Source organism: Podarcis gaigeae, assembly GCF_964106915.1.
Source record: "Podarcis gaigeae genome assembly, chromosome: 11".
Lineage (NCBI taxonomy): Eukaryota > Metazoa > Chordata > Lepidosauria > Squamata > Lacertidae > Podarcis > Podarcis gaigeae.
In genome coordinates this window covers 48,535,900-49,025,669 of record NC_139687.1, presented here as the reverse complement: position 1 = coordinate 49,025,669, position 489,770 = coordinate 48,535,900, and the positions used below count along the sequence as shown (strand labels likewise).

Here is a 489,770-nt window from a genome sequence, read left to right as displayed (position 1 = left end):
TTAAAAAGGAGCTTGAGAAGGGAATCTAGCAAGTACTATCAGCGCCATCTGATGATATGATCTCTCCCCAAAAGAAGGCTGTGTGCTTCCATTGTTATTTGTTGAAGTACGTCAATTATGGGTACACAAAAAGTCTTCTGCAGCCCAGCTGAACAAATTGGTGCATTTTCATCACCCTTTTCCATTCCATGAAGGCATTCATGAGATAAGGAAATCTCTAGCACAGCAGTTCAAACTTTCCCCCACGCACTCCTTGAAAATTGCCCAGGGTCATGGCCGACTACTCAATGATTTTTCTGCCTGTTATAGCAACTGAAATGCGCTGTAGCAGCTTGTACATGCTGTTGGTTTTTAATTATATTTCTATTACTTTTATTTCCTATGTTGTATTTCATTGCATTACAATTTGCATGCCATAGAAATAACATTGGAAGTGTCCTTCACATGGACCACCTCAATGAAGCTTGCAGGCCATTAGTGGTCTGTGGAATCCCTGCTCTAGCAAAAGGACCCTAAAAAGAATGGCAATTTTTCTTCTACAGCTTATTGCACGGTAAAATCTCTGGGAAGAAGCACAATTTGCTACTTTTCCATAGCAACTGAGATTTGCTTAAAATTCTCCTATCTTTGTGGATATTAATTCTTAAGTTATGAGGCTGCTAATTTTGTATTGGCTTTGTGCCTTCAAGTACACTGGGGAGAAGGGATCCAACAGAACGTGGCTACAAAACAGAAAGGCACCGGGTGGGAAAATCCTAGCAAACGCTGACTACAGGCAGGCCTTGTGCCCAAGCCAAGAGAGCTTCCTGTTCTTAAAATAAGGTCTGCCTTCTGAAGAGCTACTGTGAAAAAGTTTGCAGGCCTTCAAGTATCCCTCCCCCTCCCTGCAAATCTTTAAGAGGAAAAGCCACTTCAGACACGAAACACAACAAGAACATCTCTATTGCATCTCTATTGCATTTGAGCTTTGTTTCCCTATGCATATGACATGGGAGTAGGCTGTGCAACTCCTTAGGACATAAGCAGAAAACTGCCCTCAAATGGGGCAAGGGAGCAGGAATCACAAGACCAAACATCTTCCAAAGTCCTATCAGTCCAATAAACTAGTGTTCCCCAACCCCCGGGCCACGGACCGGTGACGGTCCGTGGATCAATCGGCACCGGGCCGCCTGAGGAACTTCAAATCATTTCACTGTGGCGGGCGGCCGAGGCGCAGAGCATTGCGCCCTCCCAAGCCCACCCATTGTGTGACAATAGCGAATGAAAGTTCGCTATTGTTACACTGATGCTCCTCCTGGCTAATCAGGGAGCGGTCCTCCCGCTTCCTGATTGGCCGAAAGGCAAACCTCACGCCATTGGCCAAGGAGGAGGCACCACGGGAGGACTGAGGACTCGAGGTCGGAGACGCGGGGACTGAAGAGAAGTTGCTGTGAGGTAAGTGCACGGAGGGGGGGGGGGACTCAGCACTATCAAATGGAAAGAGGAGCAGCAGTGGTTTTATTGGAATGCCCTCTCATTCACCCAGGCCTATTGCACTTATTTAGGTCAACAACTCCTGGGTCGAATGTGTTTGTGCGAGTTCAGGCATAAGTGCACGGAGGGGGGGGCGGGGGTTCTCTGCTATTGAGGAGACTCAGCACTATGGCGCGATGATCTCTGTATTGAAAGGGGGAATGCTGGGGCATCTCTGTATTGAAAGGGGCACGCTGGCATCTCTGCATTGAAATAAATCACTTTATATTCATTTTTTGGTGTAGCTGTATTTTATTTTGAAGGCATGTTTAAATACAATTAAATTAAAATTATTAAATCAAAACAAGCGGGCCACAGAAAAATTATCAAATACATACCGGGCCGCGGTGATAAAAAGGTTGGGGAGCACTGCAATAAACCACCAAAAACATAGGTTGTTATTTAGGTTTAGTTTCCTGCCATGTGACGTAGACACAGAATAAATATACTATATATATATATATATATATATGCAGGTTTTGGTGTCCTCGGGTGTCTTCCCGTGTAAAAGTTGGGGTGTCTAGGCGACGTTTCGACGAGGTCTCACTCGTCATCTTCAGGCTGGTGCTTTCGGCTTCTTGTTACTGGAACAGAGCGGGATCTCAATGTTTGAGTTCCTATAAATACTGTAGAGGGGGTGTGGTGTCTAGCCTCCAATGTTCTGGGCAGAGAGGAAGTTCCCAGGCTAGTGTGCCTTTTCTTCTTTTGTTCCTTAATTACTTGAGAGATACCTTGAGTGATTTCTTGAGTGATATCCTGAGTACCACTTAGGTGGGTCATTAGGTGTGGATTAGTTGCTAAAGTCTTTGTGTCTTGACCTCTTGAACTTTGTGAAAACCAAGGGATCTATGAAATACCCTGCAAAGTCTGCCCAGCCACGTACATTGGACAAACAAACAGACGAATAAATGCACGTATCGCAGAACACAAGAATGCCGTCAAAAAAGAAGAAAAAACTTCCTCTCTTTTCCAACACATGAAAGAAACAGGACACGAAATTAATTTTGCAGATTCCAAATTGCTCTTTAACACGGAACATCACCACAAGAGAATAATCATGGAAGCCATCGAGATAGAGAAACACCCTCACAACATGAACAAGCGTGACGACACATCCCGCTTGCCAGACATCTGGAAATTAGCCCTCCCCACAAAAACTGACACCAGATCCAGAGGCACACAGAACGCCAACACCAATCAACCACACCAGACCCAAACCCAGACCCTCTCCACAGATGAATTACTGACACCATCCAGTAGCCAATCCATGGTGGCACCTCCGGATGCTGCACCCCCCTGCAATCCCTACACAGATCTGGCTGACACAAGCCACAAAACCACAGCTCGCCCCTATACACGAAGCCAAGCCAAAGCACAACTAAGTGCAATACAGCCATCTTCTCAGGAAAACTCTTCACAAAGTTCAAGAGGTCAAGACACAAAGACTTTAGCAACTAATCCACACCTAATGACCCACCTAAGTGGTACTCAGGATATCACTCAAGAAATCACTCAAGGTATCTCTCAAGTAATTAAGGAACAAAAGAAGAAAAGGCACACTAGCCTGGGAACTTCCTCTCTGCCCAGAACATTGGAGGCTAGACACCACACCCCCTCTACAGTATTTATAGGAACTCAAACATTGAGATCCCGCTCTGTTCCAGTAACAAGAAGCCGAAAGCACCAGCCTGAAGATGACGAGTGAGACCTCGTCGAAACGTCGCCTAGACACCCCAACTTTTACACGGGAAGACACCCGAGGACACCAAAACCTGCATTCCTGTACCCGTGAAAATCTACGAAAGCAATATATATATATATATATATATATATATATATATATATATATATATATATAAATAAAAATTCCAAACTAAGCTAATCCACCTCAGCTTTTACAAAATCAGCACTTAATTTAATTCAACTTAATATAACAGGAGTCTAGTGAGTTAGGTCTTGTAACACTGAGTACTTAAAGTGACCTTTATTTCCAAATCCACATTTCGATTGATATGAGTTGGGGGGTGCCTGATTGCCCTAAATTCCTGGATTTAGTAAATGTTAGAATTTAATGAATCTTTGGAGTTAAATGAAGTTAGACTCTTAATACGTGAACCCAGCTCCCTGTGTTCATGAGATCCCCATAGCAGAGAACAAAGACAGTGAGATGACATAAGCAAAGCTTATGACTTGTGTGACAGTCGGCAAATGGGAAGAGCCCTGCCCTGAGCTAGTTCAGAGAGAGTAGAGTTTAGAATTTCAGTGGTGGTGCTGTGACCTAGAGAGAAAAAGTGGCTGTCTGTTGAATGCAGCAAGCTACAAAGTCAAAGCCATGGCTGGCCAATTGAAAAGTCCTGCTGGTTAGGAACAAACACCTCAACAGAAAAACCCTCTCAACACACCCCTTTTCATCAGAAAGGGAGGGTACTAGCAGCCCCATTGCTGAGCAGGGGCTGCAGGAGCTTTTCCTCCCCTGATGTAAAGAGGTGGGGGACATGCTTCCAGTGCTCCCCCCCGTCCTCCTTCAAATGGTAGATCCAGATTGCTGCAAAGCTGCTGGGATGGTCCCCACTCACTTCTGCACCTTCCAAGTTAGGAGGCTTTGGTCTCATTTTTGCTCATGGTCCTGTTGGTGTGGCTAGTAGGACAGTGGAACAAGACAAATATTCTGGAGCAAGCTAAAAAACACACTTATTTGTCCAATCATTTGGGACTTAAAAGGATTTGAAGCAGATGTCTGCTAAGGTGATTACTGTAGCTGTGTTGAAAAGTTCTTTTCAATTGTTGTGGCTTTTAAACATCGTTTCATAGTACTGTGTGCATTAGCTGCTCTGTGTTCCTGTTCAGAGGAAGGGCAGAGTACAAAAATGAAATAATAAATCATGGTTACCTGGCGGCAGGGCCACATGTGACTGTATAGAGTAACTGTTGAGGCCTGTAGATCAGGGGACCTGGCCTGCCAGTATAGATCAAATTGTGGTCCAACATCTAGAAGGCTACAGGCTCACCATCCCTGCTGTACATGGCAGTGAGTTACATGCATTCAAAGGTATGACTACGTAGAAGGCAGGTTTTGTATGGATCTGCACTTCTGCTGTTGATTATCAGGAATCCTGAAACCAATGGTAAGGTTACTGCATCCATTAGAGCCAGGGATTCCCCAACTTGTGTCTCTAGCTGTTTCTGAACTACAACTCCCATCATCCCTAGTCATCAGGACCAGTGAGTGAGGGTGATGGGGAAAAAAACTGTCCAAAAACTGCTGGAGACCCAAGTTGGGGAAACCCTGAGCTAGACAATGCAAACAGCTTAATCGTTGAGATTGACAAAGACACTTTTCAAGTTAAAATAGTAAAAGTACACTTTATTAAACAAATACATTTGTCCAAATAGTCCATTAAAGCAAACAGGAAGTTTTTTTCCTTTAGTACTGTTAATGCTAAGCTTGTATTCAGTGTAAAACTGGGAGGTATAAAACAGAATATCAGAAAATTCAGTATAGTGAATTAAATATGTTTCCATCCACAGTGGTGTGTTCTGATCATATCAATACCATACTCGTTCCTATTAGAGTGGAGCAGTTCCATAAGCCATTATAAAAATCCCTCCATATCCATGAGTTTCCTATATACACAATACTTGACAGCTTAAATATAAATACGTTTCCACGACCAATATATTACAACTGTTTAGCTGTCAAAGGAAATGCTTTTTTTAAAAAAAAAAAACTTTCCATCGTTAGTGTTTTTCACCCAAAGTGAACTCAAAATCATAATCAAGTAGCTATAAAATGTACAGCCTGTACTAATTGGAGAGAAACTCCTGTATAAATGCTAAATAAATTTGAAGAAACCAAAGTGTGCAATGCTAGCTTTCGGAAGGCTCATACAAATAGAATTATTGTGTTTTAAGAATACTGAAAGCTCAAGGAGCTTACAGTAGCAAAATGCATAAGGCAACATAGATTCTGAGGTTTCCATTTGGCATTCATCTATACCAGGGTAGCTCTAAGTAGCTCTCCAGATGTTGTCTACAACTCCCATCATCCACAGCTTCGGCTGATGAGATTTGGAGTTCAATGACATCTGGAGAGCCACAGGCTAGCTACCCTGATTTACACCAATTCATTATCCACTCTTTTGGAAGTCTAATCTTAGCTCCCAATACAACATAAAAAACAAGCAGGTATAGCACACTGGGATATACTCCAAGGCAATGCTTTAAAATTGTACCTAGAATCTCATTGGGCTAGTACAATAACCACTTGTGCACTGTCATATCCATGAAGCTCCAGCCCTCCAAGGAGGAAGGGTTACTAAGAGCCAATTCTATCTTGTGGGCTACTTCTCAATTTATGTACATTAAGACTTTACCCTCTTGACTTTTCAAAGCCTCTATTTCAGAGCTGAATTATCTGCTTGGTATAGGCAGACAAAACTTAATAAGCAGTTTTCATATGGCTTTTGTAACTGAGGTACTGTTGTGACAACATCCAGCAATTCAACTCCAATGCATAAACTTTACATTCATAGCTAGCTTTAATGTCACGTTTATATAAAATAGCAATACTGGATGACAAATCCAGTTTCAAAGCTGAATATAGCTCTTTAGTTGCCTTTCCTAAAGTAAGGACTTGAGATTCAGTGCAAGCTACTGGCGCTAGTGAGGAAGATCAACATGAGCACCCTATGCAATCTGGAAGAAAAAGTCTGGCTTATTGCCATCTTTTAAGTTCTACCCCATCTTGTACTTGGTAGTGTGTGTTCCAGACGTCACACACCAAGGGGGCAGGATAATAACATGATGGATACAAAAGAAGACGACCGGCACAAGAGATTGTTATCTTAAGTTACTGAAAACTAAGACACTTATTAAGATACAGCAATGAACTATTATTCTGCAGATTATGGATGATAAGAACAAGTAGGATGAATGAGAGAAACACCTAGTATTTCTCTAGTTGGGAGTTTTAAAAAGGCAGGTATGACCCTGTCAAGTTCATTAAAAACAAAAAAACAAAACATGGCACCTGATTCTTCTTAGAAACGCCGGGGGGTGTCTTTCAAACAGCACATGTTTTTCTATGCATTGTACGATGTGCCTGGAAGACACTGTTACCTGACTAGGACATTTTTTAATTCTGGTGGATATTTCTGAGACCACCACCCCTTTATGTTCCAACAAGAAGTTTATTATGATTTTGAGAGTGCCCCAACACCATGATTGAGCAACTAATTTGTATTTTACTTTATTTTTCAACTGGGCCCTATGCAACACAGCTATGTATCTCCCATGCTTATGGAAAGAACTAATTAAAATGCTTGATCAAAACTCATGTAGAAAATATTGCGGGTGCTCAAGTGAGGAAATCTTCATATGCTAAAAGCTTCATCGGGCAGAAGGGAAAGCCACTGCCAGGAAACCAATTTTATGTTTGGAGAGAAGTGTGCCAGTACTTTCATTTCTGTTTGTGAGCATAAGCCTCACATCAAACATCCCCTAAATCAACATACTCATCATCTCTCCTAGCCAAGTCCTCACCTTCCAAATCTTTCCAGGTGCTCGTAGGTAAAACTGGCTTGTGGGAATGTCTTTGAAGCCCAGCAAATGGAAATAAAGCAGACAGGCGAGCAGGATTTCTCTGGAAGGGAGACTCTGCTGCAGCGCCCTCCTCTGAGAGACTCTGGCTGCGTTGTTCATCCATTTGCTTCTGCAAACCTTGCACATCCTCCATCACATCCCAGACTTTTGTTGCAGTGGCAACTGTCCCACCACTAGGCAGCTGAGCTTCAGGGATCCATCGCAAGTATCTCTGCGCCCACACTTTGATTTCTGGTCCTTCTAAGCGTGGCAGCAGGATTCCATGGAGATCAGCAGGTTTGGAGTGCCAACTCTCATAAAATTCTCTGGAGGTATTCTGCAGTTCGTCGGCAGATGTTATCAGCCTGCTGATCCTTTTGCCAAGAAGGTTTTTTATTAACTGGTCCGTTTCTTCCTTAAAAAACCCTCTTTTGGGGGACGGTTTTGTTTGTGTCAATGGTAAGGAAAGCTGCCGTTGATGCTTTTTGTTAAAAAGAAAAGAAAAAGGATGAACATAGGCAATAGTTTAGTTTAAGACAGATTTAAGTTGCATTTTAACAGCTATCATAGCCTACAACTTACCAGTGTTTTGGTAAAAAAATAGCTAAGCAGCTATAACACAACACATTACTCAGTCAAATAAGAAAGTTGCTGAGAATATCAACCATCTCTTCTCAACTGAGATAGTGTTTTGAGAGAGGGTGAAGTTAGAATTCAATTTAGTTAACAAAAACATTTAATGGGTCAGTAAGTCAAGACACTGCCCCTCCTCAGAAAACAGGATAATTGGCCACATCTTTGAAAGTTTTTACAAGTTATTGAAAAACTGCCTAAATCTGCTCAGCAAAACAGTTGCAGATTTCAGATGCATAGCCGTCAGGCAACTCACTAAACCCCTTGTTGCAGTTCAAAAAAGAATTACATCCTTTCCCATCAACTTGTGAAAGAACTCACCTAGCATGCTTAAGACTGCAAATCCTTTAGTGGTTCTCAAATGAAAAATTATTTGAGGGCACATACAAAATATACTGATGTATACTTTTTAATTAAATAACTATTTGCATTTTAAGTTTTTTGTTATGCGTTAATTTCAAAGTTAATCCCAAAGACCAGCAAATGACTATGTGATGCAGCGGGTGACGCTGTGGGTTAAACCACTGAGCCTAGGGCTCGCCGATCAGAAGGTCGGTGGTTCAAATCCCAGCAACGGGGTGAGCTCCCGTTGCTCGGTCCCTGTTCCTGCCAACCTAGCAGTTTGAAAGCACAAAGTGCAAGTAGATAAATAGGTAGATAAATACCTTCCAGCGGGAAGGTAAACGGCATTTCCGTGCGCTGCTCTGGTTTGCCAGAAGCGGCTTAATCATGCTGGCCACTTGACCTGGAAGCTATATGCCTGCTCCCTTGGCGAATAAAGTGAGATGAGCACCGCAACCCCAGAGTCATCCGTGACTGGACCTAATGGTCAGGGGTCCCTTTACCTAATCTTATGTTAACACTATTTTACTTAGCTTTATATGGTTAACTCATAGCAATCAATTAAGACAGCAAATCATGGCAATGATTGAAGTATCTGATGCTGAAAATAATGCAGCAAGATAAGCTGTAAACCTTGCTTTTGATATTGGCACTGAGAAAACTATTTGCAGTTATTTACCTAAGGCAGAAAAATGATATAGTTTTGAGGATAAGAGTTGGACACCTTACCTTGAATCGTGTAGGTTTTTTCTGACTCTTATCTTGTTTTGGCTTCTCAGCATAAAGAGGATTATTCAGCAAGGCTTGTGCCTCAGGTCCAAACTGCACAGACCAGTCCCAAACGTGAAGATAACTAAGTTTGGTGCCTTCTGTATTAAGGCTTCCTCCATACTATCAAAGAAAAACAGGCAAGAATTAGAATCTCGAATATATTTCTAATAAGCATCCGTTCATACTAGCTCTTTACTGCAAGTAACATTTTTACTTCAGCAATTTCAGCTCCCTCAACCACCTCTCTGGTCTGTGTAGCCTTAGCAGGATTTGAACACATTTCTCAACATGGCATTGTATAACTTTACTGTACCAAGCGTTTCTGTACACCTATTCTAGTCGAACAGAAAATCTACTTGATCCAGGACATGGTCTGAAGGCATATGACAGTCATGGGTTATCTAAAGTGAAACAGCTCTGGTCAGTCTGGATGGGAGACTACCTGGTAATATTGCACTCAAGTATAACCTTCCTCCAAAGAAGGACCCAGTTAGATTATAATTCTTTTGAAACTGGCAGAGGAACAACTTTCAAGGTATCTTGTTCACATCCATCCTTGAGAAGTGACACTCTCAGGATTCCTATAGCTCATGAAAGCACTGAAGGAGAGAATTGGGGGGGGGGTCCCCCCTCTGAATAGGATAGAAGGTGGTTTGCTTCAATCATACTGACGCCTGTGCAATACAAGACATACTACACCGTGTCTGTACAGATTCCAAAATTTTAGTTCTCTTTATTATATGAAGAGTAACCTTCATGGCTGCAAAGAGTGGAAAGTATGTGAGCAATGTCTGGCGAGGTATCAGAAGCCAGGGAAGGGGTGAAAAGGTTTCCAGCAGAAAGAGGCAGTGATTCAACACACTGCACAACTTTATATACCATTGTTAGAATGGGTTATACACAGAAACAAAACAAAAACACACTAGCATTTGTACGTTATAAAAACAAGACTTTTATTGGCACTTGATTGTACTACTGTCATAAATCCAAAGAGAATTCAGCTGCACCAAGACAACCCATCTGTAATTCCCCACAGCCCCCAGTCTACATACCCTGGTAGTGTCTCTTTGATGCGGAGAATTGAAGAAGAAGGTGCTAAATATTGGTATGTACAGACTATCCGACAAGACAGTTAGGTAAGTCTCTGTAAATTCAAAGGCTAGTGAATACTGTTGAACCAACTGCCATACACAATCCAAGAACAACAAGAAAAGTGGTGCCTAAAAGGAAAAAAAAACCAGAAATTATGCAATAGATTACGTGGGGTATTTGATGCATTGAGTTCACCAAGACTGAACCTACCCAAGGGGGTATTCCATGTAATACCCTTTCCTCATTGACCTTTGTCAACTTATGTATGGCTGGTGGGGATGAGAAGGAGTTATTTTTTAAATTGTGGGTCTTGGCCTGGCCTAGTCTCATATCCATTTCTGAAGGGTTTCTAAAGGTCATGTTACATAGGCAGGCTCCTTATTTAGGGCTCTTAAGGTAGAGAGTTCCACCATACTGTACTATCATTTTGCTAAAGTCCAAATTAAGTTACTTCAAAAACATACTACACTGTTACTGTTGAATAGCTGAATGCAGTATTTCCATTATGATTCTCAGCCTTCCCCCTTTAATACCATCCTAGAGGATAAGGTTTTGCTCAAAGACTTCAAGAATTTCATTTTGTCATACCTCCTCTCTATCTGTTTGCCACAGATGGTTACACCGATCCAGAAAAGCATGTCCTCCCATGATCCATTCTTTTTGAATAAGACTCTGAAATCCCAGCTTAGTTCTGCAGTGTGCATCCATCATAACTTGAACCAGGCAGGAGATTACACAACACAGGTCAGAAGCATTCTCTTCTGAAGAATAAAAAGAAATGGAAGCATTTGAGACATGACAAATCCTTTTATAAACACTTGAAGGAACCATATAAATTGCAAAAATTAACAGTTCCTACTTAAAACTTGGTACCTACAATAAAGGATTGGCCACTTCATGATTCTTGACAAATGGGGTTTACTGAACCTCCCCAACTCTGCACCTTTCTATTAAGAGACCTTTTACAACAAACTGACCAAGAATAGCATAGCGTAGCATAGTGTGACTAGATGTAGTAGTAGTGACCAAAATATAGGCGGCCACACATGCATATGTGAAAATCATGTAAGTGGGGAGCACACTTTATGTGTCCTGTTTGCTAATCTCTTCTCCAATCCATATAAAAAATAGTGTACCCAAAATATCCACAACTGGAACTGAAACTTTGGGGGCGGCTGGAGGCTGGAAGACATGCCTGCATGGGGGCGGCTGGAGGCTGGAGACATGGAAGACAAAAGTGGTGCTGCACTACCCCACACATCAGCTGTTAGCCAAGGAGGCTGAGCAGTGTAAACAAAGCCCTGTTGGTCCTCCAGTCTCTTTTCCACCTTCACTAAAGTCCAATTATGGCTCTGGGAAGGGTCTCCTCATGAGCCAAATGTATTCTCCAGCTCTCTCCTTCCATTTCCCAGTATGAATTAAATTATTTATTCCCCATCACTGCCCATATACATGGTTGCACACAAGTTGATCGTGCATAAGTGGAAGGATGCCTGTATTGCTTTCTCAGAAACACAGTACTTTGGCTATTTTTACTTCATAGTCCTTTGGGTGAAATTTCATATTCACTAGTAGAACAAATCTCAGATGTTTCCCTTTCATTCTAGATTATGTCAACTAGGGATAGAGATTCCCAAAGCAGTGCACAGAAACTATTTCACAGTGGTCAAGGCAAACCCCAGCACCACATATCACAGTAAGATGTCATAACACAAAGCTGAAGAACCTCAAACAATGTACTAAATGCTGCATGAGAAAAGAACACAAATGTGTGCAGGATGCAGGATTGAAGAAGCAAGTTTGGAAAGATTGCATAATGTTTTCACCAAAGAGAAAACTACTTAAAAGTAGCCAGTTTTGAGCTTGCTTAGTGTAGGGGTGGGGTGAATCAGTCCATTTCTGGCCTGTGTCAGTTTTCCATGTGTTCATTCATAAGTCTGTTCTAGCCTGTTTGTGCAATAATCCAATGCTTAAGTGTGCCAAATATGTATTTAAATACATATTATATCTCAACGCATGCATTTCTAAACACCTTTTATGCCAAAGTGAGCATTTTACTGCAATCTTTAAGCCAATAAATCTGGCAAAATTCAGAGAAGAGTGATAATTATGTCAATGCACTTAATTGTTGGGGAGTTGGTTTGCTTAAAAATGCAGACAGGATGAATGTTCCCAGCCTTAGCTGAATGGCACAGTTACCAATTAGCCACAGTGCTAAATGCCAGCCTCCCTAATCTACCCATCTGTAGGGCTAACCAACAGTACTCTACTCACAGGTGGAGAAAAATGGGACAGCAGAAAACAGGGTCTTCACTGAAAGAAGGAAAATAAGGAGATGAGACAGAAGGAAGATGCAGGTGTCCAGCCAAAATAAAATCTCAAAGTAATATGCAAAAGTGATTTCCAACTAAGCCAACATTTCAGGATGTAATGAGGTTACTTAGTAAAAAGCCACAGTAAAGACCCCATAGGCATGCATACATCTACAGTGGTAACTCGGGTTAATTACTTAATTTGTTCCGGAGATCCGTTCTTAACCTGAAACTGTTCTTAATCTGAAGACCACTTTAGCTAATGGGGCCTCCTGCTGCCGCTGCGCCACAATTTCTGTTCTCATCCTGAAGCAAAGTTCTATTTCTGGGTTAGCGGAGTCTGTAACCTGAGGTACCACTGTATCCAAGATTTACAGACCCAACTTCCACAAGGGTGCTTATTCTGTTTCCTCTCAAACTAGTTACACCAATGATTTTCAACCAGTGTGCCATGGCACCCTAGGGTGTCTTGAATGATGGTCAGGGGTGCCGCAGGCAACACTGGCCTCTGTCCCTCCTTGTGTGGCTGGTTGTTGCAGCAGCCCTGGCTACAGGCTTCCCAAGCAAATGGTGCCTCTGGGAGGCAGCTCTCTTTGGGGCAGGGAGGGCAGCTCAGAGACCAGGGGCAGCAGCAGAGGCTGCCCAGAGGACTCCCATGGAGAGGGAAGAGGAGAGAAGGATGAGAAAACACTCCACAAGGGAGGGTGTTTGAAAAAGGGTGAGAGACTGCCAGCCCTGCAAGCAAGGAATGACATAACTGGGCTCCTGAGCCCCACAGGGGTGCCAGATAAAACGTGTAGTTGGTCAAGGAAGCCATGGACTCAAAAAGGTTGAAAACCTCCGAGTTACACTATCAGGAAATGAAGCATCAACCCAATGAAAGAGTTCAGTGACCACTTACAGAGAGGGCTTATCCCATTTCTTTAGGGCATGACATATATACCTCAAATTCTTGGTACAAAAATCTTCCAGGGAAGAACAGATAAAATATGAGGAAACTAAGGCACATAATGTTTCCCCATAAACCATAATTTCACTCAATATGGTTTATAGAGCTAGAGCAAACTTGGATCCCTAAGTAGTACCATTTTGCTTATCCAGGGACTGCAGGTGGGCTTTTCAGTGGAAAGGACTGGCCAGTAACAGTGGGGCAGCCCTGCTCACCTGCCTCCCAAACACTGAGCGTGACTGCTGGTTCCTGAAACAGAGAGGGGGGGAAAGCTCAGCACAGTTGAGGAGCCAATCCAATACTCCTACCACCACACTGTGCTGAGCTCCTTCACCTTGCAGCTCTCCCTCTCAGGAACTGGCAGCAACACTATGTTCAGGAGGTAGTGGAGCAATGTTGCTCTGCTTGCACAGCTCTCGCCACCTGCCACGAGGCTGAAAACTGCAGACTGTAGAACAATGGGATCCTGATCTCACCAACTATGCTACATGGAAAGCCACCTTTGAAACTGAAAAGTAAAAAATCCTACAGGGAATCCTACAGTTCAAGGAGTGCTTAATTCTGTTTTATATGCTACACTTTAATGTAAATGAGCTGGTGAGAAATAGTAAGACCTACAGCTCAATCCTACGCATGTTTAGCCAAAACATAAACCTTACTGAGTTGAATGGTAACTCCAACGCAAATGATTATAGGATTGCACTAAGGCATTTAGTGAATCAAAGCTTGCTCTTTGAAATCTTAGCTGCTTAATAAATGAGACCCATTCCAGCAAGACTATAGGAAAATAAAATTTAAAAATTCCTTCCTGTAGCACCTTAGAGACCAACTGAGTTTTTTATTGGTATGAGCTTTTGTGTGCATGCACACGTCTTCAGATACATGCATGAACTATTTGTTTTGACTACGGCAGACCAACACGGCTACCTACCTGTATCTAGGAAAAGAGTTGGCGAAGACCATGAATGGTAAATACGTGCTAGTGGAAAACACTTCTGCATGTGTGACCTTAGGCACACAAATTTTCAGACTTTTCTATCTAGTGCAGCCCCTCCCACACCCCTTAAAAATGCACCTTTGGGAGTTATGGAACAAAAGAGTTGTGAGAATCAACCACCTTGCCTCACAAAAGCAAAAGCACTTTTCAATAGCCCAAAGCCATCTCTGAAAACAACCAATGGCCTCTTGGTCACTTATCAGAGTTTATATCACGCCATGGAAGCATGCATTTCCTCCCTACCATTAATTCTTCTGTCTAAACTAGACTTGAGATGTACTGCCACAGACATTATGCACAGTCAATATTAATAGTAGTTAGGGTTGTGGTTTGAATTATGTGTCGCAAGACCTATGAATTAGCAGTTCCACCTGGCTGCAGCAAAGGGGGGGAAAGGCAGCAGGCCATCTACAATCCCTTGGAGTAATTGCCAAAGCCCTTCCTTACACAGAACCAACTCCTTCAGTAGCCAACTCACCTGGCCAGACATTTAATTCAACTAAGAAATACTGCCAGAGTTTGTTCTCTATTTTTATCCCATCTCTTTTGCATAAAGTATATTACATTATAAGCCAGCAGGCAGGGACTGTTTTCTTAACCTTGTACAGTGGTACCTCGGGGTTAAGTACTTAATTCGTTCCGGAGGTCCGTTCTTAACCTGAAACTGTTCTTAACCTGAAGCGCCACTTTAGCTAATGGGGCCTCCTTCTGCTGCCATGCCGCCGGAGCACAATTTCTGTTCTCATCCTGAAGCAAAGTTCTTAACCTGAAGCACTATTTCTGGGTTAGCGGAGTGTGTAACTGGAAGCGTATGTAACCCGAGGTACCACTGTACAATATCCAGAAATCCTAGGAGTTTAGCAAATAATCTGTCAAAATGACTGAACCAACTTCTAGAAAAGATTACCAAACATATAAGCAAACTTGTAATGCACTGTGCTGTAAAAGCTTTATACAAAGTGTATCATCCCAAGTGTGAAATGCACTCTTCTCCCACAAGGACCTGCAAAATCAGCACCTGCACTGTGGAAATTAAGCATTTTGTGTGCCCATTTGACAGCCCATGCTGTGTACTTCAAAGTAAACTTCAACTGCAATACCCATAGAATAAGCTCTGCAAGCACCAAAACAATTGGTTGTAAACAACTATTTTGGGAAGTGAGCATACTCTGGGCTCCCTCTGAGATGATTTTGACCTGTTCTCTTTTGGTGGGGAGGAAGTCACCATGAGATCTTAAAACTGCTCATGGCAAATTAATGCCCAAGCACCTATAGCACAGCTTCGCGAGAAGACCTGCAAATAAATCTGGGTGCCATCCAAAGCTAAGGTCTTTATTTCAGCAAGAAGCCATCTACCACTGAAGTCAGTGGTCCTTCAATTCACTGCTTTGGCTTGATTGTGCTCCAAGCATACTGCAGAGTAAGGCTCAAAACCCCTCGCTTACGATCTTCTGAATACATTTAACATATGAAGTGTACTCAGCTGTAGACCTTAAATATTCAACTCTTCCTCTTTGAAGAATCCCCTTGCCTGCCAAGGCTATGTGTCAGGTGTCAACTAGAGAAGGGATTGCAACAGCAGCATAGCTACTGTCCAGCCTTACAACTTTTAATAATTCCAGGGCAACTCTAAATATAGAATGCAGTTCATGAAACTCAACTCCTTTCTTCACATATGTTTGAGAACTACTCTACAATTCAGCTACTTAGAGCAGAGCAGCTATGTGGAAGGCACACTGGAAAGAAGGATGTACACAACTTACCTATAAGGAGAACATTTGTATTCTCTGCTTCTAGCAAATCAATAATCTCTACTGCTTTTCTCAGACATCTCCTAGAACATGAATACAATGCTTTAGCACAACTGAGAAACATCTCCCACTTCTGTACCCATTTTGGCTGATTCCAGACACAACAAACAGGCCCTATAGTTGATTTCTCTCACAACAATGGAACAGAATTAAACATTTTTTAAAAGAGGAATAAAGGGCATTTTTCTATTTTTCTAACATCCTAAAATGTGCCACAGACTTACATACCAGACTGGTATATCAGTACCCCTTATTTCCTACACTAAACCAATAACCTCATGTCCCCTGTTGAATTGGCCTGACTTAATCCTTAATCCGAGGGTCGCGGGTGGCGCTGTGGGTAAAACCTCAGTGCCTAGGACTTGCTGATCGCATGGTCGGCGGTTCGAATCCCCACGGCGGGGTGAGCTCCCATCGTTCGGTCCCTGCTCCTGCCCACCTAGCAGATCGAAAGCACCCTTAAGCACAAGTAGATAAATAGGTGCCGCTTTATAGCGGGAAGGTAAATGGCGTTTCCGTGTGCTGCGCTGGTGCTGGCTCGCCAGAGCAGCTTCGTCACGCTGGCCACGTGACCCGGAAGTGTCTTCGGATGGTGCCGGCTCACGGCCTCTTGAGCGAGATGAGCACGCAACCCTCGAGTCGGACACGACTGGCCCGTACGGGCAGGGGTACCTTTACTTTTAATCCTCCTTTATAGCTTAGTGAAGCAAGCTGTGTTCACAACAAATGCTATTTTTAACATTGATACAGTTATTTTAGCCAAACACTCCTGTATTATTTAGGTTTTATGTAAATTCTATCCAGATACGTTTTCCAAAAATCTCAATTCTTTATATTTGATGTAGTGTTATTAGATGTTACTAACATTTTGTTTGCTAATAGTAAACACATTAGTAACATTATTAAAGATGATGAAGTGCGTTTGGTGTATATGAGTTATCAAACCTTTTCATTAAGTTGGCTATTTTGTGGAATATAGTCTTGTTTTTCTTTGATAACAGGAAAAAAATTCTAACCTGTCTCCTTCAAAGGAAACATTGGGTATAAATCCTTTCTTTGAGCACCCCTCACTCTTTCATTTGGGAAGCTCACATCACTTTGCTGCCCAATTCTAGCCTTGCTGATTCAGGCAATAATGATTTAGTTTCTCAGCTCTGCATCAATAATCAATACAGTATTTTAGATTTGTAATGCTAGTATTTTACAAGGTTTTTATGCTTTCTTTCCTGTACAGTAATAAGGAAATGTGTTTGTTATGTGCCTGAAGACTCATCCTTGAAAACTAAAATTATGTGTTCTAATATGAAAGGGACCAACTCTGACCCTTGATGCTGCTGTAGAGGGAACTGAGGTGGAAAAATTGACTGTCAGACTCAGCATCTGCTACATGAATGGAACAAAATTGTCACATTAACTTAAATGGAAGGCCTTAATTATGATATGAAGTCCATAAAGCCATTGTGTTATTGTTTGATCTTATACAGGTGATTACATCTTGGAGCTAATTCAGATTAAGTTGGGCACTGCTAGCTTATTACGACATTAACTTTTTAAGATGCACTACAGTTGAAGCAGGGTTTCACCAACCTTACGATTTCTAGCCAATTTGTACTCTCCAATAATGAAAACCATTTCACATCGGTATCCCAAAAGTCTGTACTGTTATCTGTAAAAAGAAAAAAGAAGAGAAATTGTTTTTAGCTATTTCTGGTGGCAACTCAAGTACTTTACATCAAAAGAACAGAAGATTTCAAAAGGCACAATGATATTTGAGATATGTATTGACTGTTATGTTTGCACCCACTGGAAAAAACATGAAGCAGAGCAGTAAGTCATCAGTACAATAGAGCAGCTCAAATGAATAAGTAGTAGAGCACTGGAACCTAATGCCTGACACTGACAGCAAGTGGGAAGTTATCACAGAAACTCCTTGAACTCAAAGGGATAGGATTGAACAAGGAAAACAGAATGAAAAAACATATGGTAGTCAGTAGTATCAGAAGCAGAAGATACGTCTAGGGGTAGTGAAGTTAGACGTGGCTCTCTTTTGTAAAGTGCTATTTTGCTATGGCTTTTAGTGCTGTAGAACTGTTGATCTTTGGCTTTAGACATACTACATGAGTTCACACATTTGCAAACAGCTAATTCCTCTCAGCACTTCATGTATCAGAAAAGCAACATACAAGTTTAGTTACAAATTTCAAATGGAGACTTCAGCCAGTGGGGTGGTTACTGGAGAAAAAGCGTATTTTTTGCTTTAGCAAGTCTAGATAGGATATTCCTCCATAGTGCCCTCAATATAGTTTCCACTTACCTATTAGAAACAGCTGTTTAAATCTGGTGTACGCAATTTGGATCTCTTGCAGAGACGGAAGACTACTTGACAGGACATCAACTTTCATGGCTTCATAAGGAGGGTTATCAAGTGTCTTATACATACTGAAAAACACATTAAAACTTATGATTTAAATGGCTTAATAGTGACTATTTTAAAATTAAAAAGCAAGGAAGTTTACAATCCAATTTCTTACATGTCAATATAAATGTCAGTTTTCTAGGGTTCAGATTATAAGATCAGCTATGGCATGAGTGGCAAAGACAGTCAACAAGAACACAGTTTTTATGCAATTACTTTGGTAAAAAACAACATGGTCTTCTTGACTAGTTTTTTTCACTCTATAATTGGGATAAAGAACCTGTGGCCACCAGTAAGATATTGTGTTACAACTTCCATCACCCCTGACCATCAGTCATGCTGGCTGGGGCTGATGGGTGGTTGTACTCCAACGCACCTGGAGGGCCCCACGTTACCTATTTCAGTTCTGGATAGGAGGAACAATGCTAGATTTACTTGAGCTCTTGGAGCCTTTGCTGTATCTCCCAGTTATATTGTTAAAACTGTACCTCTATTTTTTATAATGGCAGTGGTGTTTTACATGTTTATAATCTTCCTCTTCAAAGTTCCAGGGATGCTTACAGAACCAATGGTGAAGACAAAGTGATACATAGGCTTTGTTTGTTGATTTAGACCTGCTCCTATAGACAAGCCCTATAGCTACAGGCAGTTAGATGCGTCCTGCTGTTTGGGAATTTCATCATTGTGCTTTGGGTCAGCAATTGGTTTTTTGGTCCAGGATGCATAGAAGAATGTATAAACAACATTAACAGCCATCTATGGCAAACAATCACTTGCATTGCATACGTCAGTCAAGATTAGGAGAAAAAACCTGCAGTTCACATCACCCTTGTGGTAATAGCACAATGAACATAGTCATAGGCAAATGTTTGTAACATGCATATAAAGTAGGAGTGAAATAAAGCCTGATGAGAAGATCCTCATAGACACTTAAAAATGGAAGAAGCTACTACTGACTCCTCTAAGAAGATTTTCTGTGTTTGCAGAGCGTTGTCATCTTGTGCTTTGGGCAGAGTAGACATCTTGAGGAGAGCAGCACCATTGTGGCAAGACCAACACCAAATCTGCAACACACGTTTATTCTCATCAGTAAATATTACCCAAGGGGCATTCATTTTGTTATAAAGTAAGTGCATCATACAACAGCATGTCACAAGTGAATATTAGATCACTACAGCATTTCTGCATTACATTTAGTTTTCTTAAGGAATGCCAATAATAAGCTGCAATCATTTTTAAACATCATGAGTTAGGTTAGATGATCATATGATAACCTCTAGCTCACGTACTTTCTGCCTACTCATTTTCGTGTTTGTACAAGCCATAGGTTGAATCAGTCTCCAAGTCTGGTTTGAGGGAAGCCACTTTTTTTACATCTCCCAAGTGGGAGTGCGCAAAGCCCGAGGCTCCACTTCCAGTTCTCCAAACCATGGAAGATTCTCCAACTTCATTCACAGAATGTATAGAAATTGCATTCTGAATTCTGTGGTACCAACATTTATCCTTATTTGAATAGATAGAAATTAACATCACACAAAATTGCATGACCCAATGTTCAGGAGTACAAAACTGTCTCCTTTCTTGCTCAGCTTCTGTTCTTAAACTGCACTCATCTGATATATTACTCAGATTCTTCAGCTGTGCCACAACAAGTCCTAAACACACCCTGTGTAAAGTTCACTTCATTCCCATACATGTCTTCCATAAATTCTTGACTACGAATATACTCACTGGAATTCCTCTTCCTTCATATTCCGAAAGGTCCTCTTCAGAGACAGACATGGGAACAACTAAGTATGCTGGCAACCTGAAAACATTAATTAAAAGTCAACCGCAATTTGCACTTATGATGTGGAACACCACAGGAACTGTACAGTTTTTTAAAAGTTCTCAAAATAGGAACCAGAGGCAAACAATATTTGGAGGGCACCATGTTGCACCCCACTACAGAGTTTGTATCCAGAGACAAGCTATCTAATAGCTCTCCCCATTCCTCCAGGGGATACACTCCCTGTATGTATGTCATCCTTTAAAACAACATGCTCCAGCTTGCTTCCTAGGTTTCTAGTATTAGAATATTAGTATTAGAATATAAACATTTATACACTTTCTCTCCCCAAATGTCATCTGCACTTACTTATGGAACTTTGGTTTATATAAATTGCTATCACCTCTGCACCTCCAATGCCTACTGCAACCCCTCCCCCTATTGGACCAATGTTCTCATCCCCTAGATTTAGGTTGAACCCGACGCTCCTCAACTCCTTTTGGCTTTCCCTCATGAATCAGTTTACAAGCTTTTCTGCCACCTTTATTATTTTAGGTACCAACCAGTCTGGTTCCATTCTGACTCAAGTGGATTATCAGCCCTATTGTGCAGGTCTAGCTTGTCCAAAATGTCCCTCAGTCCAAACACTTCCTACAAACACTACAGTCATACCTCATGTTACATTTGCTTCATGATACGTTTTTTCAGGTTGTGTCCCGCAGCGACCCAGAAGTACCAGAAAGGGTTACTTCCGGGTTTCGCCGCTCGCGCATGCGCAGACACGTAAACTTATGTCATGTGCATGCGCAGAAGAAGCAAATCGCAACCCGCGTGTACGCAGACGCGCTGCTGCGGGTTGCGTTCTATTCATGTTGCGAATGGGCCTCCAGAACGGATCCCGTTCGCAACCAGAGGTACCACTGTATTGGCCAATCCACACATTGAGGGTACTTAGTTGTGTTTGTTTTGCTAGCCCTGTGTATGGAATAAGTAGCATTAAAAAAAAGGGGGCTATCTTACAGATTCTAGCTTTCAAGCTCCTACCTAGGAACCTGAGTTTTGCTTCTAGGACTGCCTAACTACATTGCTAACTATTCGCACAAGGCATGATAGTTAACAGCAACAACCGGGGGAAAGAAAGACATAACATCTTACAAGGACAGCAAGAAACACCACAAACAGAATAATTGCCACACACAGGAAGAACAAGGATATAGGTTGAGTTCCTCACTTGTAGTTTTATAAATCATTTAATGTGTCAACACAAATAGAAATTATTAATATTGCAATTGTCGTGTAAGGATTATTACGACGAATGTAATGGAAATTAAGATTTTGGAACACAGGAATAAAGCAAATAATCAAGCTGTCAATTCTAGCACGTGGGGGGCCATCTTATCTAAATTATATAATTCAGTATTTGAACTACTGGTATTAATAATTGTATTATAAATTGGTATTGTTATAATGAGGCTATTAATGGATTGCAATTGAAAACTAATAAAAATTACCATAAAAAAGGAAATATATATTTATGGGGACCTCTGTTTGAATAACCTAATCATTGTTAACAACTGCAAACACCTTAAGAGAATAAATTCCCAAAGATTGCTATTCAAATTAATCTGTTCACAGCTTTAGAGAACAGATATAAAAGAAAGCAGTTTACATTTGTTAATTTGTTCAATAGCAATAGTATGTGAGCTATACTTACTTTTTAGAAACTTTGTAGTCTTCATTGGAACTCACTGCTTTGAATTTCAGGTTTCCTTTGGTTCGTTCCAGTTCCTGACGCCAGTCGTTAATAGAATCAAACATCACTGTCTGATTCTTTTTTTCTATCAAAATATAATTTGTTAGTTCTAACCAAACTAACAAAAGAGCATACATTTGAGGTGTTTTTAGCAAGAAACTAGAAAGTTTAGCTACACGACTGGCTGAATTTAGTTTTGTGATTTAAATGTAAAAATTAGCATTTCAACATATTTACACAAAGCTATTGATTTGACTTAGAGACTACACCCATAACCCAAAGCGAGAAACTCACAAAAACTTGGCAGTTTAAAGTGAAATTGCTGTTTCTACATGCTCAACCCTTTACCCTCTTTGAATTGCTTTCAATATCCTCAAACTGCTTTTTGAACTCAGGTCAGCTTCAAGAATAGCTTGGAGTGCCACAAAAGAGGCATCCTAAAAAAAGAAACTGCCAAAAATCCAGATGCAAATGTGCCCATTTGCAACATGGTCTGTGCAAGCATCAGTACTCCCTCCTAACCTAACATTTTCAGGAATGCAAGTTTAAAAATGAAGACTTTTAAGCCCATACAGAATATGCTATTCAAAGCAGTAGTCTCAATTCATACCAATACATCCACAATACAGATTTTCCACATACTGGTAAATCTAATTAGGTGGTTATAAACTTTTGATGAATTTCCATAAAAAGCAGTGGAAATAAAAAATACAGTGTCAAACAATTCTAAGTGCAGCTGTAAGTACATCACAATGCCAGTTATGAGAAATAATCAAGCACACTTTTTTAAAAAAAATTAATCATTTTTTTGATATAAACATCAACCGCAAAAGATACATACAACAAAAACCATGGAGTGAATAAAAATGGAGTGAAAAGTTAGGGGTACAGATAACAAATGAAATATGGGAGTCAAGTATAAGAAACAGAAATAGCCACTATGGATCTAAGACTAAGACTTTTTCAACAGAAAATATTCAAAGTCCACTGGACTCCAGCAAAACTATTCCAGAAGAAAATAAGTGCAGATAACTGCTGGAGATGTGGGAGTAAAAATGCGAACTTAGTACATATGTTGATTAACTGCCCAATGATAAGATCATTTTGGTGCGAGGTGAGGATATTTATAGCAAGAGTAATAAAAAGAAATTGTTATTTAGGGAAATTGAATTTAATAAATTATATTCCGGAAATGTGCGAGATTTCAAGGGGTCAAAAAAAATGGATGTTCTGTGCTACATGAGAAGCAAAAAAAACTTCTTTAGATGAATTGGAAGAGCCGCAAAAAGATTCCATTGAGCACATGTATTGATAATATGGACAGATTAGCTACATATGAACGAATTGCATGTCGATGTAAAAGAATGGATAAATATGAATAAACCTGGAATGAATAATCAAGCACACATTTAAAAATTGCATTACAGCAAGTCAGTCTAGCCATAAGAATTATATGCAAACACATGGCTATTGGATGTCAGACACTAGTGTAACAGCAGTCTGGGAAGTGACTGCATAACTATCTCATTGTTTCACATCCAACCTTTTTCCTGCAACCAAACAATCCCAATGTTGGAAAGAGCATATATAGTATCATTCATGAAGTGCAAGGTGTTTAGTTTGCCATAAACACACCAATGAGGGAGCTGCTTTGCCTTCGAACAGTGGGACACTAGTAATGTTAATGAAGACCAATCATAGGGACACTCAAATCATGCAGGATATATTTCTTCGAAAAGGGAGAAGCTGCCCTTAGAATACCAACCAATTAAAAAAAAATTCTCCTTCCTTCTTCTCATTCACAATGTTTCTACAGACAGGAAGTATATACCAAGAAGCCCACTGGATTAAAATATTTCTAGGGCTTAACCAAAATGGGGAAGCATTTAACAGGAAGCTGCACACCACCATAAATAACTTTGTTTTGTCATTTTGGGAGTGGTTTGAAAAACAGGCCAAGATATTCACGTATTCATAGCAAGGGTGGGAAGCACTGCCCTTTCTGCTTCAACTTTGTGACAGTATCATGGAATCCACTCTGGCTAGGATTCCACCAGAGTTACAGCTTAAGAAATACAGAATGTTTTAAAGGTACATTAAAGTAGGTATGGGGTATGTTTTCAATTCCAAGATATTCACACTTCAGTCTTGGAAAATAACTGTGGGCAAGACTTAACATCGTGCCACGTTATCACATAGGCAAAATGTTTTGGAATAGTTTTCACTTGCGTTGCAGCTACATACAACTTAGGGAGTGCTTACTGTGAGCTGGTACAGAGTACTGTATGGATGCCCTAGTACCTTCCTGGATTTTACCTAAAGCTGTTTGGATATGAAATTGAAGATCTTTGTTGCAGTTTATCTTTATCCCCTGGTTAGTTTCACCTCAATACAGTGAAGTGACACTGCTTCTACCTCTTGATTAAAACAGACACACACACTCTACATTTATATCATTTCAGCAGCTAGAAGTAGCAGAAAGGTTTTTCCCAGTTATTCTCAGGCTAAACACAGCTGCTTTTAGTTTTAGTTTTATTTACCAGATAAGGAATCCAAGCACACAGAAATGAAGCCTGTTGATTTCCTTCTCATAAGTTCAAAATACTTGGACAAAAATTCAGACATGCAGCCTTCCTAGCAAATCCTTTTTTTCAGCAAGAGAGAGAATTCAGCACAAAGTGAAGAGACTTATACAGACATCCACTGAAGTTCCTCTCTTTGATTCCATACAGATGGGCATTTTATCACATCTCATGATTCATAGTAAAATAGCTTACTACTTAGATGACCAAGCTACTGCCATTGAAATGAATGGGAAATGAAACCACCAAACACCTAAACAAGTTGGGGATGGTTTTATCCCCATTAACTTCTCAAATTTAGTAAGGAAAATAATTTGACATTTGCCAGTATCATAAATTCCACTTCTGCATGAGTAGTTATAACACCTGAAGAACAAACTGGCTTCAACAGATAACCCCCAATTATACTGAGAACCAAACCAAGTAGATATATGCTTACCTGCTTTACTTGGTACAGCTGTTGCATAAGAGAAGAGAAATAAGCGTTTAAATAGCTTAGGAGTCTGTGTTTGATGAACTATGCCACTGACGATCTAAGAAAAGATCAACAAATCAACACATTTATAAACCAGAACAAGGATTAGCCAGAAAGGAAGTCTAGTCACCAAGAAGCTCCTTCCTTGTTTGGGGCAAATGAGGCATGCAGAAAAGAATGAGTTAAACCCTGCTACTACTCAGGAAGGCAAGGAACATGCTACTAGCTCTCACCTTTCTGCGACTGAAGCAAAGGAAGCGCCCAGAAAGGAATGGAGTATGTTTAAGGTACGCTGATCCTAGGAAGGGAGAACAGACTAGCTGGTTTGTCAGATCAAGGCTAGGGCAGAACATGCTGAAGCAACCATCTGACAAAGGATACCACCTTGGAGTGAAGGATACCAAGAGGGAAGCTGCGTATGAGAGTAACTGCATATGTTTTATGTATTTTCTTAGGGTCTAGCTTATGCCTAGTCCCGAGCTGATGAAAGCACAAATTAACCTTCAAGATTAAAATTGGTCTGTGCCCAGGGTGACCCTATTCTTATGGAAAATGTTTAGATAGCTTTTTACTGACAAGGCTCCCAGTTTGGCGAACCTGCAGACTGTATATATCACAACTAGATTAACCATCTATTTAGGCTTGAAATTAATACTTAAGGTTAAAATGCTGAGCTCTAAGTGGTTGAAAAGAAACTCTGTTGGGTGAAGGCAAAAAAACAAACTGGGGATAAGCTTAAAGAACAGGATATAGCACAAAGGGCTAGGGACCCTCCAGCCCCCAAGTCAGACTTGACCAAGACTCCCCATTTTGCCCACCAGACCATTTCCCCCCAAACCACATTGATCTGCCCTACACCTGACCTCATATGAAGCATTAGGTGTGGTGCAGGTAGAGATGTGTCCAGTACAACGGCATGAAAGTAAAACGTTAACCACCCCATGCATCAGCTGGTGGCAAGGAACTTCAATCCTCCTTGGCTTGACTATGCATGCAAACTCCTCATGGCCAACATGCTTGCACAGCTAATGCCTGCAGAAAGCAGGCTAGAACTTAGGGTGGTTAATCTTGCTTAGTTACTACCTCCCCCTACCTCCATGGGCCAATGCTGACAGTAGAGTGGAACCACCCACGTCAATCGCCCTATGTCATTATGACAATGACTGACAGGAGGGCGTGAGAGATTTTTAAAAGGGCAAGTCACATGTTCTTCACATTCCTGGATAATAAGAAGTCTGAAGCCATTCTTTTCTAGATGTATCCTTTGTTCCAAACAGAGAAAAGTTAAATGTTCAAGACTCCCACACATTTTCAAGCTATAATAAGGTCACTTTTTAAACTTAAAGGCAGTGCAGTCTAAACCCTTATACTATTGCAATGCTCTCCATACACCCATGAGTATGGACAACTCCCTGTAGGGGACCAACTCCATAAAGAATGGACTAAATGTAGAACTATATGATGCGACATAGGCAGAAGCTATATTATCTTGCATGGGTGAACAGATGAAGCCAATATAAATTTGTGTGTCATTACCAAGTATATACACTTCTGCAATGTTCAGAACTAGATGTAAAAAGGACTTAATTCTAGCTTCTGCACTCAATGTATAAACGGAGCCACAGCCAAACTATGGCCTCGTCATTGAGGTGGTGCTGCATGCATGAACACAAACTCCTCTCCATTCTATTTCCTGGTTTGCCGGAAGGACATCCAAATCAAGCAAGCTATGTTCACCATGAACCAGGAGCTGGGGGAAGGTACTGGAGCAAGCCTGAGGCTCTTTATCCCGACATCTGAACAACGGCTATGGTGTCAAAGCAGTTCAGACAAACCGAAGGAAAGAAGCTTCACTATTATGTAGACTGCACTTTTAATGCTACTGGGTACTGTACATATTATAATAGATATAACCAGTCACCTGAGGGCTTCTGTGAGAATACAGAACATGCAAACACCGCATGCCATTTTCCTGTGATTTCCAAATCCTCAGTGGCAATTCTGAAGTATTAAGTTTTTAAATTTTAAAGAGCGACTAATTTGGGGTGCTCCCGCTTTCTCTAAATGGGTCAATTTTTCATTCAAATACATGAAAAAAGCTTACTGCTGCCATTAGAAACAAGACTTCCCGTATGTTCACACAGTATCTGTCAGTGTGTGATGAATGTATCAATGCTGGATAAAAGCACTAGCTGAGTATTCCTTTTACTGTTTTTCTTTATATTTACATATTTCTTTTAATAGTAGTATTTTAATACTGTATTTCTATTCATAATAGTTGAACGTGAAAAGTTTTCTCTGTGCTCCTTTTCCCAATTCTCCTGTGTGACTGGAAAACAAGCCAGAATCTGGCTTGCTCCAACATCTGAACCCAGATTCATGCTTTTCTTTATTACAAACCATCTACAAGCAGTAAACAAAGAACAAACCTTGGGTACTGCTCATTGTTTGAAACCACGAACTCAGGTTTCAAATGTCATGACAACTCTGACTTGCTTCCAGGTTTCATGAAAGCAACAGGAGAGAAATTTTCAGAAGGGTGTACCAAGATGCTGCACATCCTCATTAAAACTTTGTAAATGCCCGACGGAAAAAGCTTAGTCACTCTATTCATGAAAGTTTTGTCACAGCTACTCCCAAATGTTTGTGTTCTAAAGAAAGGGAATTGAGGCTACAGTTACCCGTTTTACTTCTTCCTCCTTGGTGTATCGCAAGCAGAAGTGAAACACTCTGAGATCTTTGCAGTAGATTATCATCGTCTCTGGGTATTTTCTCAGTTGACCATTCAGGGGTTTCTTTCTCTCATCATAAACTTTAAGAGGGGAAAATAGTTTTAACATTTCTCCATGCAGTGAGTTAGAACAGGGAACAAGGAAATCTACCCCTTCTCTATCATGAACAATTCTATCAATAATTTTAGATTAGTGACCATGACGGGAGCTGAAAAGTAACACACATTCATCCTGATATAAGGAATGGAAAACTATCTGGGCCAGCAAGGCTATTTGAGAGTTGAATATGTTGGAATACATGCTTCATAGCAAGTGATCTTGACACATTATATAAGATTTACAAATTAAAACTCAAACAAGTGGCACCAAAACTGAACTTTAGATTAGGATCACCAAATGAAATAAGTTGTTTAGTTGACACCAAATAGCCACAAGAAGTTGTCAGCCTACCTCCATAAAGCTGGTCCACACACTGAAGAGTGATGTCATTTTCCCCAATGATTTTATTATAAAATTCTAGTTCCTGAAAAAAGAAAAAGGTATTTTGTGTTCCTTAACAGACACTAGTCTTTTCATTTACTCTGTATTGCAAGTATAAGGTACGTTCATAACAACAGGACTGGAAGACTAGGGTACACTCTCAACCATGAAGCTCAGTGTGTGACCTTGAGGCAGTCACTATCACTCAGTCTAATCAATTCACTTGTGGCTACGAGTTTTGAAGTTTCTTTTTCCTATTTCCAAAGCCTCAGTCTTCCAAGAGCGCCAACAAACATCCATTACTCTCCACTGATGCCTAAAAATGCCCAATTTTAATGTCACATCCCTGTCAATGTGCAATCTAATCTTACCTAAAAACAAAGCAGAGACTGCTTTGACATTGCTACAGATTTGAAGCTGTGGATAATTTAATTGTTCACCAGCAACTTGCCCATCCTAAAAGAACTAGATACACATTTAATATTTGAAGACAATTGTTAAGCCTCATTTTTACCTCCAGTATTCTAAAAGCTACATGTTTAAGGGAAACCTCTACCTTAAGACTCCAACCTAAATGGGCCAGAGTGGTGTTTTGCAAAATATTTAAATATAGCATACAGAGCCAGGCAGGCAGTCATCCCTGGCCACTGCTGGATGAAGGAAAATATCTAACCCCCACCCTCATTTCAGGTCTCTCTAATTCTGAGGTATTGTTTGGGCCTCTCTGGAGAACAACCTTTGCTAGGAGAAAGACAGGGAGTATTACTCTTGCCCCTCTCGGACATCTCAGTGGCTTTCAATATCAGCCACTACAGTATCCTCCTGGACTTCCTTGCAAGATTCAGGGCACCATTTTTAGTGGTTCTGCTTACTGGAAAGTAGGCTTGAGAAGGTGGTACTGGGAGACTGTTCCTTCTCAAGCAAGTTATTCTGTAGGATTCCTTGGGATTCAATATTTTGCCCTATGGTATTTGGCATTTACATTAAACTGCTGGCAGAGGTTGTCAGGTGATATCAGAGCAAGTCAACATATTCCAGTTACAGCATGCTCCATTTCTCGTTTTCAGTAAACCAAGCTCAAGTCCATGAACCTGTGCCTGCAATCAGTGACTGACAGAGTGAGAATGCTTAAACTGTTTTATATGGATTATGAATTTATTTTTATTTTTTTAGGTGAGGAAGCAGCTCAACAGACTATGGATACAACTCATTCTGGATCTGATCACCCTTCCTTATTAGGTCAGATTTGTCTTGGGGCATTGCTAAAATCAATTTTATTCCTGGATTCTCAGGTTGCAGCTGTAGCCCAGAGGGTCCTTATCAGTTCAACTAGTACATCAACTACTGGAAAGTAGAGATCTCGCTACTATCATTCTTGCTTCAACAGTTTCTAGACTGGACTCTAAATGCACTCTGTGGCAGCCTGCCACCATATAATGAAGAGGATACACTCACAAGATAGCTTAAGGTTAACTTAGATTCCTTACATCATCCTCCAAAGCAGGTTCTTCACCAAGGAATGAAATCTTGAAATTCGTGCATATAAGTTTCCCATAGGTGCCACGGTTTGATCCATCATCTTGTGTGTACTTCAAAACCATATTTGCCTCGCAAAGCAGCAGTTCACCTAATGGAAATCAACATGCTTCTTAGCACAGTGTAGTGAACTACTCAGGTTCTTTAATGCAAAGCTTCTCTAACAAATTACAAATGAAGTTGTCACATGTAACTTCACTGCAGGAAAGAGTACTTGAATTACAGATGCGAAATATTTAAATCAACGACTGCTGTTGAGTATTATTGGTCTAAATTACAGAGCCCCTAGTGTTCATTAAATCCACTTTCAATATTTTAAGTACGCTCTGTATTACATGGCTAGTTACCTACACTGCATAAATAGAAGGAAGGATGCTAAAGCCCATTAACACAGGCATCCTCAAACTCAGTCCTCCAGATGTTTGGGGACTACAATTCTCATCATCCCTGACCACTGGTCCTGTTAGCTAGGGATGATGGAAGTTGTAGTCCCAAAACATCTGGAGGGCCAAGTTTGGGGTGCCTGCATTAACACCTGGAGCCTTTAAAACAAGCTTGTTCTACATATAGCCATTTTCCACTACCTTCCTATTCTCATTTACCTGTAGCTCTCCAGATATTAATTGATTTCAATCATCCCTGACCACTGAGAGTTGTAGTCCTATAACATCTGGAGGCCCACAAGTTACCCATATCTACAGTTAGTTGAATGGCAAAGCAGAGTCTTCAACTTCCTTCACATTTGGGACCCGCCTTTAACTCCACTAAACCTTTTACCCACAAGGGTGGCCAGATGCCAGAAAATAGGGTTTCTACACCTAATATCTCCATACAAGGCAATATTGGCAGATGCAGTTCACCATACAGGAACAAGACAGTAGTCTTCATTCTATACATCTTTTAGAGATAAAGTTGCTATTCCTTCTCCCCACCCTTGCTTACTTTCTCCAAAAATATCAAAGAAAGTAGCAACTGTGCTCAGATGCTGCAATCAATTCCTATAGCAGCCATGTGGGGGTTCTTTTTGACAATGCATTAATGTGGTGACCATGTGCAATAACCTTCCAGCACACACAAGGCCTCCACATTCCCCCACAACCTTTTTCTCTCTTCCGAAGTAGGAAGGGAATAATCACAACCTTGAGAAATACTTAGAGATGAGGAAGTGAGAAGCGTGTCACGCTCTTTGCTTGTTGAACTATGAACTTTTCCAGGCTGAGAGCAGGACCACACCTGCCCATCTCAGCCTTGAAAAGTATAGAGAGAGGAGTGAAAGTGCACAGTGTGCTGCTCCTCCCCACTTTCTTTCTCAGTTCTCTGCGCACTGGCTGCTCAGGTGCTTGATTCAGTTCACTTCAAGCAGGAAGAAGGAAAAGCACCTTGTAAAAATAGTGAAGACGACAGAAAAAGGTAAGTGGGAGTAGCAGCCAGACCCAATGCACGGAGGAAGTGGGGAGGAGAGTGAAGCAACCCAAGAGAGAAAAATGAAAGGGTGGATCGTATCTGCATTTTCTCAGATTGTGTGCCCCTCTTCAGCCGAGTTTCTGCTCTCTATGGCTGTTCTCTCTCTCTCTCTGGGTTTGTATCTTGCCAAAGAGAGACTTTGCCTTAAACAAGAATGTTTGGTAACAGCCATGTCTACCATGGCAGTCATTTTATGATGGCGCCCAAGGCGCTTTCTCACAATTCCAAAATGTCCATGGGTCCAAAAACAGTGGCAGCCTCTGTTGTAGACTACCAACCATTCTGCAAAGCTTCCAGACTGTTCTTTCTTGGCAACAGTTTGCATTGGCACAGGAGTTTTCTCAGCCACAAAGCTTTAAACTTTCCCAGCCCTGACATCATCAAAGGCTCACAGCTCCTCTTAGTAGCAAAGTAAACATCGAGCCAGTCTTCCTCATCCCTTAAAAAAGAAAGGTGTTTGAGAGAGACAGTACTGCTGTGAACCTAATAGTTACTGTCAACTTTCACCATCTGTTACAGAAATTGTGGAGGCATTCTACAAAAGAATAAAAATGCAGTTGGACAAATCTTGATGCATGTCCTTTATCTCAGGTCTTCTAGGCAGGTCATGCGTATAACATTGATAAGATTCTACAGCATTGTCTATATGTTACCTGGCAACAAATTTGGCTCTACTTCCTTTCCTGTGGCTTCCCTCACATATACCTCCTAGAAGAAAAGACATTGCATTAGTCCAAATCAGAAGTAAAAAGCTCTGTTTCAAATGCTTTCCAACAGATATTGCTTTAGGATGGTTCAAAGTACCATATTGTTTGGCAAATAAAGTTATACTGTAACTAGAGATTGGCCAAGCAAGCAGCTAGTCCAGCAAAGGGTTCATACACACGAACACAGGAAAGCAACTGTGTAAGTTGCTATTATAAGATAAGAAAACCATTATTCTCTTGTTGATTGCCACTTAAACTATGCAGGAATTTGAGTTCCTATTTTACCACACAAGTAGCTGTTTAGTTTTTGTTGGGATATTCTAACTGAAACTGAAACTCTGGCCATCTAATATTAGCTGAAAGACAACTTGAATGTCTGCCCCCATTTGGTTCCAAGGCTGTAGAATTAAACACAACACACTGTCCTCCTGCCCTTATCCTAAGTTACACAAGCCACTCAAAAAGGAAAACCATTACCACATTGCCAATTCCCAACTCCTGGTCACACCTACCATCTACAGAAATGTTGTACATTGAGGGCTCAAACACATTGCTATTCATAATTAACAGTATCTTTACTTTTCTGGTTCAAACAGCAAAAGATGTTGTGTTAAGTTTGTATCAATATATACATGTAACTGTTATTTTAGGATTTGCATCAACTAGCCATCATTCCCTATTTTCCTAATGGCTTAAAAAAACCAAAAAACTTAGCACTTTAATTAGTCTGCCCTTTACTTTTCCAGGTACCTATCTGTGCTTTCTCCTCCACTGGGAAAAAACCAATCCTTTCACATTAGTTACATCATGGACCACTATTCCCAGCTGCTGCTTCACCAGTAACAAATAAACCAGGAGTGCCCAGATCCTGTTTCACAACCTGTTTCAGCTGGGAGAATATCACAGTCCATGTTTGTTGCATAAACAAACTAGTGCCAAGATAAAAAATTTACCGTTAACACTCAACAGTGTTCTTTACTTCCTAGCAAGTAAGGCAAATGTCAAGAACATAGCAGCTCCATTTTTTTTTTGTAACATAACTTTTATTCATTTTCACATTTGAACTGTTTGATATGGTTGCATTGTTTACATTAGTGCTTATGGCATGCAACGATTACATAAATTTATTAAAAAATAAACACTCACACACAACTTTGTTAATATATTCAGAAATGTTCATCTAAGTATACATATACCAAAATTTGTAGAGTTATGACAGATATGAAATGTATAGTAGCATTTATTGCTTAGATTGCTGACCATAAGTGAATGTATTTTGTATCAACAACAATTAGAAATTATAGGAAGCGGGAAAAGGAAAAAATTAAAATATGTACTTCATGAATGCCAGGTTGTGCTGCAAGCTATGGGCACTGTTCTACCATATTGTGTGTATTATCAATAAAGTCACATCAGACTGCATAAAATTTCACAGAATCTTAAGAGTTGGAAGGGACCCAAACCCCCTGCAATGCAAAAAATCTCAGCTAAAGCATCTATGACAGATGACCATCCAACCTCCATTTATAACCTGTTTAAGAACCTCCAAGGTTTGGCCTCTTGCTACTTGTTTCACTTTTTTCAATAATGCCATTTGCCAAATTGCATTGCAGCACCGGCCCATAGTTGATTGTAATGATTTCCATGTCCTGGCAATAGTTATTCTTGCAGCAGTTAATAGATGTGCTATACAAATATTATGACTAAATACCGGAAGCTTTCCCTAACTATTGGAATTTATAATCTTTTCGAGAAAGTTTCCTGAAGTTGTTGTTGGGTATGAAAGAAGATTACTTTTGTTTTTAATAGCGCCAGCAATAAGGACAACTGCATTCCCAATTGCTTCCTTAAAGGAAGCAAATAATCTAATAAATAATCTAAAATTTCAGAGGGTTTTAAGTTAGTTCAGCTAATATACTGCCTCAGTATTAGTTGCTTAGGCAAAAAGAGGGGAAAACACAATGAGCTAAGGCCACTGACTTAATGACCTACTTGTGCCTCTACCAAAGGTACTTGGCTGGCTTCTCTATCAGAAACATGATGCATGATAACATTGGTCCAAGCTGGACTCATGTCCTTATTGCTAGTGGCAATCCATTATAGTGTGACCCATTTCTAGTATCTTACCTAAAAGTGAAGGTAAATATTGATTTTCCACCAGCAATTCACCTTGTTGTACTAAGATGAAAACTACCTTGATAGTTTTTAAGATACTGGGAAAAAGCCATCATTAACATCAGTCTACTGTTGAACCTAAAACAGTAGACTGATGTGGAAAATCTTATTTCCTTCTTGGCCAAATGCAACACTTTTCTACTTCACAGAAAATCTGCAAAATTAGCTTGTAATAGGAAATGCCCATACTGGACAAGTTAAAAACAAAGTAGGGAAGGGCAAAGAACTAGGATGTTACAACCCTTAAATATGATTTCTCATTTACCTTCTGAAATCATGGGGCTATTAGTCAGAATGCTGCCTATATAGCTAATATATTTAATATTTCAGAAACTGTTTTCCTGACTATTTTGTTTAATGGTTCTGCAGTATTCAAAGCTTCATGCCAAATTCTGAATCTCACACAGACCAAGGACATCTGCATCACATGCACAAAGCAGCAAGTTGGCACAATACCAATAAACGTCATTAAATGAATAGATAGCCTCTGGTTGTCTGTGGAGATCTAGAACACCTTATCTCTCTGGATGTAAAGTGAAGGTCAAATAACCACTGAAACAGCACTCCCCACCTGAATATTTTGGATGCCTGAATATTTTAAGTTCCACTTAAATGTTAAAGTAATCCCAGCTAAGTAAGCTCTGGGAGCAAAAAGTTGTGCAGGGTCAGCTAGAGTATTATTTCATGTTTGAAGAGCTGTAGCTGTACCAGAAAAGTATAGCTAGAAGTTTACTAGTGTCAATTTACGCATGTAATGTTAAAGCATATACTGTATATAAACTAGTAAGATTAGAGGCAAGGACTTGAGTAATATAACTGAACAGCCTAAGCTCAAGAACGTGGGCAAAAATATTTTAGACACTCTTAGGCATGAAAGGTAGCATGAAAATTAAACACGTGATTTGAAAACACTTAAATCTTAACATTCTTGATCCCTGAACTAAAAGGTGCATTGGTAAAAGCTTCAAAGAAAAACAGGATGCAGGTTGCTAAGACTGAAATGATTTAAAGTTCGACAGCTGAAACAATACGTTGCACAATATTGAGATGTGCAGCTGCATAAAGAGCGAGTGTGCAGTCTCTAGATGTTCATAAGTCAGCTTTGCACATTGTGGAGTTATTCATCCCAACAGTCAGGAGCTGATTAAAAAACAGCCAACAAAAAGACAAGAACTTTGAATGCATACTCTATTAGGCAATAGAATATTTGATCAGATAACTAATCCATTTTTGGAAGTGCATAAATTCTTTAAATATATAAATATACATCTGGGTTCCAAGTTCCCTTTTCTGAAAACAGCTGCTATTCCAGAGTGCATTTAACAAGTGGCTAGCAAATCCAATTTACACATCATCTTGGCTGTACCAAACAGACTACAAGTAGGAGCAGAAAGCAATGTACTGCAGATTTGAAGGTTCACCATTTACCAATCCTTACAAAAATATACTGCAGGGTTGTTGTAAACCACTCAGACTGATCTGCAGTATTAACTATATAGTGCAGGGCTGTTGTAAAGCACTCTCTCCTATCTGAAGCTTCTTCAAACCAGTAATATAAAAAACTTTACATGCTTTGAAATTTACAGTAGTAGGATTCTATTTTAAAGGGTTTCATTCTAATTAAGAAGAAAGTAAGAAGGAACAGAGCTCTTTGTGGCTACCTCTTGCAGAGTTACTTTGGTTGGGGTGGACTCATTGATAACAAATCCCAAAGCTACTTTAAAATCTTGGATTTCTCCGTTATTTTTATGGGCAGCTCTCACCTCTGCCCCTGAAAACATTTTAAAATATCTTCAGTATGAAGCAGGAAGTGGCCTATGCAGTCCGATTTTTTACTTCATAGCTAGAGTCTCTTCCTTCTTTTCCATGCACTAACTTCCACCCCCCTCCAACCTGATTTTCTATGATTAATTCCCTGGGTGGAGGTGCTACTGCTTTGTCCACATAAATATAGACATTCTCCTTGGAGATCATAAATAGAATACAAGATAAGCCATGACAGGCAGTACATGCTGGAGTCAATATTGTCCAGCATCATCAGCTTCTCTTTACCTGGCAAGAAGGATCTAGCTGATTTTTAAAACATTTTCGTATTCTGCAAACACCCACAGAGAGAGAGAAAATCCTTGACATAATCCAAGCTGCAAAGCACAGGAAATTAGCCAAATATAGATGCAGCAAAGACTAAACTTTGCATAGCAGTGAACTGTTTATTGTGGGAAAATGTGAGTGTTTACAGTTAATAGTATCTACTCCAGGGGATGTGAAATTCCCTACACTTAGTTTAGCTTTCATAGATGAAACGACACTACTTCACAAGTAGCTGAGATTCAACACACAACAGTAAGTTCAAAAACACTGTACTGTACTTTTATCATAAGCTTACCTGGTCTTTCTGCAACTAGAATTATAAAACACCAGAAATGCAAAACTGATGAAACATATCCTTTCACCCACCATTTAACTTGGGTAATGCCAACCAGGTGTTTAGCTAATAATGGAAACTATCTTGAATATGTAACCCTGGCTATCAGTAATCCCTGGTAATGTCATTGGTTTTGACCAGGGGTAGGCAACCTAAGGCCTGTGGGCCAGATGCGGCCCAATTGCCTTCTCAATCTGGCCCGTTGACAGTCTGGGAATCAGCCTGTTTTTACATGAGTAGAATGTGTCCTTTTATTTAAAATGCAGCTCTGGGTTATTTGTGGGGCACAGGAATTCGTTCATTTCCCCCCAAAAAATATAGTCCAGCCCACCACATGGTGGTACCACTGTATTTGGCTTAGAACAAGGAGCCCTGGGTTGAGTAGTCTGCTCAACCATGAAGCTCACTGGGTGACCTTGGGCTAGGATTGCTCTCTAAGCCTAAAAAATGTTAACAATATTATAGAGAAAATAAAATGAGAGCTGGAGAAACCATATGTGCCTTCATGGAAGTAGCATATAATCTTAAAATGTACCCAAGGTCAATGGAGCTGCCATATTGCTTGCAATGCTCCACCGTTAACTCCATTAGAAACTAACACAAAATGCGTCCTGACAAGAGTTGTCTGACAACATACTTATCCCAGGCATTTCCCGCAAGCACCACCTTGCTCCCATTTAATGAATGCAACTTAACCTTGGAATTTTCCCTGCAGTACATACAAAACTGAAAATAGAAGTTTCCCCCCAGCATAACTTTGAGCTCATCTGAGGCTTAGGATACTTTTGTGCAACTTATCTCTGAAGGACCTGGAACCCCCCCCCCCCAAAAAAAATACAATATACTAGATACTAGGAAACTTTATCCTAATTTGTTTCCTATTTAGTCTTTGTTCCAGTATAAATTAACATGGAGATAACTAAACCAACAAACCCAAACACCAAATTTTAGTAGTGCTGCACAATGATAATTGTATTTTTATAACAATTATTTGGGATATTCAAATCGTTTTTAATGTCCTTCAGTTAACGCCAAAGCAGAATGAAACTATAAACAAGTAAAACCAGTATGGAACTGGCCTGAAGGGCAAGTTCTAGTATCTGCTTTCATTACTTTGGCAAGTAAAGAAAGCATTGTTTCTGCTTTCTTCCCCCGTCAAATTGGAAGCATGGCACCATTTCTCTTAAAAGTACGTTCTTACAACACCTTCCATAACTCTAAACTCTGCAATTTTCACTGTATTCTGGCAAGAAACAAGGGATATTTTCCTGACCATTATTCAGCTTCACCACACTTGGTACACAACAGCACATATGGAACTTTACATACCGGTACCTGTCACAAGTCATTCATTAGCTGTTAAATTTGGAATACAATATTAACTGGCACCTGCTTAATGTGGGAGATTATCAGCCAAACCTAACTAATACCACAGAGCTGTAGGCAAATACTCAGACCATAGAAATACAAAGGTAAGAGGGCTCTGTGGAGAAGGGGCATTTCCTCTCTCTTCTCTCTATTCCTTTGACCAGCATTGGATGCAGTCATGCCTCAGCTTTAGGTATATGCCTGAGGCTGGTTATACTGTAAATATAAGCATTTTGCCTGCATAGCTTTTACTGTTGCCTTTGCATGATTATAAATCTTATTCTTACACTTACTTTACAAGCTGTTGTCTGATTCTTTTTTAAGTGGGGTAATAAAGGGAGAACCAACTTCATGGCTAGACTTGCTCAAAAAGGTTTTACAGCCCAATACCCACATGCTTCAATTTTGCTGCTAAGGATGGGACTTTTAAAACTCTTCAACCCATACACATGGGGGCTGGAGGGATAAACTGCAATTAATATATCCTCTCCTACCTATTAAAACCCACCTCACGCTTAACCTCTCTCAATGCAAATATTTTCCTAAGCACAGTCAAACCTCACTGCCTGCCTAATGAGGAAGCAGCAATATGCACAAAATTCCAATTCTCCCTTCACAAAGGTAATCTAGAAGATGCACAAGTCATAGGGCTTGCAGTTAGGTGTACACATTACTGTACACCTAAATTTATATCATGAGCCTTTGAGCAAAAATACATACAGCCTCTGTCTGAGAAGAGATGGAAAATCCTACAGTGCACTTACATCAGCAGGTATTATCTGAAACCATCTATTCCCCTATTACTGTTTGATTCCATATGTAGTTAATAGTTTGCTGCAAGATATGTATGAACAGGAGATGTAGGGGATGTGAAGCAGGGCCTCTTCCATCACAGCATTCCAACAACACAAATTGCCCTCCAGTACCCTGCCAAAGACAACCTTCTCTCCTCAATTCACTAAACACTCTCAGCACACCTGTCTACCTAATGATAAGCTCCTCTGGCATTTAAAAGAAAGCAGGAAATGCCATATTTCAACACTCCACTCTCACACCATTCTTCATTGGCTCTGTCATACACTTCCAAATATCAGCTTTTGGGGGTAGTGGGCACATTTGGGAACCTGAAAAATCCTCAAGGGCGTTCCAACAACAGGAAGAACATCTCCCTTCAAGAATGTGGGCGGGACTGGGACTTATTTTGAATTTTAAAGCCTAATAGCAGCAGGGGAAGAGCACTGTAGCCAACAGATGGCTTTTTTTTCAAGCCAAGTTGTAGCATAGGTGACATTTTTGGCAGGAGGAGCACAGCTGGTCAAGGCGTTAGCTTATTTTCTTCACACCTCCCTACCCCACAAAAAGCCCCCTTTGCCACAATTAGGCTTGAAAAAATGCCTACAAAGCTTCTTTCAAGCCTAATTGCAACCAAGCAATTCTGAGAGGAAGTCCACAGAATTACACCTGCCTTACACCTAGTGATGCGAGGTGAAAATATTCAGAAATCCTATCCCAACCACACCTACATAGCACCACCCATCTCTGACCAAGCTACTACTTAAAAGGGGAAGGGGGGAAGAGAAAAATTTAACTGGGTTTTTTTGTCCTACATGCAATCATATTTAGTACAATCAAGAATGCAGTTTTGCAGATAGATTTGATTTGTAATGGCAGAGGTCATCACAGGCAGAGAGCAGGTTTAATTCCCATCAGAGGTGTACACCTTTTATATATATTGCCCTTATAGTAATTAATGGCTGCTATTCACTCTTATGGGAAATAGAAAATTGCTATTTTTACAATGATGGCAAAGTCTGGCCGACTTCCTCTTGACAGTGGAAATATAAAGCCCACTGAGTGCATTGCACTATACAAGGCTTCCTTCCCCACCTATTTTTGTCACAGCAACAGGTACTTTACTGTAACTACAAATCAATATACTACATGCATATAGAAGAGGTCCTTTCCTCACAATGCTACTTTAGCCTGCACCCAACTCAGATTTAAGGAGCTTGGAGGGAGCAAAGCAGTAAACATCCCTTAAGGAACAAAATGCAAGACTATCCCATGCAGGCTTGAGTCATATCACTTCACAAAAGTTATACTGTTCTGACATACCTTGGCAGCATTCAGAAAATGCAAACTTATAATTGACCTTATTTCATCCCAAGTATATAAAGGCTGACATTTTAAAATGAATAATTACAGGGAGAAACTAGCCTCTCTATCAACAAAGCAATATTTGGACAGTAAGGCTACAACCCTTTAAGCAGCCTTACCTGGAAGTAGGTCCCAGTGAGCTCAGTGGAGCTTGATACTGAGTAAACACATAGCTAGGGAGGGCCTTACTTCGACCACAGTAGGAAAGCTGGTATCAAGCTAATGGTTAAATATGAAGCTTCAACAGGGACACTTCACCAACCCAATGTATTTTTTAAAACCCATTATTATTCAACGACACTTGTTTTTGTTGGAAACACACCAACATGAGCATAGATATGACCATCTACCATCAAGATGTAAAATATTTCATGGTTTCAATGCTTTTAGTTTTGTGCCATTAAAAAAACAAACAAACCACAACCCCTAGTAATTTAACATTATCAAAAACTAAATTTATCCTTATTCTCTTCCCGTTTTCTCCTCCTCCCACTGCTGTTACCTCCCCATCAAGTAAGCTTTTAAGCTCCTGCAGCAGGGACTTTCACTGTAGGAAGAACCACACAGGCTGACGCCAGACACACTTGTTGACTGCCCCCCCTCCCCTCAATGCAAAACAGTGGGGAGGAGGGTTGTGAGAAAGTGAAAGCGCACCACTGACCTAACTTCACAGCAGGCACACTAACCTACAAACAGGAAAAAGCAATATATTCTTATCCTAAAAAGCAAAAGTCTTGCGGCGTCACAAACACAAGGTTTATTATCATGGTTACACTTCTGCGGAAGCCACATCCTGCTGATAACACCAAGGTCGCGGGTTCGATCCCCAAATGGGCCACGTGCCTACTCCTGCATTGCAGGGGGTTGGGCTAGATGACCCTGGGGGGGAGAGGAACCCTTCCAGCGCTATACAGTAGTTCTACGGCTAGTTTTTTTTTAAAAAAAAAAGCTTCACTTGTGAGGGGCACATACTCCCAAAATAAAGCGGAGACCACCGACCCAACTTTGCAGCGCGCGGCAGAGGAAGCAACTCTTCTAAGAGACCTGAAGATTAATCTGTTTCTCAGTCTTGGGTCTCGAAACCCATGACAAATGCCGGTCTAATCTTTTATGGAATAAATAAGGAAGTCTATTAAAAATAGTAATGACGGAAGATAAAGCATTTAAAAAATATTAAAAGTGTTATTAAAAGTGCACTTTGTCAGGGTGTTTGTGTGTGTGTGTGTGTGTGTGTGTATATATATTTATATAGGGGGCGAGGTGGGCCGGCGTGGGAATGGGGTCCTCCAGGGCTATATACAAATATATATACATATATATATATATACACACACACACACACACACACACCTTGAGAGTGTCCGCTCCTGACAAAGCGCACTTTTAATAACGATATTAATACTTTTTCAATGCTTATTTTCCGTTATTATTTTTAATAGACCTCCTTATTTATTCCACAAAAGCTTAGACCGGCGTTTGCTTCTCAATCTCGGGTCTTATATGTGTGTGTGTATATATATATATATGTAAATAGCCCTGGAGGACCCCATTCCCACGCCGGCCCACCTCGCCCCCTTCTCCCTCCTCGTCCCGCGCGCCGCCAGCCAGCCAGCCCCACCCGCGCGCGCGCGCCCTCCCTTCCTCTCAGACCAACCGCCTCGCCTGGTCCCCTCAGTCGCCGACCTACCTCCGGGCTGATGTAGGAGACGAAGGAGGGCTTGGCCGGCCTGGCCCCCGCGCCGCCCCCCGCGCCCAGCATGTCTGGCCCCCGCGAGGTCCCGGCGGCGGCGGCGCTGCTGCCAGGGCTCCGGCCGGTGCCGGCGGGCGAGGGCGGCGTCGGCAGCTCCTCCCAGGAGGACTCCGCGGCGTCGTCGTCGTCCTCCAGCGCCGCCCTGCTTCGCCTCACGTAGTTAATCCCTCCCATCGCAGCGAGCGGCAAGACCCCACAGTCCCGGCGGCGGCGCACGTGAGCCTCTCTCCCCGCCCTATTAATGCACGAGCTCCGCCCAGCCATCCGCGCCGCCATTGGGCCGGCAGGAGGTCGATCTCAGGCAGAGGTCCCGCCTATTCACCCCGCCCTTTCTCGCTCCCTTTGCAGGGAATAGTCATTCCCGTAAAAAAGAGGTGGGAAAAAAGTGTCATGGGACCAATCACAACATTGATTAGATAAATTTTAAAAAATCAGAGGGCTGAAGGACAGATACGTCACCCAATCAGGAAATGACTCACGGACCGGCTTAATAGGAGAGCTGATTTCCTTGTCCTCTCCCCCCGCCTGGAACTCTGAGCTGTATTAACTGTAGTGCCGCCGCACCCGAATCTACTTTCTCATAATGCAATTTTAAGTTGCACGGTTTGTAAAGTTGTGTGCGACTATAAAATTTCCAGGAACCCGAAAACAAAATCAGATGCGACGTGTTTGTTTTAAATTGTTATGGGAAATGTTAGGATCCTTCTGCCTTGGTCAGACCACACTGGAGTGCTGTGACCAGTTCTGGGCGCTCCAAATGATGAAGGATATTGACAAGGTGGAACGTGTGCAGAGAGGAAGGCAGCCAAAATGATCGAGGGTCTGGAAGCCAAGCCTTAGGAGGGATGTTTGAAGGATTTGGACATGTTTAGCTTGGGAAAGAGGAGACTAAGAGGAGATATGATAGCCATCTTCAAATATCTGAAGGGCTGTCGCATAGAGGATGGAGCAAACTTTAGTTGAGATTTCTGCATTGCAGGGGGTTGGGCTAGATGACCCTTGTGATCCCTTGCAACTCTCCCTTTTCAGCCTGGCCAACCAACATCTATGGGAAGCCCACAAACACAATGTGAGTGCAAAAGCATTCTCGCCACTTGTGAACACCGGCAGGGGAGGTAGAACAGCCTTATGTTGCCCTTCAGGGTGCAATAAGGATGCAAATCAAAGCAATAAGAACAAAACCACACACATACACACCAACAACTACATTCCTATTTAATGATATCTATACTGCTTCCATAGGAGTATTTTCAGGGTTGTTTGCAACAACTAATAAACACTTTGCAATAAACTGAGGAAATAATCATGTCCCACCCCCGCTGCTGGAAAGTGCCAGTTGAAAAAATTATGTAAAGCACTCAGAAGGGGGCCTCTTTAAGATTTTAATGCTGTATGTTGGCAGGTTGATAATTGCAGGTGCTCATTCAACTACTCAGGTTGTAAGGCTCTTGGGCTGCAACTGCCACCAGCTGAGCTTCCAGCTAGTATGGCCAATAATTATGGAAAGCCGTAGTTCAACAATACCTCAAAGGTCAAAGTTTCTCCATCCCTAAACTAGGGGGTTAATGATAAGTAAATCAGTTCTGCTTGGAAACAGAAGTCTTCTAGCCCAGGTGAGATGTGTTTGCAACACCTGGTCCCAATTAATAGCTCAGCAGCTGATTAATTTTGAATTAATGTCCCCAGCTGTTTAGAAGGTTGTTTGGGAGACTTGCAGCTGTTTGGGAGTGGATAGGATGTGTAAGATGTTTTCACTTTTAATTAGAAACACAAAGATTGAATGTCACCCTGTTGGCAAAGAGCCTTTGTAAAACAAATTATCAATTTATGCAAAAGAACGAAAGTTTGCTACCACAACCTTCTCTCACTTTCTCTCTCCCTACTTATCTTCTTCCCCAACCTTGTGCAGTCTATAACAATGTCTCTCATTGATGGCCAGATGATGGGAATTGTAGTTCAACAACATCTGGGGGAACAAAGGTTTTCCACGCCTGCTTTATATACTTAACTCTAGCAGGGATTTTGTATGCCAGACACTGGAAGAGTTAAAAAAAGAAACCAACCAAGAAAGAGCCAATTAGGAAGTTATGGGAACAGGAAGGAATACTTAAAGTAAGAACAATCATGGGGGAAAAGAAGACATGTAACAGAATTTTTAAATAATTTGGTCCCTTGAGTGATTTCATGATGCTCAATACATTAAGGAAAAGCTAGGTGTTTCATGTAGAGGGACACGGGTGGCGCTGTGGGTTAAATCACAGAGCCTAGGACTTGCTGATTAGAAGGTTCAAATCCCCGCGATGGGGTGAGCTCCCGTTGCTCGGTCCCTGCTCCTGCCAACCTAGCAGTTCGAAAGCACATCAAAGTGCAGGTAGATAAATAGGTACCACTCCGGCAGGAAGGTAAACCGTGTTTCCGTGCGCTGCTCTGGTTCGCCAGAAGCGGCTTAGTCATGCTGGCCACATGACCCGGAAGCTGTCTATGGACAAAAGCGAGATGAACGCCACAACTCCAGAGTCAGTCACGACTGGACCTAATGGTCAGGGGTCCCTTTACCTTTAGGTGTTTAATGTAGTTTATTAAATGGTATTATCAAACATGATACTGCCTGTCTCTGCTGGGTTTTTTTGTGTTGTTCTGGCACTACAGTGGTACAGGATTTGTTGGGAGGAGATAATTGTGTTGGATAACAATCTGACCCTAAGTAGCACTAGGAAGAATGACCGAAATTATAAATATTAAGTAGAGTCATGAGTACCAAGAGCTCAGTCCTGGAATGTGTGCAGTAATACACCCGATTGTATGCAAATTCCTTTCCCTCCAACAGGTAAAGCTTTTGCATCACAGAATATGACCACCTGATAAGACTTGCACCATAGTGCCTCTTATCAAGCAGTACATAATAGCATTGTAATATTATTATCAGATGTTCAGCCTTTGTTTCCTGAAAAGCAGCCATTATGTCTGAAATTGACTTCTTCATTAAACTGGCAAGTAAGGCAAGTCAAAGTTTTACTCAGGTAAAGGTAAAGGTAAAGGTACCCCTGCCCATACGGGCCAGTCTTGACAGACTCTGGGGTTGTGCGCCCATCTCACTTAAGAGGCCAGGGGCCAGCGCTGTCCGGAGACACTTCCGGGTCACGTGGCCAGCGTGACATCGCTGCTCTGGCGAGCCAGAGCTGCACACGGAAACGCCGTTTACCTTCCCGCTAGAAAGCGGTCCCTATTTATCTACTTGCACCTGGAGGTGCTTTCAAACTGCTAGGTTGGCAGGCGCTGGGACCGAGCAGCGGGAGCGCACCCCGCCGCAGGGATTCGAACCGCCGACCTTTCGATCGGCAAGTCCTAGGCGCTGAGGCTTTAACCCACAGCGCCACCTGCGTCCCTTTACTCAGGTAGGATTACTTAAAACAGATGAGGTCTTGTTAACTGGAGAAATTTCTCCAGCAATTAAAAAATGTTTATCACCTTGAAAATCTTGTTCTCATTCTATTGGAATTTGGAAACAGCGTACTTAAGACTTAGGCTACAGTCCTGAACCCTTACCTGGAGGCGAACCCTGTAATGTGGGCAGAGTATACCAGGGCACATCTCCTCTAGAATATACGAAGCACAGAATAGTCTCCATTTCGCAGGAAGATGCAGTAGTTAACACCTTGATAGTTCATCATCTAACCTCCAAAAGGTTTCAGTCCCCCCACTTGGATCAGAAATAATTTCAATGATCACTGCCCAACTGTCCTTTGTCCTCCAAAGTCCCTCAGCTGACCATCTATTCTGCAACATGAGACCAGAAGTTTTTGTAAGTAGATGCAACAGTATAGGTTCTTTGCATTTTCTTGAAGCAACATTTGGCCTCCTCTTGTTTCTTCTGTCTTTTTCATCATAAACTAGGCTGTTGCGGTCTTGGGTGTGTTCCCTCAGTTGACATTCCCCACCCTACCCATGCCTAAAATGACTTGGTTCATGCTATGTGTGGGGGGTTTGACAGAGTAAAAACAAGCTACATTGGGCTCAGGGGACAGCCAGGTAGGCTAGGTGCTTTCAGCCTTCCCTCCTATGTACGGTATTTGCCGCGGATTCCCAAAAATGCTCCCATCTGGGGGTAGAGGGAGCCCAAGCTGGTGTGTTGACAACCTACTTAAGTGCCTCTGCCACAACTGGCCTACCCAGACTGGTAGTCATGGGAAGGAATACAAGGCCCATTAAGCACAATGGGATTTCCCCCCAAATGGTCATGTAGAAGATTGCACTGTTAATTATTGCTCGGGTTACCAATGCTGTCTTAAATGATGGGCCAATGTTTAGCATACTCTGTTAAAAATAAACAGAACTTTGGCCTAAAATCCGAAGGCTGTGCATAAAAAAACACTACAACCTGCATGTATTATTATAGTGCATGAGTGTTGGAAAAAATCATTTTAAAATGTTACTCCATTGTTATAATGCTGAAGCAGCTGAAGAAGCAGGATAATGTGAAGGCCAAAAAGAGAAATGTGAAGACATGGAAATATGTGACCACAGATTATTATTTTTTTTTGGGGGGGGGGGGGAGTAGCAACATGCTATGTGGCCTGAGATAGAAAAATGCCCCATGATTAGAAAAGTTATGCGCTTCTAAAAATATACCAGTCCCCTTGCACTCAAGATCACAACCAGCAGCATTTGAAGTCTCTGTGCTACCAAAACTGACTACGTCCAGGTACACTCACAACAATCTGCTAGCCAATATGATGCATCAAATCCTAAATGAGAATAAAATTTAATATTTTAGGTATAGTCATCATGGCTCAAAAGATTCAGCTTCAAAACTTCCCCCTTTGTACAATATACTGCACTTACGTGTCTGTTAATGAATATTAAGAATTTAGAACAAATACAGCCTGAAGGCTTTGCAATTATCAAAAATTGAAGAGTGCCAGAACATGGCAGTCTCTGATGAAATCAGTCAACCATTTACAATTTCCTATTTCTCAAGAAATTTTAGGAACACCGGGCAACATAAATATCGCATAGGTTCCCACTTACTGCAACCTCCTCTACAGTCTGGTCTGGAGGGTCCCCCTCAACCCTACAGAATCATATTTTGTACGTTGGAAGGGACCTCAAGGGCCATCTAGTTCAACCCCCTGCAATGCATCCATTACATATGGCCATCCAACCGCTGCTAAAAAACCTCCAAAGAAGGAAAGTCTACCACCTCACAAGGAAGTCTGTTCCACTGTTGAACAGCACCTACTCTCAAAGTTCTTCCTGATGTTTAGTCAGAATCTCCTTTCTTGTAATTGGTTCGGATGGATGAATCTGTAGCAGATTTAGGGGGGAGGAAGGGAGGAAAGGGAAGCTGCCACTGTGGAAATATATTCCATTGGCGGATGGACACCACTGGTTGCCAGTGTTAAATCTATGTGCTGAAAACTAGCATAATCCACTCAGAAAGACAAAGCAAAGTGTATGTTCTCAGTTTATAATGAATGTTAAGTCATTTAATAGATTTTAGTTTTATTTGCAGATTCCACTGTAGTGTTGTAACAAATCACATCTGTGTACCAGAGCATACATCAACAGCCAGATGTAGACCTGAATTACAGCACTGCTATAATATTTAGTTGTTTGAAGGAGACATAAGCATACACTATGGCCACAAATAATTTTCTGCTATTTTCTTTAACAACCTTCAAATTTCCAGAAATATTGGTATCTACGTTCAGGTTGTAGACCTAAAATGAAAGTTACTGAATAATTTGGTAAGGAAATAGCAAAAGGAGCAATCTCACAGGCACTGATATAGCAAACAATTATTTTAATTCAGAGCTACCATACTGATAAGCTCTCTGAAAACAAGTAGCCAGCTCTTTCCCAAAGGGAAAAATGCCCTCTTAATGTTTTCGGCAAAATTTCAGAAATTTATTTTTTGGCCTTGCTATATCAAAGTCAATCATACAAAGACCTAGGCATGAAACCTAAATTGATACTTTTTTAAAGCCCTTCTATTAAAAACAAAGTCATGCAATTTTTAAAATCAATTATGCAGTTGCTAAAATTGCAGCAAAACCAAACTGTGTATGTTCAGCATTTATACTGCTAATGCATAACTAACAACAAACCTGATTAGAGTAACACAAATCTGTCTTAAGTACACCATTATATCACTAAAGAGACAAATGCCATGGATTTGGCAGAAACATTTAATTGAAAGCACTTAAATAGCAGGATAAGTTTGTGTTAACGCTTCACATTTAGGAGAAATAATATTGCAGACCCACTTTACAAAAAGTGTTCTTCTATAAAATATTAAGTGAAGGACTGTATTTACCATTTTCTAATACAAAGCAACTTACAGCTTGTGTCAATGGTAACTTAAAATTCTAAATAAAAGAGCAAAATACACAAAGCAACTGAAGCACAAAACACTGTATTAAATACAGTGGAATTTAAGTATACATTGTACTACTTAACGTAAAGAAGAGAAAACAAGAATCATACATTAGAAGTTAGAAACTAAACAACGAGGGGTCCGCTAGAAGTCAGAATAGTTTCCATTTGTGATCTCTTTCTACCATAATTAGTCTGCACATCCTAAAAAAAATGGTGTGAATGCCACACAAAAAGCAATTTTTCTAACTTTTTTGGATGTATTTAACAGACATTGAGAAAAAAATCAGAGAACAAATGGCCTCTGTTAACACCAAACACAGTTTTCTTTTCTTTTTTTAAAAGTTATCATAATCTTTCTTGTCTTTCTTCCCCTCGGCTTCAAAGCCATCAACTCCATCACTGTCCCTTCTCCTTTTACGATTGTTGTGAATATTGAAGCGCTGGTTCATCTGGGGCAAGGGATCCATTCCTAAAACTTTGTGTATTTGACGGAATGCAAGGAGTCTCAATGCAAACTGTGGAGGAGGAAAAAGGTTATCAGAATTATTTAAACTTCTAAAAACAGATGCATGTTCATTTTAGTAAGACACTTTCAAGACCATACATATGAGTATTTAAAACTCTTCTATATATACCATACAGCTTTACCAAATTTTAGTTAATGATATAGCTTCTGAAAGTTTATTGAAAACAAAATGTTAGTTGTATAGTGAAGCAAAATTGGTCCCTGTGTAGAATATGTTGCAAAATGCTGTATTTCCTCTGCCTTCAGAAGTGAAACTATCTAGAAGAGTAATGGGAACTTCTGCCCCACAGGTGGCTCACATGTGACATTGTTTTTTGGGCAGGTAAAAGCATGGCTGCATACTGCAGCTGGAAAGGACTGAAGCACTGAGTTCAATCCTGCTTGGTTTGTGTGTGTAAACCAGATCAGGTGTGTTGGTGCACCCAAATCCTACAGGAAGCAAGAATGAATTTGTTGTGCATCAGCCGATGCATGGGGAGTTCAATCCTGCTTGATAACCATCTCCCCCCAACCAACCACCTGTTAATGTTGGTTTGCAGGGTGCGGAGAGATAGATCTGTCCCACTGGCCAAAATGGTTCTCCAACCCTGGTCTATAACATGGGTTGGGCTCTTTCCATATGTCACCCTGAATTGTAACTCCCTGACTAGCCACTATCAATACTGCTCCTGATTTTTATCATTACTTCAACCAGTTTTTAAAAATAGTGAATTTGGTATTATTTTTGACATAGCATTTCCTTTTTCTTCACACCCTTTAAGATGAAAAGCAGTAATTTGTAAAATTGGTAAAAGACCCTAGTAATTCTTCCTCTGCTCCAACAGGTGCATCAACAGGGACTAGGGAGGTGGGCTGTGCTGGTTACTGGGTGGGAGTATAATTTTTGTTTCTGTTACTCTGCTGCCAGCGTTGTTATTACTGTTATGGTGGAGGGGCGCTCTCTCTCTCTCTCTCTCTCTCTCACACACACACACACACACACACACACACAAATGTTAATATGATTCCCCCTTTTCTATTTCATGATGTATTTTTGTGTATGTTCTTCGGTGTAAGTTGCCTAGAGACCTGTTAAGTGCCTAGTATGTTAAATACAAAATTAAAATGGAAAATTGAAATTAAACTACAGCATATAGGAAGCACATTTTTCAGATCAGGTTCTTTTTTGAAGTTTGTGTCTCAGATATTCACTATGTTTAACTATTTTATGAGAACTTTTAATTACCTGTGCACTTGAAGTAATGTCTTCTCGTTGCTGATCTGTCATTAAAGCAAGTGTATCAAAAGGATCTTTTTCACAAGGATCCAAAAGGCCAGGACCACCTATAAACAAAAAAGTAAACTTTATTTTCTTTTTTCTTTCTACTAATTTCATGAAGATAGTATTATTTCATTCTTCCTATACTGTAACAAAAGAATGTGTAAAGTAGACAAACCAATCAGTTTAACACAGAATTTCAAGTGTGGACTATGACTGCTACTTGCCTTTAAGGATAATTCCTGAAGATATACACTCAAACACTCTTCTTAAGGCATCTCCTGGGCTTTGTGGTCCAGTAGCGCTGCTAATTGCCTTCTCTACTAATAATTCCATTGCCTAAATAAAACAAAGAGATGTAACGATAAACCACTATCCACACTTTAGTTTAAAACACGAAATGTAGAATGCCATCAGCTGGTAAGTAGCACATGATAACTTTATGAGCAATGGCTGTCTGTTAACACAGTCTTAAACTTTGCAGCTCAGAAAATATAAGCAAGTTTAAACCAATACAGCAACTGTTGACACCTGCAGAAAGCCTTTTAATAAAAAAAGAGTTGCCTCTATCAATTCACACTGCCAAGTTTCTCTCAGTGGAGGCCACAATAGAGTCTAATGTTGTTGTTTTTTCATTAAAAATGTGCTTAACCTATAAATGAACCAAGGAAATGAATGCAGGCTGGAATCAGATGCAATCTTGGCATGAAAATAGGGTCCTGCTGCATAAAACACTGAAGAGTTGTGCTGCAAAAATATGAAAAATGCTTGGATTGTGAGTTGCCCCTCTGCAGATTTTCACTAATTTCCCCTTTCCCATGTATTCTCCAATGTCCCATGCCACTCCAGAGAGCCCCCTGATCCTCCATAACAGATGGCAGGGGCAAGGGGCTGGAGGGGGAATTGGTGAACGTCTGCCAACAGGAGCATCAACAAAGTTCCATTCACAAAAAAATTAGAATCTAAACCAAAGGCAACACACACAAATGTTTGCATACAGTTTCAATAGTCAAGGGTATATATGTGATTATCAGATACCATCACCTAGCTTTGGTAATACAAAACAAAACTACAAATCTGCACACTGCAGAGAACTCAGAGGAGTCTCTTAGCCCATACTGGGTGCATATGCAGAGAACTTGGGGGGAGAGAAATGACCGTCTCTCACTTCATACCAGACTTTGAAGATGCTCAGAAAAAACACACGAGAATTTACACCTTCAGAGGATCTCTGAAGCCTACTGAGAAATAAGGGGCCCATCCCCAGCTCTTCTAAGACTTCTACACATGCCAGGGGCCTTGTGAGTAGCTCAGGGGTTACCATAAAGAATGATCATATCCAAGGCTTGCAAGAATCTGTGGAGCCCTATCAGTAACATGGGCTGGATTCAACTACCCCAGTGTGCTAGTGGAAGCCAGCACAGGGAATCCCATTAGTACAAGAGTGCTGTCCCTCCATAATCTGTTCTGCAGGTTCAAGAGAACCCCCAGAAGAGCAAATGGCTGTGGAGAAGGAGATCGTTCCACCTGGGCAGCTGAAATGCTTGTTGCTGACGGAATGCCTCTCATAGCAGAATCCTGAATTCCACAGGTGAAGGGCCTGTGTTTTACATTAGATGCAGAGCTTACAAGGACATCTTCTGTAGAGCCCAGACTCCTTGCAAATTTTCATAAATAAAAGGAATGCAAAAGGAATCCGGCTCCCCTCAAATTCTTCAAAATTAATACTTATTTTGTGCACTGTTTTGTAATTGCCCTTGAAGGACAGCAGTAGCAATTTAAAATATGTTGGCTATATCCAATAGTTGTATAAGCAAAGGAAAGCTTGCTTAAGCAACTTGTTTAATAACTTGCAAGCATTTCTATACTGCCAACATTAAGAACAAAATATAAAATTATCATCATTATTACAGGTGCAAAATCAATACAGCTATTTACCCAGGAAATCCTGGGTGAACGAATAAGTTTTAAGCAGGAACCTAAATGACAATACTGTAGGTGCCTGCCTGATGTTCATTGGAAGTGCCTTCAAAAAGTGCAGATACTGCCATACTGAAGATTGACAGATGATGAACCACAGGAGAATATAGCAGTGCTAAGAGTCTCTTGTGAAAATCCAAGTGACTAGGCTTAGGGTACCCAAGGTATCCTATTTCCCCCCTCCTCTTGCTGAATGTCCCATAAACTGCATCTAGAGGGTCAAGGACTCTTCATAAAAAGGATAAATCACTTGTAAATGTATTCTTGTAAATCACTTATAAGTTTCGCAACAATCAAATGGTATGTAAATCTTGTTTAAAAATTGAGAATGAGGCCTTCTGGTTCAGATGCTCTTAGATCATGGTTCTTTAGAGGAAAATGTGTTTCAAAATGTTTTGCTTTGTCCTGATGTTATGGATACCCTCACTTCTGAAACAAATGAATGCCTTCAAATAAATTAAGTATGGAGCATTTGAAGGAAATGAGTACCAGAAATCTCTATTGTCATTTTGATGTCTGTTGAATATTTCCCTCTTTCAACACGGCTACTAAGTGGATTATTGTCCTAGTCAGTATCTGTACTAGTTTTGCAACTGTTTTTATATATGCAATAGTTTTATTGTATTGTGAAATAACTTAAGAGATGCTTCATAGGAAACTATTCATAAATGAAATAAACAAAAAGGAAGTACTTACCCAGCTTGGAAAGTCAGACCAAGTGGGAACTCTCTGACAGAGATCACGAAGAATACGTATGATAATGACACACGACTGCAGACCATTAGCTCTAGCCTTGAGGGCAATACAAAATCAAGTTAATCAATCCCAGCACCAATAGAAAATAGGCCTCTTAGAGAAGCTAAAACACCACTGTTCAATGGAAGCTCAGACACAGAAAAGAAACAAGCCACATGAAACATTCCAGGAGCTGCCATTTACAGAAGCATTTTATGCCAAGGTTAGTAATTGAGAAGTCAAGGTGCACAGGTTATACAAGACTAATATCCCTTGAATTCCTGCACACTTTGGTTCATTTATACAGAAAATACAATTATCTTCCTATAATAGAAATACAGGAGTAAAGAGCTAACAAGTAGAGAGACTGAAAGGCTATGGGAATCTGTTTGGTTTCTCTGTCGTACCTTTGCTGGAGTGCAAAGTCACCAAACCAAATAGTTTCTCACCTTTCATTCCCTACACTTAATAAGCTTCAAGAAATAAAGGGTAAAAGTCTTACATCTAACACACAAAGCTTTAAACACACATTCTGTTATTTAAAGCAAAGTTACTCTGCAGCCTTATGGAACACATTACCAATACAAAACATACGATTTCCCCAAGCGAGTCAAGCTTTCAACTTCGCTATCTCGGTGGCCAGAAAAACAAGTTGACGTCAAATTGGCAAGAACGGCATAAAGCGGTTCTTCTATACAGATCTTCCAAGATGAATTAATTTCCCCCATGTCATTTAATTTTATATATGAGTACACATAATAGATATATATACACATATTTACTATGGGCAACATTTAGTTTTTCCGCATAGTTTAACATCCAACCGAACAACTGAACTACTCTCTCTCATAAGGCTACAAGAAGAAAGTAAAATGATGTTCCGAACCTGGAACCACTTAGCGTGGCGTAGAGCAGCCAGAGCGTCAAGGCATTTTTGCCTGTCCAAGACGTCCGGTGGGTCTTTCACCATACCCGAGGTTACATCTAAAATGGATTGAATTGGCAAAATGCAGTGAGGAATGGGTGTTTGACCAGGTGAGCAAGACACTTCCTTAAATTAGCTTCCATGTCACACGTGCCATTTATATTGCAATCCCTATCTCCAATGTATTTGTATTCAGCAGTAATAATCCCTTAATCTGTATGTGGTCATTGAGCCCAATACAAAAGGTAATCAAGAGCATAATACAAGGTTAGCTCTCAATCTTATTTTTTTTATGTCCATCTATTTGTGAAAAAAAATCCTCTGGAAAAATAAATTTCCCCTAAAATTAAAATGTTGAAGGAAGAATGGTTGGACACAGTGCACCAGCACAGGAAACACAAGACAGAAGGAACACAAAAATCCACTTGAATGAAGCAAAAGTTACAACAAACTGTGAGCAAAATCTATTGTGAAGTTCTTCTGTGTGGGCCCCACTGAACTGAATGGGCATTTCTGTTAAGTTCCCATCCATTTTAATGGTGCTTGTGCAGAACAACTTCCCAGTGGATTGTGCCCTGTGTTTGTTGGGACAACTTAAAATGGCCGCATGCTACCTCAGACTTAGTCCTAGTTAATGGGTCAAAATTCTTCCTGAGCAGTCAAGACCCATGATGTACTAGGATACCTCCCATTAAGGTAAGGTAAAACTATACTTATAGAAACAATCCAGATTTTTTGGTTTTATGGAGTCTGAAGGGATGTGAAATACTTTGTAAAATTCAAGTCAAGAGCACCTGTACATTTTTGTATTTCTTAAACCCTCTAGGCTCCTATTGCACCAAGGTGCATGCTGTGTATATCCATCCCAATTTCATCCAGGGGTATACCAGAAGAAAATAAGAAAGAGGGGTCTTAAGAGAAGGAAGTAGAGGAAAAATCAAAACCAGGAAAAGCAGAAGCAACAGCAGTGTGATAGAAAGAACAACACTGCATCTGGTAAATTTTTATTCTCCAAACAAGGATTTTGTGTCAATTATAACTACTGTTCCTAAATATGTTGTAACTGCTTGCTGAGCAGCCAAGAGTATTTCTAGATATTTTTTAATTTTCTGCCAATACAAAATTGCTGTTAAAATAAATGTTGAATGCAACCAGACTTTGCCTGGATTATTCAGCAGATGGGACATTAAAATGTAGTCTAATTTAAGCAAACATACTCATAACAGCAAATCAAAGACTCATGGAACACACAAACTAGGAAAAGAACGTAAACCAAGATATTAACAGATTTGGCTTGAAGGTCAGCCAGCAATGAAGAGAAACAGGTCAAAGAATGCAAGCCAGAATTTATATAAATGACACTTCCGCTGTGCACAGAATTATTTCAATTTCATTTAGTATGCTATGCCTGAATTGTACTCCTCTCATACGAAATTCATTTGTTTATGCTTATATTAATATTTTACCAGTGGGATATACAAGTCTTAAACATTTTAGCAATGGGATTTATGCCATTTTAACATGGTGAATTTTATGGGCTATACAGATACAGTGAAGTGAAAAATGAGTCACATTAGTGAGAGATCTCAAAGCAAATGAAAGAAGACATTAGGATTATAGATGTATCAAGTGAAAGGAGAGAAAATTTAAGGGAAAAGAGTCAACTGAGGCCAAAGTCAGCAGTACGATTTGATAATTGACACATTTAAAGTTCAGTTCATAGCTCTGACAAAATAGGGAGAGTTTATTCTACTTTATATAGCTTGTGGGAACAAGCCTTGTTTCATAAAAACTATTTATACTCTCCTAAAAAATACTTGCAAGAAAATAGCGTTAATGACTCAGTTTAATTATCACTGAAGTCCTGGATTATTATTATTTAAATAATGGTATTAAAACACTTGTATTTTGAAGCACTACTTTTTTAAAACAAAAATGATGCAATGATCCAGAGACCCATATACAATTGACAAGCAAGATTATGGGTGATCCAACTTTATTAAGCTTGAGATTTGTCATTGACCTCAGTGGGAGATAGAGTGTACCCATTGCGAATCAACCTTGAAGCCATCAGAAGATGCTGAAGCAGCTATAGAAATTGAGAGCTTATCTGGGCTGGATATCCATTTAAAAGACTTTCCTATATGTGGATTTTTGCATAAAGACTCCAAGTGGATTAACCCCTTAAAAACTGGTCCTAAAATTAAATGAATCAGAATTCAAGTGTGCCCTCTTAGCTTCAACCATAGCTTTTTTTTAAAAAAAGTGCAGATTATTTTTCTTGTATTCTAAAAATAAGGGGTTAATCTTCAATAAGACATGCTGTGTCCACACTATTTCGTTATTAAAAAGTTAACAGGTATGACATGCGCTTTCAATTCCAGGTGTGAATTAAGTATTACCCAGTCAACTGTTTCAAAGCTAGTGTGAACACTGCTTAATTCTAGAGAAGAGAGAGACAAAGACAAGAAGGAAAAAAAAGACAAAACACAAAAGTAACAGTAAATGCTAGGACTATGCAACCAAACCCCCTCAAAAATATGGCAGGTGTGACATTGAGCTTTAGAAAACCTTGGTCAAAAATCCTTCCGATGTCTTGGCAGCAATCCCTGACAGGATTAAATTGTCTCTGCTAGAAGGCTTTGGACCGGGGCTAATAAGCTAGGGATAAAAAACATAAACATATACACTTTGCTGAAGAAACACATTCTGCAGCATGGGTTACAGAATCTTTATATCCGGAGTAAATTCTGTAAATTTAACTGTTAAGTGCACAAAACTGTAAAGAAACAAAATCCTACATGGTTAACAGTTTTGTGTTTACCTTCTCCTTCCCCTTCAGTTTGTAACTGAATAGGATTACATAAGATGTTATTCAACCAGCAAATGAAATACATCTACTTAAAATTGGGTTCTTCCAGCAAAGCCTTCCTTGCCACCTGAATTCAACTCCCAAAAGCCAGCTAGATTCCATCAACCAAGTTAAGACACCGAGCATTAAGAGCTGCAGTTAAGAGTATACCTTTTTTTTTGCAGCACATAGACAATGATCTTTATAAAAGTCTTGTTTACTGCAATTTGCAGTTAAACCACATATTTCAGAGGCAAACTTTTTCACATATTCATTTTAAGCTGCTCAGTGTCTTGAAGAAATGATTCAAAAATTTTAAAAGCTTTGCTTTCCTCTATTAATATTATCAAACTTAGTATTATCAAACTTAGAATGGCAACTCTAATTAATGTTTGGGTCAGACAAAAAAATGGAGCTTTATTTTCTTTTGAAGTCAGATCATGAAATTAATTGGCACAGTTGAAATGGCATCAAGATCGTGTTCAAAATAGTTGTGCAATTTTCTATCCACGTTTTCCTTTTTTTGCCAAATCTTTACAGGTTGCATATAACCAAATGTGATGTCTGACGTTCTTTCTGTTGTTTGGTAAAGATGAATAAATAAACTGAACTCAGGGCAATCAAGCAAAGTTATCTGTGATTATTTCAGAATTTAAAAGCCAATGGTATTGTGTAAATTTAAGTAGTGTTTTAAAAACCAGGAAGAAAAATTCTATGTATATTAATATTCAAGCTTTGGTTTTTTTTTTTTAAAAAAAAGCTTTTTGAGAAAGCTTGCTTCTAGAATAGTTATACTTTTAAAAAATAACATAAGCAATTATTCAAATATTGAAAGCATAATGCTAAGAGTTCATTCCACAGCTGTATGTACACAAGCACACTCACTCTACGCTAACAAGAACTTAAACAGAGCCTTACTTCCTATGCTTATGTATTCTTAGCCAGCAATACCACTGTGCCTGCAAAAAGTTTATTTTGACCAACACAAGACAAAAGAAAACAAAGTTCACTTTATCTGACCTCTAAATAGAGCCAACATATTGCAGACATTAAATTATCATGCTTGCTGGCTTAAAAACATTTGTAGCTTTCAAAGAATTATAGAAGAGACCCTAAAGCAACACTGCTGGCACCAGTAGGATCGCACAGGTCATAAATACATATGGAGTTTTAAAGTTCCAAGGTCTACTTAACTGAACTCAGCTATCACTCTTTACTATAAACACACTGCATATGTAGTGCTTAATTAAGACACTCCAACCTCAATATTAGGAGCTCTTTGTCTTACACTCCAGTCCAGAAACCAACCTCAAAAAACTGGAAAAAAAATACACATCTTGCTCCAAGCAAAGCCAGAATCACTTTGAACTTAAAGATTAACTAAGTGCCATATAAATGAAGGCTAAGACTGATCCAGTTTCAAACATACAATATAATTTCCTGGTGTAGTTTCTCCCTTAGGGAGGAAGCCTTCTTGATTATCAACTTGTAGGTATTTGAGTCATAAACATTTACTTTTTCCAAAGAAAGACAGGTTTGCACATTTAAAAAAACACACCTACAATTTCCAGAAATCTGAGGTTGTTGGTTGCAGTGAGTAAGTCTAAAATAGGTTTTGGAAAAACACACAAGACTGCTTGATTTATGAATCGCCATTAAATGTGTATCACATGCCAGCATGTTGCCTTCCAGGATTTAATGCCGTTGATGACAGAATGATTAAGCCAATTAAAATAGAGCATTTTTTAACAGATTCCGAACCTCCATCCCTCATGTTCTCTTCCCGAATCACTGGTGATGTCAACGTGATGGTCACTTGCATTTTAGGTTCCACACAGGAATTCAAAATGATGGCTGCTTCTTGTCCTGCACACTTTATTTCATATTTCTCAGGACTTATTACCTAAAGAATGCAAATAAGAAGCTAAATGTTTTCACACAAAAAGGGACTAGTCCAAAATACCCGGAGGTTCATCACAAGTTGCTTGTACCGTACCTTGACTAAATCATGAATTCATACATTAAAGGAAAGTAAGGAGAGAGAGAACTGGCTTCCTTGAGTCTGTAAAAAATTTACAGTATCCTGGAGGGAAGGAGCAGGTGGCCATTATGAGGTTAAGGCCCTCCCACTGTATATTGGAAGGTTTTAGGATGGAGGAGAAAGAAAAAATAAATTTCTGCTTCCCCACTGTGCAGAATCCACCCTGCTCCCTGAATGAATACAGCAAAAGTGGGCTAACATTCCTTTCTGGGTATCCTGGGGGTGTCCCCATTCCAGTTGTGAGAGGACCCAGAGAGAAAAATGGGTCGAGTAACGGGTGCATTTTTTACCTAATTAGAAGGCTAGTTTCTAGATGCACTTTCAGACCACTCTCCGTCCTCCTTCCAGGCAAGCAAGAAGCACTAGCCGAGTTCAAAGGCACATTCCAACTAATAGAATGCAGCAGCTAGATTGGTCCTGAAAGACCTACATTGGCGCCCGCCCTGTGGAACGCCCTCCCATCAGATGTCTAGGAAATAAACAACTATCTGGCTTTTAGAAGACATCTGAAGGCAGCCCTGTTTAGGGAAGTTTTTGATGTTTGATGTTTCATCTTGTTTTTAATATTCTGTTGGGAGCCGTCCAGAATGGCTGGGAAAACCCAGCCAGATGGACAGGGTATAAATAATAAATTTTTATTGTTATTACCCTCAAAGGGTATGAGAAGTAGGGCTAGTGAGGCATGTGGCCCAGGGGAGAGTGCTCAGAGCCAGAGAGGCCTGGAGGGCTTCCTTCAGCCCCCAGGCCTGAGGTCCCTGCACCTGCTATACAACAATAAAATGCTCATGTTTGGGGTTGGCAGCCAACCTCCTACCAGAGTTATTTAGCACTATATAACACAATGTGGAGTTTTAAGGAGACTGGGAAGGAAGGTGTTCTTTTCTTTCCGTCTTCCCCATCCTCAAGGAGTACTACAAGGCTCTTATTCCAGCCTTCCTACAGCCGTGAAGAGGGTAGAAGCACTCCTATTACCGGATGGCAGTGCAGCTATGCATTGCTGGATGAGCTATTTAGAAAATAGCTCATTGTTAGTCCACCTACTTCAAAGTAAATTACGACAGAGGAAATTTGACTGGCAGAGCCCCAGTTCAATCTTTTTATGAAAAATACCAAATGTTTTCAAGACCATACATACGGCAAGTTGCTTGGGCAGATTTTCAGCAATGCGACTCAGCAACGTCTTAGTAGGTTTCTCAGCACACAGCAAGACAAGGTTGACATTTCGGTCTCCTCGGAGCAGCAAACCCTTAGCCAACACTCCCACTCGTAAGACTCCTTTCAAAGCCCTGCGCAAAAATGAAGACTTGGTGAGAAGCAGGTGTTTCAAGGGCCAAAGCACTCAAAGAAAACAAGCCTAATGCAGGGAGAGCCTTTCACGTGCAACACACTACCCTAGACCCCCACGAGGACGGTGTGCATTGTCATTCTCTACATACATCATAGTGTACATTTTTATGCGGAAAGCACAAAGTTTTGGAAAATAGATCCAGACAGCAAAGATGTGTAATGAAAAGTCTGGCATTTCTCACACTGGCTAGTCCTTCTCTACAGTCAGCAAGAGGATAAAGCCTCAGCCAAGGAAAAGTAGTCTAAAGTGCTGCTAAAAATCTATTGCACAGCTGAAGGACTTTTTCATATGAACAAAGTGCAGTTGCTGTTGAAGAAATGCAGTTCCTAGTTGCTTCTGGAGAATGCCAGCTAAGCAAACAACTTACATTGGCAAAAATTAGGGATCCACTATTCTGATAACAGAATTCAATATTTCTGGGAGCAGAAGTTTAAGAAGTTGGCATGAAGTAGGGCAAATGTTCCATTTTCTCTTAGACCCTCTCCAAGCACAATGATTGCAAGCAACAATGGCAATAAAACATACCTGTCTTTACCGCCCTCTTTTTTATCATCTCCTTCCTTGCTCTTGTTTTTTTCATTGTCAGTCATGTTATCAGATACAAGTTTCAGTGCACGCTCAGTGATAGAAACTATTTTCTGTACTGCCTGGAGTTCCTCTTCAGTTGGATAGATAGCAGCATGTTTGGTCATTACGTAGCGGTCATCTGAAGAATCTGGTCGCCGAAGAGGCTGAATGCAGAAAGTGGATTTTAAAAATCAGATACATTTTATGTTTTCCTGCTTTTTGTTCTTTGCTATTTTATTAAAATTATCAAGTTTAATGCCTCAAAGTGCATTAAAAGAGCTCACATAAAGACAATGAGATCTTTTAAAAATGTAAATGAAGAATTGGTTGGCATCAAAACCACCCACCAGGGCTAAAGGCTCTCCCTGCTCTGGAAAATAAATGGGGTGATACAGGCCAAGGAAGGCTTTCAAGGTTTACTATTATTTGTTACAGATTACATCTGATGGTGGAATAAGTGTCCTGATAATGCATGTAATATGATGGTGCCATCATGATGGCTCTAGATTTCACAGTTGGTTAGCAAAGCCAATGCTTAGCTACTAAGCCTAGGCATAATTTGCAGACCTGATTGACTTACTAGGTTCCCCCCACCCCCAGTCTGTGGCACCAAGTACATCAGGAGGAGAGAGACAATGCGAACATTACTCACAGCTGGTCCCTGGGGCTGTGGTGGCATTCCTGGTCTAACACCAAGTAGTCCAAGAGGGCCTGGAGGTCCATGAGGATATCCTCCATCAGGTATTCTGTGGCGGTCATCCCAATGATGCTGCTCTTCTTCCATCCTCCTCCAGTACATGTCCTCCTCATAGCGTCTAAGTATATGAATTAAATCACAGAGGCTTTCAGTTGATGCAGAAATACCTTTTATTGACAATATGCTCAATAATTCAGGTCCCACCAAAATTAATTTTTGGAACTTCAAATGTTAAAAAAGATATTGGATGCTGCAGGCTCAATAATTCTGTATTCGCTACAGAATTCATAGCAGGATCTGGATTACACCCATAAAAAGCCATTCTTACTCTTTATAAATATTTCCTATGCCTGCTGTCAATTATTTATTTAAAGGTAAAATTAATCCAGGCTTTCCAAGGCAAGCATTCATAGGAATATAGTTACATAGAATGGAAACTGATTCAGGTTTACAAAATGTACACTGGTCGCTATTAAAGTCTACATGTTACCTCATTTCCATTCTCCACCGTTCCTCCTCTTCACGTCTTCTCCAATATTCTTCTTTTTGCATCTGCTTCCTCATCTTTTCTTCCTGGATCTTCCTTGCCCGGATGCTCGGCTTCACTTCTACTTGCAAGTCTGGGTTTACTTTTTTCTGTTGTAGAGAAGGAAGATTTTCATTTTATTTTCTTGTAAGATTTATTCTCTGTGGTCAGATCCAATTATTTTCACCAAGACAAAGCAAAAACTGCCATGCAATCCTTCATATTAAAAAAAACATTATGAGGAGCAAACAGTAAGCTACAGTATCATCCCTCCTCATATAATACTTTCACTTGCAATACATATAAGTAGCTTAATATGTGGAGCAAACACTATATGGCTACCATAGTTCAGCTGGGGGAGGGAACAGTTGGTGCCCAAAATAGATGTACTACCTGCTTAGGTTTCATCCTAGAAGAGACCAAGTAAAACTCAATCACCATCAAATTTACTGAAAGACAGTCAGAATTAGACCATTTATGCTGCTACAAGCAACTTACCTTATATTGTAATCTATGCCGCCTTCCTTTTAAATGCATCTCCTTGGCATTTGGATCATTAAAACTGCATTCACAAAGTTTGCAATGGAAACGAATAACCTTCCCTTCATCATTCCGTACCTTAAAAATAAAGAAAAAGCAGTATAAAAATGGTCATTTAACACAATTTGGTTTCATAAAGAAACTGAACTGATTTTTGTCAATTTTTCACACAAAGACATGTTCTGGCATAAGATCTATGCAATAGTGGCAACAGAGAACCTGTATTAACCAGCCATAGCAGACTTCAATTAGGTTAAAAAAACCACACACCTTTGACCCAAATATCTATTACCTTTGCTATTGTCTGATATCAAAGTTGAATTACCTATTTTCCAAGTTAATTATTGTGTTCCAGATCAAGTGCAAAGCTTTCTGTTTCTCACAGCCAACAAAGCTACCCACGTGAGACCTCTTTCAGAAATCTAGATCTATCCTGCACCCCTGAACTAGTTCATATAGCAAATGCCTCTGCTAGAGCCACAGCAGCTAAAACACCTCCTTAAGTAAGGTAACCTGCCACTCCAACCCCCCTTGGATTTTTCTGGAGCAAGTTTGAAATAGTTCTACCTTGGAACACTATGTTGAGGCACTATTCTCACTCTACTATGCCAAAATACCATTCTATGAATGTCATTTCACTGTTAAAATCTTTTCTAAACACCAGAGCAAGCACAGTAACTACTGATGTGTTTTGAATCGGGCTGCCTTTGAAGGCAGTTTGGAAAGCTAGTCCAGAGCAAGGGTCGGCAAGGTTTATCTTGCCAGGGTCGGATTGGTCCCGCGGAGATCCCTTCATGGGCTGGATCGTGCCTATGCCCGTGATTTTCGGTGTCTGCACATGTGCAGACACATTTTTGGGCATCTGCGTTTGCACAGATGTGATTTCTGGCGCTGAGGAAGCAAGTCCCCGCGCCGCGCCGCGCCGCTTTAGCACAGCGCGCGAACGGGCACTTCAGTTTGGGGGCGGCTCATGGGCCGGTCAAACGACCCCCATGGGCTGCTTCCGGCCTATGGGCCTTAGGTTGCTGACCCCTGGTCCAGAGCATAGTGACTAGAATTTCGAACAGAGCAAACTGTGTAGGATATTGATCCTGAAATATCCTGAAAGATACAGGGGTTAGCTGTGCATTTCTAGGCTCACTTCAAAATGCTGATTATGACCTTGAAAACCCTACACTGAGGTTGGAGAACGAGATCCCGGATGGGAAACTTCCTAGTGGAACTCGCTGTCAGCAAGCCCTGCTTGCAAAGGAACAATTGGGAACTCAAGGCAAATATACACTGTACTTTTAAAGCAAATACAATACACTTAAGCCACATGACTTCTCCCAAAGAATCCTGAAAACTGTACTTCCCCTCTACAGAGATGGAATTCCCAATACCCATAACAAACCAGTTTCCAGGATTTATTGGGGAAAGTCATGTACTTTAAATATGCATTTGATGTGCTTTGAATTTATGGTGTGGATTTGCCCCTCACTTTAAGCTCCTGATTGTTCCTTTGGAGTCATGTCCTTACCTGCCTCTCATCTGCTGTCACATATGTAACACATGTGGCAGCTGGCCATGGTCTGGGGAAAAGGGTTTCCAAGGCCTAATCAGAACCTGTGGCAGACCTATGAGACACACACCCCCAACACAATATAGGACCTGGATTCCTGAAAGAATGCCCATCTATCCTGCCCTGAGCCTCAGATCTTCTAAGGAAGGTCACTTGTGAGTGTCTCTGCCATTTAAGGTCAGTAGCTATTAAATTTACCATGTTCTCAAATGTTACCCCAACTGTGAAGCTCCCAGCAGAGGCATTTAACTCCTTTTCTTTCCTGATGGCTTTCAGGAAACAGACAAAAACCACTTTATTTCAGAGTGCTTACATCTGAATTCATTAAAAAAATAAGTTGGAGAACTGTTGGTTTAATTCTTAACTGTCTGAATTTTGATGAGGTATTCCAAGGTGATATTTCAGATTTGTTAAAAATGCTATTTATTGTAAATCATTCAGAACTATGCTATCAAGCAATACACTATTCCCTAACGCTACCATTTGCTCTGAGCACATTTTCAGAGCAGCATGCAGAGAAAAACAATAGTTAGGAAAGTTAAGAATCCTCACTAAGTGGAAGGCTACTGCATGTTCATCTCTTCTCTTTCCTTTTACTGAGTGAAAGCTGACACTCAGTAATGCTGTGAATGCAAAAGCACAAATTCATCAGTAATACTGATGGCACACTACAGTGTAGGTGCAACTGTGGAACATATCAACACACTATATTGATGTAACCACTGTTCCAGATTTGCAAAATTTCAAAATCAGTGTCAACGCTTGATTCCCACTACCTGTTTCTTTGGAGCTGGAACTCTGAACATTCAGTTTTGAAGGACATTCCACGTCCTCAGTGATCAGAATTGTTAAGACAGTCTCAGTATTCACACTCTAGTTTACCTGAAGACAAAGGCTCCACTGCAAATTCTTTCATAGACAAAATAGCCAAGTAGTTACCTCACACAGAGACATGAAGCTAATTTAATTATCAGCATGATTTCACACTTCTAAGTCATATAAAGTAATCTAACACATTAATTCAGCAGTTTTGTTTAATTGCATTTAATGAACATAGTTTTTGAAAGAATACCTCTTCGACATAGTCATGACCCACTGGTTGGACCTCACTTTGCAAAGCAGCAAGAGCTGTAGATGTTACTGATTCAGCAGACATATCTGGCTTAATTTCCTGTGTTTGCACTGCAGCAATAGAAGGAGTAGTTTTGATATTTTCTACTGCTTTTAATTCATCCACTTTGCTTCCTGTTGTCTGTAGCTTGTTACCACCTAATATGAAACATTTCACAAGTGAATATTAATTTTCATTACATTTTCGAGTCACATTTCTTGCCACAACCAAGGGGAGGCTGGCCTACTGCTTAAAAACCTGGATATTCTGTAAGTAATAAACAAGCAAGCAAGCAAGCAAGCAAGCAAACAAACCATAGCACAATACTGTAGTATTTTCCTCAAAGAACAGGTAACATAAACAGTTAAAATAAATAAAATACAAGTTCAAATAAACTATACGGTTTGTTTTAATAATGAAAGCATGGCCTGGGGCGTTCAAGAGGACAGGATAATTGGGTGCAAGACATGAACGTGCTGAGCCTTGACCAAACAAAACTCTATGACAGCTATTGAAAATGCATTGTTCATACAACATTAGGAGTTGTGTTCCAAGGTAGCCCCATGTTCAGTATTGTAATCTCTAATAAAAGGCGTGTTGGAGAAGAGAAGTGTTGATATAATACTTTCCAAAACCATTTGAGTAGCAATTTGTGTGCATGAGACAAACATTGCCATGAGAGAGACAGTGTTTGAACTGCAAACAGATGCTTGGTTTGATGGGCTTCATGCAGCCAAGCAGAGAGAAAATTAGAATTTCCAGTGGTTGTTAAAATCATAGCAGACACTCATTTTAAACCTGTTCTTGCATAAGTTTATTTACTGTATCTTGATGAACTTTTCACTAAAATACTTCAGTACTTACCAACGAAGTTAATTTTGGGTGTGGATATTTTCTTTACAGCAACATTAGCTGGAACTATTGTTGCTTTGTTGTTGGAAGTTGTGCTAAGTAGCACATTGGCGGAAGGAGTAAGAATTTTCACTGCCAAAGATGAAACGGAAGAATTCACAGTGCTGCTGTTAGTTGCAATGTTTGAAGAGACAGCAGTTGGTTTGGAAGCAGATGTTGCAGATGTAGCCTGGGTCACGACGTTTGGTTCGGTTGAAGGAATGGGTTTGCCAAGTTTAGTATGAAGCTTAACCACCTAGAACCACCAATGAAGAAAGTTAATAGCAGAATCTACAAAATTGTTCAACGTCTATTTAGAATCCTGTCTGTACTTCTAAGAGCATGAAAGTATAAGTTTCAAGGAACCTTCAAAAGAATTTGCAGAATTCATGAGGGAAAACTTAATGGAGTCTAATACACACATGAAATACTGCATGAAACTGCACCCCAGTCACACAACTGATGTACTCCCAACTGTTCCTCTGCAAGAGGTACTAACATTCAGTGCCTTTTACATTTGGCACCATTCTGACACTGCCTCTGTTGTCACCTTCGGAGACACCAAAAGAGGTTCTAGTGCATAAAGATCTGATGGTGTTCATGTTGGTAGCTAGTACATGGGACACTATGTAGAGATGTGTGTTTGCAGATTCTTTAATGTGTTGTAGCTCAGTTGGTTAGAGTGGTGCAGATAATGCTAAGGTTGCAGGTTTTTATCCCTGTAGGGGACAACTGTATATTCCTGCATTGCAGGAGGTTCGACTAGTTGATCCTCAAGGTCCCTTCCAACTTTATGATTCAGATCAGAGCGACTTATCATTCTCTATCCTCTCTCTCTCCCTCGCTCCAAATGCAAGCCTTATTCTGATAGGCTCAATTCAGGAGCTCCAAGTGCAACCAATCCCTGCCTAAGGTGGGGCTCACGTTTACTGTTCAATGAAGCCCTTGCTTGAATTAAAGTCATAGCTATAAAGAACAAATTGAGAGCACAATTCATTCATTTGAGGCTGAATTACCTAATGGCATACTGTGTCAGGTAACTGAAAGGTGGGCAGTCCCAGCCTCCTATCAAATGTGATGAATTTTGCCTGCCTGTCAGACCATTCATTTTGTCCAGGCTGGGATACTAACTGGGTATAAAACCTGAGTAATGGGAAGGCAAAGGAAGGAGAGGCTTACTTTTTGATGTTTCGCTCCACGAATATGAGCAGCATAAGCATCAGCTCCTGTGCAAGACACATCACAGAGTTCACAACGCAGCTGGTTCTGAGTCCCACGAGCAGATGAACTGTTGCTGGTTGTGTTCTGTGATGCTTTCAATGCTGCTTCTTTCTTTTTATGTTTCTGTCCCTCCAAATGTTCTTTGTAAGTCTGTTTAAATCACCACATGAATAACAAGACACATTAGTTCATTTATCATATTATTCTGTTCATTGAAAAGCAAAGTGCAAGAGATAACCAACATGAAGTTGATTTGCTGCTGAAAAGTATCCTGAAAATACTTTCCTCCACATAATTATACAGTCGTATCTTGGAAGTCGAATGGAATACGTTCCGGAAGTCCGTTCGACTTCCAAAACATTCGAAAACCAAAGTGCAATTGGAATATTTTAAACTGAAATAACCCCGAAGCGAAAAACCTATTGACCCTGAATATTTGGCATATACTAATTGTTTCATTTTACGAAGCAATTAAGTTCATAATCAGAAAGGAGCAATACCTGTGGTCCAGCACAGCTGATCTTACAAACATCACAATAGTGGATCTGGGGTGGTTTGGGAGGCTGTTTTGGTTTCAACTGTTTATTTTGGAATGGTGCCTTTTTAGTGAAGGTGGTCCCTGTCCAGGCGGCTGTCGCAGCAGCAGCAGCAGCTGCTGCCGCCGCCTGTTTCTGTTGCTGCTGCTGCTGTTGATAGTAAGATGATGCAGCTGAATATACTGCAGCCTCATAGCCAGAATACGATGTACCTTTAAACGATCAAAAAAAGTTGTAAGTTGCAAGCACATTAAAGTCTGAAAATCTAAATGTAATAAATGCACAGTGCACACGAGAGTATCCCTTAATTAAGGAGAATTTCAGCATTAACATAGATGCACAAAACTTGTACTTAAAAGTAAAACCAATATTCTCAATCTGTATATCCAAGCAATGCTACACAGCCAGAAAAGAGGAGTTTATTTCAGGTTAAAAAAGCAATTTTTTTTCTAGTGGAGCATTGCCAACATCCACAAACATACAGCAAACCTGTACAATCAGTCCAACATAGATCTGTAAGGCATCTCCTCGTGCCTGAAAAGGTTGATACCACCTGCTCTACACCAACAGTCTGCCATCAAGACTCTTTTTCACCTGTTCTAAAGAGTCTGAATTTGTAATCATACCATTACCTTAGAGTAAGTCCAACTGGCCATAGTTGACTTACTTCTGAGTAAACCTGCACACAATCAGCACATTTGACAAAGCCAAAGTTCCCAAGAAGTAATTTGAGTACAGAACCTGTATTTGAAAAATCTAGACATGTTCAGCACAGCATTTGTACTTTTGATCTTACAAAGGCATCTAAATAGTCATTTCTAGCCTCCAATATCCCTTCTTCAAGCAATACTCACCAGAATAAGTAACTGCTGTTGTACTATATGTAGCACTTTGGGTATACGAAGGAACAACGGTAGCTGCTGCTGCAACTGGTTGCACAGTGGAAGATACAGGATATATGGAGAAAGTAGTAGTAGCTGGGCTTGGAGTGGCTGGTTTTATGGCTGTCACTTGACGAGTTTGCTGGGCTTGAGTATACTGAGTTGCTCCTTGGCTATAGCCGGCTTTTGGAGCTAATTAAGACAAAAGAGCATACATGAATATTTCAATAATCATGTAAACAATTATAATTTAAAAATCAATTTCATTTAATTTTTCACTTTATCTTATTATTGAATAAGGCAGACAATATGGGAATAAATCTCACCCTACACTTTAAGCTCTGCACTTGGAACTCTATTATAAAAATACTACTATCACTATAATGGGATCGGCACCTTATAGCTTGTGCTTTTACTTTCAGTGCAACAACGCTTAAACTAACATGTTTAACTCCACATTCTTTGAACACACATAATAGTGGCTAAACCGAAGACAATGATAAAAAACTAATTGCAATGTATGCTTATTCCACATTCCTATCTAATATTTTATCCACCAATTTATATGAAGAAAAAATTCCCACCAACATCTGGTTTAATGAAAAGAGGTGATTAGCTCCCAGTTAGGATGGGGCTCCAATATAAAACGCACCATACAGATATGTCCAGAAAATAAACTAATTTGAGTTATACCCAAAAACTCTCTCGTTAAAAGCAGTTAACTCCCCGCCCCCATTACTCTGCAACAATTTAAAGCATCTGACTCTGCTCCTTTCCTATTTCCTTCACACATAGCTGTTTGCTCCCCATCTGAGTAGACTAGTTGTAAAACAGCACCAAGCCACATGAGGCTACATAAGCACAGCAGCATACATTAGAGTGACATTCTCAAAAGCTTTAAACTTTATTTGTGGCAGTCACAAAAAAGGTTTTTCTCCAAAGACTTAGAAGTACAGAATGGCCAAATGTTTTACCTAGCAAGCAGACCCTCCAAGTCCTAGGAAGATAAAACATGGCATGCACTCTGTGATGCAGTCGTGTTAGAATTCTTCTTTGAATAAAGCAATTAAATGAGCATTTAGAAGCTAGAGGATTGTTAAGATTCGCATATCTGAGCCCTAACTGCTAAGTTAACCACCAAACAGTTAACCATTGAAAACCAAGCTACTAACAAATTATTTTACTTACTAGATTCTGAGCATCTGCAGATGGTAACACATTTGTGAACTATATCACAACAAAAAAGCTGGAGTTCTCTTTAAAGCTTGCAACTCACCTGTTTGGTAATACGATTCAGCCACAGAAGGCTGTGGCTGGGCAGCAGCTGCCACTGCAGCTGCAGTGGCTGTGGGCTGTTGATAGTATTGCTTGCTGTCATAAGCTACAGCTGGGGCAGTAGATCTAACATATGAATAGGTGTCCTTAAGAAACATGGGAGTGGGGGAGAAAACATATGGACATTAGTTTTTCCATTAAATATATGGACTATTGCTGAATTATTTTGATTATTCTAATTAATCAGACTTTAAAATAGTAGAAACATTCAACAGAATTGATAAGCTACATTTTTGAGGATCAAACTATATTTTTTGCCTAAGATTGCTAGATTAAATGAAGCTAGTACTGGACAACTTGCATTAAAGAAACAAATGTCAATGTCCTGTTAAGCAGCCTTTCCCCCTACATTTTTTAAAAATGCTATATCACCATCACTTTACCCAGAAGACACTAAGCACAAACCTCTCCATTAGGTTGGAGAACCTCCAGTGTTGGAGGCCAAATTTATCTCATAAAAAGTTTTCCCCAGACTGCATCAACCTTTCCCATACCAGGTGCCATATGTGACATCAAGTGTGGAGCAGGTAGAGATGCCGATAGATTGTTGTGAAACTGAGCTCTCTTTGGGATACAACTGCCTTTTATCTCAGGTTGTGTATAATAATCTACTAATATCTCACATATGTTGTTGCCTGCAGGCATGTACAGTGCTAAATAATTAAAATTCTGCAGCATGCTGATGAGGTGGTTATGCTACAGTTAATAATTTGCTAGGAATGTTCAGTGGCTAATAATTACTTAAATTATTGTTACTTTCCACATTAAGTAATGTTTTACATATTTCTTCCCCTAGGTGTTGTAGTGCTATCCTCAGGTTTTTTAAAATATATTTGACTATGTGATGATCAAGCTAAAGGGAAAAAAAAAGATTTCTGTACTGTCATACCAAACATATGGGTGCATGGAAGTACCACTGAAGGCATCTACAACAGCAGTGGCACAGGAAGTCCCCCAAGAGGCCATTCCATGGGCAGATGGAGCTGAGCCAGTCCAGGATGTGCTGGATCTTAACCCAGTCCCACTGTTGTCACTGGACTTGAATTGTGCTTGATCAGTACACCAACTTCAGGCTGACACAGCGATTTGCCTGTCCCCATGCCCTCTGCCAGCATGAGTGACAGGGCTGAAGATGTGGCGGTGGATCTGCTACCCTATTACATTTCACCACTACTCAGTCAGGGTCTGTTCTGTGAATTACTGGCCTAAACTACATAAGAGTTATACATGCACATTCTTACTCTATATTTAACATATTCTATCGCCCATCATGTTTTAAAAGGTAAAAGACTCAATTTCACAAGTATTATGGTCTATCCATTAAGTACCTGGTAATTTTGTGTAGTGACTGGAGGTGGCGGCGGGGGAGCTTCTTGCTGTCTCTGTGTATAACCATAGTCTGTTGCTGTATGTGCCGTTGGGTAACCTCCATAGGCTGCCGCTGTTGCAGCAGCTGCAACAGCCACTGGAGCAGGCCTTGCAACTGCAACCGTTGCTGCTGCTGGGGCATAGGCAGCAGTAACTGTGTGTGCAGCTACAGGAGCCTGATGGACAGTGTAGCTTGCAACTGTAGTTGGATGGGAATAGGCTACACCTGAAGCTGGCTGCTGGCTGTAATAGAAAGACAAACACAAGAAATATGATGATGTTGTAATGTCAGATACCTAACAGCAAAGCTGCTTAAATTGTCCAAATTTAAGGGTAGCTTAAAAAAGGCTAAACTAAGTCTGAAACACAAGCACAGTGACCAGGAGTTTAAATAAGTCATGGAATTCCTATTTCTCAAAACCTTTCAATGGGGCCTTTCACTTTTACTATCTTGGAAAAGCTCAGTTGCGCAAACATGAGGCAAACGTCACAAGGTTAGCGAAATCGGCACTGAACATTAATGCTACTCAAAAGCAAAATAATTTAGAGTACAATCCTATGCATGTATACTCATCAGATGTAAATATCACCGGGAGTTAATTGCCAGGAAAGTGCACAGGATTGCATCCTTAACCAATTAACCATTTTTAACAAAATATAATTTTGAGAGGATATTTTTTGATGTAAAACAAACTTACATAAACCAGAAGTGGAGAACCTCCAACCCACAGGCCAAACCTGCCCTACCACGGCTCCCCATTTGGTTCTGATGTAGTTTTGGGCAAGCCACACATTTGAAATCCTTTTGCAAGCAACCTTACAGTGCTCTCTGAACCCCTGATGTTTGAAAGTTTAGAGAGGGCTGTTTGCAAAAGGGCTTTCAAATTGCCCACACTGTGCTTTAAAGTCCTAAAACCAGGGCTTCAAACCAGTATAACCTAATGACAATGTGACATCAGTGATTTGACAGGTAGGGAGATACTGGCTAGAAATGCTTACCCACACCTGCTTTAAAAATATGTATAGATCAGAGTCAGGTAATTGGTTTTATAGCTATACTACATCTAAGAAAAGTACGATTTCACATCTCCATATAAAACAACTACTACAGAGGAAATGCTTCCAAACACTCTGCAGTGCAATAATAGAACCAAAGAAACAGAGTCAGATATAGATTCCTAGAATGCTCCCAGGAAATGGAAAGCCTCAAAAAAAGCACACCTGAAAATGTATTTGCAGCTAATTTCCTGCATGGGAAAGTGTTTTCATCTCCCACACTAACACATACAAAGAAAAGTCATATAAGCACCATATTCATGTGATTATAAACATTTAGATCACTGGTAAGCAACCTTGTTAACTGTGTGGACCACATTTGGTTGAGGGCCATGTACAAATTAACCCTCCCCCGCACACAGATAGAGGATGAGGAGGGATGATACGTGATGGAAAGAGATCCTGTCATGTGTTTCTCATGCTCCCCAGCCGACTGGCACTGAAAATCATGCTTCCTCCACCCCCAAGCCCATCAAACAGCTGTTTAGCGTGCTGTGGGAAGAACAACCGCAAGTGAAGACAGACCCACTGGGAGTCATCCCTGTGCATCTTCTTATCCTTGTAAACTGGGTTCCCTGCAGCCTGACAAACAGCTCTTTGACAGGCTGAAAAGAACATGTGGCAGGAGCTGAATCCCAGGATAGAAGGCTAGGAATTTCGTAACAGGCCACATTAAGGCAGTGTATTGTCAACTTGCAGGCAGGGACCATTTTCATTCTTGTATAGCAATTAGTAATTTTAGGTGCACTATTTTGTATGACAAGCATAGCAATGTTGAATGCAGTTCAATTTCTTCCCACTCACATTTCTGACCATCCCATTATCCAGCATCCTGGGTCCACCAAACATCTTTTTTTAATTGGGCTGTTCAGGGGTGAGGGGCAGAATGGGGTGAGCACTCTAGTGTCAAAGCCAACTACGTTAAAAAACTGTTTTTCTCCACTGATTTCTAGAGGCAGCTCTTACTTCTATTCTGATGACATTTAAATAGGCTGTTTGGGGGAAGGGGTCCTTTTTTGTAGTTTTGGGGTTAATCAGAGACATGTGTTTGGTTACTCCTTCCTCATGCATGTGTGGAGCAATTGCGACTACATAACCTCAAACATTCAAAAACAAACTGGTATAAGTGTATGTATGATATGATAGTATAATTTGAAAAAAAGGAAGATTCAGCTGAATCTACAGAGAAAGTTATGAAAATAATAATAAGCAACATACCCTTCATGAAACAATCATTCTAGCAACCTTCAATGACAACTCCTATCTTGCAAGAATTGTCCAAGAAAATACCCCAAAAGGAAAGTTCTTTTGAAAATGCCATCTTTGAAGAAATGCTTCAAGTAGCAACATAATTATGCCTCACCACAAAATGCTTAAATATAATGCAAAACAAAAGTAGGCTCATAGAATGCTTAGAAAGTGATGTTAGGAAAGTGAAGCCAACGTTTTCATTATTTTGAGAAGAAAGGCAGTGAAATGTCATTCATTATAATCATGAAGCAGCAAATCAAAAGTATATATACCATTTAGAAATATTTGAAATGTTTCATGTGAAGAAAATGTATTTTGTTATGGCACAGAATGAACAGCCTTAACATTATTCATTCTAAGGCTGGTATAGTTCTGTTACCACATTTACTTTAGCAAACCTGTTCCCCTTGCGTCTGCCACAACCCGCAGAGCCAGTGATCGAGTTTGCAAGATTTTACAAATTGTAGGATTTGAGCTCCTAACTCCTGGGTAGAGAAGCCTCCCTCAATCTTGTATTCTGAGGCACATTGGCAAGAACTAGTAACTTCTGCTAATCCCCTTTAAGCAGAAACTGTGTAAAAAGGAGACAGTTAAAATAGTGTCTCAAACCGCCAATTCTTCCCTTCTCTTTGGTCTGAATAATTTCTCATGACAACTGATCTATGCATAGCCTGTTCCTTGTTGACTCCATTCTTCTACTAATCCCCCCCCCACATACATAATTTAGTACTGAATCAACATTTTTAGAGATTCTTTTCATCTGTGATCATACCTAGGAAGTTGTGTCCCCCCCACCTTTTCTAATGGGAATCAGTAGTTCTGTCATTTTTATTAGCAATAAGCTATCACTGTCATAGAAACATGTTGTATCACTATAATACCATGGTAATTCATAGTTTGTAAAATAATTTATGATGCTCTTCTTTATAGCTGTATTAAAGCATGCCTAAACTCTAGAGAAGTTTTGACAGAATGGAGACAACTGTTCTGTTCTAATCACTATTTCTGCATATGGAGTAATTCCATCCTCTACCTAAAACCTTGCTGTATCTTTGCTGTATTTGAAGCTCTTCCACAGAAGTATTCCAATCAATTGTGAAGTTAAGATCTCTTATAAGAAAAATAAGTAATTTTATATTCCTTCAGAGTTTCAAATAAAAAGTAATGTTCTTTACATAAAATACAGAGTTTGTTGGACATATAGTAAAATCTGGATAAGAAATATAACAGCCCAGATTTTTTATTTTGCCAATGAATAAAAAGAAAGTCCTAACAGATAGGATTTATTTTAAAATGTATCAGTCATTCAAAGATTTAATCTACAAAGCCCTATACAGCTCAGAACCTCAATATCCTCATGAAATGCTTCTCCTAACTTGATCAGGCTGGGAGTGCCTTTCACCAGTTTTATTTGGCATGCCATTACAGTCATCTTGGGGTCAAGATAACCTGGCCACTGTAGTACATGCCCTGCTAACCTTGAGACTGATTACTATAATATGCTCTACATGGGGCTTCCCATGGCCATGGTCCAGAAACTTAACCTGGAGCAGAATGGAATGGCAATAATGCTGATGGAGGAGGATAGCCAACAGCATGCGACAGCCTTGCTATAAAAAGTTCTACACCAGCTGCTTGTATGCCATAGGGCCAGGTTCAGGGTTCTTGTATTAATCATTATTGAGATAATTTTGTATTATTTTTACAGTATATTATGTTTTATTGTATTCACGTATACTGGTATAATGCGCACTGACTTGCTATTTTATTTGAGTGGACAATATATAAATAAATATAAAGTACATTCCATATTGTTGTTTTATTGTTAAAGGTGAGGATGACTTTTTGTTATATATGCCACCTAAATAAGTTTTGTATGAGGCACTAACTGTTATCCATAGGCTATAGGGCATCTGCGTTGACGTGATTTCTGGCGTCTGCGCAGACACGATTTCTGGCACCGCGGAAGCAAGTCCCCGTGCTGTGCTGGTTTAGCGCAGCGCGCAGGGACTCACCGAGTGGGCGGCTCAGCTCAGGGGCCGGTTAAATGACCCCCGTGGGCCGCTTGTGGCCCATGGGCCTTAGGTTGCCGACCCCTGCTATAGAGTCAACAAAATGCAAGAAATGAGCAGGGAATTTCTGAAAAGTGGCAACAATATTATTTCCAGTAATTACAGAACTGGAAAATCTATTTGGGCTTTCGACAATCCAGAGTTGTACTTCTTCAAATGGAACACTGGAAAGAAAGATTTGTCGAGTCTGCAAGTACAACTGTTACACTGTGGCTAGAGAGAATTCCATCACGTTAGAAATCTTACACAGGGAACAGACTACCCATGCATTATTATTAAGACTCAAGACCAAATAATGGAGAACTCTGTAAAGTATTTTTCTGCTGTACTATGCAAAATGCCGAATCCAGAGAAATAAACTGAAGGTTGGCTACATACCTTTCAAAAATGTTATTTCCAACAATATGAACAAGATCTCAAGCACCATGCAGAATACATGCAGATGCACATTTCCCCATTTCCAAAAGCCATTCTAATTTCAGGAAACCACTTCACAAGGAGGAAGCATCTTTAGCCCTCTCCCCAGATTTGAATAGCTTTGCACATGCAGTTCTTTGGATCTCAGCCTCTGCTTATTTCAGGAATATAAACTTTTAAGACAGAGTGCCATGAAATATGCAAGTGTTTACCATGAAATAAGCAACTGATTTAAGTTAATAAAATACTGTTCGAATTGTTAAAACCTAAGAGGTGAAGCAATTTCATTTCACATATGACCTAGCAGCTGTAAATAAGCCTGAAACAATAAAAGCATTCTATGTGGATATTTGAAGCAAGAGAATGATTAGACCAGGCATCCCCAACCTTTGGCCCTCCAGATGTTTTCTACTACAATTCCCATCATCCCTGACCACTGGTCCTGTTAGCTAGGGATCATGGGAGTTGTAGGCCAAAACATCTGGAGGGCCAAAGGTTGGGGATGCCTGGATTAAACAATTGCCATCAATTGACAATTTTTCAAGTTCAAGGTTTACCTCTAAGACATACTAATTATACAAGAGATCACAAAGTTGGTGAAGTAAACTTATATATAAAGTAGTGCTGTCATTACAGTTATCTTCACTATGCCAAAATCTGACAAAAATACAAATTATTTTAAATTGGAGGCATTTCCACAGTAAACAAAACAATTTAACAATATGGCCCAATTCTTAAAGAGGAGACAGAGTGTCTTTCAGCTGCCATAAATGTTCCTTTCACTGGGGATAATTTCAGCTAAGTGAGGCACTGTATGTGCATGCTATTTTGAAGTTATGTAATTAAGAAGTTATGAAATTTATCATCTCTTTCAAAATCATTCCATTTCAAGTTTCATTTGGTAACACCTGTTCCCGAAATTATGAAAAAATTGCACAACCACACCATACTGAACATTTAGGTTAAGAGTTCCCCCAAATAGTGTACGTATTTATAGTTTTTAGAGCCAAGTCATCACAAAGCAACATACATATTTTACAAAAATGTAAAATACATGAGACACATAATATACTATGGGAAAGCTGCTTTGAATCACACAAGCCATGAATTCTCAAAGTCTGCACTGAGGGGGCCTAAAGGAAACAGTGTCAGTTCTTAATAATGAGTAGGTCAGACTATAGCCTTTGTCTTTGTAAACCTTATATTATAAACCACCCTATGATCTTTGGATGGAGGGTGGCATAGAAATTTAATAAATAATAACAAACGTCCATTTTTTTGCAGCAGGGCACAAATATTCAGCTGGGGTTGGATTCTAACATTCATTCAGAAAGTTCCAGGAATGAAAGTTTCCTACGCCCTCTTTATTTTTCAAGCTACCCTTTGGAGGCTTTGGAGAGGCGGGAACAGGAACCTCTTCTTCCATGAACTTCCTTAACTTATTTTAGGATCCAAAGCCCTGGATGATAAGCCATCAATCCTTACAGCCTGCCTATATTTTATACTTTATCTGCCTATATTTTATACTTTTATACTTATTTTGAATATTAAAAAATAGTCTAAGATATCACAGAACTCTGCAATAGGTTTTGGAAGTCAAACATTTAAGGGAGGATACTGAATGCATACAGAACACAAAAGTCAGTATGTAGTGGGAGAAATATTGTTGGAAAATACAGGTTTTCCCTGGCTGGGGAGACTAAGGGAAGGAGTGTGGATGCAGAACCGAAAGAAATACGTTTAACCCTGTGCCTGTTTGCTGGAAAGCAAGTCTCCCTGAACAATCTGGGGATACCTAAATATAGAATTGTAGAGCTGCAAGGGATACCAAGGGTCATCTAGTCCGACCCCCTGCAGGAACCTCAATTAGATGATCCACGACAGATGGCCCTCCAACCCATAGCTGCCAACGTTTCCCTTTCTTTAAGGGAAATTTCCTTATTCCGAATAGGATTCCTCGCAAGAAAAGGGAAAGGTTGACAGCTATGCTCCAACCTCTGCTTAAGAGCCTCCAAGGAAAGCGAATGAATCCTTCCAGCAGAGTCTGTTCCATTGCCGTACAGCTCTCGCTACCAGAGTCTTCTTCATTAGCATGCGCAGGACGGGGCTGGAAGGGCGGAGAGGAGAGGCGGCGGCAGAATCACCAGGCTGGAGGGGAGGAGGAGGCGGATCCAGCCCTACGGCAGGACGGGGAGCCCTTATTCCAATGCACGAGCCGAAGCAGGCCTGACGCCGCCGGCTCCGCCCCCCGTCGCCGCACACAACACGCATCAACACCTCCGCACGAGCATGCACATGCGCCGGCGTTTGCGCGCATCTCCTCTCCAAGGTCTCAGCTGCGCCAGGGAAGAAGGGGGGCCGGGGAAACACCTCCCCCGCCCGCCCGCCAGCCTCCCCTTTACCTGTACTGGGCAGCAGCCCCGGTGTGGGTGAACCCGAAGTAGTTGCCGGTGGCCATTTTGGCATCTTCCCCCAGCCGGCTGGGCACTGCAGCAACGACATGGAGGGGAGAGAGAGAAAGAGAGAGAGGGGGGCCTTGTCAAAATCAACACACCTGAGGCGAGAGGCCGCCTCGCCGCCGCCGCCCCTCCTTTCCGCCCTCCGACCGGCTCGCCAAAGCGGCCGTTACTCACCATAGGTGAAAGAGACTACCGGGCATATGGGAATCATGAGTCCGGGCTGACAGAAATGGCGGCGGTGGAAACACACTCTCTACCTCCGGCGCTCGCCCCGCTCCGAGGACGACGCCGCTACTGCTGCTGCAGCTGCTGCTCCGGGTTCACTGATTCCGCTGCCGCCGCCGCCACCACCACCGTCGCAGGTCGCTGGCTCGTCTGGCTCTCCCCTCCCACACGCCGCCCGCTGACCGACCTACGAGGATTCAACGGGCGAACTGAGGAGCCAGGCCTCTCCGTGGCGCATGCGCGGCATTTGCTAGGTTGTAAAACAGGGAAAGGGGACGGTGGGAAATGTAGTTCTTCTCCTTCCTACCTCCCCCGCCGTCCTTCTTGGGTTCCTCTTGGTCGCCGCGAGGCAGGAACGTGACGCGGGCGGAGACTTTCGGCGCGTGCGCACGAGGCGTGCGGAGGCTGTCGGGAAACGTAGTTTTCTGGCCAGGGCGCGGTTTCTTTTCCATTCCAGTGCGTTTTCCTTACCCGGCCTTTTACGAAGTGCACTGTGTTGTGTTAGTAAAATCACATGGAGACACTCCAGACTGTTTGCGGCTCCTCTGCACAAAAGAAACTTGACCCAAAAGTGCTCACGATGAGAAGCCCACAATCCAGTGCAGAATTAGCGTTGTTTAAGCCATTGATATCGTACTTCTGCTGAATTGTGACCCATTTTTGCAATTTAGTGCTCTAATAAATATATGATCAGTAGGACTAAAATTGTCTTTCTCAGATACATTGCGTATGATTGATAAATTTGATCTCTTATTACAGTATTATGGCTATTACACTGTTACTGTAAAGCAATATCCAACTCCCCACTTCAGTTGCACATCAGTATTCCTTTGCAGCCTCTCCAGGGATAATAATTGTGCCATTGTTACCAAGCTGCTGTGTGGGATTCAAGGACCTTTCTTCAAGCTAACAGTTCTGTTCTTTTTCCAGCTTTCAAATCATAATGCGGTTTCTACTTACGCCCCCACTGCTGAGTCATTTGTGGTGTACAACAATAATCTGCCATCTTCTAGTCAGCACGACCCTGGAGCCAGAACTGTAGGGCAGGGGAACCCCATTACCAAGCCCAGTACAGGGAGCAAGGGGAGTTAGTGGAGCTTGCCAAATATCCTGAGACTACACCCTGGAAGATGCTTAATATGGTATGACTACATAATAATAATAATAATAATAATAATAATAATAATAATAATAATAATTTATTTATACCCCGCCCATCTGGCTGAGTTTCCCCAGCCACTTTGGGCGGCTCCCAATCAGTGTTAAAAACAGTACAGCATTACATATTAAAAACTTCCCTGAACAGGGCTGCCTTAAGATGTCTTCTGAACGTCAGGTAATTCTTTATCTCTTTGACATCTGATGGGAGGGCGTTCCACAGGGCGGGCGCCACTACCGAGAAGGCCCTCTGTCTGGTTCCCTGTAGCCTCACTTCTCGCAATGAGGGAACCGCCAGAAGGCCCTCGGTGCTGGATCTCAGTGTCCGGGCTGAACGATGGGGGTGGAGACGCTCCTTCAGGTATACAGGACTACAGATTCAGACATTTCCATGTTTTAACTGGTTCATATAAGCTCCAGAAATTCCACACTTAAACCACAGTGTAAAGACAGTGGTGATTTAGAGTAGAAGTCTAGATCAGGATGATCTGTGCATGTCTGATATCACAAAGCCTCCAACCCTGAACCTACTCGAGAGAAGGAAACAAACTAGTGTGTGCTCTGGATAGGGTGCAATAAAAGGAAGCAGGTGGTGGAACAGCAAAGACAGCTATAAAACTGCTCAATTTGGCACTTAATATTGCAACACCTAATTTAACTCAATTCCATGTCACTCTGTGAAGATGATTTCCTAGCGACTGCATCTTGTCAAAATGCTGCTGGACAGCTCTTTGGCTCTGCTTCTAAGATGCAGTGGTGTAGCGTGGGGCGTGCAGGGGGGGCCGGCCGCAACATCTGGGGGTTAGGGTTAGGGGGTGCAAATCCACGGGTTAGGGGGCGCAAATCCACGGGTTAGGGGGCGCAAATTACTTGCCTTGCCCCGGGTGCTGACAACCCATGCTACGCCACTGCTAAGATGGGAAATCCAAGCACACATCAAGGGTGGAAACTGACAATACTGGCACTTAGGGGATATTCTCTATGGCATTGCTGGCAATGAATGACCAAATTCCTTTCCCAACTTCTGAACATTTTTACAAGCCGTATTTTGTTGGCTTTGCAATTCTCTAGGAGTCAACACCTCAGGTGTGCTGTTCCACAGGTACTCCTACAGACCTTAATTTGCAAAAGTTGCAGAAAATGAAACACTAATACCAGGGCTTTTTCAGGGGGTACTCAACGGTATGCAGTACAGCATCTCTTTTTCTTGTTGTTAAAAAATGTGGCACTTACAGAATTCTGGCATCTATTTTTCAAGAAAATAAAGCACTGACTAATACAGACTGAAGGCTCCTCTATTTATTCATGTTCTCTCAACCTGAGGCTGGAGCAGGGAAGGGGCATTCATATTCCATTCCAGAGTGGCAGCTCTGCTTGCCTATTGCAGCAAAAACAAGGGAGTCTTGCAGCACCTCAAAAGACGAACAACTTTTTATAGCAGGAACTATTAATAGATTTTTTAAATATAACAGTTTTAAATTATAACAATGTTTACCTGGTAATTAGTTTTTTAATGGTTGCATTCCCATGTTTTTAGCTGTTCTTACATTAAATATAGAATGATGGTGGTGATGATAAACTTCCACAGAATACAAGTCACATGCTTTGAACATACAAGTGCCCACTCCACATTTGTAATAACTTTCAATGTGGCAGCACTTGCACTTTGGAATTCCCTGTCTATTGTATTAAAATCAAGCCGGCGCTATACTCCTTTCCACGCCTGCTGGAAACATTTTAGACAAGCCTACCCAGAAGCTTATAAAGTTGTGACGACCTAAACCAGTTTCAATGTTTCAACCGTTGTATGTAAAATCAGTGCTTTGATTTGTTCTCAGTTTTATCGTGTTATTTTTTGAGGGTTTGAAAAATGAATTTGATAAATGAAATCTTCGATTTTTAATTTTTTTAAATTTAAGATGGTTGATGCTGCACGCATTTCTACGTCCCACGAGTCACCCACACGCTTAAAACGCTCCTCGCTCTCCGAGCGCCTCGCCGCGCGCAGCGCGCTAACTTCACGCACGGTGTGCGTGCGCCCTCCCGCGGTCTTTTGGAGTGGGCGGGCCGCCGGAGCTCACGTCACTTCCGCTTTTGCAGCGGCGTGGGGCGGGGATAAAAAAGGCAAGCCAAGAGGAAGGCAGTGAGAGCAGCGGGCTGTGAGTGGAACGTGAGTGCCGCTTTTTCCGTTACTCCTCGCGCGCGCTCCCCATCCCTCTTCCCGTGGCTCTTTCTGCGGGGGGCGGGGGTCACGTTCGAATGGAACTCTCGGCCCTCGTCGCCTGCGCGCGCTGCGCGGCGGTTTGAGCCGCCATGTTGGGCTCCTCGGGACCCGAGTCCCTGAAATGAGAGGCGGCGGCGACGCTCGCCCCTGAGAAGCGAGGGAGCCATGGGACAAATAACTGCTCCCTATCGGTGCGGGTCGTGTTCGGACTCCCCATTCCCTAATACTAAAGGGGGGGGAAGGAAACCTGAGGGAGGAGGCGGAGGCGGTGCAGCAGCCCAGAGGCTGCCATGTTGGGGAAGGGAGGGGGCAGAGAAAGCATCCGAGGGAGGGAGAAAATGGCGGCTGGGAACCGCCCCCCAGCTCTACTTGGCCTGGGGGGATTCCCACCTCACCGCCTTGGCCCAGGTTCCCCTCCTCCCCCCGGCTTCATCTACACGGCTGTCTTAAAGGAGCCGTTTCTGGTCCTCCATACTGTGGTCTGGTCTCTCTCTCCCCCCATCTTCATCTTGGCTGGTTACGGGTCCTCGGTCGGCAGAGCACGATACAGCCGTGGGTTCGAGCCCCACGTTGGGCAAAACGGTTCCTGCATTGTAGGGGGTTGGACTAGATGACCCTCGGGGTCCCTTGCGACCCAACGGTTCTCTGATTTTCTGGCAACCTGCTCCCCTCCCGCATTTCCTCCCCATGGGTGTTACTGGGGCCTTGGGGCTGCACTTTCTCCTTTTACTCAAATGAAGGGAACCCCCCCAACAAAACCATGGCACCTTCTAGGATACCTTGGCCCCAACAGTGACGCATTCTCTGCATTTTAAGTGACCCACCACCTGCTTTTTCCTGTGTTGTAGCCTCACCTTCCTGTTCAATCCTCCGCCTCTTGAGTGGCCATTTTATCCCTTGGGTGCCCCATGTGTCACAGGACTTGAGGCACCATTGGGTGGCAGCAAGAAGCTCAGCAAGTAAATGGCAGAGCCAAGCCTGCCCCCTGGTCTGTTGCCCCCAATTTGGAGCAGTACCAGAACATAGGGTGTGGGATGGCACACTACATACAGTATTGATGTATTGCTTTAACCATGGGCTTAGTCACATTTTAGCCTATTCCAAGTTCATTTTCCTTCTATATTTACACATGGAGCTGCACTACATCATCTGTTAGCTCCCTCTCCTCTTTAGTCTGTAGACTTACATGCACACAGGTCTATATGCTCATCTTGCCATCACCTCTCTCCTCCCAAATTCTCTTCCCTTTTGCTCTTTTGAAAATCTTGATGAATTAAGTGGTAACAGCATGTAAAGTTCTCACTGTACCTTCACAGTTCACACAGTGAGAGAAACTCAGATACAGTATGGCTGTAGCACATGCCTCTGAATCCAGAAAGACGGGATGTAACACAGGCGTGTTACTTACATTCTGTCGTCATGTGGGTGGGTCTCAGATGTTCCTGCAAATAAACTGAGGAGGCCAACAAATAGGGGATTTTTATTTAGTGTGAAAGCCCAGGACTCCTCCCTTGTAATATCCAGGGATCTACCTGTCTTCTTTATACTGCCCTCCATATCTGTATTTCTAGTCAAAACAAAAAAAAAATTCCTTCCAGTAGCACCTTAAAGACCAATTAAGTCAGTTCTTGGTATGAGCTTTCGTGTGCATGCACACTTCTAGTGTTTGTCTCTTCCTATTTTTTAATCAGTTTTATTTGCCTTGATATGGTTTTCCCATTTGCATTGAAAATGCTGGGCTCTGGGTATTTACTACTTTTTATTCCTTGCAAGCTGGTCTCTGTCCGTAATAATAAATTATTATTATTATTACTTCCATCTGCCATTTCCCATGTTTCTTATATTTCACTCAAGTTTATACCACAATAAGTTTGTGATGGAACAAAGGTTGGATATAATAAACATATTAAATAAATAAATGCCTTTCTCCTTAATTGCCTTAGTGAAACACCTGAAGCCTGCTTCTTTAATTTTTCTGAGAAGTTAAAACATGTCATTGATGTGGTGTGGTCAAGCAAATATACTTACCTGGAGAAAAGCAGTATGATCTCTGATGAAGCTGCATATTTAACTGTTTTGGTTTTTTCTCCCATGTGTTATCTTTTGGAGCTGGAATCGGAAGCCACACCTTGCCGAGAGAGAGAGCGCGCGTGCTAGAGAGCTAGAGCAGTGTTTCCCAACCTTGTGCCTCCAGATGTTTTTGGCCTACAACTCCCATCATCCCTGACCACTGGTCTTGCTAGCTAGGGATGATGGGAGTTGTAGGCCAAAAACATCTGGAGGCACAAGGTTGGGAAACACTGAGCTAGAGGTTCTTTAAAGGATTAAGTGGGAAGAATTCCTGATAACTGATATATGTAGGGCAACATAAGATGATGTCTGCTGGATCAGACCAAAGGCTCATCCTGCCCAGTATCCTGTTATCCCAGTGGACAACCAGATGCCTGTGGGAAAACCGCAAGCAGCACCTGATGCACTTGTGATGAATTTCCTTGCAGTTTATATTCAGAGGCATCTTGCCTCCAGCAGTAGAGTTAGAACACAGCCATCTTGTTTCATTCTGAAACTGGAATAACAAATTGGTATTTCACAGAACAGATCCATCGGTTCTGTCAAGCCACTTGCAAATTGTCACTTAGATTTTGTAGAACATTTTTTTAGCTTCACTCATAAGCAAAAGCATTTATTCAAAGGTGTGATACATTCTGTACTCTGCCACATCTTCTTAGGATTTGTACATAACACCCCCGCTTTGCCTGAGTGCATTATTTACTATTAAACCTTACCACCTGTGAGGCGGATCAGCTTCCTCACAATCCTTGAAAATACCTACAGTACCGGCGTTTGCTCTCTTCTAAAACAAATACATTTTTACCTACTGCTGCCTCTTACTTGCTACCGTTGTTTCAGAAGGTCTAAAGTAACCTGATCCCTACTGTTTCTCCATGCAAGTCCTATCCATCTCTCTGCCTTTGCTCTAACAGAAGAATAAGTTCAGCTCTATCAGACTATAACAGTATATGTGCTTCAAACAACAGTTGGATAGGATTGCAATGTGTTAATAGTATTGATTTAAGATAAAGTAGCATCCTATATGGGTCTCATTCACTGTCTCATAAGCAGAGAGGACACCAGTTAACCCTATTTAAAATCAAAGCTACCTAACAACCAAGCATTTTGTGTTTCTCTCCATAGTCATTTATTATGTATCCCTCCACTTTTCCCCAATGGTAAGCCCAATGCCATTATATGGCTCGTATCCCAATTCTTAAATATTACTTTGAAGCCCATTTAATTTCAGTGGAACTTCAGAGCAGTTGTGTGTGAAATGACAATGATGGAGGAGATTGCTTGATGGGAGGGGGTGTGAAATTCTAACAGTCACTTAGTGTATGAAGCTTTTTAAAAAAACAACAAAATTTCTTTCCTTCCTAGAATGCCGAAATCAAAAGAACTTGTGTCTTCAAGCTCATCTGCCAGTGATTCGGACAGTGAAGTTGACAAAAAGGTGATATTTTCTCCCCTCCTTTTCTTTCTTTCTCTCTCTCTCTCTCTCTCTCTACACACACACACACACAATATTGAGCAAGAATAAAACAGTGGCATAAGCCACCCAGAGACTAATTTTAGAGTTTATGCTTTCTACTTATACAGAGACGTGTATAAATGGCTAAGACTTGCATATATGCCTAAAAAAGCCATAACGGTATAAGATAAATAGATCCTCAGGGGAGCTGATTTTACAAATCTACTTTCCTTGTTCTTAAAAAGATAATTAAAATGCACTTCTCTTTAATTGAGTCAGTCTTTTGAGGGCATACTTGTGCTACTCATGATTTTTTATTTCATTTTAAAGTTATGGAATATTTGGATCAAAATGGATATCTTGATCAGAACTTTTTTATTTTTTATTCTGTTTGTATTTTTTAAATACATCAACCTATTTTAAGGCAATGATCCTTTAAGACCTTTCATTTCAAGTATACCCACAATTCCGGGCACATTTCTTTTTCAAGTTCCGCTTATACTGGTATTTAGGACCTAGTTAGGCATGTAGAAGATTGCATAGCTCTCTTGTAGCTGAATGCTTTTTTTAGCAAGCGTAATCAGTAAAGTGGGAGAAGAATGAATCTCTCAGGGAATTTTTTTTTGTACTTGAGGGGTAAGTACTAGTCCAGTTGCAGTTTCTCAAAATGTTGACGTATAGTTACTTCACATTTTAAGGAACTTTACCTTCCGCATATTTACTAATTTGTGGTGCTTTACCCACTTGCCGATGAGGGGAAATGGAGAAGCATAACTGGTATAGAAGTGTTTACCACTAAATCTTGGAAAGAATGGATCCCTCTAGCTTGCAGATAAATGTTATGAACACCAAACTGTTAACCTTAATGTTTAAATGATCAACATCTAGCTTGGTCTTGAAATGTCATCTCTGAGCAGGATTCCATCCCGCCCATGGCCTGATTCTTCTCTCAGCTACTTGGCTGTACTTGGAGAATTTCACAAAGGTGTTTTTGTTGAACTAGTAGAATGCAAGTGCAGCAGATTATGCATTCAAAGCCCCTCGTTCTGCCCCAGGCCGCAGAATTTTGCAATTAGGTGAATTTGGCTTTTCATCTAAATATTTTTTAAGCAATTCCCTATGTACCTGTAACTAATATTCTTTGGTTAGTGGCCCATTTTTTGTGGACTTGAGGTGTTCAGGATTGCCAGCATAGATCAAGGCGGGGTCAAAATAGTTTGAGGAGCTTTTGAGCACAAATGAATTGGGATCTTGTTTTGGCCTTTCTCACAGAAGATGGGACAGAAAGGGCAACATTTTTGAGCTGTGGTTTCAAGTGCTGTTAAGTCTGGTATTGCCAGCCCTCAGTCTTTTATACATTATGTTGTAGAAAGTTGCATACATTATTTTGCAATGTTATTTTGCATCTCTTTGATCCAGTTAATCTTAAGGGAGTTTACATTTTCATTTGTAAGTTGATATCCTAGCTGCTGGTACAAACAACACTTCTATTGAAGGGAAGTGCCTATTATTTACCAACACAGTTTGCCAAACATTAAGGGAATTCCTGGATTTACATAGTCTCTGGTGGAGATGGAAAGCCCAAGTTATCTAGAGTGAGATACTGGAGTAAACAAACTCAGTAAGTTTCTCAATACAAAGCAAAGCCAGTTGACCCCATTCAAGACTGTTCTGAGAGTTTGCTGCAGTTTCACATTGATTTTATCTGGTCTTCTGTAGATGCAACCTGAATGTGGTTATATTTTAAGTATGCAGTGATGCTAATAAGGTTTCTATTACATTTTAAGGCCTGCATCGGACCTTGATAGAAAAAGGTTTAGTTTCCCACAATGAGAAAAATGTAGCTTTTACTTGGTAAAATTGTTCTTTGTATGTAAGTATTGTGTCTTCCCTGTGAACATGGGTACTTTTTTGTTAAATGGTTTTCTGGGGCTTTCTCTGATCAAATATTGAGTACATTTGAACACTGTTGTGGGGGAAGGAGGAGAGACATATTGATGTAAACTTGAAACTACAACTTCTCCAGTAGGTTCTTAATTCACTTTGATTTTTAAATGTCAAGGTGAAAAGGAAAAAACAAGCAGTGCCTGAAAAGCCTGTGAAGAAACAGAAGACTGGTGAAAGCTCCAAAGGTGCCGCCTCCTCCAAGCAAAGTAGCAACAGAGATGAGAATATGTTTCAGGTAACTGGTGGCTCTTACTTTGAGTAGTTGGTGGGATACCCAGTTCTTGTGTTGTGGGTTGTACTTAAATTTTACAAAGCGGAAGACCTGTCATCATCAGGGAAATAAATAAAGCCAGTGTTCTGTTTTTATAACTTTGCACGATTGGAATCCTTAAGACGACTGTGAGCTAAACCCATTTACAAGCATCTAGTACACAAGTACCGGCAAACAGATATAGTTGTAGCTTTCCTAAACTGTTATTTATTTATTAAATTATATTTGTATACGGACCTTCATCCAAAGAACAGCTATATGGACTCAGAAGCTTTATATTCTTGCAGAAACAGTTTTCCCACTACTAGTCAGTGTCAGTAACACAAAGGGAGTGACGTGAAGTAGGAGAGCTGGAGAAATAAAATTGATTTTGTTTAGGATCAGTCAGTAGTGGGTAGGGTCAGGAAGGAAGCTGAACTTCCCCAAGCAACAGTATTTTCCTGTCTGGGGTTTGGTGGCCTTGCTTGCTGGGAGCTGCTGGACTGAAAGATGGGAGCAATTTTAATTTGACTGGCACAGATATGTCAGAACATATTAGCTTGTCTATGAATGACATGAGTAGAAAGCACATTAAATTCTGCTTCACTGAGGAACTAGTCCATGCCCGTGTGATGCTCACACAAAGAAAAACTATACTGAACTTTAATCCGAAAGGAAATGTTGAAAATTGTACTTGAATGGTATATCTGATCTGTTGCCAAATAAATGGAGATTACTGGATCCCAGATGGTCTGTGTTATGTTTAACACTACTATCTGTAGTGTGATCCGATAGTTGCTTATGCAGCAAGCGTGAAAGGTTGAAGAGTGTTCTTAATTAAAGGTATGCAGTTTAGAAAGCTTGATTTTGTAATTATCCATTCTTGTACTACTTTGGACAGCTAATTGGTAAGCAGTATTCTGGTTGAGCTAGGAACTATTTGCTTCAAATTACAGTACAACTAGGAACTTGATGGGTGACCTTAAGCAAATTACTGTTATAATAACATTTTGCATGGAGTTTTTTCCCCATTGGTTCTACATGTTTACTCTGAGAGTGGAAAGTAATTGAAGTGTCCGGAGGTGCTGGTGAAGTTGGCAAATAAGGAGCAGAGATTGGGGGGGGGGGGGTTAGAGACGTGGAGGTAGTGGGCTAGGTGTAGGAAATTTTGCCTATGGGCAGGAACTGTGTGTTTCAAAGTCCTGTTCAGTGGTCATGGGCCATTTGCATGAGATTGGGGTGTTGCTGCATGCAGAAAAGGGAAGATTATAACAAGTGAGGAGGCCTGAGCTAGTGGAACTTACAGTTGTGTATGTTGAAACTCTTAAGCACATAGGAGTCAACATTTAAAAACATTTCAGATGTTACTCCTCGCATTGCAAAATATATTAAGATTATACTATTGATAGCCAAGGCACATCCAAGATGTTCTTGACATCTTCAGTGGTAGAGATTTTGGTAATACAACAGATACAGAAGCTATTCAATCCAGCAAATATGTGTGGCATTTTTGGGGGTCTTCAGACAGTTTAGTAATTTTAGAATTATAGGAAGGTGCTTTTGCATCTCGGTGCACTTAGTGTAATATCCTTGACCAAAACCGTTGCATCATTATCCACCCTATTTTTTAAAAATATGGTTCACTACTTCTTTTTGAGCTAGGCTTCTGAGAATATCAGCTGCTATCAATTTTTCTAACTAGCATTCTGCAGGCTGCAGTTTCCTGCTTTAATGCTTTCAGAATGTTTTTTTCTCTTGATGGTGCAACCTGAACACTAATCTTGAAACTGCTTCCGTATGGGTTTGGTGCCCTAAGCTAAATATAGGCCTCTAGTTGGAGCCTAGCACATTTTCACTGTACAGCTGTACCTCATTTTGAGTCTGCCCCGTTTAGGGTCCATTTCATCGAACGTCCGTGGCAAACTCAGAAGTAACAGAATGGGTTACTTCCGAGTTTGCCGCACGTGCAGAAGTGCTAAATTGCACTATGCGCAAAGCGGCACTTTGTTGAGCATCCCTTTCGTCCAGTGTCCAGGGCTCCGGAACAGATCCCAGACGCAAAAAGAGGTACGACTGTACTTGGAAATCAGCTTGGTTGCCTTTCATTTAAGGTTACTTCCTGATGCTAATCATAATCTCATATATGCATAAGTTTGAAGACCAAAATTTACTGAACTTGTGCGTATCTACCCTATTTCTCAATTTGAATGTGGATTCATACTTCTGAAAGCCCAAGGCTAGGATGATGATTTCATCCTCATTAGTTAAAGGGCTGAAGGTGATTGAGTTTTTTTATATTCCTTGACAATATTTCTATAAAAAAGCACGCTTCTGAGAAAAAGGAAATAAATCAGTTTGGTTTAGCAATAACTTCTGCAGAATGATTTGGCTTCTCCTGTCTCTTGCTGTCATTGCTTGTTAGTTGTAAGAGATTTCACTGAGAAGAAACACTTGATCCCATAACCTCAAAAATAAACTCTAGTTTTACTTTGAATCATACACAAGACCTTAATAGTGCTTGAAGAGCTGTATCATGTGTTTGGTGAAATAATGATTTAGTTCTCTAATTTGTTGACAGATTGGTAAAATGAGATATGTCAGTGTTCGTGATTTTAAAGGTAAAGTCCTAATTGATATTAGAGAATACTGGATGGATCAAGAAGGTGAAATGAAACCTGGCAGAAAAGGTAATTCTTATGTTGTCTGCATGGTGACTACAGTTTTTGATAATACATTATGCACTATAATGGGTTCTTGGGCCCCATACCTAAACATCTAAGTCAGGATAATTAGGTGTAGCAATAAGTGTTGTTGTTGTTGTAGTAGTAGTAATAAATAATAATAATAATAATAATAATATTTATACTATGCCCATCTGGCTGGGTTTCCTCAGCCACTCTGGGCAGCTCCCAACAGAATAATAAAGGATTGGGAGTACAGTCCATTCTTCCACATCATCATTACTACTTAGATATACCAGACACGACATGGCAAGACACATCTACCAAAATTCCCTGTTCTACACAGCTACTAAAGGCATACAGATTCTGTCCTTTTTCACATTCAGTCACACTATATTTAACTAGTTTGTGTGAAGTGGCCAATCTGAACACAACCAAACATTCCTTTGTTTCCCTGCTCTTGGTTTGCCTACCCTCAAAGTAGATACAGACAGGTTGGACATAGACCTATTTGGAGGTTCCTGTTTCTCTGGCCCCAGCAGTTCTGGTGCCCATTCAGGTTTGTTAGGTTATTTGCTTAGGGATCTAACTTAAGATCACCACCTGCCTCTCATTTTGCACACATTCCCTTCCATCCCCACCCATTGATGTTTTGGTATTGCATATAACTCAAAGTTCTCGAAAGTGAATTTTGAGCTGCGTTCAGTTTTGTTTTGATCCTGTTGACAGAAATCCTAGGTGATGCCAGGCCTGAGCAGGTGAGAAAGGAAAGAACATTATGGAGTCTTGTAGATCCTTAAAATGTCTGTGCAAGACTTTTAGCTGATCTGTGCTCTAGCTATGCCTACTGAAATACAAAAAGAAATAAATAAATCTGATCATAGAATGCAAATAAATGGGCAGGCTGACTTGCATATCTGTCCTGTATGCCCTTCCTGGTCATACTGTTTGCACTCTTTGTGGTTTCAAAGAGCAGGAAACAAGTAGGTCAAAAGGAGACAAAGTTCCTTGAATAACTAGCTGTTTGTTTGGATTGTGCTGTCAGTGCTGGTCCTACTAATCTTTCAGTCTGTTGTTTGGATGGTACAGTACTTGTGTGCTGAATCAGCATGTCACAACCCCTCCAGCTTTTAAGGCCTTTGAGGCTTAGGTATGTATCTCCTTTAATATTCTGTGGCTGTTAATATCTAGGCACTTTTAAACTGGGCTGAGAAACTGCAAGTAACATTTTGATGAGTGTTTGAAGTCTTAACTACAACAAGCTCTGCTGTGTATAATGTTACAAGTGAACCATGTCAAGAGTGACTTCCAGGTAACTTGTTTCTCTGGTCTTGCGTAAATACTTGGCTTGGTAGAATTCCTGAAGAGGGATTATCTACTTTGTACTGCATAAATTTTGACTTGGATCATAGAGGCGCTGATTGCCCTTGACCCCCCAACTCTTCTGAGATCCTACCTTTCAAGTTTCTTGTCCTCAAATCTGCATTTTTTAATACAGAAGTTGAGGTTCTCTTGAAGCATCCTCAACAGGACAGCATTGTGAATTCTGCAGTTGTGTAAGTGTGTTTATAGCATAAGTGTGAATTTGTAATAACCTCCAAGGATTTGTTTTGGTTTACTTTAGGTATCTCTCTAAATCCAGAACAGTGGAGCCAGTTGAAGGAACAGATTACTGATATTGATGAAGCAGTAAGAAAACTGTAAAGATGAGCCATGCAGAAACTCTACTGTTATAGGTTTAAGTAGTCTTTTTACATTGGCATTCATTTTCTAAACTATTTGTTTTCCAAGCTATTGTATATTTGGATTGCAAAACAATTTGTAAGATGAGCGCTTTTTTTAATGTGCATTAAAAGTGTATTCTGGGTGAAGTTACAAATGTGTATACTTTTATTAAACAGGTGTTATGTTCTCACATCATGGTGTAAAATAAAACACATTCAATTAATACTCTGTGTAAGTTATAGTTGTCGGTGGCCTTCTTGACTGAAATACTCTAACATGAGGGAGATTCCTTGTTTACTTTAATAACAAGAAACAAAAGTAACCCACTGTAGGCTTAAACTTTTTTTTTAGTTTACTTTCCCAGTTAATTTAATTACTGCGTTGCTTTGAAGATATAATCAATTCCTGTACTTCTAGTGTACTTTAGAAATTCGGCCCATGTTTCCACAAATCAGTTTTCTTTTGCGGTGGTCTGGCTATTCACACTTGTTCTTCAATTTCTCTGTAACAGTGGTGTCCCCTATCATTTTTGGCTATGGTAAAACTGTCAGTTTGTATTTATTCTAACATAAGGCAATGCAAGTTTGTTTTTCCATGCTCCCCCTGTGGAAAGGACTAGTTTAAGCAGTGGCTAGATGGCCATTTATCATGGATGCTTTAGTTAAGATTTCTGCATCTCGGGGGGGGGGGTTGAACTAGATGACTCTCAGGGTCCCTTCCAACTCTACAATTCTGTGATTCTATATTAACACAAAATGCTATATTTTCTTCTGTACCATTGGTATGTTGCTGCAGTGTTAGAAACTCAAGATATAAAAGCTAGGTGCCAAATGGCTTCTGAAACCAAGGCTTCAGTTGCCAAAACGGAATGTCTAGTAGTAATTTGGGGGCAAAATGGTTCCAAAGTCTTATTCACAGTCAGTCCATCATTTGAAAAAAAGAAATCAGGCAATTATCAGTAGGGACATGGGTGGCACTGTGATCTAAACCACTAAGTCTCTTGGGCTTGCCGATCAGATGGTTGGTGGTTCGAATCCCCACGATGGAGTGAGCTCCCATTGCTCTGTCCCAGCTCCTGCCAACCTAGCAGTTCAAAAACACACCAGTGCAAATAGATAAATAGGCACCGCTGCAGCCGGAAGGTAAACGGCGTTTCCGTGTGCTCTGGTTTCCATCACGGTCTTCCGTTGCACCAGAAGCGGTTTAGTCATGCTGGCCACATGACCCGGAATGCTGTCTGTGGACAAACGCCAGCTCCCTTGGCCTGAAGCAAGATGAGCAGCGCACCTCATGGTCATCTTTGACAAGACGCTTTTAAAAATGTCCAGGGGTCCTTTACCCTTTTACCTAATTATCAGTTAAACATCTGGCTAGTTCACGAGCTAGGTTAAGAGCTTTAAGAACTTAAAAAAGAGAAGACATTTTATCCAGGGGCAGTCCACAGGTATATTGGCCTATTCAGTTTCTTAATGGCAACACAGACCATTCATAATGTAAGACAACTGAGCAAGGCAAGTTGGGTAAGCAAAGACAAGCTACAACCATTAACTATAACATTGTTTACTGCCTCTCCTCAGGCTGCCCAGAAAAAAACAGTTTGGTTCCTGAAATTCATTCTGATTGTGCAGATAAAATATAGCCGATAGAATTCTACAGGATGTGGTATTAGTGTGTGGAAACAGTCAAGTTGCAATGATCCCCAGGCATGCACCTCCAGACAGTGGAGATGTCAGGCACTCTCCTGGAACCCGCACATCTTCACTTGGCGCCTGGCTAATTTCAAACACTGTGGCTGGTGTTATTAGGACTCTTAATGCTTTAACTGCCTTTTTGTCCTTTGAAAAGGAAGAGGGTCCTTCACTCCTTTCTAACATGAAAACTGACCACATGTTGCTCATGCACTGTTTCTCTGCCCCATTAATGCCTTGAAAGAAGAATAGCAAGTGGGTTATAGCAATTTTATTTCTTTTTAAAAAACATCTTAAACAGCAGGTATACAACTGCTAATGTGCCCAGAATTAGTGTTATGTAGCAATCTTTCGGCCAAAAAGTTTGCTTGCTGTCCATATTCAATGACTGAACCTCACCTGGACCCTTCAAAGCTTTGCTTTTTGGTCTGCCAGTTTCTTTGGGTCTGTGTCTACACTCCCTAAGTCCATAGGTTCCCAACTCTTGATGAGCTGAATACTGTTCTATACAGAAAGAACAGTTCCTGGCATTCTGTCATGCCCTTGGGCAGGCATCCCCAAACACTGCCCTCCAGATGTTTTTGGACTACAACTCCCATCATCCCTAGCTAACAGGACCAGTGGTCAGGGATGATAGGAATTGTAGTCTCAAAATATCTGGAGGGCCAAGTTTGGGGGTGCCTGCTCTAGCGTGACCAAGAAACAATCAATATATGCCTATTATAGTAGGGGCAGGCTTGGATTTTAAGAGCTGAGTTCAACAGAAAAAGCTAACCTGTCCTAATATAGCCAACCTGTCCCAATTTTTTTCTTTTAATGCATTCATTTTCTGTAATAGATTGCTCCTTTAAAGGTAAAGGTACCCCTGACCATTAGGGCCAGCTGCAGCGCTCATCTCACTCCTTTAGGAGAGAATAAAGTGCCACACTTGGGAACAAAATAGTGGTAAGGTTTTCCACAAACACAACTGGATGGCATCATTTTTTTAGGGGGGAGGTAGCCCTGCAATTTTATCACATCAGTCACAAAGCTCACATTATGTGCATATTTAAATGTTTCTATTTATTAAGGGTTTGAAAGGAGGCTTTACAGTGGGAAATTCCTGAAGTCTTTGACAACGGGCCAAACTGACAAAACTAATCCAAGGTTTCATGGGCAAAATTTCATTCCGCATATAGCACGTTATCTTTCGACATGCATAGCAGAGGCTGCACTAAGGCAGCAGTCCTATGATTGCCACCAAACACATCTTATTAAATTCAGTGCAACTCACTTGCAAGCCTTTACACACAGAGTTGGGCTGTCAATTGTGTGACACTTGTGAGAATGTATTTTGTTTGTGTAATTTATAAAGATTAAGATTTTCAATATAGAACTTTGATTTTCAGTTTCATATATGCCAACAGCTGGAGCTCATCATGGCAGCTTCCACAGTGAGCACAACTGGTGCCAGATTTTGGGGGACCCTTAGCATGGTGCTTATCATGCACCAACCTTTCCTCCAAACCCAGGACAGTGCCTATCTCTGCTGGTGGCTGCCAACACATGCTTTCTGTTGCTGCTTTGGTGGTGGCAACGTTGCCACTAACTTCTCTCCACTCAGGGCCCAGACACTTTTGCATAGGAGCTAAGCTAGACATCTAAGCGTAATGCAGTGCTTTGGCCCATAGATCTATGAAATTGTCAGACTTTATAGTCTTACCAAGGGCCTTTTTTCAGGGGGTAGTCAAGGGTACGCAATACCGGCACCTCTCTCTTCTTTCTTTTTTTCTTTTTTGGTTTTTAAAAAGGGTGGCACTTACTGTAACGACCTCATGGGGAGTACCAGCACCTCTTTGTCTAGAAAAAAACACTGGTCCTACCTGGACTTTAGCTCCATAAATTGGTAAATTTCATAGATCTGTGGGCTGGGACATGACATTTTGGAAATGAATAAGAAAAGAAAATATATGTTTAGCCTAATTATTTTCCTCATTTGGTGACTGCTAATCTGGCAAAGAAACTTGAAAACCTCATGATTACTCCATTTGCTTGCCAGAGCAGCCATATAGGGACTATCTGGGACCCTGCTGCTCCAAGCTAATGGCGCCATTGCTCCTGTTCTGAAGAAAGTTCTGGAGCTCTGCTTCCCTGCATTCCTTTTGCAACTTCAATAAGTTTCGTTGGGTACAGCTTCTATCATATCCCTACAGTGACAACAGTGACACATGCAGCATTGGGATAATCTCTGAACTGAGGACTCCAGGTGACTTATCTGTGTGACATTTCTGTGGGGTTTTTTTTTGTTCTTTCTTGGTTACTTGCCCTATGTTCATCACTTCTCAAAAGAGGTAGGTGGCTTTAGAGGGGTGTAAATAACCTGGCTGGCCACTAGATGGTAGACTTGCGCTTCTTAATGTAGTAGTAGTTGTGGAACACAAATACAGTAAGCTCCATGTTCCTTAGTGAAAGCCCTTCCTTAATTTCCTGGCCCTTGTCCCCCCACCTTTTTAAAAGAACTTTGTAGTGATGCAGAAGCACAGTTTTGTAAGGGGAATTACCTAAAATTTGGCACTATTTCAGTTCTGGTCTAGTGGGAGACATGATGATGCTTGGAGAGGAAGGGGGCAGGAAAATATATCGGGGCTCATCATCTTTTTTATGTTAGCCATGCTGGCTCCAGGATTTGGGCATGACATACTCATTCTTCCTCCTGCAAGAGACAGGGCACGCAAAGAGAATCTTTTCACGTGGCTCCTGGCCTCTTGAGTTCATTGTGCAATGAGAATGATGGCATTGTTTGGATGCTTTGCTAGTTTAGGTGCTTAGTAAAACGTGATCTGGAGATGATCCTGAACAAAATGCCAAATGTTATTCAATATAAATGGAAGAAATGAGAGTAATATTAATATGCATCAGTGTGCAAGGACTTTTGGCTGCACAACAGAACTTCTCCCCACACCCTAAACATGTTCTTGGTTTTTTCCAACCTTCAGGAGCAGATTTTTTTTGGGGGGGTGCAGGGGCTTTGTGCAAGGAGCGAGAGAAGAAGTTCCATTGCACAAGCAGAAATCCTTGTGCCGGTGGACGTTGGCTACTGCCCAATGTCTGTTCAGCTCAGAATTTACATCACCTCTATTGAAAATAATCAATTCTGCCAGAAATGATTGTTCCTCTCCACCATAGCCTCTACAATGGAGAATTATTCTTGTTCCCTTAATTATGTTCCTAAGGCAATGTTCTGAGTGTAGTCAGGAATGTTTTGAAATTATATATAATGATTAAGCTTTCTTTTCTTTCCTTGCAGCTTAGGTGGAGATTAGAGGGTCATAAGGTTAAACATATGGAATGGATTGCGCTAATATTAAAGTGCATAGCTTTGCTGAAGGGCACAGAGTAAGAATACTGAGACTGTTAGTGATGGGAAAGTACAATAAGTTCCACCACTTTGATTTGGATATGGCTGAATATTATCAGGGTCAAAGTTTCCAATGACCTGTTTCCTGAACCTGATTAGTTGTAACTTCTGCTTAAAATCAACACACCAGCCTTAATGCATACAGGAACATAAGACGAGCTATCCTGCTACAACACACCATAAACCTATTTAAGCATCCTGCCTCTCACAGCAGCCAACCAAATGGCCACAGGCCAGGGCAGATGGGAGCAAAACCCTCCCTAGGTGTTGTTTCCCAGCAGCTGACATTGAGAGACACGTGCTGCCTCTGAACCCAGAGGCAACATATAACCATTGTGACCAGCAACCTTATCTGCTATGAAATGTTTTAAAGCTGTTTCAGTTGCTGGCCATCAAACCTACATCTTGGTGTAATCTACACACATAAAAAGTGCGGTGAAAATGCTTTTTAAAAAAAGTTCTGAAAAATACATTAAATTTTGCATAGCTCACTTTCGTCATCTAGTGTCACATTTGTACTTTGTACTTTACAACCAGTTTAAAATGTTGCAGCTGTAAAGCTGAGTCCCTTGTTACAGCATGAGCCAGTAAATCTAGAATGGACTAAACTCAAAAAAGTCCGCTGAATATTTCCAGCAGACCCCTTAATCATTGGAATTTCTAAGTGGTGTATGTAAGAATTTCAAAAAGTATACAATGGATAAAATCAAATAAAATCAACCTTTGTTATTGCTGCTGCTGGAATTCCCATTGTCCACCAACGCATGTTAAATCTGCAAAGCAAATGTGGATGTTCAGAATCTTTGAACAGTTGAGGCACACTGTTGCATGTACATAGAGCAGCTGCTGATGAGGAAGGGCCCCGATCGAAGGCATTGTGACCCACACATTCTTTCAATATGTGTGTGGGGTGTCATTCAGCCCCCTCCTTGTGTTTCCCAAGCGTTTGCTAGATTACACTTATTTGGGAATTAAATCCGGAATGCGCAACAGTTAGAATGTGTAAGAATAAAAATTATCCGCCCTCAGAGGAGCCCAGTCCCCATGTTTGTGCATGAGTCACTAAAGTAAGCATTCATCCTGGTTGGAAAGAAAAGCTCAGAGCACTTACTCATGCAGAAATGCAATGGAAAACCTCCTGCAACGGTGGGCAAACTTGCTGGGTCCCTGCATCAGGAGTGACTGGGCGTTGATTGGAAGGAGGTGAGGCCAGAGCAGGGAATTATTCAGAGATGCAGCCAGTGGTTAATTCCATAGCATCTGCACTGCAGATGTGAGATGGAGTGATCGATTCTTACCCAGCACAAAGCTGTGAAACAACAGCTTACCAGCAGCGAGTGCTGAGTGTAAGTTGGCAAGGGCAGAATTGCAAATCATGCAGAGTTGCATCTGACAGCCTCTTCAGCAGTATGGGCCAAATAGTTGTCTTACAGGAGGCTATTTTATACCATGTCAGACAAGTCATCCATCCAGTTAGCACAGTATTCTCTGCTCTGACTGGTTGCAGCTTCCCCAGAGTCTCAGGGAAAGAAAGATCTTTCACGCACAAGAGAGGATCCAAAACAGCTGTATGAAAAATATATTTGCCATCACCTGCTGCTTGTTTTGCTTTCAGATGGCGATACCAGAGCAGAACCAGTGATCAATGGGCCCTGCTTTGATGATCCCCCATAACGTACCCCAACACAAAGTTTGGATAATTTACTATGGTGTGTGCTGAATGTAACTGAATTGCTTCCAAGGACGGCCTGAGGCATGCTAACATCCTAAATGTTGAAACATGTTTTCCTTGCATATAGAGGGGAATAATCCCAAGCAGCTGTTTTGCTAGCAAGCCCTGCTGACATCCCATTGCAAGAGCTTGTTGCCCCTGCAATGATTGCTCTGTTGAGAAATGTAATTATTTTTATTTTAAGGTTTCCAGACTGTGAAAGCTGATGCTATCTGAGCTGCTTTCTCTGTCATCAAGGGGTGAGCCTTCCAGCCCTCGACCTCCTGTTGTTAATACCATGAATTCTGTTTAAAAACAAAATAATCCACAAACTCAGCACACGGGGCTATTTTGATATTTTGAAAACGAAACCCCCCTGCGCGGTCACTTGATTATTTTCCAGCCACCACTTTTTTTTCATCCAAAGGATCGGTTTTTTGTTTTTAGGCTTTCGCTCTGGTGGCCAAAACTGTTGTTTGTTCATCTTCTGGCAGCCGCAGGTGCTATGCTGAATGCCTTGAAAATGACTGTAATTACTGAGCATTGTTTAAGTAAAATCAGATAAAATCCACATTGGATCTGGGCTGTAGGATTATCTGCCAGATTTTTTTTTCCTTTTTGACCCAGGAACATGAATCATGTGAACTCGTTTCCTCAATCGCATCAGCATGTAATTATATATAATCTCCACGAAGAATTCCTGACTGGGTCCTGGGGTCTTCTGAGGGCTGGGAAAGCATTTGTGAAAGGTTTCTCGTGTCATTAGTGAATGAATTTCTCACTTGGATGGCTTAACTATGAAGTCTCAGCAGACCCCAGTGTTGTTTGTGATCCAGTAAATCATGCACCTTTTGGAGCATCTCGGCAAGTTGCGCGCTTGGTTGACGCTGTCTGCCTGTCTCTTGATTCCTATTTTTACCCAAGGTCAAAGGGGTTTTTCATCTGTGCCAATGGCTATGTTGACTTATGCTTTTCGCAGTGGGATATCTGAAGATTAGCCTTCAAATCTGGAGTCTCCCACTCAGAACGAGACAGCAGAGACAAGACCTATAAGCCGGCAGAATACGGAACAAATCTCCTGACTGAACAGAGGGGAGGGGGAAAGCTGCCCTCACAAAGTCTTTCTAACCTGCCAAATGGGTGTTGAAGGAGAGGCATGTGGGGGCTGCATGGGGGAATTAACAAAGCAAAAGGTGATGATAAGAAAGATGGGGGGGCAGATCTTACTTGAGTGCAGATGTGGGGAGTGCATGATCCTGCCAGATGGGGCTGGATTACAACTCCCATCAGGGGACAGGTTCCCCCTTCACCTCTGAAAACGTGAGCTTTACAGCAACAATTTTAAGGAGAACAGTCTGTGGGGATGATAAGTTAAATTTTGTCTGACAAAATATCTGGTTCTAAAGAATTATTTTAGCTGTGTAATCTATTTTATTCTGCTTTATATATTTTATCTTTTGTAACGGCTTCAGCTAAACAAATAAATAATATTTGTTGTATTTAATTCCCTTTGTCCTTGATCACTGACCATGCTGACTGGGGTTGATGGGAGCCTAAGAATGTCTGGGTTGCCACAGGTACCCTATTCCTGCTTTATAGTGTTTTTAAAATTTGAAATCCTGAATCATTTCCTGTTTCAGCTGAATCCCAAACACCTACATTTTGGCATCCAGCCTCTTGTTTCCCGCTGTGGCCTTGTGTGAAAAGCCCATGGGGAAAGAGAGTTGTTCTCCAGCAGGGTGTCATGGCGCTGTCAGGAAAAGAATGTCCAGAGTGAGGAATTAACTTGTTATTTCCAAAGGTACACTTACAAGACAGGAAAAGTCATGTCCATCAGTCCTGCTCCTGGGTATGCACCCAATCAGGCACTTCCATGCAACAGAGGCCTCACCCCCAACCTTGGCTTATGGATTCCCCCCCCCCCCTGAACTGCATGCAAGCAGATGAAGACTATGCCTACGTGGAACCTGCTTCTGCTCCTCCCGCTTCAGTCCTCTTCTGGTCCTGGGAGACTGTGGAGCAGGAGAGGTGGGGGCAGGAGGAGGAGGAGGTGTGCAAGCCCTTGACTCTACCCCAGCCTGACATATCTCTCCTTCCTCTTGCACCTGTTCTTCACTTTCCAATCCTGCAGCTTCTCCTGCCTCTGAATCTTGTCTCCCAGCTGTTACTGATTCCTCCAGTTCACTGATCCCTTTTTCTAAGCCAGTCTTCCAGTGCCCACTCATCAGAATCCAGCCACCCCTCCTCAGTGTCCAGCCAGTTGCTGACAGAGTGGGGAGGGGCAAACTACCTATGGCTATTTAAACAAGGGATTTATTTCAAGTTCACATTAGCAGGACCGGTGCATTACATTGCCTCTATTGCGGAGTGACTCTGTAGCTCGCACCCTCTTTGTGGTGGAGGTGTTCCACCTTTCTTGCTGGCACCCTTCCTCCTCCTCCTCTTCTTCCTCCCTGATTACTAGCAGTTTCTGTGTCACCCCTCCTCCTCCTCCTCCTCCTCCTCCTCAGTGGCTGAGGAAAGGCCAAGGGGTTACTTCCTCAGAGTGATATAGTTTCTGGATGGAACAGCTGAAAGGAAAGCTGTTTAGCTGTAGTTGGGGGAGGGGAATAAGTTACTTTAACCTTGAGAAGAGCAGCTTGGCTCCAATTGCATATATAGCCCCAGCTGCAGCACACAACCTCATTTTGGCCTCTTCTGCCTTTTGCCTCCCCAGCTCTGCATCTTTTGAATTTGCAAGCCATGCTGCATTGGTGTGATTCACTTTGGGAAGCAATCATTGCCTGAAAAGCCAGATAAAATGATTGCAAAACAAAGGAAAATAGACAAGTTACTTGTTTGCAAGTAAACAAGTAAAACAAGTTACTTGTTTGCAGACCTTCTGTCCCTCTTAACATTTTAATTTTTGCTTGACTCAATGTATTGGGGGATGCTTCGTTTTCCCTTCCTTACTGGGCAATGCCTCCTCTAAGACTTAAGTTGACTTAGGAAGGTGGAATCATAGAAGCATAGATTGGAAGTAACCACAAGGGTCATCTAGCTCAACTCCCTGCAATGCAGGAATCTCAATTTAAGCATCTATGACAGGTGACCATCCAACCTCTGCTTAATAACCTCGAAGGAAGGAGAGTCCACCACCTCCCAAGGGACTCCATTCCACTGTCAAACAGCTCTTAATGTCAGAAAGTTCTTCCTGATGTTTAGATGGAAACTTGTCCCTTGTAGCTTGAAGCCATTGGTTTGGGTCCTACCCTCTGGAACAGGAGAAAACAATCTTGCTCTGTCTTCCATGTGGAGCTAACATTTAGTGAAAAAAGATAAAGGGGAAGGGGCATCTGCCTTCCCAGCAGGCATTCTTTGCAAGGTGATAGGTTTGCAGCAGACTGCCTTGTCTTCTCTCATTCTGCACCTGCACCTGCAGCCTTCCCTTTGTTGTGGCTGTTCCTAAGTGCAGAGCGATTTCCAGTGTCCCCTAACAGGGATGCAATCGCCTGGGGGATTCTCCAGGTGCAGCTCAGCCCTGAACAGCAATGCCGGCTGCCTGCATCTGAGCAGAACGTGGCTCACAGAGAAGGAAAGACTCTGCCAAAAATGCCATTACTATACCTTTTTAGTACTGTGGACTTCTTCCCCTGACCCCTCGTCTGGACAAGCCGGCCCCAATTCCTTGGTTGTTTTGGTTTTTGTGGCCTTTTGTCAAAAACAGATTTGCCAGGGAGCCAAGGATATGTAACGTGTTTATTACTACAGGATAAAAAGGGGCCAAACAGATGGAAAACTAAATTCTGGCTACTGCAGACAATGCGACCTGGGAGACGATTGCTGAAGCACAGCTAAAGACAGGATTGCTGTGAACTGTTCCAAATCCACTTGTTCTGGCCCATTATTCTGTCTGCTTGTGGAATCGTCTTCTCTGGGTTTGTAGATGTTGGCAGGGCTGTGTCTTGCTACATTTCTCAGTAGTAGTACTTCATGGCAGAATGCTTCATTCCTCCACTGCAGAGTTCCAGCCGTTTTCACTGCCAGTTTGCAGCGTTTGGATTCAATCGGCAGCATCCAGACTAAGTGAGTTGCACGTAGTTCCCTTTCGAAATTAAGTGAAGTCATGACTAACATGTCCCATCAATTTCAAATGACCTATGTTCAGCTAAACAGACGGAACCTAATCCAGTAATATTAGCCCTGGGGTGAGGATTGCCAAAGCTTGAAGTTCAAGTGATCATTGGGGGAGAGAATTCAGGGCTTCCAAATGGTGTGTGTTCACTTTTTTAAAAAAGGGTACATGCTGCACTTGGGGGGCCCTTAGCTTTGGTGGCTTCTTCTGGTTTTTATTTGTAACCTTCAATTTGGTTTTACAGCAGAAGCAGCAGCAACAACAGAGTTCTGCTCTTGGCAGCCATTAATAACTCCAAAATGAGTCAGGTGCAATGTCAGTTTTAGGGAATCTTGGTGGTAGTAGCAGTGACATTCTTATTTCCTGGGTAAGACTTGTTCTCTTAATTTGTGCTTTTCAGCTACCTAGAGGGCAGGTTCTGACGCCATTGCATCCTCAAGCAACCATCCAGCAGAGCTGTTCCAACTTGCAAATAAGCTTATTGCACCAGACCAGTGGGCAGCTTTGAGTCATTAGAAGCCTGCTGTGATGCTTTTATGAAGCACTTTGAGGATAAAGTGGTTGGACTTGCATAGAATTAGATATCACAGTTATCCTAAATCCTCATACATCTCCAGAGCACTGTCTGGTCTGGTTGCTTTGGTTCAGTTTCAGCTATTACAGTTTGAGGATGTGGACAAGTTGCTTGCAGGAGTTTGGGCAACCACCTGTTTTTCCACTCATCGTCCATGCAAGGGGGATTGAATGGCCAGCCCAGGGAGTGGTTAATGCCTATTTGTCTTGGCCCTTAAAAAGACAGTGGTACACCCTCTTCTTAAGAGGACCCCTCTGGAGCCAGAAGAGTTAAATAACTACCGCCCAGTCACAAATATTCCCTTTTGGGGCAAGATGCTTAAGAGGGTGCTGGTGGTCTAACTGCAGGTGTGCCTGGAAGAAAAAGAATTGTCTAGATTTATTGTAATCTGGCTTCGTTCCCATGTTTGGAAGTGGAATGACCCTTGGTTAATTACAGTAGGTTTATCAGCCAAGATACAGGGGGATGCTACCCTTCTCAGTCTCCTTGACCTCTCAGTGGCTGATAGCAGAGTCTACAGATATTAGTGTATTGAAGCCTTTCAGAAGAAGCAAGTTGTTCCCATATGGCTGAAAGCAGAAGAGGATGAAGCCAGGCAGTCCGCCTGCAGAGATTATTCCACAACTGAAGTACCAGCAATGGAGTGTAAAACGGATTAAAGTTTCAACTTTAAGGGGACAGATTTGAGTTTAATAATTACTGGCCAATGTTACTAATCCTATGCAAGCGGTTGTTGTGGGTGTTTCTGATTTTCAGGATCTGAAGCATGTGCTTGAATTGCACTGCTCTGTATTCTTTCCAAAGCTAGCCTGCCTCCAGGAAGAGGAATAGGTTGGAGGTTCTTACGGGATGGGGAGAAGGTGAACTGTACGAATCTTAAATATTGCAGGACAGTGTAGCTAGCCCCTTTTACTTGCAGTGAACACTAACTCCCTACACATTTTGAATTCAGCTCGTCAACTCATCTTTGTCTCAAGTCACATAATACAAATACTTCTCTCTAACACACCAACCTCCGGGAAAACATTTGGATGAATGTTATTAATCCCTCTGGTGCCCGAGATGTCTAGGAGATGTCTACAAAACAGCATGCAAATAGCACTTGGAATGGGTAGAATGAGACGTTTTCGTCCAAATAACAACGGAAGCCTGTCACGCACCTAAATAAACAGGCATGCATGCCAATGAACACACTCATTTACGGGGATGGGTGGGGGGGAGGGATGAGTGTTAGTGGTAGAGGTTGGAGGCATGCTCTACCAGGATTTCGGGGATAAAATCTTCTTTGGCTCATAAGCCGAAAACATTGCTTTGCTAGGTTCACATGTCAGACGTGGGGCATTTTTATATGTACTCAGTAAAATAAAAAAATAAAATAAAAAGATGGTGACATGAGGTCAAATTGTTCCAGAATCCAGACACTGGAGAAGATGAAAAGGGGATGGGGATCAACAGCCTATACTGATACTGATCAAGATCATTTTCATGCACAAGGGAATACAGTGGTACCTCGGGTTAAGAACTTAAGTCGTTCTGGAGGTCCGTTCTTAACCTGAAACTGTTCTTAACCTGAAGAACCACTTTAGCTAATGGGGCCCCCCGCTGCCACCGCGCTGCCAGAGCACAATATCTGCTCTCATCCTGAAGCAAAGTTCTTAATCCGAGGTACTATTTCTGGGTTAGCAGAGCCTGTAACCTGAAGCATCTGTAACCTGAAGCGTCTGTAACCCGAGGTACCACTGTATGTTTCCAAGCATATTGCTTAAAGGCAGCCTGCTTCACCACCTGAGGCGAAACAGGAATGGGCTGCCCGGCTGTTGCATCCTGCCCATCCCACTTCCACCACAGCTGGAATGCCTCCCTCTCAGTGAACTCAGTGAGAGAGGGGCATTCCAGTGGCAGTGCTGCCTCTTGTGCTTCTGCCGCCTGAGGCACCTGCTTCACCCCATCACATGGGTGGGCTGGCTCAGATGTTGCTTTTCCATCACTTTGGAAATCAGCAGAAACACCTGTGGTCACAAGGGTGAATAAATTGCCGAGAGAGCCCTTCATGAAAAAACTCCCCTATCTCACAGCCTCAGGCTGAAATGTCGGTAGCATTGGCCACGTTGATGCAGGTTGCCATAGATTAGGCTGAGTAAGTGTGAAGGTCTCTTAGGCTGCATTCACACAACAACCTGAAAGCTATTGTTGCCAATGAGCACCCACATTCATCTCCTATCTCACAATTATTCTCTTGGTCAAGCAGGGTGTGCATGTTTCTGTAGTGTTTAAGAAACTTGACTGACCAGAGACCACAAGAAAATAATAATGGTTTAATACTTGTGAACAAAATGGAATTTCAGCAGGTTGTAGATTGCAAGCTACATCTGCTGGAATCTCCTATTCTGCACAACCATTCAAGGTACAGGAGCCCTGGCCACTCTAATCGGAAAGCTAGGGCGGCCATATGTCTGGAAAATCCCAGACATTGCCAGCGTTTGGCATCCGAAAATGGCAGCTTTTCGGCAGCTTTTCATCTCTGAATCACAGCTTCCTCCTAGGACTGTTTCTCTACCTGAAGAAGTCAACCTCAACATAACAAATAAGCTGAAAATGGACATCTTCAGTTAGCCACTAAAACTGTGAATGCAATTCATATGAATTCTACACTCTTAGAAGGTCTCTAGATAATGCTGCTGGGAGTGATACAATTTCCCAGCTTAGCTGTAGCCTCCTATGCATCCTACAACTGCATATGATACAGTTGTACTGATTTAATTTTCACACTCTTGGCGATAGGGAGAGAAAGATCTGTCACTTTCTGTTCTCTCAGTCTCTCATTTTTGCAGCCTTAAATTCACTTCTCCGCATTTTGTGGCAATATATTTTTTTTTTTTTAAATCCTTATGAAAATGCACCAACATTTTATTAACACATTTTATATGCAAGTTTGACTAATTTTTGCAAGTAACTTTCCCCAATTTTGTATGCTATTTTCATTAGTATCTTAATATGTGTACTTCTGTAAATACTGTTTAGAGAATTTCACCACAAAATTCACGTCAGGTAAGTGTGGATTTTGAGTGTAGCCATGTTTTGATGAGCATATTGTTTCTGAAAGTGTGAATTTGATAGTTTTTGGCTTTAAACATGCATTGTGCACTGAAATTAATTTCTCATCCATCCTTAGTTGACGACATATGCAAACACTGTTAATCTCACTGATCTCAGAAACTTCTAAATTGTGTAGGATAAAGAGCTACATTCACACATAGAACACATACTATGAACTAATCACTGTTTGCTGTACTGAACTTCATATATAATATTCAACACTCACCCGTTTAATCTAGGCTACCATAATATTACAGCCAAGCAAACAGATTTAACTCTGGTAGGGCTGGCTGCATGAGGTATTAGGGGAGTTAAAATCCCTTGGAGACAAATTTAAAAATCATCAATTATGTTAAACACTCTCCTATTTTCAGGCATACGTGCAAGGAAGTGTGATCTGTTCAAGCAGCTGTGGCCTGAGTTAAGGCCTCCCCCGCCCTCCAATCACTCACTATATAGCACCTGCACTTTAAACACTTTCCCCCTCCTGTGGATCTTTACTTCCAGACTTATAGTCCCCTAGTTGGATGTTCTGGACTGCATTTGCTAGCTGCTACTGACTCTACATATTTATATGCTCCAAATCCTTTTAAGTCTGACTGCAGCTTTGCTGAAATCTTGCTGAGTCTAAATTGAAAACTTGGAAGCTCTACTCTGCAAGCTGGCTATTTCACTGCAGAAATCAAACACAGGGGGCTTTTGCCCTGATTCATATAATACTAATCTTGAAATATGTTTTCTTAGGCTTGCTTTCCTTGAGCAGGGGTTTTTCCACTTTTGAACTGACCTCTGTGTTTGTCTCTTTAACAAACATTTCTCCTGTACTAATAGCTCCATGCAATGAACATCTTCACTTGTTGGATTTCTGCATATCAAACTTCTGTTAAAGGCTCAGAGGTGCAGGTCAGGCGATTCCTAAACTCCCCCCCCCCCCCATCTACTGCCATTTGGCAACTCAGACTTCAACTCAGATGTCATTAAATAGAGCACTGGTTTTAACTTCCTTGTATGAACTCTGGTGGTCTTCTAAAGGTAAAGGTACCCCTGCCCGTACGGGCCAGTCTTGACAGACTCTGGGGTTGTGCGCCCATCTCACTTAAGAGGCCAGGGGCCAGCGCTGTCCGGAGACACTTCCGGGTCACGTGGCCAGCGTGACATCGCTGCTCTGGCGAGCCAGAGCCGCACGGAAACGCCGTTTACCTTCCCGCTGGTAAGCGGTCCCTATTTATCTACTTGCACCCGGAGGTGCTTTCGAACTGCTAGGTTGGCAGGCGCTGGGACCGAGCAGCGGGAGCGCACCCCGCCGCAGGGATTCGAACCGCCGACCTTTCGATCGGCAAGTCCTAGGCACTGAGGCTTTAACCCACAGTGCCACCTGCGTCCCTTCCTGGTGGTCTTCTAAAATAGTGTATAAATGAAATTGTGAGTTCATATCAGTCACAGTGCTTGGTAGGATGATAGTCTTTTAAATTTTCAGCTACCCCTGCTGTCAGAACCCATGGGCCAGCAATGCTAGACAATTCTTCAACAAGATTTTTAACTGTGTATCTGAAATATTCACAATGAATTTTGCTGAGAAATAAAAAAAGAAAAACAAGGTGCAATAGGGTCCTTGGAACTATCCCCACTCGACCATGAAGCTCACTGGGTGACTGCCACTGCCTCTATGCCAAACCTTGCTTTTTTAAAAAAATGGGTCTAGTAGACCCAATTTGAGTTGCACAACTAAAATTGATTATTTTAAAAAATAAAAAAAATGTTGTAAAAGTTGTTGTAAGCAACGCCATTGAAGAAGATAACAGTGGTAACCCAGACATCATCAATCATCAACCTTTATTACGGTCCAGAGACCCAACAAATCGTTACAAAGCAATACACAATTCATACAGCCTACCTCCAGGTTAAACAAGCATTTTGTTCAGAATATAGGGATCACTGGTTCTTGCAACCACCAATAAAAACTTTGCCACTGCTAATGTTCTAGTGGTTGTCTGGTCTTCCAATAGGAACCTGATATAGTGAGCCTCTGATTTTCCCGGGAAAGGTACCAGCAAGGGTAATATCAGTTCAGCCCTGGCTTGCTCATATTTTGCACAGTGCAACAAAATATGTTTTATGGAATCGATGTCTTGAGCACACCAGCAAAGTCTGTCCTGGTAGACATCATTGCTGGTTGTGAAGGAGCCCTCACAACAGTTCAGGCTTCAGGGCCCCCCAAAAGTAGGTCCGTCACTGTATGCCACCTTGAGCTCCTGGGAGAAAAAGGTGGGATACAAATGCAACAAACAAACATACCGCTAGATTTTGCAGCAGAAAATCAAGATTGCCCTAGTTCTGTGAGAACCCATGTTGCATTTAGCATGTTAAAATCCCATTCAACTTTGAAGATCACAAGCCAACCTTAGGACAGTTATTACCTTGCGGACTATCCTACCTCACAAGGCTTGGGAAACCCTCTATATCAATGTTATCAAAGTTAAAAATGTTCTGTTGTGGAGTAAGCCAAAATGTGAAATGAGGTGACCATGTGCTATCAGAAAGATTAAAATCCCACATGAATCATGCACTAGTCGTCTCCTCCTTACATTATATCTTATCTGAATAAACATTTCCTGTTCTGCTGGAGTTCTCAGACTTTTCGGGAGGTCTCTAACAATTCATTCTGGATAGTGTACACAGAAGGGGAGATTTATGATTATTGTGGATGCAAGGTTGGAGATCGCTTTAACCTCAATTAAACAATAGGTACAGTAAATAGCGTAACAAAAGGGGAAGACCTCAAAATAATATTTGGAACCAGGCAAGAGTGAAATGAAGTGCAGTTCTGCATACATACGTACAATAAAATGGTAAGATGTGAGGCTGCCTTGAGGCCTTTGGTGTGTTTTTTTCTTCCAAATTTTCTTTATAATTCACATTTCATTGAATATAACCACAAACTCAAAAATTAACTTCCCTTTCCCCCTTCCATGGTTCTATTTATTTATCCATTAAGACTGTATATTCTAATTCCTCCTTTTATTTTTAAAAAATCCCTTCCCTCTATAGTTTTAATTATTTAAACTGCTGAATTTAAATTAATCCTGCTAACACTTTATCCTGCTTGACATAATCCTTCATATATTCTGCAAACATTTCTCACTCTTCCTTAAAAAACTCAATCTTCCTGATTTCTTATTCTATTAGTTAAATTTGCCAATTCTACATATTTAATTGATTTTATCTGCCACTCCTCCTTTCTTGGAATCATTCTCTCTTTCCATTTCTCAGCATATACTATTCGGGCTGCTGTAATTGCGTAAAGAAATAAATTATTTTGGTCTGTAGGGACTTCCTAATAAGAAGCTTTCTGATCTTTTTATAAAAGTTAATTATATATCATCTCCCAGAATTCCTTCACATTTTTACATGTACACTTCATATGGTAAAAAGTACCCTCCATTTCTTGACACTTTCAACAAGTACTTGACTCTGATTTATACATTTTTGCTAATTTACTTGGCGTAAATTTATCAGCTGCCTCGAGGGCCTTTGTAAGGCCATGTGGAAGGATCTAAATGAAGTAAAATAATAGAATCATAGAATTGTAGAGTTGGAAGGGAACCTGAAGGGAACCTAGCCCAATATCGCATTGCAGAATACACCTACACAAAAAACCAGACTAAATGAGTTGCCTGTCATCTCCTCTGGCTCTTTTCCTCTGTTGATTTTTCTTTCAATATCTTCACCAATTCTCCCATAAATTTCCTCAGAAAAACCAAAATCCCTCCCACCCATTATGGGTGGGCCAATATAAATATAAATATGAAATTAAAAGTATAAAATATGGAATAAAATAAAGCTGTGCTCTAGGCATCTTGCAGTAGGCTACACTTGACAGGACTGGAAAATACTGGGGGGAAATGAACTCTTTTAATTATTCAGCACAGCAGCTATTGAAGCATCATAACTATTCCATGTGAGTGACCTTAAGAGTACATTCTGGAGTAGTTTTCAGTACCACTGAGGTAAACCCTTAGGTGAACAGCAGGCAGACACCTTTGTGTCCTCAAATCTCCTCAGAAAAACTTCACAAGACTCTCCTCAGAGAGACATCCTTTCCCTCCCCGCTCAGCAGCTAAGAGTCAAAAAAAGGCTGTTCTCCTCTAGATCTTGCTCAGAGTTCCTGTTCTGAAGGAAGGTGGCTGACAAGACGATGGCAGTAATCCCTGGCTGTGTACACAATCCCATTGACTCTTCATCCAGTTTACTCCCACTGCTGTTTTAGAAAGCGGTGTACACATGACATTAGCCACAACCCTTATCTATCCTGTTTAATCTTGTCATTTCTTAACGAACACATTACTGTGTTTTGATTTGCTTCCTCATAGTCCAAATTGAGAAAATGAACCACCTAGCTGTGTTTTAAGATGATAATATGCACACAGCTTCCGTTTCTGTTGATCTTTAGGAACAGGCCAAAAACACTGCTGTTTCCCTCAGCTTTTAATATGAGTTGCTATTCATTTTACTCTGTCGTATGTTGTTTCAATATTTTAAATTTGTAAGCTGTTTTGGGAATCAGCATGATGAAGAGGTGGGATACACATTGTTAAAAAAAAGAGGAACAAATAAGCCCAAAATAGAGTGTGTGTGTGTGTGTGTGTGTGTGTGTGTGTGTCCTTTAGAGATCTTCAGACATATTTGTAAAGCACCATTTGTTGTATTATCATTCTTCCTTGCCAAACTGAGGGTCACTGGCAACTAGGTGATTCCTGGAAAAGGATTTGAGACTCACACATTTGTTCATGATTTGAGATGCTTGTTGTATGGGAATGGAGGAAACAGTGGGGAAATATGTTTATTTTCTCCACCTCTATAAAAAGCCAGCAGGATACCCAACAAAGTAATGTGGGGCCCTGAAATACCAATAATCCTAATTGTTTCTTACAGTTTGAAAGGAATGCCAAGCATCCAAATTTGGAGGCCCCAGACACGTCTTGCACAGATATTAGACTAAGCAAATATTTTCCTTCTTGCTTGGTTTGAAACAGACAATAGTTTTTAGGAGAGTTAAAAGTAGGGCTTTTTCGGCCGGAACTCGCCGGAACTCAGTTCCAGCACCTCTCAGGAGGGCGCCATTGCTATTCCAAGAGAACAAGGGAGCTGTTCACGGTGTGTTCTGGCACCTCTGTTTTCTAGAAAAATAGGACAGGTTAAAAGTGGTTGTCTGTGTTGTTCGCATGCATTTGTTCAGAAGCATCATAAAAGATACGAAAGACAGAAATGACGGTTCTATCTTACCACTTTCAACATTCTGACATTTGGTTTGCCTGCAGCTAGCCCTAGCTAGCAAGCGAAAACAGATGTGATCAGTGGTGTCTGCTGTTAGAAGCTTCAACCAGTTTCTACCTGCCTGCCTGCCTTATTACAGTTAATCTAAAGGTAAAGGTAAAGGTACCCCTGCCCGTACAGGCCAGTCTTGACAGACTCTGGGGTTGTGCGCCCATCTCACTTAAGAGGCCAGGGGCCAGTGCTGTCCGGAGACACTTCCGGGTCACGTGGCCAGCGTGACAAAGCTGCATCTGGCGAGCCAGAGCTGCACATGGAAACGGCGTTTACCTTCCCGCTGGTAAGCGGTCCCTATTTATCTACTTGCACCCGGAGGTGCTTTCGAACTGCTAGGTTGGCAGGCGCTGGGACTGAGCAGCGGGAGCGCACCCCGCCGCAGGGATTCGAACCGCCGACCTTTCAATCGGCAAGTCCTAGGCGCTGAGGCTTTAACCCACAGCGCCACCTGCGTCCAACAGTTAATCTAGTGAGCAGCAAATAATAATATTCCTCCTTAGTCTTAATGTTGCCCTTGTAATACTCATTGGGTAAGAGGATGAGGACAAACTTAAATTAGAGGACAAACTTGAATTAGATGGTTTTGTGGGCCATTTGCTCTGGTTCCAACTATTGTTGGAAGATAAAGAAGGAGGTAGTTTCTAGTTTAGTATGGAATGCCAGCCAAGGTCATTTACTATGTAGAGATATCCAGAGCCTCTTCAGGCTTCTTGGGAGTCATCTCAGGACAGAGACAGTATTCCTATTTAATCTGAGCTTGGAGCCACCCCTAAATAATTTTCTTTTTGTGCAGACTTTAAAGAGAGAGAGAAGTAGTAGTCTTTTCTTGAGTACACTTCTAGGAACATATGTTGCAATGTTCCCTTGCAGCCCGTGTGGTAATGGGCGGCAACCACAGGAGAAAAAATGTCACTATTCATCCCTGATAGACCCATTCTTTAGCTGATTGGTGTTGTTGGAATCTCTCTCTCAGAACAAAGTTTAATAGATGCTTCACGGCACAGTGGGAAACACCTTTAGTATTGTTGACAGCGATCTGAAGAAGAGGCTGCAATGAAAATGCCAGTGCAATTTTAAACAGTAGTGATGTGAAACAGCTTCTTGGTAACACAAACCAATGAAAAACACATTAGGCTGATGTAAGCTGTTTCCAAAGGGCAAACCTGGACAATCCACCCACTGCAGAGAAAGCATTTAATATGAAACTTGACAAGAATAGATAGCCAACTGCATATCCTACACTTCAAAAAGAAAAATTGCCCTTTGAAACCAGGGGAGAGTGGCTTGGAATGCAGGCTGAGCTTCTGTCTCTCTCCCTCCTCTTATCTCTAAATAGCTTTGAACCCACATGGAAGTCACTTGAGGATAGCCTTTTAAGGAATAATTGTTGGCTTAGGCTTTATGAATATCTTAAACTGAATAATTTATTTAAAGGGAATAGCAGCAAAGGCAGTGACTCATCTGAAGATGTTCTTTGCTGCCAAATGGATTGTCCAAGCAACACTAAAAATAGTTAATACTTAATTCTGTCTTAGGCCACTAACTTGAAATCTCCATTATTAATTAAAAGATGCACAAGTATGCAGGAGACAAGAGGTTCCTGGCAAATGAAATGAAATGTTCCTTCAGTGCCATGCATGTTCAGCTGGTAGTCCACATTATCTCTTATATGGGTATGTTTTAATTTTAGGGTCTGATTACAAGGCCATCAATCATATGGTAGCTATGGGGAAAGCAGCCAATCAGAGCTTCCTGTACACTGGCCAGAGAATGTAATCAGGGCACATTTTCAGTTTCTGATAGGTTTGTTAAAGCAAAAGAGGACTAAGCCTCCTCACTATGGGAAAATACAGTGGTACTTTGGGTTAATTACTTAATTCGTTCAGGAGGTCTGTTCTTAACCTGAAACTGTTCTTAACCTGAAGCACCACTTTAGCTAATGGGGCCTCCTGCTGCCGCCGTGCCGTCGGAGCACAATTTCTGTTCTCATCCTGAAGCAAAGTTCTTAACCTGAAGCACTATTTCTGCGTTAGCGGAGTCTGTAACCCGAGGTACCACTGTACCTGGAAAACTGATGGATGCCATCTTGAATTCCATGGAAGAAAGGTGGGATATTAATGTACTAAGCCAACTGAGTAATATTTCTTTCCAATAGCACCATAGAGACTCTAGGGTGCTACTGGAAGGAAATTTTTTATTTTGTTTCGACTATGGCAGACCAAAACGGCTACCTACCTGTGACTATGAGTAATATTTGAGAGTTGTAAGCCTAAACTCTTTACAAAAATGAACCATCTTCCTACCATGTTTTGTGACGGCTAGTCCTATAGTTCTGGAGATATTACTAGCTTTATTGAGATATTATAGTCCCATTGGAACTATGGAACTCCACAATAAACATACAGACTTGGAAGTGTCTCCTATTGATTCTCGTGGCTCTTGCTGCCAACCCAAATGTACTTTGGATCGAAGCCTTAATGATTCAAGTGCTACCTGTGTCTGCACTAATGATACCTTTCCACTGCCCAGGCCTCAGATGCGGCGGCAACTAAGACAGGATTGCCTTGTGGTCGTCTGCTAATAAGGAAAGGAAATGCGAGTAATGTGGAATCCTGCTCCCATAAAATATTCTGCCCAGTTTTATAAATCCAGGAAGTTTGGCTACTTCAAGTAAGTTTTGGAGAAGCACCAGTCAGGCTTTGAATGCCCAAAGTGAACCCAGAGTCCAGACTGTGGTGTGTGCAACTTGTTATAACTTGCTTTCTGTCACTTCCTGCACTTTGACATTCCCCCACCCCAAGCTTTGAAATCCATTTCTGACTCTGCCACAAGGAAGGAAGTAAAGCCATTTATTGCTTCTCTGCAGCTATTTCTACTGAACAAATAATGTTGCCACCCGGTTGGTGTTTTTTCTCTCTCTCTTTTAATTAAGCATGGTCTTTTCTGGGTTGGAGCCTTTTATTCTTTATCTCCACTGCCATTTATTTAGGTCCTTGCTCCATTCCTGTTTCAACCTCTGTGGGTTCAATATATTCCTACCTCTTATTATGTATTACATTTCATTCCTATCCTGCTCCATGGCAGAGATTCTGAGCAATATGCAATTTTTTTTACAATATTACATGTTATTAAAAAATAACTAAAGACTGGGACTTTCCTATTCACAGTGTTCTTTTTGGGAGGGTGTGCCATCTCTTCCACAGGGCTGACTCAAGATATCTCACTGCCTGAAGTGAAGCTGCCTGCATCCCCATTTCATATATTGAATGAGAGTTGCATACCCCTCAATTGTCCCAATTTGAGTGGGGCATCCTGGAATCACAGAAGCTATCCCAGCTTCTCAGTGGATCCTGGAAAGCCGTGGTTTTCTCATCCGCTTGCTCATCCCAAGCACCAGACCAAAAGACACTCATTTCTTCGTTTTATGCTCTCATGCAACCCTCATGCTAGCTCCCGCAAGAGCTTGGGACCAAAAAACGAGCAACCCAGTTTTGATCACTGGAATGTTGGAGGGTATTTGTTACTTCGACACTGATGACTGGTGGGGAACATCTGCTACACCTGAGGGTAGCAGGTTAGTTTAGGGGGCACAGGTGCGCGACACACACAATTCTGCCCTCCAACAGAGGTGGAATGATCAGGAAGCTGTTGCCACTCCCCCCACCTAGCTTCCACTCCCTCACTGGCTACCTCACTCTGCCAAATGGTAGGGCCAGTCCTTCCCCAGATGTATTTTTCATCTGGCTAGTGGCTGTTACTATTGCGTTTGCTTTTGCTCCTGCAACCAAAGAGTAGAGGCCAATGCTGCAGAGGAGAATCAAGGTCCCAGTCCCTATTTGTCCTTTGGACAATGGCTGGCTGGGCCAAGCTGACCTCCCCTCACTAATGATATCCACCCACCCCCATGACTCTGTAAAGTAGGCTAGGGGCAACAGGAAGAAGATATTTGCCTAGAGCTCTGCAGTAAGCATAATAGGTTGGCTGAGCTTTCAACCTGAGTTGCATAGAATAGGCTTACATGAGTACATTATTCTGCAATAACAATCCCTGAACAAACTTCATTGCATATTATATTCAAGGAAAGAACAAGGAGTTAAGAGTGAGTCAGCAACCCTGGCAAAATTAGGGTGATTAATTCTATAAGCAACAGAAAAGTTGGCACTCAGGAGAGTTTAAGCTCCAGAGAGGAGTACAGCAACCTATGTGTAACAGCCATATGTCTTCTGTATACATAGAAATGAAAGGGAGTTTTTGGAGCTAGCTAACAGAAGTGGTTTAGGGCTTCAGGCGAACTGCTGTGGCTTTAGCACTGATGCTTCTTTGGAGCTAGACCTACCTGCACGTATGCCTGCCTACTTTCTAAGGATGGCTGAGTATGTCAATTTTGGTTTCTCTCTGGTTTCTCATTTTCCCATTATTAAGTTTAGTTTGTGATGTTTCTATATCAGTGAGCATTTTTAAAATAAGCCTTCAAGAAAATTTGTCAGCGAATTTCTCCTAAAATTGCACATGTTTATATTGCAATTTTTTATAATATGCATATTTTCCCAATATGATGCATTTTAAATGTTATTTTCAACAATATATGCATTTCTATAAACACTTTAGTATATGTAGTTTTGTACTCATTAACCTCCGCTGCCTTGTGGGATAGCTTTGAGAGAAGAAAAGGCTAAGAAGTAACCCTACACAAATTCAGAGTGGAGACCCCAAGATGGTTGGGGCAACTCCTGCAACCAAGCTGGTGCCAAATGTATTGTTCTGCTTTTCTTTGGACTACATCAGTAAGGCAGAGAGGCGAGTCTGCCATCTGGGCAGCCCAGGATCACCATACACACTGCCCAGGCTTTCACCCCAGAGAAGTCACTTTGGTGTTGCTGATGTAGTACTTTGACTTTACCCCCCAGAGGCATACTCCACTGTCTCTCAAAACAGAAGGATGAGACCAACAACTTCGCTGGGGAACTACACTGCAAAATTCAGAGAAGTATGGCTGTGTTTCAATTCACATATTGTTTTCGAAGATGCAGATTAGGTTCACCTTTAAATATGAACTGAACTGAATTTCTCTCCATTCTCTACTGTGTTCTACTTATATCTTTAAGGCTACTGATGCGAATGGGGTTAAGTACATTTAATGTTGTGCTCCATTGTGGCTAGGGCTCACTGAAAAATGCCCCCCCCCTTCTCCATGCAACAGTTTGGTGGGGCAGGGAGCCTTAACAAGGAAATTACCAGATAATTTATCCAAATACTATTTTCTGAGACATTGTGGCTCAGCCCTGATAGTGGCCTGTAATTACCAATATCTGTTTACTTCTTAGTGATTAAAATAATCTATTTCTCACTTTTATTCACTTAAGTGTAGTTGAGGTGACATACAATAACTACAGTACACAAAATACAAAATCATAAATGGGGCTAAGTCAGTTCTTGGTATGAGCTTTCGTGTGCATGCACACTTCTTCAGATACCTTGGTATCTGAAGAAGTGTGCATGCACACGAAAGCTCATACCAAGAACTGACTTAGTTGGTCTTTAAGGTGCTACTGGAAGGAATTTTTTTGTTTTGACTATGGCAGACCAACACGGCTACCTATCTGTAACTGGATAAATGGGGCTGTAATCTTAACCCCACTTATTTGGGAATAACTCACACTGAATTCAGTGGGATTTACTTTTGAGTAGACATATTAGACTTGCAGCCTGTGTCCAGTGCTCTCTCCAAAGAAAAGTGACCCTGAAAAGCATTTCTCACTGCTTGGGGAAGCATACAAAACAATGCATTCATTGAGAACTTTTACTTAATATATATGCTAAATCCAAAACAGTGTTACTGATCTCTACTCTGGGAATCCCAACCCTGACCCTTCTGGATGAGCCAAAAGTCAAACACTTTTAACAGGGCTTCTTCTCACATCTCTCTGTTTTCTGACACATTTCTAAGCCATGCCTTGGCCAGTCTGCATTCTGGTGTTAGGTATGGAGACAGATATGAATGTCAGCAATGCCTGGAATTTTCAGACATTCCTATGCTAATTTTCCGCCCACTCTGCTGAGCCACATTGTCCACCTGGGAGTTACTGGTAAATGCTGTGCTGTGCTATAAACATGTGCTGCATATACTGTATGGTGGTAGGCTTCAAAGACATCTGAACAAGAGCAGAAAAGAAAAGCCGCCACACTGTTGTTGACATGTTGGGCTTAGAAAACATGAACAGGATGAAAAAACGACTAAAGATGACACTGAAATCAACTAGTGAAAGTAATAAAGGTAAAGGTAAAGGTACCCTCGACCGTTAGGTCCAGCTGCGGACGACTCTGGGGTTGCGGCGCTCATCTCGTTCTATAGGCTGAGGGAGCCTGTGTTTGTCTGCAGACAGCTTCCGGGTCATGTGGCCAGCATGACTAAACCGCTTTTGGCGAACCAGAGCAGCGCATGGAAACGCCGTTTACCTTCCCACCAGAGCGGTACCTATTTATCTACTTGCACTTTGACATGCTTTTGAACTGCTAGGTTGGTAGGAGCAGGGACTGAGCAACAGGAGCTCACCCCATCGCGGGGATTCGAACAGCCAACCTTCTGATCGGCAAGCCCTAGGCTCTGTGGTTTAGACCACAGCGCCACCCGCATCCTAGTGAAAGAATAGAGCCTGCATAATTGTTGCCAGCAGCCAGCCTAATTTCTCCCTGTTTTTTTGGCCCCTTGTAAATTCCAGCTTTGCCAATGTGGACCTTTTAGTTGTGAATTTGTAATATAATACTTTGGCATTCTCACCTTCTCCTTATAATTGCCTAGTGTGCTGGTCCTGGGGGTAAGGTACCGTGGGCGTAAGCAGAGTCCACACGAAGAGGGGCGAGGTCCGAGGAGGAGAGCCGGGCGGGGAACAGGAATGCTGGAACAGGAGGCCGAGCAGGGAACAGGAGCACCGGATGGTCAGGAACAGGAGGCCGAGCAGGGATCAGGAACACAGGAAGGTCCGAAGCCAACAACGACATTGCTCCCGCAACCTGGGACCGGGCTGACTAGGCTTTTATCCTCTTCTAAGGCCAGGGGCGGTCCCGGCCACCAGGAGCCCCGCCTCCTCTGGCCTTAAGGCGAGCACTCCTCCTGGGAGCAACCAGTTCCCTTCGCCTCTCTGCCCTAAGCCTCTGCAGATCAGGAGAGGCCGAAGGGTTACTGGACCCTGGAGGAGGCTCACCTGACGCCACTGAGTCCTCAAGCACCTCTGGGGCCAGAAGGGTTTCACCTGGGGCCAGCTCCTGGTGCTCTGCCACAGGTGCAGGCTCTTCAGCATCTAGGCCTTGCCCGAGTTCAGCCGGCCCTGGAGGCGGGGACTCCTGTGCAGGCTGGGATTCCTCTGGTACATCCTCTGAATCGGAATCCCAGGCCATCACACCTAGTCTGAGTACTGTGCTAACAGCATAGGTCACACAAGACATAATTCAGGGTCTGAACCATGTAAATGTAATCGCTCGTAGTTTCCTCACTCACTGTCTCCAGGCTTGGCACAGAGTCTTACATGTTTCTTTGTCCCATTCTGGTAGACATCCCCATCACATTCACTCAGGTCCATCGTTCTTCAAACCTATTACCTACTTGGTTCCATTACTTCAATCAACAGACCGATTCTTGGCCTTGTCAATGTTCCAATGATTCTTGGCCTTGACAACTTGCTAAGTCTTAACCTGTCCATACTACCTACATCTCAACACAGCTCCTCCACTCTCTACATCCTGTCTTTGCCTAGCCAAACTGGCTGTTCACTTCTGTCAAAGAAGATGGCCCGTTTGTGAACATTCTGTTATTTGGAGCTTCAGTCTTCCAGCAGTTGGCATGGCATCATGTCATCACAGCTGCTTCCTTGCAGAGTCTGTACCATGGCCATCTTCACTACAAACCTCCTTAGCATATTACAATATGCATTTCTGCATCTAAGAAGACTTTTACTATATTTCTGTCACAATCTTTCTCTGCTTAAATATAACCAGTTGCTTACATGGCAGCTAGATGGCACCAGTTGCTATAATACTTTCTTTTTAATTTTTGTTTTAATCAGTGCTTGTTTGGAGAGCTTTCCTGCTCATCTTTCTCAGCTATTCCTTTCGCCCAAGGCAATAGCTTTAGAATGAAATGAAGACCATGAGTTTGAGATTATTACTCAGAAACTTAAAGGAAATTTGTTTTCTTATCAGTTTATCACTGATGCAGGATGAATTATAATTGAAAAAGAAAAGTGAAAGACTATCGTCATTTTGTTTTTAAAAATGAACATTTCCAGCTGTGGTATCTGTCATGGCTTGACTGTTCCAGCTTCAACAGATGGTGAATAAAAACCTATAAACATATTTTAATAACTCATTTTATAGTATTTTATGAAGCAATCTTATACTCCTTGGAAAGGGCGGTGGAGGGGCTGTGAGATGCCATGGGGCTCCCTTTCTGTGGTCAGAGGCCTCATCAACAGAGCTGTAGAATTTTTATGTTGTGAACTGCCCTGTGAACATCTATTGATGGCGGTGGTATAAAAATGTATTTAATAATGATGATGATGATAATGTAAAGAATAAGAGTTCTCATTACTCTTCTGCCACTGGAGCTGCCACGGTGATAGGGGCTGAAAAAGGGAGATGGTGGGGATATGGTCGGATCATAGAATTTTAATGTTGGAAGGGACCCCAAGGGACACCATTCAACCCCCTGCAATGCAGGAATATCAACTAAAGCATCTATGTATGGCAAGTGGCCATCCAACCTCTGCTTAAATACCTCCAGGGAAGGAGAGTCCACAGCCTCCCAAGGGTGGATCACATGGATCTTGGATTGGAAGGATCCAAAGCCCTCCTGTTCCCATCATAAGCTCTCACACCAACTGGAAAAAATATATTCTTGGAGCTGGCATGGTTAATTTCCCCCTCATTGAAGTTGATGGGAGGAAAATTAGGAAGCACCCAACCCCTGCAGGAAAAAAGGAATAAGTTGCTGCTATCTTTTTATCGTGGCTGGCGCAAGCTGTCAGCGATTAGAAATTGATGGTTTCTCTGCCAAGGAACAACCTCCCCTCCGTTCTCATTAAGATTGCTCTGTCCTTGTATCTTCTAGCTAAGTGTTTTGGTATGTTGGTTGCAACAGTGGCTAATAAAATCACTCAAACAAAGAAGCAAGCAAACAAATAAATGTTGCAGTTATGGTTCAGGGGATATCTTTCTTTTAAACATACCAGTTCCAAATACAAGGGGTGATATTTGAACCATGTTTTACTCAGGGAAGATGCATTGAAACTAACAGTCTCTACTCTGAGTAAAACTTATATCACTCCATATAATTATGAAAGAGTTTTCTGGGTGTAGCTGCAGGGGAGGGGCATAACTTCTGATTATGTAGATGAATTTGAAAGTGTTTGGTTGATGGCTGGTGACATTCCAGATCAAGGCTTTCTCTACGTTCTCCTAGCCTCTCCTCACCATTAGAATAAATTGTGCAGAATAAACAAATGATGTCCATTTTTTTCCAGTTTCTGCAGGTGGCAGACTTCAGCTTTGCTTAAGATTGAAGTTGCCGGATATTTCTTTGCCCTTTACACAGAGTGTGTAGCCCTGACTGTAGACATCTGTCAACAAAAGCAACCACCAAGCTGGGCCTCCTAGCTGAGCACATGTTATTTATTTATTACTTTTGTGTTTCCACACCACGTTCCTCCAATAAGTTCAGGGTGGCATTTGAGCCTGATGAATGTGAAGTAGCTTCAGCTGAGAGAGAGAAACCCAGTGATTTGCCCAAGGCCACCCAGTGAGCTTCTTAGCTGCGTTTCCAGGTCCAAGCTCAACACTTAACCATCACACCACACTAGAAGAAGCTAGATCCACAATTAATTTTTAATTGGCCTCTTCAGCATCTGGTGACATCACACGAAAAATTTAAACATAAGCAAAACCCACAGAGAAGAACAATAGTTTTAGGAATGTGAAGAGGCATTCTCTTGTTTACGAAGAGATGTTTTCCGTTTCTAAAGCTCCTCTACCTGACTTTTCTTTTCACCTAGTTTGTAACAAATGGAGCAGAACATCCCTTCCTGAACACTTCAGGAGCAAAAACAAATGGGCCAACTTGAAAAAGTCAGAAAGAAAGGTGGTTATTCAGCCCTGACTACCTCTCAAGAGAGCCCAGGAGACACACAGTAAAGCTGTACAGCTAGCTGCACAGAGCACAGCTCCGGAGCTCAAGCATGAAATTGCACCCTCCAGTTGCCAAGCCTCATTTACTTTTCTCTTTGGTTTCCAGCAAGGGTTTCTCTGAGTAACCAACCACTATACTGCTTCAGCAAAAAGAGGGAGAGAAAGAAAGGGGTGGTAGAAGCAGTGAATTTACTCACTTATAAGTTGATGCACAATCTAGTTGAGGGATTGGGACCCTCTGGCTCTCCAGATGACTCACAGCCCTGACCATTGGCCTGATAGGAGCTGGAGTCCAGCAACATCTGCAGGGCCACAGGGTCCCCATCCCTCATCTAATTAATACTAAAGTGGTTCGCTGGAAGCTATTTAGTGCCTGGTGAAACAGGGTAGCCATGGGTGGAATCCAGCACACCACTTCTCAATCACACCTCCAACTTCTTTCATTGGCCAACAGGCAGAAATGTCCAGGCTGCAATTAGAAGGATATCTCCCCAAAACTCTGAGCTTTCATTTAAAAACTAAACTAAACTAGGGCTAGAGTTTAGTTTAGTTTTTAAATGAAAGCTCAGAGTCACTTCTGAAAAACTAAAAAAATTCCTTCCAGTAGCACCTTAAAGACCAACTAAGTCAGTTCTTGGTATAAGCTTTTGTGTGCATGCACACTTCTTCAGATACACTGAAACAGAAGTTTCCAGACCCTTCTATATAGTGAGAAGGTGGGGAGGGGTATTACTCAGAAGGGTGGTGGGAATGGGTGATTGGCAGATAGCTGTGATGAGCCTGTTGACGACTCTTAACGACTGCAATAGGTCTTACAGGAAGAAGCAAGGGGTGAAAAGGTGAAAAATGGCTTTGTCATGTATAATGAGATAAGAATCCAAGGTCTTTGTTCAGACCAGGTTTCTCCATGGTTTTAAGTTTGGTGATAAGTTGTAATTCAGCAGCTTCTCTTTCCAGTCTATTTCTGAAATTCCTTTGTAGTAAAACAGCTACTTTGAGATCTTGTATAGAATGTCCTGGGAGATTGAAGTGTTCTCCTACTGGTTTCTCTGTCTTGTGATTCCTGATGTCCGATTTATGTCCGTTTATTCTTTGGCGTAAGGTCTGGCCTGTTTGTCCAATACAGAGAGCTGAAGGACACTGTTGGCATTTGATGGCATACACAATGTTAGACGATGAGCAATTAAATAGTCCCGAGATGGTATGTGTGATGTTGTTGGGGCCAGTAATGGTGTTGTCCAGGTGTATGTGGCAGCAAAGTTGGCATCTGGGTTTATTGCAGGCTCTGGTGCCAGTGTCCGTGTTAGGTCTGGTTGTAGTATTATTGTGGGTTAGGAGTTGTTTAAGACTGGGTGGCTGTCTGTAGACAATGAAAGGTCTTCCTCCCAGAGCTTGAGAAAGAGAACTGTCATTGTCCAGGAGAGGTTGTAGATCTCTGATGATGCGTTGTACTGTTTTAACTTGGGAGCTGTATGTGATGACTAGAGGTGTTCTGTTATTTTCTTTTTTGGGTCTGTCTTGCAGCAAGTTCTCTCTGGGTATCAGTCTGGGTCTGTTGATCTGTTGTCTAACTTCATCTGTTGGGTATTTTAGTTCTAAAAAGGTTTGCTGTAGATCTCTTAGGTGAGAGTCTCTGTCTGTAGAATTGGAACAGATGCGGCTGTAACGTAGCGCCTGGCTATATACAATGGACTGTTTGGTATGTTTGGGATGGTAGCTAGAGGCATGTAGATATGTTTGTCGGTCAGTTGGTTTACGGTATAAGGTGGTGTCTATGTGCCCATCCTGTATTTTTATAGTAGTGTCCAAAAAATGTATTTCTTGCATAGATTGATTCATAGTTAGGTTGATTGTGGGGTGAAAATAATTGAATTTCTGGTGGAAGGTGTTCTGAAAAACTGTTCCAGATGCCCACTGAAATGGCATGGGAGGGGGCATGGAGGCTTCTTAGGGAGGGTCAATTCTCCAAAATCAGAGAAGCACCTTTTGTGAATTGCTTTTCAGGGGACTGGAGTGTGGAGGAAGCAGCAAGCAAGTTCTATTATGTCAGCTTCTTTCAGCTCATCATTGTCGGAATCCAATTCAAAGAAAATCATAAATATTTTTTAAAAAATCACTACTATAAAAACTACCAATATTTGAAATCCAGCCTAAATAAGAGACTTACAATGTTTTCTTTCATCCTGATGATGGTGCACAGCAGTGCCACAACCAAGAATGCCCCATGTTGTGTACCAAACAGATTTTACTTCACCAAAGAAGGGCCTTGAACAGAGCCTCACTGTACAAGAAATTGAAAACTTGAAAACAAGTACATTTAAGACTTAGAAATTAAGTTGCATACTTCGCATTGTCTCCTTTTAAACAAAAACAAGTTGCATGGGCATGCAACCTCTTTTGTGTGTAAAGTACTTTAATTTGGAAATTTTAAGGGTTTAATGCTGTCCGTTATGGAAAAGAAAACAATTAATATTGCGGAGGTGGCATGGAATGCTTATTTCTCACACATTCGCCAAGTTGGTTAATCACTGTGTTATGCAAGGAATTTCTGTATCCTAACCAAAACAAGCCAGGGATTCTCTTTAGCCGCATCATAAAATTGTTATGACGTCTCTCGGAGTAGAAAAAGGATACACACATATACACAGTCTTTGTCCGTAAAAGATTCCTGTCTCTCATTTGGGGTTTTTTTATGTTATTGGCAAATGCGGCTGGAGCAGTGAAACAAAAGCAAATACTGTCTTTGTATTTTCAACACAGACAAAGGGTGGATTCTTCCATTTTGAAACATGTCACAACAGGCTACTTTGAGTTGTACTTGAACCTTGACCAAGGCTTTTGTTGCTTCCATTCAGTGGTTGAAACTAGCAGACAAAAATGGTAGTGATTATTTAAAATAAGGGGGCAGTGGTGGAAGAAACTTGGGTCTTGTTCTGTTGTGTTTCCTTCCCTTCAAAACTCAGATTGGTCCCATTTAGTTGGATTCTAGCAATCTGAATCGTCAAAATCCTAGAGCAATTGCTCCATCTGATGTTTGTTTAGAGAACATGGGGGGGGGGGAGCAAAAAGTGCATGTGGGGATGTATTCACATGAAATATTCAGTGAAACTGACAAGGCAAAATAATCTCATTTAAAAATTGTGATCTCCACCTAGAATAATCTTAAATAGCTAGGCTAAGAAAGAAATACAGCTGTGTCTGGCCCAAGACAAGTCAGGGCACATAGTAGTATCCGGATACCCTAGGCCAGCCATGTTATTTTGGTACCCGAGACAGAAAATCTCCCCCTGCCTAACAGAAAAAATACAACACAATCAGTTTAAAAATACAATAATAAGTTTCAAGGTCTAAGTCCTTTCAAGGTGTCCAAAATCAGCTGCCCATTCTGCTGAAAACCTTCTATGCCGCAAAGCTTATGCAGGCAATTAAGGTAAGTATCTTTCTGTTAAAGTTAGTTGATCTCTGATTTTAATTTTTTTACATGATTGCTGTAAACCACTTTGTTTGTTTGTTTAAAAAATAGTAGTATACACATTTTTAATAAACAATTAAAAAAGACATAGTGAGTTTGGTACAGCGTAAGAAAAAAAGTTATCTGCCCCTGCTGAGGTAAGGTCACACTGCACCCACAAATTTAGATGTTTAATGTGATACATTCCCTGCCTTTCTGTTTGACTTGAGAGCTATAAACACAACAATAATTTCCTTTAAGAAATGCTATGGCAATGTTACATGTAAAGCATTTGATTTTTCATACTCTTGAGGTTTATGTAGCCATAAATCGAAAGGCTGTTGCATGAAAAGTTTGTCTATTGTGATGCCATCTCCTTTTTTTCAGATTACATTAAGATTTATGAGTAAAGCAACTGCAAAAAAGACCTTTAAACTAGTGTCTCATCAAAATAATTAGATTTATTGTTCATGAATGACACTGAACTGGTGTTCGATTTAAAACAAACTCCTGTTACCCTTTCCACAGATATATGTTCTATTATTCATGGGCCTGGTCTGACTCTTCAAATCTATTTATCATTTATTTTAAAAATTGGACACTGCCGTTTCTTTTAACTCTTCATAGTCTCTTGACATATGTGGACACTTTATATCAGCACATCAATTAGGTAAACCTAATTTCTTCCAGACAATGCAAAGCAAATAAGACTTGGTGTAGCTGCAAACTTTTGTTCTGCATCAATTTATCATGATTTGTGGTGTTCAGATAATGATCTGAACAAGTCTGCATCCTGCACTGTAAGGAATGTGTCTCCTGTATATTTCAGTAAACAGTATGATACTCTTTAGTCCTATTCAATATGATATCAAGGAAGATATGTTCTGCTTTCAGACAGTTGCAATAGTTAATTAGAAGCTTTGTGCTACTATATTGTTGCCTGCTAGATAGATAGATAGATAGATAGATAGATAGATAGATAGATAAATTTATTGTCATTGTCCGTATATACACAGTATACACAACAACGAAAATCAAACACCCAAGACCGGATTCACATACACATTCAAGCACGTATTGCTTGAACAAACTCTTTAAAAATCCTCATTATTTCTCTCTGAGTTATATCATACCTGTACTAGAAAATATTGACACTTAGTGGCTGAGAGAAAAGTGTCTGCGTGGTGAGGGCAAAGACATGCATAGACCAGGATTTTAAAAAGAAGACATTTTGAACATTGGGTAGATCCTCCCACTTTTGTTGTGGTTTCCGGTGGCATGCAGGCATATTATGTGCTCCATGAGCAGCAATGTGTTTGAAAACACCAACCCCAAACCAAAACACCATTCAGAACAGTGCTGCCTTGCAAATATAAGGGGCTGCGATGTGGATCCAGTCTTAGTTCTCTGAGAGAACTTACATTTAAAGAAATAGATGGTTGGAGGGGGTTTGGAATTACATTTACAAAACTGGATTTGCTGGAGATTTACTAAGCTTCAATAAGCTGGTGGTGGGGAAAGTCTAAAGAAGGGATAAGCAGATTTAGTGAGTGCACTAAAAGGAAACAGTACTTCCTCGAAGTGATTCTCAGTACTGTTTTGAAGCTGTTTACTTCCTATTTTGATACCTACAGCAACAAGTGTCCAGGCTAGTCTCTGATTGGCCTTGGGCTCTGTTTTGTTTATACCAGCTTCCCATCAGGAAGCAATCATGATAAACTTTGTGACTCTGTGCTGGATGGTTTTTCCACACTGTGTTATTGCTTTTAACTGATAATGATGGGAACACGGTGCTCTATTCTTGTACTGATTTATTAGGAAGGCTAGGCTGAGCTACCTTTTTGTCCTGCAATGTAAGTGTTTTTTTCCGCTAGAAGAATAAGATACAGAAAAACACTAAACATTTTGCAGCTGGAAGCTGTCTCGTGATCAATGTGCCCTCCTGCTTGAAAATGCTGCTATGCCTGAGGTTCTTTTTCCTCTGAAACACACACCGATAAAATGTGGCATACTGAACAACACAAAAAGTTCAGTCGCTTAAATTTTACACACACAAAACCTAATAAGTACAGCTGCATATATTAACCCCATGGAAACCTGCTGGAGAACATTGCCAAATTATCATTATACAACATCCCTACTTGCAACCCCTGAATCTGCCCTCCCTTTACTTGCCATGTGGTGGTGGCAGCTGGTAAATGCGTAAGCCCAGTTCCTCCCTATCTCCTCAGCTGTTTCCTAGTATTGGCAGCTAAATATGCTGCTCAATGGACCAAAGTTGTGAGTTTTCTGCCCTACTGACAATCAGTGTCCCCAGAATATCTCAATATGTTGGGGCATGACTCAAATTAAAGACAATTTTGGAACAATGTCTGGCTACATTGCTTGTTTTCAAGCTTCTTTAACAGGCCAGTGGTAGAATCAGAAGCCTTAAAAAAATGTCATCATGCACCCAATTGAGCAGAATTGGTTGTAGCAACAGTGGTAAATTTTAAGGAGAGAGGTCTGGTGCAGATGTAACTTACTGTGACGTTAGATTGTGCTTTGTGGAAACAGACTTTTTACTGCTGCTGTGAGTCACTGTGGAGGAAACAGCTGTGGAACACCTGATCTAACAAGCAAAATTTCAAAGATGCTGAACCACCTGACTGTGGAATAAAGACTGATTGTACAAAAACTGTTGGCGAACCCTTGCATTCCCCAAAAGAGTAATTCAGTGGTGTTAAATGTTTCTAGTACTTTAAGACAATGGGGTTTTTGGTGTACCTGTGTGTGTTATCTGAAAGGAGCTTTTTGATTTGCTAGATTATATTTATGTCCTAATTTGGAATCTTTCAAACACCCTTGGGTTTTAAGAGCCTGGAAAAAACCGCAGTGACTATATTTGGTCCATGATTTGTTACTTTATTAAAGCATTCATTGGTGATTTACAGGAAATTATGTCACCTTGCTCATAGTTGCCCTTAGAGAATCAAGACTCTAAGGACCTGAATGTGCTTTTAAGCACACCATCAGATGTGCTGAAGCAGCTATTAGAAGTCAGTGGAGGCTAGAAGAGTCACTCAGGGCAGGGAGCGAATTCTGCCTCCTAAACACCTTGGCTTTTGGGGAGGTGTTATGGGGGTGTCCAGCTGCTGTGCTGCTGGCTATATAAGAAGAGTTAGGGCCTTTAAACAGATGATATTTACTTTCCAATCAATAATTTTTCAGTTGTTTCACAGGCCCCTCTAGTAATTCTTCCACCGGTCTTGTGCTCACTCTCCAGTCCCTGCTGCTGCCCTCTTCCGGGTCTCCCACATCTGCCTCATCCTGACAACTCAGCATAGGGCATTCTTCACCCTTGCTGTCAGTCCCCGCTCCTCAAGCAAGCCTTTTCCGATTAATCCTCGCCCTCAGTGCCAGTCTCACTTTTTCTTTTCTTTTCTTTTTCAGGGGAAAGCGCGAACGCAGTCCCCCACTGCCACAAATTATGCAGTCATGTTTCCCGCATTTGGGGAAATCGCAGGGGTCAGCATACCCGCAGTGCAATGGATGAGCCTCACCCTGGGAAAACCTCTTCCATGATCAAGGTGTCTCCCCTGCCAGGTAAGTATCAGTGCCAGTCTCCTTCTCCTGTGAGGCATCCCAGCATCCCCTGCCTGCTCTGGCACCCTCTGCTGTGCCCTCTGTGTTTGGCTGATCCATGACACAACTCTACCAGTTCTATGATTCTATGAAATGTGGTTACAGTGGTACCTCGGGTTACATACGCTTCAGGTTACAGACTCCGCTAACCCAGAAATAGTGCTTCAGGTTAAGAACTTTGCTCACGCGGCGCGGCAGCAGCAGGAGGCTCCATTAGCTAAAGTGGTGCTTCAGGTTAAGAACAGTTTCAGGGTTAAGAACGGACCTCCGGAATGAATTAAGTACTTAACCTGAGGTACCACTGTAATTAACTTTATTTGAATTTGCTGGTATGTGACAAAATCCCACCTTGAAAATGACAACTGTCTGGAAACACCCTTGGCTTTCAGATTTTAAAGCAGTGGCAACTTGAAGTCTGACTGGGTGGTAAAACAATCGATGGCAGCTTTGCCACTCACTCATCCATTCCATGCACCATCTAAAAAACCAACACCACAGTTGTTATCAGGCTGACTGTGGCAGATGAGAATGTGCTTTTAGTGGATGTCTGAAGGCAACTTGGATGCTTACATACCCATAAGGAAAAATGGAATCCCTTACCACTGAAAAATATTTGATCATGTTGTTTGGGCTAAAATGACCACCCAGATATTGCTGCAGACCCACAAAAAGCCAGATTAGACAGATACAGCTAGTATTATGTCGTAAAACTGCCAGATTTGGATTCTGGTGGACCACAAAAGCATTCCACACAAACCAACCAATATTCAGCTTCTTTTAAGTCTGACTGTTTCAAAGCTATTCAGGATATGAAGCCATAAAGGATAACCAGCACTATGTAAATAAAGACGTGTGTGGTCATTGTATTTAGAGGTACTTTCAAACATCAGATAATCGGCCTCAGCACAAGAGCCTGGGTTTATTTGATGTATTTATTTATTTGCATTTATATCCTGCCCTATTCTGAAGGCTCAGGGTGGTTGCAAGCAACTATAAAAGATTAGGATAAAAATAACATTCTAAATGTATAGCCCATAACATTGCAAAAATGTTAAAATTCTGGCAAAATAAATAAATCCCTTAGCAACAGCATAACCCTGGAAACAAAACAATTTGCCCTGGCAAAGAGGTCTTGTGATAGGTATGGGGAACCTGTGGCCTTCCATATATTGTTAGACGCTCCAGCCACCATGGTCAGAGAAAATGCAAACTGTAGTCCAACAACATCTGGAAGGCCATAGGTTCCACAACTCTGCCTTACAGCAATGATCAAGTCCCTCAGGCTTGGACTTTAGTAGGTCTCCAAGGGAAGCTCTTCTACAGATATCCCTGCCCCAGAGCTTAGACAGTTGGTCACCAGGAAGAATGCCATGTTAGTGGTGGCAATCCATCTGTGCAACCTGTCCCAGGCAGATCCATAAGGCCCCAACATTGTTATCTTTTAGGCACCAGGTTTAAGAGAGCTTTAAATTCTCTAAGGATGACTGTGGTTGACCTGTGGTTCAGCAACTTTTATCTAAATGGATTTTTACAGGACTTTATTCATTTGTTTATTTAAGGAATTTAGACCCTGCTTTTCACTATGTTCCTTAGAATGGTTTAGCAGTCAATCTCCTCTTACTCAATACTTCAGCCCAAACAGGCTTCCCAATGAAGACAATTTTCGTCTGGCAGGCTTTTTATTAACACCAGTATTTTAAGCTAAATTTTGATGTTTAAATTATCTGCTATACTGCCCTTTTTAAAATTTAATTGTATATTTATTGAAGATTGGCTAATTTATTGTGTTGAGTTTTTCCCGTTTTTTCCTAAGGCTACTAGTTTTAGTATTGGAATGGTATTTCATTATACTGTTTCGTTTCAATGTGTTATACATATATTTTTTAAAATGCAGGGGTGCTTTGAAAGGTGGGATAGAAATGCATAAAATAAATAAATAAATCTTGTTAGCTCTGTGAAGTAGATAGATGGGTTACAAATTATACAAAAGAACGAATATATTATTTGATTTAGTGTAAGACAGCTTCCCATGTTCCTGTGAATAATATAGCTCTTCTTTCCTCTGCTAGTTAATAAATACTAGCACTTGGCTTACCACAGGAATGTCTGCTATTTTTACAAGACAGTAAGATTAACTCACACAATCCTTACCAGTATGCCACAAGCAGGTAACAAAAGGAAAGGAGGCACAGCGCAGTCCTAGCAAGCAGATAGTGCCAGATGTCTTACACTGCCAAGCCTCATGCTGTAAGAGAAGAAGAGGAAACCAGAGAAGAACATCAGACAGACTGCGGGTAGAAATAATTCTACATCGAAGCAAGACCAACAGAGTGAAGGAAAATCCCAATATAGGGATGGGTTCACACATGCATGTTCACCATATGATAGTGGTTTCCATTAGCTGATCTGATTTGCTTTACAAAACTTTTGTGGGGGTTAGGCTATATCCTGTCTTTACTGATCATTCATTCTGATTTGTTTGTGGGAATGTTATGCAACAATGAGCATTCATCCTGATTTTCTTATGTGGTGTTTATAATGGGATTGTTCAGTCGGGACCTGAACATGAGAGTTAGGTTGTGGGTGAACATATCAGACGACACAGCGATTCTTAAAACAGCTCTTGTTTATTCACAGGCCAGAACAGAACTGAACTGAAGAGTTCAGCCAGCCTGCTTATATAGAGCTCCACTAGAACGCAACAGTAACCATTTTCTGTAACTATCCAATCACTGAACGTCACTTTCGATCCCTTATTTGCATATGTGGACCTGAACTATCTACAGAATCCCCCTGCTGGCCCAGGGTGAGAACTTCAGTACATAACAATGAGACTTTTAATCTCACGGTCGTGGGTTTGAGCCCCACACTGGGTGCAAGATTCCTGCATTGCAGGGGGTTGGACTAGATGACCGTTGTGGTTCTTTCCAACTCTACAATTCTGATTGTCTGATCTTCCTATTAATTATTCAGTCCATTAATCATTCAGTCATCCCACATTTCCTATGCATTTTCCTGTCACCTTCCTAACAGCAATAAATATTTTTTTAAATAAAACGTGGATTTGTTGTGGTTGGACAACAGCAATCTTTAAACTGTTGTGCAAACCTAAATTTCTGGTATATGACTGATTCCCTCCCCCAAATACTGACAAACTAGTCATAATCAGTATGCAACTTCATATCAAGGTTTGCATGTGTAAATTAGTCATTAGAATCTTCTAGCACCACAGGCACAACTTTCATATCCTCTCATGCTCAATGCTTTACAATGGGGTGGGTGCGGTCAGTGCATACTTTGATCTGCTGTCAATCAAATGCAGAGAAATCATATGAAATAAAAGATTCCATCCCTTGCCCTTTAGTACAACATGGCCGTATCAAGATACATCTAGGGGAAAATGTGATCCAAATGTTTTACAGACTTAATTTCAGATCATGCAAAGAGTCACTTCTTCCTTCATCTTACTCAGACTAAACATTTTAATAACAAGCCACATAAAAATCCAATTACAGATTTTCAGCAAAGGAAGGGCAGTTTACAATGTCATACTCACACCTTATAAAGACACGTATTAGATTTTCTTAGCTTGCTCGCACTGTGGCTCATATATTTATTCAGCCGCAAACAAGCGAACAAATGTTTGTCTTTTTTAAAAAAAAGCTGACAAAAGTGAATGACTTTAAATGTATTTCTCTGTTAGCAGTTTTTGGCATCATTTTATATCTTCTTAATTGGGTGAAGAACATTTGAAAACTTAAGGCAGCTGAGAGAACAGTTTTGCAACTGAAAGAACTGAAGATTAGACAGTAATTCCTGTGCAGCTTGGGGCACAATTTTCTGCAAAAATTAATAATAATAAAAATAATATATATCTCACGTTTCATTGTGTAGGTCTCAAAGCAAATGAACACAAACATCCCCTCCAACATTTCTCTGATGAAAATAGGGATGTCCCATTCCATAGTGATAATTATACTATTTATACCCCATACATCTTACTAGGTTGCTCCAGCCACTCTGGGCAGTTTCCAACATATATAAAAACACAATGAAACATTAAATGTTTAAAAAACCTTCCCTATACAGGATTGTTTTCAGACAGCTCGGGGGTCAGATAACACTATACCCTCCAACATTTCTCCAATGAAAATAGGGACATCCTAAGGAAAAGCAGGACATTCCAGGATCAAAGCAGAAACTGAGATAGCTTCTCTACATCACGGACATCCCTGGAAAATAGGGACACTTAGAGGGTCTGCAGGAACTGTATCGAGCATGCTCAAGAGTGCCCAATAAATGGAATGGAGTTATGATGATGAAAGGGTATGGTGATACTAGTCAGAGTAGGTTAATATTTCAATGGCTCCCATTATGTCCAATATAAAGGTAAAGGTCCAGTCCAGTCGTGGACGACTCTGGGGTTGTGGCGCTCATCTCGCTTTATTGGCCAAGGGAGCCGGCGTGCAGCTTCCGGGTCATGTGGACAGCATGACTAAGCCGCTTCTGGCGAACCAGAGCAGCGCACGGAAACATCGTTTACCTTCCTGCCAGAGCAGTACCTATTTATCTACTTGCACTTTGACGTGCTTTTGAACTGCTAGGTTGGCGGAGCAGGGACTGAGCAATGGGAGCTCACCCTGTTGCGGGGATTCGAACCGCCGACTTTCTGATCGGCAAGCCCTAGGCTCTGTGGTTTAACCCACAGCGCCACTCGCGTCCCTCATGTCCAGTATAAGACAAAGTAAATGGTCTGTATTCAGCATGACCAGGGGGAAAAGGGAAAGCTGCCTTCTCTCAGAAAAACAGAAGCCAACAAGTGTAGAGTTTTAACTGTTCCAACCCCCTCCCAAAGTTATCTCCTTTAAGTACACTTCACTCCTATGTAAGTAAAGGATACTAATTCCTGTAGGAAGCATTAAAATGATATTCTTGGTATTGCCAATGCACTGAGAGCAAACCCTCAGGATTGATGTGCTTCCATCACCACCGTGCATAACCACATGGTGTGTGGAGCCAGCACACTGCATGTTCTCCCCTTCTGGCAAAAGACTTTCTAATGAGAAAGCCTTATTTCTATTACTACCTGCTGATAATAATTATGAGCATTTTCCTTGCTACTAGAGAGACTTTGACACATGTATAAGGCACCTTTCCAATCTGACCAAGGGCAGTATTCAAGTAAATAATTCCGTAAGTAGAAAGTATTCTGTTCAGGCCTATGCTGAGCCTGTCTGAGGCCCAGAGTGGAGTTAGAATGAAGTTCTAAACTGAAAAACATATCTGGTCCCCAGTACGGTGCCTTGATTCTGCTTAGCCCTCCAAGGTCCAGAGCAAGTGAAGCTGGCTGCCCCCCCCCCCACCATGGGCCTGCTTCTTCTTCCACAACAAGACTTCCACCCCCTTTCCTCTGCTTGCCTGTCCCCAGATGTGTTCTGGAGGGTTGGGGGGACCCCATAACAGATGTAGTGAGTGTGCAGGGGGGAGGGGGGAAGTCCCACTGTGCAAGTGGAAATGGTTCTGTTCATGCAACACTGCCCCAAGCAATTGCAGCTTGCTTCCACATATGTGAGATTCCAAACATCTGAAAAAACAGCAGGTCTTTGTGAGTCACCATCTTTTGGTATGCTTTCCCCCAACAATGCCTGGCCTTTCTTCTTATTGCTTGCCCTTGTACCCTGAACACTCTACTTTTAATTCTGCTGCTGTTATTGTGAATCATTTCATACAGCAAAACAGTGATTCTGTTTTTCTGAAAAAGGTAGTTATTGGGGAAATCATTTGCAAGTCATACTGTAGACTTGGCAACTTGCCAGCAATCCATTATGAAGTGATCACCGTCTGTTTAATGGGAAATCCCAGTTCTTATTCCCTATGGGGTTTTTGGTAGGTCTGAAGTATATCTTTGTGGTTAGGGGGAAAAGACATTTACTAAGGAAGCAATGTGTTATGACCTCAGGCAGTGTGCCAAGTGCAATAAAAACTCACTTTTACATGTCATTTACGCATTCAGAAAGATTTAGAGAGACTCTGCTGCATATCTCTTCATACAGTTGCCAAACTTCTGTAGGCTCTTATCCTCAAATATAATGAGGCAACATCTAACACTTCTCTGTAGACCAAGAGTCAGGTTTTTTCCATCTAGGTTTTCCATTGTGTATTTTCCCTTAAAACACTGCTGCTCTTTGGTATCTTAGGGTGCAGAGTTAGCAGAAGGAAAACCCCTCCCAAACTGATTATGTATAACTGTTGACTGCAATAGTACTGTGTTTGGAACACTTTAATCCACCAGCAGTAATATCCACAGAAAGCAGATAAGCAGATACTTTTGTATCGTCCATGCTGCCAAGTCAGTTTACTCAGTCATGTGGACAGTGAATTAATTTACAAATGTGGCAAACTACTGCTGCAGATGCTGTTTCATAAAACCTCTTACATTAACTACGCCTGTGTGGAGCCTGAGTTGAGAAACCAGGTACACCCCATACATTTAAAGCACATGACTTCTCCCAAAGAATTCAGGGAACTGTGGTTTGCTAATAGTGTTGGGAATTGTAGTTCTGTGAAGGGTGAACTACAGTTCTGACTTTTTTTTTTTTGCAGGTGGGTCCTGTCCTTTAATGCACTTTAAACATATACGTAGTTTGTACTCAGCCGAAGTAGCAAGGAACCCATGTCTCTAAATGGAAAAGACCACAGGAAAAGGGAAAAGGAGCTGCCCAGGATTATAGGGAGGGGTTTGGGTTGCAGAGCAGGAGAACAGGGGAGCAGAAAAAGCAAAGACATGTAGTGGGGAAAGGGCTGCTCTGGAAAGTGGAAGCAACAGCAGGTATAGCTTTGCTAAACAAAGGGGAATGGTATTAAGAAGAGGCACCAAAACATCGTTAGGAAAGAGGGAGGAAGTATGACTTGGTTGATATCCTGATGGTAAATCTCTTTGGTCATATACAGTGGTACCTCGGGTTACATACGCTTCAGGTTACACACGCTTCAGGTTACACACTCTGCTAACCCAGAAATAGTGCATCAGGTTAAGAACAGAAATCGTGCTCTGGCGGCGCAGCGGCAGCAGGAGGCCCCATTAGCTAAAGTGGTGCTTCAGGTTAAGAACAGTTTCAGGTTAAGAACAGACCTCTGGAACAAATTAAGTACTTAACCCGAGGTACCACTGTAAATGCATCACTACTTTTAACTTGAATTTTGTTATTTCTCTTTTACACACTGTGATGTATGAATTCAGATAAATGTATGAATGCCTGTTCTGGGTGAGTTGAAGTGAACTGAAGGAACATTCCAGACTCTTGTTTCTGGACTATCAAATTCACATTGGAATAGGACCCTTAAACAAAAAATGGATATAAATGCTCTGGGATTAACAAGGCAGCAGGGTTGCAGCCTTGTTGCTGAGATCAAAATAGGACGTTTAAAAGCACACACTGCAGGAAAGAGAAAACATGGCTCCTCCTCCCCATTCCTTCCTCAGGCCTCTCTTTGCACAACCAATGAGGTATGAACAGGTGACAGCAGCAGGTTGGAAAAGAACAATCCTGACTTTCTGCTCGAATTGGAGATTTAAAAATTGTTCATATTGGAGCTGTACAGAGGCAACCCTGCAATCCAGGGAGTGGGGTTTTCTGCTAGGCCTCTGTAATGCAAGGTTTTGATAACCAGGAAGCAGCTCCCCAAGGCCCAGCCTCCATATTCTGAGGAGAAACTAGTAATGAATAAATTAGTGATAACTAAATAAATTCTGAGGAGGAAATTAGAAGTAAATAAATAATAAGTATGAGGGAGGTTTGCCTTGATTTTTAAACAGGAGTCGCTCAAAGCTTCGTGAACTGGATTGTAAACCTGTGATTTAAAAAAAAAAGGGCTGGGTCAGTTATTGGACTTATTAACTGTTCAGTTTGTGAAGTAGGATGGTTTCTTATCAGTTTGAGGACGGAGCCAGGATAATTTTGGTCAGAGGATCAAAGTGGGTTATAAGGCTCTGTGCAAAAAAATTACACCACATCACCCTCCTCAGATCTGAAGGTATGTGGTATACTCAGCAAAATACCTGATGCCAAGCTGGAGAAAAACTATCAAACGGAAAGCCAACATTTCTGCCAGTTGGTAACCCAGCTCCTGACGCAGATTATGAACCAGGGTTTGCGGTTTGTTTGGTTTTTTTCCTTCCAAGGGAAACAGAGAAGCTCCTTTGATAGCAAAGGATCACGAAAAGCAGCACTGCTGAATTCAACTTCCCTCAGTCTCAGGCCTGCTGCAGCGGACGTCTTTCCCTCCTCTTTCTTTTGGTATGTCTTAATTCAATGTGTTTCTCAGTCTCAGGCCTGCTGCAGCAGACGTCTTTCCCTCCTTTTCTTCCTTCCTTTTGGTATGTCTTAATTCAGCTTTGTGACATCTGTCTTTCCTTAGCTTGCTCTTTTTCATCAGACTTGCGTAAATTAGTTTTCTGAGAAAGTTCCGGGTGTAGGGCGTGTGGGTTTCTAGATTTTTAATGGTTCTCATTTTTATATGTAGACCGCCTCGAGTTCTGTCAGAGAAAAAGGTGGGGCATAAGTAAATAAAAAATAATGATAATAATAATATTCATGTTAATAAACCAGAGTGTTAGGACTCTTCTTCTCAAGGCTTTACAGTTTTAGAGGATTTTCAGGCTGAGGAACTGCACTTGTTTATAGAACTGAAGCTCCCTTCTCTTTATCCATTCCCCATGTGTCTGAGGGGAACAGAGAGTAGGAGCTCTCATTATGGTGACAAGAACATTTCGTTGTGATTATTTGTATGCTATTAATTTTAATCATATTTAGATAGATAGTTTTAATTCTATAAATGTTTAATTGTTTTTAATTACTCCATTTTCTATGTTTTCAGCGGTTCTTACTTTTACCTGCAAGCTGCCTTGAATCCTGTCAGGAAAAAAGGCAGGGTATAAATAAATAAGTAATAATAATATAATAACATTATGGTAATATAGAGACAAAAGAAAAGTACAGTGCTATTTAAACAGGTTGTAGTGTAGCACAACTGCAATGGAAAGTGTTTAGTGCAGTAAATTAGCACCCAACTTTTTAATGCTTTTTTAAAAAAAATGACAGACGTTTTCTGTAGATTAAGCAGTATGTGAATTCTGTTAAGTAAATAAAAGAAACACCTTTCTTTTAGTGTTCGCGTCACTGAAATATTGCCTCAGAAATATTGCCTCAGAAATTGTTCCCATTCATGAAGGAGAAAATTCTGCTAAGTGATATGCAAAGAATGATACAAAATCAAATAGATACAACTTAAATGGGGAAAAAAGGATTGGAGAAGATAGAGGTGGGCCAGGCAGGAGAGAGAAGATGCAGAGTTTATGTATATTCACTTGATATAATAACCATGGAGAAGAGCCATGGAGGAGACTCATGGGGGTGAGGAGCTGAATGAAAGTTGATTCCAGTCACTGCAGCAGAGAGGGGACTTCTCTGCCATTCTGTCACTGATACCTGCCAGGTGGAACAACAAAATTTGGGAACTGGTTTTGGGGAAGGAGGAGCACACCAGGGAACTACACATTTTGGCTTGTCCAACTAACCAGCCATTATTTATGCCAACCTGCCAAACTTTATCAATTCCTCTCCAGATGGTGGGTCTCCCTTGGGGTGCATCCAGACATGTGTTTATTGTGGGATTGGTCTCTTCGTACATGGTACGGTTTTTTGTTGTTGTTTTTTGGCAGTGTTGAAATGGCATCATCATTGAAATGCCAACCACATCCTCCCTCCCCACAATTTAATTAGGATTTACTCTTTCCAGCAAAAATCAATACTTTTGTTGCCCTGGACTTCAGAGCTGACTGAAAATTATTCTCTGATGGGTGACAGATCATCAAGTAGACCATAGTATTTAGAAATACCACCTGTATGATATACCCACACCACATTCCCCATTGTAGCTGCTGGTGGTTGGTTGCAGATTTGCAACATGATGGTGGTGTTCAGTTCTAGATCCATCACAATAGCAAGGCCCCTCTTGACAGCATCTCCATGACAGGGCTATGTAATGTGTTGTGGCTCTCGGTCAATGAGAGCTGTTTCAAATAACATTTCATGCTGAATTATACTTTCCCTGATTATCATGACTTTTCTTTGCGTGCATGGAAAATACTCCGCTTAACAGTGTAGGATTTTAATGACCATCTGTTGTTTTTTTAATGTGTGTATTTTAGTGTTACATTTGGCACATGAAATTCTAAAATGGCTGGGAGGAGGTGTTTGGAAAAGTTCAGTCCATATTTGTACAACTGCCACTGTTTAACGAACATCTCTAGCAACAGGGCAGTTTCAAAGTCTGAGATGGTATACTATTGTAAAAACAGTACAAATCTGTTAAAAACTGTCCAATGGTGAAATTCTAGCAATATACAGTTGTTTGGGTGCTTTTATATCTAGCTAATTTAATTAATATTGGTAAAATGGAAAATAGTTCTGAAGATTTACCCTTTGTCTTTTTGCAGAACAAGCACAACACAACAGTTAATATACAGTATACATCTTGATGCTAGTGTAGGTGAGTAACTTCCAGCTTGCCAAGCCTCTTTGAATGCCATGTGGCAGTTATTTTAAATAAATAAACTATCAACCCCCAGAGCAAATCTGTAAAACAGCCCTCCACATTTCTCTCTCTCCCTCAGCACTGCCTGAAATGGCTTGAGAAATGGGGGAAATAATTATAGGCAGAAATACTGAGCAGTGACAAGGAATTAAAAAGAGATGTTAGAACAAGGACTTCAGCTGGGATTCCTTAGGCCCAATTTAAACATTTGCATAGTGGCATAGTTGCTGCTGAAAATCATTTCTTTGTGGTCAGAGCTCCATGCAGCTGAAGAATGTTTGAATCCACTTCCTGTGCAGGACGACTGATCACATGGGAGGTAGACCCACAACCATCTGGAGCCCTGAGCATGGGTGAGTGATATTTAGCAGCAACTATGCTGTTGCACAAAAGTTTGAACCGGGTCTGAATTTTCTGCTGCTTCTTCCAACTCAGAGTTGGCTTGGGGTTGGGAATAGATATTTTGATGTTGCCAAGCGTGTAGTAGCCACCCTGGAAATTCTTTCTGAAGGACAGAATATGAATCTTAATTGGTTAATTAATACAGTGCAATACTGAGATTTTAAGATAGCAGTAGCAAGGCTTAGCAGAACTTCACAGAAGTGTAGGATTGCCAGTTTGCAATCCAGAGATTGAGGATACACAGAACAATTGTACTAATGAAATGACACAAGTGTCTCCTGGGATTTTTATTTTTATTTTTTATTTTTTTTGCTATGGCTGCTTGCCTGCCACTTGTCCTTGTGCAGTAGCAAGGGCAAAGTATGGCATGCAGCAGACAGAGAAGGAGAGATCCAAGAAATGAGCTTTACCTCTCATTTCACTGGTAAAGGTAAAGGTAAAGGTACCCCTGCCCGTACGGGCCAGTCTTGACAGACTCTGGGGTTGTGCGCCCATCTCACTCAAGAGGCCAGGGGCCAGCGCTGTCCGGAGACACTTCCGGGTCACGTGGCCAGCGTGACATCGCTGCTCTGGCGAGCCAGAGCCGCACACGGAAACGCCATTTACCTTCCCGCTGGTAAGCGGTCCCAATTTATCTACTTGCACCCGGAGGTGCTTTCGAACTGCTAGGTTGGCAGGCGCTGGGACCGAGCAGCGGGAGCGCACCCCGCCGCAGGGATTCGAACCACCGACCTTTTGATCGGCAAGTCCTAGGCGCTGAGGCTTTAACCCACAGCGCCACCTGCGTCCCATTTCACTGGTACAAATGCATTAATCTCTGGGTTGCAAACTATGTATGCGGGAGGCAACTGTGGGTACTTCTAATCATAGGTTGAATAGAGCCTCTCGGAATCTGGCAAATAACGCTTTGGACGTGACAGTCTATAATATCTGAAACACAACTCAAGCATTTCCCATAACTATATTAGAGGGAGACATACAAAACTCCCCATGCCAGCACATCTCTTGGATGGTGGAGATGTGTGTTTTAATAATATGGGGATGTGGGAGAACAGAAACACATGAGCTTTCTGTTCCTTCCTGCAAGAGAATTAAGCTGCATTTGACTCTCCCCCCACCCAAGTAAATCACAGAGGGACTGTCAAGTTAGACATTGATAAAGAGCCTACTTGGTGTAGCATGGTTCTCCTCCTCAGATTCTGATTGAGTTCTTGCTGAGGATGTAGGAGACTGTACATACTAGGTGAATTCGCAGACATGGACACCACTTGCTTATGTTTTCCTCTTTCTATCCGTCCCTTGAGTCTCTGACATGAAACTGTAAGGGGTGAGGGAATGGTTGGAACAGCTGACTGTGAACATAAACCCATAGTCATTTCCTCCTGCTGAAGCCCACCATTGACTTCTTTCTGGAAAACATGGTTGCTATGATCTAGATTGTCATAGAACAGCCAAGGCTTTTGGTTGACTGCTGTTGCCATGATTCATAGTAATAGCCTGAAGGAGAATGACACTCTGCCCATTACGAAAACCCTGAATGAATTGCCAGCTACCCATAAAGTGCTTGAGCCAGGGGTTCATAATTACTTTCATTAGTGAATATATAATTTGTTATAATTTTTGTGTAATCATGTTCCAGAGCCATATTTGCCAAACCTAAATCTTATAAAGTGTGTATTAATATAAACTTTAATGTAGAGGTTTGTCTCAAACTATCACATTTTACCTTTTGTGAAGCACAAACATCTCTCTTTTATTTGAAATAATATATATATTTTGACTTTCTTAGTAAAGTAAATAATTGACCAGCACAAAGTATAAGGTCTTCAAACTCAGATGGGTGAATATGCTAATTTTCTTTCTCTTTCTTTCTCATTTCTCCAATCTTCAATTCAAATCTCCACATTTCCACATCAGTTTGCATTTTTTTTAAAGTCTGCATGAAAATTCATCATTTTAGTGCAAATTCTAATATACACATTTTTGTAAGCAATTTTGTCTAATATACATTTTTTTGCAGAGCAATTAAAAAAGTTCCCTATTATAATGGATTTTTGTATGTTATTTTTATATGCACTATTTAGTATACAGTATGCACTTTTGAAAACATTACTTGGCTGAAAAACTGCATTGCAACATTTGGGCAAATGTGAATTTTGAAGAATGGCGGTGTTTTGGTTTGCATATTGTTTTGGAAAGTGTGAATTAGGTATTTTTGCCTTTAAATACAAACTTAATTAATTGCTCCTCCTTCCCTCCTCATGACTAGTTATTAAAGTACAAATTAACATGGCCACAGATTTTGATTCCTGATCCTCTGTTGTTTTGCGGATAGCAGGGCTGTACTAAATACTGCTGATTGTGGGCTGCAGATCAGTAATGAACATATAATTATTTGTGCCAGACAGAGGTTCAAGAACACTGTCAGCACTAACTTGAGACTGATTTCCTTTTCTAATACAGAGGAACAGAAGAAGCTGACTATTTATGATGCTTATCTGGGTGGAGCCCGTGGTGAGTGTTTTTCAGTTTCTTTATCACTTTTGTTAACACACTTTATTTTCCTGTTGGAAACATTATTTTTGGAGAGAAACTTTGCTGGCCACTTTTCTGTTTGTGTGCTGAGTCACTCAATCATACACACCCTAAGAACACTTATTTGGAAGTAAATTCTGTTGAATTTAATCAACCTTACATCTTCTATGCATCCACAGACTCTGCTATAATTTCCATTTCCTCCTGAACCTACTACAGTGTCTATTGTACCTCCTCTGTCTCTCTGTCTTTCTTTCTTTGCTGCAATCACATTGACACATTCCTGAAATCTTGTTGGTGTTTGTATCAGCTTCAGCCAAACTAAGCTTCAATGCATTCCACCAGAATTTCATATAAACCTAAGTACCGGCTATATTGTATAAAGAAGACAGGATGGTATGTATAAGCAATAACACACAGCACAGCAGGATGAAAGCTACCCTTGGAAGTCTTATATACATACTGCTTTGGTAACATCAGCATATACCACCCAAGGGGTGCAGCAGGATGCCATTTGCAACCTGAAGCTTGAAGCTGAAGAAGGAAGCAAAGGATTATCCCTCACTTCCCATGGAGATGCAGTTTGAGGTCAGTGTACATGCTACTCTGTGTACACTTAACTGGCAGAAAGCCCCGTAGTATTCAAAGAGGCTTCCAAGTAAACATGCACACAAGGGCAGCATTCTGCAGGCTACAAGTTTTGACTTGGCTACCAGGGAGAGCCAAAATATGTGGATCAGTGTTTGAAAGAGGAATCTATGGTCTATCAGTGGTTATTAACATTAGTAGATAAATGGAGCCTCCACCCTCAGGTGTCCACTGTGAGCAATTTGCAAAACACCTTGAAGATAAAATGACTTAAATCCATGCTAACTTGGAACCCATATATAAAGTTATGGATGCCCTCATGGTTCCCAAGTACCATAATGCATTTCAATTTATTCAGCCTGAGGAGGTGGACAAGGTCCCTTTCTTGCCGCTGGAGGGGCCTGGCATATTTTGTGGGAGGGGTTCTTAATGTCTCACATAGGGAGGGTGTAGTTTTAGTTGTCTTAAAGGATCCTTAATAAATAGCTTATACAGTGGTACCTCTAGTTACGAACTTAATTCTTTCTGGAGGTCCATTCTTAACCTGAAACTGTTCATAACTAGAGGCGTGCTTTTGCTAATGGGGCCTCTTGCTGCTGCTGTGCCACCGGCACACAATTTCCGTTCTCATCCTGGGGCAAAGTTGTCAACTTGAGGTAACTCTTTCAGGTTAACGGAGTTTGTAACCTGAAGCATTTGTAACCTGAGGTGTTTGTAACTCGAGGTACCACTGTAGTAAGATCTTTACTAAAGAAATATACCCTGTGTCTTACTGATTTGAATAACTATCAGACAGTTATAAAATCTACAATTTGGAAGGAAAGTGTTAGAGCATGTAGTGGGGATACTGGTATAGTGGTCCGTTTACTATTCCAAAAACTGTTTTTGTATTCCTTCCTATGGTGGCATCCACTATGCTCTTCTCAATTTCTTTGTGGTAGCTGACACTCCCTCAACCCTTGGTTTCAGATCACATAACACCAATATTGGAGCAACTTCATTAGTACCCTCTTTGTTTAATAATTTCAAACTACTTGCATTGACTTTAAAAGCTGTTAAAAGTTCGGAGCCTAGGTTTCTCAACCCCCACCCCTTTGTTGGAAGAGTATCTATTCATAGGACAGAACCCCCTGTTTTCCTTAGATATGATGTGTGGAAATTTGAGTTGCAGCCTTATCAGTAGTGGCTCTCAGTTGTGAAATTTCTTGTTCAGTGAAAAGTGACTACCCCACTTTGTCTGTCTTCAGGTGGCTAGTTCGAGTATTCTTAATTATGTGAAACTTATTATAGTACTGTATCTAAAATGTCTGGCTTTACTTTCTAATCCAATATCACTACTGGTAAAAATGTTTTAAATAAGTGAGGAGGGATAAAACAATTTTAAATAAATATTCATTGAGCCTTATTGTTTATTTATTTATTTAGTGTAATACATTTGTTACCTGCTGTTCATACTACGTTTTCACAAGATGCCTTACAATATCTGACAAAGCCAGCTAAAAGCGCATGCAATATTCCAATAACAGGTCATAAAATAATAAGCAGGAAACAATAAAATCACACATCCATTTCAGCAATACATTCAACACAGAAATTAAAATAGGCTGCCAAGAACATGGAAGATGAAATTTCAAGAACAGTAATCCTATCCCAATTCCCAGAACTTTTTAGCTATTTTGCATTGCTTTGCTTTCTCTTGGTTTCATATGGTTTGTTTGCCATAACATCTTTTCCTTCATTCAATTTTTTTGGGGGGAGGGGCAAGAGAAGACAAAGGCAGCTTCTATCCTTTCTAAAAAATGTTAGACATTATTTCAATGCAAATGCTGAGTCAAATACTCTTATTTCTCAGGTTGGATTATCTTTGTGTTAAAACAAAAACAAACAGTACAATCCTAGTTATGTTTTATCTTTTGTATGTTTTCCTCAAAAACTAGGGAGGTATTATTATTGCAGACGATTTAAAAACATTGCATTTAAAAAGCGGGCTCCAATTTAATTTGAGAACAGAAAGTGACCGGTATTATAAGCTTAATGTTTTTAGGAAAGAATGTTTTTCCTTTTGGGTCCCCCCCCTCAATGTTTGAAACGTTAAGTTCAAAGAGAAGTTTCACACTAGTGCCTGCTTGAATTTCTGCATTTTTGGTCAGTAGATTTCAGTACTGTAAGTCTGTTGAGGTTCTTCACTAATGTACGGGCTCAACCCTGCATTAAGGGAAGGAATTACAAGCTGTAAATAGTTTGATAGTGAAATCTGAGCAAAGGGCCAATGTCAGCATTATATAGGTAATCTGTCCATTAACTTTTAGTACTTCAAGATACAAGTGACAGCAAATACACATAATGGTTTAATTATGTAAGGGAAAGTAAAAAAGTTATATTATTTCATGTCAGGATGACAGGCACAACAGGGAAACAAAAGATCCATGATGAAACTTATTTCCATTTAAGTGTTAATAAAATAATTACGAGTTCAGAAACTTTGCTAAACCCAAAACTTTGCTATGTCTTGCAGATAAGAAGGGTAGGATACACATGAAACAAATAAATGCAGTGTGCTTTTAACATTAATTCCTGATAAGATTTAAACACTTGTTTATAGAATTGTACATAGGGATATATGAAAGGAATAGGTCCAAGGCATAAAATGATTTTGAGATAACCAGTCTAACTGCCTCCAGGGTTGTAGCCTGATGACTGTTGATCTTCTGTTTCCCCTCTGGAACATAAATGTTCTGATTTAAGGGTTGTTGTTTTTTTGTTCTCATGATGAAAGGAAGGTTCTAATGAATACAAGAAAGGTTTTTGCCTTTCTGCTTCACAGCATTATTTGTATAAATGTCACATCCTTGCCAGGAAAACGATCTGGCCACCATAAGTAGAAAACATGGGTGTTTCTTCTTCTTTCTTTTAATGGTACGTTGTGTCCACAAATGCCATTCTTTTGCTAGCTGGAAACAGACTACATATGGCTTTGTCGTCATTGGAGGAAACAGCAGTGTGCTGTGGGACTTTATAAACGGTTTTCATTGATTTAGTTTTGTCCGTCTAACAGCTGCCTTCCAGCCCTGTACCCCTTACCCACGTCAGTGCTGCCGTCAGTCCAATTTTAAAAGGAAGATAAAGATATCTTTTTTGAGGGTGAGTGTTTAGTTCCAGGAGATGAGTGTATACATAGGATTTCATCCAGTTAAAATGATGGCTTCACCTTGGCCATGAATGGCCCTTTTACTAAAATGTAGGCGCTGATCACAGAAACTTAACAAAACCTAGCAAAAAGGGCATATTAGAAAACTATATATTTTGTGCCATATAACTTTCTATAACTTACCAAATTGTGTCTTCTTCAATAGTGATGTCTTTTGGCATTTACATTGTGTTTATTGCACCTTGTATAAATGAATAAACAAGGATTTTTTTTTACAGTGATTGTTATTGGCATACATTCCAATTCTCAGTACTGTTTTTGGCAAAGACTCCCTGAATGGGACATGGTGGTTTCCACAGTGTGCTGTACAAAGGGCACAATACGTAGTGTATTTTTACTAAAGCACTCTATCATAGTTTGAATATACCTAACTTTAGGTAAAAAGAGAATGAAGTGAAGTGTATGACCACCTCAGACCATTACCCAAATTGTTATTAGAGGAATTTCATTTACATCTACTTTGCTAGGCATAAAATGCTATACAAATGTCTAGAATGAGCACTTACACCTTCCTTTGTGGACACCCTTTGGGGGACTGCGCACAGCACCTCTGGCCACATGGGACTTACCAGGTGGTTGGGCTAACCTGTCTCCCTGTGCTAGTCATTGGGGGCTCCTGCCAAACCCCAGTTAACCTATCAGCACTGTTGGGAGGCGGGGCCAGTTGCATAAATAGGAGGCGGAACCAAAAACATTTTGATATAAAAACTTTCAAGCTAACCTGAAGAGAAACTATTTTAGACCTTATAAATGAGAAAAAACTGATAATAAACAAGAAGCAGGCCTGGATGAAAACAATGAGAAGTTTTAATTTATTACTTGAATAGCCTGGCTCTCTGTCTCCCTAACACAGCTACCACTGAGTCTGTTTGCATCAGTGGAAACCATGTTTGTTCTCATTTTAAAAAATGGCTAGAAGACCAAGCAAAATGTTGAAGTACATCATTTCTGGATCAAGAAAGAAGGCCACACATACTAGGGAAATGAGAAGGTTAGAGTCCAGATGCTAGGCAATCCAATTTAATGGAGAAGTAGGAAGGACAGCAGTGGCTTGGCTGACCTAGGGGCAGTAAGGGTGGCAAAGGAATGAAGCTCTGCTCTTTCCTTCTGATTAATTTCTCAGAATTGGAGTGTAGAGTGTTGGAGCTTTACGGAACCCCATTCCTTTATGGAAATGACAGCGGAACAGTTTTTTTTACTTTCTTCACAGTTTCACCATATCTGAACCCCAGAGAAGGCTGTATGCAGATTCACCCTAGGTAATTAAAATGATCACTATCAGAATATGCTTAAAATGATAAGAATAGGGAACAAAGTTGTTTGGAAATATTTTCAAGAGTAGGTTTATATAAAAAACCTCATCTGGATTTACTATAATAGGGCTGAAACTATTAGTGTACAAAAATGACACAATTTGTAGCTGTTTGCCTTTTCTCTTACAATCTCAGCAGGTTCATGCTTTGAGCTGTTTCCTCTTGGAATCTAACTTCTTGAGTGTTTCTCACAACTATTGCTAAATTTAGACATAAATTTGAATTAAAAAGAAAACAAAGGAATACCATGTGTTTGCTCTCTCTGGCTATTTTATCATAACTGACCTCTAGAACCATTAACTGGTTTTCTTTTTGGAAATTTATTGGGCACTTGTCTGTCTTGTGTTACTGACTATATATTGCACAGTAGAAGAAACTACAATTGGGTGAATTCTGCCAGTATATAGAGCATAAATGTTATTGAGCATCATTGTACAATTCATATGAAAGGAATTCCAGCTGGATTTTGTTGAGGCTCAAACCGCAGCTGATCTGAAGACAGAAATTCACCAATGTATTAAAAACTTAAGAACAATTCATTTTCTTACTTATTTTGGCCTTACTGGGCTTTGGGGGGGGGGGATAGGGGTAACTGCTCACTTTTTAGGAAGGGATCAGTGCTATATTCTTATATTCTCTTTGAAATAGCTCCTCCTTCCATCAGTAGTCATTAGGATGTGCAAAGGGATAAATGGGAAGCAGGGCCCTTCCATCAGCTCTGCTGTATTTGGCTCCTCCCCTTCTCTGTACTGTTTCCATTTTATCTGGCCATTATAAGAACACTATGTAAGACTAACTGCTTATTCACACTTCCTGTTGTCCACTGCTTTTAACTCAGGGAAAACTGCTCTTTAGTGGTACTTCACTATTGAAATAGTGGTGAGCTTATGAAGCTAAGAGTCAAACTACATGTTACAGTATGTATAGTTAGGAAACATGTCAGGGCTTTTTCTTTCTGCAATTGCATTAAACCTGCAATGTGCAGGGAGGTACTCCCCAGCTGGGATCCTACAGACTGTGCATCTAGAAAAAGCTCCCAAAGGTTCTTAGGTAAGTATGGTCAATAGTATACCACATACACTTTAGTTGCAAGCAGCATGTACACAAGGGTGAACAGAATCTAAGCCACTGCTTGACCTGTTACAGTATCCTTGCTTCACTGTGCTGACCTTGAGAGATACCGGGCATGATTGCAGTTCAAATGGTGGAACTCCATGTATACACAGCTTCCAAGGATTCAAATGTACATGTGGATCTGCCAGACTAATTAATAACCATCAGTTCACATCAAGCTTCCGTGCTGGCCTATGTAAAATATTGCTGGGGCAGGAACATGATCCTTGTGAAGTAGGTCATTATTAACTTCATTTTATAGATTGGAAGCTGGGTGTGAACAGCAGTTATTCAACCAGGTCCATATAACTCGCCTGTGGCAGATTTGGAGTGTAAATGCTGGTCTCCTAACTCTAAGCCCAATGCTATATCTATTGGACCACTCTAGCTCATGTCTATGAGAGTCAAAATGGTGCTAGAGCTAAGGAAGGCCCTTAATTATTTTTAAATATTATAGTCTAATGCAAGCTTTTCTATGAGCATTTTTCAAATAACAAATAGCCACAGGAATTATTAAGGCACAGGGTTTCAAAATGTCAAATGTAGTTCATTGAGAGGATCACATATATTCACAACCTGTGATTGTTTTGTGGTTATGTGTTAAACGGTCAAACTAATACCAAGATTGCCACGAAACACCCCTTGGAAAATATACATAGTGTATGCTCTGACACATGATGACTGGCTTTTAAAGTTTTATTGCCTCATTTAGTTTACATATTTGAATGGTTTTGAAAATAATCATTATAAATGTAAATTTTATCATTTCACCACACCATGGGGTAAAACCTGCTGTTTTTAATAGATTTGGGACCTCTACTTGAATGTTTATGTTGGTGGAAAACCAAGTTGAATATGAAATACATGTTTTGCTAAAACCCATGTGAAACCTCTTTAGCCTTGTTTACATACCACAGTTCAAAGTACTGTACAACCAGATTTCCATGGAAGTGGGAATATATGGTACAAGTACCTAAGGAATTTCAATATGGTGTGGTCTAGCAGGGTGGGAGTTGCTAAAAACTGGGTGAGTATGACATAAATAGATGAGCTCATTCCTGTTATGTAGAAGCGTAGTTCAACTTAAACTCTGCAGTTGCCCCAGAACTAGGTGCCTGTTTTGGCTTTGGTCTGAGCAATGAGTGTGGTGCTGCTGAAAAAGAATCAGAGTGCTTTAAGCCACTCTTCTCCCATAATAGCAGTCTTTAGATGTAAGTACCAGCCCAATTATTTTATTTATTTATTTAAATCATTATCAGTAGATCTTGAAGCAGTTACTATATTAAAAAATATCAAGTACATAAATATACAATAAATCTCAACAATTTAAAGTAGGGGTAAAAATCCAAATATATATACATACAGCACAATATATTTATAACAATAATCGTATCAATATAAATTTCTATGTGTGTGTCACTTGTTAAACATAAATCAAGCATTTTATACACACAAATACACTCATAATCTCTTTTTCATCAACTACTCTCACACACATATATGGCCATTGTACTTTTCCCAGGGTTTTCTTTCCCTCCTTTTTTCTAGCTGCAGATATTCTACCATTAGGATTTGCCAATCTTCCATGTTGGGTATTGATGTGTTTTTCCAATTTCTTTCAAAGAGCATATCCTTTCATAATAACATCAATAACCACCAAACGTATCGATAATAATAGCAGGCAGCAACCAATAGGAATAAAAGTTTCCACACTTCAGAAACATCAGTGACTCCAACCCACGTCTACCAAATGAATAGGCAGTCATGCCCTGTCCCACTCACTTTCAGCTACAGGAGGGAGCTGATCTATATTAATGCAGGATTCCACCCAAATGGGGTGTGTGTGTGTGTGTGTGTGTGTGTACAATTCCAAAAATGTTAAACAACCAAATCATAACATACATGGTACTCCCCTAACCTCACCAACTCAAGCCTAGCAACAAACACTAATAGTTCTCTTCTTCATGATTAGACAAATTCATGGAGGATAAGGCTATCAACAGCTACTAGCCACGATAGCTATCTGGGGCAGTATATTTGCGTGGACAGGCGGAGTCCCCAGATCCCAAGCGGTCCCCCCCGTCATGTGGAATAACGACTCAAGACAACGTGCTATGGGATTAAATTGGCCACAACTTTATTAAATTTCAAATGTGGGTAGACCTTGGCTCAGGCATTGGGCATTCTCCCTCCCCAGTCCCCAGCCGGGAACCTAGGGAGCATCAGGGTTATCCAGTGTGTGTGTGGGGGGATGGGCCGGCTCTGGAGAACATATGTTCAAGCAGAGATAGCCGCCCCTGTTATGCCGCCGCCGCAGGGGAGAGCAATGACGACCTTTCGGCGTACGGTCAAACCCTCCCTTCAGAAACCCCTTTAACGGGGAACCCTGGTATCACTGCCGCAAAGAGGAAGATGGACTAAAGGATTCCGCCCAAGGCCTGATTCCGCCAAAGTTGTGACTTTTGCTATGGGAAAGGCGAAACCTGCCAATGCAGGGAAATTCCTTTCCGGCCCTTTAACAGCGACCTTAACGTAGCAGCGCCCGCATACCTGTGAAGAAAAGTTAACCTGAAAAACCTGTGAAGAAAAGTTAACCTGCAAAATAATGCATTAACTGAGGGTGGGTAGGGTGGGAGAAGCTCTGGAGCCAAGTGAGGATTCCCAGGTAAGATCCTCGATTGTGTGGGCAGGTGATCCCTACGTGGCCTGGTCTCCTTGGCAACGCTTCCCCCAGGTGGGATTGGACAACTGACTGAGGTAGGCGGAGACCTCCAATTATCCCACCTGAGGGAAGGCGAAGCCAAGCCTATGCTGATGGAGCCGCTCCAGATCTAGGGGCTGCGCGCGTCCACGCAAAGGGCGCTCCTCGTTTTAAGCGGGGAGCGGTCATTCTGAATTTCAACTTTGGGAATCACAAATAGGGAAAGTGTTGTTGTGCTTAGGTCCCACTTTTGACCTTTCCATGGGCATCTACTTGACTATTGTGAGAACAGGATGCTGCAGTAGATGGGCTGATCCGGTGGGGCTTTTTTCGTGTTTCTTATGTTTGTGGTAAGAATTTACTTCTGAACCACCTCTTCGTTTCCCAGGTGAGGGAACATCTTTAAATAAAATACGGGACCAAGAGAATAAAATCAAGTCCAGCTCCCAGTTAGGGACCCGGTTTATTAACTACTATTGCAGTAAGACAGAGCTCAACTTAACGTGGTTGTTCTAGCCATGGTCTGACCAGCAGAGGCTGATCTTTGCTGGCAAGCAGCTAGAAGATGGTCACACCTTGTCACGTTCCCCCAAATTCCCTATGTCATCTTGCTTGTGGGATATCTCTAGTTCTGGTGTAATGTGAATATAGGATTGCTCTATCTATCATTTTTTATTCTTAAAGTGGTCAGTACAAATTCAAAAATATAAATAAAAGGCAGAAGTGTGAATACTGAGTATTTGGGATAGATACATTTCCTGCTACTGTTACGTATTGGACAGAAGCAGAAACAGGAGATGACCCTTCACTTAACACCAGCATTAACATAAATCTGATAAAATAAAAATACAACATTGATGCTTTGGAAAAAAACCCCATTTGCTTAACAATCTGATTCCTGCGGTGGATCATGGAGATAATTTACATTTTGAATAACCCTGTTCCAGTAACCTGCTTTGTGCCCTCTAGCATTCCTATTGGAATGCTTGTTTTTATGTGATTAAGCCTGGAGTTCAACCTGACCCTCTTGTAGTCAAAAAAACATTGACCCCATATATAAACACAACATTCCCGAAGCAGACTGGCTGACCCAATTTATAGCCAATTTGGAGATACTGCAGTTGTTACAATAATGCTAACTTTGGCTAACACAGAAATAATGAACGGTATCTTAAAGACTAATAAATATATTATTGCATAAGCTAGTGATGACCAACATAGTGTCTTCCATATGTTGTAGAACTCTAACTCCCATCAGCATAGGCGCCGACTCCATGGGGCCTGAGGGGGCCCGAGCCCCCTCAAAAATTTGTTTGGGGGGGCTCTGCCCCCCCAATAATTTAAGAAAATTATTAGTTATATTATGCTTTGTAAAATCACAAAATTATGTTGGTATTTTTTATTTTCCTTGTTTGACGATAGTTACCTTTTAAAATGCATTCAGTAATGAGTTAAAACAAAGCCACTCCCGATCTAGAGAGGGGGTGGGGTTGCGGGCTCTCGACCCATCAACAATCTCGCGGGGCTGGCGTCAGCCCCGCGAGAAGCGGGGATTCCCCCTAGCTCATTAATATTCACCGCCCACGGCGGCAGCCAATCGGCTGCCGCAAAGGGTGGGCCCTCACAGGTTCACTTAAGGTCGGGGCAGCCCGGGGCTCGCCCCTTTCGTTTCCCCAGCAGCAGCGGTTTGGAGGTCTTGGGCCCCCCCAATATTTTTTATAAGTCGGCGCCCCTGCCCATCAGCCCCAGCAAGCGTGGGGCTGAGAGATGATGGGAGTTATAGTCTAATTACATTTGGAGGACACCACATTGGCTGTCTTTGGCAATCAGAGTGACCTCACTGACCTAGTTCAACTATAGCCCCTTTTCCTCTTTATGAATAATTCTGTTTGTTTTTAACTACTCTTAATACTATATGTATCCTCAGAAGTAAGCCCCTGTGAGGTCAGTGGAACTTACTTTCAGGATTGCAGCCTCACTTTTGCATATTACGGAATGGTTTGCTAAAAGTTAAAAATTCAGACTGGATCAGTAATCTGTGAAAGTTTACAGCATAATGAATGTGATAGTCTTTAAGCTCTTTATTGTTTTTGCTTCCACAAACTAACATAGTCAACCCTCCAGAAATAATGGTGGCCCCAAGTGAAATGGAAAGTCACATGAATGGGGCTGACCTTCTGTTATAAATAGCAGCATCCTCTCCTGAACAGGGGCCAAGCTATTGTGCTGCAGTAGCTGATCATGCATAAGGGTTTTCAAGCAATACAGAAGGGACCACACCACATGCATATATGCTGGGACTGCTGAGATCTACCTGAGAATTCAGATTTGCTGAGCAAAGACCATTCAGTGAAGTTAATTGAATAATGCTGGTCCATTTCAAAATGGTAAAGGGAACTCATTATTTATTTGTTTAGAAATATTTATATACTACTAAACATTGTCAGATATCATAGTGGTGTTCAGCAATAACATACAACAAATGAAAACAGATTAAAACAGTTTTCCAAATAGGAATTTGATATTGCCCATGTGTCAACTCATCTTTATTGGAAAACCTGTAGAAATATGAGAGATGTTAAACAAAATATGTACCAAGTTGGATGCTAGCTTCAATAAGCAGTGTGTAACACAAGATAGGTGCCACTGTGCTGAAGGCACTACTCTGAGTCACCTTGCAGTTCCCTCAGCATTGATGTGTTGATGGGTAGCAACCCCTGCCATAAGCCATGCTGCTGAATTTTGCAGATACTGAAGATTCCAGGCCAAACATAAGGGCAGCCTCACATAGAGTGCACTGCAATAATCCGGGGCACAGGTCACTATAGCCATGCTATCCCTGTCCAGGAATTGCCATTGTTGGCACAATAGGGGAAGCTGGTAAAAAGCACTCCTAGCTACTGTGACCACTTGAGCCTTCAATGACAATGATGGATCAAGGAGCACTCCCAGACTCTTTACCTGTTCCTTCAGAGGTAGGACAACCCCATCCAGAACACGTAACTGACCTGCACTCTGAACAGTAGTAGAAACTCTCATCCACAGAGCCTCCATCTTACCAGGTTTCAGCTTCACAGCCCACTACAGAGAAATAGAGTCAGGTGTCATAATATAGATTATATTTTGCTCGAAATCTCCTAATGACGGCACTCAACAGTGTTATATAGAAGCCAAACAGTATGGGGGACAAGTACCCAGTAGGACCCCATAGCATAGTAGCTGGGGGGCTATTAGGTGGTCCCCTATTACTACTTCCTGAAAACCACACTGGATGGTTGGCTTCCATCTGTCTTGGGAGACAATGGAGGAGTGCACCTTCAGGGGTGAAGTCAAACTGCTGGAAGATTACACTGCTTGCTGAATAAACAAATGAAACTACTGAGGAACAGTGACCCAAGTTCCCATCTTGCAGGGTGGCTCAGGAGAATATCATGGCATCAAAAGATGGAGTTGCATACACTCTTTGCTTCTTTCAATAAAGGTTATCATCCATCAGGCTAACCAATGCTATTTCAGTTCCATTGTGAGGTCAAAACCCAGACTGGAATGGTTCTAGATCAAGAATGCTTGTAGTTGTTCCATCATGACTGTCAATCACCTTAGCAAAGTAGAATCCTTCAATTCTCACCAGAGGATTACAGAAGTAGCAATTACTGCTCCTGTGTTACCTTTGCAAACTTGAATCCTAGTCAGGTCCATGTGATTAAGGGAAAGAAGAACCCTTTTAATAAAATCACAATTTTATTTGCTGGTGTTATTAGTTCTTGCATGCCAATTTTTTTTTTTTAAAAAGCCTAATTTTTGTACTTTTGGGGGCATCAGCAGATTCCACTAGGTTTATGAGGGAGCTTATTTTTCCCACTTAATTCTTTGCATAGTTGGCCATGCACATTGTAGCGGGTGGGAAGGGGGTTCATTTTCTTTGGAAGCAATAGGAATGGGCACTGCTGGAGGCTGAATACTCTGTGTGATTGCTCAATCTGGTAGGGCAAATCCTATGTTTTTATGATGTAGGTATGCAACTTTCCCAGTCTTTGTCTTATATAGTTTGTATTGGATTTGAAATTGTATTTGTATATGAAATAGTTTTCATATATATTTATATTGTTGATGTTTTTATTGTTTCATTGCTTCATGTTTTATAGGATGTGATTCATAAATTGAATTAAATAAATAGATGGATAAAAGGTAAAGGACCCTGGACAGTTAAGTCCAGTCGCGAACAACTCTGGGGTTGCGGCGCTCATCTCGTTTTACTGGCCGAGGGAGCCAATGTTTGTCTGCAGACAGTTTTTCCGGGTCATGTGGCCAGCATGACTAAGCTGCTTCTGGTGAAGCCAGAGCAGCGCATGGAAACACCGTTTACCGTCCCGCTAGAGCAGTACATATTTATCTACTTGCACTTTGATGTGCTTTCGAACTGCTAGGTTAGCAGGAGCTGGGACCAAGCAACGGGAGCTCACCCCATCGTGGGGATTCTGATCTTTCGATCGGCGAGCCCTAGGCTCAGTGGTTTAGACCACAGCGATACATAAAAATAGATGTACGTGATAGGATTGCCATCTTTTTTCCTTTCCCTGCTTGTGTGTCTTTAACAACCTACAGATACACAGAAATAAAGAATCTGCTGCTTTCCCCACCAGTTTCCATACCAAAACGTGCTTCAATTATTAAATTTTGGTGTCAGACTGCTGTTAAAGATGCTACAGTGAGTATGTTTCCAGTAGCAAGCAGACTTGGAACTGCCTTGGTGGCAAGCAAGGCTTCTGAAGCTGTTCTCTGCAGCAACTAAGGAAGCTCAGGGTGGTGCATAAACAGCTGTCCCACAGTGTACAGCAAGGAAGCTGCTGCAGCAACCTGCAACACCTGTGTCATGACCGTCTTCCTGACTGAGAAGAGTGTAAAACTACACCTGCAGCAAATGGAAGCCAGTTGCCTTGCTGGAAGAGAAGATAGTACAGTGACTCATTGGAAGAGACGGTACAGTGACTTGAGTTTGCTTTGAGCAAAATAAGGAAATTATCGCTACACCAGAATGGACAGTCCTGCAAGTGGGGTGCACCTAGCAGGGGAGGAATGTGACACAAAAAAGCTGGACTGTCAGGAGCAATGTTGTATCTCTGGAGTTGAAAAATCGATTCCATGAGCTCAACTCAGACACTGATTTTCTGCCAGAAAAGCAAGAGCAGCAGTTGCAGACCTCAGAGCACACTGATGTGGCATTGGACAGTACACAGAATGATGTCTACTGCTCCACAGAGAAGGATAAGATGTGTGGTGGCAGCAGGTGATATCCTTCGGAGGGGGTGGAGGTAGCGGTGTGTGGTTTCAGTTGTCTCAATACTAATGCCCAGAGTATGAGAAACAAGCAAGATGAATTTCACCTCTTAATACAGGATGACGAATAATAGGCATTACTGATGAGATGAGACTCATGGAACGCAGAAATTAAGGGGTATAACCTATTCAAAAGGAATAGATGGAACAGGAACAGAGAAGTAGGTGCATTATAGGTAAATTATGTTTACACTTGTGAAGAGATTCCTGACTTGGAGCATGGAAGGCAGATGGAGAGTATGAGGATAAAAATTGTAGGAGAGGAAAAGAAAATGCCCTTTCTGTTGGTGTCTGCTATAGACCTTTAAGACATATTAAGAGGATGCCTTCCTGCCGCAGATTACCAAACATTCAGAATGGAGAGATAAAGTAGTCCTGTGGGATTTCAACTATCCTGATATCTCTTGGAACTCAAACTCTACCAAGAATGTAAGTAAAGTCCAACAAATTCCTCTATTGCCTTGCTGACAATTTCATTTCCCAGAAGGTGGTAGAAGCAACAAGGGTGTCATCTGTCTTGGACCTGGTCCTCACCAACATTGAAGAACTGATGAATGAAGTAAAAGTACTGGGAATCATGGGAGGAAATGTCCTGGGCCCGTTGTTGTTCACAATCTTTATAAACAACCTGGATGAAGGTCTTGAGGGGATGACTTCTGGGAGGGGTAGCCAATGCCACAGAAAACAATCAGGATTCAAGATGACCTTAACAGATTGGAGGACTGGGCTCAAACTTACAAAATGAATTTCAATAGGGACAAATGCAGTGCTTTTTTTTTTCTCTAGAAAAAGAGGTGCGGGAACTCCCACCTTTTTTGGACAGACAACCCTAAGTTGTTCAGCTTTTTTCAGGAAGACCACCCACAGCTGCTTTCAGCACCATAGGGAGGAACACAACACTAAAGAGGTGCCAGAATTCACCACAGAGGTGCAGGAACTCAGTTCCGGAAAGTTCTGTTTGAAAAAACTCCCTGGACAAATGTAAGGTTCTGCACTTAGGCAGGAATATCTAGCTACACAAATACAAGATGGGGGACATCTGGCTTGCCAGTAGCACATATGAAAAGGACCTAGGGGTCTTAGTAGACCACAAGCTTAACATGAGTCAACAGTGTGATGCAGCAGCAAAAAAATGCTAATGCTATTCTAGGCTGCATCAACATAAGTATAGTGCCCAGATCAAGAGAAGTAATACTACCACTGCATTGGTCAGACCACACCTGGAGTACTGTGTCCAGTTCTGAGCATCACAGTTTAAGAAAGATATTGACAAGCGAAAGGCTCATCTAGTCCAATATCCTGTTTTCACAGTAGCCAAACAAACACAGCATTTTTTAAAAATCTAAAGAAAAACAGTAAGACCTTTTCAATTTAGTTAGGTATTAAATATTTGTAAAATGTCAAAACCTAAATATCCGCAGACCTCTTCATAGCCTCATCAGGTCTAGTGAGCACCAGTTACTGCTGGCTTAATTATTGGGCGGTATGTTTGTATTTTGCAGAACAGATCCACAGAAATACATTGTGGAAAGCTACGACTGCCCTGCATTTGTTTCTGTGATGTTTATGTGAAGAAGACACAGAGCCATCTCACACATTACAGGGTAGAAATGAGTGCACACTACTTCAGGGGGTAGCCAACATGGTCTCCAGATGTTGTGGACTATAATTATTACCATTGGTCATGCTGGCTGGGACCAGTGTTTGAAACTCCCATTGTTCTAGGTACATTTTTCAACAAGGAATTTAATTAGAGTGAGCAGTTTCTGAGCTTTCGGCGCAGTACTGCGCCTAAGATTTCAGATTAAAACTGCAGAGTGGAAGGAAAGAAGGACCTTTTTCTGCCTCCCCACTTCCAGCTACTCTCTGAAGCCTGAATAAGAGAGCCTCTTAAGAATATTAGGGGGGTGGGCAGGGAAAGGACTGGACTATATGAAAAATGAACATAATATTTTAGCTGCAGTTAATTCATTTTCAGCTTTGCATTCTTACAAAAAAGCGTGCCTAGACATTCCATTGTTGCGACCATAACCTCGGTTTAAGGTGCCATTTAGCTCCAAGCCTTCATATCTCAGATTCTAACACTGGCTGGGACTGATGGGTGTTGCAGTCCAAAGCACTGGACTATAGCGTTTCTTGGACCTTCTGGTGAAACTTGAGTTAGTTATGCTGTGTACTTACTTCTACCGTAATGTGTGAAGTAGCCTTTACACAACTGTGTTTATATTCTCTTTCATAAGCATTGGTTACTTGGGCTACATGTCTCCAAATTACGTTTCTAGGTCAACTGTGGTCCTTTAATTCTTCATAGGAGATGAATACCAAGTAGCAAAGGAGGGGGAGAGGTAATGGTTATGTATAGGACACGATGAGTCAGTGCAAAAACACAGAACTTCTGGGTGGGTGGCCGGCCTTAGACACTCAAGTATCTTTTGGGATCAATTTGGCCTAATATGTGCGTTACACAGATCATTCCTTTACTTTTCTAGTGGAACAAATGGAGAAAACAGCAGGGAGAAAAGGGATCCTTATAGGTCTTCTTCTTCATTCTGTTACAACCCAAGTGGTTTTCTGTAACTGGGAACAGGCTTTAATGATACATATATAAATATATGTACAAATACACATATACAGTGCATTGTTTTATACAATGTTAAGAGATTTCCACTTTAATTTTAAAATAATCCTAGTGTTTCAGTTACATATACTTTGGATAATCCTGTCACTCATCTTTCCAAATCCACAATGCAGATTGGAAATAGGCTTCAGTTGAGTTGACAAATGCTGAACAAAGTCTAAATTCTAAACTCCCAAAACTTATTGGCACATTCCTGCCATTCTAAAGAAAAGTGGAGGGTTTTCAAAGAGTCACGACCATCTTGTTTCTCAATTTTGAATGATGAACCATTTGGGGAGTGAAAGAGGCTAAATATTATTAGAAACACATTGAATAAGTACATAAGAATCTGGCTTATGCTCAGACCCATTTGTCTATCTGGTGTAGTACTGTCTACACAAATTAGAAGTGGCTCTCCAGGGTTTCAAAAAGAGCATCATTGCCAGACCTACCTGGAAATCCTGGGAAGTTCTGCATGCAGTGCAGTTGCTCTTCAAGTAAGCTTTGGTCATTCCCCAGGCATAAAGGTACCCAAAAATGCTTAGTAGGGCAATAAGTAGCAAATTATAAGTTATTTACTAGTGATAATGTCTTATACATGTCATTATTTTCTCATAGAACTTTCCTTGGGTCTGCTCCAGGTCTGCTGTTCAAATACTAAGTTTTTGATCTGAAATACGGTTTTGCCGTTGAGGAAATATGTGTTGTGTACATTATAAGTTCCTTCTTTGAATATGTTTGCATACGTTTGGCTGCTTAGAGCTCCATGAGAGGTAAAACCTCATTGTTATTACCAATGAATAACACTTTTCTGTGCTTGAAGAGATCCTGATAAACTTTCTGAACTTTGTATGCCATGCAACACTTAAAGGCATTGAATACATGACCCATTGAAAAGGGGCCAGAACTCAACAACATGCTGTTCTGACCCAACAAGGCATTTTGTTATTTGTTATATTGCCCCCTAGTCTCTGCATTTAGAACTCCTTTAAATTTCCGTTTGTAAATTTCCGTTTCCTTGATATATTAGCAACCAATCAAATCTTTTTATTACTGTGTGTTGATTTGTTGTTTTCCTGTGTAGTATATCTAACCCTTTTTAGATTAGTTTTACTCAGTGGGAATGCTACCTTTGGGCTTTGTTCTCTAACACTTGGGAGTTGCAACCTGGTGAATCTAGACTTGTATTTTCTTTTCACCTTATCTAGACAGACTCTTATCTCACTCATTCATCCTTCTTGTACAGGTTGAAGATTTAAAAACGGTGGATAATATTCAGAGAAATCTCTGCAAAGTGGTATTTTGAGACATCTGTTTTCTCAGGAAATATCATTGAGAGATGTTGGGTTGGCTCTGTACTCCTTGGTTTAGAACGGCAGTAGTGAATCTTGTGAGCACCTATTGAAGACAGTTGTGAGCTGGCTAGATAATGACCGCTCCCCGCATAAAACAGGGGGCGAACTTTGCGTGGACGCGCGCAGCCCCTGGATCTGGAGCGGCTCCATCAGCATAGGCTTGGCTTCGCCTTCCCTCAGGTGGGATACCTGGAGGTCTCCGCCTACCCCAGTCAGCTGTCCAATCCCACCTGGGGGAAGTGTTGCCAAGGAGATCAGGCCAGGTAGGGGAGGGATTACCTGCCCACACAATAGAGGCAGGATCTTACCTGGGAATCCTCACTTGGCTCCAGAGCTTCTCCCACCCTACCCACCCTCAGTTAATGCATTATTTTGCAGGTTAACTTTTCTTCATAGGTTTTTCAGGTTAACTTTTCTTCACAGGTATGCGGGCGCTGCTACGTTAAGGTCGCTGTCAAAGGGCCGGAAAGGAATTTCCCTGCATTGGCAGGTTTCGCCTTTCCCATAGCAAAACGTCACACCTTTGGCGGTATCAGGCCTTGGGCGGAATCCTTTTGTCCATCTTCCTCTTTGCAGCGGCGATACCAGGGTTCCCCGTTAAAGGGGTTTCTGAAGGGAGGGTTTGACCGTATGCCGAAAGGTCGTCATTGCTCTCCCCTGCGGCAGCGGCGTAACAGGGGCGGCTATCTCTGCTTGAACATATGTTCTCCAGAGCCGGCCCATTCCCCCCCCCCCACACTGGATAACCTTGATGCTCCCTAGGTTCCTGGCTGGGGACTGGGGAGGGAGAACGCCCAATGCCTGAGCCAAGGTCTACCCACATTTGAAATTTAATAAAGTTGTGGCCAATTTAATCCCATAGCACATTGTCTTGAGTCGTTATTCCACATGACGGGGGGACCGCTTGGGATCTGGGGACTCCGCCTGTCCACGCAATGTGGATTTAACTCAGAAAATGTATGAGGGTTGTTAACATTTTGGGGGGGGGTTCCTGAACTTTTAAGAGCTGCCTAACATGAATACATATGTATAGCAAATGAAGTTTTCCCTATAACTTTCATTCCAAGCTAGGAAAAGCTTCACTTGCTTAATGTCTTCTTACCAATTAGTTGTTAAAGTTACAAGTAGGTTCACCAGATGCAAAGTGAAGCTTGACAGCTGCAGCTTCTCATGTAGGAGTGAAAGTCTTCACCTATTGAAAATGCCCTCTTCTACACAATGATTGTTGGTACTCTTTGTGTCTGGTTGTTCCAGGCATATAGAAAACTTTATCACACAAACTGTTGGCAGCTCTACTTTCTGCTAAAGTGCTTTAATTGTTGTCTATTGGTAAAATCTTATCATTTCTGTTAAGCTGTTTAGTCCTTGGTCTTGAAGAAAGTTTTTCTAAATACCAATTGCAGTGTATTTCAGCTATGTTACTTGGGCAGCTCAAAAAAGAACTTGCTTTTTAACTTACCTAGAAGAAGAAGAAAGTGGAGCTTGTGTGAATACATTATTTTGTATGAAAATGCAGGCACACTTTCTCTGCTTTTGACCACAATATAAATCAGCGTAGAAAACAATGTAGATTTTGGCATTCAGGTCATGTTGGTTTTTAATTATGAATATATACTGGGGTTGGGAATTACAAAAGCTGCTTGTGTGGTAATTTTTCCCCCTCAGTTCATCTCCAAGAATACTTGAGCTGCCTCATGTCCTACATTCTGTATCATTCCCCTTGGCATAGATAACTGGGGTTTCCCACAGAGCAGCAAAACCATAATTATTACTAAGATTACTTCAGTGAAAGTCATATATAATATATATATGGTGGCACTTCTGTTTTATGGTCACGCTGAAGTTCAATGTAGCTTGTAGTAGAGGAGAAACAGAATTTCCTGTAATGGCTCACTATTTCCCCCCTAGAAAGGAAGCAGACCCTGGAGTTGATACCACCTGAGGTAGCTATATGTGGTAAGGAAGAAATCCCATGGCCTGTCAGGAGCACACAGCCTCCTTCGTAGGCACTCATGAAGCCCAATTGCTGGGATGATCCCTTGCGCCATCTCCTGAGTTTGAAGTTTGAGAGAATAATTGAGGATTATGTTTGTGCCACAGAAGCATAGCACAATATTCTGTCCCCTCTCCAGCTCCAATAAGAGAGTTGGGGCCAGTCTTTGACACAGTGAGCGTAGCATTTGCCATGGGAAATGTAGATATTAAAATTGTGGACACCTGGTAATGCTTTTTTCAAAGTGGCTTTTTTTGGGACCTGAGTTAGCAAGTTCTGAGTTAGGAAGTCCTTGGTCAAATCTTACCTCAGCTACAAATTCTAGATGGCCTTAGGCAAGCTACCATTATTTCAGCCTCCACTTCCCACTAGAAATATAGGAGCAATAATACCAAGCTACTACTACCTTGCAAAAGTTTGTCTGAATGTGAAACACCTTGCACAGTAAAAATGTACCATGATTCTACTTTCTTTGGGCTGTTTTTTATTTTCAGTAAGCAAACAAAATATATACAAACAAAATTAAGTATGCAGCAGTCATATAATCACTATTTGCTCTGTAGTTTGTTCTGGAGGCAAGTATACAGAAATCACAGATTTAAATGGTACATTTCAAGAAATTAATAAGTTTATAAATGCATTCAATACTGGTTTATTTTTATATTTGTTTGTAAAATACTAAGTTCCACTATGAAAGGGTCCTTATTTTGTCCTTTAGTCCCACACTTTTGGGTAAGATTTTCTCACAGCAATTTCCCAAACTTTGTCATACCATTTTGCCACAATGATACCTTTCAAAGTCTTTCAAAATCTAGCTATAAGCACTCCACCAGCTACCAACAAATATCCACCTAATGTTTTCTTTGTCACATCTAGATTATTTCCTATAAATAAACTTAATAAGGCCAATTCCAGTGTTTTCTTAATTTTCTGTCCAACTAATATAGAAATTTTGTGAAATATTTTATCCCAAAATTTGGCTATGCATTAACCATATAGCCCCTACAACACATGGCAGAGCTTGAATTGTGTATATGAGACAATTCAATGGAGTGAGATACTATTTTTGCATAATTTTTATTGCAGTTTCATGAAATTGGGCCATGGTAAATCTGTATTGGAATTTATTCCAAAAACAGGTCTGTTGTTCATCCTGTATGTCTAAATGCCCAGTCCATTTCCTATAACCTTTTAAAGACTGTGCAGTGATTCCATATCTTTCTGGATAAGAAGTTTATAAAGTTCTTTTTTGCTCTAGCAAAGCTTTTTGAAATGTATTCAGGTTTCTATTCCCTTGATATTTTGCATGTTGTTGACTTATAAAAGTTTCTGTTTGGTAGCACATAAGCCATGTAACGCCTGTGTCTCTAAATCGGTTCCTCCCCATGTGATTCTACTTGTTTTTCAATTCTGGATGTAAGACAGTGTGAGAGCTTCTAAATCATGGATGGGGAACCTGTGGCCCTTCAGATGTTGTTGGACTACAACTTGCATCATCTTTGACTATTGGGGATGGTGGCGGAGGCTGATGGGAGTTCAAGTTCAACAACACCTGGAGGGCCGCAGCTTCCCCATCCCTTTTCTAAATGGGTGTGTGTGTGTGTGTGTGTGTGTGTGTAAGTAAGGCTTGGATATTCAGTCCAGCATTTTGTTTCCAACAGCAACCATCATAGGCCTCTGGAAGCTCACCAGCAGGGCATTAAGGTTATGGCCATTCCCAATGATCACTAGCAAATTGTATTCAGTGGTATACTGCTTCTGATAATGGTGGCTCCACCTGGCTATCATGAATAAATGAACACATTAAGACAAATTTATACTATGTATAGCACGAGTTTGAATTCCTGCTATGCAAATTTTTTGATCTGTAAACAGAAGGGGCGAACAGAAAGAAGCTTAGTAGGTGCATTCAGTTCCAGTGATCACTGCCAGCTTCATAGCTATTATTCCCGGAACTGCTTTCCCCCAACATAATTTCCAGGGATGAAACCACATTATTGGCAAATGGGAGTTTACACTGTCTGCCACGTTACTTCCAGACATAATGCATTCTAAAGTCCAATCCACAGCCTGGTTAAATTTTAAAAGGTTGATTTCAGTCTTGTTGAAATCAACCATGTTGGAAATTGCACAGCTAGTTAGGAAGAATCTGAGCAGTGCCTAAAAGATTTTACACCTGTGCAAGAGGATGGAAGTTGGTGGAAAGAAGTTACCACACTGCAAGCAGTGTTGAATTATAAATGCTCTTCCATAGCGCCTGGCACAGAGGTTTGCCATTTAGAATGAATGCAGCCAGTTGGTCCCTTGCTAACTTACCTCTGCTTTTCACCCAGTATGTAAACAGAGTTTTTTAACTGTTAAAAGCTTCTATGGGAGAACAGGGGTGTAAATTAGGCATTTGCAAGACAAGGGAGACCCCAAAAGCAATGTAGTATTATTTCTAGTATTAGCATATTGATCAATTTCTTTAGGAAATGGAACAGTTTGCTGTATTAGCATATTCTACAATAATTTTTTTCTATTATAAGTATTATACTGACAAGGCATTCTTACATCTACTTATGACACTTTCAGTCTGAGATCAAATACAGCCTTACTCAGGACAACACACTCCTGTACGTTTATACTCAGAAGTAAGCCCCATTGTGTTATAGGATATGTGTATAGCAGGGCTTGGTAACCCATACATTTTTTTGGGGGGGGGGAACTGGTTGGGGGCTATATATCAGTGTCAGTGGGCAATCACAAAGCAAAAAGTGAACATGTGAATGTTGCTGAAGCAAGACTGAATACACATTTTGGTCTGTAGATTTTTTATTTGCAGGCAAAGAAAAGGGAAATGGATTCAAATACTCTGATGCTGAAATTGTGTCAGTTTGTTTTTTTATCACTGTGTTGGATTTTCCTCATGCTCAGTGAAGCCTCCTGCATCCTGGGCTTGGGGATGCAATGTGGTGCTCTGCATGACACTGTGTCACTAGATCTGAGAGTCCTGATCTTCTGTGGGTGTATGTGCATTCATCCCTGATAAATCATCTGACTGAAGTCACATAAACCTTAAAAATAAGGTGATATTCAAAATATCCTGTCAAGCACATGGCAGTGTTGTTTTTTGCCGTGGTGGGTATGCTGTTGTTGGCATCTGTCTGTCTCAGGAGACAATGGAAGAGAATGCAGCCTGGTACAATGTGCAAGGATCTCTTGATTGAGCCCATAGTGCAGAAAGTCCATATGTGTGTGTATCTACTGGCAATTTTTCAATAATTTCTGTTGAGCCAGGCATGGAATAGTTGAAAGACATTGTTTCTGCAAACTTTAAATTAGTTGTGAGGATACTTGGTTTGTTTTAAATGTTTTTACAATTATAATACCGTGTTTGATTGCTCTGTTGTTTGCTGCCCTCGGCTCCTTTGGGAGGAAGGGCAAGATAAAGGTCTTAATATACATAATATGTAGTAGTTGAAATATATTTCCAGGTCTGTCAGCATGCTTCCACACACCAAAGGTTTGATATATAATTATACAAGTATGTTGCTTCATTTTTGCAATAGGGAAGAAGGGGGAATATGTATCTGCATGTGTTTGCATGAGAAAGAACTTTAAACCATAGATGTGTGGGCAGAGAACACCCACCTTGAAATTTTGAGACATAACTTTTCCAAAAACAAATGTTTGAAGCAGTTTAAAAACATTGTGTTTTTAAGCGAGCAACACTTGAATATTTTCCAGAGCTCTGAGTCACTTGGCCATCCTATTCACACCTTGTTCACCCTGGACCAGCATAAGTTCAAATATGCAGAAAAATGAACTAACTTTTGCCATATCTTTTGACCATATCTAGTTACCTCATACTGAAACATTAGTTGTTCTAATTTAGCTTACTCTGGTCTTTACCAGTCCTTCTTCCTAAGATTTTTTTTTTTTTTTACTAGAACTAGAATTGAATTTGGGGCATGCAAAGCATGCAGGAGCATACCTAGCCATCAGCCAGGTTGCCCGCCCCCAGGGTGCAGGCCCAGTAGGTTGGACAAATTGTGCCACTGTTTGGCACACCCTGACAAGAGAGCCGAGGGGGCAGTTGTGTGGCACTTCCCTGCCGCAAGAAGCCAGCTCACCACATTCCTGAACACTGGGAATACCAGGACTTGGGAGGGGGAAGGGAGTGGAGCTGGAATCAAAGCTCCCAGGATGATGGAGCACATAGGCAGAGCTGCCTTGCAAAGATGCAGAAAGGGACGCCATGTGGGAGCATATTTGCATTGAAGCACAGAGATTGGTGGTGGATCCTCTAGAAAAGGACTCTTTGGAAAGGGATTTGCAGTGTCCTAAAAGAGGAGGAGGAGGATATGGGGAAGTGGGGAGATGAGGGAAACTGTTGAATTGGAATGGGATTGCTCCTCACTGTTGAGGTATAGGAAAAACAAGACCTTGCCCACACTTGTCCACTTAGTGGAGAGAGAGAGGGGGGTAGTAAGTAAACATCTGCAGTAAGTGTGAGAGGTTACTTTGCAGCTCCTTGCCATGGGTACAAGTGTTGGGGCACTTTCTGAGACAGCTTCTTGCTAGATATGCCTCTGAAAACATGTGCTCAATCAGCCATCCACATACAGAGCAATCAAAATATTGTTTACGAATTACTGTTTTTCAGTTGGCATCTAAACACACATAAAGAGGAAGAGAACTGTCCTAAACGCTTCAGACAGGGAGTTTCATATGCAGTGTACAGGAAAAAAACAACCTCTCTCACAGCATGCCTTATTGAATCAGCACACAAAAGCAAATAGGCCTACAAAAATTATTACAAACCTGCTTACAAAAATGGTAAACTGTTTATGCAGAAGTATGTTTTATTTTATTCACTGGGACTAATCCCTGAACAGCGGGGAGTGCACCACCAAGCCAGTCACTGCCAACTGCATTGCAGCTGGGCACTAGAAGAACAAGAATGGGAGGAAGCCAGCCAGCCAGCCAGGTAACCTATATCAAACATTTATCTACACCTGCATAAAGTCACTGTCACTTAATGCTACCAGGTGAAGGCTGATCCTAGTTATAAATGCTGCAAACTAACCCAATCAGCTTTCTAACTCACAGTGTTTGGTGCATTTGAGTTTCATAGTTAGCAAAGCTTCGTCCTTTGCCACCCCATTTCAAATATGGACTTACTGTACTTCATTAGAGGAGATAGTGGCTAAAGGACATAGCTATGGCAGCATAGTCGGAGTTGCAGAGAGATTCACACATTGATGAATTTCCTTTGTGCAATGGTTTGTTTCTAAGCTCCCCCCTCCAAGTGTCTAAAGTGACATGGGTACATGCAATATCCCCAATTTCTGTGGTTTTTACTTATTAATTATTAATTTCATAGAAATTTATACAGAGCTTGATTGTAAAAAAAACCTCACCTCAGAGCAGTTTACAAAATGATAAAACAAGAAAATCAAGGGGGGAAATCGCAACTGTACTTTAGAACATACAAAAGTTAAAATACTAAAACAGATTAAATATTTTAATGGGAGGATCATGGGAATTTAAGGTATGATTTATACAGAAGTATTTGCATATACTTGTATCGCATGACTGTATCAGGCATCTTGTGTATTCATTGTTGCATCTCACCACATATAGGAGAATTATGGATTCACGGGTCTTTGTCTAAAAATTCTGGCTTTGAATCATATTTATATTCTTTGATCCCTTAGGATTGGACAGGCTAGTGATAGATTATATAATTCCAATAAACAAAACTGGCTGATAATTAAGTTGAGGCACAATGTACATGCCTCTCTTTCTCTCGCCTGGGAAATAGCAGATGGGAAATCACAGCATCTATGAAGAATAGCTCATGAACAGCACAGTGGGACTGTTCTGTCCTCCCCTTGAAGATTCTGGGCCTCACATCTGGCCCTAGTATGGAGTGAAGTGTGCTCTCGCCATACTTCTGCTTAAACAAACAGTTGTCTTTGGCAAAAATTATAACTGTTCAGCCTCTTTTATATGTCTGGGGTTCCTATTGTGGTGGATTTCCTATTATCTATACACCAGTCCCAGTGCTAAATGATCTTGCAAGACAGGGATATGCATTTCTCCCCGTACTACCCAGATGGCCTTGGAGTTTATTAGCAGCATTTTACAAGCAGTTTATGTCTCTTAACTAGCACATGGGAGGAATGTTAAAAGCTATCTGTCCTGCAAGATCAACTCTAGTGGTTTATTTCCTTGGCTTCCTAAAATGGCACGATAGTTTAGTTACTTTTTGAAGAAACCTCATTGAAGAATCATAGATTGTAAAGTTGAAAGGGATTCCAAGGGTCTAGTCCAATGGCTTGCAATGCAGGAATCTCAGCTAAAGCATTCATGACAGATGACCATCCAACCTCTGCTTAAAACCCCCCAATGAATATAATACAGCCCCCTGAGGGAGTCCATTTCACTGTCAAACAGCTCTTAGCATCGTGTTTAGTTGGACTCTCCTTTCTTGTAACATGAATCCATTGGTTTGGGTTCTATCCTCAGGAGCAGTTGAAAACTAGTTTGCTCTATCTTCCTTAGGACAGCCATTCAGGTGTTTGGATATGGCTGTTGTATTTCCTCATGGTCTTCTCTTCTCCAGGCTAAATATACTTAACTCCCTCAATTGCTCCTTATAAGGCTTGGTCTTCAGACCCTTTAACACCTTGATCACCCTTCTCTGCAAATGTTCCAGTTTGTTAATATCCTTGTTAAACTGCTCTGCCCAGAACTGGACGCAGTACTCCAGGTGCAATCTGACCAAGGCAAACTAGAGCAGCACTATTACTTCCCTTGATCAGGACATTATACTCCTGCTGATACTCATTATAGTTACGACATTGCTTATTAATTTATTGCCTATTCAGGATTTCTGCAACCAAAAATCCTTGTCAATGTAATTAGTTTAATGGAACATCACAGAATTATTGTTCTGAAAGCAGAGATAACAAAAACTATAAAAAGCATGATATTTACGCAATACTATAGAACTTGAATGGTACAGTGTGTCTGCAGTATTGTGGCAGTATTATCTTTTTACTTTTGCCTTCCATTCCCATCTACTTATTAAATATTTGTCCTAGGAAAGGTAGAAAGAGTTTTCTCTTTGTAAGTTTCCCCCACAGTCTTGGAATCCCACAGCTGGAATGAATGGAATTCTCCTACTCAGAAATGTAAAAAGTAAAAATAAAAATCAGACTCTGCTGAGACTGTTTTAGCAGAACGTTGTATGGAGCTTTGTATTACTGGAGAGTGAATGATAAAATAATTAAAAACACTGTCGCCCCAGAAACTCAAATAACTATGAAAATAGCACATTCCTGCTGATCAGAACAGTGGAGAATGCGTTGGTGAAGATCTGCTTGACATGAGCTTGTCTGGCAGTTTTTTGGTAACTACATATTTCTAATGCTCTGTTTTTTGGACTTTCATTTATACCACTTTTTTAATGTGAGGAAGGAAAGCTCCCTATGTACGCATGTTAATGACTAAATATCACTGTTGAATACTGTGAGTGTAGATCCATGTATAAAACTATATTAAGAATTAGGCACTACCATGTATTGAGGATATGGGCTCTCCCACAGATATGTAATATGTGTATGCTATAGTGCTCTTCAAATGCAGTCAGATTCACAGCAGACAGGTATGCAGGTTTTCCAGAGCCCATGCTATTTCACAAGAAGTAATGGATTTCTTTAACCCTTCAGCATTCTCAATTAGTGCTTCCTGGAGACTAGGGAATCTAATTTAAGTGAAATTTGTCTTCTTACTTTGGCTAGATAGCTAATATCAGCACATTGTTTTGTTGTTTTTATTTTGATTATGTACTTTGTGAGTTTATCCTGTGAGTCGTCCTGAGACCTGATTGATCAACTTTATTCTTTAAGTGCATAGCCAGTTGGTCACAGTAAGACTTGAAAACTCCAGAGGCGCCTTCCCCACAATGGGAGTATCCTCCAGACCATTCAAAAGAACTGATGGGAGACTACTAGATGATGTCTTACAAACTGCGAAATGAGCCTTCTTTTCAGCCCAAATTGCCATATGGGAGGCACAATTATGTGCACTTGCCAGTGTTCAGTTCAGAGCAAGACTTGCACTTTAGTTTTCATCCAACTTGCTTCATAGTTTGAAGCTCCCTATAATACCAAGTAGCCACTCATGCTACACAATACTGAAGAGAACTTCAGGAGTTATTGTGTCAAATTATAATCCTACCAACAGCTCCAGCAGCAACAACAAGACAATAGTACCCACCCCATAATTTTAGAATAGGTTTCCATTTAGTATCTTCCTGAATGTTTTGTTTTAATTGCTGAATACATAGCATTTTATATGTAGATAGAAATTGCTCCCTTTAAGTCAACACATCATAGTACATAGTGGTTGATTGAGGCTGAACATTCTGTTTTGTGGGTGTGCTATGCTTAAGACTTTTAACGTGTTTTAGATAGAAATGAATTCAGCTATGGGTGGTAAATGGTAGATGTAGTTTCTGCTTATTTGAAATAGTTGACACTTTTATTTACTTTGTACCCTAATTCCCCACATAAATGAGTGAAATGGATGATCTGAGGGTCACTGGCTCATATTTCCTGTCCTAATGATAGTAAAACATGCTGAGAGCAATGCAGAGGAACTGAAAATGAATGTGAAGGCATGTGAAATATGGTAAGGGTCATGAGACAAGACAATAACTTTCATAGCTAAAAAATAGTACTTCACTTGGTGTGAATCCCAGGAGAAAACTAAGATTGCCCTGCAAAGGAGATACAAGGGCTCAAATGTCTTCCTAAATAAGATGGCTTGATGAAATACAAGGCATTGCCTCCATAGCAAAAAACAGAACTGAATGGGAGACAGAATGGTTCAGGAAGATTGTGCTTAATATCCCTGCTGTAACCTAACAAGCTCCTAATTAAGGTCCATGCCTGCACATATAAATCACAATTTCTGCACATATAAATGAAAATTAAAATCACTGGTCTAAACAAAACCATGGGTTAGTGCAAATGTATAGGCACCTCAGAAGGAAATAGCAGCCACTTCTTTACTTCCTTGCCATTTTGCTGCCTCACTATGCTGAACTAAGCAATAGTTTGGGTTCATATGTTGTTTGAACCTAGGCTCATGGTTTAACTGTCCTGGACAAGTCACAAATCGTAAACCTTCATTACAGCTTGTGGTTTGTCTGGTGAGAGCTTTCCTCTTCCAGACGTATTTGTGAGAGAGGGTAAATGTGCATTTGGAATCTTGCAGGGGAAATGAATTTTGATCAGAAAACCAACTTCAAATCCAGTTTTAAAGCTCCCCAACTTTTTTTAATGAGAGAAATTTCACAAGCAATGAGAGAAGAAACTGAAAGTTACTGATGCAAGAGCAACATTATTCATGTCCTCAAGATCTTAAAATTCAGAATGGGGAATGCATCTTATGGAGATCATGTTGGTAAACCAAAAATAGCTTGAGTGTCTTAACAAAAAATAAAATAAAATAAAAATAATGGTGGGAAGACTGTGGGAAGAGCCCCAGTACAGAAAGGAAATGTAGCTGGACTGTACAAGGACTGGTAGCTGCATTTTGCAAATAACACAGAATGTAGAATGTGATTATATATGTCTTAATTTCTTGTAAAATTTAATGCTGGTCATGTTTCATAATATGATCAATTCCATTAAGCTTAACTACACCAAAGATGCTCTCTAACCACATTCTTTTAGTTAATTTCATATCTTTTTTGTTGAATCACCTACTTCTGATCATCACATTTAGATGTTGGAGGTTAATTGCATTGTACTCAAGTGGATAATAAGCCGGAAAAAACCAAACTATAGCTTAATGTCATCCTTAATAAAAAAAAAATGTTCTATTTGATAATATAGTAAGTGATATTAAGTACATTTTAATACAGCATTTAATCTTAGGTTATGGTATGTACCTAATGTATCTACTCATATAAAATTTCCTGCTTCTGGGAACAACTTGCAGTCACAAGGACTTTAGAAATGGCAGGTAAGTATTCTTGTATTCATGGCTTAATGCCCCTGAGGGGGTGATTCTTAGAGCTACAAACTGTCTTGTGCAGCTTTTTTTCTTTTTTAACTCCCTCAAAGAATATCTAGTTACAGAGTGCTGTGCTGGGAGTACCTGGGGAAATAGTAAAAGGAAACACAGCTGGGAGCCACTGTGGTTTGACTTCACTCCAGATACTTTGAAAATATGCTGGCAAAAACATGATTTTAAGTAAAACTGTTTCCTTTGGTAACATACCCAGAACTGCAGGTTTTACATTTTTGTGCTTTGTGTGTATAGGCCAAGGGTGGGGCAAGGAGTTGTATGAGGATGCCATATATATGGATAAAACTAGGATAGCATTGTAGAAAGAGGATAAGAAAGACCACAAATGCTGCAGTGGAGTGAGTTTTGGTAATGTAGATTTGCTGCTCAAATTGTGCTGTGCATAGAAGGCAGAAACACTGGAGGGAGGGAGGGAGGGAGGGAGGGAGGGAGGGAGAACTTGTTTAGAATATGTTGTTATTATTATTTTTAGAAATTAAACAAAACTTGCCCCTTCTTCAATGCAAAAATCTGATGGTGTTTTTCCGAAATACCCTTGAAAGTATAATGTGCTAGGGATGGGAAAGGAAATAAGTTTTGAATGTGAATGTACTTTCCAAAACAATATACTAACCAATACACAGCTATCCTTTAAAATTCACATTTCTCCAAATTTTATGATAGTTTCCCAAAGAAATAATGTTTATAAAAATGCACATATAAGGGGAAATGTACATAAGATGTATCTGCCAGAAAAAAATAACACATGAGGTAACAACCTTGCTAAAGCTAATCAGATCTAGTTTTGTTTAATAGATGGGTGACGGCCTTGGTGGTATATATATCCTGTCTTGGATTCCTTGGTGGAAATAAGATGGGATATAAGAAAATAAATAAATGCATTGAAACACTTCTTAATTCAGGTACTATGATTGCAAACAAATCCGCAAATACAGTGGGCATTTTACTCTTGAATTTAGTGGGCACAGCTCCTTCTGCCATAATTTTCACAAGCAGCACTCAGAAAACAGTGGTCATCTTGGGAAGAGGATTACCCATCCATTCTTATTGAGATGGTGCACACAGCAGTGTATTCAAATACTTGCATAGTATACATTATACAGTATATATTAATTCCTGAATTAAAAGTGATATAGCATTTGTGAATTATGCTTTCTCCATTTTTCTGCAGAAGTCTATAAGGTAGTTGTATAAGCATATATGCAATTAGTTGTTTGAATATGAGATGTGTATGAGCCCCTGGAAGAGTGCTCCTGCACTTGGGTCCTGCTTGCAGGATTCCCATAGGCATCTAGTTGGCCATTGGGAGAACAGGAAGCTGGACTAGACTTAATGGATCAGTAGCCTCATCCAGAAGGCTCTTCTTAGGTTCTAACAGTTTCATCAAGAAGTGGACAACCTGAAGAACAAAATTGGACAGGAGCATAACCTCTTTTCACTGGTGCAGAAGCTGCTTCCTAAACACCACCACCACCATTTATGATTTCATCCACGCCCATCTGAGTGTGTTGCCCCAGCCACTCGGCAGCTTCCAGCATAATAAAAACACAGCAAAGCAACAAACATAAAAAAACTTCCCAACTCAGGGTTGCCTTAAGATGTCTTCAGAATGTCGGGTAGTTTATCTCCTTGACATCTGATGCGAGGGGATTCCACAGGGTGGGTGCCGCTACTGAGAAGGCCTTCTGCCTGTTTCCCTGATTCACTTATTGCAGTGAGGGAACTGCCAGAAGGAGCTGGACCTCAGCGTATGGGCTGAACAATGGGGGCAGAGACACTCCTTCAGGTATACAGGGCCGAGGCTGTTTAGGACTTTAAAGGTCAGCGCCAACACTTTGAATTGTGCTCAGAAACATACTGGGAGCCAATGTAGACCTTTTATGACCAGTGTTATATGATTCCAGTGGCCACTCCCAGTCACTAGTCTGGCAGCTGCATTCTGGATTAGTTGTAGTTTCAGAGTCACCTTCAAAGGTAGACCCATGTAGAGCACATTGCAGTAGTCCAAGCAGGAAATAACCACTCTGGCAAGACAGTGCATGGGCAGGTAGGGTCTCAGCCAGCGTACCTGATGAAGCTAGTAGACAGCCATCCTGGATGCACATCTTGTATATGTTATCCTGCAAGGTTTTATTTTGGCTTTCAAAAACGTCCTGCACTGTATTCATTAACTCATCTCCATGAAAAGTAATAAACATTTCAACAAGGCATCATTTTGCTTTGTGTGAGAACAAGTGGAAGTTTGGAAGAATGGAATTTGCACACCAGCAACATTTCTGCCTCAATCTGATTTAAAGTGCACTGAGTTAATAGTGAAATATAATCCCTTATTGTCTGCTTTTCCAAACAGAATTCCAGCATTTTTTCAAAACTCCACCTCCTTGCTTTAATGTGTTAGTCTCAAAGCAAGCTAATTTGGCTGATACCTTCTGCTAAATTAGCATAGCATCTACAGCAGCAGTTTATGAATACCACATAGAATGAGAACCTGCTGAATACCTCTTGCTAAAATTGGTGTGTCCTTTGTCTTCTTAACTAGAATCTCTTTCATCAAACATTCTTTAATTTTCATAAACCTGAATTGAGATCATGGTTTCCTTCAAAAGGCTTTTAGTTTGGTCAAGTTATAGCAGGTGTTGGGCTCTTTCAAGCTCCCTTTTCCAACTACAAAGCAAACTGGTCGGGATTGGTAGAATGAAGCTGGTACGGAGACCTCTACTGGTCACACTGCATAAAAATAGTTGTAGAGATGTTCTGGGACTTTTTTGGCTTTCACTTATTAGCTTTGCAAATTCAGGGTCAAAGGTATTGTTATGTTATGACATATCTGCATAACATTTGCGCATCATACTCTGTACAGGAATAAACAGTACACACAAATCATGTAACAAAACCCCAAAAGCTTTTTTTAAAAAAAGAAAAGCCACAAAAAGAGGACAGTTTAGAGCAGAGAAGTGGATGGTGCTTAGCCCCTTTCTTGTCTGTTGCTTCTGTGCTCCAAATTGTCTCCCCCAGTCACCTTTCCCCTGCTACAACCCTAAGAAGAATTCCTTTGAATTAAGCCTCATTGAAATAAATAGTTGTTTCCCCAAATAAACATGCTTAGAAAAAGCCAGAGCTGATCCAAAACAGAAAATAGATATATATTATTTGTTTTGAAGATTTGCAATATGCTAGAGGCTTTCCATTTTTACATGTTTTAATGTTTGCAAGTATTGGAACAGGAAGATGTGGGAGTTAAGGTTATTTCTGGACTGTAAATACATATTTAAGTTATGAATTGTTATAAAGGGCAAATTTTCACACGGGTGTGTGGGGATTTACTTGCATAATTCCTGTTATTGTCAACCAAAATCAATCTGGCTCACATGTCTAGCTCCCCAAACCATTTGTTTTTCTACAATACCTTCTGAGAATGAATTATACTGATTAAATTTTAATAATAAAAATATTTGACATTTAACATCAATCTTCTAAACTCATATTGCTCCACACTGATGCAGTTATGAATATAATTTTTTTCTTTCTCCCCATTCCCAAACATAAGTATAAACTTATTTTGTTTCCTTGTTGCATATTTGATACTATCTTCCTTGTCTAACAGAGTTATACAAACTCTCTCCACTTATGTCTGGCTGTGGGGGGTCGGGTTGGAGGGGAAGTACCCCTTCGCTCAGCTCTGGCAGCTGAGCTAGCCTCTCACTGGCAACTACTAACTTTGCTCTTCTGCTTACTAAATGAGCAGATAGGTACGATTCTATGAAATTGCTGGCAAACTTTTATGAAAACTGCCAGTTTAAAACAAACAAACAGCAACAACACTGATAAAGGAGAACAACTTTAGATTGTAGAGATGAGAAACCAACACTGAAAGTTTTATCCATTCCTTTTCTCAGTGCATTTTCTTCTTTGGTGTTGTACTGACTCCTATCCCCAAACAAAAGTGCAGAAATGCTTACTTGTAAATAAGGAAAGGATCTTTATTAAGGGGGCGTAATGGTACAGACTCAGGAGCGATAAAAGAGCTCATCTAGTCCCAGAACTTTCACAAAGCAAAGGGTGGGCTGGGCCAGTGGCCAAAGTGCATAAGTTCAGGGTACGTTAGAAGAAGTTCAAGACTGCACAAGAGCTAAGTAGTTGTTCCAACACATTTCCCATGCCTACCTATCCAGCTTTAAAGCTAAAGCAAGTTCTGCCCTTACTTACTGGGTCTTTATTCCTGTGTGAGCAGCTAGCCTGTATCCAGGTGTGTGTGTCTAGGCCTTCTAATGAGGAGATGCCTTGTCATGGGAGGTAATGCTGGATCCCCCCCCAGCCCAAAACTTGCTCAGCTGCCCCAGGCAGAGACTCCATGCCGCCCTCAGATATTGACGTTTTCTTCCACCAAGGATGAGAGGGACCTGGACTTCCTATAGCCACACTAGAGCCAGATGGGATCAGGAAGAGAGACTTTCCATCTGTTTCTGCCTCCCCCTTCTTTCACCTCATTTTCCTATGGAGTCTACCATCATGGGGCCAAGCCAAATGGCACCAGGGAGTCATGACAGGTGCCTACCTACAACTGGGAGTTGCAGGAAGACTTGTCCAACACGTCACAATTTACTAGACAAAATACAGATGGTTGGTGTTTCCATTTCACTACATCACAATTTGGATAGGCTTGCTTTGAACACAACTTGGTGGCCATAGAGAGATGTGTTGCCATTTCCCAACATTCTCTGCATTTCCAGTGTTCAAGCTTTGAGTGTCATTGTTTGGAGGCTTCAGTTGTTATCATTTTACTTCTGTTAGGTGAACAGAAAATGATACAAATGTTTATGAAATCAACTTTCAGTTTATTTTATTTTAATCAGAATATAGTACAGAACTCCCTAGAACTCCACAGGTTCTATTTTGTTTGTTTGTTCTATTTTCATTTGTCTTGCCTTTTAAGCTGGTTGCTTAATGTCTTAGAAGGAGCCATAGTTTGATCATGGCCATCTGTGGAGGTGTACCTTCCTGAGTTAGAATTCTATCCTTGGGGCACCCTCTAAACAACCCTTTGAGGAGTGAATATGCTCAGTGGGCATTCCATTAGAAGCAGAGCATGACCAGTTCGGTCACACTGGGTGCAGTGCAATGTTGAATGGAAGGCGAGAAGTGGGGGTCACCAAATTTTGGTGTTGTACAGGGCACCACTGACATTTGAGACGCCTAGATCCATTGCTGATACCATGCCCACTGACTATTTGAGTGCTGGTGCTGGAAAATAAGATGTTGATGGTGGTGAGCGGAATAGAGTGGCTGGAATCCTGAACAGGGAGCCTTTAATGCTGTGACTTTTTGTTGTAGATCCCGCTTCTTCTAAAGCTCAGAACTGAGACATGTCCTTATTTAGCCATAACAGCATCAGCCCTGCACAACAAGGAGGTATCATAAACTTTGGATGGACCCCAAAGTTTACAGAAGTGCAAAAATCTTTAATGGGTTTTCATTAAAATTCTAGTCATTCACCATGAGTTCTAACAATTGATTATTGCTTGAACAGATTTATTTTATTATTTTATTATTTTTCAGCAATAACACTTCCAGCATGAGCATTTTTTGCTTTCTTGGGTTTCTAAAGCATCAGAGCCAAATATCTTAAATTGTCCAAAGGTTATAGAGTAGTATTGTCTGGTTTTGGCAGCTGAACATAAAGGAGATATAACAATAATGATAAAATGTTTGGTGCACCAAAATGCAGCATTTGGCACCTGAACTACACTGTAGGAATTTTCTGTAGCCCCCAGCTGTCTTACCGAAACTCTTTTTGCTTCCCTCAAAATTCCATTGAAATTTTTACTTGAGCAAGGACTTAAACCTTTTGCCTTCAAATATTGCTGTTGGTGAAATTTGATTATAATGGTAACTGAATTAAGAACAGTGAGACTTATTGTTGTGGCAAAATTAAGAGATCCAGAGAAAGATGAATTGGGAAAATGTCAGGCTCCTCGGAGGTTCCACCAGGGCTGGTGCTGGTTGCCAAAACCCTCCCCCATTGTTATGAGAGTGGCCAAAGCAGTGTGAAGCAAAGCACCAGCTGAGGCTGAAACCACTCACCATCTTCATTTTTCCAGAATGCCCCTGGGCACTGCTAAGTCAGATCTCAGGCATTTTATGGAAAAGAAGATGGTGGATGATTGCACAGCTGGTCTCCAATGCTCACTACTTCTAAACCTGGGATGAAAGTCCCTCCCTCATTTTCCTGGGACTGTTTGTTCTCCATGAAGGGTCTAATTTCCTCCCCAGGCTGTGTGTGTGTGTGTGTGTGTGTGAGGGGGGGGGGTTGGGGGGGAGTTGGTTGACTTGCCAAGATAGCTTTTTCTTTTTCTCTCTTTTCACACCTTAAAAACAGCCTTGCATTATCTCCGTGGTGTTTGTTTGTTTATAAAAAATATTTATATACCCATATTCATAAAAAATAGGAAGGTGTTTACAATAATTGCACATAAAGCCATACAACAAAAACCATATAAAAAGTTAAACTCAGAAATCAACTAACTATTGTGGAAAGATGTTTTCGCAATTTCCTGTTTAAGCCTGATAGAATAGAAAAGTTTTCAGCAGGTGTTTAAATGTTGAAACAGAAGGCATCTGCTGAATCTCTATTGGCAAAGTATTCCACAGGACTGGGCCAACTACACTGAAGGCTTGTTTACTTCTTGTTGTTAAGAAGAAGGGGACGCGAGTGACGCTGAGGTGAAAACCACTTAGCCTTTTTGACCTGCTGATCAGAAGGTCGGTGGTACGAATCCCTGTGACAGAGTAAACTCCCGTTGCTCTGTCCCAGCTCCTGCCAACCTAGCAGTTCAAAAGCACGCCGGTGCAGGTAAATAGGTACTGCTGTGGCGAGAAGGTAAGCGGCGTTTCCATGCGCTCTGGCTTCTGTCACGGTGTTCCATTGCGCCAGAAGTGGTTTAGTCATGCTGGCCACATGACCTGGACAGCTGTCTGTGGACAAACACTAGCTCCCTTGGGCCTGAAAGTTTGATGAGCGCTGCAACCCCTTAGTCGCCTTTGACTGGACTTAAGTGTCCAGAGTTCCTTCACCTTTACCTTTTACCTTGTTAAATGAGCCTCGCCATCTCTGGGAATGACCAACAACACTCCCATAAGTGATCTCAGTGACTGAGCTAGGATATAAGGGTTCAGGCAGACCATGAGGTATTCTTGTCTAAGAAACATAGCTAGGAAGAGTACAAAGTGCCCTGTGACCTACAATTGGCTGCAGTGCCTAATATTTTTAAAGTACAAAAAAGAAAAACCTCTCAGCCATCTTGTTGTTTAAAACTAAGGTAAGCCAACCTACTTGCCCAAAAACTTTACGGAAATTTCCTTGCCCTCCGGGCTTTGGGAACACTTTTATTTTCACCCCTCACTCTGTAAATGACTGAATAAAGCTGGGTCAAAAGGTTCAGGCCTACTCTAGAAAATCGGGGGGGGGGGGCAGGAATCCTTGCCCACTGTTGCCTGGTAAGTTTACTGCAGGGACACTAGGATGATAAAAGGGTTTCCCGGATGGCCCTATGCCCAGGACCCTCTCAAACTGGTGCTGGCCTTGTTGACAAAACACATTATCGTTTAGCTGAGACTTGAAGCCCAACCTGGCAAATAATCCCTTTAAAAGTCATAAACATTAAGCGTATTTATGTCATAGCATTAAGCTTGGTCAGGTTTGAACCGTCTTGTATTGTAGTATAAGAGACATCTTGTTTGCTTTTATTTACTTTCTTAGTAGTAAATGCATTTTGGTTAACCACAATGGCAAACTTAGTCAAGGCATTTATGTCAACAAATCCTTCTTCTCAACAAAGTAACATTCTTAGTTTCTAGGGCAGCAGACTGGATTCTAAGTAATAAGGTGTTTATAAGTCATGCTGTAAATCTGGGGTTATAAACATGTCTACTTTTCTATTAAACCTGCTGCTGTGTTTGAGGCACAATATGCTCTCTTTTAAATTTTATGGTGGCAAGCATGTTGGTTTTCCAGTTCTGATTGCTGTTGATTTAGCAGTTGCCAAACTCTCCTGCCAAGCTCTTGACCTAAGTCATGCTCCCTGGTGATGTCATATTGCATCTTAGAATGTAATAATTGATGGTACCTGCTGGGAGCCAGTAAGAGGTTTCTCACATTCTCCCCCTTCACCACCCTTCTTCCCCGTAGTCCTTTTTGTTGTAGGCAGTTTTCGGAATAACATTAAGAAATGGGTACATTTTTCACTGCTGACTTCTAATTAGTCATTTTCCAAAGTAAATACACACTGTGCAACAAAAGTTCAAATCTGGAAAGGTTTTATAGGCACATTCCTTTGAATTCTCTATTTTCACACATCCCAAAACTCTGGTAACAGTGGAACAGTTCCTGGAATCTTACTCACCCACTAATTCTTAATCTGTTTATTACTACTGAGCAATCTGCTATTGCAAACTTCATCCTTTCACAGATTATGGTGAAATTCCTTGTCACATCAGAAAGGCCAACTCATTTGCATAAGAACAGCAGGATGGGTCAGGTAAATTGCAGCCCACAACTTATTTTCTCTGCACCTGTGAAGTCAGCAAAAAAATAAAAACATCTCCCTAAAAAGACTGCTATAATATGGTTGTGACCTTAAATGCAGTTTTCAAAGGGCTATTTGGAAGCTGATGGAAGGATAAACACACATTCTTTTTTGTTGTTGTTGAGTAATTTTTATTGGTTTTAAAGATACAAGATAGAGAAAAGTAACCGCAACCTGGTTCCTCTCAGTCTAGAACATTTACAGAAGCAAATGCCATAGCCTGTCAAAATGTTTGCAAAATGCAAAAACATATAGTCAGAAATAAATAAGAAACAAAGCAAGGAAAAGTTGTCAAAGCTAGGACTACGTAAAAAACAAAATGTTATAAACTTGGAGTATAAGAAGTCGGTGACCTTACATCAAGGGAGAAAGGAAAATCCAGAACTGACTGAAAAAAATGGTGCAGATGTGGAGCAAGGTGCCATTCCGGTTTGTATTGACAAGGAACAGGGTGTTATCCGTGAAACCATTGCAGAAATGCTATTGCATGCCTCATAAACCTTTTTGTTTTGTTTTGTTGGGAATGTGCTAAAGTTCAAAACATTTGGAATTATGTATTTTGTGAAATTATAGTGATCTCTGGATGCAGTTTCTTGCTAACTCCTTAGCTAGCTGCCACCTCTCCAACGCTTCCGCCGGCTGTAGCTGGCTGGTGGCTGTGCCCTCCCCTCCTCTCAGCCAGCCCAGGGCGGGATCTAAAGAGAAGGAGCTGCTGCTGCTGCCCCCCAGTCCCAAAGGCCATTCCAGGTTTGCTTCCCTCAATGAGGGAACTGTAGTAGGAGTGCCTGGCTGCGCCCTCTCAAAATAAACTGCCTGGGGCAACAGCCCCCACGCTATGCCACTGTCTGTTTATAAGAACCTATTAGGAATGTGGGGTTTCAGCCTAAACTTATTCTTTGAACATAAAAATGCATTGAAAGGAGGACCATCCACTTCCTCTGACTCCAAGTAAACCTAAGAACATAAAGCCTGCTGGATCAGGACAATGGCCCACCTAATGCAATGGAATCTAAATATTCCCAAATCCTTGTTGGGTCCACTTTGCAGATTTGTTAAGGCTGGAATAAAAAGAAGCAAACTCAGTACAAATGTTGCTGTTTGGCTATAAAATCTGCCTTCCCATTGCTTAATTTTTACTTTAAAAAAAAACTTTTTGGGTGTCTGTTAGCCAGAAGTTTTGAACCTTTGCCCCCATACTCAAAATACCACTGATTTATATAGAGCACATTAACTATTGTTTGGTCTGTCTCTAAGGAGTTCACCTCACACCACTTCTGTTCAATTTCTCTGTAAAGTTTTGCTGAGCCAGTTCGTTTATAGGTGTATAAATTGCTTTCAGCATAGCATTCCTTGAAGTTTCCTTGCTTTTAATTATCCATTTTTCTTTTAAACGTATCCCACACAGCACAGCCTTCATTGCCTCCCATTGAGTGTTGGAACTAATCCCTTCTATATCATTCCCTTTGAAATAATGTTTCCGTGTTTCCTTAATATGCTCCTTTGCAATTTGGTTAGAGAGAAGAGAGGGTTTAAAAGATCATGAAGGTGATGTATCATACTTGTTCCTCACCAGCCAGCCAACCTCTGCCAGAGCATAGTCCATGATTTTAATCAACCCCAATGAGGAGGTTTGGACCATAGGTAGCAGGGGAAACATGGCAAGGATGAAATCCAGCCAAGACACTGACCCATATTGAGAAGAATAAAACAAGAAGCTTCTGTCAGTTGGATTCAGTTTGCTCCATACATCTCTCATAGCACAGACATGAAAAAGATGTAACAGTTGAAATGTGAAAGGTCATGAAATTTAAACTGGAGCTTAACACTATGGCCACACCTTCAAATTTAGCTGTGCCAGATGCGACATCCTGGGACCCAAACCAACTATTCACTGTATGTAGGCTGCCATAAATTTTATCCCTGAATAGACAAGTTCTTGATTCCTTACATTACGCCTTGACTCACATGGTCAAGACTGCTTCCTCCACCTAATGGAATGTCTCCTGCTGGTGATATCTCAACTGCATGTGGTGATCCATGAGTGTAGCAGTGGGTATAAAATGTTCCACTGTGCCCGTGGTTCCATTAGCTGAGGCAAGCATTGCATGAACTACCCAGAATCAAGTTGCAATGAAATTTCTGCTTTCCGAAAGCCTTTTGCATAGATTCTTTGAAGTTCAGCTGGTAGGAGTCTGGGGTAAGCCTATCAATGACTAGTAGCCATGGTAGCTATAATCTACTTTAACTATCAGAAACAGTATGCTTTTGAATACCAGTTGCTGGGAGTTGCAGGTAGGGACAGTGCTGTTGTGTTTAGGTTCTGCTTGTGGGCTTCTCGTGGGCATTTGGTTGGTCAGTGTGAGAATAAAGCTGCTCTTACCTTCTCTGACATCTTGCCCCAACCCTTTAACTAAGCACTCATTGTCCTCTGCCCTGGCTTACTCAGCCTTTACTTTCCACTGTTCCCAACCAGAATGTTTTTTGGGGTGGGGGTTGATTTTGCTTTTGACAGGCTTTTGACTGCTTATAACTCGCCATGGATGCTACTAATATATGTCAGTCTGAACTGAAATTGCTAGATGTAAAAGAATATGTTTGCTCTGCTCCTAAAATTGAGCTAACATTTTGCTCCATTCAGAAACAGCTAGGAGGAAGAATTTACTTTTACACCAAGACTATGTTTGCTCACTTTTCCACCTCTTGTATCTTGCTGTAGGCATTTTTGGAGTCATCACGGAGTGACATGATAAATAAAATGTTTTGTTTCATTCAAAGATGGCCATGTGGCATCAGTCCAGGTTACATAACCTGAGAGGACAGCTGCAGTTGCAAAATTGACAAGGGAATGTGTCATAGGGAGGTTCTGAATATTTAATATTTTCCCCCTAAAAGCAAATAATGGAACAGTTTATTTCGGTAAAATGTTCCTTTTAAAACAACTTGATTATGTACATGTGTTGGATTAGGAAAAAAATAGTACCTGCCCAACCCATTGAATGGTGAGAACAGAACAGGCACCAAGGCAGTTGGCATTCCTGAACAGGCCCACAAAAGTATGGAAGGGAAATGCCATGCCACCCCCAAGAGGGTTGGGTGCCCAAATTATTTTGAATGTTAATAGCTATACTGTTACCAGCTTTTTCTTTTTTCAAAAACCATTACTGTTAGTGTTAGTCATTTGAATATGGCAACATTGTTAGTCAGATTAAATGCTGTGAGTTATCAGTTAGTGCATTGCAAACAGACCTTTCCTCCCCTTCTTGGTCACACCAATGCTTAGAGTGAGGACTTTAATTTAATTTTCTTTTTCTTCCAATGGAAAGCTGGTCTGGCATGTGCATTTACATTCCCCAGAACTACATTTCTCAGCATTGCATTTCATTCCCTGCACCCTGAGATTGGCACAGGTATATCATAAAGTTAGGACTGCCGCATCTCTGAGGAGAGGGAGAGAATTGTCAAAAGATGGGCAATTGGGCATGCAGCCTTTTACAGGGGAGATTTTTGAATGGCCCTGATTGGCAGTCATGGTGTTGCTGCAGTATGTAGGGCTAGATGACACCGACAACAGGAGAAGGAGCCTGGAACACAATATAAAAAGCCAGGACCAACCAAACTTTTATAACTTTGTAAAACACCCAGAGGAGTCTTTGATGGGCAGTATAGAAATGTTGTAAATAAATCAGCATTGCCAATCAAATGAATACAAATATTACCCAGAGAATCCTACATTGCAAACATAATCATTGCCTTTTGGAACTGTGTTGACTTTGATTACAGCACTTGCTCACAGGCTACCATGACTCCATTTACCTGTATTTCATCCAAAGTGACTGTTTCATTCTGTTCAGCGTCAGTCATATTATTTTCAATACCCCTCTCCTAGCTTCCTCCAACTTTGTGCCAAAACTTGTCATAAGTACTTCTCCTAACTAAAGAGCCAAGATGAGTGTAATATTCCAGGTGTGGTCTGAACAAAACTTTGTAGTGAGGGATTATCACCTCTTTGCTCCATTACTTGATGTCTCCAGGACCAATAACCTTTATGACTGCTGCAGCATCAGTACAAAGTCATGTCAGATTTGCAATCCTATGTCACCTCATAAGTTCTTTAAAATTATTTTAATCATCAGTATTCTTTCTATTCCCAGCCAAGTAAATGCAAGACTGGAGTGTATTTTTTGCATTACCTACTTTGTGTTTTTTTATATCTGAATATATAATGCCAGCAAGTCTTATAGCATGCCCTTGAGCTTATGATTTTTTTTTCTGCGGTCCTTCTCCAAGTTTCCCTTCTTAATGAAGTGAGATGGGTGTTTACTAGAGAGAGGGCCTTGTTGGTAGTAATGCCCAGTTGTGGAAAGCTCTCCTAGGGAAGCTTACCTCACACCTACATTAGGATCTTTTATTTCCCCACACTCATATTTATTGAACTTTAGTGCATTTTAGTTCTTTGAACTATGATTGGGTTTTCATGCTGTTTTTATTGATCTTGTGCTGCTTTGATACTGTTGATCAGTTTTTTGCATTGCTTGCTTTTGCTTGCACTAAGGTGCAAAAAATGCTTGGGTTGGATATCAAAAGCAAACATCAGAAAAATAGTGTGGATAAATATCAGCAAAATAGTAAAGCAATAAATTGTGTCATGTAGATGTTATGCAAATAGCAGGCAAAGGAAAGCCTGAGCAGCCTGGGGAACATGGCAAGGGCAGGTTCAGGAATTAACCCTCCCTCTCAAGGGTGCGAGTCTTTCCCTTAGCTGATATTTATATAGCAAGAAAGTGTATATTAATTGCATTCACACAATTAAGTAAATAAGTATTGACAACATGTCCAATTTAGTTCTAAGATTTTACTTCATTCCATGAAGTCTTCCCAAATTTTCCTTAAAACTCTGAGCCATAAAGGCCACACAAGCAGGTAGTTTAAAATAGTAATGTAGTGCTAACAAGAGTCAGTCTTATGGGTATGGGAAAGCCTGAACAGAAAGATATATTTTTGTTCAACATCTGAAACAGCTGATGAATGACGCTTCACATATGGAAGAGGGAAAGGCATTCCAGAACCCAAGAGAGATAGGAGAAAAATACCTGTTTTGGTGTCACTCCCCAGTGATAAGTTGTGGGTGTAGTACTTAGCTTCAGAAAAGTGCTCAGCCTTGGAATTCCAGTGGGATCCTGTCCAACAATTAGAAAATCAGGTATCTATGAGAATATCCTCTTGTTTATATCTAACTAGCTAATCCTAGTATACATGAAGCCTATTTATACTAAATTCACATTTTAACTCTGACTACATTGGCAGAATTTTATTTTGCTAACTGTGTAATGGTAACACTCCCTCACTTGCCCCAAAACACCCCACTTAGACACTTTTCACTTAGAACTCCAGTTGACCATTCATGAACTTCCCCAATCCAGTATATTAGGGTTTCACTCTGTGACTCTTCGAGCTAGAATGCTGCAATTATCAAGTACCAGGGTCGTGTTAAGTGCTGCATTCCAAGAGGATTATCACCTCTCTGACCTCGTTTGCTCTGGCAGACTTATGGAGAAGTTGCTGCTAACCTCTGGGGGAAAGGAGTATGGCGTATCTGGCTCTTACGCTTCAGTTATTTGGCCTGTGTGTGTTTTTAGATCAGAAAAGTCAAGCTTGTTCTGTCAGTGTTATAGCTGTCCTCTCTGTGCACAACCAATTGTTCACAACACAGATTTCTTGTAAAATTAGAGGATTTCAGCTTATATATTTAACATTTATTTATTTTAGGTACTTATACTCTGCACTTTCATAAAAGTATATCAGGGCAGCATACAACATACAAGATTATAATAAAATCAGTAAAAAATACCATTAAACAGCAATAAAAGATCAGTAAATACCAGCTGGCTACACTAGTACCCCCCCCCCCAATACAGTGTGTAGCAAAGGCCTGTCTAAACAATACAGTTTCAGAATACATCTAAAAGATGACAGGGATTATGTCCCATCAGAGGATCTCTGCGATTAAGATACAACACAAGGAACCACAAGGGAAAGTAATGTTACACACCACCACAATCTCTGAGCGGTGTGAGATTCCAGGGGTACCAGACATGCTAGCCAGGGTCTGAGTTTCCTTTTGGACAGTGAGGCACAGCAGAGACTGTGGTGTCTTTATTATATATAGTTTATTTATACATATATACAACCTGAGCCTACTGTGGGAAGGTTCCCAGCATTATACTCCGAGAAGGTCTATTGCTTCTCTCATAGGTGCAGCAGCGGCTCTTCTGTTGCTTTCATGGCTGTCACACTGGATCCAAAAACTGCCCACACACATTCTGCTTTGCCCCTCTTGACAACTATCCTGCTTGACAACCGCTTTTGAAATGCAACTATTTCTCCTTCCACCTACCACATTGCCCACTGCTATTCTGGCCCTCCTGAAACTCTGGCCTTTTGTCTCTGCTAACCATCTCTCACCTCAGGGAGCAGTTTTCCCTGTTTGCTGTGTGACCCAGAGAATATCTGTTAATGACCTTCTTAATGGGTCATCACCCATTTCTTTGTGCTCTTTTAATGGTCCATCTCTTCAGGCAATTGCTTCATCAAGAAGGCAGCCTGTTTTATATTTCAACATTCTAAATTTTATGTCTGGTATGCCAAGATTAGAAGGGGATCCAGAATTAGAAGGGGAATCCAGGCACTCCACAAACTTCCAACAGCACTTTGGCCCCAAGGTCTTTAGGTCTTTGTGAGTTAACACATATACCTTGAACCTGGCCTGGAAGCAAATTGGTCTCTCTCAGGAGCAGAGTAACATGTTGCCAGTAGCCTGTTACATACTGTGTAAGCAGTCTGGCTGCTGCATTCTGCACTAGCTATAGCTTCTGGACCAGCTACAAGGGCAGTCCTACATAAAGAGTGTTACAGCAATCATATCTTGAGGTTACAAATGCAAGGACCACTGTGGTACAGGAATGGTCCCAGCTGGTATACCAACTGTAGTTGGTAGAAAGCATTCCTGGCCGCAGAGTTCACTTGGGCCTCTAGTGACAAAAATAGATCAAGGAGTACCCCTAGATCTTATACCAATCCTTCAGAAGGAATGAAACCTCATAGAGAGCAGACAATTGGCCTATTTTCTGGACATGTCAACTACCCACCCTCAAGGCCTGCTTCTGCCAGGATTCAACTTCAGCTTATTTTCCCTCATCTATCCCACGACTGTATCCAGGCAGCAGTCCAGGGCTTGTGCACCCTCACCTGACTCAGATGTAATGGAGGAATAGAGTTGTGTATCATCAGCATACTGATGACATTTTGCTCCAAAACTAACTAATGGCCTCTCCCAACAGCTTCATATAGTCACTGGATAGCACTGACTTGTGGCATCCTGTAGTATAAACTCCAGGGTGCAGAATAACACTCTCCCAATGCAAATTTCTGGACATGACCCTGCAGCTAGGAATGGAGCCATTACAGCACACTGAGACACATTCTGCAGAACTGGTACAGAAGGATACCATGGTCAAGGGTACTGAAAGCTGCTGAGAGATTGAGAAGAAGGAACAAGGTTGCACCCCCTCTGCCCCTTTTCGTAAAGATTATCCTTCTAGACAACCAAGTCTGATTTGGTCCCCAATCAATGCCTGAACCCAGACTGGAATGGATCCAAATGATCAGTCTCAACCAGCAATTCCTCCACAGCCCTTTCAATCACATCCCCCAGAAAGGATTTGTGACCAAGCAATAGTTGTTGGAATCCCTTGGGTCCAGGACTGGCTTTTCCAGTAGAGACTGTACTACTACCTCCTTTAAGGTGGCAGGCACCATCCACTCGTGCAATAAAGCACCCACCCAATCAGTCTCCACCAGCCCAATTTCACCAGCCACAATAAACTGGGATTGAGAAGGCACAGAGAGATTAAGTGCTAGAGAGCCTCAAGTGTTGGCAAAAGAGGGCATAGCTCCGTGGTATAGCACAGACTTTGCATGTAGAAACTTCCATGTCCAATTCCTGGCTGTAATTGTTATGGTTATTATTTTTAGAATTATTTCAGCCCTTCAGCAAATTGCATGTCTGCAATAACTTCAGCATGTTCCAACAATGGTATTGCTAGGAATGAAACTATTTGCATTAGCAGAAATTCAGCTGAATGAATAAATCATGTAATCTAACAATTTCCCGCAGTCAAGATCATGAATTTGAAACTGGAGAGTGTGTTATCCAGCACCAGATAAAGTAACTGGGATCATTCTATCTCAGCTGTATGCTTAATCCTGGATTAGCTTCCCTATTGATCAGCAGCATCTTTGTCTTCTTAACCCATTCAATTGATCACTGATTGCAGACACTGGCTTTAGTCACACATCACATTAAACCACAGTTTTAAATAGATTATGGGTTGATGCGAATGCTCAAAAGTTTCTGCAGCTCCCTTGTTCCTGCTGCTGTTGCTGCATCACAGACAAGACAAACCAGAGTCATGTCACCCAAACCTGGATTTGTGGTTCATTTCCCGCAAACAAATCACAAGTGGTAACCAAGGCTTATTCTTGGGTTATTAAGTAATCAACATTTATTCTTAGGGAAAGCAAACCATGAGTCTGCATTTGGACAAAGACTGGCTAGGTTCATCTGTCCTGCAATAGGAGTAGGGAGGCATGCCCTGGGAACTTTTTAGCAGTGTGCACTGGTAGACTGCTTGTTCATATCAAACAGCAGTTTGTTTTGAACTATGGTTTAACGTTACATGCAAACTAGGCTACTGATTCATAACCTCTACTGCCTCCCTGGCCATAGCTGTATTATACCTGAAGGAGCATCTCCACCTCCATTATCCACCCTGGACACTGTGGTCCAGCTCACTGCGAGACATAAAGCTACAGGGAACCAGACAGAGGGCCTTCTTAGTAGTAGAACATCCTCCCATCAGATGTCAAACAGATAAACATCAATTTGACTTTTAGAAGACACCTGAAGGAAGCCCCGTATAGGGCAGTTTTTAATGGTTAATGTTTTATTGTGTTTATAATATTTTGTTGGGAGCCATCCAGAGTGGCTGGGGCAACCCAGTCAGATGGGTGGCTAAGAATAAGAATAAGAATAAACCACACTGGGTATCACCTGCAGGTTGATGACAGTGCAGCTCCATACTCCAGTTGACATATCCCAGTGGTGTCATGTAGATGGTAAACAACATGTGGGATAAGTGTGTTCCACTTTCCACCCCACATTTACTCCTAGAGGCTGTGCTGCTGCTTCACCCTTCCCCTCTCCTGTTAATTTACTGAAGGGGGAGGAGAGAGGTGAGGTACTGTATTTTGGAGTCAAAGGAGGGAGAATGAGAATTTAGCCCTAAGCCAGCTTGGTTGCTTGCCTATGGGCCAAAACAGTGGCAGTGTGGTTGCTCACTGCCTCTTTCCAATGTTTTGTTTGGTCACCTGATGCCAGTGGCGTAGCGTGGGTTGTCAGCACCAGGGGCAAGGCAAGTAATTTGCACCCCCTAACCCGTGGATTTGCGCCCCCTAACCCTAACCCCCAGATGTTGCGGCCGGCCCTCCCTGCACCCCCCACGCTACGCCACTGCCTGATGCTCAGCCAGACAAGAAAGACAGAGCTCTGAGCCAGCGGCAGGTGAAGGGGAGAAGGGCAAGAAGTGCATGTGGGTTTGCTAGTTTTCACCCACCTGAGTTTCTAACCACCACCTTATCCTTGAGAAATGGGTACTCTGAGAGGCCTTTCCCCAACAGATTGTGAGATCTGGGTTTTGTTTTTGCTTTTTTTTTTTTTTGAAAAATGATGGTTTTCTGTTGTTGGTTGGATTTTTTTATCAAGCTGTCTGAAAGGAGAATGTGGTTGGGGCAGGGAGTTTCTAAGTTAATTGTGCACTTTTCCATAATTTTTTTCACATTGGGAACAAGCTTCCTTTTTTGTTCTGCTGTGCCCCATTTTTGGATGTTTGCATTCTTCTCCATGGGCAGAGGGATATGTGCTAAAGAATTAAGTACAATGAAAACTCTTGATGAAATTTATTTACAAATGGGTGCCTATTTGATTTGCATGAGTAATATACACGTCCAAGCACACACCTGGAGCCGTTTGGTAACTTTTAAAAATGCTGTATTTAAGTTATTCTGATTTTGAGTGCTGTGAATTGGCACCAGATTGTTGGACATTAAATTTATTATTGCAGTTTATCAGGGAGGGGGATAAGCATAGACTAAAGAGAAGAATATTTTTGTTCGACTAGAAATGGATTAGCAAAACAGAAACAAATAGTATTATCTGTTTGACTCACTTTTGATCTCTTCCTCTTCAAACTGGGTGCAGTAGCGTTTGGAAAGATAATCTGTCTTTGTTTTTGATGTGGCAAGAAATATTCACCTTCTACAGTGTTTGTTCTTGTTGCTGTTTTGCATTATTCTTTCTTGAATTATGTGCATATAAAAATAAAAGCAAGGGTAATCAAAATATCTATAGGCAAGAATGGATTTGAGGAGTCTGAACTTGTTCACATATTTGTAGACTTGCAGTACATTACCAGTTTGTACAAACATCTACTTATAAAAGGACATATTTAAATCAAATTATAGAACCAATCCAACAATATTTTAATATGCTTTGTGCTTGAATGATCCATGCAATGGATCCGTGGGGCCTTTGTTCTCTCAACCACCCAGCGTGTGTACCCATTAGCAGGAAACTAAGAAGGACACAACAAAACTGTTCAAGGACATTCCATGTTGCATTTCCTTTTCTGTATTTCTGCATTGCTTTCAGCTCCATCCCAGGCAGAGGACTCTATAACTAACTGATTCTATGAACAAGAAGTCAGCCACATTGCAATAGAGAGAAGGAACCAGCAGAGGGAGGAACATTGGGGACTTCATCCTATCAATTGTTGAACACACCCGCTCTTTAGAGTAGCACATTTAAGCTGTGAATGGAGTGAAGTGGAATTGTGTGAAGCTTGTGATCTGCCACACATTGCTTAAGAAGCAACGGTATTTTCCACATTTGAGTTCAAACTCAAGTACAGTAACTGAAAGTGGTTTTGCAGTACATATGCCAAGAAGTGTTACAATTTATCTACAAGGTTGTTTACATAATTAAACAACTTTATAGATAAATTGTAACACCTATTTTGGATGATCTGCACTGGCAGCCTACATGTTGCAAGGCCTGATTCAAGGTACTGATACAAACAGAAGCCCCTGAAAGTGTTTATTTGATGGGGTTCTCCTCCCCATACAACCCTGGGGTCATTAGGAGCCCCTGCTTGTGGTCCCACCAATGGGTGTAGTTTGTTGTGTAGTGACCTGAGCAGGGCCTTCTACAAACATAAGACGAGCATGCTGAATGATGCCAGTGGCCCATCTAGTCCAAGTGTGCTCCCAATTGTGGAATGGCAAGGGGGGCTCACTGTGATTACTAATCTGCTGACTAGTGATGAAAACAAGCCAGCTTGGATCATTTGTGTTACTTGTTGGTCCTGCTGGCTAAGGATGATGGGAACTGTAGTCTAAAAACAACTGGAGACCCAAGTTTGGTAAACCCTGCACTAGGGTATTAATCTCTTCATGCATTAATTAGACTTGAGCATGTTTGTTATATGAGGCTGGTTATCCCACACTACTGAGACATATGTATCAGTTTAAACATAAATATGCTAAGAAAATGTTTATATAGCTCATTTAAACAGCCATACTGCATAATGATTGTCACCATAGTGGGTGGGAGGAGACTATGACCAGGTGACCTGCTCAGTTTGTTGCTCTGTCTTTTTTTTCTAGCTGGACTGGAACTAGAGTTAATGGGGTTGTTTTACTAGCCTGTGGATTACTAATGAATGGGATGGGTTTTACATTTATTTTTTGCAACAATGTTCATTTTAGATGTTATTTTTCATTGCTGTATGTTGGTTTGTCAAAGAACTGTTTTAAAATGAGAACAAACAAATTCCTCAGGCTTACATTTAATCCCCACAGGGAATATAATACAAGGTGTTATATGTTTTCTTTTCCTCCATGGGAGGGAGCAATCTAGATTCTGAGTGGAGAAGTGGCTGGCAGGAAGAAAGTTGACCCCCCATTCTTTACCTGTCATGCTTCCACTCCCAATTTCAGTGCCTAGTTCTTTGCTAATAAACCCCCCAAACACCAAGGGAAAGTTACACAGAATTCCAGGTAAATTATAGTTTGGCCCTAAATAGAGTGTTTTAACTCAGGCTAACTCTAGAGAATCCTGAGCCCAACCCTGTGGGAAGAGATGAGTTGGATGTTTTATTCCATTGATCTGATGAGTTATTTTCCAGAAAGAGCTCTGAGCTCTTAAACATATGGACTTCTTGTTAGGATCACTTGACACCTCCTGGTCTTTCCTCCTTGAGGCGTAAACAGTTCTAAATGACCTGTCATTTTGCAAAATCTCATGTACCACAGCAAATGCAAACACTTTACATTTATGGAAGGTTTCAGCTACAATAATATTTACCTTTTACATTTTGTTCTATCTATAAATCCTTTTTACGGCAGGTTTTAAAAAATAAGTAAATGTTATATGACATTTTTATTACCTATTTATTTAATATCTCAAATTAAATGTCCTACTGCTGCAATTTGGAGGTTATGAAAATGTTGAGAGAATGACACCCTACTAGTTCTGCAGATCTCAGTCCACCTACTTGGAAAAAGTCACTTTGAAAAATGCAGTTTATGCCACTCAGGAGCAAATGGTTTGGGGATTGTAGCGTAAAACACCACATAAACTAATACATTACCATAACAGTGTACCACAACTGCTTAGCTCTGACATTGTGCTAGTGAGGATTGCACATTCTGCTCCACGCTAATCTTATCAGGAAGCAATGTAAAGCAGTTCTTTCTAGAGACAGATTCCACCCGAGTGCCATTTTCTTGACCGCATACTTCATCTTTTCGTGTCATTAAAAATGAATATGGTGTGTGTGTTTTCTTGACCTTTTCCTTCAGTTTCAAAGATGTCTCAAGACAAGCACAGATTCTGCTGTCCTACTTGCAAATGCATTATAAGAGCTTATATCTGCAATCTAAACATGCAGGCTTGTGATAACAGCTATTTTACAAATAAGTTCCAAAAATTTACTGGCCTACATGATTTTTTGCTAGCATACCTGCCTATCTCCACATCTAAAATGTAAGTCATATTAGTTATCTCAGCAGCCCCAAAGTGTGAAGTACCAACCCTCTAAAAGGTAAAGGTAAAGGTACCCCTGCCCGTACGGGCCAGTCTTGACAGACTCTAGGGTTGTGCGCCCATCTCACTTAAGAGGCCAGGGGCCAGTGCTGTCCGGAGACACTTCCGGGTCACGTGGCCAGCGTGACAAAGCTGCATCTGGCGAGCCAGAGCTGCACACGGAAACACCGTTTACCTTCCCGCTGGTAAGCGGTCCCTATTTATCTACTTGCACCCGGAGGTGCTTTCGAACTGCTAGGTTGGCAGGCGCTGGGACCGAGCAGCGGGAGCGCACCCCACCGCAGGGATTCGAACCGCTGACCTTTCAATCAGAAAGTCCTAGGCGCTGAGGCTTTAACCCACAGCGCCACCTGCGTCCCCCTTCCAGCAAATAGTACCTTCCAGCAAATAGTACCAATTTCCAAAAAAAACCTTGCCTGGTTAACTAGAAGACATTCTTAGAACAGAAAGTAAACAAGTGTCTTTTTACAAGTCTGGCCAACAGAAATGGCCCCAGAGTGCAAAAATGCATTTATGATGCTATGTAGCAAAGTATTATCTAGTTTCTCCCCCTGCTACACTTTTATGATACCACAACGATCTAACTGGCAGTATGTCAGCTTGTCTTATCTTGTCTTTATTCTCATTATGCCTGAAGTAGAGGAGCCTTGGGTGGGGTTGAAAATTTCAAGGATTTTCAAATTGAAGCAGCACAAATCAAAAGACATGCTTTTATAGATAACACATTGTTCCATGAACATGCATGGGGTGGGATGAGCATTTGGGCATCATGTCTTTTCCCTGACCTGCGTGTATATATGTGACAGTAAAAGTAGAACATGCAGATGTATAATATGCACGAAGGGTATGATCAGGAAGCCTATTTTTTTTAATCCAGTTTCTGTCTAAAGAAGGTTCACCATATCTTTAAGCAAAAATGGATACTGTGAGCTGATACAGAAATGTTCCTCAATACTATATTAAATCATGTTTTATAATTCAGTCAACTGGAAGTTCTCCATATGCCATGCTGACATTACTTTTTACTAATTGATGTAAGAAAAAAAGTTGGCTTAAAAATAGTACATGCAGCAGCTAGCACCATTACTTTGTTTTTGTTTTGATGATACAGTTTACTTAAGGGCAAGGCAACACCTACACTTTGAAGCAAGACACTGGCCTGGTTTGCACAACACTTTAAACCACAGTTAAGTTTAACTCAGAAAGCCCAATCCACTTTGGTGCCTGGTCTTAAAAAGCAAGCCTAGAGTGCAAGGCTAGGGTGATGTCAGCAGTTTCCAGGAGCCATTTTCTTTGTGAGATTTTGTGGGTGAGCTATGAGTTTGTTTGAGCCTTGGGCGAGAGCCAGAGTGGAATTCTGGATAAGAGCCAGGAGGCTGAGAGGGGAAGCGTGCCAGAATGTGAAGGAACTGATACTGGTCTATATTCATACAGAAAGTGATTTCGTATTCATGAAACATTTATATATGTTACTATATATTTATATAACTAAGTTGCCTGGCGTTCTCTGGTCCATGGGGTCACGAAGAGTCGGACATGACTAAACAACAACAAACAACAACAAGTTGTCTCTTGTTATTGCTTTAGTTTTCTGTACACAGCTAAGAGAGATATTGTTATAAATTAAGCAGTATAGAAATTGTCTAAATAAATATAAAATAGTGGCTATTTTGCTTCTTCCCAATTTCTGCTGCACTGTTGCGAGCTAAGGCATTGTGTTATGTCAGAACCCAGTCTTGTAGTTTGTCTCCCCCCAAACAAACCTTGAGCTATAACCAAGATTTGCTATTGGCTTATCGTTCACCATTTGTTTGAAAGAGAGGAATCACAAACCTGGCTTTGAATGTAGCATTTAACCAAAGAATGACTTTGCTCCTTGTAATATGGCAGCAGGAGCAGGGCAAAAGTGACCACACCAGCATGCTGTGTGTTCATCTTTAAACTACAGTTAGCCTTAACTATGGTTTAAAGTGTCCTGCAAAGAAGATCACTGTTTCTATATGTCATATTTTCCCCAATGACCTCCATTTTTTATTGTTCAGATTAAGTCGGGGGGGATCAAATGTCAGAAACTATGAATTCCAACCAATCTAATGAGTGACAAGTTTTTGTGAAAGTATTTCATGTGGGCAGATAATATTTAGAAGGCCCTCTGAGACTTCTGCATGCATTTTGAAATTTCTAAGTGTCAATTTTATATTATTTATGCCGCTTTGAGTTTTTAAAAGTTGTTGAATAAATTAATCCGCTTCATTAAGCCCCACCCCCACTGCTCTGCTTTTAACTTGGCTGCATATTATTTCTTCTTTTTTCTGCAGTGACTCCTAATTATATATGGCAGAACCATATATAATTTCTAAATACTTAAAGAGCAACAAAATCCTCATTATGAATGGTTTCAGGGCTGCAGAAGGTGATAAGATAATGATGAGGTCTGTAACCACTTTAAAGAGAGTAAGAGCTGGGGCCACGTTCTGCCCTCAGTTACTCCAAATAACTGCATTGACGTCATTAGTAAGTAATTGAGGTCGGAATTTAGCCTACAGAGTTTAAGGTCATTAATCCTGGTGATTTTAAGTAAATTGCTGTGAGAAGGACATTGTTTATAGCTATGTAACTGTGAAGCGTGAGGCCTGCTTTTGCATATGCAATATAAAACAAATTTGGAGCCAACTTCACATATTTGAAGGAAAATAAGCTTACTTTCCACAGAATGGACAAGTATAGGATGGAAGGCACACAAGGGAGTATATTTTTCATAAAAATATTTAGACTTAATTGAGAAAATAATTGAAAACACTGGTATATATTAATCTTTTGGTGTATAAATTTTAGTTTATGTACAGATGATGAATACAGTTTTATTCTGTCTAGGTGCCCAGGAAAAAGGAGATTCTGTCCATTACGAACTCTTGTTTCTCACAAAGTAGTACAAATATTTATTAAATGTTGGGTATGCCTGCTGTGTTTTCCTTTGAAACAAACATCCTAATAGCATGTTAGAGAAGGTTTGATAACTTTTCCTTCAAACCTTGTCTTGTTTATTTGCCAACTCATGACTTGGGACTCCTCCCAATAAAATAATTGTCTGAGCTGGCAGTGACGGGCTAGAACAGAGATTGTGGGGTTTTGGTGCACAGCTCATTGAAAGCATTTATCCAGTGTGTGGTAGCTGTGAAAAAAACATATTCCATGTTAGGGATCATTAGGAAAAGATTCAAAAAATAAAAATGCTAATTAGAGATGAAAGGAGCTGTCGATTTCAGTTCTCTCTGGTTCTCATTTATGCAGTCTTAATTTCAGTTCACATTTCTGCAGTGGTCTGCAATTTAAAAAAATTCTCATTAAAGTTATTCAGCATTTTAGTGTGAATAGATAATGTATGCAGTTTTGACTAATGTGCTAATTTTTGCTAATGTGCTAATTTTGACTGATATAATGCATTTTTGTATAGTATTTTCACAAATACATCCGTTCTTTTGAACACTTACTCCTAATATATGCATTTTAAAAACACTGTTTAATGGGAGAACTGCATTGTAAAATTCAGATAACTGCAAATTCCAACTAGACAGTGTGAGGCAAGGAGATGCTTATGGGGGAGTGGTGTTGAGAGAACAGAGACCTGTGTGACACATGGTCTGCACTCTGCCTGCTAAAACACCTTGATGCCCTTAGGTGCAGTAGAGGACTATGTATTGTAGCAAGTGTTGATATAAGAGTCAGCTGTGTGTCCCATCAACTACTACATGTTGAATGAGAGGGGTGTCGTCTTTGACTTAGGTAGGGAAAATATATTGGGCTAGCCCTACACAAAGTAAACTAAGGAATTCACAACCACAAGATGTGGTGGTCACCAACTCTGATGGTTTTAAAACAGGATTAGGCCAATTCAAGGAGGAGCATGCTGACACTAGCTACTAATTTGCTATATGTAGGACCATAAATAGCATGCCTCTGATTATCAGTTGCTGATGGAGAACAGTGGGAGAAGCATATTGCTATCATGTCCTCATACTGTGCTTCATGGAAGCCTCTGGGAAACAGGATGCTGGACTTGAAAGGTCTTTGGTATGATCCAGCCTGGCTGTTCTTAGTACCACAACCCAACCTAACCTTGCCTATAGTGTGATGAGATTTGAGTGTATCTTAGGTGAGGATAAGTAGTCTTTTACCCATTTGATGGTGTGGTTGATAGTGTGGTCCTACTAACCCCATTTATATGCCATTTGAAGGAATACAGTGCAGAAATACTTTGAAGTAATTTCCACACCACCTATGTACTTCAGAAACCAGTAGCACCAGCATAGTCAAGCTCACATACAGCGTTGGAATCCATGGAGCTGCTCAGGTTAGAACTTCATTAAGAGTTAATTTGACAGACCTCCTCTGCATCTAGCTAGGATTGTTTCCCCTACTTCACCTTTGCAGCACGGTAGCCTATAGTTGGACTGGGCTTTGTTGGACCCACACTGGCTGGGGTGGAGGTGAATGGGATTTGGAGTCCAACATCCTTCTTCATAGGACCTCCAGTCCTGAGACAGAAGTCAGCCTCTCTGTAGTTTAGTATTATCTTTGTAGCATACTCCCTAGAATTAATCTCTACACAACACCGTCACACAGCACAGCTGCTCCCCTTTTTTTTCTTTCAAAAAGTTGTCATGATTAGATCTTGCTGTTCTGCTTTCACTTGAAGGAAATAGTCTGTTAATTCATAGGTTGGTTTGTTGTACTTCTTCCAGTTTCCTCACATACATAATACAGAAAGGCATGATCTGGCTCTATGTAAGAGAGACTTGTAGCTCACACAATTTTGACATATCACAAGTCAATCCAAGTCCATGTGAACCAGAAACATATTCTTCAAATATGCGTAATTACATATTCATTGTCTCACAAAATTAATACCCAATAGTGGACCTTATAAAAGTTAACACTAATTTACTTCCCAAAATTCTCGTCAGAATTATCTACTGCCAGATTAGATGGCAGAACCTTTAAACCAAAAAAAGTATTTGCTGGTGAATGTAAATGTGCCATTGAATCTAATGCGCACCTTAATTTTCACAATGTAATTTGGCCAAAAAAGTGAGCATTAGATTTGAGTAAATACTGTATACTGAAGAAGTGATATGTCATATAATTATGAATATATTCATCCAGTGATGTGAGGATTTCAAATATTATTTTGTAGGGCATGTCAACAGAACCATCTAGAAGTACTGTATGATGAACTCTTCATTTATTTAATGTGAGAAGAGGTGCATCTGTTTTCCTTAACCAGATGATGAATGCTATGATTACAATATAATGGTTTGTGAACATCTCCATACATGGCCCTAGTTTCAAATGTGTAATAACATTCAAATGAAGGCATATTTGCTTTATAATAGCTTTATAACAGCTTAATGCTTCTAGCAAAACTTTACTTAATGCATATCTAAGGATTACACACAGTACACTAACTAAACGAATCCCAAGCATGTAGACATTCGAAAATATAAACATCAGTTTTCTAGGTTACTCAGTTTACCTAGAAAAGGGATGGAGAACCTGTGGCCCTCCAGATGTTGTTGGATTACAACTCCCATCATCCCTGAACATTGTCTATCCTGGCTGTGGCTGATGGGAGTTGGATTCAAAAGACATCTGGAGAGCCACAGGTTCTCAATTCCTGACATTCTAGACTATGGGCATTAGTAAGATTTCCTTTGATAAATCCATCTTCCACACCATCCAGGTGTTTTTTTTTAGAAAAAGAGGTGCGGGAACTTGTTGACCTTTTTTAGGCGGGAACACCCACCCAATGGTGGAGGTTGAGGGGGAAGACTTCTTCACTTGCTCACCCCACCGCCACAGGGAAAAATAAAAACTTTTGCCTCAGACCACTGTCGTAGTCGCACCACTGTAATCACCCTGCTGCCCGCCACCTCCATAGTGCAGCCCCGAGCACCCTGACACCTCTGTCGAGCAGCCCCGAGTGTTGTGCAAGGGGATGGCACCACAACACAACAGCTGCTGGGATGAACCAAAGAGGTGCCGGAACTCAGTTCTGGTGAGTTCCAGCTGAAAAAAAGCCCTGCCACCAACTCTTTTATAACATAAGAGACAAGACAAGACGGTAATCAGTCTGAGTCTTAGCAGCTGACAATTGCAAGAACCAGATGCTGAGCTGTAGAATTTATTTTTCCAGGAGGGTCATGTAGGTCTTTGATTTCTTTCATAGCTAGCCTGTCAGAAATTGTTTTATCTGGCCCCTAGGTTGATTCCCACCAGAACAATAAAGCATTTGTACGCGATAGATTGACGTCGTAATCATAGTTACTTGGAAGTAACTCCACTAGAGTCAGTGGGAAATTATATTGAAGTAAATACATTTGGGTGGGGACAATGATAGTCACTTTTCCCTATGTACTGTAAGCCAGTAAACTAAACTAAAGGTTTGCACTGTCTTTGTGAAAAGTGTCAATGAAGAATAAAAGTTGTTATGTCAGGACATGATATGCCAGTCTTGTTTTTTAGTGCAGAAACAATGGACTGTGAAGCGTTGTGTGGATACTACTTATTTTTTATCTGAATGCAACTTGCAATCTGTTGTTTATGGAACTACAAATGTTATTTTGCCTAGGCAGAGTTAACATCTGTTTGCGATGGAGAATGCCATCCAAATCTCAGTGAGCAGCAAGGAAAAGACATGAACAGCTCTGATAGCCTTTGCCCACATCACTGGCAGCTCCGGTGCCAGCGCCAAGTTTTGTATGCCCTTGGGTAAGATGCCCCCAGTGCCCCCTTCTCCTCATGGATGATTCCACTACCCATTCATTTGCCTTCTCCAGATCCCAACCCATACAGTTGCTCAGGGGAAGAGTGCATGACATGTGAAGAGTGCTACCTTGTTTTCTCAGTCTTGTCACTACCTGCATGTTCAGAAAGGGCAGTGAACATGGAGGTACAGCAAGGAAACTCTGAAAGTCAACAGTAGGCCCCCAGCAACAGTGCGGGCCTTACACTGATGCCCTACAATGCTTACTTCTGAGGACACTCTGGAAATTTAAAACTTTCTGTGCAAAAAGGCTATTTTATCTTTGTATTTCTAGTACTGCATGAAATATAAATCTTCAGGTTACTTTATGATCCAGATACAGTACTTTTAATATTAAACAAAATAATTCAAACAAAGAATTTCAAACACTCCTACAACTCAGGTGCAGGTGTGTAGCTTGGGGGTACTTCTGGACCCATGTCTGTCACTTAAGGCTCAAGTGGGCTTGGTGGTGCAAATAGTTTTACAGTTGTTTCTGCTGGTGTCTAACCTCTGTGTTGAAGTTGTGGGAACCCCTAAGCTAGATTATTGCAATGCGTTACACATAGGGAGATATCTGAAGGCAGTTTGGAAACTGCACTTGGTGCAGAATTGAATGAACTGATTACTGAGTGTGGTAGGATGGTTTGAGCAGGTATCACTGATCTTCGCATAACTGCATTGGCTACCAGTAGTTTCCAGGTTCAATTAAAATTGCTGGTTTTGACCTATAAACCTTTATGTAGCTCACCCCCCATGAACCAACCCAGACCCTGTGCTCATCATCAGAGGCCCTTCTCTTTGTGCCCCTTTCGAGGAAGGTGACATGTGAATGATTGTGGAGGCACACCAGGCACCACCATTAACTGCTTTTAGGCACCCTACAAAAACAGGCTTTGGTCCCTCATTTTTTTGGAGGAGCTGGGGTACTTAAGTGTATTTGTAGCTTCTTCTGCTCATCTATTTAGTGGACTTGGTTGAATTGGATGCTACATTTTATATATATTATGGAATAGCATTTTAGGTTTTTATTTTAGGTTTTATTTTTGGTTTTAATGTTTGGTTTTACCATGTCAGTTGCTTTGAGTAACATTTGTGAAAGAACCAACAAACTCACATGAAGTGAAGGACCTCAACAGTACGTTCAACACTGCATCAAAAATTTAGAGCACAGGACATTTAAAGAAACTTTTATCTTCATGAAACTAACAAATTATACTCTATTGCACAAGCTACAATTTATTCTAATACCCCATAATCTTAATTGGTTGGTCACCAAACACTAAAAATTGCCTTAAACATTGAGTCAAACACCCTTTTTTCACAGTCATAAATTGTTTGATTCCTCCCAAAGTGTCAGGGAACTGCCATCGGAGGGACAGGTGGTGGACAGGCTCCAGGAGAATAGGAGAGAATCTGCAGCAGAGGAAGGAACCAGCAGGGGGAGTGCAGGAGTCACAGCGGAGGGGAGGCTCTGGGATACTTCTAGTGAGAATAGCGAAGAGGTAACAAGACCCCCATTAGGAACTCCCACCCTTCGCCGGAAACTGTCACGCAGAGAGTCACGAAGGCGCATGTCCGTCAAACAGCTTTTATGTTGGCGTAAATTCCGTAGACGCCCACTGTCAGATTCTACCAGCGACTGACGGAGTCATGCTTTGGGGGCTCCGTTAGTGCCTCGGTTTGGATGACCAGCCAAACCCCAGAGGGATCAAGCTTTTACGCACAAACAGCTCACTATCCCATCACAGCAATCTGACAGTCTTTGAAAGCAGCTTGTGCAAGCAGAGGGCATCATGAGCGAACCAGCCGGAACCGGAGGAGCAGGAGCTGGAGCTGGAGCAGGTCCAAGCCTGGAAGAAAGGTACAGGGCGTTGGAGGTCCAGCTGGCGCTGCAAACGGCAAGGCTCGAGGAGAGGAGGGCTCAAGATGCGGATAAAGGGAAAACCACCCCACTTGCCAGACGGGTGCCTGGATTGGTGCAGTAATTTGGGGGGGATCCCAGGAACTATCAAGCCTTTAGGACAGAGATGCAATATGCTCTCAATCTACTGTTTGATGACTTCCCCGATGAGAACTCTAGAGTGGCGTACGTGATTGGCCATCTAGAGGGAGGGGCGAAGGACTGGGTTCGGCCCCTGATGGCAGCCAATAATGAAATCTTAAAGGACACTATGAAGTTTTTTCGCGCCATGGACTTGATGTTTTCCAGCGAGATCGAGCAGGGGGTGGTGCGCAGACAGTTAATGGCGTGTAAACAGGGGAGCCGATCTGTACGTGAGTACTGGACTGAGTTCACCATGCTGATTCATAGACTAGGGTGGGACCTTGCTAGTGAACCTATTCAAATGCTGTTTGAAGAAGGTCTCTCTCCGGCAGTGAAAGATGAACTTTCCCGGGCGCCTAGGGCAGAGTCTATGGATCAGCTGACTAAATCAGCGCTGTCCATAGGAGCACGCCAGGAGGCTAGAGCTATGGAAAAGCGGGAAGGAAAGGGGGAACGTTGGAAGGACTTCCGCATTCCAGAGATTCCGGAGCAGCCTTTCCCGCCAGCAGAGCCGATGGAACTTGGAACAGCGCGCGCAGTTTCAAACACCAGTGAAGGGCGGAAGAAGGAGGGAAAGAGCGGCAAGAGATGCTATCTCTGCCAACAGCCAGGTCACTTTGCCAGAGTCTGTCCGCAAAGGAAGGAATGGCAAGGGATGGCGGGAACTGTTGGGGGGAAGGAGGAAGAAGAAATCACGGAGCAAGTAAAAGCCAACGCCTGGTTGCCAACATCAGGGCACAGCAGCCAGGCCAGGGAGTAGTGAATGTGCCCACGCCGGAACCTCCAAGACCAGCGCTTGTGATAGAGGTGTTGCTGGAACTGGCAAACGGACACCCATTGAAGATAAAAGCGCTATTGGATTCAGGTAGCTCATGTAATTTCATGAGTAAGGAGTTTGCAGCTGAACACCAGATACAGACTATCCCATTAAGTAAGCCTTTGCAGGTTACCACGATTGATGGGAGGGAGCTGTTGGGAGGAGAAGTGAACCAACAAACTGTACCAATGATAATGAGGGTGGCAAGACACACAGAACTGATAGCGTTTAACGTAGCCACCTTGGGAGGAGCTCCTATTATCTTGGGAATGAGCTGGCTGGCACTACACGATCCGCTAGTAGGCTGGCATCAGAGAGTGGTTTCCTTTGGATCAGCACATTGCCTAGAACACTGCAAGGAGGGAGAGGCTCAGGCAGGGGCCAGGGCCACTCTAGCAGGGATGGAAGTGATGGACAAGGGGAGGGTGCCACCACAATACGCTGACTTGATTGACGTATTCAGCGAAAAAGAAGCAGATAAACTGCCCCCGCACAGACCCTTTGACTGTCAAATTAACTTACTCCCAGGAGCACAATTGCCAGTGGGCAAGCTGTATGCAATGTCAGACAGTGAGATGCAGGAGTTAAGGGAGTTCATTGACAAGAACCTCAAGCGAGGTTTCATCAGAGAGTCACGAGCGGTGGGGGGCAGCCCAGTGTTCTTTGTGGACAAAAAAAACACGGGCAAGCCCAGGCTTGTATGTGATTTCAGGGCCCTAAATGCAGTGTCAGAACCAGTGACTTTCCCTATGCCTAGAATTGATGACATTCTAACACGGGTGAGAAAAGGGAAAATTTTTACCAAGCTGGACCTTAGGGGGGCATATAACTTGATACGTGTGAGAAAGGGGGATGAGTGGAAGACCACTATGTTCACCCCCTTGGGGGCTTTTGAGTACCGGGTTATGCCTTTCGGATTACAAGCGGGCTCCGCCTGCTTTCAATCATTCATGAATCACGTCCTGGGGCCACTGCTCTACAAGAACTGCGTAGCGTTCTTAGATGACGTCCTGGTGTACTCAGAGAATGAGGAGCAGCATGTGCGAGATGTAAGAGAGGTACTGAGCAAGCTGCGAGAAAACCGGCTGTGGGTGAAACTGGAGAAGTGTCAGTTTCATACCAGGGAGGTGGAATTCCTGGGGTACCGGTTGTCTGACAAGGGATTGGCCATGGATCCCAGCAAGGTTCAAGCGGTACTGGAATGGAAAACACCAAAGACCAAGAAGGACGTGCAAAGGTTCCTGGGCTTCGGAAACTTCTATAGGAAGTTCATCAAAAACTTTGCCCATTTAACAGCGCCCATCACGGATTGTCTTAGTAGCAAAAAGAAATTTGTTTGGACGGAAGAAGCGCAGCGGGCGTTCGAACATTTAAAGCAGGCGTTTGCGTCGGAAGAGCAACTTTTGCACGTGGATCTACAACAACCAATGAGAGTGGAGACTGACGCGTCAGACCGAGCGGTGGGGGCCGTTCTTCTCCAGCCGGGAAAAGATACGTCTGAATGGAGACCGTGTGCATTCTTCTCGCGGAAGTTGAACAAATCCGAGAGGAACTACACAGTATACGACCGAGAACTGCTCGCCATTCATGAAGCATTCCGGAAATGGCGGCACTTGCTGATTGGGGCGCAGCACAAGGTTCAAGTCCGAACTGACCACAAAAATCTGGAATACTGGAGAACAGCCCGAGTGCTGAACCAGAGACAAGTGCGATGGGCCCAGGAGTTCTCCAAATTCCACTTTGAGATTCGTTACGTGCCCGGCTCCGAGAACGTGAGGGCGGACGCTCTTTCCAGGAAACCTGAGTACTTAGAGGGGGAGGGAGCGCCTGAGGCAAGGCATGTAATCCCTGAAGACCGCTGGGTGTGTGGGGCGGCATTGGTGGGGCAGAGGGAACTGATAGAGGGTACTGAGAACGATGAATACGCCCAAGAGAAACTCAGAGAGCTCAGGAGGACAGAGGAGAACACAGGGGGGGTTGAAGAAAAGAACGGGGCATTGTATTACAAAGGGGCACTGTACATACCCGATGGGGAACTGAGGGGCAGAGTACTCAAGCAGTTGCATGACAGCCCCACAGCGGGACATTTTGGACAGCACAAAACCATGTGGTTGGTTACCAGGGAGTTTTGGTGGCCCAAGGTGAGGGAGGACGTACGGGAATATGTCAGGGGTTGCGACAGGTGCCAGCGAGCGAAAGGAGAGAGGGTGGCGCCAGCGGGGCTATTACAACCCTTACCCACGCCAGAAAGGCCATGGGAGGCAGTATCCATAGATTTTATGACGGACCTGCCAAAATCCAAAGGCAAAACAGCTGTCATGGTGGTGGTAGATCTATTAACCAAGATGTGTCATTTTATAGCTTGTTCACATGCGGTCACAGCGGAGGAAACCGCCAAGTTGTTTGTAGAACATATTTTTAGGTTGCATGGCGCCCCCTTGAGGGTTTTGAGCGACAGAGGGAAACAATTTACTTCCAGGTTCTGGAGGAAACTTATGAGCTTACTGCACGTAGAACTCAATTTCTCAACTGCCCGGCACCCAGAAACAAATGGGCAAGCGGAAAGGGCAAACGGGATTTTACAACAATACCTGAGGTGTTATGTAAAAGACAGAGAAAATGATTGGGTGGATAAGTTACCTCTAGCAGAATTTGCCTACAACAACGCGGAGAACGTGTCCACAGGGATGAGTCCCTTTCTGGCAAATTATGGGTGTCACCCCCGGGCATTCCCAGGAGAGGGAGGGGAGAGGTGGAGCGTGCCGGCGGCGGAATATTTTTTTGAAGAGATGGAAGCGATCCACCGTCAGCTTCAACTTAACTTAGAGAAAGCCAAGGAAGAATATAAGAAGCAAGCAGACAGAAATAGGAGGGAAGATGAAACTATAAGGGTGGGAGACCGGGTGTGGTTATCCACCCAAGGACTACCGTTCAAGGGCGGGAGTAAGAAATTGAGACCCAAAAGATTGGGACCCTTTGAGGTCATACAGCAGGTCAACCCAGTAGCATTCAAACTCAGGCTGCCCAGTCACATGAAATTACACCCAGTATTTCACAGGTCATTACTGTCGCCGTACCGAGAGGGACGTGAGTGGGGGGAGCGTGAGAGAGAGGCCACCCAAACGCCCGTGATAGAAGAGAGAGAGCGCGACATGAACGTGGCAGGAATCATTGATTCCAGGTGGAAGGGGAATCAGGTGGAATATCTGGTAGAATGGGAGGGGGAAGTAGAGTCGGAAAACACTTGGGTACCAGCAGAGGTAGTCAATGACGAGGTCTTAATAGAAACATTTCATCAGCGTTTCCCAAGAAAACCGCAACCCGTGGCACGATTTAGAAGGGAACACTTTGGGACCACCGATGAGGAAGGAGAGTTTGAAGGGTTCCCAGAGTCAGGGGTGGGTGAGGAAGCCGACTCCGACGAAGAAGAGGAAGACGGGGAGAGAGACGGTACGCCGTGGCTAGAAGTGTTTGAATCCTCGGACGACGAGGAGAGTTCCTTCAGGGGCTTTCCGCCCTCACCGCCAGTGGGAGAGGAGGCGGGAGGGGGTGAAGGGGGCCCTGGGGGGGAGGTGGATGTCAGGGAACTGCCATCGGAGGGACAGGTGGTGGACAGGCTCCAGGAGAATAGGAGAGAATCTGCAGCAGAGGAAGGAACCAGCAGGGGGAGTGCAGGAGTCACAGCGGAGGGGAGGCTCTGGGATACTTCTAGTGAGAATAGCGAAGAGGTAACAAGACCCCCATTAGGAACTCCCACCCTTCGCCGGAAACTGTCACGCAGAGAGTCACGAAGGCGCATGTCCGTCAAACAGCTTTTATGTTGGCGTAAATTCCGTAGACGCCCACTGTCAGATTCTACCAGCGACTGACGGAGTCATGCTTTGGGGGCTCCGTTAGTGCCTCGGTTTGGATGACCAGCCAAACCCCAGAGGGATCAAGCTTTTACGCACAAGCAGCTCACTATCCCATCACACAAAGGATTAGCAAAAATGATACATTACATTTAAAAGAAAATGTAATGTATGAAAATAAATCATGTAGGATTTGTCATTTTTAATAAAGGTCCATATACAACTAAATTAGTGCACTAGGGGAAACCTGTGCAAGGATTCCTACTAGTGCAATAGGAATTTCACCCTCTATTCCCCCATATATACCCCCATGCCATCCCCAAATCTCCTGCAAAGGGTGGGTTTTATTATATTTTTGTTTAAATTACAGTAACTATTTCATAAATTTTGCTACTTCCGATTCTGGTTGTTTTGCCAGCTTCTGTCCCTACACAGATGACTTGGCTACTGTACTCTGTTCTGGTAACTTCCAGATGGGATTATTGTAAATGTGTGCTGTGTGGAGTTGCACTTGAAGATTACTTGGAAGTGTCAAGTGGTCCAAAACTCAGGGGCCAGGTCACTGGCAGCATTTCCTTTTAGAGCTCATATAGCCCCAGTTCTGAAACAGCAACGCTAGTTGCAGGTTTGTTTCTGTGCCAAATTCAAGGTGCTCACTTGGATGTTTAAGGCCCCAAATATCTAAACTGTAAGTGATTGAAAGCTCTATTTGTTTTGATTTTACATTCAGTAGGTTTACATCCCGGCCCCATGTTTTATTATTTTTGATTAACGGTTGTTTTTCTGTTTTGGTACTTGCTTAGAGAAATAATACTGATATCCTTAAATATAGAAATGAAAATTATTTTTTCATTATGTGTCCCAGAATGAATCCCAGGCTTGCAGGCTTTGGACATCCCCACCCCACCCCACCCCGCCCCACCTCACTGTCCACATACAGCATGGGCAGCATCTTTTCCTACAGCAACTGTGAAAAAAGGAGCCAATAATACCAGATTATAACAAAGTTATGAAGTACTATATCCTCATCATTTTTGAAATGTTTTGATAATTGCAGGTCTTTGCAGTGGCCTCACTCCAGAAATATTTGCCTGTAGGAGTAGGCAGTGAACATGGCTTATTTCCTCACTGAACCTGAGGTTGGCATTGGTTTGTACATCACAGTAAGCCAAAATATAGTATAAAAGGACCCACAAATGTGCAGGTTCTCAGGGAGGAGCTTGCAGCCACTTGATTTCTTCCTTGTCTTTTTTACCCCTACGCCAGACTGAACTGCACCAAGGCTTGGCTTAGCACATTGTCCAAACCTTGGCTCTCTATTTGTTAACCACAAGCTGTTGCTGAGTTTTACCACGATATACCAATGAAGCCACTGTCAGCTTTGACAGTACTGATATCTGCTGAGATGGATATCACTCTTCTCAGCACTACCTACCAAGCCGGTGTCACTTCTAGCAGTCTTTTGGGTACGTAGGGCCCAATCAGGGATGGGATCAACAAACAGCTTATATTCTGTCAGGACATATGTTTTAGACAAATCTGATAAAATGTTTTTTGTACTGTTTCTTAGGATATAGAATAATAAAAAAGGAAAAATAATCTGCATCTTGACCTGGAAAGCACATTTGCCCTAAGCAAGACAAAGCTTATGTATGTTATCTTTTCAACTTCCAAGCAGCCCTCCTTATTTTCCTTATTCTCAGTCTCCTAGGACTTTGGGCTCTGCGATGGATAGAGAGCAGCTGGCTCTTATCTGCTGGACTGTGGGTCTTCTATTTCTCTTTTTGGTGCTGAACTGCTAGGCAGTGGAGGGAAAGAGAAAATCCAGGCATTCTCAGCTGGGCTCTCTCAAGATACTGGTTTTAGGAATTCTCCCTTTTAACGTTTTCTCTCTCAAGGGTTTCACCCTGGTAAATTTCTCTCTTGATGATCCAGTTAACACAAACATGAAATTTATTATTTGAGATACCAGATACAGTTAAAGCAACAAAATTCATGGCAAAGTTTGGTGAATTTTACAGAGGTAGAAACAGAGCTCACTCTGCTAACTTCGTTCCCCCTCCATTCTCTGCCATATCACTCAGGAAGCCAAGAATTCCAGCAAATAATAATAATAATAATAATAATAATAATACCCCCCACCCATCTGGCTGGGTTTCCCCAGCCACTCTGGGCAGCTTCCAGCACATATAAAAACATAAAACGTCAAACATTAAAAACTTCCTCATGCAGGGCTGCCTTCAGGTGTCTTCCTAAAGTTGTGCAGTTCTTTATCTCCTTGACATTTGATGGAAGGGTATTCCACAGGGAGGATGCTACTGCCGAGAAGGCCTTCTGCCAGGTTCTGCCAGGTTCCCTGTAACTTTGTAGGGACCAATAGCATAGAAGTCGGGGGGGGGGGAGGATGGAAGAAATGATGTGGGTAGTTAAATAAAACCTATTTTTATTCAGAGTGAATTTTACTTTTTATAAGGATTGCCAAGGTTAGTTGATTTGCTTAGATTGTTTTAAATCTATCATTCTCAGTTATTAGAAAGGTGACCCTAATGAACCAGGCTGATTTTTTAAAAAAATAATATAAGTATTTACAAAAAATACTGATAAGCACCATCTTACAAGTTCCATTTCTTCTTTGCTCTCATATAAGAGCGGATGCTTTTGGAAGAAGGAACTTCCAGAGAAATGAGATTTGTTCTGTTTCTTCTCACGGGAGCTGCCTAAAGCCAGTTTTTAGCAGGTGCCAAAAAGAGTATATCAAGTATGTCTGCCTGATATCAGTAGGCAGGGAGTTCAAAAGTGTGGGTCCTGCCACACAAAAAGTCATTAGTTATATGCAGTGCTTTTTTCTGCGGGGACACAGGGGTACACATACCCTTAAACATTTTGTGAATCTAATGGGAGAAGAAACAATTTTTTTTTAGTTTCTTCTCTACCATGGTGAATTGTCAGTTCCATTGCTACCACGGTGTTTCCTGAGTCTTAGACAGAAGTGAGCATTTAATGTGTGAAGTAGGAGTTGGAATCTAGCAGTGTTTGGTCAGTTTCGTTGTTACCACCTCCAATGGTGGCCTCATTTCCTTTCCCGGTGATTTTATTGAGTCAAAACAAGAGTACCCCTAAACATTTTTAAGAAAAAAAAGCACTGGTTATATGTGTGTGTATATAATGAGTAGATTGGCTCTGAGTAGGGTTTTAAAGTTACTTGTATGATTCTTAGCTGGCTGTTGAAGTTATAGGTGTCTCCTTGAGCTGTTTTCAATGGAGAGCATAAATATTTTTAATATATAATAATTGCTATCCTGTGAAGTTTCTCAGTATATAAATGGGAGCACTGAAATATTTAAGAATGGAATTAGTAGCTGTAAAGCACCTTAACTTTTATTCCCTTTTTACATTCAAGTGGCATGTGTAAACATCAGGAATTGTGGGATGAAATAATCCTTGCTATTTAGAAAAGTTTTGGATGGGCAGAAAATGTTTTTCTTTTTAACCCTTCCTTATGCATGAATAGGGTGTCTGGAAATATGTCTGGAATGTTTCAACCTTGTGTGTTGTTTCCATATGTTTATGTAAGGGGAAGAAAGTGACATTGTACCAGGTGTAACTTTAGGCAGCCATTAGATAAGTTTACATAGTGGCTTTGGGAGTTCATTCTAAACCACAGAGACTAGAAAGCAGTTTTCATAAGTATGTCTCGCTGTATAATAAAAATGTAAGAATGTCATTGTACAGCCCACACTGGAGAATTTCTACTGCCTCATCACAATCCTGTATTTGCATGAAGTCAGGGTAGGGGAGAAGAGAGGTCATAGCATGGGAACAAGAAGGGTCACTGAGAGAGGGAAAGTGGTGGTTTAGAACAATGGCAGAAGTAGGAGTAAAGTGGGGGGTAGAGGGACAGGGAAGAAGTGGTGATTTTAAATAATGGCAGAGGTCTGACTACAGCAAGGAGGAAGTTAGGAAGGGCTCTGATGATAGCTTTTTGGTGTTAGCTTTATTGTTGTATCCATCACTGCTATTTCTCCTTTTTAAAACAGTTGAAAACAAAACAAAACCCCTCAGTGTCCTTCCAGCCCTGCTTTGTGCAAGTTTCTGCTGTCGCTTCCCCCTTCAGTTCTGCTTCCTTCTCATTGCACTCAAATGTCTCCTCCTTCCAATCCTCAAGTGCCTCATGGAAGGGAGATAAAGGGTGTGGAGCCCTCTAATATTGCATAGTACCTTTTTCAGCAGGAACTCGCAGGAACTTAGTTCCGGCACCTCTCAGGTGAGCACCATTGCCATTATAAGAGAACAGGGGAGGTGCTCATGGTGAGTTTTGACACCTATTTTTCTAGAAAATGCATCTATTGAGCACCCCACTGCCCGGACCAGCTCCTCCTCCTCCTTGCAACCTGTTTGTTTATCTGCCTCTTGCTTGGGCAAAGGAGGGTCATTGAATGTCCCTGCATGCTTGTTTATTGGCTGCCTGGCATGCAAGCAAGTGTTAGAAATGATAAGGACAAGCATCAGTAACTGGTGATAATGAAGCCAAAGAGCAAAATTTGTTCCTGCAGGTGGCAGGGGTGTCCCATAGAAAATGTCTTGCCCAAGGGCCCTCCAAAACCTGAAGCCAGCATTGAGTAGTGGGTTAAATATTCCTGGCATTCCTGGATTTTTTTGTTTTTGTTTTGTTTTGTTCATGGGTGCTATTTTTAAATCTGGTAGCATTTTAAGTATTATGTAGAAGCATGCAACAGTTTCACATTTTTCTCATGGATTGCTTATTCAGCTTTTGGAAAGAAAATATAATGTGCTGTGGTTTTGAGGGATGAATCAAAGGTCACAGGGGCCCTGCACACACACTTAGAGATGAATTGTGTCTGGGCACTATTCCATATTTAAAGATATATAGCAGGAGATTAAATTTCTGTTTGACCTTCTTTGCATTAGGTATGAAATATTACCATACATTAGAGCTAATTGCAGCCTTTTAAGATGGGAAAACAAGGAACACAAGGGACAACAGTTTGAAGTTAAGGGCAACATTGGGCTATGGCCAAGGGGAAAATAATGAAAATCAAAGCCCCTTCGATGTGACTGAAACAGTAACACGACCAATTTATACCATTGATCATCAGATCTCCTTACATTTCTGCTTTAGCAGTGGTGCAACTTGAGGGGTGACATTTACACCAGAAAAGTAGCATAGGGTCAATATGCTGCTGTGATTTTAAGAAAATGGAGTCCTCAGTAACTGTAAAGTAAAAATTGGAACAATTGGGGAAGAGTTGATTGCTCCCAAGTTGTGCAGCCCCAGTAAAGATGGTGCTAACCAATTCTCCCTTCCCCAAATAGTATGTGAACCAAAATGGAGCTATTTGTTGAAACTGACACTTTTATAGACTGTGTGATGTAGTTTTCCCACCCAAAGTGTACAAAAATGTGTTTAATAACTAGAAATTGTGCAAAGAAATGCATGTATTACTAGAAACGACATAGAAAATGCATTATATTAAGGGAAATAGCTTGCAAAAATGTGTAGCAGCTTCAGGAGGGAACAATATTGAACATAAGAGTGGCAGCACAAGCAAAGCGGCAGCACGGTCAGGTAAATTCCAGGACCCATGGACCCTAGACTGAAACAGGCTGCCAGCATCTCTATTTCTTTTAAAAACATTTTACTAGGGTGTTGAGCCAGAGCACTTAGGTTGACACTCTGAGGATGCAAGTATCCAACATCATTTCCCCAGCATGCCTCTGTGCCAAAGGTGGGCCCATTCCAATTGTTGTCTACTGCCTGGAAAGTTTATACAAGAAGAATGTATAACCTGCTGTTAAAATGGAACACACAAGACGAACTGGTTAAATCTGCTATGATAAAGTGGGCACAGGATATTGGGCATAACATTATGTTTGAGGACTGGGAAAGGTTGTGGACCACTGGGCTGAACTTCACTGCATGTAATGCTTTGAAGGAAAATGTAATGAAAATGATATATATATGGTACATGACCCCAGTTAAACTTGCCAAAGTATACCATTCGTCTGATAATAAATGTTGGAAATGTAAGGAAAATGAAGGAACATTCTTTCACCTCTGGTGGACCTGCCCTAAAGTGAAGGCCTTCTGGGAAATGATATATAATGAGCTGAAAAAGGTATTTAAGTATACCTTCACCAAGAAACCGGAGGCCTTCCTCTTGGGTATTGTCGGCCAGGGGGTGTTAAAGAAGGACCGAACATTTTTTATGTATGCAACAACAGCAGCAAGGATACTTATTGCCAAGAACTGGAAGACTCAAGATCTACCCACACTGGAAGAATGGCAGATGCAGCTGATAGACTATATGCAACTGGCAGAGATGACCGGCAGAATCCGAGACCTGGGAGAAGAAAGGATGGAAGAAGATTGGAAGAAATTTAAAACTTATTTACAAAAATATTGTAATTTGATTGAATGTTAAGAAGGATGCTTGATCATAAATAATTGGCCACCACTAAACTAGATTGAAATTAGATGATAAGCGAGATTAAGAAAAAGACAAATCCTTTGGGAGAACTATTTGATCATATTTAAACGAGTGGATATAAGATTGAAAACAAGATGATTATTTGCTTGGAAAAACTTTTTAACAATGTAAGTGGGAGCGGGAGACGTGAGGAAGTCCAAATGAGTTATGGAATTTTGTGTATGACATAAGCATTGTTGTTTGTTATTTATGCTTTTTTCTTATAAAAATATTTAATAAATATTTATAAAAAAAAGGAAAGTTTATACAAGAAGCAACTTTGGTTTTTCCCATTTATACAAGTAGGCATCCCCTTTTGTATCTCACCCTGCTTTCTAATTACGGGTTGATCTCATCATACGTGGCTTTCACTTACATGATTGTAGCTTTATGTACAATCGCTGACATTTAAAAAAAATAAATGGGAAAAGGGATGGGGAGGTGGAGAACAACCCCCCTCGCCCCGAAGGTCCATTTGAGTGGTTTGCAGCCTGATTTTCCTGGACTTACTGAATTATCCTCAAATTGGGTAAACCCTGATTTACAGGAAAAGTTTTTTGATTGGTGTTATTTGAGAGCAACATTATGTGAACTACACAAATTAAATGGGATCACAAACAGTTACAAACATGCAGGAAACTACAATGTGGACAAACCCTAAATCTCCAGTCTTAAGCAGCAAATATTAAGCAACTGTATGAACCATTCCATATTTGCATTCCTTTGTTGTCCTAGTTGGAGAAATAGGAAATTCTGGAAAACCATCCATTCTCTGGAGCTCCTGGCTAAACGGCTTGTTTCAGGCCACATGACAAAATGGTTGATAAAGTCAGAATTCAAACGAGCATTCTTGGCTACAAGTCCTTTGCTTAGTCCTATGATAGACATTAAGTGTATTTTTATTCAAATATGCTATTCATTTTGATATGGGACATGAACAAATTGAAAGATCTAGCAGAAAGCTATTTAATGACCTAAGAAAAAGTTTCCCAGATATACAAGAAATCTGTCATTTCATATCATGCATAGGAAGCCAGCTATATATATAGAGAGAGAGAGGTTGGTAGTGTGAACTCACAATTGCTTTAGTTCTGTAGTAAGAATACCGTTTTGCTTCAGACTGTCACAGATTTATCTCAGCACTAACATCTGCTTCACCCAGAGCTATAGCTTGAATTCCAAGTTTTCAAGTTTGAGTAGTGTAATCTTAAAATTATAGTTGACAAATACTGTTTGGAAATCACTGACAAATACTGAATGGAAAAAATTATGCTCAGATTTTACAGCTGGGATGAATTTAGTGAAGTAGGTTTGAGGTGACCTGTCTAATTCTAACCGTTGTCCCAAGACAGCATATCCTTCCTATATCAAAAGTATCTTTGACAGATACTTGTCCAGCCCTTTCATGAAAGTCTTCAAGAAAAGAGATTACACAAAATGTACTTGTAAAGTTGGAAAAATGGCAACTGGGTTGCAGGATGCTTTAGCCACAGATTTCCATCCTACTACACATTTCCATCCAATTGCCATCTTGTGTTAGTGTCCCAACTGAATCCATGAGGGGAAAGCTCAGGTCTTTCATATCCCAAATAATAGCCTGCAGCCTCTTACTGCTTTTTGGCAGAACTTATTTATCTCATTGCTCTAGTATTGAGTGTCAGGTTGTTATTTTGCCAAATAGCAACATTGCTTGGAGAAGAGGAAAAGAAAGAGGCAGCTATTTTTAATTAACAGCATAAGAAGAGCACTGCTGAGTTAGACAAAAGGCCCATCCAATCCAGCGCCCTGTTCTTACAGTGACCAACTACAGATGCCTATAAGAAGTCCACAAGCAGGACATGAATGCAATAGCACTCTTCCCACATAATTTCCAGCAAATAGTAAGGTAAAGGTAAAGGTACCCCTGCCCGTACGGGCCAGCCTTGCCAGACTCTGGGGTTGTGCGCCCATCTCACTCAAGAGGCCAGGGGCCAGCGCTGTCCAAAGACACTTCCGGGTCACATGGCCAGCGTGACATCGCTGCTCTGGCGAGCCAGAGCTGCACACGGAAACGCCGTTTACCTTCCCGCTAGAAAGCGGTCCCTATTTATCTACTTGCACCCGAGGGTGCTTTCGAACTGCTAGGTTGGCAGGCGCTGGGACCGAGCAACGGGAGCGCACCCCGCCGCGGGGATTCGAACCGCCGACCTTTCGATCGGCAAGCCCTAGGCACTGAGGCTTTTACCCACAGCGCCACCCGCGTCCCCCTTCCAGCAAATAGTACTCAGGGGTAAAAAGGTTAAAGGACCCCTGGATGACTAAGTCCAGTCAAAGGTGACTATGGAGTTGCGGTGCTCATCTCGCTTTCAGGCCAAGGGAGTCGGCGTTTGTCCACAGACAGCTTTCCGGGTTGTATGGCCAGCATGACTAAACAGCTTCTGGCACAGCAGAAACACGGAGCATAGGTGTTGTTTTCTGGCAGAAACCAGAGCACACAGAAACACGGTTTACCTTCCCGCCGCTGCCATACCTATTTATCTACTTGCACTGGCATGCTTTCAAAACGCCAGGTTTGCAGGAGCTGGCACAGACCAACGGGAGCTCACCCCATCACAGGGATTCGAACCGCTGATCTTCTGACCACAAAGCCCAAGAGGCTCAGTGGTTTAGACCACAGCGCCACCCGTGTCCCTTTATTCAGAGGCATACTGTCTCTAACAGTACAGAGGTAGAGTATAGCTATCATAGCTAATGGTCATTAACAGCCACATCTTCAATGAATTGTTTGTTATAACTGTCCAAATTGGTGATTATTGCTATATTTAGCAGGAGCAGATTCCATAGCTTAACTATGCGCTGTTTGAAGAAGTAGTTTCTTTTGTCTGTCTTGAATCTGCCAACACTCAGCTTCATTGGATGGTCCCAGAGTTGTAGAATCATGAGAGGATTAACAACTCAAAATTCAATTTCAAATTCAAATATCTTTAATACGGTCAATGACCAGAAAGCAGTTTATAAAAATATGACATTATAAGTAGTATTATGCTACAAATACCAGTGGAAATATGGCCAATTCACAGAATTGGTGCTTATATTTATGCCAGGTTTCGTCTTTTAAGGTTTTAAAAATTGAATTCAAATGATTAACAACTTTTCTCTATCCACTTTCTCCACATGGTGCGTAATTTTACACAACTCTGTCATGCCACTTCTTTCTTGCTTTTCTTAACTAAAAAAATACAAAGGTTGTAACCTTTCCTCTTATGGGAGTTACTCCAACCTCTTGATCATTTTGGCTGCCTTTTCTTAACCTCTTCCAGTTCCATAATAACCTTGTATATGTGAAGCAATCAGAACTATGCTCAGTATTTTCAAGTGTAGTCTCACTATGAATTTGTATGCTGGCAAGACAACATAGGTGTTTTTACTTTTGATTCCTTTCCTAATAATCCCTAACATGGAATTCACATTTTACACAGACTAGGTCGGCATCTTCATTGAGCTGTCCACTATACTCAATGTCTGATCAGTCACTACTAGTTTGAACCCTATTAGCATATTTGTGAAATTTGGATATTTTGACCCAAATATATGTTACTTTATACTTGCATACATTGAACTGCCTTTGCTATTTTTTTTGCTCATTTACCCACTTCGGATAGATCAGTTTAGAGTGCACAAGTTTTAACTAACTTGAACAAATTTTGTATCATCAGCAAACTTTACTTCCTCACTGCTCACCCCTAACTGTAGTCCATTTGTGAACAAGTTTAAAAAAACCACAAGTCCAAATACTGATTATGTTGAGTATAAGCAACTTTGCATGCCTCCAGTCAGTAGAGGACAGGGTTGCAACTAACAGATAGCTAGGGAAAATGCACTTTGTGGTTTCCTACTAAACAGCTAAGCCTCTCCCCTTCCTTCTGCTCTCTTTCGCTCTGTCTCTCCCCTGCACTAGGCTGCCAGTCATGAAACCTCCACTCACAATTTAGACATAGAATCCCAAGCCATTCTTGTGAATATGGAGGGCATGATCTGTTATTTCAAATCACCCTTATTCAACTAAGAGGTTGCCCAGTGCTAGAGAAGGAAGAACTTTGAGATCAGGCAGCTTTCAGCTGGCCCAATATGTGTCTTCATACCTCTCAGAGAATCCAAGGTGGATGCTTTTCAGCAAAATAACATATCCAGGAGCTGGGCCAAAGTTTCTCCATCTCTGTGCTTAAGCGACACACTTCCTTGATTCAGACTTGGTTAGTGTATGACCTGTCAATGTAAGGCTGATGAGCAGCGTGTTGTGGTTCGAGGACCCGACCCCGCGAAGTGAAATGAAGACACAAGGACACGTGATATAAGGTTAATGGGCTAGAAAAGGCCACAACTTTATTGATTACAGCAATGAAAAGGTATTGGCTTAGGCATTGGATCGAAACAAGTGGGTTTATTGTGTGCTGTGAAAACTTTTTCAGCTATATGTATGTCTTCAACCATCAGAAGTTTGAAAATGCTGTACTAGACTAAATTGCCTTTGACTAAAGAATGTCACAATAGCGTGCATTCTGCAGCTTCATAGCGTGCATGGTCTCCACATTCTCATTACAAGCTTTGGATCATGTTTCATGAATTCATGGTCTGCAATTTGTTTATGTTTCCCCAAGACAAACATGGTAAGATAAAGCAAAGGTTCTGCTTCTGTAGTGTAGGTTGCATTGCTCTAAGAAAATGTAAGCAAGAAAATCATTTTGGAGTTTTTCCCATGTTACTGATATTTCGTGTTGAGTATAAAGAGAAAAGACAGCATTGTGGAAAACAATAGAGAAAGAGAATGTAAATAACGAGTTGTGTTTCAAGGAAAGGTACATGTGAGACAGGCTGCACGTACCTTTGGAGAAAGAATAAGGACATATTTGTTGTGTTACTCCTACACACTCTGTGGGTTTACACAGATGTAAGTACATCAGTAATGTGACATTCCAGACCTGATATCCCATTGCCTTAAGCCCCTACAGAGTAATGGAACATGCCACCGGAGGAGAAATGTACACTGTTGCATTCACTGTGCACAGATAAAATGAAAGCAGAAAGTCAAAGACTGCAGGGAGTGTGAGCTACTGGCAGTAAGCCACAGAAAGGACAAAGTTTAGTATAAACCTAGGTATTCTTAATGCTAATATTTTCATGTTTTAAGGCTATCAAAAGCAAGTGTCAAATTGCAAAGGTGCAAAAATATGTAATATTACATAGAAGATAATTTATCCCAATTCATTATGAACCAGAAATGGATTTGTTCATCAATATTTTAAAATGGCTACAGTCCAGTACAGACTGACTTGGAAGTAAGCTTCGTTTAATTTAAAGAGATTTACATATCTGATTGAGATCTGATTGTTGAGCTGCAACCCTATGCAAAGTTCCCTTGGGAGTAAGATTCCAGGCAGAGCAATCTACTGAGCAACCTCTACTGAGGTTGGAGTGTGGAGGGGGAGTCTGGCAGAATAACCATCACTTCCAAGTCCTGCTGGACTTATGCCAGGCAGGAGAAAAAGTATGGATAGCTTTTAGCCTCCCCCTATTTATAAATAAATAAAATCCAGTTGGTTTTAATGAGGATGAAATTAACCATCACAGCCCAACAGCGGGCATAGTTCCCTGTTCCAGGGACATATCAAGGAGATTTGGGTGGAGAGAGAGGAGACTGCAGGGGGAAGTAAGCAAGGAGAAACACCCATTTCCTGCAAAATTCAGCATATGGCAGCCCATCTCAATACTCCAAGCATTGATTAAATTCCAACACCCACTGGATCCAGGAATTCAGGGGAGTCAAGACAACAGTCCTCACCAGTCTGCTGCATTTTCTTTGGTACAGTACTGCTACAGAAAGTTCATTTGTACTATGATAAGCCAACACCTGCTTCACTGATTGGACTTGGAAATGATTGACCTAACGGTCTCAAGAAAACAATACACAGAGAAGGAGGATAGTGTGATATTGTAGTGCTTAAAAAAAAATTATTTAGTTTATGTGTGTGTGTGGGGGGGTGTCCAGTAGCACCTTAGAGACCAACTAAGTTTGTTCTTGGTATGTTGCTAGACATTTTGTATTTTGGGTTGTGATAGCAAATACAAAATATATATGCAGGCGTGTGTGAATTAACATTTTGCCCTTTTAAAATGCATCATATGCAGAGTTGGTCCCAGTTTCACATAACTTCTGGCTGATATGCTGCCTGATGTTCTCCATCCCCCCCCCAAAAAAATAGGTGCACACACCCCTAGTGAGCTTGTTGGCAGCAGTCATGGGCAGCAGCTGTGATGGCACTGCAATCTGTGGCAGGTGGCTGTGAGCAGCCTACCATTTTACATTTATGCTGCTACATCAAGGCACTGAGGGAGGTTTAAAATAGCAAATGGCTTGTAGTCACCTCCTGCAGTGTAAAAACAAGCCAAGGGGGATACGTGGGTGGGCTGGTGTAAGCATTGTCTGCAGGGGGACCATTGTAGACTCTGCTGTTTCTCCTTGTCACCACTGCTTCTTCATCCATGCTCACTGAATATGTGAGCAGTGGCAAAAATGAGAAGATGTTTGTACATATTAAACCTGGAGGGAATAGAGCAAATGAATGCCAGTGAGAGCCACCAAGGGGGTGGGGAGAGAGACACACACTGAAGTCATCTTACCCAGGGTTCTTCCAAAGTGTGGTGTCAGCACTGGTATATTGAGCTGGTATCAGTATGTGTGGGTGCTAAGCCCTGATCATGTGGATGGGGCCCTGATCATGTGGATGGGGCCCCAATCCTTTCTTGTGTGTATGTATTTCCTGTAACAAATGTGGAGTGATAGTTTAACCAGCACATAGCTGCTGAGTAGGCACTTATGTGCATATGGTTCTCATTAAAGGTTATATGCATGATGGGCCTAAGTTCATTTCCACAGCCTGCTGCATGCAGAACCTAAAAGACTGAGCCATATGTGAACTGACCCTGTCTTCAATTAAATTCTTAAGAAGTTTTATGCCCTTTCCCCCATATAACATTTTTAAATGCTTTTTAAATTTCATGACAACTCTTGGAAAACACAGAGGTCAACTAGTCTATAAACATGACTGCAGTTAGCATCCAGCACAACTTTTTAATGAAAAAGAGAGGGAACATTTATGTTTATGAAGCACACAGAGTCCTAAACATCTTAGCAAAGCTGCAGTCAGTTTAGTAGTAACCTTGTGATTTTTTAGACATGGAATTAGTGTAATAGGAGTTTTCATTTACACTAATAGCAGGCAGAATGCTATTGAACTTTGGCAGGAGTACACTGGCCTCAAGCTGGAGGAGAATGGGGGACTTGTCACGTCTTACTCATGAAATTGACTATCAGATCTTGGAAGAATCTCTCAGATTATGTGGTCAGCTCCCAAAATTCAGCATAGTAGTAATTTATGACAAACACAGTGGTCCAATTCAGATATATAAAGAAGCCTGCTCTGTCCTATGACTAGGGAATTGGGGAATACACTTTACGTCCTTGGTTAATATTAAGTCTGAACCAGCTTTAGCTACTGTCACCATTAACAAATAGTTGATGGTGTGGTGGGACTTGCCTGGTCTCTGGTCAGTTGTGTCATTACTGCTTACTGGAAGGAGTGTCTCCACCCCCATCACTCAGCCTGGAGGTCCTCCTCCAAGGGTCTTCTGGCAGTTACTTCACTGTGAGAAGTGATGTTACAGGGAACCAGGCAAAGAGGGCCTTCTCAACAGTGGCACCCTCCCTGTGGAAAGCCCTCCCATCAGATGTCAATGAGATAAAGAACTATAGAACTTTTAGAAGACATCCGAAGGCCATCCTGTATCACAAAGTTTTTAATGTTTGACATTTTACTATGTTTTTATATGTGCTGTAAGCCACCCAGAGTGGCTGGGAAAACCCAGGCAGATGGATGGGGTATACATAATAAAATTATTATTATTATTATTATTATTATTATTATTATTATTATTATGGCAGATGGTGATGGTGAGGTTGGTTTGGTGCAAATACCCCACCATGCCATTTGCTTTTGCCACAGGAATTTCATAATGGGGCACCTGACTTATGAAGAGTTCCACTTTATACACTAACATATTCTGCTTTTTATTTAGAATACTTACATTTTGCTTTATAGCCCTGTGAGGCTGTCAAAGTGACAGGCAGAGTAATCCTAACCTGAGAGGAACAGGGCAGTAGATCCACTGTTGCAGCCATGGCTCTTCCAGCTCATGCCATTCTGGGTGGAAAGTGAGTGGCAGGGTAGTTGTTTTTCCTTTCAGTTTTTGTTACACCATTTCCAGGTTGGCATAGGTAAGGAACACCAAGGAGTGTTCAGAAAAAAACCCTATGTACCACCCTAGCACACATACCCTGTTACCAACAACCTGAAAGGAGGGATAGGATTGCTCTGTTACAAAAGATTTTTTTTTTAAAATAAAAGCATATTCAAATCTAGGACCCATGATTATTCAGATAACAATTTATTGGTTTTCCACAGATCACCATTTGCTCTGATTCAGTGTTAAATACAGTGGTACCTCGGGTTAAGTACTTAATTCGTTCTGGAGGTCCGTACTTAACCTGAAACTGTTCTTAACCTGAAGCACCACTTTAGCTAATGGGGCCTCCTCCTGCTGCCGTGCTGCCGGAACACGAATTCTGTTCTTATCCTGAAGCAAATTTTTTAACCTGAAGCACTATTTCTGGGTTAGCGGAGTCTGTAACCTGAAGCATATGTAACCTGAAGCGTATGTAACCCGAGGTACTACTGTAAGGGAAAGTGCTGGGGCAAAAAAAAGAAAAGAGAAAAAAAAGCACTCGGCGCTTTCAAGCACGGACCTGTGCCTAGAAACACAGCATAAAAAGAAGTCTAGATGAACCTTTAGTCTTCTCAAATTAATCAGTATTCTATAAAACAGAGCTTATGACACAGTTAAATGTGTATTTGCACAGCCACATCCAGTTATTTCTTTTAATGAATCTCTTCTTTGGGATTAGACTTTTCATCTCTCGACAAATAGTAACATGAAAATCCAATCCCACATATCCAACTTTCATACTCTGCAAAAACCCAGCTATATTGCAATGTTTAGCCTTTACATTAGTTCTCAACTGAACTCTAGGCTCCTGTCTGCAGTGCCAAGGCAACTTATACAAATCTTTCCTAAATTTCCCTTTTGAATGATGCACAGATTTCACCATGCAATTTCAAGCTAAAGATGACACTATTATTTTGTTAATGTGAAATTTGGCAGGACAGCAGTGTGGATCCTTTTGTGTCAAGAAATAAAGGAAAGCTGTAATTTTTAAAGTGGTCCTCAAGAGCTTCTGGCAGCATTGTTAGTTTGCTTCTTTTCAGGTAAAGCTATAAAAGAGTATTTGGAGTTGGGCCTGGAGCAGTCACTCATTTACTTCTTGGCAGCCACTTTTGGTGGCAGAAAAATAAAAGTACAGTAATATTCTTACTACTTTTTTCTTTCTTGGTTTGCTTTCGTTCCCCTGATCAAAATGCTCAGGAAGATCTTGAGATTCAGAATGAAATCAATGAAGCATCGGAAAGAGGAAATGTTGTAGTAATAGGTGACTTCAGCTACTCTCACATAACTTGACTACATTTGTGTTTCAGTCATAACAAAATGGTGGATTCTCTAAATGATTGTGCTTTGGAACAGTTGTCCATGGAACCAGCCAGAGGGTCAGCGGCCCTCGATTTAATCTTAAGAGATGCCCAGAACTTAGAGTGACATGCAAGTGTTGTTGAACCAATTGGGAGCAGTCGCCATTGTGCTATTAACATAAATGCAAATGGCCAATTGCCAAGAAAACCCAACATGGTCACACTTGACTTCAAAAGAGGAAACTTCCCCAAAATGAAAACATTTGTAAAGAGGTGGCTGAAAGGCAAAGTCAAGAGAGTCAAATCTCTCCAAAATGCTTGGCAGTAATTTTAAAGCACAATCATTAGAAGCTCAACTGGAGTGTATACCACATTTCATAAAATGTATCACTAGGGACAAGAGGATGCCAATGTGGCTAATGAGCAGTCAGTAAGGCTTTTGATGAAGTCTCCCATGATATTTTTGCAGAGAAGCTGGTAAAATGTGGACTGGACAAGGTAACTTTAGGTAGATTTGTAGCTGGTTGACTGACCAATCCAAAGAGTGCTCATTAATAGTTCCTCGTCATCCTGGGAAAAAGTGGGCCCGTTGTTGTTCAACATCTTTATAAATGACTTGGATGAAGAAATTGAGGGGATGCTCATCAAATTTGCAGATGACACCAAACTGGGAGGGGTAGCTAATGTCACAGAAGACAGAATCAGACTTCAAGATGACTTTAACTGATTGCAGAACTGGACCTAAACAGAATGAATTTCAAGAGGGGCAAATGTCAGGTTCTACACTTAGGCAGGAATAACCAGCTGTACAAATAAAAGATGGGGGACATCTGGCTTCTCAGTAGTACATGTGAACAGGGTCTGTAAAAAGGCCACAAGTTAAACATGAATTAACAGCAGTGAAAAAACGTAAAGGTGTTTTAGGCTGCATCAACAGAAGTTCTGCTTCTGGGTTTCCCTTAGGCATCTGGTTGGCCACTGAGAACAGGATTCTGGATTAGGTGGGCCTTTAGATGTCTTCCCTGTGTTTTTATAGAAATGCAGAAACCTAGAATGACTGGAGACATTTGTAGAATGAAAGCATGGACAGCCCTATTTAGCCACCTCAGTGCAACAAAAAACATGTACCCAACCCAACAGAATTTTGCTGAAATTTTCTGTCCACTTTGATAATGTTTGAATGCAGTTTCTTTGCTCATAAATTGGCAGAGAATGACCACTCCCTGCTTAAAACGGGGGGCGCCCTTTGTGTGGACGCGCGCAGCCCCTAGATCTGGAGCGGCTCCAACAGCATAGGCTTGGCTTTGCCTTCCCTCAGGAGGGATACCTGGAGGTCTCCGCCTACCTCCGTCAGTTGTCCAATCCCACCTGGGGGAAGCATTGCCAAAGAGACCAGGCCAGGTAGGGGAGGGATTACCTGCCCACACAATAGAGGGAGGATCTTACCTGGGAATCCTCACTTGGCATAAATTGGCAGAGAATGGTTTAGAAGGGGAGAAACAGGCTGCAATTCAGCTTCTTGATGATTCCTGATGAGGGATATTTTTTGCCTGTAATTAACATTGATTTTTGTGGTGCTGTTTTCCTTGGTAAGTGTGCCTTTGTTGCCAGTCAGCTTAAATACAAGAGCATCAGTTTAACTACACAGTGAATAATATTGTTCCATTGTTCTTTTAAAGTTGCTTATATTAAATACCACTTCATGTAAATTTAGTGATATTAATGTACTATTCAGTGACAGACAATGTTAAATGTTGTTCAGCAAGTATCAGAAACAGGTTTTGTTCCCATTTGCTGGTGGAAACAACAGGCATTCCCCAAGCCCCCATATTTGGAAGGATTTGCTAATTTTTTGGAACCATCACATATGGAATATGTCATGTGTAATTTTTAACTGGATCCTGTGGAAGTAAATCAATCCAAAAATGTCAGAGTTGGACCAGTTCCTACATTTTTGTACTGAAGATACAATACTTCCAAAATAGAGAAGGCTTGAAGAGTAGGTTTAGTTTCTTTGGAATAATTGTTTTAATAATGAAACAGACTATTGCAGTCCCATGACACTTGAACCTAAATTCTCTGGTGAAAATATTTTTTTTTACATTTGATGTATTCATCTTCAATATTTTTCTTACAAGTTATGAAAAAAAAATATATGTTATGCAATCAGATTTCCAGTAAAAAATATAGTGGTCTTAATTAAACACTGCAGTGTGCTTTTAGATCACAAATTTACAATGATCATCTACAAAACTTTCTTTATGCTAAGAATAGACAGGAGTAAAGTCTTTTGGAAGGGGACTGTTAATATAGGATAAAGCAAGGATAAAGTCCAGTGGAAGAGAAGTACAGTGTGACGATTTACTCCTGCCCCTTCTCAGTGTTCTATAATACCTTTCAGTTGTACAGTGTTTCAGAGTGGAAATATTGTAAATTGGAATTTCTGAGGACCAGTTTACTGAAATCAGTGGTGTCCATCTTTACCAGTAAATTACACACATGGAAGTCTACCCTGTTGCACACATTTGCACAATCCCCAAATAACTGTGGGTGAAGTTACTGCTTTTTGGCACTGCAACCCACCATGGCTGCACTGGTCCTTAAATTTACTTCTTTTGTGTGTGTACCATCAAAGAAAAACACTTGGTATGTGTGGATATTGTGCACATGTGGATATTGTGCACATGTGCTCTTAGCTATGGTCACTTTGCCTACTCTGTATCTTAAAATCTACTGTATTTTTTGCTCTATAAGACTCACTTTTTCCCTCCTAAAATGTAAGGGGAAATGTGTGTGCGTCTTATGCAGCAAATGCAGGCTGCACAGCTATCACAGAAGCCAGAACAGCAAGAGGGATTGCTGCTTTCACTGTGCAGCGATCCCTCTTGCTGTTCCAGCTTCTGAGATTCAGAATATTTTTTTCTTGATTCCTCCTCCAAAAACTAGGTGCGTCTTGTGGTCTGGTGCGTCTTATAGAGCGAAAAATATGGTACATCTTTATCCTGCCTTCCTATGGTTTCCCACTATACCTCTATTGCTAAAGTTGATGGTTTTTACAATAATGGCAATGGAGGCAAAACAAAAAGAGGAAAGCAGGAACGGGATCTTGCAGCTCTTTAAGAAAAATAATTTTGTAATATATATGTTTATTATTAAATAGTAATATTGATTTCATATGTATATTTGTTTGGCAACAACTGTTTCTGTTTTCCATGTTTCAGTTCTGATGAGTTAAAAACAGGTCTGAAGTCTAAAGCAAGTTCTATGTCCAAGATTACAACTGCATGGTTCATATATTGCCTTCACATTGTCCATTCATGTTTCCAAATTACTTTGGGAAGGATATTGCCCAGGGATCAAAAGTTAGTGTATATTGCCTGCTGTAATGGAAGTAAATGAGTTGTGGGAGCACTAAAGGAAAGAATGTAGCATGGTAGGGAATGTTCTAATTCCGTGTGTTCAACATTCTGCTGGTTTCCAAAGGGTGGAGTGCATTCTTGTTGATCACTCAGCAGGATTTGTGATCTGTCTGCAGGATTATTTTTTCCCCAATGTTTCATTTGTTCCTCAGACAGGGTTTTTTTTTGTTTTTTGTTAATACTATGTTGATACAGTTTGGAGTATAACAGATCAGCTGCCAGTGAAACCAACTCAGCTAACATTATTTTCTTGTTACCGTCATTCTGTATTCAACAGAGAATTTCTGTGCTTGAGAGAGTGTGGTAGAAAGAAGCATCAATGTGTGGTGATGCTGATAGACCAGAATCTGAAAACCATTATCTTTGAAATAAAGAGGCACAGAAGAAGACTTTTAATGTTCCATTCCTAGGGTGGCCACTTTGCCTTTGCTGAGAAATAGGAAATGCAACACGCACATACAAATAAAAAAAGGATACAGATTTGCCTAACATTGACATATGCTAAATGTAAATTTAGAAATAATTACTATAATTTAAATGGAAATACAGTGATCTTACTAATAGTGGGTAAGACAGTGACATGGGGCCTTGTGGGTCTATTCAGTCTGCTGTCCAAGTGCTAATTGTTGATGGGCAGCCTCAGTGCTCCTCCTTGCTCTTTCTTTTTGCATTTCTTTTATATTTTAAGTGGAATTGGACCACATAGCCCTTCAGAGGACTGTTATCTGTAAAGTACTGCTTTCTTACACAAATGCTTTTGAATCATTCCAATGGTAAGAAAGGTATATAAGTTGGCAAACATTGCATTGGAATTTGTTCTTCACATAGATATTTTAAATATCCTTGAGCACGAGCCAGCTCAAATCTTGTATCCTCCCCATGAGTCTTTCCTTAAAAATCCACATGAATAACCAGCTCTGGAACAATGTTTTCCAGCTGCATGCCTTCATAGGCATTCCGTTCAAGTCAAACCTCATATTCCAGTTAGTTCTGAGTATTTGGATTCAGTCATTCATTCCCACTGTCGGACAAGCAAGTCTCAAGCTGGGATTTTCTGACTATAGCAGTAACCAGCCTGCTCAGCCTGCCAAGCTTAGTTCAGAATTCAGTGTGTTAATTCAACATTTGTTGTTTAAAAAGGGTCTGCAAATCTGGTTTTAAAATAAGCTCTGGGAATATACACACTATACCTTTTAAAGTCCATTCAAATCACATTCCCACCCCCACCCCCCAGCAAAGAATTTGGGGCATAGTAGTTAGGGGGTTAATGAGAATTATAACTCTGCAAGGGGTAAACTACAGTGTGCAGAATTCTTTGAGGGGAAGAATGTGCGTTGAAGGTATAATGTGTATGCAGCCTAAGTTTGGTACTTTTCTCATGTTTGAATAAGATACTCGTGGCTTTTGAAACAGTGGCTTTTGAAAGTTGCATGCCTTAGATTAGTTCACCTTTGCATATTGGTTTTGTGTAATCAATGAGACATTACTGAGATTACTCTAGAGCAGGCATGTCCAACTCCCAAGAAACTGCGATCTACTCCCAGTATAAAAACACTAGCTGCTTCTAAACCGCTTCTGGCGCAATGGGACACTGTGACGAATGCCAGAGTGCATGGAAACGCCATTTAACTTTCCATCACAGTGGTACCTATTTAAGAACTTTCACTAGTATGCTTTCGAGCTGCTAGGTTGGCAGAAGCTGGGACAAAGCGACAGAAGCTCACCACCTTTAAATAGTAAAAACACCAAAGAGAGAAAATATCAACTGTATAGAATCTGTATTAGAGAGAGAGAGAGAGAGAGAGAGAGAGAGAGAGAGAGAGAGAGAGAAGTTAGGAAAACAAGGATAGTTAGAGTATCCCTGCACCCCAGCTTTGGTCACTGAAAGGCACATATTGATTAACAAAGAAATAACAGTGTTTTGTGTCCCAGCTCCAAGATGAGGAATATGATTTACAACAGTTTCCCATGACCTTATACATGAAGGAAGGTTAAGATCATTGCCATGGTCATGACCCCAGGATCATGGGGGTGGCATATGTCCTCTCCCAAAGGGTATAAGGTCTTTAGTAACCAAATGAGCTACAAGAGTCATTCAGTTCATCCATTTGCCAGGAGAAATAATAACACCATTTTTTTATGTGACAATTTGGTGCAAAAGGGGGTGGGGGTGGAACTGGTTCTATGCTCTTTTTCATAAGATGACGTGTTGGGCTCCAAGCACTAATTGAAGGAAACACCAAACACATTTGTTTTCCCACTGGCGGCAACTAACTAACTAACTAACTAACTAACTAACTAACTAACTAACTAACATTGGGGAACTATGTAGACCTCTGAAATATCTTATGCTCAGCAATGGCAACTAGCATAACAATATTTTTGTTTACTGAAGTAGTGGCTTTATATTTATTATCTTGCAATGGTAAAACATAATGAAACGGTAGGATCCACTTCTATACAGAAACAGGTGCGTTTCTGAGAAGGCTATTTCTTATGACCTGGACACAGGCAGGCTGGGAATGCTGCTCTCCTTTCACAGAGTGACCCCGTCCAAATTTTGATGCTGAAGATGTGCCAGCTCACTATCTCAAAGATCATTTTGATACCTTAAAAAAAAATTCACATTACAAAAGAGAAGTTTGGAAATGCCAACAGTATTCAGTGACGCAAATTACGTTGATGGGAATATTGTGTTTGTTTACTCTGTCAAAGGAAAGGATGGTTCTTAAAAGTTTCATGACATCAAAGATGAGGCAGAGGAAGCCATTAGAACCAATCAATCATGTGTATTCCTTTTCCAACACTGTTTATAAAGGAACTTGGGCAGTTCCTCTGTTTAACTGTTGTGCTAACAACTGAGGACATTCCTAGCATTGCCAATATAATCTATTTAGTTCAATATTGAAATTGTCATACCACAGTTCTGAAACAAGTTCTCCTATCTACTGAAATTCACACTTCTCCAAAATTTGTGATGCAGTTCTCCAACCAAAAATGTGTACAGAAATGTGTGTGTTAATGGAAAATGTGCATAAAAATTAATATATTATTGAAAACAGCATACAAAGGGCATTCTATTAGGAAAATTGCTTGTAAAAGTGTTTGTATTAGCCCAAACCACACAAAAATGTGTACATTGAGATAAATTTGCGCTAAAATACTGATGAATTTTAACAAGGCTTTTTGATTTTAAAAGCCTGCAAACTGCTATAGGAATGTGAAGAACTGAATTTGAAACTGGAAAAATGAGAAACAGATATTGACAGATTTGTCCATCCCTACGTGATGCCCCATGTGGTTAATGAACCAATCTTGGCATCAAGATTTGAGTTCAGCTAGACATGAAAATTAATTAACTTGAGTGCTAAAACTAAATATATGAGCATCCCAAGTAAATATATTCCACAAATTTAACTTCCTTTATATAAGTAAATATAGCAGCAAGGTGGGGAGGGAGGGATGAAGCAGGAAGAAAAAGCTGTAATAGCTTACCCACATGCTGCCCAAGGCAAAATGAATTGTCTTTGCCTCAGCACCAGATAGCTGCAGATACCTGCTATTTGCACAGGAAAGAGAAATCACATCCACACCAATGGAGCTTTCCTTCCATTGTAGATAGGTGTGGGACTCCAATCTAGATCAGGACTGCAAGAAGAGAGTGGGTTAAAGCCTACCATCAGGATCCTGATCTGTCTTCTCCTTTCCCTGCTATTTACTCTTTTAAACAGTCATTCGTATAATTGCTAATTTTGTGAATAGTGTCTCCTTTAATGTGATGGTAATCCATATCCTTGTGATGTGCTGTTACTATATCATAGTTCATTTGAAACTGGCACTGGTGTAGCATTAAAGGTGGGTGATAAGCTTTGCTGTGAAGAGAAGGCAGAAGGTAGTAGCATGAAAAGGCAGTACAAAACCATGTATGAATTTGGGAGTGGGGTGCTTTTATTTTTTGCTTATAGCAAAGCAAATCTTGTTACTCAGCCAGTTTGCCCTGCCTGACACTCCTGAGATTGATGGCAGTGGAATTCCTGTGTTTATATGGGAACTATTTAATTGAGAGTTTCTGCCATGCCTTCCTGTTTTCAGAATGTAACCCAGATTTCAGCTTCCTAATCAAAAGAAATATGGCATTGTGCCATAGACACATCCAGTTTTACTTCCAATAATTAGCTTTAGCTGTGTTTGCAATCTGTTTTGTCTATAAGGATTTCTTTCTTCCTAGAGCAATAATTATTTTAATCAAAGAAATATACATAATTGGGTTTTTAAAACATACCATACACTTTCAGTATCTTTGTTTCTTGAAATCTCAACCCAAATGCCCCATGTTTTTTTTCAATTTTATTATTGTGTGTGTACATCCCTTCCACCCTCCTGCCCTATAGAGCACCCAACCAGCTGGCTTCTTCTGTGTCTGCCCCACTTCTCACTCTACTGCTAAACCATTCCTACCTGACCTCTCTGACATCCAGTGAGCATGAGTGACTTTCTAAAACAACAGAACTGCAGAGATGGGAATGTGCATGGAAATAATACCCTCACGTTTGGAAGCTGCATACCTAAATCCCAGACATTATTGGAGCAGACTATGTTCCTTCAAATATGATGAAAATACACTCTACTCATATTAAAATATATTCTCACATTTAAAGGGAGAATACTAGAGCATTCAGGTTCTTTGGAAAGTTATCAGTCCCTGATTTGGGAATTAGTTGAGGAAGGGAAGGTCATATTGTATGTGGTCATCTGCAGTGTTTTCATTTGAAAGGTGGAAGGAATCACAAAAGGATTTGATAATATGTGAACAAAAAGGCATTATTTATTTATTTATTTATTTATTTATTTATTTATTTATTTATTAAATTTGTATACCATCCTTCATCTGAAGATCTCAGAGTAGTTCACAGCATAAAAAGACAAGATAAAAACACAAAAGATACAATAAAAGCAAGAACAAAAATGAAACAATAATCCCCCCTCCCACAATCACATTTAAAAGGATATAGGATGTTAATCAGCCAAAAGCTGGTGGAAAGGGAACGTTTTTGCCCGGCAACTGAAGGTGTAATAATGAAGGCACCATGTGAGCCACACTAGGGAGAACATTCTAAAAATGGGGAGCCACTGCAGTAAAGACCCGTTCTTGTGTTGATACGCTCTGGACCTCTTGCGGAGGAGGTACATGAAGATGGATCTCCGATGATGATCACAGGGTCTGAGTAGGTTCATATAGGAAGAGGCAGTGCTTGAGGTATTGCAGTCCTGAGCCTTTTAAGGCATTATAGGTGAAAACGAGCACTTAATTGGGCTTAGAAACTAATTGGGCCAGGATCAATGTAAGATGCTCAAACCATCTTGCCATGGTGACCAACCTGGGTGCCGAATTCTTCACCAACTGAAGTTTCCGAACCATCTTCAGAGACAGCCCTCTGTTGCAGTAATCTAACCTTAAAGGTTACATTAGCCTAGAGGTTTCCAGAGCACCAGAGTTCATTTTTACTCAGAAAACCGATCCCCAATCTCTGCACTCCCTTCTGCTTTAGCCTTTCCTCCCTATCTAACTTCACTGACATCATCCCCACTTCCTTCCTTATCCCAAACTTTTGTCTGCTTTCCTTGAGTAGTCTTCCTATTGCAGCATTAGGAAGACTGGAGAAGAGAAGGAAAGGAAAGCTTTGGGAGAATATTATTAGCACTCAATATAATTAGCATTGTAATTAATTTATTAATCACCTTCTATACAAACATCTCAATAAAAAGATTTATAAATAGCTCACAGTATAAAATATCAAAGCAGTATAAAGAAAATGCCACATTGAACCTGATCTGGTAGCACAGAGGCAGCCAGTGCAGCTGCTTCAACAAAGGTATAATATATAAACTGAACATGGATAAAAGTGTGAGTGCGTATTTGGCTTTTTTTTTATCTCTCCCTGCTCTTTCATAAAAACATATTCATGCTTGATATTCAGATCTCCTTTAAGCCTGCTGTAAATTGCAAATTACAAATTATTTGGCAACCAGGTCCTCTGAAGGTCTCACATTGGCAGCTCTAATTTGAGAAGCCAATCATGGCAATTTCATGCTCAAATTAGCAATGCAGTATTTTGTGTACATTTTTTGCATGGTTCATTTCATTCCTTTTAAACTTTCGGCAGTCAGTTATTTCTTCCACCGGTGCATTTATTCTTGCTACAAGCCATAAAGCTATGAGATAATCCACCTTTAACTTTGGCCTGTGTTGATGTATTTTGTGCACCTCAGGTGAACCCTTTTCTAATGGTAGTTGGATTAATGTAGGGGTGTAATATGTATATGTACACACTGACACCAGTTTTCCAGCCCTTGACACCAGAAGTCACATCTGTGAATATCCATTCTAAAGCACTGAAGTCTGTAGCGGTACTGTGGACAGCTGCATGGACATAAGTCCATTTAAAATATTTTGATTCAAATAACATCTGACACTTGCATGAAATACAAATGGTATTGGTTGCCAAACTCTCGGAGGTGGAGGGGCTTATTTGTAGAGCAAGACACTGTCTGGATGCTGCACAGTAATTCACTATTTGTCCGAGGTGACAGAATCTGTACACCATGCAAATTTGTCATACATCTGGTCTTGCACTGATTTATGACAACCCTACATCACACTGGCAAATCTGCTTAAGCCCTATAATATATAATTTTAAACCGAAAAATTATTACATAAAAGTTGCTCAGCCAAATCCATAGCTCATACAAATCAGTTACTTGAATTTCTGCTGATTTCCTACTTAGCTGTATCTTTTGTGAAAGCTTCCATTGAACTTAATGGGAGTGAAGAAGAACCTCCTTTCAGTTGTGCCAGTTCAGTAGGGAAAGTCCATTGGATTGGATTGGTTTAAATTCCAGACATTCAATTTAACCCAGTTGTGGCCTGGGCTATTACATTGCTCAGTTTAGGCCGTTTTGTATAATTTTACCCTATATTTATATTACATGTACAATTTTTTAAAAGGTGTGATCTGTGAGTGAATTTTCAACATAATGTCGGCAGTTACTGCATTTTAGTATATCGTCCCAATCCAATGAAGAGAATCTTATGCAGCTGATGTGGATATGCAGGGCAATGCTAATTTGTTTACCAATGAACTTAATGGATGCATTTCACACTATCATAAAGTGTCCACATCCAGAATTACTAGTCAGGTATAGCAATGCAGCTAGAATTGAATTGCAACTAATTATGTTATAATGGTTTGGGATGCAATCCTGTGCACGTTTACTTTGGAATAATCTTATTGAATTCCAGGTAGATTACTTCTGAATATACATATAGGAGTGTACTGTAGAATAGATTATATTGGCTTGTAGTTATTGGCTGTTATTTCTTTGTCAGTCACATTATTTTTGGCATTATTACCTGATCCAGTTTATCTGGAAAAGATGGTAATGGGAATCTGATCCATATCTCTTCTGTAACACCTTAAGGAACAACACCCCCCATTTAACAACAATGTGCAATGATTAGGAATATGTCCATGTCTCCTTTTTTGTCACAGAGAATATCAGTGAATATATAGATAGTGGTAGGCTCATTTTAAAATAGTTCAGGTTCTCATTACGTTGATTAGTTGGTTGGTAAAATGAAGCTGCTGTTTTTTTTGAGGGGGCAGACAAATTAACCAAAGCAGAGTCCCTAAACACTGCTTGTCAAAACGTATTGTTCAACAAGAAATTCCCACTGGCAACAAAAGAAATCTGTATCCAGGACAGCTGCAGAAAACCTAAAGAGGGAAACAGACTGAGTTCTCAGCAGTAGCACTACATCACTGCTTGCTTGTTTGGTCTTTGTGGTTTAATTTTTAGAGAGTTCATATCTCTCCTAGCCTTCATGCCGTTCAACATTCCTTTACATGTTTACTTGGAATCGAGTCATTTTTTACTGCAATAGAATTATATGGGTCTAAGGTTTAAGTCTCTGTGATTGGTTTAGCTGCATGCTTTAAAAACATTCCTAAAGTCTTTTTTTTCTTTTCTTTTTTAGCTTACATGAGACTTGTGTGTGCTTGAAACATTTTGTTTGAATTGGAACATGTCGCTTGCAAGGCTTTGGCCTGAATATCCTTTGCCTTCTGTGTGGCATAAAAGTTGCTCAGCATTGTATTTTGCCATGTGTACCCTTTCCATTCGTAAGGTAAAATTTGCTCAGCGGTAGCTGGAGCCTCTTGGGCCTTTTGAGGAAGAGAGTTGGGGTCAGCTGATGGAGCCTGTGGTAGGTGTAGCCATCGCTCATCTCCCATTTTTGCCTACTTATCTTTTAACAACAGCTTGATATGCAGAGGTTAAATGGGTGAAGCTTTGTCAATGGTGAGGAAAAGTTTCCAGCTTGACCTTTTGCATGTATATTTATGATTAAAGCAATCTACTGTTTGCTCTAGTAATGGAGAACTTGCAATCTAGAGGCCTCTGAGTTTGGCCTGCCAAATTGTTTTAGCCAAACCATACCCACTTTTCCCACCCCTGATGCCAGATGAACTCAGATGTTAGAAAGTTCAGTTCAAACAAAATTCAAAATACAGATACAAATAAAGCTGTGATCTTGCTATCCACATAATATTGTATTGTTGGTTGTTCCCCATGCTGACAAGTCGATAACGACAAGAAACAAAGCCTTTCATGTTCTCAGCCCAGTATTGTAGAATGCTCTGCCAATAGCAATTGAGCAGGCACCTTCTGTTTCAATTTTTTAATACAACTTTGGTTACTCACCTCTATTCCTACAAACAAGACAGACAATCAAGAAATAAAGAACTAGGTGAAGCACATTATTGCAGTTAGAATAATATAAACAGAAGGTTCAGTACACTTTTGCACACATCATTTATGTGAAGGGACTTTTTAGAAGGGTCACATATTGATAAGGTAGCCTTGCCACATAGATATTTATGGTATTGGGGGCTTATGCAGCACACTATTTTTATTTCATCTCCTTACTGTATATGGAAATATGATCAGGATAAATTAGGTTCCAAATGCTGTAATGAAATACAAATCAACTGCAATTTCTATATGGCCATTCTATTGGGCTATAAATCTATCCCCACCCCACCCCAAATGAATATTGATGTCTAAATCAAAACAGAAGGGCAAGGTTAGACTAGCCTGAGGAAATGTGTGCTGTTTTCTTTTGGTGCAATTTTCATGAATTTCACACAGATGCCTAGAGACCTTTTCAAATCTAACAAGGGAGTTAAGCTGAAATCCTTGGGTATGAAAACTTCGAGATCATAATGATGCAAAGTATGAAACGGATGTTTCTATTTAGCAAAAAGTCATTTATAGACTGTATTAGAAAGAATCCTACACATGAAAGAAGAAAGTAAATGAAGGACATGGCGCCTTACTGATTTTTTTTGCATAGATTTACACGTTGCTCTAAGTCCCCAGAGGGATGGATTTTTCACTATAAACCTGCCTTGGGTACACAGATCTGTACAGTGTAAAGAGCAGTTGAACTGACATCTTTCCGCAACAAAGAAGCCTCTGATATCAACCCTTCCCCCATGTATCTGGTTTTTAAACTCCAGTGTTAACAGCATTTTTGTACATGTCCAAATGTTTTATTAATTAATTAATTTAAAATATTTACAAGCAGCCCTTTAGGTTTTTTTTTAAAGAAACCAAACATCTCAGGACAGCAGTCATACTCATAAAACACAGAGATATTACAATACAAGAATAGCAACAGCTGAAGAACTAAAACATGCCATACATCTAGAGTTGTCTACAATATTAAAAACTAAAGAACCGTAAAAAGCTGGAAAGTAAACAAGTCTTCACTTGGGTGTTGAAAAAACAACACCAGGTAGGCTTCCATTTGGAGGGAATTTTATATACGGTACAAATGCATAAAGGTAAAGGTAAAGGTACCCCTGCCCGTACGGGCCAGTCTTGACAGACTCTGGGGTTGTGCGCCCATCTCACTCAAGAGGCCAGGGGCCAGCGCTGTCCGGAGACACTTCCGGGTCACGTGGCCAGCGTGACATCGCTGCTCTGGCGAGCCAGAGCCGCACACGGAAACGCCGTTTACCTTCCTGCTGGTAAGCGGTCCCTATTTATCTACTTGCACCCGGAGGTGCTTTTGAACTGCTAGGTTGGCAGGCGCTGGGACCGAGCAGCGGGAGCGCACCCCGCCGCAGGGATTCGAACCGCCGACCTTTCGATCGGCAAGTCCTAGGCGCTGAGGCTTTAACCCACAGCGCCACCTGCGACCCTCCAACATTTTTCCAAATAGGGATTTTTGAAAAATAGGGATGTCCTATTCCCTGATAATGATGATGATTTTATTATTTATACCCCAAAAATCTGACTGGGTTGCCCCAGTCACTCTGAGCAGCTTCCAACATATATAAAAGCATAATAAAGTATTAAACATTAAAAAAAAAACTTCCCTATACAGGGCTGCCTTCAGATGTCTTCTAAAGGTTGTATAGTTACTTATCTCCTTGACTCATAACTCCATACCCTCCAGTGAAAATAGGGACATCCTAAGGAAAAGGACATACCAGGATCAAATCAGAAACCAGGACGGCTTCTGTAAATCCGGGAATGTCCTTGGAAAATAGGGACACGTCGAGTGTCTGTATGTGGGCTGCCACTATTGAGCTGTTTAGGGAGGGACTTGATGGGTAGATCAGGGAGGCAGAGACATGCCTATATTCAATCCTTTGCACATGCAGCTGTGCAAATGATAGATGTTTTCTGTGTGCTTCAAGTGCCCGCAGCTGCCTTCCATTTCCCTTGCACCCAAGGACCCACCAAACCTACCAGGAGAAGGGGAGAGGGGACAGCAGGAAAGGTAGTGGTGAGTGTTCCAATTCTTCGGCAGATTACCCTTTTCTCCAAGAAACAGGCTGGGGGCACAGCTTCCAGCATTCCTGGTAAGAACATGGTTTGCCTCATTTTCTGCAGAGGACAAGGCCTTCTGAGGCTAGAAGTGGTCACTGTAGTGGAGCTGAATCATCTGCCACTGCTACCTTGGCTTCTCACTCCAGTTAAGCTTGGGGGCTTTGGGTGGTTCGGGGAAGCAGTGGCAGAGAAGGCAGCTGAACAGTTGAGGTGTAGTTCAATGGGTTGTACTTGCTGTCTTCACAGAATGCTGCGAGCAGGGCCCTGTTCAACCTAGACCTACTCATAAGTAATCAAACAAGGATGCTTGTTTTGAAGAACCCTACTGCAACAGCCCTATTGAAGATGAGCAAGATATTTGGACACATACTCAGGTCCAATGTCATTTAAGGTTTTAAAGAAGAGCTTCAGCACTTTTAATTTTTCCTGGAAACTGACTTAGAGCCACCATCACCACAAGCAAGACAGTGCTCTCCTCAATGGGTCCCTGTTAGTCCAAAGTATAACTGCTAGGTAACTAACTGAAAATTAATTAAACCTCCTGAAGGATGAGATTTTCCCGTTTCAACTCCTCTCCCCTTAATACAGTGGTGCCCCGCAAGACGAACGCCTCACAAGACGAAAAACCCGCTAGACGAAAGGGTTTTTCTGTTTTGGAGGCGCTTCGCAAAACGAATTTCCCTATGGGGTTGCTTCACAAGACGAAAAAATCTTGCGTCCCCCAGCGGTTTTTTTTTGCTTTTTTTGCCCTTTTCCTAAGCCGCTAAGCCGCTTATCAGCTGTTCCGCTGATAAGCCGCTTAACAGCTGATCGCTGGAAGCCGCTTGACAGCTCTAGCACTAATCCGCTAAGCTGTCAATGGGCTTGCTTCGCAAGACGAAAAAACCGCTAGACGAAGAGAATCGCGGAACGGATTAATTTCGTCTAGCGAGGCACCACTGTAGCTTAAATCCTTTCTCTGCTTTAACTAAATAGAAGAAACCCCAAAGGTATTTTTCTTCTTTCCTCTTTGTTATTCATCATTTCTATTCAGATAATTTGAGATCTGGGTCTACTGTTGCTATTTTTACTTTACCACCTTCCAGTAATTCATTAAGCAATATTATCACTAACATCTATCAAATAAGGATAGCATTTTTCATCATAGGGATTGGTTGGGCTGTGTATTGTTGTGTTTGACCAAAGGTTTTATTTCTTTTTCTTACTTGTGGATTTTTGGAGGAATTTTAACTCCCCCCATCATTTTCTGATTGCTCTGTGAGCAGAATGGAGTAGTTAGCAAGCCTGTGGACTTTAATTAGCACTTTACTGTTAGTCAATTTGTTTCTTTTCCATAGTGAGTGATGCAGGGCTATAAAGCTTGCTTCTGTGATGAAAGGTATACAGCAAGAAGCACTTCTCCTCCCACCCTTTCTCTGTATGTCTTTAGGAGCAATGTCCTGGTGGATGGGGCTGCAGAAATGCAGCTTGGACCATTGGAGAAGATAGAATAATAAATCCCTGTATAAATAACTTCCCCATATGTGTGATGCAACCAAATGTTTGCATGTACAGGAGCCAACTAGAGGTGATTGTACAGTAAATGAGTAAGTGCTATTGACATTCTGAAACACCTTCTTTTAGCAACACAGCTTGCAGTTTGTTTTTAAAATTAGTGTAGGAATTACAATTCAGGGAATAATAAAAACAAAAACTGACAACAATGTGAGTGCTTGTATGTATACAGCTGTCTTCTTCCCTCTGGAATCATAGGATTCTATTGTTGATGCCAATTCTGCTAGAGCATGTTCTAAGATGGACATAGTCTAGACTCCCTATTAATTTTTCTAGCCATATTTTAGTGGAATGGGCAGGGCAGCCAGATTCTTCTCAGAGCTCTAGCTCTAGCTATTGAAGGTAAAACTAGAGGCTCAAATTGTGAATGCTCTAATTGTGTTTTTTGCATACTGAACACAAGCAACACACACACACATTTTGCTGTTTTTGTTTGTTGTTAACATTTTGCTTTCTTGACAGCACTGGGGCACAATAATGAGGATTTTTTTAAAAAAAGTAATTCTCTGATAGAGGCAAAGTATTTCAGTGTTACTATCTGTCTCAGCCCTGCCCTGGAGGTGCCCATGCTTCTAAATGTCTTTCAGTTCTCAGTCTCTGACTGCAGAGAGGATTATTAATGAAGCCTTTAAGATATTTATTCTTGCGTGGTGACATACCTACCTACCTATAAACATTTAAGGAATGGCAGGCTTTCTGGGAAGAAATTTCTGAGTCGCTGCACCATAGCTTGAATCTAAAATACTTTTCCAAAGTGAATTGGCATTTTTAACACAGTGGGCTATTTACTGCCTGTTGAAAGAATCCACCTCTGCCTAAGGATCATCAGTTTGATTTATATTTGGCTTGCTGCCCTGTTTTCGGGAAGAGGGTTATTTTCTGTCTGCACTCTGCAGGAATGAAGAGATTAACCAATCAAGCATTTTAAAATGTTTGAATATGATCAATTAATTTACTACATTTTTGCAATCTTACATTTTTTTTGGTAATATTTTATTGAAAAGATTTCAACTGTAAATAAAGTGATAAAAAGAGATGAAGAGAAGAAAAACAAAAAGGCACAAAAATGTGTAGAAAAATATATATGAATATATACAAAAAATATTCTAACCCATATATATTATTATCCTAATACATATGTAAATATTAATAGCCTACTACTTTTTGTATGGGACGCGGGTGACGCTGTGGGTTAAGCCACAGAGCCTAGGGCTTGCTGATCAGAAGGTTGGCGGTTCAAATCCCTGCGACGGGGTGAGCTCCCATTGTTTGGTCCCAGCTCCTGCCCACCTAGCAATTCGAAAGCACGTCAAAGTGCAAGTAGATAAATAGGTACCGCTCCGGCATGAAGGTAAACGGCGTTTCCGTGCACTGCTCTGGTTTGCCAGAAGCGGCTTAGTCATGCTGGCCACATGACCCGGAAGCTGTATGCTGGCTCCGTCGGCCAGAAAAGCGAGATGAGTGCCGCAACCCCAGTCATCTGCAACTGGACTTAACGGTCAGGGGTCCCTTTACCTTTTGTATAAACTCATTCCAAATATTGTCATATTTCCCCAAGCAAAATCTACGTCTGTAAGCAGTCCATTCATAAGTTGTGAGTGTTATCATATTAGTGATCCATTTATTAAAGGGGATTATATCTTTATTCTTCCAGTTATCAATATCAGTCTTTTGGCTACCATTGGAGTACGTAGAATCAATTTTCATTGTTAACTTCCATACAATAGGTATATAGATCAGAAGACATACCGGTAGTTTTAAGGTTTTCTGCATGACCCTGAAAGCTAGGAATTTGTTCTCATCTTTGCCATCGAAAGCTAGTATACAGTATAAATAAATTCCTGCACAAGTTCTAAGGAAGCAGTTGAGCTGCTGGGGGCAAACAGAAGCAGCTGAGAGGCTGGCCGCTAGTGTTGGGATTCAAGTACCTACTTGAGAGATATCAGGCAGGGAGTTAACATCTTCAGCATCTCCAAGCTCGGGTTAAAGGAATGTACAAAGCATCCTTCCTGTCAGATCAGAGTAAAGGTTCAGCTAGAATCTAAACCTCTGGAGTTTAGAAGGGAAGCATACTCTGGTGTCTGCCATCAGAGAGGAGAGCAAGAGCCACTGGAAGGTTGCGCTAAGGATGGCTGTTTGCTTGAAAAAGGGAAAATGCATCGCCACCACCCCAAAAGGGCACAGATTTGTCAAAATTTGGACACATGCCCCTTAAGGGAAGTATGCTCTGGTCCCATCCCTCAGCCAAAAGACTGCTGGGTTGTATGTGTGCATCAGTGAGAGTGGGGTCTTTTATATGTTTCCAAGCTACCTTCAGAATATCAGAATGCAAATATCAATCTTCAGAATGAATAACAGACCAGGCAGATGCTTTTGAGAAATCTGCAAGCAGAGCAGTAGCCCATACTTCTTGTTGCTCCCCCCACCCCACTGACTAATTTTCAGAAACATATTGCTTCATATTAGGCATTGATGGACCTCTTCACTCCCATAAATCTGTGTAACAGTGGCCATTACAACGTAAGGCTACAGATAAATTAAGAAGATTAGTGTGGATACGATCTCCCCTACCAACCTCCTTGAGCTGACAGGTTAGATTAGGCAATTAATATTCACTGACACTGAAGTTCTATATCATGGATGCCCAGCAGTCTATACAACAAAGCAATCTGCTTTTGCAAGCTTGCATTTGCCTTTCTTCTTCTCTGCCTTTGTCTTGCCCCATACTTGACTGCACAGAGGCTGATAGCTGTTAATCCCTGATACAGACAGTCATCACTGGAGATACTGGAACTTGAATAGGAATCTTGAGATCTTTGAACAACCTTTCATTAATTTTTTGTTTAAAGCATTTATATCCCATGTTTACTCCAGAGAGCTCAAAGCAGCTAACAAAAATAAAACCATAAATTAAATGGTAAAGGATGCCTTTAATTATAATACTTATTAACACTAAAGTAGCAGCATGAAATAACAAAAAACACAACAACTTTTTTTCCCTATAAGAAAACCCTCAAGAGTTCACTTTGCTCATTTTGCATACATTTAAAGTTTGATTATAGTGTCTCTTAATTATAATCATGTCTACTCAGGGGTAAGCCCTGTTGAAATCAATGTTGCTTCCTTCAGCGATCACTCATGGCTGAGTAAGATTGTCTTTCATTAACATGGTCTTAATGGTGTGTCCATAAGTGACTGTAGAGGCCAATTCTGGATCCACACATCCTTCCACAGTGGGGACATTTTCCCCATCTCTCTCTCAACGGAGTTCATCATACAGGGCGACCCAAGAAATTTCTGTGCCAAAACTGGGGCTAAACCCCAATTGAAAGGGATCTAGAAAATCTATTCCCTCCAAGAGCGCCTGGCTCTGATTGACAACCACCCACTCTAGAACCTTCCCCAGGAAAGGGAGGTGAGCAACCGAATGGTAGCTAGTTAGATTTTCCAAATCCATGGTTTCTTGAGGAGTGGTTTTACCACTGCCTCCTTCAGGCAGGCAGGGACCACCTCCTCACGTAAAGAGGCATTAATCAACTCCCTGGCTCAGCTAGCTGTCCCTTCCCTGCTGGTTTTTATCAGCCAAATGTCCAGAGCACAAGTGGTCACCCTGACTGATCCAAGCACATATTCAAGCCTTACTAACTGAAACTCATCCAACACAACATGATTAGACAGTGCTCTGGACACCCAAGATTTATCTACCCATTTTTCTTGTTATTAAATGTTTATAATTATGAATAGTCCATTTCCACTAATACCAACCAGTGTAGTATAAAACAGGGAGAACCAATGTGACCCTTCCCCCTGACTTGGATTCCAGCAATATATGGGGGGCAAGTTATCCAACCATTGTATAAAAGTCAGCATATTTGAATGGGTGTGGATTTCTTGGGTGGTGGTAGAAAAGTGGCTATCTGAAAGATCTCCCCCAGCCATTTAAAATAAGTTTTCCTATTGTACCAATTGCATGTTGTATAGCAAGGATTATCTTAACATATCACGAGAACACGCTGTTAGGTGAATGTATAGGTTCATATCTTTAATGGAAGCCTTTTGTTATAATGTGGGAATATGACAATCCGTACTACTTGAAACGTTTACAAGAAAATGTACACACTTAATAGTCAATAGACACCAATATTTTGAATGAGAAACTTGTAAAAGAAATAAAAATACATCACACAGAGGTTACGTGTATCCACAGTCATGAATTCTGTCTCTACAGAAATGCAATAAATAAAATCACATCATATGCAAATAGTTCTACTTACATCAGTACAATATACTGTGCAGCTTTCCATTCATTATTACCCAAACCAGTATTACACTTCTAGATTATCCAGTTTATTTTTTCTACAATCATAACATTGCTCACAATAAAAGGGGAGGCAGAGACAAAGTTAAACCTCCACAATCTCTATCCTGAGTCTTTTTAGTTTTGCACATACTTTGCAGAAGGAAACCAAATCTTATCCTATGGCAAAAATTTAGCTTAGTTTTCTGCTCAAGGTCTGTTAATATCTCACAAATGATTTTACAAAACAAAAATTTTAAGCCAGTATTGTTATTAGGAAAAAAGTAGATATGCTTCAAACTTAACCTCTGAGCAGCTGTTTTGAAAGAGATTCTAAAATCCAAACAGAGATCTATTGCAAGAGCAGTTGTTCAGTACGGTACGTGATGGCCAACCTATATACATAGTGTGAATAGTAGCCATATAAGATTATGCTTTTCTTTTGTGTTTCGTTAGGTCTTGCAGTTAAGGTGGTATGATGAACAAATGCAGTGGCTTTTAAAATACATTCTGAGGGCTGCAATTCTCATTCACAAAAACACTCTCACAAGTACGACTAAAACATGGCAAGGATTTTTGCGCCTGTCAACTTATGAGGAAGGCACATTATGTCAAGCTGCTCCCAATTAGAGATTGACAAGCTCTCTGAGACTAGCTCTGTTTAGCTCTGGAATTTTCCAAGGTTTCCTGGAAAGAAAAGGGAAACCCCGATAACAATTTCCTGAATCAAACCAAGAGATCAGAAAAATGTCACCCCAATTCCTCAAACACATCCCTCGCATCGCTCATTGTTTCTGGCAGAGAAGGAATAGCAGCAGCAACAAGCAAGAGAGGTGAAAAGGTTGATGATATAGCATGTGATGGACTATGGAAAGTGTTGTTCTTTGAAGGGGCCATGCAATTTCCGAAGATTAAGGTGAAAGGGGGTACTGCATTTTGGGGATGGGGAAAACATTGGAGGATGTGCAGGGGTTGCAATAGATATGGGCAGCGGGCGCTTGGAAGTCTATTCGCTCTTGGATTTTGCTCTGAGCAGGAGAGGAAGTTTGACCATGTAAAAAACACCCTTCTCCTTTTTGTGGTGAATTTTCTTGGTCCCCAAAGTTTGATTCTGCGTGTTGCTCGTGAGAACTCTGCTAACATAATTACTCCAAATCCTACACCCCATCTGACTTCGAGCACACACCTTTTGCACACATTGGTGACACACCTGTGAAAGAAAATAGTGTGTGTAAACATCAGATTATGCACTTGGATTTTCTTCTTTGTTTTCTTTGGTGGCTGTAGCTGCTGTTTGGTTTTTCAAATCTCTTTTCATATTTGGAGAAGTAGACAAAAGGAATGTAGTGGTTTGATCCATGGAAATCAAAGCAGAGAGTCCAGAGGTACAAATGTGAATTATGTGAGCTTATGAACTTGGCTTCTCTTAATTGAGACCACTGTGAGCCATGGCTCCTGGAATGCCACTGAAATTGGAATGTTTAGTCTGACTCTCCTCCTGTTGAAGTCACAGACAAAATTTTAATTCCAGCTATCAGTGTCTATCTCCCTAAGCATTTAATAGCAAAGGAAAATTTTCATTTTCTTATTTGTTTAGGAACTGCAGTCATGCCAGAAATGACACACAAAGCAGTGTACAATACTAAAAATTAAAAGTAAAATTATTATGGTCATGCTTACTATCTTATAAACCATTATAAACTGTTGGCACAACATTGTCACAGATATGGAAAGGAAATGTTATAACACCCTGTAGCCCCTAATAACTTCTTCTGTAATACCATCCATTGGTTTCTGTAAGTAATTTGAGAACTTCATTGTTCAGCAGAACAAGTAATTCAGAAAATAAAACTAATAGTCTAGCATATACAAGTTGCATCCTATTCTGAATGATATAAAATAAACTTTTAAAATCTGCTGTCTTTATGACGTATTCATTAAAGGAAGTAGTAAGACATAAGAATATATGAGTTAATGATACTCTCCATGATTTGGAATGATTCTATGTCCTTGTGTATTCCAGCTTATATTTTTTTAATTTTCTCCTTAGAAATTCCCTACTAGATACATTTACTTTGCTTGCTCAATAATCTTTTAGGAGATGTACGCTCTGGAAACACTAAGCAAGTGTTGTTGTTACTTTATAAATCATCTATTACATCACATAGTAAATCCCCAATAATAAAAGCACTGTAGCTTAGTATATGAATCTCACAAGTATCAAAGTCACCAGAATATTTCAGCCTTTGACTGCCTTTTACAGTTACTGTAAATTTTACAGTGTAAAAGTTTAAAGGAGCACCTTTCAAAAATTCTTTACATGCTATAAATGTTTGTGTGCACCAGAAAGAAAGTGTTTAGGAAGAAATAGTTTAGTATTGATAAAAAAAGGTATCTATACAGCAGTTCATTTCAGAAAACCTCATTTTGAGTTTGTTTTCAAGATCAAATGCAATGAATCTTTGTGTAAAACTAAGCTGCTTCAAAATTACCGTAGCCTTGTTCTTTAGAGCTAAATTCAGAGATTCTCCCTTTAACCCCTTCATTCTAGCCTAGCAAAAATTAGTCTTTGGAGGCAATAATGTTCCAAAACAGTCTTATTTGGAAACAATATGTCTGTCAGTTCACTAATGTAGGAGTAATGTGGTTCTTTGGATGATGCTTATGCCAATTTTCTACTAACACAAAAATAGAAAAGAGGAAATTGATAAGCCAATTCTTTTTACTGGTGCAACTTGTTGGCCAACATGAAAGTTTGAATATCCTAAAGGGCTGTATTGCATTGGAAAACATGACACACCCACCAACAGCTGCTGGTTCAATAAAATGTGCATCCAACCTTCTTTACTGTATTTTTTCAGTTGGCTCAGTGTTAGTACTTAGATTCTTGTACAGTCTTTAAATTAAATTCCAGCACATCCTTCTGTGTACTCTTTGTAGATTTTGGCAACAATCCACTGCAGTTATGCACTGCTTGATTTTAAACTGGACAAAGCAACTGAAATTAAGCATACTTATTGGCCTATTTATTGTGTATGCTTTATTCATGTATGATTCATTTTAGTGAAGAATGCTTTGGTAGTGTTTTAATTTTATTATTCCCTTGAAAAGTCTGAAACCTAAGAATAGTATTAGCACTGGAGAACCAGCTGGAATGCTCAAGGAAATGGGGGGGGAGGGGAACTAGCATACACTGGCTTAGGAAAAAAGCAGAAGATTGCTGGAAAAAAACCTGACAGTGGTTTTCAAACTATGTTCCAAGGAACTTTCATGTCCCTGGAAGTTATCAGGGCATCCTCAGTAAGAAGGTAAGCAAAAATTGACAAGCTTCCCTGAAATACAGCTAGACCTCCATCTTCCCCTGCAATGTGCAGCTACAGGAAAAGGTTGGATGTGTTGTAGCTCTTAAGTTACACACTCCACTATTTAGGTAGAGTAGCTGTGAGACCGAATAGGAGTCATCAGTGTCTGCATGAGGCTGAATGCATTCCCTAAAACATGCACCAGAATAATCTACAATGTTCAGGGGCCAGTGAGGTGGTACACCATAAAGAGGAAAGAATAGCCACTTCTGCTGGATGGCAGACAAGGACACACAGACACCCTTGCCAGCAGGAGACATGAAACAGTGGTAGCAGCAGGAAGTAGCACCTTACAGGTGTGGGGCTGCTGGGAATGACCAGGAGTGTCCAGAACTCTTGCTGCTTCTCTGGTAACCACTAGCTGGTTCTATTGGGAACCATGTCAGAGCTCCTTGACAGATGAGTCAATATAGAGAGATATCTGAAGACTGACATTAGAAAGATAAAAACTGATCTAATAGTATTTTTAAACCAACATAGGTAAGAAGGATTGCTCTTAAAACCTCCATATTCATGTACCCTTCCAATAAAATAGATGGTTATATGATTCCTTTTAGAGAAATCTGGGATTATTAGCATGAAGTCTCTCAACCCCTATATTTGGATGGGGAATCTCTGGCCTTCCAGATGTTATTGGAGTCCTACTCTTATCAGTTCTAACCAACAAGGTGAGCTGCCAAGAATGGTGGAAGCTTGGTTCAGCAACATCTGGAGGACCACAGCTTCCACAGCTCTGTTCTATATCATCAAAGGAATCTTGCCACTGAATGAGAATTCCATGACTGGGGAAAGAAAGAAGGGGAAGGGGCGGACTGGCCCAATATGCAAAAGTCAAATATACTACTTTTATTTACATATAAGATCTGTGCTCATTATTATTCACACTTTTAAAAAAGAAAAGAAAAATAGCTCTTCAAATGTGCTCTCACTTTGACTTTCCAAGGTGAAATAAAACAACCTCAAATAGACATTTTTTCTTAATAGAAAAATATGATAAGAATACCTAAAAAATAACATGTTAGCCAGATGTCACTTTTTATACAACAAAAAAGTTTGGAGTTGCTTTTACTGTACAAAACCACTCTAATACTTAATATTTACATAGTTTGGGCTACACTCAGGTCTCAAAGGTGGCCATGGGGTGTTTGCTTCCAGCTGAAGAATTTGAAGCAGGGATGATATATTGCATCCTCACTCTGTACTCATTTTTCTCAGAAGTAAGTACCACAGATTTTAATGGAACATTCTGCTGAGTAATGGCCTGATTATTTTTTAAAGCTGTATTATTCAGTTCCTAAGATTCTCTCATCTGCACAGCTGTTATGCCCATACATCTACACAAATCAATATTCTTGCCTTGCCCATTTCTTCCCATTTTAGCAGTGGGAACCAAAAGGCTAAGGAAGCAGAAGGGCAACCTGGTGGAGACAAAACCAGAGGAGCCAGAACTTCTGAACCTCCAGCTGTTTTGTATTTTTGTGTGTACATATCTCTATGTACATAAAGAGATCAGCCAAAGGTTCTTTGTCTGAGGCAAGGATCTCATTTACTGTTATTGGCCTAGTCTACACATAAAGCAGGATGAGATGGGAATGAGCTGACAGATTGGACTATACTACTTCAGAATGCAGGTAAGGGAAATCATATTTCTGAATGCTTCCCTGTGTAAAAAACAATATTTATGCAGAAACTTGGCATGGCTGTGAAAGGGAGCCTAGACTTTTCTCAATTTTTCATGTTGCCCCCTCAGTTATTGGGAAGGATTCAACTAATGAATCACATCAACAGAAGCCCTATGCAAGGGCTTCTGCTTGTGCAACAGGGCTTTCCTTTCCTTCTTCTCCTGTGTGCCCCATATCCCCTGAAACTGGCACAGGGGTGGGAGAACCCCCAGAACAGTGCATGGGGGAGGAAAGTGGGGACTGTTGAATCTAGCAAGCCACAATGCTTGCCCTTTAGGAACAATCGCCTTAGTGCTACACTCAGTTCCTTCCTTTGTGTGTGGCTTTTTTTAAATAACTTGGAGTACAGTATTCAGAAATGGCACCTCCTCTCAACTCATCTGTATTCTGAAGTTGTAAGACCACTCTACCACCTCAGGGTTCTTTTACCTAGTGTCACGTTATGTGCAGATCAGGCATGCCTCTTTTCTGGAAATGGTTCATGTTTATTTTACACAAGAAACACCCAACAGATTAAAAAGCAGGAGACATGTAACCAGTGAATGTATAATCCTACAGTGATCTCTATGACAGGAACCCTGCAGAATCCATATATAGGTCATGAAAATGATACAGAGGAGGGAGCTTTCTTGAAACAAAAATGCCATGTAAATGGAAGTTCTCTTAAACCCAAATATCCCCAGAAACACAGGCAAGCAGTTGTCCTGTTTAGACCAATACACAACATATTTGCAAAGGAATCCTTTCACAGGGAATGCTATTGGAATGATATCCAAAACTAATTTGTTGTGTAAGTAGGTCCTTAGAACCAAATACTACCTTTCCACTCCCTTGGGATTTCTTCTGTTCTCTAAAGATGCTTCTGCTCCTTTCCCATAAATTGTATTGTTTTGTACTACCTCACACTTCCTTTGCTCGATTCTAATCTCCACTATTCAATGCTGAACAATACTAAAAAGCAGCACCTGTGTCTCTGAAAACACATTCCTTTTATAATCTGGTATGAGGTACAGCTAACGAAGGTCCGCTGAATGAACCTTCACATTTCCAAGAAACAAAATGGCTGACCACAGCGACTTGTCTTGGATACACACCAAGTGTCAAAACCATCTTGGGGGGGGGGGGGAGAGACACACTTGTTCTTTTGTCATTTTCTTTTCCACAAGATAAAAAGGCCACGTGGAATATGTGGCTTGTAAATCATTCCTGAGTTTCTGAAAGAAATTAAGACAGAGTTACTCTACTTTTAAAATGCTGAGTCCTTAATAAGCTTCTTCTTTTCTGTTGCTGTCTTTGGTAGTGTCCATTTGTCGACAGATTTCCTCCGCACACAGACAAAAACAGTTTGTTTCTCCTTACTTCATGCAGCAGAAAAGTGAGACCTTATAGAGTCCTCTCGTAATTGCCAGTGCTTGCCGATGTTGTATTCTTCCAGTTGACTTCGCCTTTCAATAGTTATTTTGTATTTTTTTCTGCATAAAAGAAATGGGTAGCACAGGGTAAGAAAACCTCCTTCAGTTTAGGATAATTAGGAATATAGCTCCCTTCACAAAAGAATGTCTGTGAAGTACAAATGTGTTCCTAATGATAAATGAGATGAATGAACACCATTGCCAAAAGATTAAAGAGGTGTGCCTTGAAGCATTTTTGCCTGATCTCAAAGTTAAGTTATATTCAAAGATTTCAGACAAATGGAATATTCTTCCACAGATCTGAAACTAAGTGAGCAGGAAGCCAGTATAAAGTGCAACAGATGCTTTGAAGTTAGGGCTGCAAATAGTGGAACCATTTAGTAGTTAGTTCTCTCAAACAGTTGTTTTTTTTTTTAAAAAAAAGAACAGCTTCCAGATTGCAGCATATGGCTTCATATTGTTCAATGGAATAGATTGCTTGCCACCTCACACTGTTAAATATAATTTGCATTCTGTATTTGTGTTCTTCAGTGAAATTGGGACTGCTCCATTAAAGTCCACTCACAATTCAGTAAAATTTAAATACTCAAACATATCTAATTAATTGTTATTCTGACTAAATTCTTACATGTTGTTACTGCCAAAAATATTTATAGACCTCGTTTACAAGTAATAAACACTGGATGTATCTTACACTAATGGAATAATAATACAATTGCAACTATAATAAAACAGAGTGCAACACAAAACTGCTCATAAAGTTCACAACATTAAAAAATCAGCAATATTAAGTACCCGTCCACTCCTCAAAATAAATAAAGCACAATCTGCCCCACAGATGATTCAACAAACCATGGCTTGTTTCTCTAATGATTGATTTGCTTTATACAAATTATAAAATGTAGGCAATATTTTCCCCCAAAACAGAACCAACCTGAAAAAGTAGAAAGCCATCAACAATCCTGCTCCTAGCAAGGCACCCACAACAATTCCTGTAACTGCTGACTCTCCTAGACCACCTGCTTGAAAAATTAAAAAAGAAATAACCAATAGCAAATCACAAAGAAATATGTTCAAGCTCACAGAATGACTGAATAAATGATCAATGTAATATTATAAACAAATCTATTCAAAATCCATTTTGAAAAGTGCCCAAAGAAACTTTTCTATAGTTCCAACTGCTTTTATTATCTTCCTTTATGTTTACCTTGGAGCTTATTGTTGTCACACTCTGAAGTGCTGCTGATTTATTTCAGTTATTTCTAAGCCACCTTTCAAGACTATACAAGGCGGCTTACATTAAAACAAAGATACAGTTTCCATTAAAAACAAACATTGAAATATACCATTCAAATCACAATAAATCAGTCAGCTAATAAATTTCAATAAACGCTAACAGAAATCCCAAAATGAAACATTTTGTTAAAAAGCCAAGGAAAACAGGTGTTTTAAAAACTTTCTATAACAGCAGAAGGGACGCGGGTGGCGCTGTGGGTAAAAGCCTCATCGCCTAGGGCTTGCCGATCGAAAGGTCGGCGGTTCGAATCCCTGCGGCGGGGTGCGCTCCCGTTGCTCGGTCCCAGCGCCTGCCAACCTAGCAGTTCGAAAGCACCCTCGGGTGCAAGTAGATAAATAGGGACCGCTTTCTAGCGGGAAAGTAAACGGCGTTTCCGTGTGCAGCTCTGGCTCGCCAGAGCAGCGATGTCACACTGGCCACGTGACCCGGAAGTGTCTTCGGACAGCGCTGGCCCCTGGCCTCTTGAGTGAGATGGGCACACAACCCCAGAGTCTGGCAAGACTGGCCCGTACGGGCAGGGGTACCTTTACCTTTACTATAACAGCAGAACTGAAAGAGTTAAATTGACCCTTTTAAAGGGAAGGCATGTGTTTTCTGTCCAACACGCCTTGAGGGCACTGCGCAATGGTAATTCTCAGTCAGTAATGAATTACCTTAGGATGGGTTGCAATACAACTTTTTACATCCATATGCTGTTTTTTGCTGTGATTTTCGTGTGTATGTGTGTTGAAATGGTTCATCCATGCAATTCAAATCTCAAATTTATAAAAATCTGCCTTCTTTTATATTGATGCTTGGAGATAGGGAGTGAGCCAACAACATGACTACCACCTTGGATGCATTGTGGGACCTGCTCCTTGGTCAGCTAGCAAATGCCAGCTGGGCATGGATAGGAGATGGAAAGGGAGTGAAGCTAGGTGGTGAATCATCTGCCATGCATACAAAAGGTCCCAGCCTCAATCCCAGGCATTTCCACCTAGGACTGGGTAAGACTCTGGAGAACTACTGCCAGTCAGTGTAGACAGTATTGCGCTAGGTGGAGCAAAGTTCTGACTTGCTCTAAGGAATTCAATCCATCTGGTGCACTTCTGGACTATAAATTCTGGTTCCCATCCTGGTGGGGATGGGGTGGAGAGTTCTTAAATTGCCCTCCCACTCTCCCTAATTCTTGGATGTTTCTTCTGCTTGCTTACTTTGTTATGGGCTAATTGCCAGTCACTGGGTGATAGTGCCAGGAAGGAATTTTACCTAAATTCCTAATCAACCATTTGGTTCCAGGTTTTGTGTTTTTTTTTTTTTTTTTGCCTTCCTCCTAACAAGGATATTTTCTTTCACAGTGCTTTCACTCTCTTGCATCAATAATTGTATCACAACTTGCTCTACCGCTGGGGCCCTGGGCAGGGAGCATAGTTTGGGAGTGATTTCACTGAATGCCTTCCTTGGGCTCTGGGGGTAATGTCTCGCTTCTGGACCATTTTGGGTACCTTGGTACCATTTACATTCTATGGTTGGTCACAGCAGGTAGGAAGAGCAGTCTGCAGTGAAGAAGCTGACTTTCCTTTTGACATCAGTTAGGCCATAAGGCAGGCTGCCAGAATGCTTTGGTTCCCTCGGCCATTCTATGCCAAACGTTTCAATGCTTAATAAACTTTGGGCCTGATTCATTCTCGTGCCTGTTCAGCATTTACACTCACCTCATGACAGCTTCATTTCAACTGCATCTCTGTATCTTCTCCCATTTACTCCTTTATCCCACCTAGCTCCATCTGCAGCACCACTATTCTCTTCTGGGGGTTTCAGCAAAGTTATTTGTTTGTTTAATATCCCACCTTTCCTCCAAGGAGCTCAAGGTGGTCACATAGCTTTCCTGCTCCCCATTTTATCTTTACAACAACCCTGTGAGGTAGTTGGGCTGAGATACAGTGACTGGCCCAAGGTCACCCAGTGAGTTTCTTGGCTGAGTGGGGTTTGGAATCCTGGTGTCCCAGTTCCTTCACTCTAACCACTGTACCACATTGGCTCTCTGCTTTGCAGCCTTTTGCTTGGGAAATCTTGATGCTATTGCCAATATACAAAACCATTTGCACATACCCACTTTGCCAGTGTTCCATCTTCACATTTTGAAAGAAACTATCCCAGATTTTCCCATGAACATTAGCTATACGTAAATTGAGCCTCAGTAAATTTCCTCTGGTCAAGTTGTTATTTGTAGTATTGATATTGATACAGAAGTGTATCTGAGAACAAGCGCAATTCCTTAACATGGACTGCTGTCTGTTGTAGATTTGGAAAGGAGGAGTTAACCTCAGTAAACTTACATGATTTGCAGGGTGTGTTGCTTGGGTGTTCCAAACCTCGGCTGTCATCTGTTCTTGCTTTGAGCTTCCAGGGGTAATTTACATTTGGAAGCATTTCAAGCCGTCCATGCTTTCCATAATAGTTCCAAATAACCTGTGAAGAAAATAAGATATATAGCAAAATGACAGTCTATTTCCAACCAGCTTCTGGAAGTAGGGAGAAAACTGGGGTATATCAGCTAGCTTAATCTCTGTTATATATAACATACACTCTTCAGAATTGCATCCAAAAATCCAAAATTGCTGGAGCCATGCATTTTTGGATCATAAATCCCTCCTTGCCCCATTCTGAAATTTGGAGGGACCAAATGTCCAGCACATAAACTTTTGTTTACTTCACCGAATGGTGTGTAAATTATTGCTGTTATTTGTGTATGGCTGTCAGAGCTCTTTGGGCTATGTGCTTGGCTCTTGTTCTCTACCACCACACCTCTATTTTTTGTTGTCCCAAACTACTCTGTTTTTCTTTAAAATGTATGTTTACTTCATTTTAGGTTCATTTTATTTATCATATTCTAGACACCAAATTATAAGATAAAAGATTTGCTGGTCAAGCCTAAATTGGTTTGGCTGCATTCCGCTTAGAAACGAAGGTTTTCATGACCAGTGGGAATGAACCTTCCAAATAAACTAATATTACCACCAGTACCATCAAAGAGAGGTCAGCATTATAAATTAGGATGAGACAATGCCAGCAAAATGAATGATGTCAACAAACACAAAATGGAAAGAAGCTGGAATGTGACATGAATGAGGCTTCCAAAGGGAAACAGAAAGGATGTACTAAATATACAAAAAAGTCTAATCATGCAATTGCTGGATTTCGTGTCATAGATGAGAGATGCACATGAATATATGTAGAGACTGGGGTCAATGTTATCCTTCCCATGTGCACTTCCCCTCCACTCCAAGGTTTTGGGTTAACAGGCTGTGTCCTTCAGCCTTTCCTCAGATGACTTCTGGACCTGTAATAATCTTTATAGTTCTTTTCTGACATCTTCCATGTTATCAGTCAGTCAGGTCTTTGTGTATGGCCAAGGCAGCACAATATTACACACACAAATCAATCAAAAGCAACATAACTGCAGTACAAACAGTCTGGTTGACACCAGATCAAACCAATTCACTGTCCTTACAGTTAACAGGTTTATATGTACAATTTCCCAACTAATCTGCAACTAAAACCTTCTGAACAATGCCACTGTCTAGGATATATATGATATATATGGATTTTCACTCTAGCATGTAATATTATTGGTTGAATGCTGTCTTTAATTTCTACAGATGAAGACCATGACATTTGTAAACCAAGGACCCTGTAGTGCTATTATGCAATTGTAGTGTTTAATTTCACAGTACCAATACTCAAGGCACTATCCTTTGGCCTCATTGTATCTCCTGCTTTTGATGACCAGCCTAGCTAAACAAGGTCATGAATACTTTTCATTTTCTTCGAAAATGTATGCAGTCTCCCACTTTCATTAAGATCTTGAATTCAAGAGTCTAGGTTGCCATATCATATTTTTCAGGCTGATGATGATCCAGTAATAATCCAGTAAGAAAGTGTGTGTGTGTGTGTGTGTGTGTGTGTTTGTGTGTTTTAATGGCAGTTTGTTCCAATCCCTGCACATCAAGCTTTCTTATGGGGATCTGCTGAAGGGTTAGTAAGAAGGACTTGTAACAGTGATCAGTCTAAATTCTTTCCTTAAATGGTTTAGTAGAAATGGAGACTGCAAGAGACATAATATGTCTTGCCCACGGTAGAGTCAAGAAACATTTTGCCACTGAATCCTTGTTCCAGCCTAGCATTTAGCATTATTTCAGCACTTACCTGCTGCATTCCAGTTTCTGGATCAGTCATTGCAATCACAGAAAAATCTCCATATCTTTCTCCATTGGCATCTATGGATACTGGCCCTGCAATGCCTAGAGAGTGGCAGGTGAGAAATTTAAAAATTAATGAGTTGACAGCACATAATGCTTCCAAGAAAAGCAAATGGCAGAATTATTAGAGACTGATATGGCAGGAAACCTCATTAGTCTTCCAGTACTTATGTTGGCATTCCAAAAGAAATTGTAATTTTACCTCTGGGGCTGCATTCCTTAAATTCCTAACATTTCTTCTCTCTCTCTCTCTCTCTCTCTCTCTCTCACACACACACACACACACACACACACACAGCCTACAGGGCATAAGTCCTATTTCAGAACCCCTATTTTGCTGATTTTTAAAAAGCCATTAAGGGGCAAAATAATTTTACACAGGAAAGTCTAGGCCCTGGAATATTTGAGGAAGCTAATAAGTTAATGCATCTACTTGTCTGAACTCAAAAGGCAAGCAAATAGTCCTACTAATAATACCTTTATTGTCATTGTACAACCTGTGTACAATGAAATTAAATGAGCCTCCCCCCCCCCAAACACTCAATCTCTTATCGAATGTATCAATCTCTAATACATTCACCCTTTGAGATGGCATAGCATATTTTGAGAAAGGGTGGCAACTATGAGGCTAGAAATCCTTAACAGCATGTTAAGTTCTTCCTGCTACCCTTCTATCCTCACAGTAACTCTGTGAAGTAGGTTGAGAGATAGAAACTGGCTTAAGGTCTCTTCAGTCTAAATCCAGCACTACTCACTGCACTACACTGGCTATCTTCATAAGCAGTCCCATGTTTACTGCACTGGTATAATGCATGTAATATGCATATGGTACTAGAATTTTTAGTTTTTAAAGTAAAATCAACATTACAGATACATTTAGGATAATGGTATTCTGCTTTGTAGCCCTGAAAGACTCTCTAATTAAGTTAATAAAAGGTTCTTACAATAAAAATCACATTCAAGTTGAGTATCAGGAACAGAAATAACATCATCCCCGGGCTTCTTTGGTGCAGCCCTTCAATTTCTGTCTATTATAATTTTCTTCATTCTTATTTATTTCATTTGTGAATCACTTCCCATAAAACATTCCAAAGCGATCTATACAATAAAAAGATAGCTACAAACAATTTCAATTCAGTACAGACACAGATTGGGATTCCCCCCCCCCCCCAAAAAAAAGAATTCTCTTAAAAGATTTGTTGGACAAGGAAAGAGCTTCAATAGGCACCAAAATGATAACATAGAGACTGCTAATCTGTTATGTGGTGGGAGGGAGATCTGAAGGGTAGGTGCAACCACACTAAAGGCCTGATTCCAACATCATGCAGAATGGCCCTCCTGAGGAAATAGCATCTGAAGGAGGCCCACCCCTGTAGAGTGCAGTGATTGGCTGCAAATATAAGGCATGAGACATGAGACAGCAGAGCCCACTGATGCAAGAGAGCAGCTAAACTCTCTTAACCCATGATGGAGATGACTCCTTCCCCTGCTGGTAGTTGGCTAACCCATCACTATTTGTTACTGTCTTTTGATCTACTGAGGTTTGGATTATGTGGATTATTGTTGGGACTCAATGTGTTGAGCTCCTGGATCAGTAAGGTAAAAGGTAAATGACCCCTGAACGCTTAAGTTCAGTCAAAGGCAACTATGGAGTTGAGGTGCTCATCTCGCTTTCAGGCTGAGGGAACCGATGTTTGTCCACAGAGAGCTTTCCAGGTCATGTGGTCAGCATGACTAAACCGCTTTTGGTGCAATGGAACACCGTGAGGGAAACCAGAGCACACAGAAATGCGTCTACCTTCCTGCCACAGCAATACCTATTTATCTACTTGCACTGGTGTGCTTTTGAACTGCTAGGTTAGCAGGAGCTGGGACAGGATAAAGTTCTTGTCCTTTCCAACCAAATGCCTCTCCATTACTGTGAGAAAGAAAAACTCACTGAAGCCGAGAAAGTGGTCCATTATGTTTTTCATAGCTGTTCCAATTTCAGAACTCATTGTTGGGTTCTTATCTAAAGGAAATATTTCCTTTCAGTTTAAGTACTTCCACTGGAAATTGTGGTAATCTTACATTGTAAGAAATGACAGATGTATCTGGCAAGAGCAGCTTGGTCTTACCAGTAAGGTCCAGCTGACCTTACAAAGTTTAATGCACGGGTGTGTGTTCTGGAGTTTGAACATATTCATAGATTCTAAGATTGGCAGGATGTGGGTGGGGCAGAAGGGCCCAAAAGCTTTGGCACTGAAAACCCTGAACACTTTGGCATGCACAATCTAAAATAGCAAATGGAGACCTTGAAACATTTCTGAATGCACACACAAAAAGCTGTTCAAAATCTAATACAGCAAAGAAAAGGAAGGGGGACTTTGCATTTTTGCATTTTTATTAAACCCAGCTTTTCAGTTATAAAACCTAAATGGAAAAGATGAAGCAATGTAAGGAAGCATGCTAATATATGCACATGAAAGAGTCAAGTGGCTGCAATCTTCAAAAACAAGGAAGGAGCCAAGAACCTTAATGATGACAGCTAACCTATTATTATAAGGGATTTCTTTGAATAAAAAATTACTGACAGTGATGCTATAAAAATATAGACAACAGGGGGCTATTTAATGTAGTTTCTTAATATCTAGTGTGCAGGCAATCTATCTGTACACCCTGTTTAAACATGTCACAGTCTCCATTTTTGTCTGTGTTGTCCCTGTTAATACATAAGTATGTGTAGATAACCAGAGGTAGGGAGAACCTTCCAAATACCATATGTGAGGCATAAGGTGGTATGTAAAGGAGTGATAAAAAGCTGTCACTGCACATTTAGATGGAAACCATTATATTCTTACCTCCTTATTATAAGCTGCCTCTTCTTTTTTGTACCAATAATTATCTACTAGGAATCCTTAATTGATATCTCATCCTTTCAAGGAACCACATTATTCATGGTTCTACCCCCTTCCCCACCTTTTTATTGCTGGAAACAGCACAGCACAACACAGCACAACACAACACAACAAGGGTGGGGGTCTTTTCCACCCTGAGCCCCACATTCCAGCAGTAGGTGTGCCAAAGCAAAAAAGGGAATGGTAAGCCCATACGTGTGTGTGTGTGTGTGTGTGTGTGCGCGCACCCCCTCACCCCCCCACTGTAATTTGCATTGGAGAGAAAAGATTTTTTAACAACCTGTGGGGAATGGATGCTCCCTCATTTTTCACTTTATGGTATGCTATCAGCAGGAGGTGGCAGGTTTTAATTTTAAGAAGCAAGATGGTACAACCAAAAAGTTACAGATTTTCCCAAGACTGGACAAACAAAATTACATCAAACACTTGATTATTCCTACCTTCATATGTCCTATTCCATGTCTGATGGACAATCTTTTCTCCATCTTTCTTAGTGAAGCCATTCTTCAAAACTTCCCGTAAAGCCAGAACATAGAGGATAATAGCATCATGGAATCCTTCCACAAACATGTTAACCTAAGGACAAAGCAAAGCCTTATTATTATACTAGGCCATAACAAAGCAGATGTTTGCAACATTCAGCAAAATCCCACAATTTGTACAAATTGCTTAAGAAACTCAATTAAATAGAAAAAAACCAAATAAACTTAGTATGTCTCAGAAAGTGGTAAAAATATATCCCAGCATTTCTCCTTATTGATAAAACATCTACATTCAAACTATGGCGCCAAACAGAATGTCATTCTTCAGAAAATTTTAAATGGGCTATGTACTTTTTCAAGATTATTGTATTTAAGTCACTTATGCCAAGAGTAGCAAGCCTGTGCCCCATGGGCAACATCCTTACCCAATTGTTTTTTTGTGCGGTCCCAATGTTTCCGTTTTAGGATTTTTTTTTTAAAAAAGATACTGTATATGTGTGTTTATGTGCGTAAAACTTGGCTGGGGGCAGCAGGGTGAATTTCAGACATAGCCAGTGTGGTGTAGTGGTTAAGAGCGGTGGACTCGTAATCTGGTGAACCGGGTTCGATTCCCCGCTCCTCCACATGCAGCTGCTGGGTGACCTTGGGCTAGTCACACTTCTCTGAGGTCTCTCAGCCCCACTCACCTCACAGAGTGTTTGTTGGGGGGGAGGAAGGGAAATGTGAGAATGTGAGCCGCTTTGAGACTCCTTCGGTAGTGATAAAGCGGGATATCAAATCCAAACCCCTGCAGCAATTAGTTATCAACAAAGATTAGGCAGACATGCACTGGGGTAGCCAACATGGTACCTGCCAAAAGTTGTTAGATTACAGCTCCCATTAATCTCAGCACACATGACTAGCATCCAAGGATAATGGAAGTTGTAGTCCATGTTGGGTACCCTTGCTTTATACAAATCTGAGATCTTAAAACTCTCTACTGGCCTCACTCTGAGTCTACAACAATTACCCTACTTCAGTTGTATGTTTATACAGATAATCCTTTAAATCATCTATAACTTTACCTGGAAGTAAGTCCCACTGACCGTATCTACTTCTGAGTAGGCATGCATTGCACTGTAACTCTGCTTTATCTTGTTAGGGTAGTGGTAAAATAATCTGTCATTGCTCAAACTGCGAATAGCAGAAATGCTTCAGTGTCTGCTTTACAAAGCACCTTCATTGGTTATGGAAATAGTGTCTCCCCGTTGTAACTGTGGAAGTTTTTTCAGACTGTGCTGGTTATTTTGTTAATAATAATAATAATAATAATAATAATATTAATAATAATAATAATAATAATTTATTATTTGTACCCCGCCCATCTGGCTGGGTTTCCCCAGCCACTCTGGGCGGCTTCCATAAAAACCAGAAATACACTAAAATATCACAGATTAAAAACTTCCCTGAACAGGGCTGCCTTAAGATGTCTTCTGAATGTCAGGTAGTTATTTATCGCTTTGACATCTGATGGGAGGGCGTTCCACAGGGCGGGTGCCACTACCGAGAAGGCCCTCTGCCTGGTTCCCTGTAGCTTTGCTTCTCGTAATGAGGGAACCGCAAGAAGGCCCTCGGCGCTGGACCTCAGCGTCCGGGCAGAACGATGGGGGTGGAGACGCTCCTTCAGGTATACTGGGCCGAGGCCGTTTAGGGCTTTAAAGGTCAACACCAACACTTTGAATTGTGCTCGGAAACGTACTGGAAGCCAATGTAGGTCTTTCAAGACCGGTGTTATGTGGTCTCGGCGGCCGCCCCCAGTCACCAGTCTAGCTGTCGCATTCTGGATTAGTTGTAGTTTCCGAGTCACCTTCAAAGGTAGCCCCACGTAGAGCGCATTGCAGTAGTCCAAGCGGGAGATAACTAATGATTGTCTAATGATTGCTCTCCCCCAGCTCTAAGCCTCCCTTACACATCTGTGAACTCTGGACTTTGCTCAACAGACTCCTTGTCTGTTGGAATATGAACCAGCAGCATGTTTTCTAAAGCGGTAAAACAATAAATAAAAGTTCCCCATCTTTTGTGGCCCTTTCAGTAAATGGCATGAGCTAAATGAAATGTCACTTTCCACTACAAATCTCCAAAACAATTAAATGGATTTGTGTTTTATAGCAGTACTGTCAGTATTGTCCTACAAGGAATCCAACTGTGTGTGTACTCTCTCAGGGTTGCATTTACTATGCTTGGCCTTTTGGGCAAGCTCCTGTGGATTCAGAAAAGATGTAAGCAGCCCCTTCAAATTGGCAGGATTTGTCTCTAATAGCAAGTTCGTGATACACTTTTCACTGTGTATTGATTTTTGTCTTTTTATTTCGTTCCTCCAATATGTTTGAAGTACACATTGAAAATTCAAGTTCAATATAGCTTTGAAACAAAAGTCAATGTGAAGTAAGAAAATTCAGGCGTGAAGATCGGGATCAAAAGCAAGTAAGGCTAATCAAAAGTAGTGGAAAGACACTTTAAGAATCTTTACTGTCTATTTTAGGAATGCAATGAAGCTGCTTCAAATGGAGTAATATCATTGATCCATCCAGCTCAATATTGTCTACATTGACTGGCTCTGACTCTCTGTGTTTCTGGCAGGGGTCTTTCCCAGCCCTACCCAGAAATACAAGGGTTTGGAGCTGCATACTTTCTGCATGCAAGTGTGTACTGTATTCTACCACTGAGCTACACCCCTTCCCTTTGAGAGTAATCCAAAAGAGGGCTGAATTGCACATTTACTGAGTGTTTACAGGAGAACACCTTAAAGGGAATTTGCTATTTTCAGGAGCTGTATACTCACAATACTTCGTAGAATAGAATAAAAAAAACTATACAATAATCTAACAGATGATTTATAAGACTGTTAAGGCAGCAGTTATGTTCAACCAATAACACCAGGTTGAAAATCCAAGATTCCATTTCATTGATGGAGCAATGATGTGACATTCAAACAGAAGGAACAGACAGAACTGTAGCATACAAATTGGGGACATGTGGAAATCTCAGCCACGTGAGGCAGGAGAAAGGCTCCATCTTGCCCATAGTCTGATTATCTTTCCATTGGTCATATGAATCATATGTGAAGACCTCTCTCTATGGAAGGCCGATGGAGGCGATGTGGAAAGTTTCCCCTCTTTTCCATTTCAGGTAATGTTTGCTGGAGGGGCAGGACAATTCAGTGGCAGAGAGTGACAGAGCACAAGAACGACCCCCCACATCTACAGTCCCATCACTCATGATGACTGGGGCAGAAAGTGTGGGGCCAGCCTATCGCTCTCAGCTATCAAGCTTGGTTCAGGCCTGTATCATTAAGTGGTAGCAAAGATTCCAGTCTGAGCCAGAAAAGGGCCTGAACAAACTGGTACTGATGGAGTATATAAAAGATCTGTGTGTGTTTAGATGAAAGAGAATGTGCATTCCTGTATGGGAGAACAAGCAAAAGTGCATTGTAAAGACTGATTAGTTTAAAGTTAACCTTGAGACTCCTAGAGCCAAACTGGACACGAAATGCAACTTTGCACCTAACTTGCAATATCGAGAAAAATCCTCCTACTGAGGGTAGTATATGCTTTGGGAGGAACCCCAAAGAGATGCCTGCAGCAGAGGTAAATGGCTAATAGGAGAAACAGTGTCAAAAAGGGCTTAAGCAGGAGGGCAGAGGACATAAAAGGTTCTTTGGAGAAGTTGGGAGACAGGGTTGCCTACTCCTAAACAAGGGATACCCATGTAGGAGTAGTTCTGATGCCTGAAGGCATTGCTACCATTGCTTATCAGAGAACCCCATAAAGCAAAAAATAAAATAAAATAAAAAATCAGACAACCTGCCACACAAATGAGGAAGTTGAAATAGCCCCTGAAAGTGAGCCACCTAGCTACCATGATTTGGTAGTGCCAGATGTTTTATCAGCTCCTTCTGGGCAACTAGATGGTATGCAGAAATAAGAGGGGGTGGGGTTATGATATTAACTGTCCACTCCCCAGGTCTCAGATATTTACTTAGCTAACAAGCAGGAACAGTGTTATCTTTTGGCACAAGATTGGCAATTACATCACTGGAATTCTAGCATTTCACTTTCCAGACATTATGGGCGGCTTTCAAACGCAAAACAGTGGCCTGCTCACTAGGGTAGAAAACCTGAAGGTAGACTGTACAACTTCAGGCAGCCAGAGGGGGCTCATGACTACTCTTCCATGAGGGGGGAGCAAAATATAAAATAGGGGGGTTCTAACTTAACCTTCCTGGTATGCATTATGAAAAAGATGCCTGCACAAATAAAATTGGCATGAATGGAAGAAGGCTAAACCAGAATTTAGTTCCCTGATATTTAGTTTTCTACTTGAAGAGGGGATTGTGTGGAGAAGCATTCAATCATGTCAGCCCCAACCTACAATCTGAAATAATACAGAACTCCAGACACAGGTTTACCATCTCAGTGAAAACTAGGAACTGGCGGTGCTATGATGTCTAAAAAAAAAAATGGCCTAGATTTTGGGCAACGAACACTTATTTAGCTTTTGTTTTATAGCACAAGAGTTCAGTACAGATAAAATAAATGGTATTCAGAGACCTCGAAAAGAGTGCAGTTCATTACAAAATTTCAAAACTTCAGCACACTGTGAACACTTAAGATGATTTTGCAATATTGGTGCATGTTGACGAGCCCTTATCTCTTCCTAAGGTCAATGGCATTTCCTTTAGTCCATTCTAAAGATTTCAAAAGGGTGATATGAGGTTACCGTGCTTAGTACTGGCAACAGGAGCAAGGAGAAAGCATGCAAACCTAGAGCCCATACACATGCTCACTGCACATAGAGGTGGGGGGCAAAGTATTTTGCTTGAGACCCTGGAGAGCTGATGCCGGACGAAGGCATGCAAGGTGCCAGCCAACCGTCTCAGGGACCTCACTCCAGATTTGTTCAGGGTTTGCTTCTTAGCCTTTTCTTCTCCCAAAGATATCCCGGAAGGCAGCAAAGGTTTAGGATCAGAGTTTTTGTTCTCCTAGCTCTAACTTCCCAGGTCGATGAGCCCCATCTACTCCTCACTTCCCTCTACTGCATGTGCAGAAACCGCATTGTATCATAATGCTTATATTCATAAGGGTTTGGGAAAGTACCCATTTTTTTTTAGTGAATTGTCATGCATTACAGATACATAAGGTGCTGAGATTTCCTTAAGCATTTGGAGTCTTAAATTCCGTCAAGGAACAGGAGCAGCTCAAGAAAGTTTGTCCTCTGAGGCAGAACAGCAAATGGCACTTGCCCTCCATTTACTCTCAGTCAAAGTCCATAGTACCTAAGCTTGGCCAAATTATTTTGGCACCTGAGACTGAAGATCCCACACCAGCCTTTTTCCTGGGAGTTAAAATACAACAAAAAATAAATTGAATAACTAGCAATTCTGCCTTTTTGTTATACCTAAAACCCACTGCCTGAAGTGACTGCCTCATTTACCTGTAATACCATAATAGGTACTTTGGGCATTTTATCTGACACAGAAAGGTGGGCTAGAAATGTTTTAATTTTAATAAATTAAAGTTCATTTGTAGTGTAAACATGCCCTAAGGGTTATGCTTCCTTTGAATAGTCACCTTGTTTTTGTAGCTCTAGGAGGTAAATTAATTTGCTTTGATTCATTTCTGGTTGCTCCCCACCCTTACATTTCAAAGCTGAAAATTTACTGATTTTGGAACAGCCACAGCCTGTCCTTTTGATGCAGTATAAATCTATCCTGCCCCTGGTCTGTGCAAGAGCGCTACAGTAAAAAAAGGGGATTATATATATACCACAGTGACAAACAGCTTACAAACAAGGAAGCAAAGCCCTTTATCTGCAAACAGTAGATCTTATTAGGGGTCCCAGTTGTATCTTTTTTATTACCACAGTGTTTTTGAAGTGATTAACCAGAAAATAAATGGCTGTAAGCTCCTGGCAATGTTTACTTGTAAACTTACAATAAATCCCATAAATATTAACCCCCCCACACACATACATCACCAATGGTTCCTCTTATTGTCTCCCTACTATTGAAAAACAAATTGCCACTTCATTAGATTTAGGATCTGATATGAAGCCAAGGTTTGTTTTTTAAAAAATGGATTTAAATAGGCTTTGAATCAAGCTCTAGGAGAGACAGACCCTTTGGCTCTGCATCAGACATCCCATTCCTTCCAGAATTAAGCTGACATCACTTTTTGTTACAAAGAGCAAAGGAAAGCTAGGTTGGTTCTATTTATCCTTACTCTATTTGTTCTTTGAGTGGCCAGCCATACTCAGTAAGGTTCACAAGCAGGGCACACAGGCAGTATTTGTCTCTTGATAATCCCAGACACTTGTCAACCAGATAGATGATGAAAAGGTGGTTATGTTAGGCTAACACAGGGTTGGGGGTCGGAAGAGGAGCCTGCTGGATCAGGCCAATAGCCCATCTAGTCCAGCATCCTGCTCTCACAGTGGCCAACTAGATGCCTGTGGGAAAGCCACAAGCAGAACCTGAGCTCATGAGTGCCTACTCCACACCTGTTATCTGGTTTCAAAAGAGGCATTGACTCCTATTATTGTTGTTATAGGAATTCTAAGGTCTTATATATATACAATAAATGTTCATAAATGTACAAGGTAAACACATACATAAGTATATAAGCCACGTGTCTGAAATAGCACAGGAGAACAATCCTGAAGCCACTCCCAAGTTGACCTCAAATATTTCTCTGCAAGGAGGAAGGAAATGGGAAAAACTTTCCAATTGTCTTTGGACTGTAGGGGCTTACACCTCCCTGTAAATACAGTCTGGCAAGTATCTGTTAAGCTGAGCACACTATCAAGATGCATAAGAGATCCAGGAACTAAATATTTACCATCTCAGACAGGCTAACCAGAAAAGGCAATCAGATAAGGCATTATCATGTATCCTGGCAGACAGGAGAGAAGCAACACACTCAAATTTTTGCTAGGGACCACCTCTTTCTGTGATGTATGTATGTTTTGGGGGGTGGTATCGAGCTACAGGGTAGGCAATTTCAAAAGTCTTTATAAGAGCTTGCACACCAATGTTCTGGGTTCCTCTCCTCCCTCCATACGTGGAGTAAGCGGGGGACCCTGCTGCAACAGTTTAATAAAGATCATGCTTACTAGCTGCCTTGCTTCTCAATATTCTCTGGTTGGCCTTTGTTATTTTCTCCTACTGATAGAGAACCTACATAAGGACTCTATACGGGCTTTTGGATACCCCATAAGGGAAAAAGGAGCAGTTTTTTCTTATAACATTATTGTTACATGTTTATTGCTCCCTGTGAAGATGAAGCTTGTATTTAACTTGTACTGAATTATTGTGTTCTGAGTGTGCATGCTCACTTTCATTTGGATACCCCATGTGTTCAAAACACTGTGCAGTGTACACAGCCTTTAGACCCTTGGGAGAAAGGCAGATTATCTACTGTATTTTTCGCTCTATAAGACGCACCAGACCACAAGAAATCTCAGAAGCCAGAACAGCAAGAGGGATCACTGCGCAGTGAAAGCAGCAATCCCTCTTGCTGTTCTGGCTTCTGGGATAGCTGCACAGCCTGCATTCGCTCCATAAGACGCACACCCATTTCCCCTTACTTTTTAGGAGGGAAAAAGTGAGTCTTATAGAGCAAAAAATGTGGTATGTAATACATAAATATATGGCCAGTGAGCAAACAGAGAATGCTAAACATTCAAATTAAACCAAAGGCTGTGCTTTGAGTGGGCCAAAAATCCACACACAGAGACATACACAAAAGGCCGCTACTAGAGACATTCAATCTCAACTAAACTACACAACCAGGAACCCAACGCGACTCAACCCTCATGCTCCAGAATGGAATATGGCACCCCTCGCTATGGCTTGTGTCTTCTCAAAGCTTCCTCACTGGAAGTGTCACAGTGTCATGGGCTGGCACTGATTGGGCTACTGTCATGCATACAAAGGCTGCACAGTCTCAGTTGAGAGGTGTGTGTGGTAATTTGACCTATAGTCCAGCACCACCCAGAAGGTCACAGGTTCTGCATCCTGGCTAAAAGATTATTTCTGGTTGAAGACACCCAGTGAGCTTCGTGGCCCCACAGGGTTTTGAACACAAGCTTTCTTGCTTCTGTCCATCCACTAGACTATACTAGTGGTAACAGCTAGTAATAGTTCTCCTACCTCTCTTTGACTACAAAACCCTTTACTATGTCACCAAAATTAGCTTTCTGCATGATTCATTCACCAGTTATCACAAATCCACATGCCAGCTAACTTGGAAAACAGCAGCTACAGAATTTACGCCATGGAATGGGCATGTCCACCCCAAGTTAAATGTGTACCGACATGGTCCTAAAACCAATGCACACTTCGGATTCTCTGCACATCTTTTTTTAAAACAAACAAACAAACAAACAAACAAACAGACAGACAGACAGACAAACAAACAAAGGTCTGTGGCAGATCTTAGAGCCACTGCACTTTTAGCAACTGGTATCTCTCATATCAGTGATAAGTCTGTACAATAAAAAACACAGGAAAGTTAAAACGGACATCAATTAAACATTCTTAATTGCCTGCATAGGCCTGGGGGAATAGAGAAGTTTTCAGAAGATGTTTAAAAGTTGGCATAGCAGGCCCATGTGTGTGTGTATTTCAACTGTTGATTTAGAAAATTGGAAACAACTGGGGGTTTTTAGGTTAGTTTTTTTCTGTTTTTATTTTTTGTATTCTTGTGTAGCTACCTTTTTTTGCATCTGTTTTTGTATTGAATGGAAATAAGAGTATAAATATACCGTACTTATTTCTGTATTATACTGTATTATAATTAAATCATTTTGAACTGTATGTAACCATTACTAAGTTTATATAACTTTATTTAAAAACAAACAAAATACACCACTATGGCCAATGGACAAGGACACTTTAAGAGTCACTGCCATTGCAGAAATCACACATACGACACCCAGATGAAGTCACTAGTTCATACAAATGCCTCATCCATTCAGCCCCTGTGGTGGCACACTCCCAATGTTTATTACACTGGAGCTGTCTTCTCTGCAAACTTGCTCTAAGAATCCCAAAAGTCAGAAAATATGCACTGATTAAAATAGATCTGACAACAGAGGTGCTTCAAGTCTTGGGAGAGAACTAGGGATGGAGGAAAATTTCATCCTGCATTTTTAAGTGAACTGACCTAATTCACACCTCCTAGATTAATACATAGATTGGAGCATGTCCTGAATTTTGCAATGGAGTTCTAAAAACATACCAAAACCAATTAAAAATGTGTAATTAAGGCTAAAGTAACCTCAGACATGCATGAACCACTATAAAAAATGTAGTTAAAAATGTTTGAGATACATATGGAATAACATATGCATTTAAATATTTAAATATTTATCTTCATACTTTTTTTAAAAAAATTATCACATTAATGTATAATCAAGGCAAAACTGCCTTATGAATGAACACATGTGACAGATCTGTCCATTCCTATTCAAAACACACAGGCATAGCTTTCTTGTTTCATTCTCTCAGTTTGAGGCTGTATTGCAAGAACTTCGAATTCAGATAATCAAAAGTTTATATTTTGGTTTTGGGTACACAGAAAACAGTACTATAAAGTCTTAAAGTACCACAGGACCAAACTAATGGTTTGAAGGTGTATAGGATGTTCCATTACTGGATATGTTCCATTGTGCCAGAAGTGGTTTAGTTCTGCTGGCCACATGACCCGGAAAGCTGTCTGTGGACAAACGCCGGCTCCCTCAGCCTGAAAGCAGAGATGGGTGCTGCACCCCATAGCCACCTTTGACTGGACTTAAGTGTCCAGGAGCAGCGGTGGAGTTAGCTGCATGAACACCCGGAGCAGCAGCCATGCCCTGCACCCGGTGGGGGGTGAGCTGCGTGGGGAGGGTGACGGTGTGATCCGCTGCACGTTGCCGCACACGGGGGGGCGGCAGGGCGAGCCCCCCATGGTGTGCCTTTTTGTCACCCCCTCTGGGATGACACCCAGGGCGCGCCCCCCTGCCCCCCCTTCCTACGCCCCTGTCCATGGGTCCTCTAGCTTTACCATTTTTAAACCTGGGGACTGCTTCTTTATGTGCTGCTTGGAGAAAGAATAGAATGCACATATACTCAAACTAGTTTGGACAAGCTTTCAGTAAATGGGGACTAAATGTAAGGCTTGGAGTTATAATATTGTTGGTTTCAGGACGGGGAATTCTGGTTTGTTTTTACAAGTGCTGTTTTAAATTGTTAAAGTATATTTTTAATTGTTAGTTTTGTTTAACCAACACTAAGACTTTGGGGAAGGACTGGGTGTGACTGCAAATATATCCAGGGAACACCAAGTTAACATAGATTAATTACATAACCCTGCCCAAATTAATAAACTCAATTTTGTTAGGAGCCCAGGGCGAGGGCATTTCTCTCTCTCTCTCTCTCTCTCTCGCAACATTCAAAGCCACAAAAACAAGGTAGGATCTAGCCCTGCAAATATGTGCAATTTAAAGATGTTGCCTTAAAAATGATTAGACACGGTCACGGAGGATAGCTCAATCAACAGCTATGAGTCATGGTGGCTAAATGAAACCTCTGTGTTCAGAGGAAATGTATCTTTGAATATCAATTGCCAGGGGGAGCAGCAGCAGCAGCAGACAGTCCTCTTACTTTTGTGCCCCCTAGCAGATTTTGACCTGCCACAATGGAAAACAGTATGCTGGACTAGATGAGCATTTGGTCTGATATACAGCAGGGCACTTCTTACATCATGGATGGGTGGCCTCCTAGATGTTGTTGCATTGTAATTCCCATTGGCCATGCTAACTAGGACTGATGGGAATTGGAGTCCAACAACAACTGGAGATCCACAGGCTCTCCATCCTTGTCTTGTCTTAAATTGTTATGTGCGCTACCATTGTGCACTGCAAACACCACTGCAATGTTTGCTAGAGAGCTCCCAACAGTTCAGGCTTAACTTTTCATTATGTACCATTTCAACTTATTTTCATTATATATCATTTCAACTTCTTAAAAAAAAAAATACAACTCCAGAATTTTGAAAGTCACTGTTATTATATATTTGAATGAAGAAGAATTAAGGAACAAATTAATGTCATATTAAATACATCTTTGCATTTAACACACAAGCTTTTTAATGCAAAACTGCTGGTGTGGTGTGTGTGTATTGTGGAGAGGTGGGGTTTAACTCTTTCTCCCCCTAATATGATCCTAACAAAAGTCTATCAATGGGAGATTCTCTCTCATTGCAGACAGCGGCCTCAGAAGAGTGATTATCAACTGCATGAAGGACGGAAAGGTTTAACAATTCCCCTGGCTCCTGCAACCCCAGTAATTATCAGCTTCTACTAGCTGCATTTTAGAACACTTGCATGCTAATTGCATTTAACATCTAGTTTGGCCCTAAATTTCAGATGTCAGAAATGGTAGCAGTCAAAGGTTAATGTATTGGGGTAGGTACAGAATTTGTACTGGGAGCATGAAGGCATTCATATAACACAGTACAATGTTCCTCCAAACCTAACGTTCCTAAATATATAAGTTTAGTCATAGCTGTAAAGGTTCACAGTGCTCAGAAGGTCTCATTGCCCTCAGGAGATTTCTCATTGGGACAGACGTTTTTAGCATCTAATGGAAACAGAAAGCTCAAAACACACAGCTTTTCATTACAGAGAACCAAACCACAGTATGGACTCAAATATCAACGCAGGTTACTTCATTTGGGGTACAACATGTCCAGCACTGAGGGCTACACTTGAAGGATACCGCACATGAGAGAACCGATTCTACTTTGTATATTTTTCTTTCACATGTTGCATTGCTTGTACATAATCTTCCCTATGCCCTCCCTTTTCAAAACGTTTAACCTTAAACGTGAACAATACATGAGTCCATAATAGGAGTCCATCAAAACAAATTGGGCCTTTTTTACATCATATTTTTTTGACTTACCTTAAACAGAAGGGCTGCAGGCTTAGGATGCAATCCACATTTCATTCAAGCTAATGGCCACAGATTTTAATAAGAGTTGGACCCCACGCCACAAGAATATGCCTCAGGTAGGATCCATTTGTTGCCTTCTACTGAATTTTATCTATTTTGTGCCATAGCATTTGCAGTTCTTTAAGAAGATTCCACAATAAGTTCAACGGTGTTGATATACACACATTTCTTTTGGCACGTAGATGTGCTACTTAATAATGCCCCTCTAGGCCAAAAGTAAGCATAGCAAGAGCTATGTGGCTCCTACCAGAAGCAACAGTCTTGCATCTCCTCTTTCCCCTCCCAGCCCCTGTAATGTCTAGTACTACAGAAAACATGACCTGATATTACTTACTGTTCCCATATCCACAAGTGGCAGACAGTGCAGTGGAGTGCAAGTGTGGAAACTCACAGCACAATGATGTACTGCTTCACTTAATATTAAGCATTAACAGAGGATGACTACACATTGAATTGCTGCTTTTGGTGATGAGCACGTGGCTCCTATAACTTCCAGTTCTGGCAGGATTTAAAGCTGACTGTCTTTGTTCAACATTGCTTTGTGGTTGTTTCTGATCCTGCCACTAATCTGCTATTGCTGGTGTATGAAATTTGTATTTTCTTATTTCATTGTTGGCTTCATTTTGATTTTGTAAACCACTGTGGATCTCTTTGATTAGCAATGCAGAAATATTTGTACTATTTGTATTTTCTTATTTTTATTGTTGGCTTCATTTTGATTTTGTAAACCACTGTGGATCTCTTTGACTAGCAATGCAGAAATATTTTATGAAAGAAAAAAACTGCCATTGGCACAGCTTTAATGCCCTGGGTTTGAAGTTGATTAGGTCTGCAGAATGTGAATCCATCAAAACTGCCTTGCAAAAACGTACTAGAAATCCTTCAGTTACAACTTAACCTACACCCTAGCTGTATGTTACCATAAAATTAATTCCAAGCCTCAGCAATACCTTACAGCAAGGATGGTTATATCTTAGAGCAATGGTTACTGGTCATGGTGGCTATGATCTGCCTCCTTCGTCGGAGGCAATAATGCTTCTAAATATTAAGTTACTGGAAACTATAAGAGAGGAAAGTGCTCTTGTGCTTGGGTTTTGCTTGTGGTTTGTGCCAGCAGGAACAGGATGCTGGACAAGATGGGCCATTGACCTGATCCAACAGGTTCTTGTTATCTTCCTATGGGGAACCTGTGGTCCTCTAGATGCTATAGGGTTACATACTTCCATCATCTGTGACCATTGACCATGCAGGCTGGGGCTGATGGGATTTGTAGTCCAGGAGGGCTGCAGGTGGTTCCTCATCCCTGCTTTATAACAATATGTTGAATATACTACCAGGTTAGTTTTCTTCTGATCCTACTTGCTCTAAATGTCTTCAAGTATTGCATTCAAAGGAAAAGATGTCTATGTTCTAACACTCTGAGATTCCAACTGGGGATAATATGCTGAAAACCAATAAATGGACCTAAGGATTAGGTTGCTAAACTACTAAACATAACATTGAATGGGCCTGGACTGGGTAGATGTAGTCTGTTTCAAAATGTCCACATAAACAAGGGACAAAAATGCATTGGGGCATAAGGAAAAATAAGAGTGTAATTTTATTCATTGTCAGTAAACATCAGATATCTTGGGCTTTATCCTCTCAACAAAGATAGTGGGAAAGATCTTGCTGACTTTGGTGGCTATACAGTCATGTCACAAACTTCTAATTAATAGTGGATTGATTCTGTCAGCAAAACATAAGCTGCTATGTGAATTCGGCTTTTCTTGCCACTGAAAGCAAATCTGTGGTTTGCTTTTATTCTTTCAAAGACAATTAGCAAAGCACTCCAGATACTGAAAAGTTCTATTCATTTGTACAAATTATTCCTTGGCAGCAGCCTATTTATTTCCTCTCCTTTCTCTCCTGGTGCATTTAAAAGAGGACACAAAAGCCTGCCTGTCATTAATCCTACTTGGCTGGTTTGGAAAAAGACAAGTGGTGCACACACCACTGAACATGTAACATTTTTGCTTTCTTTTAAAGAGATTTTTAGGAAGTGCTTAGCAATCTTCCATCACCTCCACTCTCTGTGACTGTATAGTCCCAATTAATGGATAACATGTTTTTTTTGGGGGGGGGATGCCTGTGTGTGTGCGTGAGAGAGAGAAGTTGGGGGAATTAGAAGACAGATAAGTGGGAGTATTTGGCATGGAAATTATGGACCAGCTGACAAGCATTCCAATTTCTGCTGCCTCCCATGTAGCTTTTTAAAGATAATCAACACAATGCTAAATTGTTGCTTCAGAGGACTGGCAGTGCCTTCAACTCTCATTGACAAATGTTGTCTAACTGACCTGCTCATTAGAGAGAAAGAGAGAATATCTGATTAATATAATTCATTTAATGCACTGGTGCACATTCTTTCAACAAGAAAAGTTATAAATCAAATAAGGCCTGCTCTTCATTCTCTCCGACATTAGAGAATGTTGCAGAAATGCCTCTTAGAGTGACAAAACTCTGATCCCAGCAAACAATGCAACCCCGCTCTATCCAGCCAACCTTGCTGGAATGTTTGTTAAATTAGTTAATTTTCCCCTTGCTTTTAAATGAGAAGAAAAAACAAGCCATGGGTGGCCTTGCTAACCTCAAAAGGCCAAATAGCCAAGGTTATAAAATCATCCCAGCTCAGAATACTGGATCTGAAATAAAAGCAGCATTTATTAAATTCTACCCCCAAACCAGTAACAGAGGTAGCATTAATAATTTTGAAAAGCAAAGCCTAAGCCAATTTCCTGTAAGAGTGCAGAATCATTTAATAAAAATGGACTGTGCCTGAACTTTAACTGAAAAACAATTTTTAGTAAACTAGGTATGTCAGGATCTATTTTTACTCTGGGGTTGTCCTTACTTTTTACAGGCATAATAACACTATAATGGGTACAAGCCATCACACACTCATTTTCTTGTGCATATTCAAATCATACCCCTCTTCAGCACTCATATATTATAATATTAATGTTTTTTTTAAAAATTGAAATTGTGGTTTTATAACATGAAGAATGGACAAACTATTCATTTGTTGCAATACACTTGTTCTCCAGCCAGTAAGGGCAATTTGTGTGCATGTTTTGGGGTAGGGGATTCACACGTCTTCCCACAGCTACTGCTTCCTTTGTAGCCAAATTAGTTGCACTTTGCCAGCAATAGATATGTGCAGCTTTCCTAACATCCAACCAACTGTAGGTGTGCCTGGAGGAAGATGATTATCTGGACCCATTTCATTCTGGCTTCAGACCCAGTTCCAGCACTGAAATATAGATGACTACCCCAATTGATGACCTTTTATCTTTAAGTGGCTTTTGACAGAACTGTCCGTTATGTTCTTCTGAAGCTACTCAGAGGAGCTGGAGGCAGTGTGTTGCAGTGGTTCCACTCTTAACTATAGAGAGCAGCACTGGAAACTTTTTCTCAACCCCATGGCTGTTAGGCTGTAAGGTTCCTCAGGGGCCTATTCCGTCCCTTGTGCTATGAAACCACTGAAAGCTGTCATCTGGGGATTTGCAGCACAATATCATTAGTATGCTGATGGCATGCAGCTCTACCTCTCCATGCCATATAAATCAGCAAAGGCTGTATCAGCTACTAGACAAGTGGGGCTGGAGCCGGTGGTGGGCTGGATGGGAGCCAATAAACCAAGGCTGAAAATGATTAAGAGGGTGGTGCTGTGGGCAGGGGAATTAGGGAATTAGGCAGGCAGCCTGCTCTGGGGATGGTTGCACATCTGAAGGAGCAGGTGTGCAGTCTCCTTGATACCAATCTGTCACTATAGGCCCAAATGGCTTCTGTGGCAAGAGATGCTTATGCTCCACTACAGCTGGCTAGTTCGCTGCAGCACTTCCATTTGGACTGCTTCAATGCACTCTACATGGGGCTACCCTTGAAGATGGTCTGAAAGATGCAGCTGGTGCAGAATGTGGTTGCCAGGATAGTGACTGGGGCAGTACAGTTGGACCATTCATCAGTATCCCAGTGTGTCCTGTTTCAGGCCAGGTCCCAGCTAGAGAGGGTCCACAAGGCCCACAAGCAGTCCAGAGACTGGGCAAACAGCTAACAGTAAAGGCAAGGGCACAGGCCAAGGACAGTCTGGCCACACAGAGATAGGTGTTCAGGCCAGGTGTGTTGCTGATGGAAAAACAGCTCTTCTACCCAGGTAGTTTTGAACTGGAGCGGCTGGAACCATTACCAGGGTCCTGCTGAATTCTACCAGTTGTTATCAGAGAGAGGTCTCCTCATGGGGAGGACCTTGCCTCCGAAGGAGTCTTTTCCTGAATTATGGCACTTCTTTTTATGGGGCAGGTTTCCACCTGTCATTTAAGGAACTGTTGTTCACGTGGGCTTGGGGACCATTCAGCCTCAGCTTCTTGGACAACACTCCCTGCCTGTCTGGTTCAAGAGCCCTGGCTCTGAGGTGCTTTTCAAGTGTATTTTACATTGTTTTAAATTCTGTGTTGTTTTACATTGTGATGTCAAGTTCTGGGCTTCTTCAGGAAAATGTATAGGTAAAAATCTAACAAACAACAGCATCTCAAAGAAACAAAAATCAAAACCAAATGTCTATCATTTGATTCTGAAAAGGTTGTAGTTTCTGTTAACTAGGAAAAACAGAACCAGCTTCTGCCCTTGGTAAACTTGTACAGTGTCTTTTGGATAAGAAAACAAACATTGGGGTACTTATATTTGAAGAGAGCAAGGCATTATTGAAGCTTCTATACATACACCCTATCTAATCCATGGATTAAAATCTCTTATGGGTGCCCTGTTATGTAAAGTTCAGTAACAGTAATCTAGAGGGAACCAGATTTATGCAGTTACTTAAGATACTGTTCACCTTCCTCTACAAAACAATAGACTATTGAGAAGAAATTTCATATGCTCGGGGCCAGATTCTGTAAGCTTTAAGTATGCTGGGCATGCCAACTTGGGAACAAACATTTGTGCTATAGGTTTGTGTAGTTTTGGTGTTTACTTTTAACAATAGCTATCTCAGGGCTTAAAGCTGGAGTCATAAAATGACAGTTTGTAATTTTACCACCAGCTAAGGAATATGTGGGTGAGGCTAGACTTGGCTCCTGCCTGTAATGCATCATTAGTGAATTAGTGTAATGAATTAGTGAATTAGGCGGCAAACATAACCTCACATACCCGGGAGTAAGCTTCACTGAATTCAGTGGGACTTACTTCTGAGTAGGCATGCTTAGAATTGTAGCTTTATGTAAATTTCCAGGATCACAAGAGGAAAATAATGGAACCATATATTAAGAAACTTCCATCAGAATCAGAAGACATCCTTTTTTCCTATCTCTATGGGATTTTTGAAAGGCTATATTACCACCTGTCAGGTAAATGGGAATAGGCAAGAGTCAGCAGAAGAACTGAATTACGGTACAGTTTCAGGAGGCCTGCCTTTCATCTTTCCTTCTAGTTTGGCTTGTTGAGTCAATACAATCCAAAGTTAAGATGTATTTATGATGGCAGCTTACTACCATTGGAATTGTCCCCCCATTGCATGTTTTGCTATTATTATTATTATTATTATTATTATTATTATTATTATTATTATTATATTTTATTTATACCCCGCCCTCCCCAGCCAAGACCGGGCTCAGGGCGGCTAACACCAGTATAAAAACAATTGATTGAAATACAACTTAAAAACAAGATTAAAATACAACATTAAAATGCAGCCTACTGAGGTTACATTCAGAGTTTCAGTAGGAACTCAAATCAAAAACTTTTCTGGGGATGAAAACATCAAGTCTTCACCAAGGCCAACTATCTAGACTGGTCCTACATGAGCCAGAAAAAAGCCAGGGAAGTCCCCAAATAGGAATTCCATCACAGAAGGAGAAAGGACAAAGGAAGAGGGGGAGGGGATCAGTTTGATTCCAAGCCAAAGGCGATGCGGAACAATTCTGTCTTACAGGCCCTGCGGAAAGAAATCAGATCCTGCAGGGCCCTGGTCTCATGAGACAGAGCGTTCCACCAGGCCGGAGCCAGTGTTGAAAAGGCCCTGGCTCTGCCTGAGGCTAATCCGACTTCCTTAGGGCCCAGGACCTCTAGGGTGTTACTATTTATGGACCTTAAGGTCCTCTGTGGGGCATACCGGGAGAGGCGGTCCCGTAGATATGAGGGTTCTAGGCTGTAGTAGCAGTAGTTTGAGGTTACATTTTACTGTGTAATTTAAGAGAACATACTGCTTTTTCCACTGTGTTGCTTAAAAGACTGCAGATGGCTCTTGAGAACTGTTAACAACTCTCTGTCCTCAGTTCTGAGCAGAGTTCCTATTCAAGGCCGAGGTTGTATTCTTTTGCACCGAGGCAGAATGAAAAACTGTAAATCAACTCTTTATTCTTTTGTTAGCAGGACTTGAGATAACATACACACAATTATGAACAAATGCAGCAGCTTTCATTGACAATCTTTCCTGTTATGCTGTTTTCAGAATGGGAAATCAAACACAAGTGTGCTTATTTATTGTGAGGCACTTGAAATCACATAGTCGCCTAATATTAAAGGGCCCTGACAAAGCCGGGTGTTTCGGGTGAGAATACTGTCTATAGTTAATATTTTGGGGGTTTCCCCATCAGGCACCAATTCAGGGCCTGTTCAGTTTTCCTTTTTAAAAAGCTATGCTTAAAAAATAAATCCTACAACACATGTTTAAATAATTCAATTTTACATTAATATTACTCCATACTGATTTACTGCCTTGTTAATAGACTGGCAAGACAATGCGAGAGGATATCTGTATCACTTTAAGGACCCTGGAAACAGGTTACCAACTACATTTGCAGGTGCGGTCTACCTTACAGGTGCTTTGTACTAACACAGTGTTTCTGAAAGAAGTACAGTTGAGGGAAACATTGTTACCTGTTCAGTGTTAAGATTTGCTCGCACAGGAAATTCCAGTTTGATGAGAGACTAACAATAATATATTGGCCAACTGGCTGTAACTGAGGAAGACTGACTTCTAATTGGAAAGCTCTACTACTCTCCTCAGGAAGGCATCCTTGGACTTTCTTGGAATTCAGTATTCCGGACAGATTAAACTAACAGAGATCCTAAGCACACTTACTTGCAACAAGTACATTTCACTGAAATCGGCTGCATCTGTTGGATATGAACCAAGGAGGAACCAAAATCTTCCCCCCAAATTGGCCTGACGTGCTCCTCCCAGACTAACTCGTGAATCATAACAAAGCATTTCCGCCACCAAGACTGTTTGAAATGGAACTGACAAGATCCCTGTGATCAGGTGTGGGGGAAGATGGTTAACTGCAACAGTACACAGTTGTGGAGGCAGATATGCTTGGAGTGGTTACTTTGACTGTTTTTTGAAAAGGGATTAAAATGTTAAAGACAGCTCTTCAACCACTTTTCAAATAAAGTGGTACCTCGGGTTACATATGCTTCAGGTTACATACGCTTCGGGTTACAGACTCCGCTAACCTAGAAATAGTACCTCAGGATGAGAACAGAAATTGTGCTCCAGCGGCGTGGTGGCAGCAGGAGGCCCCATTAGCTAAAGTGGTGCTTAAGTTAAGGTTAAGAACAGTTTCAGGTTAAGAACGGACCTCCGGAACGAATTAAGTACTTAACCTGAGGTACCACTGTATGCAGGTATGTTGAATACGATGCTTGTGTTTAAACACAAACTTTAATGTGCTTTTTAGTTTCAAAAATTCACTAATGCAATGTAAAGTACAGGATGGATTCAATAACTAACACATGTGCAATGAAAACAGACTAAGAAGTAGACTGATCCAGCCATCTCTACCCTGGGACCCTAATGCTGCTATGGTATATTGTTATTCATATTTCAATGCGAACATCCTAATATAAATTTCCAGTACAGTTCTTGGGAGGTATGTAGATGGCCTTAAATTAGGTTTATTACTTGTGGAACTCCAAAGTGCAACTTCCCTGTCTCCTCTCCCTCTTCAGTGCTATGACTGAACTCCTATGTTCTCTTAGGTCATGCTCACAACATTTTCTTAAAGCACATTGACTCCCCCCCCCCAATATTCCTGTGAACTGTAGTTTGTTTAGGGAGCTGGGGTTTGTTGTTTGGGGGGGGGGACTATGGTTTGCACGATTATTTTAGGGTAAACCATGTTTGCATTAAATGTATGATGTCAATGTGACACCATACTGAGGTTGCTAACACTTGTAGCAGTTTGGCATTAAATGCTAGGAGGACAGCTACCATTCAAAGCAACATTTTCAGACATCTTAGCAAAATATAGCATTATACACCTCTCCTGAATGGCCTATCATGCTCTCACACAGACCATGTTCTGTATGGCTCCCGGCCTGGGCGGTGGGGCGGGGCAGAAGCTCCCCCCCCCCTTGATTCAAAAAAGAAAAGAAACCTTCACAAGGCCTAAGAAGTTTAATTACAGTGGAGCTTTAAACCCAAATCTGTATAAAACAGATTTAAAGGTCTGCTGCTAAAAATGATTTGCATTGGGGGGGGGGGGCATTAGAAATTACTAGATGTACTGTGTCCCATTAACCTTTTGTGGAGGGACATACAAAATGGATTTTAGTTCCAAATGATTGCTTCCACTATCTACAACTACAAGGAGTTGGTAGACTTTCAATGAAGGCTGTGCCACATCTGACACAGAACTTTTATTCCTAACAGAGCTCCATAGAGGGTGTTCTCATGGGGAAAAAGAAGGTGAAACAGCCAAGATTACAGTTCAGTGCCTCTGAACAGGCAAAACTCTGGTGGGGTGTTTTTTAAAAAACAACAAAAACAAAATCCTCTGACACCCTGCCTGTCAAACGCTGCATTCAGCAGCTGCAATATAAAGCCAGTGTAGAGAATGGAAATTGCTGTAGTGGAAAAGTCTTGCACTAATACCAATGGGCAACTGCCTGGATTTAACACGGAATATTTGAAATCACTTGCCGAAAGTGTCTCTGGAACATCTAAGAACACTTCAGTCACTGACATACAATGGAATATTTATTAAGGAACTTGGCATTTCTTAAAGGGTTTATTAAAAAAACTTTACATGTGTCCCCATTGTTATGTTTCATTATGTTCCATGCCTAAAATCTTCACAAGATAAAACACTTTGGGGGTTTTCAGGAAGTAATTTCTCCCCTACAGAAAAGGGTAGAATCTAACTGGTGCCCTGTGCTGACAGAAGGCATCTGGAAGTGGACAGAGAGGGGGGCAATTTTGTGCTATTTCCTCCCCCCCAATATAATCCACCCTGGGGGTCTTAGGGGGCAGATTTTAAGGGACTGCAGGGGCAAAGCAGAAAATTCCTTCCCTCCTTTTTCCACTCTGAATGCATTCCGCTAGCAGAGGGGCACCAATTGGATGCCACCCGAACAGTATACATTTCATTTCATTTTACTTTTAATGTTAAGGAAAATTGCAACAAAGTTATAATTTAAAAGCAGAAAACAGCGACAACGGATGTTACTGCTAATTGTTTTGGACTGACCATTTTTAATCTTTAACCTGGAATTATCTTCCTCTTAATCTACAAACAGCTGTTACTTACACTCTAGGAACCTAATCATTATTCATCTCCTGTAAAGATAGGCCTCACCCATGGATGGAGAACAACATTTTTTGCTCAAGCGCTGTTCATAACTGAAGCTGCAGAGGAGCTACGCCATAGCAGCAGGCAGGATAGCCAGGAAAGTACTTACAGCAATAGCCACAGGTGGGCCGCAGAGCCAAGCAGGCAAGCATAATTGCCTAGAGATTTTTTTTTTAAATTAAATGACTCATATATGGAATAAAATAAATGAATAAAAGAGAAATGTTTGGTGTCAGAACCCGGGACAGCGATTGTGGGAGCTGGAGCCAAGCGAAGACAAATGATCAGTGCCAAGGACGGGCAGTCCTGTATATTACCCCAGTACTGACCTGAACTCTCATGAGGGCAAATATAACCAGGCATGACGGTCTGTGCCATAGGCTCCACATCCCTGGAGGAAATAAGTACTCAAAGAGATGCTTTGTTTTTGCAACCTGCCTTTGACTGAAGTTGACTGTTTTCTGCTGCCTCAGGGACTGGCATACCGGTGTGGGTGTGCGTGCGTGCAGCAGAATGCAAAGAGCTGAGATAAGTTCTGGGGTGGAGTCTTTGGTATCAAGTGATACAGGCAGGAAACCGTGATTGGGAGCCAGAGGATAAAAGAAGCAAAGTCTCTGGGGATTAGGGACAGACTGCTGTGCCTTCTCTTCATCTCAGGAAGTCTCCACCAGAAGAACTGCCTCAGTGGCTGCTTCTTGAAATGTTCCAGATATAGGGTCTTCCTTGGGTTTGTTATTATTATTTAGTTAATTAAATTTATATACCACCCTTTATCCGAGGATCACAGGGCGGTTTACAGTATAAACCTCCTCTGTTATGTCCTCCCCTGATGCAGCACTAACTGTGTCTCTGTCTGGATCTAAGACCATGACTGCAGTATTAGATACTCCAATGCTGATATTTCTGGGTTCAGAATAGTTGTGAGTGCAAAAGAGCTCTTTTCAGGATATTTTGATAAACTGGAAGATGTTTCTGTAACACAATTAAGGAAGTAAAATGCAAATCTCACAAGCTGCATCTGAGAAACCTTGTTGCTCCCCCTTCACTTTTGATAGGTTCCACATTTTCCCAGTGTACCTTTGCATGAGCAGACATAAATGGATCTAAAATGCACCTTAACTAATATAAAGAGAGTGAGAGAAAGAGATGCAGAGATCATCAGGAAGAAAAAAGTTACAATGGCAAAACAAGCCTTCTCAAATTTGGTCTGAGAGCCTGTTCAAGTCAAGAGAGCAGATAAAGTTCATTCAGGTACTTTGCAATAGAAACCAGCTACAACTACAGAGAAAGGAGTGAGAAAAGGTCTCAAGTGGAGGAAAGGATTCATGGCATGGTTTATGTTCCCCAGTATCTTCCATCAACACAAGTGAGAAAGAATGCGGTTTGTTGATTAGACTGCAATAAATTATTTGATAAGGTGAGGACAGGAGAAGGAACTAGAGGATAATTTGGTTCTCTGCTGGAATGGCTTTTGAGATAACTCAGGGAAACCTGGAGCGAAATGGAAAACTAAGGAAGTCCTGACACAGAAAAACAGTAAGGATTACAGAACCAGTTTCTTCACCACATCATCCCTTTAAAGCCTCATGATGAGCAAGACAGATGAAGATGAAAGGAACTCTGTTCCAGATGACTGTGAACAAACAGAAAGAGCAATTTTCACTTGCAAGTGGGGTTGCTTTTTTTAAGGCTACCAGGAAAAGTGTTCTGAAAAAGTAGCTGAACACTCCGACAATTTGGTCCAATTCAGAAAAGGCCACTTTGTCACCTCTGATTTAATTAGGAGGGTGTTTTTATGATGCCAAAAGCTCTAGCCTCATAATCGGGCACTTACGTAATCATCATCATGGATTCCTTGTTTCTGTACAGAACTTTTCACCTCCATGGCAAACTTCTCAAATTCAGGTTTCACTGTCCTCAGTAGTGTGACTGTCTGGAGGGATGAGTACGCCTGCTTTGCTTCAAGGTCGTATTTGTCTCCTCTCTTCCATGAGCCATTACCTAAGGGAGAAATAAAAATATTTACAATTCCAAGCCAGTTACCATAAAGAGCTCGTTTTCCCCCTTTCCTCCTGCTGTATTCCCCATGTGTTGCTGGGGGTAGCCAGAGATTTAAAGGATGTTGCCCTGCTAACAAAGGCGCACAATCCACCAAACTTAAACACTTTTAAATCACACTTATTACCTATGAGAGCATCAAACACATTATCAAATATTTCCCATTGAAATGAAATGTGGATGGATTGTACCCTGCATGATTCATTAATGCAGTTTTTTAAAACAAAAGGCCACACACTGTACTACAGAAAAAGGAAGCATGCTGTTTTCGAGGGTGAGATGTGTGGCAAAAGTCTGACATTCTTTACAGGAAGTTCAGGACAAAAATGAAATGAAAACAAGCATAGCTCTTGGGACCTAAGAAAGGGAAACAAAGAAACATTTCCCTTTTTGAGGGGTCCCAAGAGATATGCTTGTTTTTAATTTCATTTTTTCAGCAATAACATTGTGCACTGGCAATACAGACAACAGAGTGCCACAACACAACTGCTATAATCTCCCTGGAAACCTAATTTTTACAACTGGAAATTTACACTAATGAATAAGAAAAAAGAATAGAAAAGAATTTAAGAGCAGAAAAGAGAAAAGAAAAATATGTCTAGAGGGGTGAGGTGGGTGGGGAGTGTGTCTGCTTATTGTGGTGGTTATATTTAGCAATTTGGATGATTGTGTCTTTAAAAAAAAACATTTCTTGTTGCTCTTATAATATAAGCCACCTTGAGGCTTTGCTGCTTGGTGATGAACTGAGCCAATAATCCACATCATTCCTCTACCTCCAGTCTAGTAGGATTTTATGAGGATGTTTTGGATGAGTGTACCTTTGATTAATCAGTTGAGAAATGAATGAGCCCCTCAGTGTAAATCAGCAAACAAACCAGGACACATTCAGCTAACCATAGTTTCCTTATTTGAAATGGAAAACTATGGTTAAACAGCTCCAGAACAAGCCATGCCTTTGAAATCACAGACTCGTAGAATGGGAAGTAATCTTTGAGGTCATGAAGATCAACCCCATGCTCATTATCTTGCCTGAGCAGCCAGAGGCTGCAGCAACATGTATGGATCAAACTTCCTATGTGATAATGTGGTTGTCCGATGGGGACACATGTTCAAAGTGACACTGGCTTGGCATATGAAACATACTGGTGGCTCCAGACAAGTTACTGTCTCTCAATTAAGCTATTTCACAGGACACAAATCCAGCTCTGAACTCCTTGAGGGCAGAGGGGAAAACAAATTAAAAAATAAATAAAGGGTATCAGTTTTTCATACATTTCATAGAATCATAGAATTGTAGAGTTGGAAGGTACCCAAAGACCATCTAATCCAACCCTTGCAATGCAGGAATCTCAACTAAAGCATCCATGACAGATGACCATCCAACCTCTGCTTAAAAACCCCCAATGAAAGAGCCCATTGCCTTTCAAGAGAGTCCATTCCACTGTTGAACAAAAAGTTCAACTGTCAGAAAATTCCTCCTGTGATTAGTGGGAATCTCCTTTCTTGTAACTTGAATTCATTGGTTTGGGTCCTAACCTCTGGAGTAGGAGAAAACAACCTTGCTTCATCTTCCACATCACAGCCCTTGAGATATTTGAAGATGGCTATCATATCTCCTCCCAGTCTTAGCTCTTTTTTGCGTCACCAATTTCTCTTTATACACTGAACTTTTAAAACCTTGCCCCCCCTTTCTAATTTCATAATCCAAGTGGATACTAATAAGTGTTAGAAGAGACAATGCTATGTGGCATATTTTAAGACTTACAAACTTAAAGACTAAAGTGATCTTTAAAATGTTGCTTTGTTTATAAAAGCCTTGAACCCACCAGAGGAAAGAAACCACATTACCATATGATGAACTGTTGAAAAGTTCAATACTGAAGAAAGCATAGTCTCCATTGGTCATTCCTTGCCGATGTGCAGCCAACATGATGTTCCTTATTGCGTCACTGCTGGCACACATGATCACAACTGGTGAAAAGAAATGGAAAACACAAGATAAGAAACTATTCCTCAAACTACTGGAAACAGATTGTCAAATTTATGTACAGCTGGAGATAAGGACATAAAATGTCCTCCAGCTGCTTTTCAAAATCTTGGATATAACGTCCAGCAACAAGGCTAGGGGTTTCAAAGGAAAATATAGCAACCAATTTCACTGCCACTCTGCAGAAGCCCAGCTCCTAATTCTGCTAGGCTTATTTGAAAATACCACCCGCAATGGCCTATTATTGTCAGCCTTTTCATTGACATAATGTTTGTAGAGTTTTTAAACATCAATTTCACCATCCACATTTTAAATATTTCATGCAATGGCATATTTTTTATTTATTGGAGGAAAGACTTAAATAGTTGGAACATTTAACAATACATAGTTAGGGGGCAATCCAATTAAAGTTAAGCATTTTAAAATACCATTATAAGTATATGTTAGGATATTTCCTGGAAAGCATTTAAAAATACTTCACTTTGGCTGGATCATACCCATGATGTTTAATAATGTGCAGGAAAGGAGGGGTGCTGTAATTCTTAAGATTTAGGGTGGTATTCAGCTACTATTTACTCAGAGTAGACCCTCTGAAATTAATGGACATAACTTAGATGCTCATTAATTTCAATGACTAAAAGGTAGTTGTGTACTCTTTCTTGGGCATTGTGAACTAGGCATTCCTAGATTGTAATGCTACAACCTTCTCCTTTAATCCAGCACTTTCCAACTTGGTTCCTTCCAGATGTTTTGGAAAACATAGCACTTGGCAGGGGCTGATGGCACTTGTAGTCTGACAGGCACCAGGCTGGGGAAGGCTGCTTTAATCTGAATAACTAAGATCAGTGATAACAAATCCCGTCATTCTGTAGAATGATTGAGTTACAGAAATTAAGTTGCTAAAACTTCACCAGATCTAAATCAAGAGAACTGGAACATCTTCAAAAATGTGTGATATGGTAAGAAAAGTATTTTAGATTGTGTGAGAAAACCTGCCTGCTTTCGCCAGACACTTTAAACCTTAAAACAAAGATCACAACTGAAATCTTATCTGTGCTGAACCTAAAACCTAAAATGGCTACACGTGGAAAATACCTGTCAAATTAATTAATGAAAATTGGCTTCATAATTTATACTTTGATTAAGCGAGTCTCTGCATTGGCAGAATCGCTAATCAGGACAGTCAGTCTGCAGCAATGGCCACAGCTGAGTTGGGCAAGCAGAAAGCTGCTCATCAACAAAGAGGCAGACAAGGCAAGGCATGGAGGCAAAGAGGAAGCAAATGATGTGCTCATGGACCAGAAGGAATTTACAGGCCTTCTGCTAGCTGTAAGTAATGATAGGGAATCTATGGCACTCCAGATAATGTTGGACTACAACTCCCATCATATCTGACCATTGGCTTGATGCTTTATAGGGCTGATGGGAGCTGGATTCCAGCACAGGCTCTGGTGCAGAAGGCAAACTGCTCAGATTGAGGGGCAGTCTGAAGCCTCACAGGACAAAGTGAAACCCCACAGGTGTACTGTGTTTGCTAATAACTGCCGAGTCAATAGATGCAGTATCTCAACTTGGAAAGATGCATTGACCGCACAGTCTCATAGGATCACAACAGTCAGGAATGGCTTTGTAGGTCATCTAGTCCAATCTCCTGCTTGGTGCAGGCCTGTAGTTTAATCTCCTAACAGGCTGCCAGCTTCAGACGCACACATACAACTTATACAAGCAAAATCCAGCGCATGCATGGACTTCTTTCTAGCTACAAACAAGTTGTGCTGGATTTCCTTCAAAAATACCCACTCAGTTCTAACCTATATATATTTAATCTGCCATTAAGTAAGCAGAATCAAAGTTATTCCTCAAGTATCAATTAGCAAGATTGACTAAAAGCACTGAAGAATTCAAGTATTGATAAAACATGTGCAACAAACCACAGAAGAGCTAATTATATCAGCTATCCACCATCACTGCAATTACATGTTCTCAGCTGATTAAAGTCATCACACTATAGGTAGAGAGTGTATAGGACTATTCATTTTTGGTCATTTATAAAAGACCCCGATAACGAGGACACCCAGTGAGGAAAGAGGACCAAGGCCCCAGTCACCATCCTCCAGTGTCTTGTGACTGGCATGTCCTGTTACCACAGTCACAGGTCCAGACTCATGCCCCTATTTTGCCTTTGGGTTGGTAACTAGGGGCCTTTTCAGGGAGCAGCACTGGGCCCAATATCTGCCAGTTGCTGATCTTTAACATGGGATTTACCTGTTGCTTCACCCCGTTGGGAGTTTTACTTGTGGTTGTTTGTTGGTTTTAACATGCTGTGGGTAGTCTACAGAAAACAGCTGGACAGACAGCGTAAAAGTATAGCCAATAATGTATAAATATGACTTGCAAAGCTTACTTAGTCCTATATTCAAGACAACATTGCATAATAAAAGATAGTGCTTATCTATTTCTTAATGACATATAAATGAAATAGTTAATGTGTAGTTAACTGAGGCTCAGTCTACACATGACAGCAGATTATTTCTGTAAACTGAGGTCTGCCCCAAAACATATATACAGTGCATAGTGGGAGTAAAGGTCCTATTTTTAAAGCAAAGGGGCATGTGGTGGTCCTGGTGGGGCACGAATCGTTTCCCCATGTGTGTTCCTTCAGTCTGTTTCTCTGGCTTTTCTCCAATATCAGAAATGAACTGGGGGAGAGGTGAGCACTTGGGGCTGGGAGATGCCATGATAGGGGTATAGAACAGCCTACTGTACAAAGAAAAGAGACGTATTTACCCACCATTAACATATGGCCCCTGGAAGGCTGCCCAAGAGGCCATGTAATGCCATCAGGGTGAAAAAGGTTCCCCCAACCCTGGTAAGCAGCAGTCACATGGAAGGTTTTGTTCCCTTCATTTGTTCAGTCTAAAAACCAACCCGCATTTCAGTCCTCATAAGTGGCAGGGGAAGACCCAGATTTGACACAATGTATCCTCCAATACTTACAGCTCAAGCCCTGGATTTTGTAATTACTTTTATCCACCATTTTCCACCCAAAATGTATATCACTAAAGATTACACTAAGAAATGATTATTAAATCCATTTATTGTATCTAAGTTTTCAACGGCAAGAACAAGAACAAAATGTTTTCCAAGCTGTTTGTCTCCCAGTTGCTTGATTTTCTAAAGTGATGAGCGTATTGCTGAACAAATGTGAGAGTCAGGAATCCATGTGCTCCCCTGATGGTTCCTTCCACAAAATGCCTTTGTTATTTATGCAATACTCAACGGGATCTCTCCAAGGTTGAGGGGGAAGAGACTCTATATTCAGCATGGCCAAAAGAGAACAGCTCTCACACTCCTAACATAGGCAGAGTCACTATAAAAGAATGAAAGGTTAAGCATCAGATTTGTTGCTGTCCATCCAACATTTCCTTTTGGGTACGCTCATGGGGTTTTTGCATTCTTAAAATGAAAGACCTTGAAAAAGAGGCTGATTGCTAAGGAACTATTATTATATAGTACAACAACAACAGGGGATGCTTAAATCAAATAGGAGGGGTCCTTGGCTTGAATAAAAAGTTGAATTTATTCACTTTCCACAAAATACGATGGCTCAGTTTGCATGTAACGGTAAGCTATAGTTAATGGTTTACTGTAAATATTCCTTTCTGGGCTGTTAAGACTAATCTCTGCTCCCACATGCAGGAAACAACCCATAATCCCTAGCTGAGAGTTATGTCTGATCCAGGGATTGAACTACAATGTGCAAACATGGCTCTTGTCTGATGGTGAAACTAGAAATGTGCTGGGAATTCCTTTTTGCTCTTGATATACAAGGCAGAGGTGGGTTGATATTTGCAGGAGCTACGAGTGGGAATTGGAAGAGGTGCTTAACCCTGCCCTGACCTCACTCTGCAACTTCCTGTTGTGTCTGCTTTCCCCCACTTCCTAGGAAAGCATGTCTTGGATGTCCTGCTTGGGGTAGAGATGATAAGAATAAAGCTGGAAGGAGCAGGGAAAAGTTAAACACCCCCACTGCTCCACATCTCCCACTTCTCTACTGTATACGCCCCTCTCTCATGTTTGGACATCAAACACACAGCTGAAAATCCCATGTTTACTCTCAAATGTTTAGTTCCACCTTGAGCTAGCAATTTACAGGACACAGTGCACTTTTAAAATACCAAAAGAAAGAAGACAGTTTGTCTAATATAAGTAGACTTAGAAAGAAGTAACCCTAGTCACTGCCATATGAAGCAAGCCAATACCAGCTTTATAATCCAATGCAAGTGTCAGTCTGCCCCAATAAAGTATGTGTGAAGGTTTATAATTACGTAATCAAGAAGCCATTTGAACAAGATTCTAATGCAGACATAGCCCCTGCTTAGTCTATCCGCACAAGTGGAAAGCTTTCATTCAGACACTTGGGATTTTTTGTGGTGTGCTAGTGATGCAGAGAAACATTTCAACAGCCCTTGACATCTCTATTCCATAGCCTACCCCACTCCCCAAATGTTACAAGAGGCTGTTTTATCTCAATGTATCTGCATCCTGCACCTGCAAGCTGATTTTCCTAGAGTGACAATGCAGCAAACTTCTTTCTTCTGTACAACAGCGTAAAGTTACAATATGTAAATGTTCAACTGTTGCTTCAGAAGAAACACACATTTATAAATGAGAAGAGAGATGTGGACATGATCAGGAATAACTATGAGCCAGGGCATTTTTAATACATATCCCAAGGCAGTTCGGAAGTCAGGCTTTATGGTGTCTCTTGTGTAACAGATGACAAGCAAATGCAATGAACAACCCAGAGGGATCAATCTGAAGTTTCAGTGGAGTATATCTCAATCCCCATTCATTGTAAATCTGACTCCTGTGCTTCCTGCTACCCCTGCTGAACTCAAGAAGTCCAAAAGCCAACAGGGTATGACCTACCAGAGAACAACTTCCTACACTGAATAAAAACAGGAAACACCACAGAAGATTAGACTCTGCTGCTATTGAGAGTAGTTGGCCCGAAAGTTCCAAACAAGAACTATTTGTAACTGACAGAAAAACAATAAAGATAAACACAGAAAATGTTATATCTTTAATACAATGTATTCTCCAAAATTGTATAACCTGCCCATATAGATTCTACATAGGCAGGTAATGAAATGTTGGATGAGTCAGCTTTTGAAGGAAATGCAAGGGGAAATCCTGGCCCAGTTCCTTCACTGGCAAATCTAAACAAAGAAAGAGAAAATGGAAATGAGAGAGGCTGGCATAGACAGGAACATTACTTTTGAGAAAGTTGCACAGGAAATCAGGAAACAGAACTCTGGCATTAACTCGTTCTTGCTATATTATCTGGGGCATTTCTTCTGACAGGATTCGCTTTCCTATTTTATTTTTTCATAAAAGGCATGCTGAAACATATAGCCTCAAGTTTATTCCCTTCTCTCCTGACCTTACATTCCCAAGACAATGACTGCTTCTACAGTCATGTGCTTCTCACAACAACTGCTTGGGTCACAATTCTTAGCAATCACACCATGCAATCACACCATCCCTGTCACACACAGTCCAGGTGCTATGAGCTGGAACTACAAGCACACTTGCATACATGTTTTAGAAAGCCTTAATAAGCTTTGCTAATACAAATCACAATAAGGCTACTCAAATGAGCATTGGGTCAGGCTGCATCCAGGGGTTCCTGTTTTCTCTGTTTGAATACAGCCCACATTCAATCAAACTTACACTGTGCTAGGATCATATGAAGTGCTCAACATCAACAAAAATACAATCCTTTCTAAATGATCCATTCCAAGCAATTCCTGCTCAACTGTTTCCACAAATGGGACAGGAGAAAATGACCTAGTAGAAAACCATACTCTGAAGGAGACTCAATCTTTCAAGAGCCTTATATACCTACATAAACTGGGCAGAGGTGAGAACTGAACGTCCTCATTACCTCAAACTCAAAAGCTAAGGCACTGTACCAGATCTATGTATGCATATATCTGTACAAAATAATTCAGGAAAGTCTGTAGCACATTCAGACTCTACAATCCAGCTGCACCCATGATTTCCACTGTTCATATCTGACTCAGTCATTCACAGAGTGGGTGGAAAGGCATTCTTATTTCATACCACTTTCCATTATGTATGGACACAAGAGAAAGTGTGTAGCAAATCCCCTAACAGCATATGAAAAGCAGCAAAATATTTGAGTTTCAGCCAACTACGGCAAACTGAAGAGTAGGTCCTCTGGACTAATTTTAGTCTATTGATTTCAGTAGGTCTAATCTGACCTAGTTGGGTACAACCCTTTTTTAACTTGTAAGGGTTTGTTGTTGTTGTTGGCCTTTGCCCTGAAAGGAGGGGGTATACATTTATTACATAAATAAGACCAGATCTAAGAATACAGTGGTACCTTGGGTTACATATGCTTCAGGTTACAGACTCCACTAACCCAGAAATATTATCTCAGGTTAAGAACTTTGCTTCAGGATGAGAACAGAAATCGTACTCCGGCGGCACGGCAGCAGCAGGAGGCCCCATTAGCTAAAGTGTTGCTTCAGGTTAAGAACAGTTTCTGGTTAAGAACGGACCTCCAGAACGAATTAAGTACTTAACACAAGGTACCACTGTACTTATGTGGAGGAAAGAGTGAGGAGTTGGGTTATGTGTCACTCCATTCAGAAGATGCCTTGTTTAAATAAATCCTTGATGTCCATTGTTTATTCCTATCCATTCCTGATCCACCAATAACAGCCTGCAATATCCCCTATTGATCATCTGCCAATGTGCCTGCTTAGGAAATCCCATTTTCCCAGTGCATCTATTGCAATAAGAGGTGCTAGGCATACTGTGCTTTCCAGAATGTTATGAACACCTACTGGATAGTGTTTGTGGCATCATCGATGATAATACATTCTTTTTGTGTCTTCATCATTTCTGAATAGTTTTTAAAACAGTTATTTAAAACTAGCCTTTAGTTGTTTTATACTGTGTATGTTTTCAGAGGTTGAGCGTTCGCACGTGTACCAATGCTGTCCTAGCAATCATGCTGCCCTTCAATATAGAAAAAGCTAGTGAACAACTGCTTAGTTATCACCTCTGCCATAATTTCCACAAACTCTTTGCCATTTTAACATATAGTTCTGCAGCAGTTGAGCACACAGGCCCCAAATGTATATTTTTGTGTGGTCCCAAGCTCAATACAAGTCAATTGACAAGTTTTAATGGATTTGAATGCTGTTGTTAACTTTAATATATGCAAAGGAGAGGTTCCCCATTGATGGCAACCCTGGGAAAAGGAGCAATAAAGCTGTAGCAGAGAGTGTAATGGAAAGAGTAGCTGAATCCTCCCAGGAACTGGGTGTATTTGACTGGAATGTGGTAGACCTCAATTCAAGTTACATCCCTGGTCTACGCAGGTTGCTTCCTGTTGGCCTCTGTTTCCCTTCTGTAAAATGGGAATAATAGTAGTCTACATCAGAGGGCCATTATGAGGATAGGTCAAACTGAACCCGGGACAATAAGATGATTACTGAGCATTCATTCCGATTTTGTTTGCAGAGAGGTGTGATAACTGTCTCAAAACAAGTGCTAGCCAGTTTCCAGTGCCTTTCCCCTTCACTTTCCATATCGCAAAAAGCCGGCTCTCTGGGGAAAGCGGGTTTGTTACGCAGGCCCTCCCAAGCAACAATAATCGGGAAACCTAAATGTGTCTGTCTGTGACTCAATCCCACTCTGAAACGGCGATCGTCTGGATGCGCTCCCCTGCCCCATTTTTTTTTAAAGCGAATATAGCTCTAAGCTGGAAATAGTGAAGAGGTGCTGCCAGACAGAGATGCCGAATAACGCAAGGGCGTTATTTGAATGCATCCCACCATGCTAGCGCGCATCGCGGGGCGCAGATTCTCCGGGAGAGCGGCTGCCTCGGGCCAATTCTCCGCTTTGCCCTAGGCGGCTGCACCAAGCAGTGCGTAAAGAGGAGCGTGGCGGGATCCTTCCCGAGGGCCCTAGGGCGCCCCTCCGGAGTTGCGCGCTGCTCCTTGCGCCCTCTCGTCCAGGCGTTGCGCTCGCCCACCCCCAGCCGGAGGAGCCTCGTTGGGCTCCGGGTAAGGGCAGCTCCCCCCGGAGGTCGCTCCCGCGCGCATCCTCACCTTTCTCGCCGCCCTGGATGGCGCGCACCACGTCCTCGGCGTACTTGGCGCTCTCGTCGAAGGCGAAGTCGTCCAGGTGGAAGCCGGCGTCGCGGAAGACCACATGGACGCCCTCGGCGGCGAAGAAGCAGCTGCGCTGCTCCTTGTCTTCGTGGTAGACCAGCAGCACCCGGTTCCAGTTGTGGTGGCGGAAGAGCGCCAGGAACATCTCGCCCATCTTGGCGTAGCCCGGCGACACCCGGGTCAGGTGCGAGTACTCGCCCGTCTTGGTGCCGAAGCCGGCGGCCAAGGCGCCGGCCGAGATCATGGGCAGGTTCCAGTGCGAGGCCAGGCGCGCCACGGGCGCGGCCGCGTACTCGCACACGGGGCCCAGCAGCAGGTCCGGCCACTGGCCGCTCAAGGCCACCATGTCCACCAGGCTGAACAACGCCCCGTTGCCGCAATCCGAGTCGTTGTAGAAGAGCCGGAACTTGTAGCCCGCCGGCAGGAGCGACCCGTTCGCCTCCAGGCGCCGCACCGCGTACTCGACGGCCGGCTTGACCCGCGCCAGGGAAAACAGGTACGCGTTGTCCTTGGGGAGAAGCACCAGCACCCGCAGCGCTTTCTCCTCCGCCTCCTCCTCCGCCTCCTGCACGCCCGGGCGGCTGCTGCTGCTGCTGCTGCCGCCGGCGAGGAGCAGCCAAGCCATCAGGCTGCAAGAAAAGCAGCCGAGGAAGAAAAAGGACGGCATGGTTGCGACGCAAAAGGAAAAAAAGAACTCGGAGAGGGGTGGGAAAGCACTCCTGAATGCACGGGAACTACGTACCCAAAGATGCGAGAAGAGCGCGCGCCAGGAAAAGAAACCCTTGCAAAGTTTGTATGGATCCAGCAACAAGGAGCGCCTCGTCTTTTCTCTCTCGCTCTCTCTCCCCCTCTCGTCTTGATGCCTAGCAGGGAATGTGTTGCTTTTTCTTTTTTAAAAAAGAGGGGATGTTTTGCAACTCAACTACAACTCTCCCGCGACTTATCCCTGATGCTGCGATGGTGGCGGGGGCGCCAAGAGCATCTCCTTCTTCTTCCTTCTCCCCTTTCTTCTTCTTCCTCCCCCTCCTCCCCCGTCCCCCGTCTCTCTGCCTCCTGAGTGATCTCGGTGGACCTCCGTTGCTCCTCCTGGTCTCATAGCCTCTGTTTAAATAGGGTGGCAGCAGCCCGCGCGCCTGGTCGCCACACACATGGCGCGGCGAGGCCGGGTTTGAGCTGGAGGTGGAGGGGGGGTGCGTGGGAGGAGACCGCCATTGACGCCCCTTGCCTGCCGGTGGCCCCGCCCCCTGCTCTGCCCCGCCCCCCTTGGCCGCAGCGCGCGCCTCCGGACGCCCTCTCGGGCTTCCGCCACTTTGTTCTGGGCTGCAAAAACGAGGACGACCCGGTGGGCAAACGGCGAGGAAAGTGAGCCGCGATTTCCCCTCCTTTTTCCAGGAGAGAGGGGGGTAGGGGGGTGGGTTTGGGGTGCTGCATGCCTGCGTGCCCCGAGGGTTCGCAGATCGAGGGCGCTGCAAACCTGTGCATGGAAGTGCAAGCGGCTTCCCCGACGCTAGTACGACTTCACTTGAAATGCATGGGATTGGAGAGGTCCGTTGCAAAGTTTCAAAGGGCGCTGCTTTGCACAGCGGCATGGATGCAATTAGGTGCAGGGCAGCAAAGAGGGGGCGGACTTCCCTAGGCTTAAAAGCTGCATTGTATGCAGATGTTCGGATTGCAATGAAGTTAGTCTCTCTCTCTCATCGGTCCTCCCACTTTGAACTATCGCCTGCTTCGCGGATCAGCGGGACTGGTTGCTAGCTTGTTTACGAGCCGAGCAAAAACAGTAGGCGTGCAGTCAGGGGATGCGTGTGCCTCTTCAGGGGAACAAACGGCCAGCACACAATGCTGGCTAGGGTGTCCCCAAGGAGTAGGTAGAGTACCTTACCTTGGGAAGAAGGACCAGGACTCCGGAGCTATAGTCGCAGTTCCTAGCTATATACATTTAAAGAGTCTCTGCTTCCCGCCACCCTCCAGCTCCCCCATGAGGACTAGAAACTTACTCTTCTTTAATCGGTGCATGAATGTTTTTGGATGTAAAGACTTTCACATTTCTGTTATTTGCATACAAGGAGGTCCTGTGTTAATTTGTCACCTGTTTCTTTGGTAATCACTCGTAGCGGAGTAAGATTGCCTTCTATGGACACGGTTTTAACAGCAAGTGACCGTGGAGGCCGATTCTGGATCCACACGTCCTTCCACAGTGGGGACATAGGTTTCTGGGCAGGAATTGATCACGGTGAGGGTTTGCCAAACGTGCCTTCTTCTTAGCACATTTCTCACTTTCATGCTGAGTTTGAGCATCTTCAAAGTCCATGACACTTGGTACAGGCTGTTCTTGAATTGGAGCACTCACAGGCCAGTGTTTCCCAATTGTCGGTGTTTATGCTACATTTTTTAAAGATTTGCCTTGAGAGAGTCTTTAAACCTCTTTTGTTGACCAGCAGCATTACACTTTCCATGTCCCACCCAGTGGCTAGACCACTGAGAAAAGGATTTCTGACTACAGTACATGAGACTTTGGCCTGATCCAGCAGGGCTCTTACTTTCTTCATTTCAGTGAGATGGACATGTAAGTAAGGTATACTTTGGAAACATTTCCGCACATGATAACAATTAATTTTATTTCATTAGAATATTTATACTTCCTATTAGAAGTTCAAATGTCCCTTCATCCTATTAGATTTCAGGGAAGTGTACATGGAATCATATACAGTACAACACAAAAATAAAGATCAATATGTATTTTAAACATTTATCACTTTGTAGATTTATCACGTCTTGCGATATATGGTTTCCTCCGCCTGCTCACATGCAATGAGGAGTCACGATCCTGACTTTTTGATGGCAGTGCTGATTTGCCACCTGCAATAAAGATCAAGGCGTCAAGCACAAACTAAGTGATTTAATTGAAAGCAGCCTCAGTTGCAAGCTACACTTCACTGTAAATGAGGTTGCTGCGTTAAGGAAGGCAATGGCTGTAGCAAGAATCCCCTCTATTTCCAATGTTCAGGCTAAGTATCAAGTAAACCGCATTACATTTTGTTGCAAATCCCACATGTGGTGGACTAATTGAATGATTCCAAATTTTATAAGAGGAGCCGGAAGGATAAGATATATTCTGCTTTTTGGCTATGACAGGGAAAATCCAGCAAGATAATTCAGTCCCTACAGAAAGCACACACAGTGCTTCTTTCCAATATGCATCTGTGTAGCAAATCTAGTCCATGGAGAAGGTTCATGTACAAGAGAAGTCTGAGCAGCTCCACAATTTACAGAGCAAACAGTTTCCTGCTATAAAGAAACATGGCTGCTGAGTGACATTTTCGGTATTTATTGTGTATGAATGACATTTTCAGCGTTTATTTTCGGCAAGTTTCTAATTAAAAACAGCATGAAAGTGAGTCTCCAAGTGTTTCCTTTCCCAGCAGAAAGAGCTTGTGTTTTATTTTTAAATCAGCATTTTCCATGAAGGAAAAAAAAACACATTTGGTTTTGAGTACATTTAGAATGATGTTTTCTAAGCAACGATTCTCAAACTGTATTCTATTATAATTTATGGAAAACATGGGGGAATGTGTTGCTGGCTTCAGTAGGATATTACTGTAATTAAGTTGTTGCAATGTCACCTTTCCAATATGCACAAAATGTCCAAAGCACTTCACAAAAATGAAAAATGATGGGAGTCCATTGAAATCAACAGAAGTACTCCTGAGTAGGTTGTTTGACTACTGGTACGTAATTAAGGCTGTAGCAATCCAAGTCCCTTGTAGCTGGGAGTAAGCCCAATTGAACTGAATGGGATTTACTCAGTAAGATACAGGATTGTACTTTGAAAACATTCACTAAGAATGAATGCTTCATAAAAATAATCATATGGTGATTTGCTAATTTCTGATAAGGGAGAACAATGTGCAACACAGCCATTTACCGTTATATTGAAGTCAGTTACGTGTTGCAGTGGAAATCTCTGTAGTTCCTTGTGCCAGCATTACACAGACTGATTTATTTATATTTTGTTAGTAGTCAAAAATTCTAGGTTCTTTTACAGATATCTTGTTGCAATGGCCCAGAATCCCTGCAAAAATTATTTCATTTATTCCCTTATTTTAGATGGTAGAGGGCTTTCAGAAAATAATCAGCTCTGGAAAAACTTTCTGTGGACAGGGCAGGTGGCAGGAAAGGGAATTACTACAGCTTGCTGCTGTAGCGATTCAGCCTCACCTCTAAGAAATCTTCAGAAACAGAAAACTCTGCACCCTCCCAGAGCTTACAATGTTCCAGATTCTATGCTTATTTGGTCTTTGAATTCACATCAATTTTAAAAAGTCCTTAATATAGGCTTCCTCTAACTCGGCCCTCCAGATGTGTTGAGACTACAATTCCCATCATCCCTGACCACAGGTCCTGCTAGCTAGGGATCATGGGAGTTGTAGGCCAAAAAAACATCTGGAGGGCCAAGTTTGAGGAAGCCTGAGTTAATATTATCAGTACTGAGAACATGGACCAACTTTGAAGTAAGGCCATCCACAGGGATGCCATAATGGCTGCTTAAAGCAGCAACATCAGACATGTCTAATTGTGTCTCAGAGGAAGTCCTGAAGGAGGCTGTGGTGAGGCCCTTATTAAAAGGTGTCTCTCCTTGACCCTGGCAGAACTAATAACTATTGCCCTATATCCAGCCTTGTAAACCTTAGTAAGGTGAACATGTGATGCAGCTCCAGGATTTGCTGAGCCAAACATTTGGATCCATTTCCAGACTGGTTTTAGGTCCGGTCTGGGAACTGCCTAGGTTGTCTTGAGTGACCTGGGTTGAGTGATGGACTGGGGAAGTGTTACTGCGTTAGAAACTGTTCGTTGTACTTGCATTTACATATTTCTAAGTGGCGTACGTAAAATGTTAAGAAATGTTCAAAGAATAAAAACAGTTAAAATTCATCACAAAAGAAAATGACTTTCAATAGAAGAGCAGGATACAAATACATTGTCACATTGTGGATTATACAAATATCAAACCAAGCCAAATGTAACGGCATCAATGACAGTCAAAACTAGGGACGGTATATAGCAGAGCTTTCCAAACTTTTCACGTTGAAGACACACTTTTTAGACATGCATCATTCTGCCACCATAACCAGTTCTGTCATGTCTGGATAAGCTTGTTTGTTGGTCCTCATCCAGCTCATACCTTCAATCCCACATATCCTCAGAGAATCCTGATAAGAAAGGATTTGAAAAGAATCGTTGCCTTTTTAAGACCTGCATATTGATTGCTATATTGACGATACCATACTCCAGGCTTCCAAATGATCTTTCCCAGCAGTTGCATGTAGATGTTAAAAAGTACCAGGGATAAGATGGCACTGGGAGATACTCCACAGGTCAGAGCCCCTGGGAGAGAGTATCAGACACTTAGTGCTACTTTCTGGTAGCTAGCTACTGCAAAGTAGTACCCCCCCAAATTAAAGTAAATTGGCAGTCTAGGAAGATTAGATGGTTCTATTGTATCAAATACCTCTGGGAGGTCTTTGAATATTAGTATGGTCACACTCCTGCCCAGTTCCACATAAGGATCATCAGCTAAGCAATTCAGTCATTAACCTCACTCTGAATTAGTGTTTCCCAAAGGGGGCTGTTTTTGAATTATGGTGCTGGAGGAGACTCTTGAGAGTCCCATGGACTGCAAGAAGATCAAACCTCTCCATTCTTAAGGAAATCAGCCCTGAGTGCTCACTGGAAGGACAGATCCTGAAGCTGAGACTCCAATCCTTTGGCCACCTCATGAGAAGAGAAGACTCTCTGGAAAAGACCCTGGTGTTGGGAAAGATGGAGGGCACAAGGAGAAGGGGACGACAGAGGACGAGATGGTTAGACAGTGTTCTCGAAGCTACCAGCATGAGTTTGACCAAACTGCGGGAGGCAGTGGAAGACAGGAGTGCCTGGCGTGCTCTGGTCCAGGGGGTCACGAAGAGTTGGACACGCCTAAACGACTAAACAACAACAACAACAACAAAAAAGGGGGCTGTGGGATTAGCAGGGTGCCGAGGCAAGCGAGTGGCAGAGAGGTGCTGGATGTGTAAAAGATTATCAAGACTTTGAAAAGCTGATATCACCAGATCAGGTTCATCAATTTTGTTGAATTAATTAAATCATTTTAAATGGCTTTGGAATAAATGTGCAATTAATTGTTACTGATAGCTATAGATTTCTCCTTGAGGCTTAATTGTTTTCTTGTTTTATTACAAGCTGTGAGGGCATAATGTATAGCTATTAGGCCTGAATTCCAATCAAAATCGAGATTCAGCTGAAAACCAGAATTGCAGCTCCAAATCAAATACTGAACATATTATTTCCTTGTATGTAGAACATAATGAAATACCAGCAGAGTGACAATCAGAAATATTTGGGGAAATAAGATATAAAATAAGATGCAGTAGGGCAAAGGTCAAGAGAACTTTACAGGAATTACACTTCAACATTTATTACTACAAATTATTTCAAAATGATCTAGGAATTTGCCATTAAAACAACACCTTAACTTTCTAAATACACTATCAGGTGTGAGTTTATTGTGCAATCAGTGCTGCTCATGCATGCATCATTATTATTTTTGGCATCATCTGCACAACAGCGATGCTATCAAAATTCCAGCCCATGCTTTTTATTTATTTATTTAATCTGGATTTCCCCTTTATGCAAAAATAAACAAAGTAAAATCCAGTAAATTAAAATAACCTTTTATATATCTACTACAGGCACTGCTGATGTGTAAACTTGTTGGCATTTTTATTTTTATTGATGGGCAGTTTGTCACATGTGTGGTAAGGTTTCAGCACCCCCACTTCCATTTGCTACTTGCTTGAGCACAACCCTAGCTATTTTGTTTCTGAAAGCGCAAACAATAGGATCATTCCTCTCTTTAACAATCTGCACAGGCTGTAGGCATGCTCAACAACTGAATAGGATGAGCTGTTTTCTCAAGATGTCCATCCGCTACATAGAAGGGACTACCTTAGAGACTGTCATCTTGTACTAGAGTGATAAAAAAGATATTTTCTAAACCATTATAAAATAATCAACAATCCCAGTGCACGTACTGCAACTGCAACTAAACTGACAATGGGGAGGGACAAAAACAAACACCTGTGGATATGTTTCATCAAGCTCTGTCCAGCAATATATAAGACTGGGGTGGGGGGAGACACACCAAGGAATGTGTAGAAGCTAGCATGCACACAGAAAAAAACAGATCTGAATGTCCTCTTTGCAATATAACGCCCCCTTATGGAATGTGCCCTTATTTGGAAAAGTGAATGATAAATATGGCACGAGGATTCCTTACTCAGAAAAAGACACACCAACAAATTGGCATCCTGAGAATGTGAGTTTTGGTGGGTCCAAGTAGAGTCCATCATAAGGCAATATAGCCACACAACTGCTTTTCTATGAGCCTGTTTTTGGAACTTTATGCACGTGTAATGTGGCCAGGATCACAACTGGACACATGGTGAATGAATGGCACAACAGCTTCACCAGAAGTGAATCTACTCTGCCCACATTGTCAACACAGCAATTTGGTCATGGAAACTGAACTTTCAGTGAAATGTCCCTTACGCAATAGTTTCAGCAAGATTAACATGGGGAGATAAATGGGGAGATGCTGAGTGACAATTTTCATTTGTATTTATACAAATTTACATTTGTTTTCAGCATTTTCTTTTGACAAATACCAACTATGAAAGCTAGCCATAACAGAAGACATCCAGAAATTCCATATAGAATTAACAAGTGAGACTAGCAAAAAAAAAAAAAAAAGGAACAGCAGGGGCAGGGTTTAAATTATTGCTATTATTTTAACTTGTGCAAATGGCAGAGTCCCCCCAAATATGCTGATATCATCTTGTTTCTCCCTGCCATTTCTGGCTGTACTGGGGAATTGAGTTTGCCCTTAGGAGTGATGGGATATAATACAAAATTACAGTACCACAAAATTATCTGATATTTACCTGGCAGAGCAGCACTCAGGTTGAATCCCCCTATTATTATAATTACCACCAAATGATGTAAAGTGGCCAATCATGGGTTTGGCTTGACAAAATACCTTGTAGGGTACTGGCACCTGTCCTAAATTCAGTCTTGTGGTGGTTCAGATTCACCCTAGGATCAGGCTGCCTGTGTTCAATAAATATCATGACTTAAGAGGAAATACCATGTGCTGTTTTTGTTCTTCATTTGTTTCCAGTTTTTTTTTTTAAATGAAAGGGAAATACTCTCTGCTTAACACACAGTCATTAAATGTCGGAAGGCAGGGAACATTTTCACAGCAGAGGCTTGCATGAATCCACATAAGTTTGTTTTCCCAGGATGTGCATTTGCATTACAAATGCCTTTTCTGCTTTCTCTACTATTACCCACCATAAGAGCTGCAAATGTGATTTAAATGTCTCTTTCTAAGGGGATCATATGAACACCTTTTCTCATATCCATAGTCTGAAAAAACAAAAGGCACACATAGACAAAAGTTTTACTGAAATAGCTTAAAATTCATTTTCTCTTTTCTTTTTAAAACAAATTTCTCATTAGGTGCTAAAGTATAATAATTCATGAACTACCGGTACTTTTTCTGGACTTCAGTGGGCCCATTCCAGAACATTTATCCAGCATTTATCGATATGGAAACCAAGCCTTATGAGAATGGTTGAAGGAGTTTAGCCTGGGAAAGAGGAGTTTGAGAGGAGATATGATAGCCATCTTCAAATATCTAAAGGGCTGCCACAAGCTCTGGTGCAAGCTCTGGAGGATAGGACCCAAACCAATGGATTCAAGTTAAGAGAAAGGAGATTCTGGCTAAACATCAGGAAGAACTTTCTGACAGTAAGAACTGCTCAACAGTGGAACAGTGGACACTCCGTCCTTGGAGGTTTTTAAGCAGAGGTTTGATGTTATATATGATCTAGTCGATATTCCTGCAGGGGACTGGACTAGATCACTGTTGGGGTCCCTTCCAACCCTACAATTTTATGATTCTATGACATAGTAAAAATGAACATCAGCTACTGAGAAGCAGAACAATGCAGTCTGGTCCTTTGACGCTGCCTGGGTGCCCCTCTTGAACAGACATGGTTTAGCATGTGGCATTGCTTTGTTTTGATTTGATTCTAAAGTCATGTGTGATCCACATATTTTAATATCAAGGGGGAAACTGGCAGGGGATGTGGCCTGAATGCTTTAGTCCTAAAATCTGCAGCTTTCTCCAACTCCTGTTGGCAAGTGATTTGCAAATCTCGCCTGAGATGAAAAGAAATGAAAGGATTTGCTGAAAGCAGGGCTCCCCCTAGAGGCTGATGAGAAGGAAGGCCAAAATGGAGAGCAATATGAAATTGTTACTTCTTTTTTCACACGATTGCACACATTTCCTTTTATATGTTCTAATCTAGATCAGGGATGGGGAAGCTATGGCCCTCCAGATGTTGCTGGATTTCAATTCTCACCATCCCTATTGGCTATGCTGGCTGGAGTTGGTGAGAGTAGAAGCCAAGCAACATCTGGAGGGTCCACAGGTTTTCCCATCTCTCATCTTTGTAATAACAGAAAAGTCATACTTCAGAATCATTTGAGTTGCAACATTTAAGGGGCCCTTCTTGCATCTTGCCAGTGATAACAGGGCCCCCACTTTTAGAATTCCCCGCCCCTGGAAATTACCTTCATTGCTGAGTTTCAGATATCAGCTCAAGACATCTATTCCCCCAGACCCTGGCACTATAATGGCGCCTGTTGGCATGATTATTTGCTGCAACCATTGGTATTTGTTAGGGATTCTTATATTGTTGGTGTTAAAGCTTGTTGTTTTACGGGATGTTAAAGACAACTGTTTTATATTTCACTGTTATTATATTATTATAATGTTGCAAACTACCCTGTGGTCTTTGATTATTAATTTTCTATTAACATTTTTGATTAATGGTAATAATAACGATGATATGCCTCAGTTAAGTAACCAAAACACAGCCATCCTTCATCAGTCAAAACTGAGCCACCCTTTATACTTCTCTAAATTTTTCCATGCAGTTCTCCCATTTTGTCTCACACATAAGGAGGCAGATCTTCCCAGCTCTCACCTGGGAGCTTCTCTTTCTTCTCCCAGTCTCCCACCCTGAGAAATCTTCCCTTCCCTGCATCTCACACAGGCTCTTTCACCAACCATCCATCACCTTCTTGTGTGTACCCTCATTAAAGCAGAGTATAGAACAAAAGATGCAGGGTTCTGCATGTGTTTTACACAACAGTACACTAGAAAGTAGAGGGGCGCGGGTGGCGCTGTGGGTTAAACCAGAGAGCCTAGGGCTTGCTGATCAGAAGGTTGGCGGTACGAATCCTCACGACGGGGTGAGCTCCCGTTGCTCAGTCCCTGCTCCTGCCAACCTAGTAGTCAGCAGCGTAGCGTGGGTTGTCAGCACCCGGGGCAAGGCAAGTAATTTGCAACCCTAACCCGTGGATTTGCGCCCCCTAACCCTAACCCCCAGATGTTGCGCCCAGCGCGGCTGGCACCCCCTGCACCCCCCACGCTACGCCACTGCTAGTAGTTCAAAAGCACGTCAAAGCGCAAGTAGATAAATAACCACTCTGGCGGGAAGGTAAACGGCGTTTCCATGCGCTGCTCTGGTTCGCCAGAAGCGGCTTAGTCATGCTGGCCACATGACCCGGAAGCTGTATGCCAGCTCCCTCTGCCAATAAAGCGAGATGAGTGCCGCAACCCCAGAGTCGGCCACAACTGGACCTAATGGTCAGGGGTCCCTTTACCTTTACCTTTTTACACTAGCAAGTATGGTGCTATATGGCATAGCAGGAGTAGTTCATGTTTCTAAACATTCAGGTCGTAATTAAAGTACTTCATTCCCAATGCTCTGATCTTCCTGGCAAAAGATGATCCTGCGCTAGCATGGAACAGCCAGCAAGGGGGCAGGAGAGAGTACATGCTGCTCAGCTCTCTCAAAGAGACCTCCAAAGGCATTATCAACTGAAATGTGGAAGAACTACAGCACTAGTGGGTACAGATGTCATCCTTGCTAAGGACAACCACAGGCAGCTCTCTGTCTTGATCCACGATTTGCTTTATTTATTTCATTATGTGCTGCCCAATGGCCAAAGTGGCTTTTAAGCACTTTAGGAGCATAAAACTAATGACCCCAAAATAACAATGAATTATCACATATAATTCAAACACACAGTGAAATAATTCTATCAATACATTAAAGTAAGCACCCACAATTAAAGTGTGCAACAAAAGAAGCCCGTTAAACATTAAACCGGTTAAAACAGCAATTAGAAGCAGGAGTTTCAGATAAGGAGATCAGAAGAACGTTTGTCTAAACAGGTACGTCTTCAATAATTCCTATGCAATGTTGGAACAATGGATTCGGATGTGATGTGCATGCGTTTCGTTTGCAACAGCAGAGTAACAATTGATGTAAACAGCCAGAATTGTTCACTTAAACAGAAGACAGGAGAAGAAACAGCAGACAAGAGAAAGATGGTGGATTCCACGACAAGCTGCACTGCTTTGTGTCATTTTTGCAGTAGAAGCCTTTCTCAGAAAGAGCCTTAAGTATGACAGTCTGGCTAAGCAAACACAGTAAGTGGGATATAAATGAGTGCTTTGATCAACTCATTTTTGATCTCTCCGTCCACCTGTAAAGTCTCTGTGCAGAATCAGGCTGTTGCCCCCAAACAGACTGGAAATGTGAAGACTGTGCAGATGCCATATTAAAAGTTAATCCAAACCAAATGTTTCAGTGCACGTTTGAGGTTCAGATCATGAGTCTTAGATCGTGAGTAACACGTATGAGACTGTGTGAAACCTGTTTTCTATTTATCCTGTGTGGAAAAACTGGGATCCATTATTAGTCTGAGACCATCCCCAAACTTTTTGTTGGCATTTGTCTGTCTCAAGAGACAATGAAGTGGGCCTCTGGGGGTAAAATCAAACTGCTGAAGAATCACAGCTCCTGCTGTAGCTGCAGAGACCAGGAACTCATAACTTCTGCCTCCCATGTTCGCAGCAGCAAAGTGGCCTCCCTGGGGTGCAAGCCTGGGCAGTCTGTATGGAGCTCTTGGGCTGCCCAGACAAGACCCCACCCCACCCCGTTCTCAGCCAGACTCAGGAAAGTAGAGCTGGAAGGAGGCGTATAAAACACCATCCAACCATCTTAGAGACCCTACTCCAGATTTATGTAGGGTTTACCCCTTAGCTTTTTCTTCTCCCGAAAAATATCCTGCAAGGCAGTGGGTAACCACATTAATTTTATTCCCCCTCCCCAAGAGCAGCAGTGCCTCTCATCAGCTGATTATGTCTCCTTGGAAATATGTTGGACTTTCTTAGTAATCAATCAAAATGATCATATGAATTTCAAATATATATATAAAATTTAAAAAATTGTCCAATAGCACCTTAGAGACCAACTAAGTTTGTTCTTGGTATAAGCTTTCGTGTGCATGCACACTTCTTCAGATACTGAATTTCAGTCGGGCTACTGGACTTCTCCACATACACGCTTGACCACACCATGGTCTGAACTATGGAGTCATTCCCTATCTAATGCCCCCAGGATTGTGGCCTTGTTGCAAAATAGTTGGTTGCCACATTTCCCTGCAATGGGCTCCATTATGGACATAGCGTGTGAATAAGAAAGGCTCACATCATCAAATAAAACACAGCAGCTCAAAGCAGTGAGGGTAGAACAGAGGTAGACCAAATACTGTTGACTCAAGTAAGAGGAAAAACTAAGAGAATCTGCTTGCTGATGCTCTGAGACGTTTTACATTGTTGCTTAAGAATCCCAGTTTTCCATTTTCCTTTTAGCCTGGGCATTGATTGAGGTGTCCACATGGCGATTAATAGTGGGATTTGTCCCCACTCCTAGCTGTCCCTCTCTGCTAGCCACAGCAACCCCTTCTCAATCAAAAACCAAAGAAAACAGAGGAGGGCTCACTAGAGAAAGTACGTAGTCTTGATCCTTAACCAGGCCTGCTGTTCCTGGGCATGCTCAGAAGCATTATTTCCTGTTGAGTAACACTGGGCCTTGAGCTTCCTCTACTTCCTGAATGGAACTGGGGTCACAGGAAGCTACAAATTCCACGTTGTTCAGCGGGAAATGATGCCCCAGAGTGACTTGATTCACGTGGAATTGGTCAGGCGATGGCGTCAGAGCCAGTTAAGTCTTGTCACACGCCCAGATTTCTGCTGATTTTTCAGGCAGCATACCCAGCAAAACAGATTTTGAAATCATGTGGCCAGCTTCAGAGCAGTAGTCCAAGAAGGTGACCACACAAGAAATTGTTTAAAAGGCTGCACTGTTGAAAAAGCATTCTGTGTGCCCGCACTGCACAAACAGGCTTGAACTTTTTGCTTTATCCCGAGGATTGAGACACAACAATCCAATTGCTGTGAGCTGAAAAAGCACACTGGGTACTGGCATGCAAATGGCCAAAGCAGGCATCCCGTTTTGCCCAAGAGTTCCCACGTCTGAAAAAATGTAGACATTTATCAAGCTCCGTGTCCTCAGGCAGCCTCAACAGATGTGCCATTCTGTAGATGGTTTAATTTTGAAAAAAGAAAAAGTCTTGCTGAAATCCAGGCCAGAGTAAAAACAAACTTCATCTCCAAACACAATTTGTGGTGTTTGTCACGGAACCCCCTAATGTCATATACGCGAATGGAAAATGAAGCAGAACTATAAATGCAAGAGGCATTGCTTAGCAATCCACTGTAAATTTTTTACATTACCTTAAAGGCAAACAGATGTTTTCCAATAAACAATTGTTTTCTTCCCATTTGCTTTCTTTTACTGTTCGCTTCTTAATTTAAAATGTTATTGCAGGGTGGTGGGAGGAAGAGTTCCTAAGGGTTTCTAGTCAGAGTACCAAATAAATTAAAATAAAAAATGTGGAGATGAGGTACTACAGTGGAAGGAAGTGGAGGGGGAAGAATTTGCAGCTTGTTCGCCTCACGAGAGAACTGTGGAATAGAGCTCTATTGCCAAGTAGGGAGGGTTATGCCTTTTTAACTGGAACAACTTGTGTTGGCAGAAGGGTATCAGCTTGCGAGTTTCACAGAGTTCAGCTTGCAGTTCACAGCCGTACATTTCACTCGCTACGAATGCTGGGGTGCGAGGGCACATTTATTTATTTATGGCATTTATATCCTGCCTTTCTTCTGCAGAACCTTAAAGCAGCATGCGTGCTTTCCTGAGGTGGTCTTCTATTTAGGCACTGACTAGACTTGGGCTTGCTTTACTTCAGCAGCATCCACTCAAGAGTCAAGTAGGTGGGACGTTTTTAATGACTGATGTTTTAATGTATTTTTAATCTTTTGTTGGAAGCCACCCAGAGTGGCTGGGGAAACCCAGCCAGATGGGTGGGGTATTACTACTACTACTACTACTACTGCTACTGCTACTCTTGAGAGAGAAACAGGGTCAACTCTAGCCTTGAGGCGACTCCTCAGCAAACCTGTTCTGTGGTGGGCCCCTCCTTGTGTAGCTTGTTTTACAGACAACCCCCCTCTCTCTGAAGGGCTATCAGAGGGCAGCCCTCTATTTAAACTAAGCAACGCTATATTTGAAGCCACAGGCATCATTACTATGGATATAGATATTTCAATGTAAATACAGATAAAAAAGGTAAAGGTATCCCTGACCGTTAGGTCCAGTCACGGATGACTCTGGCGTTGCGTTGCTCATCTCGCTCTGTAGGCTGAGGGAGTCGGCGTTTGTCTGTGGGTCATGTGGCCAGGTCATGCGGGGTCATGTGGCCGGGTCATGTGGCCAGCATGACTAAGCCGCTTCTGGCAAACCAGAGCAGCGCATGGAAACACCATTTACCTTCCCACTGGAGCGGTACCTATTTATCTACTTGCACATTTTTTGATGTGCTTTTGAACTGCTAGGTTGGCAGGAGCAGGGACTGAGCAACGGGAGCTCACCCCGTCGCGGGGATTCAAACCGCCGACTTTCTGATCGGCAAGCCCAAGAGGCTCAGTGGTTTAGACCACAGTGCCACCTGCGCTACACATATAAATACACATATAAATGAGCACATGCAGATTTTATGCAAACCCATGCCCTTTCTCTTTTCTTGGTTATGTGTTTTCTCTCTTTTGGACATCCTACCCAGTGATGGAGCCAGGGTAGCAATTTTTGATAGATCTAAGGCAGAAACCTGGTGTTGTTGTTTTTTGCAGGCATGGGAGCAGGTGCCAATTGGAAAAGGTACATAACTAAGCACACCCACACCCACCCACAACCTAGGGAGGGGAGACTTGCCTCAGCTGGTCAAAAAGCAAAGAAGAAGAAGAAGAAGAAAAAGAAAGCCAAAGAAGCATTTCTTTTTCTTCTCATGGTTAGCTAGCAACCTTCTTGGCATTGTGCTTATCCTTTCTCGCTGACTGCATTGCCAGTTTTAACTTGGGTACTAGGACAATAAATCTTGCAACTTTAATAGATAGCTGTGTGGGCTCAGGCCACAGAACCAGGTCGTTAATTTCCCTCTTTTGGCTTTAGGTTTTCTTCAGATGTTGGCAGTTTTGGAAACAAGGGTAGCAAAGCATGGTGAATGGCATTTCATTCTATACAACATCTACTTTTGGCATGCAGCTGAGCTGTAGGATGTCACCAGGCTCCCTTTAACTCTCAGCTGGCGCACAGAACAGGCCCCAGTTATCAGTGCCCATCATGGGAATTACACAAGTATGCTTCACATTAGCTAACCTTCCTGAAATCTCTGTTGAGAATATTTCCAATAGGGAGCCTTGTGATCTCCAGTCACACGGAGTGTTTTGGGGAGGGGGGTGTTGTAGGTTTCCAGCAAGAGGAATTTATTGCGGGCCAAAGTTCTGATTCTGGAAGTGGCAAAAAGCCTAATCAAATTTGGACGGTACTTGGTGCCTGCCTCCCTGCTCTTTCACCCATTCTTCCAATGTCAGCTAAGCCTTCCTGTGGAGAAATACCAGCAAAACGTTGCCAGCATAACTCTTGAAGTTCACAGACTTTCCCACATTCTTATTTTTGAGAGTATAGGTCAATCGTTTCTCCACCAAGCAGATGCAATGGAGTGGAAAGCATCCACATAATTAGCAATAAGAATTTTGGATGGCATTTAAATTTCTGCCATCTTTCTTGTTTGTTTGTTTGTTTGTTTGCTTGTTTCGTCATCGTAAAAGGAAGGTTGCTGGAGTTCGCTTCGTTGTCTCAGTGTAATTACATAGATGGGACCGACACCTTTCAGGGCAGCCCTGAAGAACATTCCAGAGAACTCTAGAAAGTGTAAAGAGTTTAGGTCCAACCTTCAAGAGGCTGCCCATGTATGCATTGCACCAACACCCCAAAGAATCACCAGGAAAAAAGGACAGAGGGCACCACAGATGTGCATAAAATTTGCAAAATAGTTTAGATGTAATTTAGAAATACTTACTATAATTTTAAGAGAAATACAGTACATCTTGACATAATGGCGAAGGCTGCCCAAGTGACCTGTGGACCTGCTCAATCTGCTCCAGTTGCAACTTCAAGGCCCTTCTTGCTCTTCCTTCTGAGGGTTCTTTATCTTTCAACTGGGCCTGGAATTAATCCTTCAAATAGAGGACTGATCTCTGTAAAGTAAGGTATATGGCCTTCCTACCACATAGCAGACCTGGGACCCAGTTGGCGCTGTGGGTTAAACCTAGGCCTTGCTGATTAGAAGGTCAGCAGTTTGAATCCCTGAGCTCCCGTTTTTCGGTCCCAGCTCCTGCCAACCTAGCAGTTCGAAAGCACGTCAGAGTGCAAGTAGATAAAGCGGGAAGGTAAACGGCATTTCCATGCACTACTCTGGTTTGCCAGAAGTTGCTTAGTCATGCTGGCCACATGACCTGGAAGCAGTACGCTGGCTACCTCGGCCAATAAAGCGAGATGAGTACCGCAACCCCAGAGTCGGCCGCAACTGAACTTAACGGTCAGGGGTCCCTTTACCTTTACCACATAGCAGCAGTCTCTGAACCAGTGGTTGCCACTCCTTCTTGCAAAATCCCTTTTTAGACACCGCTCTCAACAGCATCATGAAACATAATCATCAATACAGTATTTCAGCAGAAGCTATAGATAAAAAAAATTATGCCTCTGATTTCTACCTTTTAGTAGTTTTAAGAAAAGTATCTCAGAATCCCACCAAGTTTCCAAGATAGGTAGCTGGACTTAAGACACATCAGAAGAGGAGAATTGAGAAGGTGATTTGTGATTCATTAGACCATGGGTAGGCAAACTAAGGCCCGGGGGCTGGATCCAGCCCAATAGCCTTCTAAATCCGGCCCGCGGACAGTCCGGGAATCAGCGTGTTTTTATGTAAGTAGAATGTGTCCTTTTATTTAAAATGCATCTCTGGGTTATTTGTGGGACACAGGAATTTGTTCATTCCCCCCCCAAAAAATATAGTTTGCCCCCCCCCCACAAGGTCTGAGGGACAGTGGACTGGCCCCCTGCTGAAAAAGTTTGTTGACTCCTATCTTAGACTGACATCCTTTCTTTCAGGAGGCTTCCAGCTGTGGTCACAGCATCAGGTCCAGGTTGATACCACAAGCCAGAAACACAGACTAACACCACAGTATTCCCTAGTATGGCCTAGTGTAGTTATGATCTGTCAGTATCTGACCACCTCCAGCCTTGATGCATCCCACAGTGTGATGACCACGATCCTAACTAAGTGCTTCAGTAGAGAGTGATGCCTGAGCCAATAACATAATATAGGTGGAACGCTCCCATCAAGCATTCAAAGGCATGGATCTTTGATGAGGATAAAACACTTAATCAGTAAGATGCACTCAGGCATCCAATACTTAAAAAGCTGGTTCATAGTGTAGAATCTGGGTTTATTTACAGAAGCGAGGTGGGCAAGCTGCAGTCCTAGAGCCTGCAAGCAATCAGTTCTGATCTCTGACAACAGCAGAGATCTGTCCCTCTCAGCCTACTGGGGGGGGGGAGTAAGGAGGGTATGAAAGAGAAAGAGGTGGGTGGGGAAAGGGAGAGAGGGAAGGGAAGAAGGAGGGAGGGGAGGAGGAGGGTGATGAAGAACAGGTGTCAAAAAGTTAGGGATGGAAAGGGGGCATCAGTATGCAAGATGAATCATTATATGATCAAAAACTAGAATCAACTTGCAGTAATCTGGCCCATTATAAATAGGAGCTTCTGCTTGGAATACAGTCACCAATACAAATTCTTGAAACTTCTAGAAAAGCTTCTGTCTTAGTTTCACATGATTTCTCTAAAATTGCTAAGCACATTCAGGAGAACCATTTGACAAAGACAACCAGCCATGTAACATCTTGTAACTTGGAAAAAAACATGCAAGGTATACACCTTAGAGAAACTATGTTTCTAATGCGTACTGGTCTGCCTATAACAGGCAAACTAATCCGAGGCATGTTTACTCAGAAGTAAGTCCTTGATGTATTTTCCAGAGCCCCCTTTCCAGAAATCTAACTAGACTACTTTTTAATGCTTCGAAACCAAAGGAAATACAAGTCTCCGGTTAAACTTTTATAACACTAGGTAGACACAGGCCATGGTATAAGAAGTCTTGCAAAATTCCCAGCTAGTTTTTGGGTTTGAAAAGCCAGTTTGAGATCAAGAAACTTCACTTACGAATTTCCTGATGAGGTCTCACTCTTCGCTCCACAGAATAAAATGTTAATTGAAAACATTAAAACCCACTTTATGTCCTAGCTAGAAGAAGTGGTTTTCCCGGGATGGTTTAGGCATAACTTGGGTTCAAAAGAAGATGGCATACGCTCAAGGGCCTTCAAAGCTAGATACATCATACTGATTTTAATAGTGACGTCTTACCCCATTTGTAGAAGGTCTCAAACACCCCCATTTCAAGCTCCTGGCATTAGTCTGGCTCACCAGCTTCCATTTTTCACACTGTTATTTCCTTGGATTGTATTTTCCTGGCTACTTTCTTTACTGCCTGTTTTAAGAAGAATGTGAACTCAATAACATTCTAATTCCAGCCAGTCTTTCCAACCACAACTTTAAAGTAAATTTAATGTAAGACTTGATGGAAATGGATACAGCTCAATATTTACACCAGTCTGCACCCACTTAGGATTTGACCCAAGACATTTCACCTATATAAAAATCACTGTCCTTTCTGTGCTTGGCAGCTGTGGTTTCTACAAGACAAACGGTGCTCCTTCCCGCCCCCTCGGTGCCACTCACAGGGCAGACAGTGTAAATACCAAAGCCATGCATAGAAATTGGCACAGATGGACTTTTGTATGATAAACTAATAAACAGAATCCATTTTTGTCCCATGTTACTAAGCAGAATCAATTCACACTACATTCACGGGGGGGGGGGTCTGTTCCTTTTTTGTTTTTGTACACATTGATGATTTTTTGTGGTCAAATTATAAAGGGAATCAATGAAACCAGGAGGGCTGCGATCCGAAGCACATTTTCCTGGGAGAAAGTGAACTCTGTGGGACTTGCTTCTGAGCAAACATACCTAGGATTAGATTGCATGTTATGGGCAGATTCAGAATGCATTAGAATGTATTAAGTTTCCCTCCATATGCAAATAAACTGCTAAAGCGGGGATGATTCTCACTGGTACCACAATGGAGGAGAAAGTGTTAACCCCCTCCTTTTATCCCTCGTGGTCCCAAACCTGCTCAGGCTGCCCCATAGCTGCTATTTACATTTTTAAAGTGCCATTTTAATTGCAATCACAAAATGAATGCCACATCTAGTTTGCCTTTAGCAAACCTGATTGGCAGAGGTTTTCCAAACTCGTGTTTTTTATATAGCTCAAGGTTCTCATGGCTCTCTCCCTCCTCATTTAATCCCCACAACAATCCTGTGAGGTAGGTTTGGCTGAGGGGAAGTAACTGGCCCAAGGTCACCCAGTGAGCTTCATGGCTTAGTGGGGATTCAAACCCAGGGCTCTAGCATCTTGGAAGAGCCACCCCATGCTGGGTCCTTTTTAATTTCTCCCCACCCCCCATGCACTGCAGTGCTCTGAGCAGCACCAAGCAATTGAGTTTAACTGCTTTTAATTTCCCACAATGCCCTGATGTATGGCCTTTTGTGAGGAATTGTGGGAAATTTAAATGGCAGCCCTTAGCTACAGAACAATGTCACTGGCTGTGAGCAGTAGCAAAAAGCTTGCTAAGGCTCTCCAACAAGGTTGGGGACCTATCGATAATGAATTTTGCCCAACGCTCTTGCTCTCTCTAATCTGGACATGGCTCTGGTTGGCCTACAGTGCCACTTTGTATTGGATCCGTGCCAAGAAATAGTTTCATGTGAATTTCCAGGATTGCAAAACAGAACAGCAACAAAAAAATCATAATGGAAAAAGGTTAAATGAATCCAAACAGAATCAAGGTCACAAAGGATTATATTCTGAAATGTGTAACTTTACTGCCCTCTCCTGGCTATATTTATTAAAGGTAAGGTAAAGGTACCCCTGCCCGTAAGGGCCAGTCTTGACAGACTCTGGGGTTGTGCGCCCATCTCACTTAAGAGGCCAGGGGCCAGCGCTGTCCGAAGACACTTCCGGGTCACATGGCCAGCGTGACATCGCTGCATCTGGTGAGCCAGAGCTGCACACGGAAACGCCGTTTACCTTCCCGCCAGTAAGCAGTCCCTATTTATCTACTTGCACCCGGGGGTGCTTTCGAACTGCTAGGTTGGCAGGCGCTGGGACCGAGCAATGGGAGTGCACCCCGCCACGGGGATTTGAACCACCGACCTTTTGATCGGCAAGTCCTAGGCGCTGAGGCTTTAACCCACAGCGCCACCCGCGTCCGGCTATATTTATTACATAATGTTAATAATGTACACCTTTCCAGAATCTACCAGTTGTTGCGGATTTTTCATTTCTCCTTTAAATAACTTTGTTTCCTATTTGTTTGTTTTTCACTAAATATTTTCTAGTTTTAGAATCTCATCTATGCTTCTAGTATTGTATCATACAAAGTGATATAATTATTTTTTATAAACAAAATGGTGAGACTCCTGCAAAAATTAGCTTCTTTTTGACATACCTTCATACGTTAACTTGCTAATGTACATTTGTGAACCATCATGCTTGAACTGAACAGTGGAAGATCTTCTTATTTATTTAAAGCACTTTTTCTACCTCTTCAGTCCAAAAGGCTCCCAGGAATACTTACAAGATCAATAGTAAGATAAGTCCCTGCCCTCATTGTTAACAATCTAAAAGACATGACACACAAGGGAAAAGGGTGGGGAGGAAGGAATAAAAAAACAAAAGCAAAGTCAGGCACCAGTTCATACAACATATACACAGAGACAACTTTGAATATATTAGACACTTTGGTTTCTCCATCAGAAAACAAGAAAATCACTCACATAGGTAAAGGTAAAGCGACCCCTGACCATTAGGTCTAGTCACGGACTCTGGGGTTGCATGCTCATCTCGCTTTATTGGCCGAGGGAGCCGGCGTACAGCTTCCGGGTCATGTGGCCAGCATGACTAAGCCACTTCTGGCAAACCAGAGCAGCGCACGGAAACGCCGTTTACCTTCCTGCCGGAGTGGTACCTATTTATTTACTTGCACTTTGACGTGCTTTCGAACTGCTAGGTTGGCAGGAACAGGGACTGAGCAACGGGAGCTCACCCCGTTGCGGGGATTCGAACCTTCAACCTTCTGATCCGCAAGCCCTAGGCTCTGTGGTTTGACCCACAGCACCACCCGTGTCCCCACATACCCAAAAGGAAAAATTAAGGCTAGAATCCTATTATTATTATTATTATTATTATTATTATTATTATTATTATTGCTGCTGCTGTTATCATCCGTCTGTCTCCAGAGACAATAGAGTGCACCTCTGAGGCTGATGTCTAACTGCTGTGTTAGCAGGTCTTAAGTGATCTCCCAGGACATGGCGGTTCTGGGCTGTCCAGATGACAAACGCACCACTTTCAGCCTCCCTGATGTGGTCCAAAGGACAGCAAAGCATTATGTTTGGCACCCGCTTGGCTGCAGGAGTTGCCAGAAGGAGACCTACAAGGCACCATCCAGCTGTTTTAGGGACTTCACTCTGGATTTGTGTAGGGTTTACTCCTTAGCCTTTTCTTCACCCAAAGATAAGAACAGCGGAGGTTTAGGATCCGAGTTTTCCTTCTCCTAGATGGGCCACCTTCCCAGGTTGCCAAGCCTCACCTGTCCCCCAGTTCCCTCTACAGCATGTGCAGAAACCACCTTCCAAACTATGGGGCCCACTATTGGTCTGTTCCGCTCAATCCGCCAGAGCCTGTCTTTGCACGCATAATTTCTTTTTAATTTTCCATGATTTATTTCTTTTATTAAATCTGCAAAATTAATCTGCTTAACAAGAAACAAAATACAATGAGTCATAATGGACTATTTTGAAAAGTTTCTTTTTATAGATAGCATAGTGTATAGACTTTGTTTTAAATACTATGAACTGGACTTAATTAATGAAGAACTAAGACTTAATTGAAGTGTTTATGATTAGCTAGTACAGCCAAGTACTTAACTTAAAACAGGGAAGTATAAGTGTCTGATAGAATTGTAGTGTTTCGTATTGTGCTTTTTTTCAGTATTTTGTTTGTTAGTATGGTATGTACAGTATTCTTGTGTTTTTATATTGTAAATCACCCTGTGATCCTTGGTTGAAGGGCGGTATAGAAATTTAATAAAATAAATGTGAATGATACAGCAGTATATATATTGGACTGCAGCTGCCATGAGCCCCAGCCAGCATTTCATTCATATATATATATATATATATATATATGAAATATTAAAGAAATACAGTGGTACCTCAGGTTAAGTACTTAATTCGTTCCGGAGGTCCGTTCTTAACCTGAAACTGTTCTTAACCTGAAGCACCACTTTAGCTAATGGGGCCTCCTGCTTCTTCCGCGCCACCGGCAAAGTTCTTAACCTGAGGTCCTGTTTCTGGGTTAGCAGAGTCTGTAACCTGAAGTGTATGTAACCTGAGGTAGCACTGTACTGGCTGGGGCTCATGACAGCTGCAGTCCAATAGCGTTCAGAGAGCCACAGGTTTTTGCTGTGCTTGATTTAAATAAGTTTTTTTTAAAAAAACATCACAGCTATCTGCTAATCATTCTGGCTGCAGACAGACCAGACACAAATTCTGACTTGCCAGCGACTTTCATGCCAGATAAAATACATGGCAAAAAGTGGAGCGCATTAGGAACCGGCCACTCTACGCAGGGCCTGTGCTATCATTGGATCAGTGTGAAAGACTTCAGAGGGGCGCAGTACTGACCTTTGAAAGGGCACGTTTTTATACAGTTTAGTTTTCGTTACATCTTTTTAAATCTGATATTTTATTTTTATTTTATATTCTGAAGTTTTATCATTTTTGAAGTAATGCATACTATATCCATATGTATGAAAAAGACCGTACAGTAGATTGGAAATCTATGTAACGTATACCTAAAAAGTGAAAATGCATTTAATTTAAAAATATATATATACCAGTTTCAAGTGCTTTTGATTTTTTCTAACACACACCGGTTTTGTTTTGTTTTTAAAATTGAAGTTAGCAATTTTGGGGAGGGGGGTGCATTTTGTGTGTGTGTGGCGCAAAAAGAACAGCCTGGCACCGGCACTGACTCCACCTGACCCCCGATTTGTGAAATGAGATCCCTTGAGAAAGCGATCGAGCGGGCGCGCACAACAACCAACCGCGTCCCCGCTCTCTCGCCTCTCCGAGCGAGCAGCTTCCGCTTTCGCTCCCGGGGATCGCCATCCTTCGCGCTCCGCCCCGCGCCCCGGCCTGGGCGGGCCCGGGAAGCACGTTTGCGGCGCGTTGCATCAGCTGCCGGGGCCTGCGCGACTGAAGCCAGCCTGGTTGAGTTCGCTGGCTGCCGCTGCTTCGGAGGGAAGAACCGGCTCAGCCTGCGCAAGGAAGGAAGGAAGATGGAGACGGCGGCAGATGAACAGGTAAGGGGGCTCCAGTTTCGCGCCCAACCTCCATGGCGAGGCTGGCTGGAGGCAGCACCCGTCCTCGGTGCAGACTTAAAAAAGAGGCCTCGCCTTGGGCTCTTTTTCTCTCCCTTTCAAAGAAGCTTCTCCGAAGAATCCCGGCTGGGTTTGTAACGTGAGGACGCTGCTTGCGCGCACGGCCACTTTTACGCAGCGCCCTTGTGACTGTGAAATCCTTTGGCGCGTCACCTCCTTTCATATTATAACTGACCCCCCCCCCCAATACGTAGAAATGAAATAGTTTGCCCCCTGGTTCCCTCGCACCCATCCCTTGCTGGAATACAAGGCCTTTCCTCGCAGGGACCTCCTGACACGCGCCTGTAATGTGTGAAGCGCCGTACACGTGGGCAGTATAGTGTTACGTGGACTCTCGGGAAGTCGACATGCAAATGTCAGCGAAGATGTTGTGGCTCGAAGGCCAACATTAGTCACAGCTGCCGCCACGCCACCCTTTTTCCCGAATCACGCTGGGTGCTTGTCTTGTAATTATTTTCTCTATTAAAAAACAAAACCTGCTTAGTATTCCTCCAAGGAACTCGGAGTGTTGTGTATAGATGGGGGTCATTCGATAAAGAATGGTAGTTGCTGTTTCGTTTTCTCTCCAAGGTAGGGCAGCCCTTCCCGTAAAGCAAGTGGGATCTAGGAACAAAAAAAGTTGCCTCATACAGAGTCAGGCCATTGGTTCATCTAGCTTAGTACTGTTGACACCGGCTGGCAGCAATTCTGTGTTTGAAATGGGAATTCCTAGCCCTGCTTGGAAATTCTGGGAATTGAACCAGGGACATTGTTCAGGCACAGCAGGTGCCCTTCCTCTGCTATGGACCTTTAAATACCTATTTTTAAAATAAGAAAAAAGAGAGGAAGTGCTTTTCATTAATTTCAAACAAACTGGAGTGTTTCTTTTTAAAATCCTTGCCACTGTCCTGATTTTTGTGGTGTCCAGTTTTCTTGTTTTACTTTAGTTTTGTGAACTGTCCTGAGATCTCTCCTACTGAGCAATCTGGGGATTTGATAAATCAGTCAAAAAACAGCCACAGGCTGCATCTTGATTTACAAAGGATGTTCATCTGATCACCAGATGCTTGAGGATAAGTCTGCCTCCATCTTGATGTTTCTGGGTTGCTTGGCTGCTCCTGGGCATAGAATGCCAGCCTAGATGGTCTCCTCCTGCCCAAGTTTATTAGGAAGTGTGAATACAGAACACTTCACCATGGTGGCAGCTTTTGATTAATCCATCTGCAGCTCCAAATTGTGAGTATGAAAGAGAAATAAAAATGGATTGAAGTACAACAGGCCTGTGTTGAAAGCCCCTCTGTACATTCATTCACTGACAGTGGTTGTCAACTTTTAGAGACAAGGAAGGGCTCATGCCCTGTTTGTGCACCAGCCAGGAGTGCCAATGGTCTATAGGCACAAATTGTTTTGGGATTCCTGCTTGTAACTTGGCAGAATTGGATCACCAAGTGAGTAGTCCTCAACGCTTTCTAGTTTGGCAATGCAAGGTCCCTGGGTAACAGTTTGCGCATTGGCATCACCTGTGCTTTCTGAGGAAAGAACGGCTGTGTTTCTGCCCTTGTCTTCAAAGAGAAGCTTGCAGGCCAAGGAATACAATGCCAAAGGGAGCCTCACATCTTGACAGCTGTGTAGCTAAGCATTTTAACTACCCCAAAGTAGGAGTTGGTTGTTGTTGTTTTTTTATTATTATTATTATTATTAATCTTACTTTCTTTTAGCTTAATAAGAGGGTTGTTAATAACAGAAATGGATTTGAGATTCCGGTGCAGCTAAAATGTTTAATTATCCTGAGTGTATTCACACTAAAGTTACAGAAATTCCTCTGCTGTTCTTACCATTTCTAAACAGAATAACGATTTTTCTAGCAGGATTAATGATGACACTTTTTGAAACAAGTGCCTTGGTGGTTTTCTTTTATTCTTCTAGATCATTGCTGGGGGAGAGAAGAAGAAAGAACCAGGAAAGAAGAAGAACAAGGAGGGAACTGCTGATGGTGGGTGCTTGGAGGTAAGCTTCTACTTCATGTTTCACAACGGTGGGCAACTGGTGGTCCTCTAGATGTTGTTTGACTACAGCTCCCATTATTCCTGATTGTGGTTCCTGCGGCTGATGAGAGCCCAGCAACATTCCACCTCCATGCTTAAACTGTTTACACCCTGACCTGGAGCATATTTTCTTAGGAAGTAAGTTGCCCTGATTTTTCCATACAATTTATTTCTGAATGGGTGTGCCCTTAACCCCCCCCCCCAGGGTTTTGTCAGGGTTTTGTTGAGTTCAGAGGGACGCAAAAGCAAGGTCAACCAACCTTTTCTGATAACAGACCTCTCTCTGTACCATAGGCAGGGTGCTCCCAGAAGGCACCTGTAGATAATTTGGTCTTTATGGCTCAACCTCTAAAAGTGTATCTACATGTGAATCCAGGTATACATACAAACATCTCCCTGTAACATAGAAGTATTATGGGGCTTAGTTGAGATGTGCTGGAGGTTGCTCAGAGGCCTGAAGGGATGTGTGATCTGGCCAGCTATGGTTATATTTGAGATGGCTTGGTAGGAACATCAAAACAGCTTGGGTCAATCAGACCCAAATTTCTCCCAAGTCCATAACTTTGTTTGCAACAGTGGCTGGACTCTGGGATGCATTCAGGCAGAGCATGGAGGCAATAGTTTTTGCTTTTTAACCCCCTCCGCCAAATATTTGGTATTCAGATGTATGCTGCTATTCAATATGCAGATTCTATTTTGTTATAACAAGCTATAGTAGAATAATATGTTGACTTAGAGCTATTCTGGGTGGTTTCTGAGACTCTGAATAAAAGTATGCTTACTAAGGTTTTGTTCAACTGCTTTATTAATGGCATGGTTACTTTTGAAGTACATTAAATACCATATTTTTCGCCCTATAGGACGCACTTTTTCCCCTGCAAAAATGAAGGGGAAATCTGTGTGCGTCCTGTGGAGCGAATGCAGGCTTTCGCTGAAGCCTGGAGAGCGAGAGGGGTCGGTGCGCACCGACCCCTCTCATTCTCCAGGCTTCAGGAAGCTATCAGCAAGCCTGGGGAGCCTGCGGGAGTTCCCACAGGGCTCCCTAGGCTGCAAATAGCAGCCTGCTTCCCAGAGCGCGGGGCGCGCTGAAAGCAGAGCGCCCGGCGCTTCGGGAAAACATCCGCAGCCCCACAAGCTTGGGGGACAGCGGGGAGGCGCAGCACTGCCATCCCGCTGTTCCCCGACCTGGTTTGGATTCCCCGACCTGGTTTTGGGGGGGAAATAAAGGAAAATTTGTTTTCCTTTATTTCCCCCCCAAAAAACTAGGTGCGTCCTATGGGACGAAAAATATGGTATTTTAGATGAACTTTCAAGTACAGTAGTACCTCCAGTTACGAGCGGGATCGTTCTGGATGCCCAGCCGTATCCCGAAGATTTCGTAACCAGAGGACCGCTTCTGAGCTTCTGAAACCCACTTCTGGTTTTGCTGCGTTCGCAACCCAAAGATTACGTTACCTGAAGGTCATGTAACCCGAGGGTCCACTGTAGTTAATAAGACTAGTTTCCACAAAATTCCTTTTTCTCCACCTTTTTGCGTGCAGCTGAGTCAGTTGCCTGACTACATCAACCCGCGACTAGAAATGTATCATAAACTGAAAGCAGAACATGACGCGCTTATGGCAGAACGAGCTGCTAAAGAAAGCCGACCCATTAAAGTTACCTTACCTGACGGCAAGCAAGTTGATGCTGAATCCTGGAAGACAACGCCATACCAAATTGCCTGTGGAATCAGGTGAGCTTCCTCTTGGAGTGCAGCATTTCTTATTTGGGTATTTAATCCTTAATAGTGTGCTAACCACCCTCTCCTCTGCTTTTATTCTTCTTTCTTTCTCTAAAATTGTATTCAATATTTTCAAAAGTGATTTATTATAGGAATAAGCTTATTGTGAAGATACTTGCTTCAATGAGGTATATTAAAGTGATCACACACACACACACACACACACACACACACGTTGGCAGTAGTTCTATGCTACTTCATGTAGCTAACTGTTAGTCGCTGGATAATAATTTTGAATTAAACTCAGGAAATTCTATACCTTACAAAAATCTTCTCTTGAGCAAAATAGCTTGATCCACTAAACACACAGACTCTGATAGCAGGTTTTTATATCTTGAAAAATAATATTTGAATAGCCCTGGTAGGATTAGGAAATTGGTTCATTGCTTATGGGAGTGCACATTCGGAGAAGTGATCAGTTGTAACTCATGTGCTATTGAAGTATATCTGTTGTTTCTTGCTGTATACAAACAGCTTGTTATAATATTTTGCCTTTTTAGTCAAGGTTTGGCCGACAACACGGTTATTGCTCGAGTGAACAAAATGGTTTGGGATCTAGATCGTCCTTTGGAGGCAGACTGCTCCTTGGAACTGCTAAAGTTTGATGATGATGAAGCAAAAGCAGTAGGTTATCTACTATTTATGAACTGCCCATTTTCTAAATCTTTCACTGAGCAGCAATATCTGGCGCCCTGTCATCACCTGCTGTTCAGTTCCTCTGAGCTTTAATACCATTTTCATTGTTCTGAGAAGTAGGTTTTGTTTGCAAAATAGTTTAGAAGGCATGTGTAAAAGGACTCTCCAGAGTGGGACAATTGTCCAAACTATATTGAAACTTATGTTCTTGTGGTTAGTGTTGGACTTTGACCAAGGAGACCAGTCCCCACTCAGCCATGAAGCCTGCTGGGTGACTTTGGGCCACTCACTGACTCTCAGCCTAACCTACCTTACAAGGTTGTTGTAGTGATTAAATGAGGAAGTGAAAAACGAAGAGTTCCACCTTGAGCTCTTTGGAGAAAAGGTTGGATATAAAATGAATGATATTGGGGTGATAGCTCAGAGCAGATGTATTGAAATCAATGGACTAAAATTTACATCACTTGAGTTTAATGAGTCTATACAATATGACTAGCGTTGGATGTTTCTTTCAATAATCTTCAAGCATTTTTTAAAATTGGGAAATCACTCTTTATTAAGATAGAGATTAGCACACAGTTTAGTGTTTTTGGAAGAATTAACTATGCCAAGTAATACAAAAAGGGAGGGATGCGGGTGGCGCTGTGGGTTAAACAACAGAGCCTAGGACTAGCCGATCAGAAGGTTGGCAGTTCAAATCCGCACGACAGGGTGAGCTCCCATTGCTGCCAACCTAGCAGTTTGAAAGCACATCAAAGTGCAAGTAGCTAAATAGGTACCGCTCCGACGGGAAGATAAACGGCGTTTCCATGCGCTGCTCTGGTTCTCCAGAAGCAGCTTAGTCATGCTGACCACATGACCCAGAAGCTGTACACTGGCTCCCTCGGCCAATAAAGCGAGATGAGCACCACAACCCCAGAGTCGGCCACGACTGGACCTAATGGTCAGGGGTCCCTTTACTACAAAAAGGGGAGCGGAAGATTTAAATGTTTACATATTGTAACTCTTGGACTACTGTGGAAAAGGAAGGTGTTAGATGATGGCAGCCCAGGAGTCTGAGCTCCCTCTCTTTCTTCCCCTCTTGCTAGGTGTATTGGCACTCAAGTGCCCATATAATGGGTGAAGCCATGGAAAAAGTATATGGTGGCTGCTTGTGTTATGGCCCGCCGATAGAGAATGGGTTTTATTATGACATGTTTCTTGAAGATGGGTAAGTTTTTGCTCTTGTTAAAGTGAAAGTGTCTGGATTGTTCTATATTGTAGCCTAGCCTAGATGAAAGAAAACACAAATCCCCCTGGAACATGGATTGAATAAGTCTGTGAATTTAAATCGTTTGCTGTTTTCCTTCATGATGATGTTGGAATGACTGGTAGTGTACATTCTCTAACTCTCTGGTTCCTGTTTGCCTAGAGGCCAGCCTTCTTGGTATACCAAGAAAAAAGCACACCAAGAACTCAGGCCAGTATAAGTTTCAGTAGTGGGAGTGGTCCTTACTCGCAAATCAATAGTCAATTGTAACAAAAACTGATCCATTAAAAAGTATGTATTCTGACAAGGATTACAAACTCAAATAGAGATTACAAACTCAGACAGAGATTAGCCTTCTTGGTATGGCAAATTGTGTTTTTGTGATGTAACGCGTTGGAATGTAAGAAAGGGATAGAGCTCAAGAAAACAACCTGCACATCTTTATTTTAAAAAAATAAATTGTCCACTCTAGGGGTGTCTCTAGCAATGACTTTCCTGGTCTAGAGGCATTATGCAAGAAAATTATGAAAGAGAAGCAACCCTTTGAGCGACTGGAAATTAAGAAGGAAACCTTGCTTGAAATGTTTAAGGTAAGATTTCAGAGCATATGGTTCATGTCGTCTGTAACTATCACGTCCACAACATCGTTAGCTGTATGTTCTTTTGCATTTTTTTATCTGGTTATTTGGATGCACATTATTAGTTTACCCACGTCTTATGGTCTTGATGGATGGCAGATTCCCTTTCATCAATCTTAGGTAGAAGTTTCTTTTTTCCACTAAGCTATTGCCAAATACACCCCCTTCCATTGTGCTGTGGGTACTCTTTTCAAATCAACTGCTTATTGCAGTATTGAATGGTTCAGTTGGGATAATGCTTTGAAACATATACTGTATTTACTAGATTATTACAAAGATTTAAGATGGAAATATGCTACAGAAATCTCAGAATCCTAATCATTCTCCCTTGAACTTCTCTGCTTCTCACTAGTTTACTAATCTCACAATTCAGTATTTGCTTGTGTAAGTCCTATGGTATGAACATATAGGTAAAGAACAGTTTTTTGGCTCATTGTATTATGAATCTTGCAATCACTAGGCTGGGAATTATGTGCAACTATTGGCTCGTGAGGCTCTGCAGAGTCCTGGCTTCCATTTCTGTTAAGGTCAGACAGAATGGAGATTTCAACTAAGGCTGAAGATTTGCTGAATATTGGATGATGCAGTTGTAGAGCAACCCATATTTTCCTTGAGACATCTTTTAAGATTGTTTGACTTCATGAGACAGAGAAATAAAATTCTTAGTGTCTGTAGAATGACTTTTTGTTTTTATGGTTCCCTTTTGTATGATTTGGCAATATATTACAGGCATATGTAAAGATGCAGTTTGGATCTTAACAGTGGCATAGAATTAACTCCCACTCTTCTGTTTTTCTCAAAGTACAATAAGTTCAAGTGTCGGATCTTGAATGAAAAAGTCAACACTCCAACTACTACTGTATACAGGTAAAAGAATACAAAAAAATCAGCCAAACCGAGAGCTCCTATAGTGTAACTATTCGGGAGTCTGATTGTTATCCTTGTGTGGTTTTAGGTGTGGCCCTTTGATTGATCTCTGCAGAGGACCTCATGTCAGGCATACTGGTAAAATAAAGGCATTAAAAATACATAAGGTAAGAAATTAAACTATAGTGCCGTTAAAGTAAGAGTGTAGACATCTCAGGGCTAATCCTCAGTGGTAGGATTTTCTGGGAGTGTGCTGAGATTTTAAAATCAGATCAAAAATCAATTTCATTAATGAAGAATTAATTCATTAGAGTGGCTTTTAGCTAATGTAGATCTCTACAATTCATGCCCATTCTCCTATACTGCACTGCAGATAGGAAGACAAGAAACCTATATACCACTTTAACTTACCTGAATTGTTTTTGTAAATTGAGGTTTTTTCAAGCAGTGTATAAATTCTATGAAGTAAATAAATTAGATACTATTAAGTTAAAGAGTTTTTTTTAAAGTTACCGTATTCTCATGCTAGCTATTGAACTCAATGGACTGAAAGAAAATACTTTGGCCCCATTTAAGTTAGCATATATTTCATGTGGCAGTAAAGGCTTTGTAAGTCCCACTGACTTCAGTGAGATTTTTAAGCCCTTCTGCTGCTTTGGTTTTTGTCCATTCTCTTGTCTTTGTGTATTGTGGCCATAGTTGTCAAATGATGGGGCTGCTTTTTTGGGATGCAGCTTTAGAATATGCAACTATTTGTTTACATTACTTTTTAATATCCTCATCTTCCCCTCTCACTGGTTTTCTCAAGCACAAGAAACATTAAAGTATCTGAGAATGTAAGAAGTATGCAGCTTCAAAACACAGATCTTACACATAGTGAAGCCTTCCTGAGTAAAGTTTAGAGCTGCTGTTAATAAGCTCTGCAACATCGCTTTGTGGTATTAAATTGTTTCTGTGATTCCAGAATTCTTCTACATATTGGGAAGGGAAGTCTGATATGGAAAGCCTGCAGAGAATTTATGGAATTTCATTCCCAGATCCAAAAATGCTGAAAGAATGGGAGAAGTTCCAAGAGGAGGCGAAAAACAGAGACCACAGAAAAATTGGGCGGGTAAGATGAACATCGGTAGCATGGATTTGAGCTGGTCATATGGTTTTTTTTAATAAAATATTTATTAAAAGTTTTCTTAATACAATAAAGAAGAACAAACAAACAAAGTAACATAATCATACTTTCTTCACTTCATTGGACTTCCTCACGTCCCTCGTTCCTGTGTTCCAAGTTTATCAAACTTTATCCAGCAATTTATCACCTTATTTCAATTCTTATTTTATAACTTTCAAATATTGTATCCCTAATTTTAGATAATTTAACCCAAACCTTAAAAGCTTAATCTTGACATAATATTTATCCAAAATTTAACTTTTTCTTATATTTTTACTTATCTTCATATTCCTTTCGACTATTTTAATGGTGCCATATTATTTGTAATCTTGCATCTTTCTTAACACTCATTCAATTTACAATATTTTTGTAAATAGTCCTTGAATTTCTTCCAGTCCTCCTCCACTGCGTCTTCTCCCAGGTCTCGAATCCTGCCGGTCATTTCTGCTAGCTCCATATAGTCTATCAGTTGCATCTGCCATTCTTCCAGTGTGGGTAAATCTTGGGTTTTCCAATGCTTGGCAACTAGTATCCTTGCTGCCGTTGTTGCATACATAAAAAATGTTCGGTCCTTCTTTAACACCCTCTGGTCGACGATGCCTAAAAGAAAGGCCTCTGGTTTCTTAAGGAAGGTATACTTAAATACCTTTTTCAGCTCATTATATATCATTTCCCAGAAAGCCTTAACTCTAGGGCAGGTCCACCAGAGGTGAAAGAACGTTCCTTCAGTTTCTTTACATTTCCAACACTTATTATCAGACAAATGGTATATTTTTGCAAGCTTGACTGGGGTCATGTACCACCTATATATCATTTTCATAGTATTTTCTTTCAAGGCATTACATGCCGTGTATTTCAAACCGGTGGTCCATAACCTTTCCCAGTCAGCAAACATAATATTGTACCCAATGTCCTGTGCCCATTTTATCATAACCGATTTGACTGTTTCATCTTGTGTATTCCATTTTAACAGCAAATTGTACATTCTGGAAAGTACCTTAGTCTTAGGTTCTAACAGCTCCGTTTCCAACTTTGATTTTTCCACCTGGAATCCTATCTTTTTATCCAATTTATAGACCTCTTTAATCTGAGCGTAATGTAGCCAATCTCACACTTTGTCTTTTAATTTCTCCATACTCTGCAACCTCCAATTATCTCCATCTTTTTCTAGTAATTCCCAATACTTCGGCCATTTGGCCTCCATATTGGGTCTTTAAAGAGCCTTAGCTTCCATAGGCGACAACCACCTTGGGGTCTTGTTTTCTAACAAGTCTTTATATTTTGTCCAGACATTAAACACTGCTTTCCTAACAATATGGTTCTTGAAAGTCTTATGAATTTTAACCTTGTCATACCACAGATATGCATGCCATCCAAACATGTTATTAAATCCTTCCAAATCTAAAACATCAGTGTTTTCGAGAAGCAGCCAATCTTTCAACCAGCAGAATGCTGCTGATTCATAATACAACCTTAAGTCCGGCAGGGCAAACCCCCCTCTTTCTTTTGAATTTGAGCTGGTCATATGGGAGAGTAAAATTGCTCCTTAATGTTTTTGATGTAATAACATAAATGGTCTATTTAATTCTGTAGGTATTATTTCAAAATATTTTAAAAGTATGTATTTATTACTTAAGATGATGAATATTTAGATGTAGGCATGCATTAACTTTTAGCATTTGTTTGCTGTACAGATGGCAACCATTTTAGGCATGTCCAATTGATGTGTGGGCCCTTTTGGACCCCAAAGAGGTAGAACAGGAGATGGAAAGAGACAGAACACGCTTATGCACATGGAGCGATGTGCAGAGGGGCTGCACATTGAACCCCCACGTGAAAAACCCCCCACATGAAATGGTTGCTGCCTGTATTGCAGGGATGGGGGACTCCTGGGCTGTGGCTTCCCAAGCCTTTGAATTGGGCCCATGGCACTCTCCGTATGCCACAGTCCCGCATCGACTCACTTCACTTCCCCGCTTTGTTCTGCTCCCTCCATGAATGCAGCAAAGTGACCAAGGAGAAACAGAAGGATTTCGTTCTTGGCCGACTACTCTGATGAAGCAGAGTCCACTATCCCTGCTTTGACAGCCCATTCTCTTCCTGCATTTTGCTTTTCTGAGCTTGGCTGCCTTGCTGTGCCTTGTGAAAGGGGAGCCCCCTTTTTAGCACACAGAAAGCTGGCTGCCTTCCACTAAGGCCAGCTCACTGCCTTCCCTCGTGAAAGACTCGTCTCTAAAACCTGGTGGAGGCAAATGGAACATGGGGTGAAAAATTAAGTATCCAATGGCAAATGCCACCAAACCGTTAAACTTTTTTTTCATTCGTCATAGTTTCTCTGAATGTTCCTTTTCTTTTTCTTCATGCTGTGGTGGAGTCTTCCTACTTATTTTCCGCCTCTTCTGGAGAATGTTCACGTTTTCTTAGAAAAGCTATGTATGTTTTGAAGGCCTGGCTCCTTTTGTGTGATGTTATAAAGTGATGGTTCATTTCGATGTTGCCTAAGAACCTCCGTCACAACTTTAGCACAGGTGCAAACTGCTTTTTGGTTTCTCTCCCCAGGATCAAGAACTGTTTTTCTTCCATGAACTCAGTCCTGGGAGCTGTTTTTTCTTACCAAAAGGAGCATACATCTATAATACGCTGATAGCATTTATTAGGGTAAGTTTGAGACACATGTCCAGTTCATCTTTGCCAGCAGCCGCATGTGATCTCTTGGAACAGTGACTTGCGTTTGCACAGAGGCAACGCAAAGGAGAAGATTGCATTGACTGCTTTCAAAGCTCCTATGTGCAGTCTGTTTCATATAAGACATGTTCATATAAGACATGTTTCTGCTAGACATGTACAGCCACATGGCAGTAGCTCGGTAAGTTAACCCTTGTGCTGCCTTCACAAAAAACCAACAACAACCCAGGTTTATCACGCTTTAGCAGGGTCACTTTGTAGCTGGCAGCAGCATTTGGCTTTGTGGTCACAAGTTGTGAAAGCCTGTATTAAATCCAAGTATAACAGCAGAAGCAGAGTACAGCCGATCAGCCTCTTGAATTACTCACAAATTATTAACTGTACAAATCATTCATAGATTTAATGGATTTCTATTGATTTTGGGGCCCGTCTGACAACTAGACTATCAGTTCATGATTTTGTTGATCTGATCATTAAAAGAAGTGGGTCGCTATGAGTTACAGTCCTTGGCAAGGTCCATAATGTTTGTTTCAGATATGGTGTTACGTAGTCATAGATGTAGGGACGCAGGTGGTGCTATGGTCTGAACCATTGAGCCTCTTGGGCTTGCCGATCAGAAGGTTGGCAGTTCGAATCCCCACAACGGGGTGAGCTCCAGTTGCTCAGTCCCAGCTTCTGCCAACCTAGCAGTTCGAAAGCACACCAGTGCGAGTAGATAAATAGGTACCACTCCGGTGGAAAGGTAAACAGTGTTTCCGTGCGCTGCTCTGGTTTTGCCAGAAGCAGCTTAGTCATGCTGGTGATATGACCCGGATAAACTGTCTGCGGACAAACGTTGGCTCCCTCAACCAGTAAAGCAAGATGAGCACCGCAACCCCAGAGTCGTTCATAACTGGACTTAACTGTCAGGGGTCCTTTACCTTTACCTTTTTAGTCATAGATGTGTGTTGTACTGACCCTCTGGCATCAAAAGGCACATTGCAACTGTGATGTCCTCTTTCTTTGTGGAACACACTTTTTCTCTAGCCCCTGTACTCCATTATTATTATTATTATTATTATTATTATTATTATTATTATTATTATTAAAGGGGGGGGGAGAAGGCTAATAGGCCTAGTTTGTTGATCTGCCATGAAGAGTGCTTTGCTCAATTTTGACATAGATTTGACATCTCTGTGGGCATTTGAATCACCGACTGGACTTTCTCAGTCTGCCTCCTCTTAGGTGTTTCTGATTTTTACCTCTCTTCTTTTTTCCAGAGTGAATACCGAAAGCGAGGATTCCAGGAAGTTGTGACACCAAATGTCTACAACAGCAAGCTCTGGGTGACTTCAGGGCACTGGCAGCATTACAGTGACAACATGTTTTCCTTTGAGGTGGAAAAAGAAATCTTTGCTCTGAAGCCGATGAACTGCCCTGGACATTGGTACTGGCTTAGTCGGGGACTGCTTTGAGATTACTTCACTTTCTTTCCCCTTCCTAGTAAACTCTTGTGTGGTGCTTGGCCGGCGTCGAAACATCCTTGCAAGGGTGGATAAAAATCAACGATATATATATATATATATATATATATATATATTTTAAAAAATAAAAATCAGATTTAAAAAAAATTAAATCAGATTTTAAAAAATGTATATTGGATTTTTAAAATAAAATGCTTTTGGAGGAAAATTTTTTTCTAAAGATAGTTTTCTATTAAAGTTACATTGTAATCCAAAGGCTATTCATCAGGAAATAAGGATTTGTTTTAAGTTTTTCATGTTTTCTAAAACTCAGTCTAAGGTTTGTTTGTTTTTAAAAAATAATAATTGTTTAACCACATCATTTAACAGACATGGATACATATGCTATAATGTTATTGTTTTAGTTAAATAAATTGTTATTAAGGAAATGATTATTTTTCTCCTTCCTATAATGTACAGCAGAAAAGTTGTCCAAATATAAATAGTTAACTTATTAAACCTCACAATAATTTCACAATTATCTGTCCATGTATTTCTAATAGTATCACCAAATCAGTAATTTTTGATATAACTCTGAAAACTACTGTGAAAACTACTGCTGTGCCAATCAATCATTTGGGATTCCTTTTGCAGTCAGCAGAGTCATTAGAATATTTTGGGAGAGTATATTTTGAAGCAAGAGTAATAATACAATGTAAACTAAATCTGCAGCATCTGAGGTTGTCGGCCTCTGCTGTTCAAGGCAGCCTTTGAAAAGCATTCTCTTATCAGAGCTGATTTCCAACACGTGCCCTGTTTCCTCCAGCCTCATGTTTGATCACCGGCCCAGATCCTGGAGGGAGCTGCCACTGCGACTGGCTGACTTTGGCGTTCTCCACCGCAACGAGCTGTCAGGGACGCTGACAGGCCTCACCAGAGTGAGGCGCTTCCAGCAGGACGACGCTCACATCTTCTGTGCCATGGAGCAGGTACAATATGACACGCAGTTGTGGGTGGGAAATGGCCTCATGAAAACGCAGGGGCTTTGACTGCATCTCTTTTTGTTCCGTGTGCAGATTGAAGGGGAGATAAAGAGCTGTCTGGAGTTCTTGCGTGCCGTATATGACGTGTTTGGCTTCTCCTTCAAACTCAATCTCTCCACCCGCCCTGAAAAATACCTTGGAGACGTTGAAGTGTGGAATCAAGCTGAAAAGGTAGCCGATACCTCCTTGACCAGGAGCTGTTTCTTTAAGCCTATTTAAGTGACTGCAAGAAGTAAGAGGTATTCTAGATCAGTGTTTCCCAACCTTGGTCCTCCAGCTGTTTTTGGACTACAACTCCCATCATCCCTAGCTAGCAAGACCAGTGGTCAGGGATGATGGGAATTGTAGTTCAAAAACAGCTGGAGGCCCAAGGTTGGGAAACACTGTATCTAGATAACTCAATAGGCTTCAAGTGTTAATGTAATTTATGTTTTAATTTCCTGGTCAGGGGGGACTAAGGTAGCAAATGCTCCATGCCTATTTACTTTCAAACTGTGCTGTGAGGAAGAGAGATCAGCAAATGAATTATGCAATGCAAAGCCACTAACCTGTATATCCTCTTCCGTTAGCAACTTGAAAATAGCCTGAATGAATTTGGTGAGAAGTGGGAACTGAACCCTGGGGACGGAGCTTTCTATGGGCCAAAGGTTAGTAAATTTGAAAACTTGCCGCCCTTCCCAGCATCTGGTCACTTTTGATACTTATTCCACAAGCACCGATGGTGGATAAATTGTCCACCAGAGTTTATTTAGTTCTTAATTCCCACATGTCTGTACATACTTGTGGGAGGCAGGCAAGTTAAATGCTGCTTAAGGTTGGGTCAGCTCTCTCTGCACTGTATAAGCAGAATGATACATACAGTGGACTCTTGGGTTGCAAACGTGATGTGTGCAGGAGGCACGTTCACAATCCGCAGCATTTGCAACCCACGGTGCCGCGTCTGTGCATGTGCGGGTTGCGATTTGGCGCTTCTGCGCATGCGCAAAGTGCGATTTAGCACTTTTGCGCATGCGCGACCGCCAAAACCCGGAAGTAACCTGTTCCGGTACTTCCAAGTTTTGGTGCATCCGTAACCCGAAAAAATGCAACCTGAAGCGTCTGTAACCCGAGGTATGACTGTAATTATTTTTCAGACTACTTGGAATATAATGGACCTGCTTCATTCCTACTCTGGTGAACTTCCTTGCAGGGTAGAGAGTATTCATCCATTTCACCATACAGAAGGCAGCCTTTACAGTGTGTGAACAAGGCTGTGAGATAAGGCTAGGCCCAGATACATTTTTTCTTTGGGACAGGGGGAGCCATCCAAAGCTAATTATGTTTATTTAGCAAAAAAGAGTTTGTAATTGGCCAGGTGTTCACTTAGAAAAATGATCAACGAACATGAGAATCAAGATGTGATGGGGGACAGAAAGTGGCCTTGCAAGCTAACCTCACATTAGTTGCCAGCCGATCCGATGGCCCATTTGGCCACCCAGATGCTTCACTGTTCCCCCAGTTGGCAACCATGCTAAGGGTAGGGGCTGAGGGTGAGAGTAGATGCAAGGTCACCTGAGCATTGCGCTGCTCTTCCTGGCACAAACCTGTGGAGCTCATGAAAGACTAGGAGAAAGTGAGCCCATGGGTCCTTCCTCCAAGTGGTCCATGGTTAAAAGAAGGTGGGATGAGAAAATGGGATTTGCTTTAAAGTGTTGCTGAACCTAAAGACTCAATTAACATTTGCCTCATTTCCTCACACTCCTCCCATAACCCAAAAGATTGACATTCAGATTAAAGACGCCATTGGCCGGTACCACCAGTGTGCTACAATCCAGTTGGATTTCCAGCTGCCCATAAGATTCAATCTCACCTATGTGAGGTGAGTGTGCCATGTACTTCCTTTGGCTACAAAGCATTTCTTGTTTTGTGAGGGCTTGTGTCTTGACGGAAGCCAATTTTTATCTTCCAGTCATGATGGCACTGACAAGAAACGGCCAGTGATTATCCACCGTGCTATCTTGGGATCTGTGGAGAGGATGATTGCTATCCTGACAGAAAACTATGGAGGCAAATGGTACTGAATATATCTTTCTCTCTCTGCTTTTGCCCAGTTTGTCCGATTTTAGCGCATCCAGTGAAGCAGGCACAGTTCAAACCAACTCTGCTTGTTCCAGGCTCCGTTCTGCCTGGTCGTCGTATTTTTAAAAATGTTCATTGGGTAGTGCATTTGGCCAGCTCTGTGAAATCCTATAAGAGTTTTCAATATTTTGCCTGAGCATGTGAACAGGAGGCCAGGGGTTTACATGCAAGCCCCCCCCCCCCCCGCTGGACACCTGGTTTCCAACCTTCCCTGGTTTCCTGATGGTGTGGAGGATACTAGCCATGTTCAAGTGAATGTGTGAGGAACTCTCTGAAAGCCAGAAACTTTGGGAAGGGAAGCATGCGCAAGGATGTTTGCTTGCATGCACACCCCTGCCCCCACATTGCATATTCCCTTGCTTATATCTCTCACAAGTGCTTCTGCTAGGTGTGGGCACCATGGGAAGAGTGGGAGAGAGAGTAAAGGGAAAAAAAGCAAGACCTTGGGGAAATGGATTGAGAAAAGTGTCTGTGGATATGCGTTCTGTAAAGAAAGAAGTTTGTCTCAACGAAAAGGCACGACAGAAGAATTGCTGAGTTTGTCACCCCAAAGAGCTTAGGAAAGGTTATTAAAATTGTTAAAGTAACTTCTGTGAGAAATACAGTAAGCCTGTAACTTATGCGCATTTAACTTGTGTGCATTACACGTGTGGAATTTAAAAAAAGACTGGCGTTCCAGGAAAAAGGACTTTGGCAATGGCATACATCATGGAACCCAGTGGGTTTTGACTGCACACAGTTTTTGCTTAACCACAATCTCGAGAATGTAACTCCTTCATACATTGCAGGTTTACTACACTCAAAGACTTGATTCAAGTATAACAATTAAATTTATTAAGCCAAGAATGAGTACTTGGCCCACACACTTCCCCTGCCACATAGGTTTTGGCACTTCTTTCATGATTGTTGAAATCATGATTTCTTGTCATGTCAACACTGGGAACCCCATTTCAATTTAGGCTTACTAGGGTATGAAACAAGGATCTGGTCTGATCTGAATTAGGACATTTCCTGTAACAGTGTAATTTAGGTGCTTCATGGTCATTTTCCAATGAACTCTCATCAGGGAAGTTTTTAATGTGTGATTTTAGTGTATTTTTGGTTTCTGTGGAAGCCGCCCAGAGTGGCTGGGGAAACCCAGTCAGATGGGCAGGGTACAAATAATAAATTATTATTATTATTATTAAGCGACAGGATTGCGGAAGCAAGTTAGTTGGTACCGTCAGCCCTTTAAAGCAGTGTTTCCCAACCTTGGGCCTCCAGCTGTTTTTGAACTACAATTCCCATCATCCCTGACCACTGGTCTTGCTAGCTAGGGATGATGGGAGTTGTAGTCCAAAAACAGCTGGAGGACCAAGGTTGGGAAACACTGCTTTAAAGCATAACATTGTTTGCTGTTCTGAGTGCAGTGTTGTCTTCCAAGTGGTATAATGATGTCTTCTGTTAATCCCACTACTTTTGTTTCCTCCTTGCACAAGGCCGCTCTGGTTATCTCCTCAGCAGGTGATGGTGGTGCCAGTTGGACCAACACTTGATGAATATGCCCAAAAGGTAGGGGCTTAATTTCTTTAGTTCCAGATTTCAAGTCAAGTCCTATGAGTTAAAGCACCTGCTATTGCTTGATATTTTCACACTGGGCTGTTTGTAAGGCAATTCTACACATTCTGGACACGTTCCGTGGTTTGCGCATGCGCAGTTGGAGTCTTAACTTTTTTTCTTCTGATGGAAGCATTTTTGTGCGTACGATAGGTATTGATCAACTTGGTTTGTTGTATTTCTATGCTTTCCATTCAGATGAATCCCCAAATGGCTTACAAACAATAAACAACAATGGCTTAATAGAGCATCACAAGTACAGCATAAATCACATAATATAATTAACAAATCGCCAGTAAAACAATTGCATTTTACGAAACGCTATTAACAAACCAGCAACTAAAAAATAAATATCACCATTACAGCATGCAGGAATGCCATTCCCTTGCCTATCTTTTGTCATATGTACATGTAATGTATATATTGTGGGAAGCAGTGTGCAGGTTTGGGATTCCTGTGCTTGTGAGTGTGTGTAAATGTGCCTGAGCACCAAGCAAAGCCTACTTTCATGTTCCTAAAAATATTTCTACACTTGTTATAAATTTGTCACCATCTTTAAGATACAGTGGTACCTCGGTTTAAGAACTTAATCCGTTCAGGAAGTCTGTTCTTAAACTGAAGCCGTTCTTAAACTGAGATGCTCTTTCCCTAATGTGGCCTCCTGCTGCTGGTGGCCTTCCACCATTCGGATTCCATTCTTAGACCGAGATAAAGTTCCCAAACCGGGACACTACTCTGGTTTTGCAGAGTTTGCAAACCGAATCGTTTGTAAACAGGACTGTTCTTAAACAGAGGTACCTCTCTCTCTCTCTCTCTCTCTCTCTCTCTCTCTCTGTGTGTGTGTGTGTGTGTGTGTATGCCCCAAATGCACTGATTTATAGTGCCTAACTTGCATACATTCCATTGTAAACTCTGTTGCTTCTTAAGCTTTCTCCTGATGGAAGAACACTTGGCATATATATTTTTGTTGCTGCTCAAATTTTCCCAGTGTTTTTAATTATGTTTTATGGATATTTATGGACTGGGGTTGGTTTTTTAAAAAACATTTTGTAATTTGTAAGCTGCCTCAGTGTACTTAGTACCTTATTTATTTATATAGATAAAGGCTAGACCTACTTCTCCAAAAATTTAGCCTACCCATAACCTAAATACTTTTCTCTTGCTGTTGTCTCCAAGGTGAAGCAGCAGTTCCATGATGCTGGCTTAATGGCAGACGTTGATGTGGACGATGGTTGCACCCTGAACAAGAAGATAAGAAATGCTCAGCTTGCACAGTACAACTTCATTTTGGGTAAAAACATCACCTTTTTGTATGTGGTAGGGCTCCATTGGGACAATGTCCTTCAGAGGTTACTAGCACGGGGCAGTTATATAATTGTTAGCTTGTAAAGTTTGCTGCCTTTGCAAGTAGACAGCAAGAAAAGTATTCCTTTTGGAGCTTGCCTGTGCTGCCTCGTTAGCCACAGCTAGTGCTGCCTCCATTCTGATTTATGTCAGATTTATAGCCACCTCTTGGGGAAATCTTTGGCACTCTTGCCTGTTAAGAATCAAGTAAATTGGCCCAAGTCTTCTTTTGTAGCAGAGTGGCTCAGAAACATCTGTCTTTGGTAATTTGTTCTGCTTCTTTATCAGCATTGTAAAAAGGTAAATGAATTCTAGGGCACGTTTTGTTCTCGGTGTAAAAAGCGGGGGGAAACGCAGCAAATATGCTTGGTGCATGCAAGCATGCAACATTCACTACTTATCACACCCCAGTATCGGGGGCCTGATCATCTTCCCTCCTGTTACCCCTTACTTAAATTTCAAAGGAGAAAGGGAGCATAGACTTGCCACTCATATTTGACATGATCTGCACATATTTTGCATTAGTGCACATTCTTGTCCTCAAATGCAATTGGGGTATAAGTCACTTGTTCTTCTCCCACTATTAAATTTGTGTCCTTCCTACAGTTGCAGTGCCTCTGTATGCTTTTTATTATTATTATTATTGTTTCACATTTTAAGTGCACCTGTGGGCTACATTGCAGCCATCGTGACAGAAATTTATAGAAGCCGAAAGAGTGCAGAAATAGTTGGAGCGTTTGTTCAGCATCCTCCAAAATGCAATGTCCCAGAATATCTCTGATTATATGCTCGTCCAGCTGTCCTTGGACAGTGCCCAAGAAGGTTTTCTGTAATCTTGATAAATTGTTCAATTGCAGGACTTCTGTTGGTAGTTAGTGAGGTTTAGCGTAAATCAATTCAGTAGCAGATTTCTAATATCTTTTTAAAAAATATGTGACCATCGTCAACATACTTATTTCTTGAACTCTATTCTTTCAGGCTATACAAACATATCAAGTTCCTTTTATTGTATGGATTTTCCTGTTACACTGCTGTTTGATTCTTCTCTGAATCCTTCTCAGTTTATCTGTATTCTGTTGCCCAAAGCACTAAATGATGCTGCAGATGTTCTGAGTTATTAATACTTAGCAGAGTAGCATACAGGCGTCTCACCACTTACGGAGGGGTTAACATTCCTGGGTACCGTGCACATACATGAAACTGCTTATAGTGAGGAACAGCAACTAAAAAGCCTGTAAACGCCCTCTAAACCTCTGGAAAAACCCACCAAACTCGACCACAGTTACTCCCTCCAAACCTCCTTCCTTAAACTCTTAACTCCCCATAGGCCTCAAAGGTCAGTGCAAAGTCTCATGGGATTGCAGTTGCAAAGGCTTCTGGGATTGCTATTTGTTTCTCTGCCATTTTGCAGTTTCCCTGCTCTTTTGGGGACGTTTTGCCCTTTTCATGCCTTTTTGCAGTTTAAATTAATACACGGTCGAACGTGCGGAAATGGGGAGTCACATGTAATTCCTTCATTTTGGTTCTTGAGTATTAAGTAGTACAGTGGTACCTCGGGTTAAGTACTTAATTCGTTCCGGAGATCCGTTCTTAACCTGAAACTGTTCTTAACCTCAAGCATCACTTTAGCTAATGGGGCCTCCTGCTGCTGCCGTGCTGCCGGAGCACAATTTCTGTTCTCACCCTGAAGCAAAGTTCTTAACCCGAGGTACTATTTCTGGGTTAGCAGAGTCTGTAACCTGAAGCGTATGTAACCTGAAGCATATGTAACCTGAAGTGTATGTAACCCGAGGTACCACTGTATATAATTGGTTGACTCTCTCTTTCTCCCCGCCCCAACATACTTTTCAATGGTCAACAGTAACAAGATCTCCTTTGTAACCTGCTTGTCTCTTTCCTGTCTTTTAGTTGTCGGTGAAAAGGAAAAGGCCAGTGGGACAGTGAACATCCGCACCAGAGACAACAAAGTGCATGGCGAACGCACCGTGGCTGAGACAGTGGAGAGGCTGCTGCAGCTGAAGGACTCGCGCTGCAAAAACGCTGAAGAAGAATTTTAGCCAAGCCCTCCTTTTCCACATTTTTTCCCTTCCCCCATAGCAGTTAACCTTTCTGGATTTAGCAATGTTTGCTCTGTACTGTAATTGATAAGAGATCTTTGTCAAAAGAACCAAAACACCCACTTGCTTTCGTATGTTCAGAAATTAAGTTTGTAAGTCCATTTTGTATAAATGTGGGCAACTGCCTTGATTAGCCTCTGCAAACTCCAAGTTTGTGGAGCTTGAAGAAGCTAAAACTGAAAGGGACAATGGAACAATTAATCAGGGATTAAAATGCCACTGGTAGCAACCCTCTGATAATTTATCCTCTTCGTGAAATAAATTTGTATTTCAGCAAGATTGAGTAAAATGGTGTGCTTCTTGAAGCTTTGCAGCCCTGTTAATTATTCTGTTTCATTTAAGACATCATAGAAATCATCAAAGTGGCCAAATCTTTTTTTTCCTTTTTCTTTTTACTTGGATCTGTGTCGTACTGATGACTAGGTTTAAAATAAGGCTGGAATGTGAGGCTCAGTCTGTAGTTCTAAAAGTTGAAATACTAATATTTGATTCCTCCTGTTTGGCAGCAATTATAGTAATTTATTGTTTATACTGCACCTATATCGTATTGTTTGCGATACAAAAATTAATAGGCATGGCCCTATTTGCAGACATACAACTTAACAAAACACAACACACGTGGCAGAAAGAAATGGGGAGGAAGTAGGATTATCCATCACATGTCATTGGGAAGTACGTAAATGGAACACACATGAATGAAAAGCAAAAGGTGACTAATTAGAGAAAATTTCTATCGAACCTGATAATTCAAATACACTTTGGACACTTAAGTGCATTTTGTGAATGCTCCTCTTAATGTCAATTGGCCATTTTGAGGATTATAGGTTTTCTGACTTTAAACACTAATGCCCAACTAATGCTACTTAGAAGATGATAAGCCCCATTGAACCAGTGGGATGTAATCATGCTGCAAATTGGTTTCAGGGCCCTGATCTGTAATTAGTATTACGAAAAAGTATTACGCCCATAAAACTTTCTCCTGCAGTTGAACTTTATTCAACAAGAACAATTTCCTGCAGCTCTTCTTCACTAAAATTGCTGAAGCTGCTTCAAACACATCCTTTTACCAGTGCTATCTTGGCATAAACAACAAGCTATAAAATAGTTTATCCCTGAGTTACAGCCCTACTGCACAATCTCAGCAGAACCAGCAGGCTTTTCCGAAACAAAATGTTTCAGTGAGGGAGCTTAAAAATGCGGTATTTTGTCTCATTCACTTGCAACTGAGCTGATAGAAGGGTTGATACAATCAATAGTTGCGATTCCTGTAGGCCTGTTTTTGTCCTCATTACAGAACCAGGACTAAGGCTGAAAGAATATGAATATGCAGGCGCTTCACAAAATCGTGTGCTAGTAGACTTGTGTAGTCTGTAAGACAGATAACTTGAGCAACTGGAGCATGCCAGGAAAAAAATCAATTTTCTGCAGCTGAAGGGTTGCGGATGGACAGCCAGATGACTTGGTATTCTTCCTTGAGAAGTGTTGATAAGATTGAAGAGGAGAAGAAAAAGAAAACCAGTTGTTGTTAACGCATTCCTCGGGATGGGTGGGTGTCTTGAGATGTAGACACAATTTCAATATATCGCCTAACACAGCATAAATCTCTGCAGTTTTCATTTAAGTGAGCCAGCTGACAACGGGCTTTGATATACGAGGCATCTGCATCTCATTTGAAAATTTTGGTACCTCTGGGGTTGCCTTCAAGGTCATTTAGAGGTGGCGCATTGCCGGATAGTGCTGATCTGTAATCGCCCAAGCCCAGTTTCTCAACAGCAGCTGTGTGCTGCGTGGCAATGACTCCTAAATCAAACTGCAGCTCACCCAACTGGCTCCAGCTTATGAAATACAGGTGCCGGAAGGGAAGCTAGTGCCTTTCTGCTTCACATCATTTGCGTTCTGGCAGGTACTGGACTAGATTTCATGAAAGTTGGGAAGAGACAAAACATGCATCCAATGCTGTTGGGGCTGTGTGTTCCTGTGTGTTCTAGCAGATCTTAAACCTGGCTTGCCCTTCACTTATTTTTCTGGCCAACAGATGGCAGCACAGTTCTGGCAGGGGAAAAAAGGGAGAGGGAAACAACTGATGGCAAGCAAAATTACTGGTATAATGGGCTTCCCATAGCTGCTTCTGGCGGTTCCCTCACTGCAAGAAGTGAAGTTACAAGGAACCAGGCAGAGGGCCTTCTTGGTAGTGGCACCCTCCCTGTTGAACACCCTCCCATCAGATGTCAAGGAGATAAGTAACTATACAACTTTTAGAAGACATCTGAAAGCAGCCCTGTATCAGGAGGTTTTTAATGTCTGTTTCATTGTGTTTTTATATGTGTTGGAAGTTGCCCAGAGTGACTGGGGCAACCCAGCCAGCTGGGTGGCAACAACAACAACAACAACAACAACAACAACAACGAATAAATATTAGTGTGTGTCCTCCTGGCTTGCGTCAAACTCAGGCCCATGTGTGTTAAACCAAGGGGTGGTCTCAGCATATCCCAATCTTGATTCCATTATAAAAACCAACCACGGTATACAGAACACTTGTAATAAAAGAGGCAACTTTGGCCATGAGAGGATGTCCCTCTCCAGCAGCCAAGGTGTGTGGGGGAGCCCAGCAGATCTGCCTTTCCTAGAAACAAGACTCCAGGCACTTCAGGTACCCTCAAACACGAGCAGCTTTATTTAAGTACAGTTGACAGGGCGCTCTGCTCACTCCTCTGCCTCCAGACCCACATCTGCTCCCCCCCTCGCACTCACCTCTGCAGGAAATTCTCGCTTCAATTACTTTGTCAATTGCAATTACTCGGTGAGCTCACCTTGTGTATATGGTTAGTTTGTTCCTCCTGACCCGAGAACTATCTGCACAGGGTAAGCTCACCTAGCCTGTCCTTTGTACTATAATTTACAGATCAACTCATTTCCACTGACTTGGATATTTTGTTCTCAATTTTCAAGGCTGAGCCAAGACGCTTCACTGTCTGAAGCAAAGGACAAAATGCCCCCCTGCTGCATGAGATTATTAATCTCAGGGTTAAGGATTCGAGCCCCCTGTTGGGTGAAAGATTCCTGCATTTCAGGGGGCGCTGGACTAGATGACCCTCACAGTCCCTCCCAACTCTACAGTTCTATGATTCAGTAGATAGATTGCAGTAATTTAGAAACATTTCCTTATGAGAAGTGGAGGTGGATGGGTGTTTAGAGATGATTCCTGGAGAATAGAGTGAGGGGGTTGAGCCTGACTAGGTGTTGTTGTTTGTTGCTGCTGCTGCTGCTTTTAAATAAAAACACTGGCCACATTCACACCCTACATTGAAAGCTCCATGATGCCACCTTAAACAGCCATGGCTTCCACCAAAGAACTCTGGGTGCCATAGCTTGTTAAGGGTCCCGAGAGTTGCTAGAAGACCACCTATTCCGCTCCCAGAGCTACAATATTCAGAATTCCAGAACCCTTCCAAATGGTTAAACCACTTTGGAAATCAGATGAAACAGGATGGCAAGGGAAGGGTTAAGTGCCGGATTTACGTATAAGCTAAACAAGCTATAGCTTAGGGCCCCACTCTCTTGGGGGCCTCCAAAAAAATTTAAAGGAAAACAAAACTGGATGTACATTTCCAAAATATAAGATAAAAATAAAATAAAATAAAACCTACATACAGCAACAGTTTTTTGTGTTGGGTAGGCTCCTATGATGTAAGTAATGGGCCCCGCCTGCTGACCTGCTCCCCAAAATATCACTGGTTTGCTCATTTCTATATATAGGGCACCTACATTCTGCATGGACTGGTTGCATGGCAACATGTGCAAATGGCTTTAGATACCTATTAGGTCCATAAATTACCATGTAGCATATATTCAACACAAAAAAACAGCAACAATTTGTTGACAAAGGACAGCTGGACATATAAAGGGCCCCATTACCTTCAATAGCTTAGGGCCTCATCAAACCTACATCTGGCCCTGGTTAGGTCCCCCCATTCCCCTTTCAAAACACCTTTCCTCCAGCAGGAAAAGGTGCCACAGGGCATCAGGTCTGCAAGTGCAACGTAACAGGCCATTTGCCCATAAGGAAATATGCTGAGAGGGACCCAGTGGGATGCTTGCTTGAGCAAAACATCCTCTTCCAATAGACAGATTTGTCCTAGCCTTGCACGTTGCAAGGGGAGAGAATGAACAATCCTCAATTGGAAAGCAAGGGCGGATAATAATAACAGTTAACATTGCCAGCTGCACCTAAACAATATACCATTTCGAGAAACACCAATTGTTCCTTTTTTGTTCAGCCTGGTGAAGAAGTTCACTCCAGGCAAACGCAGCAGGCTGGAGAGTCCGTGTGATGCTATTGATTCTGCGCGCAATAAAAATAGCAGAAGCACTTTGAAGCTCCTTGCAGCGTTCAACGCCCATGAAGTCTTAGAAAATGGCACACAGCCTGGTAGATAGTGCTGGTCGGCACTCCTGGTGCATGTGAACACCAAAGACGTGGGGAAATGTGGCTGTGAGATCCTGGAGGACAATTTTAGGTTGCTTGGTAGGTTGCTGAGCGCCAGGACCTCCAAAGTAGAATTGTTGGAAATGCTTCCAGTTCCACACTAGGCAGGAAAAACTTTGTACATGCATAGAAAAGAGGATGGTGCCGGGAGGAGAAGTTTAAATTTGTTAGGCACTCACTGAGGAACACTTTGGACATCTGTACAGCTGTCTCTTTTAAAAATCATCTTTTTTTTTGTCATGGCTGTATTTGCTCCTTTTAAAAAAACCAAAAAACATTGGCTTACCTTACAGGGTTCTTGGCAGGAGGCAACACATGCTTTGAACCCTTGAAAGTACTGCATGGCAGACCAGTGGCTGGCAGAACCAGGAGGAAGAGGAACAAGGTGTGTGTGTGTGTGTGTGTGTGTGTGTGTGTGTGTGTGTGTGTAAATGCAGAATGGGGAGAGGATGATCCCCAGTGGGTTAGAATCATAGAATCATAGAACTGTAGAAGAAGCTTCATCTAGTCCAACTCATTGCAATTCAGGGATCTCCAATTGTGGGGGCCTGTTGCCAAGGGGAAGAGAATCAGCAGCTAGTGATGGGGCAGGGGAGAGGCAGGTACAGTACCTGTTCATTCCCTGCCCATGCCTTTCTGTTCAGTGATTTCGTTCAGTGTTTCAGCTCAGTTATTCCACTCAGTGAGTGTCAAAATCTGGCTGTGCTCTGATGTTTAAAGACAGTTTGATGTTTAAAGGCAGAAGTTTAAAGATTATTTGCAGAAACACTGTAAAATTAAGGAATGCTAGAGGGATGTTGGTTTTCAGCTAAGTGGTTTTCAGCTGTAATGCTTAAGAGATAGAAAATAAGGATTTGAAATAAGCGAAAGATCTAATGGTGAGGACTTGCTGAACAAACAATTCTGAACTGGAATATAAGAAAGGGTGGTATGAGGAGGTCTGGAAAGTAAGGTAAAAGAAAATATGTAAATGGAATTTATACATGTTCTTTTTGTTTTTTCTTGTTTTTAAATTGTTTTAAATTTTTTGTATTTTTGTATTTTTTCTTCTTTTTTCTGTTATCATGTATTAACCCTGAAAATTTAAATAAATATTTTAAAAAAAGGCTTAGCTATGTGTATTGTCCAAAGTGCCTTGAGGTGCTAAGGTACCAAAGTTTTTCTCTTGTTAAAAATGATTGGGAAAAGCCTCACTATCTGCCGCTTGATTCCTGGAGAACAGGACACTACATAAATGTGAAATATTATTATACAGATAGCTTTAGGGAACCAGGTCTTCTCAACGCAGGAATGCACAAGGGCTCCAACTCCACCGGCTGGTATCCATGCCACTTTCTGCACATGGCAGCCTTCACGTGACGGTGTCATTCGAAGTGGCCATCTATCTGCATCTTGTTTGAGCACATCTAACCTCGGTCTCACGCACACAGATGCCCTTTCATGCAGAAACCCAATTACAGCTCTTGCCAGCATCAAAGAAGCAGATATACTTTTTATTCTCACGAGGGGGTTATAAAACATCCTGTACTTTACAAACTGAAGCCGCTTTAGAAAAATACATCACGTAACTCTCAAAAAAGCAATATGGCAGGCATTGCACAGCAACGCCTTGCCCAAAGGATAAGTTCCAGAGCAGGTGTAGATTTAGAAATACATCAGTGAGTCCATTCTACAGAAGTTTTTAGGCACCATGCAAGTTTTAGCACCGTGGTGGTATAATAGCACCGTATTTAAAGACCAAAACAAAAATTGCTCAAGTCCCTTAGAGGTATATGTGTCGATTAAGCTGCTGTACAGGTAATAAGAACATGACAAACCTCACCCTGGACAGGATTTCCAATGATCTCCAGGTAAGGTAGGTTTGTTTTGATGCCTTTATTTTCCAAACTTCCCTTTGAGGCGTAATCTCCCCACATGGAACTCCAGAACTAACAAGGTGGCAATTTATGGAAAATAACTGGGTTCATAGGTGTACTGTGAGCAAGATTATGATGACAACTCTTTAGCATCTTGGGGCACTTTCAGCATAGCTCCAAAAGCATTTTTGATGTGTTTTTTTAAAGAGAGGTGGGAAAGGAGGCCGGAAAGAGGGAAATAAACAGGGAAGGTGAAAAGCATATAATGCAGAACAGACAGTACAATAAGTGAACCCGACGTTGCAAATCAGGACAAAGGGTTCAGACGATCTTTGGATTTGGAGACGGTTCAAATCCACCACATTATAGCTCCATGGCGGGAGTGGCAGTGTAGCTCTCTAGCAGGAGTGGGGAGGCTGTGGCCCTTCAGGCAGTTGTGGCTCATCTGCTGGGGCAGAGTTGCAGTGCTAGCATCCTGTTGCCTGCACAGCCCTGCCCTCTTTGCTGCCATATCCCTCTCCCACTCAGTGGCATAGCGTGGGTTGTCAGCACCCGGGGCAAGGCAAGTAATTTGCAACCCCTAACTCGTGGATTTGCGCCCCCTAACCCGTGGATTTGCGCCCCCCATCCCTAATCCCCAGATGTTGCGCCCAGTGCGGCCGGCCCCCCCTGCACCCCCCACGCTACGCCACTGCTCCCACTTGGTAAGCCACAGCGCCACCACTGCTGGGAAGCTAGCATTGCAGCTCCACCCCACTAGGTTTTGGCTTTTCGGCTTTGGACTACAACTCCCATCAGTCCTGACCTTTGGCCATGTTGGCTGGGGCAGGCGCCCACCGGCCTCTGGGATGCTACAGCTTCCCTATCCCCTGTTGGATCACGTTCTTCCGTTTCACATTCTGATTTAGCAGTCCTAGTTCTCAGTCATGCAGTTTCAGGCATGGGTCGCTTTTCGAGGTCCTGTTGCGTTAGCATCCCCGGGTATCTTGCAAGTGGCGCAGCACTGATTCCTCACCGATAGCATGGAACATTTCCCAAGATCCCTCACTCTCTCGCAGAAATTCGCCGACAGTCTGTCCTTGCCGCAAGGCAAACCTGTAGTGAAGAAACACACCCACACACATTCGTAAAAGGAAACAGCAGTAGCTTTTGGTGCCTACAGAGTTAGGATAACACTATAGGACATCAGAGAGAGGCAGAAGGAAAGAAATTGACTGCATAACCATATGTTTGCTTGCTTGGAAGTAAGTCTCATAGTGTTCACTGGGGCTTCTTGTCCTAGGAAGTGTGCTTAGGGTTGCAGACTAAGTGTGCTGTTAATTACTGAAAGCATTGGTGGTGAACTTGTGGCACACTATTATTTTTGTTTTTTATTGAATTTATATACCGCCCTAAACACAGGGGTCTCAGGGCAGTTCACAGAATAAAATCAAGATATAAAACCACAAAGTACCTAATAAAAAGAAAAACAGCAACCCAATACCCCCCCCCCCAAAAAAAAAACACATTTTAAAAGGGCATAGGATGTAAATCGGAACAACCAAAGGCCTGGTAAAAGAGGAATGTTTTGTCTGGCACCAAAGGCCTGGTAAAAGAGGAATGTTTTGTCTGGCACTCATGTTGTCACCCTCCAAACCTCTCTAGAGGTTGTCAGACTCCCATCAGCTCTAGCTAGCACGGCAACAGTTAGGGATGAAGGGATCTGTCATCCAACGTTATTTGGAGAGTTGCAGGCTCCCCATCCCTGACCAAAGTTTTAGTCACTGACTATAGTGATTGGGTGGGTTGGGGCTGTAGCTCAGTGGCTGTTGTTTAGTTGTTTAGTCGTGTCCGACTCTTCGTGACCCCATGGACCAGAGCTCAGAGGTAGAGCATCTGTTTTGCACAGTTTTGCACACAGAACATCCTAAGTTCAATCCTCGGCTCACCTGTTGCCCCTCTCTTTCCAGGCATAGGTTTGCACTTTAAAGCTCCATGTCCAAGTGCGCGCTCTCTCTCTCTCCCTCCCTCTCTCTCTCTCTCTCTGTGTGTGTGTGCCCTTGAGCTTTCCCTATGGCAACCTGCTCTTTACTGCTCAATCGGAAAGAACGTCAATTCATGTTCTCAGTGGATTGCTGTTTGCTCCAATTCAGCTTTAAAGAGTGGATTTTTGTGGGGGAAGCTCTGGAGGGGATGGGGGAAGGATGTGTGGTGTTTTACCAATGTGTACATGTGTTCTACGGGGGGGGGGGCAGGATGAAGCACCCCACCCCCCACAGAATTGTGACACAATTATATGTACTATAGAACCAAACGCGCTCCTTTTTGTAAATTTTACTTTGGAAAGGCATTGCATAAGGAAAAAGAAACAAGAGCCTTAGTCATCAGATGTAGAAAAATGAGGGAGATCAACATATGGACTTATGTATATCCCACATATCTAAAAATACAATAAGTATGGAGCATATATCAGCATTATCTGAGCATTCATGCATATCATATGTCTATACAAAAATGAGCAATATTTTCCAGAAAGTCATTGTAGAGTTTTTCTTGACTTCTTCCCTTCTGCATGTTTGCCCTGATCCAGCTTTAGGAAGCTGCCTCTCACTGATCCTACCTCTACCACTAGCCTTATCTAAACCAGGGTTTCTCAAACTTGGCTCTCCAGCTGTTTTTGGACTACAATTCCCACCATCCCTGACCACTGGTCCTGCTAGCTAGGGATGATGGGAGCTGTAGTCCAACAATAGCCGGGGACCCCAGTTTGGGAAACCCTGGTCTAAATTGTCAGGCAGTGACTCCAGGGTTTCAGCCAGGAGTCTTTCTCAGCCCTACCGGAAGAAAACAGGGATTGAACCAAGGAGCTTCTGCATAAAGATCATGTTTTCTGCCGCTCAGCTAAGGCACGCTTCTCCTGGAAGACATGCATTCCTGTCTGGCTAGCTGTATCAGATGGTGGATAGAAGATTCACAGTCATGTTATGCATGCATCCACTGAAAGCACTGGGCTGCAGACAGATAACATTTCCACCCAATCTAATGTGCCGATGAATACCTGATTCATGCCTGCTGTTTTTTTATCCAGAAAACCATGCATCTGAAGAATCCTGCTTTGGTTCATGAACTGTGATATCATGCTTGCTAGTCTAATCATGTCTGCATTGTTCGAGCCCCTTAATAGCCAGGTTCAGGAGCATCATTCCGCAGCTCTAATTATTATTCCTCATTAGTCTGTAGTATGACCCTAAGACCCGTGTCAGTGCCACAATAGAGCAATGGCAGGCATTTAAATTTCAAATCAGTTTTGGTCCGGAGACAAGGGGACAGCCCTTCTGCACCCTTCTGAACCTCTCTTGGGAATTGAAACTAATATACGGTCGACGTGCACCTAGCTATTGTTCAGTGGTGTTGACCCAGGTCTTAAGATGCGGTCCTCGAGATATTTGTCAGCTAAACAGGGACTGAGCAAATGAAGCAGCAGCTGGTTGTGCGGAAGGCGGCTCCTTTGTATTTGTTGCTGTTGAGAGACACCCACCTCTGCTACCAACGCATTCTCGAAGGTTGCATTTCCGAGAACCCACAGGCTTGGACTTCTGCTCACAGTGGCTCTGGGCATGAGCGGTGTTGTCTTCCACGTTGACACACTTCACCACTCTTTGCTGAATGCCTCCTCCGCATGAAACAGTACACTGGAAGACATTTGGCATTACTGTTGAGGTTGTTATTTTACCATGAGGTCCCAGGGGAGGTTGCAACAATAAATGTACCATTGTTATTTTATTTGTTCAATTTATATTTATCAAAAGATCCCCGGGCAGTGTACATCTTTAAGAACACATCTTATGGAGAGGACTTCCAGTTTTTATATCAGGATCATATTTCCAAAAGATAAACTCCCTGCTGAGGAAATGCCTTTGGGGCTCAACAACACCGAGAATATCCTTGCTGAGAATGCAGTTAAAAATTTTAAATGGCGGTTTCGGAATTCCAAACTTGGAACTATATCATTATGCTTATTTACTGTCATGTATTAAATACTGGAAACTCACTGTTGGTAATAACTTTCTGATGTGGGCACCTTAGAATATTGCCTATACAGCAGCTTTGGTGGGCTGGTCAATACTAGGATCAAAATACTTGAAATCTCAGGTGACTCTAGAAACAACTAAGTCAATTAGGAAGATATGGAACATATTGTCTAATAAAAATAAACTTGACCCATACTCGCATGCCAAAGTCACCTTGTAGGGAAATCCTATACTGTATTAAAAATTACTGAAAGGATGGTAATATGGAAAAACTGGATGGGAACACCTGTTTTGACTCTGGACCAACTGAAAGATGAGGAAGATGAGTATTGCAGATATACTGTTTTAAGACAAAAATATTATCTATCAGATGGGGCCCAGTGGCAATTATACAACTTTAAAATATCAATGACTTCCCTTCTTCTCTTTCTGTGGTTCATTTTACATAGCATAAATCCCTGCAGCTTTTTATATAAACTAAACCATTCAGTAATCCATTATTACTTCCATCAAAACTTATTTATACTGTTGAATTTATCTTAATGCTGCCAGCGTTTTCAAGTGTACAAAATTTCCCACCATATATTCAATAAACATATTCCAATCTTCTTTAAATGAATGTTCTTCTTGTTCTCTTGTTCTACACGTTAGATCTGCAAACTGTGCATATTCCAGCAGTTTAAGTTGCCTACAAAAAATACTGGCATGCAAAAAGAAATTACTGGCCTGCTAAGAGGTTAGTCGCCTGCATTTCTGCATTGGATGTGGTGGAAGGAAGGCACCTTCTTCACTTGGGGGGGGGGGGAAGCTTGCAGGGGAGGGGCAAAATGATGCATCATGCCCCATTCACGGTCATGATCATTTCTTTCTCAGTGTTGGGGTATGAGGTTGTGCATGCTAAATTTCTCTTTTCAAACAGTACAGGCCCTTTTTCATCCGGCCAGCCTTCCAAATCTGGCCGGCTCTTTTCATCTCTCCTGCCTCGTATATAAGCATGGTGGTTTTAAAAGGTTGGTGGCAATACCACTGGTGCCACGCAGGCCTGGGATTGATGGGTTGTTGAGCTGTTGGGGGTGGCAGCTCTGGAAAACTCAAGCTGTGGCTCAGGCAGCTTTGGGTCAAAAATGAGCTGGCTGCCCCAAGAGGAACTGAAGAGCTATTCGGTGATAGCTGGGCACCTTCTGCTGAGATTAAATGCACATAATGTTGCGGCACATCACAGTGGTGGCCCTTGTTGTTGTTGTTTAGTCATGTCTGACTCTTCTTGACCCCATGGACCAGAGCACGCCAGGCACTCCTGTCTTCCACTGCCTCCTGCAGTTTGGTCAGACTCATGCTGGTAGCTTCGAAAACACTATCCAACCATCTCGTCCTCTGTTGTCCCCTTCTCCTTCTGCCCTCCATCTTTCCCAACATCAGGGTCTTTTCCAGGGAGTCTTCTCTTCTCATGATGTGGCCAAAGTATTGGAACCTCAGCTTCAGGATCTGTCCTTCCAGTGAGCACTCAGGGCTGATTTCCTTCAGAATGGAGAGGTTTGATCTTCTTGCAGTCCATGGGACACTCCAGAGTCTCCTCCAGCACCATAATTCAAAAGCATCAATTCTTTGGCGATCAGCCTTCTTTATGATCCAGCTCTCACTTCCATACATCACTACTGGGAAAACCATAGCTTTAACTATACGGACCTTTGTTGGCAAGGTGGTGGCCCTAATTAGCAGTTAATAATTCAGCTTAATAGCTTGCCGTAGAGGCAACCTACCTCCTTCCAGGGGTGCGCCCACCACTCATAGCAGGGCTCTACGTTACAGCTGACGTTCAGCTGTGGCTTGCGTCCTGCAAACTGGCAGTGAAACGGCCTCAGGGTTCTGTTGCTACGAACATCAAGGCAAAGGACACTGCGGGTCTTGAAACCGCCTCCGCAGTTGGAGGAGCACTGAAGGAAAAAGGAGAAGAAGGAGATGGTCTCTGCAGTGTCAGAGAGCCCTGGCAGGGATCTGCAGGCAACTGCACTACAGGCCTAGTGTGATGGAGGAAGTGTAGGGAAACTTAGGTCCAAATCCAGTAGCAATTGTTCTGCTTTCCTGGTTTCCCAATGTTGGGGTCACTGCTGCTTACCAACAGGGTGAGGTAGCAGGGAGGGCAGCGCAGTGCTGGCACAATGGTGGGCACATCTCAATAACAGGCAGTGTTAGGAAGCCAGGTAAGCAGTACAGCCCTTCCAAGAGAAATATTCAAAATCCCCAATTGGCATGAAGTTGCATGAAGTTCCCCAAGTGAACTTGGGCCGGTTACCATCTCGCGGGCTGCTTCCGGACAGGCAGCTTCTAGCAATATCCAGCTATTGCTCTTCTACTGTAAGCTACAAGGGAATCTGCAATGGGTTTCCCACACTATCAGGAGTGAAGTAAAAGATAAAGGACCCCTGGACCATTAAGTCCAGTCAAAGACGACTATGGGGTTGCGGTGCTCATCTCGCTTTCAGGCCAAGGGAGCCGGCGTTTGTCTGCAGACAGCTTTCCGGGTTATGTGGCCAGCATGACTAAACCGCTTCTGGCACAATGGGACACCGTGATGGAAACCGGAGTGCACAGAAACGTTGTTTACGTTCCCGCCGCAGTGGTACCTATTTATCTATTTGCACTGGCGACAATAAACGTCCCTAAAATAAAACAATAAACGTTCATAAAAACGGCAAAAGTACCGTATTTTTTCATCTATAAGACACCCCCATGTATAGGATGACCTCTATTTTTTGAGCCCCAAATTAAGAAATAAATATTTTAAACATGCCGTATATAAGATAACCACCAATTTTAAACTTTTAAAAATTGGGGGGAAACATAGTCTTATACACAGAAAAATACGGTAGTTTCTTTCCCCAATAGGTTTTATCTTAAACAACTCCAGATGCAATAGACTACGAGTGCAGTAGTCATTGTATCACCACCCTGTTCATTGTTTTATTATTTCATATGAAAGGCAACTTCCTCTAAAAAATTGTTTTGGGCGCTATCTCTCTTCCCGTTGGAATTTTATCCAGCCCCCACCTCTGTGAGACTGGAAAAGGAAAATATGATACGGGGCCCAAAACTTAGATCAAGGAAGGAAAACTTTTCAGTTCTTTCAACAACACTGATCCTGCCTCAGAAAGTAGACTACCAAAGTTTCCACACTTAATATTCCTGGCTTGTCATAATCAGATAGTGCCTTGGACCAGCTTCCTGGAATAATAATAAAAATAAGCAATGTTTTGTGATGAGAAAAACAGCTGCAATTTGAATAATCAAGAAAATGGTATTTTTTATATAATATTTTTTTTTGGCTCATAAGAAAGTGAGTCCATTTAAAAATAATTGGTATGATGGGGGCTGCTGTTACAGAAAAGCATCTGTATCAAAATTAGATGCGTAATTGGATTCATGATCCTGACCTGCAATCTTTTTTGATTAAGCCTCCCTTTCCACTTTATTCCTTAATGATATAAGCATCACTCACATTGGCCCCGAAAAGCTGGGATTTGTCTGGGATAAAGCAAGGCTGCAATATGGATTTGCACAAAATTACCTGCCAGTTTTTGTTAATGCTTTTAGCAAAGAGCACCATACTACCAGGAACTTTTCAGCAATTTTGGTTCTCTGAATTCGGGTCGGATAGTTTGCCATCTTGAAGCCCCTTCCAGTTCTAAAAGCCAGATTAGCTAACATCATAATAATTTTCAAAGACCCTGGAAACTGGAAAGACTCGTTTCCAAAGCACTATTACTTTGCTCCAGTCCTCTGCTTTCCACTGGGCACAAGGGCGCACGTAACACCTCCTTGCTGGATCAGGCTTTCTCATGTGCCGGCAATCGGATTCATTCTTGGTGCTGCATTCCACCACTCTCCAAAAAGCCCCTACACCACACGTGGTGGAGCACTGCAAAAACAAAACAGAAATAAAGGGCTTTTGAGACTTGATGTTTTTAATCGCATTTGTCAGGGTTTCAGGGACAGAGAGCGAGGGGGAGGGGTCCCAGGGTGACGAGGAAGAGGACGACGATGACCCGAGGTTGTCAGTGAGTCCGTCAAGTGAATCCGAGGATTCCCAAAAGGGAGCCCCCCTGGTCAGGCCAAGGGGCAGTAGAGAGGGAAGCAGTCAGAAGCAGGGGAACGAAGAGGGAATCCCCAGTGGGGGTTGGAGATCGGGACCGGCCTCTCCGTCGGAACAGAGTGAAGGGGGTGGAGTTACCAGTGTGTCAGAAGGAGCAGAACAGGGAGCAGAGAGGGGAAGGAGTTCGGAGCAGAACGTCCTGCAGGAAGGGGAGGAGTGTAGTACTGAGAGTAGCGTAACGGTCGAAAGGAAGGTCAGAGGCAACGTACGCGCGCCAAGTTCAAATGTGGAGGCGCGCGGAAATGAGGAGAGCCCTGAGGAGGAGCCTGGTCCCAAAGCACGAAGGAGGGGGGAGCAGGCATCAGAAGACTCAGCCTCGGGGGAGTCCCGAAGGGAGGGAGCACAGGGGGGCAGGAAGACCCTGCGGAAAAGGAAGGAGAGGAAAAGGTGGAGCAGTACAAGCCTCTTAAGCTGGTGCAGGGGCGGGACTGACTCAGAGGGGACTTCAAACATCTAAGGGTAACAGATGCTGAGCCACGGAGCTTGGATGTAACGACAACAATGTTCTTCAATAAAACCTTTTGTATATAACTTGGACTGGATTTTGGTCTCTTGTGAGCTGGGACCTCGGGTGGCTCTGACAGTAAGTCCCCTCCCAAAGAACGCAAATTTTTTTTTTGCAAAGCTCACAAACGGTGATAGCCATGAGTGCGGAGGATCAGCTGACAGCACTGCGAACTACAGTTTCCGAACTCACCGCTGCAGTCCTTGCGTCTCAGAAGAAGCATGACGAAATGGAGAAGCGCTGCCAGGACCTGCAAACAAGGTGGGAGCGTGCAAACAGGGAAGGGTTCCCAGGGTCCAGATCAGAGGGCATTGGACTTGGAAGGCGGGGGGGCAGCCTAGTCACCCACTTCGATGGGAACCTGAAGCACTACCCCAGTTTCAGAGCAGACGTTTTGTATGCATTACACTTGCTTCGTCATGACTTTAAAGATGAGGAGGAGAAAGTGGGGTTTATTGTTTCTCACTTGCATGGGCCGGCCAGAGACTGGTTGCGCAATTTGTGGCGTGAAGATGGCCCTGCCCGCCGCGATTCTGATGAATTCATTAAAGCGATGGATGCCTGCTTCCAGTCAACCGTAGATTTGGATCTTGCACGCAGGGAGATATTTGGACTGCGGCAAGGCAAAGCCACTGTGCATCAGTACCATTCCAGATTTTTTGCTTTACTGACTGCGTTACGCTGGGAGAAAGACTGCACACCTGTGAGGGATTTGTTCTGGGAGGGTCTCAGCGGTCCCATAAAGGACGAACTTGCCAGGGGAGACAGACCTCAGACCCTGGAGCAGGTGGTGCAGAGGGCTCTGGCGATTGGCATACGTCACGAGGGACGTCCTTGGCACAATGAGGAAGAACGTCAGGTGCGTCCACCAGCGAGGACGTCTTCTTTCATCCCCAGGGAGTTCAGTCAGTCACATCCCTCGCCGCTGGGGAGGCAGGGGGAGGAGCCGATGGAACTTGGTGGTGCTAAGGCTCAAGCAACAGCCAGAGCCCCAGTTTCCGGTGCATTAAAGGAGAAGCCTCCTAGAGGGACCAGGAAGTGTTACATCTGCGATAGTGCACTGCACATGGCGAAAGAGTGCCCCCAGAGGCTCCAGAAACACACTGCAGCTTTAGCGACGGTAGCTGCAGAAGTGATCCAGGAAGAGGAACCTCAGGGAAACGACAATGCCTGGCTGCAAGCAGAATTGCTGGGGCTCAGCCAGGCGAATTTGTAGAACAGTCCCCAGCGTCTTTGCAACCCACAGACCCTTTACCACCCAAGCCAGCGGTGCAGCTCACTGCAACACTTCAGTTGCCAAATGGGACCACCCTAGAAGTGCCCCTCACGATCGATTCGGGGAGCAATGCCGATTTCGTGGGGATGCAATTCGTCAAGCAGCATCGCATAGCGCTTCTGCCCGCCACAACGCCTCTGAACGTAGTCACGGTGGATGGCAGGAAATTGCTAGGAGGGCAAGTTGTGCAACAGACACCTCCCATGGTGATGCGGATAGGAGATCACTGAGAAGTCATTAGCTTCAATGTCACCCAACTGTCTGACACGCCTATAGTATTAGGCATGAGTTGGCTGGAGAAACACAGTCCTGCTGTAGCGTGGTACCAACGCCAGATCACCTTTTGCTCATCGTACTGTGCTCAGAATTGCATCCAGTCCTGCCAGGAGGAGGGGGCTGAGCACCAGCTGCGACTTGGCATGGTGCAGGCAGTACCTAGCAAGTACGAAGGGTTCCTGGAGGTTTTCTGCGAGAAGGAAGCTGACCAGTTGCCGCCCCACAGACCTTATGATTGTGCCATCGACCTGGTGCCGGGGGCGCAGTTGCCGACTGCAAAACTGTATTCCATGTCTGAGGACGAGATGCAAGAGCTCAGGGAGTTCATAGAGCACAATTTGAAGCGTGGATTCATCCGGGAATCGAAAGCAGTGGGGGGCAGTCCTGTGTTCTTTGTAAAGAAGAGGGACACGCCCCAAAAAAGACTCATTGTGGATTACAGGTTCATAAACAGTATGACCAAGCCCAAGGCCTTCCCCATGCCCAAGATAGATGATCTCCTAGCAACCGTGAGGAAGGGGAAGATCTTCACCAAATTGGATCTGCGTGGAGCGTATAACCTCATACGCATCCGGGAGGGCGATGAGTGGAAAACGGCCATGTTCACGCCTCTGGGCACGTATGAATACAGAGTTATGCCGTTTGGTCTCCAAAATGGATCTCACGTATTCCAAGCCTTTATGCATCACGTGCTAGCGGGACTCCTCTACAAGAAATGTGTGTGTTTCCTCGACGACATCCTGATCTTTTCGGAGACGGAAGAGGCCCACGAGAGGGACGTAAAGGAAGTCCTGCAAAGACTACGGGAGAACAGGCTCTACGCCAAGTTAGAGAAGTGCCAGTTTGATGTGACGGAGGTGGATTTCCTGGGCTACAAGCTGTCCGACAAGGGGCTCGCCATGGACAGCGTCAAGGTCCGCGCGGTGTTGGACTGGAAGAGCCCACGCAATCGGAAGGAAGTCCAGAGATTCGTCGGCTTCGCCAACTTCTACCGCAAATTCATCAGAGGTTTTGCAAAGGAGACAGCAGCGATCACGGACACTCTGAGTTCCAAGAAGAAGAGGTTCGTGTGGACGGAACAGGCGGAGCGCTCTTTTCGGAAGCTTAAAAGCCTTTTCGCCTCCGAGGAGCAACTGCTGCACGTGAATCCAGGCAGGCCCATGCGAGTGGAGACCGACGCGTCAGACAGGGCGGTTGGAGCTGTACTCCTGCAAGAAGATCCACATGGAAACTGGAGACCCGGTGCCTTTTACTCCCGAAAGCTCAGCAAGGCGGAGCAAAACTACACCATATGGGACAGGGAGCTGTTAGCCATTCACGCAGCTTTCAAAGCGTGGCGACACTTCCTCATAGGAGCCAAGCACACAGTACAGGTCCGCACGGATCACAAGAACCTAGAGTATTGGCGCACGGCGAAGCTCCAAAGCCAGAGACACATGCGCTGGGCGGAATTCTTCGCGGATTTCGACTTTCGGATAGAGTACATCCCAGGAGATTCCAACGTTATAGCCGATGCGCTATCCAGGAAACCGCAATATCTCGATGAAGCGGTGCCAGTAGCAGCCAAGCACATTTTCGCACCGCAGGCGTGGTCGTGCGCTGCCATCGCAGTAGATCTGGACGCGGTGCGACGCGCGTTGCAAGTGGATCAGTTCGCACAGTCCAAAATGGAGGAGTTGCGCAGAGGTGTGCAGAGTGGAGAAGAGTTCCAACTGCGCGACGGACTGCTAACTCGCAAAGGTGCCCTCTACGTGCCAAGCGACGAGCTTCGCGCAAAGGTTCTGCAGCAGTTGCACGACGCCCCCAGTGCTGGCCACTTCGGTAAGGAGAAGACAATAGAACTGGTGGCAAGGGACTTTTGGTGGCCCCGGATGCGCGGAGAGGTAGCGGATTACGTCGCCAGGTGTGACACTTGTCAGAGGTTCAAGCCAGTACACCAGAAGCCAGCGGGGCTGTTGGAACCGCTGGAAACGCCACAGCAACCGTGGGAGAGGGTAGCCCTGGACTTCGTTACTGACCTGCCCAGCTCCAGAGGGAAGACAGCGGTACTGGTGGTTGTGGACCTGTTCACCAAGATGGCGCACTTCATTCCGTGCGCAAAGGTGGCGACGGCGGAGCAGACTGCCAAACTCTTCATTGATCACGTGTTCAAGGTGCATGGGCTGCCGCAGTCCATCCTGTCCGACAGGGGGCGCCAGTTTGTTTCCAATTTTTGGCAGAAGCTTTTAGGTATCCTGAACGTCAAGATCAACCTTACGTCGGCGAGACACCCACAGACCAACGGCCAAGCTGAGAGGGTCAACGCGATCATGCAGCAGTACCTGAGATGTTACGCCAATCAGCGACCCGCAGCTTGGGTGGACTACCTGCCGATGGCAGAGTTTGCCTATAACAACACGAAGCACGCGTCCACGGGGGTGACGCCGTTCTTCGCGAACAACGGTCGGCATCCCAGAACCTTCCCGGGGTTCGGGGCACCGAGAGAGGGGGTGCCGCAAGAAGCCGACCAGTTTGCAGCGGAGCTGCAGGAGGTGCACGAAGAGTTGCGGAGACATTTGGAGCTGGCCAAGCAAGCATATAAGGTGCAGGCAGACAAAAACAGGAGAGCGGGGGAGGAGATCCAGGTGGGGGACTGGGTGTGGTTAGCCGCCCAAGCCATGCCAGCCAAGTCGTTGGCCAAGAAGAAGCTAGGGCACAGGCAGTTAGGGCCGTACCAAGTGGAGGCTAAGATCAACCCTGTAGCCTTTCGACTAGCCCTCCCCGAAGGTTCCAGAGTGCATCCGGTATTTCATAGGTCGGTGCTCACCCCCTACAAGGCACCGCACAGGTTTCAGGAGTCTGAAACAGTCCCGCAACTACACACTAAGTCACAGGAGAGGGAGAGGGCGCCTAGGGCCGAACCACTCAACGAGGTCACAGAAATCCTGGACTCGAGATGGGGGGAAGAGGGGGTAGAATACTTTCTAGCCACAGAGGGCACTCCAGCCAGTGCCAACGGTTGGGTGCCGGGCTACGCTTTAGACGAACCTCTTCTAAAAGACGAGTTCCATGCCCTTTTCCCGCATAGACCCATGCCAGCCGAGTACTTTGATGACTGGCTCTTTACGCCCACACTCTCAGGCAGTACTTTCCGGGGTTTTTCTTCAGCCGAGGAGAGAACGCCAGAATCTAGCCCGCCCAGGGGATCGTGCTCAGGGGTGGACACAGAACCCTCTTATTGGTGGGACGAGCAACCAGAGGAGGACTGGCGCAGGAAATGGCTGACGGGACCTTGGCCGGCAGCACCAGACGAGGTACCAATGGAAGAGGGAGAAGAGAACACTTTGGGTCAAGAACCCGAATTCGAACACTCATACACCGAACTGCAAGCAGAGGATATGGAGGTACACAACCTGTATCCTGCATCCACCTCCGAAAAGCTGCAGCTCCTACAACCTGCACCCGATGGGCGGGAGGGGGGAAGGGGGGGCTTCGAGGGGGGGATGGATGTCAGGGTTTCAGGGACAGAGAGCGAGGGGGAGGGGTCCCAGGGTGACGAGGAAGAGGACGACGATGACCCGAGGTTGTCAGTGAGTCCGTCAAGTGAACCCGAGGATTCCCAAAAGGGAGCCCCCCTGGTCAGGCCAAGGGGCAGTAGAGAGGGAAGCAGTCAGAAGCAGGGGAACGAAGAGGGAATCCCCAGTGGGGGTTGGAGATCGGGACCGGCCTCTCCGTCGGAACGGAGTGAAGGGGGTGGAGTTACCAGTGTGTCAGAAGGAGCAGAACAGGGAGCAGAGAGGGGAAGGAGTTCGGAGCAGAACATCCTGCAGGAAGGGGAGGAGTGTAGTACCGAGAGTAGCGTAACGGTCGAAAGGAAGGTCAGAGGCAACGTACGCGCGCCAAGTTCAAATGTGGAGGCGCGCGGAAATGAGGAGAGCCCTGAGGAGGAGCCTGGTCCCAAAGCACGAAGGAGGGGGGAGCAGGCGTCAGAAGACTCAGCCTCGGGGGAGTCCCGAAGGGAGGGAGCACAGGGGGGCAGGAAGACCCTGCGGAAAAGGAAGGAGAGGAAAAGGTGGAGCAGTACAAGCCTCTTAAGCTGGTGCAGGGGCGGGACTGACTCAGAGGGGACTTCAAACATCTAAGGGTAACAGATGCTGAGCCACGGAGCTTGGATGTAACGACAACAATGTTCTTCAATAAAACCTTTTGTATATAACTTGGACTGGATTTTGGTCTCTTGTGAGCTGGGACCTCGGGTGGCTCTGACAGCATTGCTAAGATGCAAATCTAGCAAAATAAAAAAATTCCTTCCAGTAGCACCTTAGAGAGCAACTAAGTTTGTTATTGGTATGAGCTTTCATGTGCATGCACGCTTCTTCAGATACACAGAAGAAGTGTGTATCTGAAGAAGTGTGCATGCACACGAAAGCTCATACCAATAACAAACTTAGTTGCTCTCTAAGGTGCTACTGGAAGGAATTTTTTTATTTTGTTTTGACTAGAGCAGACCAGGGACATGGGTGCCGCTGTGGGTTAAACCACAGAGCCTAGGACTTGCTGATTAGAAGGTCGGCGGTTCGAATCCCCATGATGGGGTGAGCTCCCGTTGCTCGCTCCCTGCTCCTGCCAACCTAGCAGTTTGAAAGCATGTCAAAGTGCAAGTAGATAAATAGGTACTGCTCTGGCGGGAAGGTAAACGGCGTTTCCATGTGCTGCTCTGGTTCGCCAGAAGCGGCTTAGTCACGCTGGCCACAAGATCCGGAAGCTGTACGCCGGCTCCCTCGGCCAATAAAGCGAGATGAGCGCCGCAACCCCAGAGTCGGTCACGATTGGACCTAATGGTCAGGGGTCCCTTTACCTTTACCTTTAGAGCACAGCTACCTACCTGTAACTATGCAAATCTAGCACTTCATCTGCAGCCCAGGAAAGCAGAGAGTAAATAGGGAAAGAAGCTCATTTCACCGCACCCCCGAGCAGCTTCTGGCATATACCACAAAACAAAATACATAACTAAAAGCTGGCAGCCAAGGAATTGGCTGGCTGGTGCAAACAGTCAATATGAGAAAAATTGCAGGCGAGTGATCATAGCTCCCATCAAGCATGGCCAATGTCTAAGTATCATGGGTGTTGTAGTTCAGCAACATCAGAAGGGGAAAGGGTTCCCCACACCTGAAGCAGAGCAACTCATTTATGCCTTGGGATTTAATTGCTACTGTATGAAACCACGGCCTCCTCACATTTCTATCAGTTCAACCACATCTTGAATGAATGATAAATTGGGCCTGCAGAAGCCCAAATGATAATGATGATGATGACAGTAATAGAAATAATAATAATTTATTATTTATACCCCACCCATCTGGCTGGGTTTCCCTAGCCACTCTGGGTGGCTTCCAGCAAAATATTAAAAATACAATAAAACACCAAACATTAAAAACTTCCCTAAACAGGGCTGCCTTCAGATGTCTTCTAAAAGATAGTTGTTTATTTCCTTGACATTTGATGGGAGGGCGTTCCACAGGGTGGGCACCACTACTGAGAAGACCCTCTGCCTTTAAAGGCTGGTTTATAGACACTGTGCAAAGATAATTGCTTTCATTAGGAATGGAGCTGAAAATATGATAAAGGCGGCAGCGAAGTGACTATAGTCAACAGGATGAAATCTCAAGACTCACCTCACTCCAGTTCCCCACCAACCAGGAGGCATCATTGGGTGAGTTCCTGGACTCCATTGGATGTTCTGGCTCAGAATCATTCAACAAAATTCTCTTGGAAGCTTCATCCCAGGTCTTTGGCATGTCAGTATCCTGCAGAAATGGACCTTCTGTGGCATAAGTAGGTGCCTCATCCACAGAGGATGTTGGTTTTGTTCTATCTGCAGACTTGTCTCTTGAAGTATCATTTAACACCGCTGGTTGTACTGTGACAGGATCTGATGTTGTATTTGCAGGCGTATTTATTTGCACAATAAGGCCTCCGAGACCTATCGTTGTCATGGAAATTCCTACCTCTGCTACCGGAGTAACAGAAATGTGTCTAAAACTGTCTGCATGATAATCTGTCGGCAAGTTGCTTGATGTATTACCATCAGTGATGGTAGTAGGAGAACTTTTCATTGGCCATTTGCTCTGGGATTTATTTTTTGTTTCTCCATCTGTACCGTTAGACACTGTACTAGATTCTTCCGTTAAATACCTTGGGGTTACAGCCGACGACTTGGGATTAGAGTCCCTGTTTATAAAGCCAATGTCTGAATAATTGTATGGTATTATGGGGGATATGTTCCCCACATTTGTAGAATTCAAAACACCTGAATTATTTGTAACAGGCCCGAAAGTACTATTTTGCAGTAAGCTGCCATCACTAAATACATAGGAATAATTTTTAGGAATGTCTGACCCACTGGAATTACTTTGTAATATTTTTACATCCAAATTTTCTTTTTGGGAAGAGTTTGCAATGCTTAAGGATGTAGGCATCAAAGTAACATTTCTGGGCTCAAGTCCTTTTGTTGTGGTAAGGATTCTTGGGCTTGGTTTGGTAGTTGGCCAGCTGACCCCAGGGCCTTTTCTGGGATCTGTTCCAGTTCTCCTGATTATCTTTCCACCATGCAGTTTGAAATTAGGTATCAGCAATCTTCTGGAGTATGGACACTGCTGGAGGCCACACAGAGCTTTAGAATGGGGCCTCTTTGAAACATCACATGGCTCTCCATTGTTCTTGGTACAGGTGACGCTACGTGTCCGTATACCTCCACCACAGGTCACCGTACACTGCAAAATAAATAACATTTCTTCAGATATCTCACCCAATTCTCACCTTGTACACTTGCATACATGCATACTTGCACAGACCCAGCCGGTCCTGACACTCGTAAGCAGAGTTCAGTGGCTTTATTTGGTCTTGTGTCTACAACCCTTTGAGAAAGTGCCACCATTTTGGACCAGAGAAAGACTATGCTTGACCTTTAGAGAGAGTAACAATCGAAGAGACTTTTTGTGTGGCAAGAAGAATGAAGGAACTTAAGATGTCTGGGATTGAAGAATAATCTTTATTTACATAATTGGTAGATGAAGAACTGGAAGTCTTCCTTATTTCTATCTTCTATCTTTATTCTTGTTCATATTTGATTTGATTTCTAGCTTCCCCCCCTTCTGTTAACTCTACATATACTCACGTTTTGTTCTGTTTTTTTGATGTCCTCTACTCAGTTAATGAGGTTCCACACAGAAGGTAATGGACAGATGATGAAGAACCCTTTGTAAGAGGCAGGGAAAGGAAGATCTCCCAGGGTAGAGGCTGGGAGAAGAAAGGGAAAGCTGCCCAGTGAGAGCTGGGAAGGTCCACCACCTTTTGTGGGGGGCAAGGGTTAAGATTGTTGTGGTTCTGGACAGTCAAGAGTTAACACTCCAGGAAGCTTTCTGATTCACTGGGTGCATTGCTCACATGACCCGGGTGATGGGAAGTTTTGCTTCTGCACATGACTCTGGCAAACCGCTCTAAGTTGAAGCATTCCTTCCTCACCCACCCTAGAGTGTTTAGTTCACATTGAGTTCATGAAACATTGTACCCTGACCTGTTCTTAATGCATGGTTGACCACATCTACGGAATGCGATAGTTATGTTCTTTTAAGTTTTGCTATATCAATCACTAGTAATAGTTTAATAAGGAGGTTTTCATACCTGTCCAATTCTGTGTTCCCTTTCCCAACCTTTAATCTATTGATGATTAATGTTTATATGCAACCTTTGCATTGTATTTGTGTTAACCAATCAGCAACAAGTACATATGTGGCAATGCTGTAATATTCAATAAAAGGGACTCCCCGAGACATGCTCCCATATGACACTTGTCATTCGTCTGTCGTTTATTTCAACCCAACACCCGGGCATTTTCCTTTGATCTGTGCTCTGTGGGGGCTGCGCTCTCTCTGGAGAGCAGTCTGTCTGAGAATGTGAGCAAGGTAGTTTCGGTTTTTGTTAGAGGCAGAAAGCTGCAAGCATGCAGCTAGATTCTGTAGGCTTTCTTTTCTGTTTGTTATGCTTCTAAATAAAGAGTGATAGAATAGAAGCACTGGTGTCGAACTGAGTTATTGAAGACACCACAAAGACACAGACAAGCCATTTTACGCTGCGTGTGAACTCTGTTATTATCCAGCAACTGAGAAGAGTAGCAGCGTGTGGAAGTGTGTGGGCACCATTGGAGTTTGTCGGAGTGGCAATAAATCAAATTTATTGCAGGGCTGTTGCAGCAGACTCAGTGGGTCAAAGGATTTACGACCCACAAACTTTAACAAAGATGCAACTCGGATAGAGGACTTTTTATTACTTTTTATTCTTCTGCTTTTTCTATGTTGTCTTTCTTGTGTGTTTGTTATACAGTCATACCTCATGTTATGTTTGCTTCATGTTACGTTTTTTCAGCATGCGTCCCGCGGTGACCCGAAAGTACCGGAAAGGGTTACTTCTGGGTTTCGCTGCTCGCACATGCACAGTAGTGCTAAATCATGCTTCGCGCATGCGCAAAAGCACCAAATCACGCTGTGCACCTGTGCAGATACGGCACTTCAGGTTGCGGGCTTTTCATGTTGCGAATGGGCCTCCAGAACGGATCCCATTCGCAACCAGAGGTACCACTGTATGTATTATGTCCCCCCCCCTTTTATTTATATTAGTTTGGCTTTTATTGTATTGCATGTTGAAAAGTTTCAATAAAAGAAATTTAAAAAGAGAAAACGTGCCACAGTCTCAGACAGCTCCACATGCGGACCGCGCTAAGCTTGTGAATAAGCCATTATCTGTCTTTTCATTAGCCACATTGAAAAACAAAACATTGCATAATGGAGCAGGATTTTAACTTGCCCAGCAACCCCTATGATCTTTGGTGTCCATTTTGCTAACTTGTCTATGCTACTCCATAAAGAAGTTGGAGCATAAAGAAGGCTGGACTATAAAGAAGGCTGATCGCCGAAGAATTGATGCTTTTGAATTCTGGTGCTGGAGGAGACTCTTGAGAGTCCCATGGACTGCAAGAAGATCAAACCTATCCATTCTGAAGGAAATCAGCCCTGAGTGCTCACTGGAAGGACAGATCGTGAAGCTGAGGCTGCAATACTTTGGCCACCTCATGAGAAGATAAGACTTCCTGGAAAAGACCCTGCTGTTGGGAAAGATGGAGGGCACAAGGAGAAGGGGACGGCAGAGGACGAGATGGTTGGACAGTGTTCTCGAAGCTACCAGCATGAGTTTGACCAAGCTGCGGGAGGCAGTGGAAGACAGGAGTGCCTGGGACTTCCAGTTAGCGCCATCGTCTAATGGCGGATTTCCCTCGGAGCTCCTGAGGGAGATCTGCTTCGCGGGTTCAGGTCCCGCAGCTACGGCGAAGCGGGGACCCCTGAAAATCACAGGCGCGAAGCCTGTGAACTGGAGACTCGGTGGGCACCTTTGCGCCCCCCCGAAGCTGCGAAGGAGCCTTTTTAAAGGCTATGGAACAGCAGCGGGTGAGTGGCGCGGTGCTGAGAGTCGTTTTCACCCAGCCTGCGGAGTGAAGCCGCGTCGCCATTGACGGAGAGCGCTGACTTCTTCCTGAGAATTGGAACAAAAGAAACTGCTATCCGTGAGTAGGATAAAGGTTTGAGGACTAATTGGGAACTAAATTTAAAGAATTCGGGCACCGAGACGGTAAAGGTCTAAAAGGAAGTCTGCCTTTCCGCTCTGCAGTAAGATCAAAGCAAAGATTGTTAAGCTTTAACTTTTGAAGATTTTCCTGGATAATTCATCCACCGTTAAAGAGACTGGGATCTTCCCCTCACAGGCAGGAGTGGGGGGAAAGAAACTGTACTTTGAACTGCCTGCATTCACAGAAGGAATTAAAATCCATACCGCTGTTTAACAACCCTGGAATGGACTGCCGGAGAAGGGAAACCGGCTGCAGACTGTCAACGTGTTAAAGGTACAAAGTAACTGATAGAATACTCTTAAGCTTGAAGGATACACTTTCCCTGGAATTATCTGGACTTTGTTGCAATTTTGATGGTGATTAACATTGTGGCCATTTGTGAAAATTTTAAGAGCTTTGGGGACTGTTTCATATATAAGAATGTTTCCATGCTAAAACTGTAAAGAGAACAGAGTAAATTCACCCTCTGGAGGAGGTTTGGTTAGTTTCAGCAACAAGTGGACTTTAGCTGGCTGAACTATTGTGAAAGAGAACTACAAGTGTGGGAATGACCTTGACTGTAAGATAGTGTTATGGCAAATGACCAAGACAAAGGAGAGCTACAGGAAAAAACCTTGAGATCTGGTAGACAATATAAAACTGACTCTCTTATGAAAAGAAGGGCTTCTACATCCGGAGCCTCTGGAACAGCTGCAGTCCCACAGGAAAAAGCAAAAGCTATGTCTGAGGAGGCACTATCGAAATTACTAGGGAAAATTAATGAGTCTTTGGATCAGTTAAAAAACAAGGTGCAGAACTAAAAAAGCAAGGCGCAGAAACTTGTAAACAAGTTGCTGAAACTAACAAGACAGTAGCTGAGATCTCAGGGAAAATTGACTTAAATACTAAAAGTATAATTGAACTTGGAAACAAGGTGAATTCTAACACAGAATCAATTGGAAAGCTACTGGAGGAATCATCCACTACCCAAAAGATAGCCGAGGAAGCTAAAGAAATTGCAACCGCTGCTGACGAAAGGTTTCCACCGGTAATTAGGAAATTGGAGGACCATGATTTGGCATTGTCTATGCTTGAGATGCAGAGGAAGGAGAGGAATTTAAGGATTAGAGCAATACTTGAGAGTGAAGGAGATAACCTGGTGGATTATTTAACAAAAGAGTTTTCGGATTTTTGGCAATAGGAATTGGAAAAGGAAGAATTTAAGATAGAGAGTGCATTTAGACTTGGCATAAGACAAAGAAGGAACAAGGCAAGGGACTGTTTGGTAACGTTAAGATCAAAGGAAGAGAGGGACAAAATTTTGAATTTGCACTATCAAAGAACTTTGCGAATTGAGGACTCCTTTGTGGAAATTTTTAAAGATATTCCGAAACACATTTTGGATGCAAGAGGTCACTACAAGGATCTGGTGGTATTACTGAAAAAGAACAGTATACCATTCAGGTGGGAATATCCTCAAGGTCTATCTTTCAAGTATAAGGGAAGGAAAAGGAAAATAAAGACTGTGGGTGACAAAGACAAATTCTTAGAAGAACACGAAGAAGATCTCTACAAGGGGGCGGACTCGGGACAAGAACATCCTTTTTTAAGAGAAGGAATTCTGGACAAAGCTAATTTACCATACGAATTGAAACCACCGACAGAAGACGAACAACTACTCGGAGCAATAGGAGGGAAAGACAAATAGCCCCATCATGGCTCTGCAACTTCTAAGTTGGAACTGTAACGGTCTAAACATTCCCCAGAAGAGAAAAAGTGTTTTTCATATATTAAAAAAAGAGCAATTGGACTTGATTTGTTTACAAGAGACCCATGTGACGAGGTCACATAGGAAACTACTTATTAACAAAAGATTGGGACAAGAATTTATCTCTTCAGACAGAGTTAAAAAAAGAGGAGTGATATATGCAAAGGAAAAATTGTAACCGAAATTAATTTTTAAAGATGATCAAGGAAGATATCTGGCAATTGAAATTCAAGTTCAAGGAGAGAAATTTCTGATCGTGGGAATCTATGCACCAAATGAGGGGAAAGTTGAATTCTTTAAGAAGTTGCATGAGATATTGAAGGACTATATGGACTTAAATTTAATTTTGATGGGGGATATGAATGGAGTAGTATCAACTAACATGGACAAAGCTCAAAGACAGGTAGTTGCAAAAGATCTTTTTTGAAATGACTGACAATATGGACTTAGTTGATATTTGGAGAATAAGACACCCACTTGAAAGAGAAGGAACCTTCTTTTCTGAAGCCAAAATGACATGAACTAGAATTGACCAAATCTGGGTTACTAGAGGAATGGCACCAAAGATAAAAAAAGTTGAAATCTGCCCAAAAACTTGCTCCGACCATAATGCGGTAAAGATGGTGATGAAGCTAACAACAACTGGCACCTTCAGATGGAGGATGAATGACACCTTATTTAGAGAGGAAGAAGTTTGTAAAAAGGCCCAGAAAATTTTAAAAGAATATTTCGAAATTAATATGAAGACCAATGTAGAAAAAAGAATAATCTGGGACGCTAGTAAAGCAGTTATGAGAGGATTCTTGATACAACAGAATGCAATAAAGAAGAAAAGCCAGAATGAAAAGAAAGATATTTTTTTTGGAGAAGATAGATGGGGAAAGGAAATTAAGATCAAAACCAAAATCACAGGACATTCTGAAAGAAATTAAATTATACCAGACACAATATATGGAGTTGATGAACCAAGAAATAGAATGGAAAATTAAGCAAATGAGACAAAAGACTTTTGAATCGGCAGATAAATGTGGTAAACTGCTGGCTTGGCAAATAAAGAAGAGACAAAAATTGAATACGGTTACAAATTTAGAAGTGGATGGAAAGAATATTTATAAACCAACAGAAATTAGGGACTGTTTCCAGAGATACTTCAGACAATTGTATACACAAGGGCTGCAGAAAGATATTGACATAGAACAATTTTTGGGAAAAAATGGACAGAGAAAGATCTCACAGGAAAGTAAAAGAATCTTGAATCAGGAAATAATAGAGCAAGAAATAGAAGGTGCCATTCAAAACATGGCATTGGGCAAATCTCCAGGACCGGATGGACTGACTTCCAGATATTACAAGGTTTTGAAGGAGTGGTTATTACAACCTTTGAAGGAAGTCTGTAATGAAATTATGGAGGGGAAAAGGGCACCAGATACGTGGAAAGAGGCCTACATCACACTTATACCAAAGACAGAGACGGAAAAGACTCAACTTAAAAACTACCGCCCTATTTCTTTATTAAATGTGGATTATAAAATTTTTGCTGACATTTTAGCAAAAAGGTTGAAAAGAGTTTTGATGGAGGAGATTCATAGAGACCAAGCAGGCTTTCTCCTGAGAAGACACTTATCAGACAATGTAAGGAATATAGTTGATATCTTGGAAAAGCTGGAAGTGAACATTAATACTAAAGCAGTCTTGATATTTGTAGATGCCGAGAAAGCCTTTGACAATATTTCTTGGAGTTTTATGATGATGGAGTTTTATATTCTGAACAAAAAGCAAAACATATTGTAAATAATGTGGTTACGGAAGAATTTAAGATAGAAAAAGGGACACGTCAGGGATGCCCAATCTCTCCACTACTTTTTATATCAGTCCTGGAGGTTTTGCTGAACATGATTAGGAGGGACCAGTTGGTTAAAGGAGTGCAGGTCGGAGTCAAACAGTATAAACTGAGAGCATTTGCAGATGATTTGGTACTCACTTTACAAGAGCCTGAATCTAGTACAAAAAGGGTCTTGGAACTAATTCAAGAGTTTGGCCAAGTGGCAGGATTTAAATTGAATAAGTCTAAAACGAAGGTATTGGAGAAAAATTTAATATCATTTGAAAAAGAAAGGTTTCAGAATGAGACAGGGTTAACTGTGGTTAAGAAAGTGAAATATCTGGGGATAAATATGACATCTAAAAATGTGCACTTATTTAAAGACAACTATGAGAAATCTTGGACAGAAGTGAAAAAAGATTTAGAAATAGCAAAATTAATGAATGTTAAAATGACGTTGGATTAGAAAATAAGTGGTTAGTAGTGGTAATGGTTAATTTAAAGAAAATAAGTAATATTAAAATTAAGCTAAAAGTAAGGGAAGGATTTGCTAAAAATAAATCTGAAATTGGAATACAGAAAGGGGAGGTACGAGGAAGTCGGGATAGTAAGTTACAAGAAATTAAGATTTGAACTTATATGTGTTTTTTTGTTTTTTGTTATGTTATATATTGTGTTTTGTTTGTTATTGTGTTGTTTTGTTTTGTTGTGATAAAAATTTGTTGAAACTTTAATAAAAAATTTATATATATATATAAAAAAAGGAAGACAGGAGTGCCTGGTGGGCTGCTTGGGGCGGGGGGGGGGGGGCAGGTTGCACTACTTTTTAGCAGGCACAAACTGTCGCTTCATATGCAAACCTGCCCCACAGACAACTGGGACTCTGTTGAAAGCAGAGTACAGTAATTCATACAGGCTTTATGCTTCATCAACAAAATTAGCTGAAATCAAACCCATGTTTAATTCAATTAACAGTAGCGTCACGTTTTCATTTGTACAGAAAGCAGAGGGAGTTGATGGGGCGTACAAAATGGGCAACAGAGGAACTTTGGTACACAAATCCAATCTCATCCTTCAGTTTAATTCTTTGCAGGAGGGCGGGAGAAAACAGCTTGAAGGAACTGAGGGCAGAAGCAACACACCTGCTATGCACCTGCTAGAAACTAACCACAGCAAAACCAAACCAAGATTTTGCAATGATGGGAGCCTGCAAAACCTGACATTCCACAGTCAAGGGGAAGTAAACGGTTCTTATAACCACAGAGTTTTAATTTTACTTACTTATTTATTTATTCTATAGGGCAGGAGGCAACAGAAAGTTTTCCATTAACCACAACTGCCAAGACTTTCTGTGAGTTCGTTCAGAAAGTTACATCTCGTCTTAATGAGTCAAGATGATGATCAAGTCTTTTACTCATCTCCCACTTTGCTGGTTTAACAGCAGTTTCCCCATTTCCTCCAAACTGGGAAATTGCAGCTAGCTGCTTTGGAACAAACCAAGATATCAAATCAGCTTCAAAACATGGTGTAATATCTTGGATTGTTCCAGAAAGAATAACCACAGTTTCCTGGTTTAGAGAAAATGGGAAACAATGGTTCATGGAAGACTTTGTGGCTTGTTTGTTCATACCACTGTTCAAGGGCAATAGACAAATAGGTCTTTTCATAGGCCATGAGAATGGTCTGGAAGGTACACGATGCATTCCTTTTGCTGAAGCTGCGCCAAGAATGAGGCATCGCTGGGATATGTACGCTGCTCTGAGCGCTTTAAGAAAAGACCGAGGTCTGAGCAAGTAACACATACAACTACAGTGTGTTGTGAACGTACCTCAGTCCAATTGCTTACGGTCCAGTCTGATGGGCACAGGACATCTCTGTTACATGAAAGGTAAGTCTTTGGTTTCAGCAGATGTTTGCACTTCTCAGCAGGCAAAGCTTGCTCATCCAATCCCACTGTCTGGATGCAAAGGACGGTCCGTTTCTTCTCTCCTGCTGGGCCACAAGAGGTTGAACACTTCTGCCATTCTCCTGCCCACCATCTTCAGAGCAAAACAAAAAGAATTCGGGAACATCAAAAAGGGCATGCATGCTAAACCAGAGAATGAACGTTAGTAATACAAAGGAAACTTTGAGAAGAGTATATTGCTTAAATGTTATGTTCCAGGCTTGCAACTTTTCCTCCTCTGGGTTATGGGAAACTGCATATCAGCTCAGCAGAAGTACAAGCAACCCCAATTTGTGCAGGATCACAATTGCGCACATATCGGTCTCACCTAAAACATTAGTTGCCTGGATTTCATTATTGTCTATCATGCACCTAGCATATTTTATTTGTGACGCTGGTGCTGTGGGTTAAACCACAGAGCCTAGGACTTGCTGATCAGAAGGTCAGCGGTTTGAATCCCTGCGACGTGAGCTCCCGTTCCTCGGTCCCTGCTCCTGCCAACCTAGCAGTTCGAAAGCACGTCAAAGTGCAAGTAGATAAATAGGTACCACTCCAGCGGAAAGGTAAATGGTGTTTCTGTACGCTGCTCTGGTTCACCAGAAGCAGCTTAGTCATGCTGGCCACAGGACCCGGAAGCTGTACACTGGCTCCCTCGGCTAATAAAGTGAGATGAGTGCTGCAACCCCAGAGTCGGCCTTTACCTTTACCTTTATCATGTTCACACTCACAATAACCACACCTGGAAACAGACCCTTATTATACCCATTTTAGAGATGGGAGCAAAGATCTAATTACAGAGAGTTACAGCGGCCAGCTGGCCTCCACCAGAAGTCAGGCGTTTAGCACCACAGGTCCCATGACATGGAACACTCTTCCTGTAAAGGCATCCTTACTTTTGACTTTGGTGCCTCTCTAGAAGAACTTGTTATGCTGACAAGCATTTGCAGCTGTTTCAATTAATTAGCCGGCCACTTTAAGGATGACCTGAATTGTTTTTAAGGATGCTGTATGCTTAATTGTTGTACACCACCTTGATGTTACACAATGTGGTGGTAGAGAAGTATTTCCTATAAACAAACCCAAGAACCAACATTAGAAGGTCATTGCAACCATTATACATCCATCTGATCACTGCAGATCTGCAAGAGAGGGCCTCCTGTAGATACCATTGCAGCAGGAAGTATGTGATATACAATGTAGGAAACGGGCCTTTAGCATAGTGGCTTCTATCCTTTGGAACCCCCCTCCACCCCGTTATGTATCAAACAAGCTCCCGTGATTACTTCTGCATGGATGGTTGCTATTCAGAATGGAGGTTGTATGCCTCCTCTAACACATTCTGAAAATGGCATGCAAAGCACAACCCAGTGTGTGTGTTTGCACCAATTTGCTAGTGCAAGACTTCAGCACTACTTCAGTTAGCAAGCCAGGCTACAGTCCTCAACCTATATGACAGAAGAGCTGCTTTGAAGAGGACCTGGTGTCTGATTAATTGGGAGCAGGTGCCCAGTTATCTTTTCTGTTTCTGTGCTTCTATTTTTTTTTTTAAAAAAACCTTCAGAGAAAAGAAAACCAATGTTTAGAAACTTACGTATTAACAAACTCTCTGTCTCACTTGGACAAACAATTTCTGAATGATGGACAGCTGGTGATGGGAAACAAAACGTGGTCCTTTGCATACTTGTTTAATTACTGTAGTCTACACCTTTGACATTTTCTAGGAAGCCTACATAATCCTCCCCATATATTAACTTGGAGCGGGTAAGCCCTTTAATCCCCACTGACTGCACATCTGCCGTTGCCAATTACATGTCCAGACGAAAGGAGTAGCATTGCTGGAAAACAGTGACAGTACTGACTTTCGTCTGAAATCTTAGATTTTCACTTATTTGTTCAAAAGCAAACACCTTTGGGAAATTACATATTGATCGCCCCAGCCCACAGCATTGCTAAATATCAATGCACAGCAAAGGAGAAGTAGTAGTTTCTTAATAAATTGATCAAAAAGGACAGAGGCATCTTAGATTATGTTTTCTGCCAAGCAATTAGGGACACTGGAGAATGTGATGAGAAATGGAAACAGGAGTGGAAATTACCACAATTTCTGTGTTCATCACAGATCAGGAAAGGAAATCAGATTAATAATAGTAGTAGTAGTACTGTAAAGGTAAAGGTACCCTGGACTGTTAGGTCCAGTCGCGGATGACTCCGGGGCTGTGGTGCTCATCTCGCTTTACTGGCCGAGGGAGTTGGTGTTTGTCCGCAGACAGCTTCTGGGTCCTGTGGCCAGCATGACTAAGCCGCTTCTGGTAAACCAGAGCAGTGCACGAAAATGCCGTTTACTTTCCCGCCATAGCAGTACCTATTTATCTACTTGCACTTTGACGTGCTTTCGAACTGCTAGGTTGGCAGGAGCAGGGCTGAGCAACGGGAGCTCACCCTGTTGCGGGGATTCAAACCGCCGACCTTCTGATCGGCAAGCCCTAGGCTCTGTGTAGTAGTAATAGTAGTAGTAGTAGTAGTAGTAGTAGTAGTAGTAGTAGTAATAGCAGCAGCAGTATTTGCTATTGTTGGGGGATTTTTAGTCTGTGAATAGTATGTATATAATTACATTACTTTCTTAGTGGGGATAGATGGTGTGAAAGCTCACTGCCTGTTCCATAGGGGTGTCCCCTTAAGGTATATTGGGAAGTGATGCTTCCTATCCAGCTTGGGGGCTGAAGGGCTACAGCACCCCCTGCCATTGGAGTCTGCTGGAAGTGGTTTGTTCCATGGGGGATGCCTATGGTCAACCGCAACTGTCTATCAACCAGCAGGTAGGTTGGTTGATAGTGGGATACATGTCCAATGCCTACGCCAAGCCTATTTTGTCTGTAATGTATATGGCTGTGACCCAATTTGAACCCAACACATCTCTCCTGGGATTCATTTGCTGCCTGCGCATCCCCCCATGGGCCCACAAATGTTATACTTCACATCCCAAAGGGAGCCAGTGAAAGGGAACTGTGTTGCCACACAAGCCCCATTCACTGAAAATTGTGGGTCAAAAGATCCAGTGGGTTGGGACTTAAGAATGAATCTGATTTAATTTAGTGGGGCTTACTTCTGAGCAAACATGTAGTTTCCTTGGTGACTCTAGCACTCTTTTTAATCTAACCACAAAATTCCTCTGAGCCTCTGGCTTACGCTCAGATATTAAGAGAGGCCATTAGTTATCAGATCGGATTATGCTGTCAGCTGGCTTCCTAGTAATTAGACCTGAGGAATCATTGCATTGTGTGGTTCAGATACTTTACAAAATTATTTACATGGGGTGTCAAAGACATCGGAGATGTTATTGCTTATTATTGTCAGCATCGATATATCTTGGGAGAAGATGGAAGGGTGTCCCATTGAGGGTAAAGTCAAGCCATTGGAGAGTTACAGCACCTGCTGTAGAGACCAGTACAGGAGAGACATGTTTTATTGCAGCTGGGGGAGATGAAGGTGTCTGGTTTTGCTGGTGCAGATGCAGCAGTGAGTTTTTCCTTCTACGCTCCTTCCAGCGGTCATTTCTCTTCTGGTCACACTGGTATGCATAGCTACTAAGGAGGCATGAAAAGTGGCAATTTCCCTAACTGAAGATCAGTGTTTCAACTGTAAAATCAGCGGGATATGTCATAAAATTAATTGCTGACAGATGCAAAGCAAGGTTAGTTAGGAGGAATGTTCTTAGCTAAAGAAGCCACTTCTGGGCTCAACATTATGACAAAGTTCAAAACATGCCACCTGCTAAAAGGTAAAGGTAAAGGGACCCCTGACCATTAGGTCCAGTCGTGACTGACTCTGGGTTGCAACACTCATCTCACTTTATTGGCCGAGGGAGCCGGCGTACAGCTTCCAGATGATGTGGCCAGCATGACTAAGCTGCTTCTGGTGAACCAGAGCAGCGCACGGAAACGCTGCTTACCTTCCCGCTGGAGTGGTACCTATATATCTACTTGCACTTTGACATGCTTTCGAACTGCTAGGTTGGCAGGAGCTGGGACTGAGCAATGGGAGCTCACCCTGTCGCAGGGATTTGAACCATCGACCTCCCAATCGGCAAGTCCTAGGCTCTGTGGTTTAACCCACAGCGCCACCCACATCCCAATGCCACCTGCTAGCATGGTTAAATGATGATTTCTTGGGTGATCCCCAAACCAATAGATTTCAGGTAGCAATCCTATATTCACTGACCATTGAATTCAATGGGGTTTGTGAAATGATGCTAAATGCTCCTTTGCTCTTGCAGCTTTTGTTTCATAATTGCTAATAGCAGGGGGCAGGGAGAGGAATTCTCATTCACACCCACTCACAGAAATCTCCTCTGAGCTCCAGGAGGAAAGTGTTCATTTTGGTTGCAGCTGAGGCTGATAGCACACTGAGACTAAAAGTAGTGATGGAGGTGTGATTTTCATCAAGACCACAGCAGGGGAAGGAGGAGAGTGTTGTTGTTTTGAAAGTCCCCATGCACCATTATCCCAATTAAAGTCCCCCCATACCTCCTATGGGCATTTAAAAAGTAAAAGGCAACAGCAAACCACATATTTAGTGTCCCTTCTAATATGACCCACATTTAGGTAGGTTCGTCATGTCAGTCAAGAATTTAAAACAGCTGCCATGAGTCTCAGGAGTTGGCCTTTTCGTAAACTCACATATACCACATCTTCTCTGGAATCATTAGATATTATTGCTATCAAGATGCACACCAAAATGGAAACCTGTCGCATGACTCGCTTTGCCAACCAGACCCTTCGATGCTCAAACATGCTGTAAATAACAGGGCAGGCGGAGAGGGTTTGTCAAGTGACCAGTGTTGTCAAAACTGCCCATCACTGTGCACTGAAAGACCTTTTTCCATCTTACTGTGTTTCCTAAGGGAAAGGGGACCATAGATGCTTCTCTCCTCAGATAAATAATAATAATAATAATAATAATAATAATAATAATAATAATAATAATAATAATATATTATTTATACCCCGCCCACCTGGCTGAGTTTCCGAGTTTCCCCAGCCACTCTGGGCGGCTCCCAATCGAGTGTTAAAAACACATCACAGCTTCCCCAAACACAATCTGTTAACCTCTCAGCTGGCTGACAACACCTCTCCTGTCCAGGCTAGTGGGATAGGTCAGGTGTAAGTCAATAGGTGTTTCCTTGTAAACACCTGGGGAATTGTGACAGAAGATGGGTAATACCAAGCACTTAATTGGTGCCTTTTCTGAGTGTTCACTGACAGCTGCTCCTTAAGGCAGGGTGTGTTGCAGAAACGGAAAGGAAGGTTAGAGATGGTGGTTTGCTTTACAGCAGAGGCGGGGACCTGTGAGCATCCAGGCATGGTTGGGCTCCAACTTCCATCACCCCACAAGCTAGTATGGCCAATGGTCAGGAATGATGGAGCCCAATCTCTGGAGAGCCATATGTTCTTCCATCCCTGCCTTAGAGGGCCTGTCACTGAAATGAAATTGGGACAGAGGATGCTGGTTGGCGCATTGTTCTCTTATTCACTATGCTATCAGTTTAATGTCATTCATTTCTGAAGCTGTTTTATTAGTTCTTTTTAAAATGTGTCCTTTCTTCTATCATCTGTCTACCTATCACAATGTTGTTTGGCCTACATTTCTTCTGACAGACTGCTGTTCGTTGCCATCTTTACCCATGAGTATATTCCTCTAAATTACACACACACACACACACACACACACACACCCTACCTTGGTGGACAGTCCCTTTCCAGGCATTTCTTTTGTTTCCCACTGGGCTGTGTTTCGAGATCACAAAACAGGTTTTTCACCACACCTCTCCCTTTTCTCACACAGTGGGCCATCTGCTGTTGGAAACCTACGAGAAAGGAAGGAGACACGTGCTGCATTCAGAGGCAATGCCTGGATTCGAAGAGAAGAGCCATCATAGAATTTTAGAGCTGGGTTGCTGGTCATCCAGTCTGGCCCCTTTGCTCACTGCGGGATCTACAACGCAGGATGCGACCGCAGCATCTCCAACAGCCTCGGGCTGTTCTCTAATCAGTTCCATGACCCTCAGAAACACTAAGCAATGCCCAATTTTCAGTGTACTCATGAAGCAGGCAAGCAGCTAATCATTTATTCATTAATTTATCTTGAGAGCAGAAAACCACGACTTGTCTTAATCAGCTGTGCAACCTAACATGACATTAAGCGATTTCCTTTAGGGTAGTTAAGCAATTATCTTTACGAAATGACTAGGAAGTGGGGGTGAGTACCATGCCTAGGATCAAGCAAGATTAGTGCAGTGGTACATCAATAAAATGGAGCTGAACAGCTCAGGAATTGCAGATCTGAACGATGGCCGCATCCACAGCCCATCCCATCCCGGAACATTTTGACAAATTTGGACATTTGATACATAGCCCACAGAAGCCTGAAAATCTTAGGTTCAGGGTGTCATTTTTCCTTTTCCCCAAAGTCTCTGCATTTTTAACAACTACAAAACAGACAGAAATTCAACAGGGGGAGCTTTCTTAAGCACCATGTCAGGAAAAGCTGTCCTGGGAGAATTTTGTCCCATCCTGCACAGAGCCTCTGTCAATAAAAAAAGAAGATGTCAACTCTAATGCAGTGCTCACTTCTATCTATCACAGGGGTGGGGAACTGATGGTACTCCAGATGTTGTTGGATTTCAACTACAATCAGCATGCATGAGTAATGGTCAGGGATGATGGGAACTGTAGTCCAACATCTGGAAAGGTCTTAAAAATATGGTTTTGGGTGTGAGGAATTCAAATCTGCTATTTTTGCCGACGGACAACATTTGGCTTCGTTTGATGAAGAGGCACATAAACAGCTTTTGGAAAACCAAATAATTTTAATTTTACCCTTTGAAAATGTTAGGCAATGCTAAATGGATGGATGGATAAATACAAGCACTTGGTAATTATTTTTAATGATTTCTCTGCAATTTTATACACATTTTACTTACCAAGACAAACTAAATGATATTAATTTAACCAAAATGCCTTTTGGATTCCCAAGTCATGTGACAACTAGTTAGCAGCACTCTTTTTTCTGGAATTTGAAAGTTGAAAAATTCAGCATGTCCCAGGGCACATGGCTCAAAGTAAGCGTTAATAAAACTCAGTTTACCAGCTTCTGAGGAACCCATTTGTTCTTGATGAAACACGCTGTTAAGATAATTAACGCCAAAGCAGCCAGCAGAGAGAGGAAGACGGCAGCCCGAATGTTGCTTACCTCTCCCACAAGTCACACTGCAACTTGTCCAGCTTCCATATCGCCAAAAATACTCTGGCTCTTCCACATCATTCTCAGAGCTCCAGCCTTTACGGACAGTATACTCATATTTCACTCCAGGGTTATTTTCCTGAAAAAGGAGCTGAGAAGAAACAACTGTCAATTTTGGTCACAAAACAGTTCCAAGCAAACAAATGAAGAAAGCAAGAAAGCTTAGGTATGTTCTAAAGCACTTTCCAGGTATTGCTAGAATGCATCTTCCATCATACCTGACTAGGGATGGAAGAAGGCATCATTTTTGGCCATGGACTGGCTGGATGCAGAGGAGTGGCGGGAGGTACCAGCCACGGAAACCCCAAGCGAAGCCTTCGGGGAAGAGGGAAGAAGGCTCCAAGCCAGGGGGTTGGTGGTGGGATGACAATGAGTGGTCAGAGGGAGAATGAATAGACTGAGAGGAGGTGACAGCAGCAGGGTTTAATGAACAGGAAGAGACTGTGGCCAAGAGCAGTTCAGACTCTGACTCCAGAGGCTGAGGGGAGGGTGTCCAAGAGGCAGAGTGGAGAAGAAGCCAGGCTGCTGAAGAAACCAGGGAATCTCCCCCTCCTGCTGTGACCAGCTCCCTTTCCCCCTGGTCTCCTAGAACTCATGGAGAAATGAAATGAGCAAAGTAGAGGGTGGTTGAGCACAGACACTGTCTGAGACTGCGTGGGAAAAACCCTGGAGAAGAGGAGTCCTAGCAAGAAAAGCTAATGATATTCTAGGCTGCATCAACAGAAAGATGTCTAGTGTCCAGATCAAGGGAAGTAATAGTACCGCTGTATTCTGCCTTGATCAGACCACATCTGGAGTACTGTGTCCAATTCTGGGCACCACAATTTAAGAAGGGGGTTGGCAAGCTGGAGTGTGTGCAGAGGAGGGCAAGATGATCAAGGGTCTTGAAATCAAGCCTTAGAATTTCTCCTCCCTCCTTGACTCCTGCTGGCTGGGGCTGATGAGGACAGGGGTCCAATAACGTTTAGAGGGTACAGATTTGTAAAAGCTGCCCAGTCCAAACCTCCCAGCAATTTCCCAAAGCCACTTGCACATATGACACGTTCCCCTACCTGTAGCCACAACGATTCATTCGTGGGTCCAGCAGCAGTGAGGTTTTCCAGGTCGCCCTTTCTTCCATATTGAAATATCGTTCCTGCCACTTTGTAGTCTCCATTCCATTGGATAATAAACCCTCCATTTAGGTAATACTTTCCTGGGTCCTCACTCCGTAGCGCAAGGAAATTCCCAGCTTCTGCCACTTCCAGCACCTTGATGTTCCTTGCGCCTTTTGGAATTAGGCCAATATCAACATACCCTATGGGGGAAGAAGCAACATTCACCAGTTTTAACAATAGAATATTCATGCACTGTGCCTAGGTCACATCTATGGCATACAGCTAGAGCACATTTAACACACACTGCAAGTTTTCACCCCAAACCCTGGGAACTATTGTTTACCCCTCACAGAGCCACAATTAGCAGCACACTTAACGAACTACAGTTTAATTCCAAATTACTGCCCTTGGACAAATCTGATGTGAACATTCCATAACAGCACATTAATCACATGTGTCCTATTGAGTTTGGTAGGTCTGATTTCCAGGTACGCAGCTAGAGGTTTGCAGCATAATTGGGCACTTCTTAGCTTGCCTAGTCAGGTTTAATATTTTGAACAAATTATCGCTGAAAAGGCCTCCGAAACAATTGAGTCTAATTTTTCCGCTGTCACTTGATTTTTTTAAAAAATGTCTTAGTTGTTTAATTGCATGAATATCCATTAATTACTTAATTAAAGCAGCATAAATTTAATCCCACCCACTTTCATTTCCTCCCCCCTCCCCTCCAAGTGCCCCCCCGCCCCCGGCAACCTCTTGCTTGAGGTGATGAGTTTCTGGGTATCGACCAGCTCATTTTCGTTTCTGCAAAGCAATGCACTTTTCAGGTGGATTTTATAAATAAAGCATGAGTATGAAATCTGCATATGAATGAAGAAAATAGTTCTGAAGGAAAAGACACTCTGCGGTGTGTGTGTGTGTGTGTGTGTGTGTGTGTGTGTTGGAGGTCTAGAAATGCAACCATGTTGCATTGGGCCCCATCCTGAAAGTGGAATTCCTGTGTGAATTCCCCTTTCTCCCAACTCCTTCCTCTGCGTGGCCCCGGGCACTGGCAATGTATGCTACACCACTGATGACCACTCCTTACCCAGCTACTGCTGCTACCCCAGAACATTGTGGGAAATGGCCACCTCAGCCAGACCCACTTCACTGCCGGCTCCTGTCTGTGTCTCACTCCCCATACCAGCCTAGTGTTGAAGTGAGAATCAGTTGCCATTCCTGTACATGAAAGGGCAAGGGCACCTTGTCCTTTGCCTGAGATGGCAAAATGTCTTGGCTCAGCACTGCTAATCATGGGCTGTACCAGAGGGATTAACTAGGCACAGCTTTTTTGAAACGTTTCTCAATTCCTTCATCCAAGTTATTTATAAAGACGTTGAACAACAACAGACCCAGAACAGAACTCTGCGGCACCCAACTTGTCCAGGATGATGAGGAACCATTAAGTGAGCTCTCGCTGGGTTGGGTCAGTCAACCAGCTATAAGAGTTATTTGCCCAGCCTACATTTTACTAGCATCACCGCAAGAATATCATGGTGCACTTTGTCAAAAGCCTTAGTGAAATCAAGATACACTGTGTCCCCAGCAGAAAACCTTTGCTGCAGGATTCAGCTGATTAGAAAGTAGAGAAGAAGGTCTCCTCCAGCAGGTTTTTTTTTTTTAATGAAAGGATTATCAAAGAGGAGCAGATGTACTAAATTTTGCAGGCAGCTTTAGATCAATGATTTATCTCCGTTATTACCTTATTATGACATTCAGACAGAATAGCCTTTCAGACCTACATTTGCAATGGGTGGGAGCCTGCACACATACTTTTGGCTCAGAGGTAATTCAATATGAAGATAATTCAATATGGCCAAGGTCTTTAAAGCCTAAGTACAGCCTCTGACGGTGATCGCACCATGGATTCACACAGCAAGGCTGGATCTGCAGAACTTTAAAGCTGCCGGAAACTCACAGATAAAACAAGGTGTCCAGCATGATAAAATTGAAATCATTAACATTCGGCTCTCCTTTCCATGTAACCACAGGCAAGAATAAAAGTCTAACATAATCTGAGAAAATTAAACAAAAGATAGAGATATGCTTCTGGTTTGACGAAAAGCTTTTCCCTATAGCGCCACTTCTCAAAGGTTTCTGCTCACTCTCTCTTCCCCCGTTCCAAGGTCTTGAAAGGAAAAAACCTGAAAGTTCTTGTAAGGATACAAAAGAAACTTTTCACAAGGTAAAAGAATTAATAAAATGTGATGTTGTAGAGATGAAGAGATTTATCGTGGCGTTAGCTTTTGCGGACTAGCGTCTACTTCTCAAAATAGTTTGCCAATGCTTATGCCACAATAAACCCACTTGCAGCCAAGTCCAAGGAACACAGGAAGAGGCCTTAATACTAAGTCACAGACTGCTGAGAATTAAGGCACAAGGGGGTGAATTCTCAGGTGAATGGGTATAAGACAGCAGCTTGAGCCTGGTGCCAAAGGGTGCAATTTCCCCCGTAATAGATTGTCATGGCTACCCCTCTGGAAATTGTACCTATGTACTCAAAGAGGCTGAGTCATGCAGTCCAGTCCCTTGCAACCTAGCAATCATATTTATCGCCCTATTGATCCAAGTGGATTCAATATACCCTCCTTAATAAAGGAGATATTGCATTCAGTATTGCTTCACATCCCCCAATTCCTTCTACAGGTTCGTTTTCTCTCCTTTGGTGACAGAGTGTTAGTGTCTCAGAGTATGTTTTGTCAGCAAGCATCATTGCTCATTGAAATTGGTGCAGAAAAACACTGCGCGGGGGGGGGGCAGGCATTATTCACCTGCTCCTTCACTTTGGTTGAAGGCTATCTTCACAGTCTGACAAGAGGATCCATCTCCCAGGCAAACTCCACATTGATCTTCTGTGGCATTGGAATCCATCTCATAATCACAACCGATGGTCTGAAGGAAGACATGTTTTTTTTTTCAGAATATAGGTTGCATGCATTATGGGATCAGCACTAACCAATCAGCAAATGCCAGCCAGAGACTATTTTGCTATTTGCATCATTCTGCAGCTCCCATGTCTTAAGGTGTGTCCATGTGACGGGTATTTTCTGCAGGTCAAAGCCAATTTGAAACATCTTTAGAGTCCAGCTGACCTTTCCAGGCTGCAGAGCAACAAGGCTTCAGTTACAAGGGAAGAAGCCCATTAGTCTAACCTTGACTCCCTCCAGTTTTACTCAAAACATGGCTTCACCTGCAGCCATCTAAACACAGTAACTCAGGAAGAAATTACACATTATCATGGTCATCTGATTTGCATTTCAGTGCAGTATTTTTCTTCCGCATATAGCTGACATGCAGTGGGTGCTGCTGCTCTGGATTGGGACCTTAGCCTGAGGAGAGGAGGGAGGTGTTAGCTCTGGTTGCCTCAGCTCAAAAAGGGTATTGTGGATTGGGAAAAGATTCAGGAGGTAAAGGTAAAGGGACCTCTGACCATTAGGTCCAGTCATGACCGATTCTGGGGTTGGGGCACTCATCTCGCTTTATTGGCTGAGGGAGCTGGCGTACAGCTTCCGGGTCATGTGGCCAGCATGACTAAGCCGCTTCTGGCAAACCAGAGCAGCGCACGGAAATGCCGTTTACCTTCCCACCAGAGCGGTACCTATTTATCTACTTGCACTTTGATGTGCTTTTGAACTGCTAGGTTGGCAGGAGCAATGGAAGCTCACCCCATCGAGGGAATTTGAACCGCTGACCTTCTGATCGGCAAGCCCTAGGCTCTGTGGTTTAACCCACAGCGCCACCCGCGTCTCAAAGGATTTAGCAGAGGGTAATCCAAATGATCAAGATCCTGGAGCAACACCTCTAAAAGGATGGGTTGCAGCATTTGGGGCTTTTAAGTCTAGAGAAAAGGCAAAGAAGAGGTGACATGACAGTGTGCAAAATTATGCATATGATGGACAAAAGTCTTTCTCCCTCTCTCAGAACACTAGAGTTCGTGGACATCCAAAGAAGCTGAATGTTGGTTGATTCAGAACATGCAAAATAAAGTCCTTCACACACCAGATAGTTAAACTAAGGAACTTGCTCCTACAGGAGGCAGTTGTGGCTTTAAAAGAAGATTAGACCATGGAATATAGGGGGATCCGTGGCTGCTAACCATGATGGCCAGTGCTTTTTTTCTGGGGGGACGCAGTGTTGATATTTTCACCCCCTCCCATCACAAGAATCTCCTGATCTGATGTTTTGAGAAAGGAGGGGGTGGAAACTGCTCTTCTACTCTTCCGCTCCTGACTGACGGTCTGACTTTGTGTGTGGAGAGAGTCTTATCTATGTAGTGACTAGATGGCTGAGTGGGAGCTGTAACACTCAGGCAAGCCAGTAGTTCTTTAGTTTGTAGTAGCTGTTAGAAATAAAAGGAGTTATGCTTCACAGCTAGCTTCCGCGTTATTTATATTCTGCTGAGTCTGGTGCTCACAATGCACAGTTGTGGGTCCAGTGCACTGGAACCTGTTTTCCAAGACTGGAAGGTCTCTGAAAGTGCTCCAGTCGCCTAGCCCAGTCGGGGCAGAACCAGTTATTGAGCCCAGTCGCTGCACATCGGTTGAAAGGTGTACTGACACATAGGGGTACGCATACCCCTAAACAATTTGCGAATCTAAGTTTGGCCTCATTGAGGGGCAGTATTTCTATATGAGTAGGAAACTGAGAGTACCCCTAAACATTTTTTTTAAGAAAAAAAGCACTGATGATGACTATGTTCTCCCTCCATTATTGGAGGCAGTAAGCTTCTGGATATTATACATATGCCCATACAGTTTTGATAATTTGCTTCTAAATACCAGTGGCTTGAGACTTCAGAGGGAGAGAGTGCTCTGGCACTCAGACCTTGATTGCAAGCTTCTTGCAGTCCACTGGTTGGTCACTGGGGAAACTAGATAGGCCACTGGCCTGATTCAGCAGGGGGATTCTGATGTCATTTCCCCTCATTAGAATGGAACTCCCTGCTTTCCCATCTCACCACCAGGGTCCAGATATGGACCCCCCCCCAACCCCTGTGAAAGAAAAATATTGCATTCAGGAGCAAAACATGTGACAAACACATGACATCTAGTTTGGTCCTGAAGCAGCCATCACAAAAGGTAAAGAGGATTTCCTCCCTTCTCCCTTCTGTAACTTATAACAACTGTGTTTTTCTGCCCCAGCTACCTGGATAATGTGAGGGGATGCAAGAAGAGCCATAAACAGAAGGAAAGAAAAAGGATGGTAAACTACTGCTCTATGCTATCTCTCCGTATCTCCACCTGTATTCTGAATGCGTTTTCATTTCCAGCTGTAACATTTCCATATCTGTACATCTTGATGCTATCAAACTGCATTTGTGGCAGGTTGAATGACTATTAGTAGGGAACACGTTTATCGTTCCTTTTGACACTTGACAAAACGTCCTTTTGTTCCCTGGAGCTCAGCAACTGGCCCTGTCCATTAAAACGCTGATACTTCTTAATCACCAGTTCTGCAGCAGACACCAAAGGGCAATTTTTATGGACCTCAAAGACACTTGTATAACTACTTGCAACTTCTTAATCAGCTGGCATTGTGTGAGGCAGCCGACAGACGCCATCTTGGAAGACCCTTAAATATATGTGAAAATTAAGAACCACCCTGTGGAACTATAAAAAGGTAAAAGTAAAGGGATCCTTGACCATTAGGTCCAGTCGTGACCGACTCTGGGGTTGCAGTGCTCATCTTTATTGGCTGAGGGAGCCAGCATACAGCTTCCGGGTCATGTGGCCAGCATGACTAAGCTGCTTCTGGCGAACCAGAGCAGCGCACGGAAATGCCGTTTACCTTCCCGCCAGACTGGTACCTATTTATCTACTTGCACTTTGACATGCTTTCGAACTGCTAGGTTGGCAGGAGCAGGGACCGAGCAACGGAAGCTCACCCCGTCACGGGGATTCGAACCGCCAGCCTTCTGATTGGCAAGTCCTAGGCTCTGTGGTTTAACCCACAGTGCCACCCGCATCCCTGTGGAACTATAAATATGGCCAAATTCATGCACACATACTCACAAATCCTTGTTATGGGCTTGTGTGTCCCAAGTGTTTCCATGTACTTAACAATGCCCCTGATACTGTTGGCTGGCAAACGCAAGTGGTTCGTATTTATTGACTAACCGGTTCTTGTAAGAACATAGAACGAGCCTGTTGGATCAGGCCTCTGGTGCAGTATTCTGTTCTCACAGTGGGCAGCCAGATATGTGTGGGAAACCAGGACCAGAGCACAAGAGCATTCTAACTTCCTATGGCTTCCAGCGGCTGTTATTCAGAAGCATGACTTTCTCTGACCGTGGAGGCAGAGCGTAGATATCATGTCTAGCAGCCAATGTTAGTGTTATCCTCCATTAATTTGCCTGACCCTCTTTTAAAGCCACCCAGTTTAACTTGGATTAATAGTTTATGTGGCTTATTGACTCACCCAAATATCAAATTCATTTATTTCAAGGGATCTTGAGCAAGCTGCTATTGAAATTCTATTAGAACAAAAACGCTTTTGGCTTCTTGAACATTTTCCAAAGCACAACGCCCCAGAACGGTGCCAAACAGAACAAAATTAGTGTTGCCCTATGAAGAGCCTTCCAAAGATATGTGTCAGGGCACCTTCACTGGGGGGGACGGGACAGATTGGAACCTTTTCTTCTTGTGACTTGGAGCAGTCATCATCTGTAGCGATGAGTGAATCTTCAAAGGTCATAGTGGCTCAGCAGTGACAATTGATAAAAAGACTCGCTTAGCTGGGCCATTATCAAAGCTGTTGCCTGGGATCATATGAGAATAGCTCTTTTCATGCCCAGCCTAGGAATATTTTGTAACTACCGTTGCTGAAGGCCAATTTCCACCAAATCTAGCCCCTGATGGATTTCCGGGATAAGGAAAAGCGGACTGACCATGCGGTGCTGTTACTGCTCAAGGCAGTTTACACTGAAAACTTGCAAACAGACCCAACTGTTTATTACAGTAGGGGTTATTTCTCAAATTCCTGACTAACAGGAAACACATCAATATCATGTTCTCTCAACTTAGCCTTTTGGCTGAGTGGATATTTGTCCTCTGGTTGTGTTGCTGTGCACTGCTGTTTTGTGGTGCCATTTTGTTATGTTGTTATTGGTTACTTTGTGGTGTTATTCTATTATTTTAATACAAAATTGTACTTGCTTTAATTGTGGCATCTTTGTAACCCATTCTGGGAACATTTGGGGAAGGGCTGGCTATAAGTACAAATAGTAAACAAACAAGTAATCTGGGATACGCAGGGTAAACTAATGTAATGATGCCTTTGTAGATTATTTGGAAACCCCAGTTAATTCAGAATGCAGCCCCAATATCAACCCCGTATCCATGAGCCCCCAACCCCTTCCCCATTCTAACCAGCCCCCAACTCTTAGGCCTCACCAATCTTCTTGCCAACCCTCAAAACATGGAATATGAGTTTTGAGGATATCTCTTGTTAAAATGATCCCAAACGTAAAGAACAGCACAGGAATTTAAGACTATGACTCTGATGGCCCTTTGAGGCCTGAAAATCTGTAGTCCCATGAAGTGTTCAAAGAAGGAAACATACCCAATACCTTACACATGCCATTAACACAGACGTCTCTGCTGTTGTTTCCTTCAAAGCAAGGCGTACCGTCAATGACAGCGTCAAGCATTTTCTCTGAAAAGTGGTTGTTCGTAGGACGGCATTGTAGCTCACAAGGATTAGCTGAAGGGAAACCCCCAAAGTTATATCAGTTACTATAGACACACACGACTGCAAGGTTGTGGTGCAAGTATAAAATGAAAAGTAAAAAGTAAGTAGCTTGGCAACAGGTGACAGTAAGACACTGCCTCCCATTAAGAGACACTTGCGGCAGAAATCTGAGAGCAGCACATTCTAGAGGGATCATTGCTACAATCATCCTGCATGGGCCAGAGCTCAGGGGCAGAATACTTGGTTTGCATGCAGAAGGTCGCAAGTTCAATCCCAGGCACATCAAGTGTCACGGACTGGCTTGATGCAGAGGAGTGGTGGAGGCACCAGTGGGGAATCCCCAGGGCGAAAATGCTCAGAGCCTGGGGGTTGGTGGTAAGATGATGTCAAGTACGGGAGTTCCCCTCTCCCTCCTGGTAACTCACTGATAAGAATGAACAAGTATCTGGTTGATTTTGTTAGCAGCGTCCTACTCTTGTGTATGACTTTGGTAGAGACACATGCCTGACTGGCATGCTCTCTCCCTCCTGGTCGATCATTCGGGAGCTTCAAAAGCTTTCTCCAACCCAAACATCACAGCGACTGATACCTTGGAGACATCAGCACACTTAGGGATCCACAGAGTATTCGCAGTTTGCATAACAGAACTCAGTAGCTCAGCATTTTGGCTAATCTACATTTATTTATATATAATACACTCGGAGCATTCTGCTTTAGCTTCTTCATCTTTCTCAGCAGACAGCAAAGAGAGAAAGAACAAAGGACAATAATCCCACTTCACGGAACATAGTAATACCAAAACATCCTGTCTCTGTCACTTTCCACACTGTGGAATGAAAACATACCCCGTCATGTGATAGACAACAATCCCATGACTGCAGACACGGGCAATGAATCTCCAACAGATTTATAGTCTTTTTATTACAGTATCATGTTGCGAATACAGTTTGGCATCTCTCTGCAAGGATTGGAGTGGCTCACTCTGATTCCTCCCCCCCCCCCACTTCTGCAGCAATAAGCACGCCGATGGGAAGTCCCTCCCCTCTTGCTTCTCCTTTGTTCTCTGACACACTCATACTGTTAGAATTCCTGCTCCATGATTGCAGTCATGGGATTGTTGTCTTTCACATGATGGTGTATGTTTTGATTCCACAGAGTGGGAAGTGACAGAGACAGGGTGTTTGTTTTACTGTGTGCCGTGAAGTGGGACTATTGTCCTTTGTTCTTTCTCTTTGCTGTCTGATGCTAGAGAGAGAGGGAGCCATGTTGCAGTGCTCCGTGTGTGTTTATATGTAAATAAAGTAGATTAGCCAAAATGCTGAGTTGCTGAGTTCTGTTACGCAAACTATAAACACTCTGTGGATCCTAAGTGTGCCGATGCCTGTTGGCATCGGGCGCTGTGATGTTTGGGCTGAAGAAAGCTTTTGAAGCTCCTGAACAAATGACCAGATGGGAAAGAACATGCCAGTCAGGCATTTGTCTCTACCAGGGTCCTACTCGAGTGTAGGACGAACTCCTGACACATACTTCCTAGTTTGGGGGAAGGAGGGAGCCCCTCCCCTATTCTCGATTGACGTATCACCTGGCTGCCTCCCTCCCTCCCTCCTGTTGCTTAGCTACTATCTCAAAGCTGGGCAGTTCCTGTCTCAATTGTACAATCTCGGAATCTGCCTGTCTCTCTGCTGCGTGGGACTCTGAAAAGGGGGGGGGATATTCCCCCTCCTCTTCTGTTAGAAGCTGATCTTCCTGCCATTGCATACCCCCATCTTTTGATTCAGACCAGCCCCTGACAGATTACAATGTGTGGTCAGATGGAGAAGAGGGAAGAGGAGGTGTCAGAAGCAGAAGAAGTGACAGGGCTTAGTGAGCAGGAAGAGGATGTGTCAGAGGGCAGTCCAGACTCAGAGGGAGGTCAGGAGGCAGGGCGGAGGCTGGCTGCTAAAGAATCCAGGGACCCTCCCCCTCCTGCTGCAACCAGCTCCCCTCTCCACTGGTCTCCCAGAACATACAGAGGTATGAAGAAGGCACAGCAAAGAGAAACAAGACGATGGAGCCTTAGTCTGCTGGGGAAGGAACGGGGGAAGGAGCCTTAGAGAGAGGTGGGAAGTGGCAACTGCCTCATTGGGGCAAGACCTACTGGTCTTAGTTGGGGCAAGACCTACTGGTCTTAGTTTCTTTGAATAAAGAATTAACTTCACTGACACTAGTTTTTTTTTTTATAATTGCTGATCTATTCCTGACTTGGGCTACTGTCTTTGGGGTAGGGCCGGGAGAGAACCCTGCGTCTGGAGAGTCACTGCCAGGGCTCACCCATGCTTACCTTTGCTCCACATTTCTAGGAACAGATCTGAGCTTTCCAGGTCTCTGTGTGAGTGCTTTTCTTTTTGCCCTGGCACTTTCCCTGAGAAAACCTGCTCTTTACTGCTGAATGGCAAATGGCAACCCACAGAAAACCTGAATTGCTGTTTGTTTTGATTCGGTGTTGAAGAGCAGGTTTTCCTGGGGAAAGCAGTGGGGCAAAAGAGAAAAGAGAAGAGAAGAAAGTGCTCGGATACATAAAGAAATTGTGGATAGGTAAAGTGCAGACCTGTGTGGGGCAAAAGGTAAGTTTGGATGAGCCCCGTGCCAGCCACTTTAGATAAAGAAGGCATTGTGCCAGCTCCCAAAATGGCCATAAGAGCTTGCCATATTTACAGATTTCTGTAAACGCCTGCCTTCAGAAACGATCTCCTCCTGTTCATTCCCAGCAGTGTACTTATTAAATGAAAATGTGTGGCATTTACAATGCATATGAGGTTTATTTTTGCGGCAATCAAACATAGAAAAGAAAGTGGTGGGAGGACAATTACTGACGGGAGCAGACTAAACAATTTAAAAACTGTTGCCTGTTTTCCCCGCTTTGAAGAGCAGCGGTGGAAATCACTGAAGAGAGCAGGAAACAAACTGGACTTTTTTGTGTCAATGGGCTGGGCGTGTTTTAGATCAGCCTCAACACTAGTCAATAGACAATTATATGGATTTGGCATGCTGGTATTATGCCCTGGCTTCCTTCAGGAATTGCAGAGAAGGTTACCTGGTACTCCAGGCTTTGACTGGGCTTAGCTTTAGTTGTCATGATAATTATCTTTAATTGTCATGATAATTATCTTTAATCATCATGATAATTAGCTTTAATTATCATTCTTTAAACATTGCACATATTTGAATGAATCAACACCTGCAAATGCGCAATGCTTCAACATTCCTCCTGTGAAAGTAGCAAACTTTCAGCTACAAGAACTTCCTCCAAAAACAAAAAATTCCTTCCAGTAGCACCTTAAAGACCAACTAAGTTTGTTCTAGGTATGAGCTAGGTATGAGCTTTCTTCAGAAGTGTGTATGCACACGAAAGCTCATACCTAGAACTAACTTAGTTGGTCTTTAAGGTGCTACTGGAAGGAATTTTTTGTTTTGACTATGGCAGACCAACACGGCTACCTATCTGTAACTGTTCCTCCAAAAAATACTTTTCCCCCCAGTTTCCCCGCAAGGCATTAAATATTTATTTTTTTAAGAAGGGGAGTCTAGGCCTGTAATATAAAATTGTGGGACATTTCTTCTCTGATAAGTAAGTAGTTTTTAAAGTGTCAGCAGTTGCAATACAGAAGTTAGAGCAGCATGACAATATGTGTAATGTAATTAAATCCAGCAATTTCTTGCGCTATCCAGTGCTAGTACAAAGTGAAGCTAATCACTTAAACAGACATTTAAATGTTGGGATGTATGCAAAGTATTCAGTGATCATAGGGGAGGGGTGATCAACCTTTTTTTAGGTGTGTGGACACATTTGGAATTTTGAGTGACTGCTGCAGGCACTATCAACAAGATGCTCGGATCTCAGAATTAACAGAGCAATAGTTTCCCTCTCTTTCTGGCATCAGAGAACCTTTTCAATTTACTTATTTGCTAAGACAGCATCTTAAAAAGCAGAGACATCAGCTTGCCAACAAAGGTCCGTATAGTTAAAGCTATGGTTTTCCCAGTAGTGATGTATGGAAGTGAGAGCTGGACCATAAAGAAGGCTGATCACTGAAGAATTGATGCTTTTGAATCATGGTGCTGGAGGAGACTCTTGAGAGTCCCATGGACTGCAAGAAGATCAAACCTATCCATTCTTAAGTAAATCAGCCCTGAGTGCTCACTGGAAGGACAGATCCTGAAGCTGAGACTCCAATACTTTGGCCACCTCATAAGAAGAGAAGACTCCGTGGGAAAGACCCTGATGTTGGGAAAGATGGAGGGCACAAAGAGAAGGGGACGACAGAGGACGAGATGGTTGGATAGTGTTCTCAAAGCTACCAGCATGAGTTTGACCAAACTGCAGGAGGCAGTGGAAGACAGAAGTGCCTGGCGTGCTCTGGTCCATGGAGTCACAAAGAGTCGGACATGACTAAATGACTAAACAACAACAAAAGGAACGCATGCAAATTCACTGTGGAACCCTGGTGCTTTGCAGAGTACTCTGGAATAAATTCTGGGATGCAGACACTAATAGTGCTTTCAGTGTATAGTGTGAACTTGAGAGACAATACTAATCTCTTTTCATTTAAATGGTGATCTAATGCTACACAGATGCAGATAGCAAGTCTTCCTTATCTGAGCAGATCAGAACCAGATTAACAACTCTTAACAGCAGGAGTCCGAAGAACTCTGTGCAGTTCCCCATTGTGTATCAAACGAAAGAAAAATTAGGCATAGGAACTCTAAGGAAAGAAACAACTACCTGACTTTTAGAAGACATCTCAAGGTAGCCCTGTATAGGGATGTTTTTAACATTTGATGTTTTACTATCAAAATCCAAATGTTTTACGGTCAAAATCCAAATGTAAAAGCATTACCAGATGACATGAAAAATTCATTATCAATAATGGGTATTAAAAAATTATTTTCTTCATTTATTTCCAAAAATTTTGCAGACCGCTTTTTACCACAGGTTTTCACAAAGTGGTTCACACTACAATCTGCAAAGCAACCTGTCAATCAAAATAATACAGTGCTTAAAACAAAAGTGAAACCCGCAGGGAAAAAGCAAAAGTTCAATAAACAGGAGTCGTGCAACTTATTTTAACCTTACCTGTGTTGTACACCGGAATCCACGTGTAGAACTTATTTTTGTAGGCAACCGTATCAAATTCACTGCACTGCATTTGACGGAAGTTTGGTGAGGCTCTGGGGCACAGCTTGATGTTACACATGCGATAGCGCTTCCTCTCCCCTGTGCAGTACTTCCCTCCAAACTGTGGCCTGGAAGTGACAAAAGGGGTTTCGAAAACAAGAATTTATTTATTACATTTGTTATGTACTGAAGTTCCCACCCTGGGCCAGCAGGGGGATACTATCATTATGCAAATGAAGGATCGAAAGTGACGTTCAGTGATTGGATAGTTTGTATGCAAATGAAGGATCGAAAGTGACGTTCAGTGATTGGCTAGTTACAGAAAATGGTTACTGTTGCATTCTAGTGGAGCTCTATATAAGCAGGCTGACTGAGCTCCTCAGTTCAGTTCTGTTCCAGCTTACAAATAAAGAGCTGCTTTGGAAGAATCGCTGTGTCGTCTGATATGTTCGCCCACAACTTAACAACATTTATATCCTGCCTTTCCTTCAAGCAGCTCATAGCGGCGTTCGTAGGTTCCCTCCTCATATTTAATCTTCATAACAACCCTGTGAGGTAGATTAAGCTAAGAGGGTTAGTGATGCTGTGTGTGGATCTAAACCTGGGCCTTCCATGTCCGAGTCTGACACTCTAATCCAGGGAAGGTAAACCTAGGGCCTTCCAGACACATTTTCAGAAAAGCCACACATGCCCAAAGTAGATCGTCTTGCAATGACTGAAGTCTGCCAACCCTTGCAGTGAGAGCTGGACCATAAAGAAGGCTGATTGCCGAAGAATTGATGCTTTTGAATTATGGTGCTGGAGGAGACTCTTGAGAGTCCCATGGACTGCATGAAGATCAAACCGATCCATTCTTAAGTTAATCAGCTCTGAGTGCTCACTGGAAGGACAGATCGTGAAGCTGAGACTCCAATACTTTGGCCACCTCATGAGAAGAGAAGACTCCCTGGAAAAGAACCTGATGTTGGGAAAGATGGAGGGCACAAGGAGAAGGGGATGACAGAGGACGAGATGGTTGGATAGTGTTCTCGAAGCTACCAGCATGAGTTTGACCAAACTGCAGGAGGCAGTGGAAGAAAGAAGTGCCTGGCGTGATCTGGTCCATGGGGTCACGAAGAGTCAGACACGACTAAATGACTGAACAACAACAACAACAACCCTTGCTTTAGATATAATAATAATAATTTTAATATTTTTTTTTATTTATACCCCACTCATCTGGCTGGGTTTTCCCAGCCACTCTGGGCGGCTGCCAACAGAATAAAAACAGAATAAAACACCACACATTAAAAACTTCCCTAAACAGGGCTGCCTTAAGATGTCTTCTAAAAGTCAGTTTATTTCCTTGACATCTGATGGGAAGGCATTCCACAGGGTGGGCGCCACCACTGAGAAGGCCCTACATCCAAGCTGTTTAGGTTTCAAGATTTTGAAACATTGAACGTTAAGCAAACCGCCAGGCGTGAGACTTACTCTGGACTAGTGCACTGTCTCTCCGCAGTCTGGATTCCAGCCCCACAGGTCCGTGTGCAGTGCGACCACGATGACCACGAACCCCATGCACCGTTCACTGCTTCGGGGCTCTTGCCTACGGTTATGCATTCACCCGTTAAGCACCACTTAACAAGAAAGCAGCAAACACAATGGGTCAAGAAAAAACAACCCCAAACACACTATTGACACTGCAACACATTTCTTTCATAGTAGCTTGCTGGAGACTGGTGTTACGAGAGAGATCACCTTCCTGCTTTTGTGACTTTCAGTTGACATTGTAGACCTTTCTAAGCCAGGGCCAGCTGCATATATGAAGCAAGAGAATCTCTTAAGTCTAGACTTTTACTTTTCTTTTCTGCAAAGCCAGCACAGAGGGGCCCAATTCAGACTGAGGCTGGGTGCAGGGGAAAAGGGTTTAGCTCTGTGCCTCACTACCAAATCCCCAATTTAAATCGCCCTGCCAGAGCTGTTTTGAATTGCACAGGGAACTTGCATCGTGTTTCTAAGTCTCCCCCTCCACAGTCAATAGCAGCTTTGGGGGTGGTGAGTGGAGATTTGCACTTGGGAATTGGCACAAGAGCAAAAGGTTAAATCCTTCCCCTGTGTAGAGGGCTTACCTGTCAACTTTACAAAGAACAGTCCTCTGTCTGGAGAAGTCTTGTATGTGAAATGTTGTCTAGTCCAAATTGGGTTAAAGGAAGTGGGAGCTCATAAAAAGTTCACCCCACAATATCAGACTCAGACAGAATCACCTAGTTATAGTCTTCCTTACTATGGTGGGATGTATTATATTTCTATTTAAATTACAGAAATTATGTCCAAGTTTGAACTTATACTATACATGTACTTTATTAGCACAAGAAAATTTCATTAAAAAATGAAAAATCTGGAGGTCTTTGATGTCACATGTACCTTCTTCAGACGTTTTCATCAGGCAAAATGGTGTTAAAGACTTTTGCAAAACAAAACAAAATCACATAGTCCTACAGTTCAGGGTAAGAGAGAAGTTGCCCCATTTTAAAAAAATAGTATGCATGTCTTAAACAAATTATTATTATTATTAACATTTACATGTACAATGAAAACATAACTAGATCCTGAGAATACTCAGTTTAATCCAGGTTTGAGCAAACCACCATTTGCTGGGTTTCAGTGCGACAGCAAACTGTGTTTCTGGTTTGGTGTTATGTCTGAATCACTCCATAGAAATGACATGCCTTCAGTCCTGAGCCATAAGCCTGCTTAGAGACACTGAGCAGGCTTGGGTATTCTGAAGAAGCAGGGAGCTTGTTAAGGTAATGAGTCTGTGAATTGGGGAAGGTGATGGGAGCTGCAAATCAAGCACCTGGAAAAACGGGACACATTTCAGAATAATGAACTACCCCAACTACTGGGATGTTGCTTGGTTAGAGACTCAGCTCTGCTTTGCTCAGAGGAAGGTCATCTAGCTGTCAGTGAAATGGAGAAACTCCAAAAGTATATCTTTCATTTGATCTGCAGGAGCTAGGCATGCAAACTCCCTGATGCTGAAGGAGCTGGCATTGATTTGAAAAGAAGGCAATTTCCTTGCCTTCCAGATTGGGGATATAAATGCAGTTGTAAGATGATAACTTAATGAAAAAACCATCTGATATGGTTAGCCTTTCAGAGTGAAAGGCAACAATATGAATTGGACCGAATGCAAAATGGAGCAAATGAAAGATGTTTTATAAGGATGACACTTTGTTTTGCACTGTGCTCTTGCAGCATAAAGAAAGTTGGGTACCAAAGTTATAATTTCCCATCCTGGTCTCTCCTTGTGACAGATACCTTATTTTCACCGCATCTTGTTCCATCTGCCGCAGCATCCAGTTTCGACCGGCAGGAACCTTTCACAAAGCACCACAATGTCTGGCAAATATTCTGCAATGACAACCTCAAATGTTGTAAAGAAAAAACAATTGAGACTTTAAGGAATTGTGGGGGTTTTGGATTTTTTTTTGAGAGGGCTGTTTCAGCTTGGGTTGTCTTTAAGAGGCTTGATTTCATGCTCACAGGCATAGCCAATGTGGTGCTCTCCAGATGTTGTTAATGGCAATTCCTATCAGCCCCAGCAAGCATCACCAATAGCCAAGGATGATGAGAGTTGTAGTCCACAACATCTGGAGGACACCAGGCTGGCTACAGCAAGTAGGAAGAATTGAGGAAATTAATGAGATCCAGTGGAATAACCTTGAGTGAGGTTTTACTTACTCATCAACTACCTAACCAAATTCTGCAGAATGCAGCTGAATTTTAACTTCATTATTACCTAGCCTTAGGCTCTCAACCCTCGTTGTCGATCATGCTTCCTAAATCAGTAAAATTATTACTTAAACCGTAGCGCTTTACCCTACTCCCAGTAGTCAGAACTCTGCAGTTAGTTCTAGTCATGGAAGACAGTAAATGGATAAACCTCATTTCCTGTCAAGCACCAGCTACTACCCCCTGGGACATTGGGGACCCACACAGACATGTGCATTTCATTGGTATTGAAGGAGAACGCAAACCTTTCTTGCCCAATTAACCCTCTCAAAAACGGGATGGGTTGAGTCAGGAGCCAGTATTAGTGCCCATTAGTTTTTTGGGGAAATGAAAAATAAGTATCATTTTTGTGAAAGTTAACATTTGTCAAGAATATGAATTTCCACATTTGGTAGTTTTTGGAGCTGTGAGCTGACACTGCTCTCAACTACTCTTTGTATAAAATGCACAGTTACGCCAATGGAACTCATGTCTGTTGGGAATGAGGTAAACAGCAAAGAGCTAAAGGACTTATTTTTCTGAAAGGTCAAGGGCTTACAACTACATGATTCTTCCCCCTTCCCCCTATGGTATTATGAGTTGTATATTTTTCTTTACCGTAAGTCACTTGGAGACATTCAGGTGACAAGTGACTATTAAGTTTAATAAACCTCAACAACAATAACTCATCCATTATGCACACAATGCCAGTTAAGGAAATTATTTGCTTTAAAGCATAGGAAATGCAATGGAATAATTAGAATAAAGAGCAAAAGGAAGCATACAGTATGAGCAGAGTTTTTCAAATTTTCTACCTTCAGGGCATACAGTACTTTTCACACTGACCCATTTGCCACGATGACTCATTTGAGCATCTGCCATGAAACTCACATCCTCTGCACATTGCAGGGGATTCTGGGACTTTGGAGCTATGGGAATACATAAGTTAGACATGTCTATAGTTGGGTTCGCCCCTCCCCCCATGACACATACTAGAAGCTTTACTGTTTTCCTCTTGCTGGTGTGCAGTTTTAATTCACTGCCAAATATTCCTGGAAGCCGGAGAACAAAAATGCCAAACAAATCATGCAGGGGGTCCTTGTCAGATAAATCAATATAGAAAGGGCTCCCTGTTAAGAGTGTTTGAAAGCCAATATTCTAAAGCAACTTTTCTATGCAATTTGATGTTCGTAGTCCGGTAAGACAAATACAGAAACATAGACAGGAAAACCCAACTGCACATTGAAGTCTGCCCTCCTAAGTCACAGCTGAAATCCACTGTGACTCTGCATGCAGCTCCCTCATCTCCCTCAGTCTTCCATCCCACTTATGAACAAGGCCAATGCTCCTCTGTACTGTGAGGATGACCAGCAATCAAGGTTCATTGTTAGTGTACAAAGCCCTCAACAACTTGGGATCGTGTTATCTCAGGGACTGCTTTACCCTGTATGTTCCTGCCTGATCACTTCCTAGCGATATCAGGCAAATGCCAACTGGGTTAAGCTTCAGTCACTCGCTTAAGGCTTTTTCCCATTTGTTCCCTGAAGTGTGACCCTAGCTGCATGCACTATTTATATTGTTTTCATGTCAAATGTAGTTTTATGTTGTACACTGCTCTGACTTCTTTAAAAACAAGTTACAGGTAAGCAGTGTATAAACTAGTATAATAAATAATGATCCATTTCATTTCAGTTTTCGTTATGGGACATTCATGTTCCTTTGCTGTCCATTCGTTGCATTCAATTTGGCCCCAGTGCTCATGAGTTTCCCACCTCCCCTCCATTTCATTTTCCTGGTGGTCGCCATTTTCTTTCCCAGATACCCAGAAGTTCTCCCACTCTGGAACGTTCTTGGAGAGCAGGGATGGCAGCCACTACAAGAAACCTCCCCCCCCCAAATGCCCTGGGTCAACACACCATTCAGGGCATCTGGAGAAAGAAAAAGATTGAAGTCAGCTGCACTTCCACAGGGAAAACGGGATAATTTGGTTCTATTCTTCATTTGATTCAGAATTAATGTGTGCCTCTAACAATGACAAAGTCATTGGACAATTTGAAGAATATATTTTTCACAGTTAGGAGAAGCCAAACAATTTCACCACAATTGGGACTCAGCTTTGGTATAGAGTCGACCCCACTGGTCGACTCTATGTATATAACCCAACAGTTTATCAAGCCTTGAAGAGACTGGTAAATCGTGTGTCACTCAAATGATGTCATACATGTGGGCATTGATTGAAAGCCCACCTGCCCCACTGCACTTTATCTGACTCAAGATTGTACAAATATAAAAAACCTCATGCTGGCAGCAATCTTTGTAACCTATGTGGGCATGGGGAATGGGGAATACACATATAACTGCAGGCGTCTTTTATGTTTCCACTGCAGGCACATGCATGACAGGATGAGAAAACCATGCGTCAGTTTTACAACACCCCCCAGTTAAGTATTTTCATATCTGCAACAGAAGCATCATTGGCTGTAGAATTACTCCTCCCTTTCCCTCTCAGCTGAGCACATATCTTTCTAGGATTGTGCCTGCTGTGCCTCGTGGGTTTAGTAACCATGGAGAAAGCCTGGTAGATGATTTCCTCTAGAATTTTGCTGATCTGACTTCACTGCCAGTTATAGCCATCTGACAGATTGTATGTTGCTGTGAGTCTATATCAAATGCGTACACAGTACAAATCTAGTCCCACGATTGAGCTACAGAGACCAAACTTAGGACTAGTTTTGCCTGGATGGGATTCCCTTTGGTCTACTGTGCAAGAGAAAGTAAGACTTCTATTAAATGCCCTGTCACTGTCTAAGAGTCTGGCATTTTAAGAGCAAGAGCTCTCACAATCAATGGGATTTTAAGAGCAAGAGCTCTCACAAATACACCCCCCTACATGGTGAAATAGAAAATATAAAGTGTTATGGCATTGCCTGAAGACACATGGCACAACTCTAATGAAGCAGAGCAGGATGAGGTTTGGTCAAGTGCCTGTGGAAGACCACCTACAAACCCCTGGATGTGTCTGCTCAATTCCAGCATGAAGGGAAGGTGGGATATAAATGGAATAAAAATAAACAGAGGAAATGGTCCTCTTTCCATTCCATGAAAACAGTGGTGAGGAACCTGTGGCACCTGTCCTAATTTCGTGTGGCCCTCTGGATGCTTAGGTCCTGCACTTGCCCTCCAGACCACCTTGTTTGGGAATCACTTCCTCTTCTATTGTGTGTGCGGGAGAGAGAGAGAGAGAGAAAGAAAGAGAGATGAGCAGGAAAAAGAAAGAGACAGGGAGTGAGAGATACATGAGGTGGGACTAAGAGAAAGAGAGTGCTATGCAATCCTTCAAAGCTAAAAACGCTTTTGTCTCTGGCCCCACTCATTGCCAGCATGTCAACAACAACAACAGGCTCAACCCTGCTACACTGAAGAGACCTAGAAAGCTGCTAGAACCAGTGACATCGTGGGCACCATCAAACAGTAGAGATGGTGAATAGAGATGCAACCCAAAAAAAGAACGCAAAGTACATTCAGAGCATGGTGAGCTTCTTTTTAAGCATCCTTCTATCTGTAGTATACCAGCGAATTGAATTGTGTCTCCTCCTTGCAGGTGGTTAAGTATAATGGTTTAATTGTACTTGGAAATGGAAATAACTCTGTATATGCCTGTATGTGTATTGCTAACTGGGAAACACCATTGAAGCATTGTAAAGCTCTCTGAGTGCCAAACGGATTGATAATTAACTGAGAATGCAGCTGCTACACTGTCAAAAGGTGTTTAACTTTAGATCACACAAGTAAGGTATTCAGTTGCAAATCCTATTGCTACAAGCTGCACAATATTTATATCTGCAATACAGGTTGTTGTCACAACCTCCTTCATTTCTCCTCCATTTCTCAATTAGGTTCAGATGATTAATGTTGCCATCTTGAAATAAAACGTGGGGTGTTGGGAGAGAAGCAACACTGAACTTACATCCACTTGATCGCAAAATGTTGCATTGGGTCCATATTGCAACTGGCATTGGTGGTGCACGTCATAAATCACTCCAGGTGCAATGAAAGGGGGCTTTAGATCTTTCTTCTTGGGTACATCATCCAGGCAGAAGCCCCATCCTCGGCTAAATATGAGGTGTGAGATTAAGTATTAGCATTTGTGGAGGTTTTTAAAAACAACAACAATACTGACACCTGCTTCTCGTGGTGTGGCAATTGTGGTGAAGCAGCATCTCCTTCACCTCTCCCTTACCCCAATGGTGGAAGGATGGGAAAACAGGAAAGTGAGTTGAGAGGACTCTCCGCAGCCAAGACTGCCAGTGCTGGCTATATTAGGATATTTTCACAGAAGCACTATGTGCAACTGTGTGTAGGAGGCGAAAATACTGTCCTATTCATTGCTGTTCAAGACACCAGCTTGATCACAGTATCCTGTTTTGCTCGCTAAATTTCCAGGAAGAACATGATAAGCTAAACCTCTAACAAGATGATTCAGAAAAATGACGACAATCAATAGTTTGAGATGAATGGCATATAAAAAAAGAAAGCTGAAGAATATGGGCATATTTTAGCTTGGAGAAAAGGCGATTGGCAGTCTTCATACACCCAGGGAAGAACAAAATGCTGTAAGAAACCTAAGATGGCTGCTGAAAATAGCATCTCCGTATCAAGTTATCCCTCCTCCACTCAAGACTTCATGCAGGGGGACCACAGATCTGTAGTTCCCATGCAGAAGATGAATGTTCAGTCACCATAATCTCCAGTTACATAGTAGAAACAGATGGGTGGGAGTAGAGACACCTGCCTGACATGGCAGTTACTGCTGCTTATCTGGGTGGGGCTAGGGTGGGATACTGGCGAAGCTGGAGCCATGAGGTTGCACCAGTGGAACTGCCACCGCCAATCTTATGCTCCTGGCAGTGTAGATGCACACAAGCCCCAGCTTCCCTGCTCCAGGGCAATGGGGATGTCACAAATGTTGTTTTTCCTTTGGAACCTTTTCTATACATCTTTGAAATACACTAAGATAAAACGCACTTCCTTGTGTTGCTTTTTGCCTTACATGCTCCCCCAGTAATAATGCGTTTAGCAATAAGAAACATTAATGTTACCCCAGGATTCTAACAGAATTTACTTCCAAAGATTTATTATTTTTCTTTATTTTAGAGCTCTGCAAGTACAGGAGCCCATCAGTTAATAGTTTGTTACAGATTTTGGGGGTGTCATATCTTTACCTTATTATTAGGAAGACTCTGAATAAACTTTCTAACTTCATCCTCTGAAACTGGGGGCTATGTGGTAGCTGGTATCTTTGATCAGGAAAAATTGCTGGTAAACACCTGATCACTGAACCCTCACCAGAATAATTGTATACAGTGGTACCTCGGGTTACATACGCTTCAGGTTACATAAGCTTCAGGTTACAGACTCCGCTAACCCAGAAATAGTAACTCGGGTTAAGAACTTTGCTTCAGGATGATAACAGAAATCGTGCTCTGGTGGCGAAGCGGGAGTTGGAGGCCCCATTAGCTAAAGTGGTGCTTCAGTTTAAGAACAGTTTCAGGTTAAGAACAGACCTCCAGAACGAATTAAGTACTTAACCAGAGGTACCACTGTATATGGTTAAAATGCTCTTCCCACTATTTCTGGGCATAACAAGTATGGTGTCCAAAGATCCATCTTCATCTGTCAGCATGTCCTGCACTGCAGAGGGTTGGACTAGATGACCCCTGAGGCATCTTCCAACTCTACAATTGTATGATTCTATAATCTACATCAATTTACCAGTGTAATCAATTGGGGCACCTAGTCAGAAGGTAACCTAGCTCCTGTTATCCCTTGTGCTTGCTTTGCAATCAGTGGTTGTGCTTATGGTGGTTGTCAGATGTCACAATAAACTATGGAAGCAAGGTACAGTGAGTCTCAGGTTGCTGTGCTTTCCTTTCCTTCTCCAGTAGAGCAATGAGGAGGAGTTTGGAAGCTTCTTGCTTCCCCTTTCCATTAACAACAGCTTGTCATGCTATTTGATCCCAAGGCTTACCACAGCTTGTTGTTCTCATGCTAAACTATGGTCTGGCATGATGCCCAAACTCACCCAATGTAATGGAGTTTTAAAAATAGCTATGGTCTAGCATGATGCCCAAACTCACCCAATGTAATGGAGTTTTAAAAATAGCTATGGTCTAGCATGATGCCCAAACTAACCCAGTGTAATGGAGTTTTAAAAATAGCTATGGTTTAGCATGATGCCCAAACTCACCCAATGTAATGGAGGTTTAAAAATAGCTATGGTTTAGCATGATGCCCAAACTCACCCAATGTAATGGAGTTTTAAAAATAGCTATGGTCTAGCATGATGCCCAAACTCACCCAGTGTAATGGAGTTTTAAAAATAGCTATGGTTTAGCATGATGCCCAAACTCACCCAATGTAATGGAGGTTTTAAACAAAATAGCTGCAATATCCTCAAAGGCAATGGCGATAAGGATTTTGTTTAATGCGTTCCATTTCCCTGTAGCAAAACTGTCATATTGACTCACTCTAGGAAGCGTGTGACATATTCCTTGCTGCATCTGGACCAGGTGAGAGGACTGGGGTCGTACTGCAGCTGCCGGGACATAATATATGGTCTCCTTCCCACTGGCTCACAGTCATTTTCCTTTCCGTCGTGCTGAATACCAAAACTGGGAGAGAAACAAATCCAGGTGCAAGATACTGTCAGGGAAGCTTCAAAAACCAGAATATCTTATCTACAAATAACCTCAAGTACTGCAGAAAATATGCTGGGGAATTGCTTCTGGTTATCAGGTAGTGTAAAGTCTGTTATCTGGCTGGCCTGGGCAAAGGTTCATAGCAGAATCTTCCAAAAGATGAACAGCGCTGTGAAAGAAGTCAGCATTTCTATGCTATATTTCTGTGCATGCTGAAAAGTTGGTTTCATTAAGACCTGCCTTCCAGTCACCAACTGTGGGTGACATCTAGCCAAAATAAAAGTGGCTAGGATTTGGGGTGAAAGGCACCAATAGGGTGAGCCCGGGACATTTGTCTCACCTTCCCCACTGCTCCCATTGGCTACACTGCAAAATCCCGGGGCTCCAATAAGCCCTGGCAATGTCATAGACATATAATTTTGCTGACTGACAAATGACAAATGTGTCACGTTCCTCCAGGGATTCATCTCGTGCAATGGGCAATCTTTCTCCTCCGTAGGGGCACCCCACCTGTGTCGCTGTTCCAGCATAGTCCACTTAGATCCATCGAGAATTTCCACATTTAGTCCTGTAGCTTGGAGGATGTTTAGGTGGGCCTCAAATTGCTACACCTTTCACTTTCAGCAAGGCAACCAGTTTACACTTGCTACAGGTGTACTGCTGCACGTTCTCCAGCAAGAAAACAGAGGTGTTTTTCAGGTCACTGCAGCAGCTCCCTCACCTTCCATGTCTCTTGGTCCTGCATGCTGTGAGAAAGTCTTCTGGGCTTCCCCTCAAACTCTCCCGCTAAATGCCCTTGCAAATGTCCCTCTTTACAAGTCCCGGTTACTAGCTCCTGGTCACGAGCTCCCAGAAGCTGCAATCAGCTAAGTATAACTGCTGCTGGCTGCTAACATATCTGTCCCCTAACAGATGAGAATTGGCAGGGGGCTTAAAAGGAATGGCCAAGGAGCTGTCACTGCTGCTCCAAAACATCTACCACCTAAGGTCACTTTGCCTAATGGTAGGTGTTATGTACTGAGTTGAATAGGATCCAAAATGCAGCTGTCTGATTGGTCCTAGAACAATAGGATCCAAAATGCAGCAGTCTGATTGGTCCTAGAATAGGATTCAGAATGCAGCAGTCTGATTGGTCCTAGAACAATGCAGCAGTATGGTTGGTCTGCAGGAGCCACCCAATCCAGCTCCAGATGGAATTGAATCCACAACCTGATTGGCCTACAGGAGAATCCCGGAATTAGCCAATCACATGCAGCCCATTGTGTAAATAATGTATATAAAGCAGATACTGTGGGGGAACTTCCATTCCTCCTCACCACTATGAGCTGAATAAAGAGCATGAAATCCACTCTCGACTCCGAGTATATTTCAGTAGGGCTGCTCCTGGTCATAGAGGATGTCAAAAGAGACATCTCTTGGGTTATGCACAGCCGCAGGAAACTCAAGAATGATTCCGTATGTAGCCCAGCATACATGCCCAGCATTGCAGGGAATCTTGGGATGAAGCTATCCAACTGCATAGTGCATTACTGGCACACCTGAAATAAGATTGCCCAAGAGCCTGTTTGGGTTGCTTGTGCAATTGGGCCAGACGTGGATGCCAACCATTGTGGTGACATCCCTCTGCCATCATGGCAAAGGTGGGAAGCCTGCAGCCCTCCACAGGTTGTTATTGGATTTCAACTCCTATCAGCCCCAGTCAGAGAAAGATACCAGCAAATGCCTTAGTGCCAAAGATAAATATTCACTCAGTTGATGCTGAAAGAAGTTCAAAGTTAGGTTGGAAGTGAATGCAATTATTGGCTGTTTATTTTTGTTTGTTCTTGCTTGCATCTGTACTTGAATTTTTTAAAGTGCATGAATAGAACAGTGCAAACAACAAATTGCTTATCAATGCTAACAGTTCCATTTCTATGAAGGTATTTTCTAAATTACAAATAGAACATGCAGACATTAGAATGATTCAAGAAACACAAAGAAAAGTTAATCCAAGCATCTTCTGGAAGATTTAAAGCTAGGCAGGTCACTAGCTTTTTTTTACTTTGAGAGATATACAAAAGTATTGCAGTGTTGGCCAAATCGCACAGGTAGAAGTAAAACATTTTTCTGGCGAAATGTTTATTTTATCAACATAAAAATCTCGAAACATATATGAGTGCCTGCCTTTAGGTTTCTGCTGTTCGTATTGACTCATTATCCTGACCTTAGACCTCCTTGCTACAACCATCACAAAGTTCTGATACTTCCTCCTCAGAATGTAAGAGCTTTCGAAGCTATTTCAGTTCTGGTTAATCATGTGACTTGACACCCGCTAGACTCCCAGAGTTTTCATACCTGTGTCCAAGTTCATGTGCGACTGTGAATGCCAAAGGCAGACCAGAGTCTTCATTGATGTTGCAGCTGCGATGAGGCTGGCACATTCCAGAGAGATGGGACAAGCCTAAGGTTTCGCATGGGCGATTCATGCCAGCACAAATGTCCTTCCTGAGAGCAAAGCAAAATACGTGAAATAAAAAGAACTTTGTAGCATGATCCTGTGTATGCTTAGTCTCGGAAGCAGGGATGGGTGTTCCTCATCTCTCCACTGTTCCATTCAGTTCTCCACATCGGTTTGTGAATATTTATTAAAGCCCTCATAAAAACTCATCAACATTTTGTGCATTTTTTCCCTTAATGGACGCATTTGTCAAGCAATCTACCCTTCTATAACGCAGTTGTCTGTGTTATTTTCACTAACATATGCACTCTTACGACACGGGTGGTGCTATGGGTTAAACCACAGAGCCTAGGACTTGCCGATCAGAAGGTTGGCGGTTTGAATCCCCATGACAGGGTGAGCTCCCGTTGCTCGGTCCCTGCTCCTGCCAACCAAGCAGTTTGAAAGCACGTCAAAGTGCAAGCAGATAAATAGGTACCGCTCTGGCGGGAAGGTAAACGGTGTTTCCGTGTGCTGCTCTGGTTCGCCAGAAGCGGCTTAGTCATGCTGGCTACATGACCCAGAAGTTGTACGCCAGCTCCCTCGGCCAATAAAGCGAGATGAGCGCCGCAACCCCAGAGTCGGTCACAACTGGACCTAATGGTCAGGGGTCCCTTTACCTTTACATATGCATTCTTACACACACAATTCCCCCTAGCAGAAGTCCATAGTACTTGACAGGAGAACTGCAATACAAAATCTGGAGAAGTGTAGACTTTGAAGAACGGTTGTGCTCAGTTCTCATAATGTTTTCGAAATGCAAGCTGAACTGAATTCTTTCCCCATCCCTGCTCGGAAGTAAGTTGCACCGTTTTCAGACCCTGAGAAGCAATAAACACTGACGAAGACTGCACAAGAAAGCTTATTACACATCCAAAGCAGAAATATTGTCTCATCTTAAGGGGAGCAGCAGATTCCCCTTGTCCATTAAACAACCCCTTGTCCATTAAACAAATTGCAACAGAGCAAAGCCTGAAACCCCTCTCCCAATGTTCCTTAAGCACACACTCTTCTCTGCCACCAACTCTTTCCTTTCTTCCTGCAAGGCTAGAAAGGCACATAGATTGTTTCTGGGCAAACTTTCATTGAGCATTCATCCTGATTTTTTTGCACAAAGTTGACTATCAATTTGAATATTCATTCTGAGTTGTTTGCAGAGAGGTTATACCAAGCAATTATCCCACACTTTTCAGCACGTTTTCCTGTCACTTTGTGTTTGTGCTAAGCTGTGCAAGAGTGCCACATCAGCTTTAACTGTGCAACCTGAATTTGCCAGTATGCGATCGAATCCCTCCCACGAAACCTCAACATAGATCAAGAGCTTTTGTTAGAATACACAAAGCGACATTTCCCCCTCAGTCCTGTCTGACTGTGACCCAGGAAAAGATGATTGCTTCCTTTTTACAATTCTTGAAAGCTATTTCCAGAGGCCAATAATGTGCTACAAAAGACCATCCTTTGCATACTGTATTTTTTGCTCTATAAGACTCACTCCTAAAAAGTAAGGGGAAATGTGTGTGTGTCTTATGGAGCGAATGCAGGCTGCGCAGCTATCACAGAAGCCAGAACAGCGAGAGGGATTGCTGCTTTCACTGCGCAGCGATCCCTCTTGCTGTTCTGGCTTCTGAGATTCAGAATATTTTTTTTCTTGTTTTCCTCCTCCAAAAACTAGGTGTGTTTTGTGGTCTGGTGCGTCTTATAGAGTGAAAAATACGGTATATGAAATCTGAGAAAGCCCAACACCCCCATTGATTGATGACGTGAAGAAGGATTCTTTGGTTTTGCATGTTATGTCACTGAAATTGATTTTAGGTTCTATATCAAGCATATCAAGCTAGTTGGACAACTTTGCCATTCTTTTATTTATCATGCAACTTCCTATTTATCCATTCACTTATCTAAAGCCTTAAACTCAAAAGCCTGAAGTTGACTTCTGGTTTCTTCCATGTTTGCTAAAGAATGATAAAGAAAGCCATTTGCGTGCACAAATGAACCCAGAACATATAACTGAGTGTATAACTGAGTATATTAAATATACAAATGAAACTAAAACAGCATGGGTGTTCACATATATTCAACATGCAATGAACAAACTCTAAACCAGGGACTCAGCTATACAGCTGCAAGTAAAATGTTTTAAGTGTGTTTTGAGTGCAATATACAATGTGATACTAGACAGTCAATGGTGAGCCTTATGGAAAATTCAATGTATTTTTAAAAACGCTTTTAAAAAAAGCATTTTCAGAATGGTTTTTACATGTGTGTAGATTCCACCCAGGGTTTCCCAAACTTGGGTCTCCAGCAGTTTTTGGACTACAACTCCCATCATCCCTAGCTAGCAGGACCAGTGGTCAGGGATGATGTACATTGTAGTCCAAAAGCTGCTGGAGACCCAGGTTTGGAAACATTGGGTTGGGAACCTGTCTCATTCCAGATGTTGCTGGACTCCAACTTCCATCATTTCTGACCACTGGCTATGCTGACTGGGGATGATGCCCAAAAACATCTGGAATGATACAGGTTTCCCATCCCTGATTTAAACACACTTCCTCCTTCTCTTTCTGTGTTTGTTCAAGCTCCTTATGTTCCTCCGGCTAGTGCAGTATGTGGTCCAGTTTGATCTTTCTTTTAATTCTGAGCACTGCCACTTTTTACCATAAATTGTGTTCAGATGCTGAATCATAATTCTCTAAATGAGGAATGTGAGCAGCACATGGCACTGTCTAAAAAGTAAAATTAAAACCCGGGCAAACAAGGTCACAGATTTCTGATCATTATGGCAGTATTCACAAGCATGCAATTATTGTTAACGAGCGCTGTTCTTGGGAAAGCAATGAAGGGCTTGAGATTTTTAGCAAGCAGACAATAGCGGTAAGGACCAAAAATATTTGCTTTTGTGTTTTGTTCTGTTTGGAAAGGGCTTTGTGTGTTTCCAAAAGTGTTTGTGCTTCGTTCTGTTTAGTTTCGCTCATAAAAATGCTTCTGAGTACAATTTAGCGTGATTAGCATTATGAGTAGCTTATTACATGAGCAGTTAATTAGAATAAATGGGAATGTTGGGGTTGAATGAAAGCATCAGCATTGTGATTGTACTAGTCAGTGGCTTTAAAAGTGTGTGCTTAGATGGATATTAAGGATGGATACCTCAAAAGTCAAGGTTCGTGGACAGAAATCTGGCTGAGTCTGGAATAACCTGGGTGGGGTACAAATAAAAAATAAAATAAAATAAAATAAGGATGGCAGTAGGGTGAGGCTGAGGGTGAACAGCTTGCAAAAGGTGAGCAGAGGCAAGATTTACTGGAGGGACCTTTCAGGAGTGAACATGGATCAACAAGATAACAACATAATCCTCCTTGACAGCATCCCAATCAATATGGCTAATTTGACTCCAACCCCCCCCCCCAAACAAAACTCACTGCAACCAACCAAATGCAACCAACTAGGCTCCCCAATCTCTCGCACTGCCAATGAAAATAAATAAATGAACAGATAAAGAACCTATCCACGTGATGCCGTCACAAAAAAATATCTGCATATGCACTATGCAAAAGAAGGAAATGTCTCTATCCTCCTTCTCTTCCCCCCACCTCCCACACCACAACTTCACAATGCCTATAATAGCAGCGCCTCAAACCAGATGGAATTGACCTATAGAAAGGACTCTATGAACTGAAAACAGAGACACTACAGTGGTACCTCAGCTTACATATGCTTCAGGTTACAGACTCCGCTAACCCAGAAATAGTGCTTCAGGTTAAGAACTTTGCTTCAGGATGAGAACAGAAATCGTGCTCTGGCGGCACAGCAGCAGTGGGAGGCCCCATTAGCTAAAGTGGTGCTTCAGGTTAAGAACAGTTTCAGGTTAAGAACAGACCTCCGGAACGAATTAAGTTCTTAACCCGAGGTACCATTGTATGTCTACCTTTGTTAGGCATGAAAAATGGTTTTAAAAATGGGGGCTTTTTTCAATACACAGATGAGTCTCTTATTGATTACGCTGCACCAGCTTTCAGATTCAGGGTCCAGTTAAGCAACAGGACACAGGGGCAGTTATATGAGGCGTTGCTAACTGATGATGTCACTAGGCAAGGAAAGGCATCATTTGCGTTTACAACAAGCACCAAAATGTCTTGGATCAGCCTTATTAACTGCGGGCCTGAGGCAGTTAATTCCTTTCTACAGAAGAAATTATTTTTCCATGTAAAATGCCCCCACATCAATTTTGCACTCAAATGAGAACAGCCTATTTTCTCCCTCCACTGTCGAAGGCAGTATGCTTCTGAATACCAGTTGCTGGAGACTACAGGAGAGTCCTGCTTGCAGGCTTCTCAAATGCACCTAGTGGCCACTGTGAGAAAGCGTGTTCTCCTTCATGGAGAGCATGTGTTGCGGTGGGGGCTAACAAGACACCCCACTGTTGATGGGCGGGTAAAAGAGTGTTGGCCACCATTATGACTGGGCTCTTCTTGTTGTTGGGGAGATTTATATGTTGCCATTTTGTGATTGACAGCCATAGCCTATATATTCCCTGCGCGCAGTGTTGCACTTCCTCTTTTTGCTGCGCGCATCGGATCACCCGCCCACCCTCCCTATAGTTAGGGTTTTTCACTTGACCTTGCTAGGCCTGTCATGGGGTCATCTGCTTTTGGGGCAGGGGCCTGGTAGGAATTTTGTCCATTTAGCTGATTGGCTGGTGCCATTTGGTTTTTGCCTACTGCGTAGCAAATCGTCACAACTTGTAAGGTTGTGGTTAGGCATTGGTTTTGTGAATTGGTTGGTGGAGGGGTATGGATTGGCTGTGCCTGCCCCTCCAATGCTGCTGCTGCTGCAAGGGTATTCCATTAAAGGAATCTAGGGGCTCGCCATGCTTTTGTCCAAACCCCTGTCAAGGGGCTAGGGCCACAGAAGAGCCCCTGGGAGCATTTGGGGAGAGGTGAGGGCATGGTACCCAGCTCCATCACTCTCCCCAAAATGTTTCCCCTTTCTGACTTTGCGGGCATACGAATGTCAGTCTGTCCCCGTGTGGGGTCAGATAGTCGCAAGCAATGCCTAAGCAACCACTCAATTTTTTTTGTATTTTAATAAAGTTGTGGCCAAAATTATGCCAAAAACCGTAAACAAAAATTCTGTATGAATTGTGTTTTATTTGGGGTGGCTTGGGGACCTTGACATGCAACAGGATGCTGGTCTTTTAATTCCCACAACAACTCTTGTGAGGAAACTTGGGTTGACAGCCAGTGACTGGCCCCAATGGGGCCAAGTGGGGATTTGAATCCTGGCCTCCCAGGTCCTAGTCCAACACTTTAACCACTACTCCACACTGCACACTCTCATGTGCATTCAAGTCTCTTTTTCACTGGAGAGAAAGGAAGCAAAGGTCAGACAGGAAAGAAACAGTAGACCAAATGAAACTGAACTCCTAACTGGCATAAAGCCGGAAGGACAACAGAATGAAGCGAAGTAACATGTAGAACTAATAGGACCTTAGATATGTTGTCTTAGATGACCTGTTCCAAACTTGGCACCCTTCAAATGACATGATCTGCACTTCCATCAGTCTCAGCCAGCATGGCCAATGGTCAGAGGTTATGGGAGTTGTAACATTTGGAGAGTGCAAGGTAAGGGGAAGCTGGCTTGCATCCTATGGTGCTCCTCCATTCATAAAAGTGCTTTGATTTCTCTCAACTCTTCCCTCCACCTGGATGCCACGTGTCATATTTCACACCATTCCCAAAAGTCCCCCAACCCCAGGCACACATCTTCAGGAGGTGCAGGGGGCTACACAGGGAAGGAGGAAGCCGATGATCCCTTTCCTGTGGATGTGAACTCTATGGGAGTAAAATGAGAATCCAAGCCACTGCTGTCTGCTTCCTGCTTCTGGATGGTGAGATAGTCCTGGAGATGAGTAGGGAGAGAGTGGTACCCAGCCCACTTTCCTAGTCATTCTGGGCCATTTCCCTGTAATTTCCTTAACAAAAGAGATACTTCCTGGGCTATTCATCTCCAAAAGTCACTGGGCCAGCCCAATATATTTTGTGGGCACATGTGCTAAACCCTGTCTTTGGTGCCTACCCCTTCCGCCCAAAGAATGAGACAAGAGACCAGAGTATGGGTTCAGACTGGCCACAACTTTATTGAGCTTCAGAAGTGGGAAACTTGGCACAGGCCTTGGCAGGTAACCCTCTCAGCCCGTCTGGCTGAGGATATGCAGGCAGGTGAGGTGCAGTGAGAGGGGACTGCAAAGCACAAACTTACACAGCATGCCCTTCCACTAACCTCAGCCTGGGAGTTTGACCTACATGTCACTGCTCTGGGGCCAGGGACTCCCAGTTTTTGACCTTTAACAGGCCCTGCAAATGACACCGCTTGGGAAGCTTGGTCAAAAGGGTCAGTCTCTTTTCTTTGGCCTTAGCCCCATCCCCAGCTGGTCATCCATTGTCCTCCCTGGCCGAGGGCGAGTCAAAGGCCAACCAAGCAGGTGGGAGGCACCCATCCAGGTGAGCCCCCACTCGGTGCCGCAAACCCCACCCACCTGTAGGGAAGGGAGGGTGGATATTGTTGCCCGAGGGGAAGAACAAGATGGTGCCCTCCCATGACATGTGCAGAAGCCAACTGGGTAGACATCATCATCATCATCATCACAATTTATTTAAACCCCGCCCATCTGGCTGGGTTTCCTCTGCTGTAACTAAAAGCAACAGGCTAACAGCTTAGTGGTGAAGGAGATGCTTCATGGCACACACTGTTGTGTCCTCCACCATCTCACCACCACCCCAGCAACTGCCACCTGAGGCAGATTCCTCACTCTACCTAATGATAGGACTGGCCTTTATTAACCCTTGACTCATCTAACTTCCAAGCCTATAAAAATAATAATTCTATGGTGGGCATTTAATCCTTACTGAGAATCTTACCCTGTTACTGAAATTTATTTGGTCTCCTCTCTTACTGAAGTAATAATAGTTTAAAAAAACGAAATCAAACATGGTGTCTCTGGCACAGTATCCTCTTACCTGGTAAGAAGGACGGCCACATCATGGTGCAGTGGGTTGGCATCAGTTTTGGGATTGATACTCTTTTGCCATTTACAAAAGCTGGCTAAGGTCTTGTCTGCGTGGTGAACTATTTTCAGCCCTTTCTAAAGAGAGGGAAATAAAAAATATATAATTATACTGCTAGAACCCTAATAGCATCTACATTAATTATCAAGCTCAGTAAGGTAATTTAGATGTAACAAATGGTGCTTTTGCGAGAGATGTAATTATGATAGCTGTTTACGGAGTCCAGAAAGTTGGGATAAAACTGTTGTCATTTGGAAAACAATGGAAAAAGAATACCCCAAAAAATACAAAAAGAGCAAAACAGCAGATTAAGAGGCCTTCACAACTCTTTTTTAAAAAAACCCCCACACCAGAAGAGCTTAAATAAGTTGTCAAACAAAAATGTTCCCCTTTGTTTTCTGTTTTGAAACAACAATTATCCCTAAATCAGAGAAAAACTGAAGCACAATTCTAGGGTTAAGAAAGATGCAACATTCTTAGCAGCTACGCAATCTTGTAGCACAATTTTTCAGAATGCCTTTGAACATGCTGAGAACAACGTGGAACCAATTTGGAAACATTGTTCCCTAATCAATCCAAATCTTTCCTCTCCAGGGTCAAGCTCTGAGGAAAACAAACACATACATATTTTTAAGCTAAAACTCCAATAATCCCTGACCATTGGCCATGAGGCTAGGGCTGATGGGATTTAGAGTCCAAAAACATCTGGAGGGCCTCAAGTTCTCAATCACGGAATAGGGAATCACCTTGAAAGTCATGTGAAAAACATTTATTATTATTAGTAGTAGTACTAGTAGTTGTAGTAGTAGTATTACCTCATCATCATCATTGAAAGAGAAGCAGTTCACCACACTTAACACAATTACACAACATTTAAAATATATACATTTATAATTAAATTATCATCACCATTGTCATCATGATCACTGATTTATTAATCATCTTCCAAATAACCATCTCAAGGCAATATACACTAAAGATAATTTTTAAAAAGTCCAATACACAAGAGCAGCAGTACAGTAGACACTCATGGTAAAGACCTATTTGTCCAGCTGTTGGAACATCGATAGAACAATAGAACAACTTTCCACAGCACTGGTGGCATCCCATAATGCTTGCATGTCCAGTGGCCTTCTAGAACACCAGTGCCGCCACTGAAAAAGCCTGCTTTTGTCTGGCTTCCTTCCCCTTCTCTGAAGTCTATCAAAAACTTTCTTCCTTAAGAAGAAAGTCAATGCAATGCATAATTGTTAAGTGGGCGGGTCTTACCTCCTCTTCCTCTAGAAGAATCAGTCGAACCAGCACAATATGAATTGCATTGCCAATGCTTGGATCATGGAACAAGCCAGACACCTGGGCAAAGCCAGAAAATATAAAGTTGATTAATTCATTTTCTGCAGCAATATCCCCGCCCCCACCACCCCGATGATGATGATCTATTTCCATAGCACCATCAGAGATATGTCTGGCACTGCACAGAGTAACAAAATATAGGTCTTTGCCTATATATAGTATGATAGCAGACCAGCTTTAAGGTCTTCTTGCTGGTGGTAACCAAGTCCCAAAGAACTTGTGACCAGGTGCTTGAGGGACTGCCTCATTCCATACATACTTGTGGGCAGGGTTCGAAATTAGTAGGGCTCCAGGCACATTTCGCGCCTAAAGATGATCCATCTGCGAGGACATCAAAAAGTCTGGGTGCCATTTTTTGCACCTGGCTCACACTCAAGGATTCCTGAAATGTATTTGCTTTGAAGCCTTGAAGTTAATGTTAAGGATAGGCAATAAGTTAAGGAGTTTAACAATAAAGAGTGGAGTGTTTTGAAAACCAAAGTATGGTACCAATATTTTTTATTGTAAACACCAATTTAAACATGTATTAACGATTTCTACTAAAAATGTGATCTTGACAATGCGTCACATGTGAATTGCATATTAATGCATGCTTATCAAAATAATAAATAGAAAGTGTTGCTGCCCCCTCAGTGGTGACTAGACATTCTGTTTTGGTGCCCACAACCCAGGTCCCAGAAGCCATTTGGCTCCTAGTTTCTCTACCCCAGTTTCTAACACTGCTTGTGGAATGTACTGTGTTTTTTAGGAGAGGCACTTTTGACCATGCCGCATATTACTGAGGTCCACCCAGTGACCACTTGGATCAGATGAACATCTGACAGACTATGCTAGGGGTTGTTCCCCTGTTCCAGAATTAGCCTTTGCAGAAACTGGATGGAACAAACCTTTCCTGGGTCACCGCTGCCCCCAATGCCATCTGGAATATTCGCTTACACTTGATTCAGTCAGAACTACAATACATTCTGGAATCTACTGCAGAGGGCAGTGTAGCTGTATGAACAAGCGTTCTAGCATTATCCGTCTCAATGGCAGAAATCAAGGGGGAGCTTGTAGCAGCTTGTTCTCAATTGTTTAACCCAGGCATGTGGAATCTGTGGCCCTCCTGGTATAGAATCATATTATTGTAGCGTTGGAAGGGACCCTGAGGATAATCTTGTCCTATGCAGGAATATGCAGCTGTCCCATACAGTGATCGAACCTGCAACCTTGGTGTTAGCAGCAACATGCTCTAATGGACTCCAGTTCCCATCAGCCCCCAGACAGCATCCAATGGTCTGGGGTGATGGGTGTCGTAGTTCAACCTGGAAGGTCACAGGTCCTCATCCCTGCTTTAATTGCTGACTTTATTTTAAAAGATTTTTAAAATTTTTTAAGGCTGCTTTTTGCCTCCAACACACAATTCATACACAATCAAAATCGAAACATATCAGAACCCCATTAATTATATTTGGAAGTGCCCCTGTGTAGTTGAGCGCCGATTCTGCCTTATTCATTTCTTTTATGACAAGGAAGTTCTAACCATGAGTTATGACATTTTGTTAGCATTCATGCATTGCATTGAAAAGGGATTAATTACTAAGGGCTCTTGGCTGCGTTCCTGTCAGAGCTAGTTCAGGCAATCTTCACTTCATGTGAGACAGGGATAGTCAAGGTCAAGTAATCCATTAGACACGTGGGACATTTGTCCATTGAAGGAAAATACCAGTGACAGGACACATTAACAGGGTTTTCACATCCTGCCCACCGACTGGCTCACAACCAGAGATAAAACAAGTTATCAGTCTGGCACTCTTATATCTGAACCAGGCCATAAATTGGGCTTCAATAATCTTTGTCATGATCCTGTGATGCTTTGAAAGCATATGTTCTACTGCTGAGCTATAGTTCCCTCCCCACAAAAAAGATATGGTGCCAGGAAGAAGGGAGATCATTCCACAGATTTGGGGGCGAGGCATTAGGGGGAGAAAACTCCTCTCCCTTCTGGCAATCCTCCAAATTTCCTTTAGAGGGAGCCCTTGAAGGACAGCTTCCCTCAATAAGCTGACATGGGTAGATATACATATGGGAAGAAGCATTCTTTTAGCTCAGCTTTTCCCAACCTGATTGGGACCCCGATGTTGGTTTCTGTGTGTTGCCACTGTGCAGTGCTCTTGAAGTCACAAGACTCTGTTTTGCATTCCAGACTGTTGGAAGTCTCATGGAAGACAGGAGATGGATGTGATGTTACTGGTTTCCTGTTCCTTTGTTTTTCAGTTGCTCTCTGCTCTCACAGAGAGAGGATGTATTTTTTCTGTCTGCATAGCTTAGTAATCAAACTCCTAGCATGTAGCTCATATTTCTCGTCCTTCCATGTGCTGGATACTCTGCGTAATGAGGGAACGTGCTTGGAGTCTTATCAGAGGCTCAGGCCATTAAACATGTTGGAGGACTCAACTGGAGGAGTCGCTCGGTCGAACGCTCATTGCCCCGGGAAGCCTGCCAGTCCCTAGTTAATTGTCAATAAGGGTGGACTTTGAACTTATAGCCAAAAGCCTACCTTCCCCAGCTACAACTCCCACCATCCCTGATTGTCAGCTATGAAGGCTGGGGATGATGGGAACTGGAGTCCAACAACATTGGGAACGTAACAGCTGGGGAATTCTGCTTTAGAGATATTATGGTCCCAAGCCATATAATGCTTTATTGTTAAAACCAGCCCTTTGAGTTGGGTCCAGAAGCCAGCAAATGCAAGAAAGGACCAGGGCTATGTGCTCATACTGTGTGGACCCAGTTAACACTTTCGCTTCCGCATTCTGTACATTACATACCATGTTTATGATAGTGAGGATATAGGATTCCACATTCTCACTTCCATGGTATTCAATCATCTTGCTGTCAGCAACCACCAACGTCTCCACCCATCGTTCTTTGCTGACAGAACGGCGGGAGATGGCTTTCCCCGTCACCTGGTTCCTCTCCCATTTCTCCCTACGAAGCTCTTGCTGTTGGAAAAAGCTTGACGTTTCTGAAAATGGAAGACAAAATGCATTGACCTTCTTTCCCATGTAGGCAAACTGTTATGTTACAAAAAGAAATGGGTGCGTTTCCCCTTCTCTTGGAGAAAAAGAGCTCCAAACAATACATGGAGTACTTTCTGGGAATGCCTGGCATTTCAGAGCAGACAACTGGCATTTGTGTTTTAGAAAGGACTTTCAAAATGCTGGGGTATCTTTTCATCAACCAGGGATAGGGACTCTTTGGCCCTCCATATATTGTTGGACTCCAGCGCCCATCCATCCCACCCTGCTTGGCCAATCATCAGGAATGATGGGAGTTGTAGTCCAACAACAACTGGAGGGCTACAGGGTTCTCCATCCCTACTATGAATATTTGAGCACAAAACCTGTCCCAAAACAGAAAAACACCAACATATCATTCCAAAATGTGAAACCGAAGAGCAGTCTATCTATTCAGCATCTGCTGGAAACTTGGACAAGATTTCTGTCTTTTCTGTCTGAAAATGCACCAGGAACCATAGGTTGCCTCTAGATTCAATTTAAGAACTACTCAAATTGTGGCTTGAGAGCTGGGAAACTGCATTGTCCCACAGGGAGCCCTTGCTGGAGCAATACCTGCTTTAGACAGTGATTGCTCCAGTTATTATCCTGTAAATTATAGCTGTAAATTACCTGTAAATTATAGTTGGAAAGGCCTGTAGATTCCCCCCCCCCCCAATTCTGAAATCACATGATTAAAATAGCCTCTGTGGTTTCAATAGGGGCTTATTTTTAAAAGCACACATACCAACTTCATCCACAACATTTAGATGTAATTGATAGCAATCATATTTTGCATTAGGAACAGCTTTGACTTAGCACGTATAAGCTGTAGAACAAAAAGTCCCTGTGATCAGTCATAATAAGATTTCTACTGGCAACTTGTAACCATGTAATGGTTTAGTGATCTTTAATGTCAATTCTGCCCGATCAAATATTTCATTTTGTACCCTTTTTTTCTCATTAGTGTTGCATATTCTTAAAAAGACATAACATCACATAATTTGCAAAGTAACATAAATTGAATCTTTCATTCCAGAGACAATATAATCATGAAGTTACTGCTGGAAAGCAACATTAAGCCACACTTTTTTCATACAATCACAGAATTAGTGTGTGTCTAATATGTCATCTAATGGGACGCAGGTGGCGCTGTGGGTTAAAGCCTCAGCGCCTAGGACTTGCCGATCGAAAGGTCGGCGGTTCGAATCCCTGCGGCGGGGTGCGCTCCCGCTGCTCGGTCCCAGCGCCTGCCAACCTAGCAGTTCGAAAGCACCTCCGGGTGCAAGTAGATAAATAGGGACCGCTTACCAGCGGGAAGGTAAACGGCGTTTCCGTGTGCGGCTCTGGCTCGCCAGAGCAGCGATGTCACGCTGGCCACGTGACCCGGAAGTGTCTCCGGACAGTGCTGGCCCCTGGCCTCTTAAGTGAGATGGGCGCACAACCCCAGAGTCTGTCAAGACTGGCCCGTACGGGCAGGGGTACCTTTACCTTTTTAATATGTCATCTAGTCTACCCTCTCAGCTTGATACAGGAAACCCAGAGCTATATAATCCAAAACAAATAACTGTTTCCCACCACCTTGGCCCACACCAATAGCTAGTGTTTTGTGGTGACTCCACATTCTCAGTCCTAGGTATTGTGTGTGTGGCCTGTCTCTTTAAGATTAATGCCTGGTCTGCAATTGAAACTCCCCTCCCTGCTTTGGGTGCGGTTCCCTCTACAACTGAGTGGGAGCTAGTTGGAACCTTAGTCTTGCCCACTGGCTGCTATGCTGAGTTCTCGATCTGTTTTTCACAAATAGATACTACTACTGAAGCTTTCCTGCTTAGTATTATAACAGACCCACTGGAAGGCTTGGGAGTACCCTTCCCAAACCCAAGGGATGTAACACGGTGTCAGAAGTGGGCCTACAGTTTCAGTAAGCCAGAAGTATTTCTAACAGAAAGCCTGCAGCCAGTGGCGTAGCGTGGGTTGTCAGCACCCGGGGCAAGGCAAGTAATTTGTGCCCCCTAACCCGTGGATTTGCGCCCCTAACCCTAACCCCCAAATGTTGCGCCCAGTGTGGCCGGCCCCCCCTGCACCCCCCACACTACGCCACTGCCTGTAGCTGCTGCTGGAAACTGCAAGATGAACACCTTCAAGCCTACTTCTGAGCTACACTAGTGTAGAGGTTTTCTACCCTTTATCAGGCATTTTCTAAGATTTTTTTTTCCTATTTCTACAAACCTTAGAATTCTCCCAAGGCTCCTTTTCAGAAAAGCACCTGGGGTTTCTTTTTTCTTTTACTAAACAAAGGATGGTGTACTTCATGGAGGGAGCTGTAATCAGTAGCATTAGTTTTTTATGAACTTGGTTCCCATCAGAGAGGGAAAGTTTTGCATGTGTGGAGACACGTTATAGCTTACTGACAACTTTTTAAAAGCACAGGCTGTCTCCATTCAAAAATGAGAACTACAGTGGTACCTCGGGTTACAGACGCTTCAGGTTATAGACTCCGCTAACACAGAAATAGTACCTCAGGTTAAGAACTTTGCTTCAGGATGAGAACAGAAATCGCACGGCGGTGGTGCGGTGGCAGCGGGAGGGCCCATTAGCTAAAGTGGTGTTTCAGGTTAAGAACAGTTTTAGGTTAAGAACAGACCTTCAGAACGAATTAAGTTCTTAACCCGAGGTATGACTGTACTTTACTCAGACAGCCTTTGTCCCCCGGTTGGAAGAAGGGGAGAAAGAACTTTGTACTTGTTCCTTGGCAATTCAGCTAAAGTAACAAAATGTCTGAATTGGACAAGAGGGCCTTGGGGTCTCTTCCAATTAATTACACTGAAGCTGAGTCCAAATCACAGCTGACTCCACCAGTGGTGTTTGAAGCTGAGTACATATGACATAAGCCACAATCTATAGGTATGCTCTAGCTTCTTCAGAAATTCTGTTGGATGCTTTCCCCCTCAAACAAGCTTCCTTCTGATTTGAAAAAGGAAGTCACAGTCAAGCTGAGATGTATACATTTCAGGCAGCTGTTGCACATGCCACACACACAACACTTTCAGGGACTTGGCATTTGATGGTCGGGGGAACAAATCAAGTGATGGGCATTGGGCGAAGAGATCCTTGCCTATTGGTCTACACAGCAATGTGAGAATAAGGGAGATGATCTCGCTTTGTTTCAAACCACTAATGTGAACATAGACACAGAACCACCTGTGAGACTGAGAGCCAAGCCAATTCTCCCAATTTCTGCTGCTCTTGGCCTACTGAAATTTACTCTCTTACACCCCATTAATCTCAGAACTGGGGCACTGGAATCTTGTGACTTAATTTCCCTAAGGCAAAAGAACCCATGGAAGTTGCAGCTAGTGTGCTTTATTTTCAAAGCGACTTCTTGCTGACAGAGTCATCAGCAATGCCAAGAGGACAGGTCATGCTGTCATAGTAACTCGTAAATAAATGCTTAATAATGAGCATAATTGACTGAGAAATGCAGGAGGTAAATAAACAGGCTTTTTTTTAATAGAGTATGCAATAGTGTTTAACTTTTAATATTGTTTTAATAATTAAAAAAACCTGAGTGCTTTAAACTCACATTAAACGCCATCTAGCATAATTTTGTTCTATTTACTTCCCCAAAACCCTTTGTTAGGGAAGATGGCTATGTGTCTCACTTTACACAGGACTGTTCTCTATTTGGAAATAGTTTAAACTGTCCAATGCCCAATTTAACAATAAATAACCCTAGCAAGGAAAATCAGGGGCCTTCACAGTAACCCAACAACAGCATTTGGACAGGAAACTGAACTGGTGCACAGCCCAACTTGTCACGGTCTTCCCCTCACTGTAGTGAAATGTATTCTATTTCTACATTAGCAATCAATTTCTAAATTTGTATCTATACATAAAAATTGACATATTCAAGTTTCATGCAAATTGGAGTCCTATTTGGTCCTATTTTCTTCTTAAAGAATTTTATTTTGGAGGGGGGACAACGCATAAGTGCCCACTGTATGTGAAGGGGTGAGGTTTAGTGACCCCATAGCTGGCCAGCCAAAACCATCACAGGGTCTCAGGACTCTGTGCTGCCCAGCCTCTATGTGACATCAGAAGAACATCAGAACAGCCTGCTGGATCAGGCCATGGGTTCATCCAGTCCAACATTTTGTTCTCACAGTTCCCGACCAGATGCTTGTGTTAAGTTGTGGGTGAATATATCTGACAACACAGCAATTCTTCAAACAGCTCTTGTTTATTCACAGGCCAGGACAGAACTGAACTGAAGGGTTCAGTCAGCCTGCTTATATAGAGCTCCAGTACAACGTAACTGTAACAATTTTCTAAAACTATCCAATCACTAAACGTCACTTTTGATCCCTTATTTGCATAACTATCTACAGTATCCCCCTGCTGGCCCAGGGTGAGAACTTCAGTACATAACACTTGTGAGAAACCTGCAAGTGGGATGTGAGTGCAAAGGCACTCTGCGCACCCGTGGCTCCCAGAAACTGGTATTCAGATGCACACTGCCTCTGACCGTAGTGGTAGGACATAGCCATGGTAGCAGTTGATAGCCTTGCCTTCCATGAATCTGTCTAACTCTCTTTTCAAGCCATCCAAGATGGCGGCCTTCACTGCCTCCTGGGAGACTTTAACACTGCACAGTATGGGAAAGTACTTCTTTTTGTCTGTCTGATTCTTCCAACATTCAGTTTGGATCAATGTCCACATAACTCTACCAGCCTTCCTCAACCTGTGGGTCCCCAGTTGTTGTTGAACTACAACTCCCATCACCCCTAACTAGCAAGGCCAGAGCTCAAGGATGATGGGAGTTGCAGTCCAACAACATCTGGGGATCCACAGGGAGAAAAACTTCTATTGCCTCTTTTTATGTATCCTCTTCCTCAAATCAAATCAATTTTTTATTGTGGTCATAGACCAGCATAAGGGGGAGGGAAAACTATGTTGAACTATATGTTGAATTCCTTCCACTGTTACCTTACGCCGCCATTAGGTTACTGAGTCTTACTCCCAATCAGGTAGGCGCAGGACCGAAACTTAAATATCCTGAACAACTACCACCAGCTGCTAAGAACTTCTGTGTTCCTGGCAAAATATTTTTAAAAATTTTTGGTCCATGATTGTCAAATTGTTTAGCCTGGAGCAGAGCCTCTGAAGCTCTTGGAAATACTACGTAGGAGGTATCCTGATGACTACAGCCTTTGGCTTCAGGGCTGGGATCATTTGCCAAATGCTAAATGTTAAACCTGGGGTTTTTTTTAAGTCTGCTGAAAGCTTCTAACACTCCAGACGACCACCTCTTCCCCACATGACCACCCATTTGCCATATTTTGCAGCAGGGGTCACCGGGAGTTATTCAGAATCCAAATCATTTTAACATATTGCCCAATGAGTCAGTGCTCCAAGATCAATTGTCTATAATGGTTTCCAACTGCCACATGGTTTTCCATACAGCGTAGAGCTGAACTGAGACTGTGTGGCCAAGGGCCAAATCTGAAAACACAAATTGCACATATCTCAGGGCTTATACAATGCAGTGAGCTGCGCATGTGGTAGCTATTGTATATCAGCATTGCAATTAAGCAGCCATCTGGTGATGAAGGGGAACTGTTCATATTCCTTTAATAATGAAGTTGATTTTTAAAAATAAAAATAAGGGCTCATTAGTTTTATCTGCAAGGTGGCTGCCTTCAGGCCTGCTGCGAGCGCTCTTCCAAATTGGAGGGGGGAATCATAGTTTTATGGCAGTGATTTCTACAGATTCCCGCCCTCCCCCAGCCTTTCCCCCTGGTTTCTCACATTTAATAAATTAAGCTAAGTTAGTGTACTAAAGGGCTGGGGAACCTCAGTGCATTCAGAACCTGAATTCAAGCCTCCGTGTGTCTCTGTTTGGCCCCTGGGACTGGTCTCTGCCTGGTCACACCCCTCCCCAGCCCTGTAGAGCTCCCCTCTTGAGTGCTTTTGACTGCCTTTGTCATTGAGCTCTGATAATGCTTTTTGCTTGCCCAGAGGGAGAACAGAAAGGGGAATGCGATACCCTGCTCCAACATTTCTGATGAAAATAGGGACATCCTATTCCATAACAAAGGGATGCTGGTGGCGCTGTGGGTTAAACCACAGAGCTAGGACTTGCCGATCAGAAGGTCGGCGGTTCGAATCCCCGCGACGGGGTGAGCTCCTGTTGCTCATTCCCTGCTCCTGCCAACCTAGCAGTTTGAAAGCACATCAAAGTGCAAGTAGATAAATAGGTACTGCTCTGGTGGGAAGGTAAATGGCATTTCCGTGTGCTGCTCTGGTTCTCCAGAAGCGGCTTAGTCATGCTGGCCACATGACCCGGAAGCTGTACGCCGGCTCCCTCGGCCAATAAAGCGAGATGAGCGCCGCAACCCCAGAGTTGGTCACGACTGGACCTAATGGTCAGGGGTCCCTTTACCTTTACCTTTATTCCATATCAACAATAGAAATAATTTTATTATTTAAATGCTGCCCATCTGACTGGGTTTTCCCAGCCACTCTGGGCAGCTTGCAACATATATAAAAACATATAAAAACATTCAGATGTCTTTCAAAGGTTGTATAGTTACTTATATCCTTAGCTCGGAGGTCACATAACTCCATACCCTCCAACATTTCTCCGGTGAACATAGGGACGTCCTAAGGAAATAGGGACATTCCAGGATCAAAACAGAAACTGGGATGGCTTCTGTAAATCTGGGACTGTCCCTGGAAAATAGGGACACTGCGCTGTGTGTAGGAACTAGCCTACTATAGAAAGGTAAGAGCGCAGCACTGCGTCAGCTGCCTTTTGTTAAGGGTCGTTTGTGTAGTTTGTTAAGGCTGCTGGGTGTTGTTAGGAAACCCTTAATAAACTATACTTCATATCCCAGGATTCTTTGGTGGAAGCCATGACTCTTAAAGTGCTTTAAGAGTGCTTTAAAATTTATAATGCTGAAGTGACCAGATGTATCGGCAGGCTTATGAGAACTCCCAAAATGTGCAACGGTATGTATAAACAAACAAATAAACAAATGGAGGAAGACAAAGGGGTCAGAGATTACTGACTGGCTATTGGGTTTGGGACACGGGTGGCGCTGTGGGTTAAACCATAGAGCCTAGGACTTGCTGATCAGAAGGTTGGTGGTTTGAATATCCGTGACGGGGTGAACTCGCGTTGCTCGGTCCCTGCTCCTGCCAACCTAGCAGTTCGAAAGCACGTCAAAGTGCAAGTAGATAAATAGGTACCGCTCTGGTGGAAAGGTAAACGGCGTTTCCATACACTGCTCTGGTTCACCAGAAGCGGCTTAGTCATGCTGGCCACATGACCCGGAAGCTGTACGCCGACTCCCTCGGCCAATAAAGCGAGATGAGCGCCGCAACCCCAGAGTCGGCTACAACTGAACCTAATGGTTAGGGGTCCCTTTACCTTTACCTTTATTTGGTTGGGGGTGGGGTGTGGGAAGGACATGGCAAACCAGGGGAAGGAAGGGATGGAGAGGTCGGGATCCTGCCCGCACTGCAACATTTGGTGCCTTTTCTCCTTGTCCCATTGTAATCACAGCGTGCATGAATTTATCTCTGTGTAGCCTGACAAAATTGATGAGGCTTTTCATAGCTTGCAGTCCACTTCCTAAAACGCTTCCGTGGCTCCAAATCTGGGCTTTAAAACAAAGAAGCAAGCACACATACATACAAAATGGCAGCACTGCCATGTAGACACATCGCCGACAAAAGGCATTTGGGAAGGAAAACTCTTGAAGTGTTGAGCAGCCTACTGTGGCGAACACAACACTAGGCAACTTTATAAGAGAACAGGGCATAGCTGTATTCAAGGCAGCCTCAGAGAGTGTGCAACCATCTCCTCTGAAACATGAAACGTTATTCTGGAAACCAGTTTGGAAGAGAAAACCAGTGGGCAGAAGTGCCCCTGTCTTGGGATACAATGCCATGTGTGCAACATATGGAACAAAGCTGAATCACTGGACTTTAGTGCAGAGATAACAACAGATGGGAGAGAGCGGCCACTGGCTCATTTCCCTCCCCTTTTTGGAACACGATTCCGGAATGACTGTCTCTTCAGCTGCCACAGAAAAGAAGCCCTTTTTATAATGTAAAAGGTAAAGGTAAAGGGACCGCTGACCGTTAAGTCCAGTCACGGACGACTCTGGGGTTGCAGTGCTCATCTCGCTTTACTGGCCAAGAATGCTGGTGTTTGTCCACAGACAGCTTCTGGGTCATGTGGCCAGCATGACTAAGCTGCTTCTGGCAAACCAAAGCAGTGCACGGAAACGCCATTTACCTTCCCGCCAGAGCAGTACCTATTTATCTACTTGCACTTGACGTGCTTTCAAACTGCTAGGTTGGCATGAGCTGGGACTGAACAACAGGAGCTCACCCCATCGCGGGGATTCGAACCACTGACCTTCTGATTGGCAAGCCCTAGGCTCAGTAGTTTAGACCACAGTGCCACCTGCGTCCCAGTTTGTAATGTACTCATCTACAAAAGTCATCCCTGCAGCTCTATGGATAACTTCATTAGTTTCCCTCTTCCTTCATTTCTGCAGGAGTTTACATTTACTCTTGTGTAGGGGGGGCGCGTCCCATTGCTCTGGCTTCTGCTAGTGTGCAATACGTTAGTTGAATCTGGCCTAATATTTTTAGTATCATAGTAGCAGAAGCACATTCCATTTCATTCCTGCAGTCAGGTGCTGCTGCAAGGGAGTTTAAAATGGAAAACGGCGCCTGCTCAGATATTTACGATACACACATACACATGGTTTAGCAAACCACTTATCTTTTGCTCTGATATATCAGGAACATAGGCACAGCTTTAAAGCATGGAATGGCCAGCGAGCAAGGTAAGATTGGAAGAATATGTTGAAGGCAAAACACCACAAAGTTAAATATATATTTCATGCAGAGGGGACATTCAGCATGCTGTTCTTACAGTGGCTAACTACATGTCTATGGAAGGCCCAAAACCTAAGAACAACAGAACCTAAGAACAACAGAACTGATGATTCCCACAACTGGAATTCAGAAACATATAGCCTCCAGTAAAGTAATGTATCTTTTAGGGAAGCAAAATGGTTATTTAACTAGCTTCTGCATTCCCCTCCTCCTGTGTTATTATGCAAACCATTCTGCAGAGTTCTTTTATATAAGCCAGCATGGTGTGATATAATAATGATGATTATTACGATCACTTACAATCTGCCCTTCAGTATGAAAGTTCCAGGGTGCTGTACCATCAATCGTACAATTATTATAAAAAGCTTTAAAAAAAGATAAAAGCACAGAAACAACAGCTATAAACCTAACTAAATCCAGCAGAGTAATACCATGAAACCAAAATAAGTCCTAAAACCTGCAGAGAAATCTGAGGACATTGACAAGCTGGAATGTGTGCAGAGGAGGGCAACCAAAATGATCAAGGGTCTGGAAACCAAGCCTTATGAGGAACGGTTGAGGGAGGTGGCTATGTTTAGCCTGGAAAAGAAGACACCAAGAGGAGATAAGATAGCTATCTTCAAATATGTCAAGGGTTGTCTCATGGAAGATGGAGCAAGCTTGTTTTCTCCTACTCCAGAGGCTAGGACCTGAACCAATGGATTCAGGAAAAACTTTCTGTCAGTAAGAGCTGTTAGACAATGGAACGGGCTCCCTCAGGAGGTTGTGGGTTCTCCTTCCTTGGAGGTTTTTAAGCAGAGGTTGGATGGCCCTTGTGGTGTAGTGGTTAAGAGCAGTGGACTCGTAATCTGGTGAATCGGGTTCGCGTCTCCGCTCCTCCACATGCAGCTGCTGGGTGACCTTGGGCTAGTCATACTTCTCTGAAGTCTCTCAGTCCCACTCACCTCACAGAGTGTTTGTTGTGGGGGAGGAAGGGAAAGGAGAATGTTAGCTGCTTTGAGACTCCTTAGGGTAGTGATAAAGCGGGATATCAAATCCATCTGTCATGGATGCTTGAGATTGCTGCATTGCAGGTGATTGGACTACAAAACCTTTGGGGGTCCCTTCCAACTCTATGCTTCTTTGAAAGCACTCTTATACCACTTTAAGAGTCATGGCTTCCCCCAAAGAATGCTGGGAACTGAAGTTTGTTAAGGGTTCTGACGTCACAAGTCCACAGTTCCCAGCACCTTGAACAAACTACAATTCCCAGCATTCTCCAGGGTGGTTAAAGTGGTATAAGAGTGGTTTGGATGTATGGTGTGGATGTGACAGGAGTTTGTGGCAAATCTTTCACTCACTGCAACAGGAGTAACAAACAGTGTCTGTCACATCTGGCTGTCTTAAGTGTGTGAGCTTTGCAAAAACAACACCCACACCCACACCACAGAACGCTGTCTTATACAGAGGCTTTTCTTTTTCATTTTTCTGACTTTCAAACAGTAAGGGAGAAATGGTGGGGAAAGATAATACTTGCAAGGAAGAATAATTAAAGTCGTTTCAATATTGTTCCAGCGAAAGCTGAAATTGTATAGGGAGCTCATATGCTTATTGTAACAATTTTCATGAAGATGACAGAGCTTCTGCGCAGCTAATCAAACTCGTAATCTTGCAAAGAAAACAGCAATGATGAAAATGCATCCCAAATGCCGGCACTCCTAATTTCCAACATGCTATCATCTTCTTAATTTCAAGGAACATCCTTCTTTCTTCTCACAATGTGATAATGAAGGTGGTGATGACTGAATGGAGTAGAAAATATTGCGAACTGTACACTCATTAATTTCCCAGAGACTTGTAATCAGGTTCCTTTTTAACAACTCGCACAACACCTTCTCCCACTGCCTAGAGTGGGGGAGAAAAACCTTTGGGTTCCTTAGCTTGTTGCAGACATGATTTGGATAGATTGAACATGTGCAGAGGGAACAGCATCATGGTAACAGACTCATACAATGTGTTTCTATGCCTGAAATGAACCATTACACATACCAAACATTCAAATAAGAGATCACCACATCCCACACATCCATGCTACCTGAAAAAGCCAGCATTGCATGCCCCATCCTAGTAGTGATGTATGGAGGTGAGAGCTGGACCATAAAGAAGGCTGATTGCCGAAGAATTGATGCTTTTGAATTATGGTGCTGGAGGAGACTCTTGAGAGTCCCATGGACTGCAAGAAGATCAAACCTATCCACTCTTAAGGAAATCAGCCCTGAGTGCTCACTAGAAGGACAGATCCTGCAGCTGAGGCTTCAATACTGGAGGCCACCTCATGAGAAGAGAAGACTCCTGGAAAAGACCCTGATGTTGGGAAAGATGAAGGGCACAAGGAGAAGGGGACGACAGAGGACAAGATGGTTGGACAGTGTTCTCGAAGCTACCATCATGAGTTTGACCAAACTGTGGGAGGCAGTGGAAGACAGGAGTGCCTGGCATGCTCTGGTCCATGGGGGTCACGAAGAGTCGGACATGACTAAATGACAACATGCCTAGCACCTTTTCCTAAAGAGTTTTTGGACTCCTGGCTTACTCCTGAACACATTCTCTTGGTTCATCTTTTATCCCTGGCTTGCTCCTTCCTCTGCCTTGGCCCTTTGTGTGCTTGACTGCCGACTTGTCCCCCCAGCTTCTGGTTCTCAGTCCCTGGCTCACTTCAGTGTGCGGCCAATTGCTCAACCCCGATGCTACTCTGAGCACAGAAGCTCCTGCAGAAGCACATTGGATGACCTCCCCAAACAATGTGCTTCAGCTATCAAAAATTTAAGAAATATGGGTGTTGATGTATTGATACTCTAGGGCAGGAGAGGGGAACCTATTTCAGCCTGAGGGCCAGGTTCCCTTCTGGGCAACCTTCCAGGGACCAGATGCCAAAGTGAATGGCATTCTGTCTGATAGTCACCCCCATGCCCCTTCTGATATGATACAATAACCTTATCATTGTACAATCATGTGATAATAAGGGATAGATTGTACAATTAATGGACATCTGCATGTGCTTACTTTCAGCGAGAGCTACAAATATATAGGCAAATATATTCTTTTGGAGTGACTAAGTTGTGTTTTCCATGAAGTTCCCATGACACTCCATTGTACATAACAGAACTTTCCCACCATTCGCTTGAAACGTAAATGTGTTTCAGTTTTCCGACATATTTAGCTTCGGCTAAGCATGTTTTCCCTTTCATGCTGATTGAGCAACTCTAAGACAGTGGAGATAGGGGCCCTGCAGGGACCCTGCTGCAGAAACAGTCAAAGGTCTTTGACCCCAGATCACTTCACCACTGGTTGTAGAGCTCTGGGACTTGACCCCATTCCTGTTGAGTGAAAAGGTTTCTGCAAACATTCCCGAGAATTTGCACTGGGATAAAGATATACAGTTACTGATTATCCTCCTTACAGATGATGACCATCTCTTTTCCTTCCAAGTGAGACTCGGCAGACCAGTTTGCCATTTTTAATGTTTATCTTGGCAAGAGAATTTTTTTAAAAAAGAAGGAAGTGTAACCCAACTACAGTGAGTGACAAAACTTCCATTTCCCCAGGCAATTAGGGTGAAACAGCTGTCCTTCACTAATTTTGTCCATGACTAATTCAGAAGGAATCTGACCCAAAGGAGCTGGGGAGTCTTAGCTAGGGGAGGGTGGAAATGATTTGAAAAAAGAATTGCGTGTCCTGTCTGCTGCAGATTTGGCCCAGTGCCAATTTCAGGACAACTTGGCTGATGAGGGGTTTTTATTAGATCACGTACAAGGAGGAAAATAACAAGAAAGTGTTTCATAAATCGGAGGCAGGATTTGCAGTGGGTCCTCTGAGCCCCCTACGCCTAGGATGGTAGGGTGTGTGGACTGTTGTCGTCATTTGTGAGAGGCTGTGAGGTATCTGCACTACAAATTTAAATCTGTTTCAAACCTGGTTTAAGATATGTGGTGGCGTAATAGCTAAGCATATGAGCCCAGCCCAGAGCTCATCTCCACAGACTTTGGTTCCTTCAAGGCCCGGGAGAGGAGCACCCCCTCAAAAATATGCACCTGGTCTCACGGCTCCTCTGGCACTCCCCCATGCTACACCCCTGAACTAAAGCACAACCTTTGCCTTTCCATTACAATTCCAAACCATCTTGCGGAGCAGTGTAACCATTTAAACTGCAGACATGGAACAGGAACCTCTATTAAAGAGGAGGATTGTGGCTTGATTGTTTTCCCCATTCTCTGACAGCCCTCCTTGCTTATATCTCACAATTACACCCGACAGCCTCAATCCAGCAGATGACATCATTGCTCTTGCTTGTGGGGGGAGGGGAAATGTCCTAGAGCTGCACTCCTTCTCTACTGTGCCACTTGAGTGTAATGATCGCTGGCAGGCAAGCAAGCCTCAATAAGAATTAATGACTCTCCGGCAATTTTATGCATGTTTATTTACAAAAAGACACATCCAGAGCCCGGCTTCTCACTTGCTCGCATTTACGTCTGTTGGTTTGTCTGAAGTTTTGCCTTTCCCACAGCAGGAAGGACACCAGACTCCTGCCTTTCCCCTCTTGCCCTTCCGCTGCCTTCTGATTTTATCCAAACACCTAGAATGGGGACTGAGAGGCTGACCTCCCCCCTACTCCCCACTGACTTGACACAGACCCAGATCTCTGCTTATCTGCTGGTTGCCTAGCAATGCTCCGGCTGCCTTCCAACTCCTCCTCTTCTTGAGAGCTAATAGAGTCTTCCCCAGGAAGGAGGGTCGAGCTGCCCTCTCTCAATTCTGTCAGCCAGTTTTCATCTGCAGTTCAATCTCTTAGTTCACTTAGTTCACTTAGTTCAACCTCTGAGTCTAACTCATCCCCTGTGCTCTGGGAGGCCACGTTCCTGACATTGAGGTGCTCAAGACCGAGGAAGGAAGCAGGGAGGTAAAGGTCATGTGATCCTACCTGGACCCTGAGATCATCTCAGACACCCCCACTCCATCAATGAGGTACACCCTGGAAAGCTATGTACTTTCAGAAATGTGTAAATGCATACATAGAGCATGAACCACTCAAGTGTGAACGCAGTGCCAGCATGCAGATCAAGAGCTATCTCCCGCCTTGACTGACCAGCAGACTGCTGAGCTATTAAGTAGGGATCATGGAGTCTGTGCACTCCAAGCCTTCCCTCTCACCAAGATACCAGGAGATTTGAATTTCAAGGTTGAGCAACCTACTGTATACTGAGTGAAGAGACAAGAGATGACTGTGCAGGGGCAGAGGGTGAGGATGGAGACAATTTTTAACATGCAAGTGATGCTTGTGAATTTTCTGCCTTTGAATTCGTTTGTGTAACAGACCTCCCTGATAGATAATCTGGGACATTTAAGAAGCCTGAGATTAACAAGTTTCATGGTTCGGTTTTGCACATCCCCATCATTAACAAAAACAAACAAACAAACAAACCACAAAGATACCGTATTTTTTTGCTCTATAAGACTCACTTTTCCCTCCTAAAAAGTAAGGGGAAATATGCATGCATCCTATGGAGCGAATGCAGGCTGCGCAGCTATCACAGAAGCCAGAACAGAAAGAGGTGATCCCTTTTACTGTTCTGGCTTCTGAGATTCAGATTTTTTTTTTCTTGTTTTCCTCCTCCAAAAACAAGGTGTGTCTTGTGGTCTGGTGCATCTTATAGAGCAAAAAATACGGTAACTTCTGCTGACTTCCAGCTCTATATTTGAACTCTTAATTCACTTCCCCATTAAAAAAGAAATTGCATAATGGCTATAGACACATAATATGGAATGAACCAGAAAACCCAGAATTTTGACACTTTGCCTTACCTAAGCACTCGGCAAAGGGCATGTTGTTACTCTTCCTACATTGTGTAGGCCTAGTAGTAATTTGTGTAGACAACTCATTTTTGATGGAGGGTAGGTTTGAATCACACCAATAAGAACATATGAAGAATGCTTCTTGATGATAATAACTTCTTTTCTAATAGTTTGCGTAAAGTACTCGTTTTCACACACAAGGGTAACTGGAGCTTTGTGATTTTGCCTTCTTCAATGACAGAGTGCTGCATTTGAATAAATGCCCTCAAATACAGGAGCATAATATCCTAATGGCGCAGACAATATCTAGTGTGTTGAACTGACTCTTCTACTTTCCCCAGCCAAGTTTTTAAGGTTGTGGCAGAGTTTTGTGCTATGAATTCAAACATGGTAGGATGGGAGGGGGGCAGAAAACAGAATAGCCTCTAGCTCAGCCTTTCTCAACCTGTGGGTCCCCAGATGCTGTTGAACTACAACTCCCATCACCCCTAGCTAGCAAGGCCAGAGCTCAGGGATGATGGGAGTTGTAGTCCAACAACATCTGGGGACCCACAGGTTGAGAACCGCTGCCTAGCTTAAACCATACCACAAATATGCTGGAACAGAGCTCCAAACTCTCCAAAAACACACCACACCATGGATGGCGCCACAGATGACTGCAGGAATGCTTCTTCCATCCTTATTATGGGAAGCAATTGGGATGCCTCTTCGATCCTTCTGCTCTGTCTTCCTTTGATAGAGTGACAGAGGGTGGCCACATGTCCTACTTAAGGTCTGGTTTAACAGGGGTCACCAAACTTTTGGGACCCATGGGTCTACTTGGAATTATACTATTTAATTACTCTTGATTTGTTGTACTTATCTCACGGAATCTCAGAGAGTTGGAAGGGACCCTGGGGATCATCAAGTCCAGCCCCCTGCAATGCAGGAATATGCAACTGTCCCTTACGGGGATCAAGCCTGCAACCTTGACGTTGTCAGCATCATGTTCTAGCCAACTGAGGTATCTCAGCTTTTTCTCCAAGGAGCTCAAGGTGGCATTTACGGCTCCCTTCAGGGACAATTTCTGGTGCAGAAGGGAAAGGCTGGTGCACACACTCCACATTCACACAGCCATTGTAGTCTCAGTCTGGCTCACTCTATGGAGACCCTATCTAAAAAGAGAGAGATTGCTGTGTGGAGCACACATTTAACCCAATTCAATATTTCTTAATCGGTAGGCATATTTGTACCACTTGGGCATTTAGCTTTCAAGTAACTGACTCAATTTCTCATGAGCAGGGGAGAAAGCAAACCACAGCCTAGCATATTCTAATGAAGTCACACAGGAGTTTTGGTTTTTTTAAAAAAATTATAATAATTTAGGTGACTTTTTGTGAATCTCATTTCCTATGCTTTAGCAATTCCGAAAATGTCCATTCAAAGCAGGCCCCAGTAACCACGAAAACTAGATAATTATCTCAGGAAATGCAAGATGAACTTTTCAGAATGTGAGCAAAAGGACATCAAAAGTCAATGGTTCATGAGCTGCCGAGCCCATTCTGCACAGAAAAACCTAGTGTTCCAGACATTGCCTTATGCATGCTTGTTGTTGCTTATCTCCAGTTATTTTAGAAAAAGAAAGAATATCCTCTCATGCATGATCACCTCCTGTTTTTTCCTTTAGCTTGCATACAGACCTACCCCTTTCTTAAATCATTTCCAGGGAGAGGATTTGGGGCACATCAGGCATGCTAATTCAGTATGCTTGGAATTCCCTAAATTTTAATTCAGAATGTCTGGAACCCCACAGCGGGTGATTATGATTCTGTTGATATTTATCCAGAGCACAAACGGCATAGCCCACAATAGTGTCATGCAGGGTTGGGGAAACTTTTTGGGACTGCTGACAGCCATTACTACAGTAGACGGCATTGTTGGGTGGGGCCAGAACCACATACAATCACACAACACCCCCTTGACATATGCACAGACACACAATCCCGGACACACGGGATTTCAGTAACTCCATGTGTGTGTCACAAAGTGCCGTAGAGTTTATCAAGCAACGACAGCTCTGAAATACACTTTACTTGTTCAGATTGTCCACAGGTGGGGAGGGAGGACTCAGTAACCTTGCAAAAAAAAAGAACCCCAACAGAAAACAGAAGTTCAATATGCACCTCAGCTGCAAGTGACTATCCAAAATCCTCAGACTTCAAAATGTGATGGCATCCTGAAAATGGCATATATGCAACTGCAAGATGCATCAGAGCTTCTTACATATTTTCAAAGAACACATTTGATCCTCTTACAAAGGTAAGAGCTGCCGTTATTTATTTTTCATTTATTGGGTAAAGGTAAAGGGATCCCTGACCATTAGGTCCAGTCGTGACCGACTCTGGGGTTGCGGCGTTCATCTCGCTTTATTGGCCGTGGGAGCCGGCGTACAGCTTCCGGGTCATGTGGCCAGCAGGACTAAGCTGCTTCTGGCGAACCAGAGCAACACACGGTAACGCCGTTTATCTTCCCTCCAGAGCAGTATCTATTTATCTACTTGCACTTTGACGTGCTTTCGAACTGCTAGGTTGGCAGGAGCAGGGACCGAGCAACGGGAGCTCACCCCGTTGTGGGGATTCGAACTGCCAACCTTCTGATCGTCAAGTCCTAGGCTCTGTGGTTTAACCCACAGTGCCACCCATGTCCCACCTTTTTCATTTATATCCCACCTTTATTCCAAGGCACTCAAGATGGTGTACTTGGTTTTCCTTCTTCCCATTTGATCCTCACAACAACCTTGTGAGGTAGGTCAGGCTGAGAAACACTGGCTGGCCTTAAGTCACCTATGCTTTGCAGGGCATCAAAGCCCTTCCCCTCCTGCTGTTCCCCACCAATGAGCTCATGGGCAGGAGGGGACCCTGAGGGCCAATCTAACTGTGGTCCTGTTTGGCCTACAATCCAGGAGTACTGCATGCTTTGAAGTGCAGGAGCTTATTGTGACAGCTCCCGTAGCCAAGCCCTATACATGCACACCAAAGAGCAGCAGTAAGTAGCTTAATATCCAGTTTATTAGGATCCACATGGCTGCAACCCTGTGCATAGTTTCCTGGGAGTAAACTCCATTCAACTCAACAGCCCTTAGTTCTGACACAATAGGAACAACTTTTAGAAAATACTGAGCTTTAAGGAAAGATTTTCAGCCAGTTAAAAAGCAACCTTTCACTTTGAATTAGAAATGTGAACAGCATTGCAATGAAGTGTTTTCTTTTAAAGGGCTAGTGTGAAGTGGGGACTGCATCAAAGAAAAGGAAAGAAGTATCTAGCCTTGCATAATTTCCCCCCACATTCTCTGACTTTTCATATGCTAATCTGTTACAAGCAAGCACAAAAGCCTTACTATCATCTCACTCACTTCCCACGGACTTTTAATTACCCTGATGTTCCTAGTCTCTAGTCCATTTGCCCCACTATACCACAGAATATAGGACAAAACCATAAGAAGAAACCTGTTGTACTTGGTGCCTTTCTTTCAGGCACTCCTCATATCACTTCTGGTGCATTTTATATCTATATAAGGGATGGGACGACAACTTCCATAATTTCTGAACACTGGCCATTCTGGGCAGGGGCTGATGGGAACTGGAGTCCCTCCATCAGGAAGGCCACAGGGTCCCCAGTCCTGATCTACATTAACTAATCTAAAACCTCCTTAACTGTCAAAGTCGCATAAAACTGAACTCTGACTCCTCACAACTGTTGCCAAACTACCACCCCCAGGATTCTCTGAGGGAAACTATGACTGGTTTCAAAATAGTCCAGATTTTTAGAGTATTTTTGCCGAATGCTTCATGAAACAGCCATGGGAACAGATAAGATATTCGGGATTGGGTTATTGAATGAAAAGGCATTAAAATAAAAAGGTTTGAATGTGTACCATTCACTCCACAAGTCTGTTCCTTCTTCAAACAGGTGCTTCGTCGTTTCCGCAAAGCTTTCTGAAAGAGATTTGCCTTGTAGACTATATGGGCATAAGGGCCTTCTCCTGACTGATATTTCTTCACCGGTTCAATGAAGTAATCTCCATCAGGCAGCTGGAAGTATCCAGCCTGAGAAGGGAGAGAGAGAGAGAGAGAGAGAGAGAGAGAGAGAGAGAGAGAGAATACATAGAACCATTACATTACATTATTTATTATCCACCCTTCACCGTAAGCTCCCAACGATGCGAAAATACAATACTGTTTTTTGCGAGTCTCCCTTGTTTTTTCCACCTTTTGTTTCACGCAGAAAGGTGGGTGGGAATTTTGGCAACTAGACAGAGAAGAAAGCATCACCTGACCTTGTGGAGCAAACTTCATGTTGCTATCAAAGGGTTAAAAGGTAGCAGAAACGCTCTAATCACTGAGCAGCTGGAGGTCATTAGGCTTCCAGGAACATGAGTTTGTATAAATAGTCTCCCGTGTGTTTGTTCTTCCCTTTCTCCCCTTTTGGGCGTGTTTGCTGATATGTGTGGTTCGTCGCGGGGGGGGGGGTTGTTTTGTAAATAAACCTTATCTTTGAGTTCCAAACCGCATGCTCCAAGACTCTTCTTTGAAAAGATACTGCCTCTCCTGCCCTTCTTAAACTGCTGCGCGTAATGCTCTGCTGTAGTGGGACTTGTGACGATGGAAGCGCACTGGGCATTTACATTAAACTAATTAAAGTTTAATGGGACACTTCACTTGGGTTAAAACAAAAAAAGTTGCCTAGCAACTGTCAAGAGTTTCTGAGGGGTGTGGTGACACGGCCACCTCTGCCCCAAAACACATAGTGTCATCAGTTACAAAGGTGAGTAAGGAGGTGAGCCCCTGCTCAAGCCCCCACTTTTGGACAAAGAAGCTATTCTGTGAACAAAAAGGAACTTCCATCTTGGCTCTAGGTGGATTAGCAGGATTTCTGATGTTCACTCTTTTGGGCTGTATTCTCATATAAATATTGCACTTCATTGCAAATCTAAGTTGGAGTGTACCTGTGCGATAGTTTGCCCTTTTAGCAAGGATATAACACATATTATTTTCCATACCCTTTATGGCTGGGGTAGCCAGTGTAATGAACTATCACTCCAATCACCCTTAACCATTCACCATGCTAGCTGGGGCTGATAGCAGATGTAGACCAAAAGATCTGTGCCAACCCCAATACATTATGGTGTATTAGTGCTGAGCTGCCTTATTAATTACCCTTTTGCTGCCTGAATCATTCACCATTCAGTCAAAATTTTGCACACCACCTACAGGAAGACGTATGGTATTTGATGTGAAGGCAAAGTAAGAACAAAATGTGGATAATTTTTTTTTTACAAAATCACCAGCTTTTTGACGTGTGAAGCAATTCTAACATATCACTGACAGATGTCAATATGGACCAAATACACTGCACCAACAGCAGTTAAAACACCATGTGTGAATTGTTTCTTATGTCATTTATGTTAAATCATAACTAGCTTTACCTCCCTGCCCCTAGATTTTATCTGACGAATTTCACATTTTTTTACCCATATTTGCATGACTCTAAGACGCAGGTGGCGCTGTGGGTTAAAGCCTCAGCGCCTAGGACTTGCCAATCGAAAGGTCGGCGGTTCGAATCCCTGCGGCGGGGTGCGCTCCCGCTGCTCGGTCCCAGCGCCTGCCAACCTAGCAGTTCGAAAGCACCTCCGGGTGCAAGTAGATAAATAGGGACCGCTTACCAGCGGGAAGGTAAACGGCGTTTCCGTGTGCAGCTCTGGCTCGCCAGAGCAGCGATGTCACGCTGGCCACGTGACCCGGAAGTGTCTCCGGACAGCGCTGGCCCCTGGCCTCTTAAGTGAGATGGGCGCACAACCCCAGAGTCTGTCAAGACTGGCCCGTACGGGCAGGGGTACCTTTACCTTTACCTTTAAGATCTAAAAAACCAACAATTGCACTTCTTCCAATCTTATCAACCATTCCTAGGCTAGGATGAGTCACAGCAGTCGGCAAGACTCTCCTGTTTCAGGCCCATGTTGGACAGTTTTCTATAAAAACATCAGGGAAATCACTTTTCCACTAGTCTGTTGACATGCTACAGTCCCCCTCCCAACCCAACCCAACCCCAACCCTTGAATAAAGACATTAAGACGCAAAAGGGCAATTCAATTCTTCCTAAGCACATTAAAGTAATAAAAATGCATGACACAGCTTTCAAAATGCCAGCTGCTATTGTTGCCCTGATTGTCTAGAGTTCAGCTGGAGTTCTTTTCAGGGGGAGCTGGGCTAGGCTAGGCTTGGGGGCAGTTCCACTCTCCCAGCATGCAGAACATCTCGCATTTTCATCCTGACAAAAGTCGCCCAGCTGCAGGGAGAAAATGTGCATCTAGCAAATCACACCTCTTTATGATCTGGTAAAGCAGTGTGGGAAACTGTGTCGCAGAGCACATTAAAATGTCAATTTACAAAGAATGACAATGATTTTAATGGAGATATTCTGGGACGCGGGTGGCGCTGTGGGTTAAACCACAGAACCTAGGACTTGCTGATCAGAAGGTCGGCGGTTCGAATCCCCGCAACGGGGTGAGCTCCCGTTGCTCAGTCCCTGCTCCTGCCAACCTAGCAGTTCAAAAGCACATCAAAGTACAAGTAGATAAATAGGTACAGCTCCGGTGGGAAGGTAAACGACATTTCCGTGCACTGCTCTGGTTCGCCAGAAGCGGCTTAGTCATGCTGGCCACATGACCTGGAAGCTGTACGCCGGCTCCCTTGGCCAATAAAGCGAGATGAGCGCCGCAACCCCAGAGTCGGACCTAATGGTCAGGGGTCCCTTTACCTTTATTCTATATCTCACCATGGTGGGGAAGACTGTGACCAGCTGTGTGTGTGTCACTTAGAGGCTAGAAGTGTGTGTTGGGCACAATGCCTGGACATGATGCTGTTGCATGGGGCATCCGGGCATTGCCTGGCAGCTTGGCTCCTGTGGCTGGTGGCGGCTCCTCCTCCTCTTCCTACCACTACCACAGGCCAAGGGCTGCTTCCCCTCCACGGCAGGAGGAAGAGGAGGAGCTACCACATTCCCAGCTTGTGCAACCGCAGTGAGCCACTGTGGCCACACTTCTGGAAGCACATTTCTGACACCAGCTTCCTGAAGTACACTGGCACTGGCAGCTTAGCAGGTCTGCCGGCAGCTTGGCAGGCCTGGAGCCAGTGAACTGGCAGGCATTGTAGCAGTGGCAACACAAGCTGCCCATCAATTTTAGGGGGGCTGAAGTCACCTCAATCCCTATGAGTTGCGGCCCCTGTGTGTGCGTGTATCTGTGCTTCTTTGTCACTAAAGACTTAACTATGAAACATGTGTCTTCCTTGGCTGGGGCAGGGTACCCATCCTTATCCCTTGTGGCTGGTTTCCCCCACTTAAATGCTCCACCAGGTTATTACTGTCTTTCCCATTGTTCTCTGAAACCAGAAGCAAATCCATCTGGAGGGTAATGCAGGGGTTGGTTTGCAGAGGAGAATCAGCAGGCACAGAAAAGGTGAATTGCACTCAAAGATACTGCACCCTGTATTTGAACTATTCCTGCACACATGGGATTGTAAACATCTGTTTGCTAAGTTGTTCTGCCCTGTGTTAAGCAGGAAAAAACCACTTACCGTATATCCAGTGTTAGCAGCTACCTATCCTTTCCCTTTTTGTGTGCCAATTCCCTACCCCCACCTCCCTGTCTCACCAAAGTTGTTTGTACAATTTGTGCAGACACGTTCCCACTTCACCGAGGCATCTGTTGACTCTGTGTACGGTTCTTATGATGTATTCATTAGCTACTGTACTGTCCTCCAGGATCTCTACAGCCTGAAATGTGAGAGTTGGCATGGAACGGATGAGCGTTTTAATTATTTGCCTACTCAAGCATTTACTTACCCTGCTACTTCAGGGCAGACTGTACTGCAGACATTTCCTTGACTTTACGAAACAACCATCACGTTGCATTTTTACAGGTTGTTATGACTCTGTACAACTTGTCCTCTTATTAAAAATTAAGAACCTCAGAACATAATAAAACTAAAAAAGGAAGAAGTTGCAGGTTTGATTGACATGGCAAGCTTGGCATAATCCAAAACAGCAAGGGAAAAGGAGAAACGAAAACAACCACTGATTAATTTTTCAAGCTTTTTTTTTGAAGTGAAAGAAGTATGAAAGTTACATCATCCAACATGGAGTTAATTCCCATATTTTCAGCTCAAAAGCAGCTGGAACTTCTGGGAGGCTACTGGGAAAGTGGACTCACCATCAATGTCTGGTCCAGCATTTCCCTTTTGCTGCTGCCAGTCTCCTCTTGAGGAGAGGTGGGGGAGCTGATAGTTAATCATCTAGGCTGGTAAGAAGACCCCTCTCCTCTGAACTGTATTTTAAACAGGCAGCTGAGTCTCCATGGGGCCCAGCAAGACCAGCTGAAACCTTGTGGTCTGTAAACTTTCATTTTACTGTGGGCTTACTCATTTAAGCATATAGATTACCATATTTTTTGCTCTATAAGACTCACTTTTTCCCTCCTAAAAAGGAAGGGGAAATGTGTGTGTGTCCTATGGAGCAAATGCAGGCTGTGCAGCTATCCCAGAAGCCAGAACAGCAAGAGGGATTGCTGCTTTCACTGCACAGCGATCCCTCTTGCTGTTCTGGCTTCTGGGATTCAGAATATTTTTTTTCTTGTTTTCCTCCTCCCAAAACTAGGTGCGTCTTGTGGTCTGGTGCATCTTATAGAGTGAAAAATACGGTATTTGTTGCAGTGTTCTATTATGTTCTGTGTTTTGCTTTTCAGTAATAACCACTTTGGGTATAGCTCACATTGGGAAAGTGGCTTCTATCAAAAACACAGTCGGGAGGTGCTTCTAGCTAGATCATGGGGGGCAATCAAGGGTCATATTCCTTCAGATATAATCAATCTGGGGGCTGCTTGCCAGTGATGGATGGAGCCAGAGACAAAAGTGTCCTGGATTAATGCATCTAAATGATCAGATTATAATTTCATTTATCAAATTTATATCCCATCCTTCCTCCCCAAGGAGCCAAGGGTGGCAAGAATAAAGACACATACATGCCCCAGCTCAGTTTTCACCATGTGTCGGGGTGGGTGTCAGGAGAAGGTCAGCAATAAATCACACTGCACCAGGGAAGTTAACTCCCTCCTCTCCTACTTCCATTTCTAATTCTGGTTCCTGACTTCTCTCTGCCACACACACACCTTTCTTACTAAACCCTGTTACCTCTTCTGCTTCTGACATCTCCTCCCCCCGTTTTCTCCCTCTTCTCCCTCTCTTCTCCCTCTCCCACTCATCATTGTCCCACCACCAATCCCCTGGGGGTTCCCCACTGCTGCCTCCCTTCCCTCCTCGGTATCCTGCCTGTCCATGACATCACAGCCATCTCATATTTGAATCTCATTTGTTTGTTTGCTTTTATTTATTGAGATATGGCTGTATGTGATATCATATCATAAAATAAAATATCAAGGCCAGGTGAGGCCAGGGACCATGTGCAGTCCCCAGGCTGCCCACCTGTGTCCTAGATCCAGCCTTGTTACTAGCTACTCAGGTGATGGATGTGCCATTCATCTCCTCATAGAAAGAAGCAGCCTTTGTTTTGCAATGATCACCTGTTGACTACTGCAGTGCATTGTGTGTGGGGCTGCCTTTGAAAACAGTTTGGAAACCTCAGTAAGACTTTCTAGGTTTCTTGAGGGGCCCAATCCACCTAAAGTTAAGTCCCACTGATTTCAACGGGAAAGCAAATACTTAAGTCTCTTTAAGAACTTGACAGCACTTAAAGTTGGCAAAGTCAGGGCCACTGTCCTCTTTTCACCTCTAAGAATATTTATTTTCAAAAAAGGAAAAGGAAAACAACCAAAGTGCCCCATGATTCCATTTGTGTCCCCTCTCTTACTTTTCCTTTGTGCATGTGTACTGCTAATTAATATGTACAGATGTGCATTTAGAAGTATTTTAAATATAATTGAATTCTCATCCTAGCGGGGAAGATTGTATCTGCTGCCTAGATGTGAACTGCTGATCGGCAACTCCCAGACCCTTGCTCTCCCTTCTTACAACTCTTTATCTTTAAACAGGACTGGACAGCCCTTCAAACAGAGAACTGTCCTCTGTAAAGTAAGCCATTTTAGCCAGAGTGCCCAGTATGGCTGCAGGGCAGTTTCTGCTTCCTTCTACACTTGCTCGGTCTCAGTTGACATAACTGGTACACTCTTAAGAGATGCAAATTTTTGGGCATTTAATTATATTTCTGCAAAGAAGCACCATTTGCATTTTCTCCCTCAGTTGCCAAAAAAATAGTCTTGGGTGACAAGTAAAGTTAGGGAGGAAGAACTATTTCTCTGTCGCTATCCATCATCCTGCCAGCCACAAATTTAATCGCTGGGCTTGTGAGAAAAGGGATTGTTTCTGACTTTATGATTGCAGTTTGCTCCATTTCCCAGGTGCTGGAAAGAAACAGCTGCACAATCTGCTGCGCGTTCCATAAGAATGTTACGGGCACACTGACAGCACAAGGCTGGAGCTACATACAGCTTGCCTCTCTTGATTATCACCAAGGAGGAAAAAAGGGAGGCGAGCCGGTATATGAAACCAATAACTTCACAAACTGCGGAGCCTGCTATTGCCAGAAGGGCCAGCCGCAGAGTTTGAGAAGAGATCACTCAGCATTAAAGGAAACACTGTACAGCACATTATGTTGTGCACGTTGTACCCTAAAACTTAGGGCCATACTAAATGTGATGTTAATTGCATGAATGAAATTAATGAGCATGCTTTTTATGCTATAAATAGCAGCCAGGGAAGGCCTGGTCAGCCCTGGACTCATCGGTGGTGCGGAGGGGACTTGACGATAACCAAAAGTCCTGTAGTTCACTGGTAAAGCATCTGTTTGGCATCCATAAAGTCCCAGATTCAATCCCCAGTATCTCCAGGTAAGGCTGGGAGAGTCCTCTGTCCAAAATCCTGATCAGTAAAAATATTGAACTAGATGGACCAAAGTTGGTATGAGCACATTCCCAGGTTTCCTATATTCCAGAGCGGTGAGAACCTACAGAGGCAGCATTTACCTGAGATTTCTGAAGGAAAGGAGATCAGCGTATGGTGTTTCCTCCATAGGTGGAGGCACAGCTTTGTTACCACAAAATCCCAGAACCCAGCACAGGTACACTGTTCTAAGCCCACCCAGCCCAAGGAGGACAATAGCTCAGTCAGTCACACCACTGGTTCATCTAGCGCAGTTTTGTCCACACGGATTGGAAGCAGCTCTCCAGGTGTGATGGCCTGGGAATCCGATTCAGAGGCTGAACCTGAGGAATCCCAGCCTGCACAGGAGTCCCCGCCTCCAGGGCCGGCTGAGCCGGGGCTGGGGCCTGAGCCTGAAGGGTCCTCACCTGTGCCGGATCCTCAGGAGCAGACACCAGATGAATCCGCTCTGGCTCCGGAGGTGATCGAGGACCCATTGCCTGCAGATGCTCCTCTCCCAGCCCTGTCAGGGGAAGGGGAGGTTGCCTCTGGGTCCAGTAACCCTCCAGCCTCTCTGGAGCTACAGAGGCTCAGGGCAGAGAGGCAGAGGGAACTGAGTTCCTACAGGAGGAGTGCTCGCCTTAAGGCCAGGAGAGGTGAGTCACCTGTGGGCCAGGACCGCCCTATGCCTCAGAGGAGATAAAGGCCAGTCAGCCCAGTCCCAGGTTGCAGGAGCAACGTCGTTGGAAACCTGTTCCTGCCAGCACCCTGTCCTGCTCTTCCAGAGTTCCTGACCACGCCTGGCTCCTTGCCTTGGACCCTGCTTTGCCCTTGACGGACACCTCCATACCCTTGACCCAGGACCAGACTCAGACCACGCTGCACGGTAAACCCCCCCCCCAGACCAGCACACCAGGTTTTCAGGCAGTGTTCTCTCCCAGCCGAACTGAACCTGGGACCTTCCGCATGCAAGGCGGATGCCCTCCTGCTGGTGCCCTTCCTCCAGGCATCAAAACGTCTTGCGCATTTTGGGTGAGCACTTGTGATGTGCTGAGTGGTGAGACCTGTTGGCAGCCATTCCGCATAATGTAGGCATTTCCACATAGGAGATTGCGCAGTCAGTGCAGAAATCCATTGTGCTTGGAAAGGAAGGTTGACAAAGCACCCTCCTCACTGTTTGTGCTTCAGGGAAATGTTGTGGATGGCAAGGCCAATGAAATTGTTGGAGACAAGGACAAATGCCAATTTTGGCAAGCTACAGGGGTCGCTAAGGGTTTGACAAATCGGGCAGATTTTTTGAGTTGTATGCAAGTGCCTCAGTGGAATAACCAAACAGCTTTCTAATCAGCGTTGACGCTTACCTGCAGCTGCTGATAGAGGCCACGTAATTCAGGAAAGTGAAGTTATTTCCATAAGAATTACAGCTCTACATGGGCCATCATTTTAATAAAAGCATTTTCCCCATTTTGTAGGAACTCTTGCTCTTTGTTCAGATCTTTATTAGAATCTCCAATAAATCATTGTCAGCCAGAGAATGTCCATTCCCACCCCCATCCCAATTTTGAGGATATAATTCTGCTGTTCCTTCCGCAGCTCCATGTTTTTTTGTCACTCCTAGGCAAGGCAGGTTATCTTAATGTCGCAGACTATTTGGGAGCAATCTTCAGGTTCAACAGAATGCTAGCCTTGCAGGGAGCAGCACACAAATCAAACTGCCCAGGCTGTTTAAGGAAAGACAAGCAGCACCCCCAGTGAATTATGCCAATCTAAGGAAACAGGTTGGCTTGGTCTATTTCTGAGCCACTTCCAAGCTAAAAGCAGGGATGCAAGGAGGGACTGTTGCTTAGGCAAATGTCAAGGGGAGCAAGGAAGGAACATGCTACAGGTGTATAAAATTATGCATAGTGTAATAGAGAAAGTGAAGTTCTCCCTCCCTCTGCCATAAACCCAGGACCCAACCAGTGGTAGACAATTCGGGATAGACAAAAAAAAAAAAGTACACACAGTTCATGGTTACAATATGACATTTCCTCCCATGGGAGGTCATAATGGCCACCAACCTAGATAACTTTAAAAAGGGTTTAGTCAATTCATGGAGGATAAGGATATCAGTGGCTACACATTACCTCCAGTATCACAGACAGAATTGCTCTGAATTACCAGTTGCTGGGAAATATGTTCAAGAGAGTGCTACTGCACTCTTGTTCTCCTTGCAGCCATCCCAAAGGCACCTGGTTGGTCACTAAGAGAATAGAAGCTGGACCAGATAAACCTTTGGTCGGGTCCAACAGCATATTTCTTATATTATTGTGATGGGACCTGAAAGTGTTTATCTTCAGTAGGATCCCCTGGCATAAGAGCAATGAGTAGGGCTGGTCAAGTAAGCTTCTGGAGATAAACAGGGCCCTCTTCTGGTGTTGACCTACAGCATATCCATAGAGGCTGAAGCTAATGGTTCAAGTCAGACCCACCTAGGGTAGAGCACAGAACCTCCCCAGGTGAACTTACGCTCCATAGAGTCACTTTTATGATGTTCTTTACAGTACATGTACACAACAGAACAGTAGGAGATGGGGGGGGGAGGTGTCATGGGACACTTTGTGTCCCCCCCCCCTTTGCAAATAAGTATTATTAGAAGCAGGGAAAGGACCATATAGCTGACTCCATCAACTTTAAGCACTGTCAAGTCCTGTTGGTTTTAGTGAGCGTGTTAAGCTTCTGCTTTCCCATTGAAATCAGTTAGACCTAAAAGTAACTGACTTCAGCTGAATTGGACCGAAGGTTCCTTGAGATATCTGTCTTGGGACATTTTCTAGAACAAAATCCAAGACTCTACTCAGAGATACATACCACCAGGAATGATGGGTGGAGTTGGACTGTCATAACTATTCTGGCTAATGTCCCAGGAAAAGCAGCTGAAGACATAGGGTGACAGCCAACTTTCAGTCCATTGATCTGAATGGGTCAATTCTGAGTATAACTGATGTTGGATATCACCCGTACAATATAATTGTTCAACTTAACTGCCCTGTGTCTCAAGCCACACAGTAAACCGGATTACACTGAATTCTTAGCTGCTTGCACTTCCAGTTTCTCAAGAGTTCTTGAATTGCAACAGAGGGTTATATTCTCTGCTGCATTTAGAAACAGCTCTAATTTATACATTTTTATCTTTTCAAGGTTGCATCTCATGTAAAAAGATTAGGTGGTTTGCATATTGTGAGATCAATGGTTCCTTTGTGTATTTCTGAAAGGCTTGTGATGAGGAATTTTCCCTCTTGTTTTGTCCTAATCATATTCTAAACATGGGGAATTGGGTGAAGAAACAACCAATCTGAAGTTATGTATATCCATAGAGGGTGGGGAAAGGAATTTTATATGCCCTAGAAGTTGTCCTTGGCTTCGTGAGCAAGTAAATGATCTTTTCCTTTTATGAAAGTCACTTTTGTTCTCCCATGCACTGGGACAAGATTAATCCAGCTAGTATGAAAGGATTCATTTGGGGTTTAAAATTAGGGGTGTGCATCAGCCACAAAATTGGATTTGTATCTGAATCTGCAGCTTTGGGGAACACCCTGATTTCTTTCAGATCCACTCTGTGCCTTTCTAATTCAACTCTTTGTTTGAGACCAGATTAGGCCTGTTAAAAAACAAAGTCTATCCATCGCTATAATGGAATATTTTGAAATGGCTACAAATTGTGGTCAGATACACCCAAGGCTTTTTTCCCCTTTTTTTCTGCACAGAGCACCTCTAAGTTTGGTTTTTTTAAAAAAAACAAAGGAAAAGTCAACAACTTTTTCATTTTCTGAAAGAATTGGTTGAAATTCACAGGCATGATCTGACTTGGAAACATGACAGCTTTCCCCGAATCAGCCCAATTCACCTCCTAAGTTGCGATACGCGCATAGCCAATGCACACTCTTAGTAATATTGCTTTCCAGGAGTAATAATGATTTGATGATTTGTGATGTGCATCTGTCTGTTTCATAAGAGGCAGATGATATTTGAAAACATAGTGAGATATCTGTAAAATTAATCATGGGTTTTACGGGGAGAATAAGGATATGCAAGATGGAATATTGCAAGATGATGCAGAATAATAGGCAGGAATATAATCAAAATCTGATCAGGCTGCTTGTTTAAGAAAATCTATTAATGGGATTTATTTTTAATTGTTCTCTCTCTCTCTGTGTGTGTGTGTGTATGGGCTTCTAATGAGGGTGAAAGAGGAGAGCGCAAAATATGGTCTGAAGCTCAACATCAAAAAAACGAAGATCATGCCCACTGGGCCCATCACCTCCTGGCAAATAGAAGGGGAAGAAATCGAGGCAGTGAGAGATTTTACTTTCTTGGGCTTCATGATCACTACAGATGGTGACAGCAGTCACGAAATTAAAAGACACCTGCTTCTTGGGAGAAAAGCAATGATAAATCTACACAGCATCTTAAAAAGCAGAGACATCACCTCGCCAACAAAGGTCCGTATAGTTAAAGCTATGGTTTTCCCAGTAGTGATGTATGGAAGTGAGAGCTGGACCATAAAGAAGGCCGATCGCCGAAGAATTGATGCTTTTGAATTATGGTGCTGGAGGAGACTCTTGAGAGTCCCATGGACTGCAAGAAGATCAAATGCATCCATTCTTAAGGAAATCAGCCCTGAGTGCTCACTGGAAGGACATATCCTAAAGCTGAGGCTCCAATACTTTGGCCACCTCATGAGAAGAGAAGACTCCCTGGAAAAGACCCTGATGTTGGGAAAGATGGAGGGCACAAGGAGAAGGGGACGACAGAGGACAAGATGGTTGGATAGTGTTCTCGAAGCTACCAGCATGAGTTATATTTTTTTGGGGGGGGATCTCTCAGGAGCTGCATGTACGTAGATGTGGCTCAAGCCAGTGGTGAGTGGGACTAGAGCCAAAGGGGGGGGGGAGTCAAGAGTGGGCACAGCAACCTCCTTTCTCTCTTTCTGCCAACCCAACCCCATTCTCTCTCTCTTTTTCAATGAATGTTTACAGCATGATAGGTCTGACCTTGGAAAATGCAGCAGCTAACCTTTTGGTAGGTACAGGGAACTTTAAGGCTTAGACTTTGTATGTTTCCCTCATCTCCAAGATGCTGAAGCCTGAGGAACTGCAATCTTAATCAACAGAAAGCAGGACCAGTAAGAGACCAGTGAGCTTTGCAAGCTTAAGACACCAGATCTAATCCCTTACCTTCACTTGAGCAAACCAGGTGCCAGGTGATGGGAAAGATCTCTGCTGGACTTAGGTGCTGAAGAGCCACCACCAGTCAAAGTAGACAAGAATGGACTAAGTGGACCATTAATCTGACCTTGTATAAAGCAGTTTCTTCTGTTCTTTCATATTTAACTTAATTAGGTTCTATGGCAATGACGACAGCAACAAAAGCCCAAATGACATTTTAGCTATTCGAAAAAGGAAGCTCTTGAAAACCTCGTTTCTTTGCTCACAGAAACATCTAAACAAGCACCAGAGCCAGCACGGACAATCATGCAGTCAATACCCTCTACAAAAGATGAAATACATGTTTTTTTCCTAGAAAATGGAACAGAGTCTCCAATTATCCAGATTACAGTGTTCAACAGGCAGAGAGAGAGAGAGAGAAGAAACCTCAGTCCTTAACACACACACACCCTTCTCTGATACGGCTGCCTCTGCCACAATGCAACAAAGAACGTCTGTCAAAATTTCACCATATTCTCATGATAATTAATTAATATGCAACCAATGTCTGCAAATGCACAGGTAAAATACCTTCATTTAAATTACATAGCTTTTTTTTTTTTTTGTACTGAGCAGTTTAACCTGTGGAGAAAACAAGCAGCTTGAGAAGCGATTTTTTATTAGGAAAAGATCATATGGATAATCATAGAATTGTAGAGCTGCGAGGAACCATGAGAGCCATCTAGACCTACCATTTGCAATGCCATCTTTTGGCCCAGTGTGGGGCTTGAATTCATTATTCTGAAATTAAGAGTATCATGCTCTACCAACTGAACTATCCAGTTGAACATCTTCCCAAGGCAGTTTGGTACAAATGGAAAGCTCTCAACACACACGCGCGCGCGCACACACACACACACACGTGTGCGCGCACACACACACGTGTTAGATTTCTGTTATGCCACTGTGCAGTTTTTTGAGTCGCAAGACTTTGTTTACATTCCAGACTGTTGGAAGTCTCACGGGAGACGGATGTTGAAGTTACTGGTTTCTTGTTTCTTTGTTCCAGTTGTTCACTGACTCTCACAGAGAGCAGATGCTTTTCTTTTCTGTCCTGCATAGTTAGAAATAAACGTAGCTGTCAGGGGTTCAGAAGGAGAGACACAGGAGGGGGAGCAAATGGAGAGTGAGGAGGAGGAGTACGAGGGGGGCGCAGGCAGTGACAGTGGCCAGAGTTATTCCACAAGCCTCTCTAGCGAATCGGAGGACTCACAGAAGGGAGCGCCGGTGGCCAGAGCGAGGGGGGTTCCAGGGGGGAAGCCCCAGGAGGAAGGGGCCAGCGGGGAGTCCCTGAGCAGCAGTTGGAGATCAGGACCAGCGTCTCCACCAGAGCGCAGTGGGGAGGGGGAGTCCCAGGAGTCGGGACCAGTGTCCTCACCACCAGAGGGAGGAGAGGAGTCAGGTTTGGCAACGCCCACATCAGGAAGCGGGGAAACGGTCAGAAGGAAAGTCACCGGCTGGGCGCGCGCGCCAAGTTCAAATGTACAGGAGCGCGGCACAGCGGGGAGCCCGGGAAGGGAGCCAGGTCCTAAAGCCTGCCGGAGGGAGGGACAAGACTCAGGGGGCTCAGCGTCAGAGGAGTCCAGGAAGGAGGAAACCCCAGAGGGCAGAAGGACCCAGCGAAGGAAAGAACAGCGTAAGAGGTGGAGCCGGGCTAGAATCTTAAACTGGTGTGGGTGGAGCAGTGAGTCAGAGGGGACTTAGCCGGTCTAGCGTCAAGACGTGGGTCTGCGCGCCCAGAGCTTTGAAATGGAAACTAAACTTAAATAAAGACTTTTGTACATTATATCCACCGGGCGTTGGTCCTCTGTGAGCTGGGAAGGGCTGAACGGAGCTGTGAAAGACGAAATTGCAAGGGGAGAGAGACCCCAAACCACCAAAGACGTTGTGGAGAGGGCACTCACGATTGGGGTTAGGCTGGAAGGACGCCCTTGGGACAAGGAGGAAGGGCATTGGGGACGCACGCCAGCGAGAGGACCGCCCCCCTTTCCCAAGGAAGCGGCGCGCGCTCGATCCATGCCTCCGCTGGGAGGGGGAGAGGAGCCGATGGAGATAGGTGGTGCTAAGGCTCAGTCCACAGCCGGAGCCCTAACGCCGGGAGCAGTCAAAATGAAGCCTCCTAGAGGGACCAGGAAGTGCTACATCTGCGACAGTGCTCAGCACATGGCGAAAGAGTGTCCCCCAGCGGTTTCACAAGCACACTGCAGCCGCAGCGACAGTAACAGAAGCAGTTCAGCAGAGTGAATCACAGCAGGAAAACTCCACTGTCTGGCTGGAAATGGAGTCACTGGGGGCCAGCCAGACAAGTCAGTGAAGCAATCCCCAGTAATGTTACAGCCCACAGATCCCCTCCCACCCAAACCAGTAGTGCAGCTCACCGCATCCCTTCAACTTCCCAATGGGCTCACTGTGGAAATCCCCATTACCATTGACTCTGGGAGCAATGCAGATTTTATAGGCATGGACTTCATCCAGCAACATGGCATAGCCCTTCTGCCAGCGACGGTACCTCTGAACGTCGTCACGGTGGACGGCAGGGAGCTACTGGGAGGGCAAGTGCTACAGCAGACGCCGCCGATGGTGATGCGCATTGGTAATCACCGCGAAGTCATCAGCTTCAACGTCACCCGCCTGTCAGACACGCCCATAGTGTTGGGAATGAGTTGGCTGGATAGGCACAGCCCGGCATTAGCTTGGTACCAGCGGCAACTGACCTTCGGCTCCTCCTACTGCGCAGAACACTGCATCCTGGCTGACTTGGACGATGAGGGGCACGAGGATGGACCACAGCTGAACTTGGGCATGTTGCAAGCGGTACCTAACAAGTACAAAGAGTTTTTTTAGGTTTTCTGCGAGAAAGAAGCGGACAAGCTGCCTCCCCACAGACCCTACGACTGCAAGATTGACCTCCTGCCGGGGGCGACGCTCCCGACGGGGAAACTGTATTCCATGTCTGAGGATGAATTGCAGGAGCTCAGGGAGTTCATAGATCACAACTTGAAGCGGGGATTCATCCGAGAGTCCAAGGCGGTGGGGGGCAGCCCTGTATTCTTTGTAAAGAAGCGGGACACGCCCCAAAAGAGGCTTGTAGTTGATTACCGCGTCTTAAATGCGAAAACTAAGCCCTCAGCCTTCCCTATGCCCAAGATCGATGACCTGCTGGCGACGGTGAGGAAGGGTCGCATCTTTACCAAGTTGGATCTGCGCAGAGCGTACAATCTCATTTGCGTGAGGGAAGGTGACGAGTGGAAAACGGCCATGTTTACGCCGCTGGGCACCTATGAATATAGAGTTATGCCTTTTGGATTACAAAATGGCTCCCACTGTTTTCAAGCATTCATGCATCATGTCTTGGCGGGTCTTCTCTACAAGAAGTGCGTCTGCTTCCTGGACGACATCCTCATCTTCTCGGAGTCGCCGGAGGCTCACGAGAGAGATGTCAGGGAAGTCCTGCAGCAGCTGCGGGAGCACCGGCTTTACGCCAAGCTGGAGAAGTGCCAGTTCGACAAGACGGAGGTGGACTTCCTGGGCTACAAACTGTCCGACAAGGGACTCGCCATGGACAGTACCAAGGTACGGGCAGTGCTGGACTGGAAGAGCCCACGCAATCGAAAGGAAGTCCAGAGGTTTGTCGGCTTTGCCAACTTTTATCGCAAGTTCATCAAAGGTTTCGCCATGCAGACAGCGGCCATCACTGACACCCTCAGTTCCAAGAAGAAGAAGTTCATCTGGACGGAGCAGGCAGAGCAGTCCTTTCAGAAGCTCAAGCACCTCTTCGCGTCCGAGGAACACCTGCTACACGTGAACCCCAGCAGGCCCATGAGAGTGGAGACGGACGCGTCAGACAGGGCCGTGGGGGCCGTCCTGTTGCAGCAAGACCACCAGGGGGACTGGAGGCCGTGCGCTTTCTACTCCAGGAAACTCAGCAAGTCGGAGAAGAACTACACCATCTGGGACAGGGAGTTACTGGCCATACATGCAGCCTTCAAGGCGTGGCGGCATTTCCTCGTCGGGGCCAAACACACGGTGCAGGTCCGTACAGACCATAAGAACTTGGAGTACTGGCGCACGGCGAGGTTCCTGAACCAGAGACACATCCGCTGGGCGGAGTTCTTTGCAGATTTCGACTTCAGAATAGAATACATCCCTGGAAACAACAACATCATGGCAGACGCGCTGTCCAGGAAACCGCAGTATCTCGAAGAAGAGGCGCCGGCTGCGGCCAAGCATATTTTCGCACCAAAGGCGTGGGCATGCGCGTCAGCCACAGTGGACCTGGACGCGGTGCGTCGCGCGCTGCAGACGGACTCCTTCGCGCGAGCCAAGATGGAGGAGGTGCGTAGCGGCACGGCGAGGGACGACGACTTCCAAATACGCGACGGCCTGCTCATCCGCAAAGGAGCCCTCTACGTGCCGGGAGACAACCTCCGCGCGAGGGTCCTGCAACAGCTGCACGACGCACCCAGCGCGGGACACTTCGGCAAGGAGAAGACGGTGGACCTAGTAGCCAGAGACTTTTGGTGGCCCAAGATGAGGGGGGATGTCGCGGAATACGTCAAAAGGTGCGACACCTGCCAAAGGGCCAAACCAGTACACCAGCCGTCGGCAGGCCTGTTGGAACCGCTACAGACACCGTTCGAACCGTGGGAGAGGGTGGCCCTGGACTTTGTCACGGATCTGCCCAGCTCGAGAGGCAAGACGGCAGTACTCGTGGTAGTAGACTTGTTCACCAAGATGGCCCACTTCATTCCTTGCGCGAAGGTGGCCACAGCCGAGCAGACCGCCAAGCTGTTTATAGACCACGTGTTCAAGGTGCACGGCCTACCACGGTCCATCCTGTCCGACAGGGGGCGCCAGTTCATATCCAACTTCTGGCAAAAGCTGATGGGTTTCCTGAACGTCAAGGTCAGCCTGGCGTCGGCGCGACACCCGCAGACTAACGGACAGGCGGAGAGAGTCAACGCCATCATGCAGCAGTACCTGAGATGCTACGCGAACCAGCAGCCCTCGACCTGGGAGGACTACCTACCGCTAGCCGAGTTTGCCTACAACAACACGAAACACGTGTCCACGGGGGTGACACCGTTTTCCGCCAACAATGGGCGGCATCCCAGAACCTTCCCGGGTTTAGAGAAAGTGAGGGAGGGGGAGCCGCAGGGAGCAGAGGCCGTGGCAGCGGAGTTGCAGGAGATCCACGAGCAGCTCAGGAGGCAGTTAGAGATGGCGAAACATGCTTACAAAGTGCAGGCAGACCGACACAGGAGGGTTGGGGAAGACATCCGGGTAGGAGACTGGGTCTGGTTAGCAGCCCAGGCAGTTCCGGCCAGATCGTTGGCCAAGAAGAAGCTTGGGCACAAGCAGCTAGGGCCTTACCAAGTAGAGGCGCAGATCAACCCAGTGGCCTTCCGGTTAACACTCCCGGAGGGGTCCAGAATGCACCCGGTCTTTCATAGATCAGTGCTCACACCCTACAAAGAGCCCCACAGGTTTCAGGCACCAGGGACAGCGCCAGACCCGCTCAGGGAAGCGCCCAAAAAGGGGGGGTCGCCGAGAAGGGGGCCACTCAACGAAGCCACAGAGATTTTAGACTCAAGGTGGGGGGAGGACGGGATTAAATATCTTCTCGCCACAGAGGACACCCCGGCCAGCGCCAACAGGTGGGTGCCGGATTACGCATTGGAGGAGCAGTTGCTCAAGGAAGAATTCCATACACTTTTCCCGCACAAGCCTATGCCGGCAGGCTTTTTCGATGATTGTCTGTTCACACCCACACTCTCGGCCAGCACTTTCCGGGGTTTCTCGTCAGCGGAGGACTCGGCTCCGGGAGGCAGCTCCCCAGAGAGCTCGCTCTCAGGTTTTGGCACGGGGGGATCTTATTGGTGGGAGGACCAACCCGAAGTGGGATGGCGCAGAGACATGCAGGAGGGACCCTGGGAAGTGGCGTCACCTCAGGCGACAGGGGGAGAAGGGGTTTTGAGTGATTTGGGGGCGGCCTCAGATTTCGAACACACCGCCCAGGAGATGGAAGCAGAGGGAATCGCAGTCGACGAGCCCATGGAGGACTTTCCGGACTTATCACGATGGCTGCACGCCTCGGGGGACGAACTGTATCCTGAACTCACCCCGACAACTCTAGAGCACCCGGAACCCGCACCTGAAGAGGGGGAGGGGGGAAGGGGGGGCTTCGAGGGGGGGATGGATGTCAGGGGTTCAGAAGGAGAGACACAGGAGGGGGAGCAAATGGAGAGTGAGGAGGAGGAGTACGAGGGGGGCGCAGGCAGTGACAGTGGCCAGAGTTATTCCACAAGCCTCTCTAGCGAATCGGAGGACTCACAGAAGGGAGCGCCGGTGGCCAGAGCGAGGGGGGTTCCAGGGGGGAAGCCCCAGGAGGAAGGGGCCAGCGGGGAGTCCCTGAGCAGCAGTTGGAGATCAGGACCAGCGTCTCCACCAGAGCGCAGTGGGAAGGGGGAGTCCCAGGAGTCGGGACCAGTGTCCTCACCACCAGAGGAAGGAGAGGAGTCAGGTTTGGCAACGCCCACATCAGGAAGCGGGGAAACGGTCAGAAGGAAAGTCACCGGCTGGGCGCGCGCGCCAAGTTCAAATGTACAGGAGCGCGGCACAGCGGGGAGCCCGGGAAGGGAGCCAGGTCCTAAAGCCTGCCGGAGGGAGGGACAAGACTCAGGGGGCTCAGCGTCAGAGGAGTCCAGGAAGGAGGAAACCCCAGAGGGCAGAAGGACCCAGCGAAGGAAAGAACAGCGTAAGAGGTGGAGCCGGGCTAGAATCTTAAACTGGTGTGGGTGGAGCAGTGAGTCAGAGGGGACTTAGCCGGTCTAGCATCAAGACGTGGGTCTGCGCGCCCAGAGCTTTGAAATGGAAACTAAACTTAAATAAAGACTTTTGTACATTATATCCACCGGGTGTTGGTCCTCTGTGAGCTGGGATCTAGAGGCAGACCTGACAGTAGCGATGCAGCACACATATTTCTCGGCTCTTTCTGCTGTTTGTATACTCTGCATAATGGGAGCATGCCTAAAGCCTCATCAAAGGCTTAGATCGTTAATCACCGTCGGAGGAGGAAAGCATGATGGATTCCAAAGATATGATGTGGAAGAGAGATATTTCAGCTCAGTCGTATGGAACCTCCGACACACAGTACATGTGCTGGACCCGGGGGTAAGGTACCGTGGGCGTAAGCAGAGTCCACACGAAGAGGGGCGAGGTCCGAGGCGGAGAGCTGGGCGGGGAACAGGAACGCTGGAACAGGAGGCCGAGCAGGGAACAGGAACACCGGATGGTCAGCAACAGGAGGCCGAGCAGGGAACAGGAGCACCGGATGGTCAGGAACAGGAGGCCGAGCAGGGATCAGGAACACAGGAAGGTCCGAAGCCAACAACGACGTTGCTCCCGCAACCTGGGGCCGGGCTGACTGGGCTTTTATCCTCTTCTAAGGCCAGGGGCGGCCCCGGCCCCCAGGAGCCCCGCCTCCTCTGACCTTAAGGCGAGCACTCCTCCTGGGAGCAACCAGTTCCCTTCGCCTCTCTGCCCTAAGCCTCTGCAGATCAGGAGAGGCCGAAGGGTTACTGGGCCCTGGAGGAGGCTCACCTGTAGCCACTGAGTCCTCAAGCCCCTCTGGGGCCAGAAGGGTTTCACCTGGGGCCAGCTCCTGGTGCTCTGCCACAGGTGCAGGCTCTTCAGCATCTAGGCCTTGCCCCAGTTCAGCCGGCCCTGGAGGCAGGGACTCCTGTGCAGGCTGGGATTCCTCTGGTTCGTCCTCTGAATCGGAATCCCAGGCCATCACAGTACAGCTGGATTCTAGATTTTGAAATGATGGCCAACATGGATCTCTCACCCAATGTGCACTTTGGCCCTGTCTACAGTGACAAAATGCAAAAGATGGCAGGCCTCCTGCACATGTAATTTACTGAATTTCCATCTTCTACATATCTATTAAAGGTCCAGGAGCCCAGTTTTCACATCTGGCCATCCTGGCTGTAGGTGACAATGCACAAGTTACTGGGTGTTTCCAGACTGCGGCTATTTTCAGGTGGGATTCAATCACATGCCAGCAAATTCAGACTGCACAGCTAAAGCTGATCTGGAGCTCTTGCACAACAAGCCCACTTCCCCCAAAGACCAGAGTTTTTGCTCTAAGGAACGTGATGGAAAAGTGAATGAAGAAGTATAGAAGAACACTCGTTTGACACGGCCTCATCTAACCTCCCTGCAAACAAATCAGAATGAGTACTTGAGGAATAGCTGGTGTCATCTCACTTCCCTGCAAACCAATCAGGATGAATGCTAAATAAACAGGTCATTTGGAAGCAGCTACTGTATCTCAACCTAACCTGCCTCATTGGTGAGAAGATGAAACAGAATAACCCCATGCAGTTCTTTTTTGGGGAAGGGAAAGGATACAAATTAAAAAGAAAGACAAGACAGTCACTGCAAGGTTGTCATCTACCTGTCCCTTTAAGCCATTTCCTATGGGGAAATCTGACAGGGGAATTCAGACACACTGTGTGATCCTTTGACCCCCTGCAAAGAAAGATGTCAATCAGGAATGCAAAACAACTGTTATTTGTTCTCGCCTTCTCCAAGCCTTCCCAAAGATCATGAGAACAATATCCTCCTGAGCACATCAACAGCACAGTGACTGTGACAGTGACTCCTCATAAATGAAATAATCATTTCCCTTGACTCTTAAAAGGCCATTCCTTCCTAAACTGATGCAGTGATGTAGGCCCAATTGCTGCTCAGTCCGATGGTTTAAATGATGCTGCTGCTAATGATTCAGTTTGCCCAGAGTGTAGCAAAGTTTATTGAGTTTGTTTCTTAAACCCCAGAGTGTGGGTAATGAATATGTCGTATAAAGCAAATTTGTGTGCCACTTTAATAAAAAATAATAATAACAGGAAACTTTTAAATTGAAAATGAAGGTACTTCAGTTCTGTGAAATGTAATACTGTAGGTTCCCGTTTCCTCCCCAAATAGGTTTCATTGCAGCATCAAACAGCTGATTAGGTTCCAAATAGAATTGAAGCAAGATCTTACCGCAAGGTGGAATTATACGTCCGCTTCAGAACATGTCAAGCGCCTATGATTAATGCATCCTAGTAAATTGCTTACAAGATGGTTTGCAGCTTAAACAAGACCGTGATGCTACTCAGTTATGGCCTCTCCTCAGCCTAAACCAAATTAAAAGATGCAGTCTTTATGAGCAAGGCACTCTGTGAAGTCTCAAGTATTCTCCATTTAAATCCCTTTCCTGGTAGTCTCCTGCTCTTCTTTTGAAGCATAGATAGGAGGGAACCTCCAGTTACTGTTGGACTACAACTTCGCTCACCCCTTTCTGTTGGGCGGTGTTGTGGGATGGCAGAGGCATCACCGGGCCCTGACGAGGGAATCCTGTCATCAGAGCCCCTTCCTGATTGGTCGTGTGGGCATAAGCCCGTGCCACCTATCAGGAGCTAGATCTTGGCCGGCATCCCAGTTATGCCAGGGGGCAAAGCTGATGGATGGAGAAGGCATCCCTTGCATCTGTTCCCTGCCCATTTAAACAGCCTGCACCTGTGGGTATATCCGTGTGCCCAGGTGGGGCCTGGGCTGAAGGCACTCCCCCAGATGGCAGTCCCTGTGGGGGGCACCCTATTTGATATAAGTCTTAGGAACCCCCGCCTGGATTCACCTATGTGTCACTTCCGCTGGGCAGGCCAGAAGTATTTGATTGCCACATGCCCGAGCCAAACCTCTTCCATCTGTATTCAATAAAGTTGCGGTCTTTGTTTATCTGGGATTGGGGTCTGGGGAGCACAATACCTTGCCCCACAACTCTGACCATTGCGAATGCTGGCTAATGGGTATTTGAGTCCAGAGCAGACCGAGAACATCAGGTTGGGGAGAGCGACCATATTCTGTCGTTTCCTTTTCGTGTAATAAACCAACATTTCTTTCATTATTTTGTGTGAGAACTCCTTGTGGGCACGAGACTGGGGGTAAACACATATTCATAACAAACACATGTCTAGCAAAAGGTCCTAAACTTCTTGGTAAGGGTGTGTGGAAGTTTTTAATATTTAATGCTGTATTGTTTTTAGCATTCGATTGGAAGCCGCCCAGAGTGGCTGGGGAAACTCAGCCAGATGGGTGGGGTATAAATAGAAAATAATAATAATAATAATAATTATTATTATTATTATTATTATTATTATTATTAATAATAATAATAATAATAATAATAATAATAATACCCCGCCCTCCCCAGCCAAGGCCGGGCTCAGAGCGGCTATGATTATTATATGATTATGTGTTACGGATATGCATTTGGGTTCAGACACATGCATTGTAACAGTGTCTGTCGGTTTACACTTAGGCCAATAACCTTTAACATCTAGTTTATTGCACAGCAATTATTTTGTTTGTGAGCTGATGCCACATCCTGTATAACCTTGCGCTCACAAAATGCCTCCAGGAAGCACAATGGCTGGTGGGGCACAGGGGGAAGCCATGAACAAAACCATTACTGCTGGGCGACTGACTGAGAAAATGAGCCCTGGAAAAATCACAGCCTTCTTAAACCAGAAAAGCATATTTACTGCAAGCAATTCAGTGATTGCCATTCCTGCAGAGTAAGCACTTTGGCCAATCAGCTACAGAGGCATAAGCAACTGGATATGATGCTAGAAGGAGGGAGAGCAAGATGGAGGGACACACAAAGGCTGCGTCAGAATCTTGAGTGCCAGGAAGCAGAAGACCCGCAATCCTTCCCAGTGGCTCACCAGAGCTTATATAACAACACCAATCCATGTTGTCCCAGAGTGGGCTGCAGCAACTTAAAAATAAAATATTTTAAATGAGTTTAAAACAAATATTGTTCTTCTGTTCATGACAAGTATGTAGTGAAGTGGGTCATGTCATGTTACGTTCCAGATGTTTATAAATTGTAACTTACAGAACTGCTCCTGCGGTTTAACCAATGCCTAAAACAGGCGTCTACCATCCTAAACCTCCTTCTCAGTTTTCCTAATGTTTGCCCGTTCCCTCTCCTTCCCCAGAGTTCACTTTTATTTACAAGAGAAATAACATATTAACTAACTATAAAGGACACACTTGGAGTTAACTTGTGGATTTGGAAACTAGTTGATGGTGGTTTGTGGTGTTGTGTTTTTTTTTTAATGCTTGGTACTTTTAGTTCCAGGGTTGCATTTGTGTTCCCTTTAAATACTTTTACTGTTTTATCAGAGTCAGAACATTTTGTTCAGGTGGTGTTGCCCTTAATTTTGGCATTCTAGGATGAGTCTGTTTTAATGAGATCTGCTCTCTGCTGTTTCACTTTGCTGATGGTTTTGCTGTAGTTTGAATGTTGTTAGCCTTCTTGAGCACTACTTTGGTAAGTAGAAAGGCAGGATAAAGGTAAAGGTAAAGGGACCCCTGACCATTAGGTCCAGTCGTGACCGACTCTGGGGTTGCGGCGCTGATCTCGCTTTATTGGCCAAGAGAGCGGGCATACAGCTTCCGGGTCCTGTGGCCAGCATGACTAAGCCGCTTCTGGCAAACCAGAGCAGCACACGGAAACGCAGTTTACCTTCCCGCCAGAGTGGTACCTATTTATCTACTTGCACTTTGACATGCTTTCGAACTGCTTGGTTTGGCAGGAGCAGGGACCGAGCAACGGGAGCTCACCCCGTCACGGGGATTCGAACCGCCAACCTTCTGATCGGCAAGTCCTAGGCTCTGTGATTTAACCCATAGCGCCACCCGCGTCCCATAGAAAGGCAGGATAGAAAATAAATAATAAAGATAAAGCTTGAGGCAGACACTAAATTTGCCTAAGATGAAGGCAGGCTGCAGTTATCTTTCACACGCATACTGTGTAAAGCAGTCATTCGCCTCTGCTGCTGGCAAAATGCACTCAGTCACCCAAAGGATGCTGTGTTATCCTGGGACTTAACTCATTGCTGTTCTTTGCCCTAAGCAAGCCTTAGCCTCACCTTGTTTCATGCAGCTTTCCCTTTCCCTTGCCCTCTTTCCTTCACCCCCAACTGGCAAGACATGAGCCAGGTCTGAAAACCTGATAGTAAAGGCAGGAGGGTAAATGTTGTGTAGAATATACATCCCCAAAGGACTGAAGCAGGTTATTGAAGCTATATGTTACCGGAGAAAGCAAGAAACCCCTGATGATTCTGAAGTTCTTCTGGGATTTCAGGGCAATGCAATTACAGGCTGAATAACTGGCAATCTGCTCTGCAGGACAGCCATGCTCAAAAGACAGAAGCTTGACAAGCTATTTTGACATACAGCCTTCTGAAATGAAGTGCCAGCAGAGCTCAGCTTGACAGCCCATCCTGCTTGGGCAAAGTTAGAGCAATGATATGTTCATGTCTAAACAACACACACACACACATACACATACACAAACACCCACACACCACCACCACCACCACCCCAAAAAGAAAAGATATCCTGGAAAAAATGGCCTTAAATCAGAACTCAGTGACAAGTCTCAGGGTTTAAAATGGGACATTTCAAGATGAGACATACTGAACTGCTCCTGTCCAAGGTCTCTTCACAGGGGTGGAAGGTGTCTCCGAAAAAATTTACACATCACTTGGGAAGACAGGCGAACAAATGCCAGTGTACTGGAATAAGCAAAGATCACCAGTGTCGAAGCAATGATTCTTCAACATCAACTTTGTTGGACCGGTTATGTTGGGCGGATACCTGATTATCATCTTCCAAAGCAACTACTCTATTCTGAACTTAAAAATGGAAAGCATAATGCTGGTGGTCAACAAAAGAGGTTCAAAGACTCAGGGCAAATCTTAAAAAAAAATGTAGTATAAACACTGACAACTGGGAAACACTGGCCTGCAAGCGCTCCAATTAGAGAACAGCCTTTCCAAAGGTGTCATGGGTTCTGAAGACGCTCAAACTCAGGACGAAAGGGAGAAACACACTAAGAGGAAGGCATGTTTGGCAAATGCTCACCATGGAAAATTATGTCCTCACTGTGGAAGGACATGTGGATCTAGAATTGACCTCCACAGTCACTTACGGACTCACGGTTAAACCGTATTTATGGAAGACAATCTTACTCGGCTATGAGTGATCGCCAAAGAAGAGGGAGAGAGGAAGGAGAGAGGTTTGAGTTTGCACAGTGGTATAAATGGACTTATGATTATGCATTGATTTCCACAGGGAGTTAATTTCCATAGGCAGCTGCCTGTTGAGACTCAGGATAAAACGCAGACAAAAACATGGCCACAGCCTCTCTAGGCTACATTCTCATTTAAAGAAATTGCAATTTGTTTGTTTGTTTGTTTTAAAAAAAAACTTAGGACACAAAGACCTGTCAGGAAATGAAAGGCAACACATGAAATTAAGAGCAAACAAGTTATGCAAATTAGCTGTTCTGCAACGTGATGGTTCCACGTCATTAACAAAAAGTGTTTGATGAAGTGGAGAGCACCCAAAACAAAAAAACAAAACAAAAACCCCAGCATGTAATTATACTTGGAAAGAGAGCAATTTGAATTAATGCTTTTATTCTGTGCAAGCTGTTCTTCTCAGCTCTTAAGCATGCTAAGTTATAATACAGTCACAACTGTATTCATAACTAGGTTTCCCCCCCCCCTCAAAGTTGGTACAAAACCTACAACAAAGAGCAGGATTACGGTGAGGGAATAATTCTGTCTGATGTTATACAGGCAGAGCACAAGAACAGAAGAGCCCTCCTGGATCATCTATTCTGGAATCCTGTTCTCACAGTAGCCAATGAGATGCCCCAATTAGAAGCAAAACATGAGTTTCAAGGCACTCTCCCCTATTTGTGCTCCCCAGAAACTCATATCTTACTTCATCGTTTTTAATCGGAGATGCCAGGAATTGAACTTACGAACTTCTGCACACAAAGCATGCACTCTTGCACTCAGCTATGGCCCTTCCCTTAATTGTCCACTTATAGTCCAAAGTGATCCAGCCCGGCAATGGATGCAGCATCACACAATTGCTAAAGATGATGGCTCGTTCCTGAACTGGTTCTTCCCCAGTGGCTGCTGGGTCAGCGGCTTCCTCCAGTTCCCTTAGCGTGCATTATTTCTGCTCTGACCCTTTTCGTGAACCGTGACTAATGATGCCACTTCATGGCTTGGCTCCTTCATCTGCATAAATGGCTGTGAAAGGCCAGGACCGTGCTTGTAAACAAATGCCTTCCCTTAGCACTGGCATGGTTTCCAACCTTGCTTTCCCACGGTTCCTGCATTTGGTGTGCTTGACCTGCTGGGCCTCCCAGCGCTTGGTCTTTTTGTCTCCAGCAAAGACGTGCACCGGAAGGGCATTGCTTCGGTTTCGCACACGGCGAAACTCTGCTTTCCGTTTCTTCTTAGACTATATTCTTTGTTGCTAATCTCAGCATGCATGTCTTGCTTTCCCTTCATTAACTGCAGGTGCACATGGGGGTGTTCTTCGTGGAAACGCACCGACTCAGTGTGGGTGGGGGAGACTTGCCTCTTCACTCCCCGACCTCCTTCAGAAGAGAAATCAGCCTTCCCAATTTCAAGAAACCCATATTCCCCACCTCTGTTCCAGTTGGGGGTGGGGAAAATGAATACAGAATCACAGAACTGTAAGCTGGAAGGGACCCAGAGATTCATCTATTCCAGATCCCTGCAATGCAGGGATCTTGCCCACAGCTATCCCTGGGTAGGCTTGAACCACCAGCCTTCTGGTTAACAGCCAGATGCACTAACCCATTGTGCCAGAAACACCCCTTTCCCATGTGATAAAAATTTTAAGGTCTTAGATATATAATAAATGTACCAACCAAGCACATACATAGATCAGCACAGGAAGACTGACCTGAAACCATTTTTTATTCCCAAACTGACCAAATGTTTTCTCTGCAAGGTCAAGGGAAAATGGAAAAGCCTCCCCATTGTCTTTTCCTTCACGAATCCTGTCTTGAGGGTATGTCTATGTTTGAATAGGGTGAGCCTGTGACCTGGCTCAGGAACTAAGTATTTATCATTACTAAGTATTATCATTACAAAAGACAGGCCAGGCTCCCCAGGGTATCCAATCAAGTAACCTGCCAGACAGGAGATAAACAACGACAGGAGATAAACAACGCACTCAGATTTCTGCTGTAGACCGCCATTTCTGTGATGTAGGTATTATGTGTCTGGGGGTGGTCTTGGGTTACACCCCTCCTGTGATGTATGTATGATGTATGTATGGAGGGGTGGTGTTGAGCTCCAGGGCAGGGAATTTAAAATGTCTATATAAGGGCAGGCACACCTTGGTTCTGGGTTCCTCGTCCTTTCCTGCGTGTGAGGGGAGCACCCTGTTGCAACAGATCAATAAAGATCAGGCTTACTAGCTGCTTTGCTTCTCAATGTTCTCTGGTTGGCCTCTGTTATTTTCTCCTACCAATATAACCTACATAAGGATTCTATATGGGCTCTTGGATACCCCATAAGGGAAAAGGGCAGATTTCCCCCCCAACACCCACATGCTGCCTCCACAGTAAGAATCCATCTCCCAAATGCCTAAAGTCAATTAAGGAGAAACAAGCTACATATCAGTCTAGAGGTGGTGAACCTTTCTTCTGCCAGGGGATGTAATTCCCATAGATATAATCTGTCTAGAGCCATGTGGGTACCAGAAGTGGGTGGAACATCTCTTTTCTCTTTCTTTCTGTTGCCTGCTTTTCTTCACCTGTCTTTTACCTCTCCCCCTCCCATTTCCCTTCCCTTCATGTTTTAAGCATACATCTAGTCTCTACTTGGCGGGGGGATGGGTTATGGAGGGAAATGATGAGAAGTTTGGGGCTGGAATTATCAATAGTGGATCAACACAGGAATCCAGCCATGACACTGGCCTAGAAGTGGAGAGGAAACCTCACTGGGTGATCTTTTAAAATGGACCACCCTGTAGGGCTGGGCGATCTGTGTACCTTCCTGTGTGCGCACACATGAGAGTCTGTGTGGTTTATGGTTCCCAGTGGGTATTTCATGACTTAATATGGCCCTTGATAAGATTAGGCACCTCTTGGTTATTTTACAGCAAAGTGTCAACGCACCAAACAGAAATCCCAGGCAATAAATAACTCCTATCACACCCCCAGTCAGATAATCAGTGATCAGGGACGATGGGACTGATAGTCCAAAACATCCACAGGGCACCAGTTTGGGAAGGCTGCAGTGAATCATCCTTTGAAAGCCCTGCTTTACACGCTCCTAAAATGTATTTCTGTTTCATCTCCATAAGAACACCATGCTCAGTGTTCTTCGCTCATTTAAACATCCAAGACAGCTCAGAATTTATAAGCAAAGGATTCCAGACAGCTGAGCTATCCAGCTGCCCAAAAGGCTATTGGAAAAGGAACCAAGAAGAACACATGGTTCTGTTTCTCTGGGTCTTGAGCTTCTCTTATCTCTCCCTCTTTCCTCCCTTTCCATGGGACCTGGATGACTTCCAAAGGTCCATTCGTATAATCACTTATATTTTTAATGCAAAAGCAAAAATAACGGCAGCAATAGATATAGACAAGCACATACTTTTCTGCTGTATGGTATCCACTTCTGAACTCCCTGGACAATGATGCTCAAATCACACCTCTGTCCTTACACTACAGAAACATGCTCAGGATTTGATTATTTCGTATGCCACCTGTGAGACCATAAAATTTTGTCCTCAGAGCAATTGAGGACACACAGCGACCTATGAATTAACCAAGATAGTTGGCAAGGAGGCCGTGTACATGAAGATAACCAGGAATTTTTTATTGGCGTTGGGAAGGATTGTTTCAGATTCAGAATGAGACCCTGGATGCCTGCCTTAGAGCTATGTGAGAGTCATAGAAACTGTCAGCAGTTACTGTTGTCATAGTCTTCCCTTCCATCAGTGAGAAGCTCAACACACCTGTCATTGCTGAGAGGAAGGCGGGTGTATAAATGTGACAGGATGATTAGAGACTCCCTCTCTAGGAAGGCAGGAAAGGCTTAGAGAGCAACAGATTGACACAAAGATTTCTCAATAAATCAAAAAAGTGGGAGGGGACTGTACTGAAAACTGTGCTGTTTATCCTGTGCTGAGATGGAAACTGCATGCAAATGACTATCACGTTACTTTTGCACCGGGTTACTGCATCACAAGCTAACCTTCCAGCTTATTCTCTCTCCCCATAATTGAAAACACTCCAGAAAGAATCCTTTTTGTTAAGGAATGCTTGGTTGTTCATTTGTTCCCCACACTGCCTTCAAGAAGCTAAAAAAAAGGAGGGCAAAAAAATATACTGATTGTTGCATACACTTATACACGCTGTGGTCTAAACCACTGAGTCTCTTGATCGGAAGGTCGGCGGTTCGAATCCCAGCAATAGGGTGAGCTCCCATTGCTCTGTTCCAGCTCCTGCCAACCTAGCAGTTCGAAAACACACCAGTACAAGTAGATAAATAGGTTCCACTGTGGTGTTTCTGTGTGCTCTGGTTTCTGCCATGGTGTTCTCTTGTGCCAGAAGTGGTTTAGTCATGCTGGCCACATGACATGGAAAGCTGTCTGTGGACAAATGCCAACTCCCTCGGCCAGAAAGCGAGATGAGCGCCGCAACTCCACAGTCACCTTTGACTGGACTTAGTCATCCAAGGGTCCTTTACCTTTACCTTTATATATATTGCAAGGTTTATAAATAGTTACTAGAATTTAAACAGAAATACAACACATCATAGTGTGGGCAACTGTGGTCAGAGGAACTATGTGTCTACTTGCTCAGACTTCTGTTCAGCCACTAACTGTTGGTGGGTAACTTCAAGGCCTCTCTCACTCTCCTTTCTTACAGTCCAGAGGGAGTTTTTCAGTGATGATGATAATCAAAAACTGATGTGGAAATGTGGGAAACTGAACGAGAGACCTGAAAAGTGAGAAACTAAAACTGTCAGATTCACCCATCCCTAGTGCCACGTTTATATTATCTTCTTCTCTCTGCCTAACCAGGAACCTGTGTGTTTAGCTTATGGCATGGGACAGTTCTGAGTAACAACCTGGCTTTATGTTTTCAAAAATGCAGATCAGTCACTGCTCCCTTATTCCAGTATCTGAGATGTGACCTGATACCAGTAGCGCATAGCTGATATTTAGTTAGGCTGCAACCTCCACATTGGAGCTGAGTAAAGAAGCTATCAAAGCAGTGCACAATAAGGGGAGAATTTGATAAGATACAAACTCTAAAAACAATATAAACCACTCGTAAAAATTCTGTAAGCAATAAAACCATTTCTACCATTATACAATTAAGAAGAAGAAGGGTTTGGATTTGGTATCCCGCTTTATCACTACCCGAAGGTGTCTCAAAGTGGCTAACATTCTCCTTTCCCTTCCTCCCTCACAACAAACACTCTGTGAGGTGAGTGAGGCTGAGAGACTTCAGAGAAGTGTGACTAGCCCAAGGTCAGCCAGCAGCTGCATGTGGAGCAGCGGGGAAGCAAACCCGGTTTCCCAAATTACATGTCCACTGCTCTTAACCACTACACAACACCACAACACAACACACTATGTTCCATAAATTGAGTAGATCACACTTCAGGCAATGCTTTGTCATTGTAAAGTTATTATAGCTAGGCTATTGGGGGCATTCCTCACACACCATGCTTTTTATAAAATATTACCTGAGGGGGAGCTCTCTGAGGAACTTGGAAGATTGCCATTATTTTGTAAAATCTGTTTGGTCAAATTAAAGGCATCACCTAAGTGTAGAATTTGGAGTCTACCTTTGTTTTATATATATGTGTGTGTGTGTGTTGTGGTACAGACACTTCAGGTTACAGACTCCGCTAACCCAGAAATAGTGCTTCAGGTTAAGAACTTTGCTTCAGGATGAGAACAGAAATCGCACGGTGGCAGCAGGAAGCCCCATAAGCTAAAGTGGTACCTCAGCCTAATAACAGTTTCAAGTTAAGAACGGACCTCCAGAATGAATTAAGTTCTTAACCCGAGGTACCACTGTATATATAACACTCTGTCAGTTTGTTTTTATTTTGTACATAGGAGTGAAAATATTAGAATTCCTCTGGCTTTAGGTCCAGCATTGGTTGAGACATGTGGACTTCCAAAACTGTTGAACAAGCCAGGAGAAGAATTTGTAGAGTACAGGGAGAAGAGTTTGAGATGTATAGATTTTGAATGTTGGCAGGTATACATCTGGCAACAGAGTTGTGAGAAAGGGAATTGCTGGCAGGAAGTCTGCATTTCTATAGCATGAGGTACAAAGAACTTCAGAATCAGGAATGGGCTACAATGAAAAAGAGATCATATTTAGGCCGGGTGGGGGGAGAAGCAAGGGGGGGGGATTTCTCTATATTGTGCTTGCCCTGGCAAGTGTTGAAGGTTTCTGTCATTCCATGCTTTTGGCAGCAATTGAACAGCTTGCTATGCCAAGCATTTTCTTACTGAATTTGTAAACTGATCCTTGATGATAATGTTTCCACTGTACGGCTAATGAAAGGAGAGTTCCTTCTCTATGCAGACAGCAAAATGGGCAACATACAAGTCAGTTATTCATGGCTATCCTTTGGATTATGTTACTCATTCAATTCATTGATATGGGAGCATTTGGGCAGCCTAGTCCACCATGACTTTGCTCATTTTCTCCACTTAGCAGCCAGTCTCTTCTTACTGTTATTTCATCCATTCAGTTTTTCCCACAGTGGATAGATCCTGTACCCATGTGAAGGAATGACACGGACCATTAATAGAATCATAGGAATTGCAATTCCCATACAGACAATGGAATCAGGGGTCTACTGGAGAAAAGCCAGTGTGCATTTAGAATGGAGAGATCACAGTTCAAATTTTTGCTCAGTCATAAAGGACTGACCTCAGGTCAGTCATGTTTCCTCAGTCTAAAGGCCTTGTAGGACTGTTGTTCGGATAAACGGGGAAAGGAGCTATGTGCAACCGGCTGAACCAGAAATGGACAAATCTATCAATTTCAGTTGTCTGTGCTTCTCTCTCTTTTTTTCCAATGTTAAATGTAGTTCTCCACAGCAATTCCACAGCAATTCATGATGATGATGATGATGATGATTATTATTATTATTCAATCCTCATGAACATGAGTCAGCATGTTAGTGAGTGCTTGTTGTTGTTGTTTAGTTGTTTAGTCGTGTCTGACTCTTTGTGACCAGAGCACGCCAGGCACTCCTGTCTTCTACTGCCTCCCGCATTTTGGTCAGACTCATGCTGGTAGCTTCGAGAACACTGTCCAATCATCTCGTCCTCTGTCATTCCCTTCTCCTTGTGCCCTCCATCTTTCCCAACATCAGGGTCTTTTCCAGGGAGTCTTCTCTTCTCATGAGGTGGCCAAAGTATTGGAGCCTCAGCTTCAGGATCTGTCCTTCCAGTGAGCACTCAGGGCTGATTTCCTTCAGAATGGATAGGTTTGATCTTCTTGCAGTCCATGGGACTCTCAAGAGTCTCCTCCAGCACCATAATTCAAAAGCATCAATTCTTCGCCGATCAGCCTTCTTTATGGTCCAGCTCTCACTTCCATACATCACTATTTCCATACATCACTACTTCCATACATCACTACTGGGAAAACCATAGCTTTAACTATATGGACCTTTGCTGGCAAGTTAGTGAGTGCTAGAAACCCTGAAAAGCAACACTTCACATTGCAAAAATTTGCTGCAGGTCTCCCTTGTTTTATAATGACAGATTGGTAGCAATATTCCACTAAGATTTCCCTGTTCTCTCTTCCAAATGAAACCGATGTTGCAAAGGCTGCCATAAGCTTTATTTGTTTGATGGCTTGCTTGTTTATTAAATTTATATCCCATCCTTCCTCTCAAAGGAGCCCAGGGCAGCTTCCTTCCTCTCTAAGGGTGGGGGGGGGGGACATGAAATGATATTATTTTTGTATTCAGTGGCACTTATGCTTTCCTTATTTTTGTGATTGCCTTTGTATTCTACTAAGCTACATTTCTGTCAGCGACTGAAAGGCGCAATATTCCGAGAGGCGGAGAATGTGACCTTTGCCACAGAGAATGAATCACTTTTCCAGTGTTTATCCATCTGTGAAAATGGAGAGCGATTAGCCTTTAGAAGGAAACATCTCCACCAACAGCATCAGGTTTCACAACAAACTGCCTTTAGAAGAGCTGGAGGTAGCATTCAGTATTTTTATGCAGAAATAAGATGCATCGTGTCAGTGCCAGATTTATGTATAAGCTAAATAATGTATAGCTTAGGGCCCCACTCTCTTGGGGGCCCCCAAAAAAATTATAGGTGGAAAAACCTGGATGTACATTTCCAAAATATAAGATAAAAAGCAAATAAAATAAAACCTACATACAGCAACAGTGTTTTGTGTTGTGTAGGCTCCTATGATGTAAGTAATGGGCCCTGCCTGCTAGCCTGCTCCCTAAAATATCACTGGTTTGCTCATTATGAGTCTTTGTAAATTTTGTTTGTAAAGGAACTTTTGTTATTGCCAAATGCCAATGTGTTTGCATTATTAAGTTTGTTATGAATAAAAAATCATTTTAAGTTAGAACTTAATAACTATTTCACTATTAATATACTTCTTCTTAATTGCATTTCACTATTAATATACTTCTTCTTAACTGTATTTCAGTTCAACAATTACTTTGATAAAATACATATTTTGTTATGTGCAAATGGCTTTAGATACCTATCAGGTCCATAAATTACCATATAGCAAATATTCAACACAAAAAGCAGCGACAATTTGTTGTTGACAAAGGACAGCTGGACATATAAAGGGCCCCATTAACTTCAGTAGCTTAGGGCCTCATCAAACCTAAATCCGTCCCTGATCGTGTTCAGTGGTTTCCTCCCCCTTAAGTGTGTAAGGCTGCAGGTCTAATTGCACAGATAACACACACATACACACTCGTTAACATTAAAAATCTTATTGTAAGTGGGTTGTTGTCTGCAACTGTCTGGCACAGAAGGCAAGTATTACCTTGAAAACAGCTTCACACTGGCTATTTTTCCAAGGCACAATTACTGTAGCACTTTGATGTACATTGTTTTGCTAAGTAGAAAAACATTTTGTTTTTGAAAAAATATTGAAATGCTATTTACCAAAGAAATCAAACAAACAAAACAGCAGTTGTTCATTTACTAGAACCATGCATTTTATGAGCTCTCACATCCTCTCTCTGAATTGAATTCTTGGGTACACAAGTTACAGACATATTCATTATATGCCTATGCCACCCCACCCGCCTGAGTTCTGTGGGCGGTTTGCAGTCCTTTAGAAATACAAAATACAACGCGGCATGGGACCAACATATAACTAGCAAGGGCAAGCACTAAGGCTTAAATCTCTGCCCCCCTTGACTGTGTAACTATTCCTATAGTCACATTTGCACAGCACATGTAAGGAAATTGTATTTTAAATTCTCCATATAGTTTTCATTATTCTTTCATGTGCTGAAATGAAAGCCTTTCATTTGTATCTATACCAGGCCTGCTGCATGCAATCTACGTTGTTTCTGAACAGTCAAAGGACATTTTGCAGGCCTGTAATGTTTCCAAGGAAGGAATTTTCATTCCGCGCTGATGGGGTGGGAGCAGGGGGCTGTCCCACACATGTTTACTTTGGCCTAGCTGGATCTGCAGTTGTAAGGGAGCAGGGAGGATTGAGGACACACTCAGGGCATGTATTCTGCAGGCTACAGCAAGCCTGCTAACGCCTTCTCTTTCTTTTTGTGATTAGGGTGCCTGGCCAAAATTCCAATACTTCCTAGGTTCTAGGGATTCTGCTTGGCCAATCCGAGGGAGCTATTCGTGTCCTACATGTGGATTTCCCATAGGCCAGGAGCAGGAGAAACCTTCTGGTCTGGTGGGCCAGACCTTTAGAGATCTTTAGGAGAGCCAGTGTGGTGTAGTGGTTAAAGGCGGTAGACTCGTAATCTGGTGAACTGGGTTTGCGTCTCCGCTCCTCCACATGCAGCTGCTGAGTGACCTTGGGCTAGTCACACTTCTCTGAAGTCTCTCAGCCCCACTCACCTCACAGAGTGTTCATTGTGAGGGAGGAAGGGAAAGGAGATTATTAGCCTCTTTGAGACTCCTTCAGGTAGTGATAAAGTGGGATATCAAATCCAAACTCTTCTGCTTCTTTATCTCCCTGCAACCTAGCAGACCAACTTTGATAGGCTGGAAGGACTAACCACCTGTCAATCATCTGATGACAGGTGATGGGTACGATCCCAGTCCTACGTCAAAGTTGGCCCATAGGTGTGGTGGGGAGACAGTGAAGCAACACTGAGCAGGACTGAACTCTCTGCAGGATTCTTAACAGCTTGGGGTAAATCCTGCTGTCTGTATGTGGCTGTTACCTGTGGAGAACTGGCAGGCACAACCAATGCAGAACTGAACCCTCTGCCTGTCAGCTGACATCACTTATCCATCAGCATGATGTCACCTGATTCACAGGTGGGCATGGTTTGGGGAAATGGACTTATGGATGGAATTGGACCCCAAGGTTCCTTATCTTCTTAATTCTCACCATCAAATACTTAATTGTTTATCACATACCATGCAACTGTTATGCAAACATCATTTACTATGCAATTGTTCAAGCCTTGCACAGCTTCTATCATGGCATGTAAGGTGAGTTGTGAACTCCCTTCAGGGTAAATTATTCATATCAGTTTATGGGCAGCTCAAGCCACAGAGGTCCTTAATCCATATTCTTAGTCATGAATTAAAACAATTAACCTGCAAAAAGATCTGAACGTTGATCTTGCCTTCCACACTCTGAAGCATAACTCTTGGATTTGGACCAGAAGCTTTTGGCTTGTGAATACCTGAAATTACGAATATAAATAAATATTTCATGGTAATTGTCACTTACTAGTTCATTGCAAGTGCTGATTGCTGCCTTCCCAGTCCTGAAATCTGGCTGCATGACTGTCCCAGTCAGGTGGCACGAAGTTTCCAAACGCTGAACCATCTTTGCACGGGAATAGTTGCCAGATCGCCTTTCCAGAATATAATTATTGGACAGTAATCCTTGATGGAGGGTTAAGTTAAAGAACAGGTCCTTGTCTTTGTGCTTAATCTTATAATACACTTGACTGTCCTTTATCCTGGTGTCTCTTTTCCTTCTGACAGTGGATGCATGGTGGTGCAAATTGTAAGACAGAAACTGCCCGGCCGCATCGACTTTGGCTGGGCTTACCACTTGGTAATCTTGCAACGTTTTGATAAAATTATCTAGGGGAGAAAAGGAGCAGAAAAATTAGCCTTTCACCATAATAATAATAATAATAATAATAATAATAATAATAATAATTTATTATTTGTACCCTGCCCATCTGGCTGGGTTTCCCCAGCCACTCTGGGCGGCTTCCACGAATACCAAAAATACACTAATATGTCATACATTAAAAGCTTCCCTGAACAGGACTGCCTTAAGATGTCTTCTGAATGTCAGGTAGTTGTTTATCTCTTTGACATCAGATGGGAGGGCGTTCCACAGGGTGGGCGCCACTGCCAAGAAGGCCCTCTGCCTGGTTCCCTGTAGCTTTGCTTCTCTTAATGAGGGAACCGCCAGAAGGCCCTCGGCGCTGGACCTCAGCGTCTGAGCAGAACAATGGGGGTGGAGACACTCCTTCAGGTATACAGGACCGAGGCCGTTTAGGACTTTAAAGGTCAACACCAACACTTTTGAACTGTGCTCGGAAACGTACTGGGAGCCAATGTAGGTCTTTCAGTCACCAGTCTAGCTGCCGCATTCTGGATTAGTTGTAGTTTCCATGTCACCTTCAAAGGTAGCCCCACGTAGAGCGCATTGCAGTAGTCCAATCTTTTGCCCAACCCTCTTTTAAAGCCATCCAAGTTGGTGGCAGTGAGTTCCATAGTTTAACTAGGTGCTAAGTGAGGAAGGACTTCCTTTTATCTGTCCTGAGTTTTCCAACATTCGGCATCATTGGATGCGGATGTTCTAGTTCTATGAGAGAATGAAGAAAGAGCCGCAAGGAAGTCTGGGTAGAGCGCTGGAAGTCTTAGAGGAGTACGGTAGACTATCTGGTTTCAAACTGAATAAATTTAAAACCAAAATGCTGATAAAGAATCTGGGTAACAATATAAAAGAAAAATTAGAGAGACAAAACGGAATTAAAGTGGCAAAAAAAATAAAATATTTAGGAATATGGCTCACACCAAAAAATATAAACTTGATTGAAGACAATTACTCGGCAACGTGGAATAAAATCAAAAAAGACCTGGATGTTTGGAACAGAGTTAACCTCTCCTGGCTGGGTAGGATGGAGGCTATAAAAATGAATATACTCCCTAAGATGCTGTTTCTGTTTCAAAATATTCCTGTTATTAGAGGGTCCAAAATATTCAAAGACTGGCAGAAAACTCTCTCAAGATTCATTTGGCAGGGAAGAAGGCCAAGGATCAGGTTTAAATTACTCACGGACCGAAAGGAGAGAGGAGGGCTCGCAATCCCCAATCTAAAACTATATTACGAAGCTGCTTGTTTATGTTGGGTTAAGGAATGGATAACCTTGGAGAACACCGATTTATTAGATCTCGAAGGGGCAGATAATAGGTTTGGCTGGCATGCCTACCTTTGGTCAAATAAGGAGAAGCCCCATAAAGGATTTTCGAATCACATCATCAGAGGCCCCCTGTATGAAGTTTGGGGAAAAAATAAAAAATTGCTAGAGGGGAAAACACCTTGGTGGTTATGCCCAACAAATATCCTAACAATCAAAAAAATAAACCAGGAAGATCAAAGATTCACATATGAAGATTTATTAGTTAGATCTCAAAATAGCTGGAAATTAAGGCCATACGAGGAGTTAAAAGAGAAGCTGACGGGTTGGATACAGTATCATCAGATTAACGCAAGATGGACGGAAGATAAAAAAATAGGAATGAATGAAAAGAAATCTAAATTTCAGATTGAGATAATCGAGAGTAAATCTAAATTATTGTCTAAAATGTATAACATATTACTGGAGTGGGACACAAAAGACGAAGAAATTAAGGAAGTCATGGTCAAGTGGGCGATAGATTTGGGACATAACATAGAATATGAGAAATGGACAAAATTGTGGAATGAGGGAATGAAATTCACGGCAAGCGCTGCAATTAGAGAAAACTTAGAAAAAATGATATATCGATGGTACTTAACACCAGAAAAACTAAGTAGGATGTATAGGACTGGAGATAAGGCCTGTTGGAGATGTAAAACAAAAGAAGGTAATTTTATACATATGTGGTGGGCATGTGAGGTAATGAAAAATTTTTGGAATCAAATATATGATGAGTTAAAAAAAATATTTAGATACACATTCCCCAAAAAACCAGAGGCCTTTTTACTAGGGATTGTTGGAGATGAGATAAAGAAAGAAGATAAAACCCTATTTCAATATTCAATGGCAGCGGCCAGAATGCTAATCGCCCAAAACTGGAAAAGTACAACTATACCAACGGTGAGGGATTGGCAATTAAAACTATACGACTTCATCGAATTGGCAAAAATGACGCAAAGAATTAGAAACCAAAAAAGTGCAAAGTTAAATGACGATTGGAACAAATTTATGGCTTGTATAGAAGGAAATTTTAGAAACTTACCAACTATAGCAGGTCTGGTATAAAACTTCCGGTGTACAAACTAAATACCAACACCAGCTGTAAAAAGGAAACTATTAAAACTGGAAACCCGAAATCAGCAGGGAAGGAGGTCAGGTGATGGGTGTTAACTGTTATATACATTAAGTTTTTTCTTTTACTTTTTTCTTTAATTTTCCCGGTTTTTCTTTTTCTTTTTAGTGCCTTTTTTCTTTAATTCACTGGTTACTGTGTTCAGTGTGCAGCTGTACTTTGTGTTGTTTTTTCTTTAATTGTTTTTCTTTTTTCTGTTTTGCATATGTCTGTGTTATGAAAGCTATTTAATAAAAAGAATTTTTTTTTAAAAAAAAAGAAAGAAAATAGCAGGGATAGGGAACCTGTGGTCATCCAGAGGCTACTGGACTGCAGCTCCCTCCATTCCTGACTGCTGGCTATGCTGGTGGGGCTGATGGGAGCTAGGATGCAATGATATCTGGAGGGCTACGCTTTCCACATTCCTGGAATAGACCACTCCCATCACATCAGCTTTGGCTTTAAGTTGCACATGGTATGTTGTGTGACTTTTCACAATTTTGCACCGGTGGAAAATTATCTACGAATTGGAGAACTGGCAGAGTTCAGCAACTTGAGAGGATCTCAGCTTGCTTCCTTTTTAAAAATCAAGTTTCTAGCCCCTGTGGTTTGTGTCAGGCAGAAGAGGATCCAATTCCCCCCTACCCCCCCCCCCGGCATGTTGCCAGGAACGAATAAGACAAGGAAAAGTCCTTAGCAGCTGCTTTTTATTCAATATGCACAGAGAGAGGCTTGGAAATGCAGCCTCTTAGAATAATGGCGTTGCCCCAAGTGAGTTTCCACCCTCTCCCTCTCTCTCTTCATGCGTCACCACCACAAGTGCTGAGAAGTGCCCTCTGCCTCTAAGCTCTTTGCTCTCTTACTTTCAATGCTCGCTGGGTTCTGGGAGAGGGGGAGGCCTGTCTGTCAGCTGTTGCCTCTCTTGTGCATCTTCTTCCTCCTCTCCCATTATTTCCCAGGTTTCCCCCTCATCTTCCTCTGAGCTGTGACCTCCCTAAAACCCGTGTTGTAATTCTGAACTGTCTTCTTCTCCACCGTTCCTCCTCTGCCCAGTCCCTGACAGCTTGGAACTGCATCCAGGGGTGCCCAAACTTTTTTCAAAGAGGGCCAGATTTGATGAAGTGAACATGTGTGAGGGCCAACCAAAGTTGTTGATTGAAGTTATTGAGCTTTTTTTTTTTAATTAAACTGACCGGTGGGGGCCGCATTAGGCCCCCAAAACAGACTTTGGACATGCCTGGATAAGCAGTGCCTGTGAAAATGTCAGAAATAAAGTCCAATGTCAGCATAGCTCCACATATTCCAGCAAAAGAAAATGGATTAAGAACAAAAAGCAGAAGACAATGCAAATTTGTTTGATGCACAATAACTCAGGTAATTTTTTTCCCCTTGCAGGGTGGCCCTAAATGACAGGGTCCTTCCATATGAATCCACCCTCCCCAGACACATGCTGTCTTCTTATGCAGCAGCAGCAATAATAATAATAATAATAATAATAATAATAATAATAATAATTTATACCCCGCCCATCTGGCTGAGTTTCCCCAGCCACTCTGGGCGGCTTCCAGTCGAGTGTTAAAAGCAATACAGCATTAAATATTAAAAACTTCCCTAAACAGGGCTGCCTTCAGATGTCTTTTAAAGATAAGCTAGCTACTTATTTCCATTACATCTGAAGGGAGGGCGTTCCACAGGGCGGGTGCCACTACCAAGAAGGCCCTCTGTCTGGTTCCCTGTAACCTCACCAAATGCCCCTGTAGCTACCAAATGACATTACATTTCTGTCTTTCTTTTGAGTAATAGGAAGGGGAGTGATGGTACAGGCAGAATTAAGATACTTGATATTTGTTTGAGAGCCCCACCTTGAACAGAAAATTCCTGCATTGCAGGAGGTTGGACTAGATGACCCAAGGGGTCCCATTCCAACACTACAATTCTTTGAACTGTGGACATTAAAAGGGCAGCAATAGCCGGTTCGTTACAGGAGTTTTCAAAACCAGCCACCCTCAGTTACTGCTGGAGGGAGGCAGCATCTCAGGACAAATAATCCACACACGCCTGCCACCCGTTTTGTAACTGCTTGGGCAGGGCTAAAGCGTTGCAAGCTGTCTGTTTGCAAGAAATTTTGCCATTGCTCGTCGCTGTTTTTAGTTTGCCAGCCTTGTTCTTTGTGGGGCTGCGAACAGCTGCTCACAGCATGTTCAGAGTGTGCCTGGGAAGATGCTCAGCTTGAGCTGGGAGCGGTTTACAAAACGGCATTAAAGTTTTCTTTTAATATAAAATCGTAAAGTCATGAAGATCTGCAAATGCTGAAGCGGCTAAAGCTTATTCGTACAAAAGGTTTGCTTACAGGCGAGGCCCTTCTTTTCTACAACAAGATTAGGAATGTGGAGAGGGGAAGAGAGAGATGCCACGTTGTCAATTGCTAAATGCAAGAGCCGCTTTAATTAAAAACAAGAGAATCGACTGACCTTGCCTCTTGTCTGGAAAGACAAATCTGCCCGGTGGAGGATTCCTACCATAGCACAACGCCTGGATATTAAGGAAGTGGACCCAGAAGGAAACGTTTGCGAGCCAGTTTCTCTGAATACATGGCATGTTTTATTTGCAGGAAACTGAGCGCCTCTTTCAATGCCTAGTTGAAAGAAAGCGGTCAAGTTGCATGGCCAAGGGCTGTGGAAATTAATGCACAAAGAGAGCGGGGAGAGAAAAGAAAATTCTCTCAGAGAGAAAGGCAGAGAGGCTTTTCCTGAAAAGGGGAGTGCTTAGGAGTCTTGGTGTCTGGTTTCTGGAGAGAGCGGGAAGGAGGGTGGTGGTGGAGTGAGGAAGCGGTTTCTAGGGAATCCCGCTTTTGCACAGAGATGAGGCATAAGAAAACCTTCTCTGCTTGTGTATCTATCTGCTGGCTCCTGAGTTACTTGGGTTTGGAGTAATCCGAAGAGAATAAGACAGGCAGGTTCCTCTTAGACAAAACACTAAGCATATGTACCCAGAAGGAAGTGCCACGGAGTTGCGCAAATCTTACTCCTGGGAAAGTGGGCACAGGATTTCAGCCATCGGGCGCTTTCTGCATTGCCCAGAATGTTTTAACGTGGGCTGGAAAATAGAAAGGCATTTGCACAAAGAGCATGAGCGAGGGAGGTGCGGGTTTCAGTGCCCAAGTGAAAAATACCATTTATATGATAACGGCATTTTCTGACTCCAGAACAATTCACAACTGAGCGAAGTGATCCACTGTTCTGATGTCCAGCTGTGTACCCAAGCAACTACAACCAGGGTTTAATTTTAGCCAGGATTTAGACAATGCGAAGACTCAGTGGAACACAATGATTCTACATAAGAGAAAATGCCTTTGAGCATGTGCAGAGTGCAGTTTTCTCACAAGGAAAGAACCACAGCTGGTATTAAAGAATGCTGCTTCCAGATCATGCCTTGTGGCGCTCATTCCAGGGACAAGGTCTGCTGCCATGAGATGTAATAGAGGACATCATTTATATAATACATATATATATATATTGCCACATGATTGAAAACAAATCCTTCTTTGTTTGCCTTTTACTAAACCATGAATTTTCAGATAAATTTTCAGCAATAGCAATGGACCAGACTTGTCTGTATGATGAATTCTTATTTAACCCCTCTGAATATTTGCCTTTTCTTACATTAACCATCCTGGCTCCTAAAAATAAACATTGAGCCAATCCTTTATCCAATGTGTTGTTCATATCCCCAGTAATGTTAGCGAGGGGACTGGTATCAGTTCTTTTTTTTGTTATTAAATTAATTTCTATGAACGCCGCCTCCCCAAAAGCTGACACAACACTTCATTCTTCATATATATTTTCATGGTGAATGGATAGTTTGAACAGGGCAGGGTGAAAGGGCATGGGAGACAATGAAGGTTTCGAATGATCTGGAACATGTTTATTACCAAAAGCACCCAATCTATCCCAAGAGACCAGACCCTACCCAAAACTGCACCTGGAACATCCCAACTCTCAGGAGAAGTAAAAGCACTGCAGACGATAAGGACATCTTTCCAAGAACATCTTGCCAGAAGCTTATTACCAGTCCCCAATTTCTCTAATAACTATTTAATGGCTTAAGCGAAACACTCTGACAAATGGTATTAAAAGCAAGATGTCGGGGTTGAGAAAGGGGAATTTCTCAAGGGCTAAGAAAATCATTTTACCTCATATTATTGACCTACTCTCATTAGCAAGCTGCTGGAGACTACTTTAAACGTGAAAACTGACGATGAAGCAGCTCTTGGCTAGACGCTTCCGAACTGCTGCTTTCTACTTCTCTCCTTGTGGTTTCCTACCAACCCTGCGATACCATTAATTCTTCCGCTCTTGATCCTCTGTATACCAGCCAAGAGGCACATCCATTGCACTCTCTTGCCAGTTACCTTCAGCGCTGAAGCAAAAAAGCTCCACCTTTTGTTCATGCTGATGGGAGCTGGTGTGAATTACAATTTGCATCATTTGGAGGGAACCTTTTAAGCCACCCTTCCATTAGGCAACTACACCAACTACAATCAATGGAGCGCAACATGAAAATGATTGAACCCCATTGAACTCAGACATAGGCTAGGACATTTTAAAACCAGCATTGGGCACACGGCCCAATCGTTGGATACATGGCCCAACTGTCCTAACCCAACAGCTCATATTTTAATGTCTAAACACCACTCTGAAGAAAAGTATGTCTTTAGAGCTTGTTCCACAGAAGGCAGCAATGTAGCTCACCCTGGAACTAAATCCCATAAATATTGAAAATTAGGAAAGGGGTGGATGAAAGGGGGTGGATGCAGTGCCGGAGATGAAAAAGGGAAGCAAGAGGGTGGGGAGGAAAGAGAGGGGGAAGGGAGAAAACACATACAGTCGTACCTTGGAAGTCAAACGGAATCCATTCTGGAAGTCCGTTCAACTTCCAAAATGTTCAAAAACCAAAGCACGGCTTCTGATTGACTGCAGGAAGCAGGAAAAGCTGCACTTGGTTGATGTTGGCCTGTCATACAGCTGTAAAAAAAGAAAGTGCCGAGGCTCTATCACTAGTTGGATTTCTGCCTGTTCTGGAACAGGCACAACTATCTGTGGCACAGAGATTTGGTGATATAAGGAAAACTGAACTTGTTTAATTCCTACCTGTTGGAATATCTGCATGCTGGGAGGAAAGTCAAGAGGTGCCCCCCCCCAGTGCAGTGATGGGTGTGGGGGAGGTACCCAGAGAGTTTCATGGTAAATGGAAAGGTGAGGTACAATATAATTAAAAAAACAAAATAGGAACTCCAGCTGTTGAGTTTCCTCCAGTGAGGCAACACATTTGTCCATTTCTTTGTTGTATTATCGTCACAAGAAGTCTGAGAGGTAGCCTGTTGTTGTTGTTTAGACGTTTAGTCGTGTCCGACTCTTCGTGACCCCATGGACCAGAGCACGCCAGGCACTCCTGTCTTCCACTGCCTCCCGGAGTTTGGTCAAACTCCTGCTGGTAGCTTCGAGAACACTATCCAACCACCTCGTCCTCTGTCATCCTCTTCTCCTTGTGCCCTCCATCTTTCCCAACATCAGGGTCTTTTCCAGGGAGTCTTCTCTTCTCATGAGGTGGCCAAAGTATTGGAGTCTCAGCTTCAGGATCTGTCCTTCCAGTGAGCACTCAGGGCTGATTTCCTTAAGAATGGAGAGGTTTGATCTTCTTGCAGTCCATGGGACTCTCAAGAGTCTCCTCCAGCACCATAATTCAAAAGCATCAATTCTTCGGCGATCAGCCTTCTTTATGGTCCAGCTCTCACTTCCATACATCACTACTGGGAAAACCATAGCTTTAACTATACGGACCTTTGTTGGCAAGGTGATGTCTCTACTTTTTAAGATGCTGTCTAGGTTTGTCATTGCTTTTCTCCCAAGAAGCAGGCGTCATTTAATTTCGTGGCTGCTGTCACCATCTGCAGCGATCATGGAGCCCAAGAAAGTAAAATCTATCACTGCCTCCATTTCTTCCCCTTCTATTTGCCGGGAGGTGATGGGACCAGTGGCCATGATCTTTGTGGGTTTTTTGTTTTTGTTTTTTTGATGTTGAGCTTCAGACCATAGGCTCTTATTAAAATGCTTCGGATTGACGTGTTACAGTGACTTACAGTTATATCCTTCCAACTCACCTTCAAGGCCCAGATCTCCGAGGTCCCTAGATAGAACACACAAAGTCTGAAACCCCTGGAGAGGAGCTGCCAGTAAACAATACTAAACTAGATGGACGAAAGGGTTTAAGGCAGCCTTCTGTGTTAGGGTCATTGTACCTTAATGGGCTTTGCAGATGGTGTGGCCATATGGCAAGGGAATGAAGTTGCCCAAGGGTGACATGAAACAAGTTTTCAGTCAGGGATGAGCATTATTTTGGACAAGTCTTCTTCTTTTTTTGACAAGCAGTGAGAAGTCCCTGCTCAATATCTTGTTTAGCCTTTGAGCCTTTCAGGGCACTGCCAGAGGATCCCACCGGAATCTTGGACATGCTCCATTTTTCCAAGCTGAGAAACAGCAGAAACCATCAGTTCCAGGGAAATCTACGGTAATTAGCAGCCCTGCCTGCTTTTAGTTTACAGGATTGAAAGCTAAAGTGGACACATGGGGAAACGTACCCTCTTTTCGTGCTCCCAATGCTCCTGCTGCATGATAAAGAGATCTGTGCAAGCGGCAAGCTTGCAGCCCCTTTGAATGTGGTTGGTCCCATGGAAGCTAGCATAAGACGATTCCTTATACCAAATCAAGCCATTCCTCTACCTAGCTCACTATTGCCTCTCTGTCTTCGTCAACCTCCTGCCCTCATTTGGTTTTGGAGTACAGCTCCCACCTGAGTTGCTGCCTGGGGCTGTTGGAAGTTGTGGTCCAAAGTATCTAGAGATCACCAGGGTGGTGAAGTCTGGTGTAAACTGGCAGGTGGCAGCTCTCTAGAGTGCAGACAAAAGACATTTCCAGTTCAGTTGGTTAGAGCGTGGTGCTGATCATGCCAAGGTTGCAGGTTTGATCCCTGTATGGGATAGTTGCATATTTTGCATTGCAGGGAGTTGGGCTCAAGGTCCCTTCCAATTCTACAATTCTATGAGATCAAATATCACTTTTTTAAAAAAAAAAAACCAACAACCCTCTTTTTAGGGGGTGACCCTTGCTTTGTCGGGAGCCAAAGTGCAGTTTTAGCTTTCCTGCTGGGTAATTGTTATGTACTGAGTTGAGTAGGAGGATCCAAAATGCAGCAGTCTGATTGGTCCTAGAACAATAGGATCTAAAATGCAGCAGTCTGATTGGTCCTAGAACAATAGGATCCAAAATGCAGTAGTCTGATTGGTCCGAGAACAATAGGATCCAAAATGCAGCAGTCTCATTGGTCCTAGAACAATAGGATTCAGAATGCAGCAGTCTCATTGGTCCTAGAACAATGCAGCAGTATGATTGGTCCGCAGGAGCCACCCAATCCAGCTCCAGGTGGAAGTGAATCCACACCCTGATTGGCCTACAGGAGAATCCTGGAATTAGCCAATCACGTGCAGCCCATTGTGTAAATAATGTATATAAAGCAGATATTGTAGGGGAACTTCCATTCCTCCTCACCACTATGAGCTGAATAAAGAGCATGAAATCCACTCTTGACTCCAAGTATATTTCAGTAATCCTGCATGGAGCCAATTCCTAGGGTCCACGGTCCCTTTGCCCCCAATAAAATATTTGAGGGGGCTGTCTCCCTCCCCAAAGTTTAATAGGCACTGCCATTCAAATGGTGTGTGTGTGTTGTGTCTTGTGACTGATTATGCATGGTGGGACTTACCTGCCCCCCTCCCAAAATATTTTATTCAGGTTGGCACCCCTGCTCCCCGATAAGCAGGCATAGCAGTGCAGCCTCATTCTCTAAATAGAAGAGGTTTGGGGCAAGTAACGAAGTGGCAAGATTGAGAGAAATGCAGAATTTAACCAGCTTGAACATTGCTGAGGGATATTCATGCCTTCTAAGGAATAATCTCAAAATCCTCATCAGGAGCTATAGAAGCTTTTGCCTAGTTTGTGCCAAGCTACAGCTCTGGCTCCAGCTGGCTGAAAGAGGGGATGTAAACAAAATCCTCTGCAGGAGCCACATGCCAAGGAGCGGTTTTTTTCATTGTGTATTTCACGTGCGCAAAGCGAGCACTGAGAGGTCATGCATTCCCTCTAATAGTGAACCTGAGGGGGTGAGTACCTGTCCGCTGGGAAGCAAAATGGAGCCACCCAAAGTAAATTTGAAATTTACGGATTGCTCTCTTTTGAAAGAAAATGATATGAAAATGGTGTATAGATGGTATATTACACCAGTACAGATAGCAAAAATGTATAAAACCGGGTCAAACATATGTCAGAAATGTAAAGAAAAAGAAGGGACTTTTTATCATATGTGGTGGGAATGTAGAGAAGTTATTAAAAAAAATGGGAAATGATATACAATGAATTGAAAAAAAAAAGTTTAAAATGACATTTGTAAAAAAAAACCTAGAAGCATTTTTGTTAGGGATTGTAGGACAAGACCTGCCAAGAAAAACAAAGAATTTATTTATGTATGCTACAAGAGGGCAAGAATCTAGATCGCACAAGGATGGAAGAATGAAGAAATCCCAACGAAAGAACAGTGGCAAGAAAAAATTGAGGAGCTATGCAGAGTTGGCTAAATTGACATATAAACTGCCGGACAAGGACAACTGTGACTTTAAAAAGACAGCAAAATGAACTGGACCCCTTGGCAGGGTTTGAATAAACATACACAAATTTATTGCTTGATAATATGATAGATAGATAGATAGATAGATAAGGTAAGGAAATGTATAACTTTATAACATGCAGAGAATAATATGTGTAAAGAAATCAGAGGAGCTGAGGAAAGTCCCTGGTGGGAGGGGGGAGGGATGGAAGGGGGGAGGGGAAAAAGGGGGAAATAATGTATGTGATTATACTGTTTGATAATTTGTTATGTTGAATTTGATTAATAAAAATACTTTTTAAAACAACAACAACAACAAAATGGAGCCACCCAAAAATAAATGTGGAGGTTTCTATGTACAATACTTGTGGGAATCCCTAGACACACAGATATATACGAATTTGTGACAGCAACAATAAAAGATTTACAAGAATAGCCTGACCAGGGACCTGTGAGCTTCCAGAGCATTTGTGGTGTCAGCTGAGGAGGTGGACGTGGAAAAGATGGTGGGGGGGCGAGTCAAGGACAAAGGAATGGGGCAGTTCCAGCTCCTAATACCTTGACTTCCTGGTTTGGAGTGTGTGCCATAAAGCTAAAAGGGAAGCAAAGGAATACGACACTTTTGCCCTTCCCCACTCCTGAGAAAATCTCTCTCACCACCTGCTATCTGATCTTTCTAGGCGGAACCAGGGAGAAGTCTCGGGGAAGGAGATGGTGAACAAAATTGCACGACTTCTGTTCCAAGCTGGCTGGAACCTGAACAAATCCAATCTTCTCAGTGAATCTGCAAGTGGGCATGCATTTAACAGATGATACCCTGTAAAAGCTGTAGGAAGGTTGTGCTGAAGCAAACTGTGATGTCAATGTCAAGGCTGTGCATCTGTGCAGACTGGAAGGTTCATAGCATTTACACTCCAATGGATCTTGTTCTCCATCAGATTGGGGAGGGTGGGGCAAAGGGAGCAGGAACACACAAGCCATATTTTTGAATTCTTCCAGAAAGCAAATCAGGTCTCTTTCTGTTTCCATCCCAGTTCCAAGGCTGCCGGTATCCTTTGCAGTCCCTTTCTCTCTCTACCGCATGCACACAGCTCACTTTCAGTCTGGGGAGGTGGAGAGGGAGAGGGAGAGGGAGAGGGAGAGGGAGAGGGAGAGGGAGAGAGAGAGAGAGAGAGAGAGAGAGAGAGAGAGAGACCCACTTCCAAAAGGATCTCCACCTATCAAAGGCTCATCCATACTGTTATTTAATGGGGATAGTAAGTTTCCTGCAACTCCATTAATTCTCCATGGTCCATATGACATTCGCCTCTAAAGCACTGCCTTCCCACACTTCCCCCTGCATTCTGGATTTTCTCTTTTGGACTATCCCTGCCCCCCCCCCCCAATGATCATGGTGGCTTATTCTATCCTCATTCATTCATTCATTCATTCATTCATTCAAAAGTCACAAAACAGCTTTGTCCACTGCCATAATATCACAGAATGATCACTCCAGTCCTCAATCCCTCATCACTGTCATGTTGGCTGGCCAAATACCCTCAGTTAGGAACCCAGCTACCAATCTGGGTTTACTAGACATTTTCAAAACAAAAAAAAATCCTTCCAGTAGCACCTTAAAGACCAAATAAGTTAGTTCTTGGTATGAGCTTTCGTGTGCATGCACACTTCTTCATCTGAAGAATCTGAAGTATCTGAAGAAGTGTGCATGCACACGAAAGCTCATACCAAGAACTAACTTAGTTGGTCTTTAAGGTGCTACTGGAAGGAATTTTGTTTTGTTTTGACTATGGCAGACCAACACGGCTACCTATCTGTAACTAGACATTTTCAGTTCATATATTCCCCCCACAGACACCTCTCTGGTTATGGTGGCATTAAAACATCCTGTTCTTCCTCAATATATGAGGGGGGGGGGGGAGGAGACCAAATTATGTCGAAAAGGTATCCTTTTTTGGAGATGCCTTTGATTAGTCGTTGATGGTATGTGAGGCGTTCGGATAGAGCAATGCTCCAGATGTTATTGCATTCTTAAGTAAGTGAAGAAATTCACATTACCATCTAAGGAGAGGGGTCTCTGTAAGATCATTAACTCCAGAATCTAAAGTTGCATAATTACACTGCTGTTGTTAACTAATCTACAGCAGCCTTGAACTCCTTAAGCCAAACTTAGTAGATTCCACAATGACTTCACTAATCTTCCTTCCCTCCACCCTCTGCTACATATCCCTGCTGGGCAGATTTTTCCTGAATCTGCTTGCAGTAACCCAGACATTTCAGAAAAATCTGTTTCCCATATGACTTCTCCTTCTGTTGCTTTAATAGTGTGGAAAGAGGCTTCACAATAAGAATTTGAGATGCATTTGACGCTCTGCAGCCTTTTAAGGTACATTATGCCTCCCCCTTGCAGATGTCAGGATTCAGTATTTTGAGTCCTGCTAAAACAATTGACTTTTTTTCCTTGGTGGGCAATGGAAAATAAATAATCCAGCACCAGTGACCTTAAAAATACAGTGGTACCTTGGTTCTCGAAAGGCTTAGTTGTTTTGAGGTTTGTACCAACACATGTTTACTCAGAAGTAAATCCCACTGTGTTCAGTTACCCTTACTCCTTGGTTAGCATGCTTAGGATAGCAGCCTTGAAAACTGGAAACAATATTTCATCATTATGCTCCGAAACAGCTCTCAAATTCTCCCTGTTTTGCATTTGCTGAATGTTGTGGTCTATTGACTTGAATAAGATGTCCCAGGGAATCAAATTCCATTTTCTATCTCCTCCTCCACTCCACTCACCCCAATTAATTTTTCAAAATGTTTCTGACAAATGTGTATGGAAAATGATAGTTTTTCATTCTTTTCACCCTGAAGGATTCCTGCTGTTTCTCATTTCTTTTCTAAGCTTCCTTTTAATGAAGAAAGCTGTTTATTGTGGTTATTATCATAGTAGCTGAAGCAGATGTTGTCTACATAAATACTTTGGGGGAGGGGGAGTTCTGAATCATTGTGCTTTCCACATAATTGATTTCTTTCTCTGAGAATGAAACATTTAAAAAAGAGTAAAGACATGCACGTCCTTACCTGTATTGGGCTTACCTTGGTAAAGAAAATATATCAGAACCTCAAATCTTCCATTTCTGACATGTATTATTTTAAAGAATTCCTTAAAGACAAGAGGTTATATTTGATTAAGTCATAATTGATATTTTTGAGTCATGTGCCAAAGAGGACAGGGGGCTCCTGCATCTTTAATTATTGCATCTTTAATTCCCTTGTAGTACACAACTATTAAAGGTGCAGAAGCTCCTTAGAAGCAGCACTGCTTTTAACTGCTGATTTCAAAATTGCACTGGGTTTTATTGGTGGGTGCGGGTTAAAAATTCCTGAGAAACATGGGGTGCGAGGCAGCTAGTTATATTGAATGAATGAATTTATTAATACGGTCACAGACCAGTGTCAACACACACAATATCACAGATCATAAAAAATATCAGAAATACAAGGGACAATATGAATATAGCAAGGATTTAAATATAAAAATTAAAATTAATTGTTAGCATGCCCCCTGTAATTAGCAATTAGGGGTTTATGCATTATGGGATACCACTTGCTTCCTGCGATTGATTGCAGACGCACAGAATTTAGCTACATTTAGTGTAGTCTTGGGATTCTTGTCCTCTAGCAATAGTTTTAAACTATGGTATTCCGATTCTTTCCTGGACTTTTGCAAAACAGGTGTAATAAAAGTCAAACGTATATCCTCATAAAGACAGTAATGTAATAGAACATGTGAAGCAGTTTCAACTTCCAACGAGCCACAAGGACAGACCCGTGCTGTATATGGTTTGCCCTCAAATCTGCCCTGAAGTAAGGCAGAGGGGAGAACGTTAAATCTGGCGAGGGTAAAGCTAGTTATATTCATTTTGCTTTTTATATATGATTTCCCTGTTTGCGGCCATAGCTACATAGCTGTCAACTCTTCCCTTTTCTTGCGAGGAATCCTATTCGGAATAAGGGAATTTCCCTTTTAAAAAGGGAAACGTTGACAGATATGCATAGGTAGTGTGTGCCCAGGCAGCCACCCATTCAGGCATTGACCAGACCTAGAGCTGCTCAGCTTCAGCAAGGCAGTGGCTTCATGAGCCTTCAACCATTTGAATAACTCTGAGGTTACTCCCGGACTCCCCATTTGCTTATCTGCTTGTATTTCTTCCCATTTCCTATTCCCTAGATTGTAGAGTTTTGAGCTTCCTGCTGCACTTTGGACTAGCCTCCTGCCTAAAACTAACAATGTAAGCGGTCAGATCATGTGGAAACGAGATACAATGGGGTTGTTAAATCTTTCATTGTATAATTGGATGGGGGGTGGGATGCAGCAGGTTCAGCTTTTCTCACCCTCGGAACTCAAGTAACTTCTGATGAAATTTCCTCCAAGATACAGGACATCAAATCTCCTTTGGTCCTTTCTAGGTTTCACTGGAGCGCAGTCAGTTTGAGGACTTGAGATTTCGCTTGGATAGGGCTGGGACAAGTTGTCCAGGAATCATGACCAGTAGGGGCCAACCATGACATAGGAAGAATGATTTGAGACAACAACACCCACTTATTAGGACTTAAACTTTGCAATGTTTTATTTTGAAATTTTTAAGATAATATTTTAGTTTTCTGTTATGTTGCTTTGACTGTATACTCTATATTTGACTTTCTTCAGATTGTTTTATTTACCGTATTTTTTGCTCTATAAGACTCACTTTTTCCCTCCTAAAACGTAAGGGGAAATGTGTGTGCGTCTGATGGAGTGAATGCAGGCTGCGCAGCTATCCCAGAAGCCAGAACAGCAAGAGGGATTGCTGCTTTCACTGCGCAGAGATCCCTCTTGCTGTTCTGGCTTCTGAGATTCAGAATATTTTTTTTCTTGTTTTCCTCCTCCAAAAACTAGGTGCGTCTTATGGTCTGGTGCGTCTTATAGAGTGAAAAATACGGTATGTTTTATTGATTTAATATGCTGTAAACTGCTTTGAGATTTTTCTTTAAAATATACAGTGGTACCTCGGGTTACATACGCTTCAGGTTACATACGCTTCAGGTTACAGACTCCGCTAACCCAGAAATAGTGCTTCAGGTTAAGAACTTTGCTTCAGGATGAGAACAGAAATTGTAATCTGGCGGCGTGGCAGAGGCAGGAGGCCCCATTAGCTAAAGTGGTGCTTCAGGTTAAGAACAGTTTCAGGTCAAGAACTGACCTCCAGAATGAATTACCGTATTTTTCGCTCTATAACACGCACCAGACCATAACACGCACGTAGTTTTTAGAGGAGGAAAACAAGAAAAAAAATATTCTAAACGAAACAGTGGATATATGATTTTTGTGGTTCATGCTGTGATCTGACAGTGAGTTTGGAGTAGCCCAATGCAAAAATCCTGAGGATCCATGTGGATCCGTGCTTTGTAACCACGTTTTAAGTGGGGAAGGAAGGAAAAGCACTCAAGGGACAAGGAACACGCGTGGGGTGTGTGGCGAAGGATGCTGCTAATAATGCAGGAGAGGAGTTTAAGGGGAGAAGGAACACACGTGGGGTGGGTGGAGAGGGATGCTGCTAATAATGCAGGAGAGGGGTATAAGGGGAGAAGGCTCCTCTTCCCTCCCGCTTTGCTCCTTTAAAGAAGCAGGCTCTCTGTCCCTCTCTCCTCCCCACTCTGCGGCTCTTCTCCCGCTTTGCTGTTTCAAAGCGAGCCACGGAGGAGGGAAGGAAGGGGAACCATGGATCCTCTGCTCACGACTGCAGCAGATCCCCTCCGCCACCCGCAGGCATTCGCTCCATAACACGCACAGACATTTCCCCTTACTTTCTAGGAGGAAAAAAGTGAGTGTTATGGTGCAAAAAATACAGTAAGTACCACTGTATAGCGGTATAGGAAAGAAAGAAAGAAAGAAAGAAAGAAAGAAAGAAAGAAAGAAAGAAAGAAAGAAAGAAAGAAAGAAACCAGGGGTGAGAAATCTTTGGTCTTCCAGACATTGTTGGACTCCAACTCCCATCAGCCCCAGCTAGCATGCCCAAAAATCAGGGTGGTGGGTGCTAGACTCCAACACCACCTCAGGGGGCAGCTTTGTTTCCCCATACCTGGTTATAATCAAAGTATTCATTCAGAAGTGCTGGATACTGTACAGGCAATATAGGAGCCACTGTCAGGGCAATATGCTGGAAACTGAAAGCACAAACTGAGTCTGGGGGAACCAATAAGCTGCTTGGAGCGGGGAAATCACACTGAACCCTGCTCTATTCCTGGCCGTTCTGCAACTTTGTGGCTCACTATCAGGGCTTTTTTCAGCTGGTGAGTTCCAGGACCATTTTTTCCTAGAAAAACAGCACAGCTCACTATAATAAGCAAAGTGATGATTAGAAGGTTCCTGGCTAACTTCTCATGGTGCCCTCATGATTTACCCTCTGATCCTTGTAGTACAAGATTTGTTAACTGTAAAACAGCACTCGAAAAGCAAGAGCCATTGGATTAAGTTTACGTCCAGCAGCTAGATGAATCCATTCGGCTTTCATTATTTTCAAAACAGCTTGATTTATATCTTTATGTTGGGGGAAATGAAATGAGTACTTCTGTGACGAGTGCTCTCAAACCATTTGTGCATACGTTTAGCAACATGATGGCGATTTTCAAATAATTATTCACTTGTGAAATCGTGAAAAGAAAAGAAAAGGAAAAGAAAAAGAAAAGAAAAGAAAAGAAAAGAAAAGAGAGCATTTTGGGAATTATCTAATTAAATACGCCCAAGATAGCTTCTTTGTAATTAATGAAATTATAGCACTCACATTCATGGAAGGCAAAAGGAAATTTTATCTTCAGGAATGCTCAGCAAAGCAGTGCCCACAACAAACACTCAAATGAGGCTAAGCAAATTACAATCCTTTGGTCTGTTGCAAACCCAGCCTTGCATTTAACTACTAGCCTGGTTGCCACCATCTCCTTGCGTGCAAGTGAGTGAATGGAATTCCCTTCAGACTGGTTGCCCTGTTCCTCCTCCACCAGCCTGCCTGGCTTCCATATCTGCAGAGAGAGACGCCAGTGTTGGAACCAAGCGGACTAGTGATGGGTGAATGATGGAAGAATGAAAGATCCATCCCTCATCCACCAGCCCAGCCCACTGTATTTCTGTTCTGGCTGTGAAAGAAAGCAAGACATCCTTTGGCAGTATGGAAACAATGCATATTTGTAGATGGATGGGAAAATCCACCCCTCTTTTACCAACCAACTTTTAAAAGGCTTTTTTTAAAGTTTCTTTTTGCTAGCCTGTAATAACTTTTCTGGCTGGT

At 42.5% G+C, this 489,770-nt stretch overlaps 6 protein-coding genes and 4 long non-coding RNA genes across 19 annotated transcripts; 5 read left to right on the top strand and 5 right to left on the bottom strand.

Annotated features, from left to right (window-relative positions):
* Positions 1-4,855: 4,855 nt before the first annotated feature.
* On the bottom strand, positions 4,856-42,078 carry MTMR12 (myotubularin related protein 12). Its single transcript, XM_083702668.1, has 16 exons — positions 41,725-42,078; positions 31,859-31,913; positions 29,693-29,832; positions 28,176-28,248; positions 27,675-27,805; positions 24,958-25,051; positions 21,898-22,021; positions 20,147-20,222; positions 19,373-19,479; positions 18,314-18,438; positions 17,587-17,665; positions 15,952-16,022; positions 10,519-10,691; positions 9,891-10,058; positions 8,797-8,958; positions 4,856-7,573 (listed from the first exon to the last, which is right to left on the bottom strand). Exons 1-16 carry the CDS (start codon positions 42,061-42,063, stop codon positions 7,001-7,003), a joined length of 2,490 nt encoding a protein of 829 aa, XP_083558794.1. The 5' UTR covers positions 42,064-42,078; the 3' UTR covers positions 4,856-7,000.
* A 1,620-nt stretch (positions 42,079-43,698) lies between these two features.
* Positions 43,699-47,504, top strand: LOC310827226. Its single transcript, XR_014556234.1, has 3 exons — positions 43,699-44,001; positions 44,350-44,807; positions 45,183-47,504. It is a non-coding gene; the product is annotated as an uncharacterized lncRNA (long non-coding RNA).
* On the bottom strand, positions 47,273-78,927 carry ZFR (zinc finger RNA binding protein). Of its 2 annotated transcripts, XM_083702648.1 has the most exons (20): positions 78,493-78,927; positions 78,262-78,346; positions 71,024-71,306; positions 69,637-69,781; positions 68,334-68,552; positions 67,444-67,691; positions 66,902-67,093; positions 65,696-65,978; positions 64,793-64,989; positions 62,118-62,237; positions 61,584-61,729; positions 61,049-61,211; positions 60,355-60,560; positions 59,617-59,767; positions 58,202-58,343; positions 53,551-53,648; positions 52,626-52,721; positions 50,177-50,288; positions 49,917-50,014; positions 47,273-48,680 (listed from the first exon to the last, which is right to left on the bottom strand). In XM_083702648.1, the coding sequence occupies exons 1-20, from the start codon at positions 78,527-78,529 to the stop codon at positions 48,501-48,503; spliced, it is 3,201 nt and encodes a 1,066-aa protein (XP_083558774.1). In that variant the 5' UTR covers positions 78,530-78,927; the 3' UTR covers positions 47,273-48,500. The 2 variants fall into 2 exon arrangements, 1 of the variants encoding a protein (XP_083558774.1); XR_014556170.1 differs by lacking the exon at positions 53,551-53,648 and having other exon boundaries at positions 78,493-78,902.
* On the top strand, positions 48,566-55,512 carry LOC310827214. Of its 2 annotated transcripts, none has more exons than XR_014556217.1 (2): positions 48,566-48,698; positions 54,416-55,512. It is a non-coding gene; the product is annotated as an uncharacterized lncRNA (long non-coding RNA). The 2 variants fall into 2 exon arrangements; XR_014556218.1 differs by lacking the exon at positions 48,566-48,698 and adding an exon at positions 53,570-53,699.
* Positions 78,928-81,756: 2,829 nt separating the features above from the next.
* Positions 81,757-92,264, top strand: SUB1 (SUB1 regulator of transcription). 2 transcript variants are annotated; one of them, XM_083702994.1, is made up of 5 exons: positions 81,757-81,871; positions 85,361-85,433; positions 87,514-87,633; positions 90,227-90,335; positions 91,954-92,264. In XM_083702994.1, the coding sequence occupies exons 2-5, from the start codon at positions 85,362-85,364 to the stop codon at positions 92,031-92,033; spliced, it is 381 nt and encodes a 126-aa protein (XP_083559120.1). In that variant the 5' UTR covers positions 81,757-81,871; position 85,361; the 3' UTR covers positions 92,034-92,264. The 2 variants fall into 2 exon arrangements, with proteins under 2 accessions (XP_083559120.1, XP_083559119.1); XM_083702993.1 differs by lacking the exon at positions 81,757-81,871 and adding an exon at positions 81,963-82,116.
* On the bottom strand, positions 84,768-137,411 carry LOC310827218. Of its 3 annotated transcripts, XR_014556223.1 has the most exons (4): positions 137,273-137,411; positions 131,365-131,458; positions 97,861-97,912; positions 84,768-84,902 (listed from the first exon to the last, which is right to left on the bottom strand). It is a non-coding gene; the product is annotated as an uncharacterized lncRNA (long non-coding RNA). The 3 variants fall into 3 exon arrangements; XR_014556224.1 differs by lacking the exons at positions 84,768-84,902; positions 97,861-97,912 and adding an exon at positions 124,033-125,002; XR_014556225.1 differs by lacking the exons at positions 84,768-84,902; positions 97,861-97,912 and adding an exon at positions 129,516-129,691.
* TARS1 (threonyl-tRNA synthetase 1) lies at positions 135,967-338,978 on the top strand. 4 transcript variants are annotated; one of them, XM_083702679.1, is made up of 21 exons: positions 135,967-136,042; positions 139,712-139,764; positions 142,675-142,725; positions 319,903-319,983; positions 321,563-321,753; positions 322,302-322,425; positions 323,526-323,647; positions 324,159-324,276; positions 325,127-325,191; positions 325,280-325,358; positions 326,156-326,302; positions 328,916-329,014; positions 330,301-330,467; positions 331,310-331,472; positions 331,560-331,697; positions 332,096-332,173; positions 333,284-333,384; positions 333,475-333,579; positions 335,123-335,195; positions 336,417-336,531; positions 338,493-338,978. In XM_083702679.1, the coding sequence occupies exons 3-21, from the start codon at positions 142,699-142,701 to the stop codon at positions 338,639-338,641; spliced, it is 2,142 nt and encodes a 713-aa protein (XP_083558805.1). In that variant the 5' UTR covers positions 135,967-136,042; positions 139,712-139,764; positions 142,675-142,698; the 3' UTR covers positions 338,642-338,978. The 4 variants fall into 4 exon arrangements, 3 of the variants coding, with proteins under 3 accessions (XP_083558805.1, XP_083558806.1, XP_083558804.1); XM_083702680.1 differs by lacking the exon at positions 135,967-136,042 and adding an exon at positions 137,108-137,247; XR_014556175.1 differs by lacking the exons at positions 135,967-136,042; positions 139,712-139,764; positions 142,675-142,725 and adding exons at positions 317,599-317,919; positions 334,833-334,882 and having other exon boundaries at positions 333,475-334,714; positions 335,025-335,195.
* On the bottom strand, positions 244,380-295,117 carry NPR3 (natriuretic peptide receptor 3). 2 transcript variants are annotated; one of them, XM_083702829.1, is made up of 8 exons: positions 293,869-295,117; positions 285,580-285,702; positions 283,508-283,674; positions 259,987-260,122; positions 256,597-256,691; positions 254,727-254,859; positions 252,046-252,130; positions 244,380-251,171 (listed from the first exon to the last, which is right to left on the bottom strand). In XM_083702829.1, the coding sequence occupies exons 1-8, from the start codon at positions 294,596-294,598 to the stop codon at positions 251,060-251,062; spliced, it is 1,581 nt and encodes a 526-aa protein (XP_083558955.1). In that variant the 5' UTR covers positions 294,599-295,117; the 3' UTR covers positions 244,380-251,059. The 2 variants fall into 2 exon arrangements, with proteins under 2 accessions (XP_083558955.1, XP_083558954.1); XM_083702828.1 differs by having other exon boundaries at positions 252,046-252,133; positions 293,869-295,116.
* Positions 338,979-344,659: 5,681 nt separating the features above from the next.
* ADAMTS12 (ADAM metallopeptidase with thrombospondin type 1 motif 12) lies at positions 344,660-476,440 on the bottom strand. The gene is made up of 24 exons (XM_083702560.1): positions 476,208-476,440; positions 470,930-471,291; positions 434,752-434,923; positions 415,866-416,062; positions 412,972-413,055; positions 411,655-411,779; positions 404,500-404,649; positions 401,995-402,138; positions 399,435-399,579; positions 395,015-395,107; positions 393,185-393,330; positions 391,670-391,839; positions 386,435-386,568; positions 381,639-381,759; positions 378,784-379,028; positions 377,681-377,822; positions 376,169-376,295; positions 370,316-370,526; positions 360,915-362,012; positions 352,817-352,969; positions 350,814-350,987; positions 348,561-348,714; positions 345,736-346,138; positions 344,660-345,558 (listed from the first exon to the last, which is right to left on the bottom strand). Exons 1-23 carry the CDS (start codon positions 476,332-476,334, stop codon positions 345,978-345,980), a joined length of 4,635 nt encoding a protein of 1,544 aa, XP_083558686.1. The 5' UTR covers positions 476,335-476,440; the 3' UTR covers positions 344,660-345,558; positions 345,736-345,977.
* LOC310827233 lies at positions 442,781-457,599 on the top strand. The gene is made up of 3 exons (XR_014556240.1): positions 442,781-442,837; positions 444,234-444,303; positions 457,520-457,599. It is a non-coding gene; the product is annotated as an uncharacterized lncRNA (long non-coding RNA).
* Positions 476,441-489,770: the final 13,330 nt, after the last annotated feature.

What these genes read in the sequence shown, in the direction of transcription:
- ADAMTS12 (XM_083702560.1), bottom strand. Translation starts at nt 476,334, where the DNA reads ATGCCATGTATTCAGAGAAACTGGCTCGCAAACGTTTCCTTCTGGGTC. An exon ending in ACAGACTTGTGGAGTGAATG is followed by an intron (nt 416,063 to 434,751) that starts GTACACATTCAA and finishes TTCCATTTTCAG; the next exon opens with AAACGTCAAGCTTTTTCCAA. An exon ending in AGACAGTGCACTAGTCCAGA is followed by an intron (nt 391,840 to 393,184) that starts GTAAGTCTCACG and finishes TGTCACTTCCAG; the next exon opens with GCCACAGTTTGGAGGGAAGT.
- MTMR12 (XM_083702668.1), bottom strand. Translation starts at nt 42,063, where the DNA reads ATGGCGGCGCGGATGGCTGGGCGGAGCTCGTGCATTAATAGGGCGGGG. An exon ending in TACAAATGTTCTCCTTATAG is followed by an intron (nt 10,692 to 15,951) that starts GTAAGTTGTGTA and finishes TTTATTCTTCAG; the next exon opens with AAGAGAATGCTTCTGACCTG. An exon ending in GGCAAACAGATAGAGAGGAG is followed by an intron (nt 10,059 to 10,518) that starts GTATGACAAAAT and finishes TTTTCCTTTTAG; the next exon opens with GCACCACTTTTCTTGTTGTT.
- SUB1 (XM_083702993.1), top strand. Translation starts at nt 82,091, where the DNA reads ATGGGACAAATAACTGCTCCCTATCG. An exon ending in ACAGTGAAGTTGACAAAAAG is followed by an intron (nt 85,434 to 87,513) that starts GTGATATTTTCT and finishes TTAAATGTCAAG; the next exon opens with GTGAAAAGGAAAAAACAAGC. An exon ending in GAGATGAGAATATGTTTCAG is followed by an intron (nt 87,634 to 90,226) that starts GTAACTGGTGGC and finishes ATTTGTTGACAG; the next exon opens with ATTGGTAAAATGAGATATGT.
- ZFR (XM_083702648.1), bottom strand. Translation starts at nt 78,529, where the DNA reads ATGATTCCCATATGCCCGGTAGTCTCTTTCACCTATG. An exon ending in GTCATGACTATGTCGAAGAG is followed by an intron (nt 62,238 to 64,792) that starts GTATTCTTTCAA and finishes TTTATTTTTAAG; the next exon opens with GTACGGAATGATGAAGGGAA. An exon ending in ACATTACTTCAAGTGCACAG is followed by an intron (nt 48,681 to 49,916) that starts GTAATTAAAAGT and finishes CCTCCTCCACAG; the next exon opens with TTTGCATTGAGACTCCTTGC.
- NPR3 (XM_083702828.1), bottom strand. Translation starts at nt 294,598, where the DNA reads ATGCCGTCCTTTTTCTTCCTCGGCTGCTTTTCTTGCAGCCTGATGGCT. An exon ending in GAATCCATGATGATGATTAC is followed by an intron (nt 260,123 to 283,507) that starts GTAAGTGCCCGA and finishes CTTTGTCCTTAG; the next exon opens with GTTAACATGTTTGTGGAAGG. An exon ending in CAACACACCCTGCAAATCAT is followed by an intron (nt 252,134 to 254,726) that starts GTAAGTTTACTG and finishes TAATTTTTCAAG; the next exon opens with CAGGTGGTCTAGGAGAGTCA.
- TARS1 (XM_083702678.1), top strand. Translation starts at nt 317,614, where the DNA reads ATGAGATCCCTTGAGAAAGCGATCGAGCGGGCGCGCACAACAACCAAC. An exon ending in ATGATGATGAAGCAAAAGCA is followed by an intron (nt 322,426 to 323,525) that starts GTAGGTTATCTA and finishes CCCTCTTGCTAG; the next exon opens with GTGTATTGGCACTCAAGTGC. An exon ending in CCTTGCTTGAAATGTTTAAG is followed by an intron (nt 324,277 to 325,126) that starts GTAAGATTTCAG and finishes TTTTTCTCAAAG; the next exon opens with TACAATAAGTTCAAGTGTCG.